The sequence below is a fragment of the Homo sapiens genome, chromosome 8 (genome assembly GCF_000001405.40).
Source record: "Homo sapiens chromosome 8, GRCh38.p14 Primary Assembly".
NCBI lineage: Eukaryota > Metazoa > Chordata > Mammalia > Primates > Hominidae > Homo > Homo sapiens.
The window spans coordinates 80,475,002-80,942,821 of NC_000008.11; the positions used below are offsets into that span (position 1 = coordinate 80,475,002).

Sequence of the window (467,820 nt, forward strand, 5' to 3'; positions counted from 1 at the left end):
TAAAAATATACTAACAATTGGAAAATTTACATTTTTCTTTGATTTCCATTCTACTGCCCCACAACATTTCATAATATATTTCTACTCAGAAGTCTATTATCAATGTACTTAAATTTAATTAAAAAAATTTTTGGGCTGGGCAGGGTGGCTCATGTCTGTAATCCCAGCACTTTGGGAGGCCAAGGCAGGCGGATCATCCGAGGTCAAGAGTTTGAGACCAGCCTGGCCAGCATGGTGAAACCCTGTCTCTACTAAAAATACAAAAATTAGCCTGGTGTGGTGGTGAGCACCTATAATCCCTGCTATTCGGGAGGCTGAGACAGGAGATTCACTAGAACCTGGGAGGCGGAGGTTGCAGTGAGCCGAGATCATGCCACTGCACTCCAGCTGGGCAACAAAGAGCGCAACTCTGTCTCAAAAAAAAAAAAAAAAAAAAAAAAAAAAAAAAAAAAATTCTGGCCAGGTGTGTGGCTCAAGCCTGTAATCCCAACACTTTGGCAGGCTGAGGCGGGAGGATCCCTTGAGCCCAAGAGTTTGAGAACAGCCTGAGCAACATACTGACACCTTGTCTCCTCAAAAATTTTTTAAAAATTAGCCAGCATTGGTGGCACCCACCTGTAGTCCCAGCTACTTGGTAGGGTGAGGTAGGAGGATTGTTTGAGCCTGGGAATTGAGGCTGCAGTGAGCCATGATCATGCCACTGCACTCCAGCCTGGGTGACATAGTGAGACCTTGTCAAAAAAAAAAAAAAGAAAAAGAAAATTATGACTATAAATGTTAAAAAAATATCTTGAACTGAGTTATCATTATAATTGTTAGGGCATGTTTGATCAAAACAACATAAATATATGAATAAATACTGATATTAAACATAAGATATACACATTTATCAGAAATGCATTTCACAGCTGATTTTTTTCCAACTAATGATTGTGCCAAAGATGTGTTTGCTAGAGTAAAACAGGTCTTGTCATGTATTTTATTCCCTTTTTTTCTTTTCTTTTGCGTATGTGTTAACATTTGTTCACAAAAAATTATGCACGACAAGAATAGAAGGGGTTTTGCTTGAGCTATGTCACAAAATTTTTAAACTCCTTTCAAGCTATGTGCAAATAAAACCCTTCAAAATCATTTTTAATGATCAACTGACACTTCAATAAGGTCCTTCTTCAGTTAGTTGAAAGTAAAAGCTGGAAACCATAAGAGTTGCAAAAGTGTTGCTACCAAGTAATTACGGACATTTAGTTTCTCTACTTGTGCCTGGTGTTCCTTTTCCATCCTGGGACAATGTATCACAGTAAGACTAGGGATGGCATGCCTATATGGTGAAAGCATGACTTTTTTGGTGAAATGGGAGAAGAGTGATTGTGAAAGGAGAAGTGGCAAAGAAAAAACAGCTTGACAGGAGCATTTTCCAACAGTTTAGTTTTAAGGGAAAAAGGCCATTTGCAAGGGGAAAGCCTGAAAATCAATTCTCTTAAAAACAGTTCATGTGCTCACACACTCCTTGGAAACTCTTTGTGTACCTCCAGGGCTAAGCGTACCCCAGTTTGAAAAACACTGGACTAGACCTGAAAGTATTAGAGCTTTCTTTGAAGTTACATTCCAATCCTGGGATGTGCTCTCAGTCTTAAACAGATGACAGTCACCCCAATCACATCTTTGGGATGGCAGATTTCTTTTGTAAAGACTAATCTCATTATTTATGCTGATTCTATTGTCACTAGCTTTCAAAGTGTGGTATTTTCTCATCTGGACATTATCTCCAAGTTCTGGGGGATTGAAGTCACCCTATTTGAACCTAAAGCCTCCTATGAAGTTTTTGCATAAAGTTGTGTAGAAAGCCCTGTTTACAGTATTTCTTCATAGTACTATACCATTATGGCCTTGGCATCTTTCGGTCTTCCACATTTTCTCACTTGATCCTTCTGAAGGTAACTGGTTTGCACTGTAAACTTGTAAGAAGTGGATTAGTGTGAAATCTGTGGCTACCGAACAGAGTCGAGTTAATTGATTTACCAGAGAAATGAGTCTGTGAAACAAATAGCATCTGTGAAGTAAACATTTGGGATATGTCTCCTAATGAACAGAAATCAGTAATGTGGTTTTATTAATAATAATTACTTTCAAATAATAAATATCAACCTGTATTCTATTGTTCCCATTCTTTGCAGCCCATAACAAAATTAAATTTAAATCCAAACAGACTGTAAAAAGAATCTATTTTGGCCAGGCGCAGTGGCTTGCGCCTGTAATCCCAGCACTTTGCGAGGCCAAGGTGGGTGGACCCCTTGAGGTCAGGAGTTCAAGACCAGCCGGGCCAACATGGTGAAACCCCATCTCTACTAAAAACACAAAAACTAGCCGGAGGTGGGGGCACACACCTGTAATCCCAGCTACTCAGAAGGCTGAGGCAGGAGAGTTGTTTGAACCCAGGAGGCAGAAGTTGCAGTGAGCCAAGACTGCGCCACTGCACTCCAGCCTGGGTGACAGAGCGAGACTCTTATCTCAAAATAAATAAATAAAAATAAAAATACAATGCAAATATTATCAACATTTAAAATCTACTACGTTTCTGTTCTACTGGCTTATTCAGCAAAATTCTGATCTGTTTTAGTCTTTTATTGGAAGTTCAAGGTTCTTGGTACCTATAGTGCCCACAAATTTGCAGATTTATACATTTATTCATTCAACAAATCTTTACTGATTGTCCACTATGTCACAGTCACTGTTTCCAACTTCTGAAAACACAATATTGAGCAAAACCAGCAATGGACCCTGCCCTCACAGAATTTTCAGTTTAATGCAATAATCAATGCCCTAAGAAATAATTATAAAAGTTTAAAAACTGCAATTGTGACAAGGGCTGGGAGGGAGAGTTAGAAGAATGCTAGGATAATCTGTATTAGGATATTTGAATATCTGGGGCTGTGGGTGGTCAGAGAAAGCTGCCCTAAGAAAGTGATCTAAGGATGAATGTGTGTCAATTAGGAGAAGGGAGGGAAGAGTTTTAAAGCAGGGAACAACGGCTTGTGCAAAGGCCAGATAGTTCTCAAAGCAAATGTGAAGGAGGGAAGGAGGAGAGTGTTGGAGAGATGAGGCTGGAGCAGTACATGGCCACCAAACCTTGCTGGGCTTGGTAGCCATTTTAGAAGTGTTTTGATATGTGTAATAGACCAACAGAAAATAACTGAAACTTTGAAGGGTTTTAGGCATGAAGGGATCAAGAATCATCAGTGTGGGTAGGGTGATAGGATCAGATTTGCATTTTGAAAAGATTACTGACTTCTGTAGAGAATGGATAGGAGGGCACGGCCAGAATGTATGAGTTATTGTGACAGATGCTTCTCTGAAAATATGCATGTAAATTTAAGCTCTTGTAAAACAAATAATGTTTTAAAGAGATTGAAATTTTCTAAGAAAAGAAATACCATGGTTTTTAATCTTTTGAATCTTTTGTGTTTGAGGGGCAGGCCAAAATTGGTTCATAAGTGGAGAAAAAGAATGAACAGTACTTATCCTTCAAAATGCTAGGGAAAACCATGACATTGATTTTGTTTGTTTGAGACAAGGTCTTGCTCTGTTGCCCAGGCTGGAGGGCAGCCATGTGACCATAGCTCACTGCAGCCTCAAACTCCTGGGTTCAAGGGATCCTCCCATCTCTACCTCCCAAGTAGCTGGAACTACAGGTGGGAGCCACCAGACCCAGCTAATTTTTTTATTTTTTGCAACCTCTACCTCCCAGGTTCCAGTGATTCTTGTGCCTCAGCCTCTTGAGTAGCTGGGTTTATAGGCATGCGCCACCACACCTAATTTTTGTATTTTTAATAGAGATGGGGTTTCGCTCTGTTGGCCGGGCTGGTCTGGAACTCCTGACCTCAGGTAATCCGTCCACCTCAGCCTCCCAAAGTGCTAGGATTACAGGCGTGAGCCACCACGCCCAGACAAGCTTGATCTTTTCAATCAAAAGATTGATCTTTTGGCTGGGCGTGGTGGCTCACGCCTGTAATCCCAGCACTTTGGGAGGCCGAGGTGGGCAGATCACGAGGTCAGGAGATCGAGACCACGATGAAACCCCGTCTCTACTAAAAATACAAAAAAAAAATTAGCCGGGCATGGTGGCAGGTGCCTGTAGTCCCAGCTACTCTGGAGGCTGAGGCAGGAGAATGGCGTGAACCCAGGAGGCAGGGCTTGCAGTGAGCTGAGACTGCACCACTGCACTCCAGCCTGGGTGACAGAAAAGATTGATCTTTTGACTGGGTGCGGTGACTCACATCTGCAATCCCAGCACTTTGGGAGGCTGAGGGCGGGTGGATCACCCGAGGTCAGGAGTTCGAGGCCAGCCTCGCCAACATGGTAAAACCCGATCTCTACCAAAATACAAAAATTAGCTGGGCATGGTAGCACGCACTTGTAATCCCAGCTACTCGGGAGGCTGAGGCAGGAGGATTACTTGAACCTGGGAGGTGGAGGTTGCAGTGAGCTGAGATTATGCCATTGCACTCTGACCCGGGTGGCAAAGCGAGACTCTTTAAGATTAATCTTTTAATGGCTGGCCAATAATTTATTATAGGAATGTACCATGATGCATATAAATAGTATAGAATGGAATAGAATAAATGGAAGGTCAAGGGATCTTCTTGATCCTGTTTTTTAGGCTTGTAAACAGTGCTGCAATAAACATGTTTGCATGGACATCTTAATACATCTATCTAGGATAAATTCTTAGTGCTGAAATTGCTGGGTAAAAAATTATATACACATTTTATATGTTGATACATACAAGCAACCTAGCAGAAAACTTGTTCCTATCTATATTCCCAGTATGCTCATTTTACTATACCTTGAATGGGTTAAAAAAACTACTTATCAATGATGACTTTTATGCAGATTTCTGATCACTGGCCAAGACTGCACATCTTTTTGAATGTTTTCTAGTCACTTGTCTTAAATCTGTTTGGACTGCTATAACAAAATAACACAAACAGTAGTTTAAAAACAACAGAAATGTATTTCTCAGTTCTGGAAGCTGGGAAGTCCAAGATGAAGGGACAAGCAGATTCAGTGTCTGGAAGAACCCTGTTCCTCATAGACAGCACCTTGTCACTGCACATAGTGGAAGGATAAACAAGCTCTTCCACAAGCCTCTTTTATAAGGGCTCTACTCCCATTTGTGTGGACTCTGTCCTCATGACCTAATCACCTCAAAGGCCCCACTTTTTTTTTTTTTTTTTTTTTGAGACAGAGTCTCGCTCTGTCTCCCAGGCTGGAGTGCAGTGGCACGATCTTGGCTCACTGCAACCTCTGCTCCCAGGTTCAAGTGATTCTTTTGCCTCAGCTTCCTGAGTAGCTGGGATTACAGGTCTGCGCCACGATGCCTGGCTAGTTTTTGTGTTTTTAGTAGAGATGGGGTTTCACCATGTTGGTCAGGCTGGTCTTGAACTCCTGACCCTTTGATCGGCCCACCGTGGCCTCCCAAAATGCTGGGATTACAGGAATGAACCACTGCATCCGGCCCGGCCCCACTTCTTAATACCATTACCATGGGGCTTAGGTTTCAGCATATACATTCTGGGGAGAACACAAATGCTCAGGCCATGGCACTTGTGTTTCAGATGGTAGCACTTTGTATATGATTTTTTAATACATGGCCTCCGCACATTTTTTCTTCCACTATATTTGAGTTTTTAAAATTGATTAGGCCTCTGTGTATATCAGTGATATTAAGCCTTTGTCTATCACATATGTCACAGATTTCTTTTTCCTAGTTCACTTTAAAAATCCTTTGTTTATAAAATGTTCATTCCCTTTGCCACAGATTCCCCTTTTTAGAATTCACCCTAACGAAGTAGTATTTACAAAGTTTTACTTTCAAGTATGTTCACTGAAGAACTGTTTATAATGGTAAAAAAAAGAAAAACCCACAAAGCCCACCTGTAAACAATGAAATGTTTAACAGTGGAACACTGGTTAAATCATTTTTAAATTTTTATTTTTTATTTTTTGAGACAAGAGTCTTGCTCTGTTGCCCAAGCTGGAGTGCAGTGGTGCCGATCTCAGCTCACTGCAACCTCCCCATCCCGGGTTCAAGCGATTCTCCTGCCTCAGCCTCCCAAGTAGCTAGGGCTACAGGTGCACGCCACCACACCCAGCTAATTTTTGTATTTTTAGTAAAGACAGGGTTTTACCATGTTGCCCAGGCTGGTCTGAAACTCCTGACCTCAGGTGATATGCCCGCCTTGGCCTCCCAAGGTGGGATTACAGGCATGAGCCACTATGCCCGGCTAGTTAAATCAATGATGATATATCCATAGTCATTGAAATGATACAAAAAATATTTCATTATATTAAAACATATTATTAACTAAAAGCACAAATATCTAGGATCTATAACTTATAAACACCAAAAAAATTTTTTTTTTAGCTAGGCACAGAGAAAAAGGAGACTGTATTTATACAACAGTGGTTAATTCTGGGTACTAGAAATAGGGGTGATCCTTTTTTTCTTTTCCTCAATGAGATAATTGAACAAGAAAATTTAAAATTTATTGTAGCTTATAGTTATGCAGATATATAGTAGCCAACAGTGCCTTAGACTGCAGGGCATTATTCCTGTCTGTAATCTTACAAACTTAACTTCTGCCTCATTCAGTAACCTCAAGTAAGTTGTTTAGCCTTTTTGCACATGGGTCTCCTCATCTGTTAAACGATGATAATAATACCTATCATGAATTAACTCAGGGAGGTTCTGTAAACCCAATGTTTGTAATTCACTATAAACTACATAGAAAATGGCACTAATACTATTTATATCTAACTATGATTATTACTATTTTTAACATAAAGGCAATGGCAACATTAACTCACTACCTTTATTTTTTATTATTTTTCTGAGACACAGTTTCACTCATCACTCAGGCTGGAGTACAGTGGTGCAGTCTCAGCTCACTGCAACCTCCTTCTCCCGGGTTCAAGTGATTCTCCTGCCTCAGCCTCCCAAGTAGCTAGGATTACAAGCGCCTGCCACCACGCCTGGTTAATTTTTGTATTTTTAGTAGAGATGAGTTTTTTTTTTTTTTTTTTTTTTTGAGATGGAGTTTCACTCTTGTTGCCCAGGCTGGAGTGCAATGGCTCAATCTTGGCTAACTGCAACCTCTGCTTCCCAGGTTCAAGTGAGTCTTCTGCCTCAGCCTCCCGAGTAAATGGGATTACAGGCACACGCCACCATGCCCGGCTAATTTTGTATTTTTAGTAGAGATGGGGTTTCACTATGTTGGCCAGGCTGGTCTTGAACTCCCGACCTCAGGTGATGCCACCCGCCTCGGCCTCCCGAAGTGCTGGGATTACAGGTGTGAGCCACCATGCCTGGTCACTCAGTACCTTTAAGAAGAATAGTTTTGCACTAAGCCAAAAAAAAAAAAAAAAAGGAAAAGGAAACAAAGAAAAAGTTGCCTACCAAAATTGACTGCAAGGGAAGATATAATAAATTATTCAACAAACACTTACTACTTGCCTACTATGTACTGGTGGGGGTGGGATGGAGGTATAAGACAGTTCCTGTTCTCATGTGCTTCATTTTGGTGGATAACTCATGTCAATCCCACAGACAGAAAGGCTACTGTCCCTAGAGCCTAAAGAGGCAAAGTACCTCTACCAAGGCAGTGAACGACAGTCAAGTTTGACCCTCAAAGATCAGCTGGGCCAGGTATAGAAGGTAAGCCCCATCACAGAGATATGGTGAGCCAGTAACAAGTGTAATCTACAGGAGTTTTACGTGGGGTAAGGTGAAATTAGGGGACAAATTGGTTGGGGATGCCCCATTCTTAAGGGGTTCCCCTGGTAAGCATAAGGGGGAATTCCCTTGAATATGGTAGTACCCTAACAATAAGTATAGGGGTTAGAGGGGAGAACACATCCCTGCTTGCTAGTAGGAGACTGGAAGGGCTTGGGGAATTCCTAAAAACTCCATTTACAGTGTAGGAGATCCCCTTCTGTTACTCAAAGTTCCCTTCTTACAGAGTATTCTGAGACATTTGTGATTAGTATCCCCTTGAGCTTTGTTTCTAATTTCCACCTTCTTTCAGGGCTCAGAGGAAGAAAACTGAATACATATACATACACACACACACACACACACACACACACACACACACATATATATAATGATAAATATATAAATACACAAGCATGCATACTCAATCACACACAAACACACACACATCACCCTGATACTGTTAGTTCAGTGGTCCTAGAATTTAAGTCATTTATTTGTACCACTTGACTCTAGTGTCATTCATTCCTAATTAGTCCATGTTTAAACATAACTTCAGATAGAAGACAATGAGGATTTTATAAAACATAAGGTAAGATATATGTCTGAGAAAAAGGCAGGTCTGACACAATTATGGATTTAAACGTTTTTGGTTGATTCTGGCACTATTAGCAAAAATAATACATAAATTTATATAGTGCCTACTATGTAGTAGGATACGAGATAAGAAGTAGCAAATATTTGAATTTAACAGTTTTTGAATGAAAACAAGCTTTAGAGCTGAAATAAAATTTTTTTTTTTTTCAGATGGAATCTCGCTCTGTCGCCCAGGCTGGAGTGCAATGGCATGATCTCAGCTCACTGCAACCTCCGCCTCTCTGGTTCAAGTGATTCTTCTACCTCAGCCTCCTGAGTAGCTGGGATTATAGGCGAGCGCCACCACACCTGGCTAATTTTTTGAATTTTTAGTAGAGACGGGGTTTCACCATGTTGGTCAGGCTGGTCTTGAACTCCAGACCTCATGATCCGCCCGTCTCGGCCCCCAAAGTGCTGGGATTACAGGCGTGAGCCACCGTGCCCAGCAAAATAAAAATTTTTAAGTCCATTTTCATTTCCCATCACCTTGATCCTAGATAAGTAATTAACTTCAGTAACTCTTCCCTCTTTTTATGGGGGTGGAGGCTGTGGTGATTAACATATAATAAATGTATTTATTTTCAAAATGCCTAGAATGAAAAAAAAACACGCATTAAAAACAGAGCACAAGTATTATTATGGCATTCTTCCATATGTGGCACATATTATACAGCCTCACTTGGCAGAGTTCTCTTATTTCTTAAGGGTACGAATTAGGTCAAGATCAGACTCCACTGTCTTAAGCTTCCCAGCAACTAAAACAAAGCAGGACAAAACAAACAAACAAACAAACAAAAACACCCTACAACTGTACCCACCTGAAGAACTATATCAGAATTTCAAGCTCTTGGTCACTGGTGGCCAGGTGACAATATGTTTATTACCGGAAAAATAACTCAAAGCCAAAATCCTTTTGTGGCAGGGTAGTACTGTCATTCTTTACATTAAAATTACATGTAATCTACAAGATAAAACCAATGTTTTTTGTTTGATATACAACACTGCTCATCAACAGGTACTAAAAATTACAATGAATGAAGTGAATGTTGCTTTGAATAAATGTATACAATTAATATGAGTCTGGATGTGGATTCATGTTAGTCCATTTAAAAAATATTAAGAAAAACGGTCTTTTATAATGTTTGAGAAGACTTGTTTATTTAAATATTTATTTATTTTTAAAAGACTAGTCAAGTGGAAGTGGGGAAAGAGTGGTACAACGGGCAACCAACTGTGAATAACCAATTGAGACAATTCACTACCTTGGGACCAGCCAAAGCTTGCTTTTTAAAGTAACCTTGAAATACATACCATATTCCATATTATACAAAGCTTTACATATTGCTCTTAGTTTTGAAATAGAAAAAGAACTTTTGAAGAGAATAAGAATCATAAAACTAGGTCTAAAAATTGTAACACCTGTTCTTCATAAAACATATATAACTTTATTTACATTAATACATTATTTAGGAGGTTCAAGCCTTTAACATAACCCTTCCCATTAATCTATAACTGTAAAGAGTTCATGTATATTTCTCATTTTCTGCACATATGTATTAATGTAAAAAATTTGTCCTGCCGTATTTTTTTTAGTCAACAATTATCTGGAGCATTTTATCAGTTCGTGATTCAACTTCTAATACATATGTCGCTTAAGAGTAAAAAGCCCCTCCATAACTTGAAAACATCTTTTTTTTCTTAACCTGAAATAGGCTTAAATTCTCACATTGTCAGATGAGTCTTAACACTTTAGTATTTGCTAAATTTAGCATATTAAAAATTTTTAAAAGGAGTATAAGGGCCCTAAATTGGAAAAAAAAACTCTACTACGATCATAACTGTGGGATTTCATTTCCAGTTCATTCTGTCAGAATCAATCTAAAGTCCATGTAATGTAAACAGTTCGAAAAAAGTCTTAAAAATGAATTGTTGACTTTAAACACACAATCTTCGGAGCCGCTCACAACGTCCGTAGAAGCAGACTCCTCCCCGCTCCTGGGGAAAACCCTGCCTAATATTTATAACGTTATGACATACTGTAATACTCACAAGGTGGTTGTAGAAGTATAAACACGACTGGAGTTATCTGATTGGCTGCTGGTGATGTAACACCCATGTCAATACTTCCCAGTGAACGCACGTGTTCGACCTTTTATTTAAATTTCCATTTCATCACAGCAATAAGACACTCGGGGCGGTGCATTTTCTGTGAAATGACTACTGTCCGGGGCCCGAGGTGCTGCCTCGCACAATGCATCAAAGGAGGTTGTGTCCGTGGTCGTAACCTCTTCGCGTGAAAGGCACCGCCTGGTCCAGTCTTTGTGAAGGAACAAAATAAGTTCACTTCCTTGGGCACCGCCACCCACCCTCAGCAAATGACAAGGCTGGAGCGCAGCTCCCACCGCACAGTTATTTGCAAAGTCCCAGGTGAACTCGTGGCGAGAGAAGGAAAATGCGCGTCCCGGGCGCGGGTAGGTGCGTGTGGGCAGCGGGGAGGCGGCCAGACCCTGACACTCGCCAGCTGTTTGTCCTCCGCGTAGCCCGGCCCCGGCCGCACACGCCCGCCCCCTCCCTGAGACCCCCAGCCCGCCGCCCGGCCTTTTGTCCCCAACCCCTCGGCCGACTTCCTTCCCCGCGGCCGCACCCCCGCCCCCAGGCCGGAGGCGCAGCCCAGCCCCTTTCCCGGTCCCCTGGCGCCCCCACCCCACCCCAGCCCAGCCCCAAGCCCAGCCCCCCTCCCCCAGCCCGGCCCCCACCCTTTCCCCCTCCAGCGGTTACTGCTACCCCGGTGCATTGTGGGCGCACGGTCCGTTGTTCATTTGCCATTCGACCTCCGCCAGGGCCTGGTCGGACGGAAACGCTCCGCCGGCTTTATTGTCGCTTCGTTATGTGGCGGAGCCGAGCAGTTTAGCGTGCCTCTCACCCTCAGCGCCTGCGAAGCCGGCGGCGGCGTCGGGACTCCTCGGCGCGCGGAGGAAGGATATCTGTGTGGAGGATCGGTGTGTGCGCGCGCGGCTTTAAAGAGGGGGCAGCGGAGGGTCTCCCCGCACTCCGCTGCTCAACTTCGAAGGCCTCGCTCGCTGCAGGCTCGCTCCTCACCTCTCCGCCGCCCGCCCCCTTCTCCGCGCGGGACGCTGCCCGGAGCGCGGCGGGGCGGGGGTGGAGGACGAGAGAGCGGTCGGAGGCGTCGGCCCGGCAGCGGCAGCGGCAGCGGACGCGTGCAGCAGACCCGGGAGCGAGCGCGAGCCGGGCTGCCGGGCGAGAGGGCGAGGCCGAGCCCCGCGAGACCGGAACGCCGGGGGCGGGGGCGAGACAGAGGGGGAGCCGCGGGGAGCGCGCGGGACGCGGCCCGAGGCCGTGCGCGAGCCGGGGCACCGGGCGGCGGCGGCGGCGGCGCGCGCCATGTCGTTCAGTGAAATGAACCGCAGGACGCTGGCGTTCCGAGGAGGCGGGTTGGTCACCGCTAGCGGCGGCGGCTCCACGAACAATAACGCTGGCGGGGAGGCCTCAGCTTGGCCTCCGCAGCCCCAGCCGAGACAGCCCCCGCCGCCAGCGCCGCCCGCGCTTCAGCCGCCTAATGGGCGGGGGGCCGACGAGGAAGTGGAATTGGAGGGCCTGGAGCCCCAAGACCTGGAGGCCTCCGCCGGGCCGGCCGCCGGCGCCGCCGAGGAAGCCAAGGAGTTGCTGCTCCCCCAAGACGCGGGCGGCCCCACCTCGCTTGGCGGTGGCGCGGGGGGCCCCCTGCTAGCGGAAAGGAACCGTCGGACTCTGGCCTTCCGAGGCGGCGGCGGCGGGGGTCTCGGCAACAATGGCAGTAGCCGCGGCCGCCCCGAGACCTCGGTGTGGCCCTTGAGGCATTTCAATGGGCGAGGGCCGGCGACTGTGGATCTGGAGCTGGACGCGCTGGAGGGGAAGGAGTTGATGCAGGACGGCGCGTCCCTGAGCGACAGCACCGAGGACGAGGAGGAGGGGGCGAGCCTGGGCGACGGCAGCGGGGCGGAAGGCGGCAGCTGCAGCAGCAGCAGGCGGTCGGGCGGCGATGGCGGGGACGAAGTGGAGGGCAGCGGTGTGGGAGCTGGCGAAGGAGAGACTGTCCAGCACTTCCCGCTCGCGCGGCCCAAGTCTCTAATGCAGAAGCTCCAATGCTCCTTCCAGACCTCCTGGCTCAAGGACTTTCCCTGGCTGCGCTATTCCAAGGATACTGGTCTTATGTCTTGCGGCTGGTGCCAAAAGACCCCTGCAGATGGGGGAAGCGTGGACCTTCCCCCAGTGGGGCATGATGAGCTTTCGCGAGGGACCCGCAACTACAAGAAAACCCTCCTCCTGAGGCACCACGTCTCTACCGAGCACAAACTCCACGAAGCCAACGCCCAGGTACAGTATATCCTGCTCCTACTTTTTTGAGATCTTTTAGGGAAAGGTTTATCAGCACTCCCTTCACCCCCACCCACCCCCGAAAAAAAACCTCAAAACCATTTTCCTGGGTGAAGACATCGTTCCAGTTGAGAGGTGCGGGAAGCTTAGGCGTGGGGGTTTAGAAAGCCTGGGAACAAGTTTTATAAAAGTTCTGTATGTGTTGTGGGGGGAAGGGGATGGAATGACAATTGTCGTGGCGCTGGATTTTCTTTTTTATGACTCATTTCTTATCAGATTGAATCAAAAAGAAAGTGAGGTTGAAGGTTTTAACCTAAAAGGCTGACTTTGCGGTAAAAAAATTTTATTAGCTGTGATTTTAGAGAAGCTGGTCTATGCTCACAGACGTTTAGTGTGCTGGTCGAAGTCAAATCGGGCAACTCTTTGAAGAATGGATTAAACAGTTTACCTTTAAGGCTACCCCTTTCAGGAAAACGTCCAGCCGAAAAAATTCTTTATATGAAATCAAAATAATGTCAAGTATGAGAGCAGTATGTAAATGTAGAGAATGCTATTTGGAATTCCTTGCTCTTGTGAATAATTTTACTAAATTAATCTCTGTTGAACTTTCTTACTACGGCTTGGTTTTGGTAAATTATTGTAGTTTTTACTTGTTTACTTTTACTCAGATTTTTGTGCTGAGATTTCTTTTTGTACTGTTCCTTTTCAGAAAGATTTTTAAATGCAGTTTCCAATAAGTACTTTAAGCTTAGCATTAGAAATGTTTAATGTGTAGTTATTTGTATCAAGTAGTGGATTTGGATTGGTAGGGAATTTATTTACCAAACACCGTGAAAGTGCTTACAAAACAAGTAAGCTGTATTTTAGTTCTTAGTCCTTGTTTTAACATTTCCAGTCTAAAGATAGTAAGCCTTACTATTTTGATAATCTGTGTTCAAGCCAAACAGATGTTGATCAGTCCTCCTTTTTGACTTTAAGGCAACCTGTGGTGGTGGATGGAATTCATTCTTTCGTATTGGTTAGCCAGTCGTTGATTTTATAAAGTTAGCTCTTAGTATTCTGTTTATTGGAATGATTCTGCCGTTCAGCACACTTACCCTGGGGTTAATTAGGCGCACCAGTAACCCCACAGACACAGCACCCATGTTTCTCAGAAGTTAGGGCTTTAACTTTAAAGCACAGGGTGATCCCCCGCCCCCGCCCCAGTGGACAATGTAGTAGGGTTTTTGTTGTTGTTTTGCACACATTTTAGTTGCCTAAGCCCTAGAAGGAAGGTCATTTAAAGATACAAGGCCGAGAAAGGTTAAGTAAATAGTCCTAAGAGTCTGGGGTGACCCAACTGAGACTAGAGCCTGTAAGGAATGTCGTAATGGAAAAAGAATGGATTTGGAGTAAATCTGGGTTCAGATCTCAGCTTTCTGCAATTAACTAGCTTTGTGAGCTTGGGCAATAGAGTGAAATGGAACTAACAGCTCCTGGTTTTCCGTGTGCCAAACACATTTATTCTGCAAAGTATTTATTTTTTGTTCCCATTTTACAGAAGAGGAATCTAAAGCCTTAAAGGGTTAAGTAACATTCCTGAAGTTATGTAGTAAGATGATGGAGTTGCAAGGGACTTGTGAAAATGAAAGTTTAATTTTCCAAATAGGGCTATGTTGGTTACTTAGAAAATTTTAAATGGGATGAATTTTCTTAATCGGCTGTGGACCAATTCCTCTTTATCAGCATAGTCTCTCCCTGTAGGCAAATCTGAATGGGAATGCAAATTATAATTAGCTCCTTTAGTGAACCTGAAATCAGAAGAAGGGGCATTAATTGGATAACCTTAAGGTAGCCTCAGCTTGAGTGTATTCTTCTCCTCTGGGTATGTATCTGCGTCTTGGAATTCCTAGGAAAAACCTTTCTAAACTTGACCCGAACTACGACTCTCTTCCTCATCACTCCTTTAAATTCCCCCATCAATGTAATCTGCAGGCCATCTCCTTTCTTTGGGACATTCTATACAATATACATATATTAAGGGCTACAGTTTTAGTAAGTCCTGTGTGTCCTAAGGTTATATATTGGTCTCCTTGATTGGATTTTGGGTGTTTTCACTTTGAATTGATCTTAATCATTTATTACTTTCATTATAACTAATCTTGAGGGGATATCTTGTTATCAACCCCCCAGGTACCACCTATATAAATACCTGTTTGTCTTAACATGAGTAACATGAGTAACAGGTTCCTGATCTCTTTTGGGCAGAGTGCAATCATTTTGTTTTTCGTTTTTCTTCAGTCTCCAATTACCTATAGGAGGCAGTATAACACAACACGTAATGTAAGCGCCTACTTGGGCTTAAGGTCAGAGGACTTTGCTCTTAAATCTCTACTTTTTAGGCAGGCAAATTAGTTAACTTCTAGTTTCGTTATGTATGCAAAGTATATGTGCCAGCATAAAACCACTTAGTGCCGTTATTTATTATCATTATTACCTTTTTGTTTTGTTTTTTTGAGACAGTGACTCTATTGCCCAGGCTGGAGTGCAGTGGTGAGATAAAGGCTCACTGCAGCCTCCTGGGCTCAGGCATCCTCCCGAGTAGCTAGAACTACAGGTGCGCGCCACCATTCCTGGCTAATTTTTAAGTTTTTTGTTGAAACGGGAGTCTCGCTATGTTGCCCAGGCTGGTCTCAACCTTTTGGGCTCAAGCAATTCTCCCACCTTGACCTCCCCAAAATGCTGGGATTACAGGTGTGAGCCACTGAGCCTGGCCGTTATTACTCATTTTGATCACCAATCAGTTCTCCTTTTTATACCTTCAGAGACTTTGTGGCCATCAGGTTCTTTGAACATTCTGAGCCTATTTCTCATACATGCAGTTTTTCTCAGCTTCACAAAGACACTCTTAATATCTTGTCTTAAAAACATGGAAATGAGAGTTTTAGAATTCTTTAGGCAAGAAATCACTTTGAGTCTAGGAGTACTAAACTCCTATTTTCCCAATTATTTCTCAAAGAGTCCCGTTTCTGAGAGGAATTTGGCCACATCTTAACACAGTCATGTACTGCATGACGTTCTCAAGGATGGACTGCATTTATGATAATGGTCCCATAAGATTATAGCGGAGCTGAAAAATTACTATCGCCTGGTGATAGCGTAAAGTTGTAGCGTACTTTGTTTTGTAATCCCAGCACTTTGCGGGGCCGAGGTGGGTGAATCACTTGAGGTCAGGAGTTCGAGACCAGCCTGACCAACATGGTGAGACCCTGTCTGTACTTAGTGTAGCCTAAGTGTACGGTGCTCATAAAATCTACAGCAGTGTATGGTAATGTCCTAGGCCTTTCATTCAGTCACCACTCACTGACTCACCCAGAGCAGCTTCCAGGTATGCCAGCTCTGTTCATGGTGAGTGCCCTATAAGGTGTGCCATATTTTTACTGTACCTTTTTCATGTTTAGATAGATTAGATACACAAATACTATTGTGTTACAGTTGCCTAAAGTATTCCTTACAGTAACATAGTGTACAGATTTGTAGTCTGGGAGCAATAGGCCCAACCATATAGCCTAGGTGTGTAGTAGGTTATACCATCTAGGTTTGTGTACGCTAAGGCACAGTGACAAAATCGATGCATCTCTCAGATCATATCCCTCTCGTTAAGTGATGCATAACTGTATGTCATGAAAGGTTACTTTCCTCTAAGTAAGAAAAGTATCTTTTTGTTAATCCCTTGGTAGTTACCAAAAAGTTAATCCTTCTGTTAATTGGACCTTGGTTATTGTGGACTGTTCATGGGAAAGTCTTTTAAAACATGCTTTCTGAGTCTGTGTTTTGAGCCTTCTATTTCCGAGGTGTCCCTGTATTTATAAGGATGTGAGGGACAATTAATAGTTTAATTTTGAGTAACAATTGACTACATCGTCAGAGTCAGGTTTAATGATTAGCTCATTCAGTATCTGACCATTTGGCCCAGAAGACTTTAAAATTCCTTAATAACAGTGATTACCAGTTATTCTTGGTTTAGACCACTTTCTACCTAATTGTGAAATTTTCATAGCCTAAATCACACATCCTGTCAACTCTTCCTGGGAGAAACATGCATCCAAATGTATTATTGTTGTAAATTTAGTTAACCTTTACAGAAACTAAGTAATGAATTCAGACCAGTGATCTGATTGAAATTTCCAGTTGGAATATATTGATGTCAGTAGCTGAGCAAACAAAAGAATGTAAGGCAGATCTATCAGCCTAATTTGTTTATGGCAGAAATAAGGGCGGAAGGTTGGTTGGTTGGTTACTTGGTTGGTTTTTAACACTTTAGGAAGAAAGTCTGAAAGACCTTTCACTGAGGAAAAATCGATTAGAGTTGAGCCTGTAGCCCATTAAATTCCGTTGTTTCTTATTTATATATTTTACATTATTTATAATTTATTCTTTGTGTTTTATTCAGTAACAGCTAGTTCATAGCCCTTGTGCTTTTCAAACTTGTTAGCAGTGTCTGACTGTATACCTTATTGTGTACCTAGGATTAGCTTCCTTCTCCATCTTAAATTTAGCTGTATTAGGTTGGCAAAGCACTGGAGATAAAAATCTGTATGTTTTGTTAACATTCATTCTCTCTGCCCTCAAGGAACTTGTAGTTTAGTAAGGAGAGACAGACATGACCGAAAAAAGACACAGATAACATGGTAGCAGTATATAATCAGGGTACATTGAAGAATTTTTTTTTTTTTGAGATGGGGTCTCACTTGTCACCCAGGCTGGAGTGCAGTGGTGTGATCTGGGCTCACTGCAACCTCCGCCTCCTGGGTTCAAGTGATTCTTCTGCCTCAACCTCCTGATTAGCTGGGACTACAGGCACATGCCACCATGCTAGGCTAATTTTTGTATTTCTAGTAGAGACGGGGTTTCAGTATGTTGGCCAGGATAGTCTCTATCTCCTGATCTCGTGATCTGCCCACCTCGGCCTCCGAGAGTGCTGGGATTACAGGCGTGAGTCACGCACCCGGCCTGAAGATTCTTAAGGGAGTGATCAGTTCTACCTGCAAAGGTTGGAAGAAGCTTGTACAACTGATTCTTGAATTTTAATTGCATTTAATTAATAGGTGTTGACCAGGATGGGGAGGGCATTTAGGCAGTGCAATTAGAAACAGCCTAAGGAGGAGCCAGGCGCAGTGAGTGGTTCATGCCTGTAATCCCAGCACTTTGGGAGGCCGAGGTGGGTGGATCACTTGAGGTCAGGACTTCGAGACCAGCCTGGCCAACATGGTGAAACCCCGTCTCTACTGAAAATACAAAAATAAGCCAGGCGTGGTGGCAGGTGCCTGTAATCCCAGCTACTTGGGAGGCTGAGGCAGGAGAATCACTTGAACCTAGCAGGCACCCCACTGCACTCCAACTGGGGCGACAAGCAAGACTGTGCCTCAAAACGCGCGCGCGCGCGCACACACACACACACACACACACACACACACACACACAGCCTGAGGAAAGTGAAGAATGGTATCTTAGAGAAGGGAGAGTTTGGTTGCTGTGCAGGATGAAAAATCAAGTTTGAATAGATAGACTGGAGGTCATGGAGGATCTCTTGTCATGCTGAAAACATTAAATTTTATTGTCTTAACAAATGGGCAACAATAGCAGTTTTAAGCAGGGGAGAATCATTATCAAATGTGTATGTGTTTCAATCTAGAGGCACCTGCGTAGTGTGTATGTGGGTTTAGAGTTTGAGGAGAGAACTGGTTGGCAGGATGTTATAATAACCTGAATAGGCCGGGCGCGGTGGCTCAGGCCTGTAATCCCAGCACTTCGGGAGGCCGAGGGGGATGGATCATCTGAGGTCGGGAGTTCGAGACCAACCTGACCAACATGGAGAAACCCCGTCTCTAATTTAAAAACAAAACAAAAAAAAAAAACCGAGCCGGGCGTGGTGGCGCATGCCTGTAATCCCAGCTACTCGGGAGGCTGAGGCAGGAGAATCGCTTCAACGCAGAAGGCAGAGGTTGTGGTGAGCCGAGATCGCGCCCTTGTGCTTGGACAACAAGAGCGAAACTTCGTCTCAAAAATAAAAAATAAAAAATAACCTGAATAACCATCGTCTGTCTGCTCCCTAACACTCACAGGATTAGAATTTCTGGGGATAGTACTTAAGCTACCAAAGAGGATGCCATCACTCAGAGATATAGAGGTGATCAGAAAACTGCAAAAGAGACCTTCTTGTCTTTTTCTCTACCAACTGTTATGATTTGTCATTGCCACTAGCATGTATTTGGCAAAACTTGCTATGGCCTTGTTTGTCTTCCTTCTATAAAATGAATTTGTTCTAAAATTTGGAAATAGAAATTACTGTTTTTGTTCTTTCAGTATATTCCAGTGGGTTGCTGCAGAGTAATATTTTTATGTTTTCAATGCTTTTAGTTTACACTTAAATGTTTGTGTTGGAAATGTCTTTTCTGCTAATTCAGTTATTGGAAAAGGGCTGTAATTGAGTAGGGTAGTAAATACTAATTGCTTGTTTCTTTAACTGAATAACATTTTCCTATTGTTAACGGATTGACTACAGGTGTGCTGTTTGACTTTCTATTACTTGTAACTGAAGTTAGCCTCTCTTCCTCTACCCCCGCAAAAGTGTAGGAGACTGGGTGATGGTCTTGTATTCTCTACAAGTTGGTGGCGTTGTTTAGGCCCCAAGCTGGAATGCTGATGACCCTATGATTCTCTCCCTCCACCCTTTACATCTGTTTTATCATGCAAGTTCTGATGATTTTTAGACTATTTTTCTAGGCTCTGCTTCACACCTCATTGACACCTATCTTCCCTAATTAAGGTCTTTTTTTTCTGGCATGTATGTTGCCCTATTAACAGTAGCTTTCCAGAGGGTACATGGCTCACACCTGTAAACTTAGCACTCTGGGAGGCCAAAGCAGGAGGATTGCTTGAGCCCAGGAGTTTGAGACAAGCCTGGGCAACACAGGGAGACTCTTATCTCTACAAAAATTTAAAAAAATAAAATAACTGGGCGTGGTGGCACACATCTTATAGTCCCAGCTACTTGGGAGACTGAGACAGGAGGATCCCTTGAACCCAGGAGGTTGAGGGTACAATAAGCCATGATCTAACCACTGCACTCCAGCCTGGGTGACAGAGTGACACTGTCTCAAAAAAAAAAAAAAAAAAAGGAAAAATAGCTTTCCAACTGATCACAGTATCTGCAGTCTTCATTCCCTGATAATAAATCTCCACCTTGCTGCCATAGGCATCTCTCCTCTTTGCTATTTCGATTATATCACTGCTTCTGAAAACTCTGTAAGGTGCCTATAGCAATGGTTCTAATATTTGGGAGGGAGAAGGGGATTCAAATCTCTCTCTCTCTTTTTTTTTTTTTTTAAGGAGATAGGGTTTCTCTATGTTGACTGGGCTGGTCTTGAACTCCTGGCTACCAGCCATCCTGTCGCCTTCCAAAGTGCTGAGATTACATGGCGCTCTTGTCAAAATGGATGGACATTTACCTCTGAAATGTGCCCAAGTGCATATTTGCATTCCGTAGGGCTTTTTAGAAAATCACATTGAAGTTCTTTTACAAATCTTAACTTTTGAGGATGCTATAGACCATCTTATGTTTTTTTAAAATGCTGGGTTTTTGTTTTGTTGTTTTTTTTTTTTTTAAATGCCGTCGCATTTACTTGAAGTGCTCATCCACCCATCCCACTCTTGGATCCTTTAAAGCTCTGCTCAGGTCTTGTTTCTTCGAAAAAGCATCCCCACACTTTAAAAACAAAAAACTGGATTAGATACACATGCTTTCTGCTCTTATAACACCTTAAGAGTCTTACCCACTAACAGTAACTTCAAATTAGCAACTGAATCATTTTGCTTCCTAGTGTAGACCCTGGCCAAAGTAGGTATTCATTTAATGTTTATTAAATAAATATGTAAAGTTAGGACTTTTCAAGCATTTTCCTTTGAGTAAAATATTTACTATTTTGTAGCCTATGTTCTGGAAATATTGAACATCTAGATAATAGGTTATAAGGATTTTAACTAACTGGACACTTACCTATATTTTCTAAATTTTGGAAGACTTGATATTGAGGTCTCATCCAGACTAAAGTTTTACTAAATGGCATCTTTACAAATAAAAAAATTCAAGATTTCATATTTAGCTCTGAATGTCTGTTTCTTTAAAATCTCCTTGTTTAGCCAGTTTAGACTAATGTCTGAGCTAATTGTGTTTTCCTTTTTGGGAGAGAGGTTAGAAAAGGTCACTACATTTGAAAAGACCAGTTGTGGAAATAGTAATTTTTTTTAACTTATCAGTGATATCTGATGTTATCAGTATACTAAAAGTGGACATAGAACGTTAAAGAAGGAACCAAAGAGGCAAAGATACCTGGAGTTATTAGGGACCTATTTTGAGATTTTGTCTCTGGCACTAAGAATTTATTAATTTATTGAGTTTAGCAAATGATATTGGCAGTTTATTTTAGTGCTTTGTGCTTATTTAGCTCTTTAACCCAAATCCTCTAATAATGATCTCCTTAGAGAGTACACATACTCTTGGAAATGATTCATTTTTTTTGAAGGTCATATTTATTTATGTGGTTTCTTTTTTTTTTTTTTTTGAAGGGCATATTTAATAGCTGCTGCAAACATATGGAATAGTGCTTTAATCAGTGGTGAACAAGAAATTGCTGTTGTTGGTTATAAAAACAAGGGACATTAATGTTCTTGTTCTTGTACCATAGTAATGAGAAAAAAAAATAGTGGTTGAATGGTGTTTAATTTGTACAGTTTGTGTCAAAGTAGAATGGGCAGATATTTTGGTGGATAGGCTTTTGTCTTAGTTATAAAAATTAGGACATTTGGTATGATAAAGGCAGAGAATCTTAACAATTGGCACTGGCCCAGAAAATTCAGGGTGCAGTGACCATAGCGTGTTATGACTGCTACAGTAGGCATAGCCACCTCCTGAAGTGTTTTCAACTGCTTGATATACGGACTTTAGGCAGTTCTTGACTTGTACATGCTAATTCACTGCTTCCACAAACAGTTCATAGATATATGCTGCCAGATATTTAGTGTTGAAAACTTTTGCTTCTTCCAAATATTCATACAATATTCATGCTTTTACTATAATATATAGTAGATTGAACACTGAACCAAATGAGCTTGGGTTCAGGTACAGCTTGTGTAACAAAGCTTTTAGTGTTGGGCCTGTATCAAAGCAAGATTCTTCCCCCTTATTTGTAATTTCTATAGAGAGCATAGGCAAATTAATAAAATTTACTCAGTCTCAAAAGGGAAACCAAGTAAACAGAATGATGCTTTTGTGGAAAGTTACACTGTCCAAGTAATTGTTACAGGTGTTTTTAGTATCATTCTTTACATTTTCACACAAGTCCTAAATTGTTCATTCCTCTTTGCTACATGATACGAAATTTCACAACATACTGGTTTTTTTTTTCTTTTAACCAAATATTTGCAGTAATCCAATACAACATACTGGTTTAATACAAGAGCTTAGGTTAAATAAGTCTCATTATTACCTTATTTCCTTTCTCCAGTTCCCCAAAAACAAAAATAAGGGTATTACTCATGAATGGACTTGTTTTGATTCCTCTATCCGTGACTTAACAGTTTTTGCAGAATTGGATCTTTTGGTAGGAGGAGAAAATAGCTAATTTAGAGCATGGAACATTATTATATGGTGGGGGGGGGCATGGGTGGGAGTTTTTTGGTATAAGGGCTTTATGCACTTGGCACAAGAAGGGTATGGGAAGGTTGCCAAGGATCAGTCAAAAATGAGGAAATTTCTCTACTTTGTGTGCTTCATTCTGTAGTGATCATATACTCCAGATTCGTAGAGTTTTTCATACTATTCCATTTTCACAGTGAAACAGTTGAAGTGTGTCCTGGAATCTTTTTTTTTTTTTTTTTTTTTTTGAGACAGGTCTCAGTCTGTTGCCCAGACTGGAGTGCAGTGGCATGATCTTGGCTCACCACAACCTCTGCCTCAGCCTCCCAAGTAGCTGACATTACAGGCGTGCCCCACTACTGCCCAGCTAATGTTTGTATTTTTAGTAGAGACGGGGTTTCACCACATTGGCCAGGCTGGTCTTGAACTCCTGACCTCAAATGATCTACCCACCTCAGCCTTTCAGTGCTGGGATTACAGGCGTGAGCCACCATGCCTGGCCATGTCCTGGAATATTATTTGGGTTCTTTCAGTTGACTTCTCATACCTGGGAGCAGCACTATAATTTTTAGATGGACTGGGTTAGTTTCAGAGAATTGAGATGACAGCGTCTGTGGCCTCCTGTGACATGCACCCAAGTAAAGCTAAAATTTTTATGATTTAGCCATGCACATGATTGCATTAAGTCATGTTTCGTGATTGTTTAGGGATCCACCATTTAGGATATTGTTTGTGAGACTACTTTTGCAGTCTCGTCATCTCTACACCACTAACTCTCTTCTAAGCATGTCAGTACTTTGAGCCTGTTTACACTCTAGTGTTTATTTCTCCATGTTTTTCTCCATGCTCGTAAAATCATAGATCCATACATATGTGTATATATTTTATTATTTTATAGAAATGGTCTATGTTTAACTTAATATTTTGTGCCAAAGAATTGACACTTGAATAAGGTCAGTATTTTCAGTTATCTTTTCTACTAGAAATGGTCTAAGCAATTTTTCTCTTGGGAAAGAGATGATTACTTCATTTGTTTAGCAAAGTGTGGCAGGCACTAATCAAAGTGCTGGAGGGATATTCAGCTCTGCCTTGAGGGAGCTTACCCACCTAGTCACTGTATGAGGAAAGTCATAAAGTTTTAACTAACATTTGTAATACTGACTTATCGTTTAAGGAAAAGGCTCAGGGATAGTGACTTTCCAAGGACACGCAGTTAATGGCTGATACAGACAGCATTCTGAATTCTGGATCATACTTTTATTCTTACGATTATATCACATAATTTTAATTGTGACGCCAAGTAGAACTATAATGAATACCTGTATGATAAGAAGCAAAATTTATAAACATTTAGAATTTTGAATTCAGGAATTTTAATTTACCTTACAGTTTATAGTACTTATGACCCTAAAGAGATAAAGCGTTTTGAAAGTTGATAGGAAATTATATAACTAGATATTCCTATAGTTGAAGCAAATTTTCCCCTTAGGGTCTTACCTTTATCTCTAGTTAGATTTAATTAACTTCATTGACCTAAACTGTTTGATTTTAATGTTTGCCAAGACTTAAAATTTACCTTTTTATTAATGGTAGATAGGGTGATATGCCTAGCATAAAATATAACTTGGATATTTTAAGTTCAATCGGGGGAGACTGTTGCTTTTCTATAGAGATAAAGCAAACATTTAATTCCTATAAGAGAAAGTTTCTTTTCTTAAGAAAATAATTGCTCTTTTTAATTTTAATTTTAAGAAATTCTCAATTCATGTTCTTAGCTTATATTTGAAACATATAACATGATGAATGTTATTTTTAAAATGAAACCCTGCTGATCTTCAGTCAGATGTGTTTGATTTTTTTCTTTTTTAATAATAGCAGTGGGTTGCACCACCACTGTTCACTCCATTTCTTGATTACTCACAAATTAATATATTTGATTATCGCTTTTTAAAAACTTGATAATTGTTTTCCTTGGTTTGGGAGTTTTTAAAAAAGTCAATAAAGTTTAATATTAATGTTTTTTATCCAATTACAGGAGTCAGAAATACCATCAGAGGAGGGGTACTGTGACTTTAATAGTAGGCCAAATGAGAACTCTTATTGCTATCAACTTCTGCGACAACTAAATGAACAGAGAAAGAAAGGTATTCTTTGTGATGTCAGCATTGTGGTAAGCGGAAAAATCTTCAAAGCTCATAAGAACATCCTGGTTGCAGGCAGCCGTTTCTTTAAGACTTTATATTGCTTTTCAAACAAAGAAAGCCCTAACCAAAACAATACTACCCACTTAGATATTGCTGCAGTTCAAGGTTTTTCAGTCATCTTGGACTTCTTGTATTCTGGTAACCTGGTGCTCACAAGCCAAAATGCCATTGAAGTTATGACCGTGGCCAGCTATCTTCAAATGAGTGAAGTTGTTCAAACTTGCCGAAATTTCATTAAAGATGCCTTAAATATAAGCATTAAATCAGAAGCTCCAGAGTCTGTAGTTGTGGACTATAATAATAGAAAACCAGTTAATAGAGATGGTCTGTCTTCATCACGGGATCAAAAAATTGCCAGTTTTTGGGCAACACGGAATCTTACCAATTTGGCAAGTAATGTAAAGATTGAAAATGATGGTTGTAATGTCGACGAGGGCCAAATAGAAAACTACCAAATGAATGACAGTAGTTGGGTCCAGGATGGATCTCCTGAAATGGCTGAAAATGAATCTGAAGGTCAAACAAAAGTGTTTATTTGGAATAATATGGGCTCCCAGGGAATTCAAGAGACTGGCAAAACAAGGAGGAAAAACCAAACTACAAAAAGATTTATTTATAATATTCCACCTAATAATGAAACGAATTTAGAAGATTGCTCAGTAATGCAGCCACCTGTTGCCTATCCAGAAGAAAATACACTACTCATCAAGGAAGAACCAGGTAAATATTATCTATACAAGGATACTTCCTTGTTCATCCTAATTCTAGTTGGATATAATCTTGAAGTATATTTTTAATTGAATTATTTTAGTTATAAAGTAATACTAAAGTTGTTTACAAAAGAAGGGGGAACGTCATTCAAATGCATAACATATTTGGTATATTTTCTTTGTCTTTTTTCAACACATATATATGTGGGTTTATCAAAAGATGTATTAATAGCCAGGTATTGCATATATTGTCAAGGAACGTGGACTCTGCTGCATGTACGGGTCTTTGACTTTCCTCATTTTTAGCCTCTGTGCTCACTATTTTATACCCAGTGTTGGGAAAGATAGAATCTTTAGTTGTAATATATAATCACTGTCGTTTCAGAGACCCCCTTAACCTTTTTTATTTTATTTTTGGCTGTTAAAACATATTTAAGTGTTTCAAAGAATTTTGCCAATTATGAGATTATGGTATTCTAGTTTGTTTAGGGCTACTGTTCTTCTGTTATTTTTTGTTTATTTATTTTTTTGAGTCGGAGTCTCACTCTATAGCCCAGGCTGGAGTCTCACTGCAAACTCCGCCTCCCAGGTTCAAACGATTCTCCTGCCTCAGCCTCCTGAGTAGCTGGGACTGCAGGTGCGTGCCACCACACCCAGCTAATTTTGTATTTTTAGTAGAGATGGGGTTTCACCATGTTGTCCAGGCTGGTATGGAACCCCTGACCTCAGGTGATCTGCTTGCCTCGGCCTCCCAAAGTGCTGGGATTACAGACATGAGCCACCACACCTGGCCTAGAGCAGGTACTGTTCTGTTCTCACCATAGAAGCTATTTTGTTTGTCCACTGTCACCTGATTTTCATTCACCTTTGCATTCATTGCAAAGCCTCTGAGGCCTTTCTCTTCAATATATTTCTCTCCAAAAGTTCCGTAGGAATCTTAGAGAATCACATTTACAGTGGGAATTTTTTTAAAACGAGAAGACCATTGTTAAGTCTTTAGTTTAATCTGGCTGTGCATATCTTTATTTGAAGAAGCTCAGTGGGTTTGAGGTTTCCTATGCATGCCTGAGGCTTGTCCACCACTGTCATACATTATTTAATGCTTGTTTTTTTCACTTCAAAGCACTGTAACTGTTCAGTGTCTGATTTATACGATGGTGGTCATCTGAGGATGGAGTATTTTCTGTTAAAGGAATCACTGTTTTTAGTTGCCAGAGGGCAAAATGCCATAGTAATCCTGTGAAATGTTCCTCTGGCTTTTTAGATTTGGGTTAGCTTTCAGTGATAGGAATTTTGTGTATGTATGTGTGTGTGTGTGTGTGAAATTTTTACTGTGTGAAAAATCAAGTGTGTATATATAACGAATACTATATATCTTTTTCCTTGTACTTTATATCAAGTTTTAACAATAAAATCCCTGAGACAATTTAGTTAAATGAAGTATTAAGGGTAGATAGACTCCTTAGCTAGCACTTTGTTTTGTCTTAATGTAGAAGACCTTGACAGATTTCTCATTAGAGCTACGTTGTCTTTGTGCTGTATGGATTATTTCTGTTTAACAGTATGGTGGGAACCCTGTAGTGTTTTTAAATACACACACTTTTCCTTAAAGGAATAAATAACATCTTTTGGGTGTAGCGGTTGTTTGATGGTAACTAGTCAGCAGTAACCTCATTTAAAAAATTAATGCCACATATAATTGGAGTGATTTAAAGAAAAGCATTAATAATGAACCACAATGCATACTTTCAAAGATGACATTACTAGCAATTTTTATCAAGTATCTCCTAGCCATGGTTGTGTTAATGGACTAGTTCTATTATAAATTAATTGGTGGTCTAATATGCTTTATCTCTTACATCTGTTTTGTTTGTTTGTTTTTAAACGGAGTCTCACTCTGTTGCCCAGGCTGGAGTGCAGTGGCACAGTCTTGGTTCACTGCAACCACTGCCTCCTGGGTTCAAGCGATTCTCCTACCTCAGCCTCCCAAGTAGCTGGGATTACAGGCACATGCCACCACACCTGGCTAATTTTTTTATTATTACTAGAGACGGGGGTCTCACCATGTTGGCCAAGCTGGTCTCGAACTCGTGACCTCAAGTCCACCCACCTTGGCCTCCCAACATGTTGGGATTACATGGGTGAGCCACCGTGCCCAGCCGTCTCTTAAAAAGGATTATTTTCATTTCATTGATACCAGTTTGGTATCCGAACCTTGCTTAACTCACAAATTTGGTTCTATCCATGCCACCAGTGTTATTTGGTGGAAAAAATAAATGGGTCTCAAAAGAGCATTATGGTTAGGGTATATAATATGATATAGAACCAAGGACTGGTAAATTTTTACTGTAAAGGGCTAAAACAGTAAAAAAAAAAAAGACTTTCACCTTTGTTGGTCATAAAAGTCAGCTCATCAACTCTGCCACTTGTGACATGAAAGCAGTCATTTGTACTATGTAAACAAATGAAGGTAGGTGTGTTCCAGTAAAACTTGCCAACCCTTCGTATATAGCAGTGGTTCTTAATCATGGGTATGCACGTTGGTATCACTTGGGAGCATTACATGCCGTAAAGGGTCTCTCTTCTGTGGATTCCAATTTAATTGGTATGGAATGTGGTTTGGATGTGGAATTTTTTTTAAAGTTCTACAGGTAATTTTATGAGTTAAGGCTGAGATCAGCAAATATTACTATATTGGAAAGAGCCTAAATTGAGTCAAACATAATGAATTTAAAATTTAAAAATAAGCTGTGCCACCTACCCCCTGTAGTCCATGATCAAATTAAGCTCTTGTCCTCAGTTTCCTCATTAAAATATTGTGTTGATTTTATAGAATTATTATGAAAATGAAGTGACAAATATGAAATAACTCTTGGTCATGGCAATCCTCCTTAAACTTGGAAAAGACTATTGAGGTTATTCATATCAGTTTTCCGGTGCTGTGTACTTTCTACCAAATGCCAGATAGATGGTCTTAGCCTCAGCTTGATTTTTTGACTGCTTGTAAAGACTTCCCTAAGCAGCTTCCAGTGTAGGATGACTGATTATTAGGTAGTCATTTTAAATGTAGCCAAAATTTGCTTCTCTATAACTTCCTAATTCTGTCGTTGGGAATAGTGTAATTTATTATTTATTTATTTATTTATTTATTTATGTTTTTTGAGAGACAGAGTCTCCCTGTGTCACCAAGGCTGGAGTGCAGTTGCATGATTTTGGCTCACTGAAACCTCCGCCTCCCAGATTCAAGCGTTCTCCTGCCTCAGCTTCCCAGGTAGCTGGGACTACTGGCGTGCACCACTGCACCCAGCTAATTTTTGTATTTTGTATTTTTAGTAGAGGGTTTCACTATATGTTGGCCAGGCTGGTCTCAAAAACTCCTGACCACAAGTGATCTGCCCACTTTGGCCTCCCAAAGTGCTGGGAATACAGGCGTGAGCCACTGCGCTCTGCCTGGAATAGTATAATTTAAACCTAACCTAATTCCTCTAATCTACCTGATAACCCTTCAAATGTTAGACGTTTAAAGAGTCCTGTTTTTGTAGGCTATGTGCTCTTCTGCCCATCTTGTGATGAATACACACAATTTACTCTTTCCAGGCAAGTTCTGACCAATATAGAACATAGCCTGTGTTTACCAACGTTAAGGCCTTCCCAAGGTCATTCAGCTAGTAAGAGTAGAAAGAGGCAGGTTGCATATTTAGGACTATGCTGCATGAAAACCTTGAAATTAACTACTAAAGTAGTAGATTCCTATCTTTTTTAAAAAATTAGTTCCTTTTAACTTTAAAATATTTTTATGATCCCCTTCATCATTAGTTATGCTTTAATTTCCATTTATTGAGAAAACAGTTGTCCATGAAATAAATGCTTTTAAATAAATTTGAAGTTCTATAGCAAACATCTGAAAAGTCTTAGTGAATTGTTCAATCTGCAAACAATGCTTGGCATGTTTGGATTTGGCGGGGGTCTCTTCTAGTTACTGTGTCTTCCCTCAGGTCTTCAGCACAGAGTTTGTAAGATACAGTTCTAATAACGCTGTCTTGTATAATGTTGAAGCTTTTGTTTGGGTGCCTTTTAAAGATTGAGATAAGAAGGTGTACCCATAGCTGCAGGGTTTTTATTCAGATGGTATTTTTTTATCTTGAAATTAACATATTTGTTGTTTGACTCACTACAGAGTCATATTTGTTGTTTGACTTCACTTCAGATCATTTCTTTTACACAAGAATACTTTGAAGGTAGAACTCAGAAAAGTTAGAAATTTCTGTCCTAAGAGAATATGCACATACTGGGATTATGGAATAATTAAAACTGTCAGCAAAAACTAAAATCTGGGTAATCAAATAAGGGTAAAAATGATGTCGTGAGTGAATTGCTCTGATAATGTAAAAATTTCAAAATCCTTGTCTTGCTGATTTGCAACCAGGAAACATTAAATTTTAGCCAAATAAAGTAGATAACCTGAGATTAGAAATTGAATTACAGAAGTACAGATAACTAGTGCCTAAATTTGTTTTACAACGTGTATTCACACATGTTGTGTCCCGTTTAACTAGAACAAGTCAGGTGTTAATCTGATTTTTTAAAATCACTTTATTTTGCGGGCTCATGGAACATGGTTTTCTGAGCCTAGATTTTTAAATTTATACCTGTCATACTAGCAACTTCTACCTATTATAAATAATTTTACTCTGTATGTACGTTGCATGCATACATACCTTATTTTGAAATGACAAAAGAAACAAATTAGCAAAATAAAGTAAAATTGGCAAAGAAGTTAAGAGTGCTCATCATGGATATAAATGTGGTTGCCCTAATTAAGCTTTTAATTGGCTCTAAGATACAAAACAGCCTTACTCAAAAGAGAAAAACATACCAGTTCTACCAGGATGACAAACTTCCTGGTACTGACTTCTGAAAGGAATTTCTCCAGTGGGATTTTTTTATGTAGTTGACACCAAGTAATATAATGGACAGTTTCCTTAGATGTTTTCTAGTAAATGCAGCAGTCGATTATTATATTTTTAATCTTTGCCACAAGCTGATGTAGTTCTATGTAAATGATTTTTTTTCCTTATGCCATACGAATACTCAAATGTAAGGTAATTTTAGTTGATTAAAAGATAAAGTTTAGAATTCTTTTAAATAACCTGGAAGTTTCTTTCACCTAGACTTATGATGGAAAAATAGTTTTGCAGCATTTTTAGGTTTGCGTTAATCCTTACAAGTAGAGTTGAAATCAGGTTTAAGCTTTGCACTTATTTGTGTAATTGCTTTTTTGGTAAAAAAGCATACAATTTGGTACTTTGAAAACTATTTTGAGAAAAGAATATCCAAACTAGATAGATATAAGAAATCGTAATAAGGCATATATTTGAGGCAGAGTCTTGCTCTGTCACCCAGGCGGAGTGCAGTGTCATGATCATGGCTTACAGAAACCTCAACCTCCTGGGCTCATGTGATTCTCCCGCCTCACTCTCCCGCAATCAGCCACACAGAGTACTTGGAACTACAGGTGGGCGTGCACCACTATGCCTGGCTAATTTTTTTTTTTTTTTTTTTTTTTTAAGTAAAGGTGAAGTCTCGCTTTGTTGCCAAGGAGACTGGTCTCAGGCTCAAGGGATCCTCCAGCCTCACTTCCCAAAGTGCTGGGATTACAGCCTTGAGCCACTGTGTCCAGTCTAAAATATGTTTCAAAACCATGGGACATGGCTTTGGTGAAGGAGACTTGGGCTTTAGATTCAGTTTTGCCACAATGCTAGCCTTGAGTGTATCCCAGACAGCCTCCCTAATGGGAAAGAAGTAAAATTTCTACCTTAAAATTCTGAAATCTTAATAGTTCTGAGGACCCAAAGCTTTTTCTTAATCATTTTGGCAACAAATCAGCTATTTATATTTTTTTACTTCCTTAAATGTGAATATTCATGGGTTTTTTTTCTTTTTTTCTTTTTTCTTTTTTTGAGATAGAGTTTCACTCTTGTTGCCCAGGCTGGAGTGCAGTGGCGTGATCTTGGCTCACTGCAACCTCACCTCCAGGGCTCAAGCAATTCTCCTGCCTCAGCCTCCCGAGTAGCTGGGATTACAGGCATGTGCCACCATGTCTGGCCAATTTTGTATTTTTAGTAGAGACGAGACGGGTTTTTTTCATGTTGGTGAGGCTGGTCTTGAACTCCTGACCTCAGGTGATCCACCCCCCCCCCAACCCCCGCCTCAGCCTCCCAAAGCGCTGGGATTGCAGGCGTGAGCCAGCACGCCCTGCAAATATTCATGTTTTATTGTATAAATATTAGTGTTTTGTATAAATATTCATGTTTTCATTATAGGGTGCTACTCCAGACCCCACATGGGGTGTTACAGTCATAGCTATAAAATCTGAAAAATTCTGCATTCTAAATCTTACCCCAAGGGTCTCACGTAACAGATTTATGGATCTGAATTAGTTTTTATTCTCTTAGGAGATTCCGAGTGTTTTGCTAAACCTCTTAGGCATCCTATGGAGTATGCTATGAAGGATGAGATGCAAGTCAGAATTTAATTTCATTTTTCATTAGCAACTTGGGGGGGTTCTAATAATTAGGGGGAGGGTGCTGAAGGCCAGATGCTTACTTATGTATTTATTTATTTTATTTTATTAAGAGACAAGATCTCCCTCTGAGGCCGGGTGCAGTGGCTCGCGCCTGTAATCCCAGCACTTTGGGAGGCCGAGGCAGGTGGATCACGAGGGCAAGAGATCGAGATCATCCTGGCCAACATGGTGAAACCCCATCTCTACTAAAAATACAAAAATTAGCTGGGTGTGGTGGCGCGCGCCTGTAATCCCAGCTACTCGGGAGGCTGAGGCAGGAGAATCACTTTAACCCGGGAGGCAGAGGTTGCAGTGAGCCAAGACCATGCCACTGCACTCCAGCTGGGTGACAGAGCGAGACTCAGTCTCAAAAGAAGAAAAGAAAAAAAAAACAGCTGGGCACGGTGGCTCACGCCTGTAATCCCAGCACTTTGGGAGGCCGAGGCGGGTGGTTCACAAGGTCAGGAGATCGAGACCATCCTGGCTAACACAGTGAAACCCCGTCTCTACTAAAAATACAAAAAAAAATTAGCCAGGCATGGTGGCGGGCACATGTAGTCCCAGCTACTTGGGGGGCTGAGGCAGGAGAATGGCTTGAACCCGGGAGCAGAGGTTGCAGTGAGCTGAGATCGCGCCACTGCACTCCAGCCTGGGGCACAGAGCCAGACTCCATCTCAAAAAAAAAATCTCCCTCTGTCACCCAGGCTGGAGTGCAGTGATCATAGCTCACTGCAGCCTCAAATCCCTGGGCTCAAGTGATCCTCCTGCCTCAGCCTCCTGAGTACCTGGGCACACCTACAGGCATGGGCCACCACTCTTGGCTAATTTTTTTTAGATTTTTAAAATAGAGACAGGGTCTCGTTATGTTGCCCACACTGGTGTCCAGCTCTTGGGCTCAACTCTCCTCCTGCCTCAGCCTCCCAGAGTGCTGGGGTTGCAGGCATGAGCCACTGTACCCAGCCCTGATGCTTATTTTTAAAAATAAATAATAGTTAATGAGTTATATGATATACTAATGCATAAGAATCTTCAGTATTTAATTTTAAAAGATGGTAGTAGGCAACCATATGGTAGGTGAAATAGTAGTCTGCCACTGTTTCCCCTTTTGCTGTGCTTACTGTTGCTTTCCTTCCCTGTATCATACTTGACCCAAGAAGTGGCTACACTGTTGATTATTACCTGTAAGTTAGAAACTCTTTAAGTGGTCAGAATAAAGCTGAAGAGCTGAAGAAGTCTTATGTGGGTCAGTTAAGGCATTTTTGTGACTTCTTCCTGCTGAAGGTGTTAAGTTGTCTAAACCATATAAATGCCAGTCCCTGAAAGTTTTTTATAGAACTGAATTTTTGGTTTCTGATACAGACTTAATATATAGTAGGGTGACCAGATAGTGTAAATTTTCATTCAAAGCTTTACTCTTCAGAAATGTTATAACTTTCTGGGAACTCCAAAATAGCTTTCCACATATAATAGGAAATTTGGAAACGTTTTTATTTAAAATCTAAAGACACTGAGCAATAGGCCACATAATGTCAAGATTGAGGAGTCCCTTATGCGGAACTTATTCACAATAGGGTGACTGTGGGGTAGAAACATACTCAGTGCCATGTGATAAATGTTAAAATTAGATTATTTAAGATGCATGACGGGGTGCAGTGGAACAGTCCTAACTGCCCAGAGGAGTTGGGAAAGCTTCATAGAGAAGGCAGTGTGAGTGGATCTTTTGTTATGTAGGAGTTTGCTAGGAGGGGAAGAAGAGCATTCGTTGACTTGCAAGATGGGAAGAAATTGGAATAAGTGGGTCGAAGAATAGAAAAGGGGTAGTGTTGTGGGGACATCTCCAATTTCCTACTACCTTGTCTATAGGTATAACTAGTTATTTTTGTATTGTAATAAATTCTGACTTGTTTTACAGACTCTGAAGTAGTGAGTGGTTTTTTTAACTAGAGATTTGATCTGTTTATATTGCATTTAAGACTAAAAAGTTTAAGAGCATTTTTCATGGATTGGAGGTGGGGCATGTACTGGGGGGACCTGTTAGGGAGAAATAACAGCACTTTGGAATAATGCAAGGAAGAAACAGTTGAGCCTAGTCTAAGTAAGATGGGGCAGTCACTTGTCAATGAGTTTGCGAGTGAAAGGGAAGCTATTTTGAGTTTAAAAGGCTGCTACAGGAACTGTAAAGGGTGGTTTATATAATACATTTGCAACTGAATTTACTCTCCACTGAAAGGAGAAAACTGAAGAGAAAAAATCTATACCTGTTTATGGGGGGGAAAAGCACCAAACACATTTACTTTTAGTTCTGAAACTGTCACCGTAAGAGAAACTTGTGCTAATATGTGTTTATATGAAAATGAAAGTTGAGTAGATCTGAGTCTGAGTTTTTATACAACTTGTTTAGCTGTTTCTTAAAACTTCTTTCCCAGGGTCTTGTCTCATATCTTTTCAAGAATATTTGTGTTCTGAGAAAATCTGGATTAGTCTGCACTTGCCTAATGGTTGGAATATTGAGAACCACAAGCAAATAGTCAGGGAAACCTTTCCAACTCAGTCTTGTTTAATTTAGCATTCACAGGCAGGTGCTGTACTACTCACTTCGCACGTGATTTGGAAGGGTTGCTAGCCCACCGTGATCTAAAATTCCTGTCATGACCAAGGCACCAAGATTAGTCTTGTCTTTAATGATACCTTGTTTTGTCTTGTACTTTGCTCAATATTTTCATTTACTAATATCATTGGTCATGGGCACATTTTTGGGAGGTAGAGACTGAGATTTAGACCAGTCTTTTAATCCCATCTCATTCTTTTTCCACTGTTACCAGATTTTCAAAAATCTATGGTAATATTTTCATTTTTTTTTAGGAGATAGGGTCTTGGTCTTTCACCCATGGAGGGAGTGCAGTGGCATGATCATAGCTTGCTGCAGCCTTGAACTTGTGGGCTCAAGCGATCCTCCTACCTTGGCTTCCTCCCAAAGTGCTGGGATTACAGACATGAGCCATTGTACCCGTCCTTCCATGAATAGTACCTCTCATGAAGATATTATTTAAAATGCAATACATGGTTAATTAGAGAAGTATATAAATGTGAATTCTAAGGAGGAGATTGCTTTAAAGTAGACAAAAAGTATTACTGTAAAGAGCAATGATAGCTAGTACCTTGGTATCCTTAAGATTTTGGAGAATATATTGTTAAATAAAGGGAAGGTAATAAAGTGGATGCTGGTTTAACACAGAGTGGAATTAATGTTTATTTTTGTTCATTTCACAAAAAGAGCATATCAAGTATCAGTAGCAAAGTACGTGTGAATATACTTCTGCACTCGTGTTCCCAGCATTGCAAATTGTAGTTTTTTGATTGCCTGCTTATGTGCCAGGCCCTGAGGCTTGGTGCTTGTGATAAACTGTCAGGAAGCAATGTAATACAGTTACTAAATAGTGCAGACCTCTGCCACTAGCTTGTTATTTAACCTCCCTCAGCCTTAGTTTACTCATTGATAAAAAGTTGAAAGATTTTACTGCCGGATGCATACAATCCATTTTTGTTATAGGGGTTGCTACTATCTGTTCACTGAGAAAAGACATTTTTTTAAAATAGGAGAAATCCTACATGGCTTGTCATTTAGCTCTGGTCATTTGAATATTACATACCACTCATGTACCTGCCACCAGTCAGAAAAATAGCCGTCATTTTGTGAAACCAGTGTGTGTGTGTGTGTGTGTGTGTGTGTGTGTGTGTGTGTTTTAGACAAGTGCAGTAGTGAGAAGAGGGGAAAGGAAACTAATGTTTGAATTAGTCTTCAGAAAGGATTTCTGCTGTTTGCAAAGAAATCTTAGCCCTTTTTTTGCTACCTTTAAATGAAGCATAAGATTCCCATAGGAAGATGCTGGATATCACAAAAGCAGGTGTATTAGAGTTTATTTTGTAATCTTGTAATTTTAGAGAAAAAGATGATGACCAAGAGTTGCTATCATGCTTCCTAATGAAGCAAAATTCATTCGTGTCAATTAAGTGGTTGGTTGTTTGGTTTCTATTCCATTCACATCAACATCTCTAATAATGAGTTGCTAGGTGGTTTGGCTGGTTTTGAATAAGGTAAGCAGTGACGTAATATATTGGTTCCTGAAAGTTAAGCACACTATTGTCAAAAGATTGTCAACTTGGAAGAACTCACCTGTTTTTGAGATTTGTTTTTGATATCAAGAACCACGTAGTTGGTGCCTTTCAAAAGAGACACAAGACAAATATACTTGATATTTATTTTGTAAGGTTTTGGCTGAGGAGGTCTATACTTGTTGTCCATGTAGAATTAGAAATCACAAATTCTAATATAATACTTTAGGGCTAGGGTAGGAGATAGGAAATGCCTCTTAAGAGTTGAGGAAAGCCTTCAACAATTCACTGTAGAATTTTGCATAAATAGAAACCTGTATTTGGAAACCCACTTGGCAGAATTGTAAGACATGTCCTTGAACAGACTGCATTTCAGAATAATGACTTTTTTAAAAAAAGATTGAGAAATCTAGTGAAATTGAATAATTGTATTTTTTATTTTTATTTCAATTTTGTTGAGACAGGGTCTCACTCTTGCCCAGGCTGTAGTATAGTGGTGTGATTGTAGCTCACTGGAGCCTTGGACTCCTGGGCTCAAGCCATTCTCCCGCCTCAGCCTCCTCAGTGGCTAGGACTAGCACATGCCTGGCCAATTTTATTTTTTGATTATTGAAATACATTTAACTTTAAGAAAACAAAACCACTAAATTTCAATTAAATATTTTCAGTTCATGATAGGTTTTAGTTTAATTGTAGACCAAAAAACCAAATTATTCTTCAGATACCATGAATTAAAACTAAACTTTGTTTAGTGATATAAGTTGCAAAGGGCAAGACTATTCAAGCCAGCATTTAACTCTAATACATATATATCCCAAAGTGCTGGGATTACAGGCTTGAAGCCCCACCATGCATGGCAAACGATATTTTTAAAAGCCTTTTATTTATCATGCATTATGATAAATACTAGGAAAATACCTAAATAGTATCCTATCTAGCTATTATCCTAGATACCTGAACAGTATCCCCGTTCTTAAGGATTGGGCAAAGGAGTTCTGTATCTATTTACTGTTATTTAATGTGGTACCACATTAAATAACATTTACCACATTTAATGTGGTACCACATTAAATACTTGTTCATTGTTCTGACTTCCAACCCATTTACTCTAAGCAATAATGCTACATTCTACTAATTTCACCTTACAGAGAAAAGAGAAGCCAACAGCCTGGTGGAATATCCTTAAGTTCTGGCTTTAGCTCTCTCTATGTACACTGCTTGTCTCTGCTGTCTCTCTTAAGTACCCAGACCCGTGCTCCTGTATCACAAGACTCCTTAGGAATCTTACACAATGGATAATTCCTTCTCTTCGCAGCAATATCTTTAGTATTCTCCCTTTAGTGACTCCTTCCTGTCAGTATTCACATATGTAATTTTCGGCCGGGTGCTGTGGTTCATGCCTGTAATCCCAGCACTTTGGGAGGCCAAGGCAGGAGGATTGCTTGAGCCCAGGCATTCAAGGCCAGCCTGGGCAACATAGTGAGACCCTGTCTCTACAAAAAATTACAAAAATTATCCAGGTGTGGTGGTGTGCACCTGTAGTCCCAGCTATCTGAGAGGCTGAAGTAGGAGAATCGGTTGAACCTGGGAGGCAGAGGTTGCAGTGAGCTGAGATCGTGCCACTGCACTCCAGCCTGGGTGACAGAGGGAGACCCTGTCTCCAAAAAAAAGTAACTTTCAGTTTCTTAAAAAAGAAAAAAATCAGTCGTTACCCTATTTCTCACACTTCCCTTTTATAGCTAAATTTCTCAAAAAGATTGTCAGTATTTTTTCTTAATTGATCATCATCTCTTCAGAACACAGACCACTCTTATTTTTTCTGCTTGCCCCACCTACTCACCAGTATCGCTCAGTAAGATTACCAGTGACATCCTAGGTGCTTATTGAATGAAAGTGATGTCCATTTTTAGCCCTCATCTTGAATTCTAGGGAGCATTGGCAAAGTGGACTACTTTTCCCCTAAAAGTCTTTTATATATTTTTTGTAACTCATTAAATGTTAGGATTATTCAGTATACTTAATCTTTTCTCACTGTCTCATCTGTTTCACTCCCATGGTTTTATTTGCCATCTATATTCTGTATTCTGACAAAAACTGTTTTTTCTTTTGAGTTGGGGTCTCACTCTGTCACCCCAGGCTGGAGTGCAGTGGTGTGATTTCAGCTCACTGTAGCCTCTGCCTCCCGGACTCAGGCGGATCCTCCCACCTCAGCCTCCCAAGTAGCTGGGACTACAGGTGTGTGCCACCACACTTGGTTAATTTTTGTATTTTTTGTAGAGGTGTGGTTTTTCCATGTTGACCAGGCTGATCTCAAACTCCTGGCCTCAAGTGATCTGCCCACCTCAGCTTCCTAAAGTGCTGGGATTATAGGCCTGAGCCCCCACTTCCAGCTAAGCAGTCTAGCTTTAATTGGTCTCCACTTCTGAACCAATGTGGATGCACCAGCAATGTTTTATACATCTAGTACTTACTAGTTAGTACTAGCAGTATTGTTTGAGCGTCAAGTACCATAATTGTAACACTTGGCTTGTTATATTATCCAATTAGATTCCTAGATCACATCTACGATATAGGTGGATGTAAATTAGGGAGAAACTAAGGCATATGGTCACATAGCCTGTAACAGAAACAGGAGTGGCACCTAATTTACCCTGGTTCTACAGCCCATTCCTAACCAGTACACTGTACTCACTGTACATGTCTTAGGCTTCTGTGAGCCTTGTAGTATTGAACACAGTAGATAATTCATTACTTACAGATGGTACTTTTTATTTAAGAAACAGTTCCAAGAAAGAGTGGTGTTTTGGGTGGTGGCTATGGTGTGGTTTGTAGATAAATTTTTCTATGTTTCCTTTTCAGATTTAGATGGTGCTCTACTCTCGGGGCCAGATGGTGATAGGAATGTGAATGCAAATTTATTGGCTGAAGCTGGCACTAGTCAAGATGGAGGTGATGCTGGTAGGTACAGTAAGATTTTAGCAACAGTACATTTAAGATTGGGAAGTGTTACATCTTACCTGCAGCCTAGTGTAATTTCTCTTCCATAAGGGGGTTCTATTGTATATAACTACTTTCAATCTATGGTAGCTATGTTTATGATGACTGGAAAATTGGTAAATGCAAATTGATGTTTCCGGTTTTGTATGTTTGACGGAGTCATTTGTTTAGTTTTAAAAACTCCTACATATAAAAAGTAATTGAGTTAATATGGCTTATGGCTTCCTGCTGGTATATAGATACGGAACGGAAATGGTAATTACGATAATGGTTGAATTTATTTTAATTAGTTTTTATGCAAAATGATGGTGTAGTTAATGGCTATAGAAAATGTTGATTAGTTCTGTGTGATGTCAGCAGTGCATTGGAGGAAGCTTGATGAATATAAAAACAAAGAATCCATGAGTATGTTATGAATAAAATAGAGTAAAAGAAAGTCATTCTTTACAGAAGAATGCCAAGCTGATAGAAGAATGATAGAATTGGAAAAATAGCTATTTTGCAATCCCCACAGGAAATAATTCAAAGTCATCAGTGGATGTTAAGCCACCGTTAATGGGCTTGTCCCCCTATGATTGGGTGAAAGATTGTTGGGGAATATCATATTCACATGGTCTCAAATTATTCCCATGGATTCCCATAGATGATTTCCACTTGCAAAGGGGAAAAGGTAAATTTACAATAAGGAGATCTGAGAAAGATTGTCATAACTAAGTGATTAAACTTAGTGCCATTAAAAAGAGCACAAACCAAAATTAAGGGCTGGCTGATTTGATGTGCCACCTGGCATACAACATTTCCTATGCAGTATTCTTGAGAAACTGTTTAGCTTGTATCTAATGACAAAGGAAAACCCAGACATTGATGTATACGACAGGTAGTCCAAACTCTAAAATGTTAATGTTACGACAGACAAGTGGGGAAACCACTAGATTGAAGGAGACCAAGGAAGTAAACTAAAGTGCAGCATGGATCTTGATTAGATCATGGGAACAAAAAATGGCTAAAGAGGACATTTTGGGGCCAACTGGAAATTAGAATATGTAGTGTGTGTTAAGTGATATTCAGTTAATTTTAAATTTCTTATACGGTGGTTATCTAGGAGCATGTTCTAGAAGATGCATTTAGGCTTGAAGTTATGAGCATGCATGTTTCTAAATAGTGCATAGAAAGCATGTATGTGTGTACATAAAAACTTGACAAAACTAGTATTTGTTGAAGATAGATATGGATGTTTATTGATTGTTTCAATTTTATTAGCTTTGGAATTCTTTTCAAAGTTGGTGAGAACAGAGACAGTGAGGTACTTGTTACTAAGAGTAGTCGTGGGCTCTGAATTCAGTATGTACTGACCAAAATAAAACCACATTTCTAAAGAAACTGCCTTAAGGTGGTTTCCCCTGACTGTTTAAAAGAATTTACAAAACAAGTTTTGAAATTAGCAGTTTGTACGTCAGATGTCTTGAATTTTAAAGATTTTTTTGCTCGTACAGAAAGTTGCTAACCGCGCAAGAAGATGTTACTGCACTTGCTTTCTCAGTTTTGAAATCTAGTCCAAGAATGGGTTTAATTAGGGATATTTGAATTCATATGTAAAATTTTAAATTTGTAAACCTTTGATATAGGGTTATTCCTCTTAAAGGGGACATTTCGATTCATTAGTATTTTTGCATCTGAGATCAGCCTTTGCTTGATGATTTTGATGTCAAAAACTTACATTGCTTTTTCCTTAGTTTTCTATTGTGGAATAATGTACCCAGAAGGATATTATTGATCAGTAAGCACCATTTTGAAGAGATCTATAATGACCTTAATGATCCTTAAGTGTATTGAATTACAATGACAGTACCTTTATTTAGGCCACTCTTGTAATTCCTACAAGTATTCTCTGTTATAAGAATTAGGAGAGATGAAAGAAATTTGGGGCAAGGTTTACTTAATTTGAATTACCATTTTGTATTCCAGATAGAGTATTCATTCCTTGTTATCATGGATGTTGAATCTTGGATTTTCAGTTTACAAATGGTTTTAGGGATATTCTTCTGTCTCCTTTTTCTTTTGAGATGGGGTCTCACTCTGTCACCCAGGCTGGCCTGAATCTCATGGGCTCAAGCGATCCTCCCACAGCCTCTCAAATTACTGGGATGACAGGCACGAGCCACTGTGCCTGGCCTATTTCCTTATTCTTACATGTTGTGAATAATATTTAATTGTAGATACTAGAACATCTAATGTGTCTTTTGGTACTAGTTTTCCAAGTATTTTGAGCAAGTCAGAAGTATGTATTGGCATTTGCTAGATAACATTTATTCTACAAGTAATTGTAGGGCATGTGTCTTAAACAATAGAAAAACCAAGGCAAGTAAGATAGGCGCAGGAGTTTGTACTGATTTAGACAAGAAATATGGATCATAAAGCTCAAACTTTGTTTAGAGATGTGAAACTAACAGTAGGTTGACCTCCACAGGCTACCACTTCCGTTCCATTCTTTATCCCTCACACAGAAATGCTTCACTTTAGGATTCTTACAACTTACTCCCAAACACTAATTAGGTGCAGCTATAATGAGTTATAGTTGAATTTATGTAGCTATGGGTTCAGGGGGCTTTCTTTACATCAAAAACCGGTGACGGTATTCCAAGTACAGCACAGTTTACAGTAATAGTAATGATGTGCAGTTTTAAAATATTTTAGAGACATTTTTACTTTGTTGGGTATTAAGACTTTCACCAAAAAGGAATCTTAAGTTATCTTAATTTTTAAGAGGGACAGCATGTCTGAGAACATATATGGGAAGTGATTCTTAGGAAATCCATTTGGGTAAACATTCTTTACTTTTAAAACCGTGATGCCCATGGGAGGAAAATGTATTATTGCTGCTTGAGTGAACTGTATCTTGGCAAGGAGTGTTTTAGGCAGAGGAAAGCTTAAGCACTTTGAATTGGGAGCATGCTTATTATGGACGAGGAACAGAACAGAGGTCAGTATAGTTGGAATAGAGTGACTGAAAGGAAAGGGTGGTTGGAAGCCAGGGCTCCACCGGGTAAAGCTTTGGAGGATATTGAAAGTCTCTAGCTTTTACTGTGAGGGTGGGTAGTCTTTGCAGCCTTGTAAGCTGAGTGGTGACCTGACTTAAGGTAGTGTTTTAAAGAATCTGTGATTTCTCTGCTGAGAACAGACTCTAGGAAGGCAACAGTGGAAGTAGGGAGACAAGTTTTTGGTGGCTACTGAAGACAGTCCAGGGGCTAGAGCTCATGATTGATTGGATCAGGGTGGCAATAGTTGTGGAAGATTCTGGATATATATTCCTATTGCCAAAAGGTTCCTGGTCCAAGGAATTACATTAAAGATGGAATTAAATCCAGTGGATATAATTCCTGTCCTTGCTAATCTGAAGATCCTTAGGCACATGTATTATTCTATTTTGATTCTATCTTCTGCACGTTATTTTATTTAAGGATGGAGTTAGAAAGAAATTTCAGGGAACCCTGAGAGCATTCAGTTACCTTGCCCTAATATGTCTGAAACAAGGATCTAGTAATAGAACTTTACATTTTTAATTATCCTATATATATTCTTTATTCTTAGTCTATTTTTCTGTACCAATTAATCTTAAAATTATGTGCCTGTCCTGGATTCGTAATAAGGAGAATATCCCATTTGATAGCTGGGCTTTAGGGTGATAAAATCTTAAGTGATAGAGTAGTTAGAAAAAGCAACTATTAGGAGTTCTGGTTTGAATATACCCATCCTTTAAAAGGGTAATTTCTTGTGGCGTCTGCACAATTAAATGATATTCATGTTTTTTTCTCCCGCCCGCCACCTTTTTTTTTTTTTTTTTTTTTTTTTGAGACATGATCCCACTGTGTCGCCCTGGCTGGAGTGCAGTGGCGCAATCTTGAATCACTGCAACTCCCGGGCTCAAATGATCTTCCCCAGTAGCTGGGACTGCAGGCACACACCACCATGCCCAGCTAATTTTTAAAATTTTTTTGTAGAGATGGAGATGGAGTTTCTCCATGTTGCCCAGGCTGGTTGCAAACTCCTGGGCTCAAGTGATCCTTCTGCCTCAGCCTCGCAAAGTGCTGGGATTATATGCATGAGCCACTGTGCCTGGCCCATGATTAATTTTTTTAACTGAATTTCTTCTACTATAGTTGAATGGTATTTTGTTTAATTGTGATAATAAAGTAGGAAGACATCTCAATTTTAGACTAAAATACAGTTTTATTTAACTCATACTATGAAATTCTATCATAATGCCTGTAGGATATAAATATAATTTCTGTTTTCTGACTCTGATGAGAGACAGATCTTTATTACCATTATTAATTCAGAATTTTTACTTGTACTAGGTACTTCACATGATTTCAAGTATGGTTTGATGCCTGGTCCTTCAAATGATTTCAAGTATGGATTGATACCAGGTACTTCAAATGATTTCAAGTATGGATTGATACCAGGTGCTTCAAATGATTTCAAGTATGGATTATTGCCAGAATCTTGGCCAAAACAAGAAACCTGGGAAAATGGCAAGTATTAGTCAACTAAACAAATACAGAATTAATTAAATAATTGTTAACAATTAAAAGCTTTCATGTTCTGCATTTTTTAAAAACCAAGTAGCAGTAGCTCCACATAATTGCTGTTCTCAGAGATAGAGATAAGAAGTTTTGATAGCAAGTTTTCTGTTTAATGTGTAATAAGCACTTTCTCTTTTTTTAATTCTCATAGGTGAATCATCTCTAATCATGAACAAGTTAAAATGCCCTCATTGTAGCTATGTAGCCAAATACAGACGAACACTAAAAAGGCACTTGCTCATTCACACAGGAGTGAGATCATTTAGCTGTGATATTTGTGGAAAACTGTTTACTCGAAGAGAACATGTAAAAAGACATTCCCTGGTAAGTAACTTTAAATACAGCTGATCTTTGAGATAAACTATATTTATGTCAGTGAAGTTTAAAGGGATTTAAACAGTTAATTGTGAATTTAAGGAAGATTGTCTCCTAAATTGCTTTAAACAGTTTGACTTTATGAACTGATAGTGAGCTTTTTACAGAGAAACTGGTGTATTCACTCACTATTAAATGTGTGGTTTAATTTGAGTGGTTCAAATGCATTCTATTATATATAATATCCTTATATTGGATTTTTTCCCCCTCCAATTAGGTGCATAAAAAGGATAAAAAATACAAATGTATGGTGTGTAAGAAGATCTTCATGTTAGCAGCCAGTGTTGGAATAAGACATGGATCTCGACGTTATGGTGTTTGTGTAGACTGTGCAGATAAATCACAGCCAGGAGGGCAAGAAGGTGTAGATCAGGGACAGGATACAGAATTCCCTCGGGATGAAGAATACGAGGAGAATGAAGTAGGAGAAGCTGATGAAGAGCTAGTTGATGATGGAGAAGATCAGAATGATCCCTCTCGATGGGATGAATCAGGAGAAGTTTGTATGTCTCTAGATGATTAACTGACCTACTATACTCCTCAAGGATGCTGCATTTGGACCTAATATGAATCGACAATTTGGATTGTTGAACTTGAAGGCTTGCAAAATATGGTACATGCTGGATAGTAGTTATGTTGCTGTGAAAACTGTAGGGTCAAAGCCTTATAGCAAAAAAAATTTTTTTTTATATTTGCACAGGACTATACAGCAAACAACCATGTGGTTGGATTACATGGAGTCCCCACATACTCAGTCAGTTATCAAAGTAAAATATTTTTTATTTATAGGATATACAGTAACTATTTGGGTCCTATGAAAATAGTCCTTAAAGAGCTTACATTCATGTGCTACTTTAACATGAATGGAGAAAATCCGTTTATGGAAGTACAGTGACAATTGACCCAATCACTCTGTCCATCAAACCACTCAGGCTAGTTTGTACTAGTAGAGTTTTGTTTCTATTTTTATTTTTATTAATTTTATTTTTTTTAATACAGATTTTCAGTGAGGGGCTTTTTCAACCCCATTGGTTCTATTTTCTTGTATTTTTCCATTTAATTTGCTTCATAACTTAAACCAAGTCTCTTCTAGTCTTAGGTATTATTTCTCGATTTTGTGCTGATGGGCATGTTTATAAGAACTGGAGAGGTAATTTATTGGAATGAACTAACTGACTTCCTCCATTCCCCTCTTCCTTTTTGACATGAATTTTACTACTTCACAAATGAAGAATGATGTTATGAAGTTACCGTGGCGAAGTTGACAAATACCACTAAAATGATTATGATTTAGAAGTAACTTTCTTCTGCTGCTCTAATCTGATAAATGGTTACTATATGATATTTTCTGACATGGTATTTGGTTTTGGGTATCTGTTACTTTGGCACTATTCTTGTTTGCCTCTTTATTTTTGCCAGTGTACTATACCTCAGTCCTATTTGAAAGACCTAATTGAAAGAAAAATCATAGAAATAAGTAAAATGATTTGTTTTATAATTTATCCACCATGTCCAGTTTGGTTAGCTTGTTATGCAATATAAGTGAAATATCAGGTTTTTACCCGTGTCCCTTTTATCATGAAAATTAACACAAAATGTGCATTCTCTTTTGTTTCATACTTAGCGGGATATTGATTGTTTTGAAATTATGATCAATACTTAATTTATTTTTTTCTGTCCTTGAAGTCACTACACCTTGATACAGTCTTTCTAGTAGTCACCATGATTCAACAGTCTCAAAAATCTTACAAATAAAATTCTGAGAAGCTTTATTATTCTATAAATTCTTCAGGGTACAAAGGGTGACATATTGAGGTGAAATTGTCAGATTTACTTAGCCTGGTGACATGAATTAGCTGATTGTGGAACTCTCAGCAGCATTTCACGTATTGTTAACATGTATGGCATTTATTAGCATATTGTATATTATATAAGATTGAGGGATGTCATATTTTCAGCTTTCTTTTAAATAAAAATTGAGTATATTTTCCTATTTTATATCAGGTAACTAAATTATGCTAGTTATGTGGAAAAAATTGCAAAGATGCTTTGACAGATATAATCCCTTTGGTGCTCCATCTGATCAAAGTTGAAAAGTTGATGTTTTTTAAGAGACAAGCTTTATCATTGTCTCTGATTTCAGTAGAATAATGGTTTATTGTTAGACAATGATGTTTCTGCTTGGATAAATCAAAGATAAATTACAGTTACATGGTTAGATGCATCTTTTGTCATCTATATTGTAGTTTCTACATAACTGTAAACCTGACAGATAAGAATAGTTTCGGTTTGATTTTTGTTTAAAACAGATGAGTACTTCTTAATGTTCTAGACAAATGAGTAAAATGTATTTCTGGTAGAAATTAGTTGGGCAAAGATACTATGAATGAAAAAGTATTTTAAACGTAAAATGTTCTTTGTGAATATGTAAGTATAGTATAAAGATTTCTTTCATCCCATTTATCCCCTTCCTTTAAATAAACTAGTTTACAATTGGTAGATCTGTCTATATATAAATATATATTAAAGAACAAAGATATATATCTAAAAATCACCTAAATCTGCTTTATTAGACTACAGTTCACTTATTGCATAGAAACTGGACTTGGCTTTACATTCTTAATGTACTTTTACTTTTCCTCAAGATATGAACTTACTCTCTTGAAGCTGAATTTTCTTTTACTACTTAAATCATTTATGTATATCTGGTAAATTATGACCAAATTTTTGTTAGATTGCATACAGTAAATTGAAATACACACTTGGTACACTACGGGATTGTTGTGCTTTTGTTTGGTTTTAGTTGGAAATAAGGTTTGATGTAGATGGCTTGTTACTGTTAATTTAAAATATTCTATAATTGTCCATTACTTTATGTTGTGTTGTGACAGATTTGGCTATATTTTTAGTCAATTGAAATATGATACTTTAAAAGTTTGTTTTTAGGTAATCCAAAGGAAAAGTGTTTATACTCTTGAATATATTAGCCTCAGCCTATATAAAAATTTCTTTGAAGTAAACATTTTACCGGAAACAGAATTGACAGATTTTTCTACTTGCTGACTGCCTAACTTATTTTGTTTCATGATCTCGAGGGACTGCCTTTTCCCATCTAGATCTTTTAAAAAAATAGTTTTAGTACTAAGGTATACTACTGGACATTTCTATTTTTTTAAGTGTATTCTTTTTCTGACTTACAGTAAAATTTCAGGAAGTTGATAGATACTAAGAACTTATGATTGGTCTCAGAGGTAACAATGAAATACTCATAATTTTGTCTGTGGAACTCTGGCAGAATTATGTTACACATTTGGCGAAGTTGTCTCTTGTAATTTATATTTTAAATGAAAAAGTATTTTAGAGCTTTTAATGAAGGGGAAGAGTATAAACTTTCTTTCATATTCACTCTGTAGTTACAGACCGTCTCATAAATCAAGATTGTGCATTATTAGAGTTCTCAGAGACAGATACTTCCATATGGACCCCTGTTCATTTTTCTTATTTACTAGATATTTTGCTAAATTTAGCACACTAGCAATTAAGAGTTTAAAAAAGAAGAAACGTTATAGGAAAGGGAAACTGAACAGTAATGAGTAGCTTTGAAATTGGGGAAAACACACTAGCTGGGTTAGGTACAGCTATCCTAATGGAGAAGAGTGAGCTAAATGCGTTAATTCATGTAAAGTGCTTAGAACACTGGTACATAATAGGTGCATAACACATCTTAAAGTTGTTTAATAATAGATAAGAACCAAGAGGAAAAAGAAATAAGAAAAGATGGGGGAAAGGAAGGAGAAAATAGGAAATGAAAGGATTAGGACTTGGGCATTTATATTAATACAAAATGGTGTAAACGGCCTGAATATCACTGTAGTAGTATCATACGGGGGAAAGTGTGATGGAAAATAGGTTTAAAAATCTTAATTTTTAAAACTTTAGTAAGCTTTATTTATATTTTTTAGGATTTTCTGAACATAGCATGAAGGGTTTAGATTCATTTTTCTGAAAAACGATTAAAAAAACTACCAATTTTTTTTTTGAGTGCCCACACTTGCCGTTGTGCTGTATACATGATTTTACCTTAATCCTCTATAAGGTAGGTGCTAATTGTCTCCATTTTATAGATGAGGAAAGGCTCAGAGAAATTCAGAAACTTGGCTAATTTAACACAGCTGTGACAGAGCTCGAATTTGACCACGTCTGATTCTGAAGCCCATACTCTTTCAGGGAGGCTCTATTGCTGCCTCATTAAACAACTCTTGTAGAATTTCAGCTCTTAATGGAGTCTATGGATTATATTTTTCCTATAAGACAGCTGTGTTTAGAATTTTGAGTGTCTTTCCTCCCCCCAATAAATTTCCTTACTACTCTTTCTTCATAAAGCAGTTGTTTTGTCACTTTGACTATATTAAGACACATCAGTGTAGCACATGCTCTTAACTGGCTGTGGCATTTTAATTTTATAAAAGAATGGTTTTTATCTGAAGAACTAGATAGAAACCCCAGTTTTTGTGCCGTTCAGTCACCCAGATCCTTAAACTTAACTATGGTACATAATATCCACACTTAGAACTAACAGGTGTTTAGTCACTTTAGGACTTAAAATGGAAAGTTTTTTTTTTTTTCCTGCTGTATCTCTGCTTTCAACTGAAGTTAAAGAATTCTAGATAGTTTAAAATGTGTTAGGGATAAGCACACTTCAAAAGATGTTTTCTAGCCCTAAATTTTATGACATTGGGTACTTAAATTTGGAGTACACTAGCTATTGAGAACAATATTTTGGGTTGAGGAGAGATGGTTGAGGCCATTATTTAGTGGGAGCATTGGCATTTTGAACACTGTAAACAAAAGAACACTTCCGCCTGCTGTTTGTAAAAGCTCTTTGGGAAGATCTTTTACGAAGACCAACTTTTTAAAATGTAAATTACCTACCTAATATAAGTGTCCTAAGACATGTATGTAAACTTCCGGAACTGTTTTGTCTGTGTATTTAGAAAATACACAAGAATCTTTATTCAAACCTAAAAATATAAACTTGTGAGCACTAAACTGCTTCTGGCTTTGTGAATTTTATTGACTGACATTTAATTCAGATTTCTTTGCAAGTGTACTAATTTAGACTAATTGGGGTAAGGGGAACACCTTAATGAACTTTGACTTATGTATAATTCAGATATCTTTGTACTTAAGGCTTACAAGTTTGAATTATGGAATACTATAAGGGTTTTTTGTTTATTTGTATGTTTTTATATGAAAGTACATAAATGACAGACTACCTCCAAGTAATCCTGCTTTAATTAATAGCAGTGATTTGTAATCAGTGTATCTTTTAAGATTCTCTACAGGTTTTAGAAAATATTAAAAATTCCCTGTAATTTACATTTGTGCATAATCTTGGAAATGGGTTGAAAAGCAAAGGTAAACTGCTTCATCCCATGTTGTATATTTGTGGACTGATTGACTACAAGTGATGTGATGTTATAAATTTGAAGTCTTTGAAACTTTATTAATGTAGAGAAAACATAACTAGCTTTTTAGGTTATTTCAAAGTTAGTAATAGAGCAAAGGAAATCAGAACTGGCCAGATATTCAGACTTGACTTAGAAAAACAGGAGTTTGTTGATTTTGTTTGGAGAAGGGCACAATAAAGGGGAGCCCACATAGCATTATAATGCCTAGTATCTTTAAACATGTAAAGAGCTATCATGAGGCAGAAGAATTAAGAAACTTTATATGTTTCTAAGGGGTCATGATTGGGACCATTGGCTCAAGATTGAAAATCGGTTTTTAATTATCCAAAGATGAAATGGGGCTGCTTCAGAAAAAGGTCTACCACTGGAGATAACGCTATGAAAAGTGAAAGAGATTACTTAATCATTTTGACAAAGGCAGTATTGACCAGACATTTCTATTTCAGAGTTGGATTTGTGCTTAGTTTTTTTTAGGTGTTGGGACCCTTGTAGTTGCTTTTTATTTTGCTTAGTCAACAAACACTAAAATGATAAAATTTGGTATGTATAAGTACTGGACGAAGGATGTTTTGACACTAAAAAGGACATAATTTAGGAAATTAAGAATTTAGACACCAAGTTTGGCTTAATAGAAAAAGTCACTATCTGAACTTCTTTCTTTTTCACCACAAATCACCGCAGACCAGTGTTTGGGAGCAGGTGTAGGAAATTGAATTATTGGATCTATGTTTAGGTAAGAAAACTAAAGGTACTTCAGAATTTAGGCTATGACATAACTGTCTTTCTGAAGTTTAAAGAAAGAAAGTGAACTATAGAAATCTATTCAGCTAATTAAAGTGAATGAAAAATATTACAGATTCCATAACTGCATGGCGCCTTACCTGCTATTAATACTGCCGCCTTACTGTCAGCCAGATGATTTTTTCCCACCACGGCCAGTCTTAAATTTGGCAATAAGAAAAAGCTAATCTTCCAAGTGTAAGTAGGTATGTGTTAGAATCTTGGTGAAAGATAAACACAAGACAGTCTTCTTGGCGCAGGTCCTAACAGTTGGTGAGATAATACATAAGATGGTTTCAGGATTATTGTAGAATTATTTAGGTTGAAAGAGACTGTAAGAGACTAATGAAGCATACCCAGAGAGGTTGCTACAGTGACTCCAGTCAGTTTTAGGACCCAGGACTCCTGAACTTCAATTTCAGTATTATTTTTCTGTACCAAACTCATTCAATAAATACTTGAGATTAGGGATAAGTTTGAAGTTAGAAGATTCCAGAGTACACTCAAATAGTATTTGGCACATAGCTTGTTGATCAAAAGTATTTACTAAGTGAGTGACAAAAGGCACTAGCAACTTTAAGGATTTTGCCTATTAGTATCATATGGCATGTAGCTATCAAGCCAGTTTCGTTTAGTTATTTTGTGTTGCCAAGCATATGATACGTGGTGTCACACTGAGCCTTTGGGATCCTTTCCCTGGATACATAACCCTAGTAGATAATGTTACTGCAAGATGTAATGACCAAATCCAACCTACTGCAAATGTTACTATGGAAATCTCAATGCAAAAGTAGCCTTTGTGATTTTTTTTTTAAACCGTCTCCATAACAGAACACTTAGAATTATTAGCCATTTGCTGCAAAGTATTTGTTTTAAAATGTCTGGCATATACACCACTAACATTTAAATGCCCAACATTCGGTCTATACGTGAAAAAACTAGAAGAAAAGCCCTGTTGGAGTTTTGATGTAGAGTGCAATAATACATCAATAAAGGTATTTTAAAATGACCTAATGTTTTAGTTGCCAACATGATTTTTGTATTTGTAAAGAGGTATGTTGGGTTTTGGCATTTATATTTTACCGTATGAAAGACATATTCATGTAAAAGGTAATGTGAAGCTTAGCATCTCTTGTCAACCTGTCCCCTGTTTCCAAGTAGTCTCCTTGGATATTTGTAGCATCTGGATTCCTAATAATCCAGATAATTAGGATTATGGCATTTATGTACAGACATGGGTAATTCTCCAAAGCAGATCTTCCCACACTAATTTTTCAAGTACTTGTCACCTAAATCATTAATAAAATGTGCCAATTCCAAATAATAGCAAATGTAGGAATTGAATCAGCATCCCAGAGTACTAGTCCTGGGCCATATCCTCATTAGGCAAAGGAAATTTGAAGAAGTTATTTTAGGACTTTACCTAAGGTGAAGTCTAGAATTTTACATATGTAGGTATGTTTTTGTTAGTCTTATATTTGCCTAAAAGTTATACGTTTTATTATTTCATAGGCGTAAATATGTTTTTATTAAAATCTTAGATTAGACTGAAGGCAGTGTTTTGGAGCCAGGAATCATTCTAAACTTTTATCCTGTATTTGCCTTTTAAAGGTAGCTGACTCTGACACCCCAGTCTGTGGTGGTCTTTCATTGCTCCGGGTGACTTGTACCACACTCAAATGTGAGCTCCCGTTTCATTCTGTGGACTCTTCCTCTTTGGTCATACATGCATTCCACAGATATACATTGAGTGCCCACTTGTGAGAAAATGGGTAGGCCCTTTGATGAATAAGGAGACCATAGGGTATATAGTGTTCTCAATTATTACTATACTGCAAGTCAAGTCAGTTGGGATGGGAAAAGATGAAAAATTAGACAAATGGGAAATTTTACCAAAAAGACCCTTTGTATTAGCCTTTTTTTTTTTTTTTTTTTTTTTTGATGGAGTTTTGCTCTTGTTACCCAGGCTGGAGTGCAATGGCGCAATCTTGGCTCACCACAACCTCCACCTCCCGGGTTCAAGTGATTCTCCTACCTCAGCCTCCCAAATAGCTGGGATTACAGGCATACGCCACCACGTCTGGCTAATTTTGTATTTTTAGTAGCTACAGGGTTTCTCCATGTTGGTCAGGCTGGTCTCAAACTCCCGACCTCAGGTGATCCAACCACCTCAGCCTCCCAAAGTGCTGGGATTACAGGCATGAGCCACCACACCCAGACTTGTATCAGCAGTTTTTAAAAGCAGGAGTGTTTGGGAGGGGTAACAGGTTACAGGATGAAGACAAATATAAAATAGTGCAGATTAAGAATGCATACAGGCAGCACTTTACATTGTCCCCCTTCAACATAATAAGAGGGGAAATAATACTTTCACCTTAAAAATGCACTACAGCCTTTTGGGAAAAAGATGTTAACTATTAATTTTGGCATGTGCTTGACATTTTTGTATTAACTGGCATAGACATTAAAGTTGGTCAGTTAACGTCTTTTTCTAGGATAGGAATATATTTTTTTAAGTGCTGCTTGTTTCCATCAGCTATATTGGATAAGTCTGTAGAACTAGAAAAGCTCTTTTCTCAGAAGACTTGGTATATACTCAGGGAAACTGACACAGTAGAGTCTACCTACCATTTTAGGGGTGTAGATGATGGAGAGGGTTTAAAGACGTAGAGGAGTTTTCCTATCCAATAAAGCAGTTCACTAAAATTGCAGGTACTTAGGTTAATGTTCATTTCACTTTTTATGGGGTGGTAGAGAAAAAAATCACCTTACAGGATGAAATCGTAAGCTTCTGTAAGTATTCTCAAGGAAAGTGATAGCCTAAGTATCTGTATTTAATTTTAATGTGTTTTTTTAATTTAAAAAAGCACAGCATATTTACATCCTCCAAAATTAATATATCAAATGTTTAATAAGTTTAAAATTCCAATTTTCTCATTGGTTGGAATATATTATTCTGGATATATTTCTTATTGCCTATTGTATATGCGGGTGTATTTTGCTTTTTAGTCAGGATTATTTGATGTATGTAGGAATCACCAAACTTTCTGTAAGGGGCCAGACACTTTGGTTTGGTGAGCCATAAGGTCTCCATCACAACTATTCAACTGCTGTTGTGGCATAAAAGCATCCATGGACAATATGGAAGTGAATTGTAAGGCTGTGTTGTTGTGTTTATTTACAAAATTAGGCAGCAAGCCACAGTTTGCTGATCCCTGATCTATAGGTTCCCCTTCCCCCGCACCTTGTCCCTGTAATACATACATTGAAGAATGATGTGCCTTCCTAACATCAACGTATTATTCCTTTCCAGAGTTACAAATCTTGAGTAGCAAAGAGACTTAACTTTAATGGCATCGTTTTAGCTGCAAAGGATAAAAACCTTACCATCTCAGCTTTCTTAAACAGCAAGACCTTAATAGGAGTTTAGTTACACCATATCTCAGTACCCAAGGTGTCCCCCCAACCCCCACCACCAAACACCCTGGTTCCTAGATGAAAGAAATAATATATCTGATTCAGAAATAACATTCAGAACTTCATGAGAGGAGACTTTCACTTGCTAATAAAAATAATTTGCTAATTTAGACCCTTTTGTTGCCACATTTATGTTAAAAGAGCCTTTTATTTTCAATCATGCTTCAACCTTGAGCACTGTAACATAGACTTTCTGTAGCCTTTCAAATGTTGAGTATCTGATTAACATCTACATTCATAACAAGGTGTCACTAAATTAGACTTGTCAGTCATCTTGGGCATAGCTTGAGAATGCTAAGTCTGTGAATCAAAACAGCTGACCTGAAAAATACTTTCCATCAAGCCCTCAGTAAAGTTCCCAAGACTAAAGACTATCAAACTGAATAATAAACCTTTATGTCATGACACACTGATTCCCCATTGGAACCCCTAATTGAGGACTTTCTTGTAGACTTTGTGTTGCCCAGTCTGGTGGAATAGTAGGCTCTCAGTAAGTACATGCCAAATATACAAATTCAGTGCTGAGCACAACTCTGGAGTCAGAAAATTTCTATTTAAAACACAAGTTGACCTAACTTGTTCCAAGAGTTTTCCCATAATATTAAGGCTAATATTAATCAGAAGTTAGTTTGGTTCTAAGGGATGTAGAAAAATTTCTATTGTTTTTCCTGTTTAATGAGATCCTATCCCATCAGGAGTGTCAGATATAATCAGGGAAGATATATAAGGGAACTCTAAGGAAAACATAACCACTTAAGATTATGAGGGCATTCCATGCACTGTCCAACCCATAGCAATCTAGATTCTGTCTTCGATATTTTAGTGGAACTACCCTTCAAAAGGCCACTAGTGACTAATTGTCAAATACACACCCCACTCTGCAGCATTTAGCATTATTAATGACTAGTTTCCTTCAGATAACACTCCTCTTATTTGATCCTGAAAGCATCGATATTCCCCTATTTCTTTGCTGGGCACTCTTTTTTTTTTTTTTTTTTTTTTTTTGAGATAGGGTCTCACTCTGTCACCAAGGCTGGAATGCAGTGATCTCAGCTCACTTGCAGCCTTCACCTCTTAGGCTCAAGTGATCCTCCTGGCTGCGTGCTCTTTCCCATTGTTCTTTCCATTGGTGTTACTCCATTCCATTGATCACAGTGGCTTAAACTCTGGTAATTTTTATCCCTGATCTCTTTGGAGTTTGCAAACATGGAATGATACCATGCACTATTGCTTGGTGCATAAAGGATATTCAATCACAATCCTAATTTGGGTCACAGTTCTTTAGTTTCTGTTGGATGTCCTCAAGGTCTTTAGATTTACATTTTACTGTACGGAGTCTCACCATGGGCTGATGTTGCATAGTAAAATCACTTTCAGAAAAATTACAACCTCAGCTTTTCTGAAGATATTTAATGCATGCCAGCCATGTTAACACTGTTTGATGAGGTGGTGTCTAGCTGATTTCATCATGTCTCATCAACATGTATGTGTCTCTGTTAACTAAGATCAATAGAATCTTAGAGCTGAAGGAATGTTAGAAACAAATACTCTGTACTTTATCCAGCCTCTGCTTGAACTCATGCCATAAATGTGTACCTCCCACTTACTACCTCATATAACAGGTCATATTATCTTGAGGTCCTATCAGTTCTTCCCTACATTTGAGGCAGGTGGAAATCTGCCTCTCTACAACTTCCACTGGATAATCATTTCATCCCCTGAAGCCACTCAGATTAAGTTTGAGACTACACATAATGGTTTATGTAACAGTGGAGATTGGAAGGGAGAGAGGAGTGCTTGGGATCTTAAAATTTTTCTATGCCTAAAAAACAATACTCTAGGTTTTCTTTCTTTCTTTTGAGAGAGGATCTTGCTTTGTTGCCCAGGCTGAAGTGCAGTGGCACAATTGTATTTCACTGTAGCCTTGAACTCTTAAGCTCAAGTGATCCTTCTGCCTCAGCCTTCTGAGTAGCTGGGACTACAGGCATGCTCCACCACTCCCAGCTAATTTTTTTTTATTTTTTGTAGCAACAAGGTCACACTATGTTGTCCAGGCTGGTCTCCAACTCCTGACCTCATGCAATCCTCCTGCCTCGGCCTCCCCAAGTGCTAGGATTACTGGTGTAAGCCACCACACCCAGCCTCTGTTTTCATTTCTGTAAGAATAATGTGAGAAATCCACGCTGTTTACCCTTTTTCAGTTGAATGTTTTACTTTTCAAGACTAAGAATTGAATATTTGATATCAAAAATTGATGCCCAAAAATACATTTTAAAGAGAGGCATCAAGAATTATTTTTTATAAACTAGGATGTTAATTTGCTGGCACTGGTATAACACTTATCTTGGAGAAGCAAGTTTAATCTTAAGTTTGCAGTTTGATATCAAAATTTAAATGTTGCTTAATCCCAGGCATTCAAGAATTTCATAATTAATTGACTTAAGGCAGTGTAATTTTAACATTCATAAATTTATGCAATTCCTTTAGAAAATGTATTACAGGGATGATGAGAGGTTTTTTCTTTAATTGCATTTTAGATTATAGTCTAAAAGAAATGAGGAATATTTCAGTATTTATTATTAAATTCTTGTAAAACTTCAAGTCCCTCAAGCCCAAGTCATTCGCCTCTTTAGCAGCAGGATAGATTCAAAATTATAGCTACTTTGTTATTTTTATGCTGTCCTTCTTTTGAAAAACATTAAGAGTATATGTCTAGTGCATTTGTGTCACTAAGATGGAAGAATTTGAATATTCTCACTAGCTAATTTACATCCTAAAAGTTATCAATGCTCATTAGCAATTTTTGAACTTAAAAATATGAGTTAGGAAATTCCCTAATAATAAACACCCAAATGCATTTTCTAAGGCTTATTGTGTGCCGTTTGAAAGCTACCACCATAGATGTCATTGTTCTCTTGGCATAAAATCTACGAATATGAGAGAGCTGAGAATCCTAAGACCATCCTTCCTGTCTAGGTGATTCATTTTATTGCCATTTGCAGCAATTGATTGATATGCGTGACAAAGGGAAGTTTTTACTCTTCAAGCATCTATCACTCAGTAGCATCATGCCAATTTGCTGTAAGTTTTATGTTTAATGTAAGTCATTTCCTTATAGTATCAGTGTAACTCTAGACTTCTAAATGTTGGGAAACTAAGTGCAAATGATACAGACATGCAGTATTTTTTGCAAGCAGGAAATTGATAAATATGCATTAGCTGTAGTGGTAAATATGCATTTACCACTGTAGAAGTTTGTTTTCTGCATTTATGATGTAAATAACTTGAAAAATCAGATTTGAGAATGTTTCCAGTATATTATACTGTAATTAATGTCCTTTCTAGTGGCATATTTTAAAAAATAGTACCTCCTTTATCACCATAATTCATTGTTGGAGATGACTAATGGAGTAATTGCAAAGGCAGAATGTAGCATTTATATATGCTAAAGAAAGAGACTCAGTTTTTATTTTTTAACCACATGCACTCACAGAAAACCTAATTGTACCATTAAAGAAAAATCGCAAGCAATTGAAGCTAAAGATTGATGTACTATGTAATTGAGTCCCATCATAATAATTTAAGTATGTTTAAAGCATTTTTATTTTGGAATTAATAATTAGAACATGGCATATATTTAAGGCCTTTATATTTCAATTTCAGAGATGAAAGCTTTTAAAGACTTCTGAGAAGCGTAGTCATAGCTCATGAACAGGACTCTGTCATGGACATTGGAGAGGGAATGTAGGAGATTCTTACGAGGCACAATAGATGGAAAATATTCCTCAAGCAAAAATTGTCATGATTTGTTGATGTCATTTAGAAAGGTTTCAGAATAAACTACAGCTTCATATGAACTGGCTTTACTTCTTTGAGCAGGAAAAGTTGGTGAATAATTGGATAATTTTTTTCTTTAATATATCCAGAACATTTGGTATATTCCATCACTATTGGTATCATTTAGATTATGTATATTTATTTAGCTCTATTAGAAAACTTTTGTTTTTTCTTTAGTAGAGAGTGATCTAAATAATCTCGTTTAATTATTTATAATGTGAATTTTAAAAGCGATTGAACTTTTTATTTTCCCTTTTTGCGTTTGTGCTTGATGAGTGTTCCATACATTCTTTGCTTTCATCTCTGAGTTCCTACTTAGTCCTTTGCTTACTTTCTTCTGATCTTTGGCTAACTCTTGGGAGTTATTTTTCTAGCTAAATTCTTTTAACTACATCTAGCCATGTTTTAGATATAAAGACAAAGCTGAAGACTCACTGTATCTTCAAGATAACCTAAAATAAATTGGAATCCTATTTTATTTGCTAAAAATAATCTCGATGTTTAAATTTTATTCTAATGTTAACCATGTAAATTTACTACTGGATTTTGAATACTTTACTTCCATGAATAGTTTCTTCATAGTATATTTTCCTCTGCCTTAAATTTGGCCATTTTGCCCTGACTATGACCTGTCTTGTTTAAGCCTAACTGGCTAACAAATGCAGAGCGAACCTCAAAAGGAGAGCATTGTTTTCACTTTTAAATAACCTTCTTCAGGGATTTTCAAACTGTGCTCTAGGGTCCTAGGGGCTCTTTGAAGATGCCTCTCTAGCCTGTCCGGGAAGGACACAGCAGAGTAGGTGGGGCCCTGGGCCTTCAGCTAAACCTCAACTACAGCAGCTTCACTTTTATCTTATTTGTTAGGCTTTCAGGGTTTTGTGCTTAAAAAAAATTTTTTTAACCATTAATTTAAAAACACTCATGAATGATAATAATAATAGTAGCTTTTCTTTATAGAGCACATATCTTGTCCCAGACCCCGCTTTAAATATTAAAAATATTTAAATATTTTTTTAAAAATCCCTCTAAAATGTGCTTTCATCATCCCTGTTTTACAAATTAAGAAACTGAGACTTAAGGAAATAAGCAATTTACCCACAGCGTCATAGCTACTAAGTGACAGATTCTGAATTCAAATTTGGGTGCGTCAATTAATGTATTAGTTTAAGCCAGGAATGACAAATACAGGGTAAGTGTACCCTCACCCCATATTCCCACACCTGAGGCAGACAGGACTAATGGATGAAAACAGTCTTTTTTGCTAATCACCAACACAGCCTTAGAATCTTTCTCAGCAAGGTGCTATGGGCCGTCAGTCCAAATCTATTGGTTGTGGCATTAAATGAGGCCTATTTACTTCCCCTACTTTAAGGTGAGATATTTGTGGCCCCACACTTCAGAATAGGAAGTCTCTTCAGCCCTAAAAGTGTTTGCCAGTTGATTGTTTTGATATTACTAGAAAAACACCAAATTATCTTTGATCCTAGATGTACTTTATCATAATGAAGTTTTCTGTGAACTAAAATCCCTAACTGTATCATCTTCATTCTGACCACCTTCTAATACAGAAGTTTTGTTTCTGTATTTATATATTTGTAATCTGTATAATTTATACATTGATAATTATAAACACCATACAGTCCTCATAATCAGGATCAGTACGGGTTTTTAAAAAACAAAAAAACATTCACTTTGAGTAGCCTAGTGGAATAAAGACCTAAAGTAATTTATATTCTGAGACCTAATATTTTAGCTGTGGAGTGGAGGTGGTGAGGGAGAGGATGGAGAACTCATGCTTGGGGTAAGTCAGCCAGTTTCCATATAGCTGAGAATTTAGTGGTTTGAATAACCTTCACTGTTTCCACTACCAGCATGCCCTGCCCAAGAATGTCATAGCCACAGGGCTGGGTGAATGCCCAAACATTTTAAAAAAGGAGTATACACAACCAACCCCCAGCTGATTTTTTCAACTGCTCTTGCCAGGAGGGAACCAGTAGTTCCTGGGCTGTACCCATTCTTACCAGGGAGAGCTGGGTGCAATTAAAGTTTTTCCTGTTAGGTGCAAGACTTTTTGAATGACTCATCATAGTTCCTGCTTAAGACGTGTCAAAGAGGCCCAAGGCTATATTTAGGAACTTACTATGAAATTGCCTGTCAGTTCCAACCAATTTTTCCAATATAGTATATATGAAGAGTTAGTAGCAAGTAACTTTAAATACATGAAAAGGTTTTTGTTGTCATTTTTTGTTGTTGCTGTAAACTGGTATTGAAGATTTTCTTAAACGGATGGACATTCCTTTCATTGTGAAATGATTTAACACCCATTCAGCATACACATGACTATACTGGAATGACCCTCATATGACCATTGTCATGGAACCCATTAAATTCTTGTTTAAAAAAAGTTTGAATATGTCTTAAAATGTCTTCTATATGAATAAAAAGGATCTTCCTAAAAGCTCTTTCTGATGCACTTTTTTTTCTTTTTTTTTTTGAGACGGAGTTTCGCTCTTGTTACCCAGGCTGGAATGCAGTGGCACAATCTCGGCTCACTGCAACCTCTGCCTCCTAGGTTCAAGCGATTCTCCTGCCTCAGCCTCCCGATTAGCTGGGATTACAGGCATGCGCCACCACGCCTGACTAATTTTGTATTTTTAGTAGAGACGGGGTTTCTCCAGGTTGGTCAGGCTGGTCTCGAACTCCCGACCTCAGGTGATCCGCCTGCCTCAGCCTCCCAAAGTGCTGGGATTACAGGCGTGAGCCCGTATCAGAGGCGCCTGGCCTCTGATGCACTCTTGAGTATTTTTGTAAAATTAGAGATTGTTGGACAGTGCTAAGGAGAATGAATTATAGTGATTGGGTCCAGTGACACTTGGATAGTGCTACTAAGTATGAAATTATTTTAAGAGAGTTTAAAGAACGACCTCCTGCTGATGAGAGTGTTGGAAAGTTGGTTGCTGTGTAAGGTCAGCTACACATGCCTCCTGGTTTTTGCTTTTGTTGAATAAGAGAAAAGAGAGTAGCCAATTGTAAGTGGTCGTATTCCTAGTTGATCAGGGCTTGCTAAAAAAAAGACAGTCGAAGCCGTTGATTCCATTACCGTACATATAAGAGTTTTAACCAGGATTAGTAGCCCACATGAAGTAGAAATAGAAAGGCCAACCAAAGAACTAGTGATTCTAAGGTAAAATTTCCAGAAATGTGGAAAAGAACACTTGAGATTGGAGATGGTACCAGTTTTATATAAATGGTGATTGATAGCTGTTAAGGTTTGATGAGAAAGGTTCACGTATGTCTGTTTCTTTCACAAGTTTGTTCCCCTGATACTTCTTTCTTTTTTTTTTCTGAGACAGTCTCGCTGTGTCACCCAGGCTAGAGTGCAGTGGCACAATCTCGGCTCACTGCAACCTCCACCTCCTGGGTTCAAGGGATTCTCCTGCCTCAGCCTCCCAAGTAGCTGGGACTACAGGCGCCCACCATCATGCCCAGCTAATTTTTGTATTTTTAGTAGAGACGGGGTTTCACTATGTTGGCCAGGCTGGTCTTGAACTCCTGACCTCGTGATCTGCCCGCCTCAGCCTCCCAAAGTGCTGGGATTACAGGCATGAGCCACTGCACCCGGCCTGTTCCCCTGATATTTCTAAGTCACTGTTTATTAAAGCATGTAAGCCTAAGCATAAAAGTTAATTTTTTTTTTAAGAGACAGGGTCTTGCTCTGTCACCTAGACTATAGTGCAGTGGCGCCATCACAGCTCACTGCAGCCTCAAACTCCTGAGCTCAAGCGATCCTCCAGCCTTAGCCTGTGAGTAGCTGGAACTATAGGCACACACCATCATGTCCAGCTAAGTTTTTTTAGTTTTTTAGGGGTTTCTTTGTGTGTGTGCTTTTTTGTTTCGTTTTGCTTTGAGACAGGGTCTCCCTCTGTCCCTCAGGCTGGAGTGCATTGGCATGATTGCAGCTCACTGCAGCCTCAACCTCCCAGGCTCAATCAATCCTCCCACCACAGCCTTGTGAGTAGCTAGGACTACAGATGTGCACTACCACACCTGACTAATTTTTGGATTTTTAGTAGAGACAGGTTTTCGCCACGTGGCCCCAGCTGGTCTTGGACTCCTGGGCTCAACCTATCCACCGGCCTTGGCCTCCTAAAGTGCTGGGATTACAGATGTGAGCCACCGTGCCTGGCCAAAGTTATTATTATTTTTTTAAAGTAAACATGTACTGCAGTTACCTGATGCTACCACATATTAACTGCATGAAAAATATTCCATAGAAGTAGAAAGTCCTTTTGACTGTGAACTTACAAACATGTGAATGGAAACTATTATGAGCTATAAATTGAATATAATTATTTTTTTCTTAATGACTTTGCAGAAGGGATCTGATACAAGCTTAATATGAAAACTAAAAACTGCCACTTTTAGCAACTGAAGCTAAAATATTGTAAGATCAGAATACTCCCATCTTGTGGACTGATAGAAGGCTATTTATTACAATTTTGGGGAAAAAAATTTCTTTTTTTAATGTCTTGAGTCAATTCGAAAAAGTGTGGTTTTTTTAAAAAAAATTTTAATAGAAATAAAAGTCATAAAGTTTTTCCTTAAAAACTTACTGTTATTAAAACTTCTGGCCCATAATTGATTTGTTGGATAATAGTCATTAGTATAGTGCTATTATAGCATTTGCCATCAAAATGCCATTTATATGGCCAATACACATAAAAATTATCCAATGAAACTATTTCTCAAATATAAATTAAAACTAGAAAATGGATAATTTTTTAAAACTATACTACTATCAATTTGCAACTGTAAGACTAGATAAGATTTGACATTATTGGGAGAGCCTCTCTGGAAAGCAATTTGGTAATACATTTCAAGAGTCATTAAAAACCGGTCATAACCAGGTATGGTAATGCACACCTGTAGTGCCAGCTACTGGGTAGGTTGAGGCAAGAGAATCACTTGAGCCTCAGAGTTCAAATCCAGCCTGGGCAATATAGTGAGACCTTGTCTCAAAAAAAAAAAAGTTTAAAAACTTGATGACTTAAAAATGTACTCCTAGAAAACTATCCCAAAGCAGAGATGACTTTCATAAAAGGATGTTTTTCAAAAGGTAATTTATAAGCCACAAAAAAACCCCTTGTTTCCAATATGTATATTGGAAGAAATATGGGAAGAAATAAGTTATGATAGATCCTCATATTATAATTAGGTGCCCATTGATGATAATATTTTCAAAGAAAGATAATATATTATCTTGTTTGAATATTAAGGAAAAACTAGTCAAACACCATAGTATGCTTTCAATTTTGTATAAAAGATAAAAGAAACCCATCAGGGCCAGGCATGGTGGCTCAAGCCTGTAATCCCAGCACTTTGGGAGGCTGAGGCAGGCAGATCACTTGAGTTTAGGAGTTTGAGACCAGCCTGGCTAACATGGTGAAACCCTGTCTCTACTAAAAATACAAAAATCAGCCAGGCCTGGTGGCGCACGCCTGTAATCCCAACTACTTGGGAGGCTGAGGCAGTAGAATCGCCTGAACCCGGGAGGCAGAGGTTGCAGTGAGCCGAGATTCATGCCACTGTACTCCAGCCTGGGCAACAGCATGGGACTCTGTCTCAAAAAGAAAAGAAGCATATGAAAATATAGAAAGGTATGACTAAATAAAGAAGAAAAGTGAAAAAATCATCCATAATCGCACCACTTAGAGATAGTAATTGTTAACATTTTATTGTGTATTCTCCCAAATAATTTTTATGCATGTGTAGCTCTATGCAGGACTGGTTTTCAAGCACGCTAATAAATAGCCATGTCAGGTATTTATTTTTATTTTTTATTTGTATTTATTTTTGTGGGTTTTTTGAGACAGAGTCTCACTCTGTTGCCTAGGCTGGAGTGCACTGGCACGATCTCTGCTCACTGCTACCTCCACCTCCTGGGTTCAAGCAATTCTCCTGCCTCAGCCTCCCAAGTAGCTGGGATTACAGGTACCTACCAGCACGCCTGGCTAATTTTTGTATTTTTAGTAGAGATGGGGTTTCACCATGTTGGCCAGGCTAGTCTCGAACTCGTGACCTCAGGTGATCCACCCACTTCGGCCTCCCAAAGTGCTGGGATTACAGGTGTGAACCACCATGCCCGGCCATGTCAAGTATTTATAATCAGCAACTGTTCTGGTTGTTTAGTGTCCTTGCCTACTGGTGGTAAAATGTTAATTATCACCCTTTTCCTATCAACCTATTAATCAATCTATTTTTATACTTTTAAAAATGTGACCATTAGCCAGGCGTGGTGGCTCACACCTGTAATCCCAGCACTTTGGGAGGCCAAGGTGGGCGGATCACGAGATCAGGAGTTCAAGACCAGCCTGGCCAGCATGGTGAAACCCCGTCTCTACTAAAAATACAAAAAATTAGCAGGGCGTGGTAGTGGGTGCCTGTAATTCCAGCTACTTGGGAGGCTGAGGCAGGAGAATGGCTTGAACCTGGGAGGCGGAGCTTGCAGTGAGCCCAGACCGTGCCACTGTACTCCAGCCTGGGCGACACAGCAACACTTCATCTCAAAAAAAAAAAAAAAAAAGTGACCACATACTATGTTATCTGTCCTATAATCTGCCCTTTTTATATTTAACAATGTAGTAACATCTTTTGATGTTAATAAATACAAGTCTACTCCATTTTTAATAACTGCATTGAATTTGTGTGCTTAGGAAAGCCATCTTCATTTTAAAATTACTAAAATAGTTGAATATATTACTTTCCAGTTAAGGTTATCTCTAACTCAGTGGTCGTCAGCAAACTTATTCTGTAAAGGGCCAGACAGTACATATTTTTGGCTTTGTGGGCCATACAGTCTCCATCACAACTAATCAATTCTGCCATTGTAGTGGGAAGCAGCCGTAGACAGCCAATACCTAAACAATCCTTAAACTTAACTTCTGCACACTGAAATTTGAATTTCATACAATTTTACATGTTATGAAGTATCTTTTAATTTTTTTTTCCATTTAAAAGTATAAAATCATTTTCCCCTTTCTTTCCTCACCAGTCATACCAAAACAGGTGGCAGACTGCACTTGGCTCTCAGGCTGGAGTTTGCTGACCCCTCTAGCAGAATGCCTTCCTTCAAAGCTTTCATCTCCTGCTATGAAGTCTCTCAGTGTCACACCTAAGTTTCCTTCAGTTAGATGCTAACCTTCTTGGAATATATTCTTTTGATGGTACAGAGATGCCCTGGGTTGTAAAGCAAAAAATCACACCTCTGACTTAGCTTGTGTTTTTGTCACACGTTTCTGATCCAAAACATAAAATGATAAAATTCAGAGGTTGGAAGAACAACTTCATTTCTATTTTAGAAAACACAATCATTTGAACATGTTTACTGAAAGCACTGATATGTTTTATAAATTCAGTTTTTCCTTTCTTTTCTTGTAAAACTTTCTCATTGCTTTTACACCTTTACTAAGAAAAAATTGCCTTGATATTGAAGAGGGAGACTTCCCTTACTGTTATCCTGTAAAAGCCATATTTCCCACACTGCATTATATACTCTCTTTTATTATTATTATTATTTTTTGGAGATGGAGTCGACTCGCTCAGTCACCCAGGCTGGAGTGCAATGGCACGATCTCGGCTCACTGAAACCTCCGACTCCCGGGTTCAAGCGATTCTCCCGCCTCAGCCTCCCGAGTAGCTGGGATTACAGGCACCCACCATCATGCCTGGCTAATTTGTATTTTTGTAGAGACAGGGTTTCATCTTGTTGGCCAGGCTGGTCTTGAACTCCTGACCTCAGGTGATCTGCCTGCCTCAGCCTCCCAAAGTGCTGGGATTACAGGCGTGAGCCACCGCGCCGGGCCTATATACTCCTTTTTTAAAAAAATAATTTGTACTGCTTAAGTACTGCAGATTTTTTTCTTAATTGACTGCCACCAAGGGTTATTGAATATCAAGTATTCTTCTAAGGGCTCAAGGTGCTGCATTATCTCATGTAGTTATCCTTGTGTCACGTGTCAGCTTTGTGTGGTAGGTACTTATATTTATTTTAGTTTATAAAAAAAATGACTCAGAAAGGTACATAACCTGCCTAAGATCACTCAGCTAGCAAGTGCAGGATGGAATTTTTATTTTTATTTTTTTGAGATGGAGTTTTGCTATGTCATCCATGCTGGAGTGCAGTGGCACGATCTCAGCTCACTGCAACCTCCGCCTCCAGGGTTCAAGTAATTCTCCTGCCTCAGACTCCCCAGTAGCTAGGATTACTGGTGCCCACCACCACACCTGGCTAATTTTTGTATATTTAGTAGAAACGGGTTTTCACCATGTTGGCCAGGCTGGTCTCGAATTCCTGACCTCAAGTGATCTGCCCACCTCGGCCTCCCAAAGTGCTAGGATTAACAGGCATAAGCCACCCCCCGCGCTTGGCCTAGGATGGAAATTCAAACCTAGATTTGTGAATCTTCAAAGATCACCAATGCTCTTGAGCAGTGCTAGCCTGCATCTCTGTGATTTGCCATTCTGAGGAAGTGCAATTTCTGGTATTCAATAAGAACCTTGTGAAATGTTATTTTGATGTAATTGCAAAGGCTTGTCTCGACAATATCCATTTCCCATCCAAAAACCAATTACAAATTGGTTGGCCAGCATGATTAAAGGCTCAGAATGAATTAAGCCCCAAAACCTAATTATGTTCAAAAAACGCTGCAGTAGACAGAGGCATGTCTTTTTATCTACCTACTTTCTGCTGTATAGGTTATTTTTTTGCATAGTCAAATCATGTTTGTTTTCTTCATAATTTCTGCTTTTGGTGTCTTTTATAGAAAGGACTTCCCCAATCCAAAATTATTAAAGTGATCATCTGTTTTCCTTTCAGTATTTCCCTTGAAGTAAACCAATCTCCAAGCTGTTTGTAAGATTGTTTGGCAATTTATTTAGAAGAAATCTATGTCAGAGGATCCAAATTTAATATGCTTTTGCTTTGATTTCAGTACCAAAAAGTTAGATAATTTTGCTATGACATTATCTTCTCCCTTACAAGTTTTGATATCTGAATTTATAATGTTCAAACTTAAGCCCACTTTTCAACAGATTCAGTTACCTTTGAAACTGTGTATCATGTTTATTAATTGAAGAGAAGCCCATGAGCTGTAGAAGAAAGCTCCTATTACTAGGGATTAGTTAGGTATTACTATCTAAATAACTAGCTCACCATCATAAATGATTTCTTAAATGGTGTCTTATTAATTCCCCATGAGAGAGATAATTTAATTCAGAAATTGCCTGTTGCATAGCCTATCTGCGCACTTGTGACCCACAAATGGATGATCTATATGTTGCTTTGTGGAACAACTGGATAAAATTTCAATCTTCTAAAAGACTCACTAAATAAATTTTTTATCTGGTCATATAATTGAGAGTTATAGTCCACCAAATGAGCTCTATTGGTTTACAGCTGGGAATTGGCCATAAAAACTTCATAATATCTTTTAAAAAAATATTTTCTATCTGATTCCACAGAGATATTTTGGTCTGCAGCCTTTATTTTCTGCTCCTTTCTTTTCTGCTTTTCTACTGAGTAGCTTGTGAATTTACTTTCACTTACATTTCTTGCTATGAGTTTTCTGATTAGAAATGTAAAGCCATAAGATTTTAAATTTAAGTGGTTAGAAAAAGCAGTGTACAAAATTGACAGAGGTTATAAATGTTGTGAACAAGAAGAGAAGTATATATTCACAGAAAGAAACCTGGACAGATCATAATGTTTGCAGTGATTATTCCTGAGTGGTGGGAGCATGGATGATTTTCAGTTTCTTTGTATTTTGGTTATTTTCAAATGTTCAGCAATGAGCTCAATTACTTTTACATAATTACAGAATATTTGGAGTCAAACATTCACCTATTTCCCTTTTACTAAAACTTATTGGAATTAACATCATTTGATATAGTGACTATTTCTGAGTTAAGAAAACATAATTAAGACCGCAAAATTACAATAATTATTAAGCCACTGGCTTATTCCATAGCACTGTATAAACACAGCATAGAATAAGAAGATGAAGATCCCAGAATGTGGAAACAAAAAGCTGACAAGTGATTGAGGAATGGTGAGAAGACACAGGTTCTGAGGACTGCTGGACAGCCTTTCCTGTTTTTAAAGAAAAGCTCTCTTATCATGAGAGAAGAGTCATGAAAACCAAAAGGTTTCTGCATTTAATTCGTTATTTAGAGGGCTGAATTTATGCTTTGACTTACTCTTTGATTACAAGCACTGGTGGTTATATTTTATCTATTTTGTGGAAATGAGTTAGCACATGTAGAAAACTGCCCTGAAAGGGGCTGAAATGAAGCCATTAAGACCGAAGTGTACTTTTTAAAACTCCAAACGTCATGATTTATTTCTTGATCTTGGTGATACTTATATGGGTGTGTTCACTTTGTAAACATTCATCAAACTCTATACTTACCACTTGTGTACTTTTCTGTATGTGTGTTATACTTCAATTAAAAAGTTTACTTGAAAGAAAAAATCCCACCACAGCTCTGCTTCTGTCTTTTTGCAACGCACGGGTGGTAGCCACGGTGTTTGGTTCCCCAGAACATTTCCTTCTTACGCCCACCTTTGGATCTGGCCAATCGCAGCAGCTCATCTCCGGCGCTCCAGATTGGTGGGTATGTATCTGAAGCAGGGCCAATCAGCGTCCTTCCCTGGATCCCTTTGGGTTAAAGGAGGCGAGAATCAAGGTGGTGGAGTTGGTGTTGGTGTGTTAATCCCTGCACAGTATTGTGAGAAGGAAGGTTAGGTGTTTCTCCCAGCTGGTAAAGAGAAGCCGCAAGCTTTGCACAGGTTGACCTGTGATCTCTAAGTTGGATTTCTGAGTTCCTTGACACATGAGTCAGTTGCGGCAGCTAAACAAGGTGAATGGCTTTTTTTGGTCTGGATTAAATGACAGCTAAATTGAATTACTCTAAACCAGTGATTTTCAAAGAGGGCATCAGCATCACCTGAAACTTATTAGAAATGCACATCCTTGGGCCACACCCAGACCTGCTGGACCCACTGGTGATGGGTCAGGGGCGGGGCCCCAACAGTCTGTTGCAGCAGGCCCTCCAAGGGATTGCAATGTGCTCAAGTCTAAGAGCCGCTGCCCTAAGCTTGCAACACACATCCTCTTATATCGCTATACCACACATAATATCTCTACCATAAATTGACCTGTTGAGAATGTCTCTTTTTTTTTTTTTTTTTTTTTTTTGAGCTCCAACAATGTATGCAGAATCCTAGGTGGAGAAAAGACATACAAGAAGCCAAGGGAGGTTCTCCTTACCTTCAGGTGCGGGTAAAAGTAACAATAGGAAATTTAGTTAGTAGTGAAAGCATTGCAAGACAAGAATTCATCATGCTTTTAATTGTAAGACTATGATTAATTCCTGATTAATTACCAAGTAAATGATGTGGAGGAAGAGGGAGATAAGCTTTGTAGTTAAACACGACTGTAGAATCCTTCGTCCCTGGCCTCAGGCTTGCCGGAAGCTATTGTAGAAAGCTGGAGAAGCTTCCTCACGGTTTATGCACCTCTTCCCCAGTTTGTCATAGTGTGGGCAAGTAATTGATATATGTGGATTCTTTAATAACTTGCCAGTGCCCATTTACTAGTATTTCTACAGAATATGTATGTTCACAGAGGGAGTGCTTGCAATGTTGGACCTGAACGATGGCTGATGCATTTTTTTTTTCATCTGAGACTTTAAAAAGTAAGAATCAAAAAAAAAAAAAAAAAAAAAAAAAAAAAGGCCAGCATGGTGGCTCATGCCTGTAATCCCAGCACTTTGGGAGGCCGAGGCAGGCAGATCACCTGAGGCCAGCCTGGAGTTCGAGACCAGCCTGGCCAACATGGTGAAACCCCATTTCTACTAAAAATACAAAAATCTCAGGGCGTGGTGGCACACGCCTGTAAATCCAGCTACTCAGGAGGCCGAGGCCTAAGAATCGCTTGAACCTGGGAGGTGGAGGTTGCAGTGAGCCAAGATCGTCCCACTGCGCTCCAGCCTGGGCGACAGAGCAAGACTCTGCCTCAAAATAAATAAATAATAATAATAATAAAATAAAAAGTGAGAATCACTGTCATTATCTTCTATAGTTTGACCCCCATGCAGCTTTCCCTGGACTGGATGCCTCCGTTTTTCTGGCCTGAACCTCTCCAGATAGAACGAGTAAGGAGGGGGCTTCAGGCTCTGCATAATACCTAAGACTCTGGAGAAGGGGAAAGTGAGCAGAGGGAAGCTGGGGGAAGGGAGGTGGTGAGGATCCAAGCAAAGGAGTGGAAATTGGGCCTGGCAACTTGCTTTCCACCTTTCCTCCCCTGCCCTTTCTACCAGGTCAGATCCTCCTCCTGTTTACTATGGCATTCACATGTCAATAAAAATACTGCATCATGTAATATATAATGCACTTCAAGTGCCTGCTACAGTGCCTGGTATGTGACAGGTGCTTATTATTCTTAGCGTTATTATTTTACAGTAATAGTCATATATTTCTTTTCCTTTTCATCTATCTTTTTTTCTACTATTTAATTATCTGCATGGCAGACTGTCACTCTGAAGCCCTTTCTATCCCTCACACCAGTAGGACTATATATATATATATATATATATATATATATATATATATATATATTTATTTATTTTTTGAGACAAGAGTCTTACTCTGTCACCCAGGCTGGAGTGTGGTGGTGCGATCTCGGCTCACTGCAAGCTCTGCCTTCCGAGTTCACGCCATTCTCCTGCCTCAGCCTCCCGAGTAGCTGGGACTACAGGCTCCCACCACCACACCCGGCTAATTTTTTGTATTTTCAGTAGAGACAGGGTTTCACCGTGTTAGCCAGGATGGTCTCGATCTCCTGATCTCGTGATCCACCTGCCTGGGCCTCCCAAAGTGCTGGCATTACAGGCGTGAGCCACTGCGCCCAGCCTTTTATAGTTCTTTCTTTTTTTTTTTTTTTTTTTGACCAGTAGGACAATATTAATCACACTCTTCTTCTGTGTGGCCACTTATATTACATTATGTTATGTTACATTATATTTTGTTGTGTCTGCATTTCCTTCTTAACTGTGAACTCCTTAAATGACAGGGCCTAGGTTTCATTTTACACATGTTCGCATCTTCAGGGCAAGCACAGCACCTGGTACTTATTAAATGTGTGTTAAATTAATATTGGATAAATTGAGTCACAGAGAAAAGGGGACATCTGAAAACCACATGCTTTACTTTGAGACTACTATCTATTGACATAGTATATGCCCACCTATTGCCCCGTCCTTGGGTTTCCACAAGCTGCCTCTTTTGTATTATCTTTCATAGATTTCACTGTCTTTCTTATTGCTTCTGAATTTTTAGCAACTATTTCCTTTCGTGAAATATCTTGAGTTGCAATTTATTCCAATGTTGTCAGCTTTGCCACATTATCCATTAAGAGCATTTTTCTTTCTTGTTGGAATCTAAATCATTGTTAGCTATCATTTATTGAGCCCTTGCTATTTACTAAACAAATGTGTATTGAGTATCTACTATGCCAAGTACTAGTCTAGGTACATTATGAAATAAAAGAGACAAAAAGCTGTGCTCCATGTCTGGTGATAGGCCGTGTGTTTTCTATGTATGTCATCTCATTAAATCACATGTTGTGAAAATGAAATTTTTCAACTCTCATGGCAAGCCTCAATCTAGAGAACTGGGAAATATTTCTAATTTACATTCATTAATCTCTTTTATCTTAAGTGACAGACCATCAAAGTATCACTAACTATGCCATATTCTATATTTTATAAAATTTACCAAGTTTCCTTTGAAGCTCAAAGCCCGTTATTGTTTAATATTGAGCATTAAAATTGCATCCTAACCCATGGACTACGTGCATCTCTGGATGTTTATTAGGTGAGGTTAATAATTGCGCTTTGTACTCAGGCAACTTGGATAAGACCATTAAACTCCTGTGTGCCTGGGTTATTATAATTATTACTATTATTAGGATGAACCACATGGCCCAGAAATTTGAAACACTCAGTTTGATTTGTAATCCCTGTTGCAACTAGGGAGTATTGAAGAGTAATTAAGAGATAGTTTATCTAGCTTTCTTGCTGAAATAAGATTTTTCAAAACACACAAAATTGTTTTACTGTGGTTAAAAAAATACATAACCTAAAATTTACCATCTTAACCATTTTTAAGTGTGCAGTTTAGTAATGTTAAGTATATTCACATTGCCGAGAAACAGATCTCCAGAACTTTTTCTTCCTGTGAATCTGAAACTTTGTCCCTATTGAACAACGACTTCCTTTTTCCACCTCCTTGAAAAAGCCCTATCTTTATAGGGCTTCCATGGACAATGTTTGCAGAGTTCAATCCTTTTTCTCAAAGAGGTCTCTGAAAGCACAAGAAGAAAATAATAAGGCCAAAAAGAATTGGTGTCTGTGTTTTCCTTGAGGCATTTTACCCTATCCCGCTGTCAAAATTGCTGGCTGTCAGGAAGCTCCCTGAGTAGCATCAGGTCTTTAACAGATGACTCTGGCCCTGAGTGGTGCCAGGGAGTCAGAATGTATCTTAGTCTGCTTTGTGCTGTATACCAGAGACTGGATAATTTATAAAGAAAAGAAATGTGTTTCTCACAGTTCTGGAGGTTGAGAAGTTCAAGGTTGAGTGGCCAGCATCTAGGGAGGGCCTTCTGCATCATAGCATGTCAGAGGGCATCACAAGTTGAGAGAGAGCAGGGGGGTCGAACTGGCTTTTATTATAAGCCCCTCTTTCGATAACAAGCCACTCCTGTGATGGCAACATTCATCCATTCATGAGGCCAGAATTCTCATGGCCTAATCACTTCTTTCTTTCTTTCTTTCTTCTTCTTTGAGCCAAAGTCTCACTCTGTTGCCCAGGCTGGAGTGCAGTGGCAGCAATCTCAGCTCACTGCAACCTCCGCCTCCTGGGTTCCAGCAATTCTTCTGCCTCAGCCTCCCGAGTAGCTGGGATTACAGGCGTGTGCCACTGCACCTGGCTAATTTTTGTACTTTTAGTAGAGACATGGTTTCGCCACATTGGCCAGGCTGGTCTGCTGACCTCAAGTGATCCGCCCACCTCAGCCTCCCAGAGTGCTGGGATTACAGGCATGAGCCACTGCACCCAGCCTCTAATCACCTCTTAAGTGGCCCCCATCTCAACACTGTTGCATTGGGGATTAAGTTTCCAACACATGAACTTTGGGGGACACATTCAAGCCATAGCAGAATGCCTTTTGCTTGTTTGTTCTGGGAGGACTTCTAGAAATAGGATCTAGGAGATAAAAAGGCCATATAGCTGTGGGCTTCTCCCCCACCCCCAGTGCTGGCATTCTCCTACTCACAGCTCAGATAATGATCACGTGGCCTGCACTTAAATACCTCCAATGATGGGCCTCTCACTGCACCTGAGGCCAATGTTCCCTCATCTTCCCTTTATGATTACTACGATTGTGAGAAAACTTCACGAAACTGGCCTCTTAGGTACTTGAAAGTATTTAGAGTTACCTTTCTGGTCTGGTTCCTTGTCTTTTCTGCTTCAAGCTGCTTTCTTTCTTCTTCTTTTAGGAGACAGGGTCTCTGTCACCCTGGCTGGAGTGCATTGATAGGATCATGGCTCACTGCAGCCTTGAACTCCTGGGCTCAAGCGATTCTCCCACCTAAGCCTCCAGAGTAACTGGGACCACAGGTATGCACCACCAAGCCCAGCTAATCTTTATATTTATTCTGTACAGATGGGGTCTTGCTATGTTGCTCAGGCTGGTCTTGAACTCCTGGACTCAAACAGCTTGCTGTAAGACAGAGCCTGAAAGCCAAGAGACCTACTAGCGAGATACCTTTGTTTTTTCGTTTTTGTTTTTTTTTTCAAGATCTCTTTGACGTCATCCTTCCTCCCATTCTAACCCACCCCTGCCTTTATAGGCAAGCATGTCATCCAGGAATGTTCAGAGTACACTGTGCCCCTACCTTACTGATGATGTAATCCCTCATCTCTAGCTAGGGCTCTGGGAATTGCCTCTTGCCAGATACGGTGTCCAGAGCAAGATCCAATAGCAGGTTCTATAACTTTCAGCTAAAGGTTAGCATGGTCAAAGAAAATCAAAGTGAACTGATCATAATAAAGGTAACCCACTCAATTTGACTGGAAATAAGGCTACGAAATTAGATATATAACATAAAAACAGGCTGGGCCGGCTGGTCGCAGTGGCTCACGCCTTTAATCCCAGCACTTTGGGAGGCTAAGGCAGGTGGATCACCTGAGGTCAGGAGTTCGAGACCAGCCTGGCCAAAATGGTGAAACCCTGTCTCTACTCAAAATACAAAAATTAGCCAGGCTTGGTGACAGGAACCTGTAATCCCAGCTACTCAGTAGGCTGAGGCAGGAGAATCTCTTGAACCCAGGAGGTGGAGGTTGCAGTGAGCCGACATCGCACCACTGCATTCTAGCCTGGGTGACAGAGCAAGACACCATCTCAAAAAAAAAAAAAAAAAAAACAACAACACAGGCTGGGCCTGGTGGCTCACACCTGTAATCCCAGCACTTTGGGAGGCCAAGGTGGGCATAGCAGTTGAGACCAGGAATTTGAGACCAGCCTGGCCAACAAAGTGAAACCCTGTCTCTACTAAAAATACAAAAAAAAAAAAAAAAAAAAATTAGCCGGGTGTGGTGGCACACAGCTGTAATCCCAGCTACTCAGGAGGCTGAGGCAGGGGAATCGCTTGAACCCAGGAGGTGGAGGTTGCAGTGAGCAGAGATGGCGCCACTGCACTCCAGCCTGGGTGACAGAGCAAGACTCTGCCTCAAGAAAAAGAAAAGAAAAGAAAAGAAACTTTAAAAATAAAATAAAATAAAAATACAAACCAGTGCTATTTCATTAAGAAACTGAAGAAACTGCTAGTGAATTAAGAAAATGTAAAGGCAGACCCAACCCTGAGAAACATGTTGAAAGAATTAAGAAACAAGCAAAAATATTGTGAAACTTTATCAAATTCCATGTATATGTTTCTGAAATATATTAAAACTCAATTTTTTGACAAAGAGAAAGAAATAGTGCATGCTATTTCTGCAGTGAGCCCTGTAAAGTGTGCTTTTGTGACAATTGGTACTGTAATAAATTCTAAACAGATAATTTATCTTCCACTATTTCAAGAAAGATTTCTGGACATTTCAAAGTGAACTAAGCCTTTGAGTTGAAGATTAACTTGTTTAGAAGACTTTGTGCTGCCAAAAATACCAAAAGATAACAAAAAATAATAAAGAAATAAGCAGCTCAAACTTTGCTGATCTTTATGATAAGCTAATTCTCTCCTGGTTATCTGCCTTTTGAAGCTCCATTAACTCTATCCTTCACAGGCTACTAGGGCAGTGGCTTACCAGTTTTTTGACCCTGATACACATAAGAAATATTGCAAATAGGAATCTAGAACAGGCATTCTGTATGTATGTATACATATAACTAAGAAAAAGTTGTATTAAATATTTCTTTCCCTTACCACTTGCAATTTACTGATATTTTCTTTCCTTTTTCATTCCATTTTTCTGTCTGAAATCCTATTCTATTCTCCTGTTTGTTTTGTTTTATCCTATTTCATTTTTTTATATTTAACTTTTATTTATTTATTTATTGAGACAGGGTCTTGCTCTGTTGCCCAGGCTGGAGTCCAGTGGCACAATTTTGGCTCACTGCAGCCCCGAATTCCTGGACTCAAGTGATCTTCCCACCTCAGCTTCCTTGAGCAACTGAGACCACAGGTGTTTGCCACCACACCTGGGTTTGCTTTTTTTTTTGACAAGGGCCGGGTTGGGGGGTCTGGTCTCCATGTGTTGCCCAGGCTGGGCTCAAGCAATCCTCCTGCTTCGACCTCCCTCAGTGCTGGGGTTACAGGCGTGAGCTACCCTATTCCATTTTTAAAACTCAGCTGTGACTCACAAAATTGTTTTTCCCACTTACTAATTAGTCTTAATGAGTAGTTTGAAAAACATTGCTCTAAAGTGTGGCAAAAGGTGAAAGCTAGAAATGTCCTCTCTGCACCAGCCCAAGAAGCTTTTCTAATCTACTTCATATTCACTTTCTACACTTCTTTTTCACTAATTCATTCATTCCTCATTTCACTTATTAGAGGAATACCTATGAAGCATCTGCCAGGAGTCAAGCACTTGGCCAGTTACTGGGAATACAGTGGTGAGCAGGAGAAATGTGGTTTCTACTTGTCCAGAGTTTAGAGGACTAACCCGCTTGTTTAAAGTTACCAAACTTCCTCCCCTGTTGGGTGCGCAGCAGTGGGCTGTCTTAGGGAACCTGAATCAGAAGAGACCTAAACACCAAGGGAGATAGTGGTGGAGTGAGGAAGGAGGCAAGTGTGCTCTTCTTTTTTATTTTTATTTTTTTGAAATGGAATTTCACTCTTATTGCCCAGGCTGGAGTGCAATGGCACAATCTCAGCTCACTGCAACCTCCGCCTCCCGGGTTCAAGCGATTCTCCTGCCTCAGCCTCCTGAGTAGCTGGGATGACAGGTATCTGCCACCATGCCCGGCTAATTTTGGTATTTTTAGTAGAGACGGGTTTCACCATGTTGGCCAGGCTGGTCTCGAACTCGTGACCTCAGGTGATCCACCTGCCTCGGCCTCCCACAGTGCTGGGATTACAGGCATGAGCCACCATGACTGGCCACAAGTGTGTTCTTATATCATGGCACTGGGGGTGCCGTGATATAAGAAACTCTTTACTCAAGAGTTTCCTAGTGGTAACAATAAACACAGTCTTTAGAAAGAAAGGCATTTTACTTGGTTTGATAATACGATGATGAATAGCCTCTTTCCTGCTTCCAGTCTGATGATGTGGGTGTGGGTAACACATACATGATTACAATACAATTAAATAATGTAATAGACCAACATAATATTTTTGAGTTGCATGCAGTTAAGGGATAGTTGAAAGGAGAGGAAATGACAGGAAATGAGGGTAAATGTTTGGGAAGGAGCCTGGTTGTGGGGAGGAATTTTCCGGGATAGGAAGAGATTTGAATATTTTTACAGGTTGAGAGAAAAGAACCAGTGGAGAGGCAGAGACAGGGCATCATTAATTAATGCGTTAAGGTGTTGGTAGACAAAGGTTTCCAGGATTGACCTGGAAAAGAAAGTCACTAGCATGGTGACCACTTTATGGATAAAATAAAGGAATAATAGACAAAGCCTGCAATATTATTATATTTATTAAAAGCAAAAGACATTTGATATGGTGGAAATTTCGCCATTAGCTGCTTTTTCTCATTTTCTTGAATGGTAGGGTGATAACATTTTGTCCTGAAAGTACTCCCTAAATTACCAGTCCCCTTGCTTCATCCCTTTATTGCATGGATTTCTTTGGACCCACCAAAACTACAGCATCTTTTTTCCCATGGCCCCTTGTTTGTTTGTTTGTTTTCTAACTTGTAAGGGAAGAATAGCATATACATTAAAAAATGCAAGCATCAAACTTGTACAGTTTGATGAATTTTCATAAATTGAGCACATCTGTATGTAAATTCTACATTTACGTACAGAAACAGAACATTACCAGCATCCTGGAAGCCCATTATTCCCAGGAACCCTTTCCCCATCCAAAGGTAACTGCTGTGCTGACTTCTAACAAAGTGTGCGCTTTTCAAAGAGAAAATGAGCTTTCCAGTAGATAAACCCACAAGCAAGAAGGTATTTCTTTAAAAGCTATCCAAATAAGGAAGGCATTTTCAACCTGTTCTTAGCTGTTTACCCAAAATATTTCTGTCACTCCTATATTGTTTGCCCAGTTGGAGTAAAAACAGAGTGAAGAGTAGGCCAATCAGGAAGCTTCTGTCTGGAAGACTCCCCTTAGAAACAAACATTTTGAAATGGGAAGTAGAATTAAAACCAAATGTAAACCAACTTATATAATAAGTAACCTGTTTCTGGCTATCTTATGCATCTGATGCATTGATATCTTTTTGTTGTATTTATTTATTTATTTTGAGATGGAGTCCCGCTCTGTCGCCCAGGCTGGAGTGCAGTGACGCGATCTCAGCTCACTGCAGTCTCCGCCTCCCAGGTTCAAGCGATTCTCCCTGCCTCAGCCTCACGAGTAGCTGGGATTACAGGTGCCCGCCACCATGCCTGGCTAATTTTTGTATTTTTTATAGACACAGGGTTTTGCCATGTTGGCCAAGCTGGTCTTGAACTCCTGATCTCAGGTGATCTGCTCCCCTCAGCCTCCCAAAGTGCTGGGATTACAGGCGTGAGCCACCATGCCCAGCCTGATGCATTGATATCTTTTTAAAAACCAGAATCTATTTTTCATATTACTAACAAAATAAAATTTTGGAAAATATAGAAAAGTCAAAACAACTCACAGTTCATCACCCAGCAACATCATTGTTAATATTACTGTATATTTCCTTTTTGTATTTCTTATTGATTAGATTATTTATTGAATGCATATGCATGGTCCCTGTGGCATCATTTGTAAGAGTGAAAAAATGGAAACGTTTTAACATCCATAAATAGAGAATGGTTGGATTATGGTACAAACATAGCATCATGACATGTTAAAAAGGATCAAGTGGAACTATGTGAACTGACATGGGAAGATACCCATCATCAATTTGTAAGTAAAAAAGATTCAGAGCAATATTTATAAAATGATCTCATCTATGTTTAAAACACATAGATGAGGCCGGGCATGGTGGCTCACACCTGTAATCCCAGCACTTTGGGAGGCCGAGGTGGGCGGATCACCCGAGGTCGGGAGTGCGCGACCAGCCAGACCAACATGGAGAAACCCCGTCTCTACTAAAAATACAAAATTAGCTGGGCCTGGTGGTGCATGCCTGTAATCCCAGCTACTCGGGAGGCTGAGGCAAGAGAATCGCTTGAACCTGGGAGGCAGAGATTGAGGTGAGCCGATATCAAGCCATTGCACTCCAGCCTGGGCAACAAGAGCGAAACTCCATCTCAAAAAAAAAAAAAAAAAAAGAAGGTGAAAAAGGATTTGGATGTTTACTTTTTATCCAAAAACATCTATTTTGTTCTCACATAGATATGGCTTAAGTTTGTTTTAGGAGTAATTAAGAAACACTTTGCGGCCGGGCTCGGTGGCTCACGCCTGTAATCTCAGCACTTTGGGAGGCCGAAGCGGGCAGATCACGAGGTCAGGAGATTGAGACCATCCTGGCTAACACGGTGAAACCCCGTCTCTTCTAAGAACACAAAAAAATAGCCGGGCATGGTGGCGGGCGCCTGTAGTGCCAGCTACTAGGGAGGCTGGGGCAGGAGAATGGTGTGAACCCAGGAGGCGGAGCTTGCAGTGAGCCGAGATCGCGCCACTGCACTCCAGCCTGGGCGACAGAGCGAGACTCTGTCTCAAAACAAAAAACAAAAACAAAAAAAAAGAACACTTTGTATTCAAGAGCCAATGCATTTTAAGAACAATGGCAAATAACCATTCAATACATATTTATTGGTAAATAATTGTTTGGAAACCAATACCAAATTGTTTCATGGAAATCTGTCAGGTATTTAGAGTTATCATGTTTATAATATTTCCTATTACATAATAATTTATCGTTTTTAATGAGTGATTCTCTTTTGTGCGACATTAAAGCATTGCTAAGTCAGGCATGACTTACTGAGATACATCAGAATTTGAACTCAAGATGCAACCAGAATATTCCAAGTGCAAGGTCGTTTATTTCCAATTGCCTTGAAGTTGGTGCCTACATTAGAAATATGGCAGTGGAATTCCCCCTTCCTTCAATATAAATGATTTCCCCCCTTTTTTATTACCAGAATTTGAAAGAGCTGGCATAAAGGAGTCCTCCCCTATGAAGGCATCTGTGTTTCACTCAGACAGAATGAGATGCAGTGTTCTTTTCATATATATGTCAATATTTATCTACATTATTGCATTTATCACACTTAATTTTTTATTTTTTATTTTTTTTGAGACAGAGTCTTGTTCTGTTGCCCAGGCTGGAGTTAAGTGGCACGATCTCGGCTCACTGCAACCTCTGCCTCCTGTATTCAAGCGATTCTCCTGTCTCAGCTCCCAAGTAGCTGGGATAACAGGGGTGCGCCACCACGCCTGGCTAATTTTTTATATTTTTAGTAGAGATGGGGTTTCACCACATTGGCCAGGCTGGTCTCCAACTCCACACCTCAAGTGATCCACCTGCCTCGGCATCCCAAAGTACTGGGATTACAGGCGTGAGCCACCGCACCCGGCCTATCATGTATAATTGTAACTATTTACTGAAGGGTCTCTCCCAGTAGATTATACACTTCTTGTGGGCAAGGCTAATAATGCCTTTTCTCTTTGGACCCTAGTGCCTAGCATAGTATTCAACACATACGAGTACTATCCCTGAGATACTGCAAGGTTTATATAATGGTATGTAGATACCAATGGTAGTATCTAAATACCTGGGTAAACAAATACTTTCAAAAGCAAGTCTTTTTCAATGAATATTTTACATCTGACTGATTTATTTAGCGACCGTAGGTTTTATTTTTCAAAAATAGCCACCATAATATATTTCATTTCACATGCTACTTGTACAATGAGAAGGTGACACTCCTCCCATCAAGTAGTGTGGCATATATCCCCTCTGCTTGAACTTGTGCAGTCTCCGTGACTGCCTTGATCAACAGTGTATATAGCTGGAAGTGATGCCATATGACTTCCAAAGATGGGTCGTAAAAATGCCATACATTCTGCCTTATCCTCTTGGGACACATTCTTGGGATCCAAACACTATGTAAGGAAGGCAAGATCCCATATGGAAAGGCCACATGCAGGTGTTCCAGCCAGCAGCAGCCTCAGCTGAGGCCCCAGCCATTCGCCAGCATCAACTACTAGATATGTAAGGGACTCGGATGGTTGCAGCCCCTAACAGTTGAGTCACCAGCTGACACTGCATGGAAAGAAATAGGCTGTCCCCGCAGAGCCCTGCCCAAATTGCAGATGCATGTGCAAAATAAATGATGGTTGTTTAAGCCACCAGGTTTAGGTAGCTTGTTATGCAGCAAGAGATAACCAGAACAGGTCACCGTGAGTTCACATGCCAGTGGAAATGGAGGGAAGGGTTAGGGGCCCAGAGCCATCCATTCTATTTCTTGTTTCTTAATCCTGGTGCAGTGCGAAACAACATGGTCAGATGGAAGCAGGATTAGAACAAGAAGGATGACCCCAAATGCACCCTGAAAAAATTAATTAGAACCTGCTAATTTCAAGCAGAAACATTAAAAATGTATTTGTGATGCACAGAGTTTATTTTTTGAGGAGGCAGAAAAAATATTTTAAGTGATTACAGAATGATCGTGGCAAACACTTCTTCTCTCTCTATATATATATGTATATATACATGTATAATGTATATATGTGTATATGTACATGTATAATGTTGTATATATGTATAATTGTAACTATTTACTGAATATACATATACTGAATATATATGCATAATTGTAACTACTGAATATATATTATTTTATATAGAGAGAGACTGAGTCTCGCTCTGTCACCCAGGCTGGAGTGCAGTGGCGTGATCTCAGCTCACGGCAACCACTGCCTCTTGGGTTCATGCAATTCTCATGCCTCAGCCTCCCGAGTAGCTGGGATTACAGGCATGCACACCACGCCTGGCTAATTTTTGTATTTTTAGTAGAGACGGGGTTTCACCATGTTGGTCCAGCTGGTCTCGAGCTCCTGGCCTAAAGCCATCTGCCCCCCTCGGCCTCCCAAAGTGCTGGGATTACAGGCGTGAGCCACCGCGCCTGGCCCTAGTATCTTACTGATGTGTTCAGAATCATGTACGGTGATTGCATGGACGTGCCACTTAACAAAAGAATTATGGATGGGTAGTGTAATTATCTAATGCTGGTGATTTGTGAATTTGTGATGAAGGACCCATTACCTGCTGCAGAATGACTTCAAGATTTGCTCAAAGATTTGCCCAAATATTCAGTGTGAACAGAACGTGGTTGCCACCTTTATCAATGCTTCTGACACAGTAAGTCATACTGTGATGAAAAAATTACACAGGAGGAAAATGCACGCTGCAAGTGTAGATGAGTTAACTGGCTGGTTCATGGACACAGGCTGCTTTCTTTCTTGGAAAATTACTTGTGACAGTTAAATTAACCTTAAGGGACTTGGAGATTGGCAAAGATTTGCATATGTTTTTTTCCCATTCTTTATGAACTGCCAAGTTCTTTTGCGAGTACAACAGTGCACTTTTATATTAACAATGAAATACGTTATTTGGGAGGAAACAATGAAAAATGAGATTGAAGAAACCAACTTTAAGTTATCAACCCTTTCAATCTATTAAAACACTGCAGCATATAACCTTGAATAACATTGTCTTGGTCCTTTAATGAAGATTAAATGTAAAGTATTTTTTATTAAGAACAAAACGCTATTAGAGGTGAATTTCCCCCTTATTCCCTTTTAAGCCAAACTACCTATTTTTTCTTTAAAAGTGACATCCATCAGCCGGGTGCAGTGGCTCACGCCTTTAATCCCAGCACTTTTGGGAGGCAGAGGTGGGTGGATTACTTGGGATCAGGAGTTTGAGACTAGCCTGGCCAACATGGTGAAACCCTGTCTCTACTAACAATACAAAAAAATTAGCTGGGTGTGGTGGAGCATGCCTGTAATCTCAGCTTCTCGGGAGCCTGAGGCAGAAGAATTGCTTGAACCTGGGAGGCTGAGGTTGCAGTGAGCCGAGACTGCGCCATTGCAATCCAGCCTGGGCTACAAGAGCAAAACTCCGTCTCAAAATAAAATAATAATAATAATGATAAAAAAATAAAAATGACATCCATCAAGTTCACAACGGTCTTTGGCTTAGACTAACAAGACTGCATTCCTTTAGACAGCCAAATGAACAAATGCTAGCATTTCTACCTGCTGACAGTGGGATACCCTCCTATATGAAGTTGGAATAAATAGACGTCAAGACATGCTTTGTCCTATTGCTTGAGTCCTGGAGAGCTAAGGTTAATAAAAGATAATTATTAAACCCCAAATATTGATAAAGTATATGCAGAAAGATATTCATCACAGTATTGTGATTTTAAAATGTCAAAAAATTAAATATTTCAAAAATATTGGATTATGCATAGCTTATAAATTATGATTATGAAGAACTTTTGGCAACAGGGGAGATCTTTAAGTTGATAGAAAAAGGAAAGAAATGTATTAAAACCCTGACAAAGATTGCTTTAGGGTAGCGGAAAAAAGGGTGATTTTATTTTCTTTTCTAATTTTTCTCTATGTTCCGTGAAGGTGATTATATTATTATTATTCAAAATTATTTAAAACAATTGCTAAGTACTTAATGATGCTTGAATCCAGCAGGAGAGAACAGAGATCATTTTGAGCTATAGGCTGAAAGGAAATGACACATAAATATGGAGAAAGTCTTGATGGGGTGGGTCTTTCCTTTATCATATCTATGCAGATAGAAGAAGTGGCTTCCAGGTGGACACAGCCACCTCACAAATAGGCTCTATTCCCATTCCTATTTTTCCTAAAAAGAGCCTTTGCCTGAATTCTCCACCTAACTTCTTCAAAATCCTCAACTATTCATCCAATCTGGAGTTAATAAGAAACATTTGTGTATAAGTAGGAGCAAATAATATTTTACTTTTTTATTTATAAGATAGCAAATGCACATCAGGAATTGCAAAGCTGTTTTTGAGAAAACGAGGATCCAGTTTACCTGAAGAGTTGTGAAGAATATATGAAGATGGGGTGCCATCAGAGGTGAGGTAACCCTGGTTTTGAGGGGAAAACCTTAAAACTAGCAAAGGAAAGCCAGTAAGAAGGGGAAGTAGAATTTGGAAAATAGAAGTAATTGAGCCACAAACTTTACAAAAAAGCGTGATACAGAACAAAAATAGATTATGAATAAAAAATAGATTAACCTGGAGGGGGTGCAGCTAGCAGGAAGGCGTTAAGTTATCTTGACTTTCTAAAACATTTTGGGTTTTCAGAGTGGTCTGGAGTTGCATACCTGCAGCCCTTTTGGCTTGCTCTTCTCCCATAAGCATGTTATTAAGCTGTAATTTACATCTGTACTTGAAACACAAATTCAGATTTTTAGAGAGTATCCAAAAGTTCTTGCTTTTCTCACCTTGCTTTAACAAGTTCAATCGCTTTCCACGCTACCTACAGAGGGGTCCATACGGCGTTGTTCTGGATTCCCGTCGTAACTTAAAGGGAAACTTTCACAATGTCCGGAGCCCTTGATGTCCTGCAAATGAAGGAGGAGGATGTCCTTAAGTTCCTTGCAGCAGGAACCCACTTAGGTGGCACCAATCTTGACTTCCAGATGGAACAGTACATCTATAAAAGGAAAAGTGATGGTATCTACATCATAAATCTGAAGAGGACCTGGGAGAAGCTTCTGCTGGCAGCTCGTGCCATTGTTGCCATTGAAAACCCTGCTGATGTCAGTGTTATATCATCCAGGAATACTGGCCAGAGGGCTGTGCTGAAGTTTGCTGCTGCCACTGGAGCCACTCCAATTGCTGGCTGCTTCACTCCTGGAACTTTCACTAACCAGATCCAGGCAGCCTTCCAGGAGCCACGACTTCTTGTGGTTACTGACCCCAGGGCTGACCACCAGCCTTTCACGGAGGCATCTTATGTTAACCTACCTACCATTGCTCTGTGTAACACAGATTCTCCTCTGCGCTATGTGCACATTGCCATCCCATGCAACAACAAGGGAGCTCACTCAGTGGGTTTGATGTGGTGGATGCTGGCTTGGGAAGTTCTGTGCATGCGTGGCACCATTTCCCGTGAACACCCGTGGGAGGTCATGCCTGATTTCTGCTTCTACAGAGATCCTGAAGAGATTGAAAAAGAAGAGCAGCCTGCTGCTGAAAAGGCTGTGACCAAGGAGGAATTTCAGGGTGAAAGGACTGCTCCAGCTCCTGAGTTCACTGCTACTCAGCCTGAGGTTGCAGACTGGTCTGAAGGTGTGCAGGTGCCCTCTGTGCCTATTCAGCAGTTCCCTACTGAAGACTGCAGCGCTCAGCCTGCCACGGAAGACTGGTCTGCAGCTCCCACTGCCCAGGCCACTGAATGGGTAGGAGCAACCACTGAATGGTCTTAAGCTGTTCTTGCATAGGCTCTTAAGCAATATGGAAAAATGGTGGATGGAAAATAAACATCAGTTTCTAAAAAAAAAAAAGTTTAATCGTGGGTGACACTGGCTTTCTTCTATACACACTTTCATTTAAAAGATTATTCTAGTTACAAGTAATTACTGATAGGTTGATGCCAAAGTTATTTAAAATGGTGTCTTATAATGTTCATTTTGCCTTCTACCCAGCATATATCCAAATAATTCCATCGAAAGTTTATATTCATTTCCCAAATATGAAAACCAATATCCTGAAATTCTGTCTGGCATCTTTTGGGCTTATATCAGTATCATTATTTGCATATATTTGGAATAAAGACAAGGGGCTAATAACATAATCTGTGCCTTGATAGAAGCCAATATTTTTCCCAAAAGTATCATTAAAAAGTATCATTTTATTAACAAATCCACCTTGGCCAGTCTTGGTGGCTCATGCCTGTAATCCCAGCACTTCAGGAGGCCGAGGTGTGTGGATCACAAGGTCAGGAGATGGAGACCATCCTGGCTAACATGGTGAAACCCTGTCTCTACTAAAAATACAAAAAATTAGCTGGGAGTGGTGGCGGGCGCCTGTAGTCCCAGCTACTCGGGAGGCTGAGGCAGGAGAATGGTGTGAACCCGGGAGGCGGAGCTTGCAGTGAGCCGAGATCGTGACACTGCACTCCAGCCTGGGCAACAGAGTGAGACTCCATTTCAAAAAAAAAAAAAATCCATATATGTGACTGTAATAGTTCTTTGTTAATATAGCCATAAGAAATTATTTACATTAAAACAATCAGAAGTGTTACAGCTCTTTTAGAATTCGTCTAGTAGGTTTTCCAGTGACCAGAAAATCCTCTGCTAAAAAAAAAAAAAATAATCAATTGGGTATAATAAATCAGTCATCCATTTCTCATCCCCACAATCATTCCTGTCTGACAAAAAAGTTTAGGAGAGTTGTTTGCAGAACACATCTTACTTGTTAATGCATTTTTAAAAATTCTGCTTCTCCTTCCTTATGTAACAATTCTGATCAAAATTTTTTCATACCTTCTTCTGCAACAATGACCCCACCCCCATACAAAACAACAGACACACACATCAGGGGCTTCCAGATTTTTCCAACTGTGGTTCCCATGATGAGAATTGTGTAGTGTAGGGTTTGCATCAATTATTTCCCTAATTACATCTAGTGAGGACATGTTTGTCATTCAACTGTTATATATGATCCAAATATGAACCCAGGGTGCTTTTGGGTATGAGTCATATATAAGTCAGTTGCTTGATTCACACCTACTTTCCTTTTGACAGTAATCCTTGTTAATGCCCTAATTTTATGATGTAATTTTCATTGAATTAATCTTGAACAACTGCAAATTATGTAATCAATTACATTCAGCTTCAATGACAATTACTTTTTAATCTCAGCCTCTCAGCCTGACACCCCAGCAGAAATCCTGTATATACAATGGCAGTGACGGGTGGGTGAGAAGACCTCTCCAGCTTACTGATGTGTATGGACTCATTAATTATATAAATTGCATTTATTTTTGCAAAAAAAAAAACCTCAGAGATTAGTAAAGTATATGCCATTTTCTTGGACTTAAGGGCTTAGAGAAGTTAAGGGGGCCATGCGTGGTGGCTCACACCTGTAATCCCAGCACTTTGGGAGGCTGAGTTGGGCAGATCACCTGAGGTCAGGAGTTCGAGACTAGCCTGACTAACATGGTGAAACCCCATCTCTATGAAAAATACAAGATTAGCCGGGCGTGGTGGCAGACGCCTGTAATCCCAGCTACTCGGGAGGCTGAAGCAGGAGAATCGCTTGAATTCATGAGGCAAAGGTTGCACTGAACTGAGATAGCACCATTGCCCTCCAGCCTGGGCAACAAGAGCGAAATTCCACCTCAAAAAAAAAAGAAAAAAAAAAAAGAGAGAAGTTAAGGGACAGAGAGTGAAACAAACTACCTTCAGCAGCTCCTGATTATTTTTCCCTTAATGCTCATTTTGAAGAGGTGTAATTGGCATAACTTAAAAAAATTCTTGTGGTCACATAAATTTGGTTTATGCTGGATTTAAAATTAAATAGGTTTCTTTATTATAGAGTTGCTTGTTCTTTAATATGTTAATATATGTTGTGACTTTCCAAGAAGTGGGATATAAAATGTTTCCCAAATTGTTTGAAAAGAGAACACCCTTTCTTTCTAAACAAATAACAACTTTATTGAGGTATAATTTATGTGCCATGAAATTCACTTGTCTTAAAGGAACAATTAAATGATTTTTAGTGTATTTACACTTATGCAATCGTCACCAAAATTCAAGTTTAAAACATTTTCACCACCCTCAAAAAAAATTTGTTTCTATTTGCCATCACTCGCTATTCTTCACCCCAGCCCCAGGCAACCACTAATCTACTTTCTGTCTTTATAGATTTCTCTTTTCTAGAAATTTTATATAAATGGACTTATACAATAGATCTTGCTCTGTCACTCAGGCTGGAGTGCAGTGGTGCAATCATAGCCCACTTCAAGCTGGAACTTCTGGGCTCAAGTGATCCTCCCACCTTGGCCTCCCGAAGTGCTGGGATTACAGGGATGAGCCACTCTGCCCCGCCACTTAGCATAATGATTTTGTTTTGTTTTGTTTTGTTTTTTGAGATGGAGTTTCGTTCTTGTTGCCCAGGGGGGAGTGCAATGGCGCGATCTCGACTCGCCACAACCTCCGCCTCCCAGGTTCAAGAGATTCTCCTGCCTCAGCTGGGATTACAGACATGTGTCACCACACCCGGCTAATTTTGTATTTTTAGTAGAGACGGGGTTTTGCCATGTCAGTCAGGCTGGTCTCGACCTCCCAACCTCAGGTGATCTGCCTGCCTCAGCCTCCCAAAGTGCTGGGATTACAGGCATGAGCCACTGCACCCGGCTTAGCGTAATGTTTTTGAGGATCATCCATTTTGTAGCATGTATCAATACTTCATTGCTTTTTATTGCTAAATAGTATTCCATATAAGTATACCACATTTAGCTTATCCATTCATCAGTTTATGGACATGTGGGTTGTTTTCACTTTGTGGTACTGTGAATAACATTTGAGTACAAGTTTTAGTGTGGACACACATTTTTATATTTCTCTTAGGTATATACTTTGGAATGGAATTGTAAATCATATGGCGAACTTATGTTAAACTTTTAAAGAAATTTCCACACGTTTTCCAAAGTGGTTGCACCATTTGCATTTCTACTGACAGTGTGTGAGAGTCCCAGCTTCTCCACATCCTTACCACCATTTGTCATTGTCTGTTGATTCTAACCATCCTAGTGGGTATGTAGTAGTATCTCATTGTGGTTTCTATTTGCATTCCTTGATGACCAATAATGAGTATCTTTTCATTTGTTTATTGACCATTCATATAGCTTCTTTACCCAAATGTTTATTCAAATTTTTGCCCATTTTAAAATTGGGTAATTTTCTTATTATTAAGTTGCAAGAGTTCCTTCTATATTCTAGATACAAGGCCTTAATCAGATATGATTTGCATGTTTTTTCTCTGTGGTTTTTCTCTTCACTATTCTTAATGGTGTCTTCTGAAGCACAGAAGTTTTGAGTTTTGACAAAGTCCAATTTATCAATTTTTTTTAGTGCTTGTGCTTTGTTGTACCTACAAAGGTCACAAAGATTTATGCCTATGTTTTCTTTTAAGAGTTTTGCAGTTTTAGCTCTTACATTTAGATCTATGATTCATTTGGAGTTAAATTTTGAGTATGATGTGGGAGGCAAAGGTTTAAATATATCTTTTTGCATGTGGCTATTGAATTGTCCTAGCACCATTTGTTGAAAAGACTATCCTTTCTCTATTGAATTACCATGGCACCTTTGTTGAAAATCAATTAAGCATAAATTTAAGAGTCTTTAATATGTTAATGTATGTTGTGAGTCTCCAACAGGGAGGATATAAAATGTTTCCCAAAATGTTTTCAACAAGGAATTCTACTCCCTCCCCTCACCTTTTTTTTTTTTTTTTAAAAAAACAACAACAACAACAACAACAAAAAAACACCGACTTTCATACAGGTTCTCATTGAGGTTCACAGAACAAGCTGTAGGAAAGCTAAATTGTTTTCATGCTTCTCTAAATTATTCAGGGCTCTAACTTTCACTGAAACTTTGTTAGGCTCTAGGAGGCTAACTGCTGTATCTGAACTGCAAAACCAAAGACAATTTCTTTTAGTGTGTTTATTACAAAGACATTTCACTATGCAAAAATGATGCAACTTTGGAAAGTTTATGGATGCAAATTTGGAAGTACGAACAATTTTGCAATTGTGTCTTTTACGTTTTTAGAGCAATGCATCTTGCTTGACCATGATATATGACTGGAGAGAATATCAGTAATAAGGTGCTACAGTCAAATAAGACTTGTTTGCATACACTTTCTCACACACACTGCATACACACACAATTACATACATATATACACACATATTGGAGATACAGTTTTTTCTTTTTAAATATACACACATACTGACGATATAGTTTTTCCTTTTCCTATTTAAAACAAGTAGATCTTGTCTTAATTTTTTTTAGCTTCTGAATTTTAAAGTCAATCATGTTTTTCTTTAACCAAATATGCAAAATGTTGGATTAATTGCTTAAATTTGACTTTATCAAAATGACAATACTATCACTTTTGCATTATATCACTAAACAAACAGAAGAACTTAGTACAAAAATTAAAAGTGAAAAAGTAAGGCCAGGCATGGTGGCTCATGCCTGTAACTCTAGCACTTTGGGAGTCTGAGGCGGGCGAATCACCTGAGGTCAACAGTTCACGACCAGCCTGGCCAACACAGTGAAACCCCCATCTCCACTAAAAATACAAAAATTAGCCGGGCAAGGTGGCATGTACCTGTAGTCCCACGTACTTGGGAGGCTCAGGCAGGAGAATCACTTGAACTCGGGAGGTAGAAGTTGCAGTGACCTGAGATGGCGCCACTGCACTCCAGCCTTAGCGACAGAGCAAGACTCCATCTCAAAAAAAAAAAAAAAAAAAAAGTGGAAAAGTAGAATTAGTGTCTCTTTATTAGTTTGTATTTATCTGCAGAACAAAAATAAAAAATAAAAAAAAAACAAAAAACAAACAAACAAAAAAAAAACCAGGCAAAAGCCAACAATAAAAGAAAAAAAAATGTACCATTACTTCGACAAGGAGATTGCAGCGTCATAAATCTAGAGAGGGAGATTGCAAGTGCCATCGGTCCTCTGCACTGGCCAACGCAGGCAGCCTACCCCAGTGAACCGCTAAGCTTCTAGAAACCTACAGAAAATGAAGGTGTAAGACAAGCATAGAGGTGTTCTACTGAGGCCCTCCAAAGTGCATTTATTTACCCTAACCGAGACGCTGATTTTCTATGTCCCCCGCTGCTAGTGATTTAGTGTTATTTTTAAAAGCATAATATTGGTTTTTAAAAAATTTTCAGATGGCATTATCTCACCTTACATGTAAGAAATGATTACATACAGAAGTTTCCTTTAAAAAAAAAATAGAGGTGTGTCTCCCTATGTTGCCTAGGCTGGCATGGAACTCCTGGGCTCAAACTACCCTCCCACCTCAGCCTCCCAAAGTGCTGGGCTGAGAGTACAGGCATGAGCCACCATGCCAGACAGAAGTTTCCTAATAGGTAATAATACTGTTTTTTTTTTATTTGGGGCATTCTATTTTGCCAAACACAAATTATAGTAGAAAGTATGTTTTATTGCAAAACTTTAGCCATATTTAGAGCAGGTTTCAACGCATAAGGCACCCCCTCTCTTTGTCAGGGCATTCCGGCTAGTTTTGAGGCTTAACAGCTCTAGTCCATTTCCATTCTCACTATACTTTTTAGGGAACTTAAATGTTCATTTTAGGTTGAATCTCAAGTCCTTTTCTCAAATGGATTTTACTAATTAGCTAATTTAGGAAAATTGTGTGGTATTTTCTCTTTCCTTTGTCACCTGAAACCTCGCTTAGTATTTCCTCAGCATTTTAAGATCTCCCCCGTCCCCGCTCCCGCCCCCCAAGGCTACTTGGAAGCTTCCAGGCTACTTCCTTACGGGCAGTTTACAGATTTTGTTTTTAGAAGCCTTTAGTTGACCTTGGCCTGCGTGGGTGTTCTCGTCTTTCCTCCTATCGTATGTTACGGTTACCTGCAGAGGCTGGCGTCGAAGGAGAGGTGCTATGCGAGGATGGCCCCAAGTTAAACAGTGACAGCCTCTGCCCTCCCAGACCCCAGGCGCGCGGGGGCGGGCGCGGAACACCGGTTCCACCGCCACCTTCAGGCCTCCCGGTGTGGCGCGGTTCGGGACGTCACACAAATACCAGGGCACCCATGTTTCTGCCCTGGGAAACTCTCACGTCAGCCGGCCCCCCAATTCTGCTAAAGGAGAAAACAAAATTTCCCTCCCATGGACGCAGCTGGGCACTTTGAGAACTGGTCGGGCAGAAGGCTGATCGCGCAGAGCCTGGTGCAAACGGGAAGCAATTCCCCTGGAACAAGAAATGAGGGGCAGGAATTTGCATGTCTTTCACAGGAGTATCAAAGTCTGGGAGAGTTTCCTTCCCAAAGTCATCTGTTCCAAACTGAACTTAAAAAGCTACCTCTCAGGGGCTCCCCGGGAAGAGGTTCCCCTGTAAGGACCAGGAGAACTTGGATAATTTGGGAAGAAGACTCCCATCAAGGATGGGAATTATCCCCTTACACACTTGGCTAAGATTCTTAGGAGAATAAAGAGGGACTGGAAATTAATATATTTGTAGTCATACATAAATCTGACATTGTAAAATGCAGGGAGTTCTTATACTGCAGTGGAGGGCCAATCATTATCACATCGGTTACTCCTTGTAGTATCTTTATAAAGCTCTGATTTAAAGAACTGCTGTTTTGTTGTAGATGAGTGTCCGGGCTGATGGAACCCTCACATCACCTAAATAACCATGAGGCTGTTTTTCAGTTTGTTCACCTCAGTGCTGCACATTGCACATGCATTAACAAATATCACCAATGAATGATGATGGAGGTATCATCATTTACTTGACAATCTGTAAAGTACCTTCCAGGTAATTGACAATATATTCCTACTTAATTACTTGCGCTCTTCACATCTCTGTTCCTTCTGTTTACTTTGCAAAGAGAAAAGCCCTTTGAACCCAAACATTTGTCGATCCCAGTCCCAGAGAAGTCACAGAATTTGCCAGAGGGAAGGCAAATCTTTTAGCATCTGCTTCTAGTATAGGTGAAATTGCTGGGAGTGACTGCTCAGGAGCAACTGAGCAAAATTGGCAATTTTCCCCACAGAGCAAAAAGATTTGATTTGAAAAACATCATACAGCCACTCAAATGTAAGTGCCAATATATTTACCAAATTGAACAAGTGATTTTTTTTTTTTTTTTTTGAGACAAAGTCTCACTCTGTCGCCCAGGCTGGAGTGCAGTGGTGTGATCTCAGCTCACTGCAAACCTCTGCCTCCCAGGTTCAAGTGATTCTCCTCCCTCAGCCTCCTGAGTAGCTGGACTACAGATGAGCGCCACCACGCCCGGCTACTGTTCTGTATTTTTTAGTAGAGATGGGGTTTCACCATATTGGCCAGGCCGGTCTTGAACTCTTGACCTCGTGATCCGCCTGCCTCAGTCTTCCAAAGTGCTGGGATTACAGGCGTGAGCCACTGCGCCCAGCTATGAGTGATTTTTGAATTGTCCATACCATGGCTTCCCTCCTACAGATTGACTTTAATTACCTGAAATAAGTTTGTAAGTTTAAATAAAAAGAAGAAGCAATCAGTAGATGGTGAAATGAACAGAAATGGAGACACATATCCTGAAAGTGTAATACGCTGGGAAATTTTACAGAGGGAGGTGAGATTAAATGAAAGCAGGAAGAGTTCCCATGCTAGGTTAATTTACACAATGTCTTTTATTTGCTTACATTTATTTGGGGTGAATAAATTTATAATTGATAATTTATAATTTTAACTTTTAAAGGTGTGGACAGAAATGCTTTTACTGATTAGAAAATAATTTTTATTCCAATAGAAGTGGAACAATACTTCTAGTAAATAAATACTAGAAGTAAAATAAATCAAGTGGAGCAAAATATTTAAAATAAATATTTACAACAAAATATTTAAAATAAATATTTAAAACAAAATATTTAAAATAAAATATTTAAAACTACACTTGAAATTTCAAATGTGTACAATTCAGAGGATAAAAAAATCTTCAAAAATCATAGACACAGAGTTTAGGAAGCCAAAGGCTGTGAACTTCTCTTCTCATTGAATCCATGCTTTATTTTGCATTCTTCACAGGTAAGCAATCAGTGCCTGTTCTGCTGTGGACCAAAATCAGCCCCATGGAGCTGATCTTCAAAGAAATGGAATTTACTCTGGCATACTCTTATGTATGATACCTTTCCAAGGCCAATCCCAATATACCAACAAGTGTAACTTCAGGCAATGATCCAAATCTTGGATTAGCTGCTAAATAACCTTGGCAGACTAGTCCCTGGGTGATGAGCATGCTTACAGGAGAAAAAGGCAGAGCTCTCTTCCAGAAACTTTCTTCTTGACATCCTCTTATAATGTTTGAAATCTCTCCTCTGTGGATGTGCAGTTTGATTTTGGATAAAACAACAGTCTCTGCTTGCTTGGTGGTGGCAAATGGGGACCTTTCTCTTGGTTTCCATGAGTAGATATTGGGGGCATGATGACTTCGTGTTTGCTTTTCTTCCAGTTGAGTGTGCTCGGCCTACTCCTTGACCCAGTGCTGGGTGTCTGTTACGTGTCAGGCAAGGGCATGCATAGACATGAAAAAGAATAAGACACAATCACTGCTGAAGGAGCTCACAGTCTGTGGGGGGTGTTCCCCAAGTCCATGTCCCTGGCACTGCCAAGCTGAGCTGGCCTCCTTCCTCGGTGACTGCCACAGCCTGGACTGGAAAATAAATTTTAATTTCTAAGAAAGTAGAGAATGTGAGAGCGCCTTCAAAGTGAGGTTCATGGTTGTAAAACTTGGATTTCAGAGTGTTGTTTGAAAGGCAAGTAGTATTTATATGTACTCATGTGTACATAATTTTATAATCACTTACAGTGTGTTTGAACCAGCTCCTGACCTCAATGTTGTACTGCTCTGGGGAAACATCATGCTTTTTCTACCCAGGGAATTTAAGTCTATCCCAAAGAATAGTAAATAGATTTAGAAACTCTCAAAGTGTTCTGCATAGAAAACTAAAAGGAACTCTCCTGCTTGAGAAACTGGGATGGACTAAAAAAGACTGCAAATTCTTTATCACCACCCCCGACCCCTCAGAGGTGGAATTTATTTCTTCTCTCCTTGAATATGGCCTGGCTTTGAGACTGCTTAATGAATAGAAGGTGGCAGAAGTGACGCTGTGGCAGCTCTTGGCTTAAGTCCTGAGAAGGCCTGGAAATTTCCATTTTCCATCTCTTCTGGGACCCCCAAACTACCACACAGACAGACCACATGCCTTGCATTGGAGAGGGAGGAGGCTGGCCTCCTGGTGGGGCTTCCTGGTGCCTCTAGTTCCAGGCATCTTTTGAAAGACACCAAGAACTGCCAGCTGAGCTATCAATCCACAGAAGCTTAAAAAGCAAACAAAGTGTTTGTTGTTTTAAGCCACTAAGTTTGGGGCAATTTGTTACATAGCAATAAATAATTGAAACAGAAAGCAAGCCATTCACTGTCACCTATAACTCTTGGTTAACAGGGAATGGCTTTGCTTTATTGGAAAGACAGTTAGACTTGGTTCTCTAAACTGAGTTTTGGCCGATGATTTATTGTGAGTTGCAGAGGACACAGGTAAGGGTTCCTCTAGTTAGAGAATACAGGGATATAGGGTCAGAAAAGACGATGCAGAGAGTTACGTGGGGAGTAGGCAGCGAGGTGTGACCTTCAGGGCCTGGCGGGTGGCAGCAGACATGAGGACCCAAATAGACGCTGTGAATAAAACCAGTGATCACAGGCAGACGGTGGTACCAAGGCTGTGAGTGTTGAAGGAGAGAGTGGAGAGGAATGATAAAAATAAAAGCATAATTATTCAAATAAAAATGTTTATTCATATGCCACATAAAATTATCTACCCTACTACACTTTTGGAAACACTGCCTAGAAATAACACCCTTTTCATACCTCATGGCTCCTTCTGAAGGAGTCCTTCATGAGGAAGTAAGTAAATAGGGATTTTCTCTTTTTTGAAGAAACTAGATATTTTTTCTTACACAGTGAAACACAGGTCTTTCTTCATTACTCCATGCGGTGGTCACACTTAGCCCCATCAGAATAGTTATACAGGCACAGTCACACACCAAGGAACAGTTCAACACACACACGCACACACACACAAACACATGCACACATTCTTCAATAGGATGTTTTTCAAATTGGCAAACATGAAGAAAAATTTTCAACTTTTATACTTCCAAAGTTCCTAAAAATAGCTGAGTCTATTTGATAGCAATTTTTGGCATTTTTGAGGGAAATAAGTTTACTCATATTTTCAAATATGTAAGCTTAAACTGCATAATTAAAGAATTCAATATCATCTTTAATTTGTTTTATTGTCTTTTTTTTTTTGAGATGGAATTTCACTCTTGTCGCCCAGGCTGGAGTGCAGTGGTGGGATCGTAGCTCACTGCAACCTCCACCTCCCTGGTTCAAGCCATTCTCCTGCCTCAGCCTCCCAAGTAGCTGGGACTACAGGCATGTGCCACCATGCCTGGCTAATTTTTGTATTTTTAGTAGAGATGGGGTTTCATCATGTTGGTCAGGCTGGTCTCGAACTCCTGACCTCAAATGATCTGCCTGCCTAGGCCTCCCAAAGTGCTGGGATTACAGGCATGAGTCACCGCCCCCGGCCCTGTTTTATTGTTTTAGTATTTAACTACTAAATGTGCAGTTTCATCATTAGCTTTTTTTGTACTTTTGTGTTTTTATTTTTAATTTTTTATCATTAGCCTTTAAAAAATCAAAATGAAAGTATTATTGGATAACATAAAGCTTCCCTTGATTTCAAAAAATTCCAGTTTTGCCTACTGCTTGAAACTTTAGGTTATGGTCTCATGAGCATGGTATTTCACCTGAGATCCATTTCTTTGGATTTCAATGTCTTCCTATGTAAGATGGGTATCTTTCTGCTCCAGAACAGTATTGTTACCATGAGGTAATCTATGTTTAAGAGTGTCATAGGAGGCAGAAGGGAATCACTTGGCTGTGTCATAAAATTTAATATGTAGAGTTTTCTTTTCTTTCTTTTTTTTTTTTTTTTTTTTTGAGATGGAGTCTCGCTCTGTCGTCCAGACTGGAGTGCAGTGGCGCGATCTTGGCTCACTGCAACCTCTGCCTCCCGGGTTCAAGCGATTCTCCTGCCTCAGCCTCCCAAGTAGCTGGGACTACAGGCGTGTGCACCATGCCTGGCTAATTTTTTGTATTTTTAGTAGAGACGGGGTTTCACCGTGTTAGCCAGGATGGTCTCGATCTCCTGACCTCGTGATCCACCCGCCTCAGCCTCCCAAAGTGCTGGGATTACAGGCGTGAGCCACTGCGCCCGGCCTATTTTCATAATTTAAAAAACAATTTATTGTTGATAGTGTTTCATGCAGTGGTTATAAGATCATTTTCTTAAAAATTTTAAGCTTTTAATTATTTGGGTTTTTTAAAAAAAAATGGCTGAATTTTAAAAATTGCATTTAGCCTGAGGACTTAATGTCTGTTTTGTGTTTATTGTCTGATGAATTTCTTCTGTTATTTCTATTTACTTATTATGGAATCATGAGATTTTAGAGCTATGAGCCATCATGGAAGTTGCCTAGTTCTTATCCAACCATTTTATTTGATAATGGAGGCCCAGAGTCGGTTGAATAGTGGTTCAAAGTCACCCAGTGTCTACTCATCTGCTTTTGTCTGAATGAATTAATATTTGCATGAGACTTCTGAGAAAGATCCCGTTTCTTTGATGGAACAACTCTTCCAGCAGAATAGGGTTCATTGTACCCTAAGGTGGGCAGCAGCTGAACACCAACATTGGGCTTTCTGGTGAGCAAGGCCTCTCCAGAATGCACAGAGACTTAGACTAAGTCTTTCTTCTAAGATCTGGTCATCCAAGTCCTGCCCCCTTGAAACACCTGTTCAATGGTATGCTTATGCCAGACTGATCCCTTCTGTGAAGTTTTCCCCTCTGAGCTGAGACATAGGTTAGGTGAGATTCCTGCTATGTCCTTTCTTATTTTGTCCTGGGGTCCCAGACACAAACCTCAGTAGGAGGCAGCACTTTATAACTGAAAAAAACCCTGTACAGAGGGTTCTGCCACAAATGTATGACCCCAGGTAAGTCACTTAACATCTCTGGTTTGTAATAGAGTGAATTAGATGATCTCTAAGATAAATGAGGGGGAGAAAAACAGATGTTTAATTGAATCATAAAAGGAGACTAATAGACTAATTTTTTGTATTTATTTTATTTTTATTTTTTATTTAATTAATTAATTTATTTATTTTTGAGACAGAGTCTTGCTCTGTCGCCCAGGCTGGAGTGCAGTATTGTGATCTTGGCTCACTGCAACCTCCGCCTCCTGGGTTCAAGCGATTCTCCCACCTCAGCCTCCCAAGTAGCTGCGATTACAGGCGCAAGCAGCCACACCTAGCTAATTTTTGTATTTTCATTAGAGGCAGAGTTTCACCATGTTGGCCAGGCTGGTCTCGAACTCCTGACCTCAAGTGATCTGCCCGCCTCGGCTTCCCAAATTGCTGGGATTACAGATGTGAGCCACCACGCCCGGTGTATTATTATTTTTAAAGTCATGGTAATAAGTAGCGGTTAACATGGAACAAGGATATAAGTATATTTTAGAGAATCTGGAAGTCAAGGTAGGAAGAGCTAAAACGTGATGTGGAAAGTCACAGGGAGTCTTTGGAGACTGCCTACTTACCTGGTGTAAGGAGAAACCGCTTCTCCCTAACTCAAAATCAGCTATTTAAAATCAACATTCTTGACTACGGATGATTGGCTCAGAGGTGAATACTTGACTGAGGTGGAATCAGTCAATTTTTTTTTGCCCCCATATTTGGAAATGAGAGTCAAGATGGCCAGTTAGTGGTGTACCCAGAACTGAGGTGATAGAAACTAAGCTTTTCTGTGATCGCAGTTGATCATGTGTTCAGAGGAACGCAAAGCTGGTCTGCAGAAGTGATAAGAAGCTTCATGAAGAGAAAAAAACAGACAAAAAGTAGAAATGGGGAAGGTGTTCTGCCTCTTTCCTGCTAGCTTTGGGGATTTCACCCAGTTCCTTCTGAGGCCAGGATGCACTTGCCCTTGGGCACAATGAAGTATGGCTATGTCCCTGAACCCCAACAATAAACGCCCCCGGTAAACATTGTTAAGCCATCAAATAAAAAGGGGCAGGAATATGCTTGTCTTGTGTAGTCTAATAGGCGAGATCAGTTTTTTTAAGAAGTATGGTTCTTAGAAAAGAGGAAAATGGGTAAATTCCAGCAAAATCGAATGTATGGGCTTCACAGGGTCCTTGCGCCAGCCGTCCCCGCCCCTCGGAGAAACCTCTTTTTCTCCTCAGTGCTCCTCAAGCCTGGCCCCTAACAAATGAACATGCAGTTGAAAAGTCGCTTCCTCAGGGAAGCCTTCCCTCCCCAGTTCCTGTCTCTCTCACCCCGACTTTCCCTCAGGCCATAAACAAATAGGCCAGTGATTTCCAAATTAGTAAATTCTACAAAAAACAATTCTTCAATTACATGTTAATAGTAACAGTATTAATGTTGTCCACCATCTTTATTTCAAGTTTCAACTAATCAGTTGGCTAAGGATTTTTCTCTCCCATTCTCCTTCTACTCACCTTCTAACCAATGGTCACTCTCTCAAGGTGAATTAGCCAAAATTTTTGGTTCAAAACCAAGAGCTGCGGTCAGTCCTCTGGATAGGTCTAAGCACGTCTGGATGCCTCAGAGATAGCCTCTGCCTTCCACCAGACTAAGGGAAAAGGAGATGGTATTATCTAAAACTTCAGTCTACAAAGAAAGTCAGCAACTTTCTTTGAGCTCAGAGGCCACAGCTGTGAGCCTTCTTCTAATGCCACCAATAACACAAAGTAGATGAAGGAAGCTCTAGCTGAGTGGCTGAAATGTGCTTGTTTAAGTGTACTTTTCCTTGGGTGTTTGGGAAGGCTCCTCTTCACCCCCCACTAACTAATCATTACTATGGGGAGATGAAAAGGGAGAACCTAGCTGGAATTCCACCTTTGCCACTGACAATCTGGGTGTCCTTAGGTTAGTTACTGGGACTCCCTAATCCTCAGTCTCCTCCCTGTAAAATCAGCGCAGTATAATACAGTGTATAGATGGGTGTCGGAGGCTCAATATGAGGACTGCAGGTCATGTTTGTAACTTCATCACCCACATCTCACACAAAGTAACCATGCCCCGCATCCTACTCAAAAAATTGCCAGCTGTTCTGTCAGGTCAGAAAAATCCAGTTGTGTGCTTCGGCCTGTCGCTCCTGTCCCTGTTCATACTTCTCTCCTGGCATAGCCCTCACCCCAAGTCCTGTCTTCCATCCTTGGACATGATTACAGTTTCCGCTGAATAATGTGTCCTGTCCAGCAAAGTTTTTTTCTAATGTGGTGGTGTCATGAGTCTCATTTTATAAGGCCTTTTTTCTTTACCTCATGTTAATCAGGTCCAGATATAATGTTATTGCTCTTTTTTTTCTAAGAAAATATATTGCTTCCTTTCTATGTAAACAGCACATGTGCTTAGAATTATTCGGTGATCAATACTAATTAGGTATTCTGCTCAGTAGATGTTTAATGTTTTAATTCTAGGCTTTCATCTATTCACTTTGAGTTGATTGACCTAAACTCTATATTGATTAAATTGTCTTCTTTTTGTTTGACCTCCTCAGTAAGGGGGAAAATCATTCAGCTGTATTCTTTCAAATTTCAGTTCTAAAAATCAGTCTGTAGGTATAAAAAGAAAAAACAAGGCATACAATAATATTACTGCAAAATGCTGCTTATGAATTCAATTAGAAGGAAACTTTGCTGAAATAAAAACTGAAATCCCTTGAAAAATTTTTAGTCTCTCTCTCTCTCTCCCCCTCCCCAATCTCTTCATTCCTATTTTCTAATAAATCTTATTTAGACTGGAGACCCTACTGGGAAATTTCACTTTTAGTTTTGGGAAATGTCAGTTACTAGTGATGGGAATATCAGAATATTTAAGCAAAGAAAAAAAGAATCTCTCCTCTCCCACATGTGTTAAAAATAGTCACAGGGTATTTTTCCCTCTAAATTCTGAAAAAGGGGGGAAAAAGCACTTTTTGGACTAACGTTAATGAGGGAGTATTTTCCTAAAGGGAAAACCTTTTTAGAAAATTAGAAGAAACAAAAAGATTTAAAACTGCAATCAGTTCTAGCAGAAGGAGGGGTGGGCCAGAAGGCATCTGTCTGTCCGCTTCTTCCCTGGCTCCCTCTCTCTGGACAGGCGCACAGGGCCATCAGGGAGAATGGCTCCGGCTGCAGGCAAACACCCCCTTTTCCCCCTTCAGATCTGCAGGAAGACAGCAGAGTAACTCCCTGCTCTCTAAAACTTCCTGGGGGCTTGGCCTGCTTACCCCGCCCCCAGTCAAGTCAACTGAAATTCAAGCTTGCTCCTGAGCCACAACCTGAAAAAAACCTTCCTTTTAGTGCTCCGCCTAAAAACATTGGCAGTACCAATACTGATTCTCACCTCGTCTCCCTATCGTGCCCTCATCCTGAACCCAGCCACGATTAGCTCCTGGCCTTGGTGACTCTGCACAGGGAAAAGCTAATGTTTAGGCCACCTCTGTTCCAAATGTTCCCATTTTGTTTCTTTCATGCTCCCTTTCCTCAATCACCCACTGCTGTGTTGTTCCCTTCGCCCAGTCCAGGAAAGGGCCACAGGACTGACTGAGACAGAAGAAAAGATGCAAAGGCAAAAGATTTTAAAGGTGGATATATTCTCATTATTCACTTACAGAGGCCAAATTCAGCAGATGACTCTGAACCCTCACTTGACTGATGTGCAGACAAACATCAAATGATGCTTAGCCTATTCCTCCTAATTTGTAGTTGCCTAAGAATTTAAGGTTATGGTCAGACCTTTGATAGAAAATAAAGAAACAAGTCAACGTTATCCAACAGGATACAACCAAATTCTAAAAAGATGGTTTATGAATGAATTCAGAATATGTCTTTTAAATATTGTTACAGTTCTAAATAATCATGTGAAGCTACATTAAAAATTTGTGCAAAGAATCAGTAATAGTATTAATGCAGGGGGAAGGCAGTATCCCATGTCTTTATTTAAAAACTTTTTTACTTACTGCTTCTTTTTTTTTTTTTTTTTTTTTTTTAAGACAAAGTCTCACTCTGTCGCCCAGGCTGGAGTGCAGTGGCATCATCTTGGCTCATTGCAATCTCCGCCTCCTGGGTTCAAGCGACTCTTGTGCCTCAGCCTCCCAGCTGGGATTACAGTCGCCCACCACCATGCCTGGCTAATTTTTTGTATTTTTAGTAGAGACGGGGTTTCACCATGTTGGCCAGGCTGGTCTACTTGCTTAATTTCTTAAAACAAATGTACTCTTATCTCTGCCATTTTGCTATATCAAAGTCAATATAATGATTATCTTTCAAAGTCTTTTTATAATATTGCTATTGCACAGTTTTCGACTCCTTGAATGAAAAAGGCTTGGATGATAACTGCTGAGGAACACTTAAAAATAATGATTCTTGAATTTACATGTCTGTCTTCTGCCAGAAAAATTGGACAAAAGTGAGAAATTCAATTAATCCATAAGTATTTTTTTTTTGCCCACAGTTATAGTCCATATTATCCTAGATGAGATTTGAGGGAGGTTCTGCTCTTGTGGAATGTGTAGTCAGGGAACAAACTAACTGCTCAGAGATGGTAGGTTTGGGGTCTTCAACCCAACCCTGTTGACTACTATTGGGCAAATCTGGGCAGGTTTTATGCCCTTTCGAAACTTCAGTTTCCTCATCTATCAAATGGAATAATAATAGTACCTGTCTTCTAAGTTTAAGAGAATTCAGTAAAATGCAAATGTCTATAAATTGCTTAGAATAGTGCCTGGAATTCAGCGAACCCTCACAAAATGCTACATATCAACTAGTTGGAAATCTAATTCTAGAAGTCATGCATGTTATGTCAAAATAAGTGAACATTTAGAGTTTTATAGATAAACTTACAGTTTACAGAAGTTTGCTTACATTTTTCATCCTTTCTTTTTGGTCAGCGACAGAGTTGAAACCAGATGGGATATCACACAATTACAAACCCACGAGTTTTCCTGTTACTTTAAGGTAGGTGCCTAATTTGGGAGTATGTGGGTAGAAGAAACCAAAAAATGTTCCTTTGGATAATACCTGAAAACAGGGGTTACCGATTTGGATTTTCAGAACAAACAGCAAAACAAAAGCTCAGGCTCTATCCACAGAAACAGTGTTTTTTAGGGCTTCCGAGGATTCTTTGACCTTTGCTTTAGGAAACATGGACAACCTTACATTTGATTGGTGAATTTTCTGCTGGTGTTTTTTTTTTTTTTTTTTTTTCCAAACCACGTTCCCTGCCTGAAAGCTAAACCTATTTATGGTGAGCGCTGTTTTTTCAATTAGGTTTATTTTCATTTTCCCATAGGCCATGTTAGCTGAGAACTTCCAAAAGTTTATTTTTTTTCTCTTTGCTTTTTATAATGGTTTTTAAAATAAAATATACAGCACTTATCTATAGATTTTCTCTGGAAATACTCATGTCTGAAATAAGCTTTTTTTCCACACCTTTAACACCACGTCATAAGAGCTATTCAAAAATGCCTTTCTGAATGTAATTGTTGTCCATTTCTGTGGCAAACTCTATGAGAGCAAGGATCGCGTCCGGTTCGCCAGCTTTGTGAAATATCTTGTGCAAGCTGACGCTTAGCAAACAGTACTTAAGAATGATGATCTGTTTGTGACTCGGCTTCTCCCAAAAATTTTCAGCTGGTTATCAGAAAACATTGTTTAAAATTCCAAGCTTAGCATTAGTAATATGTTTTCTCCACGAGGTCCCTGATTTGGGGTGAGGGGTGGACTGAAAATGAAAACCCACATCACCTTTCTAATAGTTGTGTAACGGAAAATATTCTCTGGTGAAAACACTCCAGGCGAAAGCAAGCCTTAGCTCGGAATTCCCTCCGCGGCCGGCGCCTCCCCTCCGGGGGCCTGGCTCGCAGCCCGTGGGGACGAGGGCCTGCACGTCCCCGGGGGACTGAGGGCTGCTCTGGGTGAGGATGGGAAGGCGGGTGCCGCTTCCGAGGGCTCCTCTCGCCAAGGGAGAGAGCCCTAGACCCGTTCCCGGGGCGCTGCTCTTCCCGGGCTGGGGTGGGCTGCAGCGGCGGCAGGACCTCGCCCCCTCCCGGCCGCCCGCACCCCCGCGCCTCCTCCTAGGGCCCGGTGTCCCACGGGCCTGCCGCGGTCCCCGCCCTCTCCGGCTCCCGCGACTCCCTCCCCCAGGCAGCTGGGGCAGGAATTCGGCTGGAGAATCTGGCCCGGGCACCCGGCCCTGGAGGGCTGGACTGGTTCGCCCGGGGCCGCGCCCTCATCCCCGCTCCTACCCGGCTCCCCGTCCCGCGCTCCTCCCAGCTCTGGCTCCCCCACTCCTTCCCCTCTCCCGCCGGCGCTCCCCGCCTCTGCTCCTCCCGCTCCCCCTCCGGCGCTCCTTCTCCCTGCCCCCCATCCACGCCGCCGCCCCCGGTCTTTCTTCCTGCCCCAGCTCCTCCCCTGCGCCCCTTCTCCCTGCTCCCCTTCTCCCTGCTCCCCTCCTCCTCGCCCTTCCTCCCCTGTTCTCCTTCTCCTCTGCTCCCCTCCTCCCCTCTTCCCCTCCTCCCCCGCTCCTCTTCCCGGTTTGCGGAGCTCCCACGCTGTTGCTATGGAGGCGCCCGCGGCTGTTCGCGGCCAGGCGGGAGCTGCCCTGGGGCCCCGGGGACGAAGTAGGGACTCTGCCCAAGGCTCGGGCGCCTCGCCCCACTGGGGCCCAGGAACAAAGCGCGCCCTCCCCCACCCCGGGAGTGCGCTGTGAGACCCTCAGGCGTCCCGGGCCCCGAGGCTTAAGACCACCGCGAATCTGCTCGCCCCCAACCTCTGTGGGCAGGACCCCTGGGGCCGGGGTGACAGCTGCGCTCTACCGCGCTACCTTCCTGGCCCCCCGAAGATCACTCCCGCTCGCCCCATCCCGGAGGTGTCACTGGGGCCGGGGGACGGCCAGATGGCCCCATTTAACAGGACTATCCGTTTTGTTGGGGGCCGAAGCAGCGTCCAGGCCAATTTACATAGAAAAATGGGGTTTGTGTCCCCAATTCAGTGCAGTGCCCCGACAGCTGGTGGCTCTGTCATCATGTCAGGACCCCACAGCATGATGTTTAAAGTGGCTTTATCTGTGCAGATGTGTGAGTGTGAATAGCAATTGATTGGGAACCAGTAGCTACTAGGTCTGGCTTGAAGATATTAAGCGTTCACAGAGGAAATTTTATCAGCCCGGTCACCGAATAAGAGCCTAGACGGGAAAAGGCCTGCTGAAGACTTCTGATGCTCTCCTGCAGACCTTTTAGCTTATCATTTTATTCAGAAGTCTAAAAAGCCAAATTGTTTGGGTCTGAGGAGGGCTTTGAAATCCTTAACTATTTACAGCTTGGTCGTTGCTTGTAAAAGTTGTGAGGCTGAACATAAAAACGGTTTAAGGAGGACTGCTAAGACTTAAAAAAAATGATGAAAGATCTAATCTAATTCATTTTATTGAACTACTTTGACTCAGTTGGTTTGTGTCCAGAACGATAGCCTGTAATAGGCTGAAAGTTATCATTTGTTTAGTTTGGAATCAGTAGCTTAAACATGTGTACTTAAATTGCAGCATGTTAGAACAGGGAGTAACTTTCTTATTTTATTAGTGAAGAATTTGAGGCTCAGAGAAGTTAAGTGATTTTCCCAAGATCACACAACTCTGTGAAATATGATCTAAATTGTTCAAATCCATACAGGACAAAGGAAGAGGACATTTGAAAAGACAGTAGTTTTAGAAGCCCTTGAAAATACCTCCATCAAGAAGCTCTGGATCTGCAAGGGGTGGGGGCTTTTGCATTAAAAAAAAAAGAAAAGAAAAGAAAAGCAGCAGCTACTCTTGCACCTTTCCCCCAGTACGCTGGAGCCACCAACAGGTAACTGCCTAGAAGACAAGGGATCCAGAGGAATTTTTTTCCTGCACCTTTATACATTCATCATCTTTGACTGAGACTGTATTGGAAACAATTCTAGCCACTAAAATTTTCTGGAACTGTGCTCTGGGACTAGTGACTTTGTTTCCACAGAAGCTATCATTTTGTAACAAAGATGGAAAGTATAATATATGTTTAGGATTTGTAGGAAATGGGAAATTGAAGCTGGGCTGGGACCTTCTTAGTCCCCATTTTTAGGTAGGAGGATATAAGGACTATTATGGAACCTGCATTCACATTACCAGAGGGTAGAGTAGTTAATTTGGAAAGGCTTTTTTTGTTTGTTTTTAGACAGGGTCTCACTCTGTCACCCAGGCTGGAGTGCAATGGTACGATCATAACTCCTTACAGCCTTGAATTCCTGGGCTCAAGTGATCCTCATGCCTCAGCCTCCCGAGTAGCTGGGACTACAGGTTCTCACCACCACACTGGCTTACTTGGGAAGGGATTGGAGCTCCCCAGAACAACAGCATTACCTACCTTTATAATAATTTAAAATAATCTTTGAAAGATGGTCTTTTTCTTTTTTTTTTTTTTTTTTTTTTTTTTTTTTTGAGACGGAGTCTCACTCTGTCACCCAGGCTGGAGTGCAGTGGCACAATCTCGGCTCACTGCAAGCTCCGCCTCCCGGGTTCACGCCATTCTCCTGCCTCAGCTTCCCGAGTAGCTGGGACTACAAGCGCCCGCCACCACACCCGGCTAATTTTTTATATTTTTAGTAGAGATGGGGTTTCACTGTGTTAGCTAGGATGGTCTCGATCTCCTGACCTCGTGATCTGCCCACCTCGGCCTCCCAAAGTGCTGGGATTACAGACGTGAGCCTCCGCGCCCGGCCGAAAGATGGTCTCTTTACATCAAGAAGTGTATTGGAATAACTCTATTGTCCAAATTTCCGCATAGACTTCTATTGGCTAAACCCCCTGCCTTTAACCTTAAGTGAGTTTATAATGATTTAGGAAAGAATGCCTCTGGGGAAAGTTTTAATTGAGCTGTAGTGAACCATAGAATGCCACATTAAGAAGAGAATATTTGAGTTTGCACACTGCACTTCAAACATGACAAAGAACAGGGATGTGTAACTGGATTGGAACTGGAGAAGGGTGTTCATTTCTGCTCTGCTTCTCACACCAGAACACATTAGCAATTTTTTCTTTTGGCTCATATTTGTTTGGGTCCTGGATGAGAGTACCAAATACATAATGGAGGCACCAGGTAATGAACATAAGAACCTCTCAATCATTGGAAAGAGAGGTATCTTTAGGGTCATTAATAAAGTGTTATATTTTAAAAATAACTGTATACAAGGAAGGTATTTGAAATTGACCCCAGCATCACCACTACCACACAGTACCCTCTATCCCCTTTACTGTTTTCTTTTTTTTTTTTTTTTAAAGCACTTGTATTGGTTAACTACCAAGGTATAACAAACAGCCCCCAAACTCAGCCTCACACAATGACCATTTATTATTTTAGCTCGTGCATCTGGGGTCCACTGGAGGTCAGCAGATCTAGGCTGGGCACATTGGGTGGCTCTGCTTATGTTGGCTGGGCTCATATGTGCATCTGAGAGTCTCCTGGGGCTCTGAGTGGGACTGAGGAAGCTTTGCTGAAGCAGGTCTGCTCTGTATCTCTTATCTCGTTGGACCAGCAGACCAGCCTGGGCATGTTCTCATGGCAATGGCAAAACAGCAAGAAAGGCCTTGGAGTCATGAAAGCCTCTTGTTTCTCTAGAATAAATAGCCAGGAACAGGCATGCTGTCATTTCTACCTCATTCTGTTGGTCAAAGCAGGTCATATGGCCAACCTCAAAGTCAAGGGAAAGGGGAAAAAGCCCCACTCACTGCAGAAAACATGACAAAGGGAACGGAGAGAGGGAGAATGAAGAGTTAGGGCCATTAATGCCATCAACCACAGCACTTGCCACCATCTAACTTACATATTTTGCTTGTGTTTGGTCTCTTGCTGCTAGAATGTAAACTCCCTATTGGTATGGACTTTTGAGGATATATTGCTATATTCCCAACACCCAGAACAGTAGCACATTATAGATATTTAATAAATATGGAATGAATCAATTAGGAGGATTACATTAATTATTTTGGCTTATGCAGGAAACCAACACTGCTTAAGATAGAATGTAAGTTTATGTTAGTTTATCCTAAAGTGATCGTATAAATCTTTTAAATTTTATTTTATTTTTTTAAACAGAGTCTCACTCTGTTGCCCAGGCTGGAGTGCAGTGGCACAGTCTTGGCTCACTGCAACCTCCGCCTCCCAGGTTCAAGCAATTCTTATGTCTCAGCCTCCCAAGTAGCTGGGACTACAGGCGTGCGCCATGCCTGGCTAATTTTTATATTAAACATTTTTAGTAGAGATGGGGCTTTACCATGTTGGCCAGGCTGGTCTCAAACTCCTGGCCTCAAGCGATCTGCCTGCCTTGGCCTCCCAAGGTGCTGGGATTACAGGCATGAGCCACCATGCCTGGCTGATGGTGTAAATTTTCTGATTTAAAGATTATTACCCATATTTGTAGAAAGTGCTGGCTATTTAGAATAAACATTTCTTAAACTTCAAACAAGTCTAGATTTCAAAATGGTTTAACACTTCCCTAGAACATATGAACAGGTACCATATAAAAGCAGATTGATTTTATGGGCAGAAAATTAGAAGTAGGGAGAGGGGGAACTTTATACATATTTTGGCAGAAAATATATTGCTTCTTCCTATATGGAAATAATACTAATATAATCTCAAGCTTTCAGAATTTGAATCTGAAACATTCTCAAGACTTTTGGATTTAAGCTATTTCAACAGGTGTGGGATACAGGATATAACTCACCCAAATCACTTTTTTTAGGCTTTTTGGATCCACAGAAATTCATTTATTTCTGTCCTTTCTCTGTCCCATTTTACCTAATCCAGAAGACAGCCGAAAGGGGTTTTCTTCAGGTCATGCTTTCAAAGGGGATTCCTATGCAATGTATGTTTTTTTTTAAATTTCCTTGGAATTTGAATTTGTGATGCCATTTTTTGACTGTGACAGATGATGAGGTAGGAGATAAAGTAGGCGTTAATGCTCCGTTATGTAAAGGGGAGTTTTGTATATGTCTGTACTTAGCAACAGGCTAATTTGGGACTCCTACGAGACACCCAAGTCTTGAACACTGGAGTATCTGAAGTTTCAGCATGCCAAGTGACTAACTCCTCAGATAGGCATCTTTTACACCTGAAAGCAGGGTTCCGGGTGGATATTTTATTTTGGATAAAAGGGGAACCTGGAAAGTTAGGGGCCCAGACACATTCTGAATTCTAGTTCTTTCTCTCTCTTCAGACTACTGAATAGAATCCCTACAAACAATGAGTATTGCAAGTTATACATTTAAAAGCTTATAAACATTTCTCAGAAAGGTTTCATTTACCAATTTACATGAATGTACTTGCCCTATTGTTATTAAGACCCCCAAAAGGGTTTAACTAGCTTCTTTTAACTTTAGCCCTTTGGGCTGGGAGTTTGGAGAGGGTCTTGGGTTCATTCATTCAGCAATCATTCATTGAGGGCCTACTGGATGCATCGAGTGCAATTAGACAGAGCCCTTGGCCCTAAGACACTCACAAGTGCCTTAAGATTTACAAGTCAAGGGGCAATTTCAGCACAGGAGGATAAGGGCTAGATTGGAAAAAGGATGCTGTGAGGGTTCAGAGGGAGAGGTGCCTAGGGACATCATGGGAGGCAAGGGAAGTAAACTAACATTGGTCGTTGTTTGATGCCTTCTGATTTGCAGAAGTCCTTTTACATTCTTACTCTCCTCTCATCCTGACACTAGCCCTCCCTGCAGGCCAGGGCAAGGTATCCTTCCTATGACCCTAATATTCCTGTGTCAGGCTGAAGGGTATACAACCTCAACATTGTACACTTTGTAAGGGATTTAACCTGCATTCACACCTGGGTCTGCTGGCACAAAGGAGCCTGGTGGATCTTGGGCAGAACAGCTCCTGGGCTCCGGAGCTGGTGTCAAGGAGACACCTACCTGCAGTATCAGGATGAAGGTAGGTGGAGCCAGACAGGAGATGCTTGAGGCCTGGGAAGAAAAAGCCAGTCAGGACAGAGGTTTAGGATTGGCTGCAAAATGTGTTCTCTGAACAACAAACAAGCAACACTACAGGGAGACCAAAGGAGAAAGAAAAGAAGAAAGACAATAGGGCCCATTGAAGAACAAAATATGTCAGTAAGGTCAATATGCCAGTAAGGCCAAACTGAAAAGTACGGGGAATGGCAAACAGGAGCAAATTATTCATCACCCTAATTCTCATTCGCAAATGGAGATATCTTTCTAACAGAGCAGGTGTGAGGATAAGAGGCAACAGAATTAAAGACTGTGTGGTAATGTCATCTCAGATGCTCAGGAACTGTGACAACTCCTAAATGTAGGTGTGACTGTTTCACTACACATAGTAGAAAGTAAAAAATACTTCTTCTTTTTTATTTTTCTGGATCAAATTCCAAGGTATGTGTACTCTTTGGGTCTTGGAAATGAAATTTTGAATATGGCAGCATATCTCTTCTCAGTTATGTGTGGGTTCCCTAGTCCCACAAGGTTATGTAAGGCCTACAAAGCAGGTACCTACAAAATTAGGATGACAGATTCAATTTCCAAAGTCAGTGATTTTACCATCTCCTAAGTATAGCAAGAGCTGCAGCTGAACTCAGACTCTGGTTCAGAGTTTGCTGTGTGCACTCCTCACGGGGGGTGAACGTCAATTGGAATGGGTGCCTTTGGTGATCCTCAGCACTATTCACAAACGTTCTGAGTCTCTCCTTCCAAGCATGTGGGAGGATTGTACTTTTTGTCCCCTTAAGGCTAGGCATTGGATACCCTTTGGCTGATGAAATGTGTTCATAAGTAATTTGTGTCACATGTAAGCAGCCTTTAGTAAGAGCCTGGCCACAGAAGCCATGAAGCATTTACTTTTTTAAGACGGAGTCTTGCTGTGTCACCTAGGCTGGAGTGCAGTGGCATAATCTTGGCTCACTGCAACCTCTGCCTCCTCGGTTCAAGCGATTCTCCTGCCTCAGCCTCCCGAGTAGCTGGGACTACATGCGTGCGCCACCATGCCTGGCTAATTTTTGTATTTTTAATAGAGACAAGGTTTCATTATGTTGGCCAGACTGGTCTCGAACTCCTGACCTTAAGTGATGTGCCCGCCTCGGCCTCCCAAAGTGCTGGGATTACAGGGGTGAGCCACCGCGCCCAGCCCACCATGGAGCATTTAGAGATGGAGCCTCTGTCAGCTGGGCTTCCTGGATGACTCAGATGGGCAGAGAGTCCCTCACACCTGCATCATACGCATAGCAGACACAAGAAATAAATCTTTTGCTGTGCTTCACTGCTATTATTTCCAATTGTTTCTGCTGCATAACTTGGCCTATCTTGACTGATATATTCCATATTCTAGGCCTGCTTTTTTTTTTTTTGGGAGGAGTGCACTGTTTCTGGAGGTACTGCAACACGAGGTTGATGAGTCGGGTGGACAGAGCAAGCTCCTATTCCATCTCCCTGCTGCAGAAATCCACTTAGTATATTGTGCTCAGATAGAGGACATATCAGATATTAACTGATAAGAATAGATACTATACTTGATCTTAGCCAAAGGCCAAAAGGCCAAAAAGCAATAAGCCTTTTTTTTTCAACTTAAGGAGGAGAGAGTTTTTGTTAGTTTCTGTTGCTTCTTTTGTTGAGGAAATAGGAGGATAGAAGGGCCAAGAACAGTGGAAGGAGATAGCATGTGCCTGTTCTCCATCTGGGCCCGCAGTCTAGTATGAAGTCCCAGTGGATAGCCAGCAGTGACAGCAGGAGCAGGCAAACATGGGTGGATTTGTTACAGGACATGCCTGAGACATCACTCTGGAGACTCCCAGAAATGACCAAGGGAGATTTGGGAAGAGTGGCTAAGGTCCTGGTGTTACACTGGAGGTGCTAGGAGCTACTGTCATTTGGAATTAATATTAATGTGACCTTATATGTATAGATAGGCTCGGGAGGCATGGGGACAGTGAGTCAGATAATAATTCAGCTGGTTTGGTTCATCAAGGCCTGGAGCATGTCTGCAAACCTGTGACAATATACGCCTATTGATCTTTCTGAGTGACTGTTGGCCTTACGCTCTGTCATTTGTCCATGTGGACTACTTTTATCTGGCAGTATGGATCAGTGTATATTTTCTTTAGCAGTTAAATTGAATGTATAAAGTATTAATTTTGTGAGGAAGAAAACCAAAATGTTTAATTAAAAAGCCGGTATAACTTCTAGACTTCATCATGGGACCGATTTTCCTTTTTTTTTTAAATAAAATAGTTTTCTTTTTGGGAGAGAGGTGTGAAGTGTTTTGCTAAACTATATTTACCTTGTCTATGAAATGACTTTAAGAAAGCCAACAAACTCTCCCAAGGTAGATTTTATAAGGGGTGAAGGATGTTGGAAAGGAAGAAATAATAGAAAAACTGTTATGAAAGCAAAGATATCTGTGTGATTGCAAATGGTACAAAAAATAGAAACTTTTTTGTTATGATCAAACTGAAGTTGAATTGTGTGAGGCTTTCATTTTAATACCCTACCACAAACCCACAAATTCAGCTGTGCTACCCAGGAAATGTTATTTACAGTTTACCCTCACCTTAGACTCTCTGACCCTTGAAGACGCCTTAGAGGATTGGCTGCCCCTTTCTCTCCCCTCTAGTTTATCATCTTTGCCTCTGTCTTTAGGCAGCAGCACAGAATTTCTTGGTGACACCTGCTTGTGACCCCGGCTTTGAGAATCCTTAATTCTTCTCCATCTGCTTGGCTTGATAGCTAAGGCAACCCTGGACATCACAGTTTGTGCACAGTAGAACCATCCATTTGCCTCTTGAAAAATTGTGTAAAAATTGGGAACATTGTCAACATGCTAAATAGAATTTCTTCTTTGGATAGTCAATGGCAAATTACTTTTGTTACTATTACATTTCTTTCAAATATTATAACTTAAAAATGTATAAAACTCTTTCAAATGAAGTAACTCATTTTTTTACCCCAAAATGGTAAAGTCCAATTGAATATTATTATTCCTCACTTTATTGACTAGGAAACAATCTTGCTCAAGTTTACTAATTGGTAACAGAAACGGAACTCATACTCGGAACGTCACACTTTTTGGCCATCTTCACCTTTCTTCATTTAAGGGTCATTGTTAAATAATTAAAGGATGGCATTTTTTCCTACAATATTTTAAAGCTTCAACACTGTTATTTTGCTTCTATTCAAAGGAGTAAAGAAAAATTTTTCCACTTTGAGGTAAAGTACAATGGAGTGCTCCTTATGCGTGAACTGCTACATCTCTCTGAGAAACAGCTCTCTTTCTCACGTTGGCAAAGCAAGCCTGTGCCTCTCTGAACCACCTTACAAATTCACCCAAAGATCTAGCTGCTGAAAAGAGCATATGTACCAGCAGATAGCTGTGATCTGACAACTTAAGATACAAATATTAATCAAAAGAAAAGTAAATAAATAGTTGCCTGTATGTCACTTCATCCAAACCCTACCTTATTAGACCCAAAAATAACAGCAGTAAAATATTAGCAGCAACCATTTACTGAATGTTTAGTCTAGGGCCAAGCCAAGCAGGTCACTTAGCCCCATGTCCAGCCACTGTCATTTAATGCTCAGTATAAGCCCGCGACGTCAGTGCTATCCTGGCTTTATTTTACTGATGAGGCGCTGAGGCTTACAGAGCTTAGGTAACTTGTCCAGGTTTTATAGCAGGCAAGCAGCTGAGCGATATCTCCACTCACACCATTGACTTTATTCTTGTACAAGAGGAAATCTCATTTCATAAAAGAAAAGTTTCCCACAAATAAAATCAAAATTCATCCAACCCGGAAATAAGCTGAAGAAGTTGAGGGGTCATCTAACAGAGTTCTGCTTTGCTCATTGGAAACTGACTTCAGTGGAGACTTATTAATCTTGTCAGTTTTCCTAGAAAATTAATTTGCTTTGCAGCAAAGCCTTAAGACTGTGTGTATTAAATGTTACAGCTAAGCTAGACCCTTCAGCTAGTCACAAACTGTTCAGTTTAGAGGGGGAAAACAGTAAATTAAGAGAAAGCAATGGGAAACATTTTTCACTGAAAGAAAAGCGAGCCACATAATATATGATTTTTTCTAGCTACAGGGTCTTGACCCTTTGGGGATGTTGAAAGGAATAAATGGATTGATTGAGGAAAGGGAAAAACAGCTTGTGGCAGATTAGATGGTGTTATGATGCCTGCTCCTGACTTCCTCCTGCCAAAATGAGATTCATTAAAGAAAACTCTTAAGTAAATTAAAACTCTGCTCACCAATACCCTCCCCTCCAGATGTTAACAGCCAACTGTGGTTCGTTTGACGACATGGCTGTGGGTAATCAGTAGAAACATTTCTATTAAGAGGGATGATGAGAAGCACTGGGAAATATTTTATGTACTTTTAACCAAAAATGACCAAACAGCTGGCTGATTGATGACTTCTGGTATCAGGAACCCAAGACGCTTTCACTATGTGAGCAATTGCTCATGAGTTCAGTTTGGCCATTCCCGCACCAACAAGATGCTGTTATTCCCTGACTTATGCCTATGATGAAAAGGTGGCTTAGAGAGAAGCAGCAGGGAGGAAACTTTGGCTCAGAGAGTGTCAGGCTGCTTGGTGAATTGTGCCATTTCTGGACTTATCACCAGGGTAGCGTATGTTCTGGGATACAGCAACAGTTCTTCCTGTGGGTATTTCAGTTTATGGCAAAAACAGAACTGCCTTTGTCAAATTAGAATCAACTTCCTGTCCTGCTGCATGTGTATATCTATCTATCTATCTATCTATCTATCTATCTATCTATCTATCTATCTATCTATCTACCTATCTATCTGTTTACCCATCTAACTATCTCTATAATGGAGATATATCTCCATTGGAATAGCAATCAAAGGACACATCTGGTCAGCAGGGTTATTAAATGACACAGTTACTTCCCGGTGTGGTGGGTTGGAAGAACCTGGAAGAAGGCAGAGTAGGTCACACACCTGTTGTCATCTCCCTAATGCTGAAGGGAAGTTTAGAGTGCCCCCTTCCGTCACCTAAATTTCAGGAAATAGGAATGTTGATGTGAGCCAAGGGAGTATTTATTTTCTTGAATTTTTTTTTTTGAGACGGAGTCTCGCTCTGTCACCCAGACTGGAGTGCAATGGTGCAATCTCGGTTCACTGCAACCTCCACCTCCCGGGTTCAAGCAATTCTCCTGCCTCAACCTCCTGAGTAGTTGGGATTACAGGTGCATGTCACCACGCCCGGCTAATTTTTGTATTTTTAGTAGAGATGGGGTTTCACCGTATTGGTCAGACTGGTCTTGAACTCCTGACCTCGTGATCCGCCCACCTTGGCCTCCCAAAGTGCTGGGATTACAGGCGTGAGCCACCACACCTGGCCTGTGCTTAAATCTTTTACCAGATTGTCAGCTCCTTAAAAACAGGGACTTGTTAGTTATATTTCCAACCTGTAGTTGGGTGCTTGGATCATAATAGGAGCGTAATAGATATTGTAAATGAATGAGTTTTGGCCTGACTTTGAAATGGAGGAGGTTACCTTTTTCTTTGAAATGCTATGGTCAGACAGCGTTTAGGGGTGCTTCTTCACAGAGAAGTGTCCTCCCCTAGAAGACCAAGTGTGTCCAGGGTGTGCACAAGAGGGGAGGAGGAGTGGATGGGCTGCTTTGCTCAGTCTGCTCTGGGTTTTAGGAGAGAAGGAGCCCTCCCGGAAGAAGGGGCTAATTTGTCCTGAAGCTGACCAGAGGCTGAAGCTCCAATTCAGTGTTCTCAGCCGTCACTGAACCTTAAATCTACTGGGAGTATTAAAAAAAAAAAAAACCAACCAGGATCCCACCCCAGGCTAATTCAATGAGAACCTGGGGCAGGTGATACTCAAGGGAATGAGGGCTTAAAAAAATCTCTAATATGCAGTCAGAATTGGGGGCTGTGGCTCCAGTTCAGTGGCTCTCAGCTTGTTGATATGTGAGAATCACATGTTAAAAATATGTATTAATAGATACTATCCCCTACATCCAGAGGTGGGATTTAGGGGGTCCAGGTGGGGTTCACACTTCTGTATTGACACATTTTGAAGACCATCAGGATTAAGACAACACTTTGGCTCAGGATTTCACCTTTCAACGAGCAATCTAGGAAGCTTGTTAAGAACATAGATTCCTGGGTTTGCCCTAAATTTACTGAATCAGACTCCTGAAGAGAGGAGCATGGGAATTTGTAGTTTTAAAAGTGTGATTCTCATGATAAGGGAAACATTACTAGCTTGTGTTTCTTAAGTATTATCCCCAGACCAGCAGCATTGGCAGCACCTGGGAATCAGAAACTCTGGGGTGGGACCCAGCAGTCAGCTATCAAACAAGCCCTGCAGATGATTCCGATGCCCACTCCAGCTGGAGAACCGCTGCTCTAGTTCTCTATTTTTTCAAGGTATGGGCCTCAGACCAACAGCACTGGCACCACCTGGGAGCTTGTTAAAAATGCAGACTCCTGGCCTCACCCCAGACCCAAGAGGTTAGAATCTACATTTTAAGAGGATCCCCAGGTGATCTGTATGCACACTAAAGTTTGAGAAGCCCTGCTTATACCCCAAATAAGTACCACTTTGCTGTGAAAATCATCAAGTGTAAGCTCCTTTAACAAGAAGCAAAATCTAAAATCGATGTTTCCCTTTAAGAACAGAAGTGGCTTTAATTCTAGAGAAACTGAAGCAAATCACTTGGAACTATTGGAACTATACTACTAAAACAAATCCCTGCGTTGTGTTATTAATTCAACTGAAGTGAAGGATTCAAATACAATGAGATGTAAAGTGCTTTTTTTTTTTTTTTTTTTTTTAGTAGACAGAGTCTTGCTCTGTTGCCCAGGATGGAGTTCAGTGGCGTGATCTCAGCTCACTGCAACCTTTGCCTCCTGGGTTCAAGGGATCCTCCCACCTCAGCTTCCCTAGTAGCTGGGATTACAGGCATGCACTACCACACCTGGCTAAGTTTTGTATACTTTGTAGAGATGGGGTTTCTCCATGTTGGCCAGGTTGGTCTGGAACTCTTGGGTTCAAGTGATCCACCGGCCTCGGCCTCCCAAAGTTCTGAGATTTGCAGGCGTCAGCCACTGCTCCCAGCCAAAATTACACGTAAAGTTCTAACCTCTGTCCTGTATTATTTTGTCTTTCCGTAGTTTCCTAGTTTCATATAGAGTGTGTCAAAGTATTCTACTCCAGAGCCTGACTTTACACCTTTGGAATACAAATTTGTGCCACACATACAAACACACACACATCTATTAGATTAGTCAGGGTTCTCCACAGAAACGGAACCAATAGGATATATATAGAGAGAGGCAGAGGGCAGTGGGGAGGTATTTTAAGGAATTGGCTCACGCAATTGTGGGGGCTGGCAAGTCTAAAATATGCAGGGCAGGGCAGCAGGCTGGAAATTCCAGCAAGAGTTGATGTTGCAGTTCGAGTCTGAAGGCAGAATTCCTTCTCCTTAGGGGACCTCAGTGTTTTGCTCTTAAGGCTTTAAACTGATTAGATGGGGCCCACCCATATAATAGAGGGTAATCTGCTTTGTTCAAATTGACTGATTTAAAAGTTAATAACTTCTAAAGAACACCTTCATAGAAACATCCAGACTGATGTTTGAACAAACAACCGAGGATGTGGTACAGTGAAGTTGACACATAAAATTAACTCTGTGTCTATACACATACACACATATACATCCATATGTTTATAAAACATTTTTGAATGTTCTAGAAAGTCATAAAATATGCCTATTATCAGAGCTAGTGATAATTCGTAAAGTTCATCTATTATTACTCATTCTAAATGGGCTTTTCCTCTGTTTTATTTTCCCTTTCATTTCCCACCTTGCATTAAACTTATGTTCAGACAGTATGGCCGGGCGGGTGGCCCATGCCTGTAATCCCAGCACTTTGGGAGGCCAAGGTGGGCAGATCACCTGAGGTCAGGCATTCGAGACCAGACTGACTAATATGGTGAAACCCCGTGTCTACTAAAAATAACAAAAATTAGCCAGGCGTGGTGGTGCGTGCCTATATTCCCAGCTACTTGGGAGGCTGAGGCAGGAGAATTGCTCGAACCCGGGAAGTGGAGGTTGCAGTGAGCTGAGATCATGCCACTGCGCTCCAGCCTGGGTGACAGAGCAAGAACCCGTCTCATTAAAAAAAAAAAAAAGTTCAGACAATATAAAATCTTAGGATAACCTATGGTGCTCCAGATAGCTGTCACAATTGCTTGTCCTCTCATAACTTTCAATAGCAAATTTGAATTAAGTAAATAATTTTTGACAGTTGCAACTTAAAACACACACAGTGAATCTTATTTTAAACATTGCCCCTGAGGTTTAAGTAAACTTGGCCTAATCCCACAGTTAAAGGCTTGAAGCAGTCAGAAGTTATTTTTACTCTCTTTTCAAATTATCAGCCTACCTTCCTCACTCTTTATTGACCTTGGCTTTTGTGTCCATAAGGGCCATTTAGGTAAGGCCCTTGCTATACAAAATGACAACTCCAGACCAGGCAAAAAAAAAAAAAGAGAGAGACAGCTGTGCTGGAGATAGACGCCAATTAATTTTGAGGCTTTTTTCTTTAGTGCATTATTATTATTATTTTTGAGACAGGGTCTCACTCTGCCACCCAGGCTGGAGTGCAGTCGCATGATCAGGGCTCACTGCAGCCCTCCTGCCTTAAGCAATCCTCCTCCCTCATCCTCCCAAGTAGCTGGGACTACAGGCATGCACCACCATGCCCAGCTAATTTTTAGTATTTTTATTGGAGATGGGATTTCGCCATGTTGGCCAGGCTGGTCTTGAACTCCTAGGCTCAAGTGAACCGCCCACCTCGGCCTCCCAAAGTGCTGGGATTACAGGTGTGAGCCACTGCGCTTGGCCAATACATTATTTTTTTAAACACAATAAATGATTTCTGTATGATAGTATAAAGGTCATTTGTGTAGGCAAGATTCTGAAGATATTGTGGTTTTGCACAGCCCAAAGAGAGAAAAAGGGGTTAATTTATAAGAGAATTTCTAGGTGTGGCCCCGGATAGCTCCTTGGATTTTTGCTTGCATATGTCTTAGTTGTGTCTTAGCTGTGCTTAGCTAAGGGATTTAGCTATGCACATGAGTCACTTTAGACCTCCACCGAGGTTGAAATTACTGGGTACCAAAAGTCATGCAAACACTCTGGATATGACAGTGATTCCAGAGATACATTTGGCCACTGTTTGTTTAGGTGGATGATGGTGTCGGGTGGGACTCTCACCTGTGGCAGAATCTCATCCAATTTAAGGAGAAATGAGGCTTTGATGGAAGGTATCACAGAACTGCTGTGCTGCGAGACTGAGGGCAGCTGCAGACACTTGGGGACGGCTCCTGCATCCCAGGATTGGCTTATCCCTGATCATTCTCTCAGGCTCCTCCATAAAGTGAGATGGCTGCTGACCAAGCTGAGGTTACCTGAGTATAGCTTAAGATCAAAGAGGGAACAGGATTTCTTATTGGCTCCAGAAGAAACATCTCCCTAGTTGAGTCACAAGCTCATCCCTAGACCATCACAGCAGGCAGGAAGAAGGTTCCGCCAGGATTCCAGTCCAGGTCAGTTACCTTGCATGAATTTGTTCCTAGAAAAAGTGGGGACAAAGTTGGGCTGGGCAGATGTAAAACAAAAGCTAGTAGAGTTTAAGAATTCACTTGTTCATGGATTTTAATCGCTGTCTTGGCAGTCTCCTTCTTCTATGAGGAAGTTTCTTACCCTTCTATAAGAGGTTTTCAGTTTTTTGTAGTATGCCACCAAGGCAGCCATTTTTGCTTATGGCTGATTTTTCATGCTTCATCTTGTATTTATTTCTTTTCCTTGGGGAACTCTTGCTGTTATAGCAAAGTGTTCTATTTGGTAAGTATTGGGGTTATGTTTGGTTGTGGTGTAATAATTATCTGGCATATGGTATAATAATTATTTTTTTTTAATTTTTTTTGAGACAGAGTTTCACTCTTGTTGCCCAGGCTGGAGTGCAGTGGCTGGATCTTGGCTCACTGCAACCTCTCTATCCTGGGTTCAAGCGATTCTCCTGCCTCAGCCTCCTGAGTAGCTGGGATTACAGGTGCCCACCACCACGCCTGGCTAATTTTTTGTATTTTTAGTAGAGACGGGGTTTCACCATGTTGGCCAGGTTGGTCTTAAACTCCTGACCTTTGGTGATCCACCCGCCTTGGCCTCCCAAAAGTGCTGGGATTACAGGCTTGAGCCACCGCACCCGGACTTATAATAATTATTTTTAATGGCTTCGTTGAGTAAGTAGATGTTCTTGTACCAATCTCTTGGACACTTAAATTATTTCTAATTTACTCTCTTCCAAATGTGGCAAGATGGGATTTTCTTTTTTTTTTTTTTTTTTTGTCCAATTGGAACCTTTTATTCTGTTTTGTTGATGCTTAAGGAAAACAGCTTTGCCCATAACTCACTGTGGCCTGGAGTTATGACACCAACTTGTACTTGGCCAATTAAGAAAGAGACCAAGCTGCATTCTTCTTAGAATGTCTATTCAGTTGATAAATGGCACTTAACTGATTTTTTTTGCATATAATCTTTAACAAGAACTCATAAGTTGCATTGATTATGCCCCAAGAAATAAGGGACCGATGGTAATTCAGATAGGCACCTCTGAAAAGATTTATCAGTTTTCTGTCCCATTCCAGCCAGACTTTTTGGAAAACCTGGGGGAAAGACTGAAATTCCCCACCAATCTGAGACCATATGTGAGTTTTTACAACATTAATTGGAAAAAACAAGAATCCCAACATGGCACCCAATAGACCTCCACAGATAAAATCATTGACCAAATGAGCACTGTGAGTCATTTCGGTAGGCAGATGCTCCTTAATGGGACCTCGAAGGCCGAAAAACAAGACATTGCTGAGTCCATTCCAGAAAAGAATGGGCACCAAGCCTCAATAATACTCTCCAATTCTGTGACATTTCAGTGCCTTGAAAGCCTGATACGTGTTGGTAAATGTGTCATGATGCTTGTGGTCTTGAAGCAATGTCTGAACTCTTTCCAGAGGAGTGAAAATTGCTTCTGTTGTCCCTGAAAGCACTGCCGCCACACCACGGGCTGCAAACTCTGGAGCACTGACATGCTTGTGGAGAAGGTAGGATAAATCCTTATAGAGACCAAACATAAGTGCAAGTGTAGTTGTCTTCTGCATCAATGGGGGAAGGATTCCACGATACAAGTTTTGAAATCCAACCCTTCTCAACTGAAGTATTGCATCACGAGTTTTGATGCTATACAGCTGTTGTCAAAAGAGGACCTTCTGAATGGGAAATGTGATTGTGATGTTGTTGAAGGCTGCACAGCAGCCACACAAATAATGCTTCATTTCACCAACATTTGTAATATGAGGTGATATATCTTGTTTTGAAGATATTAGTATTGGCAGCCTCTTTTCATGAGCTTCTGAATCCATCATGTTGCTTAAGATCTTTCTTTTTCATGAAGGACTTTTTAAAACCTGTAACATCATCTGAGCCTGGAGTTTGGCAGGATGATAGCTTTTTGATAATGTTCCCAATTTCTTCCATTGTTATTGTTCATTAGGTTCTCTCTTCTCGAGTCAGTTTTGATCACTGGATTTCCGTTCTCCAGGCATCCATTTCCAAGATGAGATTTTCTTTTACCTTCACACCCATTTTTTTCTTTCCCTTTTCACCTTCTGTGAGAGAAGATATTTTATAGACAGAATGAAAAGAACTGTTAGTAGAATAAAAATTTGCTATGAGAGGTAGTCGATGTCAGAAAGAGAAAGGCTTGTTTTTCTGGTAGTTGTTCTCCTCTGAAGAATCTCAAAGGCGAATGCTTCCCCCATGAAGCATGGTAAGGACCTGCTACTTCTGTCAGGTTGGAGATGCTTTCACTTTATGGGTGATGCAAGAAGAAACATGTACTCTGGAGGAAAGGAAGAGGAAATATTTTTTTAAAAGACAAAGACGGAGGGAAAATGTAGAAAAAAAATTTTTGGAAACGTATTCATGGAAGAATCTGGATGGACAGTGAGGGTTTTATGGTTTCACAAAATAGAAACTAGGCTGGGTGTGGTGGCTCACACCTATAATCCCAGCATTTTGGAGGCCTAGGTGGAGGGATCACTTGAGCCCAGGAGTTCAAGACCAGCCTGGGCAATGTAGGGAGACCCCTGTCTCTACAAAAAATACAAAAATTAGCTGGGCGTGATGTTGCCTGCCTGTAGTCCCAGCTACTCAGGAGGCTGAGGTGGGAGGATCACTTGAGCTTGGCAGGTTGAGGCTGCAGTGAGCCAAGATCATACTCCTGTCTGGGCAACAAAGAATGAGACCCTGTCTTAAAAACAAACAAACAAAAAAAACAAACCAAATACAGATAACTTAAGCATTGAAAAAATATGGGGCTGGGCATGGTGGCACAGGCCTATAATCCCAGCACTTTGGGAGGCCAAGGTGGGAGAATCACTTGAGTCCAGGAGTTCGAGACCAGCTTGGGCAACATAGTGAGACCCCGTCTTTACAAAAAATAAAAAAATTAGCCAGGCACAGTGGCTTGTGCGTGTGGTCCCAGCTACTCTGAGGGCTGAGGTGGGAGGATTGCTTGAGCCCGAGGAGGTTGAGGCTGCCGTGAACTATGATCACACCACTGCACTCCAGCCTGGGTGACAAAGTGAGACCCTGTCTCCTCCACCACACAAAAAAAAAAAAAAAGGAAAGAAAAAATATGGGTAGGTCACAGGATTTAAAAATAAATGCATGAACTAGACTTAGAGCAGAAACAGAGAAGTTTCAGAGCTCCAGGGGGAAGGAACTAATGGCCATTCTCCAGCATTAGGCCCTCAGGATAAATTAGCCTCAGTCTCTGGTTTAGCTAGGCTTGGCCAGGGGAGGTCAGGGTTCTTGGACAGTCACTTGTAGCCTGTGTACAATGGCAGAGGGGTAATTGCTCAAAGCAAACTCAAGGTATTGTCACCAGAAGAAAGGGGAATGAATGCTGGCCAGGTAAAAGCAACAGTTGCCCTCTACAATGTCTGGATGAAAACTGAGGTAATATGTTCACCATCTTCTGGGGGCCATTTGCCTTTTTGATGGGCCAGTAATAGGATTGCTTTATTTCTTGTAATGCTATGCTTGAGTACAGGCAAAACTATGGGATTGCATGAGTAATGTGGTAATGAAGATCATTTGCATTTCTTTTGTCTTCTTCTGAGTTATTTTCTGGGACAAAATTCTCAGGCATGGAATTATCAGGTCAAAGGGGATGATTATGTTTGTGGCTACACTACTTCAATTCTAAATGGAAAATAAATGACAGCAAAGATATTCAAAAGAGGGCAAGGAAAAATAAAAGTGTTGGGCCCTAATTTTGTCAACCATGTTTTGTAAAGGATACAATAAGACATATGGAATAATAGTTAAGGTTACGAGATAAAGGAGTAATATTATTAAATAATATTTTGGGAGTGCCAGTCAAGGGAAAGATCTCAATCTTGATTGTTAGGTACTTTAGATTTTGAGCAACAGAGATACCCTCAGTTTACCTTAGTTGATGACCTTCCTTCCTTCCTCTTTCTCTCCCTTTTCTCTCTTTCTTTCTTTTGAGACAAGGTCTTGCTCTGTTGCCCAGGGTGGAATGCAGTGATGCGATGACAGCTGACTGCAGCTTTGAACTCGGGGGCTCAATTTGTCCTCCCACCTCAGCCTCCTGAGTAGCTGGGTCTACAGGCACGTGCCACGATGTCCAGCTAATTTTTATATTTTTTATAGAGATGAGGGCTCCCCATGTTGCTCAGGCTGGTCTCGAACTCCTGAGCTCAAGTGATCTTCCCACTTCAACCTCCCCAAATGCTGGGATTACAGGTATAAGCCATGGCCCCTGGCTAGTAGTTTCTTTTTAATACAAATTTTATTTTGAAGGAGTTGACTGAAAAGTTACAACTACAGAAAAAAAACCTCTTTCTTTTTGATAACCATTTGAGGGTAAGTTGCCAAACTAATGCTTACCCCCGCTGAAAACTTCAGTATTCATTTTCTCAAACAAGGACATTCTCCCACATCACCATAGCCCACTCATTCAAGGCAGGAAACTAACACTGATACATTTCTACCGTCTAATCCTCAGACCCAGTCAAGTATTGCCAACTGTTTTAAATGGTTAAAAACAAAACAAAACAAGTTTGGAATCCAGCATTGGATTTAGGTGTCATCTCTTTCCATCTGGAACACTTCCCCAGTCTTTCCTTGACTTTCATAACCTTGATACTTTTGAAGAATACAGACAGTTATTTGATTATTATGAAAGCAATACTGTGTTTTCCTCATTGCCTCCTATCAGGGAGCACACAATGTTGATTTATCCCATTTATTATGGTGTTTACTTGATCACCTGATTTAAGGTGGTGCTAGGCTTTTCATTATAAAGTTACTCTTTGACCATGTGTAGTTAATCACTATTTAGTTAATAAGTGTTTTGTGGGGAGGCACTTTGAAACTGTAAATATCCTGTTCCTTGCCAAATTTTGAATTTATTTGTATCAACATGGACTCACAGTTTTCTGTTTCATTCAATGGGTTATAATAAGTTGTTATCACAATTTATTTTGATACTCAAATTGCCTCAGACTCGGCCACTGAGGGCCCCTTCAAACTGGCTCCTGTGTCCCTTTGACATGCCTTATCAGTCTTTGAGCATTTCCTTGATTTCTGGATCAACAAGATCTTCCAGGTCATCCTATAATTTTCCTGCCTCCGCCTTGGAAATAGCCATTTCTCCAAGAAGCCTGGGTTGACTTTTGGAGAGAATGATATTTAAGAACAAGATCTGCATGCTGGATGTGCTCATTGCAATTGGGCTGTGCTCACTGCTCCTAGGCCCTTTCACTAGACAGAGCCAGGGAACACACACACACACACACACACACACACACACACATTTGTTTCTGTATCTAAGCATCTCTTTCATCTGTATTTATGTATCTAAGTATCTATCTACCTACCTACATATCAAAAACCATAAAAAAGCTGGGCACAGTGGTGAGTGCCTGTAATCCCAGCTACTCAATAGGTTGAGGCAGGAGAATTCCTTGAGCCTAGGAGTTCAAGACCAGCCTGGACAACATAGTGAGGCCCCATCTGAAAAAAACAAAACCCCAAAACCATAAGGTCACACTGACATCACAGGGTTCAAGCTGGTTCTACTACCCTTAATGTATTTACCTATTTTATCAATATTTCTACATGCAACCAATCTCATGTCACCTCTGCTGCCTCCTCCCCAGCATGGACATCTCCTCATCCCATCAGTCCTCTGACCCTCCATGCTGCCTCCACCCCCACCCCTCTGGTAGACAGTTTCCCCACCCTGCTTGGGCTCCAAAACCCCTCTGACACCTGCCACGACACCCCCACATGTGGGTGCTCTGTGCATCCATCTCAGGCTCTGACATCACTTGCTGGAAAGTCCCTTTTGCATGGACAAAAGTCAGTTTCTTTTAAGGGAGAAAACACTAGAGATGGTTTTAGAAAGGTCGGCTTCCAGAGCCTTTGTCTTTTTTTTTGAGACGGAGTCTCCCAGTCTGGAGTGTGGTGGCACGATCTCAGCTCACTGCAAGCTCCACCTCCTGGGTTCAAGTGATTCTCCTGCCTCAGCCTCCTGAGTAGTTGGGATTACAGTCACCCGCCACCATGCCCGGCTAATTTTTCATATTTTAGTAGAGATGGGGTTTTGTCATGTTGGCCAGGCTGGTCTGGAACTCTTGACCTCAAGTGATCTGCCCGCCTTGGCCTCCCAAAGTGGTGGGATTACAGACGTGAGCCACTGCACCCAGCCTCAGAGCCTTTGTCTTAAGAGAAGATCATTATAAAGCGTGGGTGAAGTCCAGCGGCCATTCGAAGGGCACGCTAGACTGCTGTGCAGTCAAAAAGACTTCAAGAGACCCAGACCTCTCTTTTTCTTTTTTTATTTTTCTTTCTTTCTTTCTTTCTTTCTTTTTTTCTTTTTTTTTTTTTTTTTGAAAAAAGGTCTCACTCTGTCACCCAGGCTGAAGTGCAGTGGCACTATCTCAATCTGGGCTCAAGCAATCCTCCCACCTCAGTCCCCTGTAGCTGGGACTACAGGTGTGCACCACCACACCCAGGTAACTTTTCTCTATTTTTTGTAGAGACAAGGTTTTGCTATGTCTCTCAGGCTGATCTTGAACTCCTGGTCTCGAGTGATCTGCCTGCCTCGGCCTCCCAAAGTGCTTAATTACGGGCATGAGCCACTGTGCCAGGCCAAGAGCTAGAATTCTTCAGCACTACATAATTTTTACGTTGGCCTCTTGGAGACCATTTTGTCCTTGAGGAAACCAGGGCCTAAGCAGGTTGCTCACGCAATACATCTTTGGTTTTACCTGTAACAGCACAGACTTCCAGAAAAGTGTTCTGTTACTTGCTGTGATGTCTTATCTTTCTTTATTTTTATTTTTTGAGATGGAGTCTCATGAATGCAATCTCAGCTCACTGCAACCTCTGCCTCCCCGGTTCAAGCGATTTTCCTGTCTCAGCCTCTGAGTAGCTGGGACTACAGGTGCCTGCCACCATACCCAGCTGATTTCTGTATTTTTAGTAGAGATGCGGTTTCTCCATGTTGGTCAGGCTGGTCTCGAACTCCTGATCTCAGGTGATCCACCTGCCTCGGCCTCCCAAAGTGCTGGGATTACAGGCCTGAGCCACCGCGCCCAGCCTGATGCCTTTATCTTAAATCCGTAAACTTGTTTCAGTTGGCAAGTTGAACCTCCCCCCTACTCGAGCCTTGATGGAAAATCGTTGATGAGGTCCCCTCTGTGACCCCCTGGAATAGACAGATTCAGAGATGGCTGTTCAGCCCGGCAGGGGAAGGCATTGAGAGGAAGTGCTGGACAGACTTCCCCACACGATTCCAGATGGCTTCTGTGACTTTCTCGAAACCACAGAGGTGATAGGAGGCACACAGGGCTGGCAGCCTCTTTTCTGACTCTCTACTGCCAAAATCCATAGAATATCTTGTTGCAGCTCAGAACCAAAGAGTAGGCAATCACTGTCAATGTGGGTCCTGTTACAAGTGAGGGCAGAGACTCAGGTACAAGGCAGGCCTAGGCTACGGTATCTGCCCACCCTGGAGAGACTCAAGGTGTTTCAGGAAAACAGGAAGGACAAACAGATAAAGGGGGTGTTGTCTAGAAAACAAGTGGAAGAGAGAAATTTAAATTAAAGGACTGAAGCTTGTTAGTTTATAGCCTACATGAAAGACATTCAGAGGCTATGGCTGCCAGATAGCCAGAAACTAGAGTTTTACCTGTTAGTTAGTTTCACAAACAAACATTGTTTAGAAATCATTAATACTTTTGCTGAAAAAGTACATATACATTGTAAAAATTTTAATTACACATTCCTATTACAACTCTTTAATCACAGTTCCCAAATCCTCAAACTCTAAAAACTAAAGTTTGAAAAAAACTGCTATCTTAAAAAAGAAAATTTTAAAGTGTAGGTAAAGCACACATGTTATTTGGAGCTGCTGAAGGGATGTGCCAGGCTAATAATGCAGTGAAAGAGATGACAAAAGAGCCAGAACTCTGGAGAATTAGCAATTTTAGGTGTAAATGAGTACTTTACAAAATATATAAAACATGGCCTGAGCAGACATGAAGCTCTTATTTTGTTGCTATGGAAATATTTGTTGTTGTTGTTCTTTAAGACAGAGTCTCACTCTGTTACCCAGGCTGGAGTGCAGTGGCATGATCTCAGCTCACTGCAACGTCCGTCTCCTGGGTTCAAGGGATTCTCCTGTCTCAGCCTCCCGAGTAGCTGGGACTGTAGGCGTGCACCACCACGCCCAGCTAATTTTTGTATTTTTAGGAGAGATGGGGTTTCACCATGTTGGTCAGGCTGGTCTCAAACTCCTGACCTCAGGTGATCTGCCTGCGTCAGCCTCCCAAAGTGCTGGGATTACAGGCATGAGCCACTGCACCCGGCCATGCTGTGGAAATAGTGTGTTTGATTATGGACAGTTTTTTGGCTCTCCTTTCAGATATGTTCTATTGCCTGTGCCTAGAGAAACAGCCATTCAAGATACTTCTTAACATTTTCCTTCCTGGCCCTCACTTTTGGCTTAAAGATGTTTCCACAGTCCCAGAATTGTGCCCCAAGATGGGAAGGGAACGGAATAAGTGCTTAATGGAATGCAGCAAAAAAAGAGCAAGGATAATTTGCCACGTTCTGGATCATTCCCCATATGCCTTCTTTTATGATTCCAGTTCTTTAGTCTTCACTTAGCATTCAGTGGAGAATTCCCGAGTAAGAAAAAGAATTCTTTCCCATCAAGAATTTTTTCCCATCCAGAAATAGTAAATCACTTTATATATTTATTATTAATGTAACCTCCATATCGCTTGCTGCGTGGGCTCGCTGCCTGCGCTTTCTGGGCTCCTGCCTCTTTGCACCTGGGAATTGTTACCTGCCTGAACCTTGAAGTATTCTTCCACACCTCACCCTCCTGTGACGATGCTCCCACAGAGCAGGCCAAGACATTAAAATAGTGGAATCTATAACATGGATATGAATGAACCTGTAAACAATACCTTGAATGAGATATTGCAAATAACACCTGTAGTACATTTCCTGGCATTCTATTAAGACTCCAGAACTGCGCATCCTCATCATCACCATTACTGTAGTTATTATTGTTCTAATGCCCAGAAGAATCTCCAGGCAAATTTGTCATCTTCCCTTGTTCGTTGACCTCACTGGGTAAATGAACTGTGACTCTGGACTCATCCTGTGCTTTCTCATGCTTATTGCTTGGGCCTCAGCAAATGGGGCTCCCCCCCGCCCCATTCTCCCCAAACCTCACAGAGTGTGCTGATTTCCAGCATCTTTAGGTCTTACACTGAATTGCATTGTCATGCAGGTAACTGGCACACTCCCTCCCTGTGGGCTGATGATGTTATACAGCATGGACTTAGAAGTAAAAAACCTTTTCAGATTTATTCCAGAACAGCTATATTCCCTTTTCGTAGAGCATCATACTATTATCTCTTTTTTCTCTCTTCCAAGAAAGCCCAATTTTCCCATCCCACAAGAGAAAAAGAATCCTAACTCTGAGAACACCCCCACGTGTTCCAAATGTGGCTGCTTTCTTGACTTTCCCAATAGCAAACTCAAAAAATTACACCTTTGTTCTCCTGGGATAATTTGTATAACCTATAAGTTATTTAGCCTTTTAACCCACATAGACAGTCTTTATACATTTTATTTTTCATTATTATATTAATAAATAACCAATGTTTCTTAAAGATGAATTAGAAAATATATATGAGTTGCTGTAAATGAAAAAAAGAAAATTACATATAATCTCAACGGCCAGGAATTGCTATGTTAGCATAATAATGTATGGATTTCCATATTGTCTCATAGAGTCCAGTTCTTGGGATGAAATTATTATGTGCATAACATTTTTTAACCTCAATTTAAAATTAAGTTTAACATATTTTGAAACTTTGCTTGTCAATAAATCAAATCTGATGGAATTCCAACATGGAGGTCCAGTCATGGCAGGAGAGGTGATATGATTAATAGCAAATAGTCTTACTGTTGATTCATCAGCATCCACACAGAATCTAAAAATTGACAAAACGTCGCTATAGCAGAGAAGCTGTGTTGAACAATTTAATTAAGAGTGCACACCACAATCTGTGATTATCTTCTTGTTTATTTTTTGCTATCTTGTTTCTTGTCTATCATTCCCTACTAGAACATAAGCACAACATCCAACACATAGCAGGTCCTCAATAAATATCGTCTAGTGAATGAATGAATGAATTATTGAATTCATATTCTCTCTTGCTGTTCTATAACTAAGTGGATTGTGGCAGGGAGAGAGAGTGCTCTCCAAGTCTCCATGGTCTCCCCTGCATTTCCCAGCATCTCTTGCAGAGAGGGTATAGCCACATGACAAGTTCTGGCCAATGAACTGTGAATGGGAGTAACCTGTGTCACTCCTAGGCTGTGGCAATTAAGAGCTAGTAATGCTTCCTGCCTCTCTTTCTTTCCTTGACTCATGACTCTGAAGGCCAGGTGTTTCAGTTGACATAGCTACAGAATGGAAGAAAGACATTTAAACCACAGCAGACTTCTGTAAGTGAGAAATAAGGCTTTTTTTTTTTTTTTTCAGTTCATCCACTGATATTTTAGCGTTTCCCTTTTGGGGACTTACTGAAACACAGTCAAGACTATCCTGACACACACAGATAGAAAACCAGAATTAGACATTTGCTCTTTGGTTGTGAGATTGAACAAATTTAATTGACATAAACAGGATATAGCCTATGATTATAACCTCATGGTTTTATTTCCTTGTTTGATTTTAAAACACCTACCCTGAAGTGCTTGGCTGAAGGCAAAGCATATAAAATCTGAAAATATTCTGAATGTAAATTCAGTTTCTTCAGATGTGTCATGGTTTGAAATAAAATATTTTAATTTAGTACGTTATTTAGATTATTTCTATTGTACATTCTAATTTCTCTCAACCCATAGGTTGTTTATAGTTTCTGAACAGAAACAATTCCCTTAGAGCTGTAAAAAGGAAAAAATACTTGTGCTTTTGGGGTGTCATATTTTTAGGCTGACAGCTGCAATGATGCCAAGTAGGATGAAGAGAGAGAGAGCTATTGGTCTGCTGTGGTCAATCAGTTACCTATTTTAGAAGTTCCCAAACTTTCTCAGTTCATAGCTATAGTCATTCAGTTATTTATGCATGGGCCCTAGGCCAAAAGATTTATATATATATATAGATATAGATTTATATATACAGATATAGATTTATATATATAGATTTATATATATATATATAGATTTTTATATATATGCACACACACACACATATATATATACAAATATAGATATAAAACATTTTGGTTTATTAAAGTCCAAATAACTTAATGGTAGCATTTGTACAGTGCCTGGCAGATGTCACCTTGTTTCCCTCAAAAGCTTGAAACCTCCTGCAGTGCTCATCTTCTTCACTACAGTGACCCAGCGTACCTCAGCACATAGTTTGGGAACCACAGACATCTGATTTAATATTTGTGGGATTTGAGGAGCCCTATCTTTTAAGATCTAGCCTTTCATGAGCCCCTGTTTTATTGTAAAGAAATCTGAATATCTACTCATAACGTGTCAAAAGGTAGTAACTTTTTAAAAAATTGAGACGGGGATCTTGCTATATTGCTCAGGCTGCTCTCAAACTCCTGTGCTCAAGCAACGCTCTCACCTTGGCCTCCCAAAGTGGCGTGAGCCACCATGCCCAGCCAAAAGGTAGTAACTTGAGCTTCATGTGAAATTTGGAATTTTGTATTTCATTGAAAGAAGTAGTCACCAGTGTGGATGACAGGTAAGGGTCGCTAGACAGAAGAATGGAGCAGTAAGTCACTTAGTCTCTGATCATTTCCAGCCTCTGTTTTCTTCCAGAAGTCTGTGCTCTTGTGGGTTTCCTGTGGCCTCTCTAGCTAATCCTTCACGGTTTCTTTGATGGGCTAATCCTTGCTATGGAGCTTTTATTGTTGACATTCCTCAAGTCCTAGTCCTCAATTTCCATTATAGACTATGAGCAGATGGCCCCAAAATGTAGAATATTTTTCTTCTTACTGGTATTTCCCTTTTAAAATTTCCCCAGTCCTTCAATAAAAGAAAGTCAACCTTGATAACCAGGTGATTGGAGAGATGGAAGGGTAGGACAGTCAAGAGGTGCCTCCTTGGCTTTCTCTCCCTCAGGCCCCATAAAGAAAAGCTGGATCCCATGAAGGGAACACAGGTGCAGGGGGTGACATGGTGACCAGCAGTACAGTGAAGGGGCCACGGTGAGGCAGAACTTGATGGAGACGCATGACCTCCACAGAGAGCATCTCGGGAAGTGACTCCAGAGAGGGAAAGAGTCCATTTTCCCACAATGTGAGAGCAGGTGTTCTCCACCCTGGATGCTCAGGAGAATCAGCAGAGAATCACTGGGGAGATTTTTAAAGTGCCAGTCCCCTACCGTGAAACAATAAAACCAGATTTGGGGATGGGATCCTGGGCATCAGGAATCTAAAAATGCATAGCCAGGGTTGAGAACCACCTTGCTGGAGGAAGCTGACCTGAAGAATGAGTGGAGGTGAGGGTAGAGGAGCGTGAACTTGACTCTCTCCCTGCTCTCACCAAAGGTCCAGGAGATGGGAACCTGGACCTGCTGATGGACATCTTGCCACCATGTATAGCCCAGGAATAAACCTAGCATGGGAGGCTGTGGAGCTGAGCTAGGAAGAGAGTCAAATTTTGCTGACATCATTTGAGACATTCCTGAAGCTAATACTGTTTCTGGAAATGTCAGTTATGTATCCCACATCTTCTCTTTTTACTTAAAACCCAGTATGGCTTGGGTTTTCTGTCTTCGCACGGGAACAGCTGAGGACTGCTTGTGTGGTTATTACTGCCTACCTCCTTCTTTAACACCAAAACCTTGGAGGGGCGTTTGCATTTTAGGGATTATATGAAGGGCTTTTGTTTATTTATTTTTAATTGCTTTGAGACAGGATCTTACTCTGTTACCCAGGCTGGAGTGCAGTGGCATGATCGTAGCTCAGTGCAGCCTTAAACTCCTGGGCTCAGGAGATCCTCCTGCCTCAGCCTCCTGAGTAGCTGGTACTATAGGTGCATGCCAACATGCCTGGCTAATTTTTTTTTTTTTTTTGGTTTTGAGACAGAGTCTCCGAGTCTCACTCTGTCACCAGGCTGGAGTGCAGTGGTGTGATCTTGGCTCATGGCAACTTCCACCTCCTTGGTTCAAGTGATTCTCCTGCCTCAGCCTCCCGAGTAGCTGGGACTACAGGAGTGCGCCACCACGCCCAGCTAATTTTTGTATTTGTAGTAGAGACGGAGTTTCACTGTGTTGGCCAGGATGGTCTCGATCTCTTGACCTTGGGATCTGCCTGCCTCAGCCTCCCAAAGTGCTGGGATTACAGGTGTGAGCCATCACATTTGGCCACCTGGCTGATTTTTATTGTTTTTGTAGACAGGGTCTTGCTACGTTGCTCAGGCTGCTCTTGAACTCCTAGCTTCTAGTGATCCTCCCACCATGATCTCCCACAGTGCTGGGAATATATGCATGAACCACCACACCCAGCCCGACAGGCTTTATTTTTGCTTTGGTTGGCAGAGACTGCTTATTGTGTCCCAATATTTGCTCTCTCTTTTGTCCATGTAATAGCATTTTTAGCTGAGCTGCTTAGACAAATAGACTACAATTCTTAGTGTCCATTGCCTCTGTGCCAATAGGCACAACTTTGGCCAATAGGATGCAAGCAGAAGCACAGCAGTAGCATGTGGAACCCTCAAAAACCAGCAAGAATGGACGCTGTTCTCCAACCTTTCTCCGTTGTGCTATCTGGAACATGGATGTCTCCATCTTCAGCTTGAGGAAGAGGCCGTAGGAATGGTGGATGAGTTGGATGAGTAGGATGGTAGTGAGTTGGATGGGGAGCTTGAATCCTCAGAACTCCAGGGAACAGAGCCACCACATTGACTGTGGCCTGATACTTCCAGAGTTCATTTATGTGAATGAGAAATAAATTTCTATCTTAATAAGCCAGTGCTATTTTGGGTTTTCTGTCACTCAAAGTGGAATCTAATTCTAACTAATATCCCCTATTAAGTTTCGTCTTGATAGATTTGGACCGTCACTTTGTGTCTTTGGGTCCTGATGTCATCATTCAACATCTCCTTTACCCCATCCAGCTATCTGTCATCTGTTAATGAGATCAGCGTGCCCTCAGTACTTCCATCCAAGTCATTAATAAAAATAGGATCGGGAGAGGGCTGAGGACAGCGGCCTCCAGCCTGCTCCAGCGAGCTCTCTCGTTAGGGTACTGGTGAGCTATCCACCTTGCCTTGGACACTTCAGAGGTGGTGTGGAGGAACATTGAGGAGTTTCAGCCATAGATCCACAGCTGTCAAGCTTTAGCATACATCAGGAACACCAGAGGGCTTTTTTTCTTAAATTTAATTTTTAATTTGTTTTAGAGAGAAACTTTTACTCTGTTGCCCAGGCTGGAGTGCAGTGGTGTGATCATAGCTCACTGTAACCTCGAACTCCTGGGCTCAAGCAATGCTCTTGCCTCAGCCTCCTGAGTAGCTAGGACACGACTATAGGCATGCACCACCATGCCTGGCTAATTTCCTTTCTTTTGTGGAGATAGGGATCTTGCCATGTTGCCCAGGCTGGCATCAAGCAATTCTCCTACCTCAGCCTCCCAAAGTGCTGGGATTACAGGCGTGAGCCACCAAAGCCCAAGTATCAGTATTTCTAACAAGTCTCAGGTGATGCTGATACTGACAGGTTAGAGGCCCCACTTTGACAACTACCTTTTTTGGAAGGTGAACTGCAAGACAGAACAAATACTTCAAAGTAGTTTGGCTCTAGAAGGTAAGTCCTTCAGGAGACAAGAGGGATGAACTGCAGAATATCTGGTGGAGGATTGGACTATGATGGGACCAGGCTCTGCATTGGGGCTTATAGGAAGGAGGCCAGCAGAGTGGGGAATGGATGAAGGCAGGTAGGTTGGTCCATTTGATTTTGGGAGGCTTCAGGAGGTTCTGGGCAACGGCATCTATATATATATATATTTTTTTGAGATGGAGTTTTGTTCTTGTTGCCCAGGCTGGAGTGCAATGGTATAGTCTTGGCTCACTGCAACCTCCACCTCCTGGGTTCAAGCGATTCTCCTGCCTCAGCCTCCTGAGTAGCTAGGATTATAGGCATGTGCCACCATGCCTGGATAATTTTTGTATTTTTAGTAGAGATGGGGTTTCTCCATGTTGGCCAGGCTGGTCTCGAACTCTTGACCTCAGGTGATCTGTCTGCCACAGCCTCCCAAAGTGCTGGGATTACAGGCGTGAGCCACGTGCCCAGCCAGTGGCATCTATTTTCTCAGTGAAAAATATGTCAGAAATTAACTGAAGCATTGACTGTTAACTATGTGGGGAGAAATTATGAAGTAGGGAGCAGCAGGCAAACTCAAGCATGGCTGAGTAACTGTGTAAGGAGGAAATGGACTAATCTTGGCATTAGTACATTACTAAGAACATCTAAGTATTAACCTATAAGCAGTTCCAAGGAGGAGATGGCACTGTATTCATCAAGATATCTCCAGGCCCAGCAAAGTGCTTGGTGAGTGCTCAAGTAATTTTTAAATTTTTTTTTATTATTTTAGAGACAGGATCTCACTCTGCATCTAGGATCCTGGCTCACTGCAGACTCAAACTCCCGGGCTGAAACAACCTTCTTGTCTCAGCCTCCTGAGTAGCTAGGACTACAGGTGTGTGCTACTATGCCTGGCTAATTTTCTTCTGTAGAGATGGGGTCTCCCTGTGTTGTGTAGCCTGGTCTTGAACACCTAGGCTCAAGTGAACCTCCTGCCTTGGGCTGCCAAAGCACTAGGATTATAGGCATGAGTCACTATGCCCAGGCTCCATTCATGTGTAACAATAAATGAGCCTGTGAAGTTTAATTTTTAGCTTATATTGTCCCTCCAGAACAAAATGGCAGTTCATTAGGTTTACGTGGGTATATTTTGTGTTAATTTTAATGAATTAAAAAATAATTTGTTTCACAGACAGACATTATATAATACATGATTGTTTTAAGAGAGATGATATTTCACACAATCATTGGAGTATTATCACACCTTAAAACAAAAAGACTGTAAAATGCACCGCCACCAAACCCTGAAATGCAGTTTTCTTCCTAAAGTTGAGTTACAGGAAAGTCTAAGAGGTTCTGCTTCATATGAACACCATTTTTGGCATCCTTCTGACACACGTGAGCTCAGAATCATGGTTCAGCAGCCTCCTGTCTGGGGACATGATAAATAAAGGAATAAATCTGTGGGCACTTGGAATAACTTCCTACCAGCTGCAGAGATGGGGATTGGCCTAAAACCACTGCCGGTTCTGACATGAAGTTAAGAGCGGTGGAAAGTCAGAGGATAGCTTTATCATTAAAACTGGTCTATACAGTAGGGGATGGTGACCAAATGTCTTGATTTGCCTGGGACTAAGGGGAATACCAGGATGTGGATTTTGCACTGCTACATCTAGGATAGTCCCGGGCAAACCAGGACAAGCCAGTCACCATTGCCGGGCTGTCCATGCTGGAGAAAAAAATCCAAAATAGTCGCTCATACAGCAAGGCTGCTGTTTTGATTTCTGGTAGGAAGCAGAGCCGGCTTCGTGGGCATGGGACTGGTATAGCAGAGTCGAATAGGACTCAGAAGAACTCATTCTTAGTTTGATGCTCTGCTGTAATTTGAAATTCTTCCTCATTTTTGAACAAAAGGCCGTACATTTTCATTGTGTACTGGGTCCTGCATGGTCTGCAGCTGGTCCGCAGATTATGGAGAAGAGAACTGGGGGTTCTTCCTGCCTTTATTCCTATGTGGCCTAACGTGAGAAGGGTTTTCTCTCCCTCTCTCTCCTTCTCCCTCTCCCTTTCTCATTGTTCCCTCCCCTCCCCTCCCCTTCTTTATCTTCCACCCCCTCCCTCTCCTCTTTCTGCTTTAAGCAAAATGTGTGCAAGCATTATTTTATCCATTATATTTTTTCATAGTCCATGCCATCTTATCACAGGTGTCTGTGTTTAAAAAAAAAAACAAACTTGGTTCACATGCAGCACTTCCACCCTGGATGTGTTTCTCCCAGCAAGAAAAAGTGAGCAGGAGAAGGACAGATAAAATATTTGGAAGTTTAAGAAAGTGTGGCAGCAATACCAGTTGAGGCGTCTCCAGGCTCACAGCAGGAAGAAGCCACCCTCTGGATCAAAGGGAACCCCCTCAGCAAAGATGAAAGGGGTGATAATTGTAAGTTAAGAGAGAGAGTTTTATAACAGAGGTGATAATAACAGCTGCATGGCAGGAAACTCAGGGAGCGTTACATTGGGGCTGGGTGGGTGGGGCCCAGGCAGGTCCACTGGGGAATCTCTCCTAAAACTCTGTGCTATGGGAAATCTGAATTCTCTCCAAGTTATTTCTGCTTTCCTTCTTGGATGTCAAAATCACACTTTTCAAACAAAGGGTGTCATTGTGGTGTTTACTTATGCTTTTGCAATTTTAAATGTGGAAGGTAAGGAGGACAGGGTGGGCTGAGACAGGGTAAACAACACTGAATTTGGAGTGTGAGGCCAGGTGGCTGAGCTGGGTACAAGGTTGTAAAGGCCACTTTGAGGCACTGGCTGAGCTCAGCTGTGTCTTCACCTTGACCGCACCTCCTGCAGGGAGGAACGTCCCTGGGGAGCAGCAGGGCAAGCCTGGAAGGGGAGGCGAGCGTGGTCCCATCAGCGCCACCCGCCTGGCGCCTCCTCCGGTGCACGGGGCTCACCTGAGCCATCTGAGCACATCTGAGCTACCTAGGTCAGCGCATGAGGAGGTCACCTGTTTGGGGCAACAGGATGCCAAGCACCGCAGCTTAGAAAGGTTAAGTGGAGCAGAGCCTGCTGTGCCAAACGCACGCTCTTTGAGATTTTAAACGTATTTTTTTTCTCCCTGTCTTTGCATGGGTAGGGTGTCAAAGCCATCTGGGGGATGAGGCATGAGAATGGGAGTTGGGATCTGCTGCAGGGATTCTGCCCCAGGCGCTGGAAGGTTGCTCAACTCTCGTGGGTTCTCTTTCCTCCTCCCTTGCATGTAGGCAGTAGGGTTAAGAATAGCTCTGTGAAGGTCTGGGTAAAGTAATCTGGCCTTCTAGGGTGGAGGTAGGGGGTGAGGATGGTAGAATTATACTGTAAATACACAGTATGACCTGGCTGGAAAATGATAATTTGTAAAGCATAGAAATCTTGGCTGTGTGTATATGTTTGGCTCCCCATTTATATTAAACTAAGTGATGAATGACTTTCAGGCAATGAGGCAGAAAAGCAAAAGCATTTCTAAGTGGCTGCCGAAAAGTCCAGGGGAAGAATACCAAACCCAGGCCTCCTCCTGCTTTGTTGCTAAAATGCCCTTGCATTGTAAAAGCTGTACTTTCAAGCTCTGGTTCAACAATATGAAAACTCAGAACTGCCGATAGATGATTTAAAAATGATTATGCATATCCAGACAGCTCTAGATGTAACTTTTATTAAAGAGTATACATTTAAAAAAATTGTTGGGGTCTTTGTGAGGTTAACTCAGGTTTCCCTTGGAAAATAGGCTATATTTGTGTGTTAAGGTAAAACTTTCCCAGCAAGGTAAATATTTAAGAAAATAATGACAACGTCACCATTTTATGAAAGATAGAGGTAATTGAAATGATTGCTAAATGGTGAATATCTAATTTCAAAACATATGCCTATATTTATTTTGTTCTCTTTTAAAACACATCTTAAGACTTAATTTTCTAGCCTTGGCAAGGCAACTTAAATTTTTAAAAAATCTATTTTTAGCACAAGGTTTTACTGAGTTGTCCACCAGAGGGCAGTATTTGATAAATGTTTAATAAAAATATACATTCACTGTAATTTATGGAAATCATATCTTTCATTTGTTTTTATTAACAATGATATTAATAGAAAGCACTTCCTTCCATCCACAGAAATAAAGTGAGGAAGCTCTGCAGGGTGTTTGGTTTCCACGTGGGGTAAATAGTTCTGAAAGCAGCATATATTAAGTTGTAAAGTGTATGTTTGTTTCATAGCCTTCAAGATGAAAGAAGCAGTCAAAGGAACTACAGATGATTTAGGTAGTACTTTACAAGCCCTGGATTGATCCTATTGGCTTGCTAAAAAGGAGTTTGGTTGTTTCAACTCAATCTCCAACACGCTATTTACCCTCCCTGGGAAACAATCCAAATTTGGCCACATCCCATATGCTAGAAAAAGCTCAGAGCCAGAGCCAACTGTGGGTTTGCCTGAGGTGGCAGAACAGCATGAGGAGAGGTTGCAGGCTGGTTTCCAGGGGCCAGAAACATCATAACCACACCCGCGGGGCCGTCGTGATTGGGAGGCCGTAGGGAGTTATGCCTGGCTCCTACGAGGTCGTCAATAAATGTTGGTTTCTCTCCTATTCACTTGCTGTGTAATTATGTATTACTTTGTGGTGTTTTTTTGTTTGCAGTATTTACAATTTTAAAAAATTAAAGAAACATATGCACATGGTAAGCAAACAGTATAAGGTGGTGTAGAATTAAAAATGTCTTTCTGAACCCACCCACCAGACCCACTCTCCAGAGATGAACATCTGCAACAATTTTTTTTTTTTTTTTGAGACCAGGTCTTGCTATGTTGCCCAGGTTGGAGTGCAGTGGCTATTCACAGGTGTGAGCCTACTATTAATCAGCACGGGAATTTAAACCTGGTTCATTTCTGACCTGGTCTGGTTCACCCCTCCTTAGGCAACCTGGTGGTCCCCTGCTCCCGTGAGGTCACCCTATTGTTGCTGAACTTAGTGTGGACACCCGATTGGGATAGCGCACTAGAGCCCAGAACTCCTGGACTCAAGCAACCTCAGCCTCTTGAGTAGCTGGGACTGCAGACATATGCCATCATGTCGGCTGGCAGCAAAAATTTTTGTATATCATTCAGAAAATTTTCATACAGAAACTTGCCTATATAGACATCTGTATGTCCCATAGACATTTTTATGCAAATAGGAGCAAACTATATGACATTAGCTTGCACCTTGCTTTTTTTGTTCAATGATGCATCTTGGAAATCTTTCCAATTTTATTTCTTAACTTTTCCCATTTTATTTCCAGTGAGACATATTTCTCCATGGCAGGAACTTTGTTATAAGTATTTTCTTTTCCTCTTTACCTCACAGTTTCTGAGAGAATACTATTAACATATGAGGTGTTTAAAAACGATTCTGGGGTTGATTAGTTGGAAGGTCAGTCTGTTCCTGGCAAAATGGGAGAAGGAGGAAGGAAAGGTTATAATCACATAGAATAATTTTTATTGTTCATTTCCACAAAAATGAGAATTGGAAAGAGTACATTGGGTCTTGTGTAGTATTTTTCTTAGCCTCTAACTGCTTGAATTTGACAGCAAATGCTTGTATTATTTGGCATGTGGGTTGCCCCAGCTCCTCTCATTTGTCGTTCAGTGGTGAGCTGTGCCTTTGGATCACCAGGTCTTCATAATCTCATATTAATGACTGATGCTCTGTGATAACAGGGCATGAAGGGAGGTTCAGAAGCCAAAGATGGCATTCATGTAGGTCTGTTGGTACACACTATACAGCCTTGACAATTGTCCTTCATTTTAAAGGCCGTGTATTAGGATAGTTGAAATCACATACAGCAGTCTTACTACTTTTTACAGTGCATCCTTCATTGAGCGTTTATAGCCTTGATTTGAGAAAACCTTTTTTGTTACTCAAATATCTATGCATTTTATCATTTAGAAATAATCATACTTAGGGGACTGCATTGTGGTGTAACCTTTCAAACATTTGAAAAGTCCCTTGCATAGTTTTAATAGTGAGTTACTACCATTTCCTACTGAATAAAGGTTAAGTTTCTTAGGTTGGGACATGATCACAGCAAATCTTGAATGTTTATTTGTGTCCAAGGATCCACGTGCCAGCAAAGTAGACTCTCTGTTCCCCAAATGTGTCCTCACTGTCTGGGCCTTTTTTTTCCCCCTTGTTTGCCTGTCTGAAGTTCCACCCATGTCTTAAGGTCCAGCTTCGACGCTACCATTTGGATTCAAGCTAGCGGACTGTGCGGTACGCTGTGTGCAGAGACGCGCCCATAGCTCTGGGGAAACAATATGGATAAGGCACGTTTTCCTCTCTGCCAGCAGCTCTGTGGGTAATGGTGGCCACAGCCAGGTGGGCAGTGCTGCAGCGGAGGCCTCACATGGGCTACAGGAGAAGAGGGAGGGATTAGTTAGTTCTGGAGATTAATTTGTGGTTTCCCAGAGGTGACACTCGAGTTGGTTTTTCAAGAGTCTGAAGACTTATTTGGACAGATGCCAGGAGTGGAAGGATATTCCAGATCTGAACAAAGGCTGTGAGTATTTTCTAGTGATGCTGGCAAATAGCCTGTGTCTAAAGGGTTCGGTGTGTGTGGAAGCGGCTAGAGCTAACCAGGCTTAGGTTCTGAAGAGCCCTGATTGTCTCAGAGCTCAGGAGTTTGGAATGGAAGGCCATGCAAGGAGTCTGTGCAAGGGAGGATTGAATGGATGATGCCTGTCTTCATCAAAGAGGTCAGGCAGGGAGAGAGGAGAGAATTACATGGGTCTCATACACACTGAGTTTAGGGTGCATCAGGGACCTCTCGCTGGTGATTTCTAATAAGATTTGGGAAGCTCAGCGGGGCCAGGAATGGGGCCGTGGGAGTACAAGTTAACAAAAGCATTTTCTCCTTCCCTATGAACAAAACGATCTTGGGTTAACTTTCTAGCCCTGTTATCCTGGAAACCTGCTAGAAGTGCTAGCTGTGTTACCAGGCAACACCGCTGATGCTAAGAATGGCTTGTGATTGGTAAGCTGCATATGGACAGGGAGGACCAGGAGTGAACATGACTGTGCAGGGAGGACGCATAGCTTTGGGCTTACTGGGTGCCCTGACTTGTAATGGGGCATTCTGCTTGCTGGGACTCGAGAGCTGTGGCTCAGCAGAAATAGTTCCTGATGGGTAGGGGCCAGGGAGGCTTCTGCACCCACCTGTATGTTCTCAGGCCCTCATCTCTGACCTGTGACTCAGGCCCTTAAAACTAACCATTGGACTTCTGGGAGCGCTCCTCCTGGTGTGCTGTTTCCTGCTCCATTCCTCAAGTGAAGCCAGCATTGAGTGAGGCTTCTTGGAGCCTGTAAGTTCTCCTAGCTTAGCCTAAGACTACCAAGAGTGGACATCTCAGGAAATAAGTCAGATTTATTTATATGTGACAGGCAAGATTTCTACTGTTCTAACGTATTAAAGAGAATATTCTGACTTCGTGTGATCAACTTGTTCCTCCACTGACCCCCTCCGGTGAGCCAGGCATGTGTCCTTAGCATTTAGCACATCAGTGCCTGTCACATGGCAGGCAATGCTCAGGCAGTAATTGTTGCATAAAAGAGATCAATAAATATTTGTTGATTACTTTCCACATTTCAAGTACTATGCTGGTTTCCAGGATACAAATTCATGTCAATGTACAGTATACTCTTTCTCTCAAAGAATTCACATTCTATTAGACAGAAAACAGAATTTGTCACAGAGTATGCAAAGGGGAATAATGAATGAATGACTCACACGGTTGATATTATTGTCTTACAGTAGCAAAAATGAACCCTCAGTCAGGACCCATTTTATATAGTATGCCTTTATTACTTCTTTTCAAATTTATATTTACATTATCAGATTTTCCTGTCTCTCTCCCTACCAATGAGTCACTAATTGTCATCATGGTCATCATTTTCATCATCATTGTCATCATAAGCGTTGGCGTCATCACTTGGAGAGCACATATTGCTTGCCAGGGATGGTGCTAAGTGACCTATTGGGATTATCTAGTTGAATCCTCTAACAGCCCTACAAGGTAATTACTAAAATTATCCCCATTTTACAGATAAGAAAACTAAGTTGGTAGAAGCAGGATTCAAAACTGGAAGGCTGACTCCAGAGCCCACTCTCCACCAGCCTGCTGCTTGCTGCCCTCTCACCTCGGGTATTTAGGTGGCCTGTGAAATGAAGCCTAGGCATTTGTGTGCTGGAGCCATAAAAACAACAAAGCTACATCTTGTGTATATATGGAAATAAAGTTAACGATTCTTCAAGTGTTTCACAGGTACAGTAGATTTAGGACAGTTGTAGTAACAATGTCTAGTTCTCTATTACAAATATGCCAAGTGAGAAATCAAAAATATTCCTCTCCATGTAGGACTTTAAAAATTTTTTTTAAATTTTTGTGGGCATATAGTAGGTGTATATATTTGTGGGTTACAGGAGATATTTAGATACAGACATGCAATGGGTAATCAGGGTAAATGGGGTATCCATTCCCTCAAGTATTTATCCTTTGTGTTGCAAACAATCCAATTATATTCTTTTAGTTATTTTTAAATACACAATTAAATTATTTTTGACTATAGTCACCCAGTTGTGCCAGCAAATACTAGATCTTACTCACTCTGTCCAATTATTATTTTTTTTGGTACCCATTAACCATCCCCCCTTCCCCCACAGCCTCTGGTAACCATCCTTCTATTCTCTATCTCCACGAATTCAATTCTTTTCATTTTTAGCTCCCACAAATAAGAGAGAACACGCAAAGTTTGTCTTTCTGTGCCTGGTTTATTTCACTTAACATAATGACCTCCAGTTCTATCCATGTTGTTGCAACTGACAGGGTCTCATTTTTTTTTTTTTTTAATGGCTGAATAGCACTTCATTGTTTATATATACCACATTTTCTTTATTCATTCATCTGTTGATGGACACTTAGATTGCTTTCAAATCTTGGCAATAAACATGGGAGTGCAGCTATCTCTTCAATATACTGATTCCTTTCTTTTGGGTATATACCCAGCAGTGGGATTGCTGGATCATGTGGTGGCTCTATTTTCAGTTTTTTGAGGAACCTCCAAACTGTTCTCCATAGTGGTTGTACCAATTTACTTTCCCACCAACAGTGTATGAGGGTCCCCTTTTCTCCACATCCTCTCGCCAGCATTTGTTACTGCCTGTCTTTTGGATAAAAGCCATTTTAACTGGAGTGAGATGACATTTCATTGTAGTTTTTGATTTGCATTTCTCTGATAATCAATGATGTTGAACACCTTTTTACATACCCATTTACCATTTGTAGGTCTTCTTTTGAGAAATGTCTTTTCAGATGTTTTGCCAATTTTTATGTCAGATTATTAGATTTTTTCCTTATATATTCTGATTAGTAATTCCTCGTCAGATGAGTAGTTTGCAAATATTTTCTCCCATTTTGTGGTCTGTCTCTTTACTTTGTTGATTGCTTCCTTTGCTGGGCAGAAGCTTTTTAACTTGATGTGATCCCATTTGTCCATTTTTGCTTTGGTTGCCTGTTCTTGTGGGGTATCAATTTTATTTGTTCACGCATAAACAAACAAAATGTTGGGCCTAAAGTTAGAAATGAATATATAATATATTTTAGTTAAAGCTCAGGCTGTAAGACTTTTTGATTGTACTTTACCATACATGGCAAGTTTAGTTTTATAGTATCCTGGTGGAAATCTCGGATAATTTTACTTTGAACTCTATGCTTTAAAGAAGTTTACAAGTGTTCTTATAGGTTTAACTGCATTAGAGTGTGCTGCCTACTAACACTGAATTCTGTCAAGCACAGGAAAGTGGAAAGACAATCTGCCCAATTTCCTTGACAAAGCTCGAAAGTTCCAGAAACGCTTTATTTCTCTCTCTCTCTTTTTTTTTTTTTTTTTTTTGATACGGAGTCTCGCTTTGTCACCCAGGCTGGAGTGCAGTGGCACTATCTCAGCTCACAGCCACCTCCGCCTCCTAGGTTCTAGTGATTCTCATGCCTCAGCCTCCCGAGTAGCTGAGATGCTGGGATTACAGGTGTGTGCCACTACGCCTGGCTAATTTTTGTATTTTTAGTAGAGACAGGGTTTCCCCATGTTGGCCAGGCTGGTCTCGAACTCCTGACCTCAAGCAATTCTCCTGCCTCAGACTCCCAAAATGCTGGGATTACAGGCGTGAGCCACCGCGCCCAGCCCCTTTTCTCATTTTTGTAACTGGCTCTCCACACATCCCTCCACCCCCTTCCTCTGATTTACTTGAGGAAAGACAGCTTGGCCTCACTTCTGCTCCCCTCCCCTCCGTCCCACTTCCTGTATGAGGCTGCTGTGGAGCAGTGCAGTGGCAGGGAAGGCCAACCTAAGGAATCTCTTTACACTCCTCTCCCTAAATCCCCACAGCACCACAAATACAAAGCCAAGTGCTTAAGAAGGGTGTCAATATGATATATTGTCCAAGGGGGACACTTTTGTTTTCTTTTTTTTTTTTTGAACAGAGTTCCACTATATTGCTCAGGTTGGTCTTGAACTCCTGGGCTCAGGTAATCTTCCTGAGTAGCTAGGACTACAGGCTGAACTGATTGAATTACACCAGGACACCAGGCACAAGGGGCAGTCCCAGCAAGCTGAGATGAACTGCACCTTAGTAAAAGAGACATTCACTGAAGGACTGTGGATGACAGAAGAAACATAGAGCGGGCAACAACTTAAAATTGACCTCCTTTTTGTTTTTTTCTTGAGATAGAGTCTTGCTGTGTAACCCAGGCTGAAGTGCAGTGACGCAATCTCGGCTCACTGCAACCTCCGCCTCCCGGGCTCAAGCGATTCTCCTGCCTCAGCCTCCCGAGTAGCTGGGATTACAGGCACACACCACTATGCCCGGCTCATTTTTGTATTTTTAGTAGAGATGGGGTTTCACCATGTTGGCCAGTCTGGTCTCGAACTCCTGACCTCAGGAGATCCACCTGCCTTGGTCTCCAAAAGGGGCTGGGATTACAGGCGTGAGCCACTGCGCCCGGCCTGGCCTTCTTGAAAGCCTCTTAGTGTCCCTGCCTTGGGAGGTCCTCAGGAGCCGTGTGGTTTCCCAGGCCTCTCCCTGCTACTCATGGCTCATATTTAGGGAGGTGGGGAGGGGGTGATGTGAAAAGTCCTTTGTCTGCACTGTCCAGGACAGAATAACCATGTGTGGTCATTTTCATTTAAATTAAACTAATTTAAAAATTCATTTTCTCCGTTACATCAGCCACAGTTGAAGCGCTCGGTGGCTGCCGTGTTAGACAGTACAGAATGCGGAACATTTCCATCATCACAGAAAGTTCCATGGGGCAGCACTGTCTTCTCACATCTCCCTGCTTCCTTCCTTAGTTCTGGGTTCCTTATCCTCCCTGCCACACACACACACACACACACACACACACACACACACACACACACACACACTGCCTCACTGTCCAAATTCCATTTGTTTATTATGCAGAAAAATGGGCTATTCAGGCTGCATCCAAAGGGCTTCTTTTCTTTCCACTAAAGAAGAATTGTCAATGTTCTCTGAGGTGTTTTCCTAAAAACCAAAGACCTGTCTGTCTTGGGAAGAATTATCACTGTCTCCCAGAACGCAGAAATGTCTACAGTCCATTCTTGTTTCTCTTAAATTATGACACTGGTTTTTGAATGTGGCACATGGAAGCAGTTTTATTACTTTATCATCATATGGTGGATAAAGAAGTACAAGAAGTTCTAAGTCAAATCCTTTGTTTATTTGGCTATAAAAAGCAAAGAGAAGAAAATGAAAAAAGAATTACAGCTCAGCCTTAGGCACAACATCAGCTTTTAAATAGAACATATTTGACTTGTACTGAGGAATAGTCTGTCTGCACTGTGTTGAATAATTTGCCAGATGGCCGTCCAAACAAATGAACTGAAGCAAAACAGGCCAGATTTATGGTTTCTTTGCAGTCAAAAATAACTTTTCTGTTATTAAAAGTAAATAATTTCATATTAAGGTGCTGTGGCTTACATAAGAACAATTTGTATTGTGAGGTACGCTAGAAAATAGAGTTATGCTGCAGAAGTCAGTAAACATTTGCTCTCAAGAAGATATTATTCATTTTGTCTAAGCAATGCCAAGGGTGTATATTTATAATCAGTTTTTCCAATTGATCATCAGATTGTAAAAATTCTAGTACCTAAGCTTCTACCGAGACATTTATTGCTGGATTTTTCTCAGAAAATCGTCTTCCTTCCATTGCTACCACCTCAAAACAAACAAACAAAAACTTAAAGGGGGAGATGCACTCTTTGTGTAACCCACTTTATAATTTTTTATTTTTTTGTGGGAAGATCAGACTCCATGTGACTGAAGTGGCCTTGTAGTTTTTATTCCATTTATTCATTTAACAAACTTCCTTTTTTTTTTTTTTTTAGATGGAGTCTTGCTCTGTTGCCCAGGCTGGAGTGCAGTGGCATGATCTCTGCTTACTGCAACCTCTGCCTCCCGGGTTCAAGCAATTCTCCTGCCTCAGCCTCCTGAGCAGCTGGGATTACAGGCATGTGGCACCACGCCCAGCTAATTTTTGTATTTTTAGTAGAGTTGGGGTTTTGCCATGTTGGTCAGGCTGGGCTGTAACTCCTGACCTCAAGTGATCTGCCCACCTCAGCCTCCTAAAGTGTTGGGATTACAGGAGTGAGCCACCACAACTGGTGCCTTTCTTTTTGAGACAGGGCCTCACTATTGCCCAGGCTGGAGTGCAGTGGTGTGATCTCAGCTCACTGCAACCTCTGCCTCCCTAGTTCAAGGGATCCTCCCACCTCAGCCTCCTGAGTAGCTGGGACTATGGGTGTGTGCCACCATGCCCAGTCAATTTTTGTATTTTTTATAGAGACAGGATTTCACTATGTTGCCCAGCTGGTCTCGAATTCCTGAGTTCAAGCAATCTGCCCGCCTCGGCCTCCCAAAGTGCTGGAATTACAGGTGTGAGCCACCACACCCAGCCTCATTTAACAAACTTTCAGATACATTTTGATGTGTATGTCATTCTAGGCAAGTGGAAGGTGGGGGTGGGTACCGTTAGGGCTGAATTGGGCAGGGACCCACGCAAGCCAGCCTTCGCAGGATTTAGGGCGCATAAAGAGTGCATTGAAAGAATGCACTAGTAACTGAGGGAGACTCGTTAGGTGCCATTAAGAAAGTACAGGCAATAGAGGATGGTGGCTTCCACTCAGGTGGAAGCAGTGGAAAGAGAATTGAGTCAATTTAAAAGATATATAGGAGATAAAATCCACTGGACTTGGTAATGGATTTGCTGCAAGAAGTGAAGGAGAGAGTGGTGTCAAAGATGACAGTGGGGTGAGAGGAGCCCATGATACTGCAAGGTAGTCTAGTTGGAGGAAAAGAATTCCAGAGAGGCAGAGAGAAGAGCCCAGGAACAAACCGCTTGTGTGGTCTCACCAAAGGGATATATGGCTGGGAAATGGGAGCAACGCCTAATATGTTGAGTGGGATTTCCAAATAGAGTGACCTGTGCCCTGCTTTTCAGAGCATGCTCCAGGGAGAGGCCATCATGGTGCCAGAGGGGCTGGGCAAGGGAGGTAATGTGGCATGGCAAGGTCTAGATGGGTCAAGAGAGCTCTTGAGTTTCCTAGGGCTCCAGAGAGAGGCAAGAGGGTTGAGGCAGGGCCAGGAGACTGGAAGGGTCCTTAGAGGGAGTAACGTGGGATGTGTCAGTAGATGTGGCATGGGCTGTGCCCCTAGAGACTGCAGCATGACCATGGCACTAAGAGTGGGTGATGGATGGTAGGGACAGAAGTCCAAGGACCTCATGGAATGGGTTTCTCTCCAGTGGACAACAGTATATATGACCTTTGGGGATCAGATACCATCAGTCTCACTACTTCCTGCCTAATGATGCATAAATGGCCGTAGGAAAAAGGGAAGGGGAAATTGGGTTGACTGAGTTAAATCAGGAACAAAAGAGCCTTGAGGAGATCCTAACTTGGTAACAGTTCAGTAACTAATGGTCATGTAAAGCTGGAGAATGGCTGGGTTAATCATAAATGAAGCTGACACTAGCCAGCATTTGGAAAAAAGAATACATTCTGAAGGCCAGGCAAGGTGGCTCACGCCTGTAATCCCAGCACTTTGGGAGGCTGAGGTGTGTGGGTCTCCTGAGGTCAGGAGTTCGAGACCAGCCTGGCCAACTCTGTCTCTACTAAAAATACAAAAATTAGCTGGGTGTGGTGGCACACGCCTGTAGTAGCTGGTAGTCCCAGCTACTCAGGAGGCTGAGGCAGTACAATTGCTTGAACCTGCAAGGTGGAGGTTGCAGTGAGCCGAGATGGCATTATTGCACTCCAGCCTGGGCTACAGAGTGAGACCCTGTCTTAAAACAAACAAAAAAAGAGAATACATTTTGAGCTTTATCTTGTACCAAAATATTCTAGATAGTAAGAAAAAATTAGTATAAATAAAAGGCAAAGAAAATACAAGGGAAATATTTGACACCTGAAATGTGAGAGGCCTGTCTAAGCTGTGAGTGGGCTGTGAAATTTTAAAGGAAACAACTGATAGATTTAATGATATAAAGATTTTAAAATGTGCAAGCAAAAATGTGTCATACCTGAATTTAAAATGCACATACATTGCAAAAACAAGTATAGCGAATAAGACAGAAGTTTAAATCCTAACAATAGAACTCCTACTAATACATAAGGAACGGTTAAGATCCCAAAAGATAAATAGACAAAGGATATGAACTGACATAAATAGAAATTGTAAATGTCTGACAGAGAAAACTGTTTAACATAATTAGCTTTTATTTGAGAACTATAAATTGGCTGGGCATGATGGCTCACACCTGTAATCCCAGCACTTTGGGAGGCCAAGGCAGGAGGATTGCTTGAGACCAAGAGTTCGAGACCAGCCTGGGCAACACATCCCTATAGAAACATAAAAACCATAGCAGTGGCAGGCACCTGTAGTCCCAGCTACGGAAGGCTGAGGCAAGAAGATCATTTGAGCCTAAGAGCTCAAGTTTGCAGGGAGCTATGATTGTGCCACTGTACTCCAGCCTAGGCAACAGAGCTAGACTCTGTCGAAAGAAAAAGAAAGAGAAAGAAGAGAGAGAGAGGGACAGAGAGAGAGAGAGAGAGAGAGAGAGGGAGGGAGGGAGGGAAGGAGAAAGGGAGGAAGGAAAAAAGGAAGGAAAAATTAAAACAAGGATGACATGCCTTTTAATATCAACTTAGGACAGATTTTTAAAAAATGATAATACTCCTTGCAGGTGAGCCTACAGAAAGACACTCATTCCCTTTGCTGCTGGGAGAGTAAATTGAGCCAAATCATTTTGATAGTAATTTGGCAACTGTAGTAAAAGTTTAAAAGAGTATAAAATTGGAAACAACATACATTTTCCAAATAGGAGAATATTTAAGGAAATCAGTGTATATCTACATGCTGTACTATTACACGGCCATTGAAATGAAGGCATTTGAAAATATTTAATGATATGGGAAGCTGCATATGCTATAATGTTAAGTGACTAAAGGCAACATGCTGAATTATATATACAGTGTGATCACAACTATGCAAATAAATATGCATGGAAATAGCTTGAGAAAAATGTATCAATCTACTAGTGCTTATTTTCGAGAGTGGTAATTATCTGATTTTCTTTCTACTTTTCTGTACTTCTATAGTGCAGAGTTCTAACTTGGAAACATTAGAAAATAATCTTTGTTGGAAATAAATATGTACTTTTAGCTTACCACAGCTAACTGATGGCTTCTTCTGTAATGGTTCAAGATGCTTTTTTGGACTAATGTATTTGTCTCAAGCTACTTAAAGTATGAGACTGTTGATTACTCAGAGAAATACTTTGAGGGAGAATTAAAAAAAAGGAAATACTTTCATGGCCCTCAATATGTGCCAGGCAACATACTAAACACTTTACACATATTAAGTCATTTATAACTCACAATACTCATATGAGACAGGTCACATTATTATCCATATTTTATGCTGCAGGAAACAGGCACAGAGAGGCTGCATAATTTCTCCATGGTCATACAGTTAGTAAATGGTGAAGCTGGGATTTGAATTCAGGCAGTATGGCTCCGGTTTTCCTACCCTCTGTGCTCGGTGTGGCTATATTTAAGATAATAAGCAATTCTTTTTTAACTTTATTTTTGAGACATGGTCTCGCTCTGTCACCCAGACTGGAGTGCAGTGGCAGAATCTCGGCTCACTGCCACCTCCGCCTCTCAGGCTCAAGCAATTCTCGTGCCTCAGCCTCCCGAGTAGCTGGGACCACAGGCGCCCACCACCATACCTGGATTTTTGTATTTTTGGTAGAGATGGGGTTTTACCATGTTTCCCATGCTGGTCTCCAACTCCTGACCTCAGGTGATCCGCCCGTCTTGGTTTCCCAAAGTGCTGGGATTACAGGTGTGAGCCATCATGCCTGGCCCCTTTTTTAACTTTAAAAATAATTTTTTCATAGGTGGTTTTCAATGGCCTAGATAATAACCTTATCTTTCAGAAAACAAGTAAACAATGGAACCTTATGAAAACAAACTGGCATCAAACAATACTAAAATGTCAAATGATACTCACAGGTCATGAATCTCATTTATGAACCAAGAGAGTTAAATTAGATGATCTTTCAGATCCCTCCTGGGTGTAATAACCCATTATTATATTTATTAGCAAGAAAAATGGCCTTTTTATCCTGTACTAGAAATGGTAAAATTATTTCTTCCACCAATCATTTCCTTCCCAACCTCACAATTTTTTTTTCTTTTTTTTGTTTTTTGAGGCAAGGCCTTGCTCTGTTGTCCAGGCTGAAGTGCAGTGGCACAAACAGCTCACTGCAGCCTCAACCTTCCTGGCTCAGGTGATCCTCCCATCTCAGCCTCCTGAGTAGCTGGGACTACAGACACTTGCTATCATGCCTGGCTAATTTTTGTATATTTTGTAGAGATGGGGTCTCACCACGTTGCCCAGGCTTGTCTCAAACTCTTGGGCTCAAGTGATCTGCCCACCTCCACCCACACTTTATTATTAGGTCAGTGCAAATGTAATTATTAGAGAAACTTCCATGTGGCCCCGAACAGTACACTCTCACCCCAGCCCAGTTTGTTGGAGCAGGGGAAGATGCCTCTCCCTTGTTAGGCCAATCAAATTCTCTCGAGTTTGGAATTGGTGCTCCAAAATTCTAGCCCCCTCTTGATTGCATGCGTTGGAAGGTCATGTAGGCCTCTGCTGGCCATTTTCCACCATGTGCCGGAAGAGCAAAAAAGGCAGCTATGTAGGGTGAGGAGGGAAGAGACCCTAGAGAAGAGAGGAGTCTTGATCTCGCTGCCCCCTGGAGAGTGGATGACAGGATGGGACTGGAGGGGCAGTGTGGCTGCCTTTTTCCCAAAGCCTTTCTCACTCCTGGTTCCAGGCCTGTGTGTGACCTGGCAACATCATTTAACAGGGGGTCCCACAGAGACACCATGTGTCCTTTCAGTAAATCCCCACTCGTGTTTGCTTAGTCTCATTTGACTGGGATTATTACTTGCAGCCAAACACGTAAAACATATGGGTGCAGCTGGTTTCTAGCACCTCTGGCTGTAGCCACAAGGTGAACAGTGAGCAACTTTCCCTTAGCTGAGCCATTCTGCAACATCTGACATGAATTGTTTTTCTGGGATGATCTGGGCATTACAGTGAAATCAGCTAAAGTAAGGAATGCACCAAAAACTAGGAATTGCTGTGCAGATGATATTAAAAGAGATCATGAGCGACCTGCTAGCCAGCTGGCTGACTGAAGGCTTTGGCCTGGGGTCTGAGGCTGGTTTGCAGGTTTAATTTGGAGGTGAGGACACTTGGTTGTTTTCAGGTTACCCAGGCTTACTGTGCTTTGGAGAATTGATTCACAATCAGCAAACTTGTGAGAGACTCATGGATCAACCCACAGGCCAGCGTCCTAGTGCCCAGTGAGATGCCCGTGTTGTTCAGAGCATTAGGTCTCAACCGTGTGCAGGGGGTGCCCCTTGTAACACAGGGCACTTCCCTGTGCTGGGCACTTTGCCAGTCCCTGTGCATCGCTCTCCAGCCTTGTGCTGTGCTTCGTCCCTCTCGCTCTTGATACCATAGATGCCTTGGCTGGAGCTGACTGTTGCTTGTCAGGCATACTTGCATATAATTAAATAAAAAGATATAAATGGAATCAAGTCCCAGAAGAAACAGTTAAACAAGTCAACGTGGCTGCTTCTGGGAGCATAATGAAGGGGTAAAAAGGGACAGCAGCAGGGACCTGCTTTCACTGTAAGCTTTTTACTACCCTGATTTTTTTGTAGCTATGTGCATATATTACACAGATACAAACAAATAAACGATGACTATAATACCCAGATCCTCCTCCTAAAATAGTGTCTATTATGCCTTAATGCCAGCCTGGATTCTCTCTCCTGTGTTACTGACACAGATCCTAATAGTCTCATTCCATTTACTCTGCTTGCTTGTAAGAGCACAGACCTATGTTGTAATTTATTTCCTTTAGAAGCATTCATTTTTGTTCACTTATTTATTGAATTGCTATGTGCAAGGCATTTCTACTTAAAACAGTAACCATGTGATTGTACACTTTGTCCTGTATTGGCTAATTATTATGTAATCAATATAGTCATTTGGAGTTGGCAATTTTGAGAATGTACATATTCTAAAGAAACTTTAAAAATGTGGCTTTCCAAATAAATTTCTATGCCAGTCTTTAAAATGTTTATTTCCTCTGCTTTGTTCCAGTAATGGTAGGTTGAAGGCAGAAAGCACATATGAAGCCTGAAGAAATGCTCTGCCTGAACAATTTGTTCATTCATTAAAAAGTTTATTGATCATCTATTATATGCCTGGTGGAGTACGACACAAGGTGGGTACAACACACAGGACATGGTCTTCACCCTTAGGAAATGTAAGTTCTTGCAGGGTATTTTTTGAGAGGAAAGTAGCTTGCATTTTTACACTAAAAAAATTCATTACCTCATCAGCTGTTTGCTGCAGCATCCCTTTGTATAGTAAGTATTTAGTAAAAACTTATTTTGCAAATTTATGCTTTCCACACAACTGTGCAGGACAGCATCTACGACCCAGATTCTCAATATCTTTTTCGGCTGCCCTGCCCCTGAGGGTTCTGCCGTGTCCCAGTCACTGAGACCTGGAGGGCCTCTGGGAGCCTGGGAGCAGAGGGCTTGGGAGAGGCGCACTTACAGTCTGAGCACAGTATGTGGAGGTTGCTATGCCCATCCCTCCTCCACGGCAAACATGTGGGCACTGAAAGTCAACTTTGCAGAAACCCACCTTCGGGAGCCCGAGGCCTGAGGATGACAATTCCAGGCTGGCTTAGCTTCAAAATAGGTATTATTTTCCCTCTGTTTGCCACATTGCCTACTTGCTTGGGACAACAGTCAGCAGCACAGGGTCAGCAGCTAACATATTTGGACAATCATTGCTAAGGGAATGGGTTGAAATTGTCATTAGCAGGGCTGAACCTGAGGACACATGCCTTCCACATGTTTCTAAAAATGGCCTTGATGATGAAGACATCTCCTTGGTTTTGAACTATTTTTACAACTCTAGGTAAAACCCCAAGCCCCAGCGAGACTTTCTTGGTATAGTTATCCTTAATTAAATAAATTGGTCTCCGAATAGAAGCAGATACACAAAAACTTTTATTAAGTGGAAGTTAGACTTACTTCATGGTAATTAACCAGTTACAAGTGCATTTAAATTCATGTGTGTGGACACTGTAGAAGTCAAAATGGTCTTTTGAAAGTCCAGTGTTCTGGCTCTGTTTGTGCCAGTGCAACCCCAGGTAGAACCATCCACAAAGTAAGTACAGGTCAACAATGATATCAGACTAGATTGGCAACACCATATTCATTGTTACAAGCATTACAGAACAGAAAAGTCCAAGGACCAGAAGACGATTACTAAAGTGATTCTGACTATAAGCCTTTTCTTCTACTTAAATGCTTCCAGAGGACCAGTGTAGCAAATCCTTAACTCTGGGGGGACAGAGCCACTTCTGCATTTTACACTTAAACGGGCCACAGAAACTGTAAACATTTGGTGGTCTCTTGATGCCCATTTCAAGTAGATGCCAGCTGTCCCCTTGGGAAAGTGCAGTTTAACTGGTATGAACATTTAACATTGTACATCTTCGATCTGAAAATTTCCTTCTGTTTCAATTAGCACCAGTGTATTTAAAAATATTTTTCCTGGTGTTAAATATTTAGGAAACATTTTTTTTTTTAAAAAACGAACACACAAAGTCCAAAACAATGGAAAGCAAAAGAAATTCAAAAAATTGTTTTAGAGAACAGCATTTAGAAAAACAACATCATTTAAACATTCAACAAATCTATGTACAATGTGCCAGAAGCTGGCAAGGAGCATGGCTGTGGAGCAGTCAGGTGAAAGGTTTATCAACCTGAACCTCCACAGGCTGTATTTACAGTCAGACAGGTATTCAGAAATGTGTATCAGAACATCTGGATTTGGCTAAAAATCATATAAAAAGACACAATGCCCCTTCCCCAATAACTTCTAATTAGGTAGCAAACAATCCAGTATAACCTTAAGTACCAGGTTTAGAAATGCGTGTTTTTTTCCCCCCGTATTTTACAAACAGTTGAGAAACTTTCTCAATGGACACTGAAGAGAACCAGAATGACAGAAATGGAGTTCTTTATTTCCACATTGTCAGATGAAGGAAAAGATATTTTTTCAGGCTGAGTAATGTAGTAAAGCACTGATTAAAGAGCGAAGACAAATTATTAGGGGAAAAAGTTTCATGAAAATATGAAATCAACAAGAGGGCTGAAGAAATTTGTGGATATTCTATATAGACTTTCCAAAATATAAGTAATTTTGAAAAAAGATCAATGATTTGCTTTGCTGGACAATATTTTCATATTTTGTTCTTTGAAACTATAACTGATACCCCTTGAAGAATATTTTTTTCTGGGATTGAGAATTAAACCCAGCAGATAAAACCTATGCTAACTTTATCCAATGAAATATTCGTTCACTTCATGCAGTTTTGTTTGCTTGTTAATCCAGTGTTACTAGAACATCCACCTTTAAAGAACTGGGCACATTTTCTAACAGCCAACATTTCCCATTTATGCTTACGAAGTAACAAATAAACCATTTCCCATTTATTCATCTTAATGATGGAATTTTTTAGAGCCTGATGTTTCAGAATAAAGTTTCAATCTTTAAAAACATCAAGTAGGAGAATATAGATGGGCTTCCCATATCCCCATAAGGATATGTATCCAAGTTTATTTTGAATAATTTGCAGTTGTGGTAGGTAGCTATGAAAAAAATTTACTTGGATTCGATACAAAATACATGCTACTCTTTGAAAATGCATAGTTTATAATTTTATACATTCATTCACTAACATTAAAGACTTCTGTTAAGCAAGTACTTACCTCTGAATGGTGGTAAAATTATATTTCAAAAGATCTCTAAACATTGGACAGCATTGCCACCTAGCTTTTGAGTTAGCACTCAATGACATGTGAATGCCTGTCATTTCCACACGAGTGTCACACAGGAAGGACTGCTGTTTTCTCTTCATTCTTTCTCCTTTACTTGTTTAGCAGGCACTAAAAAGCAATGTTTTCTACTGATTGCATTTCCACTAAATACCCCATTTTAAATATTTAATAATTTCATTTTAATATTTTAGATTTGGTGTAGAAAACAATTCAGAAGATGGCTTAATTTTTTAAAGTTTCCTTAAACATTGTCATGGACTAAGGGCAACAGAGGTTTTGTGATTACTGTTGTTCTCTCTCTCCAGTCTTCTCATTTGAAAAAATGACCGTAGGCCACTCGCAGTTGCATCTGATGATAGTCATGAACCCTTTGGGACCTAGCGATTTTTTCTTATCCTGAGTTCTTCTTCTAAGTATATAGGATTTTGATACGCAAAACACTTTGGAAACTATTCTAGTGTCTGGTTATTCCAGAAAGCCTATGTTTAAATGGCTGATCACTGTCCAACCATTAATTACAAAAATAGGAATTTTAGGGTGTGTTGTAGGAAAATATTGATTCAGGGATTTTTTTTAAAAAAAACATGTATGATCCACATTCCTGGGTTAGTTTACACCCAGGACATTTTCAGTTATCGAAGTCATGGGACTAGTATGTTTTGGAGATTTTTTAGTTCTTCCCTAAAAAGCTAAGTCTTTTCTAAAGCTTTCTACCAATGACCAAGGAGGTTCCCCGAACAGTCAGGAGACTGTGAAAGGAGGGGCTTTGCTATCATCACAGGTGTTGGTCACATCACAGCCATCGATTTCCAATAAGCAGAGTATGGAAAAAAGGTTTAAAAAGTAAAACAAGGGTTTGTAATCTGCAAAGTTATGTATTGCTCCTCAACCTTTTTTGGGAAAGTATGGGTAGTTTATCATGAAACTCCGCTGTATATCCCTGAGGGGTATATTCACACTCTGGCAGCCGCTCTTCCTCTTTCCTCTCGGTCCCAGCCATCTGTGCCCAAAACATAGGAAGGGGGCTCCAGTGGAGTGAGGGACAAGTGCTTAACAACATGAGTGGACTGAAGTCCTTTTCTCTTTCCATAAATACGAAATTATAACAATTATATGCTGCAGGAGCCACTTCCTTTTCACTTACTAAAGGCCAATTCTGCTTTCATGCTCTGTAATTGTGGGCAGAAGTCAGAGCCTGGAGTAATTAAACATGGAGCCCTCTTGCTCTGTCCTCATTGTCCCCTCCTAAGGTGGAACCCAGCTCACATTCCTGGTTCTGATCACTCTATTAGCCTCGCACGTGGAGAGGACCGGTAGGGTTGGTGACTTGCACGGCGGGCTTTGAGGCACAGTGAAAGGATTAGCTATCTGCCTTGTCATTCTTTACAGTGAGTCTGAACAAATCTTTTGTGATGAGCGTGGCTGGCTGTGTGACTAAGCCGCTCTCCTCATGATCACCTAAAACCGTTCAGACAGATGGAATATTTCCCCCGAAGGGAGGGAATAGCCACACTGACTGAGCCTTACATCCCAGTTATAGTAATATTTATCCCCTTGCACCTTAATTTAAGAGAGAGAAAGCAGTAGCACAGAAACAAGAATGTCCCATCAGGGGCTTTGGAACTGAAAAAACATTAACAACAGCCTGGCCTCTAGCTCAGGCAGATGAGGGCAAAGGGGAGGGTAATCTTTCAATGGCAAATTCACTGGGGCTTGCCAAGATGGGGGAAAGCAAGACTGGTAGCTAGAATGGGGACTGTTCTCTTTTAAAGCTGTTTCTTGAGTGCTGGTTTTCCTCTTAAGTCAAGGATGTAGAGAGAATTCAGAAGAAATAGATGAGCACCTTTGTTTTTTTCTGTTTAAAGGAAATTTCCTTCCTTAATGGTAGTCTCACCCCAGGTGCAGCAGTGAAATCTTGGCTCACTGCAACCTCTGCCTGCAGTTTCAAGGGATTCTCCTGCCTCAGCCTCTCAAGTAGCTGGAATTACAGGTGTGCGCCACCACGCCCGACTAATTTTTGTATTTTTAGTAAAGACAGGGTTTCCCTCTTTCTTCTTTTGTTTTCACTCTTTCTTCCTCTGTTGGCCAGGCTGGTCTTGAACTACTGACCTCAAGTGATCCATCTGCCTTGGACTCCCAAAGTGCTGGGATTATAGGCGTGAACCACTGCATCTGGCCAATTCTGGTTAATTTTCTGAATTAAAAATTTAGGGAAAAGGACCTAGCAAGATAATGTAATAGTTAATTAGACTTGAGAATTGATTTTTAGTATTTTCATGATATAAATAAATCAAGGGGATCTTCTCTTTAGAAGTTGGTAGTTATTAACTATGTGGTGGTGCCTAACATGAAAGAACATTTTAAAAAACAAGGACTACAGTTTAATCACCATCTCTGCCTCCTTTCAAAATCTGTGGTTACCTGCTTTCGGAACCATAGCTTTCTTCTTTCTTTCTTCATGGGTCTTTCTACATCCTGTTATTGTCATGGCAACGGCGCTATGATTCTTTTCCATCAGAAGAGGAAAGGACTAAACTGTTTCATTCTCCAACACTGTATTACTTTAGAAACATAATAATAAATATTATTCATCAAAAACCCTGTTCATGATGTAGGAGTCTGGCCAAAAAGTTTTTTTTTGAGGCTCCTTCTAGCTCCACAACCCAACTGCCTGTGAATGACTTTACACTCAAGATGTTACACCTAGTAAATTAACGGGAGAAAGGTAAGATGAAATCCATTCATATATTGGACTGCCTTTTAATCATTCACAATGAAAGAAATCTCAGGCATTGCCAATGTCATTTAAATTGCATTCATATTTAAACATGACTTAACCATATTACCAGGCGTTTCCAACTCTGAGTTTACAGTATGTTTTGATTTGATCATTACAGATTATAAATTTGAGCTGGTTTTAAAATTTCTGGCATTGACTTAAGTTTATATACATAGCAAATGTTGTATGCTAGCAGCAAAATAAATTTTCCCCAAAGAGTCAAAACTTTTACTCAGAACATACATTTAGCTAATAAACTCCTATAATTAACTACCAAATTGGCTGAAATTTAGGGATTAGGGATCTGCTACAGTAAAGGGATTCATCTGGGGATAAATCAGTTTGCACTTGGCAACATGACTGAGTAACGGGTGGGCTCTTTATGTCTATGCTGAAAGGCCTGGACTGAATAGATGGTTTGAGAACATGGTGGGTCCCTGGGTCTTCTTACGTCCCTAGTCAGTCTGGAAGACTAAGGTTTGAGCCAGGCCTTTAATGAGCCCCTTCCCTCTTCCTTGCAAGCAATACTGAGGCTGACTCAGGTTCAAGACTACTCTGGGTTGGCCTTGGAGGTGGGTAATGTTGATTTTAAATATTCCTATTCTACACTGGGTTCTTACAAAGATCAAATGAAATAGTGTGTGAACGAGACGTATCTTATTACATACGTGAAAGGGTCAGTGACTATCCCAACACCATCAGGACTCTGATGTAAGATAGAGTTTAAAATAACTTAGTCCATCTAAATGAAGGAAGCAACTTCTAATTTTTTTCATGACATAATTTATTCTCATTTTGCTTTCCCCTCAAAGATGCTAGGGTTTTGTATGTGGAAAAACCTCCTTTTGAGGTTAGTGGACACTCTGAAATAGCCTAAATGCCTACCAGTTCTGAAGCAAGGCTTCTGCTGTATCAGAGGTGAAGCAGTGGTAATTTTACTTGGTAACGAAGACTCATGAGGCCGGATGGAGAGGGAAGGAGTGTGGGGAGGCTGGCCAAGGGCTTTGGCACAAGGAGGCAATGTGTGCTCGCTTCAAGCTTCAGAGGCTCCTGGCAGCCTTCTCGGAAGGCACGAGGCTGCTCTTTGCCAGCCCCTCATCACAGTGGCCACGGTAGAAAACACTAAGAAAATTAGGATAACAGTGATTCAACACTTTACGGGGCACAGCCTGGGCATGCCAAAAGGAGGCAGAGTGAGAGAGCTGGATAACTCAGCGTATCTATATTCAAGTCTGCCATGAGAATGATATCTGGGGAGAAATGATCTCTTTCCCCTCTTTTATTTTAGTTGCCCAGATAGTGCCGACATGTGAGTTTGTGGGGCTGATGGATGAACCTGACCTGACAACTGTGGAATGTGAAATCCACTTTTCCCAATAGTTGAAACTGGGGGCTGCAGGCTGCACCTGTCTGTGTACAGCTTCTCTTTGGTCTGCACAGTGTTGGCCAAGAGTTTGAGTTAGTTGTCAACACTTACGTGTCAGGTAATATCATACTTCCACGTCAGAAGATCTAGCAGCCCTGGGCCTGATTTCTGCATGGTTCTGATTGTCTAGAGCTGAGTGTGGGCACCCCTTCAAAGAGGGCATGTGTTCTGCAGTTCAACCTGGTCTCCACCATTCTTGTGTTCCTCTTTGCCTTATCCACATCAATCATTTACAGAACTTGCCTGGTCCTTCTGAGGCACTGACATTTGCAACCTCTCCTATATAGAATTAGGAATCTTTTGGAAATGAGACTCATTGGGTTCAAAACCGTACAGCAATAAAAACTTCTTGGGGACTTTAATGCTAACAATGGAGACATTCCAAGGAGTGAAAACAGAGATTTGCAAGACGCCTCATCTCAAAGACTAGGAGCCAAGCCTGTACATGGCTTTCCCTAACTCTGTGCATTTCTAGTCCTCAAGTGTGCAGATTCTAAAGCCTATTTGAAACCAAGGTCTGAGTGACCTTCTGACCACCTCATAAGAGCTGCCCAACGGGTGTATGGCTGTTCTATCTCAGCTTTGCTTTTGATGTTATCTGCATACTTGGCTAATTAGGCTAGCTTTTGGATTACTAAAATCTTAGAAAGAAAAGGTGCTTTCTTGTTTTAACAGTGAGTGGGCTTGAAAAAACTGTACAGCATTATGAAATGGTTTTGGCAAAGCTCTGAATTATTTGTACAGTTTTAATAAACTCTTCACAACTCCCCTCTGTTTCCTGGTTCTTGGGAACTCAGTCACTTTCTGATCACAACCTCATGTGCCTGCTAGTTCTTCACAGTGAAAAATCAAGCACTTGTTCTTTTTGTTTTGTTTTTTTATTTTCCTTTTTTATTTTTTCCCTCCACTATATTTTGGAAGCACTTGTTCTTATGTAGAAATTACAGTTATATAGTTAGTGCTGAGGACAAAATTATTTTAAACACTACTGATCACCTAAGAATTCTATCTTTGGGCCTGTCTACTATGATTTTAGAAATTTCCACCAAATGATACTTGCTAGTTAAATGCAAGTATCTGTGATTCTGGTAGGTCAAGTGGTAAACTTGTCTTTGTGACACAGAATTTATCATTTTACACTAAAAAATTTATAAGAATATTTCTCCCATGGCCTATAAGCATACCTGTTAACACTTTTTAGATTTAAAATATATAAAATGACTCTTCAGGCATCTTTTTCCATACTTTGAAAACACACTAGTAATGGTAAAAGGAGTAGCTGTTGCTATCTTGATTCTCCTATAATACCCATTCCATCTGATCTGTATTTCTACCCTTGCTGCAGAGGGTTAATTAAAAAGATATGCATCAAAACATTTGCTTAAAAGAGACATAGCCCTTTGTTTGGTGAGCAAGAATTACTTATAATATTAATACTTCCTGCCTGGTAAAATACTATATTTTAAAAAATAAGCTACAATGTATAAAACCAAGGTCATTTCTCACAAAATGTCTGCGTTCTTTGTGATTACAAAACACTGCATCTTGTAAAATATTTCCAGTTAACTTGAGAAGTAGAGTACTGACGCTTATTACCAAAGTGTCATGTCTCTTAGAACTGTAGAAGCCTAATCAGTGTATTTCTTGTTTTATTTGGAAAATTAAGTTATAATTGTTTTTGTATTTAAAGGTTATGTTTTGCCAAGACATATTACCATTGTGATTCTCAGACCCACAACAAAAGTTATAAAACATGAGATTGTCTTCAAAAAAAGGAACTATTTACAAAACAGGACCAGAAGTAAAATTCCCATTTTGGTTCCTGGTCCTACGATAGATATACCTTTTAAAGCATGTATATCATTGGATATGGGCTTTTTCAAAGTCAGTCATAATAAGCAAACCAGTTGGTCTTAAATACATTTTATACTTTCTTGCTCTATTGGTGTGCATTACTCAGTGATACAACTGGTACCTAAAAAAAGTGCTAATCTCATTTTATTTACTGACTTCAGGTTTGGCTAGTTACAATGCAAAAAAGATACATGAAACAGTTCCAATATGGAGGAATCCCCACAGGTATGAGGAACAGGAACAGTCCGTGCCGCTGGTAGGGCTACTTTCTTAGAGAAATGAAATTTCCAGTTGACCCGTGTGCCCAGGGCATTCTCCAAAATGATTCACATTCTCATTCATATTCATGAATCCTGCTCTGTTTCCACTCATTTGTATGCACAAATTCTTCCCTGAGTTCACACAGGTCAGTGCTACAGAAGATGTGGTCGATAGCAATTCTACAGGGTCATGAGAAAAAGCAGCACCTTGTCCACAAAAGTCCATGGAAGTTTGTTCGCTAACATGCTATTAAAGCAAAATGTACATCGTTCACGGCTTGCTTTCGCCTACGGAATTCTGCTGATAGCTAATAAACAGTCATCCATTGGGTAATGATAAAAAGGACCAGCAAGGCTTTGTATTCACAATTACATTCAGAAAAAGCCTTACGTGAGTCTAGGAATACCACCCCCACCCCGTCCCCCTCCCCCACCCCCAGGCATTGCACCTGTGGTTCAAATGTTAGCCTTAGGCTACAGGTCAGCTCCAAACCGTTTTCCCAGGGCACTCCCCTATGCCTCACAAATGTCAGTACTGCCCAGTTCACATAAATTTGTCTTGAAATGATACCATGTTCATTTGAAAAAAAAATTGTTCTGACTATAAAAGACTTTAGTGATAACAAAATTCTTCCTAGTTTCAGGAGTCTCCAGACCTATTTTTGCATGCCCTTTATTTTTCCCTGAGGAAATGAATATTATTTACAGTATTTTGCTACTATTCTCAAGGTATTCTCTGTTATATGTACAATTCTGGCCACTTTTCTCTCAACCTTTGCAAGTGAATGCTGCACTTTGGAGTCTGATGAAGGGGGAACATGGATTCAGCAGTGCCAACTAATTCAGAACCCAGGGCTGCTTTCAAAAGTGTGTCTTAGTGTGACACCAGAAACAGCAGACTTAAAACTCGAGTGCTCTTGAGATTTAATGGAGGACATTTCAGTTTCAAAAATCTTTTGCAACATATACACATGTGACTATCTCTTTGAAAAGTTTTTAGAAAGGTCAAGAATTGTGTCATTCTCTATTGAAAATTTTCATCTGCAATATGGTTATGTTCGGGCAGGAATTGTCTAATAAAAGGGCACCTTGTTGGTGCCTGGAGCTGCTGACAGGCACTTTGCAGCTAAGCGCACACATTCTTGGTCAGAAACCCACAGCTTTTTTCCTGACACTGGCTTTTGCCAACCAAGGGAGAAAACTTTTCAGCTAGTGTGGTGGAGAGAAGTCCATATCTGCTAGAGATGGCCCGCTCAGGCTAGGCACAGCAGCCCTGCACTCTTGGCCGGAGGTACTTCCCTTCAGGTCATTCTCTCCTTGCTTCAGGCAGCTGCTCCCAGAGGAGAAAATGGCAGCTCCCTGGGAGGTACTTAGGGATGGTGACCACCAGCTGATCAGCACCAAGAAGATGAGCAAGAGCCAGGTGTCCACAGCCCTCTTGTACCTCCCCCCTGACTCCCTTGCTACCTGTGTGTTTTCTCCAGGCTGTCACACTGCCTCCCACCCACCAATGCAGCACACATCTGCTGGGAAGGCCCAAGGCTTAACACCACTGCCTGCTGGCCACTCTGCTTTGTCGCTCTCTGGAGAATGTCCTGTCAGTCACTATGAAATGACTTCTTTGGAGAGAGATGAAAAACCTTTTCTGAAGGCTGGGGTGTCAAAGGATAAAAAAAAAATCAAAAGGCTACATCATGCCTTACTTAGAAATATTTTGGGACCAGAATCCATTGTTTTGCATGCCTTTTGCGTAGATTGGCCTCTGAGCTCCCTGCGGTGGCCAGGGCTCCAGTTCCACTGCCAGCCTGCTGTGGGAGCAGTCTGCCCAGTCCTCCCCCTCCTCCCAGCCAAACGAACACACACAGAGAACTTGGTTCCACAGAGATGGCATCAAACGAATGTCTGGTTAATTTGGCACTTCATTTAGTTCCAAAATATAACAAAATAATGCTACGTTTAAAAAAAAAAAACCCTAACTTGCACGATCAGTGGTGTATATTGGAATTCATAGCTTTCTGGGTGGCCTGTAAGGAGTATAATCCCTTTTCTTCAAGACCAGCCACCTGTGGCTTGGTGGTCTACTAGTTATTCCACGCCTTGGTCCAGGGAATATGTGTCTGTGTCCAGGAAGGTACTGAGGGTCTGTCTGCACCTGAAGCCAGAAAAGAAAGTACACAGAGCCGTGGGCTAGCAGGCAGAAAGCAGCCCCAACTTGGGTAGGAGGTACAGAACTGTGTGAAAAATGCTTTAGAAAGGAGAAGAGATCCCAGGGAAGCTACATTCAGCTCTGTAGTTCTGCTTATACCTGTGCACTGGCTGAACACCAGATAAGGACTGAGCTTGGCTCAGCTAAGCTGGAGCTCAGCACTACTTATGGGGTATATATCTGGGGGTGGAAGCCACGGGGCTTTGCTCCAGGACTGCTCCATAGCAAAGATCTCTCCCTCCTTGTGTTTCAAAGTTCTGGGATGGGGGATGGATTTTATACTTCATGACTTGAATCTTTTTCTATTAGTAACAGTCCAACGATCAAGGGCCAGGGAGCTTTGCTGAAGAGAAAAACCTCTGGTCCAGGACTGTACCCTGTCATTTAAACACATGGTGAACTTGTTTAAACAGGTGACAAGCTCTGGCCGCCCAAGGCCACTGGGCAATCTGCCCATGGCTCAGGGCTTCCTGGACCAGGCCAGAGCATCATCTCGCATCAGTGGTGCTGCATGGGGGGTGACAGGACACCAGGAGGAGAAAGGACGTGTTAGAGTAGAGGAAACAAACACATTTCTGCGTTTAAAAAAATGCCATTTCCTGGCTGACCTTGTCAGTCTAAAACATACAGTATTGCTGGTGCTGTGACTAGTACTGATTGGTAATCAAGATGCAAAATTAGATGAAGCTCTTTTTCTCTTCTCTTAAAATAAATGTTTTTAAAGAAAAAAATAAATGAAGAAAAAAACCAGGATCTCTTCCAAGGAGTAATTTTAAAAAATTTATATGAGAGTTTAAAAAATAAAAGTCCCATAATATGTGAATGCACAGATTGTGGATGTTGCACTGTAGAACCTCCTTATACTTTCTTTTGCTTGTATATAAAAAGAATATCTGTCATTACTAGATGTCTTCTTTTTACGCTTAAAAAAGTGTATGTATAATCTCTAGACATATATTAAACTTTCCTCTGTGCAATTTCATTTAACATTCCTATGGCTGATCCCATGTCCCCTGTCCCTATACAGTGCCTCCTATAAGGTGCTCTTCCTACTTTGCATAGGTATAGGAGAAATAACTCTTTAGCAGGGCAATTGAGAGTCGGGTAGATAGAGAATGAGCTTATTTATAGGGCTTGACGACTCCCCTCTCCCCACACCACTATCCCCCAAACAAACAAGCAAGTAAGTTACGAAGCCCAATAAATGGAACATAGTGCAAGCCCTGGCCCTACTAAACTGAGAAATTCCTATACCTACATGCATTTTCCTTTTGGCGTTATGTTCCCTTTTGAGCAAATTCTTAAATGAATAGCTCCAATATTTTTATAAGAAAAACTTAAAGTTTGGACCTTCCATTTACTCACATAATGTTTATATTGTTAATTAACTCATCTCCCGGACATGCTAAAGCATAAAACCTATAAAAGTGCACTCAGAATGGAAGTGGTTTGTTGATCTAACATGACTTTCTGAACAGGTAGGGCCATGTGGGCTGTGCTCTGTTGTCTAAAGCAAACCTGCTGGGACAGTTTGGAGTTCTCTACCTCTTCTGAAATCAGTCAGTGGTGGAGTCTGGAGAGAAGGAAAATGACCCATTAACCTGGCTACAATCTTGACAGACAAGCAGTAACAAATAGCTCCGAGTTGCCATTTGTGTCACATCCCTGAAAGAAGCATCGAGGCTTACCCAGATGGCTACAGGTGCCAATTCTTGACTGAGTTGTGGCAGGTAGAGAGTAGAGTTAGCTGTGCTGCCTTTAGGGGAAGAGCTTCTTATGGATCCAAGGAAGACTCCTAGATGTTTCCCAACAGTGACAGCTGGACTTCCTGAACTCAGCTTCGGGCTGAAGTCTGCTGGTGATTTCCGTGGACAATCCCTTCTCGAGTTTATGCCATCTGGGGCCCTACAAACTAATAGCTCTACCATGGTTCAGTGTGGGGCCATTCTTAAAAGAAAAACAAACAAAAAGCCATAGAAAAGATGCCCAGAGTGCTGCGCTGTCTTGCAACACATCCTGACATATACTGCTCCAAGAAGTCAAATGGAAGATACGGAAAAGATTATTCACAACAAAAGTAAGTATTGATCTTTGTACAAATGCTACTGAATAACCTGTAGCTTGTTTTTTAAGTGTCAAAAAAATCTTGAAAATGGCATAATTCAGAAAGCTTATCAAAATATGCCTCCTTTCTAGGTAAAATGGGCTTTGTTGGTTCAATTGCTACAGAAGTCCACAGTTTTAAGTCTAGACATACAGCAAAAAAAGTTGACTTTTCTTTTGAAGGAAAAAAAACTAGTTATAGCTGCTCCAAGCTGGGTTCTCAGTAAGAGCAACTTTCTTTTGTCATAGGTGGTGACTTAAACAATTTTTCTGTGTTTTTGCTGTTATTCCTCCAAGGTTCCTGAAAGGGCTTTTCCTGGCTTCAACTGTGTTTTATTCAGTAGGAAAAGCTCTTTCCAACACCTGCAGTGGCAGGCCAGGGCAGGAGCGGCTCAGGGCCCTGAGCCCCTCTGCCTGGGGGTCTCTCAGTCGAGGAACCTCTGGCAGGCCTTCTTCCAGCGGCAGGCGGTACACCACATGTCTCGGTTCTCCATCCCGTACACCTTCCGACACTTTTTGCCCTCTCCCCTGGGCTTCCTGTAAGACAGACGAGGAAGGTTAGTTTAGTGGGAGGAATTCAATGGGCATTCTATGGAGAGCTCAAAAATCCCTTGCAAGAGTGAGGGAGGAAAAAAAAAAAAAAAAGGCTGGCCATGGTGGCTCATGCCTGTAATCCCAGCACTTTGGGAGGCTGAGGTGGGCGGATCACCAGAGGTCAGGAGTTTGAGACCAGCCTGTCAACATGGTGAAACTCTGTCTCTACTTAAAACACACAAAAATTAGCCAGGCATGTACCTGTAATCCCAGCTACTCAGGAGGCTGAGGCAGGAGAATCACTTGAACCCGGGAGGTGGAGTTTGCAGTGAGCCAAGATCGCGCTGCACTCCAGCCTGGGAGACAGCGACTTCTCTCTAGGTTCAGACTCTAATATGTGCTGGTTGTTTTCACAGCCACTACACTCAACTGTTAAAATTTGCTACCATATCCCTTAGGCTTCTATTTGTCTACTTGTGGACATGTCCATTTGGGCATCTTCATAAAACTGAATTAAACAAGTAAACACAAGAAATGCCAGTAGAGAGCAACATTGCTCTTTCAAGTTTTTAAGTAGGTACTTTCAAATGCTTCCACCATTCTCAATTTCTAGTACAGCAGTCCCTGCTAAGGGTGGGGAATATGTTCCAAGACCTCCAGTGGATGCCTCAAACTGCAAATAGTACAAACCCTATATATATATTATGCATGACTTTTTCTTTCTTTACAGTTTCATGGATTGAAGATTCATTCTTACTGTCGATCTTCGCAATCTCAGTATAAAAATTTTTTTCTTTCTTTGTTAAGTTGAAAACTTTCACCTTTTCACTTAAAGGAAGCACTTTATAGCTTGTCTTTAGCATATCTGAATTCTAGCCTCACCACTCTTGCACTTTGGGTCCATTATTAAGTAAAAGAAGGGTTACTTGAACACAAGTACAGTTCGTTACAGTCAATCTAATGGGCGAGTAGTGTAGACAGTGTAGATACACTGAACAAAGGGATAACATACATCGCAGGCAGGACTGAGCTGGATGGCACGAAATTTCATCACACTACTCAGAATGGTGTGCAATTTAAAACTTATGAATCATTTATTTCTGGAATTCTCCATTTAACATTTTTGGACCACAATTGACTTTGGGTAACTGAAACCACAGAAAAGTAAAACTGTGGATAAAAGGGGACTATTGTATTTTGGTTAAGGAACTTCTGGGGAGATCACTCTTGATCTGCATTAAAAATTGTATCTTATAGTTCATTTAATATAGAGATTAATACAACATGGCTCCAAATAGACCCAATAATCACCATTACCTATTCTGTAAAACAAAAACAAAAACAAAAAACAAAAACCTTATTGTAAATCATTACCCCCCGAAACAACAAATCTTCATTAATAGGTAATGGATGGTAAAAACCATGGGAAAAAAAGAAAGGGTGTTTTGTCAATTGTGGAGAAATTTTATAGAAGATCATTTCTCAGGGTTCTCTCTGCTGTTCTGTTTTACAGTTAATTCCCTTGTGGTGAGGTGTGTGGAGTTTTTTAAGCTGTCGTACCTTAAGCTGACTGTGCCTCTGGGTGGGGAGGACAGGACCGTGTGCGCATGCTGTCTCTGCTCTCCTGTGCCCACCGGATGATGTGTGGGTGACACCTGGTGAATACATGGAAAAGAAAGTTGATGGGGCAGGTTCTCCACCCATGCAGTTAGTTAACCTTTGCTGTGTGGACACTGATCCTTGACCATTAGAAGCAGAGATGAGGCCAGGCACGGTGATTCATACCTGTAATCTCAGAACTTTGGGAGGCCAAGGAGGGCGGATCACTTGTGGTCAGGAGTTCAATCAGCCTGGCCAACATGGTGAAACCCCGTCTGTACCAAAAAGTACAAAAATTAGCCAAGTTGGGGTTGTGTGCCTGTAATCCCAGCTACTTGGGAGGCTGAGGCAGGAGAACTGCTTGAACCCCGGGGCGGAGGTTGCAGTGAGCTGAGATTGTGCCACTGCACTCCAGCCTGGGTGACAGAGTGAGATCCTGTCTCAAAAAAAAAAAAAAAAAAAAAAAAAAAAGAAGCAGAGATGAAATGAAATACTTTCCTCACAGAGACCACACATTAAATGGAGGAGGGCTGCTCATGGCAGAATTAAAATGCATTCCCAAACAGAGAAGACCCACCAACAGCCAATATCTCAAACATTTTTTTACTTCATATCTATGCATTTCAAGTGGCTCATAATACCATATTTTCACTTGAATAATATTTTAAATCTTAAAGTACATTCCTGTCTATTTCTTTTGATCCTCATGAACCCTGTCAAGTAGGGCAAGGCTCATGATTCCCTTTTTAGAGGATGAAACATACCTAGAGAGGTTAAGAGATTTATTTAACATTACGTAGCTAGTAAGCGACAATGACACAGTGCAGGTCTAGGTCTTCTGTTGGCTCTAGTGGATCAATCACTGCCACTAAATACATGGATTCTTGTAAAAAACACCCCATCAGCAGACTCTCACGTCCCAACAGGAAGGAATAAAGGCAAGAGGCAGAGAGTCTGAGCAAATCAAGAACGTATGCCACCCACCGAACACTTACTGAGCGCTCACTATGTGCAGGTACACTCACAGCAGCTTTAGTCTTCACAACGACCCCACGCAGTATTACTATTGTTCCCATTTTACAGATTAGGAGACTAAGGCAGATGGAGGTTAAGTAACTTGCCAAAGGTCATGGCATGTGTGATGGTAGACCCAGGGCTGTGCTGCAGCTCTCCCTGGCACCAGGACCTGTGTTTAACCCTGTTGCTTTTCTGTCCCTCAGTCATAGAGGAGGGCCCCTACTGTCCTCAGCCCCTCCTGGATTACTCACTTCAGCCCTTTGCATTACCTGTCTCCTAACACTAAGTAATCTTCCCAGCTTCTGGAATTCTTAAAAGCTGCAACAAATTAATTTTTTTAACAAAGGAAAAAGAATGTTTCTTTTTTTTTTAGATTATAAAAACTTCCTCTTTAACCAAGGCTTTTAACATGAACAGATTTCTTGAATAAAATGGAAAGTTTCCAGTACACTGAAACATAAATCCGCAAGTCACCATACATACAACACCCGGCAGGAAAAAACAAAAACAGCAAGTTTACATGATCCCTGTAACAGCCATGGTCTCAAACTCAGATGCTTCCTCCATCTGCCAAGTGTGTTCTGGATACAGAACACATCGTGGCTTCTGGGGTCACACTCAGCTGAGGCTGTGGGTCCACAGAGCACTCATCTGGCTGGGCTATGGTGGTGGTGGCTCTACTCAAGAAGCAAAGCAGTTACCAGCACATTCAAACAGTGTATTGAACATCTTTTAAATATCAAAGTGAGAAGCAAGAAGGCAACATAATAATGTTATCTGAAAGATGTTAGGAAGTAAGGACAGCTGTGTAAAGCTTGAGGCTGAAAAGCAGCTTGCCAGCTTCATTTCTTTGTTTTCTCGGGTAGTGGGTGCCGGAACAGCAAGATGTGAGGTTCTGGTTCATGGATCATATAATGGACCCATCCCTGACTCTGCTGAATGCCAAGATTCCTCCATTCAGATTCAGACATCAAATGGGTTTTAGGGACCAGCTTGGCTATGTCCTTGGGCAGCATGACATGTCGATACTCAAACTCCTCGTCGTCGTATTTGTCCAAATAGTAAATTTGTTTGTGCGACATGATCGCTCGGTTTGCTAGCCTTCAGCCCCGCGCCGCCAACCTCCCGGAAAAAGAATGTTTCAACTAATTAATCAGTATTGCCATATGTAGGAGGATAGACATTTAATAAATTTAAAAACCTAGGAGCCAACGTGGTCACAGGAATAGCATTGTCACTTAAAAGTCATGGGAACATTCCCCAAACATCCTTAGAGAATTGCTTTTCTCTAGTACAGGTATTAGTACTTTCTCTTCTCTTTCAACGTAAAGGAATGCACATGACACAGTTCGGATGTGTGTCTCTGCCTGAATTTCATGTTGAAAAGTAATCCCCAATGCTGGAGGTGGGGCCTGGTGGGAGGTGTGTGGATTATGGGGATGGATCCCTCATGAATAGCTTGGACCATTCCCTTGGTGATATGTGACCTCTCACTCTTGAGTTTACATAAGACTGTGGTTGTTTTATGCCCATTCCTGCTTTCATACATGACGTGCCTGCTCCTGCTTCACCTTCCACCATGAGTAAAAGCTCCCTGAGGCCTCCCCAGAAGCAGATGCCACTGTGCTTCCTGTACAGCCTGTAGAGCCAATTAAACCTCTTTTCTTTATAACTTACCCTATCTCAGGTATTTCTTTATAGCAATGCAAGTATGGCCTAATAGAGATCATCAGTGTTATTTTCCCAGACATTAATTTTAATGCTATGGCTTGAATGTTTGTCCCCTCCAAAACTTATGTTGAAACTTACTTGCCATTGTAATAGTATTAAGAGGTGGGGCCCTTAAGAGGTGATTAGGCTATGAGGGCTCCACTCCCATGGGTGGGATTAGTGTTCTGCAAGGGCCAGTTTGGCCCCCCTCACCCTCTCACCTTCTGCCATGTGATGATGCAGCATAAAGGCCCTAACAGAGGCTGGCATGTTGATGTTGGACTTCCCCGCCTCCAGGTTGTTAGTCAGTAAATTTCTGTTCATTATAGATTACCCAGTCTAAGGTATTCTGTTATAGCAGCACAAAACTTAGACATTTAAAAAATTATACAGGTAGGGCCAGGAGTGGTAGCTTATGCCTGTAATCCTAGCACTTTGGGAGGCCAAGGTGAATGGATCACTTGAGTCCAGGAGTTTGAGCCCAGTCTGGGCAACATGGTGAAACCCCATCTCTACTAAAAATACACAAATTAGCCAGATTGGTGATGTGCACCTAAAGTCCCAGCTACTCAGCTGAGGTGGGAGGATCACCTGAGTGTGGAGAGTTCAAGGGAGCAGTGAGTCGAGATTGTGCCGTTGCACTCTAGCCTGGGCAACAGAGTGAGACACATCTCAAAAAAAAAAAAAAAAATTATACAGGTAAGTAAAAATCTAACATTTGGAACCATTGTTGCCATGAGTTTGAACTATTCTATACCACTGGTCTTCATGCTAAAGTTGGGTGGAGCAAGGGCCAGCAGAGGTAACATTCAGAGTTTTTAAAAATAAAAGCTTTGGAGTTCAGTGCATTCATTTCATGTGTATAGATACGCAGCTTCCTCCAAGAGCAGAATCCTCCTCACCCCATCTCATAATGGCTTTGGTTTTGTACAGGATGAATAACAGCAAACTAGAGGGAGTGAATACCTGAGACATCTACAGTCACTGTAGATGATCTCTGATATGCTTATATGAATTGTTTTAAATTATCAGGAAAATAAACATAAAAATTAACAATTCTTGTAGAACTTATAGAATCCCAAGAACACTGTACTTCATTTAGTCAGAGAACTGGAAAAGTTTGGTTGACATGACAGTAACACTACTCCCATCAGCCACGGATAATGTGGAAGTTTCTAGATCATGCAAAGTTGCCATAGCCCTTTTGCATGAAGTGATATGAGATTATTGGATACTCTTCATTCAACAGATATTTATTAAGTACTTGCTATGTACCAGGCATTGTTACAGATTCTGAGGATATAGCTGTGAACAAAACAAATTCTCTGCCCTCATGGAGCTTACGTTCTAGTGAGAAGACAGACAATAAATACGAAATCACACAAGATCATTTTAGTGATAAGTAGCTGACAGAAATGAAATAGGATAACAGGCTAAAGTGTAATAGAAGGAGAGGACATTTATTTATCTTGAGTGGTAAGAGAAGGCTTCCTGAGGAGGTTACCTTTCACCTACAAGGCACTGCAGAAAAAGGGGTGGGCACTTTGTGGGAGGTGGAGGGTGGGAGGAGAGGAGACGGAAGTATCAAGCTATGCCTCTGACCTGCAATAAGGGATCTGAATGTTATTCTAACGGCAATAAGTAAGCCATTGGAGTGTTTTTAAAAGTAAGACATCTGATTAATGCTTTAAACAGATCACTTTGGCACTTTGGAGAATGGACAGCAGACAGCCTGGAAAGGAGCCCTGGAGTTAAGAGGCTTTTGCAGTATACCAGGCAAAGACATACTGGTGGTTTAGACTAGGTATGGCGGCAGTGGTGGGGAGGGTCTGGATTCCTGTTGTTTAGAGGCACAGCCTAGGACTTGTGGGTTAGGATGGGGCACAAAGAAAATTGCATCTCTAGATGAATCAAGGATGAATTGAGGAGTCAAGGATGAATCCCAGGTTCTGGCCCAAGTGGCAGGAGGCACAGTGGTGCCACTTTCTGAGATGAGAAAGTTACAGAAGCAGCAGGGTCGGGGAGGCATGAGGAACAGGCTTTTGAAAATTCCAGGAACAGGGTTTGAGGGACATGGATTGTCTTCAGCGGTTTTGTGCTGCTATAACAGAGTACCTGAGACTGGATGATTTATAATAAGCAGAAATTTATTTTTTAAAGTTCTGGAGGCTGGAAAGTCCAAGGTTGAGGGGCCGGCATGTGACAACGGCCTTCTCGCTGTGTCATCCCAGGGCAAAGGGTGGAAGGGTAACAGTTCACTTAAGAGAAGGCTGAGCTTGTTTTTATAACAAACCCACTCTCCTGATAATGACACTAATCCATTCATGAGAGTAGAGTCCTCTGGACCCCATCACCTCTTAAGGGTTCCACCTCTCAACACTGCTGCACTGGGGATTATATTTCCAACACATGAACTTTGGGGGACACTTGCAAACCACAACATGGACCTCCTGCAGGAATGACCCCTCGCCAAAGTCCTTCTTCCTGCTAATGGCTCTCTTAACTCTGGAGTTCAGTACATGCATTTCGAGGACCCACTTCAAACTTCCATATGTGGCTGAGTTCAGTAGGAGGCTCAATATGACATGTGAGTTTTTTCTTCAGACTTTTAATGGCAAGACAGTCATGTTTCAGCTTCTTATTTTAGTTGAGGATGAGGGTGGAGAAACCAAGGGAGTAACTGGGGCAGTCAACTACCATTTATTCAGTGCTTGCGAATGTGAAAGACAGGCAAGTAGGTTATCTATTATCTCTTTTAATTCTCACAGAAAACTTGCAAAATAAATAATCTATATCTACATCTTACAGATAGAGAAATTTAGGCTTTGAGCAGGGAAATGGCCTGCAGAACATCCCAGAGGCAAAAGTAGCAGCAGAAGTAATTTGCTGAGAGCCTGCTATATAAGCTAAGTGTCTTCCATATGTTATCTATTTTAATCTTCGCAACAACCCTATCATAGCCATAATTTCCATTTTATAGATGAGAAAATGGAGAAGTTAAGTGCACTGTCCAGTCCACACAGTAAATGGACTCAGGGTTTGAACACCATTGTCTGACTTGAACACAGCTGGCCTTGGAACTCACTTCCGAATGATGTCAAAGCCCTGCTTTTTGCACTCTTCCATCCTGCCATATCGTTGATGTAAATAATGTGTGCCCTAAAATAAAGCCCTATAAAGCAAATACTCTCTCTCTTAGTGGTCTCTGCATTTCAATTTGTTTATTTCTTAACCATTTCCAAGTTCTATTTTGTAGCATGTTTTATAAAGCATATAATGTGCTTGGACAGTATAATATGATAATATTTCTAGCTAAATAAAATTATTGGGCTATATGTACATAGTTTGTTGGTTAGGTGTGACCTCAGAAGAGTCTAAAGAATTTTAAATTAGATGGCCAAATAGGAACAGCTCCAGTCTACAGCTCCCAGCATGAGTGATGCAGAAGATGGGTGATTTCTGCATTTCCAACTGAGGTACCGGGTTCAACTCACTGGGAAGTGTCAGATAGTGGGTGCACGACAGTGGGTGCAGCACACCGAGTGTGAGCCGAAGCAGGATGAGGCATCGCCTCACCCGGGAAGCGCAAGGGCTCAGGGAATTCCCTTTCCTAGTCAAAGAAAGGGGTGACAGACAGCACCTGGAAAATTGGGTCTCTCCCACCCTAATACTGCGCTTTTCCAACAGTCTTAGCAAACGGCACACCAGGAGATTATATCCTGCACCTGGCTCGGAGGGTCCTACGCCCATGGAGCCTCACTCATTGCTACCACAGCAGTCTGAGATCAAACTGCAAGGTGGCAGTGAGGCTGGGGAGGGGCACCCGCCATTGCCGAGGCTTGAGTAGGTAAACAAAGCAGCCAGGAAGCTCGAACAGGGTGGAGCCCACCACAGCTCAAGGAGGCCTGCCTGCCTCTGTAGACTCCACCTCTGGGGGCAGGGCATAGCCAAACAAAAGGCAGCAGAAAACTTTGCAGACTTAAATGTCCCTGTCTGACAGCTTTGAAGAGAGCAGTGATTCTCCCAGCACGCAGCTGGAGATCTGAGGACGGACAGACTGCCTCCTCAAGTGGGTCCATGACCCCCGAGTAGCCTAACTGGGAGGCATCCCCCAGTAGGGGCAGACTGACACCTCACACGGCCGGGTACTTCTCTGAGACAAAACTTCCAGAGGAACGATCAGGCAGCAACATTTGCTGTTCACCAATAACCACTGTTCTGCAGCCTCCGCTGCTGATACCCAGGCAAACAGGGTCTGGAGTGGACCGCCAGCAAACTCCAACAGACCTGCAGCTGAGGGTCCTGACTGTTAGAAGGAAAACTAACAAACAGAAAGGACATCCACACCAAAACCCCATCTGTATATCACCATCATCAAAGACCAAAGGTAGATAAAACCACAAAGATGGGGAAAAAACAGCAGAAAAACTGGAAACTCTAAAAATCAGAGCGCCTCTCCTCCTCCAAAGGAACGCAGCGCAGCTACTCACCAGCAACGGAACAAAGCTGGATGGAAAATGACTTTGACAAGTTGAGAGAAGAAGGCTTCAGACGATCAAACTACTCCGAGCTAAAGGAGGAAGTTCGAACCCATGGCAAAGAAGTTAAAAACATTGAAAAAAATTTAGACGAATGGCTAACCAGAATAACCAATGCAGAGAAGTCCTTAAAGGACCTGTTGGAACTGAAAACCAAGGCGCAAGAACTACGTGACGAATGCACAAGCCTCAGTAGCTGATTCGATCAAGTGGAAGAAAGGGTATCAGTGATGGAAGATCAAATGAATGAAAGGAAGTGAGAAGAGAAGTTTAGACAAAAAAGAATAAAAAGAAATGAACAAAGCCTCCAAGAAATATGGGACTATGTGAAAAGACCAAATCTATGTCTGACTGGTGTACCCGAAAGTGACAGGGAGAATGGAACCAAGTTGGAAAACACTCTGCAGGATATTATCCAGGAGAACTTCCCCAATCTAGCAAGGCAGGCCAATATTCAAATTCAGGAAATACAGAGAATGCCACAAAGATACTCCTTGAGAAGAGCAACTCCAAGACACATAATTGTCAGATTCACCAAAGCTGAAATGAAGGAAAAAATATTAAGGGCAGCCAGAGAGAAAGGTTGGGTTACCCACAAAGGGAAGCCCATCGGACTAACAGCTGATCTCTCAGCAGAAACTATACAAGCCAGAAGAGAGTGGGGGCCAATATTCAACATTCTTAAAGAAAAGAATTTTCAACCCAGAAGTTCATATTCAGCCAAACTAAGCTTCATAAGTGAAGGAGAAATAAAATACTTTACAGACAAGCAAATGCTGAGAGATTTTGTCACCACCAGGCCTGCCCTAAAAGAGCTCCTGAAGGAAGTGCTAAACATGGAAAGGAACAACTGGTACCAGCCACTGCAAAAACATGCCAAATTGTAAAGACCATCGAGGCTAGGAAGAAACTGCATCAAGTAACGAGCAAAACAACCAGCTAACATCATAATGACAGGATCAAATTCACACATAACAATATTAACCTCAAATGTAAATGGGCTAAATGCTCCAATTAAAAGACACAGACTGGCAAATTGGATAAAGAGTCAAGACCCATCAGTGTGCTGTATTCAGGAAACCCATCTCATGTGCAGAGACACACATAGGCTCAAAATAAAGGGATGGAGAAAGATCTACCAAGCAAATGGAAAACAAAAAAAGGCAGGGGTTGCAACCCTGGTCTCTGATAAAACAGACTTTAAACCAACAAAGATCAAAAGAGACAAAGAAGGCCATTACATAATGGTGAAGGGATCAATTCAAGAAGAAGAGCTAACTATCCTAAATATATATGCACCCAATACAGGAGCAGCCAGATTCATAAAGCAAGTCCTTAGAGACCTACAAAGAGACTTAGACTCCCACACAATAATAATGGGAGACTTTAACACCCCACTGTCAACATTAGACAGATCAACGAGACAGAAAATTTACAAGGATATCCAGGAACTGAACTCAGCTCTGCACCAAGTGGACCTAATAGACATCTACAGAACTCTCCACCCCAAATCAACAGAATATACATTCTTCTCAGCACCACACCACACCTATTCCAAAATTGACCACATAGTTGGAAGTAAAGCACTCCTCAGCAAATGTAAAAGAACAGAAATTATAACAAACTGTCTCTCAGACCACAGTGCAATCAAACTAGAACTCAGGATTAAGAAACTCACTCAAAACCGCTCAACTACATGGAAACTGAACAACCTGCTCCTGAATGACTACTGGGTACATCACGAAATGAAGGCAGAAATAAAAATGTTCTTTGAAACCAATGAGAACAAAGACACAACATACCAGAATCTCTGGGTCACATTCAAAGCAGTGTGTAGAGGGAAATTTATAGCACTAAATGCCCACAAGAGAAAGCAGGAAAGATCTAAAATTGACACCCTAACATCACAATTAAAAGAACTAGAGAAGCAAGAGCAAACACATTCAAAAGCTAGCAGAAGGCAAGAAATAACTAAGATCAGAGCAGAACTGAAAGAAATAGAGACACAAAAAACCCTTCAAAAAATCAATGAATCCAGGAGCTGTTTTTTTTAAAAGATCAACAAAATTGATAGACTGCTAGCAAGACTAATAAAGAAGAAAAGAGAGAAGAATCAAATAGACGCAACAAAAAATGATAAAGGGGATATCACCACCGATCCCACAGAAATACAAACTACCATCAGAGAATACTATAAACACCTCTATGCAAATAAACTAGAAAATCTAGAAGAAATGGATAAATTCCTCGACACACACACCCTCCCAAGACTAAACCAGGAAGAAGTTGAATCTCTGAATAGACCAATAATAGGCTCTGAAATTCAGGCAATCATTAATAGCTTACCAACCAAAAAAAGTCCAGGACCAGATGGATTCACAGCCAAATTCTACCAGAGGTACAAGGAGGAGCTGGTACCATTCCTTCTGAAACTATTCCAATCAACAGAAAAAGAGGAAATCCTCCCTAACTCATTTTATGAGGCCAACATCATCCTGATACCAAAGCCTGGCAGAGACACAACAAAAAAAGAGAATTTTAGACCAATATCCCTGATGAACATTGATGCAAAAATCCTTAATAAAATACTGGCAAACCAAATCCAGCAGCACATCAAAAAGCTTATCCACCATGATCAAGTGGGCTTCATCCCTGGGATGCAAGGCTGGTTCAACATACACAAATCAATAAACGTAATCCAGCATATAAACAGAACCAAAGACAAAAACCACATGATTATCTCAATAGATGCAGAAAAGGCCTTCGACAAAATTCAACAACCCTTCATGCTAAAAACTCTCAATAAATTAGGTATTGATGGGACATATCTCAAAATAATAAGAGCTATCTATGGCAAACCCATAGCCAATATCATACTGAATGGGCAAAAACTGGAAGCATTCCCTTTGAAAACTGGCACAAGACAGGGATGCCCTCTCTCACCACTCCTATTCAACATAGTGTTGGAAGTTCTGGCCAGGGCAATCAGGCAGGAGAAGGAAATAAAGGGTATTCAATTAGGAAAAGAGGAAGTCAAATTGCCCCTGTTTGCAGATGACATGATTGTATATCTAGAAAACCCCATAGTCTCAGCCCAAAATCTCCTTAAGCTGATAAGTAACTTCAGCAAAGTCTCAGGATACAAAATCAATGTGCAAAAATCACAAGCATTCTTATAACCAATTATAAGCATTCTTAAAACCAATAACAGACAAACAGAGAGCCAAATCATGAGTGAACTCCCATTCACAATTGCTTCAAAGAGAATAAAATACCTAGGAATCCAACTTACAAGGGATGCGAAGGACCTCTTCAAGGAGAACTACAAACCACTGCTCAATGAAATAAAAGAGGATACAAACAAATGGAAGAACATTCCATGCTCATGGATAGGAAGAATCAATATCGTGAAAATGGCCATACTGCCCAAGGTAATTCATAGATTCAATGTCATCCCCATCAAGCTACCAATGACTTTCTTCACGAATCGGAAAAAACTACTTTAAAGTTCATATGGAACCAAAAAAGAGCCCGCATTGCCAAGTCAATCCTAAGCCAAAAGAACAAAGCTGGAGGCATCACGCTACCTGACTTCAAACTATACTACAAGGCTACAGTAACCAAAATAGCATGGTAATGGTACCAAAACAGAGATATAGACCAATGGAACAGAACGGAGCCCTCAGAAATAATGCCACATATCTACAATTATCTGATCTTTGACAAACCTGACAAAAACAAGAAATGGGGAAAGGATTCCCTATTTAATAAATGGTGCTGGGAAAACTGGCTAGCCATATGTAGAAAGCTGAAACTGGATCCCTTCCTTACACCTTATACAAAAATTAATTCAAGATGGATTAAAGACTTAAATGTTAGACCTAAAACCATAAAAACCCTAGAAGAAAACCTAGGCAGTACCATTCAGGACATAGGCATGGACAAGGACTTCATGTCTAAAACACCAAAAGCAATGGCAACAAAAGCCAAAATTGACAAATGGGATCTAATTAAACTAAAGAGCTTCTGCACAGCAAAAGAAACTACCATCAGAGTGAACAGGCAACCTACAGAATGGGAGAAAATTTTTGCAATTTACTCATCTGACAAAGGGCTAATATCCAGAATCTACAATGAACTCCAACAAATTTACAAGAAAAAAACAAACAACCCCATCAAAAAGTGGGCGAAGGATATGAACAGACACTTCTCAAAAGAAGACATTTATGCGGCCAAAAGACACATGAAAAAATGTTCATCATCACTGGCCATCAGAGAAATGCAAATCAAAACCACAATGAGATACCATCTCACATCAGTTAGAATGGTGATCATTAAAAAGTCAGGAAACAACAGGTGCTGGAGAGGATGTGGAGAAACAGGAACACTTTTACACTGTTGGTGGGACTGTAAACTAGTTCAACCATTGTGGAAGTCAGTGTAGCGATTCCTCAGGGATCTAGAACTAGAAATACCATTTGACCCAGCCATCCCATTACTGGGTATATACCCAAAGGAGTATAAATCATGCTGCTATAAAGACACATGCACACGTATGTTTATTTGGACACTATTCACAATAGCAAAGACTTGGAACCAACCCAAATGTCCAACAATGAAAGACTGGATTAAGAAAATGTGGCACATATACACCATGGAATACTATGCAGCCATAAAAAATGATGAGTTCATGTCCTTTGTAGGGACATGGATGAAGCTGGAAACCATCATTCTCAGCAAACTATCGCAAAGACAAAAAACCAAACGCTGCATGTTCTCACTCATAGATGGGAATTGAACAATGAGAATACATGGACACAGGAAGGGGAACATCACACACCAGGGCCTGTTGTGGGGGGCGGGGGAGGGATAGCATTAGGAGACATATCTAATGTTAAATGAAGAGTTAATGGGTGCAGCACACCAACATGGCACATGTATACATATGTAACAAACCTGCACGTTGGGCACATGTACCCTAAAACTTTAATTTAAAAAAAAGAACAAAAACAAAACGTATTTGGAAAGTTCCCAGTATAAAAAAAAAAAGAATTTTAAATTATAGTCTGTAAAAATTGTGACTAATCTCTCCCATGTGTTGAGTATATCTGTGTTACAGGAATCAATCCTAAATAGGGAGGAGCCGCTTTCTCTGACCCATTATACAGTGCTTAGACACAGTAAAGGCAGCAATGATGGTAGGAAATCTGCATTGTCAGCTACATGCCAGGCACTGTGTGAACGACACAACTCTAAGAGGTAGAACTAGAGTAGAGGATATTACTTTAGAAGGATCACATGGCGTTCACAAATGCCAGAGCCAGGATTTGCAAGTAAGCCTCACACTAAAGATGCTGTGCCCTTCTGTAAGTATGCAGGAGAAATTTCTTTTCTTGTAAGTTTTTCTCTTAAGAGGGAGGAAAAAAAGGCCTCTGGCTTGGTTTTAACCTCATATAATTCTGAATCTTCCCTCAAGGCATTAAAAAAGAAACCTCAAACCAGCTAAGCATTTGACAAATAAGCACTGCTATTTCAGCTTTGGAGACCCTCCCCAACAGCCTGAAGCCTCCTAGAACTTGGATAGCAGGTTGACTAGCTTATACTTGCTTTCCTAGGGGCTGTTATAGATCGAATGTTTGTGTCCCTCAAATTCATATGATAAAGCTCTAATCCCCAGTGTGGTTGTATTTGGACATAGGGCCTTTAAGGAGGTCATAAGGGTGGGGCCCTGACCCAACAGGATTAGTGTCCTTTAAGAAGGGATAGCAGAGGCTGGTGCATTCCTCCATGCTTGCTCTCCCTGGCTTGCCAGTGCCCTGGCATGTGCTTGTGCTCTCTCTCTCGATTTCTCTCTCTCTCTCTTTCTCTCTCGACTGTGCATGCACAGTGAGAAGGCAGCCATCTACAAGCAGGAAGGGGTCTTCACCAGAACTGAATTGGCCGACACGTTGATTTGGACTTCTAGCCTCTAGAACTGTGAGAAAATAAATTTCTGTTGTTTAAGCTGCCAAGTCTGTGGTATTTTATGGCAGTCTTGAGCTGATTAATAAAGGGGCCAACGGCTCTTAGTTTTCTGTCATGAAAAGAGAGAGAAAGAAATGGAGATAATTAGGAGAGAAGGCAGGTCATTAGGGAAAAACATGTCAAAGAAAGTTGTAATTAAGGATGTTCTCTTTCCTACCCCTCTCCCCACAGCCTTAGGCTACAAAAGACTGAACTTCCAGTTACATTTGTTAAATATGCAGTTCAGCCTTCTCAGCTACACACCTCCGGGAAGAGGTCTTACCCAGGGAACTTATTAAAGTCCAATGTTCAGGAAATCTAGCATAGGCAAATGAATAAATAAAATCCTGCAACCCTTGGGATTTTTCAGAAAGGGGTTTTTCTCACTTTCTAGGAAGTGTACAAAAGTATCCCTCTTCAATACCACGTCTCAAAGATGTGGGAGAAAAGTGAACTCTAAACAGGGTTGACAACCTCAGGGTATTTATTTTAGAGTACAAGGATAAAGGTATTTTTTTTTTGAAAAGCATTTTATCACATGAATATTTCTCTGTTCTTCAGTTTGGACACAATTGAAGCCATCACTAATACAAATTCATTATAACTTACAACTTTTAGAGCTTTGGTCTGAAAACCCTATTACACCAATTTAGAGGGTAAGAATTCACGTTTTTAAATTCTACGTGGCTTGCCTGGCACTCCTGGAGCATTCAGGGACAGCTGCTGGCATGCTGTCCGTGGGTGTACAACAGTCCTGCATCTGTGTGGGTGGGCTGTTATGAGAGCTAGCCCACCAGGAGAAGGAGGAGGAGGAGGACAGCAGCACCTGCTTGTTTTTTTTAGAGCATGGCCAGAGAGTTTAGCAACAAAAAGAACATTCTTAGTTGTAGCCTTCTTGTCTTTCTAGGGTAAAACAAAAACCTTTGAAAATTCCACCCCACCCTTACTTTATCTTTAAATAGGAATGGCAAGCTTGACTGCTAAAATCAGTCTAAAGTCTTTGCTGAAACAGGTTACACAATCAGCACAATTGGGAATTCTCTGGTGAAAGAATAAATTAGAAGCTCTCAGCTGGGCGCAGTGGCTCAAGCCTGTAATCCCAGCACTTTGGGAGGCTGAGGTGGGCAGATTGCTTGAGCTCAGGAGTTCAAGACCAGCCTGGGCAACATGGGAAACCCCCGTATCTACTAAAAATACAAAAATTAGCCAGGTGTGATGGTGTGCTTCTGTAGTCCCAGCTACTCAGGAGGCTGAAGTGGGGAAGATGAGCCCAGGGAGGTTGAGGCTGCAGTGAGCCGTGATGGCACCACTGCACTCTAAGCCTGGGTCATGGACTGAGACCCTGTTTCAAGAAAAAAAAAAAAAAAAAGCTCACATAGGATTTTAGTGGAATACCTACTTAACCCAGCTATGGTATGTTTTATATATCATATATACGGAATGTTTTATATATCGTATATATGGTATGTTTTATATATCATATATATACTTTCTGTCAAAGCTTTTGTCTAGAATGTCCCAGGTAATCAACACAGAGTGAAATGAGGGATTCTGTAAAAAATCAAGGGCACTGAGATGAGGGTAGAAATACACAGTGTCCATAGCAGAGTTTTAACATTCTATTGTTGAAAAACGAGTGATATAAGGTATCCTGGCTGGTATCCTAGTGTGTAAGACACATAAGAACCATGGAGGACATGGAGCTAGTAAAGAGCCCCTCAGAGTGATTTCCCTATACTTCAGAAGATAATTTAGTTAGAAAAGCAAAGGGGAAAAACATTCCAGTTTGCTTGGCCACAGAGGTAGTCTGAAAGAGGTTTGAACTGGGCTGTTCCATCTACATGCTATAGTACCAGATGAGCAACATGGTGTATGCTTCCCATACATCATTGAAAATTCTTCCCAAGTCAAAGGCAGGAATTAATAGGATGCAGAAAAGATGGTCTCAATAATTCTGTAACTGTGGCTGCCATTTTAGGTTAATACAGAGTGGCTGTCTCAAAAATGTATCAAGAGCCACTCTGGGTCTTTTTATGTCTACCAAAAAAAAAAAAAAGTCCCCAAACAGATTGTTAACCCCTGACACCTACATCAGTGGATCAGTGTTCTTGCCAGAAGCAAAACTAATACCAACACGTCTAAGCTGCCCTCTTCTAACGTCTACTAACAAGGTCACTCTTGCAGAGCTACCAGAAGTTACCACTATTCAATGAAAATACAACTTTAAAAATGACTTCAGACCCATGGTGTTGTTTACAAATCACATTCCCAGAGTCTTTTCTGGAAGCCACCATTTCCCAAATTGCCTCTAGCAGTATGCTTTTTATTCTTGGCTATTCCTCTATGGAATTTAATAAATATTCATCAACAGAGCACAGCACAATTCATTCAGCCACTTTCATTTTTATCAGTTCCACAGAAGGCGTTAGACTTTGCTGGAAACCTCCGGGAGATGCCAGTGGTTGACAATAAGAAGCTTTTGTGAGGTCCTTGGGGAGACGGGTGGAGAAGAGAAAATAAGGTTAATATCTGTTATCATAAGCCACTTCCTGAACCTTATCAGGAGTTATACACCACTGTGAGCATCAACAGTGTGCATGCATGTGGCTGTTCTGTGATAAACTATAAAAGATCCAATATATTTTTTAAATGAATGGTTAGGAATCAAGTTAATTCACAGTGATTTATCAGACAGGAATCATTTAATATGTCAAATCAATTCTTATGTACTACTTAAGTCTGATTGCATATTTTAGCACTCATTTAGTTTCAGATTATCCATCAGCATGGATTATTCAGACTCTGAAAGAAAAAATGATTTTGATGTATTTTTTGAGCCTTCAAAATGACATACGTACAGAACACTTCCTAAGTAATAAATTTTATAGTTACTTATAATGATAAACACCATTTTTTCCATATAAGATCTGAGTTCAGCTATTAATTTTACAGTCTTTTGGAAACATACAAACACACTACCAACACACAAAAAATCTTGATATATTTCCAACAAGTTGTTTATGAACAGTTGAAACTCTCTTATAGTTTTCTGAAATGCCAGTCAAAACACCTTTTCGAAAAGAAGTGATATCTGCTGATGAGTTTACAAATATCATTTAAGAAATATAGTACTTCTGGCATTCTGATGTTTGTATTTTTCTTGCATGCCTCTACTATTTGTTCGCTAAATTTAGTCTACATTGGCTTTGACCAGATTTTTGGCTTTTTCGTTTTTCTACTTACTGGGATGCCTGTGAAAGTGACCGGAGGAGATTGCCAGGAAATGCTGAAGCTGCTGCCATTGGGGGTGAACTTGGCCGATCCTGGAATGGTCACAGGGGGTGTGGCCTGTCAAATAAAAAACAGAGAAAGCTGTTATGAAGGAATATTTTCCTTCGGAGCTTTAAGCTCTTATTACCAAAGGAGGACCTCAGAAATGGTCTCAGCTATATTAATAACTTGGACTAATTATCTAATAGGAAGAGATTAAACAAGGTTAAAGGGAGTAGCCAGAAATAAACTTTGTATATATACCTAAGCAAGCTATCTAAGGTATAAAAAGAGATGGTTTTTGACTGTTGATTTCTGAAAAGAAATTTTATTATATGTACATATACCTATTTTAGGATACCTGTGAGGTAGAATTCTTCACTATAAAATTGGGGAATACACCCTGCTATACTGTGAGGGTGGGTGTGAACTAGTACAATGTTCTTGGAAGGTAATTTGACAATACATATAAAAATTCTTAGCATTCTCTGTGTTAGCTATTCCACTCTAGGCATTCATTCTAAAGAAATGTACGCAAGAATGTTCCTTGCACAACTATATATTATAAAAAACAATTGGGGCTGGGCGTGGTGGCTCATGCCTGTAATCCCAGCACTTAAGAGTCAGAAGCAGGAGGATCGCTTGAGCCCAGAGTTTGAGACCAGCGAGGGCAACACAGTGAGACTTCGTCTCTACTAAAATTAAAAAAAATTAGCCAGGGGTGGTGGAGTGTATCTGTAGTTCTAGCTACTTTGGAGATGGAGGCAGGAAGATTATGTGAGCCCAGGAGTTCGAGGTTGCAGTGAACTATGATCATGCCACTGCACTCCAGCCTGACAACAGAGTGAAATCTTGTCTCAAAAAAAAAAAAAAAAACCTGGAAATAACACAAATGCCCAGTAATAGGGAAAAAGGTAAATAAATCATGATATACCTACAGAGTAATTCAAAATGTTGTTAAAATGGCATAAAAACAGACACATATACCAATGGAGCAAAACAGGGAACCAAGAAATAAGTCCACATATTTACAACCAACTGATTTTTGACCAAGGCGATGAGAACATACACTGGGGAAAGGACATCCTCTTCAATAAATGCTGCTGGGAAAACTGGATATCCACGTGCAGAAACATGAAACTAGACCCCTAGCTCTTGTCATTTACAAACATCCACTCAAAATGGATTAAAAACTTAAATGTAAGATCCTAAACTATAAAACTACTGGAAGAAAACACAAGAAAAACACTCTAGGACATGGGCCCAGGCAAATATTTTTATGGCTAAGACTTCAAAAGCACAAGAAACAAACAAACAAACAAAATAGACAAATGTGACTATATTAAACTAAAAAGCTTCTGCACGGCACAAGAAACAATCAACAGCGTGAAGAGCAACCTGTTGAATGTGAGAAAATATCCACAAACTATTCATCTGACAAGAGACTACTATCCAGAATATACAATGAATTCAAACAACTCAATAGCAAAAACCAAATAATTCCATTAAAAAGTGGGCAAAGGACCTGAATAAAAATTTTTCAAAAGCACACATACAAATGACCAATAGGTACATGAAAAAATGCTCAACGTCACTAATATCAGAAAAATGTGTATCAAAACCACAATGAAGTATCGTCTCACCCTAGTTAGATTGGCTATTATTAAAAAGACAAAAAATAACAGATGCTGGTGAGGAAGCAGAGAAAAGGGATCTTTTATATACTGTTGGTAAGAATGTAAATTAATACACCTATTATGGAAAACAGTATGGAGATTTCTCAAAATCTAAAAACAGAACTACCATATAATCCAGCAATCTCACTACTGGGTATTTATCTAAAGGAAAGGAAATCAGCCTATCAAAGGGACACCTGCACTCTCATGTTTATTGCAGCACTATTCACAATAGCAAAGATAATATGGAATCAACCTAAGTGTCCATCAACAGATGAAGTGTCAAAATGTGGTAAGAACACAATGGAGTACTATTCAGCCATTAAAAAGAATGATATCCTGTCATTTTCAGCCATATGAATGGAACTAGAGGTCACTATGTAAGTGAAATAAGCTAGGCACTTGAAGATAAACATCACATGTTCTCACTCATATGTGGGAAATACAATAATTGATGTCATGGAGGTAGAGAATAAAATGATAGTTACAGGAGATGGGGAAGGGTGTGATGGGACAAGGTAGGGAGAGATGTTGGTTAGTAGGTACAAACATACAGTTAGATAGAAAGAATGAGTACTAATGTTTGATAGCAGAGTAGGATGGCTATAGCTAACAACAATGTATTTTATATTTCAAAATACCTAGAAGAGAGGACTGGAAATGTTCCCAACACACAGAAATGATAAATACACAAGGCGATTAATATTCAAAATACCCTGACTTGACTGTTACACATCCTATGCATATAACAAAATGTTCTGTGTACCCCACAAATACGTATAAATATTAGGCATCAATTTTTAAAATACTGTTGTTGAAGAAGATTCATTGGCATGGGAAAATGTTCATGATATATTAAATAGAAAAAATAAAATACAGTAAAAACAGTTCTGCAACAGATCCCTTTTAAAAACTGCAAATGTATAAACACAGAACAAAGTCTTGAAGTACATACAAAAAATATTAACTAAGGTTTGGAATTAGGGATGAATTTTCTTTCTTTACTGTGTTTAATATTTTCTATGCTGAACATTTATAATTTCTATAAACAGAAAAGTCTCAATATTTCTAAGTTTATGCTTTGGGAAGGACCTTGTAGATCAACTAGTGTGTGTTCCAACTCTCTCATTATATAGATGAGCAAAATGATTTAACTAAGTTAGTACCCAGGATTTCTGACCTAAGTGAAACAGTGATAAATGAAGATGAATGAATTATTCGTTTTGACCAACATAATAAGAGTCAGGAATGAAATTTATTACACTAACTAATTCAAATATTAGCTCTATTCAATTACTCTTGAGTTTAAGTCTGCTAAATAAGTGGCTAAATTTTTCCTCTATAGGTGTAATTTTCTAATTACAAATATATTTGCTAGTGGCAGTGGCTTTGTACTTGGTACCACTGGAAAGCATTCTGGCAATACATAGTAAGAGCCATAAACTGTTCCCTCATATTACATCCTCGGACTCAATAATTATTCTTCTGAGAATTTAAACAAAAAACAAAACACAGCAGGCACAGAGATGTTTACAGTGGAGTTATTAATGACGAAAAAACAGGATAGATTAAAAAGTAAATACCTAACAATAAGAATGATTAAAACAATTTGGTGTTTCAATTTAATTGGATATTATTTAGTTACATGAAAAGTTTTTATAAAACAAGGGTGGGAGAACATAATTACAAGTATGTAAAGGAGATTTTAAAAAGTTGAATAAGGTAGTTGAGAATTATGTGAAAAATATTTTCTTAAAATTTGAATGTATTAACATTGTATAAAAACAAATCAACATTTAAAAGAATTAATGGCCAGGCATGGTGGCTCAAGCCTATAATCCTAGCATGTTGGGAGGCCAACATGGGAGGACTGCTTGAAGACAGGAGTTCGAGACCAGCCTGGGCAATGTAGTGAGAGCTCGTCTCTACAAAAAATTTAAAAAATTAGCTGGATGTGGTAGTGCACACCTGTAGTCCCAGCTGCTTGGGAAGCTGAGGCAGGAGGATTGCTTGAGCCCAGGAGTTCGAGGCTGCAGTGAATTGCACTCCAGCCTGAGAGAAAGATAGAGACCCTGTCTCAAAAAAAAAAAAAAAAAGTAACTTCTGGCAGGAAAAAAGGGAGTTTTACCCATGTCCTAAATTTGCAGGATTTGTCCCTAAGGTCTTCTCAGACTTTAGCATGACTCAGGATTCCCTGGAGGGCCTGTTAAAACAGAATGCAGGGTTGGTGGGGGGCACAGAGGAGGGTGTGGAAGAGGGGTGGTCCCAAGAATTTTCATTTCTAACAAGTTCCCAGGTGATGCTGGCACTGTTGATTTGGGGAACATTGAGAACGACTACTCTAATCTGAAATGCTTAATTATCCATTTAGAAGGCAGGGCATGAAGTCCCGGATTTGGAGTGTGATTCTGCCACTGTGCCAAAGCTTTCCAATGCTTACATTTTATTTATTTTTTTGAGACAGGGTCTTACTCTGTCACCCAGGCTGGAGTGCAGTGCCATGATCACAGCTCACTGCAGCCTCAAACTCCCTGGGCTCAGGTGATCCTCCCACACCTCAGCCTCCCAAGTAGCTGGGACTACAGGTACGCACCACCATGCCTGGCTAATTTTTGTATTTTTTGTAGATATGGGGGTCTCACCATGTTGCCCACGCTGGTCTCGAACTCCTGAGTTCAAGCAATCCACTTGCCTCAGCCTCCCAAAGTTCTGGGATTACAGGTGTGAGCCACTGTGCCCGGCCTTATTTTTTTTTTAAACAGATACTTATGTAATGTGCCAGGCACCATTTTGAGGGCTTTGCAACATTAGGGATTTTTTTTGTTTTTGAAACAGAGTCTCGCTCTGTCGCCAGGCTGGAGTACAGTGGTGCGATCTTGGCTCACTGCAACCTCCGTCTCTCGGGTTCAAGCAATTCTCCCGCCTCAGCCTCCCAAGTAGCTGGGACTACAGGCACACGCCACCATGCCCAGATAACATTAGGGATTTTTTTTTTTTTTTTTTGAGACAGAGTTTTTCTTGTTGCCCAGGCTGGAGTGCAATGGTGGGATCTCGGCTCACCGCAACCTCTGCCTCCTGGGTTCAAGTGATTCTCCTGCCTCAGCCTCCTCAGTAGCTGGGATTACAGGCATGTGCCACCACACCCAGCTAATTTTGTATTTTTAGTAGAGATGGGGTTTCACCATGTTGGTCAGGCTGGTCTCGAACTCCCGACCTCAGGTGATCCGCCCGCCTCAGCCTCCCAGAGTGTTTGGGATTACAGGCGTGAGCCACTGTGCCCAAGGGATTTTTATCATCATAACAATCTCTACGGGATCGAATCCACAGGCAGCATTGGGCAATCTGAGACTAGACCATAGGACCCTATCTGTGTGAGATCTTAGGCTTTAAAGGGAGAAAAATCAAAGCTACCGGGCTGCCGTGTGTGATGCTGTTTTTCCACTGAGTTGTCTTTTACTCATAGGCCAGATGGCCCCTGGTTTTGGTCAAGGTCAAAGTGATTGCTCTCACAGTCCCCTGCAAGTCACCTGGTAAGCATGGTCAGTGTGCACGAGGTAGAGGGTGGTGGGAGCTGAGCGGCTCAACGGCGTCATCAACTTAGTCTCCGTTTTGGCACAAGGAGTTTCTGTTCGGCTTGAATCTGGGATGGGGAAAGTAGGAGGTGAAGCCAGGGACTGGGAAGGTGAGACCGGGGCCAGGCTGCTCAGCCCGTCTGCCACTGAGTCTGTGTTGAGCTTGATCTCAGTGTAGTAAAAGTCCTCTTCTCCATCACTGTAGTCAGAGTCTCCAACGCGCCTAATGCAAAAGAGAGTAAAACAATCATACTAAGCCAATCTGTTTTCTTGCCTTGAAATCTTGCACATGCATTTCCCCTCTGTCTGGAATGCTTTTCCTCCCTCTTGTTTGCCTTGCAAACTCTTCCTTATCCTGCAGCACTCAGTTCAACTGTCCACTTCCAGGGAACCCTTCCTTGATGTCTTAAAGCAATTCATTAATTCATTCACTCATTCAATCAATTATTCAACAACGATTTATTGAGAATCTAATATGTTCAGGCACTGTTCCAGGGTCTCCTGATAACACAGTGAATAAAATATAGACTCCGCCCTGATGGAACTTATAGTGGGAACTTACAGGCAGACAAGAAACCCCTAAAGAAACAGATATTAAGTGGAAGCTAAATAATGTGTATACATGGACACAGAAAGTGAAATAATAGACATTAGAGACTTCGAAACGGGGAGGGTGGGAGGGAGGTGAGGGATGAGAAATGACTTAAGGGGTACCACGTTCACTATTTGGATGCTGGTTACACTAAAAGCCCAGGCTTTATCACTGTGCAACACAGCCATGTAACAAAACTGCACTTGTACCCCCCCATTCAACCTCTGAAAACAGAGATTTAAAAAATTAAAAAATAATTTAAAAAATAGATATTTAATATATCAGGTGTTACTAAGTCCCAGAAAGAAAAATTCAACAGCATAACAGTGTTGTTAAGCAGGATTAGTAATGCGGGCACTATTTTATTTTATTTTATTTTATTTTTTTTTCATGATTGTAAGTTTCCTGAGACCTCCTCAGCCATACTTCCTGCACAGCCTGTGAACCATGAGCCAATTAAACCTTTTTTCTTTATAAATTACCCAGTCTCAGATAGTTCTTTATTTTTTATTTATTTATTTTTTTATTATACTTTAAGTTTTAGGGTACATGTGCACATTGTGCAGGTTAGTTACATATGTATACATGTGCCGTGCTGGTGCGCTGCACCCACTAACTCGTCATCTAGCATTAGGTATATCTCCCAACGCTATCCCTTCCCCCGCCCCCCACCCCACCACAGTCCCCAGAGTGTGATATTCCCCTTCCTGTGTCCATGTGATCTCATTGTTCAATTCCCACCTATGAGTGAGAATATGCAGTGTTTGGTTTTTTGTTCTTGCGATAGTTTACTGAGAATGATGATTTCCAATTTCATCCATGTCCCTACAAAGGACATGAACTCATCATTTTTTATGGCTGCATAGTATTCCATGGTGTATATGTGCCACATTTTCTTAATCCAGTCTATCATTGTTGGACATTTGGGTTTATTCCAAGTCTTTGCTATTGTGAATAATGCCGCAATAAACATACGTGTGCATGTGTCTTTATAGCAGCATGATTTATAGTCATTTGGGTATATACCCAGTAATGGGATGGCTGGGTCAAATGGTATTTCTAGTTCTAGATCCCTGAGGAATCGCCACACTGACTTCCACAATGGTTGAACTAGTTTACAGTCCCACCAACAGTGTAAAAGTGTTCCTGTTTCTCCACATCCTCTCCAGCACCTGTTGTTTCCTGACTCTTTAATGACTGCCATTCTAACTGGTGTGAGATGGTATCTCATTGTGGTTTTGATTTGCATTTCTCTGATGGCCAGTGATGATGAGCATTTTTTCATGTGTTTTTTGGCTGCATAAATGTCTTCTTTTGAGAAGTGTCTGTTCATGTCCTTCGCCCACTTTTTGATGGGGTTGTTTGTTTTTTTCTTGTAAATTTGTTGGAGTTCATTGTAGATTCTGGATATTAGCCCTTTGTCAGATGAGTAGGTTGCGAAAATTTTCTCCCATTTTGTAGGTTGCCTGTTCACTCTGATGGTAGTTTCTTTTGCTGTGCAGAAGCTCTTTATTTTAATTAGATCCCATTTGTCAATTTTGTCTTTTAAAGAGAGTGGCCAGAGGAAGCCTCTCTGAGGAGGTGACGTTTGAGTAGAGACCTGCCTGGAGGAAGTGAGGGAGACACCATGCTGGCACCCGCAGTGAGAACACACCAGGGAGAAGTGACACACAGCTCTCAAGTGGGTGGGCCTGGCAGAGAGGCCAGAGGCTGGAGCTCGGGACCCCAGGGAGTGACGGGAGGAGTGAGAACAGGGCAGAGGCAAGGTCATCCAGGGCCTGCAGCCCACGGCGATGGCTTTGGCTTGCATTCTGAATGTGGTGGAAGCCACTGGGGGTTTTCAGAACTCTAACTTAATTTTAAAAGGATCACTCTGGATACTGTCTGGGAAATAGAGGACAGGAAGACAAAAGCAAAAGCAGACGCCACCAAGGAGCTGTTGTCAGCAATATTCCAGATGAGCAGGACAGGCAAGCAGTGCAAGGGCTGAGACGTTAAGTCCTGGGTGTATTCTGAAGGTTGGGAGTTAGGACTTCACTCCTAACTGTTAGTGCTCTGTGCTCCCTCTGAAGTGTGTTTACTCATCGTTTTGTTAATCACTGGCTACCTGTCTGTATTTTGTTAAACCTCTTTGTCGCTTCACTATGACTGATTCTCTAGGGATGTGTTTTGTTCATCATGTGTCACTCCACACACATCGGTGTATTTGGCAGAGGGTAGGTACCTAGCAAATGTTGCCTGAATGAATGAGTGAATGAATGGAGCTGACGTTGTTGTGGCACAGTGATTAAGAGAATGGATTCTGAGGTTAGACTTCCTAGGTTCAAACCCTGACTCCTACACATTCTAGTTGTGTGCATGATTTTGGTGGCCTACATATAGCCCCCGTTCCTCAGTTTCTCCACTTATAAAATGGGGATCATTAATTATAGTACCAGATTTTGTGATGATTAAGCTAATAAATATAGGGTGCTTAGAAGCAGATCTTACACAATATAAACACTACGTAAAATGCTTATTAAATAAAAAGAAAGATGATGTTAGAAGGTCTCAATTTTCACCATCACCAGGAAAAGTAGCTTCTTAGGTGTTTTCAAAGTTCCTCTCCCTGAAACATAGAACATTATACTTTTCCACAGAAAGTTTTGAGTAAAATAAAATAACTCCCTATAATGTCAGAAAATGTTTATTAGATAATTTGTGAGTTTGTAGAGAAGTGGTGCTTCTCTTCTCTAGAAACCTGGCTTTGGGGATGGCTGGGCAGAGGCCACGGGTGTCCCCTCACTGCAGCAGCAGCAGCAGATCCCTGACTCGGAACATACCTTTTCCCCACTAATGAGCCCTGCATAGAATCTAACATAAAATCCATGCCTCACCTCTTCACAGGCCTGTCTTTTTGTTCAAATCAGTGGCTTGTCCCAGCCTAGCTCCATTTCCCCTGAGCTCCCAGGCTGAGGCGCCTGGGGAGGTGTCTTTGTACCGTATCAGGTCTGGCAGGGCTTGGCCTTGTGACCAGCATACCATTAAAGACCCCAGAGAGTGGGAAGAAGAACGAGCATCTGTTCTATTCCTGTCCCCACTTCCTTTTCAGTTAAAGGCAGGTTGAGCTGCTGCTGGCTGCCAAGTGCTGCTAATAGACACATAGGCCTGGGGGACACTGCGTGTCCCACGTGGGGTTAAATCAGGACCAGCCCCTGGTGTACAAGAATGGAGTGAGATTGAAAAGTGTGTGCTTTTTATACAGGCATGGTGTGTACTGCAGACACATCAGAGGTGACGGCATATTTTCTTCTGGCTTTGACACGTTTCCCTCCTCATCCCCTCACCAGCTAATACTCATTAAAAATGCCCCATCATCCTACAGCCATGTAATTGAGTTCATGGATAAAGGCAAATGTATGTTCCCTCTCCCAGTGCATCAGAGAGCACAGGCCCCGGGCTTCATAAGCATAGATTAGCCTCAGAGTCCTGCTAACCCAGGCCCATTCCTGTACGGTGCCTGGCAGGGCTATGAACCATAATTCACCAGGGAAATTCTAAAAGCACATCAGGAAAAAGGGGATCCCAGGAAAGCAAAGTGGTTGCATGTTAGATTCCACCCACTGTGAGAGCACCCCAGGAACTCACAGGACTAACACGTGATACCAATTCCAGGGTCTATAAATACATATAAACAGCATATGCTTCTGATGGGACCGAATAGGACTCAATTTTCTGGGCAGACAGACTTTAAAACAAATACCCTACCTCCTGGCTCTAGCTTTGGGAAGTTCTTTCTAAACCTTTAAAAAAACTGAGCTGCTTACATTGTGAATTGTCTTGACGATGAGATTTCAGGGGAGACACTGCAGGATTTCCTTCCCTGAAGGCTTGAGGAGCAGAAGGAGGGTGTTCTTCCCTGAGGTATTTCAATTGGTATTTCTTACACATAAGGTAGACTCTGGCCAGGGAAGCCTTACCAGGTCCTATCTCCAGTGCTCTCCAGGCCATATGCTCTGGAAGGCTCTGGTGTGTCCCCAAACATCAGCCTGGATGATTAGAGAGCTAGATCCCTGTTTCTCTCCATGGTCACTATGGAGCCACCCTCATAGATTACCTTAGAAGCTATTTTCACCTTCTGCCTATATCACTTGTTGGGCATGAAGCATTTTCTAAATGTATCCCTTGCTGGGTAAAGTGACTGCTGCATTTATTTCTCTGCACTTATCTTGTGGAAAGGACTCCTCTGTGTCCAAGCACACAGGAGCCTGGCCGTGCATTTGTGTTTGCCTTATGAACACTGGTTCTGACTTACAGCCTCTCAAGGTCCCTTCTCAGATCCCTGGGCAAGATAGACTCAGGGCAAAAAGCACAAGACTGACGGAATACCACTGCCCCCCTGGGGTGACCTGTAACTGCTATGGCTCCTAAACCTTCATTTTATCTTTCCTTTAGAAGGCTGTTATATAATGAGGAAAAGTACAGATTTTACAAATAAATGGCTTATCTGAGCAACAGAAAGTGATTTCGTAAGAACAGCAACAGCAGCATCGATTGGTGTGGTGACTCTTGAACTCTTTTTAGGCTATATATGCTTGTGAGGCTTAAAGTCATGAATACTCTCCACTGGAAAATAAATGTACATTTCATTCCACAGGTAATTTCAGTGGGTTCAAGGACCCCTTGAAGTCCAATCACAGATTCCAGGTTACTCTAGTGTTTTGTACTTTAAAGTCTCTCTCACATACATTTTATCTTTGGCACTCACACTTGACCCTGAAGAGCTGACATTATTATAAATTTCCATAGGGAACTGGGGCTCAGGGCAGCAGCTTGCCTAAAGTGACTCAGTAAGTGAACTAATGAGGCTCTAGGATGTTATATCCTTGTTCTTTCCACTGTGCCATATTGGCTTAGATGATCTGCAGTGGCCATCTCTCTAGAGATTAGGAAGACCAAGCCAGCCCAGTGTCCAGAACCTTTAAGGCACAGTGTGGTGTGCAATTTCTGAGTGCGGGTGGCCCTAGACTGAGCAGATGGGGGCTGCATCCCTGAAGAGAGAGCTGCCTTACCCCAGATGGATGGTTCGGATGTGTTTCTGGATACCTGCTGCAGTGCTCAGCACCTTCCCACAGTTTTTCCAGAGGCATTTGAACATCACCTTCATGGAATTCTGTAAAGGGGAGAGAGTGATATTAGAATGGAAACTATTTTCTAACAACATTTTCTTTATGTCATCCCAACATATTTTTTTCCTTCATTAGAAAAGTAGCAGCATCCCCAGCCTCTTGACTATAACTCAGCACACTATTGTAGGCATCCCTAGGTTTGTGAGTATCTTGGTGACCTCAGTTATTTCCTCATATCCTTCAAGAGAAATGGGCTCTGCTGGAATATTTCAGATCATGTTCATGAAGGTAGTCACAGGGCCATTCTGGCTGTCTAAACAGTGGATAACATTCACTGAGCACTTACTATGTGCCAGGTGCTGTCTTAAGTGTTTATCTCCTTTAATCCTAAAAGACAGATACTAATATTAATCTCCATTTTACAGACGCATAGAAAGCTCCATAAAAAGTGTCCAGTCAATGAACCAGCTACTGGCAAAGTTGAAATACGAATCCAGGGACTCTGGCTCCAGAAACCATCCCCTCCACCAGTACAAAATTCCACCTCTTCAACAAGGGTCACAGTATTTTCTTTTCCTTTTTTTTCAGAGATGGGTCCCACTCTGTCACCCAGGCTGGAGTGCAGCGGCACAATCTTGGATCACTGCAGCCTCCGCCTCCTGGGCTCAAGAGATCCTCCCACGTTAGCCTCCCAAGTAGTTGGGACCATAGGTACATGCCACCATGCCTAGCTAATTTTTTGTATTTTTGGTAAAGACAGGGTTTTGCCATGTTGCCCAGGCTGCGGCAATATTTTCTAAAACAGTCCAGTGCCATGATTGAGAGCACTGATTTTGGGCTTATTTCTTGAGTTCTCAGTGCTCTTATTTATAAAATAGGAATAATAACAGTACCTGTTTCACAGCATTATTATGAGGATTAAATGACATCATGGAAGTGAATCAGTTAGCAGAATGCTGACAGGAATAACCATTCAACCAACAGCAGCTATTACAGGATTATTATGATTATGCATCCTAGAGTAAATTTTATAGAAAGTGAGTTTTCTCCAGGGAGGTCCCTTGTCCTTGGGATGCCACCTCTTTGCTGACTGTTCCCTTGGGTATGGTGACAGTCACTTCCATGTGTTCACCAAGCCCCATTTCCTTTTCCTGCTGGGTACACAGCTAGACCTTGATTCCCAGACTCCCTTGCAGTCAAATGGGATCACATCACTGAATTAGGGCTGATGGATGAGAAGTGACACACATTCCTTCTAAGCCTTGCCCCTCAACTACTTCCCAGTGTCACCCCCAGTCTGCTCTGCTGGCTAGATGCAAAGGACACAAAGGTCTTAGGGTATAGCAAAACCACCAGATCAGAGTTCTTAATTTTTTGTTTGCCATGAACCCTTTTGGCAGTCTGGTGAAACCTACGAATCCTTCTCAGAATAGTGGTTTTTAATGTTTAAAATAAAATACACAAAATTATAAAGAAATGCAAGTGTATTGAAATACAGCTAGAAAAAAACATTAAATATTTTGTAACCCCATTAAAAAGTGGTCAAAGGACATGAACAGACATTTCTCAAAGAAGACATACAAGTGGCCAAAAAAATAGGAAAAAGACGCTCAATATCACTAATCATCAGAGAAATGCAAATGAAAACCACAATGAGATACCATCTCACACCAGTCAGAATGGCTATTACCAAAATGTCAAAAAATAATACATGCTGGCGAGGCTGCAGAGAAACGAGGATGCATATACACTGGTGACGGGAGTGTGAATTAGTTCAGCCACTGTGGAAGGCAGTTTGGAGATTTCTCAAAGAACTAAAAATAGAAGTACCATTCGACCCAGCAATCCCATTACTGGGTGTATACCCAAAGGAAAATGAATCATTCTACCAAAAAGACCCATGTACTTGTATGTTCATCGCAGCACTATTCACAGTAGCAAAGACATGGAATCAACCTAGGTGTCAGTGTAATGAATAAATAAAATGTGTTACACATACATCATGGAGTACTACAAAGCCATGAAAAAGAATGAAATTATGTCCCTTGCAGCAAAATGGACGCAGCTGGAGGCCATTATCCTAAGTGAATTGATGCGGAAACAGAAAAGCAAATACTGCATGCTCTCACTTCTAAGTGGGAGCTAAACGATGGGTCCACATGGACATAAAGATGGAAATAACAGACACTGGGGACTACTAGAGGAGGGAAATAGGGAGTGGGGTAAGTGTTGAAAAACTATCTATTGGGTACTATGTTCACTACCTGGGTGATAGGCTCAATTGTATCCCAAACCCCAGCATCACGCAATATACCCATGTAACGAACCTGCATAGGTACCCTGAATCTAAAATAAAAGTTGAACTTAAAAAAAAAAAATTTTGTAATACGGCAATATGCATACTCTCTAATTAACGTAGTAAATAACAATACCTTGAAGTGGGCCTAATGCCTACCATAATTTTAAAGTAGTGTTATGAATAAATGATATTTCATGATATCTACTAAAATTGTAATGTGATATGAAACATCTATGATTTTGATGGGTATTAAAGTCACAGGTGGTGCTAACATTATTATGGCTTCATGCCTTAAATCATAATTACAGGAAATGTTAAATTATGGTTAAGAGGTTGGTGAAAATAAAGATACACTTTTTCCCCCATGCAGGTTCACCGACTTCCTGGATTCTGTGTATCCATTTGGGGATCTGTGGATTCCAGGTTAAGAAGGTCTGCACTAGAAGGAAGAAGCCTGGATCCCCAGAGGGCTGTTTGGAGCGAAGACATCCACCCTCTTCGGAACCTCCACTGACCTGACTGGATTGTGACATGAGAATAAACAAACGTTTATTGTGTTAAGCTACTGACATGTGAGAAAAATGGGTTGTTCCAATAGTAAGCCCACCCTGACCAACACATACAGCAGTGGTGGCATCTTTCCCAAACTGATGGAACTGATGTAGCTTGATTTATGTGCCTGCTAGAATATCTGCCATCAAGTACTTCTGGTTCACACCATCATACTCTTGAGTCTATGAAGCAATCATTCACATATTTAGAAGACGACTCATCAGCTATTACTGATGGAATCAGTATCCAGATGATTTATCTGGACAGCCACCCCATGCTGAAGATTTTCCATAGGTTTCTGAATTGAAAATGGTACTTGGGAGCTTCCAGAATTGAAGAGTGCTCATGTGTTGGTGAATGGTTGCCTTAAGCATGGCAAGCAGAGGACAAATGTGGCAGCACATTGCAGCAGTCTGCTAGAGCAGATTACCAACCACGGAAGGAGCCCACTGTTCACATGGGCTTCGTGAGCCCAGGGCCCACTGTGCCCCAGAGGCTCTGCCTGGGTGGCCAGCATTCACAGCACAGCAATCTTGCTGTTTCTTCTGCAGCTCCTGGGCACACACACCCAGCTCCATGATGTTCTACCTGCAGTGTGCAGTGCTGGGCGTAGGACCCAGAGCTACATGAGTTACAGCTGAAGCTCTTTGAGGGACGTGAAAATGCGGAGAAGCAAAGACACAATTAGGAGACTTTAAGTACATGATCCTTATGAGCCTGTATTTATTCCAAGGAGACGGTTCACAAATTTCAGCCTTCCTGACCTCCTTGGGCCAGTGATCTAAACACATGAAATGTAAGATGCGCCAGATGGGGCGATTTAAATCCCACCTTCAAACCTGCTAGGTTCACAAAAAGGAATTCTGCAGAATTCAAAATACTATTTTATTCAAAGCATATAACTTAACAATACTGTCTTAGTCCATTTTGCATTGCCATAAAAGAATACCTGATGCTGGGTATAAAGAAAAGAGGTTTATTTAGGTAGTGGTTCTGCAGGCTGCATATGAAGCATGGCGCCAGCACCTGCTCAGGTTCTGGTGAGGGTTTTTGTGTTGAGTTAAATCATAGTGGAGGTCAAAGGTGATGCAGGAATATGCCAAGAGGGATCTAACCCAAGGGGTGTTCTGGCTTTACAACAACCCACTCTCCAGGGAACTAATCCATTCTCTCAAAAACCAATCCAGTCTCATGAGAGTGAGACTCTCATGCCATGTGAGAATGGCACCACGCCATTCAAGAGGGATGCACCCCAATGACCCAAACACCTCCCACTAGGCCCCACCTCCCAACACCCCTATGCTGGGGATCAAATTCCAACATGAGATTTTGGTGGAGGTAAATGAACCATATCAAACTATGGCAAACATTAATGAACAAGTCCTCACACTACAAATGCTTCCTGCCCATTTTTCAAATGATGAAGCTATATTGTAGAAAATATCTTCCACTTAAGAGAACCAATGACTCAAGCAAAAATACACGTACCCAACAGTCCAAGTATCTGTCTGGAAATGAAGTCATGATAGATGAAAACACTTTTTGATTCATTCCTAACCTTTTTGCTGATGGCATTCTTTCATTCATTAAACCAAATATCTATTTAGCAAGGAATATTCTACGTTCTGGGGATAGAGAACAAAAAAAGAAATGAGGCTTCTTTCAAGGAAGTGAAATTCTAGTAGGGGAGAGACATAAATTATAATACATGATGACCATTTCAGATATAGCATGAGGCCTGTAGAAGGTGACTATTGAGCTGGGACCTGAAAGTTGGAGAAGGAGCCAGCCAAGCTAAGAGCTAGAGTTTTCCAGGCATAGCGAAGAGTTAAAAGCAGAGGCCTGAAGATGAGAAAGACCTTGCCTCTTGGAGGCCAGAAAGAATGACGGTGTGTTTAGAATGAAATGTGGGAGGGAGTGATTTGTTTGAGATAAAGTGCAGAAGCAGGGTCAGATCATGTGGGACTTTGCAGACAAAGGTAAGGAATTTGGATTTTCTTCTAAAATAAAAGAGAAGTTACTGAAGGAAGAGAGTGACACTGTATGACTTAAGTTTTGTTTTGTTTTTTTTTTTAATATTACTCTGTTTTGGGATAGAAAACAAATGTAATCACCAGCATGGAGTCAGTGCATGAAGTCACTGCAGGTGAGAAGAGATGGTGGCTTAGAGGCTTTGGGCAGAGAGGATGGAGAAAAATAGACACATTCAAGACATAGTTTGGAGGCAGATCCAATAATACTTGCTGTTGGGTTGACTATGAGGAATGATAAGAGGGATGGTGTTAAAGATGACTTCCATGTTTTAGGTTTGAATGACTGGGTGAGTTGTGGGTGAGTTTTGGATATGTTAATTTTGAGATGCCTATTATGTATCAAAAGGAGATTGCACGCAGGACACTGGATATGTGAACCTGGAATCAGGGAGAGTCAGGGATAGAGATATAAATTTGGGGTCAGGAGATGGAGCACTGAAAGCTTGGGTGTGGATGAGCCCATCTAGGGAAAAATGCAGTTAGAGATGATTAGGGTGCACTGCAGCATCCAATATTTTATGTTGGAGATTGAGAAGGAGCAGTAAGAGAGAGAAGTGGTCAGCAGATCATGATATTAAAAGCACAAATAGAAGAAAGTGTCTTAGGAAGGAAGATGTGACCAACTGTGTTGAACAAGGACTGGGAATGTTCCTTGGATTTGGCATATGGAGGATGCTGGTGGCCCAAATAGCAGTAAATCTCGTAGAGTGTTGTGGATGGAAATCAGATTGGTAATAGACTGGAGAGTAAGTGGGATTTAGGAAAACAGAGAGAGTAAGTGCCAATGTTTTCAAGAAATTTTGCTGACCTATGAGCAGTCAAGGGAGGGTTTGTAAAGATAAGTTATACTAAGGTGCGTTTCTATGCTGATGGGAGTGACTGCAAAGACAGGGAAACTGATGGTGCAGTAGAGAAGCAGGGGTTAGCTACAGGATGAGGTTCTTCAGAAGGTCAGGAGAGCAGCGCCAATACACACAGCACAGGGAGAGGGGCTGCCTTGGATGAGACAGGACAGTTCTCTGCTGGAAAAAGGAGGGAAACCAGATGGTGGCTGCAGATGCAGTTAATTTGCTAATTTGGTGGAGAAGGGAAAAAAAGGAATTCCTGTATGACTGTTTCTAATTTTTCAATGAGGCAGGAAGTGGGGTCAGAACTGATGACAAAGAGGGAAGGTTGTGTATGAAGTTTGAGGATACTTGAGAAGGATAAAATACTTGCCTTACAGCAGCAGTCCCCAACCTTTTTGGCACCAGGACCGGTTTCATGGAAGGCAATTTTTCCAGGGACTGTGGCGCAGGTTGGGAGAGGATGGCACAGGTCGGGATGAAACTGTTCCATCAGGCATTAGTTAAGATTCTCATAAGGAGCGCGCAATCTGGTTCACAATAGGGTTCATGCTCCTATGAGAATCTAATGCGGCTGTTGACCTGCAGGAGGCGGAGCACAGGCGGTAATGCTCGCTTGCCTCCTGCTGTGTGGCGGGGTTCCTAACCGGCTGTGTGCGGACTGATAACCAGCCCGAGGCCCGGGAGTTGGGGACCCCCGCCTTAGAGAGTGGGAAAGGAATGGGCAAAGCATAAGATACTATTTCCATATTTCTGATATTCATGATGGGAAACAAGACTCCAGAAAGTTACAAGACTTACCCAGTGTCATCTGATGGCTCTTACCAATGAGTCAGTCAGATGTAGGCTTTCATACTGAATATAATAGTAATTATTGTACGACATATAAAGCCAAATTCCTCCTACATCATGGGACTTTTTTAAGGCCTCAAATTGCTGATTGTTTTAGGATATGATAATCACAGTGGTATTTTTGTGCCATAACAAGTACTATTTACAAGATTACTGTTCGTCCTTGCAATAATATGTCAAGCATTTGTTTTTTAAATTGACAAGTAGTTAAGGTTGGTCCTGATTACAGAAAAATAAATATCATTGGTTTAACTTCTTTCCATAATTTTCATTTGTTACTTCAGGTAGATGATACATTTTGGAGGCATCAAACCCCCAGAATCCAAGGAAGCTGACCATTATCCTCTGTCAAGTCACTTGGAATTAGGATAACTACCAACAGCAATTGTTTATCTCCTCCTCACACATACACACACCTTCCTTGAACCCCTGCTAAAGGTTCCAAAGAAATCTGTTACCCAAAGAAAATTAGGTAATGATATTAAGAAACATGATGAACTTTGTCTCCTCTTTCCTTTTTTCCTTTTGCTGGGTTTTCAAGAGGCACTTTGGGGATAGACTATATTCTATCCCAGTGCCTCACAGTGTCTGGCTCAATAAATATTTGTTATGTTCAATCTCAGAAAGGTTGTGTTTTGGGACCTCAGAGATGAGCCACATTTGGGATATCTTAATTTGTTTAAATAGCACTTTGTAAAATTTACTTAGTGAATCATCTGTGTTCAAAGAATGTTTGTCAAAAAGATTTGTTCTGTAGAATTTAATGTTTCTCAGTATGATTAACACTTGCTTATCCTACCTGGCTGTAAATTAACTTCTCAGGGGACATCCATGGTGATGCCCTGCATTGTGAGGATTGAATTATAAGATGGTTTTCTCTTCACTTTATATCGTACATTTCTCTTCCAATCTTGCATACCCTACACTGGTAGCTACCTGAGGAAAGTCTGAGTTCACCACCAGACAATGGAAAATCTGCTGTAGGAAAAATTACTAATTTATAATGACTCAGGTCATTAGCAAAAGTGATTAGAAAACAATGTTGCATCCTAGAGATATAGAAAGTTGCTGTGGATTTGCAAGGCAGTTGCAAATGTGGACTCAGAAACATAATTACATATAGTGGGAAGACTGTCAACTGTTTTGGAGGAGGGGGCAATCGCAAAACAAAGTTCTGCTTTCTCCTCGACCTCTTCCTTTTGCATTCCTCTTCCTTTTGACATTCCTTTTGAATATCTCATCTCACATTTATTATCCCATTTTAGTCCAGACTGTCAGAGCTCTACCTTCATAGTTTACACATGCACAGATAGGGGCCATCTTTAAATTTGAGGGCAATACAGGTTAAGGCAATAAGAGCTTAAGAAACACCTATAACTTTGAGCCAATTCAATTTGTAGGAATCTTTCCAAAGACAGTAATTCAAAATATTTGCAAAGACATATGTATATTCATTCATCACACAGATTTTTACACTAGATAAAAATAAGAAACAACCTCAAGGTTGACAACAGGGGATTGGTTAAATTATGCCATATGACTGTATATTAAACCTTAAACATGAAGTTGTAAGAAAAGCTTCTTTGATGTGAAAAGTTACATATCTATTAAGGGACTTGATGACCTGTCGTATTTGACCTGTCAGGTCTACACCATGCCTTTTCTGCACCATGCTCAGGGTCCCAGGAGGCTGCATTAACAGGGCTTCTGGTTCATAGATCTCTGGTTGGATTTGGCTAATGAGAGGCACCGGCAGGCAGCTGGGAGGCAGGAGAGATTGGAAAGCAGGAAGGTATTGATTCCTCCTGGCTCTCTCCTTCTGCCTGGCCACAGGTGGGCAGTGGCTACATCTCTCCTCCAAAAGTTACCCTATCTGTTGGGTAACCTCTCCAACAGCTATATTTCCAGAGTTCTGGTAACCTTCTGGATTGTAGAAATTCCTCCCTTGTAGAGCCTCTTAAGGCTCTACGGGTTAGGGTTAATAATGGCCTTCCAAGGTTGTTAGCCCCTGGAGTCCTGCACCACCCCCTACTGATTTCCCCTAACCCTGTCTACACCTTTGTAAAGTGATTTGTCTCTACATAGGCCAAAGACATTCTTGCAGCAAAGCATGAGGCTCTTTAAATGGTAGTTCAGTACTTTTCAAAGTCCCCTAACTATATCCAGTTGAAACAAATCCTTTGTCTACAAACAGACTAGTTGCTGTTACACTAAAGAAAAGCAAGCCATGGGAGGAGGAGAACATGAAAAAATAGCTAAATAAACAACGCCCAGATTGCTGCATGGGTCCAAGCCTGCCCAAGAAAGCCAAACCAAGCAAAGCTTCTGGCAGAGTTGCGGCAGCCAAATCTGAATGGTCCCATCTGTGCTTCTACCCTAGCTTCTCCTCGCAGAGCTAACAGATGTTTGCAAAGCTGGAATGTCCACCATCTCATGGATAACAGCTGAAAATTCACACCAGTGGAAAGCACTTCTGCAGAACACCAACGTCAGCAAAGACCTCAAGTCTAACAGAATGGTCTTCTTCATGTAAAGCAAAGGGAACAGAGGGAGGCCACCATTGATTGGGAACCACTCTGTGCCTGGTCCTGTGCTAGCAGCTTCCACGTGTACTTTATTTAACACCCGCAACAGGCCCAGGAGGAGCTGAAGCTCCACGCAGTCGTGAGCAGACTCCTGGAATCTCACATATGCCTGATGTGAGATGCATAGCAGCTTCCAGACAAACTCTTTAGAATTTCTCAACATTGATGCTGTGGGCCACAATGGTTGGAGAGAACTTCCCAGAGATTTTCGCCTTTGCAGCAGCTTCTGAACTGTCTCTAGAACTTCCTTGGGTCTATTGGCTGAGACCTTTGGCCAAGGTGTCCCTGATTTTCTCTCTGCTTGCCCTACCAATAGTAAGCCTCAATCCTGTTTCTAAAAAATGGTTTCATACTTGGAATATACGAAGTAGCTTCTATTTTCTTGACAGAACCCAGAGTGATACTTAGGATTGATATAGTGACTGCTGAAGGTCACCTTCAGTTCCAAGAGTGGAAACATGGCTGGAATTTGAAGAATTATGTAACATTTTTGAAGTGCTTCAAAGTATTGTATAACATGCATATGACGTGTAAGTCCAACTAAAGCTATATTCTAGAAAGCACATGAACGTCACTTTATCAGTCAGCAGCCTGGAGTTAACGTCATGTTCTGAGGTGACTAAAAGGATCTTCAGGTATTTTTTTTTTTTTTGTATTGTGACTTGTGTGTGTGGTTTTGGAATGGCAGGGCAGGGACAGGGGCTTACACATCCAAGCCTCTCCAGAGAGGACCAGGGACCTTGACGGACAGAGAGGGCCAAGTTATTCTGTGCAGGTGAGTTGGCTGCATTATACAAACTTCCTCTGCCTGTCTCATGAAAACCCACACACCTTGGCAGCGGCTCCAATGGCTCTTTCAGGGTCAAGAGGTCCACACAGATCCCCAGCAGGTGCCAAAAGATCAGTAAATGCGCTCGTGTATTTAAAAATTAGTAACTTCCTAGAAGCTGGTAGGGGTTCCAGAAGCAGCTATGTTACCTCATGCTACCTCACGGTTACACAGTATACATGTTGCCTTACCTTTTGGGGGCTTTATTTATTTATTTGTAAGATGAGGGGACTGAATGAGAGTAGAGATTTTGGATCTTCAAGGTGTGTGGGGTTAATACAAAGTAACAGGTGAATTCAATGTATACCAAGCACGGATGAAACACCTCCCACCTCCATGTGCTGTTTATAGATGCTGTGGTGATACGTGTATACAAAATTAACAAAACAGTTCTGTAAATGGAATAACCCAGAATGTATTCTTTTGTGCCTGGCTTTTTTTCCCCCTCTGCATAATGTTTTTTTTGATTCACTCACTGTTTCTTGTATCAGTAGTTTGCTCCCTTTTATGTGGTGAAGTATCCCATTGTATGGTTATAATGCAATTTGTTTATCCAGGTACCTGTTGATGGGCATTTGGGTTGTTTCCAGTTTGGGGTGATAATGAATAAAGCTGCTATAAACATTTGTCTGCAAGTTTTTTTGTGGACATGTGTTTTCTTATCTCTTAGGTAAATACATACCTAAGAGTGGAATTGCTGGGTCATATGGTAAGTGTATATTTAACTTTCTAAGAAACTGCCAAACTGTTTTACAAAGTGGTTGTACCATTTTACATTTCTACCGGCAATAAATGAGAGTTCCTGTTGCCAACATTTGGTATTTTGTATACTAAAAATACACACTGTATAATTCCATTTACTTGAAATTCTACAACAGGCAGCATTAATCTATAGTGATGAAAGTTATACCAGTGGTTGGTTGCCTGTCTGGGGCTTGGTGGTGCCTTTGACTGAAGCGGCGTATGAGGAGTGCTGGCCTTGGTTAGAGTGGTGGTTACTCAGGTAGAGACAGTCAAAACTCACTAAATGGTATACTTAAAATGGGTTCATTTTATTCTGTGAAAATTATACCTAATAAAGTTGATTTTAAATGATTTCTATAACAGCAACACCAAACAACAAAACGATTTCTGAATTAACAGAAATCCCTAGTCATTCTGTGCTTCCTCAATCAATGAATTCTAAAAGTGCATCTCATCTTTGGGGACGTCTGGACATTTCTAGACATACTGAGTAGTCCTTTAACTTGGAAAGATTGAGACTGGGCTAGAAGATTTCCAAAGTCCTTCGAACTCCAATGTCCCAGAGCCTATATACTGCATGGCAGGTTATTCTAAGATCTTGTCACTAAGTTACCTAGATATCACTCCTCTTTATCCTGAATTTTCTCTATGAGGCCAATCAGCTCCCTGCCCTGGCTGACAATGCTGTATGTACCATCACCATGAAATCCATGCAGTTGATCCAAGCTGCTGTTCTTAGCATCGCCCTCCCCAGCAGTTTTAACAGATGGATCTATTTCTGGAACAGCCGTTCTTTTTGCAAGAGGCACTCTCTGCTCAAAATTAGTGGGTTAGGAATTAAGTCAGCAGAGAGACTGGCAACATGCTTATTCGTGAGGGTTTTACGGGTTTGTTTTCTTCTTGGAGCAGCCATTCACAATTTAAAGTGATTCATAGCTTTTTGGCTCTGGAAGATTAAAAATACAGAGTGGAGCAAATGATTAATTGTTTGCTACTGTACAACTATTACTGAAGCACCTTATGTTAACTCAGTGCTTTCTTCTCTAACTTGAGGTTCTTCCTAGTACACAGGTACAACTGTTCATGGTTAAGACACATACCTGTGAAATAAATGGAAATGATGAAGGCTGAAATTTAGAAATTGCCTCTGAGATGCTGCCAATGTTCTGAAATGCAGAGTCCTGAGTCAGATTTCCTTTTATGCCCCCAATTTCTGCTACTGTCCTTGCTGCACTCACCCAGTGCATTGCAGGGGGGCTAATGCACACCCAATTGAGCACAGGGTGGCTGAGGGATCTGGAGTTATCCTGAGCCACTGTGGCATTGGCACGGTCAGTGTGGGTCAGGGTGGAGGGTGGAGGCAAGCACCCCCTTCTCTCCACACCTATGCTTCTCAAATTCCCCATTCAGGCAGTTGCCAAACGGCGGTGGGGGAGGGGGGAGGAGGAAAGGCAAAGTATTAGCAGCTAACATTTATTGCTCTTTACAGGGCCTCTCGTATATTCCTGACAACAGCCACATCAATATGGTGCCACCATTTTCCTTATTTTACAGATGAGGAAACTGATGCTGAAGAGGCCAAGTGACTTGCTTAAGTCATGTAAGTCCTAAAGCTGGCATGACAATTTTGGAATGCACAGAATCCAGAATCTGACAGAATCAGGGATCTGGCATGGAAAGGGCACACAAATCATTTCTGATCAGCGCTTCTTGACTTTCTTGGGGTCTTGTGGAATTGATGGTTAACTCTTTGGCCTTCCATAGAATTCATTTTCTCCCACGAACTCCCCGAATGGCTGTATTTAGGGTCACTGCATCACCTTGTGGTCATGACGGAAATTGCACCTCCCCAAAGTCAAGAGTCCTGGCTCACACAACCTGGTTTTTCTCTGAGCTTGGAAGTTCTGCCAGTCTGTCTTGAAATCCCAGAGGAAAAATTCTGCTAGACCTGGGCTTGACAAAGTTGGCTGGCTGACCTCCAGAGCTAGGATAGAGAAGCCTTTCATTTCCCTTCTCACACTCTCACCTACCTTGGCTGCAGGTTCCTTATGGGTGACGGATACTTCATGTGGGAAGTAAGCTCTCCGGCAGACAGCCTGGAGTTCCTATCTCTGCTCTCCATTTCTTTCTGAACTTTCTGCACCCTTGCTCCCACCCTGCCACATAGCTGTAGCTATGTCTGATTATTTTCTCTCCACGTTTTTCTCCTCTGTGGGCTGAAGGAAATATGGATTCACTGAATTAACTTGGCCTCAAACGTTTCCTCTGCTATTTAAGTTAAACTGATCTCTGCCACATTATAAGCTACACAACCTTGGACAGTTAACATAACCTCAATGAGCCTCTTGGCACAATGGGGATAAGAATACACCAAAGATTTGGGGGATGATGAAATGAAATGCTACATTTAAAAGCATTTGGTAAACTGTAACTAAATAAGCAAATATAGTGATTATCAGCAAATATTTCCTCCTCACTACTGATAGTAAGAGAGAATGCCTTGTCTATGCAGTGTATCACACACTGTCATCTTCTTTACATAAGTGGAACATGGATCTCCACAAGAGGTGGGAGTGAGCCATCTCTGTGTGGGGGGAGGTGGGAGAAGAGATAAGGAAGCTTCCATAATAATGACAAAGGTCAGGATCATTGCTTCATAGTCAGATATAGGCAATGCTCCCTCCCCTTTTGTTTAGAGTCCTCAAATGTCTATTAAAATGTTGCCACATTCCAGCACTTAAGACCACATTTAATCTTCATAACTATCCTGAGAGGGGCATGTTAATACCTGTTTGCCTGTTTTACAGATGAAGAAGTTGATGATCAGAGAGGTGAAATGATATTCTTAGGTTCTCAGGGTAGCAGAGTTAAGAATGTGAATCTTTTGATTTCCAATCAGGACATCTTAATTTACCACAAATTGTATTATCTCTTTATAACAAAGAACAGAAGCTTCCAAACTTTTTTGCTCATGAGCCACAATAAGAAATACATTTTGCACAGCACATACACATATGTATACACTGAAACAAAATTGTCAAGAAACAATACTTATCCTTATTATGTACAGTGTATTCTATTCTGTTTTATTGATTAAAGAGTGACTCATTAAATTGATTCACAACCCTCTGGTGGATTGAGACGTGCAGTTGGAAAAAACTGATCTAGAAGGTTCTCAAACAATACCCACAGAACAAGTGACTATCACAATGGGTTTTAAATGGGTACTATGAAACTGAGGGAAAGGAGAGGAAAATAAGATGAACTCAGAAAGTTCTACCAACTAGACAGAACATATTGTCTGGTTTAAGCAAATTAACTCTTAGAAATCTTTTGAAACATGATTTTTTAAATCTCTAAAATAACTGTATTACAGTTACTGTGTTCTGTCACATCACGAACACAGCATTTACCACTTGTAATTATTGCCTTTTTACACATCAATTTCCAGCCACCCAACTTTTGACACCTTGAAGGAAAAAACTATGCATTATTCTCAGGGCAATAAGCATTTTGCCTGATACGTGCTCAATAAATATTGGTTCACCTAATAAATTTAAAAAAGAATAGCATCAGCCTCACCTTCTTGTTATTTTCACTGTTCAAAGTAACTTTAAATTCAAAAGGCCAAGGTAACAACTTGGTCTGTGTAAAATCCATGCATTAAACATTAGTGGCTACAATCAGCATCCTATTCGTCTCGGCTTGGGGACATCTAAAGTCTGAATAGAGGGAGAAGTCATAAAGAAAGAAGGATAAACACTATTCTTATTTGTTCATTCCTTCCCACTATCCAGCTTCTTCTGGAGTGGGCCTGTGCTCATCCAATAAAAATAAATATATATAATAAAAAAATAAAAAAATAAAAAATGTAAAAAAGGAAGCTTTTTTCCTTTTCCTTTGGTGACTTTACCTTAATTTAGTTAAAGCCTGTAGACCTTCCATATGAGGCTAACAAGTGCAGTCTAATTGTGATGGAAGAGTGTGAATTTTGGCTCAGTGGCTACATCAGAAATGGAAGGGTATGACAGGCTTTCATTAATGTGCCTTAAATAACATTGGGGTTCCCTGTACTGTGAGTCCTTGTCACAACCCTGGGCCGTGAGTCCTTGTCACAACCCTGGGCCATGCCTATTGAGTGTTCGAACTACACACTCAGAAAACCCCAGGGAGACAGTCTGTGAAGCTCAAAGTAACAGGAAAAGACTTCAGGTCCCTACCACTGTCCTGCCTGCAGGTACCCACTGATACAAGTGCCAGCCTCTCTCCCCTACTGGTCAAGTGAAGACCCAGTGTCCCTGGGGACCCACAGGGTGCCAGAACAACTTCAGCCCCTTTGCATGACAGACTGGTGTGAAACAGCAACTCTTCAGGCCACTGCCTCTGGGAAGGTCAGGGGACTACAGTAATATCCTCTTTTCTGGACAAAAATGTCAGCCTTTTTCACATGTACACACTCAGAGAGAGTGCCCATATCACCTCCACTGTTACACATGTGGAATGATGCTGAGAGATGCAGGGAGGGAAGGCATTGTTGGATCAATGCCATCTCTTTGTTTTCCTCTTTGAAATGAATTGGGGGAGGAAAAAAGTTTGCACTGCAGTCCTCAGGGCTTTGTATTGGATTTTTGTTTGTGAACAGCCATTCATAATGAAGCTACCAATACAACATTTAAAAACCAATACATATAACAACAGTTTTACATTTATGTGGTGATTTTAAAAATAATGCCAAATGTCTTCAGATTTAGTGGTAGTATAGTGGTAGTTTTCCTTTATTCTGTGAAATGGAAATGTTTTCGAAAAATTATGAGTGAACATAACTGAAATGTACCTAAAGAGAATGAAAAGAATATGAACTTGAGGCTCAGGCAGATCTGGGTTTGAATGGTGGCTCTGTCCCTTTCTAACCTGCCTGACAGGGGCCAGTTAAATGTACAATCAATCTCTCTGATCCTCAGTTTCCTCATAACAAGATGGAAATGCAAAACTTACCATATAGGACTGCTGGGAGGATTAAACAAATGTGTAATCAATTAATTTGCTAAATCAATTAATTAGATGTCTTTTTTTTCTTCTACTCCTTTTTGTTTTGTTTAAAGCAGCAGGGTCTCACTCTGTTGCCCAGACTGGAGTGCAGTGGCCAGATCATAGCTCACTGCAGTCTTGAACTCTTGGACTAAAGCGATCCTCCCACCTCAGCCTCCTGAGTAGATGAGACTACAGGTGCATGCCACTACACTGAGCTAATTTTTTTTTTATTTAATTTTTTTTTGTAGAGACAGGGTCTTGCTATGTTGCACAGGCTGGTCTCCAACTCCTGGTCTCAAGCAATCTTCCTGCCTCTGTCTCCCAAAGCAGTGGGACTACAGGTGTGAGCCACTGTGCCTGGCCCTTTTTCACTTTTTATTTAGTTAATATATAATCTCTAGGATGTAAGAATGGAAGTTTGTTTATATCTCAGCTTTTATGTATATTTCACAGATGACTGCATAAAAATGAGATACAAAATATTCTTCCCAATAACCCTTCAGGGCTGATTGAGAAAAGAGAAAAATATATTAATTATATTTTACATATGAAAAAAATAAGTCCCACGAAGAGAGCGAGTTCATACCGAAGCAAGCCTGAGGTCCAATTTTCTAACTTACAAATACTGGTAAGTCCCAGGTCAGCAATTTATAACCAGAGGATGGATGGGATACGTGTGTATATACCTTCAGGAAACTTACCAGTATTTGTCATTTTTAAATTATCACCATAACAATTTCTATTCAAACTTCAAGAACATTAAAGAGGAACGTAAGCTGCTTCTTTCCACAGAAAGGGGGTGTAGGTCCAAGGTTAAGCTCACACCGGCCCTTCAGAGGGGACAGAAAGCACCTTCAGGAAACTGAATGCAGAAGACCGCGTGGCTGACCACCAACCTTTCTTTTCCTGGGAATGGGCTCGTCGAAGAGCAGGTTGCTGGCCTCCGCCTCGTCGATGCCGTCGTCTGGCTGCGCGGGGCTGCGGAAGGGCTTGAAGCTGTCAGCCGAGAGCGGCGGCGACGGCGTGGACGGGTTGGACTGGTCGCTGGGGGCGCTCCAGCTCCAGTAGCCGCTGCTGCTGGTGCTGGAAGGCACGCAGCCGCCCTCCTTCCAGGATCCGCTGAGGCTCTCTGCATGCACACAAACACAGTCAGTGCCAGGACCCCTGCGTGCCCGGGCATGGTTCAGTGGGGAAATGGGAGCCTTGGTTCTACACCAGTGAAACCACCCCAGCCCTCTCAATCATCTGCAACAGCTGGGTATGTAAGTTTTTGTTCTATTTATACGCCCCCTCCCAAAAGCCACATTGTAGTTTATAAACATTTAATTATTTTAACCTCATGATAATAGGTTTTTCTAAGAGTTTTCTGATGTGTTTTTGTATTGTGCAACACAAATTCCTTGGGATCATAGTGGGGATTATATGAAAAAAAAGATTTTCTTGTTCACTAAGTTTGGGGAGCTCTGGGTTTATCGACTACAGTATTTCTAAGAAAGAAATATCATTTGCAGTATTCTCCTGAATGGTTTGGTCACAGAGTTCCCTCTCACCCCAACCCCTCCGATTTCAACATTTTTTTAAAAAGGGATTTCTTAGCTGAGGGCAGTGGCTCACTTCTCTTATCCTAGCATTTTGAGAGGCTGAGGTAGGAGGATCGCTTGAGGCCAGGAATTCGAGGCCAGCCTGGGTTACATAGTGAGACCCTGTCTGTACAGAAAAAATGAAATGATTAGCCCGGCGTGGTGGCATGCACCTATAGTCCCAGCTACTCTGGAGGCTGAGGAGGGAGGATTACTTGAGCCCAGGGGTTTGAGGCTGCAGTGAGCTATGACTGGGTCACTGCACTCTAGCCTGGGTGAAAGAGCGAGATCCTGTTTCAGAAAAAAAGTTGGGGGGTGGGGGGTTCTTATAGGACTGTTATTCTTAGAATACATTTATAGGAAGTTAGTCTAACACTTAAGAATCTAAGAGAAATAATTTCTGGATAGTTATCTAAAGCCCCTTTCCATTCTGCTTATTACAACAAATAGTAATGCCTTACATTTTGTGAGTGTTTTACATTTTACAAAGCTTATTCGCACAGTCTCAAGCATTCTCACAACATCTGTCCTTCAGAATAAGGATTATTATCCCAGTTTTATAGATGAGGACCCTGAGGCAGCAGGAAGCAAAGTGACTTGCTACATGACTGGTAAGTATCCCTCATGGGCCCAGGCCACCAGGAAGAGGTTGGACCTATTTCTTCAGTGCATGCAGTCCCTGGGCTGTAAACAACCTCCATTCTCTCTGGCAAAGCTGGGATAGGATAAGAATTTATTGGCAATAATTACTCTAAGATTGCTATTGGCTATTACCTTCCCATTTGTGGTGGAAAGCATTATGAAATGTTTGCTAATGTGGAGAGATTTCTGCCCAGTTAGAATGTCTTCTGCCAGCCTGGCCTATATGGCGAAACCCCGTCTCTACTAAAAATACAAAAATTAGCTGGACATGGTGGTGCGTGCCTGTAATCCCAGCTACTGGGGGAGCTGAGGCAGGAGGATCACTTGAACTTGGGAGGCGGAGGTTGCAGTGAGCTGACATGGTGCCACTGCACTCCAGCCTGGGCAACAGAGTGAGACTCTGTCTCAAAAAAAAAAAAAAAAAAAAAAGTCTTCTGGGTGCTCTTTTAATCACTGAAGATTTGCTTTACCTTTCAAGATGCACGACCTTAATTAGCATTTATATAAATTTTACTTTTTTTTGGATAATTTCTCCTCCATATTTATGTGCATTTTGAATATATTAAAACTATGTTCTAACTACGAGGAAAAAACATCCCCAAATGCCTCATTAAAAAAATACTGTTAATGTCTGTGTAATTAGTAATGGAGTGAAGACAAATGGTAGATTATCATTCATGGGGAGATTTCATAACTACCTTTACCTATTTATGGATTTCTACCATATTCCTCAACTATGTCAAGCAAAAAGTTAAGTTAGAGGAGTGAAGCTTTAAGTTGAAATAGGAGAAACTACCCATCTCATTACAGCTAGGTTCTTTTAGAATGAAATGGTCATTTATGCAGTCTCATGCTTTGCCAGCATCAACAAAACCAAACTAGCATCTCACTCCCTGCAGTCTACACAGAGACTGATACGCTCACCAGACTAGATTTGCCTATTGTAAATAAGAAAGCTCCATTTAGTACAACAGGAGTTCAAGAAGAGCATAATATAAGGCTTGATGATTTTACTTAGTGTGAAAAACTCCCTTGGCAGGCCCGGGTGGCTTACAAATATACTGTAGTATGCATTTGTAAAATAAAATAAAGCTAATGGTGCTAGATGTATAATCATGTTAAGTATGAGGCACTGAATTTATTTTGAAAACCAACTATTATTACAGTGTGGTTACATGGCTTCATGTCAATGCCAAAAGTGAATTTGCTTACTGATTTGTGAATGACATTTCCTTTAGAAAGACTATTTAGTCAGAAGGACTATAAGTGATATAGAAATGATTTTTCTCAGAAAAAAAGTCAGGTCTGATTTATAATATTCTTAGGGGACAGAGCCTCCTTATATTAAACCTCTGTTTGTCAAGAATGGAGACAGGCACTGCTGGACTCTCACCCTCTTTGCAGACTCACTTCCTGATAGAATGATCCTTTTTAGGCACAGAAAATGATCACAACAGTTTCCAAAAACTCATTGATGTGCAATAATTCTAGAGAAAATCTTTTTTTCCTAAAAAAAAAAAAAGCCTTCATTATAATAAATTGCTTCCCCTATTTAAGAATTTGCTTTTTCTTACAGACTAAATGAGAGACAGCAGACAATTTGGGGTTATTAGTTGAGTAGTTAGTTTTTAAACCATAAATGAGCACTGAATTACTTTATTACTGTGCTAACGAAAGTTTGCATTGAAGAGCCAAAAGGTTTATTTTAATTCTGACCTTTAAGTACAAAGGAACACTAAAAATGTTCTCAATTAAAAAATGAAGCCAATGGTAAAAATAATGATTACTTTAAAATACACTTTTCTTTTTCCTCGAAGGATTCCATGAAATTCTACAATTCCTTTTCCCTAGAATATGTCTTGGGGGTTTTCCAGGGTTTTAAAATTTTTTATTTTTTAGAGTTGGAGTCTTGCTCTGTCACTCAGGCTGAAGTGCAGTGGCACCATAAGCTCAATGCAACCCCAAAATCCTAGGCCGGGACTACAGGCGTGTTACCATACCTGACTATAGTTTTGCCTTTACTATAATCCTTCTTTAGCACTGCCAAAGTGAGAAAGGTAAATCAGAGTACCCATTTGCCAGAGACCCCCCAGAAGAGCAGTCAGGTCACTGAATGGGAGTAGTCAGGCCCATTTCAAGAGCAACTTTTCTACTGCTATATAAAGAGGAGGTGTCGGCTAGGTATGGTGGCTCCCACCTGTAATCCCAACACTTTGGGAGGCCAAGGCAGGCGGATCACCTGATGTCAGGAGTTCGGGACCAGCCTGACCAACATGGTGAAACCCTGTCTCTACTAAAAATACAAAAATTACCTGGGTGTGGTGGCACATGCCAGTAATCTCAGCTACTTGGGAGACTGAGGCATGAGAATCACTTGAACCCAGGAGGCGGCAGTTGCAGTGAGCCAAGATAGTGCCACTGCACTCCAGCCTGGGTGACAGAGCGAGACTCCATCTCAAATTAAAAAAAAAAAAAAAGAGGAAGTGTTATCCCAGCTTGATGAATCATGATGTTGTTGGGCAATACTGATTCATGACATTAATTTGAATTCCTAGCATCTTAATCATTCTTTCCCTCTTATAATGAGGTTGGAGTAAGTTTTGGTAAGGCCTCAATGTATGTTCAACAAATTTATTTTAACACCTCATGCTTAAAACCAAATTGTGTGTGAACCATATCTTAATCTCATCATTGACCATGCTGGTTTTTGAGAGAAGGTTTTCATTGATCCTAAGTCTCATTCAGTGGTCTCAGTGCATTACATTTCAGTGAACTGCAATCTGCAACTGGCTTTCTCCCTTGGGGAGTGCTCTTGACAAAGCCACCAGTGACCACCTTCTTGATGGAAAACTCAGTCTTTTTAATGCGTGACCTTCTGAAGCATCAGACACTTCTCCTTAAAACATGCTTTTCCCTTGGTTTCCATGAAACCACACTCTCCTGGTCTTCCTCTACCTCTCTGGTCACCTCAGGGTCTTCCTCGGCTCTTTTCCCACTGCCAATCCCTTGCATGATGGTGAGCTTCACTGCTTCCTTCCTCGGCCATCTTCTCTTCTCACTCTGCTTTTACATAACTCTCTCATGATGATCTCATCTACTCTCATGGCTTCCAAATGTTGCCTTCTAATTCTGTACCTTCAGCCCAGATCTCTCTCCCAAGATGTGCCCAAATCTCTACCAGATGTTGCCCCTTGAATGATCCTCAGGCACTGCCTATTAAACATGTTTCCTATTGTCTTCTTCAGCAACTTCAGCTCTTGAACCAAACATTTGCCAATACATCTCTTCCTGTGCGTCTGTCACCTGCCCCAGTGAATGTCCTCCCCTTGCTGAAGCACACCAACTGCCTGGAAGTCATCCTTGACACACCCTCCTGCTCACTCTCTCTGTCCAGCACCAAACTCTTGATTCTGCATTCTTCACATTTCTCGATTATGTCGTATCTACCTGCACTGTGACCACCAAGATCTTTTTTTTTCCTTTGGCTGATAAACCTAATCATAACTTTGCAGTGCTAGAATCACTTTAATAGTGCTCCCATAGCCTCAGCATAAAGTCCAAACTCCTAGCCAGGCATAAATGACCCCTCCTGATAGGTCTCCCAGTCTCTCCAACTTCACCTCCTACTGCCTGACCTCCTTATTTATTGTATTGGATTATATGAGACAAAATCATATCATGATTAAGAGAATAAATCTGGAATCAAAAAGATATGGAGAATTTCAGTTCTGCCAGTTAATCTCTGTGAGCCTTAGTTTACTCATCTGTAAAATAGTGATAATAATACCTCATAGAATTGTTGTGGGAATTACAGGCGATAAGGCAAGCATAGTATTTGTTTACTGACACATAGTAATGCTTAATAAATGCTAGCCACTAATATGGCTATGATTGATGGTCTTTCTTCCCCAAAGAGATAGTATACTACCTGGGAGTGTGGATACTTTTTCAATGAGGTATTCAATTCATCTAGCATGGTACCTGATAAATGTGTGTGGAATAAATGAATGACCTAAATAATTCTATTTGATTAAGGAGTCTGAGAAAATGTTTTTAAAAATTATTTAATCTGAGAGTTCTTTGATCCAACTGCCTCCCCAGTCAAACAGAAATAATGCTAGGGAAAATAATTCATTAGCTCAATCTTCATTTACCTGGGAAAAAAGGGACACAAGTACTGCAAAGACGTCCTGGCAAGGCAGAAAACAAAGGAGCTCAATAAAAGTGAGTTGAATGGAGGGATGGGTGAATGAGAAGCAGTGGGCTCCCTGGGAAGATGAAGAGGGGGCTGACAGCTCTGGGGGCCTCGACTTCTTCCACGTTTCTCTTTGCTTCCTGCTAATGGGTGAGGGTCAGTGGTTCATAGCGCTTGACAGGAATGAGACATCTCAAAGAAAGGCCCTGCTCTTGGTGTCAAGGGGCCCTTCCCTAAGTCCCATATCCTGGGCTTACCGTTCGGCCGCACGGGAGGACTTCGAACCAAAGGGCTAGTCGACAAGCTGGTTAGTACCATTGCTGCTGTCACCTTGTCCATGTCTAGTTCCTCTGAAGATTTCCTGTAAAACAGGAAGGGACACTGGTGACTGTTCACTCTGCATCTGCTGTGGGCCACACAAGGTGTGACACGCTGTCACGCATTTACTCCATTAACTTATCCCCATGAACAACCGATGTTCTGTTAGCTTTATTTTATAGATGAGGAAGCTGAAGCCCATGAAGTGAAGTGTTTCAGTCAAAGTCATACAGTATTAGGAAGACAAGGATTCCATCATCCATACTTCATCTAACAACTGTTCATTGAGAGTGTGCTGTGGGCTAGACTCTGTTCTAGCCACGAGTGATATGAGGTGAACAGCAGACAAGGTTCTTGCTTTCATGGAGCCTAGAGGACGGTGGGAAGCAACACACTTATCAGGAAACAAACAAGCTAGGAGGAACAAAGTCATTTCTGATAGTGACAAGGGCTATGAAGCGCATAAACAGGCTAACGTGACAGTGCCTGCCTGTAGGGGCTGCATCTAAGGTGATCAGATGTTTCTCTGAGGCAGTGACGTCTGAGGTGAACTGTGAAGGTCAGGGAGAGTCTGTCCTGAGGGGCAGGGAAGTACATCCCAAGCAGAGGCAGCAGCCTGCAGAAAGGCATGGCAGCAGGAATGTGCGGGAATGTTTAAAGGCTGATCCTAGAGTGTGAGAAGGGGAGAGCGGTGCAGAGCTAGTCAGACGGGGTCCAGTGGCCATGGAAGGTGTTTTAATTTTATTCTAAGTGAAATGGGAAGTCCCTGGGAGGCTTTAAGCAGGCCTAGTGAAGTAATATGATGAATATTTGTAATATAATTAGCTGAGCTGCTATATGGAGAATGGATCTTAGAGAAGGTAGAATAGAAGGAGGGAGGCCACTTAGGAGATGACTGCTAGGAGTCCAGGCGAGCTTGGACTAGGGTGGGGACAGTGGCAGGAGACCCAGCAGGACTGGCTGATGCACTTGGACATGGGAGATGAGCAAAAGGGAGCGAGGAAGGCTGTCAGGTGTTGGCTGAAGCACTAACTAGAGCCATTTACTGAGATGGGAGAGGCTGGAGGAGAAATGCAACTAGGGGTGTTTGAACTCCTGAGCTTTAAAAAAATTTTTTAAAACTACTTACTATAGAAAGAGTAGGTCATGGGAATAGTTACCATGTTGTTAAAGTGAAGAGCCACTGGTAATCATTCACTGAGATGAAGAGGTTGCTCTGGTTCATTAATTTTGGCCAGTTAACCCTGAATAAAGGTTCATAAGATTATGATCATGGTGACCGGAGTCAACTTGTTTAAGCTTATTTCAATAAAGGAGGTAAAATTGAGAGGCAAAAGTTTGTGTCGTACGATGAAATCAAATAAATTGTACCACCTCCTGAGAGACGAACATTTTCAAATTAGAGAACAGTTGAAGAAGCCCAACAGAGGATTAATAAGCCATATCCACAAATGAATTGTCACTTTGACAAATGTGGCTTTCATTCACAGGTGTGCTGTCTAATTTGTAAAAGCAATGAACTCTTAGAGATAGAAACTTCATAGCACTGCTTCACAAAACAGTGGGAAGAGAAATTCTTAAATTGGAGAAAAAAACAAATGGTTCCCAATTATTGGGGGGCTGCTCAATTAATTTCATCATGAAGTTACAAAAATTGTTACAGTTTGGCTCTCTGATGTCCACCCATGATACTAAATTGTTAAACAAAGCCTATTCTTTCAATCCAAGGTACCAACAGATGGAAATCTTTGAAATTTTCTTCAATAATTCTTCTCAAAGCACCTTATGCTCTTTTTTAGCAAATTCTTCTATCAAAAGACAAATTACTTGTTTCAGAGGCTGACAATTAAAATACTTCTGTAAAACAAGCTTAAGAGTGCACAATGAAATCCACTCCATACAAAGTTTTCAAGACAACCTCATACACTTAGAGGCAAAAAAAACTGTTCATTCATTTGGCATACCATTTAAAGATTTTACAGTATTCACAGTTTACAAGATCCCTGTACTTGGGAGTAAAGGTAAAGCCATTTTCTTAAAACAGACAAAGCCTCTTGAAATGGCACCAGGGAAAGAATGCAAAGCACCTTCAGGTAATTCTGAGTGTTTTGTTGGCTCAATCTGCCCATGTAACGCTGGTCACAGAAGGGATAAGTTGGGGCTTGCTGCATATCCACTAATCTACCTTGGGGCTCCTCCAACTGTCTGCCCTTCCCAGAGCCCAGCTCCAGGATCACCCAGAGTGGGGCACACCTGAGCTGGCTGCTGCCCACATCTCTTCCAAGACTGAATTAGGAGGGCTGTTGACTTCTCTTTCCAACGGCCAGTCCACTTTTATTCCCTTACTAACCAAAGGTTTAAGAACCAGGATAGGAGGCCCGTGCACCTGGTATAGGTGGATGACATGATTTGGTAAGGAGAGGGTCCCCTCGCCCCCTCCCCTGATTCTTACAATGACTTGCTAAACAACCTTTTTCCGTCTTCTACATCTTGGTTTCAGGGACCTTTTTGCCCCTCTCTCAATCTGCTTTGTATCTTTTTTGATTTTCCACACCTAAGGTGAACATTTTGCTTTAGAGGTCTAATTGATAATTAACTCAAATACTGATTTATGTGTTTTTTAAAATATGACAATCAATACAGAATGCATCATTATAAAATATACATTTATTTTGCATTGCGAAAATCTACCACATTTCAAAATAATTATTGAGCATCATAAAGAGATTTACAATGAAGAATGAAAAAAGGAATAATTAGTATAATCAGAGTGTTTTTGGATTTGGATTACCTTTAAGTTTCCTGCTGGCACTGGAAATCACTAACAACAACAACAAAGTCAAAGGAATACATCACAATGACTCAGTTAACCTGCATTTCTCAGGGAATATTTTAATCATGCTACATGAAACATTACCAGATGATATGGCCTTGTGCTAAGTTGTGTTTTTGTTTTTATCTTTGTTTAATTTCTTTTGGTACACTACTATCTAATTACTGATTAACTGGTACTGTAAATTCAAATCCTTATAATTAAACATGAAGAGATGATATACAAAGTAGAATTTGTTACACTTTGAGAAAACTGCTGCAAAGCCCTTCTGGTAGATTTGGAGTTATTGATAAAAAACAAACCACTAGAGGTGATATTAAATATTCTCTCCTAATTTGAATTTCAATCTACAACTTAAAACCTTAAGACTCATGTTTGCTAAAGGCTTTTACCTTTTCAATTAATCTTTCCTCCAGCCATACTTGAATAGTATGGGACTTAAATTTGGAATTATTTAAAAATACAGGTTGAGTATTCCTTATCCAGAATGTTTGAGACCAGAAGTGTTTTGGATTTCAGATTTTTTTTGTTTTGTTTTGAGATGGAGTCTTGCTCTGTCACCCAGGCTGGAGTGCAGTGGTGTTATCTTGCCTCACTGCAACCTCCACCTCCCGGGTTCAAGCGATTCTTCTGCTTCAGCCTCCCGAGTAGCTGGGATTACAGGCATGTGTCACCACCCTCAGCTGATTTTTGTATTTTCAGTAGAGACGGGGTTTCACCATGTTGACCACGCTGGTCTCAAACTCCTGACCTCAGGTGATCTACCTGCCTTAGCCTCCTGAAGTGCTGGGATTACAGGCGTGAGCCAATGCGCCCGGCCAGATTTCTTTGATTTTGAAATATTTGCATATATATAATGTAAGATATTGGGGATGGGACGCAAGCCTAAACACAAAATTGATTTATGTTTCATATACACCTTACCCACGTAGCCTGAGGTAAGTTTATTTTACCCTAGGGGACGCTGAACAAACTGTGTGTTGTGTGACTGTGACTTGCTGCATGAGGTCAGGTGTGGACTTTTCCATTTGTGGTGTCACGTTGGTGCTCAAAAAGTTTTGGGCTTTGGAGTGCTTCAGATTTCAGATTTTGGAATGAGAGATACTCAATCTGTAACAGAAGTATTCGTTGTCACTCTATACATGATTTGTTCCTGAAGCTGACCTGGCTTCTGTGGATGAACAGGATTTCAAGATGGGAGAAACACATCAAGGAAGGGAAGCCGGTGAGCCCTGGGCTTACTGGGAGACTACTCAAGGGTCCTACGTGAGGGATGTGGTGGAAAAGGAGAGCAGAGCCTGAGCCAGACTATGGGGGTGTGTGTGCCAGGATGAGTGGTTTGTTGTATTCCTATAAGCAAAGCGCATCCATGGAACATTCATGAACCCGGGAGTAAGGTGATCAATCTGTATTTAAGAAATGAGTGAAAATGGAAAATTTAAGGAAAGGGAGGAAATGGGAGGCAGGCTATTCAGCTGTTTTTAGTAAAGTCTCATTTCAACCTCAAAGTATTAGATTAAGAGGGACACTGCCCCTCCATGCAGCGATACTATTCAGTCTGTGAGTACGGACCTTCCTGGATTTCTGCTGAAGCTGTGTTCTGGACCTCTCCAGGAGAGGCAGCAACGGTAATGATTAAGAGTTTAGGCTCCAGAATGAGTTAGATAATGTGGCTTCAGATCCACTCTCTGCATTACCACCTGTGTGACCTTGGGCAAATTACTTAAACTCACTGTTTCCTTATCTGTAAAAGAAGGATAAACATAGACTTGTTGAGAGGGTTAAATGAGAAAAGTATATGAGCACCAGCATGAGCCTCAGCCACAGTCAGAGTTCATGTTATCTCAGCTATTACTAACCTTCCAATTCCTGACTACATCCATAGCGTGTGTCCTCCGTGAGGGAGGAGAGCATTAGATGACTTCACTTGCTTTTCTTGTTCAGCACCAGCACTAGCAGTTGTGGATTTTCTTTTTGTAAGGCAGGTATATTATTTTTGATAATGAAAAGACTGCTATAACTCTGTAAGAGCTGGCAACTGGCTCATGGAGAAGCAGCTGCTGGTCCCTCACTAGAGTTTCCAGTCGGTGCTTTGGCAAAGATACTGCTCATTACATAATGAGTCTTGGCCAGACTGTCCACAAATAGAAAAGCCTAGAGTGCTTGTTTGGATTCTACGTTTAAGAGTTTATGCTTTCAATACTCACTCTTGGAGCACTAGGGCTGTGCTAGACAGGAGAATTAACAGTCTTTGTAAAAATGAACAGTCTCTACCCTCTTCAGCTGCGGTCTATTGGAGAACTAGACCTTAATCAAACACACACACAAATAAACATAAACTTACAAATGTGATAAATGCCAGGAAGAGTACTATTGATTTGATGAGGACCAACCTAGGTACTTCTAGCTAACAGGAGAACAGGGCTGAGACTGGAAGTGAGTATGGGTGTTGCCTCAGAGGACAGAAGAGCTTTTGGGCAGTGGAAGAGCCAGGGCAAGGCTTCCTTTAAAAAGGAAAGGGAAGACTGAACATGAAGTGCAGTGTGCTTGGGAGGGGCAGCCCAGGGAGGGCCTTCCATGCTCTATAAGGGCTTTATCCTTATCTTAAAGGCCCTGGGAAGCACTGAAGTGTTTCAAGTGGAATGGGGTTGGGAGAGGTTGGGTAAGGTTGGGGTGATGCTATCAGATTAGCTTTTCAAAAAGCTCATTTTGGCTGCCGTGTGGAAAATGAGTTTCTTGGGTTTGACAACCAATCTTTTATCTGAGGAATTGATTGTCTGATGACTGTGGCAGCAGGTTGCAGAATGACATCATCTACTACATGAAGAGGCAATCAGCGCAGTGCGCAGCATCAGCAGAGGCAGCCCGGCCAGGTCTCATGCATGGGTGGGTGTGGCTGGTCTGCCCTTGAGCGCTCAGCTATGGCCTGTGCTTACAAACCCAGCTATTGTTTGTGCCGCAAGAAGCCTTTTCCTTCTTTTGAGCCACTTCCTGCCTGAATACTGCCTGCTTGGAGGGTGCACATAAACACTGTCTCCTGTGACTAGCTAAGGGAGAGATGTTTTACACCTTGGAGAGCCATAAAAGACATTTATCGGCAATTAAAGTGCTATAGTAACAAATGGAAGTAAAAATGAATAATATATTCCTTAGATTAGCACTAATCTAGTTTCTTAGCAACTATTGAAATCTGCTGTCTAGACCAAGTTCAGTCACTTTTAAAAACTTGTGATATTCTTAAAATAAGGAATAATGTCTGAAAATAAAATCTTTTACTGGAAAGGCTATAATAATCATCCCCAATCTTGGAATTCTGAGAAAGCTTTTACTAAGAGTTTGGAAAACTGGATTCAGTAACTATTAAATATAAAGCACAAAACTTCATTTCCATTTTGAAGAAATCTTGTAGAAAAAGTGGTAAATGTTAACTCTTCCGAATTAATTTTAGCTGCTATTTCTTTTAAGACTATAGGGAAGTCAGTATTCATCAAAATTGATGGAAAAAGAAAAAAAAATCAAAGGGAAGATTAGAAAGCTGCCTATTGCAATAAAGTGTTCACTGGCCTGGATCGAACAAGATGGAAAATTAGAGTGAATACATCATAATACATAAGGCAATATACACCAGTACATCTGAAGCCATCTGTGGTGAAGGGTCATTTTTAAGAAATTTTTAATATGTCATGGATCGATACTATACAAAAAAACTATGGCCTGTGGAAAATTTCTGCACCCCTTCCTCTTAATTTCTGTACCTGGCTCAACATGGCTGTAACAAAGAGCTTGCAGACTGGCACTGGCCCATGGTCCACACTTTGAGTAGCATGAAGCTAGGCAGTTGCTTTAATTTCCATTAAACTTTGAAAAGACTCCCTCCTGTCCCTCTTTCTCCCGCTTTCTGTTCTTGCCTCATGGACCCTCTACAACTTCTCTCCCCACCCACTCTGCCCACTGGACCCTATGTTCCATTGCAAATTGACCCTTGCATGACCTCACCCTCTCCCCTTTTACCATACCCAGGCTCTCCCTTGTAGGTCACTCCTCCTTTCCACTGGAGTTACTCATCCCTTTACCCCCAGTGAGGTCAGGTGGGGTGTGGGCCTTTCATCTGCCTCCCTTAGGAGACCATCTCCCTTCACCCACATGCAAAAGCTCCTGGTTCTTTGAGGCACAGGCCATGCACTTATCTTGTTCTCTTTTCTATTTCAGGCATTGACCTTCCTGTCAGGACCTCTCTCCCCTAATATTCATAAAATACTTTGGCACATAAATTACAGCCTTTTTTAAATTGCTTGGAATTATAATCCTAGGAGATATACTGAAGTTAGCCAATATCCTAACTTCGTAACTTCTGTCTCCTTAACCCACCACCCCCAGCCAACATTCAGCAGAGTGCTGAGCTGGAGAGAAAAGACGTTGCAGTCTGACAGACTGCAGTTTAATCCCCAAAACCTCCATTTATTAGTGAGTGCTTTTAGGCAAATCTTGCAGCTTCACAAAACTTCAGATTCCTCATCTGTAAAATGGAAATGACAATAATACAGACCTTAGAGGGTTTGGAAGAGTTAAATAAGATGTGTAAAATATCTGGCATATACTAAACACTCAAGTTATTATTATCCTCCTCTTTTACCTAAAACTGTTATTTCAGTGAACGATTCTCAGGTTAAAAACCTGAGTTCTACCTATTTAAGTATTTATAGGTGAAATAACATGAAATCTTGGATTTGTGTGAATATACTGCAGCCTCCCACAACCCCTTCCTCAAAAGTGTGAGTTGGGGGTGATTAGATGAAGTAAGATGGACAAAATGTTAACAATTGTTGAAGCCAGGGAATGGGTACTGAGGGAATCATTAGACCATTCTCTCTCTATCTGTGTAGATTTGAAACTTCCATAATACGATTTAAAACAAGAATACAGCATGAGCACACACCTGGATTTTGGCGGTCACTTGCCATTGCCCCACTTCAACTCCCCCCTCCCCTTTTCTGTCTAGCTCTACTCTCTGTCACTGCATCTGCTCCTCCATCTCCCAGAGACAGCCAGTCTCTGGATTTCTCCTTTCCTCCTAGGCAGTTAGAGGCTAGTACTTCTGACCTAGAACAGCTTGCTGCTGGCTACTGCTTCCCTCCCGCCAGGTCCACTGGTGGCTCAGCGGGGTTCTCCCTTTACCAGCATCCCTGAATCCCTGGCCTTGCTAGCCTTCTGCTCCACTGGCCCAGAAGAACCAAACCCTGGCTGAATCCTCCTGTGCTGCTCTTTACTGTCCACCTCAGGGCAGTCAGTGCTGATGGGAAACAGCGAATGACTCTGCTGGCCGGGCCCATCCTCGGCACGCATCCTACCTGCACTTGGCCTCAGCAGGCCCTTCACCCGCCCTCGCTCACCACAACTGCCCGCTTCTAGCCAGGATTCTGCCTTATCTTCACCTCTCTCTGCAAGGCTCAGCTCCTGCCAACCCAAGCAGCAGACGCCCTTTCCTCCTAGATTATAGAGAGAATTGAGGCCTCTAGGCAAGGTCTTTGTCACATTCTGCCTTTCTTACCTTCTTGCTTCAGTCTCGCAGGGAGGTTAGCATGGTATTTTGCTTTTTGAAGCCACTGCCTCCACCTGTGCTGTCTTTATCCTCCTTCAACAAGACCTCCTCTCTCCTGTTCCCACTGGCCCTTCTCTATTAATAGGCTTCTGTTTTCTCCCCACTTACATGCAAGGGACCAAACAGGACTGGACAGAGAGATAGGAAAGAAATGAGGAGAGGAGTCCAGTGATTACAGATACAAGAGGGAAGAGAGGGAAGAGAATTTCAGGAAGAACAGGTTGACAGCATTAAGTGATGTAGAGAGATCAAGCCAGATGAGGACAGACAGGGAATTTAACTTAATTCCCTTGAAATTAGCAGCAAGGAAGCAGGTAGAGACTCTAGCAGGAGTGGAAGTGGACTGCTGTGGGTTGTGGGGTGGATGGAAACTGGGAGGTTGAGAAATTAGAGGCAGTCATTGTAGAGGACTCTTAAAGAGCTTGGCCATGAAGGGAAGGGAAACATGGTTCTTTGAGGAAGTTAGAGTGTTTTCCTGTTTGTTCTTCAGATGAAAGGAACTCTAGCATATTTAAATGCTGACAGGAAGGAGCTAGTAGGGATGAATAGGTTGAAGATACAGGAGAGAAGGGATGAGGAATGGACAAGGTCTTTACTGGGGCAGCATGATGAGGGTCCTGGGCTCCAATGGAAGTAGCTTTAGACAAAAGGAGGAACAACCACCCCGTCTACCTGGAGTGAGGAGAACAAAGATGGGCTGGGTGCAAGCATGCTTGTAGGTGTGGGGCTGGGGAAGCTGATGCTTCTCTCTGGAGGTCTCTCCTCAGAAGCAGGTAGGTTTCTCTGTGGAGAGTGGAGAGGACATTGCCATGCTTAAGGTTTGGAATTGCTGTTATGGGTACTGGGAGAGAAAATGGAGCAGGACACCAAAAGTCTATCAAGCAGCAACCGAGGCTCAGCTGAGGTTAGAAAGCTTGATCCTGTTGTGATGGTCACTGGAGAGGGGGTCTGATGGCTGTGCCAGAAGCCTGGGGTGGGAGTGTGAGAGGAGGCTGCTGGACTAGCCCTATGCCAGGTTTTACAGTGAGTAAGGGCATGGAGAGTGCAAGGTTTTGGAGAGAGAGCCATAGGTTCTTGGCTGGACTGGGCAATGTGTGAAGGTTGGAGGGAAAAGATGGGGACAAATTGAGAGAAACCAGAGATCTTGATGGGGTCAAAATCAGGTGCCGAGGACACAAAAGCGAAGGCGAGATGGAAGACCAGGAGGTTATGAGTAGGAAGGAGATACTGGGGATGGAGATTTTCTATGTAGAAAAATTCTGAGAGATGGCCGAGTCCAAGGTATGGCCGTGGGAGTAGAGGGCAGAGGCAGGGCAGAGGTGAAAGTCGCTGGATCGGAAATGGCGAGGCTGATGTCATCCGGGATGATGGCAGCATTGAGGAGAGAAAAGTTGTGGCCAGGTGGCTCAAGCCTTCCATAAAGGGCAAATGAGCAGGATGTCAGCAGAGTTAAGGAAGCGGGAGGTGGAAGAAGCCTTCAAGCAGCAGGGCTTTACCTGAGAGTGGAGGGCAAAGGCTTGGTAACAGCCGCGGGGACACAGAAATTCACTCTTGGGAGGCTCCCCATTGCCCTCACATGAGACTTAACTCCAATGCAGGAAACACCTGGCCCTCTCTGCTCTGGTCTCCCGACTCTCTACCCATTTTCCCACAAGTCCTCTGCGGGGCAACTCTTCCAACTCGTGAAAATTCTCCATAAGAAGACTCACTTTCTCCTCTCCATACCTGTGAATAAGCTGTGCCCTCTGCTTGGAACAAGCTTTCTTCTCTTTCTGTGCTTGCCTGCTTCTACTTACCCTTAGTACTCAGCTCCATCCTGCTCCTGGAAGCCGCCTTCCACCTGCCAAGGGCCAGGGGCACTGACTGCTGTGCTGTTGTTAGACTGCCTGTGCTTCCTCCTCCTCCCCATGCGAAGATCAGGGCTTAGTCTTGCATCTTTTTATTCCCAACTTCTAGCACAAACCCTTGCTTAGGGTAAGTTTTGTTTTTGTTTGTTGAGGCAGGGTCTTGCTCTGTCACCCAGACTGGAGTGCAGTGGTGTGAACATGGCTCACTGTAGCTTCCACCTGCAGGGCTCAAATGATCCTTCTGCCTCAGCCTCCTGAGTGGTTGGGACTACAGGCAAACGCCACCATGCCCGGCTAATTTTTTAAGTTTCTGTAGAGACGGGGTCTCACTATGTTGCCCAGGCTGGTCTCAAACTCCTGGACTCAAGTGATCCTCCTGCCTCAGCCTCCCAAAGTGCTGGGATTACAGGCATGAGCCACTGTGCCCAGCCTTGGAGTAAGTTCATAATGAAGGTTTTGTGGACAAATAAGCATTAAGTAAGGATGGTGACAGTCCCGGAGAAGTGGCAGGGGGAAGCATAGAACACGTATCTGAAAAACTTCTGCAGTTCTCCTCTGCTCACTCTCTTTCATCTTGTCAGACCTGGTGACTTATTTGTTTCCTCTTGTGGAAGACAATTCCTCAAAAATTCAAGTATTAAATAAATCGTTCATAGGATTTTTTTTTTCCTTTTTACTGGCCCTAAAAATTGTTGGCTTATCTAAGCAAATGGATTTTGTTCCAGTGTCTGTGATAATTCTTCTATATTCACAAAGGCTCACAGACACATCAGTGAACTCTAGAATGTCAGCAATAACATTATTAAATAATAAGTTTCAAATCCCCTGAAAATAATTCTGTGTGATTAGCTGGACTTCTTGATGTGAGCAGGCTGCAAAGCACAGCTCAGGGAGGCATCTCGAACATTCCTTGATGGCCTTTTTGCTTTGTAGGTTTAGCGCTTTTGATTGCAGCCAACATTTTCTCCCAGGAGTCACAAGGCCAGTCTTAAACTAACAGAAAGCCCTCTGTGTGCATGTTGAGTGCCTGTCATATTGTGAAATAGATATTTTGTTTTCCTCCATCCCTGTCTCCTGCTGTACAACTCCTAAAATCCTTGGAATCTCCAGTGATAGGCATCTTTTTGTATGCTAACGAGATGACTGGTGGCAGGCAGCTTCTATGTTGCTTCTGGATGGTGCCAGTCACAGGAAAGACCAAGCCAGGATTAGAGGGTTGGACTTCCGGGCACCGACCCCGACCCCAACCTCTGGGGGTGGTGGGGGAAAGGGCTGATCACCAATGGCCAACGATTTACTAAATCATGCCTACATACAAAGCCTCCATAAAACCCAAAAGGACAGAGTTTGGAGAGCTTCCAGACAGCGGGACAAGTGGAGGTTCCCAGGGGGAGGTGCCCCCAGGAAGGGCAGAGAAATGCCACACCCCTTCCCACATGCTGTGCCCTACACATCTCCTCATCTGTATCCTTTATAATAACCTTCATAATAAACCAGTAAATATAAGTCAGTTTCTCTGAGTTCTGTGGGCAGCTCTAGCAAATTAATCAAACCTGAGGAGGGTGTCCTGGGAACCCTGATTTATAGCCAGTTGGTCAGAAGCACAGTAAAACAACCTGAAACAACCTGGGGCTTGGGACTGGCATCACAAGTGGGGAATTCTTGTGGGACTGACACTTCTTCAGGTAGACAGTGTCACATTTGAATTGGAGGACACCCCCCTGCAGAACTGGTTGCTTGCTTGATGTATGGGGAAAACTCCCACACATTTGGTGTCAGAAGTGTGTTGTGGGAGTGCAGTGGGAGAGCCTGAGCGTTTACCCCTGAATTCTCAAGAGCTCCCTTCTGGGACTGCCACTGAGGCTGCATATGATGAAAAAAGACCAGAGGGAACACAGCAAATTCCTGAATTTATTTGGATAGTGTGTGTTTTGTGTGTCTCTGTGTATGGGTGTGTGTATATCTGCGTCTATGTCTGTGTGGGTTGGTGTCCTGGGTGTGTGTTTCTGCACAGTTGTGTGTCGGGGCCTTGTGTGTGTGTGTCTTGGTCCTTTGTGTATGTGTGTCTGTCTGTGTTTGTGTTCATGTGGGTTGATGTCCTGGGTGTGTGTCTCTCTCTGTGTGCACAGCTATGTGTGTCTGGGTCCTCTGTGTGTGTGTGTGCATGTGTATCTCTGCATTTGTATCTATGTGGGTTGGTGTCCTGTGTGTGTGTCTGTGTGTGTGTTTCGGTCCTGTGTGTATCCGTGTATGCATTTGTGTGTGTGTGTGTCAATCTCCGTGTCTGTGTGGGTCAGTGCTTCTGTGTGGACTTGGGTGTGCTCTGTGCATGGAGGAGGAGATGAGGGAGTGGGAGGTGGCTGTGCCGCAGACCCTGTCTCCTGCCCTGTCTCTGGCTGCCAGGGCAGCCAGCCTCTTTCTTCTAGCTCTCTGGGATGGCAAAGTCCTTGCTTGCTTCTTTGCACCCACTAAATATGAGCTTGCTACTCAGTCATGGCCAAAGAAAGGCTATCAAACTCTGGAAAGTGCTCTTGATTGTTGCAGGAAGCTGCTGGCTGGGCTGCATTTAGCTGGACTGCTGTCTGTCCAGGCTGTCAACCAGTCACTCCTGGAGTCCTGGGGAGCACCTCATCCAGCAGAGCCTGTCGTATGTGCAGGGGCGGCATGGCCCAGGCTAATGGGGTTGAAGTACCCTGTGTCATTTGGGAAGTCTGCAGGTTAACGATCCGCCTGGTAAATGTCACGATTATTCTCAAGAAGAAAACTAATCAAAGTTGCACCTCTCACTCTTACGTCTGTGTCCATTTTGAGTCATTCCAGGCTTACTGATGGGGTTAAGTATGTTATTGCTTGGAGCCTCAAATCCACTTAAGCCCCAATAATGTAAAGAACTTCCAGCTACATTTTCATGGTGATAGCAGTTATTTCATGAGGGCAATTAGGAGAAAACAAATCCAGCATTTTCTTATTTTACAATGCAAGAAAAATAAGGTGATTTTTTTCCCTAGTTTTTTTTTTAATAGAAAAAACAGATTTTAAAAAGACCAGACTTCTTATTTCTGCTGCTTCTCTTACCTGAAATAGTATCATCATTATGTTGGCAACAGACTGAAACATGGGCTAGAAGTGACAGTTGTAGCTATTTTACCTTTTTGTTTTTTCAAAGAGAGAAGACTCACATCATTCCTAACAGAGCCACCCATATTGGGCTCCCCAGGAGCAAGGGGGGATGTGTCTCCCCTCAGAGAGCAGCTGTGGAGCCATCCTAGCTTGTGTGCCACAAAGGCAGTGGGGCCTGGGCTCTGGGTAATGGCCTTGCCCTTCAGGAGCAGCTGCTCTACTTGGACAGAGAAATGAAAGACTCAAGTCAAGTGGGCTAATTTGCTGAGATGCTTTAGGCTGAGAGTTATTCAGAGTTTTTCATTGTAACTTTAAATTTTGGTTTATTTCACCTTCAGCCTGTCTGGGACCTGCCTGCAGATTTCAGCCACTTCTGGATACACCTGGGACAGGGCTGATACCTCCACTGTCTTACACTGTGAAGAGCGGGACAAACCGATGAGTGACAGACTACTGAATCAATCCCCTTTTAAGCTGCTTAAGTTCCAGATTTAGTTTTAAAGAGAAAAAAAATTGTCATCTTTTTAAAAAAACTGCATCTTCTTTCTCCTAATAGCTAATATTTATTGAGCATTCATGACACGTATACACTATTTTAAACTGCCACTGTGGGTTGATGTCACTCCCCCATTTTATAAACATGGAGACTTTGGTAACTTTCTAACAGTACTTGGCCAGTCAGCCAGGCCTGTGCTCTTCAGAGGCGCAATGGGGTCTTTATACTACACACTAATGCTGTTTGCATGACCATCCCTATCACTTTGTTTTTAATTTAAGACAAACATGTAATTTCCTATAATTGAAATATATATGTGAACTAAATGCAATTCCTTTTAGGTCATACATTTAAAATTATGTTATAATGAAAAGTATTTCCTTTATAATATAGAGGTGGGTCCACATTAATGAGAACATAATATATGGATTATAGGCCGACTACTCATTTAAAAAGAGTGTTTTGCTTTCAAAAGGATCTCTGTGGGTTTTCTTTAAATAGTATTCTTATAATATATCTAAAATGTTTTGAATAATTAAATTTCAATTCAACTCATATACTCAAACTCTAACCTCTACACTGACACCTGTTCTGTGTTATTAGGTTGAACCATATGAAATTGTGAGTCTTCATTAATCTTTTTGTCTATAAAAATGGCAATTTCATATGGTTCAGCCTGATATTTGTGCTAATTCAAATACTATTTATCTTTTGTTTCACAGGTCAGAAGTGAACCAGTTTATTCTCATTTAAATTCGATTGTTTCAATCAATGAGCCAGACAATGGTTCTCTTTTCTAGGGTGTGTATAGTCAATAGTTTTATTTCTGGAGCTGGCTTTTATTGAAGATAATCTTCAATACTATTAATTCAAGCAGGCCTCAATTCAGTAATACCTACCATGCACAAAATATTGCTTTACGCAGAATTCCTTGCTCCAAAGCTTGTCAGTGCTCTTCATAAGACACTTGGAGTGTCCAAATTTGGGGAAATGGGTGGAAGCACCTATGTTGCCGTCTGGAGGATTCTCATACACACATAACATTACTGGCTTTATTTCCTGTGTTCTTTTATTTATATTTTAATTGCATTACCAATATATGTTTCTGTCAGTTCATACAGCTCTTATTTGATGACTGATCAATTTGAACTTTCAATATAGGTATCCTGTCCCTAGAAAACGGTAATTCTGTCATTTAAAAATTTGTTCGTAATAGATCTAAGCACTATGAAATCAAATCTATTTATTGAATATCCACAGGCTGGACAATTGCACACCTAGATACGTATACTCCGTGCTCAAGGAACATGACTTCCCCAAACGAATAAGCAGAAGAATCTGATACAGCCAGAAACACAATGCAGAGTTTACCGCTGGGCATAACAGCAGATCAGTAACATGGCTGGGTGGCTACTGGCCAGGGCATATCCAGTTTCGTGTAATAGGAGGTGGATGAATACAGGTTAGTAATGCCAAACAGGGCTTAGGCAAAAGCCAAGTGAAGTCCACAGTCCAGAGAAAGCAAAGCATTTGCAGCTACTATTTAACATTTCTTCTGAAAACAATACACGTGGCTTCTAAGCCTAGGATGCTGGAATTAATATTTAATGTGGAAAGCATTGCTAAAAGTGATTGTATAGCTATCAGGTATAAATAATAATTTCCACCTCTGCTAATAATTTGTAGCTCATTTAGGTTGTCATACTTGTGTAGCAGCAGTTTATAGGCGCACTTACTGTAATAGCATGTTGATTCAACTATGTTGGAATTACTCATTCAATCTATCTTCCAGTTCTACACTATTATGAAGTTCTAAATATTTCGAATACTAATAGGCCTCTATTAGTCAACAGCTCAGTGGCTACCTATCTGTCTTCTTTCCTTTTTTTTTTTGTTTTGAATTATTAGGAAGGCTGATTAAAATCAACTTTCCACATACTTCAAGTGAACCCATGAGCTTATGATAAGGAGTTAGCAAGCACATAGACCACAGAACTGGGATTTACTTGGAATTTGATGGGAAAGTAAGCCAACTAAAAATTATTATAAAAATATAGAGAAAAAAGTGTTTTCAATATGACACATCACTAACATTAACATTTCTCTTCCTACTTGGTATGTTATTTCTATGAAGGTTCATCTACCATAGACAGAAATAAGCACGTGCTTTCCTTTGTAAGTAGGAAAAACTTCTAAAAGTTCAGGCCAGGTGTGGAGGCTCACGCCTGTAATCCCAGCACTTTGGGAGGCCGAGGAAGGCAGATCACGAGGTCAGGAGATCAAGATCATGCTGGCTAACACGGTGAAACCCCGTCTCTATTAAAAATACAAAAAATTAGCCGAGCATGGTGGCGGGCGCGTGTAGTCCCAGCTACTCAGGAGGCTGAGGCAGGAGAATGGCGTGAACCTGGGAGGCGGAGATTGCAATAAGCAGAGATGGCACCACTGCACTCCACCTTGGCAACAGTGCGAGACTCCATCTCAAAAAAAAAAAAAAAAAAAAAAAAAAAAAAAGCAGTAATGGCATGTCAGTTTGACTCTTCCAAGAAGCAGACACCAAGACAGGATCAGTTCTATAAGGGACTTACTGGGGAAGGTGCCTATGAAGGATGGTGGAGTGAGAGCCAGAGAAGGCAGGGAGAGCCAGCCAGACCACCAGGCAGGTTTGACCCCTGTGAGAAAGGCAGGATTGGGTGGGAAGAACTTTGGAGTAGTTCTAAGAAAGTGTCAGCCCGAGGCAATGGGGCATCCTGAGAAAAGGTTGCCCATTAGAGGGCTCCTGTGTCAGGTAGGATAGCCTGCTCTACCGTGCTAGGACCTTGGAGAGGAGCAGCCCCAGGGAGGATGGCCTCGGTGGCTGCCGTGGATCTGAAGCAGCAGCAGCAGGAGGCTGTCCACCACCATGCTCCCCACAGTAGCAGCTTCGCTTGTAAGATATCAGGGGTGTACTTCCATCCCCTCCACAAGTGCTATTTCCTTTTGGTGATTATGTAGTTTTGTCCCTAGGATCTCATATCTTTCAAACAAAGCTCCAAAATCCCTGGGCTAGACATCTTTGCCAGCTTCCCTGAGGACCAGTTGTCTGCTTATGTGCTTTTCCTACCCAGCCTGGGTGGCACTTGCTGTCATGGTAAAGGGGAAAAAGATGGTCAGGTTAAATAAAGCCTCTGGGGTGACCTTCCTACCTCCTATCTTCCAGAACTGTTTGAGAGTCACTCCAATATTTGCCCAAGAGTTACCCTTATTAACCTGTTTAGGTTACAGTCCTACCAGGTCAAACCCAGGGTATAATCAACCTCTTTAAATAAATCATAATAGTAAACATCATGCAGCATTCCCTATTTGTCAGCCACTGTTCAGCCTGTATATTCATTAACTCAGTTACTCCTCTTAAGTCTATGAGGTCAATATTACTCTCTTCATTTTTTTAGGGATGAGGAAACAGCCACAGAGAGGTAAAGTGAAGTAAGTGGTGGGGTTTGGATTTCCACCCAGGCAGCTGGCACTACAGTATGTATGTGTTACGACAGTGATTCTATCTCCACAATATTCATATGTTGAAGCCCTACCCCTCGACATGATAGTATTTGGAGATGAAGTCTTTGGGAGGTAGTTAGGTTTCGATGAGGTCATGAAGGTAGAGCCCCCAGGATAGCATTTGTGTCTTATAAGAAGAAGAGACACCAGAGCCTCCTCTCTCTACCGTGTGAGGACACAGCAAAAGGTAGCTATGTGCAAGCCAGGAAGAGGACCTTCAACCAAAAACTGAATCTGCCAGGACCTTGATCTTGGACTTCCCTGCCTCTAGAACTGTGAGAAATAAATGTTGTTTATGCCACAAGTCTGATATTTTGTTATAGTAGCCTGAGCAGACTAAGACAGCGGTTTTCTGTTTTTATTTTATATTTGCTTGCAATCAGCTTTCTTAGGTTGAATAAGACAACATTTTTATCCAGTATACTGGGGAGGGAGGTTGGTAAGAATTAGGCAAGTAGAGAGGGTACCAGGCATGTGAGCTGCAGTTTCGCATAGGGCTAATTCTTCCGGGAGACAGGAATACCAAAAGCTGGAGGCCAGCTTGGTAGCAGGAGGCCCACCTGGGTGAGCTTGGGGTATGCTGTGGCATTGCAAATAGGCACATGAATCTCAGGCCTAGGCTAACATAGCGTTTCCTGACACCATCCTATGGTGGTTCCTACTGTACTTCCAGCCATAATTGTTTCAACAGCTCTGTATGTTCTAGCCTTCTAGTGACAGACATCAGAGGCTCTAGCTAAGCAGTCATAGGGAAAATGGACACTGACAACAGTCCCAGTGGCAGTGATGATTCTGACAGTAGCAGCAGTGGCAACAGGAGTCAATAGTGGCAAATGGCAGCGGTCTCATGGATATTGGGGTTAGTGATGTTTTTGTCACATCCACTAAGAATAGAGAAACCCACTATGAATGGGAGGTCAGGGGTAAACTCTGTATCAGGAAAGGAAAATGTATAGATACATGCAAAAAAATTTTGTATATTATTTCAGTGGGTTAACAGATTCTTTGAAATTGATCCATAACCTCCAGCAGGTTAAAGACTCACTGCTTTAAAGAAACTTGAGGGAGTACCTGTGGAGTTCAAAATATATAACCTGTCTTTAAAGGTCCTGTGATAAAGGACAGAACACCAGTGTGACTGTTTTATAAGGTTTTCCAGGGGATACGAGAAACTACCAACTACTGAGGCTCAGATTTTTTACTTTTTATGCTGGAGAAATTAAAAGGGTGGGGCCACAAAACACTAAGTGAACTACATGACTTCCATAAAAGCAAATTATGTCTGATTCATCTATTATAATTTTGAGGATGTAAATATGCATGTGGGAAAAGGGGAAGCAGTGAAGGTAATGGCTCACAGCACCCACTGTCTCTATCGATGCATAACTATAGTATCTAGCAGGACAGACCACAAACAACACCCAAAGCAATTCAAATTGTGAAAAGTAGTACATTGAAGGTAATCTCTTTAGTCTTTAAAAATGCCCTTAACAAATGCTCTGCTATGGTTTGAATTTGCTCCCCACAAAGTCCACGTGTTGGAAACTTAATCCCCAATGCAACAATGTTCGGAGGTGAGACCTTTAAGAGGTGTTTGGGTCATGAGGGCTCAGCCCTCAGGAATGGATTAATGCTGTTATTGTGAGAGTGGGTTAGTTATCCCAGGAGTGGGTTCCTGAGGAAAAGGACGAGTTTGGCCCTACTACCTCCCTCTCTTGTGTACTCTCTAACCATGTGATGCCTTCCGGCACTTTATGACACAGCAACAAGGCCCTCACCAGATACAGCCCCTCCATCTTGGACTTCCCAGCCTCCAAAACTGTAAGCCAAATAAAATTCTATTGTTTGTAAATACCCAGGTATTCTGTTATAGCAATATAAACCAGACAAAGATAGGCTCAATCTTATAGACTATTTTTTTTAAAAAGGGAATTAGCATGAAATTGAAGGAAACTTTCATAGAGAACCAGTTTAGAGACGGAGGGAAAGTGGAAATGAATGGGCACATCTCCCCAGAGACATGTCAAAAACTGAGTTCCTGTAGAACTGCTGCTTAGGATCATTTTATAAATGTTCTGGAGCAGGGCACAGGAAAATGTTTGGATCTGTTGATGATCCTGACTTCTCACCTGATGAGGATAGATTTCAGAAGATATTTTAAGATTATACTAAATGGATAGTATGTTGGTGTGTTTTAATGTGGGAAAATGTGAGGTAATGAATAAAAAAAAAAGTATCACCAGTGAGCCGAGATCGTGCCATTGCACTCCAGCCTGGGCAACAAGAGTGAAACTCTGTGTCAAAAAACAGAAAAAAAAGAAATTAGCTCTTTAATCCATTTTGAGTTAATTTTTGTAGATGGTTGAAGTAGGGGTTTTTTTGTTTGTTTGTTTGTTTTGGTTTGGTTTGGTTTTTTGAGACAGAATTTTGCTCTTGTTACCCAGGCTGGAGTGCAATGGCATGACCTCGGCTCACCGCAATGTTCACCTCCGAGGTTCAAGGGATTCTCCTGCCTCAGCCTCCTGAGTAGCTGGGATTACAGGCACCCACCACCATGCCCGGCTAATTTTTTATATTTTCAGTAGAGATGAGGTTTCACCATTTTGGTCAGGCTGGTCTCCAACTCCTGATCTCAGGTGATTCACTCGCCTCGGCATCATTTAAAAAATTAAATGACGTTAAAAAGACAATTCTTGAATTGTTTTGTCACCCTTGTTCACAATCAGTTGACTGTAATGGGAAACTCACTTCTAGTAATGATGTTGGATATTTGTTTTTCATACTGTTGACGTGTTACTGAGTTTATTGCCACCTAAATCCCCTAAGTGTTTCATAGGTGTTGCTGTTAAACCAAGTCTCCCCATCTTGCCCTTGTGCAGGTGGTAACTGCGGCTCGAATTATAGATTTCATCTTTATTCCTCTTAAATGTCACCTTTTCAGTTCAGCTGGTCATTCCACTAAGTTGGGAACTTTAGGATGTGGAGTCTGATGTCTTTTCCACGTTTGTATCATCTACATCTTCAGTTTTTCTTATCAGTCATAAAATATTTGATAAAATTCGTATCAGGCAACTTGAACTAAGTATTCATGAATAAGACAAGGCACCTGCCGTATGGAGGAAGCAGGGAGAAGAGAGATAATGCAGAAGTAAACTAATGAGCAAGATAACTTCAAATGGTGAGCTTCTTCAGCCACAGGTCATTCAGGGGAATCCCCTTAATCTACACATTTCTTTTTATAGCAATTATTTCTTCGCTGTCATCTTAGAAGCTGGCTGTGTCTAAATGTCATTGTTTAAGATTGATTTCAGCAAAGTGCTTCACTCTGAAATTGACCCTCCTTGTATCTGATGCTGACATCGAGTAGAATATCCTCTTCAGCACCCCTCAGGCATGCACTACAGGGATGGGTTGTTTTGGGTTCTAGAAGAATACACTGCAATCCTAAAATGATTACTTTAACTTGATACGTTACACAGGGCATGCTAACACTGCTGCTACTTTTTCCTGTATACTTAATACCAGCTGTCTTGGGTGTTGGTCCACATTCTTTTACCATCAGCTGCAGCATTATACACATGCTCTCCTTCTCCGTAACAAGCGCGATCTTGCAGAGAATTTGTAGAGCCAAATCAGAGTAACAGTTGACTTAGCAGGAAGTCCTACTGAGGCCAAGGGAAATGAAATGTACCAGAGGAAAAACCTTTTCCTGACTCTTGATCATCTCTTGAGATGAAAGTCTATCAATACTGATGAAAAGCAGCTGTATCCCTAGAGCTGAACACAATGCCTGACATGTAGCATCCAACAAATATTTGTTGAACGAAATGAAAGAATGAAAAATTCTGCACTATTCAAAAGTTTTGCCTCTTCTGAAGATTCTTGTAGTCATGAGACTCTTTTTCGAAAGTTCATTTGAGTATCAAACCTTCCTTTTTTTGTCTGATTTTGTTTTTAATTCCTTCTTGATCAATAAACCATTGACTACTACCAAGGCTCTGAGGTGGTATTAGAAACCTCCAGGAAGCTCTTGGTACCTCTAGGCAAGCATGAATCATTACATGGCATTACTGAATACTCTAATGATCTCCTCCTCCGGCCTCCTTTGTGTGCCTTTGATCTTTTCCTTCCTAGCTTCACATATTTACATTGGCAGTTTTCCTCAAGAAAAGATAGCTCAAAAATTGAATTTCTCTTAGCGACCATTAGTTTCTATTTGACTGATAAGTCACCTTCTAAGTGCAATTTTAGGTAACACACTGGTCCCATTTTAAGTCACATGGCGGCGGTAAGTTGGGGAGAGGGTGGCAAGAGGCAGGTAGGGCCAGGATTGTGATCTTTCAGTATAAATATTTTGTTTGGCACAAAATCACTCTATCACCACTAGTCTTTCTTTTCTGCCATTTTGCCTCCATGCATACAAGCAGAAGTCAGATTTAATATTCATCAATTCAACTGATTCCATGGAAACAATAGTGATTTCTAAGATTAAAAAGAATTATGGATCCATACTGATCACATTTCTTGGCTGCAAAAACCAAAACTCTGACCCATCAAATTAAATTACTCATTAAAATACAGGCCAAATAACTATACTCTGCATTCAGGTACTGATATCTATCAGATGGGACAGGGAATGAAATAATATTGCAAAAAAATAATTCACTTCCCCGTTTTCATGAGCAGAAATACAGGATGCATTTTCGGACACTATTAATGTATAAGCCCACACAAAATGTGAATTAAATTATTGCCCTTGTCCTTTGTTTTCAATGTAACACTACCTGAAATGGATGTATTTGCTGCTTCCCAAAGTGAACGTTTTATTCTTTTTCTTCTGAGAAAGATACTGAGATTCAACAGGGGGCTCCACAAGCCTCAGAGCAGGTTCCAGAGAGCTCAGTGCTTTGGGACAATATTCCCTGGCAGCAACTTATTTATGGCAGTGGTTTTGCTATTTGGATTGGACTGGCATATTCCTAAGCCCTCTGTATTGTGTCTTCCAATTTCTGTTTTGGGGATGTGAAGCTACGTGGGAGCATGAGGCCCAAGGAAGTGGGTGGGGCCAGAGGTTCCCTATTCTACTGCCCAGTCTTGCTTGTAAGATTGGTCTGATCCTGCATGTCTCAAAACTTCTTGCACATTAGACTCCTTTGGAGAACTTTAAAATATAACACAGATGCTCAGCTTCAACCCAGACTAATTAAATTAGAATCTCTGGGAGTGGGGCTGGGGCACTGATATTTTGAAAACTCTCCAGGAGACTCTAATACAAAGTCAGATTAAGAATTATTGAGTCTGGGCTGGGCGCCGTGGCTCATGCCTGCAATCCTAGCACTTTGGAAGGCCGAGGCAGGTGGATCACCTGAGGTCAGGAGTTTGAGACCAGCCTGGGCAACATGGTGAAACCCCATCTCTACTAAAAATACAAAAATTAGTTGGGCATGGTGGCTCATGCCTGTAATCCCAGCTACTTGAGAGGCTGAGGCACAAGAATCACTTGAACCTGGGAGGCAGAGGTTGCAGTGAGCTGAGATTGTGTCACTGCACTCCAGCCTGGGCGACAAAGTGAGACTCTGTCTCGAAAAAAAAAAAAAAGAATTATTGAGTCTGATTTAGAGATGAACAGATGGATCCCTCCTGACTCCTGTTCTACCAACACCTTTGGAGGGGCTCCCTTAACATTATCTAACTGCCTTCATCCTTCATCATAGACACCACGTACAGGAGCATTAAATCAAGTCATATGACATATTGGAATTATGGGAGTTAACTTCAAAGGCCTTGGTGCTCACAGGTCAAGAAACATTTGAATTTTCTCCAACACTTAGCAGGATCAATCTTCTGCCCAGCCTGCTTTCTAAAGCACTTCTTTCTCTTGATAGGGTCAAAGGAAATCAGGTCACTTAAACAGAAATCAGCAACTCACAAAAGGAATCATAGTTCATCTGTGACCCTCTATCCTTGGATCGTCCCAAGACATCTCTTAGCCTTCTAGCACCTGGAGCCCAAGTCATTTAAAAGACATTTACCATTCCTAAACATTATAACTGATACTGACTGTGCATAGGAAGCTTATGATGTCAGGATCTGATCTACAGAAAGTTTTTGGATAGATGTCTAATTGCATGTTCAGAAAACTTCTAATACATGTTAAGTCCTTTAAACTGTTTTTGTTCATAACTTAGCAAGTTCAAGCAAAATAGTTCCATTTTTGGCACTGGTCTCTGTTCTCTATCTTTGGGATTGCACGTCTGTTCCTAAAATCTGAAAACAAGAACTCAAGAATCTATTCAGACTGGGATTATACTATTCATCAGTTTTAACCTACTGAAGGAGCTTTATATTAAATTCTACATGGAGGGCATATGCTGTCAGAAACAATACCTAAGTGCTGCTCAGCAAGATTTGTTACTTGCTGCTATTCACTGTCAGCTTCCTCTGTAGGTTTGGTTTATCTGCCTCAGGGAAAGCTAAGAAAGGCCAATTAAAACACTGCTTAAACTTTATCACACTTCCATTTTTAAGTTGCAAAGGCACTCTATACTCTTTAAATAGCTCCAGTATTTAAAGCCTCTCTGACACTTTTAGCTAATGTAAAACCTTGGCAGGGAAAGATTTAAGTAGAAAATACATGTGTGAAATGTCTTAAATCCAACTGTAGTCCACCCATCACTTCATGGTCATTGCATCAACAGCAGGGCTGTTATGTACCACTGTGAGATGTTCAACTCTCTGGTTGCTCTGCCACACCACCATTCACACATGCAGTACCACTTACTCATTTTATAATTTCTTCTGTAAATATTCACTGGTTCCTACTATGTGCAAGTTCATGCCAGGCACTGAGGATGCAGCGAGCTGCATTCCTGAAGCTTATATTTTAGAAGGATAAAATGGGGCAAACAGAGACTCTGCAGACTGCAAAACTGGGTTGAAGTTCTGTTTTTCTACTTATTCCGTAACTCAATTTTCTCAACTACAAATGGAAATAGTAATACCTGCTTCCTAGGGCGTTGTGAGATTCGAGAGAGAATGTGCACAAAAACCTTTGCTGCCTCCCTCTTCCTCTTTGCCAATCTGAACTCTAGGTTCTTTTGCTTCTGTTTCTGCAAGTTCTTGCCAATGCATTCCCTGCTTTTTAAGTCCCCTTTCCTAGGTTCTGTCCTCTTGTTGGGATTATTACCAGTTGGCTAGCTGGTCTACCACTAGTTTTTTTCTCCTTTTTTACTTTAATCAATTCTTCAAACTGCCTCCTAGTGATCTTGTTGAAATGTAGCTCTCATCATGACACTGCTCCCTTTATAAACTAAATCTTTGATGACTCTATATTACTTACTGAATGAAAGCTAAACCTCTTAGCATGCCATTCGAGGCCATTCATCAGCTAATTCCCATCTAGAACTGTCTCCTTCTCTCTCACATATTTACAGAGCTGAACTTGCATACAAATGTGTTAGTGTGCAAAGGTGCATTTTTCTAGGTTAAGGCTTCAGAGCATTCAACGAATTCTCAAATGAACCCAAAATGCTTAAAACCTGCTAAGCTGTGCCTTCCTCGTTTTTGTCTCCACCTTCCAATGATCCCGTGCTCTAGGGTTTTAGCTACTCCATAAGATTTTTCATCATTTTATTAAAGTCAGTATGGTTTATGATTTTCTTTGTGGTACTCACTCTATCTAGAATGTCCAAACCCCCAGCTTGGCTTATTGAAATTCTGCTTTCTCTTCAAGGTTATCTCAAATGCCATGTTCTCCAGAAAGTAACACTGATATCCTCCATCAAAATTAATTAATCTCTATATCATGCCCCCTAATGCTTTGAACTTTTATTATCTTACTGTGGAAGGCTAAATCATTCTTCTCTGTTTCTCACTCCTCCCTGTCTCCATCCCCTTTATCAGCTAACATTGTAGTTTCTCCCTCTAGAGGTAGAGTATTCTTCCTCACCAGTTGTTGTTGGGGTTGGCTAGGGACTTGCTTCAGCCCGTAAAATTGGACAGACAGGATGGTGTGCCTGTTCTGAATCTAGGCTTCATGGAGCATCACATGTTTCTGTTTGCCCCTCTTGCACTTCTGCCATTGTTATGAGAAGAACACGCCTGGGCTGGCTTGCTGATCCAAGGCAGATGAGAGTCATGAGGAGTGAACCTAAACCCAAACTGCAGTTTGAAGCCCAGACCTGCCAAGTCCAGTCTAGATCAACCCACCCCCAAACAACCTGCTAATTAATAAATAAGTACGTAACTGAGGTTTTAATCCATTAAGTCGGGGGTGGCTTGCTACTCAGCATTATTATGCCAACAGCTGATACAATTTTTGTACAGTTTTGTATTTTAGTTTTCCAAGTACAGTACACATCTATTCCTCTTCCCCACATGTAAAGTTCTGGTTGGCAATAACCCGTTGTCCTCATCTTTGTGTTCTTCAGTGACTTAGTCCATTTCTTGCACAGAGTGAGCACTCTACATTTTTTTTCTTTTTTTTTGAGACAGGGTCTCACTCTGTTGTCCAGGCTGGAGTGCAGTGGCATGATCATGGCTTGCACTGCAGCCTCTACCTCCCAGGCTCGATCAATTCTCCACCTCAGCCTCCCTAGTAGTTGGGACTACAGGTACGTGCCACCATGACCAGCTAATTTTTTAAATTTTTTAATTTTTTTGTAGAGATGGGGTTTTGCCATGTTGCCCAGGCTGCTCTCAAACTCCTGGGCTTAAATGATCCTCCCAAAATGCTGGGATTACAGGTGTGAGCCACTGCTCCTGGCCATCTATACATTTTTGTTGGTTTCAATTGGATAATGAACAATTTACTGAGGTTTAAAATAAACAGAGGAAGTCATTAGTGACATCTTGATTATCATCAAAGACTACCTAGTGGGCTTCATGTGGTGGTACCAAAATAGTTTGACAAACTTCCATGAAATGCTTCCAGAAAAGATCAAAGTAACAATAACTACTATTAGTATACAAATAACTGTTAGTTACTAGGGCAATAATGGCAGGGTGGCCCTTTTCAAAATGTGCACCGGTCAATTATCACAAAGCTTTAAGGAGCCAGGACAAAGGAGCTGCTACTCTATTGTAAGCAGCAGATTTGGGGTCTTGCACATGTACTCAGAAGGGCTTCTTGCTCCCATAAATCTTCTGTGGGGGCATTTTCTGCCTTTTCACTATGAATTTTAGTAAATTCATGGATGTTTCACACAGATGCTTGTCACTGTTTTTAGGAAATGTGTTAGGAGCTGAGGGATGGGAGAAAGCAGGTCACTGCTGCAGCTGGCAGAAGCAAGTTACTGAGCACAAGAGAAATGAGCACACTCCAGGCTGAGAACTGAATCTGCCTTCCAGCTCCGAACTGGTTTCCACATAATGGATGTGATCTTGGGAAATCATTCAGCTTACTTGAAATGGAAAGTACCGAGATTGATGGAATGTAGTCACTGGTCTAATATTCTATACACGTTGTCTCATTTCCTCCTCACAATAACACCACGAGAAAAGTGAAGAGCTTTAAAGATGTTAATTTGTCCAAGGTCACACAGCTATTAAATGGCAAAGCCAGGATTTAAATTCGAGTCTGTCTGCCTGCCTCTAAAATCCACGCATTTCCCAGGACACTGCTTCCCACTGCATTCCCCCTGCTGTGTGCCCCCATCACCCAGATGTGACTCCTTGGACATCAGCCTCAGTCCATGTGGCATCTGAGGTTGACAAGCTCCCTTGTACGGAGATTTATATCTCTGCCCATCTCCTTTGGAAGTCATCCCTAAGGCTTTTAGCCAGAGCCACCAAGCCACTTCTGCTTTCTTTTTCTTTTCCTACCTGTTCTCAAAGTTTCACAGCCAAGGTCATGCAGGTTATAAGAGGATTTCTGAACTTTCTTCTCATAATGTTTATATATAGGCAATGCTAAAATATGAGGTAAATTTCAAGACTAGTTTATGCAACAGTCTCTGTTTTGTAGCCACAGGAACTTCCTATATATACTAATAGCACTTTCTGTATTAGTCTAGAAAGTTCTATTTGAATAACTCAGCAATAGAGATGGCTAACTATCTGGGTAAGGAAAGGAATTGTTCTTCTGCTGCCCATGGCCCTTTTTTTGTTCTAAGCCACAGCAGCAGCAAGAGCTGTCAAAACCATGGATGGGTGGGCTACAGGAAACCAACAGAAATCTCCTCTCATTCCCCACGAGGGTAAAGAAGGAAATACCACAAAGAACTGTATTCCCACAGCCCTCACCTCATCTCAGAGGGAAAACTCAGAAGCGGACCAAAGCCCCATAGTCAGCTACAGCCACTTGGAAGCTTAAATGCAACTGCCCATTGGTTAGTCTCACCAATCTCAGTCATGCAGCCAGTCACCCAGGGAGCTCATGAAGTCACTCAGCCAACAGGCAGCCTGCCATGCCTGGGCCAGGCAGGGGCCAGGGACTTAGCACAAAGGCTGAGTTTTCAATGGCTCATCAATGGGGCCCGCAGAGTAGCACAACCGCCAGGGTCCCATTCGCATTGTGTGACCACCACCCTTCTTGTATCACTTATCTCACCGTACTTTGATTGTGGGTCAATTGCTTACACCCTCTTCTAGCCTATAGGATCTGTGAGGGAGGAAGCACATTCTCCTTTGCTCAGCACTGTCTCCTATGCTCACTGCTCTGCCTTCAGAGTCTAATAGAGAGTATGAACTGTAGTAGATGTTTGAACAGAGATTTGCAATTTAAATGTTAAATCTGGATAAAGCTGAATTTATTTTGGAATGATGTGGTAACTTTAAGGAAATAGAGGAGAGAGCTTGAGATTCCTTTATAATAAAAAGGAAGAAAAATGCAGATGTTCATGGTCTGAACATCTTAGATACGTGAAATGCAAACTGGGAGTTGTGGAAGGAGTGAGTGGCAGCTGGGTAGGAGAGAACATAAGTAGTCCTAGATGTTTTGCATTCGAAGTTTCACAAGAGTTTAATTAAAATATATTGATATTTATATTGTTAATCTTACTCTGCAGTATGCCTAAAGGTATTCTGAGAATTGTTTTTCAAAGGCATAATGAAATCAGAGAAATATGTAAAATTTGGTTAAAATTTTCAATTGGTTGAAAATCTGCTCAGAGTTCCTTAAAACTTTTTAATATCCACTTCCACCATATACAAAATGATTTATTATGCATTTGTAACCAAATTGACTAGGCAGTTTTTGGATGTTCTACATCATTCCTGGCTCATAGTTTATAAAACTGTTACTATTATTATTTAACACTTATAGTCCAGTGGAAGAACTGTAGTACACATGCTTGGTCAGTTAACCAAAAAAGCTATTAAAGAGGAAAACCATAAAAATGTTACATATATGGACTTTACACATTTTATTTTTAACTCAAAATTTAAATGTAATCTAGGCTAAGGTTTTAGAGGAGAGGCTTACTTATTAAGAACATAGACTCCAAAGAAAGACTGCCTTGGCCAGGCGCTGTGGCTCACACCTATAATCCCAGCACTTTGGGAGGCAGAGGTAGAAGGATGGCTTGAATCCAGGAGTTCAAGACCAGCCTGTGCAACATGGCAAGACCCTGTCTCTACAATAAATACAAAAAAACGTAGCTGGGAGTGGTGGCACATGCCTGTAGTCCCAGCTACTCTGGAGGCTGAGGAAGGAGGATTGCCTGAGTCTGGGAGACAGAGGTTTCAGTGAGCCAAGATGAGGCTACCACACTCCAGCCTGGCTGACAGAGTGAGACCCTGTCCCCACTCCAAAAAAACAAAACAAAACAAAACAAACAAACAAACAAAAAACGACTGCCTGTTTGTTTCTCTTATTAGCTACGTAATCTCAGGCAGATTACATTTTCTGTACCTCAATTTCCTCATCTGTAAAACAGGGATGAAAAGATATTTACCTCACAGGGCTGTCATGAAGATTAACGAATACAAACAAATTAATCAGGCCAGGTCCTGGCACATGGTCACCTCTCAATAAGTGTAAGTTATCACTGCATAAATCATGAAATATAGAAAATATTTAGTTGTGATTTAAAGTGAAACAAGAATTTAAAGTTATTTAAAAGCAAAAGAAGTACATAATCCTTTACATTTAAAAAATATTTTCCATCTTTTGTAGTGTTTGCAGCACCTAGTTTGTCATCAATTTTAAAAGCAACTCAGCTTTTTTAAAGCAATCAACTTAGTTTTTATAGAAATAATGCATTTTTAGACTCCTCAACTTCTATGTACACTCTCTACTGTGTTCTCTCTCCTACAAGTGATCGGAGAATATATTTACTGTTGGGAAGAGTGGGTTCTCTTTGTCAGCATCCCAAACCACTCTCTCCCACTTTAAGAAAAAAGGCACCCTTTATCTGTCTTCCTGTGAATTGCCTCAGGAAGGAAAGCCCTCCAGGGTGGCAATCAAGGTGTCAATTAGGAAGATCAGTGTTGGTGTAGCAAACAGTGAATGACCCTAAGTATCGAATAAAAACAATTCTTTTGCATGTGGTTTCCAATTCTTTGGTTTCAAGAAAATTGAAAGATAACCTAGAAATAATATTTGAAGATACAGTACTATGTCATATTTGACATGCTCTTGTGAAACCAGTTCAAATAACTGAATGATACTAATAACAAAACTACAAAGTTTTCTTCCCATTAAAAAGGGAATAAAATTAAAGCTGAATAGTGTCATTCCAGTAATATATAATATTTATCAAAAGATAAATGAATTTTAAAAGCTCCTCAATCTCATTAAGTCATGGTTTTAAGACAATTTTATTTTTTGTATTCACTTCTTCATCAGACTTTTAATTAATACATGTTGTGTTGATCAAATATCCACTACTAGTAACTGTAAGTATAACTCATACCAGAAAAAAACGTTAAACCGTCAGGATTATATAGTCAAAGGAAATGCAAAGTATTTTAACTGAAATTTACAAATGTGTTTTAGAGAAGTATGTGATTGGTAAAAAAACATTGAAATCATAAATAGGATAAAGTTCTGCGGAGAAAGTGAAATGGAAAATGAGTTAAAACAAAAAGAAACAAGTAAAATTTCTGCCAGTTAAAAAAGAGCTTATTTGTGTATTTTTAAAAATGGATGATGGTGAGAATCAAATCTCTATGGTATTTAGATTCCACTGGATAACCTTAAAAGTAATACTATATTTTTTTAGTTAAAATATCAATATTACATCCTTTTCAACTATTTAGACCTAAAATGTAAAAATCTAAGATGTCAACTTTAAAATGCGAGAGGGTACATGGTTTTCAAAATCCTTGCAGAGGATTCATGAGCAAAAAGTTTGAAGACCACCAATCTAGAACAGCCTGTCAGCTGTTAATTTTGGGCAACAGAATGGAAAACACTGGTTAATCCAGGGAGCCGACTGATAGATGTTCAACTGTTCCAACATTTCAAATGACCTTTAGCACTATTAGTTAGTTGTTAATGAGGGAAATGCTATTTGGTGGTGGCTCACACTGATTCTCATCAGCTTTTACACTTTCTAAAACCATTACAAGCCTTTTAGGTGGAACTGTATTATATTTACGCAAGTAATGTATACAAAAATGGTGTTGTTTTGAAGATTCTTAGATGGGATTACTTTTTCATAGTATGTCATCATCAATAATTATCTGGTGATGCTGGGACTTTTGTGATATTTTTTCTTCTATGCAATTCAAAGTACTTTCTCCATTATATTCAATTAGTCTTTAACAAATTCTGATGAAATATGTAGGAGGTAGTTTGACAGAGGTTAAGTGATACTCCTTTAGGGAGTCAAAGATGGTGTCAATAATAAATCAAATAAAACCCATGACTCTTCCTATCTATAAAAACATTCTGGATGCAGAACAGCAAGGTCATGTTAATAACTCAAAGTTTCTTCTTTAAAGCTCATGCTGGGTTTAAGCTCATCCAACCATATACCTTTTCTTTAGTTCACTTATGACAAATATATATCTGCGAACTGGCATTTCCCAAGCCCCTGTCTATTTTAATTGTATACACTATTCCTGGCATGTCTTTAACTCTCGATACTCACGGATGATTCCCCCAAATGTCTCTCCAGTCCAGACCTTCTAAAACTGTACTCCTGCCTGCCATTAATGAAACCTTCACTAAATGGTTGTAGAAGCCAGAAACTTAGGAGTTGTCAGGCTTCGTTCCCCTTCTTTCCTCCTTATACCCGACTGAACCCAAGTTCTACTGATTTTACTTCAACAAATCCCTAAAATCCTTCTCCATTCTGATTTTTCACCACCACTGCCTAATTCAGGCACTCATTGTCTCTCTGCCGAGTCCTTCCCCTCAAAACGATAACCCCTTAACTGATTTCCCTGCCCTAGTCTCTGCTCCATTCATTCTGCGCCCCACAATGCCGTTCAAGCAGTCTCTTCAGAAGTTAAATAAAATCATGCCATTCCAGGTCTGAACAATTTCCAGTGGCTCTCCACTGTTTATCATTTAAAGGCAGATTTCTAAGTGTGGTTTATAAAGTGTTTATGACCTACTCTCTATCTACTTTTAGAGCAACACCTCCTACCCCTTCACCAAAGTGCAAATGCTAAATCCTAGGACTTGAAGAATAAGACATAGTGTTTGTGTTACAAAGTGGTAGGGAGACACATACATATCACTATGAAATGTTAGGGCACTTAAATATTTTATTAGAGGTTCCAGCAAAGTACTGTGGTAGGAGGGCAGAAGGAGTATAGTGGGGAAGGCTTTCTGGAAAAAAGGCCAGTCCTTGAAGGGTTTCCTTAGGTTAAATTGTCAGATAAAACCCAGGACTTCCAATTAAATTTTCATCTCAGATAAATAACAAACAAAATTTTTGTATAAGTATATCCCATACAATATTGGAACATAAACAATGACCATAGATTTTTAGTTTATGTTAAATTCAATTTTCAGTGGGCCTCCTGTATTTTTATTTACTTAATACAGCAGCCCTACATCACGTATATGGAATTAAGAACAAGAAGAACATGGACACGAAAACACAAAGATTATGCCAAATTGTCTAATGCATTTGGAGTCTCAGATACATAGGGGATGGGGAAAAGAGGAAGTTATGGGAGACGATGCTGGAAAAGTAATGAGGGCCCCAGCAGAGAGGCTTCTGAATGACCTTGATTTGTCCAAGATGATGATGTCATCCTGCAAACTTAGAGTCAGCAATGAAACAGAGACAATATCCTTCATGAAAAATAGACTGTACATATAAGTTTTTGTGGACCTAGCTCATGTCTCCCTGGGGGCTTACTGTTAACAATGCTTATATGAATTCTAAACACATCTGGAGCCATACAGAGCTTGCCCTTAAATGGAGAGAGATGTATTTTCTAAAAATTAAATATATACATTTAAGCAGGAACAGCTTAAAAGTAAAAGAAATTTCTTTTAAAAAGGAAATAGTGAACATTAAATATTTTTCTAAACAAATGTCTAATGTAGGTAGTGAGTAACACACATTAAATCTAAGATGAAACAAGCTAATTAATGTCTACAATAGGGAAAGAGTCAATAAATTATGGTCTTGTTTATATACCGTGTTGATTTAAATAAGATTTTAAGTCGTATGTTTAGATACAGAGCATATCAAAATATTGGCCATCTGACTTACAGATATAAAATTAATAATTATAAAATTAATACATATTTATTAGTTACTTTAACCAGTACAGAACCTCTTACTTTAAAACAAATTATTCAGATTAACAATGATAAAAATAAATTTGCAATTTTTTTCTTACTGCATAAATATCAACACATGTGTTTTTTAATCAGTTTGAAATTCAGCTCTGTAAAAGCAAGAATTTACGACATATTTAGAAATTCCTTTTTTAAAAAATTTAAGCAATGAGGAATATTTTCTATGATTTTTTGAAGGTGTAAAAAGACACTTTTCAGCTACAGGGGAGATTTGAAGATGAACTGGACATTGGATATTAATAATGAAGAACTATTTTAATGTTGTGAGGTGTCAGAATAACTGTGGTTAAGTTAAAAATAACATCCTTTTCTGTTGGAGGTACATACTCAAAAGATTATGGGTGCAATGATATAATGTCTGGGATTTGCTCTTAAAATACTCCACCTTGAAAAAAAGGGTGGAGACAGTAGATGAAACAAAGTTGCCAAAATGTTGATAATTACTGAACTGGGATGATGGACATACAGGGAGTTCAATATTGATCCTATTTCAGTGTATGTTTAAAAATTTCCGTAACAACAGGTAAAAACAAAACAGGCCTTTTTCATGAGAGAATAATTTCCTTGAAAGTACATCATCTAATGCCTTTACATCTTCCAATTCATGTTAAAAATACACACACACATGCACACACACACACACACACACACAGACACACACAGTTTCCTATAATGGTTAATAAAGCAGTTATGCATCTGTATATTATTAATGATCACTCATTTATTGAGTACATTCTATGGACCAGGCACTGTTCTTAAAGATTACCATGTAATAGTCATTTAATGTTTGCAATAATCTTTTGATCTAGGATTGATTATTATCCCCATTTTACAGATGGAGAAACTGAGGCCTGGAGCAGCAACACAATTCCATCATAATGATAGTACATATATCTGTGTTGGAATACAAACTTAGGTTGCCTGACTTTAACCACAACCTATACTGCCAGGTAGAATAGCAAGAGATTAAATAAAGATACTCACAATACATATTATAATGAAAAGAATGTGGGAAATCGCACACATTTCTCCCTTGCTATAGCCATGTGGCTCAGGGCCAGACTTACGATCGGCTCAGACCCAGCATCGGTTCAGTCATAGATCAAGTTGTTGTTTTAAGTGGAAGAGGGGAAAGATTCTGCTCTCAGACAAAGAAGGAGATGCAAAAGAAACAACAGAAGTCTCTTCTCAGTGACAACAGCAGTTCTGCAACTGGTTTTTGTTTTTGTTTTTTTTTTTCGTTTTTAAAAATAATACAAAATAACCAAAACGCACAGTTTGCTTTTTTTGTGCCTTCTGATGCCTGGTTATATTTTGCAAGAGTTCGCCTTCGGGTTTTAAATAATTCATCATGCAGTGGCTCTTGTTTGGCGCAGGCAGGCAGGGGGTGGATGGAGCGGGTAACGAGGGAGAGGCGAGCTTGGAGGACGCACATCATACAAGTGAGGAACTGGCACAGCTGCAGCCTCATGAGACCCCGCCCCGATGAGCTCATCCCTTGGCAGTGCAAATTAGGATGACATAATATTTCTGGAGAGCTCCTTCCAGCCCACTGCAGCAGGAGAGCTCTTGCTTTTCCTGAGCATAGGAAAAATTAGCATCGGTATTTCTAGCTGTTCCTGAGGAAATGGCATTTTATTCAAGGGTGTCGTGGGAAACATAACACATTGCCTGCATTAGTATCAGCTCCTGAGCAAGAGGAAAGCAGAGCTTATCAGTAAATAAGTCACTGATTGCTGCACTTACCAAACTACAAAGGTAACCAGCATTCTTCAAAAATAGGGTCCAATTACAAGGGCATGAGTTACAGTCTGTGTGATTCTTCAAAATTTTTTAGCTCAAGAGTATAAAAAACACCACAGCAATAATATTAAATAATATAGTAATCATTATCATTTATTTAGCTCTTGTTTTATGCTAGAAACTATGCTAAATGTTTTATATATTTTATCTAATTTAATCCAAATTATAACCCTACAAAGTAGTCATTGCCACCTCCACACATATACACACTTTACAAATTAGGAAACTGAGGGCCAGAGAGGTAGGGAATTTGCCTCAGGTCAGAGCTGTGGGCCCAAAGCCTGCACTCTTGATTACTATGCTATGTTTCTCTACAGGCCACAATACAGCTCTTGTGGATGCATGGCAATGTTTAATAACTCAAAATAAAATGTAGAACTCAAACTTCTTGTTTTGGCCAAGAAACCACAGATGATCAAACCTAGAATATCTTCCACGCCTGGCATTTCTCACTGCATTAGACATGCAATTTTGTAAAGGAGGTGGGGGAGAGTAGTATTTCTTAAGGGCACCCCATGAGTTAGGCATTTCGTAAGGCAAATTACATGCCTCAATCATTTAACACTGTAACTGTTCCATGTTGTATTTATTATTATTATCCCTAATTTATAGGTGACAAAAACCAAAGAAGTGAAGTAACTTGTTTAAAGGCACAGAGTAATTGGGTCTGGGGTTTGCAGCCAGGTCTGTTTATTTCTGAAGCAACATGCTATGGTAAAACCTGCAAAAATTTTGGAGTCAATAAATCTGAATCTGAATTGTGGCTCCTAAACTCACTTTGTAACGCTGGACAAGTTATTAATCCTCCTGAGTCCCAGCTTCCTCAACTATGAAATGGGAATGACACTTCAGAGAAATATAGTAAGGAATAAAGAAAATGAGAAAATATAAATGAAGTGACTAGTCCAGAGAGCTCAGCAGTAGGAGGCAGTCATTAAGAGTTGATTCATTCTTTTTTTCTTTGCACGAACCGAAACGACCGTTATGAAAATATTTAAGGAAGACGAAGGAACAAACGGAATACACCTGCAGTTTTCATCATTCCCTCCCCTCACTCCTCAAGTAACCTCTGTTGAACTATTTGAGCTAGGGTTTTAGGGAAAAGAAAAGTAAATGAAGGTAAGGGAAAGAAAGAATGGGAAGAAAACATAGGAACAGAGAGGATGAAAGACAGGTAGATAAGAAAGAGCAGATGGAGGAGGTGAGATGTAAACTACTAAAATGGGGAAGGGTGGCAAAATGAGTGGTTGGGTGGGGGCTGTCAGGTTAGAAGGATTTGGATTTGGGTACAATCTATACCACAAAAGCCGGGTGGCCTCAGATAACACACTGAATTGCGCTGAGCCTGTTTTCTTAGCTATAAATGGGGTGATAATGTACTCTTCATAGTGTCGTGAGGTGCCAAGTAAGATAACATATAGTTCTGAACCTACTGCCTGGCGTGCAGAAGGAGCTCAATAATGGGAAGGGTATGAGGACTAAGAACAGGGACCTAGAATCCCCTCCACCACAGCTGAAACCTGGCATCCTCTTCTTGGGTCCCAGAGAGTAATCCTGCTTCATTGAATTAAGTGGGAGTCAATCATTTTTCTGTGAAAATTTTTTGAAGTTTTTTCACCAGAACCAGTTTCACTACCAATCCACCCACTCCTGCAGATTGGTTCCAACACTGGTTGCAGTCTGGGGAAATGCTGACTGGCTGGCAGGTAACTGAACGCTTCATCTGAGCTGTAGTGCTGATCAGAAACATAGTCATGGCTTTGGGAGATTCCAGTTGGAGACAGAATCTATTTTCCTGAGTGAGATTTCACTGAAGCAGGGCTGAATAGGTATAACGAAATCTCACCCAAGGTGAATAGAGTTTGATTACTGCCGGAACCCCCCTGAGCCAGGATCAAATTTCTGATCAGCCTTACTGCTGCGAATCACCTGGATGGTGGCTTCTCCCGTGTGCTTGCCACATGTCTAGAGAATTGTATGCCCCATTCGAACACCTACTAAACAAATTAGGCAGCTTGACATGAACAACACCAACACCTATGCATAGGTGGACGGAAACAGAACACACCTGAGAAGATGCGATTGCAGCACTAAGAACTTTAAACTTCAGTCACATGAGAAGGAAATAGATTTAAATAATGTAATTCCTGTGAAATCATTTTTTCTTTTACAGTTAAAAGAAGAAACACGTGTGTCCAGAAAATATTGTTTGTGTGCTCCATGACTATACATGAAATCATGCTGTTTAGTTCATTTAAACAGTTGTGCATTTAAATCCCAGCACTTTGGGAGGCCGAAGTGGGCAGATCACCTGAAGTCAGGAGTTTGAGACCAACCTGGCCAACATGGTGAAATGCCATCTCTACTAAAAATACAAAAAATTAGCCAGGCATGGTGGTGCGTGCCTGTAGTCCCAGCTACTAGGGAGGCTGAGGCAGGAGAATCACTTGAACCCAGGAGGCGGAGGTTGCAGTGAGCCGAGGTCGTGCCATTGCACTCCAGCCTGGGTGACAGAGCAAGACTACATCTTAAAAAAAAAAAAAAAAAAAAAAAAAAAAAAGTTGTGCATTAGTTAATTGTGGTCACGGGTGATAAAGTATAATAATTACCAACAATAATAATGTATTTTAATTTCTAAAAAATAGATTAGATTTTTTTTCTCCAATGGTGGGAGCATCTCCTTCCATTTTTTAAAGCTATAACTTTGCAAACAACATTACTTCTAAACTTTGCCCTGGTTTAGTAAAGCTGGTGGTTTATACCAGGGAGAAGTTAATCTCTGTAATGAAAAGGTAGCCACACAAACAACATGAGTTGAATTAGTTATAAATTGAGAAATGAAAGATGTGACATGAATGTCTCATATATTCAAATTCTGATTAAACTGAAGAAACAAATAGATTCATATAATTTGATAACTGAAACCAACTTTTTAAGACATTTATTTCAAATTTATATTTGAAGAAAAAGTTCACTGGAGAATACTTTTAAATGAATGAGGAACCACCCGTCTAAGAGATAATGGATTAAACCCAATCTGATTTAAGGTAGTTATATTCTTATGTTTGCCACCAAATTGACATTTGAAGCCAGAATGGCCATCTGTCCCTACCTGCATGAACAAGAACCAGGTTCCATTGCTAAACAGACAGCATCTACTGTTTAATAATCCATACCAAAATTTAGGGATCTTGATTGGTAGATTTCTACCAATAGATTTCTATTGGTAAATCTATTATTTAAAATACTTGCCACTTAAAAACAGCTGGTAAAAGCAAAATTGGCAGTTTTTCTAAATAAACGAGCTGGGTATATATCAAATTAACTCCTGCTGATATAAGACCAAGGAATGGTATATGTGGTGATTCAAATAATCAGTTATCAATGGTATACATACATGATCAATTTTTAAAGACCTGGACTACATCATGATGTATTTAAAGAAAAAAATCATAAATACACCATAACATTAAAATATACATACTAATGGGATTTCAATACTTCAAAATCATCTTTATGAATTTCAACTATCACTACTTTCTATATGTATGAAAGATATCTATATCATTAGTAATAGCTGAATGTTTTATAGCTAGATAACATCAAGTCAGCCGGGTGTGGTGACATGTGCCTATAGTCCCAGCTACTTGGAAGGCTGAGGCAGGACTTCTTGATCCCAGGAATCCAAGGCTGTGGTGAGCTATAATCATGCCACTGCACTCCAGCCTGAGTGACAGAGTGAGACTCCATCTCTAGAAAAAAACAAACAAACCAGAAAACCCCCCAAACACATCAAGTTAAGTGGAGTTTTATTCTCTGTTATAATGCACATTTTCCCTTTTTATAGTGCTTCAGGCTGATCCAAAGGTTAGTTACCAAGGGCTAGAAACAAGAATGAAACACAAACAGTGCTAACATTGCATATCACATGAAGGTGAGACTTTTCCAAAATAAAAATGAACAGCCATGTTCAAACTAATGATAATGTCTTCAAACAGAGGCTAAAAATACTAAAGACCAATTATATGTGCACATAGTATAACAGAAACTCTGGTTTTGCACTATTTCACAAGGCTTCCTGAATTTGTGCCTTGAGATTTTTCATTGGTTTTGGAAGGTTTGGGGTCATCATCTCTTCAAATATATGACTGTTTCCACCTTCATCTCTCTGTGCTCTCCTATGATAATCCAATTATATACTACACCCATTTTCGGGATTTTGTCTCTTGGTGTTCTATTCTGTTTATTATTCCCCTTTCCTGGTTACTAATTTTCTCTTCTGCTTAATCTTTAGTTAAATCCATCATAGTAGCCAGCTACCAAGGGACTTCTGGTAGTCTTCTGTCATAGTAGCTGAGGGATTATCTGTGTGACTAATAGAATATGGCAGAAGCAACAGTGTGCCACTTTTGAGGCTTGGCTGCCAAAGACCTTATAACTTCTGTTTTGCTTGCTTGGATTTCTAGTTCTGAGGAAAACCAGCCACCATGTCATAAGGACACTCAAGCAGCCCTCTGGAGAAGCCCTCATCAAAAGGAACCACCCTGCCACCCATATGAGGGAGCTCCTTTCAGATGGCTTTAGTCTCACTTAAGTCTTTAGATGACTGCCCCCAGGCAAGATCTGATGGCAACCTCATGAGAGATCTTGAGCAAGAACCAGCCAAACTGGGTGCAGTGGCTCACGCCTGTAATCCCAGCACTTTGGGAGGCTGAGGTGGGTAGACTGCTTGAGCCCAGGAGTTTGAGACTATCTTGGGCTACATGGTGAAACCCCATCTCTACTAAAAATACAAAAATTAGCCGGGCGTGGTGGCATGCGCCTGTATGCCCAGCTACTCGAGAGGCTGAGGCAGGAGTTACTTGAGTCCAGGAGGTCAAGGTTGCAGTGAGCCAAGATTGCACCACTGCACTCCGGCCTGGGTGACAGAGTGAGACCTTGCCTAAAAAAAAAAAAAAAAAAAAAGAGAACCAGCCAAATTATAATCCTTAAATCTCGACTCATTTAATCTTTCCTATGAGAAAGATTAAATGATTTTTGCTGCTTTAAGTCACTGAGGCTTGGGGTGATTTGTGAACACAGCAATAAAAGCAAATCCACCCACCCATTAAGTTTTTAATTTCAGTTTTTGAATTTTTCAGTTGGTTTATTTTGGTAGTTTCAAGCTCTCTTCTAAAATTCCCAGTCTTTTTTAATCTCATAGAACATATTAAACATTTTTAAAAGTGTGTATAGTAAATGTGTTATGTGGAGCCCTGTGTTTCCATTATCTGTTATTTTCATTGTTTTCTTTTCCCATGCACACTGCCTTATCTCCTCATGATCCTGGTTATTATTACCTGAGTAGTGGATACTTTATATAAAATCTGTAGAAATAATTTGAGGCTTTGATAAAACACATTTTTTTGAGATGTACTTTACTTTGCTATTGGCAGGTATAGAAACCAGCAATCCAAGATAATCTTGATTCAATTTCAAGGATTAAAACTGATTTGAAGTTGAGCTTCAGACTCTGAGTGGGCCAATCTACTTCACTCTTATTCCTGGCAGTAGCCAGCCATGTCTCAATCCAAAGTGTGGGGCATTTACTAGCTTCACTCCCAGCTTTGGTTGGTTTCTGGATTTCAAATTTTATTCCCTTATCCTACAGGGCTGTCAAAAGCCCTGCTACATTTCTCAGCTTCTCGGTTACCTCTTCCAGGACCATAAGATATCTGAGTGGAAAAGTGGCCCTACATGGCAGATTCACCTCTCTATTTCTTACTCATTTTCCATATTTTCCCATAATTTTAGACTTCCCATGTCTCTGAGCAATTCCTTTTAGTATATTTTGTCCAGCTTTTATTGTTCTCAGAGGGAAGGATGGTTTAAACTTTGAACCCTACAAAAAAGTGGAAATCTTTGTATTGTTTTATTAGCTAATCTAGAATTATAGTCACCTCAGAAAACAAAAGACGATATGCATTTTTTTTGCTATGGATCTGATAGTATAACTTATTCAAAACCACTCCCATATGATACAAACCAGTATTCTCCAGATGGTGTTTCGAAAAACTGCCAATCTACTCATTTATGACAAGTCAACTGGTCATAGCAAAATGTGAGAAACCACTATTGATAGAAACAAATCGTTTCTACAGAGACTGTCAAGCAGTTTCCTGCAGGACCAGATCACTAGACAAGCTGGCCATTGCTTCTCTTTAGTCTTCAGAGAAGGACACAGACTCCAGTTCTGTGGAAAACCAGTAGCCATGTTGTAAGGATACTCAATCAGTCATATGGAAAGGTCCACAGGACCCTGGGAATATTTCCACGTTTTCTGGATTGTTTAATATTACCATTATATCAGGATGCCTACCTAATGGTTAGTTACCTAAAAGATGAAAGGAAGAAATGTTTCAAATATATAAGGAAGTCTTATATTTGAAGTACTATGACTATCCATAACAAGAATTAGATGTCTAACTGTTCAGTATAATACTGAACAAGATAAACTGGAACTTAAAAATTCAGATAATTTTCATTAGAAAGGAAGGAAACAAATTGCCAGATGTGATGCTGTCACTTTAAAAGGAATATTTTAAGTATATGTATATTTGCAGATAAAACCTTATTTCCTGTTGAAATACAGTTTGAGTTTATCAACAATAGAAAGATGAGCATTTTACCACAACACCTTTATAAGTTTTAGCATGTATTCCACTTGAGCTATAAGATTATAAAATTATATTCCTAATTTACAAATTTTAGATTCAAATGTTCAAAGTAGGTTATTTGTTGATTGTGTTTTCACTATCGTCACTATCTATTTATGGCTGTCTGCCATTTGGAGCTGGCCTTCAGCCTAGGACATATCCCTTAAAAGGAGAGTATGCTTCCAATTAATCAAGTTTCTTAATTTTCTCTATTATGTCTCAGATTTGTTCATCCTTCTACTGTTTTATTCTTTTCAAACCATCCTGCAGGTTACTTCCTTCTCCCCTTCCTTCTGTACACATCCCCCCAATTTCAATTTGCTCAGGAACTTTCAATGGTTACTGGGTCCTCACCTTGGCCTTCAAGGCTTCAGCATCATCTGAAGATCACCCGATCAGATCACCTGATCTACTTATTCAAAATCACTTCCATTACTTTTGAAATAAACCTCCACTTTATATAAGTTAGTCATGTCACCACTGTCCACATGATGCTTAGTTTTGCTGTTGTGATTCTCTTCTGGCTTAGGTGCTCTCTTTCCTCCTTACCTATCCAAACTATACCCATGACTTGGGTCAAATATCAAAGACCTACTACTCTTATTTATGAAGATCAAATGCTACCTTCTCCTACACATCTTTTCTGTCCAAACTGATCCATGCTTATCGTTCTTTGAACTTGCATTTTACTCATGATTTAGAAGGCAAAAACTCAAAGTACATCCTATACACAGGTTACAAACCTGTGGAGCCAGGGGCAGAATCTTCAAAATCTTCTAAAGTTCCCACACAAAATCCATGTTCAACAAATGCCTTTTAAATATATTCAACTTAGTGTCCAAATCTAAGTAAAGGAGTTTCATTGGACAGCGATGAGCCTGCTTAGCCCAGGAATTACCATTTGCTTCTCCCTTTTGGTAAATGAGCTGCCCAGATGACAAAACAGAAAGGTCAAAACTCACTTTGGTAGAGACCTGGTTCCTGGCCACAACACATAGATTATTTTTTTTCCATGGGTTATACAATGGGATGAAATGATAAACTCCTCCACACTAATTGTAGGTTGTCTATTTCCTGGCTCCATGTTTTCAATGTAAAATATGCAGACCTTCTATTTAAACAAACTAGTAATTTATTTTTTCTTAGAAAATTACCTTCAGCAGGTGATTTTCTTAAACTCATATGCAGCAAATGTTGCTTTGGTATGTATGCTTTACAAAGAGAAAGAAAATATAAACAGGAAGGAAGGAATTCCAGTTTAGTATACTAACCAAGCAAGCATTAACTACCCTTTGAAATACTGTCTACAAATAGTATGCTTCCTGCCATAAGGTCTATAGAATTGTCCTGTGGTTTCTGCCTGTCAAGTGGCAAACTCTTATAGTAAAGCTTGTTTAATTTTCTTCAAAGAAGGCTACATATAATTACATGCTATTTCAATGGACAGTTTTTGAATCTCTTTTGCATAACACATTTTCTCTTAAGCATAAAGCCAGTTTTGATAAAATATCAAGAAATATAACTTTCTACTCCTAAGTTCAGAAGCCGGAATGTTGGTAGCCCATATTTAAACGTTACTTTTTTGTTATTTTTTTGAGACGCAGTCTCGCTCTATCACCAGGCTGGAGTGCAGTGGCACAATCTCAGCTCACTGCAACCTCTGACTCCCTGGTTCAAGCGATTCTCCTGCCTCAGCCTCCCGAGTAGCTGGGATTACAGGCACGCGCCACCACGCCCAGCTAATTTTTGTATTTTTAGTAGAGACAGGGTTTCACCATGTTGGCCAGGCTGGTCTTGATTTCCTGACCTCGTGATCCACCCGCCTAAGCCTCCCAAAGTGCTGGGATTACAGGAATGTTACTGTTTCTACAGCAGTAGTCCTTTATCGTGGCTGCCCATGAAAACTACGAAGGGAACTTAAAAAAAATTGGTGCCTGGCTATGGGGATGCAAAGGCATAAGAATGATACAATGGACTTTGGGGACTCAGGGGAAATAGTGGGAGGAGGGTAAGGGATAAAAGACTACATATTGGGTATAGTGTACACTGCTTGGGTAATGAGTGCACCAAAATCTCAGGAATCACCACTAAAGAACTTATTCATGTAATCAAACACCACCTGTTCCCCCAAAACCTACTGAAATAAAAAATAAATTTAAAAAAATTGGTGCTTGTGTCCCATCCCAAAATTTGTGATTCAATTAATATGGTCTAGGGCTTTGGGCCCTGGTGTTTTTTTTTTTAAAAAGCTCATCAAGTGATTCTCATATCCAGCCAGGGTTAAGAATTACTCTTCCAAGTAGAGAGGAAATGGGAGGACCAGAATATCAGGGGAAGAAAAATAACAGTTTTTGAACAATAACGCTATAGTAGGAACAAAAATTCATTGCATACCTATATACACTAGGTGATTTGCTAACCATGTTTCATCTCATGTTCGTTATCTACTTACATATAACAGATCATTTTAAAGTTTAGTGGCTTAAAACAACAAACATTAGTATCTCACAGTTTCTGTGGTCAGGAATTTGGGAGCCACTTGGCTGAGTGCTCTGGTTCAAGGTTTCTCATGAAGTTTTAGGCAAGCGATGAGCCAGGACTGCAATTGTCAGAAGGCCTGACTGAGGCTGGATGGTCCTTTTATAAAAAGGCTCACTGACATGACTGTTGCTAGGAGGACACAGTCCCTTGCTAACTGTTGGTAGGGGAACCTAGTCCCTTACCCTGTGGGTCGCTTTGTGAAGAAGGCTGCTTGAGTGACTTCATGACATGGCAGCTGGCTTCCTCCAGAGCAAGTGATCCCAGACAGCAGGTTTTATGACCTTGCCTTGGAATTTACATATTATCAATTATGCCACATTGTATTCATTAGAAGTGAAATACTAAATACAGCCTACTCAAGGAGAGGCAATCTCTCTATCTTTTGAAGGAAGGGGTATGAAAGAATTTGTGAACATATGTTTTTAAAATAAATTTTTTAAAAATTTTGAATAATTTTTCTGGACTTATGATAGATTTAAGGAAAGGTTGCAAAAATAATACAGGGAGTTTCTATATACCCTTAACATGGTTTCATTTTTTTTCTTAATATTATCTTATGTTACTGTGGTACATTGTGAAACCTAAGAAAGCAGCATTAGTAGACTATTACTCATTAAACTCTAGACTGTATTCAGATTCACCAATGTTTTCATTAATGTCCCTTTTTCTCTTCCAAGATCCAAATCCAGGATACTAAATTGCATTTAGTTGGCATGTTTCTTCTAGTCTGGAACAGTTTCTCAGTTTTTCCATGTGTTTCTTGACCTTGATAGTTTTGAGGAGTGCTGGTCAGGTATTTAAAAATGTCCCTCAATTTGGGTTTGTCTGATGTATTTTCTCATGGTCACACTGGGGTTATGAGTTTTTGGAAAGATTACCACAAAGATGAAGTGCCCTTTTCATCATACCATTTCAGGAGGTACATTCTCTCTGATCATGTTAACTTGATCATTTGGTCAAAGAGTTATCTACCAGGTTTCTCCAGGTAAAGTATTTTTCCCTTTCCACATGTCTTCCTTGGAAGCCAGTCACTACGTCTAGCCCATACTTAAGGTTCAGGGATATAGATACTCCTTCTCTACCTCCTGGAGAAGAAGTATCTGCACATATTACACTTGGGATTCTTTTGTAAAAAAGGTTTTTATAGACACATTTTAAAACCACACACATTTATTCTATTATTTAATGTTTACAACAATCCTATAAGGACTATCGTTGTTCCTACTTTCTAGATAAATATATGGCTTAAAAAAGTTAAGTACTGTACCCAAGGTGACACAGCTAGCGAGACTTGGCATTTGACATGAGGTTGGTTTGACTCCAGAGTCTTTTTTTTTTTCTTTACTGAACCTTTTAACCTTTGCACTGATAAGAACCTACTAATATAATTGAAACATATTTTAATATTCTACAAGATTTTCAAGAACTTAGTAGAAACGGCAATACAGAGCTTACTTGATGGTATCTTGTTGAATATTGTTCTTTCCCAGATATGTATCTGTCACATATACTTCTGTCTCCCCTGAGCACCTGGTACACAGGTACTCAGCAGATACTTATTGGCTGAAAAGAAAATGACTCTTCCTTCTTACAAGTTATCTACACTGTCCTGAATGTCTATCATGGGATGCCAAAACTTAAGATGGTCAATCCCTTTATGCTCAGACCCAGGGATGAAATCTGAGATATGACAGGGCTCACACCAGCATGACTGGATAGAACCTGCAGGCTAGAAGGGTAGGACAAGCAGGAACTGTTAGTTTACTCTTTCCCTGTTCATACTTTACTGAACAATTATAACTGAAGATTCAGGTTATTTAGCAAATACTCAGCCCCAAAATCCACTCAGGTAATGAGTATAATTTTTGGATTGCTAAAGTAATGGGTTGTTTTCATCATATCAAAGATTACACATCATATTTCTGGGTCATACATAATAAGTCATTTTCTCCAAATCTTGGGCATTTGGAAGCCCGGATCCCAGGAGAACCACGATAGTCTTTCGAGCAATCTCTTCTTATACATCAGGTGCTCAGATGGCTCAGGGATATGTCCCACACTTGGTTAAATTGGAACTCTGTCTCCCTGGGATATGACAGCTAACTTATGGAGAGGTGGGCAGAAAGCCTCCAAGCTCCTCTCCTATTTCTCCTCCCCTTCTCTTATTTGCTGTGTAGATGGAGAAATGGAAGCAGCCCAAAGGAAAGGGCTAGTTCCTACTATGCTCAGTATGCTAACAAACTCAGGGAGGCTTGGCAAAGTCTTCCAAGAGAAGACTCTAGTTCACCTGACCAACTATATTGAAAAACATTTTTCTTCTCTTCAGTCTTCTAGCAAGAAAGTATGCTTGGAAGACATCGCTAGTTTCTTTCTCCTTACCTATGTCTATAGTTAGGAGATTCCCAGCTCCACATCCCTACTTATAGACTCCAGGGAAAAAGAAAATGACTTCTGTTAAAATGACTCCTATTAGGCTCTGGAAAAGGGAAGAGCTGGGCAAACTGAATGCTAATAGGGCTTGCTTCCAGTGCGGTCTACAAGGACACTTTAAAAAAGATTGTCCAAATAGAAATAAGCCGCCCCCTCGTCCATGTCCCTTATGTCAAGGGAATCACTGGAAGGCCCACTGCCCCAGGGGATGAAAGTCCTCCGAGTCAGAAGCCACTAACCAGATGATCCAGCAGCAGGACTGAGGGTGCCCGGGCCAAGTGCCAGCCCATGCCATCACCCTCACAGAACCCCGGGTATGCTTGACCATTGAGGGTCAGGAGGTTAACTGTCTCCTGGATGCTGGCACGACCTTCTCAGTTTTACTCTCCTGTCCCAGACAACTGTCCTCCAGATCTGTCACTATCCAAAGGGTCCTAGGACAGGCAGTCACTAGATACTTCTCCCAGCCACTAAGCTGTGACTGGGGAACTTTATTCTTTTCATATACTTTTCTAATTATGCCTGAAAGCCCCACTCCCTTGTTAGGGAGAGACATTCTAGCAAAAGCAGGGGCCATTATACACCTGAACATAGGAGAAAGAACATCCATTTGTTGTCCCCTGCTTGAGGAAGGAATTAATCCATCCTGAAGTCTGGGCAACAGAAGGACAATATGGACGAACAAAGAATGCCTGTCCTGTTCAAATTAAACTAAAGGATTCTGCCTCCTTTCCCTACCAAAGGCAGTACCCTCTTAGACCCAAGGCCCAACAAGGACTCCAAAAAATTGTTAAGGACCTAAAAGCCCAAGGCCTAGTAAAACCATGCAATAGCTCCTGCAATACTCCAATTTTAGGAGTACAGAAACCCAACAGACAGTGGAGGTCAGTGCAAGATCTCAGGATTATCAATGAGGCTCTTATCCCTCTATACCCAGCTGTACCTAACCCTTGTACTCTGCTTTCCCAAATACCAGAGGAACCAGAGTGGTTTACAGTCATGGACCTTAAGGATGCCTTTTTCTGCATCCCTGTACATCCCAACTCTCAATTCTTCTTTGCCTTTGAAGATCCTTCAAACCCAACGTCTCAACTCACCTGGACTGTCTTATCCCAAGGGTTCAGGGATAGCCCCCATCTATTTGGCCAGGCATTAGCCCAAGACTTTAGCCAGTTCTCATACTTGGACACTCTTGTCCTTTGGTACGTGGATGATTTACTTCTAGCCGCCCATTCAGAAACCTTGCTCCATCAAGCCACCCAAGCGCTTTTAAACTTCCTTGCCACTTGTGGCTACAAGGTTTCCAAACCAAAGGCTCAGCTCTGCTTACAGCAGGTTAAATACTTAAGGCTAAAATTATCCAAAGGCACTAGGGCCCTCAGTGAGGAATGTATCCAGCATATACTGGCTTATCCTCATCCCAAAACCCTAAAGCAACTAAGAGGGCTCCTTGGCATAACAGGCTTCTGCCGAATATGGATTCCCAGGTATGGCAAAATAGTCAGGCCATTAAATACACTAATTAAGGAAACTCAGAAAGCCAATACCCATTTAGTAAGATGGACACCTGAAGCAGAAGCGGCTTTCCAGGCCCTAAGGAAGGCCCTAACCCAAGCCCCAGTGTTAAGCTTGCCAACGGGGCAAGACTTTTCTTTATATGTCACAGAAAAAAAATAGGAATAGCTCTAGGAGTCCTTACACAGGTCTGAGGGACCAGCTTGCAACCTGTGGCATACTTGAGTAAGAAAATTGATGTAGTGGCAAAGGGTTGGCCTCATTGTTTACAGGTAGTGGCAGCAGTAGCAGTCTTAGCCTCCGAAGCAGTTAAAATAATACAAGGAAGAGATCTTATGTGTGTGGACATCTCATGATGTGAACAGCATACTCACTGCTAAAGGAGACTTGTGGCTGTCAGACAACCATTAGCTTAAATATCAGGCTCTTATTTGAAGGGCCAGTGCTGCGACTGCGCACTTGTGCAACTCTTAACCCAGCCACGTTTCTTCCAGACAATGAAGAAAAGATAGAACATAACTGTCAACAGGTGATTGCTCAAACCTACGCCGCTCGAGGGGACCTTCTAGAGGTTCCCTTGACTGATCCCAACCTCAACTTGTATACTGATGGAAGTTCCTTTGTGAAAAAAGGACTTCAAAAAGTGGAGTATGCAGTGGTCAGTGATAATAGAATACTTGAAAGTAATCCCCTCACTCCAAGAACTAGCATTCAGCTGGCAAAACTAATAGCCCTCACTCGGGCATCAGAATTAGGAAAAGGAAAAATGGTAAATATATATACAGACTCTAAGTATGCTTACCTAGTCCTCCATGCCCACACAGCAATATGGAGAGAAAGGGAATTTCTAACTTCCGAGAACACCTATCAAACATCAGGAAGCCATTAGGAGATTATTATTGGCTCTACAGAAACCTAAAGAGGTGGCAGTCTTACACTGCCGGGGTCATCAGAAAGGAAAGGAAAGGGAAATAGAAGGGAACCGCCAAGCGGATATTGAAGCCAAAAGAGCTGCAAGGCGGGACCCTCCATTAGAAATGCTTATAGAAGGACCCCTCTTATGGGGTAACCCCCTCCAGGAAACCAAGCCCCAATACTCAGCAGAAGAAATCGAATGGGGAACCTCACGAGGACATAGTTTCCTCCCCTCAGGATGGCTAGCCACGAAAGAAGGAAAAATACTTTTGCCTGCAGCTAACCAATGGAAATTACTTAAAACCCTTCACCACACCTTTCACTTAGGCATTGATAGCACCCATCAGATGGCCAAATCATTATTTACTGGACCAGGCCTTTTCAAAACTATCAAGCAGATAGTCAAGGCCTGTGACGTGTGCCAAAGAAATAATCCCCTGCACTGCAGGGTATTATTTGAATACATTTGAATCCCTGTATCTTTAACCTCCTTGTTAAGTTTGTCTCTTCCAGAATCAAAGGTGTAAAACTACAAATCGTTCTTCAAATGGAGCCCCAGATGCAGTCCATGACTAAGATCTACCGAGGACCCCTGGACCAGCCTGCTAGACCATGCTCCAATGTTGATGACATCGAAGGCACCCCTCCCAAGGACCCCTGCATGACCCCTACTACACTCCAATTCAGCAGGAAGCAGTTAGAGCGGTTGTCGGCCAACCTCCCCAAGAGCACTTGGGTTTTCCTGTTGAGAGGAGGTACCGAGAGACAAGACTAGCTGGATTTCCTAGGCCGACTAAGAATCCCCAAGCCTAGCTGGGAAGGTGACGCATCCACCTTTAAACACAGGGCTTGCAACTTAGCTCACACCCAACCAATCAAGTAGTAAAGAGAGCTCACTAAAATGCTAATTAGGCAAAAACAGGAGGTAAAGAAATAGCCAAACATCTATCGCCTGCCTGAGAGCACAGGGGAAGGAACAATGATCGGGATATAAACCCAGGCATTTGAGCTGGCAATGGCTACCCACTTTGGGTCCCCTCCCTTTGTATGGGAGCTCTGTTTTCACTCTATTACATCTTGCAACTGCAAAAAAAAAAAAAAAAAAAAAAAAATCTCCTATTAAAATAAAAAAAAAACAACTCCACATTAAAAATATGTTTGAATGACATTAACACGTTCTTATCAGTGCAAAGGTTAAGGGGTTATTCATCACAACAATATGAGGCATAGGTACTCAGGCATATTTATAAACATGCTTAAGGATGTGTTTGTATGAACTTAGTGGGTAAACATCTCCACATGTAACGATAAATAAATAAATATAAACTAATAGTGGGTAAACATCTCCACATGTAATGATAAATAAATAAATATAAACTAAATGTTGTCTGGAGAGAGAGAATCACATGCCTAGGATGTTCAGAGAAGCAGGTGGGCTTCAGCGCTGAGAGCAGTGGCTCTCCTGGCTGCTGCCGCTCGGCACACCCTCCATTCTCGCTGATCTGGAAAGGCTCCTGGTAGCTCAGCAACCAGCATGCCTGGAGTCTCCATTCCTTTCTCAGCAGAGAGCTGGGGGTGGGCCCAGCAAACCTAGATTAGAATCCTGACTGTGCCTCTTACTACCCAATGTGACCTCAAACAGTTCAATCTCTGTGCCTCAATTTCCTCATGTGTAACATAGAGATAGAGATGTCTAACTTCATAGGGTCCCTGTGAAAATTAAATTAGATAATGAATAGGTGTAACATGCTTCACACAGTGGATGGTTCAGTAAGTGCTGGCTTTTGTAATGATCAAAACTTCCCTTTCCAATGATCTCAAGACTTAAAGATAGTGAAATGTGACTCTAAGAAAAAACAAAACTTAGTAATTTTCATAGCAAAACCCAGTGTGAGGATTCCAGACTGCAAGACAGGGAGATCTTTCTAGACTTGAAACGTGGCTAGTCTGAATTGAGATGTACTGTGAGTTTAAAATAAACACCAGATTTCTAAGATGTATTTAAAAAAAGAATCTAAACTACATCATTAATATTTTTAAAATACTGATTACATATTGAAATAACATTTTAGACACGGTGGTTAAATTTATATTATTAAAATTAATATCACCTATTTCTTTTCAGTTTTTAAAAATGTGGCTACTGGAAAACTTAACATGTGTCTCACAACATTTTATATATATATATTTGGATGGCACTGTTCTAGAACATTGAAGTAACATTGAGAGAAGTACTTCATTAAACTAAATCCTAGGGCACTAAAATAGTTAATTCATCTCCCCAAGGTACTATTTGAAAATAACTCAATTACATGAGAACACAAAATGAAATATGTCACAAACTGCTAATCACATCATTAAATATAGTCTCCCTTGTTGCAGAGTATAATCATTCATGAAAATAAAGGGCTCAGGGACTTTCAAATCATGAAAAATTTCAAATATCCATTCAAAAAATCGTGTCATCCCTGCTAAGTTTGTCATAATCTAATCTGGCTGCAAATTAGTGCATGACATCTTCATCACAATTCACAAGGGCACTCAACTGGCACAAATACGCTTTTATTTATGCACAGAGCCAGGGAACGGGTGATCTTTGCTCAAAATAATGTGCTTAACTAATGGACCATCCCTTTTACCATTGGGGAGGCCAGAAGTAATGAGGAGACACACATGAACTAACCAATATTAAACATTCAAGTAGCTAATTATGTGGTTTAAACTAGAAGACAAACAGATATATCTTTATTTTTTACTGATCCTCAAAGCTCATAAGTACCTAAATTTTTACTTATTCCCTTGTAGTAGTAAATTGCTATGAGAAAATGAAAGTAATACAAAACAAACAGAAATGACACTTGTATGCATTAAAAACTGTACTTTAAAAAATCTGTGGTCAATAATTAAGAAAAACATTTACAATTTGAATGATCAACTTTTAAAATGTTTAAGTTTAGAATAAAAACTGTGTGCTTTAAGAGGACACCCATTTCTTCTATTCCTACAACCTCCTGCAGCATTCTTTTTCCTTAGTTTCGCTGTAAATATAGGTATCAGTGTCTCAATATATTTGATATAAACATTTCAAATTTCCAAATTCATAATTCAGGAGCTAAATAGTTTTACTTCTTTTTGGGCTCCTATGGAATTTTAAAGCCATGTCACATTGTATTTTTGATGGCAGTCCCTACTTCTGCAATGTTATCGTTGGCTATATTAAGCTTTATAGATAGTCAAGATAGAGAAATTTCACGGAATTCCCAAGCACAGGGAGAAATTCTGCAGTTTTGGTTGGTAGGGCTGTGGCAATTATGCAGCTAAGTTCCAGGACTAGAAAAATGCTCTGAGGGGAAATTTAACTATGAGGGGGAAATGACATCTTCAGGAGAAATACCATTATGTATGGATAATGCCCAGTATCTTAATAGACTTGCCACCTACCTCAACCAAAGTTTTAAGTAAGTGATATACCTTAAACTTGTAAATAATAGAATACTCTATAAAATGTACAATCAACTTTGCTAGAAAACATGCATATCACAAGGGGATTACTATATATGAATGTGTCTATTAAAAATATTCCTCTGCAATTCCTCTTTCTATAATTTTGGAAGAACTTTCATATCTTAAAATACCAGTAAATGCACATGAGCATGACCAAATTCCACATATCAGATTACAGCTGCAAAAACTTTGTACTTCAAAATGAAGTCAAACACGAGCTCAGAACCAAGCAGACTCTAAAGACAGTGTGTACAAAACAGGAACAAGCAGGCCCTTTGGAAAGATAAGGAAAACATCAAAATCGTCTCAACTACTCTTAACTGATTAAATATATTTCTGTCAAGGGAAAGTAGATTTAATTTCCTGGGACAGCTCGGACTTTCTCACAACTCAGACTTTCTCATGATTGTTGTGAAGATTGTAAAATGGAACAATCACTTTAATCACTTTGGGAAACTGACAGCTTCTTATAAAATTAAACAAATGTCTACTTTATGCTTTCAGGTATTTACCCAAGCGAAGTGTAACCTCATACAATGTTTCCAGCACTGTTGGAAAGATTAAATAAAATCATAAACAAGAAAGTTGCTTACACAGGGTTGGGCATGTGGGAGGAGCTTATTAAATAGGTTCAATCGCCTTTTATGTTTTGAATGTATAATAAAAGGCGAAAGATTTATACCATCTGAAGAGAAAGCACAGTATATATTTTTGGATGTAATATAAAAAAGTACAGGGTTTTAATAGGGCAGACCTGGGTTTATGTCCTGGTCTATTACCCATTGTATTCACTGATTCAACCTTTTTCGGACCTACTCTGTGCAAAGCACTCTTCTAGATATTGGGGATATTGTACTGAATGTGATAGTTTGAGGCTTTACTCTTATGGGGTTCACATTCTAGCACCTTGGGCAAGATGTTTAAGTTTTCTGAACCTCATTTTTGCCTCCAACAGTTCAAGTAAATTCAGCACCTATGACATGCTGGGTATTACACTAAGTTTGGCAGCACAAGAACCAACTAGATAGAACCTACGTTTTCAAGTACTTTTACAAGTCCAATGGGGGCAGCAGACAAATAATCACGCAAATTCAGGTGCTGTGAGAGGGATCAGGACCCATTGTTACGGGCAATAGCAAACTCAGTCCTGGGTGCCATGGAGATTGGTCTCAGGAGTGAGTCAAAGAAGGCTTCTTGGAGAAAGGCATTTAAATGCAGTCTGCAGAGTAAACCAGGCAAAAGGTCCTCACAATTCACATTATTAATAAGGTGAAATGAAAATATAGTTGGGAAAGTACACATCAATCAGTCCATAAAGTCCTTCATAATATAAAGCAGCACTATTTCTATTTTAAAGGCAATAGTATTAAACTGGAAAATCATGGTGTAGTCCTGAATCCAGTTTATACTGTCTTTGACAACATGCTGTCTTCCGAATATGTGCTTCATCTGGACTTTCCACATCTGCTTCCTCGATCCCAATGCTTCTAGCTTTCTGCTTGAAGAAACTGGGTACTTGAATAAATTGTTTTTAATCATATGGGACCAATTCTGACTTCCAGGCAAGTTCCTGGGATTTGCTAAATTCACGGTCTGCGGTGTAGCTCTGTGGTAGGCCACAGTGGCCTCAAAGCATAAAACAAGCCTTCCAAATAACCACGAATCTTGCTATTCTGGTACCCACCAAACATTTAATAATTTTTTTCAAGCTAATTGAAAAGCCCTGTTTATGGGACTTGAATATAGTTTATACCATAAATAGCCAGAACTACAAAGCAGTACAGGAAACGCTAGCTCTGCTGGAAGACTTTTGATTTGCATTTGCTCTTTTATTTTATATGCTACACAAACCTCTGAAAAATGGAAGTAGGGAGTGGGACTGGGGACAAGGGCTTAGTAAATTACTCTTTCCAAATACTGTGGCATTAAAATAAACTTGGATGAAGGATGTCATTAGAGAAATACAGACTACATTCAGCACATCCTCATTCCATGGTGTACACTCAGGCTGAATGAAGACCTTATAATTGCATCAGCAATTATGATGAAAGCCACTCCAACCACAAGAACTCTGAACCATTTAAGTAGATTTTTGAAAAAATGGTTTTTTTGTTTGTTTGTTTTTTTGAGACGGAGTCTCGCTCGGTCGCCAGGCTGGAGTGCAGTGGTGCTATCTCGGCTCACTACAACCTCCACCTCCCCGATTCAAGCGATTCCCCTGCTTCAGCATCCTGACTAGCTGGGACTACAGGTGCATGCCACCACACCTGGCTAATTTTTTGTATTTTAGTAGAGACAGGGTTTCACCTTGTTGGCCAGGATGGTCCTGATCTCCTGACCTCGTGATCTGCCCACCTCGGCCTCCCAAAGTGCCAGGATTACAGGTGTGAGCCACCATGAAAAAATGTTTAAAGCACTTCATTTTCCTCTTGGGAAGTTGCAACAGTTGTTAGATACAGCAATTCTCCTACAAACGGCAAGGCTTTATGTGAAGGCTATACTCCATCTTCAGAAACATCTGTTTTATAGTCAGATGTCAGAGATGTTTCCTGGATTGTCAGAAGAAAAGAGATTGTGATGTAGAAATGCCCATTCCCAAAATAATGGCAAGTATATAACCAGAACAAAATCATTGGTATATCTAATAAAAGTGGGCACCATGCAAAGTCTAATGGAACCCTCTTCTCCAGCCTAAGTATGCTTGAGAGCCTCATGTAAACAGAAGAAATGTGTCTGGTGAAGTGAGAATGGGGAAGTTTTTGTTCCTTGAAGGGAGAAACTGACCAACAGTAGGAGGCAGCTACCTGGTGCCATGGCATCTGAGTTAAGGCCATCATCCAGTCCTCTCAGCTCCAGCATCAGTGCCTTCAAATATGACTTTAAGAGTTCTTCCTCTGCCCGGAAGGATCTCAGAAGATCCCCCTAGGCCCAAACCAACGTATTAGCAACGTCGTTCTTTTTTTAAACCACTGTGTAAAATCCATATTTTAGACTAGTGGAAATGGTAGGGGAATGGGCATTGCTGTAGCAAATAGCAAGAGTGAAAGCAACTTATTCTTGGGTGGGACGAACCCAAGGAAAAGAATAGGAAAAAGTTCTAGAAACAGAAAGATTGGTGAGGGGAACTTGGCTTAGAGTCGGAAAGACACCAAAATTTGGAAGGAAGTTAAAAAACGAGGAAGGGAGAGAAGAAGGAAGTTACTAGTTCTGAGACATGTTCTCCAGCTTCTAGGCCGCCTCTGAGAGACATGGTCAGGCCCTTTTTTCTGGGGAGTAGGAGAAACGCAGAAATTCCATTCAAACCCTGGTTCATTTAACAAATACTTATTTAGCAACTAATGGTTCCAATCATTTTTCCTGGTGCTGGGGATTCAGCAGTGAAGAAGCAGAAACTGGTTTAAAGCAATTTGATATCTACAGTCATCTACTAATGAGTGAGGTGTGATGTGAGTTCAGCCCCTGTGCCCACAACGGAATGGCCCCATCTACTTCCTAACTACTATATAATTTTAACTACCTGCAAATGACCAACAGCCTTCACCTCCCTAGTAGATCAGGAGCCCTTTATTTACTCTTTTATTCGTAGAGATGGGGTCTCACTATGTTGACCAGGTTGGTCTTGAATTCCTGACCTCAAGAGATACTCCTGCCTCAGCCTCCCAAAGTGTTGGAATTACAGGTGTGAGCCCCTGCACCTCGCCCCACTTTTTGTCTTTTATAGTGATTTTTACTGTATCTTTTCTGTACTTGTATACACAGGATGCTTGCCATTGTGTTATGGTCACCTACACCATTTAAACCAGTAAGATAGCATGCAGTCGCATAATGTGGAAACAGCATATATCCTACCACATAGCCCTGAGGTGGGGCAGGATCTACTACGGAGGTTTAGAGTGCGGAATCATCTAATATAACATGACCAGAGCTGCAACCTCTGATTTAGACAAGGAGTAAGGGTGCTGGCACCAGTGATCACCAGCTGCCCAACTACCAAAAATTACGCTTCCAAAATCTCTTGATGTTTATTCTGCATGAAGAGAAATTGAGTTGTCCTATGTGTGCCACTCATGACAGAAGCCCTTTTTTCCCCTTTACTCACACTTTTAATGCATAGAGAAAAACCCAGGGCTTGGCCCATAGTAAACATTTAACAAACACTCAATTAGCATTTGGTAAATCTCTTCCAAGGAAAAGTGTCCCTGTGGAGAGCAGCAGGACATAGGCACCTGTGATCTACACCTATGGTGTCAGTAACTGAACCAGGGATGGACCCTCCTTCCCTCTTTACCAGAGGTGACTTAGGCTTAATTCGGCCAGCCTGGGTGGTTCCAGGTGCGTGAATCTCCCCTCACCTACACTGTGTAAGGTGTTTGCCTTCTCACAGAATCACCTTAACTTCAGCTTGAACTTAGTCCTGTGTCCTGGAAGCTTCTAGTTAACTATCCCTTAGGCTAATCAAGAACTCCTCCTGGATGGGCAAGTGGTATCAGGCCAGGAGTTCAGGATATTCCTGCCTGCTCAGCCAAGGTATGGTCTCACAGTCCTCACACATCCCCCCAGGCAGCTGCAACATGGAACAGGGTTGGCACCACAGGCAATGACTGCCAACTTGTGTGCAATTGGGGGCCAGCTATGATTTCTCACTCTGACTCGGAGGGGTGGGATCTCCTCAAACTGTAACACAACGCTACTCAATAAAAACACAATGCAAGTCACATATGTAATTCTGAATTTCCTGGTAGCTACACTAAAAAAAAAAGGAGAAATTAATTTTAATAACATATCTTATTTAGTATAACATATGCAATATGTTATTTCAATGTGAAATCAATATTAAAAATTGACAAGATAATTTATATCCTTTTCCTCATACAACTCTTCAAAATCCAGCATGTACTTTAAACTTTTTTTTTTTTCTTTTTTTGAGAAGTTGTTTTGCTCTTGTTGCCCAGGCTGGAGTGCAATGGTGCGATCTCGGCTCACTGCACTCTCTGCCTCCTGGGTTCACGCCATTCTCCTGCCTCAGCCTCCCGAGTAGCTGGGATTATAGGTGTGCACCACCACATCTGGCTAATTTTGTATTTTTAGTAGAGACGGGGTTTCACCATGTTGGCCAGGCTGGTCTTGAATGCCTGACCTCAGGTGATCCACCCACCTCAGCCTCCCAAAGTGCTGGGATTACAGGTGTGAGCCCAACCTTATTTTAAACTTTTAGCACATTCCAGTTCTGACTAGCATCATCTCAGATGCTCAAAAGCCATGTGTGGCTACTGTCCTGGATGGCACAGCGCTGAAGAGTTCAGGAATCTCTGAAGACATCTTGGGGTGACTGTTCCTAAACAAATCTTTTCGACTAAAAATCAGTTTAGGAAAAATAAAAATATTTATGAACGAATCACTCTAATAATTCTTGTGTGGGAAAATGTTTATTCTTGCAATGTAGATAACTGTGTTTTAATAAAACAATGTTAATGAGAAAACTTTTGCTTTTTTTTAACCACTCAAATCTTAATATCTGGACATATTTATTAGAAAAGAGGCAAGGTGGAAGAAGTCAACTGTCAGCTTGAAATCACATAAATAATCACACTGGAAAGACTTCTCACTCTTAGGGCGCCCTTCCCTGACCAAAGAATGACTCCCTGGGCCAGCGTGCTGGTTCTTTCCTGGTGTTTGTTTACAGTGACAATACAAGAGCCCTATAAGGAAGAGAGGAAGAGAAATAGACTGGATCTTGGTTTCTAACCTGTGGGCCTGAAGTTTCTGTCAGTCTGCTTGGACACTAACAACTGTCTCTTGACGGAACAATGTTTAATTTTCAGTCAAAACTATTTACCAAATGCTAATATGAGGCAAGCACTGTTTCAGGTGCTGCTATTTACCCACCACATATTTGTATTATTTTCCAAATGTACATGGAAGATAGTATGAGTAAAATAAAAATTCATACACAAGCATTAATTCCCAGCAGCTGTTTCTCCTTTGCATTTTCCCAATCAATGGAATCTAAAAGTACATACATGTAAAGATTCTTGAAATTGCTTGATGCTAAAGTGTGATCTTTCAGCATCAAAAATCACTGTTTTGCTCTCCTTCAAGTGGTGTGAGTGGCATGACTTGAAGTCAGCCAGGATTCTTTTTTGTTTGTTTGTTTTTGAGACAGAGTTTTGTTCTTGTTGCCCAAGCTGGAGTGCAGTGGCACGGTCTTGGCTCACTGCAACCTCCACCTCCTGGGTTCAAGCGATTCTCAGCCTCCCAAGTAGCTGGGATTACAGGTGCCCACCACCACGCCCAGCTAATTTGTGTATTTTTTTTAGTAGAAATGGGGTTTCACCATGTTGGCCAGGCTGGTCTCAAACTCCTGACCTCAGGTGATCCGCCCACCTCCATCTCCAAAAGTGCTGGGATTACAGGTGTGAGCCACCATGCCTGGCCCCAGTCAGGATTCTGAGATGAGATCTACCCATTGCTTGTTATTGAGTTAATGGTCTCTTGTTAAGCAGCACTGGGTTTTAGAACCAACTATGGGCTGAGTTTAATTATTCAATGTTAATACATTCAACACAGATGATTTCATTATATAAATGCACTCACTACTTTGCAGTATTTCCTTAGGCATAATAAGCTTTTACCATAAAAGCCAAATCAACATTGATCTGCAAAACTGTCACTTTATATGCACTGTCAAGGGAAAAAGATAAAAAGGAAAAAAAAAACAACACAAAGTGAGATAAAGTAAACCTTTATCAAGGAACTGGACCAATACAATGATCAAACCAGCTCTCTCCATCCCTTTGGGGCAATCTGATTTATAAGCTGAGGTTTCAAAGTGTATTTTATTTAATTGCTGAGGGCAAGAGAACAGTAGGAGGTTTTGAGCCAAGCTCTTTATAATGCTAGCCTGCTCTGCTTTGGGGGTAAACTTAAAAAAACTTAAAAAAAAAAAAAACGAAACAGAGTTTCGTTCTTGTTGCCCAGGCTGGAGTGCAATGGTGTGATTTTGGCTCACTGCAACTTCCACCTCCCGGGTTCAAGTGATTCTCCAGCATCAGCCTCCCTAGTGGCTAGGATTACAGGCCTGTGCCACCACGCCTGGCTAATTCTGTATTTTTAGTAGAGAAAGGGTTTCTCCATGTTGGTCAGGCTGGTCTCAAACTCCCGACCTCAGGTGATCTGCCCGCCTTGGCCTCCCAAAGTGCTGGGATTACAGGCATGAGCCACCGCGCCTGGCCAAAAAAATAATCTTTTAAAGTTGGCATTTTCAAGCCAGTCTAATAATCCCACCAGTTCCATTTCCTTTCAGTTGCAGTAGGAAAGAGCAAAATGCTGCCCTGGTGAACAAGTAAAAAGTATTCATGTTTCAAAGCTGGCTGGTAGACAGTAGCCAGCCAACTCCTCTTGTATTTCCAAGCAAACACAAGGCAAAGCGATGTTTTTTTATACCTTTTATAAACAATCTGTGTTTAAACAAGGCATACACAATGCTTTCTTTCCAGTCTCTAAAAGCTGGCCACTGTTATGTGTTTCATTATACTCCTAAATCCTAAAGAATAAAACAGCCAGCTAGGTAGTGACTGTTTGATCTGCACGTCTTGGCTGGAGATGAGAGTGCAAAGCAAACCTGCCCAGGCTCCTGTTTCTAAACTCCTCCAGCCAGGAGCGCCTGAGGCTTGCAGTGCAGCAAAGCCAAACTCTTCCTTCCTGCTGGAGGAGGGCAAGGAATATACAGCACACACCAGTTGCATTCATGAGGAAACAATCTTCCTGCCCACCAGCACTATATTTAGAGCCATCTCTTGGCAATGCAAACTTATATTTCTGGGCTTTCTGCCACTTGGACAAAAAAAAAAAAGGAGGGGGGACAAGAAAAACTGGTTTGGTTCCAGTGCTGAGCCCAAACAACAAAAGTTAAATGTGGCCTTCCCCATTGATGCATTTCTGTGTCAAACATCACTCCTTCTTCAAAAGCAGTGAACACTGGATGTGGCTCTAAAGAATGGAATGCTTTTTTCCCCTTCCAATTCTAACGAGTAAAATGTGTCCTACTCTCTAAGGGGACATTTTATAAAGAAGGAAGCAATGAAGCAAATTTATCTGAAAAGGACAGAATGTTTTAAAAATGTTTAAAGTAATATCATCCATGCTGGGGCTGTCAGCTTCCACAAACATGCAGTAACCCCTGAGAAAAGTTAGAGCCCAAAGTCAGCTACAGGGTTGATGGAAAAAATATGCAGTGCCAAATAGCTAGGCCTCTCCGACCCTCAAAGGCAGACCCCATGAGAGATGCTCTCTAGCATTTGCTGTTTTGCTACATGAACATCTAGCGTCTGGGAATTTCAGGGCTCTTCACTTCCAGGCGAAGTGATGCAGGCAGAGACCTTAGTGTGTACACCCTAAGCAAGCAGCTGCCAGTCTTACTCACTTGGCTTCGAACTGTGGAATGCCACTGTCTATCAGAAATGAGCAAAACAAACGTCTCTCCTGTCTACTCCCAAACCTAAAGGGCCTTTCCTGACTTTCTTCTGTTTTTTTTTCCTTACAATTGTATTTTCTGAACTATTTTTAACATTTCTTTCAGTTTAATATCTTGTCATGGTGCTGACTGCTCAGAAATGTAGAATACTAACGGGACAGCCAGTATCTCCCATAAATGCAACACCAAGCAGGACAGCCATTTAGTGGTTTGGATAAGTATTTCCTCCGCACTGGTATGTGCAGTCACCTCTAACTAGTCCAACAAATATAGAAAAGGAAAGAACAAAAATATCTGCAGCTTTGCAGCCATTTTCCCCTGCTAAAATTATAACAGAAAATTAAAACAAGTATTAAATTTCTTTTGAAAACCCTCCACAAAATTTCTTAAAATTACGAAATGATATGTATGTATGCAAATTAACTCCACTTGACATGAAATATGAACACTTCTGAAAGCCCAGAATAGTTCCATATAATACCTATTCCAGTTTAGGATTTCATAAATGGATAAATGCAAAAAGAAACTGACTTGCTGCCAAACAAAAAACCATTCTCATTGCTCAGGTCTTAAAGACTGTTCACAAGGCCTCCTCCTTCCAGGCCTAGGGTAGATTGTAAGCCCTGCTCCCCTGCAGTTAGGCATGACCCCATGATCTGCCTGGGTCAGTGGAAAGTGAGCAGAAGTGACATGTGTTGCTTCTCTAACGCTGGTGCTCAGTTCTCTGTGTTCTCTTCTTCGCTACATTTACCTGAATCCTGTGGATGGGCATGAAGCATAAGCCAGAAATATATTAAAGACTTCGACTGTTTAAGAGACTTTGCTGTTTAAGTCTACTGAGATTTGGGGCTGCTTGTCACCATGGCAGACCTAGACTACTCTGACCAATATAGTAAATTAGTAAAAAATTAACAACAATTAGCAGAAGATAATAGGGTAAAAGTTCATCATAGGTCTAGTACCAAGAAGGCACTCAATTGTGTCACTCCTTCCACAGTGTCCCTTCCCACCATGGCTTAAGATTTGCATGCACTCAACTTCCAGGATATATCCAGGATCTATTGAAACCCAAAGCAAATAAAACACTTAAAAAGAAAAAACAGGGCCTGGCACAGTAGCTCACACCTGTAATCCCAGCACTTTGGGAGGCCAAGACGGGCAGATCATGAGGTCAGGAGTTCAAGACCAGCCTGGCCAACAGGGTGAAACCCTGTCTCTACTAAATTAGCCACGTGTGGTGGTGGGTGCCTGTAATCCCAGCTACTCAGGAGGTTGAGGCAGGAGAATTGCTTGAGCCTGGGAGGTGGAGATAGCAGTGAGCCGAGATCGTGCCACTGCACTCCAGCCTGGGTGACTGAGTGAGACTCCATCTCAAAAACAAACAAACAAACAAAAAACCCAAAAAACAGAACAGAATGGTCCAGCTGAGGAAAACAGACATGACTACTGAGAAACAGTGATTCCCAGTGTCTCTAAATCTCTGGTTCTCAATACTGCTCATCCAGGTTCAATCGGAACTATTCCAAGTACTGAGTTCTAGGTAGAATCCAGGCATCTATGGTGCTTCCCTGCCTCCCCTGGTGATTTCAGCGTGCAGCCAGGCTTGAGAACCATGGCTTCACATGACTGGGCTTTACCATTTTCCAAAACTCAGTCCCAGGACACTGAATAGTTTAGGTAAGCAATGCACAAACAACAGTACCCCCAAACAGCAGTTCGTGTTGTAGCCAAATGTAGCTGAAGGCCAGCTGCAGTGGCTCACATCTGTAATTCCAGCACTTTGGGAGGCCACGGAGGGAGGATCACTTGAACTCAGAAGTTCAGTACCAGCCTGGGCAACACTCAAGACCCCATCTCTTAAAAAAAAAAATCAATAAATCAGCTGAGTGTGCTGGTACACATCTGCAGTCCCAGCTACGTGGGAGGCTGAGAAGGAAGGATGGCTTTAGCCTGGGAGAGCAAGGCTGCAGTGAGAAGTGATCACGCCACTGCACTCCAGCCTGTGTAACAGAGGGAGACCTCGTCTCAAAAAAAAAAAAATGTAGCTGAAGAGCTATAGTATCATCAGAGCCCATCAAAGAACACATGTCGCTGCACCAGAAACCCAAGTCTTTTAGATATCAAGACAGACATATCCAAGAGCAGTATCTCACTCCCTCTAAGAAAACCAAAGTTTCCTGGCACCCAGATCTGTGAACACACAAGTTTCCACTACAATGGAAACAATGATATTGTTATTTACTACTCATTCATTACTGATTATGTACCAGGGATATTATTATTTAAAAGATACAATTTCATCTTATCTTCACATCAACCCCATGAGGAGGTATTGTTATCATTTCCATTTTACAGACTAGGTAGTTGAGACTATAAGCTTAAGGGACCCACTGTGTTTATGTGTTTGAAAATGAAGAGGTTCATATACTGCCCCATAATATGGTGTAAAACTGAGGAACAGGTTGTTTGGAACAATTTCTGTATATGCACTTCTAGTTGTCACAATACCTATTTTTCAGAAACTCACTTGGTTTAACAACCTAAAGAACATGTCTTATTAATGGTAGACCACAATGCATAATTTTGGTGAATATGCACTGCATAAAAAATGATTATTATTTGAATTTTGATAAAGTCTGGCATCATCATATGTAATTCACTTCTTTACCTGAGGTTAAACAGTGTTCATGCATTCACCAAGTGATGATTTAACCTTCTGAGTGCTAGTTAACTGCAGAAAAAATGGCGAGCAGGACACACAGTCACTGCCCTCTGCGAGCTTACAGTCCAGCTAGGCACACGGGCAATTAGGCAGCAAGAAGAGTGTGCAAAGGGGCAAGTATTATGAAGTCTCTCAAGGTGGCCAAGGAGACACATGAGTGGCCAGCTGTCCTTCCATATGCAGTCATGTACCATGGTGGTCTTGTAAGATTATAATAGAGCTGAAAAATTCCTATTGACTAGTACTTACCATACTGTACTTTTTATTGTTGTTTCAGAGTACAGTCCTTCTACTTAGGTAAAAATAAAAGTTAACCATAAAACAGCCTGAGGCAGGTCCTTTAGAGGTATTTCAGAAGAAGGCATTGTTATCATAGGAGATGACAGCTCCATGCATGTTATTGCCCCTGAACACCTTCCAGTAGAACAAGATGTGGAGGTGGAAGACAGTGATATTGATAATCCTGACCTTGTATAGGCCCAGGCTAATGTGTGTATTTATGTCTTAGTTTTCAGCAAAAAGGTTTAAAATGTAAAAAATTAAAAATTTTAAAAATGGAAGCTTATAGAATAAGGACGTAAAGAAAATATTTTGTGTAGCTATATAATGTATCTGTGTTTTAAGCTAAGTGTTATTAAAAGAGTCAAAAAGTTAAAAAAAAAAACCTTAAATGTTTATAAACTAAAAAAGTCACAGTAAGCTAAGGTTAATATATTGCTGAAGAAATTTTAAAAAATAAATTTGGTGTAGCCTAAGTGTACAGTGTTTATAGAGTCTCCAGTAGTGTACAATAAGGTCCTAGCCCTTCACTTCACTCACCACTCACTCACTGACTCACCCAGCACAGCCCCCGGTCCTGCAAGCTCCACTCATGGTAAATGCCCTACACAGGTATACCATTTTTAATCCTTTATATTTTTACCGTACCTTTTTAATGTTTAGATAGATTTAAATACACAAATACCATTGTGTTACAATTGCCTGCAGTATTCCGTACAATAACACGCTGTACAAGTTTGTAGCCTGGGAGCAACAGGCTAGACCATATAGCCTAGGTGTATAGTAGCCTCTACCATCAAGGTTTGTGTTAAGTATTCTATGATGCTTGCACAATGACAAAATTGCCTAATGACGCATTTCTCAGAATGCCTATCCCCATAGTTAAGTGACACATGACTGTAATTGAAGGGCACTGGGCTTTCTTTCTTATACCTATGGCCAATTTAACAGATACACTCATTGTCCAGACTTTGGCCTACTATGGTGTTGTATTATAGCTGTGCCTTTGGAGCAATTTGTATCAATATCACATTGCTTCAAATACATCTTCACTGTCATCGGAAGTATTTCCAGTCTCAAGTATAAAGGGCTTCCTTCAGTTCACTGTGGAGCAAAGGCTCAGCTAGTCACCAAATTATCAGTTATCACAGGAACCGGCAAGCGGAGCAGAGGTGCATTAAAAGCTGGCTCTCAACCTGTTGAATTACTAAGCATAATTTGGGCCTTTATTCTACCTTCACTTAAGAGACTGATGAAGTGTGGGAAGCACACTTTCCACAAAAAGGCCTTTGTCAAGTGTCACCCTTATTAAGCATTTTGCACAGAACTACAGGTCATTATATATCATCTGGTCTGAGACAGCCATTTTGTTAATACCTCCCTCCTTCTTTGAAAAAAACCAACAATGGTTTTGTAGATCTGTTCTATAACTCAGTTTCAAATATTAGAAAAGAAAGCAAAATATACTGACTCATTTTAAGAGTTTGCAAGAAGAGGACCATAATCGCTAATAATAAAATAGCTAATACTTATTAGGCTCTTACTAGATGAAAGCTACATATACTGTCTTACGTGTGCTATCTCATTTAAACTTTATCAAAACCACATAAGGTAGGCATCCTTGCATTTTATCAATTCTAAAGCATACACTTTTTTCATATTTTAATATGTTTGAAATCAGGTGCATTTTATAATCAATCAAGTTATATCACAGTTTAATTGGCAGCATTATTTTTCTTTATGAATTACACAGAAAATAATGCTGTATCTTAAAATACATAGTGCCTTAGATGTAATAAAATATGGTAGTATTATCCCCATTTTACAGAGAAAGAAACTGAGCCTTACAGAATTTGAGTAACTTGCCAAAGGTTATATAGCAAGTAAGTGGCAAAGGAAGCATGTGATCCCAGGTTTTTCTGACTCCAAAGTTCATGCTCTGAACTGGTACACTATACTGCTTCCCATCACATAGAAACACTAGATTTAAAAAACATTCATCCATTCAGCACTTAGTATCTATCATGAATAAGACACTATACTAGGAATGCAAGGAGTAGAAACATGAGCACAACAGCTTTTAATGTGACTGATTAGGGACTGTGGGCACCTGAGCAGTTAACTAGAATGTTCAGCTTTGTAGACTTTTGATGGACCCTAGAGTAACATTATAGTTAAGCCTGAGCTTTTTTTTCCAGGGCCTTTTTTTTTTTTTTCCACTAGCAAAATATCTCACACCTGCATACAAGCTTTGGACTGGGTGAGTAATATTTAAATCAACATTTTGGTGTGGCAAACAGACTTTAAGATGCCCCCCAATGATCTCACCTCCTACAGTTCATACCCTTTTTAATACCCTCTTTACTAGTGTGGCAGGACCTACGACTTGTTTGTAACCAAGAGAATATGGCAAAGGTGACGATGTGTCACCTTCATAATTAGGCTATACAGACTGGGGTTCCACCTTGCTGGCTCTGATGACGTTGTCATGGTGGGGAGGCCCACATAACAAGAGACTGAGGAGAGGTCTAACTCTAGTCAATAGCAGCTAGGAATTAAGGCCCTCAGACCAACAACCCAAAAGGAAGTGGATCCTGCCAACAACCACATAAGTGAGCTTGGGAGAGGATCCCTCCCCACTTGAGCTTCCAGATGATACTCCAGCCCTGGCTGACACTGTATTTTATTTTTGGGACAGGATCTTGCTCTGTTTCCCAGACTGGAGTGCAGTGGTCTGATCATGGCTTACTGCAGCCTCAACCTCCTGGTTTCCATCAGTCCTCCCATCTTAGCCTCCCAAGTAGCTGACCACAGATGCATACCACCACACCCAGCTAATTAAAAAAATACATTTTGTAGAGATGGGGATCTTACTATGTTACTCAGGCTGTCTTGAATGCCTGGCTTCAAGTGATCCTCTTGCCCCTGCCTCCCAAAGTGCTGAGATTATAGGCATGAACCATTGCATCCAGCCCTGGCTGACACTTTAACTTTAGGCCCATGAGAAAGACCCTGATGAGCAGTTGACCCAGCTAAGCTGTGCCCCTATTCCTGACCCACAGATACTACGAGAGAATAAGTTTGTATTGTTTTAAGCTGCTAAATTTGTGGAAATTTGTTATCCAGTAATAAATAATACACTTGGTACTATGTTTTGAATGTACAGGTGTCTCCAAAATTCACAGATTGGAACCTAAGATCCAGTGTGATATTTTGATTAATGAGGCTGAATTCTCATGGATGGGATAAGCACCTGTATTAGTCTGTTCTTGCATTGCTATAAAGAAATACCTGGCCGGGCACGGTGGCTCACACCTGTAATCCCAACACTTTGGGAGGCTGAGGCGGGTGGATCACGAGGTCAAGAGATCGAGACCATCCTGGCCAACATGGTGAAACCCTGTCTCTACTAAAAATACAAAAATTGGCTGGGTGTGGTGGCATACGCCTGTAGTCCCAGCTACTCAGGAGGCTGAGGCAGGAGAATTGCTTGAACCCAGGAGGCAGAGGTTGCAGTGAGCCGAGATTGTGTCACTGTACTCCAGCCTGGTGACAGAGCGAGACTCCATCTCAAAAAAAAAAAAAAAAAAAACCAAAAAACAAAAAACAAAACCTGAGTCTGGGTAATTTGTAAAGAAAAGAGGTTTCATTTATAAAGAAAAGAGTCATAGGTCCTGCAGGCTGTACAGGAAACATGATGCTGGCATCTGCTTGGTTTCTGCAGAGGAAACTTATAATCATGGCAGAAGGTGAAGTGGAAGCAGGCATGTCACATGGCCACAGCAGAAGCAAGAGAGCGAGCAGGGAACTGCTGCACACTTTCAAATCACCAGATCTCACAAGAACTCATTCACTATCACGAGGACAGCACCAAGGGAGATGGTGCTAAACCATTCATGAAAAATCCACCCCCATGATCCAGTCACCTCCCACCAGGCCCCACCTTCAACACTGGGGACTACAATTCAACATGAGATTTGGGTGGAGACACAGATCCAAACTGTACCAGTACCCTTATACAAGGGCTGCAAGGAATTACAGAGGCCCTCTTGCCCTTCCACTCTTCCACTACATGAGGACACAGCAAGAAGGTGCTATTATGGAAGCAGAGAGCAGCTTCACCAGATACCAAATGCCGACACCTTGATCTTAGACTTCTCAGCCTTCAGAACTGTGAGAAATAAGTTTCTGTTTTTACAACTTACCCCAGTCTCAGCTATTTTGTTATAGAGCAGGAAAGAACTAGTACAATTGGTTAAAAGGTAAATTTCTTTGTGTCACAGACATTTGTGGTGCTCTCAAATAACTGGCACTAAAAATTCTAACTATAAATTTAACCTTTTTGGGGGTTTGGGCCATAATCCTGAAAGACACAATCCTAAACACTATAATCCTGAACACTGAAATCCCCAAAAATCATAATCCCTAACATCTAAAATCCTGGAAATCACAATCCTGAGAGATCAAAATCTTGAAAATATAATTCTGAAAAAATAACTTAATAAAAATTCCTTGAGACATTTATTTACATTTTTGAAAAGGAGATTTGAGAAACATCTAAAAACATGATAAAATATGTTGTAGGCCACTTTACACAATAAAATAGGCAAGAACTAATATACAGATATTTGTAAGCATAAACACTCAGGTATACTAACAATGGTCACATGGGTGTAAAAGTTATGAGAAGACAAATCATATTCATAAATAGGTCAAAAGGCAAAATGTATAAACAAAGTCACTGTGGTTGGTAATTGTGTACACCCAGCTTTATAACTGTGGCATCTGAAATACCTTGATAGATAACCTAAGTCTTTTGATGAGATCTGTTAATAAACTTCAATGGGTCACCACCATATATGCAGTTGCCCAAAGAACCAAGATCTAAAGAAATTTTATCTTTAACAAATGCAGGTGTACAAAAGGACATCTTCATTTACTGAGGAAGTTTCAATATTTCTACATATGCGCACAATGCTTATACCCAATGTTGTGATAATGCACTTTTGTGAAGTCAAATTGGCCAAAAAAAAGCATAAAATGAATTAGATGTCTCTAAAAATCTTGACACAATTTATACCTCCAGTATTGGACATGATGTGAAAATGAAATACATCACATAGCAAATTGATACTATGTGTGAAGGGGCAGAAGTCATAAGTGACTGAATAGTTTGGCAGGTGTATTACTTCATTTTCATACTGTTACAAAGAAATATCTGAGACTAGGTAATTTATAAAGGAAAGAGGTTTAATTAACTCACAGTTCCACATGACTGGGGAGGCCTCAGCAAACTTACAATCATGGTGAAAGGTGAAGGGGAAGTAAGGACCTTCTTCACATGGTGGCAGGAGACTGAAGTGCAAGCAGAGGAAATGCCAGATGCTTATAAAACCATCAGATCTCATGAGAACCCACTCACTGTCACGAGAACAGCATGGGGGAAACTGGTCCCATTATCTAATCACCTCCCTCCCTTGACATGTGGGGATTACAGGTCCCTACCTCAACATGTGGGTATTATAATTCAAGATGAGATTTGGGTAGGGACATAGCCAAACCATATTATTCTGCCCTGGCCCCTCTCAAATCTCACGTCCCTTATACATTTCCAAACCAATCATGCCTTCCCAACAGTCCTCCAAAGTCTTAAGTCATTCAAGCATTAACTCAATGTCCAAGTCCAAAGTCTCATCTAAGACAAGGCAAGTCCTTTCCACCTATCAGCCTATCAAAAGCAAGTTAGTTCCTTGCAAGGTACAATGAGGGTACAGATTGGATAAATGCTCCCATTCCAAATGGGAGAAGCTGGCCAAAACACAGGGGCTATAGGCCCCATGTAAGTCCAAAATCCAGTGGGGCAGTTATTAAATCTTAAAGCTCCTAAATAACCTCTTTTGACTCCATATCTCATATTCAGCGCATGCTGATGCAAGAGGTGGGTTGCCATGGTTTTAGGCAGCTCTGCCCCTGTGGCTTTGCAGGGTACAACCTTCCTCCTGGTTGCTTTCATGGGCTGGCATTGAGTGTCTGCAGCTTTTCTAGGTGCACGGTGCCAGCTGTTGGTGGATCTACCATTCTGGGGTCTGGAGGAAAGTGGCTCTCTTCTCACAGCTCCACTTGGCAGTGTCCCAGTGGGGACTCTGGTGGGGGCTCCAACCCCACATTTCCCTTCCACACTGCCCTAGCAGAGGTTCTCCATGAGGGTCCCACCCCTGCAGCAAGCATTTCCTTACATTCCAGACATCCAGGTGTTTTCATACATTCTCTGAAATCTAGGTGGAGGTTCTCAAACCTCAATTCTTGACTTCTGTGCACCTGCAGGCTCAACACCAAATGGAAGCTGCCAAGGCTTGGGGCTTGCACCCTCTGAAACCATGGCCTGTGGTGTACCTTGGCCCTTTTTAGCCATAACTAGAGCAACTGGGACACAGGGCACCAAGTGCCTAGGCTGCACACAGCAGGGGGTCCTGGACCTGGCTCAGAAAACCATTTTCCCTCCTAGGCCTCTGGGCCTGTGATGAGAGGGGCTCCCGTGAAGGTCTCTGACATGTCCTGGAGACATTTCCCCCATTTCATGGCTATTAACATTCGGCTCCTCATTACCTATGTAAATTTCTACAGCAGGCTTGAATTTCTCCCCAGAAAATAGGTTTCTCTTTTCTATCACATTGTCAGGCTGCACATTTTCCAAACTTTTATGATCTGTCACCTCTTGAATGCTTTGCTGCTCAGAAATTTCTTCCACCAGATACCCTAAATCATCTCTCTCAAGTTCAAAGTTACACAGGTCTCTCTAGGACAGGGGCAAAATGCTGCCAGTATTTTTGTTAAAGCACAGCAAGAGTGACCTTTGCTCCAGTTCCCAGTAAGTTCCTCATCTCCATCTGAGATCACCTCAGCCTGGACTTCATTGTCCACATCAGTATCAGCATTTTGCTCAAAACCATTCAACAAATCTCTAGCAAGTGCCAAACTTTCCCACATTTTCCTGTCTTCTTCTGAGCATTCCAAACTGTTCCAACCTCTGCCTGTTACCCAGTTCCAAAGTTGCTTCTACATTTTTGGGTAGTGGCAGTACCCCACTCTCTGTGGTACCAATTTATTGTATTGGTAAATACACTGCTATAAAGAATCAGCAGTTTTCACACCACTATAAAGAAATAACGGAGACTGGGTAATTTATAAAGGAAAGATCCACAGTTCCACATGGCTGAGGAGGTCTCAGGAAACTTAGAGTCATGGTGGAAGATGAAGGGGAAGCAAGGACCTTCTTTGCATGACGGCAAGAGAGAGAAGTGCCAGCAGGGGAAATCCCAGATGCTTATAAAACCATCAGATCTCATGAGAACTCACTATCACAAGAATACATGGGGGAAACTGCCCCATCATCCAATCACGTCCCTCCCTCGACACATGGGGATTACAATTTGAGATGAGATTTGGATGGGGACAGAGAACTAAACCTTATTATAGCAGGGGAGATTTTTTGTGTTTTTCACTTGTGTTTTCACTTCTTCCATGATCTTCAAAACTCACTGCATTTACATTTGGAGAGTGGTTGTGGTCTGCAAATTTTCTATGTATATGCTGTCCAACTGAAAGTTTGGTTATTGCTTGGCCATTGTAATTAAGTGATTTTCTGCTTTTGCAGCACCAATAATAATTAGCTTTTAAACTTTTATCTTTCACCATTAAGAGAGCCTCGTACGCTTATCACAGACTTTTATTCAAGAGAATAATTTCATATATCTCTTACATTTTGTTATAAGAAATACAGTAAGAAGGAATGATATTCAGCTTCTCCATACCAAATCTGTATCAGTCAGGGTTCTCCAGGGAGATGGAACCAATAGCATATGCATATGAGAAGATATTTATTAGGGGAATTGGCCCATAGGATTATGGTGGTTGAGAAGTCCCATGACAGGCTGTCTGAAAACTGGAGACTCTTGGGATGCTGATAGCCTGGTTCAGTCCCAAGTCCAAAGGTCTCAGAACCAGGGAAGCTAATGGTATAACTCTCAGTTTTAAGTCAAAATCCTCAGGCCTTGGGGGGGCCACTGGTGAAAGCCCTGGGGTCCAAAGGCTGGTGAGCCTAATGTTCTGGCCATGACAACAGGAGAAAAGTCTGCCCCAGCTCTCAAAGAGAGAGGCCTTCTGTATTTGTTCTCTCCAGGCCCCCAACCAACTGGATGGTGCCTGCCAGCATTGAGGGCAGATCCTCCCCACCTGGTCCACTCCGACTCACTCACACTAATCTCCTATGGAAATACCCTCACATACACACCCCAAATCATGCTTTAACAGGTTTCCATGTATTCCTTAATTTAGCAAATTGATGCCTAAAATTCAGTCCACAAGTCCACTCCTTGTCAACTTGGCACCCAAACCCACATCCTTATGCCATAGTTAATTTCCAAATAAAGACAATAACAAGGTAATAGTTCAGCCCAACATGAGGTAACCAACATGATGTAACTATCCTGCATATAGCCGAAAACTCACACTATTTTATTCCCCAGAATTTAGATGTCAGGATTTTAACATTTGGGATTTTAATCTCTTGCAATTGTGATTTTTGGGATTTTTAGATGTTAGGGATTTTACAGTTTAGGGATTTTGACCTTTTGGGATTTTGACATTCAGAATTATGGCATTTGGGATTGCATCTTTTGAGATTTTCAGCAGCACCTATCTCTTCATTAGATCATAAAAATTATAGATAAGAATTATGATCAACACCGATCTCTTGGCTAGATTATAAAAATAATAGCTACCATTTACCGAGTATCCATTAAAAGCCAGGTAAATTCCAGCATGTATTAGTGCAACTATGGCCACATCTACCAAGCAATAATTCATTAGTGTAGTTTACTGCGTATGTAAGAAACAGTAAGTGATGATTTCATTTAGCAATTAAAAAAAAAGTTTAGTGAACTTTACTATTTCCTTGTCCAATTACTACTCCTTCTCTTGTTTTGGTAAATATACTCTTTCCTTCTAGAATATGCTACTTCTTCTATTAATAATACCAGTTATATTATTCTAGTGGGTCTTTATCTTATGTGACTCGCTTCCCTGTTCACAGTAACTGATCCAAGGGTAGGCACCTCATCCAAACTCGGCCAACAGGCACCCTTCTCCAATATTTTTTTTTAATGTGGGGCAGAAGAGAGTAATGAAAATTCCTTGAGTTCCAAAGCAGCAAGGGTCAAACATGAACTCTCAATGGCCAGGTTCCCTGCTGTGTGCAGGAAGTCATTCTTCAGATGGGAATAATGATACGAACACCCAGAAAGGGGCAATCTGGTTCCTTCCAGTCATTGCTGCTATTTCCTGGTGTCTAGCTGCACCCCTGTCCTTTCCTGGGGTCACAGAAGCCTTACTATAAACTCCCTTTGGGATCAAAGCAAGCTTAATTTAGCTTCAGTTATCTCCAATTAAAAGAGACTTTAGTTAATACAATTTCCTAAACTATGTTACTGATATTTTGAAATATGTGGATCCTTTATATTGTTTGGAAACAAATTTTCTATTACTAATTAATTACTACCACACTTAGCTGACTTCTGTATCACAGAATATTAGAGTTAGAAGGACATTACCGTTATCCAGTCTGACTCTTATTTTTATTTTTTATTTTTTGTGACTGAGTCTCGCTCTGTGACCCAGGCTGGAGTGCAGTGGCACAATCTCGGCTCATTGCAACCTTTGCCTCCTGGATTCAAGCAATTCTCCTGCCTCAGCCTCCGGAGTAGCTGGGATTACAGGCATGCGTCACCATGCTTGGCTAATTTTTGTATTTTTAGTAGAGAGGGGGTTTCAACACACTGGCCAGGCTCGTCTTGAACTCCTGACCTCAGGTGATCTGCCCACCTCAGCCTCCCAAAGTGCTGGGATTATAGGCGTGAGCCACTGAACCCGGCGCGTGACTCTTAGTTTTAAATAAGGAAACCACACCATACAGAGGTTAAGCTACTTTCCACAATAAAAGTCCATGCCAGAATTTCCTAAAATTTGACCTTCTACACCCATTCCAGTGAGTGCTATCATATATAACATTACGTTGAGGTCCCAGGAATTAATGGAGGCTTAAAGAATTTGACCTTTGTTCTAAAGATGCCTCACAAATCTGTCATCTTTCAAAGACTTGTAATTAACTTGGTTAATTAATAAATATCTTATAATAACAGTTTATTTGATTTCACCCATTAAAGTATTCATTGTTCATTCTCAATTCTAAGGACACCGAGAAACACATGGCCACCAGTGTTAAAATTATGTAAAATATAAGGAACTCCATGTTCCCTCCTCTACACTCTGGTTTAGTTTAACCTCTTCACTTCTAGACTGCATAATAGTTGCTAAACAAATAAGAATAATTCAAAATTTACTATATAATCAATAACACTGCCTCGTTTTCTACTCACATATAATTTTAATCATAAAATAGTGCATGTTGAAGAAAATATAGAAACAGAAAAGCAGAAAGAAAAACATTCACTCATGCTTAATGTCTGAAATTGGTGTAAGCAATAACCCTGAACTATATAATGCTTTGGCTAGTTTTTGTAAACTTATTGATACTAAGCAGCTACAATCCAATACTCCAAAGAGGCAGTTGTTAATATGTTAATCAATACCCCAGGTGTTCTCTTATAAGCACCTTTACAAAGAAATTCACTTCGCTCTACTCAGCTTTTTTGCTGCTATTAAAATTACCTTCTCCTTGAAACCCTCTATAACTAAGGTCATCAACCCACTTTTCGCAGAGGTTCCTTTGCTTGCAGTACACATTTTAAGAATATCTGGGCCTACTAATCGCCTTGAGTTTTAGAAGAAACTAAACAGGCTTCCCTGAGGTTTTCTTGAACAGTTTAGTTCACTTGAAATCTCTATAGCAACCTAAAGGCATAGATGTCTTTGGAATAAATAAACCATGCCAAAGCAAGCAGAGATTGTGGCCCAAGGGCATGCATGTTGCAACACAAGCTTTGAGTGTAGATTATATTGCAGCTGCAAGATAGTGTGAGGAGAAAATACTGTCTATGAGATAGTTTTTGGAAACATCCAACAAGATTGAAAACAAGCAGGAGTAAGTGTGATTAATCAGATGTCAGAAATGATTCTTTAATACTAAGAAACAAGACTACAGTACAAAACTAATTAGGTTTTTTTTTCCTTTCAGACTCCTTAAAAAATAAAGCTTTATGTGATATGTCCTTGTCAGTACATCTCCCATAAGCCAATCACCCTCAAGAAGAAATTAAGAGGCTAAACTGGAAAAAATCAGCCTGCTTCCACCATGAGTTGGACACTGGCAAGTTACTGTAATTCATGCCTTTCTCAGTGCTCCACATGAACACAAAAAGGTTTGTATTCAATAATAATAAGGCATATTCTTTTTAATTTTCTTCTCTAGGTGAAGGCCATGGGTTTGCTTTGAGACAACTACTGATTCTCAATGGATCTCTCACACTTTTAATGAGAAGGGATTAGGCAGTAACTCAAAGCCCAGATTTTCTTTGTAATTTTAATAACACAAGGTTGGCATCAGAAAATAAAGGCGGTTAACATCGCATGCTATCTAACTCAACTCCATCCAGTGGTGTGCTGGAGTCAGCTTATACTAGCTTATGAAGGGTAATGGATACATCTCTTCCCAACCCCGTGTTTAGACATGTCATTTTAGTAGCCTGAAATTGGCCATAGAGGAGTATTTACACCAGAGAAATCAGCAAATGATACAAATGAGCACTTCTTTCTTCTTCTGGAGAGCTAGTTGTCAAATATTTACTAGAACATCACTAGTTTCATCCATTCATCCAGCCATCTAACATGTATTTACTGAAATCTAACATATCACAAGCTAAGACCTTGTGATAAGCCCTAAGAGTACACAACCTACACAGTCTGTGCCATAAAACAGCATACATTTTAGTTTCCTAAAATGTGTGGACCAACAAAAATACTGGTATATGATTTTCTTTCCCAGCTGAGTTAGATGGTTCATGATGATGTTCAAATCTTTAGAGATTCTAAAGAACTCTATTAGCAAATGAAGTGGAGTCTAGGAAAACTGCACTAGTTCTTGCTGGAGAGAATTAAGACTTATTGATGAAACTCCTGATTTGGTGATTCTGCAGAGGCCCACTTACTCAGCAATTATTAAATTAAACTTTTTATTTTGAGATAATTGTAGATTCACAGTAAGTTGCAAGAAAATAATATAGAGAGTTCCCATGTATAATTCACCCAGTTTCTCCCAATGGTAACTGTATTAGTCTGTTTTCACACTGCTGATAAAAGACTAAAGACATACCTGAGACTGGGCAATTTACAAAAGAAAGAGGTTTATTGGACTTACAGTTCCACATGTTCTTGAATGCTTTGCTGCTTAGAAATTTCTTCCTCCAGATACCCTAAATCATCTCTCTCAAGTTCAAAGTTCCAGGAATCACTAGGGCAGGGGCAAAATGCCACCAGTCTCTTTGCTAAAACATAACAAGAGTGACCTTTGCTCCAGTTCCCAACAAGTTCCTCATCTCCATCTGAGACCACCTCAGCCTGGACCTTGTTGTACATACTGCTATCAGCATTTTTGTCAAAGTCATTCAACAAGTGTCTAGAAAGTTCCAAACTTTCCCACATTTTCTGTCTTCTTCCAAGCCTTCCAAACTGTTCCAACCTCTGCCTGTTACCCGGGTCCAAAGCTGCTTCCACATTTTCAGGTATCTTTTCAGCAGTGCCCCACTCTACTGGTACCAATTTACTGTATTAGCCCATTTTCATGCTGCTAAGACATACCTAAGACTGGGCAATTTACAAAGGAAAGAGGTTTATTGGATTTACAGTTCCACGTGGCTGGGGAGGCCTCACAATCATGGCAGAAGGTGAAAGGCACGCCTCACATGGTGGCAGACAAGAGAAAAGAACTTGTGCAGGGAAACTCCCCCTTATGAAACCATCAGATCTTGTGAGATGTATTCACCATCATGAGAACAGCACAGGAAAGACCTGCCCCCATGATTCAATTACCTCTCACCAGGTCCCTCCCACAACACGTGGGAATTCAAGATGAAATTTCAGTGGGGACATAGCCAAATCATATCAGTAACCTCTTGTAAAACCACTGTCCACTATTAAAACCAGGATAGTGACATTAATATAGTCAAGAGAGAACACTTCTATTATGAGGATTCCTCACGATGTCCTATTATAGCCAAATCGACTTACCTTCTGTCTCCATCCCTCCTTCACTCCTGGTAACCATTAATTTGTTCTCTATCTTGATAGTTTTAATAGATATGTAGTGACAGCCCATTGTGGTTTTAATTTGTATTTCCCTAATGGCTAATGATGTTGAACATCTTTTTGTGTGCTAATTGCTTGTTCTGTGTGCTTATTTGCTATATGTCCTCCTTGGTGAACTGTCTGTTCATGTTGTTTGCCCATTTTCTAGAGGATTGTTTTTTACTGTTGAGTTTTGAAAAACTTTATATATTCTAGATACTAGTCCTTTGTTAGGTATGTGGTTTGAAAATATTTTTCCCACTCTGCAGTTTGTCTTTATATCCTCTTAAGAGAGTTTCTGCAGAGTAAAAGTTTTTATTTGATAGAGTGCAATTTACAGTTTTTCGTTTTAGGGACTGTGGCTTTAGTGTCAATTCTAAGACTTTTTTGCCTAGCCCTGAGTTCTAAAGATTTTCTCCTACTGTTTCTTTTAATTTTATGGTCATACATTTTATATTTAAGTTCATGATCCATTTCAAGTTAATTTATGTATAAGGTATGAGACTTAGATCAGGGTTTTATTTCGTTTTTTGTTGTTGTTTGTTTGTTTTTCCCTATGGATATCCAATTGCTTCTCCACCATTTGTTGTGAAAGATAACCTTTCTTGCACTGAGTTTCTTTTACACTTTTGTCAAAAACCAGTTAGGCTCATTTGTGTGTCTGTTTCTGAATTCTTTATTCTGTTGCATTCATCTATGTGTCTATCTCTCCACAAATAGCACACAGTCTGGATTACTGTAGCTATATAAGTCTTGAAATTTATTCCTCCTACTTTATTCTGTTTCAAAATTGTTTTAACTGTTTTACTTTCTTTGACTTTCCATATAAATTTTTGAATAACCTTCTCTGTATCTACAAAATATCTTGTTAGAATTTTGATAGGAACTGCATTAAACCTGTATATATTTTTGTGAGAATTGACTATTATTACTATGTTGAGTCTTGCAATCCATAAACATGGTATGTCTCTCCATTTATTTATATCTTTGATTTCTTTCATCAGTTTTACAGTTTTTAGCATATAAGTCCTGTACATGTTTTATTAGATTTACAATTAAGTATATATTTTTTCTTTGAGAAATTTTAAATGATACTGTATTTTAAATTCCAGTTGTCATGTGTTCATTGCTAATATACAGAAATGCAACTGATTTTTGTGTTTATTTTGTATCCTTTGACCTTGCTTAACTCTTTTATTAGTTCTAGGAGTCTTTTTAAAAATAAATTCCTTGGAATATTCTACTTAAACAATTATTTTATCTACAAATAGGGACAGTTTTGGTTTTTTTCCTTTCCAGTCTGTATGTCTTCAGCTCATTTTCTCAACTTATTGCACTGGCTAAAACTTCCAGCAATATGTTGAATGACAATATTGAGGCCAGACATCTTTGCCTCATTTCCAATCATATAGGAAAAGCATTCAGCTTTCCCCCATGAAGTATAATATTATTTGCCCTTTATCAGGTTTAGGAAGTTCCTTCTATTTCTATTTTTCTTAGCATTTTATCATGAATGGGTGTTGAATTTTGTCAAATGCTTTTCTGCAGTGATTGATATGATTATGTGATGTTTCTTCTTTAGCCTATTAATGTGGTGATTAATAGGCTCACGACTGATTGACTTCCAGTCAATCCAGTGATTTTTGCTACAATGATTGATCTTCAAATATTGAGTCAGCCTGGAATAAACTCTACTTGTCATGGAGTACCATTAATTTTATATATTGCTGAATTCTATTTGCCAATATGTTACGAATTTTTGAATCTGTAGCCATAAGGGATATTTCTCTGTATTCTTATTTTTTTTGTACTGTCATTGGTTTTGGTATTAGGGTAATACTAGTTTCATAAAATGAATTGGGAACTGTTCTCTTTTTATTTTTTGGAAGAGAAGTGTAGAATTGCTTTGTTGATTTATTAATCTTTTCAAAGAACGAAATTGTATTAGATTGTTCTTGCACTGCTATAAAGAAGTACCTGAGACTGGGTAATTTATAAAGAAAAGGGGTTTAATTGGCTCACGGTTCTGCAGGCTTACAGGAAGCATTGCTGGGGAGGTCTCAGGAAACTTACAATCATGGCGAAAGGGGAAGGGGAAGCAGGCACATCTTACATGGCCGAAGCAGGAAGAAGAGAGTGAGAGAGGAGAGGTGTTACACGCTTTTAAACAATCAGATCTTGTGAGAACTCTAACAGCACTAGGGGGATGGTGCTAAACCATCAGAAACCACCCCCATGATCCAATCACCTCCCACCACACCCCACCTTCAACATTGGGGAATACAATTCAGCATGCGATTTGGGTGGGGACACAGAGCCAAATCCTCTCAGGGATCTCTGTTTCATTAATTTTCTCCACTGTTTTTCTGTTTTCAATTTCATTTATGCTCTTTATTATTTCTTTCCTTTGTTTGCTTTGTGTTTATTTTGCTTTTCTTTTATTGTATTTATTTTACTTTGGGTTCTCAAGGTGAAAGCTTTGATTATTGATTTGAGACTTTTGGTCTTTTCTAATGTATGTATTATCACTGCATTAGCTGTGTCCTACAAATTTTGATATGCTACATTTTCATTTTCATTTAGTATAATGCATTTTAAAATTTCTCTTGAGAGTTCCTCTTTGATTCATGGGTTATATAGAGGTGTGTTATTTAATTTCCAAGTGTTTGGTTATTTTCCTGTTACCTTTCTATTATTCATTTCTAGATTACATTTATAGTGGTCAAAAAACATACTGTATATGATTTTAACTCTGTTAAATCTTCTGAGGTTTGTATTAAGGCCCATGGTATGGACTGTTTGTTTCACTGTTTTTTATTTCTGTTTTCTTTTCCTGCCTTCCTGTGGATTAAACACTTTTGAGACTCTTACTTTTATTTATGTACAGTGTTTTTGAGTGTATCCCTTTGTATAGCTTTCTTTAGTGGTCGCTTTAGATATTACATTATATGTACATAACTTGTCACAGTCTACTGGTGTCATCACTTTACCAGTTGAAGTGGAGTACAGATATCTTATGTCCTTTTAGTCTCCCATTTTTAATTGTTTTAAATATTTCCTCTATGCACATTTAGAATTACATCAGACATTACTACAGTTTTTGTTTCAACCATCAAACATAATTTAGTAAACTCAAGAGGAGAATGTTATATTTACATGTTTTTGCTTACCATGCTCTTTCCTCTTTTCTGACATTCCAGAGAACTCCTTTTAGCCATTATTTTAGGGTAGGTCTGATGGTGACAAATTCTCTTAGTTTTCCTTCATCTGAGAATGTCTTGATTTGTGATTCATTACTGAAGGATATTTTCTCTGGGTATGAATGCTGGATTGACAGTTCTTTTCTTTCAGCACATGAAAAATATTTTGCTATTTTTTTCACCTCCATAGTTTCTCAGCAGAGACATTTCTTTGCTGAGCCTTTCTATTTTTTCATTTGTTTCAACCATGTTCCTAATTGTTCATTGAAGCATTTTTATCATGACTGCTTTAAAATCTTTGTCAGATAATTCTAACACTGCTGTCATTTTGGTGTTGGCCTATATTGACTGCCTTCTTTTTTCATTCAGTCTAAGATCTTCTTGGCTTTTTGTATTATGAGTTATTCTGAATTAAATAAAACTGGACATTTTTGTATTATGTGATGAGATTCTGAATGTTATTTAAATCTTCTTTTTTTTTTTTTTGGATACAGGGTCTCACTCTGTTGCGCCGACTGCCAAGCTGGAGTGCCGTGGTGCAATCATAGCTGACTGCAGCCTCGATCTCTCGATCTCCCAGGCTCAAGTGATCCTCCCATCTCAGCCTCTCCAGTAGCTGGGACTACAGGCACATGTCACCATGCCTGGCTATTTGTTTGTTTGTTTGTTTTGGTAGAGATGGGGTCTCTTTATGTTGGTCAGGCTGATCCTGAATTCCTGGGCTCAAGCAATCCTCCTGTCTTGCCCTCCCAAAGTGCTGGGATTACAGGTGTGAGCCACTACAACCAGCCTAAATCTTCTTTTTCTAACTGGCTTTCTTTGCCATGCCTCTGGCAAAGGAAAGAGTGGGGTGCTGCCTTGTTACTGCAAGATGGGGACAGAAGTCTAGGTTTTCTACTCAGGTCTGCTGACAGCTGAGGTGTGCAGCACTGCGTTACTGTGTGTGGAGGTGAGTTCTGATTCCCCACACAGTCTCTGCTCACACCATGAAGGGAAAGGGGTAATTACTGCCCAGGGGGGATAAAAATCTAAGCTCCTTTCTTGGCATTTTCTGAAACCACTCCAGCAGGAGTATTAGCACACCTCCTTAGGGCTTCATAGGGTAGATGTCTGGGTTCCCCACGAGGCCTTTGCTGGCATGGGTGAGGGTGGGTCCACATTTCCTTCTGTGGTGTTCGGCTAGAGGATTGTCTAAAAGTTTTCCGTCTCGCTAGGATGTTCCTGTCTTGGTCTTTTGACTAAGAAAGAGCAGGCTCCATTGGAGCTTTGTCTATGCTGTTGACATTTCCTATTTGCCAGCTTCTTCAGCTCCAAGTCTGGGATACACGAAGCGAAATGAAAACCCATGAAACTTACTGCTATGCTGCTGCTGTGGCCCGGGGGTTTCTAGCCAGTCTGTTTTCTTCTCTCTACCTTTCATCTTTATATTTTTTAATACATAATGTCCAGAGTTTTTAGTTTGACTTAGGGGAAGAAATAGAAAAAACTATGTCTACTCGAGCTTCCAAAAGTGGAAATCTCCTACTCAGCTATTTTTATTAACCATCCTATCATCTTAGGAATTAAAAAACAAAAATCACTGGATCCCAACAAAGTAGTTGGTATTCTTGCTAAAATTAAGGAACATCAAACATCTTGGTTATAAAAACACAATTCAGTCTAGATCAACTGCAAGGAATTTGCGGATAAGGCCTGTAAGAAAGATTATGGGTTTTGTGAATTTTGTTTCTTTCTCTATTTACCTGACATACAATAGTTTTAAAATTAGAATATAAACATTTCCACTTATAGTTAGATAAAGCATGGATGCTAATGTTTGGTCATTCCATTGGTCTATTCTTACTATATTCACAATGGTGGCATCTGAGAAGCCATGCAAAGTGCCTAAAGGTAAAATAAATGATAAAGAAATTTTCAGCAAGTTATTTTTCAGTGTGTATGGAGCAGACTTGTAGACCTGTACTGACTATATACTCAGATAAGGCCAAACCTAAGGTAGGTAAAAGTTTTAGAACAGTAATCATCATTTAAGTTGAATATCCCAAATAAACTATTTGCTGAAAATATTTTCTTTAGTTTACTTCTTAATTTACTCAGGGTGTTGGAGAAGTGATAGGGTGGAAGAAATGCAAAAATTATACTGTGAGTACAATACAATACAGTTGTTTGAATACTTATCTTTATGGACAACTCCAGAGTGAAATGGCAAGTGATAAAAATGTGCTCCAATATAAAACACTGCCTTACATGGGAGACTGCATTAAATTATTTATCTTCTTTAGAGGGAAAAACATATACTACAAAGAAAGTAAAAATGTTGGTAAGAAGAATGAATATTTATCCTAGTGATAAAGAGTAGCTCATAAAGTGGGCTTTAAAATTTATACCGTTTGTATTATGCACACAATTTTTCAAAAACTTCGCACTTCAAAATAATTTTTCCATGCAATCTCCATAGCCGTCATTTTTAATAGCTGCATGATAGTCCTTTGGGCATTATACCATAATTAATTCTCTAAGTAATCCATTATTGCTAAATATTTAGCTCACTTGCAGTGTTTCACTTCTATAAATAATAAGAGTGACAAGTGTTTTGCCTATAGTTTTCACCCTATCACTATTTTGGATTATTTACTTAAGCAAGAGACCCTGAAGTAGAATTACTGAATCAATGGTATAATTTTTATGACTTCTCATAAGAACTGCTAAATTCTTTCCCAATAGAGTTGTACAGCTTTGCAATACCACCACCAATGCATGAAAATAGGAGCATGTCTGCACCCTCTCCAGCAAGTTACTCTTATTTTTTAAAGGCAATTTTAAGTTGAAATATTCATAACTTAATTTGCAATGATTTAATTAGCAGTTATTTACTACATTTATTTCTTTGGTGAACTATCTGTTATTGACCTTAGTCATTCATTCCTTGAGATTTGGGAGTTTCATCAATTTGAATCAATTCTTTATAATAATAAAAAACCTGCAAATTGTTTTCTAGATTAGTCTTTAAAAATTTGTTAATGTAATAAGGTTATGATTTTTATACAGTTAAAATTTCTGATTCTTTTCTTTTTCTGATTATTTTTTAGAAGGGGTCTTGCTATGCTGCCCAGGCTGAAGTGCAGTGGCTATTCACAGGTGTGATCCCATTACTAATAAGCATGGGAGCTCTGACCTGCTCTATTTTCAACTTGTGCCATTTCACCCCTCCTTATGCAACCTGGTGGTCCCTGGCTCCCGGGAGGTAATCACAATGATGCCAAATTTAGTGTGGACACCCAACTGATGTAGCGCACTACAGCCCAGAACTCCTGGACTCAAGTGATCCTTCTGCCTCAGCCTCCTGAGTAGCTGGGATGATAGGTGTGCACCACCACACCCTGCTGATTGTTTTCTTTGTGATTTGTTCAGTTTATTCTAGGCTTAGGATCTCATTCACTGTAATTCTGCATTTTTTCTTTTTATATTTATTTATTTATAAAATTTTCTATCCAATATAAATTAGTTCAGTGTTTGGAGAGGAAGGGCAAAGTTATTTTTTTTAAATTGCTAAGAATTTATCTCAATATGATTTCCATTAATATTCCTGCCCTTCCCTATTGTTTTATCACGTCAGAAATTGCTAGTTATGCCAGGTCCTTTGGCTGCTTATTTCACTCCACTAATCCCTATTTAGCCTTGTATCATTACTGTTTTTAATAATTGTAGCAACACAGAAATAGTATAAAGTTAATATCTGCTTGTTAAATGAATAGTGAATCTGGCAGGGCTGACAGCCTTCAGTACTATTTTTAAAGAGTTTTCCTTAATAGTCTCTCCCCTGCTTGTTGTTATTTTTGAACAATGTCAAACCTACAGAAAAGCTAAAATCATACTACAATGAACATCTGTATATATCCTTCACCTTCAGTCACCAATTACTAATAGTTTGTCACATTTTATTTTCTCTGTGTATCTTTATATACACACAACACATGCATATACACTTTTTTCCTGAATCATATGAAAGTAACCCATGGGCCAGGCATGGTAGCTCACACCTGTAATCCCAGTACTTTGGGAGGCCGAGGTAGGCAGATCATCTGAGGTCAGGAGTTCAAGACCAGCCTGACCAACATGGCAAAATCCCGTCTCTACTAGAAATACAAAAATTAGCTGGGCATAATGATGGTCACCTGTAATCCCAGCTACGCGGGAGGCTGAGGCAGGAGAATTGCTTGAACCCAGGAGGCAGAGGTTGCATTGAGCCGAGATCGCGCCACTGCACTCCAGCCTAGGCGACAGAGTGAGGCTGCGACTCAACAAAAAAAAAAAAAAAGAAGAAAGTAACCCACAAATATCATAACACCTCACCCCTAAATATTTCAATATATCGCTCTTAAGAACAAGGGCGTTTTTTGTAACCACAACGCCATTACTGTATTCAATACTATTACCCAATACACACTCAATATTGAAATTCAATATTCCCATAATTAACTTCAAAGCTTAAAAAACTGATCAAGAATCACCCATTGAGAAAATATTTGCAAACCACACATCTGATAAAAGTCTAATATCCAGCATCTATAAGGAACTTAAACAAATTGAAAGAAAACATTAAAAAGTGGGCAAAGGACATGAACAGACACTTTTCTAAAGAAGACATACATATGGCCAATAAGCATATTAAAAAAAAGCTCAGTGTCACTGATCATTAGAGAAATGCAAATAAAACCACAATGAGATACCATCTCACACCACTCAAAATGGCTATTACTAGAAAGTCAAAAAATAACAGATGCTGGTTGGGTTGCAGAGAAAAGGGAACACTTAATACATTGTTGGTGAGAGTGTAAATTAGTTCAACCATTGTGGAAAGCAGAATGGCAATTCCTCAAAGAGCTAAAAACAGAATTACCATTCAACCCAGTAGTCCCATTACTGGGTATATACCCAGAGGAATAGAAATCATTCTACCATAAAGACACATGCACACAAATGTTCATTACTATACTACTCATAACAGCAAAGACATGGAATCAACCTAAATGCCCACCAACGGTAGACTGTATAAAGAAAATGTGGTACATACCCATCACGGAATACTATGCAGCCATAAAAAAGAATGAGATAATGTCTTTTGCAGGATCATGGATGGAGCTGGGGGCCATCATCCTTAGCAAACTAATGCAGGAACAGAAACCAAATGCCGCATCTTCTCACTTACAAGTGGGAGCTAAACAATGAGAATTCATGAACACAAAGAAGGGAATGACAGACACTGGGGCCTACTTGAGGGTGGAGCGTGGAAGGAGGGAGAGGAGCAGAAAAGATAACTATTGAGTACTAGGCTTAGTACCTAGGTGACAAAATAATCTGTACAACAAACCCTGGTGACACAAGTTTACTTACATAACAAATCTGCACATGTACCCCTGAACCGAAAATAAAATTTAAAAAAAAAGGGATCACCCATTACATTAGTTATGTATCTCTAACATCTTTCAATATATGTCTTCCTTCCTCCCTCCCCCTCTTCCTTCCTTCCTCTCCTTCATTCTTTCCTTTCTCTTTCTCCTTCTTTCCTCCTCCTCCTTCCTCTCCCATTTGTCTCTTTTTATCTTTTATGACATGACATTTAAAAAAAATTCCAGGCCAGTTGTTTTACATAATCCTTTTAAATTTGGATGTGTCTTATCTTCATTTGTGTAGTTATTCTCCCCCAGGCTGGTGTGCAGTGGCACGATCTTGGCTCACTGCAACCCCTGCCTCCCAGGTTTAAGTGATTCTCTTGCCTCAGCCTCCCGAGTAGCTGGGACCACAGGAGCACACCACTACATCCAGCTAATTTTTGTGGGTTATTCTTAACAAGTTTTGAAATCCTTTTATGTCCTAGTCTTATCTCTTGGAAGATGAGGCTCATCTTATTGGAATTTTGATCAGTACCCTATTATATAAATAAAATTTTAAAATATTCCATAAAAACGACACTAAACCTTAAAATCAATGTATAAAGAATGACATCTTTACATTATCTAAAGGAAAATAGTATGTATTTCTTTTAGTCATCTTCACTTGTCTCTCAAAATTTAAAACATCTTCACATAGATACTAATAATACATTTCACATTAAGAATATTTTAGTTACACTACTTCACTACTGAGCATTTTAAAATTATATTTTCTTACTGGTTATAAACTAGAGTCACTCTCTACAGGATAACCGTCTTTTTTAAAAGTTGATCTTGTTTGCTGTCACTTTACTAAACTTTAGAATTACTTTTCTTAATTTCCTTTATTTTGTTAATTTTCCTACATTTGCAGTCAAAATAGCTAAATATAATAATAATATTAATATTATAATAATAATAATATACCATGTGAGGTGCCGAAGGCTCAGAGATTCATCCCTAGTGGGAAGGAGCAGCAAAGCTCTCATGGGGAGGTAGGACCTCAGATGGACTTTGAAAGATATCTGGGTGTTAGGTGATACAGGGGTAGGGGTCATGGTGATAAGGATGGAGGAACAACCAGTGTTCCAGGAAGAAGGAACAGTGTGAGAGGGTTCAGAGAGAAGGGAGGAGCAGTGAGGGCAACGGCAAGTGGCACAGTGTGGCTGGAGGGCAAGGTACATGGAGGGAAGAAGAAAGAGAAAGAAATGGAAAATACGCTGGCAACATTACTGCAGAGAGCCCTAAATGTCAGGCTTAGAAGTATGTTCTGAACTTTTCGAAGAGTAGGAAACCGTCAGAAATTTCTAAGAGATTCCTATGGCAGAAAGAGATCAGAATGGTGCAAGTAGGACTTGAGAAGCGGATGGAATCTTCAAGACTTGGAAACTGACTGGCTGTTGGGGGAAGAGGAGAACAGCGGCATGTGTATTGAGTTGGATGGTGGCCTCAAAAAGATGTCCCTGTCCTAACCCCCAAAACCTGTGAATGTGGCCTTATTTGGAAAAGAGGTCTTTGTAGCTTTGCTGATATAATTATATTAAGGATCTTGAGATGAGATCATTTGGATTAGCCGTGTGAGCCCCAGGTCCCATGACAAATGTCCTTATAAGAGAAAATCAGAGGAAGATTTGAGGCAGATGAAAAATAAGACACAGAGAAGAGCAAGGGGCAATGCGATCACTGGGGCAGAGACTGCAGTGAGGTACTAACAAGTCAAGAGCGCTGACAGCCACCACAAGCTGAAAAAGGCAAAGAATGGGTTCTTTCCCTAGACCCCCAAGAGGGAGCACACCCCTGCTGGATTTTGGACTTCTGGCCTCCAGAACTGTGAAAGAACAAACTTCTGTTGGTCAGGTCAACCCACAGTTCATAATCTGTTACAGCAGCCCTAAGAAACTAATACAACCTTCTTTCCACAAAATAGAAAAGTTTGGAAGAGAGCTGAATTGGAGAGAAGTGCTTAGAAACTGATCCACATAATTTATACAGTCTGTAGCAAAATTACAGCGTTGGATTAAAACACAATAAGTTCGGCAGAAAAAGTAGGGCAGAATCTTTTCCTTTCCCATATCCTTAGCTCATGATCATTAGTCTTGTCTCACTGTTCGCCTAGGGGTGAATTTCAAGAGCTTGCTTAAAATGTACATTCTTGGACCCCCATCTGTAGACATTCTGATTTATCTGGTCTGAGGTGGGGCTCAAAAATCCACAGTTTCTAAACCATCCCATTAACACAAGAGTGGGCAAACATTTTCTGTAAAGGGCCATATCTGTAAATATTTTAGGCTTTGTGGGTCATATAGTCTCTGTCACAGCTACTCAATTCTGCTACTATTTGCAAAAGCAGCCAATGACAATACATAAACAAATAAGCATGACTGTGTTCAATATTTTATTTATGCATACTGAAATTTGAATTTCATATAATTTTCACGTCATGAAATATTATTCTTCTTTTGATTTTCCCCCAACCATTTAGTGATGTACTAAAAACAGGTGGTGAACCAGATTTGGTCTATGGGCCACAGTTTGCCAACCTCAGCTTAAAAGTGCTGCACTTTGCGAATCGCTGCTTTAAATGTTAGGGCTGAGAATTTTCAAGCCAGTGACATGTCACGAACCAGCCGGAGAGAAAGGAATACACCAGGATAATCCCCAGCAAGTTGGCAGTCTCTTCTAAAACAGCAGCCCATAATGTGCCACCACATTTACAGAAGGGTGTCACTCATGGGAACATGGTCCTTCAGGCATGCCATAGACTTAAAAATAAACTGAGGGCCATTGTGCTGGAGCAGTGATTGGCAAACACAGCTTATCGACTGGATTGGGACTAGATGAGAAAGCCTTGTTTCCACTAGTTTAATTCCACCGTTTTTCTCCCACTGAAGAATGGCTGGAGAATGATGGAGATAGTCTCAAATTCACTCTAATGTATAGGAATAGTCCTTCATAGACATCAGTTAAATGTAATTAGCAATAAATGGCTTTTGCTATATCTCATAATGTTGAACTGTGAACTGCCACCAAAAATATTAGGAAATTACTGCTTAGAGAATGGGCAGTTGCCTTCCCCATCCCCGAGCAATCATCACTGCTGTCTTCTCTCAGTACCTCTTGCTTTGAGTTAGCGCAGCTGGGATATATTTATTTTCAAGCCTCTCTACCTGGGTTGCAGACACAAGCAAGTATGCATAACAGAAATCCATGACAGAACCAAGATTCAATAAGATCTCAACAAGCTGGAGCTCTGGGCTCGAAATAACAAGATGAAATTTAACTAGGACAAATGTAATTGTCTGCATTTACATTTAAAGAGATTCAATTATAAAAGCACAAGTTGGAGGAGAGACGGCTTTACAAGCAGCTGCGTGATGCAGCAGTTCAGAGGATAAAAGGCCTCAGGGATGTTTTTAACTAGAGTCTCAACAAGAGCTAGGGAGATGGGGCTGCTGAAGTACTTAATATAATTTTGGCTGCATTAATACAATTACGATGTCCAGATGAATACAAGAGTCCACTGTACTCTGAAATAATCACATGATATGTAGAGTCCTTCTGCTATTCTAGGCACTAGGTTTTAAAAGGAACGTTAATATACAATAGTAGGAATGGTATTTAGTAATGGGAGTGTAACCAGAAGAGGAGGACGACCAGGGTAAGAAAGAGCCTGAAAAAAGGGTTTCATTAAGGACATCTGAGGGATCTTGGGTTGTCAGCAGTGCTTTTGAGGAAGTACAGTCGCTGCTTGGTATTCGCAGGTGAATGGCACCAGGATGCTTCCCACCCTCAAGGATACCAAAATCCTCACAAAATCCTCCTGTCGTCCCTCTATGTGGGTTTTGCATCCCGTGAATACTGTATTTTTGATTGGTGTTTGGTTGTGGACATGGAACCCGCCCATATGGAGTGCCGACTGCACTTATTGAAAAAAATCCACATATTAGTGGATCTGAGCTGTTGAAAACTGTGTTGTTCAAGGGCACTGTACTTGGAAACCACAGAAATGGCATGGTTTGAAAGTTAAACTACAAAATCAAAGCATAATGGGTCAGGGCTATAAATGGATAAAGTCTATACATTTGCACTCCTGGAAACCAGATAACCAGACTGAACATGTGTGTTCAGCAGAGGTGTGTATGTCCACAGGGAGCAGGAGCAAAAGTAGGATGACAGAAGCAAACATTTGCCTTGCCTAGCCTGCCCTGTCCAGAAGAGAAGGCCTGTCCATCTAAGAAAGACCACAACATTCAACTGTAGGAGTTTGAAGCCATCACACATTTAAATTATGTGACTTTAGTCCATTCTTTTTATTTTTCCCCCAGCTTTTAAGTTCAGCGGTACCTGTGCATGATGTGGTGGTTTGTTACATGGGTAAATGTGTGCTGTGGTGGTTTGCTGCACAGATAATCCCATCACCTAGGTATTAAGCCCAGCAACTGACTTAAGTCCATTCTTGTTCTGACTCCATGTTCTCCTAGCAACTGGGGTAGCCTTTGGATAACGTGACTTCCATTCAGCTTGCCTAATGGGGGAAGGGGACATCATAGATTTCTTATTGGCATTTTTGAATTAATAAACTTTGTTTTTTAGAGCAGTTTTAAGTTCACAGAAAAATTGAGAGGAAAGTACAGAAAGTTCCCATGTTCCCCCTTCCCTCAACCTGTACAACCTTTCCCACTGCCGACATCGATCAACACAGTTACAACTGATGAACCTACACTGAGACATTATCACCCAAAGATCACAGTTTACACTAGGGGTCACTCTTGGTATTGTGCCTTCTAAGGGTTAATGACAGGCAGAGTCACCATTATAGCATCATACAAGGTAGTTTCACTGCCTTAAAAATCCTCTGTGTTCTCTCTACTCATCCCTCCCTTCCTCCAACCCCTGGCAACCACTGATCTTTTTACTGTCTCCACAATTTTGTCCTTTCCAGAATGTCATATAGTTGGAATCATACAGTATGTAGCCTTTTCAGATTGGCTTCTTTCACTTAGTGGTGTGCATTTAAGCTTCTTCCATATCTTTTCTTTTTTGCTGAGCACCCTCTGTCCTCATACTCCATATGTCTTTTTGTGGCTTGATAGCTCCTGCCTTTTTAGCACTGAATGGTATTCCATTTCTGGATGTGCCACAGTTTATCCATTCACCTACTGAAGGACGTCATTGCTTCCAAGTTTTGGCAAGTATTAATAAAGCTGCTATAAAGATCTATATGCAGGTTTTGGTGTGGATATAAGTTTTTAATTCATCTGGATAAACACCAAGGAGTGTGATTACTGAGTTGAGTGATAAGAATATGTTTAGTTTTGTAAGAAACTGCCAAACTGTCTTCCAAAGTGACTGTACCATTCTGCATTCCTACCAGCAACTACTCAGAGTTTCTGTTGTTCCACTTCCTCATCAGCATTTGGTGTTGTCAGTGTTCTGGATCTTGGCCATTTTAATAGGTATATAGTGATTTCTTGTTTCAATTTGCAATTTCCTAATAACATATGATGTTGAACCTCTTTTCATATGCTTATTTGCCATCTGCGTGTCTTCTTTGAGGAGATGTCTGTTCAGGTCTTTTGCCTATTTTTTAATTGGGTTGTTTTTTTATTTTTGAGATTTAAGAGTTCTTTGTATATTTTGGATAACAGTCCTTGCAAATATTTTCTCCCAGTCTGTGGCTTGTCTTCTCCTTCGCTTGACACTGTCTTTTGCAGAGCAGAAGTTTTTAATTTTGACGAAGTACAGCTTATTAACTGCCTCTTTCATGGAGTTTGTCTTTGCTGTTGTTTCTAAAAGGTCATCACCATACCCAAGGTCATCTAGGCTTTCTCCAAGTTATCTTTAAACATTTTTTAAAATTTATTTTTTAGAACAGTTTTTGATTGACAGAAAAACTGAGACGATAGTGTGGAGTTCCCATACAGCCCCCATGCAGTTTCCCCTATTATCTTACATTAGTAGATACATTTGTCACAACTAATGAAACAATATTGATACATCATTATTAACTAAAGTCCACACTGTATTCAGATTTCCTTGATTTGCTTAATGTCCTTTCTCTGTTCCAGGGTCTCATCCTGGATACCATATTACATTTAGTCTTTATGCCCCCTCAGGCTCTTGCTGGCTGTGATGTTTCCCAGACTTTCCTTGTTTTTGATGACCTTGCTGTTTCAAGGAGTACTGGTGAAGTATTTTACAGAATACACCTCAATTGGGATTGGTCTGATGTTTTTCACTTGATTACACTGGGGCTATGGGTTTTTGGGAAGAAAACCACAAGAAGTAAAGCATTATTTCCATCACATCTGGGTAAAGTAGTATTTGTTAGGTTTCTCCACTGTATTTACTCTTTTTTTCCTCTTTTGCATACTTTACTCTTTGGAAGGTCATTATGAGCAGCCTATACTGAAAAAGTGAAGGGTTATGTTCTACTTCCTTGAGGTGGGAGTATCGACAAAAGTTATTTGGGATTCTTCTGCAAGGTGACTTACCCATTTTTTCCTCTTTATTTATCAAATCATTTATTTATATACATACGGACTCATGGGCATTTATTTTATAGTTTGGGTTAACCATCCAATACTACTTTACTTTGTTGCTTAAGCTGTCCCCAGCTTTAGCCACTGGCAGATCCTTCTGTTAGATCTTGTGCTCCTTTGACATGTTGCCATCAGTGAGGTTTGTTTTTGTTTTTTACTTCCTCACTTTCTGCTTTCTGGTATTATAAGATTCTCCAGGCTCATCCTGTATATTTCCTGACTCATTCCTAGAATCAATCATTTTTCCAGGCCCTGATTTCTTTTACTAGAAAATAGTATTAAAAACCAAGGTCTAGTTGGTGGGTGTTCTTCTTGCTACTGGGGTATTGTTTCTAGGCCATCTTGGCTGATGCAAGAAAATATATGTGTGCATACTAACCCACATATATACACGTATCTATAAATATGTATAAACATGGCATCTAGGCCAGGTGTGGTGGCACACACCTGTAATCCCAGCACTTTGGGAGGCTGAGGCAGGTGGATTGCTCAAGCCCAGGAGTTTGAGACCAGCCTGGGCAACACGGGGAAACTCTGTCTCTATAAAAAAACCCACAAACATTAGTCAGGCATGGTGACATACACCTGTAGTTCCAGCTACTCGGGAGGCTGAAGTGGGAGGATCACTTATGCCTGGGAGGCCGCGGTTGTAGTGAACTGAGATCATGCTGCTGCACTCCTCCCTGGGTAATAAAGCAGGACCCTGTCTTAAATAAGTAAATAAGGCATCTACACTTACAGTCCCTCTTCATGTGAGTTGCTTAAGTGCTGAGCTACAGTCAGCTATCTGGACAACCCTAAAGAGATCCAGCTTCTGTGTCTGTCTGAGGCCGACTGATTTTTACTTGAACAATTTTCTGCTACACTGCTACCTACCATTCCTCTCTTTCTTCAAACTTCCACAAGGATGTTTGGTTTGAAAAAGAAGATATTTAGAAAGGACATAATAATTGTATTCAAATATTTGAGTGACTGCCATGTAGAAGAGACAGTCTGCAATTGCTCCCTAGGGCACAATCAGAACCATCCACGTAACTTACATGGAAGAAAATCTGAAGTTAATATGAGGAAAACTGTGTACAAATCAAAACTTTATCATAAAGAGAAATGTGCTGGTCTTGAAAAGTCATGAACTCTGTATCATAAATAGGTGTGCTCAGTCAGACAATCACCAATGGCTTGTCCTGGATGTTGTGATGGAAACTCCTGCTCTGGGTCAGAGACTGGACTCACCGATAGCCCAGATTTAAAGCAAAAAGTCTGAACCTGTAATAAGAGCTGTTTTAAAATAAACAGTCTTATATACTAAGCCCATGTGCTGATAGCCCAGAAGATCAGGATTTATTATCAAGAAATGAATAAATAAGACTCCTGATTATTATACAAAAAGAATACATTTTTAGTAAGTCCGTGTTAGTTGTTAAATATGGTAGTAAAATATACTAAAGCACAGAAGAGGCTTGTTTTTATTGAATAAGTGTGATTGAAGCAGAGGTGGATAGTATACACTTTAATTGCTAAGATTATGGCAAATATTTGAACCACTGCAATAACCTCATGAAGAGAAAAGATTTTGTGCACTATTTTACATCTGCTGTACTCTATGTGCTACTTCATCTGATAGGAAGCATCTGGGATACCATCCAAGGAAATCAGGCAATTCAGAACACCTTTTTTAGAAATGCTGCCAGATTTTTTCTCTTTACCTCTTTCTTCAAAAATTATGCATATGAGAGCACACGTGTGTATATGTACATTTGCACATCTACATGTGCGTGCACACACACTCACCTTAAAGGTCTAATCATGTCACCGACATGTCACCAGCAATCCAGGAGTTCTTACTCAGAAAAGCAATAACACAAAACCCTACAAGAGTTAGGAGATCAAAGCGCTTCCTATGCTAAGCTTTTAATAAACACAACCCAACATCCTGTGGAGGGTAACTGCATTTTAAACATGCACCTATAGTCTTACAAACTATTCAGAATAAAATCATCAGGAATTTAAATGAAAAAAATATATTTCAGCTGAGTCAATATGGCTGATTTCTTTAATTTTCTAGTTTTCTTTTTTAACAGTGAGGCGAGTTTTTATTGCCTCATGTTTACCCCTTCCCAGTATATTTTCTGGTGACAATAATCACAGCTCAGTTCCACTCTCCCTCCTTCCTACTTCTGAGATCTGTAGTACAAAACTAAGTTAGGTTATCAGTTCACATTGCACCTTATAATTTAAAATGCCCCAAAAGCACCACCAGTATGTTGTAAGGAGAAAAACAAATTATAAAGGAATTTATTTCTTTTAAAAAATTATCTTGTATAAAATCTTAACTGCAATAATTTTCCATCTAAAATTTGCCTACTCCAATGAGAGGAGGAAACAGTTTCTTTGCCATATTGTAGCCATTATGATTTAGCCGGTTCCTACTTTCCCATATTAGCAGGATTTCAAGCATATTTGCAAATTGCAAAATCAAAACACCAGGCAGCATAAATTTATGACATATTTTATTTTTATTAATAAAATTCCAAACATGATAGTCAGAATTTCATGCAATATGCAGTGACATGATTTTTAAAAAGTGTTGCAATAATTAGAGTAGTTGAATACTTTTATAAACAAAAAGGTAAAACCAACAGAATAAAACTTCACTCATTTAAACCAAAATCATTTATAATTTATAAAAATTAGCAAATGCTGGTCTTGAGTTAATCAATCTTTTACTACTAGAAAATGCAGAACTTTTAACAACAAATCATAAAGAAAAATTAAAATGCTCAATGAACTAGAATGGCAGACACTACCAGCTACCTGCTCTATAACCAGTCTCCCTTTCTTTCTAACAGAATGTTTCGTTTATTTGGGATGGCAATAGTTGCAGCTAAAAAATTATATCTCCTAGGTGATAAAAGTGGTCAAGTGACAATTCTGTCCAATGAGATGTAACTGGAAGGCATAGGGGTAGAATTCAGGGAAAGCTGCTTAAAAGGGCAAACTCAATTCTTTACCTTTTGTTCTCTGAATTTCATCTTGTGTCTGCCTGGCAAAAAGTGTGCTGTTGGAAACTGTAGAAAGGATCTTAGGTCTATGAGGATGACAGCCACCTATGAAGGAAGGCGGAGCATGAAGTCACAAGGAGTCTGGGCCTTTACGACACCTGAGCCACTGCATATACTGCAGTGGTTTCTTTAAGATTTTTTATTACCTGAAGGGGGGAAAACAAATTTGTTTAAGCCACTCTTTAGTCAGGTTTCTACTGCATGCTCCAAACCAACTCTGATAAAAATTGTGTTGCGTACCCTTAAGAATTTCAAAATCCCCACTTAAAAACAACTATGTACTAACCACTGCCCATTTTTCTCTACTTCTTAAACCAGATCTCCCAAGGACCTCTACTTCGAAAAACTATCGACTGTATTTGGGTAAATATGTGCTCCTAAAAGTAATATACTATTTTCATTAAAAATTATTAAAGCATTGCAAAGTGTTAAAGAGTAAAAAGATGATATATACCATTAATTTCAATTAGATTTCCTACAATGATCAATGCTAAAACCAAGAGAAACCATAAGAAAACAACTCCAAAAACACTTATTAGGAAGAAACCAGAATGATTCTACAAAAGAGAAAAACAGCATTTTTGATGACAGTTTTAAAGTGAGGAAATGATTAAAAACAGGTACAGTGTGGACATCATCATGCACTTCTGACAGTGTCACAGCATAATTAGTATGGTCTGGTGGTGGAAGAACTAGCTACTGATTATGAGGTCTAATTTAGTTACCATCTTACATTGATATATCAGCAAAGATGAAACATAACTTATATGAGGTATTGTAATGTGCTAAGTTAAATTAATTGTTAAAGATGGTAAACCCAAGAACACTACAAAGAGCATAACTAAAAATAGGCTGGGTGTGGTGGCTCATGTCTGTAATCCCAGCACTTTGGGAGGCCACAGAGGGAGGATAGGTTGAGGATAAGAGTTTTGAGACTAGCCTGAGCAACACAGTGAGACCCTGTCTCTACAAAATTGTTTTTAAAAAATTGGCCAGGTATGCCTGCAGTCCCAGTTACTCAGAAGGCTTAAGTGGGAGGATCTCTTGAGCACAGGAGTTTGAGGCTGCAGTAAGCTATGATGGAACCACTGTACTCCAGCCTGGGTGACAGAGTCAGACTCTGTCCTCTGAAAAACTAATAACAAAAAAAAACCCCTAAAAATAACACATGATTCAACTTCAACAATAAGCAATAAAATGAAGTAAGTACCTTCAAAGCTTCTGCCAGTATCTCAGGTTTATGCTTCCATTTCTGTTTGATGCAGATAAGATTATACTCAATGAAAGATGTCAAGAAGAAATAGTCAGAGAAAGGATATTTGTACGTTAAAATCCAATGACTTGTCCATGAACAGATATTTACAAGTATGCGTTTCAGAATCTGGTAAGAAAACAAAGGTAGGCAAGGTGGGAAAAGATTGGTGTGGAAGTGTGTGGCACTGGTTATCAATACCACAGCATTTCCAGTGTGCTGTGTCAGCTAGAAGCTGTTGTTCTCACTCTTCAATGTGCATCAGTATCCTCCGGGTTAGGGGTATTTTGAAAAAAACAAAGATGCTTGAGTCTTACCCAAGAGTTTAAGTTTCAACTGTGCAAGGACTGGGCCCAGCTAAAATATTATTTTAAGAACACCTCAGGGGATTTTAATGTGCAGTTAGGGTTGTGACTCCGTGGCCTAGAGTTACAGTGGTTGGCCCTGAACTGGACCTTGGTTATGGGGAGGACATGGATCAGTGGAGAGAAGGAAGATGAGTGTTCAGGAAGGGAAAATAGGAAAAGGATGAGTTAGGAATGCCTGAGGGCCAAGGACTGGTGATGAGTGCAGATGGTGTGTTAGAAAGGTACCGGAAATAAAAATCACCTATGTAAATACACACACACATACATGAGGTGGGACCAGTTTACAGACTTTTTTAAAAAACAATGACAGGAAATGGGAAACTATATGCAAGAAAGTGATCAGGTGACAATGATACTAGTGGGAGAAGGCCAGCACAGCAGGAACCCAGGGAGGAGTGCAAGAGCGGGAGGTGGGAATAGGAAGACCAGCTGAAAGGTGGGTGGCAGAGGTCCCGGGGTGAGATGGTGACACACAGATTGAGTGGAGCCACACTGGGCAGAGTGGGCAATCTGAGGGTTAAGAAGTTCTGAGGGCATGAAGCTAAGTTTATTGAAGGATGCTCTGGGACATCAATAAAAAATAAAAAGGGAGGAGGGGCAAAGTGAGAAGAGGAAATGTTGAAGGCAGCACAGACAACTAAGAAAGAGTTTACTAAAAATTCAGGTGAGAGACCCTTATGAAAACGGTGGAAGAAAATGCACATTGCCAGGGCCATGTCTCAGGGGGCAGGGAGGGTGAATGAAGGAAGAAAGTGTCCCCAGTATTTTAAAATGCAATATTAACTTGGGGTGAGGGAGAGAGAAAAGGGAGCACTATAGCAAATCCTGCTGAATTGATGTGGAGCTGGTTCAGTAAATGCATGAAATCCTTACAGCTTATCAAGAGTAAGAAAATGAGTGTTCTGACTAATATCTTCAGGTAAAATGGAATTAGGATGAGAGTGTAGAATGTAAAAGGATATTTTCCAGGCACAAGCCTACTTTCACTTTTTGGGCAGAAGAGGATAATCAACAAGAACCTCCTGCTCATACTCTGCACTTGTGAGAGAAGAATGCATGCAAAGGTGAGGTGGAGTGATAGTGTATCACTAGCCATCCCTGTCCCTGCAGATCCTTAGGAATCTGCCCAGAAAGGGGGAAGGAGATTCCCATCTCTAATCAAAGTAGGTGAAAAATACAGGGCCCAGAGTCACAAATTATCAGACCAGTGGGCAGTCCCAGGTGCAGGAAATGCTTAGAAGTTTGGTGGCTCACACAGGGGCATGTTTAGTGGGGAGATAACTGCTGAATCTCAGCCTGTGGGAACCACAGTCTTAATAGCAGACTCTGATTTGTTGGAGAACATGACTCACTGAGCTCCTCTCTTCCAAAAGTGACTCCTACCTATACACAGCAAAACACTTCCTTACTCTGTGCAGGGAGAAGCAGCCAAGGCTTCTGCTGACAAGTCTCCACTCTGTCTACAGTTATCTGGGCTGAAAAAAAAAATGATGGCAGCACTTTCAGCAAGGGAGCAGGGAACAGCAAGGAGGGGAAGCTCATTTTCTGGAAGGAGGAAGGGGTAAGGAAGTGATGAGTTCAGCCAGGTACATTAAGTTGGAGATATTCTCAGGACATCCATGCAGAGAGGTTTGTAGGTGGCTGGAAGAATGGGTGTAAAGCCCAGGGAAAGATTAGGCTGGACTTGAGTCTTGGGAATCAGCTCACAATGGGTGCCTGACTCTTGAGAGCAGGTGAGCTCAGTGTTGGCCCACAAACATTTGCTGAATGACTGGAGAAAGAAAAATAGAAGACCAAAGGCACAGCCCTGGGGGCACATCTGATGTGGAGGTAGGAAAGAAAAGTAAAGAATAGAGACAGAAAGGAAAAGGCAGTGGGTAGAAGTTCTGGAAGGCTCGGCACCATGAAAGCATGGGAAAGAGATTCAAGGTGGTCCCATTTTCCCCTACTAGATTGAACAAGATTTTAAACAGAGAAAGAGAAAAACTGATTAGGCTCTCTGAGCTGGTGGGAGTGTAACTGCTGTTAGAAATGCAAATTTGAACAACTTCTGGCAAAAGACATTAGAACACCCAAAAAGTATGCAAACCCTTTAATTAGGAATATTTCTTCTCAGGTTTAACACTTGGAAATATGTAAGAATATACACAAGGCTTGGCTACAGGATGGTTAATGTGGGGGCATACTCTAACATGACCCCCAAAGATCCCTGCTCCTGGTTTGCAGACCATGATATAATCCCTTCCCCTTGAGTGTGGGCTGGCCTAGTGACCTGCTTCTAGCAAAGGGAATGTAGCCAAGTTGATGGCATGGGATGTCATTTCTTTAATTAGGCTACAAAAAAGACTGTGACTCCTGTCGTGCTAGCAGATTCTCTCCCTAGCATTGTAAATACATGAGATCCTTTTAACACATCAGGAGTAAAGGTTTCCTCTTGCTGGCTTTGCTGAAGCAAGCTGGTATATGGGGAGGCACACATGGCAAGGAACTGACAGCCACTTCCAGCTGACAGCCACCTAAGAACTGAGGACCTCAGTCCAACTACTCTTCCGGAAATGAATTCTGCAACAATCATATGTGCTCAGAAGTGGATTTATCCCTAGTTGAGCCTTCAGATAGCCCTGGCCAACACTTTAATTTCAGACTTGCAAGAGATCCTGAAGCGGAGGACCCAGCTAAGCCATGCCCAGATTCCTGACCCACAGAAACTGATGCATGTTGTTTCAATCCAATAGGTTTGGGAGTAATTTGTTCGCTACACAGCAATATATAACTAATTCAGTTAACCACAGTGCTATTTGTAACTATAAATACATAAAACAACCAAAATGTCTACTAGAATATTTGCTGACTAAAAATGGCACATATGTAGGGACAAGGGAGGAGCAATGGATTTGAGAGAAATTTGGAATTGAATAACCTAAGATGTGGTGACTGATTTAAGGTGGGGTATGGGAGTGTGGATCAAAGATGATGTCCAGCTTCCTGTACTGAGCAATAAGGAGCAATTGACATGGGAACACGGGAGAAAAAGTGCGTGTGGAGAAGATGATACATGTTATCTGGAGAACACCAAGTATTGATGGGTCTGTAGGTTATCCAAGTGAAGATGTTTAGTATATGATGGGCTCAAGACTCAGATGGGAGAGATAAACCCCAAAAAAGTGGCACATACATATGCTATAATACAATTCATTCATTAAAATTATGCTCTAGATGTAGATATTCATGAAATACATTCATAATATATTAATTATTATATTAAAAAGTTCAAAACATCATGTACCATGTAAGCCCATTATTTAGAAAAGTAAGCTGTTTATGTAAAGCATAATATAAAGAAATGGGTAGAATAATAACAAAGTATTAATAGTAGTATCCATAAACCAAACGGCTGGTTTATGGATGCTTTCTATTTCCTTTCTTTATCTATATTTACAAATTATTTAAAATAACTGTATATTTCATTATAATAAAAACAATTAATTGCATAAGAAAATAACAAAAAATCACCAATAATATTGAATGCTACAATAAATTAAGGAGGTTTCATTAATTTTATTGACCACTCTCTATGTACCACAATGAAAACTGAGAAGTTATTTTTTATTTGGCAAGAAGAAAGCAACTGCTTATCTAAGACAATGCAATGGCCACCTTCTCATTAGTGGAAGAGGTTAAATGATGTCTTCCTACTTGCTAAATGTATTGAATGGTATCCAGTACAAATAGGGGGATGAAAGAATTCCAAATAACATGGCAAAGACATCATAAGAAGTGCTGCATATAAACAGGCATCATTGTACAGACATCTGAAATTTATACTTGTTATAAATAACAAGAAAATTGACATTAGTTGGACAAAATTAAGAGGTAACAAAGCTACAAAAAAAGAGAGAGCCTAGGCAATGAAACTATGAATAAACGAGATGTATATATAACCATAGAGGAAGAGAAATTTGTTACTTCAGGAAATCTTAATATTATTTTGGTGAATTTTGACTTTTTGCCTGACAGATATGTTTCTTAAGAAAACAAGTAACTTTAGGAGAGAAACTCGAGCTTCTTCAATTTTGTTGGCTTTATAGAGACACTCATATAGTAATCATTCACAGTTTGATTTTAATATCAATGATGTAAAAAGAGCAATTATTAATAGCTCAGGTTAATCACCAAAGAAACTGCTGTTAATCTTGTAGCTCAACATTTCAAAAATCTTTCCAGGAAACAGCTCACATAAAAGACAACGACCCAATATAAAAATACTCTTCATGAGACAAATCAGCTCTTTTGGGCAGCAAGATATCACATTGAAAGAAACCAAAAAGTTACTTTAATTTTCCAATATGTCTAACTTATTCTCAGGAAAAAAGCTATGCAACATAACTAAAGCTTCTAGATGAAGGAGATCAAACAGTAAAACTGCCAAGATCTTTGCAAACAAATGCAGTTAATTACAGATTTTGTTTCTGTTTGGACACACACAAAGCTGTGCCTGGGAACAAAACAAGTGGATGTGAAATTAGCCATTCTGAATAAGTGAACCATTGATGGTAAATGTGTAAAATGACAAAATTGCAACTAAACTTGAGGCTTAGGTTTGGAGAGAAACTCTAGGATTATTTTCCCTGTCTGGTTTCTATGATGCCATGAGTAGAATTCTGAGGAACTTTTTCATGTACATGTTTATGAAAACAAAAACAAATGGCCACAGTATAAATGTATGGTACATGAAGCATTGCACAGAGACAGAAGTGCATAGGATAAACCCTAAATTGAGCAAGTGTGTGTTCAAACCATGAGATGAGCGACAGATTTTATTTCCTGGATGCAGAATCCAGCTGTAGGGGAATCTCCCATCCCAATGCCCTCACACAAGCGCACACACAGAGCTTAGATGAATAACAACACAGAGACTCAGTGGGACAGACAAGAAGCACCAGCACCTAAAAATGAAGAGACAATGCAAATGAATGACCTTTGGGTTTCTGAATGGAACCTGCCTTTTTCTGTTTAAAAAATATTGTTCACCCTGTTTTAATGGCACGGAATAAAAATGGCACTGTAACTTGTAATTTTGAGATATTAAATGTGAAACATAAAACAAGGCGTTATAAATCAGCTGGAGACTAATTAAGATACTTAGACTGTCATCCAAAAACATTCCACAGAATGTAATAAAATGAGTGGGTGGTTGGTTCTATTTTAATAACTGAACCCTGTAGGAAGATTTTATTTCTTTAAACTATCAGCCAAATATATCCAGGACTGACTGGAACATTGAAAATACGCTTTTACATTATGTTAAGTTAAAAAAAAAGAAATAAAATGCCTCAATAGACTGCATCTGAACAGTGTTCTGATTCCTAGCTACTCGGGAGGCTGCGGCAGGAGAGTCACTTGAACCCAGGAGGCAGAGGCTGCAGTGAGCCGAGATCGTGCCATTGCACTCCAGCCTGGGCAACAAGAGGGGAACTCCATCTCAAAAAAAAAAAAAAAAACAGTATTTCTGTAGCTAATATAACAATGAAATTATGTTCAACTGTTATTCCACCATTTTATGATAAATATGAAATCAACCAACGTTTCTCAATGAGGGTGCACTGGCATTTGTAGTAGGAAATTACACATTGTGCAGGACTACTTTGTGGAACTAAAATTAGCCCTTAGACATTTCCAAATGCCTCTTGTGGGTAGAATGGGGCTTGGTGGTGCTGATGATACTAATCACTTATTGAAAACAACTGATTTTCACTGCTCCAAAATTTGTGCCCTTTAAATGGAGAAACATAGCTATTTGCTTCTTGGAAAAACTGACCTTTAGCTAGAAACCAAATGAAACCGGGTGTCTTAGTCCATATTCTGTTGCTTATAACAGAATACTTGAAACTGGGTAATTCATTTTTTCAAAAGGGGTTTATTTCTTACAGTTGTAGAGGCTGAGAAGTCTAAGGTTGAAGAGCCACATCTGGTGACAGCCTTATTGCTGGTGGGAACTCTCTGCAGAGTCGTAAGGCAGCACAGGGAATCACGTGTTGAGGGGCCTGAGTGTGTAAGCTCAGGTCTCTCTTCCTCACCTTATAAAGCCAGCAGTCTCACTCTTGTGATAACTCATTAACCCATTAATCCACTAATAGGTTAACCCATTCCTGAGGGCAGAGCCCTCATGACACTATCATCTCTTAAAGAGATCTCTATCATCTTCCCACCTCTCAATACCACCACATTGGAAATTAAGCTTCAACATGAGGGAACAAACATTCAAACCATAGAATTCTGCCCATGCCCTCCCCGCAAATAAACTCTTTTCTCACAAACAAATGTATTCATTCCCTCCCCATAGCTCCAAAGTCCTCACTGGTTCCAGGATCAACTCAAAAGTCCAAAGTCTCATCTGTGAAATCAAAATAAGTTATCTACTTCCAAGATACAATGGCAGGACAGGCATAGAGTGGACATTCCCATTTGAAAAGGAAGAAGACTGGGTGTGGTGGCTCATGCTTGTAATCCCAGCACACTGGAAGGCCAAGGCAAAAGGATAGCCTGAGCCCAGGAGTTTGAGATCAGCCTGGATGAACACTGTGAAAGAAAAGAAAGAAAAGAAAAGAAAAAAGAAAGAAAAGAGAAATGAAAGAGAGAAAGAGAGAGGGAAATGGAAAGGGAAAGAGAAAGGGAAAGGGAAAGAGAAAGGGAAGGGAAAAGGAAAAGAAGGGAGGGAGGGAGAGAAGGAAAGGGAGGGAGGGAGGGAGGGAGGGAGGAAGGAAGGAAGCAAGCAAGCAAGCAAAGGAGGGAATAGCCCAAAAGATAGTGGTAACAGGCCCCAAGCTAGTCTGAAGCCCAAGAGGGTAAACATTAAATCATAAAGCTGGAGAATAATCTCCCTTGACTCCACGTCCAGTGTCCTATGTATACTGGTATGAGGGTTGGGGCTCTAAGGCCTTGGGCAGCTCTGCCCCCATGGCATTCCTGGGTTCAGCCCATGCTGGCACTGCACACAGGTAGCTTTATAGTTCTGGGGTCTTGGTGTTGGCCCTGCTCTCACAGCTCCACTAGGCAATGCCCTGGTAGGAACTCTATGGCAAGATGGAGCCCATATTTCTGCTTGGCATTGCCCTAGTAGGGGCTCTCTGCAGTGGCTCCGCCCCTGCAAAAAGTCTTCTGCCTGAGTCCACAAGCTGCTTGACACATTCTTTGAAATCTAGGTGAAAGCTGCTGTGCCTCCATATCTCTTGCATTCTGTGGGCCTGCACAATTAACATCATATGTATGCCTCCAAGGTTGTTACAGCTTGTACCTTTCAGAGTGGCAGGTTGAGCCATACCTGGTGCCACTTGAATCACAGCTGGGGTGGTCAAGGAGTGATGAGGCTAGAATGCAGGGAGCAGAGACCTGCAAGGACCCTGGGCAGGAAGCCCACGGAGGGTTTCCTGGATTTGTCTGGCAAAACTATTTTGCCCTCCTAGGCCTCTGGGGCCCATGATGGGAGAGGCAGCTTCAAAGATATCTAAAATGTCTTCAGGGTCTTTCTTCTAGTCTCTTAATCATCCCTTCTCTCTGTACTGATCTCCTCAGTAAAGGTCACTGAAAAAAAAAGCACGTTCTCCTGAACATGTTTTTTCACTCTTTACATGGCCAGGCTAAGAGTTTTCCAAATCCTTCTGCTTTGCTTCTTTCTTGATTATAAATTCCATTTTAAGTCAATTTTTCCCTCTCACAGCTTAATGTAAGTGGTTAAAGGTAGCCATGCAGCAGCCTGAATGTTTTACTGCTTCAACATTTCTTCTGCCAGATATCCTAATTCATGGATCTTTTTTTGCTCTTTTTTTCATTTTAATTTTTAAAATTTTTAATTTTTGTGGATATACAGTAGGTGTATTAAGTTCTACATTCCATAATATCCTTAGACATGGACACAATGCAGCCAAGTTGTCAGTTTATAACAAGAAGGGCCTTTACACATGTTTCCAATACCTTGTTTCTCAGTTCCATCTGAAACCTCATTGTAATGGCCTTTAGTGTCCATATTTTTTTTTTTTTTGAGATGGAGTTCTGCTCTTGTTGCCCAGGCTGGAGTACCATGGCACAATCTTAGCTCACCGCAACCTCCGCCTCCCAGGTTCAAGTGATTCTCGTGCCTCAGCCTCCCAAGTAGCTAGGATTACAGGCACTAGCCACCACGCCCAGCTAATTTTGTATTTTTAGTAGAGACAGGGTTTCTCCATGTTGGTCAGGCTGGTCTCGAACTCTCAACCTCAGGTGATCTGCCCATCTCGGCCTCCCAAAGTGCTGGGATTATAGGCGTGAGCCACGATGCCCGGCCCTGGTGTCCATATTTCTATCAGAATTCTGGTCATGATCACTTACCCAGTCTCTAAGAAGATCCAAACTTACCCTAGTCTTCTTGTCTTCTAAGCCTTCACCAGAATCTAGGCTTTGTCTAGCCTGCTCCTCGAAATTCTTCCAAGCCTCTGCTCATTACTCAGTTCCAAAGCTGCTTCCATATTTTCAGGAATTTGATATCAGCAACACCCCTCTCTCAGTACCTTTTTCTGTCTTAGACCATTTTCTGTTGCTTAAAACAGAATACCTGAAACTGAATAATTTATAAAGAAAAGGAATTTATTTCTTACAGTTATGGAGGCTGAGAAGTCCAAGGTTTAGGGGCCGTATCTGGTGAGGGCTTTCTTGCTGGTGGGAACTCTTTACAGAGTCCCAAAGTGGCTCATGGCATGACATGGCAAAAGAGTCTGAGTGTGCTAGATCAGGTCTGTCTTCCTCTCCTTATAAAGCCATCAGTCCCACTCCTGTGATAAACTGTTAATTCATTAACCCATTAATCCATTGATCCATAAATAGAATTAACCATTCACCTCTTAAAGGCCTCACTTCTCAAAACTGCCATCTTGGGGATTAAGTTTCAACATGAATTTTGAAATGAACAAACATTCAAACCATAGGAACTGGAAATTACTGTTAATATTTCAAATTGTAGGATGCTAGACAATAATACATATAAAAAGTTACAAGGAATAATTATGCAATATTTATTTTGCAATATGCTGAAGTATTAAGTCATAAATTGTTTTATAATTGAATTGAATTTCTCTTTTAATTTTTAGACCTGAACTCTGAAGTAAAGGCTTATTTCCCTTGAGTCTAGCCAATACTTAATGATGCATCCTGATGTTTCTTCATTGTCCAGGTAGAAGGGATTTTAAGAGTTTGACTGATACAAGTGCCCAAAATAGCCACTGGTGGTACCTCCAGGTACAGGAAAAACTGAGGCAGCTAGGGTTTGGAGCAGACCCCCAGCAAACCACAGTAATCCTACAGGACAGTGGCTTGACTGTTAAAAGAAAAACAAACAGAAAACAACAATGACAATGACATCAACAAAAAAGACCCCACAAAAACCCCATTTTAAGGTCAGCAACCTCAAAGATCAAAGGTAGAGACGCCCACAATGATGAGAAAGAATCAATGCAAAAACGCTGAAAACTCAAAAAGCCAGACTGCCTTTTCTCCTCCAAATGACTGCAACACCTCTCCAGCAAAGGCAAAGAACTGGGCTGAGGCTGAGATGGCTGAATTGACAGAAGTAGGCTTCAGAAAGCAGGTAATAACAACAAACTTCACCGAGCTAAAGGAGCATGTCTAACCCAATGCAAAGAAGCTAAGAGTCATAAAAAAAACAATACAGGAGCTGATAGCCAGAATAGCTAGTTTAGAGAGGAACATAACCAGTCTGATGGAGCTGAAGAAAACAACATGAGAACTTCACAATGCAATCATAAGTATCAAGAGCAGAATAGACCAAGCAGAGGAAAGAATATCAGAGCTTGAAGATGATCTTTCTGAAATAAGACAGGCAGACAAGAACAGAGAAAAAATAACGAAAAAGAATAAACAAAACCTCTGAGAAATATGGGATTATGTAAGGAGACTGAACCTATGACTGATTCAGGTATCTGAAAGAGATGGGGAGAATGGAACCAAGTTGGAAAACATACTTCAGGATATCATCCAGGAGAACTTGCCCAACTTAGAAAGACAGGCCAACATTCAAATTCAGGAAATGCAGAGAACCCCAGTAAGATAATCCATGAGAAGATTAACCCCAAGACACAAAATCATCAGATTTTCAAAGGTCGAAATCAAAGAAAAAATGTTAAGGACAGTCAGGCCAGGTCACCTACAAAGGGAAGCCCATCAGACTAACAGTGGACCTCTCAGCAGAAACCGTACAAGCCAGAAGAACTTGAGGGCCAATACCCAAAATTCTTAAAGAAAAAATTTTCAACCCAGAATGTCACATCCGGCCAAATTAAACTTCATAAGCAAAGGAGAAATAAGATCCTTTTCAGACAAGCAAATGCTGAGGGAATTCATCACCACCAGGCCTGCCTTGCAAGAGCTTCTGAGGGAAGCACTAAATATGAAGAGGAAAAACTGTTACCAGCCACTACAAAAACACACTGAAGTACACAGATCAGTGGCACTATGAAGCAACCACATAAACAGGTCTGCAAAACAACCAGCTAGCATCATGATGATAGGATCAAATTAATACATAACAATACTAACCTTACACTTAAATGGGCTAAATACCCCAATTAAAAGACACAGAATGGCAAGCTAGATAAGGAGCCAAGACCCATCAGTATGCTGTGTTCAAGAGACCCATCTCAAGGCCAAAGACACACATAGGCTCAAAATAAAGGGATGGAGGAAAATGTACCAAGCAAATGGAACACAGAAAAAAGCAGGTGTTGCAATCCTAGTTCCTGACAAAACACACTTTAAACCAACAAAGCTCAAAAAAGACAAAGAAGGGCATTCCATAATGGTAATGGTAAAGCATTCGGATTCAACATGAAGAGGTAACTATCCTAAATATATATGCACCCAATACAGGAGAACCCAGATTCATAAAGCAAGTTCTTAGAGACCTACAAAGAGACTTAGACTCCCACAAAATAATAGTGAGAGACTTTAACACCCCACTGACAATATTAGACAGATCATCAAGACAGAAATTAACAAAGATATTCAGGACTTGAACTCAGCTCTGGATCAAGTGTTCCTGATAGATATATACAAAACTCTCCACTACAAAACAACAAAATATACATTCTTCTCATGACCACAAGGCACTTACTCTAAAACTGATCACATAATCAGAAGTAAAAACACTCTACAGCAAATGGAAAAGAAATGATATCATACCAGTCTCTCAGACCACAGCACAATCAAATTAGAACTCAAGATTAAGAAACTCACTCAAAATCACACAACTACATGGAAATTGAACAACCTGTTCATGAATAACTGTTAGTTAAATAATGAAATTAAGGCAGAAATCAAGAAGTTCTTTGAAACTAATGAGAACAAAGAGACAACACATCAGAATCTCTGGGACGTAGCTAAAGCAGTGTTAAGGGGGAAATTTATAGCACTAAATGCCCACATCAAAAAGCTAGAAAGGTCTCAAATTAATAACCTAAAAGAACTAAGTCGCAACTAAAAGAACTAGAGAACCAAGAGCAAACAAACCCCAACGCTAGCAGAAGACAAGAAATAACCAAGATCAGAGTTGAACTGAAGGAGATAGAGATATTAAAAACTCCTTAAAAAATTAATGAATCCAGGAGCTGGTTTTTTGAAAAAACTAATAAAATGGATAGATGGCCAGGCCAGACTAATAAAGAAGAAAATAGAGACAAATCAAATAAACACAATCAGAAATGATAACAGGGATATCAACACTGACCCCACAGAAACATAAACAACCATCAGAGAAGACCATAAACACCTCTATGCACATAAACTAGAAAATCTAAAAGAAATGGATAAATTCCTGGACATATACACCCTCCCAAGATGGAACCAGGAAGAAACAGAATCCCTGAATAGACCAATAACAATTCTGAAATTGAGGCAGTAATAAACGCCTACCAACCAAAAAAAAAAAAAAAAAAAGCCCAGGACCAGACGGTTTCACAGATGAATTCTACCAGAGGTACAAAGAAGAGCTGGTACTATTTCTACTGAAACTATTCCAAAAAACTGAAAAGGAGGGACTCCTCCCTAACTCATTCTATGAGGCCAGCATCATCCTGATATCAAAACCTGGCAGAGATACAACAAAAACAAAAACAAAACTTCAAGCCAATATTCTTGATGAACATCAATGCAAAGATCCTCAATAAAATACTGGCAAACGGAATCCAGCAGCACAACAGAAAGCTTATCCACCACAATCAAGTTGGCTGCATCTGCAGGATGCAAGGTCGGTTCGACATACACAAACCAATAAATGTGATTCATCACATAAACAAAACTAAAGACAAAAAACACAAAATTATCTCAATAGATGCAGAAAAGGCCTTTGATAAAATTCAAGATCACTTCATGTTAAAAACTCTCAATAAACTAGATACTGAAGGAACATACCTCAAAATAATACGAGCCATATATGACAAACCCACAGCCAATATCATACTGAATGGGCAAAAGCTGGAAGCATCCCCTTGAAAACCAACACAAGACAAGTATGCCCCCTCTCATTACTCCTGTTCAACACGGTATTGGAAGTTATGACCAGGGCAATCAGGCAAAAGAATGAAATAAAGGTATTCAAATAGGAAGAGAGGAAGTCAAATTATCTTTGTTTACAGATGACAAGATCCTATATCTAGAAAATCCCATCGTCTCAGCCCAAAAGCTTCTCAAGCCAATAAGCAACTTCAGCAAAGTCTCAAGATAAAAAAAAATCAACGTGCAAAAATCACTAGCATTCCTATATAGTAACAACAGGTAAGCAGAGAGCCAAATCATGAATGAACTCTCATTCACAATTGCTACAAAAAAATAAAATACCTAGGAATACAGCTAACAAGGGAAGTGAGAACTCTTCAAGGAGAAATACAAACTACTGCTCAAAGCATCAGAGGACACTAAACAAATGGAAAAACATTCCATGCTCATGGATAGGAAGAATCCGTATCATTAAAATGGTCATACTGCCCAGAGTAATTTCTAGATTCAATCCTGTTCCCTTTAAACTACCATTGACATTCTTCACAGAATTAGAAAAAACTATTTTAAATTTCATATGGATTAAAAAAGCCCAAATAGCCAAGACAGTCCTAAGTAAAATGAACAAAGCTGGAGGCATTACACTACCCATCTTCAAACTATACCTCAAGGCTACAGTAACCAAAACAGCATGGTACTGGTACAAGAACAGATACATAGACCAGTGGAACAGAATAGAGAACTCAGGAATAAGACTGCACACCTACAACCATCTGATCTTTGACATACTTGACAAAAACAAGCAATGGGGAAAGAATTTCCTATTTAATAAATGGTGCTGGGAGAACTGGCTAGCCATATGCAGAATATTAAAACTGGACCCCTTCCTTACACCATATACAAAAATTAATTCAAGATGGATTAAAGACTTAAATGTAAAGCCAAAATTACAAAATCACTAGAAGAAAATCTAGGCAATAACATTCAGGACATAGGCACAGGCAAAGACTTCATGGCGAAAACACCAAAAGCAATCAGAACACAAGCAAAAATTGACAAATGGGATCTAATTAAACTAAAGAGCTTCTGTACAGCAAAAGAAACTATCATCAGAGTGAACACACAACCTACAGAATAGGAGAAAATTTTTTGCCATCTATCCATCTGACAAAGGTCTAATATCCAGTTTACAAGGAGCTCAAGTAAATTTAGAAGAAACAAAAAAATCCATTAAAAAGTGGGGAAAGAACATGAAAAGACACCTCTCAAAAGAAGACATCCATGTGGCCAACAAACATATGAAAAAAAACCTCAACATCACTGATCATTAGAGAAATGCAAATCAAATCCATAATGAGATACCATCTTACACCATTCAGAATGGCTATTAAAAAGTTAAAGAACAATAGATGCTGGTGAGGTTGCAGAGAAAAAGGAATGCTTTTACACTGTTGGGAGTGTAAATTAGTTAAACCATGGTGGAAGACAGTATGGCAATTCCTCACAGACCTAGAAGCAGACATACCATTTAACCCAGCAATCCCATTACTGGGTATATACTCAAGGGAATATAAGTTATTCTATTATAAAGACACATGCATGCATATGTTCACTGAAGCACTATTCACAATAGCAAAGACGTGAAATCAACCTAAATGCCCATCAATTATAGACTGAATAAAGAAAATGTGATACATATATACCATGGAATACTATGCAGCCATGAAAATGAATGAGATTATGTCCTTTGCAGGGACATGGATGGAGGTGGAAGCCATTATCCTCAGCAAACTAATGCAGGAACAGAAAACCAGACACCACATCGTGTTCTCACTTATAAGTGGGAGCTGAAGGATGAGAACACATGGACACATGGTGGGGAAAAACACACATTGGGGCCTGTCAGAGTGGGAGGTGGGAGGAGGAAGAGCATCAGGAAGAATAGTTAATGGATACTGGGCTTAATATCTAGGTGATGGTATGATCTGTGCAGCAAACCACCATGGCACATGTTTACCTCTGTAACAAACTTGTACATCCTGCACATGTACCCCTGAACTTAAAATAGAAGTTGAAGAAAAAAAAAGCCATTTTAACACCAAAAATGCAAAGCTGTTCATCTGGCTGAAAATTTCATCATAGATTGGTGGGGTGAGGGACCTGTGGTATACTACTTGATTTTTCTATTAATTCCTTATTTCTAATCATCATTGCAGACAAATGGTAGTGACTACTAGGGTTTATTACTCTTCCTTTTAGAATGCTACTCAAATGTAACTATAAATGTCATTATCAAACTGTAAAAATTAAATATCTTACCCCTGAAGTAGGCAAGGACTAGGTACATAAAACCTTACCTTTCATCAACAGGCCAATTAGTTGACTGTTGTGCAAGTTTCAAGCTTGGGGACCCATCTCGTCACTTAACAAAATTATTATTGCCTTTTAAGTAGTCATCCCCTGCTTTTCCCTAGCACTTCTAGCTTGTGATGCTGTAGCTCTGGGGAACATGGAGAACAAACTGGAGCAAGAAAATTCCTGTTTTTTGGTAAGATACTGCATCATATTCCCAAGCACACAACCTGGAATCCATACCTACTCAATTCCAGGGTCTTTGGTGACAAGTCACTATAGCCATCAACTGCCTTATCAATTCTGGAATTATGGGGGACCCAGCCTTGAGCTAACATCTTTTCTTAGATAACAGGAAACATTACTTGGGAATAATTTCACTTACCTAAGAGAAATGTAGAAAGTCCCTGAAAGTCAAGGAATGAACATACAAAACTAGATATCTTTTTTTCACTGTAGGATTTTTACTTTTTTTCTTTCTCATGAATTTTAACAAAATTTGTTCATTTGCTTTTAGTGTCCAAAAGGCACAGGAATAAGAAACAAAGATAAATGGTTTGGTGTTCTACCTATCAAATTAAGCATCACATTTTCCAAGATTGATCATAATTCTGATTATGGTAAAAGTGCCCTGTTATTTCCTAGCATGGTCAGATTTACATGAAAATATGCCTGACTTTGATTTTTAATTGTCCTCCCTCACCCTAGGATTCTCACTTGGCTCCTGTACGTCTGCAGACAGCAATGCACCACACTGGTTGCATTGATCTCTCCCTAAGCTGCCACCTGCCATCGCCTCCCACCTTTGATCCTTTGCCATCATCAGTGTCTTCAAACAGCACTGCTGTGTTCTGCCTGCAAAAACAAGCGTACTCCTCAGTGGAAAAATACCACATTCCAGCTTGGTGAAGCAGGTGGTGTGTTTCATAGGATGGAGCAGAAAGTAGCATCTCTTCTTCTCAAACAAGAAGGAAGACTATTAGCACATCAGCACAGAAAGTCGTGCATGATGAATCTTAAGTGCTGCCTCATAAATGAAAATGTGGTAAAGTTTGAAAAATCAGCTTTGAAAATGTATTAAGTCCATTATTCAAACCCAAAGTCTTAATTTTTTTAAAAAACCAATTTTCCCATCTTTCAAATAAGGGGGATGGAGCAGATGATGTTCAAGATGCTCAAAATTCTTTTTGCTCCGTGAGATCTAAAACCTGACCTTGGCATCACGTAATGACCATCACAGTCAACACTGCTCACAACATATACAATGGGATGCCTGGTATGTTTTACAGCTATTATCTGGACTAAATATCCCATTTCATTTCCAGCCTAGGTAGACAGAAGATGAAAAGGTTTGTGTTTTTTTCTTTATGTGGACAATCCGAATTCATGTAATTATATTACTCAGAGTCTGGGAAATGAAGAAGCAACAAACATATTTGAACATCAGAGTTTCTGCTACAGGCTCAGAATAACTCAGTTTTTAATTTCTCTTCTTGGAAAAAGGTTCCTTTTTTCCATGAAGGCTCACTCTTCTGAACAGGACCAAATGGAGCTTCAACAACATGGATACAAAATACCACAACCAAGAGTGGGAGCTGTGCCATGCCACAGACACAGCCTTGCAAATGCAGGGAATTCTGCCTGATTCTGACTAGGACTGGTTAAAGAAAAGGCTGACACCAAACAGAGCAGCATCCTTCATGGCAAAGGCCTCAGCCACTGGGTCACTTTTAACTGTGACAACTGCAATATAGGGCCATACTGTCCTCCAGCTGATACCATATATACACAAAGAAATGACTTTTCATTTTTGCATGGTTTTCCCACACACTGCTGGAATGACCAAAGCAGAAAGTCTACTGTTTTGCTACATATGCAGGAGCAACCTTGCAAACTAGTGTGGTTTCATTTTTGAGATCAAAGAAAGCCAATATCAGACTCACTCAGCTCAGCTGGGTATGATTCCATAGGGAATACAGCACCATAATTCCATTGTAATAATGTCTTCCTTTATTTACAAGGATGGCAATAGAAGGAGTGACTCAATATAGACAATTCTGAACCCTGAAACATCATGCACATCAATAACAAGCTATGGAAGCCTGTTCCTTACTGGTCTCTTGCTTGCCCAGAGGGTAGGAGATAAACCTGCCTCTGGGTGCCACATGCAGGCGGGTCCAGGGGCTGCTGCTTGTCACTGCTGAGTAGAGTCTGCCATTGTGTGAGGCAGGAAGCCCCCAGCCAATGCTAATGGCTAAGAAGCCATTTCATCAGATTCTTACCCAGTGAAAAGGTGTTTTTAAATAATGAGGAAAAAAAGCTTACTGAATTCTTTAGAACATAAGCCTTGGGACAGCATACCACAACTATTACTTCTAAGTGGGTACCCAATAAACATTTCTAATTGACCCCCCCCAAAAAAAAGTTAACAGTGAACCAATATTTACAGAAAAAAAGTGTTCAATATATGCGCTCGTTTAGCTTATGAATATGTCAGCTCTGCTTAATCTATTTCTTTTGTTTGCATTTAAAAAAGTATAAAAATGTAAATGTATATATTTATATTCATATTTGTATATGTATATGTAGTATACTATTGTCTGATCCACTGAGAGAAAATGACCTGCCTTTTTATAATCTGTTACTGCAGTTATAAAAGTATTAACAATTTAATAAGTAATATCACAAATGAACACTTGTTAAACATAGGTTAAATATTTTTAAAACAAAATGGGCTTTTACCTCGTTTTAACCTTAGCAGACTGTTAAGCATCTTTCTAGTTTTGAAGGAGGCAGTGAAATCCCAAACATTCTTGGTTTTCTCTATTCAGCCTGATCTTATCTACTCTAAAAGAGAAACAGGTTATTCCACCAGCTTCGGACAAACAGTGTGGGGAGAAAGGAAACTCTTTGGCTACAAGGCTAGTTCCTGTGTGTCAGAGGTACAGGAGGTTCCTGGCCTGTGCACACATGGGGTAAGTCCAAAGACTTCCTTAAGATCAAGGAGCAGCAGAACTCCACAATTCCTCCCTCCTAACTACCAGTTTGACTTACTAAACTATTTTACCTCCGATGTGGAAACACACTTTCCAAGAACTCTCTTGTTCTTTGAAATTATATTCCTCCCCAAATTATCTGCAACTGAAGGTAGAAAGATTGTTTTTTTCAGTTGTAGATCTTACTATACTTTGTTTAAATTGCCTACAAAGAAAGGGAGTTATTAATTGAATGTGAAGATGGATTTGAGGCTTAACACATTGGTGGTGAATCACAAAGTGCATCTCTTTTTAGGTTTGTAGCAACATCAACTCCAAATGTTAATTTTCAAGTTGTAACTTTATTTGTGGATATGTGGAAAATATGACTACACTGTTTGTTAGGAATGAGTCAAAAGAGAAACTTGTTAGTCCGGAAAAATAAACATGAAGGAGAACACAATTCTTAAATATAGCTTTAATGGGAGGTGATGCATTCTATTATGGTTAAGAAGCCCAACAGAGGCTACAATTCTATGCTCCTCATGGTCCCTCCTTACAAATGTGGTGCAGCTGTCTGGCACTTTCAACGTGATCGTTTGATACAATCATTAAGACTAGCTACCTGCTTAGTATTTGCAAAATTACATTGCATGTGCAAATAATTGAGGTGATATTTTGAAAACCACATAATGTATTTATCAACTGTGGTTAGAAAGAACAGTTCCTCCAAAAACAGTTCACAGTCACCAGTGTTCAAGATAGTTTTCTGTTTTATTCAGTAGCCTTTGATGAATTTGGTAAAGTCTAATCACATCCAAGTGTCATTAACGATTAGGGTTATCCTGGAATAATCAATCCCGAAGAACAAAAATACAGTTTCTACAAAGATTTGATAAAACCTTGCATCCAGCTGGGTGCGGTGCCTGACATCTGTAATCCCAGCACTTTGGGAGGCCAACGTGGGCAGATCACTTGAGGTCAGGAGTTCTAGACCAACTTGGCCAACACGGTGAAACCCTGTCCTACTACAAACACAAAAGTTAGCCAGGCGTGGTGGCATACACCTGCAGTCCCAGCTACTCAGGAGGCTGAAGCAGGAGAATCGCTTGAACCTGGGAAGTGGAGGTTGAAGTAAGCTGAGATCGTGCCACTGCACTCCAGCCTGGGCAACAAAAGTGAGTGAGACTTCATTTCAAAAACAAAACAAAACTCTCACATCCTGCAGACAAAAGCCACACTTCACTTTAAAAAAATATGTGATAGCAAATTGGATGCAAAAATAGCAGATGACCTTGTAAGATGTTACTCTTAGAAAAGGGCAGCAACGTTACGCAAATCTATTATGAGATGAATACTATTTTGGGGGTTAAGAAAGCAGAGTTCGTGAGCTTCCTTGAAGAAGTGAGTGTTTGCCAAATCCAGCCAAAACAAACCCTTAGCAGGAGAGAGCAACAAAAGCTTTTCATCATTTAGGAATTAAGCTGTACAAGCAAAGCTCGCCTTGAGAAATGCCAGTGTATGAAAATCAAGATGTAGAGAAGTAGTTACATATATTAAAACAAAATACGATAAAATAGCAAGCACTTCTAGTACATTTATTTACAACACGACTATGGTTTGACTAAGTCTACATACCATTCTTTACAAATATATTTATTGTTCATTTGATTTTTGCTCAAAGTATGCAGGTCTTTGTTAAAGGGATCTTAAATTCAAGATGTCTTAGAACAAACTTCTGATTTCCCTCCACTCATATCTACTTTCTTTTGTATTACTCCTGAATTCTTATTTTTTTTATTGGCATCACCAACCATTTTTTCCATGCAGCTGCCCAAGCCAGCATTTGTGACACCATCCTGAGTACCCTTCATCCTTACTATGCTCCCTACCAGCTTTATCCTCACCATGGCCTCTTGAACACAGCCCTCTTCTCTGTTGCTTTTGTACTGGCCAAAGGTTTCACAATTACTTCTTTCAGATTTCTACATCTGCCTCTTAATTATTCTTTCTGCTTTCAGTGTCAACACTTGTATACACTCCCTAGCTCCTCATGCCCACAGGGTACCAGGTGACATTTTTGAAATGCCAATCTTACGGTATCACCTGAACAGCTCTCCATCACCTAACAGATAAAAATCAAATTCTAAAAGTATTCCAAGTTAAGCCTGACTCTCCAGCTTTATCCCTTATCATTTCTCCACCCAGAACTCTATTTATAGGAGAGAGAAAAAAGGTTAACATTTAAAAGGAGAATCAATAACAGTTTAAGCAAGTAACAAAATAAATCCTTTGTACTTAGAAGTCTTTAAAATACATATTTGACATATTTGTTGCACTTCCTAGTTTATAAGCAGTATGTATTAATGAGCTTTTTTTTAACAATATTAAAAAAGTATGAACAAATGCATTCAGTGTGATAACTGTGGTCCAAGCCTACAGTATGTTTACTTGGTATGTTTGAACTGCTCTAATAGTAGCTACCATGAGGAATGTCAGAGTATCTGGTAACAACTAAAGAGGCTCTCTCAAACTCTGGAAATGAAGCCTGCTTTGTTTTTAAAGGACCAGAACTGTGGTAATACCCATTTAACCTTCCTTTGATTTAGATGGAATTTAAACATCTTCACAATAATTATAATTGTACTAAACATCAGTTATGCACAACTGGGAGTCATTTCCCTTCAGGGGACATACAGGAATCATGCTGCAGATTTCTAACTAATCTATTTAGTTCCAACTAGTCCAGCTAAATACTGCCTGGCCCACAGTTGATGAAACGCTTCCCTCCTTACCGTGGATGCTCCTCCCCGCCACCCCAACCCTCAACAAACACTGCCATAGAAAGCTATGTTCCACCCCTAGCAGTGTGAGTGAGGCATTTTCTTCCTGTGTGTTAGAGTAGGAAAAGAGGGAGAGCAAGAGACCAACCACTGCCTTTGGGATAAATGAGATGTTGGACTGAAATGCAAAATTAACTTATGCTTTATTCTAAAGCTGCACTGTTCAATACAGTCATCACTAGCCATGTGTGGCTATAGATCACTTGAAATGTGCCTTGTCCAAACTGAGATGTGCTATAAAATATACAGCAGATTTTTAAGATTGAGCATGCAAAAAAAAAGAATGGAAAGTGTCTCATTAATGACTTTTTATATTGACATATGTTCAAATAATGATATTTAAGATACATTGGGTTAAATAATATGAGTTATTAAAATTATTTTTGCCTGTTTCTTTTTCCTATTTTTTAATAAAAATTGTATTTACTTAGAAGCATTCAGAATGTCAACAAAAGAGCTATACCTTTTTTTTTGGTGACTAGAATGGTATTCAGTTGACAAAACAATTATTTCATATAACCTGCAGCAGAGATAACTGAAGATGAAATAACTACCATCCCCATATATAACTCATTTGTGCTGTGCACCAAAAAGAACCTGCTTTAAATTTCCATGCCAATTTATAACCCTCATACTGTACCAGGCACAGTTAGTGGCTATCGAAAATACCACTAGGACAGGGCTATCTAAAGACATATGTGGTAGTGTGTTAACTATACAAAAAAAGGCACTGTACAGTTTAAAAACAAATCTTACGCAGCCTTACATTTCAATTTTTTTCTTTAAAAGGAGTGAATTGTGTACAAGGGGCTTAATGCTTTATAGCAGGGGTCCTCAGTCACCCCCAACCCAAGAGTCTATGGCCTGTTAGGAACTGGGCTGCAAAGCAGAAGGTGAGCTGCAGTGGGCAAGTAAGCATTACCACCTGAGTTCTGCCTCCTGTCAGATCAGTGGTGGCATTAGATTCTCAAAGGCACGTGAACCCTATTGTGAACTGCGCATGTGAGGTGTCTAGTTTGCACACTCCTTATAATAATCAAATGATAAATGTAATGCACTTGAATCATCCTGAAACCATACCCCACCCACCATGGAAAAACTGTCTGCCATGAAACTGGTCCCTGGTGCCAAAAAGGCCGGGGACAGCTGCTTTATAGACAAGAAAAAAACTGCAATAGAACCAATTTATCCATCATAATTGTCTTCTTCATCTTCCTCCTCCTCCTCTTTATCTTCCTCCTCTTTATTTTCTTGCTTTTTTTTGGCCTTGATGACTCCCTTTTTTGAAAGCATCAGGCTTTCCTTTTAGTTTGAAATGCAGCAATATTCTTTGGGTATTTTTTCTGCAGCTTTGCAGCCTTCTTTTCTTAAGGCTGCTTGTCATCTGCAGCAGTGTCATACCACATCTCTCCCAGTTTTTTCGCAACATCATCAATGGATAGGCCAGCATGTTCTACTTTGATTTTAGGGTGAAACTTAGAACGGAACAGAAGAAAGGTCGAAAGAGGTCTCCTGGGTGCATGTCTCTTAGAAAACTCTGAGAAGTTGATGGGAGCATCTGGGCGCTGCTTCCTTTTCTCCCAACAAGTTTGCGCAAAGAATGCATACAATGACTTTTTGCCTCTTGGCGTCTTAGGATTTTGCCTCTAGGCTTCTTAGGATCTCCTTTGCTCCTGTTTAGTTATTTTTCCTCAGCAAGGCAAGAGTCACCCAGTGCCCTTCTGGCTCTCATTTTCTCTGGCACTGTCTCTATGGAGTTCAATGTACCTCAATCACTGTCTCTTTTTCCTATTTTTAATGTAGCTATTATACCATAAATTTTTATACTATAGATATAGTTCACATTAAATTTCTATTGGACAGTTTTGCTTGAATGTTATCCTTTTTAGATAAACAAATGACCAATATCTTGGTTATTACTTGCCTTTCTATAATAAAAGCAGAGTACAGAATCTATAATGACAAGGGGAGATGAAGAGTTTTAAGAATCTCATTATTTCTATTTCTTGATTATTTACATTTTGAGTGGATATAGGGAGGAAAAAAGATGCTGCATCACATCTAAATGTAAACCAATTCTGCAGAGGCAACCTACGGCACGGGCATCACAAAAGTGGTATAATGGTACTCCTAAACATTTTAGAACATTCTCATATATCCAATCTGTGCAACAAAGCCAATGGTCCACCTTGTACGACAGTGCTACCGGTCCACCTGAAGTTTCAGTTTTAACTTTTCTCCATTTTGCTGCCAATGATGATTTACAAAGAAGGACATTTACTAATTATCCAAGGACTCTTTGGAAGTGATACTTGAAAATGCCCAAGCTTTGTTGATACAGAGAGCATAACCTTCATTAATGGCAGTGACATAAATTATTATTTTAAAAATTCATATTTATGATCAGAATTCTAAATTCACAATGCCATTCTAAACAGGTGACACATTATAATCTAGCACTAATGTGTGCTTATAATAAAGAACTTATAGTACACAAAAAATTATGAATTTTGAATGTCATTTTTAACATCAACCAAAAGAAGAAGAGTACTAAATTCTCTTTAAAACACACACATACATACACACACATACTACATGGGCCAAATTTGTGTCATAAAACAAGCTTGCCTAAGCTATAATTAAGAAAATTGAGAGGCCGGGCGCGGTGGCTCATGCCTGTAATCCCAGCACTTTGGGAGGCCGAGGCGGGCAGATCATGAGGTCAGGAGATCGAGACCATGCTGTCTTAACACGGTGAAACCCCGTCTCTACTAAAAATACAAAAAAATTAGCCAGGCGTGGTGGTGGGCGCCTGTAGTCCCAGCTACTCAGGAGGCTGAAGCAGAAGAATGGCGTGAACCCAGAAGGCAGAGCTTGCAGTGAGCAGAGATGGTGCCACTGCACTCCAGCCTGGGCAATAGAGCAAGACTCTGTCTCAAAAAAAAAGAAAAGAAAAGAAAATTGAGATAACATCAATGTTACTAGGGTTAGTACAAGAAAGAGAACTGCTGGAAAAAGTTCTCATCTTACCTTACTACCTTCCTTCCCATTTTTATAGAACATTAGGAGAGTGAAGTGGCAGCATATGTGCATTTAGATTACAGAAATTCATCTACAGGCACTTGGCAGGAAGAGAGGGCTATTTTTAAAAACAACAAACAAAAACCTACCATTCCACCGTTCCATTCAATGAAATTTTGCCCCAGAGTAAGAAGGGAGACAGAATTGCTTCTTTTTCAAGTGGTTTCAGATCCCAAGTCTTTCAAACTGAGTTCTGTTCTTACAGGTAACGGAGGACATTAAAAAGAACAATTTTGTCTGTATTTGATTTGTGTGTTGATGTGAGAATCTAAATCCTCAGCAAGATGGGGCTTGACTGTGTACTGATGGCACAATGTGCTGCATTAAGTCATAATGTCAATTATACTGGTTCCTACCATTTCCCTGTCTGCATCCCCCATCTCCATGACTATACTTGAGTTTTAGAAAGAACATTTTGGCAAATGTGTAGCAAATAGACTGTAGCAAGAAACCAGAGACAACAGTTATTTGCTGCCCTGAATTACTGAAATGATGGGAAGAGATAAATGGATAAAAGTTTCTTGGAAAAGATGTTCTTTATAGCTACTTTATGGGTATTGCTTCAGTTCTTAAGGGGAGTCCACCAATTATACAGTACCAGTATTTCTCTAACATGAGTGAGTACATTTATATTCCCCTCAAAATCTATTTTTTAAAAAGAAATGTTCTAAAATTTCAATGCTCTATTTTTTAAAAAGAAATATTTTAAAATGGTAAAGTGACCTTTTTTCTTTTTTTCAGTAGTCTCATACTGGTTACAGAGTTTGTGACCTGAAAAGTTTTTAACACATTTAAACATTAAACATTTGTTCCAGGAACTGCTAGGCTTCTAGAGATTCAAAAATAAAAGATACCATTTTTGTCTTATCTCACTTAATTACAAATTTGACATGGGCGACTTTCCGATAAACTGTCTAAAGTACATAAAAGAAAGGAGAAAATGTAGACACTACCATTGAAAATGGGAGCCAAATTAGTTCACAGTTTCCCATCGTATTTATAGGATTTTGCTTGTAGCTCAGATCATTTCCTAACTTTGAACTCAAAGGTCAATGTGTTTCTGAAGTTCTTTTAAACTATATAATTCCCAGAATGGCACGCTATAAGGAGAAGATGATTTCATTTTATTCAGCAAGTGATAAATATGACATCACTGTATTTTAAAACCCTGAAAAACAAATAGTACCATATGGTTTGTTTTCTTCCAACCACAAACTAACAATCTGTACTATTCTAATAAACTGCTGTTAGGTCTAAGAATACTTCTGGCCAAATTTTCCTTTTTTCTTTGTTATAACTGGTTTGCTAATACATTTCTCTAGCTTTAGAGTTATAATTAGAAGACAGTTACTACTTTGCATAATCAAATTGTAATTGATGTTTGGGTGAAATCCAACGAATTTAAGCATCAGTACCTTCAAAACCATGATGTCTGGCAAAAACAGAATAACAAATGTCAGGCTCTAATGATCTAGGTTATCTAACAATGCTTAACTGTTGAATTATTTTAGAGGCTGGACAATAAGTAATAATTGACTTATCAATATATTTTGAGCATTACATTTGTAAATGACAATAAGTTAATGGTCTCCAATAAACACAAATGGTGATGATAAGGAACAAAAATTCACTTGAGATCAGAAACCTATCCCAGTCTTAGGTCTGTCATTGGTGAAATATGTGTTTCTGGGTGAGTCACTTAACTTTCTGAATCTGTTTACTCATTTGCAAAATGGAAGTTAAGAAATCTAATGATAATAGACATTTGTCAATTTTTTGGAAGCCTCATGGCTGAATTTGCTTCTGTGTCTGGAGAACTTCCTAGCACAGATGTCTCTCACTTTAGAAGCCAAAAAGCCCAGTTGCAAGCACTGGTTCTGTAGAGTGAATGAACATAACTATGTTTCTAGCTGTTCACCCTCCTGTCCATTTTCTGACCTGGTTCCCCAGCCTTCCCAGCAACTCTGTGAGCTACCTTGATGGTCTTTCAAAAAATTTCACTCTTTGTTAAATCAGCCAGAGTCACTGTCTGTTCTTACAACCAAGAAGCCTCACTTCTACCTCAAGGTCTGGTCTGTACACTTCTCTTGATCTCAACTGTCACTCTTGTCTAAACTACCATAATTTCTTTCCTGTACTAATGTGGTGGCTTCCTGATTGGTCTTCCTTTGTCGATTCTTGTCCTCCTCTGATCCATTCTACACATAACACCTAAAGTGATCTTCCACTGAGATGAATGAAACCATATTCTCTTCCACAAAATCCTTCTCAGTGACATAAAAATGGAATTTAAACATCCTTCACACAATCAGTATAGCTCAACATGATCTGGCCAGCCTTCTTTTCCAAACTCGAATGTCTATTAACTGATGAGTGGATAAACAAAATGTGGTATGTCTATGAAATAAAATATTTTGGCAAATGAATGAAGTACTGACACATGCTATCACATGGATGAACCTTTCAAACATGCTCTCTTTTCCTGTCCTTAAACTCTTGAAGCCTATTTTCCTCAACTCTCCATAGGGATCAATGAAACTAGTATTTTCATCTCTCTCAGAGAGAGATCAGCCCTTGAGTGATTGCTATCCCAACAATTAGCATCGACACTTTTAGTACTTGTTACCCCCAACCCAATTACTGCTCTCCAATGATCCTAAAAGCTAGGAATTAATTTTCTTTCTGTTAATGATAAATCTTTAATTCTAAAGAGAAACAGTGCTTGCTCATGTGCTCTCACATACTCTTGCCCTCTCTTTCTGTGTAGTTATCTCTCCTGAGGAAAGTTGAATAATTTGAAGAATACTTTGGGTACCCAACTCTATAATGCACTTACTCCAAATCACGCTCAAAAAAGAAAGTAGTGCTTTTCCCTTGAAATCAATCAAGCAATATCCCAGGGGTAAGCAGACTCTCCTACAGTAAAGATTGTTCCTACCAACCCCAAGAAACTCAGAAGAGAGGTAGTTTGTATTCTGTCCTCTCATGACTCAATTAATTAATTAAAGAATTAATTTTAGGATCCTAGGGCCAAACAATCAGTTGCCATTTTTTCACAGGAAGCTTAGGGCCCTCTTAAACAATGAAGATTCCAGGTAGTCTGCACTGGTAACTCAAAGGGCAGGGAGACTGGCCCCTGTCTCAAGCCCGCACAGCCTAGGGCACTTTTAATATATAAAGTACAATATTGTGGGGTGGGAGGAAGGCAACCATGAGTACGCACCTTACAGATCTCCAATAACAGGGAGCTAACTGACCAAGGAAGGGCCCAGCTGCTGGCCGCTGAAACCATCTGCTGCATTTGCGCCAAGGCCACAGCTCCCACATGCTGCTCCCAGCAAATGATGGAGTACAGCAGGATTACCAATGCAGGACTCCTGAGGGCCTTGCCCAGCTACCTGGGACACTTCCCTCCAACTTTCCTGCCCTCTCTCCATCACTGCGCTCAGACTAGCACCCTAAACTGACATGCATCTCCCTCCTGTCCTTGCCCCTCCTGTCCCATTTCTCTCTCAGGTGTTTCTCTTACTAAAACGTTTGCATGTTTAATCCTGTCTTGGCATTTGCTTCTCCAATGACCCAGCCTAACACATCTGGATTAATAACTTACTTAAATTTATATTTTTCTGAAACTAGCAACTTTAAAATTGGTTCTCAAATATTGGGTAAACAAACAGGGAGTTTGTATTGATACTGAGCTCTTCCTTCTCTATTTCAATTGTCCCTATCTTGAAAAAGATATCAATAAAAAAATTGGGCTTTTAAATAGATGTTTCAAATTAATAACTTCCTTAAAACTAAAAGATTTTCCTTTAATTACAAATTTACCCCCAGTCCTAATGGGAAGGGAGCAAATCAGGAACTGTTATTTAAAATTAGCTACATATGTGTCTGTCCCTCTCATTCCACCGTAACCTCCAGGAAGGCTGGCACCTCACTCATCATTTTTACTGAGTACTGGGTTTGTAGCAGGTACTCAAGAAAAACCTGTTGAATGGAGGCAGGAGATCTGAAACTACAGTGAGGTAGAGAGTAAGGTGGGAAGGGGTTCCCAGATCTCTCTAGTTACATGAAATAAGCGATTGAAATACATGTATTGCTTTTATTATATAAACCTCAGAAAATAAACTTTGAGTTTCATTTTACAAACCAGAGAAAGTAAAGTTCAACAAAAATCTTAGCTTTAATGAGAATAAGCAAAAGATAAAGTGAGAAACGTTACAGGGAACTGATTTTAAATGATTGAAGAACTCTGCATTCTATGGGCCTAAAATGATTATCCTGCTTTTTGGCCAAAATATCATATATATATTTTTAAACATTTATTATATATTTTATAAGATATGGATACAGATATTCCTCAGTACCCATGGGGGTTGGTTCCAGGCCTCCCTATAGACACAAAATCAGCAGATGCTCAAGTCTCTTATATAAAATGCCATAGTATTTAAATATAACCTAGCACATCCTCTGGTATACTTTAAAGCAGCTCTGGATTACTTATAATATCTAATACAATGTAAACACTATGTAAATAGTTGTTATACTGTATTGTTTAGGAAATAAAGACAAGAAAATGTATCTGTACATGTTTGGTATAGACAATTTTTTTCCAGATATTTTCAGTCAGTGGTTGGTTGAACCCACAGGTGCAGAACCCATGGATACACAGGGCCAATTGTATATAGATTTCCTTGTATTGATAAATTTCACTATACTCTAGATTTACTCAAAGTTCATTATTTATACCTGTCAACAGATATATTTCTTCTTAGTAAACAAAAGGAAAATCCTACATCTTCCTACTGTATCAGGTAAAGAAGTTTCTTTAAAACAAAATATTGATATACTTAGGTGACAGTGGGAAGTCCGACATTTATTAAACTTGGTAGCAGTAAATGGAAATAGAGTTTGAGAGTTTGATCATTATAATCCACAATGCTTGATTCCCTCATCATCATTTTTTTTAAAAGCAACTTATCTCACCAACTGCTGGCACACTGTATTTATGATGATTAAATTCCTACTATAGCAATGAAAACAAGTATATTAGTAGATACCCCAAACAATGAAGCCTTAAGTAGTATTTCCCATAATAGATTAATACATCTAAATTATATCTTGTCATTGGGGGATTTTTGCTGTGCATTAATGGATTTAAAACCTAATTAACTTTCCCACACTGTTTAAGAACCTCACAATAACACTGGCGTGGGATCATGTACTTTTAAGTACATTCAGTGAACCATAAAAGGTGGAAAATATCCTACATACCAGAGTCAGAAAAGGCAGAAAACATCTTTCTTCTTCCTCTTTTCATTATTTTCCCCAGCAAGTGCTCCAAGTGAGGTGGAATTAAAGAATAAAGGTATACTTAAAACAACCTATGGCAATTTAAAATGATTAATTCCAGGTCTTTTAACATATACAATGGTCTAATGGAAATTTTATGTAGAATAAGTCCTATAGAATTGCAAGTTGGTATTAAACTGACACTAGAAGTCTAACTTTTGCCCTACAGACTTAGGAAAAAAAAAAAAAAGCACAGTTCTTCACATTTCAAATTGTTAACATGTCAGTTTCCTATGAGACAACCAAACAACAAATACAAATTGAGATGCCTATGAGGGTCAGGGTATGATAAAATGTTTCACAACCATGCCACAGTAGAAGGAAATAATCCTAAATAACTTAACATGTATTTATACGAAAAACATTAGAAAAGCAAATAATTCCAAGTAGTTAAACAGAAGTAATGAATACGTGAAAATTTTCAATTAAAGGTTAAAGAAAACTAAGAGGCCTATAATTTTAGAAAGTCTGACAAATCTGGCAATGGGAGAAAATAATAATTTTCTAGAGAAGATACTTTTGATTTAATATAGAAAGAAATGAAACGTTAATTACAAAACGTGAACAGGCAGGAAAGGCACATTTATTCCTCTTCCAAAGGTACTGTTTTCCTGGTTAACTGTTAGAAACCACTTGGACAAATGCAGGACTTCTCAAACAATTGCTATAAGCTCTAAGTTCCATTATAAATGATTTTTGGCAACAAAATGTGGCACCCATATTACAAATAAGCAATCTCTCATGCTACAGCATTTTCTTTCTTTTTTTCATCTGACAAATATTCATGAGTCCCCAGAACATAATTAAGCACTGTTCCAGGGCTAGGGATAAAGCATGAACAGAGTAATCTAAAATCCCTGCTGACGTGGAGCTTGTTTTCTAGGTGAGACAAATGATATGCAAGAAAGTAAAAGGTCTAATATGTATGTGCCACCACTGCCACTGTCATTCTGCCAGAATATTGTCCTTTGGTTCAGTGCTATTGGGTGTGGTTTAAATAAAATTATAATGTGACAAAGGCCTTTTTTTTTACTTGTTTTTAGAAAGACAAAGGCTTTTTGATATTTCAGATAAACCCTCTTGGTTGAGTTTTAAAGTAGATCTATCATACAAAGATTATCAAGATATAAACCAGGCATCACCAACTTTTTTCTTTTTTTTTCTTTTACATATTTTAGACTTTACAGACCACCTGTGCTCTGTGTCGCCTATTCTTCATTTCTTTTAAGCCGTTAAAAAGGCAGGCCAGGCACAGTAACTCATGCCTGTAATCTCAGGACTTTGGGAGGCTGAAGGTGGGAGAATCGCTTGAGCTCAGGAGTTTGAGACCTGCCTGGGTAACACAGTGAGACACCATCTCTACAAAAAATAAAAATAATTAGCTGGGCATGGCTGCATATGCCTGTAGTCCCAGCCAGCTACTCTAGAGCCTGAGGCAGGAGGACTGCTTGTGCCCAGAAGTTCAAGGCCGCAGTGAGCTACCTTTGCGTCACTGCACTCCAGCTTGAGCGACAGAACCAGACCCTATCTCTATTTGGAAAAAAAAAAAAAGTAAAACCATTCTTATGTTACAGGCCACAGAAAAACAGATCAGGGGCTGAATTTGGCCTGCAGCCATAGTTTACCAACCTCTGACCAAAGATCTGTGTACACTTGCTTTGAAGTGGCTACAGTCCTACTTAATGTATGCTCAGTCCTCTATATGATGTTTCATCCTAATTTTTTGCATTTATTCCTTTGCTCTTTATTATTCATTTATTAAAATTGAATAAAACATTTCTTTTCTAGAGCTACAATAGTTCCAACTACAGCAGCCTCAAAGTCAGTTATGAAGAGTAAGGCCACCTGCTCTATTTCACACAAGCAATAGAAAAAATTTCTTGGCAGAAAACCTTTCATATGTCTATATACTGAAGAGAGTCTGTACACTGGCAGAGATTATGCATGCTCTCCACCAACTTCCTGGGGCAGACACATGTGAGATTTAATGTTCCCTTACCTTGCTGGAGGAACATCAATGTTGGAGGAAACAACTTTTCTTTTTTGCTCAAGGAGACAGATGGAGCGAGTGTTTTCTTTTTCATGGTCAAGGATCCGGCTGGCTTTTTTGGTGTCTGCTGTTTTCACATCTTCCTCCATGGCCAAGGAAAACACGTGTTGATGAGACATTTTTTTACCACAGTCACGTTTTAAGTCCTCTGACTGAAATGTGAAGGTCATTTCCCGCTTAATGCTCCCCACCTGTGAAATGAAACACAGAAATTCTTACTCACATAAAACATCACCTTTGTACGACTACTGCAGATGGCGGTGAGGAGAGATTACAGACACTGTCCTTCCTGTTCATCTGAAAGATTGTATAATTTTAATAAGAAAAATGCAACATAGAAATAAAATAACTTCACAAAATAATATACAATCAATGCATCTGTAATAATGCAAATAAGAAACATCACAAACACACAAAAAAATGCCTCCCAGGTATACAAAAACAAAGATTTGAAAAGTGTAATACCTCTAATTTTTTAAAATGTAAAACATCATTGTTTTATCCCCCACAACTAAGAAAATTCAAGTAAACTCTTCAATATTTCAGTCTGATTATCATGTTTAATAGAAGAGAGCTAATGTATAAAATCTAACTTTCTTTTTGGCTAATAATACTGGTCTTAACCACACTCTGTAGTTCATGAAGAATTATTTCTTATCCTTCATCCCCAACAGTTAAGATTTTTTTATTAATTTATTTTAATTTTTTAATTATACTTTAAGTTCTAGGGTAAATGTGCACAACGTGCAGGTTTGTTACATATGTATACATGTGCCATGTTGGTGTGCTGCACCCGTTAACTCATCATTTACATTAGGTATATCTCCTAATGCTATCCCTTCCCCCCCGCCCCCAACCCATGACAGGCCCCGGTGTATGATGTTCCCCACCCTGTGTCCAAGTGTTCTCATTGTTTAATTCGCACCTATGAGTGAGAACATGTGATGAACTCATCCTTTTTTATGGCTGCATAGTATTCCATGGTGTATATGTGCCACAGTTTCTTAATCCAGTCTATCATTGATGGGACATTTGGGTTGGTTCCAACTCTTTGCTATTGTGAATCATGCCAAAATAAACATATGTGTGCATGTGTCTTTATAGCAGCATGATTTATAATCCTTTGGGTATATACCCAGTAATGGGATGGCTGGGTCATATGGTATTTCTAGTTCTAGATCCCTGAGGAATCGCCACACTGACTTCCACAATGGTTGAACTAGTTTACAGTCCCACCAACAGTGTAAAAGTGTTCCTATTTCTCCACATCCTCTCCAGCACCTGTTGTTTCCTGACTTTTTAATGATTGCCATTCTAACTGGTGTGAGATGGTATCTCATTGTGGTTTCGATTTGCATTTCTCTGATGACCAGTGATGATGAGCATTTTTTCATGTGTCTGTTGGCTGCACAAATGTCTTCTTTTGAGAAGTGTCTGTTCATATCCTTTGCCTACTTTTTGATGGGGTTGTTTGATGTTTTCTTGTAAATTTGTTTAAGATCTTTGTAGATTCTGGATATTAGCCCATTGTCAGGATGGAAGTTCCAAAATGGCCAAATATAGGAACAGCTCCAGTCTACAGCTCCCAGCCTGAGTGATGCAGAAGACAGGGGATTTCTGCATTGCCAACTGAGGTACCAGGTTCATCTCAATGGGGCTTGTCACACAGTGAGTGCAGCCCACAGAGCAGGGTGGGGCATCGCCTCATCCGGGAAGTGCAAAGGGTCAGGGAATTCCCTTTCCTAGCCAAGGGAAGCCGTGACAGATGGTACCTGGAAAATCAGGACACTCTCACCCTAACACTGCGCTTTTCCAATGGCCTTAGCAAACAGCACACCAGGAGACTATATCCCGTGCCTGGCTCGGAGGGTCCCACACCCACGAAGTCTTGCTCACTGCAAGGACAGCAGTCTGAGATCAAACTGCAAGGCGGCAGCAAGGCTGGGGGAGGGGCATCAGCCACTGCTGAGGCTTGAGTAGGTAAGCACAACGGCTGGGAAGCTCGAACCTGGTGGAGCCCACTGCAGCTCAAGGAAGCCTGCCTGCCTCTGTAGACTCCACCTCTGGGGGTAGGGCACAGCTGAACAAAAGGCAGCAGCAACTTCTGCAGACTTACACGTCCCTGTCTGACAGCTTTGAAGAGAGTAGTGGTGCTCCCAGCACGGAGTGTGAGATCTGCAAACGTACAGTCTGCCTCCTTAAGTGGGTCCCTGACCACCGAGTAGCCTAACTGGGAGGTACCTCCCAGTAGGGGCTGACTGAAACCTCATACAGCTGGGTGCCCCTCTGAGACGAAGCTTCCAGAGGAAGGATCAGGCAGCAACATTTGCCATTCTGTAATATTTGCTGTTCTGCAGCCTCCGCTGGTGATACCCAGGCAAACAGGGTCTGAAGTGGACCTCCAGCAAACTCCAACAGACCTGCAGCTGAGAGTCCTGACTGTTAGAAGGAAAACTAACAAACAGAAAGGACATCCACACCAAAACCCCATCTGTACGTCACCATCATCAAAGACCAAAGGTAGATAAAAACCACAAAGGTGGGGAGAAACCAGAGCAGAAAAGCTGAAAATTCTAAAAATCAGAGCACCTCTTCTCCTCCAAAGAAATGCACCTCCTCGCCAGCAACAGAACAAAGCTGGATGGAGAATGACTTTAACGAGTTGAGAGAAGGCTTCAGATGATTGGTAGTAACAAACTTCTCCGAGCTAAAGGAGGATGTTCGAACCCATTGCAAAGAAGCTAAAAACCTTGAAAAAAGATTAGACGAACGGCTAACTAGAATAAACAGTGTAAAGAAGACCTTAAATGACCTGATGGAGCTGAAAACCATGGCACGAGAACTACGTGACGCATGCACAAGCTTCAGTAGCCGATTTGATCAAGTGGAAAAAAGGGTATCAGTGATTGAAGCTCAAATGAATGAAATGAAGTGAGAAGAGAAGTTTAGAGAAAAAAGAGTAAAAAGAAACAAACAAAGCCTCCAAGAAATATGGGACTATGTGAAAAGACCAAATCTATGTCTGACTGGTGTACCCGAAAATGACGGGGAGAATGGAACCAAGTTGGAAAACACACTGCAGGATATTATCCAGAACTTCCCCAACCTAGCAAGGCAGGCCAACATTCAAATTCAAGAAATACAGAGAACGCCACAAAGATACTCCTTGAGAAGAGCAACTCCAAGACACATAATTGTCAGATTCACCAAAGCTGAAATGAAGGAAAAAATGTTAAGGGCAGCCAGAGAGAAAAGTTGGGTTACCCACAAAGGGAAGCCCATCAGACTAACAGTGTATCTCTCGGCAGAAACTCTAAAAGCCAGAAGAGAGTGGGAGCCAATATCCAACATTGTTAAAGAAAAGAATTTTCAACCCAGAATTTCATATTCAGCCAAACTAAGCTTCATAAGTGAAGGGGAAATAAAATCCTTTACAAACAAACAAATGCTGAGAGATTTTGTCACCACCAGGCCTGCCCTAAAAGAGCTCCTGAAGGAAGCACTAAACATGGAAAGGAACAACTGGTACCAGCCACTGCAAAAACATGCCAAATTGTAAAGACCATCGAGGCTAGGAAGAAACCGCATCAACTAATGAGCAAAATAACCAGCTAACATCATAATGACAGGATCAAATTCACACATAACAATATTAACCTTTAATGTAAATGGGCTAAATGCTCCAATTAAAGGACACAGACTGGCAAATTGGATAAAGAGTCAAGATCCATCAGTGTGCTGTATTCAGGAGACCCATCTCACGTGCAGAGACACACATAGGCTCAAAATAAAGGGATGGAGGAAGATCTACCAAGCAAATGGAAAACAAAAAAAAAGCAGGGGTTGCAATCCTAGTCTCTGATAAAACAGACTTTAAACCAACAAAGAACAAAAGAGACAAGGAAGGCCATTACATAATGGTAAAGGGATCAATTCAACAAGAAGAGCTAACTATCCTAAATATTTATATACCCAATACAGGAGCACCCAGATTCATAAAGCAAGTCCTTAGAGACTTACAAAGAGACTTAGACTCCCACACAATAATAATGGGAGACTTTAACACCCCACTGTCAATGTTAGACAGATCAACAAGACAGAAAGTTAACAAGGATATTCAGGAATTGAACTCAGCTCTGCACCAAGCAGACCTAATAGACATCTACAGAACTCTCCACCCCAAATCAACAGAATATACACTCTTCTCAGCACCACACTGCACTTATTCCGAAATTGACCACATAGTTGGAAGTAAAGCACTCCTCAGCAAATGTAAAAGAACAGAAATTATAACAAACTGTCTCTCAGACCACAGTGCAATCAAACTAGAACTCAGGATTAAGAAACTCACTCAAAACCACTCAACTACATGGAAACTGAACACCCTGCTCCTGAATGACTACTGGGTACATCACGAAATGAAGGGAGAAATAAAGATGTTCTTTGAAACCAATGAGAACAAAGACACCACATACAAGAACCTCTGGGACACATTTAAAGCAGTGTCTGGAGGGAAATTTATTGCACTAAATGCCAACAAGAGAAAGAAGGAAAGATCTAAAATTGACACCCTAACATCACAATTAAAAGAACTAGAGAAGCAAGAGCAAACACATCCAAAAGCTAGCAGAAGGCAAGAAATAACTAAGATCAGAGCAGAACTGAAAGAAATAGAGACACAAAAAACCCTTCAAAAAAATCAATGAATCCAGGAGGTGGTTTTTTGAAAAGATCAACAAAATTGATAGACCACTAGCAAGACTAACAAAGAAGAAAAGAGAGAAGAATCAAATAGACACAATAAAAAATCATAAAGGAGATATCACCACCGATCCCACAGAAATACAAACTACCATCAGAGAATACTATAAACACCTCTATGCAAATAAACTAGAAAATCTAGAAGAAATGGATAAATAACTGGACACATATACCCTCCCAAGACTAAACCAGGAAGAAGTTGAATCCCTGAATAGACCAATAACAGGCTCTGAAATTGACGCAATAATAGCCTACAAACCAAAAAAAGTCCAGGAACAGACGGATTCACAGGCGAATTCTACCAGAGGTACAAAGAGGAGCTGGTACCATTCCTTCTGAAACTATTCCAATCAATAGAAAAAGAGGGAATCCTCCCTAACTCATTTTATGAGGCCAGCATCATCCTGATACCAAAGCCGGGCAGAGACACAACAAAAAAGGAGAATTTTAGACCAATATCCCTGATGAACATCAATGCAAAAATCCTCAGTAAAATACTGGCAAACCGAATCCAGCAGCATATCACAAAGCTTATCCACCACAAGCAAGTTGGCTTCATCCCTGGGATGCAAGGCTGGTTCAACATACACAAATCAATAAATGTAATCCATCATATAAACAGAACCAAAGAAAAAAACCACATGATTATCTCAATAGATGCAGAAAAGGCCTTTAACAAAATTCAACAACCCTTCATGCTAAAAACTCTCAATAAATTAGGTATTGATGGGACATATCTCAAAATAATAAGAGCTATTTATGACAAACCCACAGCGAATATCATACTGAGTGGGCAAAAACTGGAAGCATTCCCTTTGCAAACTGGCACAAGACATGGATGCCCTCTCTCTCCACTCCTATTCAACACAGTGTTGGAAGTTCTGGCCAGGGCAATCAGGCAGAAGAAAGAAATAAAGGGCATTCAATTAGGAAAAGAGGAAGCCAAATTGTCCCTGTTTGCAGATGACATCATTGTATATTTAGAAAACCCCATCATCTCAGCCCAAAATCTCCTTAAGCTGATAAGCAACTTCAGGAAAGTGTCAGGATACAAAATCAATGTGCAAAAATCACAAGCATTCCTATACACCAATAACAGACAAACAGCCAAATCATGAGTGAATTCCCATTCACAATTACTTCAAAGAGAATAAAATATCTAGGAATCCAACTTACAAGGGATGTGAAGGACCTCTTCAAGGAGAGTTACAAACCACTGCTCAACAAAATAGAAGAGGACACAAACAAATGGAAGAATATTCCATGCTCATGGATAGGAAGAATCAATATCATGAAAATGGCCATACTGCCCAAGGTAATTTATAGATTCAATGCCATCCCTATCAAGCTACCAAGACTTTCTTCACAGAATTGGAAAAAAACTACTTTAAAGTTCATATGGAACCAAAAAAGAGCCCACATTGCCAAGTCAATCCTAAGCCAAAAGAACAAGGCTGGAGGCATCACGCTACCTGACTTCAAACTATACTACAAGGCTACAGTAACCAGAACAGCATGGTGCTGGTACCAAAACAGAGATATAGACCAATGGAACAGAACAGAGCCCTCAGAAATAATACCACACATCTACAACCATCTGATCTTTGACAAAACTGACAAAAGCAAGAAATGGGGAAAGGATTCCCTATTTAGTAAATGGTGCTGGGAAAACTGGCTAGCCATATGTAGAAAGCTGAAACTGGATCCCTTCCTTACACCTTATACAAAAATTATTTCAAGATGGATTAAAGACTTCAATGTTAGACCTAAAACCATAAAAACCCTAGAAGAAAACCTAGGCAATACGATTCAGGACATAGGCATGGGCAAGGACTTCATGACTAAAACACCAAAAGCAAGAAAATTTTGGCAACAAAAGCCATAATTGACAAATGGGATCTAACTAAACTAAAGAGCTTCTGCAGAGCAAAAGAAACTACCATCAGAGTGAACAGGCAACCTACAGAATGGGAGAAAATTTTTACAATCTACTCAGCAGTTAAGATTTTAACAAAATCCCTTCTAAGGCCCTATGATAAAGAAGTCAGAATAATTTTTCCTATCACTTGTAACAAAATGTAATGATGATTATGGTGGGAGACAAATATAAAATTAAACCTTAATGAACTGAATCTTGTTACTTCAGACTTTGTGAAACTGAAAAAGGAGACTGAAGCTAAAGAAAGGTTTCTGTAAGGTAATTGGTACTGTAAATGAGGACTGGAGAAAACCAGTTAAAGTCCTATTGTACAAAGATGAGTCTATCTGGTAATCTGGAGCCTCACTAATCAGTGGGGTGTATTTCAAAATATGCACAATCATGAGACATTTCATGGGCCTGTGATACAATCCATTTCCTCCAGTGGGGTCATCTGTGAAGTCAGTAAATCTTCACTCTCCCATTTAAATAGAATACATGCTTGTTTCTTTTTAATTTTCGGTAGGAGAAAAAGCACAAAGGCTTTAATCAAATAGATTTAGATTTATAGAATCTAAGGCCATAAGCATAAATCATTTTCAGAATACAAGGAGAATATGTGTGTTTGATAATAGCAGAGACTGGTAAAGGAAGGTATTAACGACTAGAAATTCTCAGACTAAAGGAAAACTGAAATACATGCATGCTGAAGTCACTGCATCTGCCCCAACATGAGACTTTCCAGAGTCCAGGGATGACTTGGGCCTTGGAATCCACTTGGCTGGCATGGATCTTTCCTATGACACATAGAGCACTACACAGAGCTCCATTCTCATCTTGGCCTCTCCTACCAGGAAGAAAAGAAGATTCTCTTCCCATAGTTTTCCTGTCAGACATATACCCAGCTCCACAGGAAGATTGTCACCCACTTTGGTTTACTTGTAACTCATTAAAAACTCACAATATTTCTTAGACTGTATTAATGAAATCAAATAAAGATAAAAGAAAATCTAGTGTCTGTTTTTAAGTGTTCACTGTTTTAATGACATCAATATGCAATAGAAAGACATAAAATATTTCAGACTTCCACAAATGAAATAAATGATAAAAATGTGTTTAGAAAATCAACAGATGTAAGGACAAGTATGTTAAACATCCATCACTAGTCAATGCACTGCGTAACTCTCTCTGCCTGGAGGTGGGGGGAGAGGGGAGAGTTTTTCACTTCTCCACCAGTCCATTCCTAACCTATGTTACAACAAGAAAACTCTAAACAACAGGGATAAAAAAAGAAAACAAAGGCCTAGTTTTGATGATTATAAATTGCTTCTAAGTGTCAAGTATTACGTTAATTAAATATTTAAGTCTTCACAGTATTAAGTTGAAACAAAAATTGACATCCATGCCTCCCTTGGGGCCAAATGGATTGATTAAATGAATTCTATCCAAAGTTTAAAGGAAGGAAACAACATTACAGGAAGTCTAGCTTTTAGCTTCAAAAATTTAGGAAAAAAAAACCTGAAGCAAATTAATGCAAATAGAATACATTTCCTATAGAAATACTGTTATAACTGTATGTCATGCATGCTCTTAGCCAAGGCTTCATAATAAAATATAGTAATATACAACAAAGCAAGCTATAAATCTTCTATAATACTTTCTAAGTAAAAAAATTAATCTCTCAATAGTAATCAGAGAAATTTAGCAATGTAACGGATTTTAAAGAAAATTTAGCCCAGACTTCTTATTTAAAAGTAGAATTAAAATGATCAAAAAGGACCAAAATAACTGTAAAGATAAGTAAAATATTTTGGACACTATGAATCATGGGTTCCACCATTTGTAATGCTAGCGGAAGGGGCAGATGGCAGATGTAGATACTCATTATATCACTATGCTTTAAAGCATGTATATATGTATCACATGTTCTTTTTAATGTCTTTTATTCATATCAATTATTATATTTAAGACACACAAAAAAAACAAAAAATGAGAGCTCACAGGAGAGGAGAGAGTAGAAAGCATATATAACGTCGAGTCTTAAGAAGCTGGGCTCGGAAATGGCCCAGAGAAATAGGGTGGTGGCTGGAGGGGATGATGGACGAGAGAGAATTTTAAGACAGGAGGTAAAAGAGTATGTTTGTACACTGAGGCAGAATGGAAAGGAAGGGATAAGCAAGGACTGGCAGCAGCAGTAGAAGGTGACAAGGCTCATCCAGTTATTGCAAATGAGCACTGACTGGAACCTACATTAGCTTAACAGAAGAAAGAAGCAAAAGGAAAATATAATTCCATTCATATGAGATTTCCAGAAAAGGCAAATCTACAGAGATAGAAAGCAGATCAGTGATTTCCTGGGGCTGGGGTGGGAGCAGGAACTAACTGCAAATGGGCATGAGAGAACTTTTTGGGGTGATGGAAATGTCCTAGGACTAGACTGTAGTGATATCTGTATGAGTAGTAAGTTTACTTAAAATTATTGAATTGTATCTTACAATGGGAGGAATGTTGTGGCATTTAAATTATACCACAATAGAGCTGAGGAAGGAAGGATGGAAGGATGGACGGAAGGAAGGAAGGAAGGAAACCAGAGTAACTAAGGAAGGAGGGAAACCAGAGTAACTATTGATATAGAGGGTGTGTTTCTTTCTTTTTTTTTTTTTTTTTTTTTTCAGATGGAGTCTCGCTCTGTCAACCAGGCTGGAGTGCAGTGGCACAATCTCAACTCACTGCACCCTCTGCCTCCCAGGTTCAAGCAATTCTCCTGCCTCAGCCTCCCAAGTAGCTGGGATTACAGGCACCTGCCACCACACCCAGCTTTTTTGTATTTATAGTACAGACAAGGTTTCACTGTGTTGGCCAGGTTGGTCTTGAACTCCTGACCTCGTGATCTGCCCACCTCAGCCTCCCAAAGTGCTGGGAATACAAGCGTGAGCCACTGCACCCGGCCTAGAGGGTGTATTTCTAAGAACCCCTAGAAACAAAAATTTGGAAATTGTGATGCAAAGAGATAGCCACCAAGTCTATGGATCTTAAAAACAAAACCAAAGAAAACAAAATAAAACAGAGATGGCATGGCAACCCAAGCTGCTGCAAGCAGTTGTGTATTAAACCCTAAACACTGGTCAAATGAGGCTAAAATTCAGTCCCCATTCAAGCCACATCCCGAGGCTTCCTTACTTTGGATGAGGGACATTTTTCTGATCCATGCACCTGGAGAGCAACTTTTTATACTTCATCTGTCCAAATAGGGTGCTTTTATTTTTTTTCCCAATTTGTACAATGCCCTGGTGACAAAACTGTTCCTGGTGATCTGCAAGGTCTAGTCTAAATTAGCTTGCTGCTTCTTTGAAGCTGGTATCAATTATGTGATTCATAAATATGAGCTGATATTCTTGTTAATGGAAAACTTGAGACAATCTGAAAAATCACTCTATGCTATAGGTCCTAAGCAGGAAAAGTGTTCAATGATAGAAGACAGCCAGAAAGAACAAAAACATCTGGTTAGAAGGACAGAAATCAACAGCAGCATTAAAGCTGGTAAGGGCAAGAGAAAGAAGAATCAGTATGCACAGCACTAACAAATGAAGATGCTCACCTTTTGGGGTAAATGGGGATCTACCAAAGAAGGGAGGGCTTCTCACAGCTATAGGATTCCTTGTAAGGACCAGGAAGAGAACACAACATAGGTAAGAAACTGACAGCTTCCTGTAGGAGAGAGACCTAAGTGGCAGGGAAGAGCTGATGCTGATGTTCAGATTAATTTCCCCCACATTAGGATTGATTTAAAGAACTTGCTTTCCGAACACTATAACTTCTATTGCTCATCAGCACTTTGTAGTCATATTGTACTACAATAGCTACCATCAAATTCTTTCTCCCTACCCAACACAGAAGCTCTTCATATAGTGTATCACAGACATACACATTATCCCATATAATTTCTTGCAAGGGAACAAAGCTTCAATGTTCAATTATATGAGAATACCACCAATTACTGAGTTAACGGACAAATAAAACTCAGAATTTTCATTCCAATGAACAGCTTTTGTTTTCCTAGAAGAAGATAAACAGTGTATATATAAATATGATATACTTGGGGAAATTGCCATTTTTTTTTTAACAAGAAGTTAACAGTATCTATTTATGTCCTGAATTTCTCTAAATGGTATCCTTTGTAAATTCGATGCAACTTCCTAAGACAGGGACTGAAGCTCATCATTTCTTCTTGATACAAAAACATCTGGTTTCCACAGGAAGATCATAACGGCGCATCAGAAAAGAGAATGTCTCTGACTTCAGCCCACTTATTTGATCAATCCTTCCTTCTGCCTACACTCAAGTACACTCTGGGCCACCTTAATCCTCACACTTTTCTTACAGATTTACAGTAATGAAATGCTAAAAAGCATGTGTCAACACTCAACTCTTGGAAACTGTCCTCAGTTACTCATCTCAACCAAATCAGATTTGAGGAGTTGGCTCCGGAGATTAACAACATTTCCAGGAATAATCTGAAAACAACCCATTTGCTTTCTGGGGCTTTCTGGATAGTAAAAAAGTAGTTTAGAAATTCTAAAGAAAAAAAAAAGGCATGAAATTTAGGCCACAGCAAAAATCACTCTTAGCAAACAATAGGAGGCTAATAAGAGGACCACTTGGCTGAGCAACTCTTTAAGGCCCTTCCACTCACCAGGAAACCATAAAATCACACCTGAAAAAGTTTATAAAATTTTTTCTATTTCAGATTATTCCCCTCCACATCAGGATTTAAAGAACTTGCTTTCATAACACATAATAAGACACATTACTATTTGGTGACTGATGACAATGACACATCAACCACTGTGTGGAGTGCAAATCAGACCCAATAGATTTAAAATATGTTACAAAAAGATAAGCAAAACTGATATTAATAATAAAAACATTTGATTCTCTCAATTAATTTAAAATATTACTGCTGGCCAGGCGCGGTGGCTCATGCCTGTAGTCTCAGCACTTTGGGAGGTCAAGGCGGGTGGATCACGAGGTCAAGAGGTCAAGGCCATCCTGGCTAACATGGTGAAACCCCGTCTCTACTAAAAATACGAAAACAAATTAGCTGGGCGTGGTGGTGTGCACGTGTAGTCCCAGCTACTCATGAGGCTGAGGCAGGAGAATCGCTTGAACCTGGGAGGTGGAGGTTGCAGTAAGCCAAGATTGTGCCACTGCACTCCAGCCTGGCGACAGAGCAAGACTCCGTCTCAAAAAAAAGAGAAAAAAATTACTGCTAAGGATCATGTTCAAAGAAAGACCAGAACCTTAGAATAAACTGATAAAAAATGACACCCAAAAACAGTCAACAGAACTCTACTCCTTATTTTAAATTACATTCTTCAAATTTCATGCTAGGTACACAGAAAAATATGTTGGACGGCAAATCTATAGTCCTAATGAATGGCTATAATAGAACTACTTTAAAAACAATTGCTTCCAATTACTAGCCCATTGATTATATTATTCCCTTAGCCCTCTGAAACCAATGAAGTTTGTTGACTGCTTTTTCCTTAAGTACATACATTATTTTTCTATACCAAGACAGAGGAAGTGGCTGATGAAAATCAGACTGGTTTGGTGGTAGTGGTGATGTAACCACAATAGGTCTGTTGCCCTATGTACATGGTAAATCAATATGCCGAGACACCAGGTTGCACTGGTTTAATCATAGGGCTGCCAAACAAGGAGATGGGAGGAAACCTCAAATCTGTCTGCCAGAGGAGTTTGGGAATAGGGTTTTTAGGGGTTTTGGAATGGGCCAAAGTGTGGAGATTGTTGACATCAGCTGTTCTACTGGAATTCAAGATCTGTTTAAGCAGTTCTTAACTGGAAGCCTATGATTCTAATGTCAGAGGTCCTATCTATCTTGAGCAAAAGCCTTATGATTCTAATGTCAGAAATCCTACTAGCTGGGCACGGTGGTATATGCCTGTGGTCCCAGCTACTCGGGAGGCTGGGGTGGGAGGATCACTAGAGCCCAGGAAGTCAAGGCTGCAGTGAGCCGTGATTGTGCCACTGCACTCCAGCTGGGGTGGCCGAGCGAGACCCTGACTCAAAAAAATAATAACAAAAGAGAAATCCTATCTACAGGTACAGTGGGGATGCAAATGGTCAGTATCTAGTGTTCCATGACTTTCAGTTACAAAAAAAAGTGAGTCAAAGGAAACCCAAATTAATGCTTAATTACAGTATTTCTGTCCAAAATTCTTGTTAACCCTGTGAGGGCAGCTTCAATGATGGAGTAAGAAGTAAAATTCAGCATGACAGAGTTGAAGCCCTGCGTTATGTTTTGGCATCATATGTCCAAACCACACAACTACACTATCTCAGGAATCAGTGTTGTTAATGCTGGGTTTACGACAGCAAGTTTTTGTTTGTTTGTTTTTGTTTTTTACTTTAAGTTCTGGGATACATGTGCAGAACATGCAGGTTCGTTACATAGATATACGTGTGCCATGGTGGTTTGCTGTACCTATCCGCCCGTCATCTAGGTTTTAAGCCCTGCATGTATTAGGTATTTGTCATAATGCTCTCCCTCCCCTTGCCACCACCTGCCCTGACAGGCCCCGGTGTGTGATGTTCCCCTCCCTGTGTCCATGTGTTCTCACTGTTGAACTCCCACTCATGAGTGAGAACATGTGGTGTTTGGTTTTCTGTTCCTGTGTTAGTTTGCTGAGGATGATGGTTTCCAGCTTCATCCATGTCCCTGCAAAGGACATGAACTCATTCTTTTTTATGGCTGCATAGTATTCCATGGTGTATATGTGCCACATTTTCTTTATCCAGCCTATCATTGATGGACATTTGGGTTGGTTCCAAGTCTTTGCTATTGTAAATAGTGTACTACAGCAAGTTTTAACTTTAATATGTCGACAATTTAATATTCAACAAAGCAAGACTTGGCGTGCTGCATGGAAGATTAGTCAGCAGCACACTTAGGATGGAAAGTTATTGGAAAAGTTGGTAGTGGAAGACTGCTTGGCTAAAGTTTCAAGCCTTTTATTTACATTATGCAAGGGAGACACACAACTTGGGTATTTTTTTTTAAATCCTTTCTGAAAAGGCTTGGATAGAAACATTCATTTCTGTAAAGTCCAATACTAAATTTAACCTCAGCTAAATTCACTTGTATATTTTTCCCAACCATATGGTAAGGACTGTAAACCAAAATGCATGAGACACGTCTCAATCAATTTAGAAGTTTATCTTGCCAAGGTTAAGAACTTGTCTTGAAGAAAACAACATGACACCACAGGAACAGTCTGTGACCTGTGCCTTTCTCCAAAGATGATCTTGAGAGCTTCAATATTTAAAGGGGGAAAGTAGGCTGGAGGGGAGAGAAGGAGGGTAGGTAATCCACATGCTGCAAGAGAGAAGGAGCAGGGAGGGGACGAGTCAGTTACATATTCATCTTGAGCTCAGTAAATCAGCACTTCACACAAGATAGGGTGAACATAGAGTAGCTACATGTGGAGATATTTAATCTTTATCTGTAGCTATATGCTAAGGAACAAAAGGAAAAGCAGTTTCTTGCATGACTCAGCTTTCAGCTTAATTTTTTCCGTTTGGCATAGTGACTCTTTCACAGGACAGAGGGAAAATCCATTATCAGTGTGGGTTAATCTTATTGAACTTAACTTCAGGATACAGAATTTCAAATATCACATTAGTTACTTAGATATTTTATTTGTTTTATATAATTCAAAGTTCAACTCACCCATTCACACCCAATCCATGTAGAAATCCTATGAATTTTATCTTCAGAATATATCTAAAATCCAATCACTTCTTACAGCCTCCAGTTACCATCCTGGTTAAGCCACCACTGTCTCTTACCTGGATCTGTACAATAGTCTCCCTCCCCGGAGCCCTGTTTCCACTCCTGCACCGCCTCCCATGAACCCCAGTTCCTCCTAATGGTAGCCAGACTTATCCCTTAAAAATCAGGGTCAGATCATGCCCCTCCTTGGCTGAGAACCCTCCAATGGCTCCCCATTTATTCAGAACAAAAGCCAAAGTCCTTGCCTCCAAAGTCGCATAGGATCTGGTCCGCCTCTATCCGATTTGCTCCCTCTCCTACTTCCTCTCTTCACTCTCACAGCTACCCCCAGCCTTGCTGGCCTTGAACATGCCAGGCATACCCCTGCATCCAGGCCTTTTTACTGGCTTCCTCATCTTCCTGCAGGGTTCTTCCTTCAGATACCCACATTGCTTGCTTCCTCACCCTTTTCAGTCTTTGTTCAAATGTCTTTCTCAGTGAAGCCAACCCTGACCACTCAATTTAAAATTGCAATGTTCCCCTCTCCCTCCTCATTCCCCATATTCTATTCTATATCAGCTACAGAATTATCATTCTAGCCAGGTGTGGTAGCTCATGCCTGTAATCCCAGCACTTTGGGAGGCTGAGGCAGGTGGATCACTTGAGCTCAAGAGTCAAGACCAGCCTGGGAAACCTGGCAACCCCCCGTCTCTACAAAAAATTAAAAAATTAGCTGGGACTACAGGCATGGTGGTACGTGCCTTTAGTCCCAGCTACTCGGGAGGCTGAGGTAGGAGGATGACTTACTTTAGCCTAGGAAGTTGAGGCTGCAATGAGCTAAGATCACACCACTGCACTCCAGCCTGGGCGACAGAGTGAGAACCTATCTCAAAAAAACAAAACTAAACTAAACAGAATTATCTTTCTACAGCACTATAGTTCTATCATTCTGCAGGACTTATTATTTTCTTACAAACTGCATAATTATTTATTATGCTTATTGTCCAAGCTGCTCCACCAGAATATTCGCTCCATGAAGATAACAGGCATTTTTTTTTTTGCTTTGGATACTGATGTATCTCCAGGAGCTAGAAGAGCATCTGAAACAGCATGGGCACTCTTGTAGCATTATTACATAAATGGAGTTTCAGGTGCAGATGCATGTTATATGGTGGGACCTACTCATAAAAGTCTAAGGAGGATAGATGCCAAGTTCCTAGGGCTGCAAAAGTGTGGGATCACAGAATCCCTCAGGCTAAAAGCACTTTCCTAAGCTACTGAGAAGGAAATAGTAAACTGGGGGAAATAGTAATTTGGGGGGAAGAAATAGGTTTAATATAAGCACAGAATGGTCAGCATCTCAATTCTTTCCTTATCAAAGTATTCAACTTTAGTGCATGGAGGACTTTGCCTCCAGGAATACAAGCCTTATTTTATAATAAAATTTATGGAGAAAATTGGGTTTATTTTATTTTTAAATTATGGGACTTTGAAACTTCCTTCTGCAAATACCACGAGGTTAATACAGGATAGACTTGTAGAGAGATTAAAAGGCAAATTTTCAGAAGCAAGACATGGTTAAAGTTACATAAATTTCAAAATCCTGGGAAATGACTATTCCATCCTCCAAGGTGAATTGTTAGGGGCAGACCATCGAGCTGCCTGGTCCCCAGGTATGCCCGAAACACTTCTTCCTTTCTATGGATCACAGGAAATCCAGCCCCCTACTCCCCCAATGAGTTTTAACATTTATAGTCAAGAACAATCATGATAATAAACACCAACTTTACTTCTTCCACATTTAGTTTATGGTGACTATTTTATGCAGATGGAATTTGAGCCCCACCCAGTTATTTCTTTTCGAAGGAGGCCAAGCAGCTGTTCTACTGAAGAATAGCTGGACTACTGATGGTCTGCCCATTCTAATAGCTATGATGGCCACACAGGGCCCCCTGACTGCCACTGCCACAGCCAGAGCCGGGGACCCTGGACACAGAACAGAACATCTATCTTTGACTTTTCCCCACTGGAGTTTCTGCCAAGGGGTCCCACACTCTCCTCACCTGAACCCTACCCTAAACCTATCATACATCAACAGAAGGGTTGCTCTAAAGATCACCAACTTTTCCATACCCCCTACTAGAGCCGACCCTCATCTCCCCAGAGCCCACTCTCATCTTAGACTCTACTCTGAGCTCCCCATCCTCCCTGGCTCAAATCCCAGGCACAAACACACAGCAAGAGAGAGATTCGTGGGAACAGAAGCAGTATGCCGGAGCTCATCTTCTTCATGGGTTAAATAGTTCATTGCAGCTGGCCTGGGAATCAACAGAAACTTTAAGACATAGTTTCTCTGACTAAACCACACATTTCAAAAACGCAGTTAGAACAGAACCTTTAGGCAAGTTGGAGAATATACTTCTGATATGTATAAATAAAAGGCCAAATCAGTTCTCAAAAAATATATATTACACAATTTCTCTGGGCAGAAACAGGGCCAACTGAATCCTTTCTTTCAGGAATCTGATCTGAGAGACCTAGAAACTGATGTCAGTTAGTGGTGCTGGCTGGTGGTGATGAAGAAGCACAGACTGAGGCAGTGAGGGTGAGCAGGCCAGGCCACATGCACACAAGAAAGCAGAGGAAACCAGGAAAGAGCAAGGGCAAGGAGGAGGAGGAAAAGGGGGGAGGAGGGGGAAGAGGAGGAAGAGAGCAGACCCTGGAGGAGGAGGAAGAGTTAGGGAGGGGGAGGAGGAGGAAAGAAGCAGAACCTGGAGGAGGAGGAGGAGGAGGGGAGCAGACACTGGAGGAGGAGGAAGAGGGGAGCAGACACTGGAGGAGGAGGAGGAGGAGGAGGAGGCCACCCGAGGTGGCAATGGAGGCAGCGGCAGGGAGCAGACCCTGGAGGAGAAAGGGGAAAGGAACAGGAGGCAGAGTGGAGGAGGAAGAGGGGAGCAGACCCCAGTGGTGGCGGAGAAGGAGAAGGAAGAGGAGGAGGAGGAGAGCGGACCCTGGAGAGAAACAGAAACAGAGGGCAGGAGAGTCCTGGGACAGACCAGCAGTAGTGGGAGCTGCCTCTTCCCACAGAGCTCCAGGCTGAGTTTGCAGAGTTCCGGCCCAGAGGCCTGGCTTCGGCTGTCTCTGGGCTTTAAAGTCTTGATATCCTTTTTCATAATTGAAATTCCCACCCCACTCACTGCATTTTACCTTTCTTTTTTAAGATATATGAGCTGGTTTCAACTTCTTTCAATAAAAATAACTGGACTAACTAACCTAACGCCTCTAATTCCTTTGGCAATAAGAACTAGAAACACAACTTTTCAAATTCATCAGTGGTTGCCACAGTCTAACACAACATCTTTAAAGTTTCAGAGCAGATTAGAAGCAGATTTTAAGTAAAAAAGAATATTGATTGCTGAAGGTTCTTCCTTCAAATACATTTCATTTAAAATACAATTTATCATTCCTTTGGGCAGTAAACAGCAGGTGAAATTAAAAACTCAAGTTGAAAACTAATGAACTCACATTTTAACTTGTATTGTGCTAATTCACAGATAGCCAATTATTTTTACTAGCTGCACAGATGACTAAATAAAATATGTTAATAAATGCAGCTAGAGTGTATTCAAGAAATTAGGCAATACATATTAGAATAAATTTGCATATCTGCTTATCATAAACGTAATTCTTTATAATACAGGTCTTACTGGTATATAAGAGAGTAGATAGAAATGACTATAAGGGAGAAACGCTTCCTGCTTCAACACTGAGGCTTTCATAAGAAGGGAGATGGCTCAAAAGAAGAATTGCGTTAACCCCTGATAGATGACTGTAGGGGGACCTTAAGATAAAAAGACATGCTTGAGGGGTTCCAGCCTGCTCCTGATCCTTCCTGCCTGTCTTCCTGCCTGTGGGCTCTGGGCTGCTAAGCCAGCCATAATGAGAGAGAGAGAGAGAGAGTAAATGAATACATAAATACAACAGACACACACACATCTCCTGGTGGTTCTGCTCGTCTGTTAGAAGCATGACTTGAGATAAAGCATTTATTTATGCTTTAACCATCTCTCTCCCCTAGTGCTTCAGAAACTATTTAGAGGCAGAGAGCAAGTTTTGCTCAGTTTTGAATCCCAGGCACCTGCTATATTTTTACCTGGCACATACTGGGTGCTTCATAAATGTTTATTGAATTAATGTAATTAAGTAAAGATAATATGGCAATGAGGCCAGCCTGCAAGAGCTGAAAAAAAGATCTGTAAAATCAGGAGACAGAAGAGATTGCTACCCCATACTCACAATACTCTAAAGCAAGCTTGTCCAACCCATGGCCTGCGGGCCGCATGAGGTCCAGGATGGCTTTGACTGTGGCCAACACAAATTCATAAACTTTCTTAAAACATGAAATTGTGTGCGTGTGTGTGTGTGTGCGCGTGTGTTTTTATTTTAGCTCATCAGCTATCGTCAATGTTAGTGTATTTTATGTGTGGCCCAAGACAATTCTTTTTCCAATGTGGCCCAGGGAAGCCAAAAGATTGGACACCCCCGCTCTAAAGTATACAGAGGACAAAATGACAACAATAATAGTAGTAACAATCATAATAATAACAGTTCCAGTTACTAAGCCCTTACGAAGTATAAGACACTTCATTAAAAATTGCTTCATACATATTATTTCACTCCAATACGAGAAAATCCCCTGATCCTGCTCAACTATTGCTCCTCTGCTCTATTCCCCGTCAGTCAAGTTATCAATAGAGTCGTCTTCCCAGGCTGTCTTTACTTCCCTACCTCCTATGTACTCTTCTATTTATTGTAACTGATTTCCACTTCCATCAAAACAACAACAAAACCAAACCAAAAAACCATGCTTTCTCCAGGGTCACAAATGAGCCTATCACTAAGTTTAATAAACACTTTTCAATTTCCATTTTTAAACAGTACTAAACACAATTAGCTCCCTTGAAGCATCATATTTTCTCAGCTTTATAGTAGCTGTACCATTCCCAATTTCTATCTGCAGACAGCAGACTTCCCTAGCTGGCTTAAACATAAAGAGGATTATTGATAGTTCCTCAATCTCCTAGAAGCCTGGAGAATCAGGCTGGGATGATCAACAAGACAACTGCACATAGCCAGGAGAGAAGTCCAACCACATCACAAGTCTGAGCTAGCAAGAATACCCCGCACTGCCTCCCACCACAAAGGGTCTGAAAGCTAGAACTTCCACCACAGATGCCTGGGTAGCACCAGGAACCTTTGCCACTGTGTTTGCCAAATCTCTTCTGCACATGGCAACGACCTCACTGTCTTCCTTGTGCTTCTTGTCACACGCATCATATGGATGCACAGTCTTGGAAGAAACCAAGTCACACACAGAATTCTAGCTACAGGGCATTCTAGGAAATTTAGGCCACAGCAGCACAGGAAAATAATACACGGCAGAGGTATTAAATGAGCCAAGCTACAGTATCTGCCACACCACCATATGTTTCTGCATTTCTTTTTTTTTCCCTTTGCAGCCTCCTCTGTCTGCTACCCCCAACACATATTTTTCAATCTGTGTACTTCTCTCTATTTCTATTGCTATCATCATTTTTCACTTAGACTACTGCAATAACTTCTCACTTTCACTCTTAACTTGTAAGAATCCACGTGTTATTGAGAGAATCAAATGAGAAAGATGTTGTAACTTTAATATGTCATATAAAAATATCACTGCTAATAGACTTGTTCTTAGTTATAAATATTAAATTTTTAAACATATCATTTAAGTAGATAGCTACCCCTCTGGCATGAACTCAAGGTGCCAGAGAGATCCCTAGCAGAGATACATATCAAATGACTAGGAACAATGCCAGAAATTCTATCAATAGGTTTAAGTCTCTTTTCTTTTTCTTCTTCTTTTTCTAGAGAAAGGGTCTCGCTCTGTTGCCCAGGCTGGAATGCAGTGGCATGATCATAGCTCACGGCAGCCTCAAACTCCTGGGCTCAAGATCGTCCTGCCTCAACCTCTCAAATACCTGGAATGACAGGCACATGCCACCACTCCTTGTTTAGTTTTTTAATTTTTTCATTTTTTCTAGCGATTGGGTCTCCCTTTGTCGCCCAGGTTGGTCTTGAGCTCCTGGGCTCAAATGATCCTCTTGCCTCTGCCTCCCAAAGTGTTAGGATCACAGGCATGAGCTACTGTGCCTGGCCTAAATCATATTCATATCACTAACCCAGTATTCCTGGCTAAACTATAAATATCCCAGGAAAAGAGTCTTTGTTTGCTGCAAAACTGTATAAAGCTGGAATCAAATCCCAGCCCTGCCCCTTACTAGGTTGATCTGGAGAAGTTTTTAACCTCTCTGCACTTCAAGGTCCACCCCGAGTCCTCATCTATAAGATAGGGAGGACAGGTTAGCTAAAAGGAACAAATGGAAATACCTAGTAAAGTAACTGATAAATATGCAATGAACTGTATTTCTGGTAATACCTTTACTGAGAATTAGTCTGCAAGACTGATTAATATCCAATGTGATGGTTAATGAAGAATGAAGCATTCTAGCAATCTGACATGGGCCCCCTGTGTAAAAGGGATCGCACACACAGAGAAAAAAGAAGTAATATTGGGAGAGAACAGGGCTTTGCTTAAACAGAACAGTATGGGCCACCAGCAGCAGTGAGAGACAGGTAAGGCCTCTGTGAGCCTTCAGTCGGCAGTGGGTCATAAGAAAATAGAAATAGTGATCAAACCAGGAAGAGAGAATGAAACCCATTCTCACTCTTTTAAAAGCTTCTGTTTGGAGTAAGCCCAATGGGGAGCCATCAGTGTCTCTGACATCCATATCATCCTATTATACTTCCTTAGCTCAAACCACACTCAAGAAAGCACAGGAAATCAGAACCACAGTGGAAGATGGATGAGAAGCTGGAAGAGGAAGTGTTCAGCAATGGCACACCATTCTTTGCCTTATTCTATGTCCCTGAGCTTGTTCAGCAACAGCAGCAATCTTTCTTAAACCAAAGGGATCCATGCTTGGATCTTCTTCACAGGGGACAAGCCTGCAAGCCAGATACCATTTCCCTGCTAACATCCTGCTTTCATCTTCAACTCAAGAGGTGAGTCAAAAGACAACTCTACATTAGCTAAAATGTACCTACAGCTCTGTACCACTGCTAACGATGTAGAAGATATTATTTTCCACCAATATTTCTCATATATTTGGCCTATGGACTGATTCAATGAACAATTTTGTAAATGCAAGAAATTTATTATTCATTTGTATTTTCTAAGAAGATGTCATTTAATTTAGTACTTTGAAAGACAGAATCTGTAGACGGTGGGACTTTATATATAGTTTTACAGACTTCTTACACTTATATTCTCCTTACAAATACAACCATGTGGCCCTGACAGCCCTAGCACAAGAAATGAGACTTGGCTGGCAGCCAAACAGTACTTATCATAAGACCATATACAGGGCAAATTATTACTATGTGTTTATGAATGCCAAAGGTCACACATTCTGTTTTTTAAAAGTTGAAGTCTCTTGTTCATGTGTTAGCATCTGAAGGATATTCCACAACAAGAAGGTAAAATATGCAAAAGCCACAATTTACACTCTAGCTTCAAAAGGCAAATAAGTTGTTTACAGCCAGAAACATGTACATTCTTCCAGGGAAACAGCAGACAAGTGATAGACACTATATAAACACCTTCTGTATCTCTGTGTAACACACAATTTTAAAGTATATGCTAATACATTAATTCCCAACTAAAACACCTCTTAATTTTCTTATTTAAAGATCATTTTCATGGCACTCTTCATAAAGGAGGTTGTATGAAAGACTTCAAAGAAGATAAAAATTGTAAAGCTTGAATATTTATTCCAGCCCACACATACACCAGTCTCCTTTTTTCCCCAGAGATAATAAGGAACAAATATATTTTAGTAGACCTTTGAAAAGAGCATTCGCTTGAAAAGTCATCATGAATTCAACAAATATTTTTGCTACATATTGTAAGCACAAGGGAGAACAGTGAAATATATATATATGTGTATGTATATATATGTGTATATATATGTGTATATATATATATATATATACACATACACACATGTATATGTGTGTGTCACTAAAAGTCTATGTTCATGGAGCTTACAATGCAGTGGAAAGAAGGGGCACAAATAAAAGAATCACACAAGTATAATATGAAAACCTCAACAAGTGCTCTGATAGGCTCATGCAGACTATGGGCACACAAGAGAGGAGAAAAATCAGAGGTCTGGGAAAGCAATTCTGAGGAAATGTCTTTGTCAGCTCAGACCACTACAACAGAATATCAGACTGGGTGGCTTATAAACAGAAATTTGTTTCTCACAGTTCTAAAGGCTGGGAAGTACAAGATCAAGGCACCAGCAGATTGGGTGTCTGGTAAAAACCTGATTCCTGTGGTTCACAGACAGCCATCTTCTCGCTATGGCCTCAGATGGTGGAAAGAGGGCTACCTAGCTCTCTGGCCTCTTCTTTTAAGCACACGAACCCCATTCATGAGAGTTTCACCCTCATGACCTAATCACCTCCCAAAGGTCCTACCTCCTAATACCATCACACTGGAGATTAGGTTTCAACATATGAATTCTTGAAGGACACAAACATTCCGTCTATAGTGCTTCCCTACCACAACAACCAGATAGGGCGGAGCAGGTGGCTTTACCATTACACTCTGGAAGTCAGGAATCCAACTAGGTGTTTAAAGATTTGAAGGCAGGAACCAAAAGCTATTTTTCTTATTTCATTTCATCTTGGAATGAAAATAGTTTTTAAATTTTAGAAATCTACCTCCAAATTAAACATGCTATTAAAATTTTATGTAGAGACAATCAAAAGTTATAGTTTAAAAAATCTTTTTGAATGAGAAGCTTGAATTTTTTTTCTTCTCTTTTTATTTATTTATTTATTTATTTATTTATTTATTGAGACAGGGTTTCGCTGTGTTGCCCAGGCCAGTCTTGAACTCATGGGCTCAAGCAATCCTCCCACCTCGGCCTCCCAAAGTGCTGGTATTACAGGCATGAGTCACTGCACCCAGCCTGGAATATTTCCTGATTTTGATTTCAAGAAAGTCTGAGTACTTGAGGTGCTTACCATGAAGTGATCTGAATGGAAGTTACAGAACTATTCTATTCTATTTCTTTATTATACATTTCTGCTCCCCTCCACAAATTTTTAGCCTTTCAGGAACATCAAAAAGTAATATACATAGAACAAAAATATTATAGCATGTAGGCCATGCCCTTCCTCACTCTTATACTGATTCTGACTCCCCTAGAGGTCCTTGCAAACACTGAGTGGTCAGTTGGGCTGGGTTCAATGCCAATGCCAAATCCAATACAGATAATTTCCTGCACTTGCACTTTGATTTCCTCACACTGGAAGCTGACTCTGGTGATAAGAACAGTCTTGGCTACATTTAGGAAGTTTCAACATTTGATAAAAGTAGTGCTGATCCAACTTGTGCTACTCACCTTTCTTCCACTATTTTCCTGGCTTAAATCAGATCAAAAAGAGTTAGCATGCTCCAGTATTCTGCATCCCTCTGTTAAGGACAGAAATACTCTACATGTCAACATGTAAATTTCTGCAATTGTTGAGGATTTGGAAGGTCTTTCAGCAATGACGAAGAAATTATCAGTCTTAAAGATTGTGGACTTTACTGGTAGTAAAACAGTAAGAAGCTATCCGCAGAACCATGAATTTAGACTTGCTAATAAAGTATGATTCTGAAGCACAAGAGGCACACCCAAATACCCCCAAACAGAGGAAGAACACAAAATATCTGCAAAATTACGGCAATCTAGGGCCATTTGATCCAGATGTTAATGGCTTGAGCGATGCAAGAGTCCCTGTATTAAAACACAGGTTGGTGTCTGATATTCCTAATTCACCACTGTTTATTATCATCAAGGGACAGGGAAGCATATACTTCAGAAGATTTTAATAAAAATTGCTAAAGTAAAATGGATGGGCCTATCTCCTCTGCCATACTAAAAACTATCTGACACTATTAATTCCTAGTAATATTAAATAAAGAGTATATTTTTATACTCTTTAAAGAATCGCTTTATTTTCTATGCTGCTGAGTATTGTGTATAACATTCAAGATTTTGAAGAACGAATCACTCAACTATCTTGGATTTTTATGAGGGAATGCTGCTCAAGAATCATGCCTGATTAAACCAGTTTTTTGATTTTGTAGAGATTTGCCTCTCCACCTAAGTAATGCAGGCCATATCACTGATGTATTCAATTCATTGACTAATGACTTGCACACCTTCACTGATATTTTTTAGTAGTTGCTCTTGAGTAAATCTTACATGTGGTTTCCAGCAGCAACTATTCATTTCCTAAGCAGATAACCTTAAGACATAATTGATATTTTATCTTAGAGGGTAAGAACTAAAAGACATTCCAGACTTATTGAGTAACCCAGCTTTTTAAATACAGAGATTTCATACACACACACACACACACACACACACACGTTAATTCTTCTACTTTGAGGATACTATTACCAGTTCATTTAAAAATGACCAGGAGATCTTTGAGGTTTAATGGGGAAGGACTCTTTAAAGTCAAGCAACAGTCTTCCATGGAAAGCAAAATAAGTCAATCAGTTAATTTTAACATTGTCAAAGCTCTCAAAGAAGGAGGTATTTTCTAGGCAGACTGTTGAAGTGGTCATGTTTTTGGTTAATAAGTTCTTCTTTAGGTTGGACTTAAAACTTCTCCAGAAAAATTTAACTCAATTTTTACTCATTTCAACATCATTAGAGACAAAGAATAATTAGTCAATATTGTTGTAGAATTTCAAACTCCTAAGGAACTCCTAAAGATACCCAGCTCAGCAAGATTGCAGGATACAAGATCAACATACAAAAAACAGTCACATTTCTATATACTTACAATAAATGTGTGGAGACTGAAGTTTAAAACACAGTACCAGGTTGGGCACAGTGGCTCACGCCTGTAATCTCAGCATTTTGGGAGGCTGAGGCAGGCAGATCACCCAAGGTCAGGAGTTCAAGACCAGCCTGGCCAACGTGGCGAAACCCTGTCTCTACTAAAAATACAAAAATTAGCCAGGTGTGGTGACGCATGTCTGTAATCCCAGCTACTCGGGTGGCTGAGGCAGGAGAATCACTTGAACCTGGGAAACAGAGGTTGCAGTGAGCTGAGACTGAGCCACTGTACTCCAGTCTGAGTGACAGAGTGAGACTCCATCTTAAAAATAAAATAAAATAAAATATAAAATAAAATAAAACATAGTACCACTTACAGTCACCCCTCAAAAAAGAGAAGTATTTAGATACAAATCTAACAAAGACATATTCAGGATCTACATCCTGAAAATTACAAATTGTTGGTGAAATAAATCAAGGAAGACCTATATAAATTGGGGGACATATTGTGGTAATGGCTCAAGAGTCAACATAGTAAAAATGTCAATTCTCCTAAATTTATTTATAGGTTGGATGTAATTTCTATCAAAATTCCAGCAATATTTTTGTAGACACAGACATGCTTGTTCTAAAATGCATATGGAAAGGCACAGGACCTAGAAAAACTAAAACAATTTTGATAAAAATGAATAAAATAAGAAAAGTCACCCATCCCTAAGTTATGGCTTATTATACAGCTACCATAACTCAAGATGGTATGGTACCAGCAGAGCACATCAATGAAACAGAACAGAGGACCTAGAAATAGACCCACACAAATATCTCCAACTGATTTCTGTCAAAGGTAGAAAGGCAATTCAATGGAGGAAAGAGTGTTTTAACAAACAGTCTGAAGCATTGAACCTCCATAGGCAAAAAACATGAACTTCAGCCGAAACCTCACATGTTCTACAAAAATTAATTCAAAATACATTGTTGGTACAAATGCAAAATGGTACAGCCACTATGGAAAGCACTGTGACATTTTCTTATAAAACTAAACATGCACTTACCATAAGATACAGAAAGCAATTGTACTTTTAGGTGTTTATCCAAGAGAAATGAAAACAAGTTTATACAAAAATGTATACATGAATGTTCATCACAGCTTTATTCATAATATCCCCAACCCACATGTCCTTCAATGGGTGAAAAGGTAAACTGTGGATATTCACAGTAATCAAAAGGAATGAGGTACTGATAGCTGGATGAATCTCAAAGGAATTATGGGGCATGAAAACAGCCAATCTCAAAGGGTTTACTCACTGTGCAATTCCATGTATATAACATTCTCAAAATGACAAAATCATAGAAATGGAAAACAGATTAGTTATCCCAGGGGTTAGGAACGGCGGAGAGGCAAGGAGAGGCTGTGGCTATATAAGGGCAACATGAGGGATCCATGTGGCGAAAAGTTCTGTGTCTACAATGATGGGGGTCACATGACTCCACACATGATAATATCGCACACATGCATACACATGTTCACATGAAACTGGTAAAATCTAAATAAAGTCAGTGGGCTGTATCAATGTCGATTTCCTGGTGGTGATATATTATGGTTACACAAGATGTTACCATTGAAAGAAACAGGTGAAGGATGAACAGGATCCTTCTGTATTATTTCTTACAATTGCAGGTGAATTTATAATTATCTTTTAAAGTTTTAAAACCTAGACTGGGTGAGGTGGTTCATGCCTGTAATCCCAGCACTTTGGGGGGCCAAGGTGGGTGGATCCCTTCAGCCCAGGAGTTCGAGACCAACCTGACCAACATGGTGAAACCCCATCTTTACAAAAAATCAGCTAGGCATGGTAGTGTGTGTCAGTAGTCCCAGCTACTCACCACTGCACTCCAGCCTGGGTGATGGAGTGAGACCCTGTCTCAAAAAAAAAGTTTTAAAAACTAAAAGAAAAGGTTAAAAAAAAAAGAGATAGATATGTATTCAAATTACCCCCTTTTACAGGTAAATCAATAAAGGCACAAGCAGTAAAAGAACTTGCTTGAGATTATACTATTAGTTAAGAGCTAGTTAAAAAATAAGACTCAGGCCTCTGAATTTTCCACTATGCCACACTCCTTAAAATAAAATATTAAAATAAGCCATCACTACTGTTCCATCTCATACTGAGGGATTAAAAAGATAGATACCTTTAAGCAGCTAAAAATCTAGTGGAGGATACATGGAATAAATATTAAGGGAAGAGGTGAGTAGTAAAGTTAGGTATCACACGATTCTATCTTAAATATAATAAGAACTCAGTGAAAAATGCATAGACTTGTTTCTCACCAAATTCTACTGCAACATCTCAACAAATCCAAGGCAAATAAACCTCATTTATTACAGAATACCTGTAAGAAAGGGACCTCTTATCCAGATGCACAGACTTATCCCCAAATATCATCTATGCTTAGGATACCATATTATGGGTGGTAGGTTGACCACCAAGGGAAATGGATGGCTAATGATTACCAGATCCTACTATGTTACCTTTCCCCACCCTCCTCACGGCAAGCACAGCAACAGAAAACATCCCAGAAAGTACAGGTCCTTTTCTTCACAGAAATAAACCACACACAACAAATCTATCCCATCAGAGGTGGAATTTATTTCCCACAGACTCTAGATTTAAATTTATTACCACTGCAATCCATGGCTCAAAGGTGACAAAGGCATTGCTATAATACTCAGTTCTAGCTTAATAGTATAAACTTGGCAACCAAACACTGTAAAAGGATTGGAAAGTGGTGTTCTTTCTATACATCAGGCTGACTCAATTTGCAAGAGAGTGAGTTCCAGTAAGAAAGAATATCATTTGGATTCTGGCAAGGGTGATGGATTTTCAGGCTCTGTTTACCTGGCTCTGAAGATGATGAGGTTTTAAGATCTGAGGATGAAGATGAAAGGTTTTATGATAGTTTTTTACATTTGGGAATAGCTTTTTACATTAGGGGCTAGTTTTTTACACTTATATAGCTTAAATATTTGCTGAAATGTGTTTTTACTGGAATTCAACTTTTTCTGTTGCTGTCAATAAAATATTTGCTTTTACTGCACTATGTGCATAACACTGAGATTCCATTAAACTTGTTTTGTTATGCTTTCTATCAGTTTTTCTAAAATATTTTATTGTATTCATATGTAATGGTAACTTTTTAGGATTTCACACAAATTTATTATAATGTTGCTGGGTTTGTACTTTTATTTATATTTACTTTTCCTACATGTACTGGATAGAAATTCACTCCTAAAAGTCATTTTATATTATGGTTCATTTTAAAAATTACCCATTATTTGTTTTATGTTACATGCTTGGTATGGAATTAAATTCACCAGAAACTTGTCTTTTTTTGTCCGTTATTTTTCTGTAATATAGAAATGTAACTGTTCATTTTTTTTCAGAATGAATCGACTATCATAATCTTTCTGCAGCTTCTTCTTTTCTTATATGAACTCCATTTTAAAATCTCATTCATAATACATGCATGAGATAAAAAGTACTTAATTTCCCCCCAAAAAAACTTCCATATAAAAGTGAAATGCATCTGATATGACGGCATGACACTGGCATGGAGTGTTGCTGGCAGACACAAGGCTGATGGGGTTCTGGCACTAACACCAGGCTCCACCCCAGCCATCATCCCATCCTTTCACCCTCCTTCCTGTTTCTTGGTCTGTGCACTCACTATATGCTTTTTGTTGTTTTATTTTGCTTTTTGCCCAGAATGCCATTCATCTCATTCTCCACTTTATAATCTCTCTTTCAGTCTTTAAACTTAGCTCTAATATCATTTACTCCAAAGCCTTTACAGACTCCCCTAAGTAGTGACCTTTCCCTTTTTATGTTCCCAGAACACTTTTGAGCTCATTACTACAGAACTCATAAGGCTATACTGCAAATACATGCATATGTGTTTGTTTCCCTTGCTTGACTGAAACACCTCACCTGGGAACCATGGGAAATTGCCTAACATGAAGCAGGTGACAAACTGAGCAGGCTTGATTCCTGACCATCCTAGCCATCAGCCTTCTGGGCTGGGCTATCACAGTTGCACATTGCTTAACAATGGGGATACCTTCTGAGAAATAAATAATTAGACAATTTTGTTTTGTGATGATAGAGTATACTCACACAAGACTAGAAGGTAGGGCTTACTACACACCTAGGCTATATGGTATAGCCCATTGCTCCTAAGCTACAAACTTGTACGCACGTTACTGCTTTGAATACTGTAGACAATGGTAACACAGTGGTAAGAAATACAGTGTTTGTGGCGATTCCTCAGGGAACTAGAACTAGAAATACCATTTGACCCAGCCATCCCATTACTGCGTATATACCCAAAGGATTATAAATCATGCTGCTATAAAGACACATGCAAATGTATGTTTATAGCAGCACTATTCACAATAGCAAAGACTTGGAACCAACCTAAATGTCCAACAACAATAGACTGGATTAAGAAAATGTGGCACATATACACCATGGAATACTATGCAGCCATAAAAAAATGATGAGTTCATGTCCTTTGTAGGGACATGGATGAAACTGGAAACTATCACATTCTCAGCAAACTATCGCAAGGACAAAAAACCAAACACCACATGTTCTCACTCATAGGTGGGAATTGAACAATGAGAACACATGGACACAGGAAGGGGAACATCACACGCTGGGGACTGTTGTGGGGTGGGGGGAGGGCGGAGGGATAGCATTAGGAGATACACCTAATGCTAAATGACGAGTTAATGGGTGCAGCACACCAACATGGCACATGTATACATATGTAACAAACCTGCACGTTGTGCACATGTACCCTAAAACTTAAAGTATAATAATAATAAAATTTAAAAAAAGAAATAAAGTGTTATAATCTTATGAGACCAGCTTTGTACACCCAGTCCATTACTGGCCGAAACATTGTTATGTGGTTCCTGACTGCAGTTTTTGAAAAATAAGGACACATCTATTCTCATGGTTTAAGGAAAAGGCATGAGACAACAAAAAAGACTAGACATCATTTTTCTTTTTTCCAGCTCATCCAGGCATGACCTCTCGGGACTCCCATTTAGAGAGTAAGGACTGAGGAAAAAAAAGTCTGTGTTCCTTTAGCCATACAAAGGGTGGAACGAACTTTTCTGGTAAGTGAATCTAGAGGGTAATCCCACTCACAGATCAACAGCTAAGAAAGGAATCCAGTGCCCCCAGCCAGTAGGGACCCCTTGAAAAACACACTCTATGTTAAATGTTCAACATACTTTGCACATTAAGGATAGAATATCATCTCTTGGACCTTTAAAATCTGCACTGAAAAGGAAGGGCAGGAATGCAATACTGGGCTTTCCTGACAAGAACCCTAAGATAACTATTGGGAATGAATGAAATATTTTGGGGATGTGCTTCCACATTTTCATACTTATGATAAAAATAATAGTACAGTAATCCCATCAATATTAGTATATACATGCCACATGAATCAATTTTTAATAAAAGAAGTTTCTACCCCTTTTGACTGATAAACTTTAATAATTTCTGTTGCCAATTTCTCTAAAATGCATTAGTTGCTTTCTTGCCTATTGAACAGAATGAACTTTTCTTGATGGCACAAAGTCATCATTGTGGAAATGTTGTAATTAAATTATAACACAGAGTAATATGTCCTCAGAAGCTACTTGCTACCACCTTACACAGACTCCGAATGTTATAATTTCTTATTTTACATGCCCACTTGTACAGTGTTTTAATAACAGTTTCACGCTTGCTGCTCGTAGGACATTGTCTGGTAGTAGAGGATTGCCCTCTTCCTACTAATTCCCAAGTTTTCATTTGTTGTGCATCGAAAAAACACATAATCACATTTGCTAGGACTGCATCTTAAGTAGGAGTGAGTGGGGCAATAGATTTATGTTTCTCACTGAATTCAGAACTCCTAGAAAGAAATAATAATATTTATGTTTTAGCCCCCCAAAGTGCCTAGCATGGTGTTTTGCATACCATACCATTAAATAATATTTTCTGATGTAAATTAAGCAAGTATATGAGCTGTATTTTTACATCTATTTTGGCCACTCAAGCACTGTTAGGTTGCTTGCTTTGTTTTAAGGTAGGTCACCAATAATAGTTTGCTAGATGAGGGATCGCTCTATAAATGACATCACTCTTGTGGTCTGCTAGGACATACACAGAAAGAATCTGTGAAAGGCGCATTGGCTCACACCTATAACCCCAACACGTTGGGAAGCTGAGGCAGGAGGATCACTTGAGCCCAGGAGTTCGATACCAGCCTAGGCAACACAGAACGACTCCCTCTGTAAAACAAAGACAAAAATTAGCCAGGCATGGTGGTGTGTTCCTGTAATCCCACTACCTGGGAGGTTGAGGTGGTGGGAGGGCCGCTTGGGCCCAGGAGGTCAAGGGTGCAGTGAGCCACGTTTGCACCACTGCACTCCAGCCTGGGCTACAGAGCAAGATACCATCTTTAAAAACAACAATCTATGAAAAATGAGTTAAATTCCAGATGATTATTAGTTCCTTCTTTTTTCTTTCCAGGACTTTAAAATGTTCTACAAGTATTGCTTCTATAATAAGAAAAAGTTACATAAAACCCAAGATTATTTTAGCAGTTCTGTGGAAAACAGACTTAAATGAGGAAGCAATGGAGGAAAAAAAAATTAAAAAAAAGACAACGAAACTATAGAAATCAAGAAAGTTATTATTGGAAAAGAAAAAAACAGTAGAAAGAACAAACAGAACTTGGTAATAGATGAAACACAGGAAGAAAGGTGACAGGAAAATCATCAGAGAGTGTCTGTATAATGACATGCTTGTTCTTTCATCTTCTATTCATTGAAACATTTATCAAGCGCTTACTCCTAAACAAGTATTTTTATTGAGTACTGGTACCACTAATGATGATGGAGAAAATGAGAAGCAATGGGTGTTTTCTGGGGAAGGAAGGGCAATGCTGATGGCCTGGAAGTCACTGGGAAACAAGAGGTGTGTCACGAGGTTAACGGGAGTAAACAAAAGACCAAAGCAAGAATAAGTCATAAAGGAAGATATCAACACAAAAATCTACTAATACTTTGCAGATAAGATAAAGACAGGTACAAAATTAGAAAGAAAGGATGCAAAGTTATTTATTAAAGTCATCTTGAACTACTCATTTACCCTCTCTGGCCACCACTGCCTCGTGACTGAATTGAAATAATAATGACTGTGAGGATTATAGGAAATACACAAGATATTGTGTATGAAATGATGGTAAACAGCGTTAAGGCACTGTAAAAACACAAGACATAATCAATGCTTTGCTGTCATGATGTCCAAGGATAAAAAAGGACAAAAGCATTCATTTCCATTACATGTTAACCCTTAAAAGTAAAGCTTCTCTCTCTAGTGATATGTTCCAGTTCTATATTTTTCTCCATTTCCCCTCAGTGCCTTCCTGTCAATTTTATCAACTTTTTAAAAAAAGACACACCAAAAATACTCAGCAAGGCAAAGATTAGAGGGACTGCTTGAGCTTGGATCTCCTTTCCAACTCACTGGGCACTGTACTGCAAAAGAATATAATTAGAGGAACTTGCCTAACTGTGACATAGTCTGAAAAACTACTTTTCTAAAAGACTTGTAAGATAGCAACATTAAGATGGGATTTCTTTAAGTAGCTACAAATCCATTTCTCTTTATATAAACTAAAATCAGAATATAAGTTTCTACCTGAACCTAGCCACTAAGCTTAGTTTAAAATTCTACTCCCTTTGCTTAGAACAACAGAAACAAAAAAGAGGGGTGGGAGCAGGAGTCAGCAAATTGGAGCTTAGACTGGTTTTGCAAGTTAGCAAATTATTAACTACTGCCAGCTTTCTACATTTGTCAAATGAAAACTGTAATATGCATTCTGTACTTTCACTACCCTTGCAGTTGTCATTTCATATTGTAATTACTTATTTGTTTGACTATTATTTTTAATTTTTTTAAAGTTTTTAAATTTCTGTGGGTACACAGTAGGTGTATATATTTATGGGGTACATGAGATATTTTGATACAGGCATGCAATGTGAAATAAGCACATCATGTAGAATGGGGTATCCATGCCCTAAAGCATTTACTCCTTTGAGTTACAAACAATCCATACAGTCTTTAAGTTATTTAAAAATGTACAATTAAGTTATCATGTTTGACTATTTCCTCACTAAATTGAATGTTCCAAAAGAACCACGCCTTTCTTGTTCAATAGTATATCGTCTGTACCCAGCAAAGTGTCTGGTACAAAGTAAGCACTACATGGATACAATGTTTTGATATCCCAAGATAAAAGTGATAGCAGAGGAAATTTATTTGATTATTGATATATGTTCTTGTGTCTTTTGATGAGTAAAAGTGTTTAATTTTGATAAAAGTGTAATTATCAATTTCTTTTCATTTAGAAATATTGTTATCCGGTTCTTGTCTAAAAAATCTTTGCTTAAGATATGGAATCAACCTAAATGCCCATCCATGAATGACTGGATAAAGAAAATGTGATACATATACACAGTGGAATACCATTCAGCCATAAAAAAGAATGAGATCCTGTTTCTTGCAGTGACATGGGGGTCATTATCATAAGTGAAACAGGTCAGATACAGAAAGACAAATATCACATGTTCTCACTTATAAGTGAGAGCTAAATAATGTGTACACATGGACGTAGAGTATGGAATGATACACAACAGTAACAGGGAAGGGTAATGGGGTAAGAGGTGGATGATGAGAGATTACTTAATGGATACAATGTACGTTATTTAAGTGATGGATAACTAACTTAAAAGTTCTGACTTCACCACTATACAATCTATGGATGTAACAAAACTACAATTGTACCCCCATACATTTACACAAATAAAAAAATAAAAAATAAAATAATGATCATAGCAGAGAAGTTCAACCTCCTAAGGTAACGAAGACTATAGTGAAACAAACTGCATTCACTTGGTCTCTGAAAATACCAGTTTTGTGTTTTTATTGTCTATTTGCTTCAAAGAAATGCTCTCTCATTTGGTCAGAGGTCAGAGTTACATCTAATGCCTGTTCAGTTCTTTTGAGACAGGGTCTCACTTTGTCACCTGGGCTGGAGTGCAGTTGCGTGATCATAGCTCACTGAAGCCTTAAACTCCTAGTGTCAAGTGATCCTCACACCTCAGCCTGTTGAGTAGCTGGGACTATAGGCACATGCTGCTGTGCTCAGCCAATTCTTTGTATTTTTTGTAGAGAAAGGGTCTTGCTTGGTTGCCGGGGCTGGTCTTGGACTCCTGGCTTCAAGCAATCCTCCTGCCTCAGCCTCCCAAAGTGCCAGGATTATAGCTATGAGCCACCGTGCCCGGACCCTGTTCAATTCTTGATAAACACTGCAATTACTTCAGAAGAATAACTTGTATCTGCCTTTCAATTGACTTGATTTTTTTTGTTTGTTTAAAGGAAAATGCTAAAATGATGACCTAAAAACTAAAACTTAAAACTATTTGAAATTTAAAAATTAATTTAATTTTATTAAATTAATCCTTGCCTATCCCAAAGTTACAAAGATATTCTCCTGTTTCTTCAAGAAGCTCTGTAAGTTTTAGCTTTTACATTTATATCTATGATCCATTTTTAAATAATTTTTTTGTGTATGGTGCAAGGTAGAGGTAATTGAGGGTTTGTTTGTTTTTTGTTTTTCTTCCTTCCAGATGAATAGTCTTTCCAGGACTGTTAGTTGAAAAAATTTTTAACTTCTTTGGTGCCTTTGTCAAACCATTTCTGTTGGGTCTATTTTGGGGTTATTACACAAATCCATCTGTCTATCTTGTAGCATCAGTAGCACACTGTTAGGACTACTCTCACTGTATAGTAAGTTCTGAAATCAAGTAGATTAAGTCTTCCAATTTTGGTCTTGCTTTTCAAAATTGTTTAGATTATTGTAGTTATTTTGCATTTCCATATACATTTGAGATTAGCTTGTCAATTTCTTACTAAAAATCTTGCTGAGATTTTAATTGGGATTGTGCTGAATCTTTTAATCAATTTCTGGAGAACTGACATCTTAACCATATTAAGTTTCTAAATGAACATAGTATATCAATTCATTTATTTAGGTCTTTGCTCTCTCTCATCAATGTTTTACAGATTTCACATACCTTTTTTGTACATTTTTCATTAATTTTATCCCTGTTTAGTTTTTGATGCTACTGTAAACGATATTTGAAATCTCATTTTAGCAGTTTTGTTGATTCCTTAGGATTTCTCTGCATGTCATCTGCAAATAGAAACAGCGATATTTTCTTTTTTCCTAATATTTATGCCTTTCACTTATTTTTCTTGCCTTATCACACTGGCTTAAACCTCCAAGATGATATTGAATAAAACAGGGCAGACATCCTTGCCTTATTCCTGATATTGGTAGAGGAAATTACCTTTTGCTATTAAATGTGAGGTTAATTATAGGATTCCTATACATATACTTTATCAGTTTGGGGAATTTCCATCCAATTTATTGAGTTTTTAAATCATGAATGAGTATTGAACTTTGTCAAATGCTTGTTTATGCATCTATTGAGATAATCATATGGTGTTACCCTTTCAATCTATTAATACAGTAATCTACTAATACAGTGAATTACACCATTTGATTTTTAGTATTTACACTTTACATTCCTAGGAGAAGAAATGACTTTGATCATAATGTATCATACATTTTATATCACTAGATTTGATTTGCTAATATTTTCTTAAGTGTTTTTGCCTATGTACATGAAAGTTTGCAATGTTATTTGTAATGTCATTGCATGGTTTTAATGTCAAGGCTATGCTGGTCTCATAAAATTTATTGGAAGGATACCATCTTACTTCTTTTTTGTAAAGATTTTTGTAAGATTGGTATTATATCTTCCTTAAGTATTTTATAGATTTCACTGGTAAAGCCATTCTCATCAGGAGTTTTCTATGTACAAAGGTTCTTAATTATAAATTCCATTTCTTTTATTTTTATTTTTTTCCCCTCAAATCATGGGATATTTCTTTAACAGATGGTAGGTTATTCAGATATCCTATTACTTCATGTGGTCAGTTTTGTTAACTTGAGTTCTTCAAGGAATTTTCCCATTTCATCCAAGTTTTCAAATTTACAGGCAAAAATCCTTTAGTCACAGAAAAGTAATATGTCTGAATTTTCCTTTTAAAATCTATAAGATCTATAGTAACGTCCTTTCTTTCATTCCTGAACTGGCAATCTGTGCTTTCTCTTTTTAAAAAAAATCAGTATTGCTAGGAGTTTATCAATTTTATTGACCTTCTAAAAGAATCAGCTTTTGGTTTCACAGATTTTCTCTACTGTTTGTCTTTTTATTTCCTTCCTCTTCTTTTTCTAACACCTTTGGATGGAAGATCACTGATTAAAGGCTATACATTTCCCTCTAAGCACTGATGTAAACTTCCATAAACTTTGATGATGCATTTTCCTTTTCAATCAGTTAAACTATTTTACTAATCACTTGTGACTTCTTCTTTATTCAATGGTTTATTTAGAAGAATATTGATGGAGCTGGGCACGGTGGCTCATGCCTGTAATCCCAGCACTTTGGGAGGCTGAGGCATGCAAATCACTTGAGGTCAGGAGTTCAAGACCAGCCTGACCAACATGGTGAAACCCCCATCTCTACCAAAAATACAAAAATTAGCCAAGCGTGGTAGTGCACACCTGTAATCCCAGCTGTTCGGGAGGCTGAGGCCGTGCCACTGCACTCTAGCCTGGGCAACACAGCGAGATTCTGTCTCAAAAAAAAAACAAAAAACAAACAAAACAACAACAACAAAAGAAATACAGTGATTGATTTTTAAATATTCGTGAATTTTCTAGTTAAATTTTTATTATTGATTTCTAATTTTATTCCATTGTGGTCAAAGGATATCCTCTACATGATATGATTTCAATTCTTTGGAATTTACTGAGACTTGGTGTGCCCCCAGTATATAGTGTACATTCATATTCATTGTAAAACTGAAAGAAATGCCTATTTTAAAATTGCCCAGTATAGCATTCTACAAGTATTAACTAGATTAAGCTGTTTGGTGGTGTTATTCAAATATTCTATAATCTTACTTTTTGTTACCAATTCCATCAATAATTGAATGTAACAAAGATATTCAATGATAATTGTGAATTTGTCTATTTCTCTTCTTGACTCTTTGGGCTTTTGCTTCATATATTTTGAAGCTTTCCTATGAGATATATAAATATTTAGGATTTTTATGTCTTCTTGATAAATTGACTCTTAGCATTGTGGGATATCCTTCTTCATCTCTGATCATAGGTTTTAGGTTCTAAGACAAGATATATATTCTATGCTAAAGTAAAAAGATGAAACATGAGACCAGACTGCTAGACTCAAAAAGCCACTACTTTGTGTTGAAGTTAATCTACCAGGGGTAGGAAAGGGTTATCCCTGTCTTGTCTCTAATATGGCCACTATTGGTACAGGGTGCTAGGAACTATCCTAAGCAATGTGTTGTGATAGTGGGAAAGCAAGTGTTGGAGTAACAGCTGCAGGCTTGCTCCCCTGGGGTTCACTCCCATGCCATGCTGGTCTATGATGATTTTATTTGCTTAGCCTTAACCTGAATGATGGCTCCCACCAGGATGCCAACAACACTAGCCACGTATGAATGATGCTGTTGTGTGAATTCTTTATGTTTCTTAATACAAATATTTTGCTTTTGTATTTCTCAATACATTAACCTGAGAGACCCTTATTTTTACACCGTGTTCTCAAGGACATGAGCAATCTCGGGGATAAGTCAGCAGCGACTCCAGGTCTGTATGACAAGCAGACTTTCACTCCACAGAATGACTTTGACTGTGCCTCCTTCTACTGGATGATTGGAAATGAGCCTGAACAGAAAAGCGACACAGAGAGATTAGAAGAGGTCAGGGTTGGTGAAAGGACCAGAATGAAAACAGTGAGAATGAGGCTTGCATTTATATACATGTATTTAAGAGTTTCTGAACCAAACCTTTAATCCTAGGTCATTGGCTCACTTTTCACACAAGAGTCATCCTTCACTGGATGAGGCTAAGGCTACCCTACACGTGCACACACTCGTGCAAAAATCCCAAGACAGTGTGGGGCAAACAAGATTGTAAGAACGAAACCTCTGTTTTCATCCCATGCTGCTGGGGATGTATGTTTGAAGCACACACACTGGAACCTTAACCTTTCAAACCTCTGTACTTCTGTGTGGCTTTCAGATAAAACTGTAAACAAGAGCTTCTTTGTGGTGCAGGGCCAGCATCTTCTGCTGCAGTAGTGATAACAGAGCCTAGGGAGCTAACAGAGAAAGGAAAATTTGATGGACAACATATGAAATCAGTGTGTACCTACCTCATTGACCGCTGTGTCTGTGTTGAAATGGGGCAAGTGGAATAGAACACACTGGGTGATGTGTGCCTGACTGTGAGTCCAGTCTTTCCAAAATCAACCCCTTCTAGCTTTTAGATATGTCTGAGCCTTGTAGAACTTCACAAGTTGCTGGTTTAGTGACTGCTACATGGTCTAGTTTGTCTAACTATAATGTGTTGGTCTTTCTCCTGTTGTTTTAGGGTATTGTTTACCAACATTTTGTATGGAAAAAATACCAAATATTTTTGTCAAAAGATTATGCACCACACAAAGGATCTGATTTGTAAGCCTGTGTGACCCTTTCCACAAGGTGGACATCTTTACCCACTCTCTCATTATGCTCCTTCCCTTATTTCCTATGTTAGACAAGATCTTCTGTCCCAAAAACTTGACTCCTCTCCTACCTTTAACCAAAACGACAAGATGCATGTACATACTGAATTCTTGGGGCAACTCCAAATTATAAAAGACTTGCATACAATTATGAATAAATTAGGAGCTCTGTAGCTTTCATTTCCAATCCATACCCCAATGATTGAAGTCCATTCCTTATTGTGTTTATGTCAAACACTTTTACTGCTGGATTTGTATGGACCAGGTCTGTTTACTGCTCTCAAATCCTAGAGTAGACAGAAATGAGAGATGGGTGGTGGGGGGGCAGGAAGTCTTCCACTTAGAAACTTGAAGTGGGTGACAAAGAAATGAAAGAAGAATGTCCATCAAATTCACTCAGGGACTCTTCTGCTGATGCAAAAGACCAATGTCAAAGTAGCCACAAGACTGTCTAGTAGCATGCAGATTGAATGTAATTCAACTCTGTTCACTGCTAGAAACCAAAGCTTTATCTTGAGTTTACAAAAAGAAAGAGTGAGGAAAGAAAATGAGAACTTGTCTTTGTCTTTTATTTCCCCTTATTTCTGAACTGCAGAAGACAACCCCCTTGAGCTTTGATGACCCCACCACTGGAGTATATTTATTGGATATTTGATTTTGCTGTACTGGATTCTTCCTTTCCCTTACTTCCCCCAGTGTTTTCTAACACATTAACCCTCTCCTTTCCTCCACTTCTTTTTTTTCCTGAAAAATGCAATGAATGAATAAAGTGTTATTGGCAATGGAAAGCCAAAGCAACTGTGGTTGCATGCTAATGGGTACGGGGTATCTTTCAGGGGTGACACAAGTGTTCCAAAATTAGATTGTGATGATGGCTGCACAACTCTGTGAATATACTAAAGAACACTCAATTGTACACTTTAAGAGTTATACGGTATGTGAATTAAATACAATAAAACTGTTAAGAGACAGAGACAGACAGAGAAATGTAGCACTGCATTTGAAGTGCTCCAGAGCTCAGTCCCAGTCACCTTCCCTTCTCTACCTGCTGTACCCCTTGGTATGCTCCCTCAATCCCATCACTTAAATATCATCTAGTGGCCCATGTCTTTTGAATTTCCATCTCCAGCTCCATCTTCTCCACTGAATTCCAGCCTACCTGACGTCTCCATTTGGAGGTCTAACAGGTATGTCAAACTTAACATGTTTAAGACAGAGCTTTTGATTCTCCTTTCAATCTGAATCTTCTCCTTCTCCATACAATCCCATCTCAGTAATACACCACTATCCACAAAGTTTACTAAAGTTCAATAAAATAGCCATGTGGTTGAACAAGATAGAAAAAAATAACCTTTTTTTTTTTTTTTTTTTTTTTTTTTTTGAGATAGAGTTTTACTCTTGTCGCCCAGGCTGGAGTGCAGTGGTGCGATCTTGGCTCACTGCAACCTCTGCCTCCCGGGTTCAAGCAATTCTCCTGTCTCAGCCTCCCGAGGAGCTGGGATTACAGGCACCCGCCACCACATCTGGCTACTTTTTTGTAGAAAAAATGACTTTTTCAAACATCAAACCATTAACTTGTAAATGAATTTAACCAAGATCTTTGAGGTATCTCAGTTTAACACATAAAGCTAGGCATAGTTTACAAACAATGAAAACTATATCATTTCTATTATAGTTTTAAAAATAAAGATAATTTTTCCAAACAACCTTGTGCTAGAGTGCAAGAAAAATTCAAGTGACAAAAATCAATACAGGGAGCTGAGAGGAAGACCTATTTGAATGGAGATCTCTTTTAGATATCTTTTTTGAATCAGAATAAAGAGCAAAAAGGACTTGGCACAGTGGCTCACATCTGTAATCCCAGCACTCCAGCACTTTGGGAGGCCAAGGCAGGCAGATCACCTGAGGGCGAGAGTTCGAGACCAGCCTGGTCAACATGATGAAAACTTGTCTCTACCAAAAAAAAAAAAAAAAAATTAGTCAAATACGGTGGCACATGCCTGTAATCCCAGCTACTTGGGAGGCTGAGGCACAAGAACTGCCTGAACCCAGGAGGCGGAGGTTGCAGTGAGCCGAGATCACACCAGTGTACTCCAGCCTGGGCAACAGAGTGAGACTCCGTCTCAAAAAAAAAAAAAAAAAAAAAAAAAAAGAATAAGGAGCTAAAAGAATTGTTGTCACTCAGCAGATGGCTAAAAGCACACTTTCAGAGCCTCTTGAACACCCACCAGCCACTCATGTCATAAGATATGCAAATAGAGACCTTGCTGTCTTTCTATAAACTCTACCTTGGGTCATGTCAACCCTTCAAATGCCCCCCCTTTCCCACTGTCACCTCCTCTTTCCCACACTAAGCTACAGTGTTTGTTCAGTGTTTACATAGGCTCAGTTGTCCATTTCCCCCCCTTTTCTGATAATTTTTACTGTAACTAATATATGATAAAACAAGACTACATTTTTTCAAATAGGTACTCTTCAGATATTTATTTTTATAAATTCTAAGATCCCCTTTCTAATATTTCCACTTTTTCTAATATTTTGTTACATTAGTTTTGAGTTAGAAGTCTATGAACCTGACAATCAAAACATTTTCAAAAACTTGCAAAAAATTGTTAAAAATAAAAAATTAGTTTCTGTAAGCACTTGCAGCTGAGTTGCAAAGCATGCACAAACTACATGAAAGCATTTATGACAACCTATGAAAACTGTATTTCACATTGTTTTAATTTATAATTTACTTCAAAATATTCTTTCTCCTTAAATTTCCTTTGCTGCTTAGGTACCAATTCCAATTATTTCAATTATTTAAAAAACTCTGCCGGTCTCCAAATGTTTTCTGAAATGTTTGACAAATATCTGTCATTTGGTATAAAATTCTTCATATATATTTTTCAACAGAAACTTCTATTCTTCTCTGAGGCTTATTTTACACATCTATAAAATGGGGATAATAATATCCACCTCTCAAGGTTATCAAGAAGATCAAGTAAGGTTGGCTATGAGGGCCTTCTATTAGTTACAATGCACTAAATATTGGGTAATATGGAAATAAACGTTGAACAATATCCAATTAGAGTTATTATACATGGTATCAACATTCACAAGTGCTTAATCCCTTTACTTGTAATAGCAATAGCGTTGACAGAAAATGTATCAGTCCTAGAATCCTGGTATGTTCTTTTTGTATGTTCTTTTCATTGAGACTCTCCTGATATTTTCAATCTTTTTTTCTTAGAGAATGTAAAAAACATTATTAAATACACTTTCCTGGATATAAACACCTTGTGAATTTCTTCTCCCTTGGCACTTTTAAATTCTGTTACAACAACACTTCCCACACCCTCCTGTCTTCCACACTAGACCCATCGTGGGTACTGATTTATTGAGAAAGGTAGTGTTCTCTACCAGTTTTTAAGTTTCACACACAATAATGGTATTCACAGATACACAAGTGAAAATTTACCACAGGAAATACTTCCTTTTTTAGAAACTCAATACTGAAGAGTTATCAGCTTTATGAGGAAAAATATGTCAAAGCTTATATGACCCACTACAACACTTTAACTCTCCCTTGTGCTTGTGAAATTCACTTGACAACTTATTTCTTTAATTATGCAGTTTTAGTTATTTATCTCAAGGTATAAGATACTTATCCATGTCTTTCCCACCAAGAAAATAAATTATAAACCAATATTTCCCAAAATGTATCCCAAAGGAAAGATGCTCTAGAAAAAAGTCCAACAAATATGTAAATATCACAATCTATATTCACCCTCTTAGAAACTCAAAATGGCCCTTGGCATATATAGTCAGTAACTTTTACATATACATGTGTGTGTTATATTACTCTTCCAATTTCCTCTTTGTTTGAAATATTTTATAAAATAAAAAAAATTGTATCTCTACTTTTAAGTGGAATTTCCCAAAGTCAATTAATTACCAAGCCCTTTTCTCCGTGTCTAGACATCTCCCTAACAGTGGGAGCAAGCAGATATGAGTTTAGAGGTACACTTTGGGCCACCCATTTCCATCTACCCAAAAAAACAAAGAATGACTTCTTCACCAAGCAAGATTACAAGTCTGAGACACCAACGCACAGGAGGGTGGGAAGGGCAAACCCATGCCTCAGAGATTCCAGCCACATGCAAATTAGAGGTAGAAGGTGACATCACTTTATTTCCATAGCAGCTTTAAGAAATATATTCAATGTGTGTGGTAAGCCTCTTCCAACCTACCCTTTTGGATAACAGCCAGGTTTCTCCAATACAACCACTATAGATCTGAACAAACTGATGAACATAAGAGATAGGATGTCTCTGTCCTCTTTGCACAAGTAGATAAATGACTCACAGCTTCCTGAGCTGAAAGGGAAGATTAAAGCTCACCACATATTATGACGGAACACCACAGAGCTCAGATGAATGGAGTCACTTCAGGAAGCAACTCTCTGAAATGCCTTGGTAGCATTAATAAGGAGGTTGTAACAGTCAAAATAACTGCAGGATTTTTGATCCTTGAGCACAGTTTTACAAATGTTTCCTTTCTGAATCCCAAAACAAAATAAATTGCCACCCATGTCTAATTTCAGGAGGTCTCTGGGCCATATTAAAAAAACGATAGCCACTGATGGAATCATATTATCCCAATTTTGAAGATAACATGAAAGCGTAGAGACAGTAAGTAACTTGATGTAGCCATGCAACAAGTGAGTGGAGAAGCTAGAATCTGAACCCAGAGCCTGTGCCACATCACTTCTTGATCTACAGAGAAGTAACAGTTGGGTGGGGGCAGCTGGGAGGATCATCTCCTTTGACTCAGCCTGTTCTCTCCCATCTCACTGATGCGCCAACAATGAGGGTCACATTTATGAACTAAAATTATCCTTTCTGCAGGTTTTATCAGATGGTATTTCAGGGTATACAACCTTTTAAAACACTGGGTTTAATTTAAAATGTTGGAGCACTTTTGACATTCACTTACTTCAACTAGCCACGTACAATTAGTCTGAATCGAGGAGATATGACTTTCATTTAACCTTCCATTATGACAAGAACATATGTAAAGCAAACGTTGTCACTGGTGACCATCAGGTATGGCACGGAGACCTCCATGGAGCAGTGCCCAGGCAGCACTCTACTACTTCTTTGCTCCTCAAGGCTCCATGGTGTTCTGCAACATGAACGAACCCTCCTTGTGTGTTACTGCAAAGTTCTGACTTTCAAGGAGAGTCTGAACATTACAGACTCTCCTTGAAAACTCTAGAGTCAAGCTTGTTTCCTACATATAAATTGTAACTCTAGATTTTTCCAAAACTGTATCTTCCATGAAGTATAAGACTTTAATCATTCTAATTCTATGAACACATATATCAGACTTATATTCTGTTCCATTTCATCTAGTAAATAAGAGCAACTGGAGTTATTTGCCAAATTCAGTGATCTAAACTCATCTTTTAACCAGCTATTCAGGAATCACCTCCTGGCCAAACCACAGAATCTTCTTCATATGGATCACTTGGTTACAGTTGTTTTAAAGGTATATTTCAGAATTACATCTCAAATTGTGGTAGCTAAGAAAAGGCTTTGGGCAGATCTAATCTTGATCTCATTAGGGATAAAGAGGAAAAGCGACTTCATACCTCTTTACAGACAACTTGGCAGGAATGTGTTAGAATGTGGGCTCCCTGAAAGCGGAAGAAGGCCTATTTACTGTTGTATCCTGTGTGTACAGCAGGAACCTGGTAAACAGTGGGGCTCAATAAATATCTCCTAACAGAGGGAATGACCAAAACATGGACCTCACACCCAAAGAAAATCATCCTTATTTCAACAACATAGATTTGGCTGGTTATGAGGGTCTTGAAGTATTCACAAATATTTCAGAAAGTCTAAGGGAAATCATGTATTTACCTTAAGATAAGATGGCACAGGGCAACTAAAAGTCAAGTTTGCTTGACTTCTGCAAACATATCAAGTCATTGTAACAAGGCTGATTGTTTCAGGAACATCAGAAGTTTGGATATTATACAATGACATGGGGAGGGAAAGGCTCCCTTACTCCTCTAAGCCCCTCTTGCGGGGTTGGGGGGGGGATACATTAATCTAACTGGGACAGATTTACTAATTTTAGAAGGTCAAACTCACATAGGGCTGTGGCTCTCTCAGGCTGTGTTAGATGGGGTATCACTATGTTGCCCAGGTTGGCCTTGAACTCCTGGGCTTAAAGCTTCCAAGTAGCTAGGATTACAGGTGCACCAGGCCTGGCTTGGCTCCTCCCTACTAGGAGGCAGGGGGTAAGCAGATTCAGGGTAGGGCTTGACTTCTTGCTTTTTCTCTTCTTTTCTCTAATGCTTGTGTTATGGGGCCCTCCATGGTCAACCAGTAGTAAAATGCTGGTGAAGGAGAAGAGGCTCTAACAGTTGACTGGTAATGACATCTTCTAGGCAAGTTTACTATCAGCACCACACCAGGGACTATGGGCACTCACTTCCCAGTGAAATGGGGCTCTTTTCTCATCTGTTATCCTCTGTGTATACGTGTCCCTTGGAAAGCTCACAGGGAGCGGGGGTTGGCCCAGGCAGGATTCAGAGGGTTCCATCCATCACACCACAGCCACATGTTAAGTCCACCTCTAGCTGAGGTACTTTACAAAAGACAAGTATTCCAAAAATAGAAGTTGATAAGCAGTAAGTAGTAGACCACTTCAGAAAATTGTGGATTTTCAACCCACAACTCTAAGGGAGTGAGCTGTAGATCATTCCTGAGCATAAGAAACCAACCCAGAACTGAGGACAATAAATTGGGGTTGGCAGACCAGGGCACAAATCATGGCAGCAGCAAACTTGCTAGCAGCCCCAGATGGACCAGGCATACCACCCTGCATAGTCAGTGCCCTCGGTGGTCAAATGAAAGTACTGGATTACTAGATAATATCTGTTTGCCTTCCAACTCCAGCAGTCCACGATTCAATGAATGACAACTTTGTCTGGTATCTTAAGCATATGCCTTTTGCTCGAGCCAACACAGACCATTTGCAAGACACATACTTGTTAGCAAATTGGAATTCAGTGTTTGCTGCACAGTTCCTGCCAAAGGCTTCTTAAAGTCATCTGATATTCAAGAGATAGTCTAATAGACGTGTTAACCATCCCTGAAGAACTGGCACAGAGGAAGCAGATTCCATTCAATTAATATTTACTGAGCACTGGAAGTGGGAACTTTAACATATATTATCTCATTTAAAAGCCTTTCTTCAGCAGTTTTTCAATAGTTAAAATCTTGGTAGGCTTCTAGCAGTCTTTTGTGTCCAAGCTTTTCATAAGTCTATTACACTAGCAAATTATCAAACCCTCTAGATTCTTGTGTTCTTATCCCTAAACTGTTGCACAGGATTGCAGAGCACAGCCCTGTGCTTGTTATCTCAGCCTCGCTACTGTTTTCCCTTCACTGAGTAACAATTTATTGTATCCTTCTTATGTTTGACAGTGCCTTTGTTTTTCGTCTGTTTGTGTGTTTGTTTCTTTTCTGGTTTTTTGGTAATGTTCCTTATACAGGCGCCCAGGGGTTAGTTGGTGGTAGGCAGGGGAGTAGGGAGGGGTTTGTGTGTTCAGGACTGTTACCACTGCAGATAAATGCTTAAGCTTCTTTTGATCAGAAATTGAAAACCATGTAATACAAAGTTTCTCTTATCTCATTTAAAGCCCACATTAGTATCCATTAGAGTAATCAAGCAACAAATCTCAGCTACTTAGTAGCATCTATCTCTGTTTCCTCAGCCCTCTCAAATCTTCCTGGAAATAAATGGGCACATGAATCCCAATACATATAGAAAGATGCCAGTTCAGTGATTAAAGGCACAGGCTATGGATGTGAGCCCATGCTCCCCACTTGTGGCCACATACTGGAGTGTGATATTTCACCTCCAGTCAGCATCATCAGATGGCGAATGGGAGCTATACTGATTCCCAAGTCATAAATTTTTGTAAGATCCTCCTTCATATAAAGCATTTAGTAAAGTTCCTGTCTCACAAATACCCAACAAATATTTGTTTGAATTAATATTACTGCGGAACCCAAACTGTCGTGGATTTCATTCCCATTCTTTTATTGATTTTTTTGGCTTACCCTTTGTTTTCTCCAACCCACTGACACATGATTTTTCTGCCTTCCCTCACTCCCTCCTGCCCTCACTCTTCTTATGTCACTCAGTCTATCATCATACACTTGCCAACTCTCTCAACAATAATTCCATCTCTTTCTTTCTATTGCTCACTCATCAGGCTAAACCCCACCTCTGCTCAATCCAGTCCTCCACTTTCTCTACAAGAGGCAACGTAGTGTAATGCATGTGGGTGCCACCTCTGGGGTTTGACTGTGCAGGGTTCAAACCCCTGCTCTGATGCCTAACAGCTTTTTATCTTTAAATAAGTCGCTCATCCCTTCTGTAGAATGAAGTTGATAACAATAATGCCTGACTCGAGGATATGTAATGAAATTTAAATGAGACTATGCACTTGGATTTGTGCTGGCCCTGGTAAGCACTCAATAAATTTAGCTGGGATTATTTTTATTATATTACTCTATGCATGAGGCCATGGAATAAAGTTGGGAAAATCACATACCCAGACAGACTACTTGAACTATAAATGTGGAATCACAAACCTCAGTTGCGTCCTTGATACTGTCTGGCAACTCTATTCATCTCCCTAGTACATTTGCTCTCAATGCCTTCAGCTCTTACTTCAAATCTCCCTCACCCTCAGCTGATGACCTTCCTTTCTGCTACATGGAGAAAACAGAAGCCATCAGAAAACTACTGTCATCTGATCATCACCCAATATAGAAAATATACCCACATCTGGACTCATATTCTCCATCTTCTCTCCAATCTAATGGAGGAAGGTTCCCAAAGGCCAGCCCTTTACTTGGGTTTCAGGTTCCCTCCCTAAGGCTTTCCAAGGACTTTCCTCCTGTAGTTTTTTCTTTTCTCTACATCTTTGGTTCCTCCCTAAATGACCCCTCAATGATCCTCACCACCTGGTGTTTATAACCTTGTAAAATTCCCTCTCCTTAGGTTGTGGGTGGAACCTGTGACTTACTTCTAACCAACAGAATATGGCCAAGTTTCTGGCCTATTCCTCCTGACTACATTGCATTATGCAAGGCTCCATCTTGCTGGCAGGCAGGCTCTAAGATTCTCCTTGCTGGCTTGATGAAGTAAGAGGCCAAGCTAAGGAGTCCCATGTGACAAAAAACAGCAGTAAGTAGGGAAGGGGAGGGGGAGAAGAGCTCTACAAGCTGAGAACAACTTCCAACTGATAACCAGCAAGAAGCTAGGACCCTCAGTCCTACAGATGCAAGGGAATGAATTCTGCCAACAATCTATGTAAGCTTACAAGTTAATTATTCCCTGGTCAAGCCTTCAGATGAGAACTCAACCCATGTAGCACCCTGATTGCAGCCTTGTGAGACTCTTCACAGAAAACCTAGTTAAGCTGAGCCTAGACTCCTAACCCACAGAAACTCTAAGAACTGTTTTAAAGCAAAAAAAAATTTGTAGTAATTTGTTACACTACACTACAATAGAAAACTAATAACCCCTCTTCCACATAATTCCCATGATGCTTTAGTCATAACACTAGGGTCTACTGTATCCCATCTTTTAAAAAAACCTAGGCCATAGGCCTTCCAGCTATTCCTCCTCCTCTTTGTTCTCCTTTCCAAAAAACTTGTCAAAAGAGTTTTTCCTGTGTCCCTCTGTCCACACCTCTCATCGGCTGCTCAGCCTACTCCAAGCACATCACTCAAACTTCTCTTGTCAAGGACACTAGTAAGTTCCATCTTATCTAATCCAAATGAACATCTCTCTCTCTCTTTCTTATTCTATATCTCAGCAGCATTCAATACAGTTCATTACTCCCCACCCACTTTTTGGAACTATTTCTTCTCTTGGCTTATTGGACTTTAGATTTTCTAGTTTTCCTTCTACTTATTTGGCTGCTGCTTCTCAATAGTGTTTGCTGGCTTCTCCATTTACACCCAAACTTAAATAGTGCTGTGCCCCAGAATCAGGCCCCAGGCTCTCCTCTCTTGGCCCCCTGCACTCCCTTAAAGCCCCCAGGCTTTACATGACATTAACATACTGATGTCGCTCAAATTCCTCCCACTATCCCTGACCTCTCCTATCCACTCCCCATCTCACCACCATCTGCCTAACCACACCCTCCACCTGGTTGTCCAATAGTCATCTCAGAATTCACATGCACAAAACAGAAAACCTGATTTTTGTTCTCTCGGTTTTCCTAATCTTAGTAAATGGTACCTTCAACCAACATTTACATCATGGTCTCATCCTGGATTCCTCCCTTTCCTTCATTACCCATCAACCAACCCATCCACAAGTTCTTGTAGGTTGATCCTCACAATAGATTCTGAATTTGCCATCTCCTGCCAATCTCTAACTCCAAGCTGCCCTCTCCCTCCCTTGGTCTGTGTAGTGACAGCCACCCAACTGGCCTCCCTGCCTCTACTACTGTCCTCCACACAGCATGGATCTTTTGAAAACTACAAATTACCTTGTAAGACTTTATTGCTTAAAACTTTTCAAAGATTTCACTATCCTTTTAAAGGGCCCACCAGGCTCTCTTTGCAGGCACCTCCCAGCCTCCTTGACATATCTCATACCTACCAAGTTCCAGCCACACTCACCCTTTTCTCCTTTCCACCTCAAGACTTGCAACTGCTACTCCCTCTGCCTGGAAAGCTCTTCCCATGCGAAATGTCTCATATCTCAGGTCAAATGTTCCCTCCTCAGAGAGATCTCACCCACAGTAGCTTTCTCTTCTTCCTTTGAAACTCTAAGATATCATGATTTTCTTCACAGGACACACCACAATCTGAAGTGTTATTCTTGCTTATGCATGTACATCTGCATCTATGTATTTGATTGTTGCTATGATGCCTCTCACTAGATGTGAGCATCAGGAAGGTGTCCACTGCTATGTTCTAGAATAGCTGCTAGCACATAATAGGTGTTCAATAAATATTTGTTGAATAAATGAATGCATGAATATATGTAAGAGGTTAACATTCGTATATGCATTATAATAAAATTATCTAGTGATATTCCATTAGAAAATCTCTTCAGATACAGTGTCTTTAAAAGAGTAATTTAAAAGATAAACCTCAAATGACTCCAACATTCTGTGTAAATTTCTGAAGTTGTGGGCAAATGAGAGTGTTATAAAATGAAGCCCATTTTGAAAGAATTTAAAGGAAATTTACTTGAAGATGTGAAAAACCTTTACTGATCAAGTGAATTATCACACTCATTATTCTGTTTTTACGGATTTGATTTTTTCCCTATATTAAGCTTGTTTTCATCACAGAGCATAAATTATTATTGTTTCTATCACAAATTGTGCAATCACTATTCAAACCACAGGACACACTTTCAGTATTTCTGGACAAAAATGCTAAGGAGTCACTACTCTTGATATTCAATGTCACTGACACCATGTGACTTCATTTCAAACCCAGCTATATCTTGTAGCCATACAATGCAGGCTTTTCAACAGACCATGGTAATGAATGTGGTCACGGTTTGGATTTCAACAAGCAGCTGTCAAAAACTATCATCCCAAATAACTACTTGCTGAAAATTTCTCACTCCCAGAGCTGGTACTTCCAGGGTGGTCTAGGAAATAAATTTCTGCCCACATCTACTCTGGGGCTATTCTAATTGCCGATGTTCAACATTTCTTTGGAAATGCAACTTCAAGCTTTGAGGAGCTTTTTTTGGTGAGCCCCCAAAGCTTTTTTTAGTGGTCTCTAACTATTAAGCTCAGCTGTTCATGAGTTTTTTTTCTTCCTGAAATACCAATACCTTCTGAAAACTCTGGTAAAATGTTATTCAGCTGATTTTAGGAACCACTCTTGAGAAAAATCACTCACTCCATTGCTTACCACTTGCTGCCCTCAAAACTTCTTAGCAACATACACCGTGCATGAATCTCAACGTGGTTTGCTTTGTCCAATAGCATGCCTGAAAGCCCAACCAGTCAGTTGTGTAATAATAAACCCCTTATCTCCTGAAGATACACAAACGGAAAAATCTCTCGGCGCTTCAGTGTACAGGGGACTTCGCTAGAATTCTCAGCAGAAACTCACATCCAATTTAAATGCTACCCCCCACCCCCTTTTCCTGGTTTCCTCTTTTTTTCTCATTTGCAATTTTGAGGAGGGAAAAAAACCTCAAACGCTAAATGATGTCGAGTGGAAACACGGGAGGGCGAGGGTCAATGCCAAAAACTGCTAGCAAAATGCATGTGGAAACCAAGGGCTTGGATTTTGCTGTACTGGGTTTACCGGTTCTCTCACAAGCGCCTGTGATGGAAACTCATCGACAATTGTTCTTGGTTGGAAGAAGGGGCTGAGAGATTGACAAGAAACACCGCTTTCTGGTTTCAATAAGCTTGAATAGCCCTCAAAATAAGGAGAAGGGGACACTCCTTCCTTGGGGGAGAATAAAATCTCACTCTCCCCTGCCTCACCCGTCCCCACCGGGCACGAACCGGCGCCTCCGTGGTCCCATCACCCAAGTTCCCCACCTCACTGGGGAGAAGCGCCCTTTCCCGGCACCCACACCAAACAACAAACCCGACACGGCCTTTGAGGAAAGCGGGAGCCGCCGCCTGGGAGAGACGCAGGGGCCCAAGGCGCAGGCAAATCAACAGTTCCTCGCGCTGCCCCGCGCGGCCGCCCGCGCCGCCTGACACACCCCTCCTGGCCGGGTCTCTCCCCGGCGCCGCTGACCGTCCTCGGCCAGGCGCCTTGCCCCGGGGCCCGGGCCCGTCCCCCTCCCCGGGCTGGCGGGTCCCACGCGCGCCACCGCGCCCAACACGCACCTTCAACGCGCCCCGGGCCGGGCCCCTGGGGACTGCGTGGCCGGGTCCGAGGGGCACGAAACGCTCCTCGCCGTCCTCGTCGTCTTCGTCGCCGTCCACCACCTCGACGACCACCTCCTCGTCCTCCTCTTCCTCGTCGTCATCCTCCTCCTCCGCGCCCCCTCGGGGCTTCTCCTCCACACGCCCGAGCCCCCTCCGCCGCCTGCTCCCGCCCTCCTCGTCCTCGTCTTCCTCCCCTAGAAGCAGCAGCACCGGCGACGAGGCGGCGGCGGCGGCCCCGGTGGCCCGAGGGGGGCCGGTCCCGGCGCTGCGCGGCGGCGGCGGCAGCGGCGGCCTCCAGCTCTCCGGGGCGGGCGCCGGGGCCGGGCCCGGGACAGGGGGCGGGAGCCCGGGTAGGGCGGCTTCCTTGGCGGGCGCGGGCGCCGGCCCGGCAGGCTGCAGCGCGGCGCCCCCCCGGCGGCTGCCCAGGCTGGAGCGCTTGGCTAGACGCCGCGCCTGCATGCCTGAGCGCGGGGTTGCGGGCCGCGGCGCGGGGCCGGAGAGTTTGTCACCTCCTCTTCCTCCTCTGCCTCCGCCGGTGGCCGCAGGGCCGGGGACTCGCGGCCGCAAGGGGCTGCAGGAGCCGCCGGCCAGGACCCGCGGCTGCCACTGGCTGCAGAGGCGCGGGCGCCGCCTTCGCTGGACCGGCCGGCGGGGACGCCGGCGGCCGGCGGCTACGGCGGGGCGGCGCGGCGGCCGCGGGCGGGGGTGGGTGTGAGCGAGCGGCGCGCTGCCGCCTCCGCCGCCGCCGCCGCCGCCCGGGAGCCGCGGGCCGCGCTGCGCTCCATGCGGCCGGCGGCCGAGCCCGCGCGCGCCTCTCCCGGCCGGCTGCGCCCGCGCGCTCCGGGCCTACCGCTGCCGTGCCTCGGCGCGAGCTGTTTGTGTTGTATGTTTTCCACCACCGCCCCCCTCTTCGCGAGCCATTCCTCACAACCCTCCGGTCCCCCCGCTCAGACAAAACCCGGACTGGATTTTTTTTTTCTCTTACCCACAGTCTCCGAAAGTCTGGCGCTTCGAAGCAGTTGGCCCTGACACCAGGGCAAACGCTTAACCGCAGCCCATTCTTCCCTCCGGAGGGAGGGGAGTAGACTTCGCTGGAAGTAAGGTTGTCTGTCAAAGTTAGACTTTGAACGTAGAGATTTGCTACAAGTCATTTTAATGGACACTGATGTGCATGGCAGCTACTCCTGAGCTTGTGTGAAATCAAGGAAGGTGTACCAATCTGAGGTTTGGGATGAATTCCTAATATGAATCATCAGAGTCGCTTAGATTTTCGAAACACTGTTTCATGAGCGATTGTCTACCAATCTCACACTCTTTGAACGCACCACTCTAGGCCCTGCGATTGAGCTGCCTTGGCTCTGTGCTGAGTGTGTAGGTCTTTCAGCTTTTACTCCTGCTATTCTACCTTGAGTGCCTGATTTTAATGGCTGAATTCCAAGAAGCTTTCTGTTTGCACTGTCTGATCTGTAGACTCTCTTCTGGCATTGTTCAGGACTTTGAAGAAACAAATGGGTGGGAGTTCAAGATCGTTTGAGTTGGTTACTTAAGAAATTAATATGAAGTAAGACCAAATCTGGAAATCAAGCACATAACATGACTAATTTTGCCATTTTCTGACGATTTTTAGGTGTGATAAAGAAAATATATTTGCTATTGCGTGGGGTTAGGCTATGTAGTAAGTGGTATTTCTTCTTTTATTTATTTTAATTTTTATTTATATATATTTCTTTATTTTTCAGATGGAGTTTCGCTCTTGTTGCCAAGGCTGGAGTGCAATGTCATGGTCTGGGCTCACTGTAACCTCCGCCACCTGGGTTCAAGCGATTCTCCTGCCTCAGCCTCCTGAGTACCTGGGATTAAAGGCGCGCTCCACCATGCCATGCTAATTTTGTATTTTTCGTAGAGACAGGGTTTCACCATGTTGGCCAGGCTGGTCTCAAACTCCTGACCTCAGATGATTTGCCTGCCTTGGCCTCCCAAAGTGCTGGGATTACAGGTGTGAGCCACCGTGCCCGGCCTTAAGTCGTATTTCTTACATTCAAATCATACCCCCAATTCCATCCCTGTAGAGGAGGGCTGGGGAGGATCTTACGCATCAAATACCCTGGTAGGCACCTCCGTGGGGCCAGAATAAAAGGTGTATTCACCTTCAGTTAATTATTGTTGGACATTTAACATCATATGCTCTGTTAGACACTTGAATGGGGCTCATTAAATGCTCACTTATGGTGGCTTCCAACTGTTGAACAGGGATGATGACAAAGATTCTAAAATGAACTTTTTGTTCTCCCTGAATCAGATTAGCTTCCTGATGTACCTATTTCAGGTGATGAAACTCTCATTATAATCATTTGAGCCCAAAATAGCGGTATCATTTTAACTCCCTTCTCTACCTTATCCCTAGAGGCAATTGCCCACAAGTCCAACCCATTGTTCTTTCTAAAATGCATTTTGAATCCACCCCTTCCTTTCCATTCCCAAAGCTCTTACAGCATTTTGTGACTTCAAAAGTGGAAGTTTCTAACAGTTCTACACACCCATTTTCTCACCCACACACCCTCCCTTTCCCTCCTCAGATGCCACCACCAGATTTATGTTTCCGAAACCCCATTTAGATCACACCATTTTCTTGTTGGACTTTATATTTGTAAATATTCTGTTCAGGAATTCAGAGAGAAGAAAACAGAACATTAAGAGATGGGTGTGTCTGATCAAAGCATGGAATAGCAGGGGCTAGCCAATAAGTGAATAATCAGTATCAGCTAGAGTGTGCAAAGAATTAAGAAAGAACATTAAGGTGGTTTCATCCCAATTGGAAGAAATTTAGCTTCGTTGATTTGGGAGATGATTTTAGAGTGAGGCAGCAGGATCTTTCTCTGGCCATGAAAAGGAAAGATCGGGGCAAGGGGTGGGCAGACAGGTATGGAGGAGGTGGAGGAGGACAAAGGTGTGAGGCAAGCTGGCTAGTAGTTAGGCACATGGTCTCAGGAGCACCTAGGTCCGAATCCTGACTCTGGAACTTACCAGCTTTACTTTTACTCATCCTCTTTCTGTGCCTGTTTCCTCATCTGTGAAATGGGGATCATAGTAGTAAAGTTGTTTTGCAGAGTAATGAGTGAATAAATGCAATCAGCTTACAAGAGTGCCTGGGACAAGCTAGGGTTTATATGCGGGCTTATCATACTAAACATTGTAATGGTAGGTAAACAAGGTGGCTTGGGATACTCTCAGAGAATAACAAGGTAGCTCTCTTTTAAGTAAGCTCAGTAATGTCAGTAACTAGCAAAATGTGCTTTTAAAGACCAACAACTTGTCATCGGAGGACCATGGTCAGGCCAAGCATGTAGCTTTTTGTGCCTAAAATTGCTATAGATGAAAGAAAGTAAATGTTTTCCTGAGAACCTAGAGGAAATACAGAGTTAAATGAATTGGTGATTGGCATTTGTGACTTAGTGAAAGATGATACACTATTGTACATTCTTTTAAAATTGCTGTATATGCTTTGAAATCAGCTTATTGTTTCTCTTAGGCCACTTCAATAGACTTCATAGACATCCATTCCCTGGCCCCACATTGCTGGAAAGGCTGCCTCTGAATGGGAAAAAAAAAAAAAAAAAAAAAAAAAAAAGACCTGGCCTTGGCTTTCAAACCATTAAATGAAGGCTAATGTCAAAAAAGAGGTTTCACCCAAGCTGGGCTTTGAGGGATGAGAAGGATCTGTTCAGGCAGGGAGAGCAGCATTGTCTAGGCAAGTGCAGGCCACTGAAGACCACCCTCATTAAATCAGAGGACACTTAGTGGGAATAAAATCAAATTAACTCATCAGGAATCAAGAAAAGATCTCATGATGTGGGCACATGACACACTACATGCATGACATGGGCTCAGAAGTCAAAAAGTATCTTGTGATGCCAAGCAAGTGGGGAAGAGTCATTGCTGCTTCTTTCCCCCACATTCCCTAAGTGTAACACATTTTTTTCTTCCAAAACTGGGAGCGCTTGCCACTCAGAATGAGGAAATGTGCCTCTGAGCCATGGGATAAAGAAGGAGCCCCTCCAGAACAGTTGGATTGAACACATCCTCATCTAAAACATTTCATCGTTCATTCTGCATGGATTTGTTGAGTCCTGACAAGTGCCAGGTCTTGTTCTTGGTGCTGGCGTGCAGCAGCGAACAAAATAACCCTCCCTCGGGGAGGAAGCAGACAATAATCAAAGAAGATAAGTGAACAATATGATTTTGTGGAGGCATTAAGTGTCTACATGAAAAAGTAAGGGAAAAATAAAAGGAGGGGTAGAAGGTGCTGGAGGTTTAGTATAAAGAAATGTGCATTTCAAAGCGTATTTCTTTATATTAAAACAGACATAAGAATAGTGTGAAGTTTAGTGTGAACTTTGAATGAAAACTCGCAGCCCTGGACTCTGTCTTCTTCCTGCAGATAGAATCCATTCTCCCCTACTGTCCGCGTGCTTTGGTCAAAGTTTGAGAAGCACTGCTGCGGAAGAACGAGAGTAGGCTTTGGAGTGAGCATCACTCCCTAAACACATAGTAGCTGGCTGGCTCCTGTCTGGTTTCTTCAGATCTCCAGTGATTCTTAAACCTTTGAGTTCTGAGCCCTAAAGATAACTAAAACATTTTTTTTACATGTATCAGAAAGAAAGAGAAAGAAAGGAAGGAAGGAAGGAAGGAAGGAAGGAAGGAAGGAAGGAAGGAAGGAAGGAAGGAAGAAAATCAGGCTCAATTTGACATTATGTTCAGTGTTTTTTTAAAATTTAAGATTCAGCAAAATAATCATGTTTCCAAAATCAAGAGGTGTAACCATAGCCAGAACAAAACATATAACAAATTTGTACCCACTGGTGGTAGTTCTTTTTTGTCCCTGTGAAACTTTAATAGTTGGATTTGTTGAGATTAGTAGCTCCTTTTAAAAATTATTTTAAAAGTAAAAGTAAAATTTTGCCCTTTAAAAAGCTTATGAAAGTAAGATTAGCTTAGTTTTTCCACAGTTCTGGGAAACTTAAAAATGATTTCATTTGATGACTGTCATCCCACCGTATGAAAAATAGATTAAGGTTAAGAGAATAACTCATCTATTACAACCTTCAGGCTGAAAGCCTGTCTAAGTCAAGCATAATCTCCACCCAGATAAATGTTTCTTCCATGAGCAATTAACTTAAACTCTCTTTCAAAACACACAGTACTTTCAAAATACTAGTTCCTTACAATACCTCTCAAAGACTTAGGTTTTTTTTTTAGTGAGTGTTAAAATGATAGCATTGCCTTCTTATTTATGTAACACATATTTACTATTTCAGTAGGTGCAATTTTGTCTTTGTTGTTTCCTGATCAGTTTAGTCATCTCATATTGGCACTTGAGAGGCAATAAATAGAACGCTGGATTGAGATTCCAGAGATTTGAGTTGAATCATACTGTGGGGATTATTAGCCATGGAACACTAGTTAAGTCCCCTGATCTCTGCAGAGTTCACAACTCTAATATGAATGAGTTGTGCTCCCCAAGGAGCTCTCTCATTTTAACTCTCAAGTTCCATGATATAAAATGTCAACTTGAAGTCTGTTTTAAGATTAAGCCAAATACCCATTATTAAAATCCACAAATGGAGTCTAGTGTGTATGTTAAGAAATGCATGTCAATTTTTTTTTTTTTTGAGATGGGGTCTCGCTCTGTTGCCCAGGCTGGAGTGCAGTGGCTCAATCACAGATCACTGCAACCTCTACCTCCTGGGCTGAAGCTGTCCTCCCACCTCAGCCTCCAGAGTAGCTGGGACCACAGGCATGCAACACCACGCTCAGCTAGTTTTTGGGGGTTTATTTGTTTGTATTTTTAGTAGAAGCAGGGTTTCACTATGTACAGGCTGGTCTTGAACTTCTGGGCTCAAGTGATTCACCCACCTCAGCTTCTCAATGTGCTGGGACTGGGTGTCTCTTTTAAGCCAATTCTAGGTGCTGTCTGTATCTTAGGACTGCCATCTCTGTTCCTAACAACATCACCCTTAATTTCATGAGCCTTCCCTGCTTCGTTGGGAATACAGAAATTATAAAATTATGCATTTTCTTGTTACCTTCTTATTTTGCTAGTTATTTCTTCAGTAATAAGATGCCTAACAGCCATGAACCAAGTAGTTTCTATGTTTTATTATTTGTATTAACCTCCCTTTCCACAAACTGATAATTGTTCAATCTAAGATGTGTAATTATTTCCTACTAATGATATTTTCATATCTCTGAGGCTTTTCTCTCCATCTTCCTTTTCTTACAGCTTTTTTCATGCAAGACCCTTCTGGTGTCAGTAACTGCAATCCTACTCACACTAAAGAAAAAAAACAGGGCAGAAGAGGAATTTATCAGCTTGGGTAATCCAACCACACATGAACCTGAGCTTGGGAAAATTAGATGTGGGGCTTTAAGTGATGTGTGGTCCTCTGTCTTTCTGTCTCTGTCTCTGTCTCTGTCTGTCTCTTCTGTCTCTCTCCTTCTTTCTCTCTCTCTCTCAGAGTGTGTGTGAAACTTATTTCATTATCTGGCCGACTAGAGCCAGATCCACAGGCAGCTCTGGCCACACACTTGTCCACCTTGTGAACAGGTGCAGAGGAAGTCTTTGCTATGTGCATCAGCTGGAAAAATCCCAGTGAATGATTTCTGGATGGCCCAGTCCGAATCATGAGCGGACACTTGTGGCCAAGGGTGGATGGCTGTGATGGATGGCCTGCACCAAACCATGTAGTTCAAGAGAAAAAGAATGATTACTGTATTGAGCAGAAAAAGAACATGAAAGGCCACCATATGTTATAAATATAATCAATACTATCACAAATCTGAAACATACAAATTTGTAGAAGGGATAAAAGTCACATCTAACCTCCCTACCCAAAGATAACCCCTGTAATTGTTTTTGGTATATTTATTTTCATTTCTTTTCTATGCATCATCCTTTTTGTCTCACATTATTTTTCCACCTAATTTTATAATGAGAGATTTTCTTTTGCACATGGTGGTATATAACTTGTAGATGTTTATGGAGCTAGTAGGGTAAAAATGAATCATAAAAATATTAACAGAATATATGCATGAATATTTTTATAACCTCTAGGGAATGATAGCCATTTTAAACTTGATACCAAGTCAGGGCCATAGCCAAAAGGTGATATATGATCACAAAAAACTTGTAGACTTTTTCACAAAAGACACCATTAAAAAGTTTTAAAGTAAGTGAAAGATAGAAAATATTATCAACATAAAATCAAGAATTAATATGCAGCAAAATGCAAATAATTCAGTGTTACTAAAACACTTAGATATAATATTTGCTTACCAGGCTTGTAGAAATTCTAAAGCTTTGATACTATTCAGGGTTACTGAGAGTATGAGTATGCTGTTATATGTATCCATGACATGGCTGTATTCTGCTGCAGTATCTGTCATGCTTCTCAAAGACTTAGGTTTTGTTTTAGTGAGTGTTAAATGGTAGCTTTGCTTTCTTTTTTATGTAACACATATTTACTATTTCAGTGTGTGCAATGCAGTTGCCAGTTGAAACCAGCAATTCCATTTCTAGTTATTCATCCTAGAGGAACACTGTGCCTAGTGGCACAAAGGAATACAGAGAGGATACTTATTACAGCACTGGTTTTAATACCAAAATATTGAAAACCGCATAAATATTCATCAAAATGAGAATGATTTAAAAAGAAGTCTTTGACGATGTACAAACCACTATGCAGCCACTACAAAGAGTGAGGGAAGTCACTGTGTGCTAAAAGAGAAAGGAGGAAAGGACTCATGTATTTTTAAGTGAAAAGAACAAGCTATAAAATACTTTTTTACAACATAATCTCATTTGTATTTAAAACACCCTACAAAATATACTATATACATCTATTAATACATAGCGTAAAAAAAAATACATAGTGTGATTTCAGATGGATATGGGGAAGCCTCCGTAGGATACCTGCTAACCTCTGGGGAGGTGAACAGGCTTCAGGGAGGAGACAAAGGAAGTCTCCCACTTTCCCTATTTTTTTGCCTTGTTAAAAAGAATAGGCAGGGCGCAGTGGCTCATGCCTGTAATCCCAGCACTTTGGGAGGCCGAGGTGGGCAGATCACCTGAGGTCAGGAGTTCAAGACCAGCCTGGCCAACAAGGCAAAATCCCATCTCTACTAAAAATACAAAAATTAGCCGGGCATGGTGGTGGGCACCTGTAATCCCAGCTATTCGGGAGGCTGAGGCAGGAGAATCACTTAAACCTGGGTGGTGGAGGTTGCAGTGAGCTGAGATAGCGCCAGTGCAGTCCAGCCTGGGCAACAGACCGAGACTCTGTCTCAAAAATAATAACAATTAAAAAAAGTGTATTCAAATATTACAGTTAATTTAAAAATAAAGAGTAAAAACTCTTCATAGCAAAATTCTTACTACAGAATATTGTGTCAAGCTGTGCAATGATTTCACCACATCTTGCTATGTAATATAGTGCCGCCAACCTTTGTACAGAAAGTATTATATACCTTTTGGATTCTTTCCTTAGGATCAGTGCCAGAAGTAGAATCAGTTGGTCAAATAGCATGCACATTTTCTTGATACGTTTGACTAGACGGCTTTACGAAAGAGTTTGCTGCAATGTGCACTCTGAAAACCACAAGAAAGTGGCTGGCGTCCTGCATGCTCTCTTACTTTAATCATGTCTTTTTCTATCATTCTCTCCCTTGCCACTTTGACAAATGTTTCATGAAATTTCATTTTGTTTTAATTTATGTCTTTGATCATTAATGAAGAAAAATAGTTTCCCATGTGTTCAAGTTTTACTTCCCCTTCTGCACATTATTTTCTTATCCTTTGCCCATAACCCTGATAGAATCAGAGTTTTTCATATCCACTTGTGTGAGCCCTTGGCATTAAAAACCCTATTGCCATATTTTCTGCAAATACTTCTCTAGCTTTGTTGTTCAATTTCTTCACATTTTCTTGCTAATTCTTTAGATTTACATATGGGCCTTTCTTTTCCTTTCTTCATTGAACTTATTTACAAATTATTCCTGTTTTCCACCAATGTTTGTACTAATGACCTCTGCTAGACTTCATCCATTATCATTTTCCTTCAATTTTGATTTCCTTTTATAAATTGACCTGCAGCAAGTCTTCATTTCAACGACTACTATTTTTTTACTTGCTTATGTCACATCATAATTTCTTTTTACTACAGTGATGTGCTATTGCTGGGAAGAATTTTTAAAGTTTAGTTTGCAGATTTGATTCTCATTTACTTAGTTATTGCTTACATGCCTTTCTTTCTGTATTTTAATTAATAACCCTTAATTAATCCTTCATCCTAATAGAAATATTTCTAGGCTTAATGGCCAGGTGTGGTGGCTCATGCCTGTAACTCCAGCACTTTGGGAGGCCGAGGCATGTTGATCACCTGAACTCAGGAGTTCAAGACCAGACTGGGCAACATAATGAAACCCTGTCTCTACAAAAAAAAAAAAAAAAAAAAAAAATTAGCCAGGCATGGCAGTGCACACCTATGGTCCCAGCTACTCAGGAGGCTGAAGTGGGAGAATTGCTTTAGCCTGGGAGACAGGTTTCAGTCAGCTGAGATCACGCCACTGCACTCCAACCTGGGTGACAGAGTGAGACACCCTCTCAAAAAAAAAAAAAAAAAAAAGAAAGAAATATTTTAAGGATCAAATAATAATTAGCATAATACCTCTAATAAGCAATGTTTTCCAAAATACTAAACCTAGCCATTTTAATGTATTTAACATTAATATAAATGTGAGCATACAAATGGCTCACCTGCTAGAACATTCTGCAGTGATGGAAATGGTCTATATCTGTGCTGTTCAGTAACAGCAGCCACCAGCCACATGCAGCTATGGAGCACTTGCAATGTGGCTGCTGCAAATAAGGAATAGAAGTTTTAATTTTATTTACTTTTAATTAAAGTATGAATAGCCACATGTGACTAGTGGCTATCATGTTGGATGATGAAGGCTCAAACCTTCCAAGGGTCATTTTCTACTTTCCAGATCCATTTTTAGGTAGATCTGACTGAGAAAATTTAAAAAAGAAAAATCACACCCAGGATTCTTTGCTGCAAATCGAAACTACCATAACTATGTTTTTTTCTCATCTATCTACCTAATTTTAAAAATTAAATGTTTTGAATTTGAGCTTATTTTTAACAACTCTCATTTATTACCTTCATCAGGTTTCCAATTAGGGTATTTCGAGGTTTGATGACAGATGTCAAAAGCTCCTAATCTATCCCCTTTGCCTCCAGTGCTATTTTTATCTACACCATTTTAGTTTCTATGTTTGTTATTTTATCTCAAGCTCTTCCAGGGGAAGAAGTACCTAAATTAACCCCAGCAACCTATCATGGGAGTCTTGAAAGCCATAAAATAGAATGAGACATCAGCATATGCTGATATAAATGCCACTGGGATTTCTTAAAAGCTAGTCATAAATTTCTTTTTGTTGTTATGCCTGTTAATATGAAAAAATTGAGAGTGAGACAGAATTTTGTAAGAAGTGTAAAAATTCCTCGGTACTTACCATACTTGCCAGGATAAAGAATTTTCCTTAAACCATTGTAGATATAAAGACTGTCCTTCCGGTCGACAATGTGCAAGAAAGAAGGAGGGCTGGGGAAGGCAGTGGGTGGAGCAGCCTTGATTACCTTCCATTTCTTTGACTGTGGATGCAGAGGTTACTTGCAACATTTTTGTCGCATTCCTATAAAAGCTATGGTGGAGCTGCTTGTCCCACCACCTCCTCCATATAAACCCCATTATCCTCATGCCCCCAGTGGCTCCATATATTTATCTAGTCACGGCCATCCTGCCACCTGATATCTTGCTTCCTATTGCCACACAGCAGGCAAAGCTGGCTTGGCCGAAGCTGGAATTTCAATCAAAACCTTTATTTCAAAATAAATACTGTTTCTCCTTGCTGCTTTCCAGAACTTAAGAGGAGTGAGGAGAAGAAAAATAAAGAGAAACAGGAAAGGAAGAAGAAGAAAGAGGAAGGGAGAAGAAGAGTGACCAGCAAGAAAAACACAAGAATAGTCTTGGGTCTTCGCTAATTTATTATGTTATATATAAAAATCCACACATACACAAAAAGGTTTTCGTCTATTTATCCTGAGTTGCCACTTTCCCTTATTCAGTTTTCAGTGCAGAGAGGAAATAGCTAGTGATGATCTTGGATATAAAAATAATGATCCTTAATATTTGTTTCCAAATCTTTTCCAATAGGTTTTCAATACAGAGTTCCAGCCACCACACCATAATCATTTTACCTATGTTGTTTCACAAGGTTTTTTCCAACATTACTTCTGCGTTATTCTACTATAAGTGATACCATTTTCTCATCAGCATTAAATGCCTTTATCTTATTCTCAATTCATGTTCAGCTTGTTTCTCCTAATGATCTCTGTATCCCTTTTACATACCTTGCAAATAATCAGTGATCCCCTACCCAGGGTATTTATATCTTCTAGAATCTAAAATCCAATGTCACCCTAAGTGTATGAGCTGCCATCTTTCAGAATAGCATTCAGCTTGTGTTTTTTTAGGCCTGTAGATATTCCTGGCCAGGCTACATAATTTGCAGAGCCCAGGATAAAATAAATATGCAGGACTCCTTGTTCAAAATTATCATGAATTTCAAGACGGAGACAGAAGGGCGTTAAACCAAGCATGGGCTCTTCCAAGCAAGAGGCCCTGGGTGACAGTACAGGCTGCATGTCTAGGAAGTGGGCCTTGTCTCCAGCTTTTTCATATAACAGTGGGAATGGTGGGTACAATATACTTGAGGCAAAGCTGTGTGTCTTAGGGTGTCCTCCACTTCATTTCTTCAGACTCTCCTTTAGGATCTTGTTGGAAAAACTCTGAAGTTTTGAGCAAGTGAGGTATGTGGTTCAATGTGTATGTTAGGAAGGTATTATGGCAGCAGCATAGAAGGGAGACCTGAAGGGAATAGTCATAGAGTCAGGGGGACCTGCTTTAGTCCAGGGGAAATGAAGAGGGTCTGAAGTAAAGCTACCACAGAGGATAAATTGAGGTGAGGGTGGATTTGAGAAATATTTCCAAAGCAGAAATCAACCAAACCTGGTGACCAACAGGATGTGGGCAGAACAAGAAAAGAAGGAACCAGGGACAATTGTCTGTTTTGAACTACAGGGACTAGGTGATCTTAGTGCTAGTCACTGAGGTTGGGGAGCAGGCTTGGTGGGGGACATAGCACCATTTAGGAAATATCAAGTTTCAGATGCCCACAGACATCCAGGTGAAGTTGCGTGATAGTTGTTTGATGTTTAAGAGATAGATCTGGGGGCCGGGGGCGGTGGCTCATGCCTGTAATCCCAGCACTTTGGGAAGCCAAGGCAGGCAGATTGCTTAAGGTCAGGAGTTCCAGACCAGCCTGGCCAACAGGGTGAACCCCCCGTCTCTACTCAAAATACAAAAAATTAGCCAGGTGTGGGGGTACACACCTGTAGTCCTAGCTACTCAGGAGGCTGAGGCAGGAAAATCGCTTGAACCTGGGAGGTGGAGGTTGCAGTGAGCTGAGATCGTACCACTGCATTCCAGCCTGGGTGAAAGAGTGAGACTCTGTCCCCACCCCCCCACCCCCCCAAAAAAAAGGAGAAGAAAAGAAAAAAAAGAGATCTGGAGAGGGTATTGGTGAAGGGGCTGGGCTGGTCCTCAGCCTATTTGACATCAGGGCCATTCCTTGCCCTTCCCCCGCTCTGCTATCTGTCACTGGTAGCCCTCCTCTGTAGGCCGTTTCTCCTGGCTCCTTTCTCAGGGGCATAGGTAGGAAACTGGAGAGGGTTAAGCAGGAGCCAGGGAATTTCTCCCCATCTCTCTGCTGTAGGGCTGTCCTCCCACTGGGCTTATATCCTCCAAGACTCCAGCTCTCCCTGTTTCCACAGGTCAAGAAGCCACTGGCTGTGATAGCCCCACCTCTTTTTGTCCCTGTAGCCTAAAAGTGTAGCAGGTTCCTGTCCTTACTGATTCCTGTCTCAATAACCCGTCTATTTTCTCAGCTCTTCCATCACCAGTGGGGATGAAGTTTCTTGTATTTTTAAACACTTTTTATGTTTTCCTGCTTGGACCCTGTCTGTGTAGGAATGATGAGCCTACAGCGATGTTTGCCAAAGTAACTGAATGTGCCTTGAGATTGTAGATGGGGACTGAAAATTGCCACAGAATTTGGTAACGAGTTGGTGATGCTAACAAGAGAATGAAAGCCAGATTGCTGTGGATTTTTTAAATTGCTGGGAATCGAGGAAGTAGCGAATGGACATTTCAGATTTTTATTTTTTTAAAATGTATTATTAAAGGAAGGAGCAAAGGAAATAAGATAAAGAGAAAGAAGTTTTGAAGATGAGAAATTGGCAGTGGCCCCAAGTAGAATGAGAGATGGAGCAGATACAGGTGACAGCCAAGTCATGGCTTGATGAAAGAGCAGCTGAAATTGGCTCCCACAAATGGTGTTTCTGCTGCAGGACTGTGTGATAGTCTCCAGTGTCTCTCAGGAGTGAAGAAAGTGAACTCAGTGGCTATAAACTGTGGTTCTCAAAGTATGGTCCATGGACCAGCAGCAGCTGCTGCAGCCCCTGAAAACCTGCAAGAAATGCAAAACCTCAGGCCACACCCCAGGCCAACTGAATGAGAAAACCTGGGAGTGGGACTCAGCCATCTGGTTGAAGAGACCCTCCAAGTGATTCTAATGAAAGCTAAAGTTGAGATTGACTGCCAGACCATTGCTACCCAAAGTGTGGTCTGCCATCATGCAGCATCAGCATCATTTGGGAGCTTATTAGAAATGCAGAATCTCTGTCCTCTCCCTCACATCCAAATCAGGAGTTTAATAAGATCCCCAGGTGGCTCCTATGCATATTAAGCAGCATTGAACTTAGGGACTTATTCTCCTCATTGGTATTTGTAGATAGCCAGTGATTCTTGAGGACCTAAATGAGAGGGTAACTTTTAGTGGAGTAATTTCAGGTTTGATTCAGATGACAGGAGAGATATCAGATTTTGGAGGCTGAGAACCCTGCCCGACACCTTTCAAATGATACCATATAGGTGGCTGGATCTGCTGTCCCTTCTCACGGACTGCACTTGAGACAGAAATGGAAAATTATAATGCAAAACAAAACAAAATGCAGCTCTGAAGGTCAGCCCTCAGGAAAGGTTATTGAGTGTCTACTATATGTCCTAAGTTCTTTGGTGGACCCTGAAATGCCCCGACTGTTGCTCAGTTCCTATGCTTAGGAGCTCCCAGTCTAACAGAAGATACAGATGCATGAACACATTATTATGATCCCTCTGGTAAAGGCATGATCCGGATCTGCAAGGGAATTTGGGGATCATGGAGGAGAGAGCCAGACGGCCACAGTGGGTCAAGGAAAGCTTGTTGGATGAAGTCCTGCCGGAGCTGAATGAGTGGGGATCTACCAGATGATGAGGTGGCAGAAAGAGACATTCCAGGGAGAGGTGGCCTCAGGAACAAAGGCACAGAGACAACAAAGAGTTTAGGATCTCCACTCTGGGGGCAGGAACATATTCTTTACAAGGCCAGGGTGCGTCTAATTAAAAAAAAAACAACCCACAGTTATTTTTGACATTTTCAATCCAAAGACCACGTAGTCCTACTTTTGAGCATGACTCTTTGTGTAGGGCTTAGGCTAGGCTGCTGTGATGGAAGAATTCTGCAATGGCCGCAGCATTGACATCACCCCATGTCACATGTGAATCAACAGTCCTGAGAGAGGGAAGTTAAGCCCATGTTAGGTGGTCTACGGAGAAGCTCCTCTATTGTCACATTCTCTCTTCTTCTTAACCCAGAAACCATGATTTTGGTGGCACAGAGAAATGTGAACACTCAGGTTAAAAACACTTGACACCCTCATTTCTCCACTCAGATCACTGTGCCTAAAGGCACACCCATGCACCCAGACCAGCAACACCAACCCTCTCTCTCTGCACCCCTGTGTTATGTGATCTTAGCTGTGCTCATGGTGAACTCATGCCAGAATACACCAGAATGACTATCTGAAGATTCTTTCCCAAGAACCTCAGCTCTTCCCCCTTGCAGAAGGTGGGCATGGGTTTCAGGGCCCAAGGGTATTCTGCCTCAGTGATGTTTAGCTTTTATACATTTATGCTGGAGTATATGTTTTTTTTCTTTTTGAGACAAGGTCTGGCTCTATCACCCAGGCTGGAGTGCAGTGGTGGGATCTTGGCTCACTGCAACCTCAGCATCCCAGGCTCAAGCCAGCCTCTGACCTCAGCCTCCCAAGTAGCTGGGACTACAGGTGTGCACCACCATGCCTGGCTAATTATTGTATTTTTTTTTTTTTTTTTAGAGATTGGGTTTTGCCATCTTGTCTAGGCCGGTGTCAAACTCTTGAGCTCAAAGCAGTCCACCTGCCTTTGGCCTCCCAAAATGCTGGGGGGTTACAGGCATGAGCCACCATGCCTGGCCTATATGATGTTTTTATATTATAAAAGGATCCTTCAAGAAAGAGACAGATGTCTTATGTCTTATATTTGTCCCTCATGGCATCTCCAATTTTACAAGGGTGCCCACTCAAATACTCAATTTTGTACAACGAAGTATTGCTCGAAGGAGGCACATTAGCCTGAAGCAGTCTCAGTCAATGTTAGTTCAAAATTTTTCCAGAGGCCATTTGATGCATTCAGTAAAACCAAGAGTCAAAGAAATTTAACTTAGATTTGGCCATTTTCCCGGAATCACCACTGATGGATGTTGCTGGAAATGAGAAATCTATATACCACCTTATAAAGCAAGATGGTGTGTGATTTTGACTTGTAGACCACAAGCAGGAGATTGATTTTTTTGTGGTTAGGATAAAGTATCCAGAGGCAACATCATATACAGGCCCCAAAAGTGCTGCATGTCAAACAGCTTATCTGGAGGTGAATATGACGTGGTTTGCAGAACTGTTAAAGTTTGGGAAAGTGGTTCTAGTGATGGCAGAGACCTGATGTAAAAGACTCGTGTGAAAAGTTTTAATAAAATAGATTCAAGGAGTGTGAGAATGGCAAAAAGCAAAGTATTATTTTATAAGATGCTTTTTAAAAAATATTTACCTGTAACATTTAATGAATAGTATTTTTCTAACCTAGTCACACACACTATAAGGTAATAAGTTCAATTCAGTCTACCTGTTGAGTGGCAGACTCATATATTTGATATCCAACACAATAGTTGGATGTCTATTAGGCATCTCAAACTTAACAGGACTGAAATAAATTCTTGGTTTTCTTTTCAAACTTGTTTCTTCCCCAGTTTTGCTCACTTTAATAAGTGGCACTGCAATTTACCTGTTAGTTTAAGATAAAAACTTAGAAGTCATTCTCGACCTCTCTTTTTCTCCCACATCCCAGATTTATCTTCAAAATACATCCTAAATCCAACCAATCCCACCACCTCCACCACTATGATATTTATCTAGCACTTATCATCCCTAACCTGGACTACCTCCTAACTAGTCTTATTGTTTCACTTTTGTCCTCCTACAGGCAGACCTCCACATAGCAGCCAAATTGTGTAAAATATACAAAAAATAAAGTATGCCCCTCCCCTGTCCAAGAGCCTCTGATAGTATCCCATCACACTGAGAAGATATCCAAATTTTCCTTCTGAGGCCCAGAAGACCCTATAATTATATTACTATCTCCATCCCACCTCTCAGTAACCTGCTCTCCTTTCCCTCCTACCTATCCACATTGCCTTCTGTCTTCCTTCATTACACTAAACTCATGTTCATATCAGGCTGTCACACTTCTAGTCCTGTCTGCCAGAACACCCTGCTTCCAGACTTACCACGACCTGCTGGCTCCTGAGCTTCATTCAGGCATCTGCTCAAATATGTCCTTAAAAAGGCCTTTCCTCACCACCCTGCTAAAATTGCACTTCAAACCTGATTCTTTTTTTCTTTTGAGCACTTATTACCAGCAGCTCTATGACATTGAGATATTGTCTGTCTTGTTCATCCCTCTGTCCCTAAAATAGTGCTTAGCATTTATAGTTGCTTAAACATTTCTTTCCTGAATTTAAAGTAGTACTTGACTATTCCATCTATATCCCCATAAGAATGGTTAACCATTCTAGTGGGCCAAGAAACTTTTTTGTGAATCTTTCTGTTGGAAGATCTCTAGTGGTTCTCAAATTTCACCACGCATCAGAATCACTTGGAGAGTTTGTTAAAATACAGATTAATGGCACACAGCCTCAAAGTTTCTGATTTAAAAAATGTGGGTTGGGGTTGGAAAATTTGCATCCTAACAAGTTGCAAGGTGCTGCTGTGGCTGCTGGTCCAGGTACCACACTTTTAGAACATAAGAAACAACTGGTCCAGGTACCACACTTTTAGAACATAAGAAACAACTGAGTCACCTCTGGCAATGCCACTTCTTCACATTTTCTCTTCCCAATCCCTCGACCCTTTTTTCATTTGCCAGTAGCACCACAGAAAGCCATAGGACTTGTGCCCCAGATCTACTCCTCACTAGGACAACCTTGTGATATGAAGCACTTGAGGACCAAGGCTTCCATTCCTCCACTCCCAGGATTTTGCGCTGTACTTCTCAGGTTTTGCACAAAGTCGTAGAAGGAAAAGTGTTTGTGGAGCATTGTGCATTCTAATGATGTCAAAATTTGTAAAAGGAATGCCTTTTATCCTCATCCCCTGCCAGGCTTTAAGCCAGTGCTTTCTGCACCTTAAGATTATGTCAGCATCATCAGTACTAAAAGGTTGTGGTTCACCCCAATCAAATAGGACTCTTTTGACAGCAATTGCAAGCCTGGGCAATGACTGATTGTTTAACTTCTGCCCTGTGTTGTTCGAAGGGAGCGGGACTGAGATCTAGTTCTTCACCTGCAGCAGTGAGATTTCTTATGTATTTCAATGGGTTATGGCTGGGTGAAGGGAGAAGTTTCTGAAACCTTTCTCACTTTGAAGGGGTGTGTGTGTGTGTTAGACTTCCACTTAGATGAATCAGCCTGGAGCCCTTTCAGGCTTCCATGTTTCTTTTCCACCCCCGTTTTTTCATGCACATTTAAAATTGAGTGATAATTCTGAGCCCCATTTTATTTTATCTTGTTTCCTGATAGTCTTCTACTGCTCATTCCTCAGAGTAAAATCATTAAAGCTCTCTCTAAGAATACAATTATCTTGGGGGGGGTATGACCCATTCAACATTTACCTTATTTACATTTACAATGTTCAATACCTTAGCTATTTGTGATGGGTTAATCAAGCTCTTAACAAGTCTTTGAAATCAGGAGAAAGGAATTTTATGGGTAAATGGCGGTAGTGTAATCAGTGAACATCTGGGGTACAAAGCATGTCAGACAAGGGACCCTTGTGTTGGAACTGTTCTGTATTTTAATTCTGTTTAATTCTATCACACATGTAGATTCGATGAATCTACATGTGTGATAGAATTAAACAGAATTAAATACACACACACTACTGCACTGTAAATACACACAGAATTAAATACACACACACACACACACACACACAACTGTAAAACTTGTGAAATCTGAACAAGGTGGATTGTATTGTCAATATCCTAGTTAGGATATTCTACTGCAGTTATTCAAGATGTTACCGTTGGGGAAAACTGGGTACATTGGACAAAACTATGTACACATAATCTCTGTTATTTCTTACAACTGCATGTGACTCTAAAATAATCTCAGAATTCAAAGTTCAAAAAAGAATTGCTGCAGAGAGGACAAGACTGGTGGATGTCAGAATGCAGAGTCCCGGGTTTTCAGTGAAAAGATTGTGGGAGCCCAGAGAAGAGGACAGAACCCAAATCTAAGGGGAAGAGTGGCATGGAAGGGAAGATGAGGAATGCTCCTAGGGAAAACTTCATTTTCCTCCTGTCTTTAAATTATACTGAGGAGAATATAGTCTATCACCAAGTCATAATTCCTAGAACAATCATCCATCAGATGTGAAAGCAATAATAGTACTAGATGACACTTACTGAGTGCTGCCAGCTGCTGGTTTCTTTACATGAGTTATCTTGTTTGATCCTCTGATGTCCTATGGGGTAGGTACTATTATTATATCCATTTTTATAGATGAGAAAATCAAGGCACAGAGAATCAAGAAACATAACTGGCAACTGGCAAAGCCAGGATTTACCTGATATGCTCAGCAGTGCAGCATCAACACTATTGGGTGCTCACCATGTGCTAGGTATACTTCCCTAAATGCTTTCTCTTTATGCTGAAGAAAGTGGCCTATCATATCTGGAAAATTCTCTGTCAGATACTGGCGTCAAATTACATTTGTTTGTTGTGTGCTTAAGTGTCAGGCACTTTACGTAAGTCATCCCATTGCATCCTCACAGCAAGTCTGGATGTATTATCTCCACCTCATTGATGAGAAAGCCAGGCCTAGAGAAGTTGGCTGTCTTCAAAATCACACGACCAACATGTGCGGAACAGCAAAGGCGCTCAGCCGTGAACTCCAGAGCTCTGAGCGCTGTGGCCTCCAACTCAGAAACCACAACCTCAAAGTCATTTAATTTTCCCCAAAGCTAGAGGCTCCTAGTATTCACTGACCAGGCATGAATCTATTTTATTTATCCTGGTATGCAAAGGATAGACATTTAGCATACTCATTTTATCTAGTATAACTTGGGAACTTTCTTTGCTATGTGAATCTATTAGCCACTCAAGGCATGGACAAGCTCTTTTTAGTTTCACGGTTCAATACACAACAGCAGCACACACAACACGATGTTTAATAAGCCTTCTTTAATGATGATGGTCATGACTTTTTGCTTTGAAGGTTTGCAAGAAGTGATGAACATCTCTAACATAAGTGATCTCCTCCTTCCGTTTCTCTCACCTTCGTGTCATTCCAGAGCACCTAGTAGGGGACTGGGGATTTAAATGGTTTTCTATCTATCAGTCCCTCTGAGTGAAGTGGACACATTCTGTGCTACATCATCGCCCTGTAATCACAAAGACTGGACACACGAAACCATGAGGAACTTGTCAGGGGAATTTCTTGCAGGCTGATGGGGTGAACCAAATAAATTCACAGCATCTCAGCCGCAGGCTCGGGGTTACAATGCGGATTCCTCCTGGGCGGCGGGCCCCAGTAGGCTTTCACTTTTCTGCAAGGGCGCACGCCCACTCCGAGCGAACTCCACGTCCTGGTTTTCGTCCTCGCCTCCTTCCCGCCGGCAGCCGGCTGCCTGTAAACACGCGGGGGTTCGCAGAAAGAGGCGGCTGCTATTGGAGGAGCCCATCCAGGCCTCCCCTACGCCTAGCTCCGGAGCTGTCAGTTACTCGAACAGTGCAACGAGATTTTGGCGCCACAGCTGGGAGTGAGGCTTTTGTTCCATAACAAAAACAAGCGCCTGAGTGGCAAGGCTGCCAGCGCCCAGCCCAGCCGAGCAGGCATAAAGGAGCCCGCGTCGCGGATGTTTGTGACCTGTCATTAGAGACAGCTCCCTCAGCTTCCAAACGATCACATGGAGACAATGTGGCAAATTATATTTGTACCAGCAAAGATCCTTGTCGAGCCGCGAAGGTGAATACTGTGCACCAGGATCTAGTAAGGGGGCCTGCTTGCTCAGGTGGAAAAACACCAACGAGTCATTTCCAGCGCTTTTTGTCTCCTCTGTCAAAGAACTTCTGTTTTCCCTCTGCAGCTGAAAGGCAACCTTCTGGTTGAAACAAGTTAAATGATGAATCCAAGAGGAAAAACTAGGTGTTAAGATGTCATAATGTAGTTCTCCCGATATGGTGGTCCCCCGTTATGAGTACATAGAGATGGAGTCTGCTATATTATTTGTTTGATGTTTGCACATATGATGCTAAATTAGAACACATCCAGACCCAGGTTACTCCCTACTATGGAAAAATTCATGTGAAAACCAAAATTCAAAAGTCAGATAGATGGGGTGAGTGTTCTCATGTCAGAGTCTTTGAGTTTCAAAGCATTCAGAAGACTTGAAAGTCCTCCTCCAAATCAGTAGAGTTGATATCCAAAGTGCCACAACTGAGAATTTATTTATTCAGATTTAGTCTGGTTAGAATGGAAGTACCTTTGAAATGATGAGGTTAAAAGATAGTCATTTACATCTTAGTGTGAATTTGTTTAATTATTTTTCTTTTGACAGTAGGTTTTCAGGAAGGAGACTAGTTACAACTGAGTTCCTGAAAGGAGACAAATGAACAAAATGGGTGGAAATGAATGCAGAAACACAGTCTAGGTGTCCCAGAAGCCCTGTTTGTTGCTTCACAATTCTGGGGGAATCCAGCTTTTTAAAGAGAGTTTGTTTTGTTTTGTTTTTGCAATAATAGAACTTTCTGCAGTTATGGACGTGTTCTATATCTGTACTAATATGGGAACCACTAGGCACATGTGGTTATTGAGGACTTGAAATGTGCCTGGTGTGACTGAGAAATTGAATTTTTGATTCAATTGGATTTAAATAGTCACATGTGACTAATGGTTCCCATATTGGGCAACACAGCTTTAGAGCATTTTAAAAGGTGTCCACAAATCTTCAGGAAAAAAAATTGCATAGTGTGGTGGGCAGCGTCAAAGATGGCCCACAATAGTCCCCACCTCCTGGTATTTATGCCCCTGAGTAGGATTCCCTCCTTTTGAGCATGGGCTACAACTAGCAATTTGTTTTTAGCAATAGAACGTGCCCAAAGTGATGGGATGTCACCTCCAAGATTAGGTTACAAAGAGACTCCAGCTCCATCTGGAATATCTTCTTTGGCTCTCTCACTTGTTTGCTCTCAGGGAAGCCAGCTGCCATGTCATCAGCCGCCCTGTGGAGTGGCCCTGCTGGCAAGGAACTGATGTCTTTAGCCAACAGCCAGCAAGGATCTGAGGCCCTCAGACCAAAAACCATCAAAGAACTAAATGCTGCCAACAACCACGGGAGGGAGCTGAGAAGTGGATTCTCCACCAGTCCCAGCCTAGAGATGACTGCAGCCCTGGCTGACACCTTGATTGCAGCTTTGTGAACCAGAGACACCCAGGTAAGCTATGCCTGAATTGTAGACCCACAGAAAATGTGAGCTAAGAGAAGTGTGTTGTTTGAAATCACTGAGTTTTGGGGTAGTTTGTTACAGAGCAAAAATTTTGGTATGGTTAGGCTCATTTAAAAGACATTTATACTAGTTAGGGTATCCCCAGGTCCAGAGAAACCTCCAAACATCAGTGTCTAATGCAATAAAAGTTCTGTTCTTTTAACAGTGCCATGTGGGAATTCTGATGGTGGTATGAGACCCAGCCCTTTTTCCTTCAGGTTGTCCTAGGAGTCATTTCCATTCCAGCCAGCTGGAAGGGGAGACAAGCAGAGTGGCTCCCATGGGGAACAGACTTCGGGATGATGCACACCATTTCTGCCCATGTTCTACTGGCCTCGCTTAAATGACCACCCCAGCCTGTAAGGCAGACTGGGAAATATAGTCCAACTGTGTGCCCAGAATGAAGCCAAAGCAGATTTAAGGATCAATCAGCCTGTAGGTTTTGCCAAAGCACAATATTTTTTGAGGTGGGTAAGCCCCTTGACAAGAACAGGCCTTCATGGCTTGCCAAACCCTGGGATCATGCGGACAATAATCTCTTAATAAATAATGGTAGGCTGGGTGCTGTGGCTCACGCCTGTAATCCCAGCACTTTGGGAGGCTGAGATGGGTGGATCCCGAGGTCAGGAGTTCAAGACCAGTCTGGGCAAGATGGTGAACCCCTGTCTCCACTAAAAATACGAAAATTAGCCGGGCACAGTGGCAGACGCCTGTAATCCTAGCTACTTGGGAGGCTGAGGCAGGAGAATTACTTGAAGCGGGAGGTGGCAGTTGCAGTGAGCTAAGATCGAGCCACTGCACTCCAGCCTGGGTGACAGAGTGAGACTCTGTCTCAAAATAATAATAGTAATAATAATAATAGTAGTAATAGTGATGACAGAACTGGAAAGAGACTATTATCCCCATTTCGAGATGTGAACTCACCAAAATTGTCAGATTATTCTAGTGCCATAAATTCCCATGACTCAACCAAAAGTCAATCAAAGTAAAGTTGTGTGAAGAGAGTTATGGCACAGTTCTGGAAATGACAATGGAAAAATCAGGAAAAGATTTTTCTTTTCTGTCACCCCCCACAAAAAAACTGTGGACACATTAGCAGTCTCTTCTCATTCCTGCCTCTATCCTCTGAAACCCAAAACAACCTCTAATTTACTTTCTATCTCTGTGCATATTCAAATGAGCATGTTCTAAACTACAGAGTGTGATTGGCGTGGAGTTCCACGAGCTGAGGCATCCCTTAGATGTGATTGCAAAGGTATCTGTAACATCTGTTGCTTTGGAGGCGGACTGATATTCTGGCAGCTGCCCCCAATGTCACTGTCAGTCTTAGGGTTTATAGTGAAAGGGGAAAAAAAGAAAAGATTGGTTTTGTTGATTTCAGTTGTTTTAAATTGAGGAACTCATGTGTCAATATATTTTTGCTCCTATATCAATACATTTCTGAAATGTGACTCCTCCCTTTTATCACCCTGGTCACCTTCCACCCACCTCCCTTAATGTTAACTTGTGAGCTTGTTCTCACCCAGTAAAGATAGGAATGTTAACTGAGTATATGTCTGTCAACATGTCTATTAGTCCGTCTTCACGCTGCTGATAAAGACATACCCGAGACTGGGGAATTTATAAAGAAAAAGAGGGTTAATGGATTCACAGTTCCACATGGCTGGGGAAGCCTCACAATCATGATGGAAGGCAAAAGACATGTCTTACGTGGTGGCAGATAGGAGAGAATGTGCAGGGGACCTCCCCTTTATAAAGCTATAAGATCTCATGAGACTTATTCACTATCATGAGAACAGCATGGGAAAAACCCACCCCCATGATTCAGTTACCTCCCACCGGGTGCCTCCCATGACACATGGGAATTCTGGGAGCTACAATTCAAGATGAGATTTGGGTGGGGACACAGCCAAACCATATCAACATGACTTAAAAAAAAGTTTTGGCACCCTGAAGTAAACAACCAAAACAAAAAAGAGAAAAGAAAGGATGAAAGAAAAGAAGAATGCTTGGCACAAATCCAAAGGCAGGTGTCTAAGGAGCTAATGTCACTCAAGCTTCAGGGCTCCTCCCTTGTAGGGGTCCTGTCCTAGGCTGAGTGCTGCCCTGCAGAGAGAAGCAGCAGCAGCAGCTCTCATATGTGATGAAGGCAGGAGTACTCCCCAAGGAGGGGGCCCCGCTATATTTCTACTTTTTAACTGCTTTATTGAGATGTAATACAAATAACATAGGATGTCCCCTTTTAAGCTCTGCAATTCAGTGTTCTTTTTACAGTATATTCACAGAGTTGTTAGTAGATTTTCATTACTGTAAACCCCCACAAAAAAACTGTGGACCCATTAGCAATGTCTTCTCATTCCTGCCCCTAAACCCCTGAAAACCAGACAATCTCTAATTTACTTTCCGTCTCTATAGATTTGCCCATTCTGGACATGTTTTTGTTTTTCTTTCTTTCTTTTTTTGAAACAGAGTCTTGCTCTGTTACCCAGGCTGGAGTAAAGTGGCATGATCACGGCTCACGACAGCCTTGACTTCATGGGCTCAAGTGATCCCCCAACCTCAGCCTCCTAAGTAACTGGGACTACAGGCATGCGCGACCATGCCCAGCTAATTTTTTGTAATTTTAGTAGAGACAGGGCTTCCCCACGTGGCCCTACACTAGTCTCAAACTCCTGGGCTCAGGCAGTCTGCCCACCTTGGCCTCCCAAAGTGCTGGGATTACAAGCGTTAGCCACCTCTTCCCTTCATGGACATTTCATATAAGTGGAGTCATATAATACACGGTTTTCTGTGACTGGTTTCTTTCACATAACATGATGTTTTCAAGGTTCACCCATGTTGCAGCATGTATCAGAGCTTTATTTATTTTTATTGCCAAATAAAAATACATGGTATGGACATAGCACGTTTTGTTTATCCAGTCATCAACTGATGGGCATTTAGGTTGGTTTTATATTCATTTTGTCTATAGTATTTGTCTATATGATATTATATTCATATTTTGTCTATACCCTGCCAGTGGTCCCAGGATTGTGAGTGGGGTTGGCAGACTGCCAGCAATACCTTCATATTTGTCTGCCCCGCTGTGATAACTTGCGTTTGGCAGCTGCCAGGGAGCACTTGGACCCTATCTTTTATCCCTGGAAGAGTATCTGAAACTGAGGCTGCTCTGCACCCTGTGCAGGGTCCATTAGGACCATGTTTCTAGGCATCTTGCTCCCTAACCCCAGGACCAGACCAGCAAGGGCAGAATATGGGGAAGAGGAAGAGGTGCAAGAGCCTGGCCAATGCTTACTAGCTGCCAGGGTATTCGTTGCCAGTGCCATGCCAACTATGATCAAAGAGCTGGAGTTTTCTGAAGTCTTGCTTGAGCAAGAAGCCTTGCCTGAGCAGGAAACTTGAGGAGTTGTAAAAGTGAGATTGCTCACCAACTGTAAGGAATTTTTCTAAACTATTCATAATTTTTTCAAAAAAATGTGGTCGGCTGGGCACGGTGGCTCACACCTGTAATCCCAGCACTTTGGGAGGCCGACGTGGGTGGATCACAAGGTCTGGAGATTGAGACCATCCTGGCTAACACGGTGAAACCCCATCTCTACTAAAAATACAAAATTAGCTGGGCATGGTGGCAGGCGCCTGTAGTCCCAGCTACTCAGGAGGCTGAGGCAGGAGAATGGCATGAACCCGAGAGGCGGAGCTGGCAATGAGCCGAGATTGCGCCACTGCACTCCAGCCTAGGTGACAGAGCAAGATTCCTTCTCAAAAAAAAAAAAAAGTGGTCAACCATGATAAAGGAAAAATTGGATTATCTTTCTACTTTTTCAATGAAAAATTATATTACAAAATTGTTGTCATAGCAAGAGGCAATAAGAAAGAATACAGAGAGGAGTGATTTCAGTGAAAATGGTGGAGTAAGGCACTCTAATATTTTACCCCTCCATAAAAGCAAATAAAAAAACTGGCAAAAATGATCAGAAGCAACTTTTTTCAACTCTGGAAATTAACTAGAGGCTTGCAGCCACCAGGCAGTGTTTATTCAAGGAAAGCACTGAATCTCAGTAAGCTTTGTGGCATTTTAACTTTCTCTTGGACCACACCTCACACCCAGCTCAGAGATGCCTGTAAAAGGAATAGCCGGCATTCCTGGTATTGGAGTGACTATTAGAATAAAACTCATTTAAAAAGAATTGTAATTATTTTCCCTTTAAAAACATATGTGAAGGCTCCATGGAAGACTGCTCAAAAGGCTTGTCTTTATTTCACTTGACCTGGAACTCACCCAGTCCAAAAGCTATGTGGGGGTAGTGGGAGCATTTGTCAAAAGCATTTACAGGCAAATGTTTTAGTGTCTGCTGCCTGAGGTGATAAATAGTTGCTATAAACCAAAAAGTTAGGAAGAAAAGGCTGGGAAATGTTATGTTCATGAAGGCTTTGAAAAGTACATGCATATTCCTGGGAATCTAGAAGCCATGCCTGCCCAGGAAAAACCTATCAAGACCCTAAGCTCTGACTTCTGGATGACCTTGAAGCTTTGCACAAGAAGGAAGTGAAGGCTAAGGCAGAATTGTAAACTGCCTGGCTAAGCATTAAAGGCAGGCCCCAACACACAGAGTCTCTAAGCAAACACTGTAATATTTTTGGTCTCAGGCATTGAGGAAATCTCCGTCCAATTATTGTTCTAACAGAACAGAGACTTCTATGGTCAAACATGACAAAGAATACAGACTTTACAGAATTAGTTTATAAAAATCATTCAACAAACAAATGAAAATGAAATGAACAGCAGCAACAATAAACCCTGGGGAGAGGAGAGAATTTATTTTCCAGAGTTTCCACATAATACTCAAAACATCCAGGTTGCAACAAAAAAATTATGAGCTATACAAAGAAACAAAAAATGTATGGCTCAAACACAGGAAAAAAATTAATAGAAACTATCTCTGAGGAGGCCTAGGCATTGGACTTACTAGAATACACTTTAAATTAGTTACCTGAAATATGTTTAAAAAGCTAAAGGAAACAATATCTGAAGAACTAAAAGTATCAGAATAATGTGTAACCAAGTAAAAATACTAATTAAAAAGCCAGGTGTGGTGGCACATGCCTATAATCCCAGCACTTTAGGAGGCCGAGGTGGGCAGATTGCTTGATCTGAGGAGTTCGATATCAGCCTGGGCAACATCATGAAGCTAAAAATAGAAAAAATAGCTGGGTGTGACGGTGCGAGCCTGTAGTCCCAGCTACTTGGGAGACTGAGGTGGGAGGATTGCTTAAGCCTGGGAGATTGAGGCTGCAGTAAGCTGAAGTCATGCCACTACACCCCAACCTGGGTGACAGAGTGAGACTCTGTCTAATAAACGAATGAATGAATGAATGAATGAATGAATAAATAAATAAAAAGATAGAAATTTTATTTTTAAGATAACCAAATAGACATTCTGGCACTCAAAAGTACAGTAACTGAAATAAAAAAAAAAATCACTAGGGGACTATCCCATCGAGATTTAAACATGATTCCAATCATAGATTTAAACAGGTAGCAGAGAAGAATCAGCAACTTGAAGATAGATCAATTGAGATTATCCACTCTGAGGAACAAAAGAAAAATGAATAAAGCAAAAAATTAATAGAAACCTTAGAGACCTGTGAGATATTGTCATACACATAATGGTAGTCCTGGAAGGAGAGGAGAGGGGAGGAGAGAGAGAAAGAGAGAGAGAGAGAGTATTTTTAAAAATAATGGCAGGAAACTAAAATTTGATGAAAAATGTTATCTATACGTCCAAGAAGCTAAATGAACTGTAAGTGGGATAAACTAAGAAGATCCATAGAGAGATACACCATAACCGAAGACAAAGACAAAGAACCTTGAAAACAGCAAGTGGAAAACAACTCAACTCTATAAGATTCAAGAAGGAATCCTCAATAAGATTAATTACTGATATCTCATTAAAAATCCCGGAGGTTAGAAGACACTGGAATGATGTATTCAAAGGACTCAAAGTAAGAAAAAGTCAGTGAAGAATTCTGTATCTGGCAAAAGTATCCTTCAAAAATAAAAATAAATGAAGACATTCCCAGATGAACAAAAACTGTTTGTTGCTAATAGACTGACCTTCCAACAAGTGCTAAAGAAAGTATTTCTGGCTGAAATAAAAGACCACTAGATGGTAACTAAAAGCCATATGAAGAAATAGAGATCTCTGGTAAAGATAACTATATAAGGAAATATAAAATATGTTTAATTTTTTTGTAACACTTTTTTCACCCTATTCTGATTTAACTGTATAAAGCAATGTTTATAAATCTATGTTGATAGACACACAATGTATATGAATACAATTTGTAACAATAACAGCATAGCATGGGGGTGGGTGGGGAGAATGGGGCTATGGAGAAACAAAGATTTGGTATACTGAAATTAAGTTGGTATTAATCTTAGCTAAATTGTTATAAATTAAGAGATTAATTATAATTGCCAGGGCAGCCACTAGGAAAATAACTCAAAATATAGTAAAAGAAATGACAAAGGAATTTAAATGGCACAGTAGAAAATACCTACTTAACATAAAAGAAGGCAGTAATGGAGGAATTAAGGAAGAATTAAGCAGAGATTGGTAAGATATATGAAAAAACATGATCCAACTCTATGATGTCTATAAGAGACTCATTTTAGATTTAGAGACACAAATTTGTTGAAAACAAAAGACTGAAAAAGATATTTCATACAAAACATAACCAAAAGAGAGCTGGAGTAGCTACATTAGTATCAGACAAAATAGATTTTAGTGCAAAAATGCTACTAGAGACAAAGAAGACACCATATAATAATAAAAGGCTCAGTCCCTCAAGAAGATATAACAATTATAAACCTGCATACACCTAAAAATAGAGCCCCAAAACACCAAAACAAAAACTAACATAACTGAAGGAAGAAATAGCCAATTCAATGATAACTGTAGGAGATTTCTATATCCAATTTTCAATAATGGATAGAGCAAACAGACAGAAGATCAGTAAGGAAACAGAAGACTTGATAGTGTCAAAGGACACTATCGAGAAATTAAAGAAATAACCTACATAATGGGAGAAAATATTTGCAAATAATATACCTGATAAGGGTTTAATATCCAATATACATAAAGCTCTCTTACAACCCAATAACAAAAAGGCAAGTACTTCAATTTAAAGATGGGCAAAGGATTGAAAGGCTATTTCTCAAATATACATATACACATGTATATACACACACACACAAGTGGCAAACCAGTACATATAAAGATGCCCTTCCTTATTAGTTTTAGGAAAATGTAAATCAAAATGACATGAGATGACACTTCACACCTAATAATGAAAAAAAAAAAAAAGGAAAACAAGTGTTGGTAGGATTTGGGGACATTGGAAATCTTGTACATTCACATAAAAATATAAAGTGGTGTAGCTGCTTTTGAAAACAGTTTGGCAATTCCTCAAAAATTAAACATTAAATTATCATATGACCCAACAATTCCTCTCCTAGACATATACACCAAATGATTGAAATCAGGTACTCCAAAAATCTATGTGTACACACATGTTCACAGTAGCACTGTTCATAATAGTCAAAGGGCAGAAAAACCCCAAATGTCCATCAACAGATGAATGGATAAACAAAGTGTGGTATATTCATACAATGGAATATTATTTAGCCATAAAAAGCACTGAGGTACCAATACATGCTACAATGTGTATGAACCTCAAAAACATTACACAAAGTGAAGAGTAACACAGAAGGTAACATCTTGTATGATTCAATTGGTGTGAAATATCTAGACTAGGTAAATCCATAGAAATAGAGAGTAGATTGGTGGTTACCAGGTGCTGGGAAGGAAGACATTGAGAATAACTGCTTAATAGGTATTGGGTTTCCTTTTGGGGTGATAAGGATGTTCTGGAACTTGATAGAGGTGGTGGTTGCACAACATTGAGAGCATACTAAATGAATTGTTCACTTTAAATGAATACTTTTATATTATGTGAATTTCACATCAAATGTTTTCTATAAAGGATAAAGTACTGTTACAAGTGACAACATAAATGAACCTTGAAAACATGCTGAGTGAAAAAAGCCAGACACAAAGGGACACATATTACATGATACCATTTATATGAAATGTCCAGAACAGGCAAATCCATAGAAATAGAAAATAGATTAGTAGTTACAGGGAATGGGGGAGGGGAGAAGTGGGACTGACAGCTGATAGGGACAGAATTTCTTTTAGGATGATGGAAATGTTTTGCAATTAAATAGTAGTTGCATGACATAAAAACCATGGAACCATGGAACTGTACATTTTGAAATGGTGGACTTTGTATTATATGACTTTTATCTCAATTTACAAAAAGTATACAGAGAAAAGATGTAGGGAAAGTATATTTTACAGATATGTCAGGCAGTTAGTTAATAAAGTTATCATAAAATTACAACATTTCCAATATTTGTATTATTTTTCAGCTTTTCATTGTTTGTAATTTGTTGTGATTTCTTCTCTTACTCTAATGTATATTCACTTTTGTACCTATTTTGTATTTTTTTTCTAAGAGGGCTCTCAGATTGATTGCTTCAGGTCCCACAAAACTGGGATGCCACCCTCGCATTACTAGGTACAGAAACTCAGCTACCCAAGGTGCTACTAGATTAAGGAATTCTGTCACCAAGCAGGCTGTGCACTGCTTCAGGAAGGCCCCCTCTCAACTCCTCCTTACAATTCCCTGCCGTATCCCACCAGTCCTCAAGCCTCCTCTGAGATGTACCTCCCTTCTCTTCCCACTTCTCCCATCGCCACCACCTTCATTCAGGTTATTATTGGCCACCTAGACTCTGGCAATCATCCGACTGCTCTACAATTTCACAAAACACTACTTCCAATCACCCTCCAACTGCTACCTGGGAAGATCTTGCTGAAATGCATATTCTCTCTCTCTTCTTACCTCTGCTGGGAAGCCTTCCAAGGCTCTCATTGCCTGTAGGATTAAAAACAAACACATCCCGTCCCGTCTGTCTAGACCCATCTCATAGCTTTCCTTCCCTGATGTGCATCCCCACATCAATAATGCCTAACTCCTCCCCTTCCCCAGAACTTCAAGTATTTTATGTCTCCTGGTATCTTTTGTACAGTTCTTCTGTCATTTAGTATGAAATATCTCCTCTTCTTCTTGGAAAATTCTTTATCTGCCTATGTCTAGCTCAAGTGTGGCCTCTGGGAAGGTTTCCCAACTCCCTCTACAGTCCTTACACTTTACATTGTAGTCATTCGTACAGATATTTTTGTATCTTATACATTAATGTATATGTCTGCAAATCAACTAAAATAATCTGAACTATTTCTGTGGTTGTATATGAGTATATTAAAAAACATATTGCTAGGTGTCCTACAAAAGGACACATGTTCATGTGTTGGAAACTTAGTTGCCATTGTAACAGTACTGAGACATGGGGTCTTTAAAGATGATTAGGCCATGAGGGCTTTGTTCTCATGAATGAGATTAATGCCATTATTGCAGAAGTGGGTTGGTTACCTTGGGGAGTGATAAAGGGATAAAGATAAAAGAATAAGTTTGGACCCTGTTTACTCTCTGTCTTGCACACTTTTGCCCTCTTTCTTCCTTGCCATGTGATGCCCTTCTGCCATGTTATGACACAGCAAGAGGGCCCTCACCAGATGGCCAAGCAGATGCCAGCACCATGCCCTTGGACTTCCCAGCCTCCAGAATCATGAGCCAAATAAATCTCTTTTCTTTGTAAATTACCAAATCTGTGATATTCTGTTATAGCAACAGAAAATGGACTTAAACACATATATATGAATATATGTATATATATGAATATGTATGAATATATAAAATCATATATAGGAACATATGCATATATATGAATTTATGAATATATATGAATCTATATAAAACATATATATGTTTTTGATTTATTTCCTAAAGAGCTATAAACATATCCAAGGCAGAGATGGTGTCACATCTATTTTAAAAATGTTTTCCTCAGCAGTTGCTATATTTTCTGTACTCAGTAGGCACTTACCCATGTGCCAGGGACTCATACAGTGGAGGAAATACTTTTTGAATAAAATTGAATTAAATATTCTTTTCCTTAAGGACTTTAGGCACTGAATAAAGAAACTAGCGCATGAACACAATTAGGAATATTAATATTATAAATAAATATCAAGTAGTAAGCTGCAAACCAATTAAATGAGCACTGATGACCTAGACAGTAGAGTGGATTACATCATCATCATCATCATCATCGTCGTCGTTACAACTGTGTAAAGTTAATCAAAGGAAAACTTTCTGAAGCAGAGAGGTAGTAAACAGATAAAGCTGAAGGGTTTTGGTTCAGGGTAAGGAGAGAAAGTGGTTCTTCCTGGGAGTAAAGAGCTTGAAGACTAACAGGGGAGAGAATTTAAAGATCTTCCTGGGAATATGGGAAATTCTTTGATCCCAGTGGGAGGCACTTGGGTATTTTAGTGTTTTCTTTGGACATACTATCTTTTTGTACTGAGATGAAAAGAGATTTAGTAATGTAAGAATTTTTACTACTTTGGCAAAAATTCCCCAAAAGTCACAAATCTCGTTTTGTGAGGGACAGGGAGATGGGGACTCAGGTATGCTGAGCCAATTCATAGAGCCAAATTAAAGGAAGGCATGGAAAGTACACCTTGTTTTCCCCTCTTCCTTATTCTTTCTCACTTTCAGATGGAGCAATATGAGGGCTTCGCAGAAGCAGCAGGCTCTGCTCTTCCAGGGACCCGCTGGTGGACTAGGAGAAGGGAGTAGATGCTTTGTTGGGCTAGAATTCCAAGAAGACCATGAATAAAACAAGTCACACTCTATTTCTGTGTGAGGCAGGAAGAGAAGGAAATCACCGCTTTTTTGGCATGCCGATGGAAAGGGGATTTAAATTTCCTTGGGGAAGCATGTGCTTATTTAATTATGTAATTGTAAATTTATTATAGTGTTTTATAGTTTTCTCCCTCCCTAATCCCTCCCTCCCTCCCTCCCTCCCTCCCTTCCTTCCTTCCTCTTTTCTTTCTTTCTTTCCAGAAGGCTTGGTTTGGTGCCTCTCCCCTTCCCATCTTTCTCCTCATGTCCCAAAGCCTGTTGTACCCAGTGTTCTGAGTACCACAGAGACCACCAGGAGGGCTAGACCCAGCCTTGGATGAGAATAATGACATGCCTGGAGCAGGAGATGCTCATTAACCCAAAAGAACAAATTACTGATGGGAGAACTAAAATAATAAGATGAGCCAAGGCAGTCTCAAACCACGACATAATCAGCACCTTTAATATTGTATTTCTTTCTTCCTTCAACAAACCATTATATGTATGCTGTGTGTTTGGCACTGTGCTAAGCATTTGAGCGACATTGCTGGTAACTACAAAGAAGACATTTTTGAGCAGACAGACAATGAATGGATCATATCAGTAATTGTGAAGTTACCACTGTGTGTTACAAGAGAGCTGTTGGAGCTGGAGTGCTGGTGGGTACCGCTCTTCTAGGTGAAGGAGACATCACACGCCAAGGTCCTGTAGCCACGAGACATGGCAGGTTGGAGAGACTAAAAGGTGACCAGTATGGTCATTACCAGATTTTACTTTTTAAAAAACCACTCTGACTGCTCTATAGATAGGAGCCAAAGTAGGAGGGAATTCTTCAGCGGGACACAGGGTAGGTCATGAAACCTGAAGTCTGAAAGCACAGCTATGTCTCAGGAAAGCCTGGAATCTGGCCCCAGAGAGCCTCTCTTTCTCCATAATTTTTTCTCTCTTTCTCTGTCCCCCATCTCTTCTCTGTCTCCTGTTTCTCTCTCTTCCTCCTTCTTCTTCACCCTGTCCTTCTTTTTGTCTCTCTCCCTGCCCGCCCTGTTCTTTCTCTCTCTTTCGAATGCCTGCATTACTCTTTGCTCTCTCTGCCACCCCTGATTAGAGCTTACCTGATCTTCCAGTTCAGAGGCCCAGAGAAGACTCCTCAGGACCTTAGTGCCCACCTACACATGTCCTACCCTTGTTTATTCCTTGCCAAATCAACTGGGACTCACAACTTGGGGGGAAGAAGATGCGAGAGCATCCCATGTAGATTTGGTCACTCACTGCTAGAGTTCCAGAGAAGGGGGCTGGCTAGACTCCCCATATGTTTTTTGTTTGTTTTTTGAGACAGAGTTTCGCTCTTGTTGCCCAGGCTGGAGTGCAATGGCATGATCTCGGCTCACTGCAACCTCCGCCTCCCGGGTTCAAGCTGCTCTCCTACCTCAGCATCCCGAGTAGCTGAGATTACAGGCATGCACCACCAAGGCCAGCTAATTTTGTGTTTTTAGTAGAGACGGAGTTTCTCCAAGTTGGTCAGGCTGGCCTCGAACTCCTGACCTTAGGTGATCCGCCCACCTCAGCCTCCCAAAGTGCTGGGATTACAGGTGTGAGCCACTGCGCCTGGCCATGTTTTTTTACCGATATGAAATTATCGATCTACATGTTCTTATGTAGTGACCAAACCACAGACTTTTAAAACAGCCACGGGGTGGGGGCAGTCCATTACCCTAAGACAGGACACATTTATTTGGCCAAAGTATTTACTTGTGTGCCTCCTATGTACAAGGCACTGTGATAGGTGCTGGAGAAACAAAAACAGTTGCATACCTTAAATTGCTCATATCCTATGCAGAAGGCAGGTAGGTTAACCAACAGGCCTCCACAGCCTTGGACACTATGCAGAATATTTCTTGTCTTTAGTTCAATTTAACTCAATTCATTTGCCATATTACAGGCACAGTGTAAGGGAATACAATGATAAATGCCTGCACTCTACCCCCAAGGAGTTCAGAGTCCAAGAGAGAGACAGATATATCAGCAAATATTAACAGTACAGAGTGATAAGCCAAGAGTCTAAGTATATGAATGATTCACAGGCAGGAAAAAGAAGGGAGTGATTATCCATCATCCCCACCCCGTCACTGGGAAGTCTTCGTGGAAGAGGTGACACCTACTCTGGGCTTTGAAAGGCATTTCAGGCAGTGGAATTGGGGCACAAAGTCACATAGTGATGAAACTGAATGGCATGTTTAGAATGATGTTGCTGGAGGGTAAAAGGAGGATGATGGAGGTGAGTGCCTGAGAAAGTGGAGAAGGCAGCAATGGTAAGATTGTGAGGGGCTTTTTGTACCCTGATTAGGACTTAACGCAGATGCCAAAGGGCTGCGAGGAGAGACTCATGATTCAATTTTGGTTTTAGCAAGCACTCCACCAGGACATGGATGACTGATGAAGGGAAGGCCAGGATAGAGCAGAGAGAGCAGTCAGAAAGCTATCACAGTAATCCAGACATGAGACAAGGAGGGCCATGGCATGCGGATGAAGTGGAGAGGCGACACATGAGAAAGGCTTAGGAAAGAATTTGAGGGTATCAGTGACTGGCTGGATGTGTCATGTGAAGAGTAGGAAAAAGTCCAGAATTAATCTCAGGTTTCTGCCTCAGGAAAGCTGGGTAGATGATGATACCACCAATTGAGAGAAAATACAGACAGCAGAGGGATAGTGAGAAGGAGAAGAGAGAGGTAGATCAGATCATTTGAATTGGAGGTAGTTGAGCATTTAAGTGGAGATGTTTCAGAAAAAAGTTGGGTATACATGTATTGAGCAGGCGGAGAAAGCAGGGCAGAAATGTAAATATGAAATCTTCTGGAATTTAGGTGTCAGAATGAAGGGAGAGATGGAAATCTCCTAAGCAAAGAAGACAGGAGAAGCCAAGACAGAATTCACTCCCTTAGGATCATTAAAGTGATTACAGATGGAAAAGACCTACAAGCCAGGAGAATGTGAGGATTTCAAAACTGAGAGGAGAGATTTTTTTTTTTTAACTTTTATTTTAGGTTCAGGGGTACATGTGCAGGTTTGTTATATAGGTAAACTTGTGTCACAGAGGTTTGTTGTACAGATTATTTTTGCAAGGCTCTTGTATTGGTTCGAACCCCGAGAGCGTGCCAACAGACAATGCGAGGCAGTGTGGAGCAACACACTGTTTTAATGAGCGCCTGGGTGCAGACGGGCTGAGGTCTAAAATGGCGTCAGCCCCAAATGAGGATGGGGCAGGGGCTTTATAGTCTCGTGTAAACGGGAAGTGTCTCAGTCTAGTGTAACTGCTATGCGGTACCCGGACGGCCTCCCTCTAGGTCTTCAGGGGGTATGTGTCTTCCAGCCAGCTCTCTTCCTGCTTCTGCTATCTTGCTGACGCACGCTGCTGGTGCAAATGGCCTTGTGCCTTGGGACTGAGCCTGAGGCAGGGAGGAGTTATTCAACCCCTGCCCAGCTTCCAGGCCCTGGGGAAAGTCTTTCATTCCTGCCTATTTGGTTATTGAAAAAGGGAAAAGGGACAACTTTCTCAATGACTACTTCAAGTGTGACATGGGGACTGGCGTGCGCACCTTGGAAACAAAGAAAAACTTAATTTTGGGGGTATTCTTGAGAGACGGGTTGGTATTCATCGTGTCGTTGCAGCAGGAGCATCGTCTGGATTGTCTGGTGGTTAACTCTAGTTTCAACAAGACTTTTAATAGCTTTGATTATTAGTGGGATAATACAGGGGGGAGAAATAGGAGGAACCCAATGATGAAGATTACTGTTCCTACCAGCGTTTTAAATCCTCCTAAATTAGAGAACCACCCTCCTAGAAGCTTTATTGGGTCCCATCCCTTCCAGGTTTGGGCTGGAACATGGGATACTTTTCTGATGTTTGAAGGGATTTCTAGTACTGCTTTTCTGTTATCGTCTATGTGAAGACAACAATTGGAGATATTAAACTTACCACAGACCCCACCTTCTGCTAATAAGTAGTCTAGTGGTAGCCTGTTTTGATAAATTGCCGTACTCATTTGGTTTTGTTGTTGCACGAGCATTTCCAGGGCTGAGGCGGTTTGGTTAGTGATTATCTCTAGAACTGCCTGTAGTCTAATTATTCTATTTAGCATATATATGGGAGTGCGATAACCCCATGAACCATCCTCAGCCCAAGTGGCAGGACTGTAATATTTGATGATCTCTGGCGGAGGCCATTTGTCCTGTTGCCATCTTTGGCTTCCTCCTACCTTTAAGGATCTTTTGTTGTTGTTGTTGTTGTTTAGGTTATTATATACAGGGACTCTGAGGGTGTTGCCCGCTGTTAAAGTTTTGGAGGAAGGAGTAGCCTTGGGGGTGAGCTTGAGCCTGGTGTGATGGATCCAGTGGGGGAGTCCTTGGACTCTCGCTGCAGTTGGCTTGCTGAGTATCACAGTGTAGGGGCCTGTCCACTTTGGTTGTAGGTTTTTGTGAGGGTCGAGTTGGCAGATAAACACGTCTGTGCCTGCAAGACAGTTATGTTGAGAGGACAAGGAGATGTTGACGGGGGAGAGGGGGTTGGGGCATGGCTTCATTTCCTGCTTCACAAATGAAAGACTGTGTCTGGACTAAGGAGGGGAGGTAATTCCGGAGTGGCTCAGAGTCGGGTAAGGGTGGAGGCCCCAAGACAAAAGTTTGGCCATACATGATTCAAAGGGACTATGAAAAGAGGGTGCCTTTGGTGTTGTGCAGCGTCTCACAAGGGCAAAAGGGAGATAGTATGATACAAGGCTTTTGTGTGGGTTTGAACCCCGAGAGCGCGACAACAGACAACACAAGACGGCGTGAAGCAACACACTATTTTAATGAGTGCCTGGGTGCAGACGGGCTGAGGCCTAAAATGGCATCAGCACCAAAAGGTGTCGGGGCAGGGGCTTTATAGTCTCCTGTAAACAGGAAGTGTCTCAATCTGATGTAACTGCGACGCAGTACCCGGACGGCCTCTCTCTTGGTCTTCAGAGGGTATGTGTCTTCCGGCCAGCTCTCTTCCTGCTTCTGCTATCTTGCTGATGCATGCTGCTGGTGCAAGTGGTCTTGAGCCTTGAGACTGGGCCTGAGAAGGGAGGAGTTATTCACCCTCTGCCCAGCTTCCAGGCCGCGGGGAAAGTCTTTCAATTTTGTCACCCAGGTACTAGATTTAGTACCCAATAGTTATTTTTTTCTGATCTTCTTCCTCCTCCTGCCCTCCATCCTCAAGTAGGCCCCAGTGTTTCCTCTTTGTGTCCATGAGTTCTCATCATTTAACTCCCCCTTATAAGCGAGAACATACAGTATCTGGTTTTCTGTTCCTGTGTTAGCTTGCTAAAAATAATGGCCTCCAGCTCCATCCATGTTCCCACAAAAGACATGATCTTATTATTTTTTATGGCTGCATAGTATTCCATGGTGTACATGTATTACATTTTCTTTATCCAATCTGTCATTGATGGGCATTTAGGTTGATTCCATGTTTTTGCTATAGTGAATAGAGCTGCAGTGAACACTTGTGTGCATGTGTCTTTATTGCAGAATGGTTATATACCCAATGGGTATATACACAGTAATGGGATTGCTGGGTCGAATGGCAGTTCTGTTTTTAGCTCTTTGAGGAATTGCCACACTGCTTTCCACAATGGTTGGACTAACTTATACTCCCACCAACAGTGTATAAGCATTCCCTTTTCTGAGAGGAGAGTTTCAAAGAGAAAGTAGTCTGAAGTATTGGTTGCTACAGAGTGACTAAAAAGAGGCTATATAAGGATTTGGCAGTTAGGAAATTGTAGCAAATCTTTACCAGGGTAACTTTACCTGCATTGTCAGGAAAGAGAGGCCAGTTACAGGGTTGGAAGTGAAGAAGCTGAGTTACGAGTAGAGGTTGTTCCATTAAGAAAATTGTCTTTGAAGCCATGCAGAGAGAAAGGTGAGTAGCTAGAAGGGGACACTGAGTTTGGGGGGATGGTTTTAGAAGTTAGAGTCTTGAACGTGTTTATCCATTGAGAAGCAGCCTGTGGAAAGGAAAGCTGAAGAGGTGAAGAGATGGAAAGGGATGGATTCTGGACCAGGGTTGGAGACATTAATCTGCAACAACAGGAAGAGCACATCTCCATCTGAAATTGTAAGAAAGGAAATAGATGTAAAAAGGTTTGTGTGTGTGTGAAAAGAAAACTTAGGAATTTTAAGTCCAATGACCTCAATTGCCCAGGTATGAAGAAAGCCATTTTCCAAGGTGAAGGATCAAGAAAGGAGAGAAACAATGAAGGGCAGGCACTGGTTTTGACATCTGCTATGGACATGGAAGGAATGAAACTTGCAAAGTGGAACTAACTGGGCATGGAAAATGATTTGAGAAATCATAAATTAGCAGAGATGCCTATCAGCAGTCCAGAGGTCTAGAAGTCCTGACCATTCTCACACCATTAAACCCAGTTCTGACACACTTTGAACCAGATCGTCTAATTCCTCAAAGCTCAGAGCACCTTGTGCTCATGGGGTAAGTATTCAAATTAGATAAATTAATATAAAATCCATGCAAAATGAGTATAGTAAAATCCTTTAATCTGTGGACTCTGCCAGCGGTGACTGAATGCAGGTTTTCCAGTATTAGGAGGATGCTGGCTGGCTGTTTAATGTCTTCACCAAAGACTAGACAATGGGAAATGGGCTTAAATTGCAGCCAAGTTTCAATAAGGAAGGACGTTCTATGGAAGAGTAGCTAAACACGCTGATGGGCTCCGAGAGACTACAGAGAACAGCCTGCCCTGTGGAATACATATGTCTTAAGTGCTTTTGATCCAATCCTAGGAGCATAGTTTATTTGATTTCTTAAATACCCTTTTAGTGCTATGCCACTGTTGGATTTTAAGCAAAAAGGAATATATAGTAGCACAGCCCATATAATGGAGACAGCACATAGTACTTTTTTCTTTCTTTACTTTTTATTTTACTTTCTTCCATAATAGACACATTAGAGGTAACTTCTATGTAAAATTATCTGGACATTACATCAAAATAAGTCACATGTAATTATTAATTGTGTCATAGTCCCATCAAGTAAAAAAGATCCATAGACCCTCAATCCTCTATCTAGCCTTGTTGGTTATCACTAGCTTGATTAAAGGGAATGATACTCGTTTGTAAATGCATTTGGCAAACTTACCCTGCTATTGTTTCCATTATTTTGCAAATTACAGACATTGAGATGAAGGCTCTGTAATTTCCTAGTGTTCTCTTTATTCCTGCTTGGAAAACTGGTATTGCCCTGGCATACTTCCACTTTGCTGTTATTTCATTTGAATACAGCAAATTCTTTATTATGATTAACAAAGACTTCTGCTCCATTCCTCTTTGAATATCAGTCTGCTCATGGAGATGTGTTGATTTTGAGCCGTGCTGTCTCCTTGAATCTCTCTGTTTCACTGATCTCAAAGATGTTCAAGACAACAGACACCCAAGTATTCCTAAATGACATGTTTTTTTGTGTGTTCTCCATTTTGAATTTGTTATACGTTTAGTAATTTTACCTTTGTCTGGAACTTTTGTCTGGAACCTTTTTCTCCTCTTCTTTAACTTGTCTAATTCGAAATGCCTCCTTCACTTATTACCTAAGAGCCTGAAAATATGCAAGTGGTCGGGTTTGGTAATCTTGCAATTTGTAAGCTTCTTTGCCCTTTCATATTTTGGGGTTTTTCTTCCTCATATATCTCTCTCAAGATTTTTGCTCAGTGCCAGGTACTTTGGGGGTATCTCGAGTAGGCAAATAGCTTTCCTTGAGCACTACACACTTCTAATCCATTAACTAATCATTGCACTGGAATCACATTTCCCAAAATCAGGCTCTCCTTCCTTAAGTCCTGCCTGAATATCTAGTATAATATTCATTGAGCAGTCCTCACACTTAGAGAGTACTAAGTAAATATTTTCCTCCTAAGATCAGTCATATTTAGAAAAAAATCACATTAATAGAGCTCTTCTAGGTAGAAAGTGCTGGAACCAAAACAGGTGCATGACTGTGACTTGGGAGCCCATCTTCCATGATCAAATATCAACATGGAAAGTTCTTCTCTTATCCCTCTCCCCCAGCTCCTTTTGTCTCCCCCTTCCCTCGCACTCCTCCCTGGTGTCAGCATCTTCAGTCACTCCTTGTTACTTTAACCCAATTGGGCAAATACTGGGAGGAGTGTACTGAGGATAATAATAGCAACAATAAGAGCTCACATTTCTTAAGAGCCTAACACGTGACAGGCATTGTTCTGTGTTTTACATCCTTTATCTCAGCTAATCTTCTCAACAATCTCATGAGGAGAGTAATACCAGAGAAGTGGACCCTGAGAACTCAGAAAGCTAGCGACTAAGGAGAAGGTTCAGGATTTGAACTCAGGGTGTCTGATTGCAGAGCTAGAACTACACTGTGTATATGCAGAGGAAGCATCCAATGAATCATGAGCATTTTATGGTGACTATTATTCAGGTATGTATCTTCCATGTATTGAGTACTACTACCACATGCTTAGGCTGGGTTTGACCTCTCATCCCATTTACTTTTCACAATCACCCATGGAATTAGGGTTTCCGTTTAACAATCAAGGAAACTGAACCTCAAAGGCATTCTGTAACTTGCCCAGGATTACTCATCGAGTAAGAAAGGGGAGTCCTGAATATTCCAGCCAGTCTGCCCTTTTCACCCCTTTTTAGGGTTTGCTTTAGAGAGTGGATTGAATTTTTCCTCATCAGACTGAGGATTCTAATGAGGTCACACGGATGATAATAATTAGAAATCAATGGCTTGTGTTTCTCCCTTCATAAGTAGAGTCTTAGTCCCTGAGGGTGGATCACGTGGGCTCCCACACATCTCCTCCTGCTGCGAGCTGTTCGTGCTCTGTCAGCCCCTCTGCCAGAGGAAGGTGTATCATACAGTGGTCTGTGGCACAAGAGGAAGAAGGACTCACACCCATCTTAACCTCAGCAGTGCTCTGTGTGCCCTGGTGCCCTAATGTCTACAGCTGTCTCAGTGTTCTTTAAAATGTAAAAAAGCTCTTTCACTTGTTACTTACAGTCCCTCTACTGTCCATGAGATTCAACTACCAGTGCATGGGGACCAGGCCAGGGCTCAACGCCACATGACAAACCCCATTCTGTATCCAGAATCCTCCTCCTGTCCACTGACTGAGAGGTGCCTTTGTTCCCTGGTAGATCTCATTGAGCCTGGATCTTTCTCTCCTCCTAATGAGCTCTCCAAGGAGACTCCTTTGGTGGGGTCACCTTATCAATTTTCTACAAATATTCTATGCTTTAAATCTCACTTAGACTCGGGGGCAGAGTCCCTATCAGCTGCTTTTCGCTTTTCATCTGTCCCATATCCAAACTCCATAGCCCAGGGCACCTATTTCCTTTTGGAGAATTGCTCTTGCCCCCAAATGTTATCTTGGCAGAGGGTAATAGTTGCCTCTGACTAGGGAAGCTGCCCCTCCAGGAAGTGAGCGTGTGACCTTGTTTGGCCAGTCGGTGCTCCCCTCTGGGACTGTGAATCACAAGTAAGCAACACAAAGATGTTAGAGATGGGTAGAAATGCTGCCTACTCCTGCTGTGGGTCCTGAGGGCTGGCTCTCACATTGCCCCTAATGCCTGCGGGTTCCAAGCCTGAAGCTGATTCTCTGAGCTCCTGACATACTTACAATCACTTACCTTTTATGTAAAATAGTCAGGGTGCACTTCTGTTGCAAACTATTCAGAATCCAGACTGAAATACACTCAAATTTACAATGTAAATGTGGCCAAAAACATCTTTGTGGCCCTTTGGTCTCTCATTCCCCTCCCTCTTAGCTTCTCCTCTGCTCCCAAACTTCCAAGGGTCTTAGGCTGCTTTCACTGTGCAGGCCTCTCTCATCATGGTAACTTTTAAGCTTGCCCTCTCCAGAGCTGAGAAGCCTGGATTTTTTTCTCCACCTTTTGTTGCAACACATTCTATTTTCTTCCACAAAGACTGATGACCAGGGCATCTTCATGGCTGTACAAGAATGCCATGAAACCATGTATCTTAAATCACAGAATACTCTTGAAATAAAGTCTTGTAGGAACAATATGTGTGCCTAATAAGAGAACAGCATCTCTGGTCCAAGCCAAGTTTGAAAACTAGTGGTATGGCTAATCTTGCTCTTCTTCCCCAAGGATATTCATAGGTGCTGATGGTTCTGAATGGGCAGAAGAAATAATATTTGACTGGGTACCAGAAAAATTAGAATCTTCTTCCATCTCTGGCACCGTCTCATCGTGTAGCTTTAATCAAATTACTCAGCCCTTTTGGGTTTATTATTGAAGTTGGAAAAATAAAAGCATTGCATTAGATTTTCTTTATAAAGTTCCTTTCACACTGTGATTTGGGTGTTACCTCTTCCAGTGGTATTTGCATTTTGCCTTCCAAAAGATCCCTAGAATTGCTAAATAGTAGAAAGGAGAGCTTTATTGGCGGTATCAGTTTGCAAACTGTGAAGAGATAGTCTTCAGCATGGAGCAAAGGTGCTCTCTCTTCAAAGAGGGAAAGGGCAGTTGGGTTTTATGTCTCTCAGGTCCAGCATCATGCAATAGAGTCCTACACATTGAGGAGGTTTGGGGATAAAGTTATACATATTTATGAAGGAAGTTGAGCGCATGTGCGATGGGTAAACATACATGTAATATACATCCCACGTTCACTTTGAGGTGGGGTTTCAGCATTAAAATGAGGTGGAATTTGGATCTTTACAGCAAAAGGTGAACTATAGGACACAGACAGTTTGTGTGCAGTCTCTATTAAGCTGGCTGAAATTGGCTTGAGGTCTGCAGTTGCTTATCAAGAAAGAATGTTTGTAAGACTGGTCCTCTGTCCAATCAGAGTTACAGTGACCTGGGTTGTAAATCAGAGTTAGGAAGGCTCTGACACTTTGCCTGATAGCTCCTATTGTTAGGAAGTTTAGCAAGAGTATGAATTTTTTCTTGTAGCTGTAGGAATTTAGGAAGTTACCATGCCAGCCAGGCCTGAACCCTTGGCTCAAAGGTAACTTTCATTCCCCTAACCACAGAGTCCATCTTAGTTGATAAAGGGGCATCTATTTTGATCTCTCAGATCACGATTATATCAGACGATTCTTGAAGTTTTCAAACTCTTGAGATCGAACATAAATCATTAGTATCCAGAAGTCAAGCTTTATAACAGGCTATCAGGAAAAATATTTTTGGTTTGCTGAGATGAAGATGAGAGGAAGGAAAAGGGAAGAGAGGAGAGGTTTCTCCAATTTTACTATTTGTGCTTCTTGGAAATTGCAACTCCACAACCCATTCTTTTTCTCATTAGACAAATAATGCAAAGAGCTTAACTATCACACCAGCATGCTACGAGAGGCTCCCTGGTGTGCTTCAATATTGGACCAAACACAGACAGATGTATTCCTGGTGCCTGTGTAACATTACAACTCATTGATCACATGCAGCAACATCAACATCTCAAGGAGTCCATTTGTTCAAAACACAGTAAATGACTCCACATTTTCCCTTTGAGTCAACAAAAGACTCTGCTTGTCACCTTGCCTGGAGCGGGGTGGTTTTTCACTATGTGAGTATCTATCTTTTTATTTCTGTCCCTTATGTTGGTGGGCACATGTCTGTATTGCTGTCCCTGTTACAACTCATCCCAGTGAATGTTAGCTGTGATGCCAGTAGTTACCATCTCTTGACTATTTACCCAACAGATAACAATGCTTACAATGCCTTAAAAATATTACCATTTGGCTTAAACAGTGATGAAAGAAATATATTTTTCTCTTCATTTTATATGAGGAAACTAGACAACAAGAGGGTCAGTAACTTCCTGAAAGTCACACAGATAGTAAGAGGCAGAGCTGGGCTATGCACTTGTGCTTATTTTTCTCAATATTCTTGCTGCTACAAGGAATCTTGAAAGAGGAGATTTTCAAGAACGTGAGCAGATTGTCTCAGGAATTGGAGGAGGATAAGCATCTATTACTTATCTCTATTCATTTTGACTCAGGCCTGTGTAAAAGCAGGAAATAGAAGGCATGAGTGTTCCCCATAATATTTGCAGTTCATAAGTTAGAAATTAGCAATCAGCCCCTTTTCACGTAGGACACAATAATAGACACTCTGGCACAGTCCCTGCAATTTGGTTATGCGAAGAAAACAGGAAACAAGCACATTTTCACTGTGGTTTCAGTCTGAGGAGGGCTGGCATCTGCTGACGTGACGGCTAGATTTTCTTGTCAATATCGTATTTACTATCCTGATCACATGAGCGGAGAGAGGAGGATGAGTCACAGTTAACTGGCTGCTAAATTAGGAAAATGTAATCCATTTATTTCTTTCAAATTAGATTCCCCCAAAGCATTTTAGACCTTTTTTTCCTCAGCAACCATAGCCACAACCTAAACAGCTAACACATTCCCAAACTAGGCTAATCTGGCTGTCTATTATAGCTAGACAATCTGGCTGTCTATTATAAGTAAATAAATTACCATTTTGTAGCATTTTCTTCCAAAATTAGGGCAGGATTTTGAGTATATTAGTCTTCACCTACAAATGCCAAACTTCTTCTGCCCTGGCTTGACTCATGTCCACCCCTCACTGCCTACTTTCAAGAGCCATCAAAATACAATGTAGTATGTCGATTTATATTTCTAGAAAGCCACAAAGTAGTCCTTAACCAATAAGAATCATAAATCATTAGCTCTGTGAGGAATCTATTGGATCACTCATTTTATAGCTAAGGGAAATGGAGACCCAGCGAGCCTTAAGAAATTTCATGGACTCAGCTCTCTGGTTGCCAAGTTAACAATTGCAGCCCCCTTTTTTCGTTTCTTTTCTTTTTTTTTTTTTGAGACAGGGTCTCACTCTTGTCACCCAGGCTGGAGTGTGGTGGCACAGTCATGGCTCACTGCAGCCTCAACCTCCCAAACTCAAGAAATTCTCCCACCTCAGCCCTCTGAGTAACCAGGACTACAGGTATGTGCTACCATGCCAGGCTAATTTTTTTATTTTTATTTTTTGTAGATATGGGGTCTCCCTATGTTATCCAGGCTGGTCTCAAACTTCTGGGCTCAAGCAATCCTACTGCCTCACCCTCCCAAAGTGCTGGGTATACAACCATGAGCTACCACTCCTGGCCTCCCCCCGCCTTTTTTTTTCCTGTGCACACCAGTATACCTGAAAATCAGTGCCACACAGGAAACCCTGGTTTGGAAGTGTAAAATGTGATGATCAAACAAACAAAAAAGCAAACAAACAAGCCAGCAAGTCCACATACTGTGTCAGCTCAGCCATTCTCCAGGAGGGGTAGTTGGGATGAAAAGCTGGGAACTCTTCTGTAGAAGATGGTTCAGCTTAATCTCCCAACCTGCAGCCGTTCACTTTATTTTCTTATAAAATTTGCTGACTTGAATCAGGGCCTGATTTCTCATTTTACTCATATTTAGGAATGAGGTCAGAGACTGGTTTTCTTCAACCATAGACACTAGATTGCCTGTTTTGATCTTTATTTTCAAAGAATGCTAACACTCCTTGGAAACTACTGGTGTTATTTCTCCAAGTGAACTGAGCTGCATGTTTTTGTGCCCTGCACAGAGGAGGTACAGGTTTTAGCAGTAACATGGGGTAAGCAAAGGGTACCTCTAGGAACCGTCATTCCTCCTTGTGGTCATCATTGTCATCTTCATCTCTTAAATTTAGGCTCTATTAAGGTCTTTACATGGAAGCCTCACGTAGTATTCATATGTTTTATAAATGGGAACACTAAATCTTAGAAGTTAAATAAATTTGCCTAGGCCACATCACTAATGAGAAGCTTCAGTCTGAAACCAGGAGTCTGACTCCAGAGCAAGTGGTTGATTATGTGTGGCCTTGGCCAATTCACTCAGAAGTAAAATAGTCCAGGATTTTCAGCAGCATCTGCATTTTGAACAGAGCATCTATACATCATATAGCTAGGGGTGCTGGTTCAGATTGCTGCCTTTCAAGGTTGGACATGAAAGTTAACTTTTCTGTCTTCATTTCATCTCCAGTCTAACAGTAATAATAACAGGTTGCTATAGGAGTGAAATGAAAAATTGTAGCATCTATGAAAATCCGTAGAGCAGTGATAAGGACTTGGTAAATCTCATTTTCCTCCCTTCCATCAAGGAGATGCCTGGCCTAACCCAAAAGAATAATTTGTAATTTGTAATGGTGAATTTTTTTTTTTTTTTGAGACGGAGTCTCACTCTTTCGCCAGGCTGGAGTGCAGTGGCGCGATCTTGGCTCACTGCAACCTCTGCCTCCCAAGTTCAAGCAATTCTCCTGTCTCAGCTTCCTGAGTAGATGGGACTACAGGTATGTGCCACCACTAAATTTTGTATTTTTAGTGGAGATGGGGTTTCACAGTGTTGGCCAGGATGGTCTCGATCTCTTGACTTCGTGATCCACCCACCTTGGCCTCCCAAAGTGCTGGGATTACAGGCATAGTGGCGATTTTTAAAACACTGAGAAGCAGTCCTCACAGACAGACATTTTGAGATGAATGGACACCAATGTAGTCCTCTTTTTAGGTCTACATTTTCAGGCAGTAGGGGTTTGTACAATGAGGAGTTCTAGTGCAGGAGCTAACAGGAGCAGAGCCAGACTACCTGGGTTCAAATCTCAGCTTGCTGTCTGCTTGCTGTGTGGCCTGAACTCTGCACCTTTATTTTTTTCTTAAAAACTTAGATTTTGTTTATAGAAAACCAAACAATTCAATTTTAAAAATTGGCAAAGGAGCTGGGTACAATGGCTTATGCCTGTAATCCCAGCACTTTGGAAGGTCAAGGTGAGCGGATTGCTGGAGGCCAAGAGTTCGAGACCAGCCTGGGCAATATAGTAAGACCCCATCTCTCCAAAAAATTAAAAAATCAGCTGGGTGCAGTGGCATGTGCCTGTAATCCCAGGTTTACTGGATCATATTTTAATTCTATATTTAGCTTTTATTTTTTTGAGACAGAGTCTCACTCTGTCACCTAGGCTGGAGTGCAGTGGTACAATCTTGGCTCACTGCAACCTCTGCCTACTGGGTTCAAGTGATTCTCCTGCCTCAGCCTCCTGAGTAGCTGGGATCACAGGCACATGTCACCACGCCCAGCTAATTTTTGTATTTTTAGTAGAGATGGAGCTTCGCCATGTTAGTCAGGCTGGTCTCGAACTCCTGACCTCAGGTGATCCACCCGCCTCGGCCTCCCAAAGTATTGGGATTACAGGCGTGAGCCATCACGCCCAGCCTCTGTATTTAGCTTTTGAGGAACTGCTATGCGCCTGCTACTCTAGGGTGGCTGAGGTGGGAGGATGGCTTAAGTCCAAGAGGTTGAGGCTGCAGTGAGCTATGATCGCACCACTGCACTCCAGCCTGGGCAACAGAGCAATACCCTACCTCTTAAAAAATGGCAAAGAACTTGTATAGATATTCCTCCAAAGAAGATATACAAATAGCCAGAAAGCACATGGAAAGATGCACAAGCATTTATCATTAGCCACCAGGGAAATACAAACCACAGAACAGTGAACTACCACTTCACACCCACTAGGACGGCTATAAAAAAAGGGGAGAAAATAACTAGCATTGGCAAGAATGTGAAGAAATTGGAACCCTCATACATTGCTGGTGAGAATGTAAGATGATGCAGCCTCTGTGGAAAGGTTTGGCAGTTCCTCAAAAGTTAAATATAAAGGCTGGCGCGATGGCTCATGCCTGTAATCCCAGCACTTTGGGAAGCCAAGGTGGGTGGATCACCTGAGTTCAGGAGTTCGAGACCAGCCTGGCCAACATGGTGAAACCCTATCTCTACTAAAAATACAAAAATTAGCCAGGTGGGTGGCATGCGCCTGTAATCCCAGCTACGCAGGAAGCTGAGGCAGGAGAATCACTTGAACCTAGGAGGCAGAGGTCGCAGTGAGCCGAGATTGCGCCACTGCAGTCCAGCCTGGGTGAGAGAGTGAGACTCTGTCTCAAAAGGAAAAAAAAAAAGCTAAATATAGAATTAAAATATGACCCAGTAATATCACTTTTATGGGTATATCCAAAAGAATTGCAAACAGGTGTTCAAATGAAAACTTGTATGTGAATGTTTAAAGCAGCACTATTTATAATAGTTAAAAGGTGGAAGCAACCCAAATATCTATCAACTTGTGAATGAATAAAGAAAATGCAGTATATCCTTACACTGGAGTATTATTCAGCCATAAAAGGGAATGCAATACTGTACATTGTTACAACATGGATGAACCTCGAAAGCATTGTGCTACGTGAAAGAAGCCAGACACAAAAATCATACGATATTTAATCACATTATATAATTGAATTTATAAGAAACGGCAAAAGTAGGAAAACTGGTAGAGATAGAAAGCCGATTAGTGATTGCCAGTGGCTGGTGGGAGGTCAGTAGGTGTCAGTGGGTATAGGGTTTTTTCCGGGGGTGGGGGGGGGGGGCGGTGGTGATAAAAATGTTCTGGAGCTGGATAGTGGTGATGCTTGCACAATATTGTAAGTGTGTGTGTGTTTTTGTTTTTCAAGACAGGATCTTGCTCTGTTGCCCAGTCTGGAGTAGTGGCATGATTACAGCTTACTGCATGCAGCCTTGACCTCCAGGCGCAAGCCATCCTCTCATCTCAGCCTCCCTAGTAGTTGGGACCACAGGCACATGCCATCATGCCCAGCTAATTTTTTATTTTTTGTAGAGATGGAGGTCTCCCTATGTTGCCCAGGCTGATCTCAAACTCCTGGGCTCAAGTGATCCTCCCTTCTCAGCTCCCCAAAGTGCTGGGATTATGGGCGTGAATCACCACACCCAGCTGCGCAATATTGTGAATGCACTAAGTGCCACTGAATCGTGCACTTTAAAAATGGTTAACATAGTAAGTTTTATGTTATGTGTATTTTGCCACAATTTAAAAAAAGGGATCACGGTAACACATACCTCATAGGGTAAAGTCTTAAATTACATAGTAAGCACCAAATCATTGTTGTCAATGATGGTCAATGGCAGGGATAAAGGCTAGGAGAAGATAGAGGATCAGAAAAGTCAGGATTGAAGGGACGGACTGGGAAAGAAGTAAGCTGAGGCCTGGGTGGTAAGAACATGAGGGATGAGTGCAGGAATTGTGTAGTGGACATCGAAGAGGTGGTGTGGAAGGAAAACGTGTATACATGTGTATAGTAAGTTAGAGGGAGATACAGCAACCTTTTTATAAAATTCTAAGCAATGGACTAGTGTACACAAAACCAGCCTGAAGTCAATGGTAGGTTGATGTTCTGTGGTAAGAAGAAATTCAATGAATTTAGTACAGCATGCATGACTTTTCAAGCTTTAACTTATGAAGTAATCCAAGCTTCAGTTTGAGAGAGAGAGTTCACACCAAGAGCCTTCCTCTTTTTTTTTTTTTTTTTTTTTTTTTAACATTCCTGGGTGCAATTAAAAAGAGTAGTCAGGGTGGATGGACATTTTTGTTGGGCAATACAACAGATTTCAGGAGAGGAGGCTGTAATATTCAGTCCCACCTTGTCTGGCGGCAGCTCTGATTCTAGAGTAGTCTCGATAAGCACTTTCCAGAGAGAAAGAATAATGGGCCGATAGCTAGTAGTGCAACCCACAATGGCTCTGTGGGACACTCCTCATTTTCATGTCACCCTCAACCCTCCTTCACCTGCCAATATTCTGGCCATGATAGGCTAGATATGACGTCTATGGATTGCACACAGGAAAAAGCTGTAATTCTTGGAGTCAAAACATAGAAGGGAGAAGAGACAGGGAATAAGATATGAGCTGCTACAGACCCTTGCAGCTCACAGCTATCTACTTCCTTGCTCCTTGCCTAGGCTTGGTGCTTAGAAGCTCCTTTCTAGCAAATGCTCCCTTAGAAAAGGGAAATAAGATGCAGATTTGCAGCAGGCTAGGGCTAAAGAAACCCTGATAGGTGCTCTAGAAGCTGGGGGAAAATAGTTATCAGCTGTGTTTACAAGCTGTATTTCTGTCTTGCAGGTGTGGTGGGTGGAATTGTTTACAGGTGAAGGCGTCCAGCTTCCTCTATTCCAAGCCCTTGCCTCATCCATACATTTTCTTCTGCAACTCGGTCTCCAACTACTAAATGAGAGTCCTTGCCAGTTGGGTTCCTGGGCAGTTTATTAGGCAGAATTGGGAGAATGGAAGAGGGTAGGCCAGAGAAATGGAAAGGTTGGTGGAAAGGAAGTGAGTGAATGGGGCTAATGGCTTAGAGTGGCAATGGTGATCTATATCGCAAAAAGGGGAGAGAAGGTAGGCCAGGGGACTAAGCAGAGAGAAGCCATGTGGGCTGTATTGGAAGAGGGAATTTTGGATTTTACAAGTTAGAGGCTCTTGGGGATTGCCGGAGACTTATGGGTTGGGGGAGAATTGGCAGAGAAGGAGGTAGAGGCTTTGAGGGCTCTTGATTAGAACCCGTGAGGGAGAGGGAAGTATAGATTCGAATCCTCTTTAATTCCTATTTGGCAGCTGGACTGGTACTCTTTAAACATAGAGATGAGACCACAGGAGATCAGCATGTATTTGGGTCTCATAAATAAAAGTAGAGACTTGACTGCCCCCTGGTATAACTTGTCCCTTTGTTCTGAGAAAGCGATCCAAATGATGCAAAGACCATTGATTCAAAGAAACACGGATGAGAAGCCATAGCTCTAAGAAGCAAAACTCTCCAGTGGGACATTGGAAATGTGCTTTCTGTGATTTACCCTGAGATGCTTAAAGGGTTTGTTTTAGCAGCAGCGCCATCTTTCTCTGTATTTGTATTAGATGGAGCTTATCTCTCCAAACCAACAAAACTCTGTTTTTTGAAACAACAGAAACAAACTGTTTCTTTCATAGAAGTTCCTCTTTCTACACACACACGCACGCACGCACGCACGCACACAAATGAGTTGTAACTTATCACAGCTGTGGAAGCAGAGAATGTCCAGGGCAGCTTGAAAGTTAAGGAAAGATCTCAAGGACCATTGATTTAGGAAAACTAACTCCAGGGGCATTCATTTCACCAGCCACTTTCTCCTTCCCCCCAACAGGTGAGAGAAGAAGTTTAAGTTCTGCTTACAAATGAGGTGAGAGTTCATTTAATCTATTCACCATGACCAAAGTTACAAAGGGCTCTCTGGTTATTAAGCATTCAGTTATTTTTTCTTGTTTTCAAAAATTGATTTTTTTTTCAGTCTAAGAAAGTAAATAAAGCTTATTTCTTTCAATCTTTCAAAATATTACAATGAGATTATTTGAGCCTCTGTTCTGGTAAAATCATCACTTTTTCAAAGATGATTTCTTGCTGTTGTCTCATTATTTACATGGTCAGAGAGGTTACTTAAAGAGTACCGCTTTAAAATCTGGAGCATTGAGAGAGAACCACAAACAGCCCTATACCATGAAAAATCCTATTTATGTGGGAGGGAAATTTTCTTAAACGTCAGTTTTTAAATCAGTTTGGGACATTAAATCTCTCCACCTCCCACTCTCTCCTCCCTCACTGACTTCTGAGGAACAACAACCACCAAGAAAAAAAAAAAAAAAAAACCACTGTGTTTTGAATTCCATTATGTTTCCAAACTTCCAAGTCAGAGGAAATTATTTAAAATGACTTACCCCACACAAATACACATAAGGAGGGAGGGAAAAACAAATTGCCAGCTCACAAGATTGTTTCTCTACTAACCACCCGCTTTTGCTGACCTGACAAATTAAAAGTATGTAATTTCCTCACGGCATTTCCGACATATTTTAGTGATATTTTGTAAGAGTTAAGAGAGTTCTGTTTGCTCTTTTTACTCAAGCCTCTTGGACTTTGGTCCTCTGAACAGGATCCTAAGCTTGGAAACTCTCCAAGTGACAGAAAATTGGCAAGTTCTTCATCGTTGATTCCTTACTGGCTCTTTGGAGAGGAAAGGAGTTCTGCTCAGGATTTGGCTGAGCCCTTTGCTTGGCACCCCAGCCAGTAACTCAAAAGTTCAAGGAACTTGACAGACAGAGGCTGTTTTTCTGGTGAGAGATTTGAACATGCCCAGTTGAGTCTGTCATCGCACGTCTGCATCTTGTCTCCTTCCAGAGGAGGCTTATTTCTGACCAGGCTTGTGATGGATGTATTCTATGCGGGAAGACTTTTGCCTGCCCCTGTGGCATTTACCCTGGATCAGGGTGAGCCCTGAATCTCTCTATTGCCTCAATCCATACAGCCTCACTGTGCCAAGTGGAAGCAGTGGCAGTGTGTGTATGTGTGTGTGTTATTCAAACAGTTAAAAAAAAAAAAAAGACAGAAGGCTTAGGCAGATTTCCAGAAAACAGACTGTGTCAGTCTAGACTAGTAAAACCCAGCCAGTTTAATTTCTGAATTTGTGGTTATTATTTCTGAATTTATTTTGTATTTAACCTACTTCCCCCTTGCCGCATCCCCACAAAAAAAGAGTAAAAAGGTGAGAAAAATGACCAACCAGTTTCAACCACTATCCTGGCATCATGAAAGTTAAAATTCCAAAGATTAGAGATTATATATTGCTCCTATGAAAAATAACCTTTGTGTGAATCTTTAAAGATTCCTACTTTTTAAAAAAATAGCAAAAGCAGCATATGTTATTGTTGAAACTTCAGAAAAAAAATAAGCGAAAACAAGAAAATTGAAACCATGTATAATTTCACCATCTAGACATAAGATTACATGGTTTTGTTAAGTAAGAATCGGCCTTGAGTTAGGTAGAACGGAGTTCAAATTGTGGGCCTACCTGTGTGATTCAGAGCAAGTTAACCTCACTGAGCATTGAACTTCTCTCCATAAAGTGAGACATAGCTATAGGGGTGTGGAGGGTTGCAGTAAAATTCTGGACACAAAAGTAATTGCTGATTGATAATATCTGTATTGTATCCCCTAAACTACTGATCATATTTCATTATTAATTTCATACTACCTGCAGTTTCAGAAAATGAGCTCATTAAATTTTTCTCACATTCCTTTCTTTGTTATATTGCCATGACACAAATTTACAGCTTCAGTCTTCTGCTTTATTGTTTCTATTGCCTATACTTGTCTGGAGTAAGATGTACACAGAGCCATATTTTTATAGTGAGTAAGCCTGATTTCAGTGCTTTATTATTTTTTGGCAGTGAATGATGTTGCAGCAAGTCTGAAACCAACTTGATTTTCTTCCTTCTAGGTAATTTATCTTGCCTGGCAGGTGCCTGAAGATTTTCTTCAAGTTCAATACTGTACATAGGGTAAACTTTGATATTAACTGAATTGGAATGTTCCTGGAACATGGTTCAATTTTATCTGCAGTTTCAGTGATATCTTAAAATTCAGATAATTCTCTTATATCTTTGAATATATCTTCTATTTTGTGGTTTTTCAATTCAGATACATCAATTCTTCTTATATTGGATTATGTTTATCTACCACATATATTGTCTCCTATTTAATTTTTTTATTTGCGATATTGTCAGTAATTTAATATTCACCAGTTTTTATTGTTTTAATTTTATATTAGCTCTATAATGTTGTATTTTATAAGAAATTCTTTTTAAAATCTCATTTTCTTGTTGCCTTACTGATTTGATATTTTTATTCCAATTTACTCTAGCAAGAAATGAGTGTGATTAATATGCTTCTATTGGCTTAAGTTAAATTTTTAGGGGCGGGTGTGTTGGCTCACACCTGTAATCCTAGCACCTTGGGAGGCCGAGGTAGGTGGATCACCTGAGGTCAGGAGTTCAAGACCAACCTGGCCAACATGATGAAACCCCATCTCTATTAAATATACAAAAATTAGCCAGGTGTGGTGGTGCGTGCCTGTAATCCCACCGACTTGGGAGGCTGAGGAAGGAGAATCGCTTGACCTGGGAGGTAGAGGTTGCAGTGAGCCGAGATCATGCCACTGCACTCCAGCCTGCATGACGGGAGTAAGACTCCACCTCAAAAAAAAAAAAAAAAGTGTTAGCTAGGTTAGGCTTTGTGTCTTCTGCATACTATAATCCCTTTTTTTTTTTATTTTCTTCTGCTCAGTGGTTTTTTTTTTTTTTGGTCAAAAAGTTATTTTATTGTATTATTTTATTTATTATTAATCAAACTTTTTATTTTGAGATAATTTAGATTCACATGTGGTTGTAAAAAGTAATACAGAGAAATTCTGTGTATCCTTTGTCAATTTCCCTCAATGATAACATCTTGTAAAACTGTAATACGACATTAAGACTAGCATATTGACATTGATACAAATCTTACTCAGATTTTCTCCATTTTACTTGGGCTTATGTGTGTGTCTATGTCTGTGCATGTGTGTGTTTGTATTTAGCACTATGCAATTTTTATTGCCTGTGTAGGCTGGCATATTTACCACCAAAGTCAAAATACAGAATGGCTTCACCACCATGAGGATACAGTAGGTTGTCCTTTGTAACCATAATTGACTATTTTGGACATTTTATATAAATGGAATAATGTAATATATGGTCCTTTGTGACTGGCCTCTTCCATTTAGCATAATGTTCCAGGGTTCATCTCTATTGTAGCACTTTCCACTGCTTCATTCCTTTTTATTGCTGAATAACATTTCACTTTATTGATATACCATATTTTGTTTATTTATTCATTAGTTAATGGACATTTGAGTTGTTTCCACTTTTTGGCTATTATGAGTAATACTAATGCGAACATTCATGTACAAGTTTTGGTGTGGTCCTATGTTTTCATTTCTTTTGGGTTGATACCTACGAGTAGTGCCGCTGGGTGATACGGTAACTCTATGTTTAACTCTTTGAGGAACTGACAGAGTGTGTTCTAAAGTGGCTGCACCACCTCACATCCTCACTCGCAGTGTATGAAGCTTCCAATTTCTCCACATTATCTGTTTGTTGTTCTTTTTTGAGACAGGGTCTCATTCTGTCACTCAGGCTGGAGTGCAGTGGTGCGATCTCGGCTCACTGTAACTTCTGCCTCCCAGGTTCAAATGATTTTCTTACCTCAGCCTCCTGAGCAGCTGGGACTACAGGTACACCCCCACACCTGGCTAATTTTTGTATTTTTAGTAGAGACGGGGTTTTAGCATGTTGGTCAGACTGGTCTTTAATTCCTGGCCTCAAGTGATCCTCCTGCCTGGGCCTCACAAAGTGTTGGGATTACAGGCATGAGCCGCTGTGCCCAGCCATCTGTTTTTCTGAATAGAGACATCCTAGTGTTTGTGAAGAGGTAGCTGGCATAGTTGTTGTTGTTGTTTTTAATGTAGAGTCTTTCTCTGCTATATCTCATGTAGTTTTGATTTGCATTTCCCTGGCTAATGATGTTGAGGACCTTTTCGTGTGTTCATTAGCCATTTTTATATCTTCTTTGTCCAAATGTGTGTTTGATTTTTTACTCATTTTAAACTGGGTTACTTCCTTATTATTGAGTTGTAAGAGTTCTTTATATTGTCTTTCCATAAGTCCCTTATCAGATATGTCATTTAAAAATAATGTCTCCAGTTCTGAAGATTGTCTTTTCACTTACTTGATGGTGACCTTTGAAGCATAAAAGTTTTAAATTTTAATGAAGTCCAATTTATCTATTTTTTCTTTTGTTGCCTGATCTCCTGCAGCTCTCACGCTCTGTGGAGTCTACCACTGCTTTCAGCAGCCTCCAAACTATGTCCAAACTATGCCACTGCCCCCATCAATGCTTGGGTTACTAACAAGCTCTACATTTTCCCCTTCCATCCCGAGGGAGGCACTGGGAGTTGGCTGGCTTCCTCCTGATTTTGTTGCACTGGGGAGGGGATGGGGCAAGGGCAAGTGAAAACACCACAAAATTTTCTACTGTTTAGAGTGTGACTTCTTCTTGGTTAGGAATTCTCTTGGTTGCTGCAGATCCTTAACTGGTTTCTATAATTCCCACAAAGCTACTTTGGTTCCTATATCATTGCATGCATAATGTTTCCATGGGCAAGAGCCTGTAGCTTCCTTCTTGGCCATCTTGCTAACCTCATGACCCTATTTTTGCAATGTTGAGGTCTCTCACAGCTATGTGTGTTGCTGGCCATTGCACTGGGCCATTCTGCTCCACCCGATGTGGCTGGAAGTGCAGCATCTGGGGAGGGGGGTGCTTGATTAGGCTGCAATAGCTCATTCCAACCAACAGGCAAGGAATGTGCCATTGTTGGTTAGAAGATCAGCGGGGCTGTTGACCAGAGCGCTTATAGGTGACCTCTCCATGTGGCTTGAGTCTGTCACAGCATGGTGGCTGGATTCTGGGAGCCAGAATTCCAGGAGCGAGCATTCTAAGAGGAAAAAATGAGGAGCTGTCATACAAAAAAAGGTAAATATAATTATTTTTAAGAGATAGAGTTGGGAGGTCCTAGGCCAGCCCTTACATGTCTGCAACTGGTATGTCTCACTGTGGACCACCCATGAAACCCCAAAGCCTCTCAGAATGTAGTATGAAAGCCACTGCCTGAGTTAAGACCTCTAGATTTAGATGTCATTCAGATTTCTCACACAAAGGTGGGAATGCAGTAAGGTCACACTAAAGCCACCTGTAGTTTAGTCCCTCTGTGCAGCACTTCTGAAACCATGGCTTCACTTCCTGTGGCCATGATAGCTGAGGATGACTTGGTATTTGTGAACACCCTCTTCTTCCACTCGCTCTGTGCCCCAGCCTTTCCCAGGAGTTCCCACGGGGCTCCCCGCTGCCCTGGGTCCTCTCCCACTTGTGAGTGGGCCCCACTGAGCCAGTGGAGTCACCTCTGCTGTTGTATCCTTTTCCTCTCATACTTTGTACCTCAGACCTTGTAGGAAGTGGGAACAAACATTTTCCATGTCCATTTTTCTCTATTGTGAAGGCCACAGGGTCGGGCTGGTTTGCACTCTTTTCTCTTTAAAAGCAGAGCTTTTGCTTGTTCATTGGTTTTTAAGGGCCTTGCTTTTCATCATGGCTCTGCTTCCTTAGACTTTGGCACAAAACCCGAAGGGGCTGAGCAGGAAACATACCTGACTCCTCCTTCCCCGGGATACCCTTGAGAGCCTTTTCCTTCCGCTCTCAACTGTTGACCTCACACCAAGCTTGTACTTCTTGTACCTCTATCCCTCCACCCTTTCCCTTCATAATTTCCTTCCCAATCTTCCTTCCCTATGAACAATGGCCTTTATTTGACCAGCAGCTCAAGGGGCTTAGACTTTCCAAATAGATCTCCGCACCAGCTGACCCTATGAGATGCTCCCGTGAAACCCCCTGGGCTTTAATGAGCAATGATCAGGGCAGCAGGTCCCTGCTGGTCCCTTGACCATGCTCAGGCAGATCTGAACTTCCTGGGCCTGAGCAGTGAGGCCCAGCTCTGGAACCCTGTTACACTGTGATGAGTGAAAGGAAGCTAGAGAGAGTCGTTGGCACTCCTGAGAACAGAAGCTAGGCAGCCAGATACCCATCTGATAATGGGTTGTATCCTGGCTTACTGGGAAGAGAAGTTTATTGTAGACTCTACTTGCTAGGTGTCCACTCAAATAAAGGCAAAAGAGATGTTTACAGCCCTTGCCTCTTGAAATGGAAGAGTCACCTAGTTATTCTGTCTCTAAAACCCTATTATCTCTTGTGTTCTTGAAAACCTTGGCTTCATTTCCTAATTCCAAATTCCTCACATTCATCTCAGATCCTCCTTACCTATACATGCCCCTTGGACCTCATTTTCTGGCAAACTACCCTGGGCTCACCAGCTTCGGCTCCAGTTTTCATAGCCATCTCTCCTTCATCACTGACTGTTTGGCACCTATCCCAGCCAGGGTGAGCTTCTACTGCTGCAGAATCAGAAAGGAAAGGGGACATTTTACAGCATGGAGACTATGATGATTAATATTGACTATCAACTTGATTGGATTGAAGGATGCAAATTATTGTTCCTGGGTGTGTCGGTGGAGGTGTTAGCAAAGGAGATTAACCTTTGAGTCAGTGGACTGGGAGAGGCAGACCCACCTGCAATCTGGGTAGGCACCATCTAGTCAGCTGCCAGTGTAGCTAGAATAAAACAGGCAGAAGAACATGGAAGGACTAGACTGGGTGAGTCTTCTGACCTTCATCTTTCTCCCGTGCTGGATGCTTCCTGCCCTCGAACATCGGACTTCAAGTTCTTTAGCCTTTGGGCTCTTGGGCTTACACCAGTGGTTTGCCAGGGGCTCTTGGGCCTTCAGCCATAGACTAAAGGCTGCACTGTAGGCTTCCTTACTTTTGAGGTTTTGGGACTCAGATTGGCTTCCTTGCACCTCACCTTGCCTATGGTCTATTGTGGGACTTCATTTTGTGATCACGTAAGTCAATACTGCTTAATAAACTCCCCTTCATATATACATCTATCCTATTAGTTCTGTCCCTTTAGAGAACCCTGACTAATACAGAGACCCTCATTGTGTGCCACAGGCATAAATTCCATTCTGTTGTTAATATTCCCTTTCTGGAAACAGTTTATTTACCACATACTGCTCATGGTAACTAACACAAGCACACCTATTCCAGATAAGCTTTTGTAGATTTAGGGGCGATCCCAGCCTAGAATGGGGCAGGGCAAGACAAAGTAGTCCTGTAATACCTGTCCAAAGTGTCTGGCCCTAAGATGGTGGGAAAATCATGCCACTATTGAATACATATGCTGTCACCTACCCATCTCCACCTGTAGCAGACATCACTCATCTGTCATAATATTTTTTCTGGTCGAGCACAAATTTAGCCTCAGCATCTTTCTCATCTTAGGACCACAGCAACAGCATGCAATGAAATTTGACATGTAAAAGAAATCTTATTTTCCATTTCTGAAATATAATGAAGATGAGTTTAATTAATCAGAGTGAAGAGGGTAAGGGAATGGCTGATTAGAACAGCCTGTGAAAGAGGAGGAAGGAGAGGAGGTAAAAAGAAAATGGGAAAGCCAAGCTGGGCTGAAAGGGGCGAAAGGTCCCCAGGAGATAATGATGGAAATGTCCCTGCTGGGGAAACAAGTATGGATTAAGAACCTCTACCTGGAATAATTGATATTTGGGAATATCAGTTTTTTGTGGATAGAGATGCTAGGATAGCAACCATAACCAGAAGTCAAAGCAATTTTGCCTGGGTTCCTAGCCAAGGAAAGATTCTATTTCTCTAGGGGTGAAGGGGGTTAGCAGAGAAGTTAAGTCTGACTCAAGAAGTGGGAGCAATGGAGGGTGAGGAGGGACCCCTGTCCAACTGGAGGTCAGAGCTTAGATAGATGTGCACAGGTACCTTAAAGGAGGGATGCCTGTAGGAGTGCAGAACAGATTTTAGGTGCTTACTGAAAAATGTGTCACTTTACTTGTGATTTCACTAGTTATTCATAAATTGGGCTACAGAATTTCTTCACACATTTTCAACAGTGTGCTCATGTACATCAATTGGATTGTAGGGGACAGAGTAAGGGTGGGTCTATGAATCTAGAGGTGCAGTTTTCAGAGTGAAGAAACCAGTCCTGTAAGTCCTTAGCTGATGGTCACACATTTCTCATAATGGAAAGTGAGGAGAAATCACATGGGAATGTAGCTGGAGGACTTGCCGTCTGGGGGCTCCCCCAGGAATGTTGAGTTTTGTCATGACAGAGTGTGAGATTTTGGCTCTTCCCACCAAAGGGGCCCCCTCCTATCACCTTCTCCTGTGACTGTTCTGAAACATAATGAAGCTGCTGGTGACTTGTGCTATTCCCACCCTATTCCAGTTTAAGCTCTGGTTTTGCAATATTTTGGCACACATGATACCGTGACTTAGGCTAAGAATAGTGTCTGTCTAACTGGGCTAAGCAGATTCCAGGGAGCTTTACAACTAGTTACTGCTGATATGTTAATAATGCTTTGAAAAGGAAGGTTGTGGCATGAAGGTTTATGTTAATTCCAGTTAATTAACCGAGTGATCTGGGAGGACTTCCTCCTTTTTTCTTTCACTGTTTCTTACATGAAAGAGGCATGGATCTGCCTTTGCCAGTCAAACGTATGACTGATTTGCTGAGTGTCATTGATTCAACCCCCATAACCTCTCGCTTCACTTCCTTCCTCTCTATTCTCTCTGCTGGACCCACATCAGGTTTTCATGACCTCTTACTTGGTTCCTTATAAATCCTCCAGGGGATCTCCACCTCTCTTCTCCTTTTAGGCTATTTTATAAACTTCCCTCAGGCCATTATTCTTAAACCATCATTTTTAAAAAGCTTTAGTTTATTTTTAATTGACACATAATAATTGTACATATTTATGGGGTATGGTGTGGTGTTGTAATACATGTATACATGTGTAATGACCAAATCAGGGTAATTGGCATATCTATCATCTCAAACACTCATCATTTCTTTGTGGTGAGAGCATTCAAAATTCGCTCTTCTAGATATTTTGAAATGTACATTATTGTTAACTATATCACCCTATTATGTAATAGCATACCTTAACGTATTCCTCCTAACTGTAACATGTACCCATTGACCAGCTTCTCCCCATCCTTCCCTCCCTACTTTCCCCAGCCTCTGGTAGCCACGATTCTACTATGTACTTTTATGAAAGCAACTTTTTTAGGTTTCACATGTGAGTGAAATTAGGCAGTGTATGTCCTTCTGTGCCTGGTTTCTTTGACTTAATGTCCTCTAGTTTCATCCATATTGTCGCAAATGATAGGATTTCATTCCTTTGAATCACTGAAGAACATTCCATTAGGTATCTGTACCACATTTTCTTTCTGCATTCATCCACTGGTGGACATTTAGGTTGATTCCATATCTCGGCTATTGTGAATCATGCTGCAATAAACATGGGAGTGCAGATGTCTCTTTGATATACTAATTTCATTTCTGTTGTAAACTATAATTTTGATTATTTTATTCCCTCTCTCAAAAGCCTTCATTGGCTCCTTGGGGAGTGTGGAATCAAGAGTTCAGACATCTTTGCCCAGAATTCTAAACTCTTCAGAGCTGGAACCGAATTCTCCTTCACAGACTCTTTTTAAGTGAAACTGAGCTATTTACTCTTCCTCATAAATAATACATATGTTCTTGTCTCCTCACCTTATGTTATTCCCTTCCTTGAACGAGGCTACCACCTTTAAGTGTTTAACTTACAAATTTTTTTTTCACTAAACCAGTGTTTCTCACCCTTGGTTACACAATAAATCACCTGAGCAATTAAAAAAAAATCCCAATGTCCAAGCGTTACACCAGCGCAATTCAATCAGAACCTTCAATCAGAGGTTGGACCTGGGCATTAGGATCTTTTAAATGATGTTAAATTATATAGATAACATAAAGTTTGCCAATTTAACCATTTTTAGAGTACAGTGGCATGAAATACATTCACATGTTGTGCAAACATCGTTACCATCTATATCTAGAACTTTTAATCATCCCAAACATAAACTTTCTACCCATTAAACAACACCTCCCCAACTCCCCCTCTTCGCCCCAACCCCTGGTAACCACTGTTTTACATTCTGTCTCTATTTGAGAATTCGACTATCCTAGGTACCTCATAACAGTGGAATTCTATCATATTTGTCCTTTCGTGACTTATTTCTCTTACTGCGATGTTTTCAAGGTTCACCCATGTTACAACATGTATCAGAATTCCCTTCCTTCTTGAGGCTCAATATTATCCCATTGTATGTTTAGACCACATTTGCTTATCTATTAATTTGTTCATGAACACTTGCTTTTTCCCCCACCCGTTAGCTATTGTGAATAACGTTGCTATAAAGATGGGTTTACAAATAACTGTTTGAGTCCCTGTTTTCAATTCTTTTGTGTATATACGCCAAAAGTGGAATTGGCAGATCATATGGTAATTCTATGTTTAATTTTCTAAGGAACCTGCGTCAGTATCTTCTGAGGTTCCCAGGTGGCTCCAAGATGCAGCCAGGTTGACTTCCACTGCTTTAGAGCCTCTCCCAGTTTCTCCAGCTAAATGTAACCTCTCCCTCTTACAATCTCAGCTAACAGTTTAATGAGCTTTTCTATGGAACTTATTTATTTATTTATTTTTCATTTTTTTGAGATAGTCTCATTCTGTCGCCAGGCTGGAGTGCAGTGGCATGATCTCAGCTCACTGCAACCTCCGCCTCCTGGGTTCAAGTGATTCTCCTGCCTCAGCCTCCCCAGTAGCTGGGATTACAGGTGTGTGCCACCACGGCCAGCTAATTTTTGTATTTTTAATTGAGAGGGGGATTCACCATGTTGGCCAGGATAGTCTCGATCCCTTGACCTCGTGATCCGCCTGCCTTGGCCGGCACCTATTTATTTCTGTTATATTATTTATATTGTTATACATATTATTTGTGTTAGATGTTAAGTGTAGGATGACAAGCACAACAAAAAAAAGCTGTGCTCTTATGAAACTTGCAATTTAGTGGAGGAGACAGATATTAATTATGTAATATAAGTGTATAATTACAAATTGAATTATCTGCTGTGAAAGAAACACGTTTCTTTTGAAGGCAAATTCACAAAAAACCCTGACCTAGACTGGAGGTGGGGGGTCAGGGGGTTCTTTCTTAAAAAAGTAGTGCTTGAGTTTTTTTCTAAAGTTTAAAAAGGAGTTACCTAAGCATGAAGTGAGAAGGAAGATCATTCCAGGGAGAATAAACACAGATTCAAAGGATGGAAAAAAAAAAAAAGAAAGGTCAGTTTTGCTGGGATATGGCAAATGCTGCAAGATGAAATTGGCCATTTTTAGGGGACAGATCATGTAAGATCTTGCAGCTATTTTAAGGATTTTGGTCTTTATGCTAAAAGCAATGGGGGAACCATTGAAGGGATTTAAACAGTGACATGACAAACTCAGATTGGCATTTGGAAAAGATCACTCTGCTGCTGTGTGGGGTAGGGATTGGATGGGTGTGGAATGGTTGTGGGGAAACCAGGCTTTTGCAGTCGTCAGGTTGATAGAGGCTGGTTCCTCAGAGTAGGAAGGTTGCAGTGGTGATGGACAAGGGTCAGAGTTGAGAAATACTTAAGGTGGGTGATCCTTGTTGATAGTTTGAATATGAGCAACTAGGTAAGGTCACTGTCAAGGATGATGTCACCTTTTCTGACTTGCCCAAAGCTTTCAGATTGTAACTATGTTTGAGTAAACTTTGCATGCTTCCAGAATATCTTGCACAAAGCTTATGTTCACCGAATAATAATTTTTGAAGGAATGAATGAGTCAATAAACCAAATATTACGTTATATTGAACACACCCATATGAAGCATGCTGAATATTAATGCAATGCTGTAGATTATTATTTTTTGCAGATGGACATTTGCACAGTTGGCTCAACTGAATTAAATTCAATAGGTTTTCTGCTTCTGTTATAGCCAGACCTATGCTAGACACTGAGAATACAGACATAAATAATTTATTTTCTGCCTATGACTAGCTACAAAAACAGTAGAGAAAAAGACTTGCGAATAAAAATTATAACAAAATGTAATTGTAAAAATAAGTACACACTTTAATTGCAGAGGAAGTACAGAGGAGGGAGTGATTAATTTTTTTTTCCAGGGGAGCTAGGAAAGTTCCCAAGGCAGAAATATAAGTGCAACATATTTCAAGCTGAGTTTTAAAAAACGTACTTGGATGATTTAGGGAATGGTGAGCTTATTGTGGTTACGGTATGGGATGCAGGCAGGCAGTATCACTAAGGTGGGGAAACAGACGGGGAAGAGGAAGGAAGAGAGAGATTTGGCTGGAGGACCGAGCATCACGGCAGCATAGGAATTGGGAAGAGTGAGGAGGCCAAAGTATATTTCATGGTACATTGGTCCTAAAATATTTTTGTAAGTCAAAGGATTTCATGGTCAAATAACTTTGGTAAACACTGATAATTATATCTCCCTCTTGGAGATGTGTATGCACATTGGCATATTAGAGGCTTACAGAATAGAAATTAGTTTAACTTTGTCCAACACAGTATTTCTCAAACACATTGGACTGATAATAACCCCCTTTCTCTCATATAACATAGCACACATATTGACATCCTGCAGGAGAGAACGGTTTGGAAAATGTTACATTGGGCTTTGGATCAGAGATGGTTTACGTGGTTTTGCTGTCAACTATGGTCAAGGTGTAGTGTGGGCTTCTGCTAGTACTAATTTTTCACTACTAATTTGCTATGAATTTTGCTACTAATGGGCATATATGGTGTGACAATAAATTTTCACAGCATAAATGCTCATTGAGCAAGAAACAATATACAAAAGGATTTAGTTATCTGCAAGCAGGAGGCAGAAGAAGAGAGCCACAGATCAAATGTTTCCTTAAACACACAAACATGTCCCTCAGGAATAGAAAAGGTGGTGTGGTTAGGCTTCTAAACACTTCTGACCCTGTAAATAGAGGATTGCTTTATAACACTGTGAGAGATGACTAAACTTTAATAATGACTATGTTGTCATTATTGCTAACTCATTGAATGTTATTTTGAATTTTTCATCCTTTTGAGAATACTGCCATAAATCCTAATATTATAGAGGGCGTCATAGATAGAAAGAGTTGAGACCCATTGTTGCTTTGCCTGAGAGGCACCGAAATATCAATGTCAATTCTCAGAGTGGGCAGCCATTGGATGGAAGTGAGGTTCCAGTAAGATGAGCACAGCTCAGTGGCTGGGGAGGTGGCTTGTGACTCTAGTGAAAACCATTAGTTTTGTATGTCCAGCATCCATTTATCCTTCCGGTAAAACACCATAATTTTCCTTTTAGGAATAATTTCCTGAAAATTCTGATGGTTACTTGAGTGTGTAAGAGTCATTTTATTCCCATGTGATGAAATAGGGCATCCCTTTCTTCCTCTAGCTTCTGTATTGCTCATGTGTTTATAAATTCTGCTACTACCCAGTGATTCATGGGTTTCGCCTCTGAAGATTTTTTCCTAGAGAGCAAAGTCTTTTTACTTGTTATTTTCTGCAGATCCTAGACAGTATACAGTCTAGTATACATCACGTTGTGGGACCAAAAAATGAATGAAAGATGACTAGGTCTAGCATAAAACATCTCTTCAATCAGAATTATGAAATGACTTCACTCCAGTGGAAGCAATTATAAATGCGTACACCAGAATCCACCCCTCTCTTATTTTATTTGAATATTGACTACCTAAGTTTTTTCTTTCTGGCTTCTTCAGACAATTCAGAACTCACCTGTAAGTTCAGATCAGAAGACACCTTGACAGCCTCACTATTCTTCCTAGAAAAAATAATATTACCTTTATATTTCACTCAGAAAAAAAACTTGTTTTTGCTTTTTCTGGGGTTAAAGTTCTCAGTTGGCAACCCTTAGCGTGCTTTCAAATATTTTAAAATTTGACCTGCCTTTTGATGCTCCTGCAGCTTTTCCAGGATTTCTTTCTGTCACTGGATTTCTTTAAAACAAAATGAAATATATATATATATTTGGAAGGAGTCTCACTCTGTCCGTGAGGCTGGAGTGCAGTGGCGTAATCTCAGCTCACTGTAACTTCCGCCTCCCAGGTCCAAGCTATTCTCCTGCCTTAGCCTTCCAAGTAGCTGGGATTACAGGCACGTGCTGCCACGCCTGGCTAATTTTTTTTTTTTTTTAATAGGGGTTTCACCATTTTGGCCAGGCTAGGCTGGTCTTGAACATCCTGACCTCAAGGAATCCAGCCCCCTTGGCCTCCCAAAGTGCTGGGATTACAGGTGTGAGCCACTGCACCCGGCCAGCATAAATCTTTATTTTCTATTTGTCTGTCTCTTCTCAGTTACCAGCTTGGAATATGGCTTAGAGCTCATATAAGATGATAAGTTCTACCTAAGGAAGTTTGGTCCCAAAATATTCGTCTTTCTCTTACAATTGCAGCATGATCCAAACTCACTTTATATTTAAGTTTTCTCTCCTGGTGAAACAAGTTTATTCAAAATCATATGTACTTTGAGACAAATTTCATATTGTTTTGCATAACTTCAGATACTACTGGGATTAATACAGCGGTAGGACTAGAACTCTACTATTCCATTAGGAATGGCCTCCTTCTCCCAAAAGGAAATGCAAAGGAAATGTAAATAAATCTCAATCCAATAGAACAGTTTGATTTTCACCTTCAGGAGTGGTAGAAATTGTAGTGGGGGGACGTTAGAGAAGCACAACTAGAGTCAAGAACACTCTGGGTTTTGGGAAAGGAAGGCTGACCCTGTTTACAGATGCTTGGAAATCTTGGAAGGTTTTAATGCCAGAGTAAACAGAAACTAGACACAGTTGTCATCTTGAATTTTTTAAAGGTCTCAGAGAATTCTCCCCTTCATGCATTTGTATTAGGGCACAAAGAATAATTTGATTCCAACTTGGCTATTTATGCAGGGAAATAAGGATGTCTAATACTTACATAGAAGCTTCCCAAACTAAGATTAAAATGATGTACTTTGTATGAGAAAGCAAGTCACTGGTGACCCAAAGGAAATCTATAAATATGAATAGCAGGTGCAGTAACAATCTCATTGATTGGAAATTAATAAGGAACAAGGAAAACTTAATACTGGTAAAATGTGTGGATAATATCCATTTATTCATTTATCTTAAAAAAATTATAAATTCCTATTTTGTGCCAAGCATTGTTCTAAGTGCTAGAGATTGAGTGGTGAAGAGACAGTTCCTGCCCTTGCATAGTTCACATTCCAGTGGTGGATATATAAACTCAATAAACCAATGTACTCTTATTGTCAACAATTCTTATTTTATTAATAAAACAAACAGAGAAACAGGATAGAGCTTGACTGGTGGAGGCAGGAGACAGATGTGAACATGGCATGGACTATCTAAGACAGCAGGAAAGTCCTCTCTGTGGAGATCCCATCTGAACCAAAGCCTGAATGATGAGAAGTAACCAGGCCTGTGGTGGGTGTCAGTAGAACATTCCAGGCACAGGAACAGCAAGACCAAAGGCTTTGAGGTGGAGACTAGAATGAAGGCAAATGTGGCTAAAGCAGAAGGAAAGAGCAAAAAAGATAATGGAAAATTATTCATTTAAATAATTCATTTAAGCACCAAATGCATATTTTTTCTCTTTTGGTCGACTGTATTGAAGTGCAATTCATGTAAAATAAACTGTACCTAATTTAAAAGTAAGGTTCAATGAATTCTGACACATGTGTTCACTTTAACTTACTCTAAGACCTTATACATTTTCTCTGGCTTTAAAAATTTTATAGTTTTAGATTTTACATTTGGGTCTATGATCTATTCTGAGTTAATTGTGTTTAGTTTAAGATAAAGGTTAATATTCATTTTTTCCCCATAAGAATCTAGTTGTCTCAGCATCAGTTGTTGAAAATCCTTTCTCTATTCGATTATCTTGGTGTCTTTGTCAAAAGTCAGTTGACTCTGTACATGTGTCTCTGTTTCTGTTGCGTACTATTGATCTGTAAGTCTATCCTTTCACTAATGCCATATCTTCTTGATTATGTAGCTTTACAGTAAGTTTTGAAATCCAGGAGTGTAAAATCAGTTTTATACTTTTTTAAATATATAAAATGATTTGGCTATTTGAGATTCTTTGATTTAGGGTATGAATTTTAGAATCAGCTTGTTAATTCCTACACAAAACCATCCTTCTGGGATTTTGATGAGGATTGCATTAGGGCTATAAATCAATTTGTGGAGAGCTTATATCTTAGTGATTTTGATTCATGAACATTATATATCTCTTAATTTTATTTGGGTCTTCTCTCATCAGCATTTTATAGTGTTTGGCTTATATGTCTCATACGTATTTTGTTAAATGTATTCCTAAATATTTTGTATTTTTATGCTTTCATAAATGACTTTTCCTACAAGTTTATTTTTCAAATTTTTATTGGTCATATACAGCAATACACTTGATTTTGTATATTGACCTAGCATTTTGCAATCTTGCTAAATTTACTTATTACTTATGTGGTTTGGTTTGTTTGAAATGAATTACAAAGTGTATTGGTTGAAACATATCGGTTTATATGTTTGTAATTGAGGTCTAAGGCAAAAAGGAGGCTGTGATGTTCAGGATGAGGGCACCTGAGCACATCTGGAGGCACCAGGCAGACTAAGCAGGGGCTGGGAGCAGATGAAGTCAATAAGCTATCTGGGAAAGTCCTCATTCTGAAAAGCCAGCAGATGGGCCAAGTTTAGTTCAAGAATATGCATTTTTGAAATGCAGATACCAATAAGAGGCAAGATCCTTATCTGCAGTCAAGGTTCTT

The 467,820-nt window shown here is 40.5% G+C and overlaps 2 protein-coding genes, 3 long non-coding RNA genes and 10 pseudogenes across 10 annotated transcripts, besides 21 other annotated features; 5 read left to right on the forward strand and 10 right to left on the reverse strand.

Moving 5' to 3' along the window:
- Positions 1-9,244: 9,244 nt before the first annotated feature.
- Positions 9,245-10,552, reverse strand: LOC105375921 (uncharacterized). The gene is made up of 2 exons (XR_001745976.1): positions 10,457-10,552; positions 9,245-9,368 (listed from the first exon to the last, which is right to left on the reverse strand). It is a non-coding gene; the product is annotated as an uncharacterized LOC105375921 (long non-coding RNA).
- A 39-nt stretch (positions 10,553-10,591) lies between these two features.
- ZBTB10 (zinc finger and BTB domain containing 10) lies at positions 10,592-51,264 on the forward strand. 3 transcript variants are annotated; one of them, NM_023929.5, is made up of 7 exons: positions 11,225-12,781; positions 24,493-25,381; positions 38,909-39,007; positions 43,402-43,437; positions 43,510-43,578; positions 43,781-43,953; positions 44,222-51,264. In NM_023929.5, exons 1-7 carry the CDS (start codon positions 11,810-11,812, stop codon positions 44,525-44,527), a joined length of 2,544 nt encoding a protein of 847 aa, NP_076418.3. In that variant the 5' UTR covers positions 11,225-11,809; the 3' UTR covers positions 44,528-51,264. The 3 variants fall into 3 exon arrangements, with proteins under 3 accessions (NP_001264074.1, NP_076418.3, NP_001099009.1); NM_001277145.2 differs by lacking the exon at positions 11,225-12,781 and adding an exon at positions 10,592-10,878 and having other exon boundaries at positions 43,402-43,578; NM_001105539.3 differs by having other exon boundaries at positions 43,402-43,578.
- Positions 10,702-10,761: an enhancer, noted in NCBI's record as "active region_27568". NCBI's record gives its function as "activates an Ori minimal core promoter by ATAC-STARR-seq in GM12878 lymphoblastoid cells {active_cell/tissue: GM12878}" and the evidence as "EXISTENCE:reporter gene assay evidence [ECO:0000049][PMID:35858748]".
- Positions 10,782-10,941: an enhancer, noted in NCBI's record as "active region_27569". NCBI's record gives its function as "activates an Ori minimal core promoter by ATAC-STARR-seq in GM12878 lymphoblastoid cells {active_cell/tissue: GM12878}" and the evidence as "EXISTENCE:reporter gene assay evidence [ECO:0000049][PMID:35858748]".
- Positions 10,782-11,361: a biological region, named in NCBI's record as "H3K27ac hESC enhancer GRCh37_chr8:81398027-81398597".
- Positions 10,791-11,361: an enhancer, noted in NCBI's record as "H3K27ac hESC enhancer chr8:81398027-81398597 (GRCh37/hg19 assembly coordinates)". NCBI's record gives its function as "activates a minimal SCP1, AML or CMV promoter by ChIP-STARR-seq in primed H9 embryonic stem cells {active_cell/tissue: H9 hESC(primed)}" and the evidence as "EXISTENCE:reporter gene assay evidence [ECO:0000049][PMID:30033119]".
- Positions 11,122-11,171: a silencer, noted in NCBI's record as "silent region_19322". NCBI's record gives its function as "represses an Ori minimal core promoter by ATAC-STARR-seq in GM12878 lymphoblastoid cells {active_cell/tissue: GM12878}" and the evidence as "EXISTENCE:reporter gene assay evidence [ECO:0000049][PMID:35858748]".
- Positions 11,362-11,932: an enhancer, noted in NCBI's record as "H3K27ac hESC enhancer chr8:81398598-81399168 (GRCh37/hg19 assembly coordinates)". NCBI's record gives its function as "activates a minimal SCP1, AML or CMV promoter by ChIP-STARR-seq in naive H9 embryonic stem cells {active_cell/tissue: H9 hESC(naive)}" and the evidence as "EXISTENCE:reporter gene assay evidence [ECO:0000049][PMID:30033119]".
- Positions 11,632-11,841: a silencer, noted in NCBI's record as "silent region_19323". NCBI's record gives its function as "represses an Ori minimal core promoter by ATAC-STARR-seq in GM12878 lymphoblastoid cells {active_cell/tissue: GM12878}" and the evidence as "EXISTENCE:reporter gene assay evidence [ECO:0000049][PMID:35858748]".
- Positions 12,012-12,091: a silencer, noted in NCBI's record as "silent region_19324". NCBI's record gives its function as "represses an Ori minimal core promoter by ATAC-STARR-seq in GM12878 lymphoblastoid cells {active_cell/tissue: GM12878}" and the evidence as "EXISTENCE:reporter gene assay evidence [ECO:0000049][PMID:35858748]".
- Positions 28,216-28,716: an enhancer, noted in NCBI's record as "H3K4me1 hESC enhancer chr8:81415452-81415952 (GRCh37/hg19 assembly coordinates)". NCBI's record gives its function as "activates a minimal SCP1, AML or CMV promoter by ChIP-STARR-seq in primed H9 embryonic stem cells {active_cell/tissue: H9 hESC(primed)}" and the evidence as "EXISTENCE:reporter gene assay evidence [ECO:0000049][PMID:30033119]".
- A 13,381-nt stretch (positions 51,265-64,645) lies between the features above and the next one.
- Positions 64,646-68,098, forward strand: LINC02986 (long intergenic non-protein coding RNA 2986). Its single transcript, NR_186600.1, has one exon. It is a non-coding gene; the product is annotated as a long intergenic non-protein coding RNA 2986 (long non-coding RNA).
- Positions 83,002-84,201: an enhancer, noted in NCBI's record as "BRD4-independent group 4 enhancer chr8:81470238-81471437 (GRCh37/hg19 assembly coordinates)". NCBI's record gives its function as "activates an origin of replication core promoter dependent on BRD2, P300/CBP, MED14 and CDK7 cofactors, and independent of BRD4, by STARR-seq in HCT116 cells {active_cell/tissue: HCT116}" and the evidence as "EXISTENCE:reporter gene assay evidence [ECO:0000049][PMID:35650434]".
- Positions 83,793-84,826, forward strand: RPSAP47 (ribosomal protein SA pseudogene 47; annotated as a pseudogene).
- Positions 85,566-85,624, forward strand: RNU7-174P (RNA, U7 small nuclear 174 pseudogene; annotated as a pseudogene).
- Positions 88,334-88,994: an enhancer, noted in NCBI's record as "NANOG hESC enhancer chr8:81475570-81476230 (GRCh37/hg19 assembly coordinates)". NCBI's record gives its function as "activates a minimal SCP1, AML or CMV promoter by ChIP-STARR-seq in primed H9 embryonic stem cells {active_cell/tissue: H9 hESC(primed)}" and the evidence as "EXISTENCE:reporter gene assay evidence [ECO:0000049][PMID:30033119]".
- Positions 90,570-91,104: an enhancer, noted in NCBI's record as "H3K4me1 hESC enhancer chr8:81477806-81478340 (GRCh37/hg19 assembly coordinates)". NCBI's record gives its function as "activates a minimal SCP1, AML or CMV promoter by ChIP-STARR-seq in primed H9 embryonic stem cells {active_cell/tissue: H9 hESC(primed)}" and the evidence as "EXISTENCE:reporter gene assay evidence [ECO:0000049][PMID:30033119]".
- Positions 91,105-91,637: an enhancer, noted in NCBI's record as "H3K4me1 hESC enhancer chr8:81478341-81478873 (GRCh37/hg19 assembly coordinates)". NCBI's record gives its function as "activates a minimal SCP1, AML or CMV promoter by ChIP-STARR-seq in primed H9 embryonic stem cells {active_cell/tissue: H9 hESC(primed)}" and the evidence as "EXISTENCE:reporter gene assay evidence [ECO:0000049][PMID:30033119]".
- On the reverse strand, positions 92,964-93,577 carry OCIAD2P1 (OCIA domain containing 2 pseudogene 1; annotated as a pseudogene).
- Positions 103,234-103,303: a silencer, noted in NCBI's record as "silent region_19325". NCBI's record gives its function as "represses an Ori minimal core promoter by ATAC-STARR-seq in GM12878 lymphoblastoid cells {active_cell/tissue: GM12878}" and the evidence as "EXISTENCE:reporter gene assay evidence [ECO:0000049][PMID:35858748]".
- On the reverse strand, positions 110,589-110,780 carry RNU2-71P (RNA, U2 small nuclear 71, pseudogene; annotated as a pseudogene).
- SLC25A51P3 (SLC25A51 pseudogene 3) lies at positions 119,754-120,867 on the reverse strand (annotated as a pseudogene).
- On the reverse strand, positions 138,537-138,815 carry RN7SL107P (RNA, 7SL, cytoplasmic 107, pseudogene; annotated as a pseudogene).
- ZNF704 (zinc finger protein 704) lies at positions 153,450-409,418 on the reverse strand. 4 transcript variants are annotated; one of them, XR_928797.3, is made up of 10 exons: positions 398,543-399,467; positions 346,373-346,614; positions 218,003-218,106; positions 212,225-212,457; positions 195,502-195,602; positions 189,814-190,081; positions 184,584-184,688; positions 168,034-168,128; positions 165,525-166,476; positions 153,450-163,782 (listed from the first exon to the last, which is right to left on the reverse strand). XR_928797.3 is itself a non-coding variant. In XM_017013725.2 (9 exons), exons 1-9 carry the CDS (start codon positions 409,158-409,160, stop codon positions 166,365-166,367), a joined length of 1,263 nt encoding a protein of 420 aa, XP_016869214.1. In that variant the 5' UTR covers positions 409,161-409,418; the 3' UTR covers positions 153,450-166,364. The 4 variants fall into 4 exon arrangements, 3 of the variants coding, with proteins under 3 accessions (XP_016869214.1, NP_001028895.1, NP_001354712.1); XM_017013725.2 differs by lacking the exon at positions 398,543-399,467 and adding an exon at positions 409,158-409,418 and having other exon boundaries at positions 153,450-166,476; NM_001033723.3 differs by lacking the exon at positions 398,543-399,467 and adding an exon at positions 399,570-399,780 and having other exon boundaries at positions 153,450-166,476.
- Positions 165,335-166,534: an enhancer, noted in NCBI's record as "CDK7 strongly-dependent group 2 enhancer chr8:81552571-81553770 (GRCh37/hg19 assembly coordinates)". NCBI's record gives its function as "activates an origin of replication core promoter dependent on BRD2, BRD4, P300/CBP, MED14 and CDK7 cofactors, with strong dependence on CDK7, by STARR-seq in HCT116 cells {active_cell/tissue: HCT116}" and the evidence as "EXISTENCE:reporter gene assay evidence [ECO:0000049][PMID:35650434]".
- Positions 169,460-170,215, reverse strand: CKS1BP7 (CDC28 protein kinase regulatory subunit 1B pseudogene 7; annotated as a pseudogene).
- Positions 223,277-223,778: an enhancer, noted in NCBI's record as "H3K4me1 hESC enhancer chr8:81610513-81611014 (GRCh37/hg19 assembly coordinates)". NCBI's record gives its function as "activates a minimal SCP1, AML or CMV promoter by ChIP-STARR-seq in primed H9 embryonic stem cells {active_cell/tissue: H9 hESC(primed)}" and the evidence as "EXISTENCE:reporter gene assay evidence [ECO:0000049][PMID:30033119]".
- Positions 223,779-224,278: an enhancer, noted in NCBI's record as "H3K4me1 hESC enhancer chr8:81611015-81611514 (GRCh37/hg19 assembly coordinates)". NCBI's record gives its function as "activates a minimal SCP1, AML or CMV promoter by ChIP-STARR-seq in primed H9 embryonic stem cells {active_cell/tissue: H9 hESC(primed)}" and the evidence as "EXISTENCE:reporter gene assay evidence [ECO:0000049][PMID:30033119]".
- RNU11-6P (RNA, U11 small nuclear 6, pseudogene) lies at positions 274,560-274,692 on the reverse strand (annotated as a pseudogene).
- RN7SL308P (RNA, 7SL, cytoplasmic 308, pseudogene) lies at positions 301,665-301,961 on the reverse strand (annotated as a pseudogene).
- HMGB1P41 (high mobility group box 1 pseudogene 41) lies at positions 337,079-337,461 on the reverse strand (annotated as a pseudogene).
- Positions 347,740-348,939: an enhancer, noted in NCBI's record as "BRD4-independent group 4 enhancer chr8:81734976-81736175 (GRCh37/hg19 assembly coordinates)". NCBI's record gives its function as "activates an origin of replication core promoter dependent on BRD2, P300/CBP, MED14 and CDK7 cofactors, and independent of BRD4, by STARR-seq in HCT116 cells {active_cell/tissue: HCT116}" and the evidence as "EXISTENCE:reporter gene assay evidence [ECO:0000049][PMID:35650434]".
- Positions 398,459-398,659: a silencer, noted in NCBI's record as "peak7088 fragment used in MPRA reporter construct". NCBI's record gives its function as "represses an SCP1 promoter by STARR-seq MPRAs in K562 erythroleukemia cells {active_cell/tissue: K562}" and the evidence as "EXISTENCE:reporter gene assay evidence [ECO:0000049][PMID:32103011]".
- Positions 409,419-433,767: 24,349 nt separating the features above from the next.
- LOC107986894 (uncharacterized) lies at positions 433,768-440,206 on the forward strand. The gene is made up of 3 exons (XR_001745723.2): positions 433,768-433,869; positions 437,818-438,105; positions 439,890-440,206. It is a non-coding gene; the product is annotated as an uncharacterized LOC107986894 (long non-coding RNA).
- Positions 451,384-451,528: an enhancer, noted in NCBI's record as "145 bp enhancer 108 fragment used in the MPRA reporter construct; PK_construct_2063". NCBI's record gives its function as "activates an SV40 promoter by MPRA in HepG2 cells {active_cell/tissue: HepG2}" and the evidence as "EXISTENCE:reporter gene assay evidence [ECO:0000049][PMID:23512712]".
- Positions 451,449-451,462: a transcriptional cis regulatory region, noted in NCBI's record as "HNF4 motif; enhancer activity is reduced when this motif is scrambled". NCBI's record gives its function as "necessary for full MPRA enhancer 108 activity {active_cell/tissue: HepG2}" and the evidence as "EXISTENCE:site-directed mutagenesis evidence [ECO:0005528][PMID:23512712]".

What these genes read in the sequence shown, in the direction of transcription:
- ZBTB10 (NM_001105539.3), top strand. Translation starts at nt 11,810, where the DNA reads ATGTCGTTCAGTGAAATGAACCGCAGGACGCTGGCGTTCCGAGGAGGC. An exon ending in TCCACGAAGCCAACGCCCAG is followed by an intron (nt 12,782 to 24,492) that starts GTACAGTATATC and finishes ATCCAATTACAG; the next exon opens with GAGTCAGAAATACCATCAGA. An exon ending in ACAAGAAACCTGGGAAAATG is followed by an intron (nt 43,579 to 43,780) that starts GCAAGTATTAGT and finishes TAATTCTCATAG; the next exon opens with GTGAATCATCTCTAATCATG.
- ZNF704 (NM_001367783.1), bottom strand. Translation starts at nt 399,043, where the DNA reads ATGCAGGCGCGGCGTCTAGCCAAGCGCTCCAGCCTGGGCAGCCGCCGG. An exon ending in ATTGATGTTCCTCCAGCAAG is followed by an intron (nt 218,107 to 346,372) that starts GTAAGGGAACAT and finishes CCTGTTTTACAG; the next exon opens with GAAATCTTCAGAGGAACTAG. An exon ending in TCACTTTCACAGGCATCCCA is followed by an intron (nt 168,129 to 184,583) that starts GTAAGTAGAAAA and finishes TGTATTCACCAG; the next exon opens with GTGTCACCCACACATCATCC.